The sequence below is a fragment of the Heterocephalus glaber genome, unplaced genomic scaffold (assembly GCF_053883595.1).
Source record: "Heterocephalus glaber isolate CG9 unplaced genomic scaffold, H.glaber_assembly_v1.0 deba00001481, whole genome shotgun sequence".
NCBI lineage: Eukaryota > Metazoa > Chordata > Mammalia > Rodentia > Bathyergidae > Heterocephalus > Heterocephalus glaber.
The window spans coordinates 58,025,151-58,601,866 of NW_028258317.1; the positions used below are offsets into that span (position 1 = coordinate 58,025,151).

At 39.1% G+C, this 576,716-nt stretch overlaps 6 protein-coding genes and 5 pseudogenes across 16 annotated transcripts; 4 read left to right on the forward strand and 7 right to left on the reverse strand.

Moving 5' to 3' along the window:
• Positions 1-25,281: 25,281 nt before the first annotated feature.
• LOC101700135 (oligosaccharyltransferase complex subunit OSTC pseudogene) lies at positions 25,282-27,893 on the reverse strand (annotated as a pseudogene).
• A 4,289-nt stretch (positions 27,894-32,182) lies between these two features.
• On the reverse strand, positions 32,183-255,343 carry Trpm6 (transient receptor potential cation channel subfamily M member 6). Of its 8 annotated transcripts, none has more exons than XM_087184111.1 (40): positions 255,254-255,343; positions 243,424-243,482; positions 152,570-152,649; positions 149,771-149,809; positions 143,807-143,984; positions 139,895-140,108; positions 135,137-135,261; positions 132,336-132,507; positions 129,665-129,833; positions 128,698-128,821; positions 126,733-126,805; positions 126,510-126,610; positions 123,946-124,080; positions 122,912-122,965; positions 120,393-120,533; positions 117,893-118,027; positions 116,067-116,347; positions 114,298-114,526; positions 110,365-110,517; positions 105,603-105,749; positions 103,404-103,532; positions 101,671-101,922; positions 99,705-99,879; positions 98,508-98,622; positions 95,206-95,405; positions 90,625-90,757; positions 75,492-76,615; positions 75,195-75,304; positions 65,695-65,815; positions 62,802-62,887; positions 60,983-61,041; positions 59,354-59,379; positions 57,695-57,745; positions 56,205-56,270; positions 47,987-48,273; positions 47,644-47,726; positions 46,707-46,912; positions 40,333-40,384; positions 35,654-35,760; positions 32,183-32,743 (listed from the first exon to the last, which is right to left on the reverse strand). In XM_087184111.1, exons 2-40 carry the CDS (start codon positions 243,472-243,474, stop codon positions 32,619-32,621), a joined length of 6,108 nt encoding a protein of 2,035 aa, XP_087040237.1. In that variant the 5' UTR covers positions 243,475-243,482; positions 255,254-255,343; the 3' UTR covers positions 32,183-32,618. The 8 variants fall into 8 exon arrangements, with proteins under 8 accessions (XP_087040237.1, XP_087040236.1, XP_087040243.1 ...); XM_087184110.1 differs by having other exon boundaries at positions 129,665-129,836; XM_087184117.1 differs by lacking the exon at positions 117,893-118,027 and having other exon boundaries at positions 129,665-129,836.
• Positions 186,133-260,684, reverse strand: CUNH9orf40 (chromosome unknown C9orf40 homolog). 3 transcript variants are annotated; one of them, XM_087184119.1, is made up of 3 exons: positions 259,465-260,681; positions 255,254-255,453; positions 186,133-194,879 (listed from the first exon to the last, which is right to left on the reverse strand). In XM_087184119.1, exons 1-2 carry the CDS (start codon positions 259,846-259,848, stop codon positions 255,292-255,294), a joined length of 546 nt encoding a protein of 181 aa, XP_087040245.1. In that variant the 5' UTR covers positions 259,849-260,681; the 3' UTR covers positions 186,133-194,879; positions 255,254-255,291. The 3 variants fall into 3 exon arrangements, with proteins under 3 accessions (XP_087040245.1, XP_021098392.1, XP_004862581.1); XM_021242733.2 differs by lacking the exon at positions 186,133-194,879 and adding an exon at positions 258,786-258,942 and having other exon boundaries at positions 254,016-255,453; positions 259,465-260,684; XM_004862524.3 differs by lacking the exon at positions 186,133-194,879 and having other exon boundaries at positions 254,016-255,453; positions 259,465-260,680.
• LOC101700503 (SWI/SNF-related matrix-associated actin-dependent regulator of chromatin subfamily A member 5 pseudogene) lies at positions 246,398-249,712 on the forward strand (annotated as a pseudogene).
• LOC101700863 (kinectin pseudogene) lies at positions 250,285-252,490 on the forward strand (annotated as a pseudogene).
• Positions 259,617-274,177, forward strand: LOC106010872 (uncharacterized). The gene is made up of 2 exons (XM_087184118.1): positions 259,617-259,805; positions 270,945-274,177. Exon 2 carries the CDS (start codon positions 271,709-271,711, stop codon positions 273,446-273,448), a length of 1,740 nt encoding a protein of 579 aa, XP_087040244.1. The 5' UTR covers positions 259,617-259,805; positions 270,945-271,708; the 3' UTR covers positions 273,449-274,177.
• An 8,992-nt stretch (positions 274,178-283,169) lies between these two features.
• Carnmt1 (carnosine N-methyltransferase 1) lies at positions 283,170-324,584 on the reverse strand. Of its 2 annotated transcripts, none has more exons than XM_004862525.3 (8): positions 324,145-324,584; positions 316,429-316,624; positions 315,543-315,706; positions 299,434-299,574; positions 298,350-298,528; positions 295,925-296,038; positions 286,527-286,630; positions 283,170-285,805 (listed from the first exon to the last, which is right to left on the reverse strand). In XM_004862525.3, the coding sequence occupies exons 1-8, from the start codon at positions 324,567-324,569 to the stop codon at positions 285,704-285,706; spliced, it is 1,425 nt and encodes a 474-aa protein (XP_004862582.2). In that variant the 5' UTR covers positions 324,570-324,584; the 3' UTR covers positions 283,170-285,703. The 2 variants fall into 2 exon arrangements, with proteins under 2 accessions (XP_004862582.2, XP_021098397.1); XM_021242738.2 differs by having other exon boundaries at positions 299,500-299,574; positions 324,145-324,569.
• An 8,983-nt stretch (positions 324,585-333,567) lies between these two features.
• On the reverse strand, positions 333,568-334,249 carry LOC101701216 (NFU1 iron-sulfur cluster scaffold homolog, mitochondrial pseudogene; annotated as a pseudogene).
• A 20,916-nt stretch (positions 334,250-355,165) lies between these two features.
• On the reverse strand, positions 355,166-371,394 carry Nmrk1 (nicotinamide riboside kinase 1; the record flags this gene model as incomplete). The annotated part of the gene is made up of 7 exons (XM_087184166.1): positions 355,166-355,631; positions 356,394-356,500; positions 357,081-357,152; positions 357,229-357,373; positions 362,688-362,736; positions 362,990-363,080; positions 371,039-371,394. Coding segments are annotated over 7 exons (957 nt in total), but the record flags the coding sequence as incomplete, so codon positions are not given.
• Positions 371,383-430,183, forward strand: Ostf1 (osteoclast stimulating factor 1). Its single transcript, XM_004862528.3, has 10 exons — positions 371,383-371,539; positions 394,740-394,786; positions 402,987-403,037; positions 405,722-405,785; positions 407,350-407,403; positions 413,878-413,985; positions 414,846-414,895; positions 419,571-419,649; positions 421,574-421,672; positions 429,664-430,183. Exons 1-10 carry the CDS (start codon positions 371,506-371,508, stop codon positions 429,720-429,722), a joined length of 645 nt encoding a protein of 214 aa, XP_004862585.1. The 5' UTR covers positions 371,383-371,505; the 3' UTR covers positions 429,723-430,183.
• On the reverse strand, positions 407,468-411,831 carry LOC106010873 (large ribosomal subunit protein eL37-like; annotated as a pseudogene).
• Positions 430,184-576,716: the final 146,533 nt, after the last annotated feature.

Below are 576,716 nucleotides of genomic sequence, written 5' to 3' on the forward strand. Positions count from 1 at the left end.
TCATCTGCATCTCTCAAATGATCAGTGATGTGGAAAATTTTTTCCTATGTTTATTTGCTGCTTTTACTTCTTTGTCTGAGAAATGTCTGTTCATTTCAGATGCCCCTTTGTGAATTGGATCTTTGAATTTGGGGGGTCTGATTTTTTTCTGTTCTTTATATATTCTAGATAGTAACCCTTTGTCTGAGTTACAGCTGCTAAAAATTTTTTCCCACATTGTAGGTTGTCAGCTCTGTTGGTGGTTTCTCTTGCAGTGCAGAAGCTTTTTAATATGATGAGATTCCAGTTGTTGATTCTTTCTGCCAGTTCCTGTGCTGCTGAGGTTTGTTCATAAAGTCTTTTCCTATGCCAATGTCTTCAAGAGTTCTACCTAACTTATCTTCCAACAAGTTTGGTGTTCCTGTCTTAATATTTAGATCTTTAATTCACTTTCATCTTAGTTTAGTACATGGTGATATGTATGGGTCTATTTTTAATTTCTGGCAGATTGCAATCCAGTTTTTCTAAAAACATTTATTAAATAGGCTATCTTTCCTCCGATGAGGGTGGTTGGCTCCATTGTCAAAAATGAGGTGGCTGAGTATGTCTGAAGTTGTTTCTGTATCTTCAAGTCTGTTCCACTGATCCTTAGGTCTGTTTCTTTTCCAGTACCATGCTGTTTTTATCACAGTAGCTTTGTAGTATAGTTTCAAGTTGGGGATTTTGATACCTCCACCATGTCTCTGTTGCCTACAATTGCTTTTGCTATTCTAGTTCTCTTCTGGTTCCAAATGAATTTTTGGATTGTTTTCTCTAGTTCTGTGAAGTATATTGTTGGAATTTCATTTGGCATTGCATTAAATCTATATAGTAGTTTTCAAAGGATGGCCATTTTCACTATATTGATTCTTCCTACCCAGGAACAAGGGATGTCTTTCCATTTTCTTATATCCTCCTCGATCTCCTTTATCAGGGTGCTGTATTTTTCAGTGTAGAGGTCTTTTGCTTCCTTTGTTAGATTGATTCATAAATATTTCATTTATTTGGATGCTATTGTAAAAGGAATTGTTTCCCTAATTTCTCTCTCAGTGAGTCTGCTATTTGCGTATGAGAAGGCTATTGTTTTTCGAGTGTTGATCTTATATCCAGCTATATTATTGAATCTGTCTACTAGGTCTAGAAGTCTTTTGATCGAGTTTTTTGGGTCTTCTATGTAAAGTATCATATCATCATCAAATAATCACAGTTTAACTTCTTCCTTTCCTATCTTTATTCCTTTTATTCCTTTCTCTTTTCTAATTGCTGTGGCTAATGTTTCCAGAACAATATTGAACAGGAGTGGTGATAGTGGGCATCCTTGTCTTGTTCCTGATTTGCGCATGAAAGTTTTCAGTGTTTGACCATTTAGTATGATGTTGGCTGTTGGTTTTTCATAAATAACCTTAATCAGGTTGAGATAAAGACCTTCTATTCCAATTTTCTGTAGCATTTTTTATCATGAATGGGCATTGGATTTTGTCAAATGCCTTTTCTGCATCTATTGAGATGATCATATGGTTTTTGTCCTTGACTCTGTTAATATAGTGTGTAACATTTATTGATTTTTAATTTTGAACCATCCTTGCATCCCTGGGATAAATCTGACTTGGTCAGGATGTATGATCTTCTTGATAACCCTCTGTATTCTGTTTTCCAGTATCTTGTTGAGGATTTTTGCATCTATGTTCATTAGGGAGATTGGCCTGAGGTTCTTTTTTTGGATTGTGTCTTTCCCTGGTTTAGGAATCAAAGTAACACTTGCTTCCAGGAATGAATTTGGAAGCCTTGTTTCCCTTTTAATTTCCTTGATGAGTTTAAAGAGTAATGGCAATAGCTGTTCTTTAAATGTCTTGTAGAATTCAGCAGTGAAGCCATCAGGACCTGGGGTTTTCTTTGTTGGTAAATTTTTTATTACATTTTCAATTTCACTCTTTGTAATTGGGATGTTTAGAATTTTTATATCTTCTTCATTTAACTTTGACGGTTCATATGTATCTATGAATCTGTCCATTTCTTCAGTGTTTTCCATGTTCTTAGAGTACAGGTTCTCGAAGTAGGTATTGATGATCCTCTGGATTTCTGCTGGGTCTCTTGTGACTTCACCTTTTTTGTTCTTAATTGCATGGATTTGAGCCTTTTCTTTCCTTTTTTGATAAGGTTGGCTAAAAGTTTATTGATTTTATTTATTCTTTAATAAAACCAACTCTTTGATTCATTAATTTTTTGTATCATTCTCTTAGTCTCCATTGCATTGATTTCTGCTCTGATCTTTATAATTTCCTTTCTTGTAGGAGCTTTGGGTTTGTTATGCTCTTCTTTTTCTAGGAGCTTGAGGTTCTGCATTAGGTTATTTATCTGAGTTCTCTCTATTTTCCTAATATGGGCATTCACTGCTATGAATTTCCTGCATAGAACTGCTTTCATTGTGTCCCATAGATCCCTGTATGTTGTACTGGCATTATCATTTACTTGTAGAAAGTGCCTAATTTCTTCTTTAATTTCCTCTGTGACCCATTGGTTGTTCAGGAGTGTGCTATTCAATTTCCATTTGTTTGTGGGAGTTTTGCAGTTTCTCGTGTTATTGATCTCCAATTTTATTGTACTATGGTCTGATAACATACAGGGGGTAATTTCAATTCTTTTACTTTGACTTAGACATGTCCTGTCAGCTAGCACATGGTCTATTTTGGAGAATGACCTGTGTGCAGCTGAAAAGAATGTGTATTCTGATTTTGTGGGGTGGAACACTCTGTAAATATCTATTAAGTCCATTTGCTCAGCAGCTTGGTTCAGTTCTAGAATTTTATTGTTAATTTTTTTCTAGATGATCTGTCTATTTGTGATAGTGGCATATTGAAGTCCCCCACTACACTTGTATTACTGCTTATTTAGTTTTTCATGTTCAGTAATATTTGTTTTGTATAGTTGGGGGAAATCGTATTTGATGCATATATATTTAGGATTGTCATCTCTTCCTCTTGGATTATTCCCTTCACAAGGATTTAGTGACCATCTTTGTCTCTCTTAATTAGTTTTGGTTTGAAATCTACTTTGTCTGCAAATAAGATTGCTACCCCTGCTTTTTTCTGGGTTCCTGTTGCGTAGAGAGCTGTTTTCCATCCTTTTACTTTTAGTCTATGAATTTCTTTTTGAGTTAGGTGTGTTTCTTGTATACAGCATATTGCTGGATTTTGCTTCTTAATCCATCTTGTCAGTCTACTTCTTTTGATTGGTGAATTGAGGCCATTATCATTGATAGTTATAATTGATAGATTTTGACTGACCTTTGTCATGATGTTTTACTGTTATTGGCTCTTATTTCTTTTTCCTCCTTTACCTTTAGTTTCTTACCTTGTCTCGTGGCTTCCCTCTGTTGAGCCTCATGGAGTTGTAACCTTTGTTGCCTTTTTCTAGGATATTGCTTAGAATTGTTTAGAGTGCTGGTTTGGTGTTCATGAAACTTTTCAGGTGTTCTTTGTCATGGAAGTATCTAATTTCTTCATCAATTTTGAAAGATAATTTTGCCAGATACAACAGTCTAGGTTGGAAGTTATTTTCTTTTAGGGCTTGAAATACTTCACTCCAGGCTCTCCTTGAATGGAGGGTTTGTGTTGAGAAGTCTACCATGATGCTGATGGGCTTTCCTTTATAGGTGATTTGTTTCTTTTCTCTAACTGCCTGTAGGATTTTTTTCTTCTGTTGGGTTTCTGGGATCTTGACTATTATATGTCTAGGTGTAGATTTTTTTTTGATCATGGCTGGGTGGAGTTCTATATGCCTCACTTATCTGTATGTCCAATTCTCCACCTCTGTTTGGGAAGTTTTCTACTATTACTTCTGTGAACAGTTTTTTTTAATGTCAATTGTACTTTTCCCTGTTTTTTAGTGGACTCTTATCAGTCTTATGTTATTCTTCTTTGCATCATCTAGCAGCTGCTGGATTGATTCCTCATGGTCCCTTACTATTTTGAAGAGATCTCTGTTTTCATGGTCCTTCACCACAATCCTGTCTTCTATATCTGATATTCTATCTTCAGATTCTCTTAATCTGCTCAGCATGCTTTCAGTGGAGTTTTTAATCTCCTGAATATCTGTTTGAAGCTGTTTCATGGATTCCATTTCTTTCTTATGTTGGGCAATCATGGTTTCCATTTCTTTCTTATGCTGGGCATTCATGGCTTCCAGCATGTTTCTGAGCTCATCTATTTTTTTTTTTTTAAATCAGTTTCTGTTCTAGCACCTCTAATCACACCTTTGCCTCTGCTCACCATCTCTGAAGTTATCTGGGAGATTATTTCTGCTTTGAATTTTTCTAGAGCCTCATTTATCTGTTTTGTTACTTCCTGTGCTATCAGTTCAGAGTGTCCAGGTGATTATCAGACTTTTGCACCTCGTTTTCCCCAGAAATTGCCTTTTGTGGGATGGAATTCTGGGTTTGTGACTTGCTTAAATTTCTTCTCATTTTTGTTTTTGGTACTGTCCTTGGTTTATTTCCTGGGTTGATATTTTGAAGTTGTTTATTGTAAGTATCTTTGTTGATGTATTTAAAACGCTGATGGAATGATTGCTTCTCAGAGGTGTCTTCCAGATATGGCTGGTCTTTAGATTTTGAGTCTCTAATGACTCTGAGCCTATTTCATTTTCATTATACCAGGAAGGAAAACTGTTTAGATCAATCACAACACCTTAGCCCAAGTCATACAATCAGCAACACCATAGCATCACATACCTCTTAGAAAATGCCAATTTGCAGTCATTATTAATCTGTCACCTTTAAAGAATAAAAGGCCTCCTTCAGCATATGTCTCTGCTGTCACAATAGACAACATGGGCAGCAGTGTGCAGTTATAAGTCAATGAGTCTCAGTAAGCTAGTCCCAGACCCATGAGATTCAGCCAGATTTCTGGTTGCAAGTCCTAAGTTGAGCTCTCCGTCCTCCTGCAGGGTTGCACGCTGCAAGTTTCTAACGCAGGTTTCAGTTGCTTTTCCCCTGAAGTAAGTCCAGGTTCTGATGGGAGCTGATGTTCCCTCCGACTTACCAGTCACAGTGGTCTGGTGTGCCTTTATTGCAGAGATTCCCTTCACTTTTCCAGTGGGCTTGTGTTCATCAGGGAGCCTGAGACAGGCTCGCTCTCTGTGGTTCACTTCTGCCGCTCAGGACAATGCCTCCCGCCCGCCCCCCCCATTAACTTTATTGGTATATTTTAGGTATAAAATACAGTTACATTCATCATTGGGATCTTGTACCATTACATGAGTTTCTTGGTTCTTATTTTTTCCCCTTCCCTTGCCCTCCCTTCACCCCCTCCACCCTTCCCTATTTGCAAAGGCCTTGTTTCCATTTTTTTCCTCTTCTCATATTTTTTCCTTTCCCTTTTTTCCCTTCCCCTTCCCCTCCCAATTCCCCTGCTCTTTTAGACCTTTTCTTCCTGTTACACAATATCAGTTATACATTTTTTAAATTACAATATTAAGATCTAGGAGACATTACCACAGGTTTTACGGAATTTAAAAGGATATAGAAAGCATAATACAAAAACCTTTTTTGAAATAAATTTGACTTCTAAGAAGTACCTTGGAAGACAAATTAATGAAACTAACTCTGGAAGAAATATAAAATTTGAATAGCACCTATTAAAGAAAGTATATTCCTAGCTTGAAAACCTACTTATACGACAACAGCAGGCTCATAAACAGTGTAACTGATAAATTATATCAAACAATTAAAGCAGAAAAAAGAAGGAACACTTCTCCCCTCATTTTAGGAACTCAACATTGTGCTAATCCTAAAACTGGATAAAGATAATAGAAGTAAAAGTATGAACATAGATAGAAATTTGTTTAACAAAACAAACTCTTAGAAGTCAGATCTGGCAGGATGTAGAAAGTGGTTTTGTTATAGGGATGGCAGTGTTGGTTCAGCATTGGAAGATCCACCCCCAAAAGTCATCATTTAAACAGAGGAAAGGAAAAAGGCATATGATCCTGTCACGAGTTGGAGAAAAAGTATTGGACTAAATTCTACAGCTGTTCATGGTAAAAGCTATCAGGAGACTAGAAGTAGAACAGAAACTTCTCAACAGATTAAAGACATGTACTCCATACTTCCAGTGAGAATGCCTTATATGAATGGAGAAGATACAATGCTTTCTCCCTAAGGTGGGGAACAAGGGCAGATATGCTTACTCTTTATCTGTCCATTAAACTTTGAAACCTAGTCCACCAAAATAGTCTAGCAATAAAATGACACAACTAGGATAGGATTGGCATGGCAGAAGCAAAATCTTTATATGTAGATGAAATGATCATCTACAGAGAAAATACTAAGAAATCTCTAGGAGCCCTTAGAACTTGTGCTTGAATTTAGAACACACAAGGTATATATAAAAACTCAGGTCTGTGTATACTTGCTATAAATGAAAAATTGGATATTGAAATTTAAAAGTTATGTAGGAGTACAAAAACCTAGAAAAGTTAGAAACAAAAACAAAAAAACAGTGTTGGAAGACGTTTAGTACCTAATTTTAAGACTTCTTCTAAAGCTACAGTAATCAAGGCAGCGTTGGTTTAAGGAAAGACATATAGATCATTTGAATAAAACAGAGAATTTAGAAATAGAACCACACATATATGGTCCACTGAGTTTTGAAAGATTATTTAACATTAGCATTTTATAGAATATAAACTCAATTCAAGAGCCGAGGAAGAGATAGTGTTTTCAGCAAATGGCACTAGAACACCTGGTATCTGTATATAAAAAATTAACCTCAACCCTTTTTTTCCATACATGACAATAACTTGAAGGGATCTATGAACCTAAATAAGAAAGCCTAAAAGTATAAAACTTTAAGAAATTATAAGGGAAAATATTTATGAATTCAGGGTAGGCAAGAACTACCTAGGATACAAAAAACATGATGTATAAAAGAAAAAAATTGATAAATGAGATTCCATCAAAATTTAGAACTTTAAATGACATCATTAAAATGAAAAGTAGTCCTTTAGCAGACCATATTTACAATGCATATAACCTATGAGCAGAATATATAAAGAATTCTTAGGGCTCATTAATAGACAACCCAATTACAATGTAGACGTAAGAAGATGATAAATAGCCAGTATAGCACAAGGAATGGTGTGCAACTCTAGAATCAGAAAAATACTAATCAGTGCAATAATAAGATTGAATTATACACTCATTAGAGAGATGAAGTCAAAAGTTTTATAAGCCTTGTCATGACATTTTCTTTTTGTTGGATTCTCCCCCTTTGCATTTAATTTGTCACGCCCAATGGATTCATTCTGCTGGGCCTCCTGGGGTTGTGATCCCCATTGTCTTTTCCTAGGGTATGGTCTAAAATTTTTTGGAGTGCCGGCTTGGTATTCATGAAGTTCCTGAGGTGCTCTTTATCTTGAAAGTATCTTATTTCTCCATCAGTTTTGAAAGATAATTTTGCAGGGTACATCAATCTGGGTTGGAGGCTGTTTTCCTTTAGGGATTGAAATACATCACTCCAAGCTCTTCTTGCCTTGAGGGTTTGCATTGAGAAGTCTGCTGTGATTCTGAGGGGCTTTCCTTTGTATGTGATTTGTTTCTTTTCTCTCACTGCTTGTAGAATTTTGTTCTTCTGTTGGATTTCTGGAAACCTAACTACTATATGCCTATGTGTAGATTTTTGTTTTTGATTAAGGCTAGCTGGAGTCCTATATGTCTCACGTATCTGTATGTCAAGTTCTTTTCCCATGCTTGGGAAGTTTTCTGCCATCACTTCTGTGGAGAGTTTTTTTATGTCATCTGCACTCTCTCCTCTTTCTTCATTGACTCCAATCAGTCTTATGTTATTCTTCTTTGCATCATCTAGCAGCTGCTGGATTGATTTCTCGTGTTCCTTTACAATTTCAAAGCAATTTTTCTTTTCCTGGTCACTAATTGCAATCTTATCTTCTACATGTGAAATTCTATCCTCACATTGGTTCATTCTGCTGCACAGACTTTCGATGGAGTTTTCAATCTCTTAGAAATCTGTTTGTATCTGTTTTTTGGATTCCATTTGTTTCCTATGTTGGGATTCCATCATGTTCCTCAGATCCTCTATTCCTTTATCTGTGTCCTCTCTAGATTTATTAATCATGTCTTGCACCATGAACAAAATCCTTGCTGTTATCTGAATAATTATTTCTGTTTTCATATTTCCCAGATCCCCTTTTGTTGCCAGTTCAGAGAGTCCAGGGGGTTGAGTATCAGATCGTTCCATCTTGTTTCCCTTTGGGGTTGCTGTAGGTGATCCGGAAGTCTGTTTTTGAGGCTTTTTTATGTGTATTCTCATTTCCATGGGGGGATGGTGCTTCTGTGGCCCTGGGCACAGAATCTTATATCTTAATCTTCCTTAAGAGGCATGGATAACTGGAGAAAATAAATATGTGATAACGTTACCCAAGTTAGGTATCAAGTTGAATTAACTCATACTGATTGGGTATCTATTATAACAACAGTGATGAACCCTTGTAGAGTTATCTTAGGTCTTTCACATACATTCTTCATTTGAGCATCACAACAGCCCATTCTGAGATACATAGGTATACTTGAAGACCAGTATTTGTAGGCAGCACTCCCAACATTCTATTATGGACTACAATTTCTGACCTTAAAACAAATCAAACTTTGACTGAGAAATATATGTAAGTCTTTCAGATTTTAATGGTACTAGAAATTCAAGATTGTCTATTTACAAAGTTACTAAATTATTTTTACCACTAAAAAATATTACTGCCACATTATATTATTAATGTAATCATTTTATCCCTTTATGATCTGCATATACTGTTAATTAAGAAAATAATTTTTTTCATGTGGTACCAGCGATTGAATTTAGGACTTTGCACTTGCAAGGCAGGCACAGTGCCACTGAGCTAAATCCCGGCCCAAGAAAATAATTTTTAAAAGCTATAACTAAATTTCCCTCCTAACGAGTTCATTTAAGTGTTAAATATAAGAACAGATTACATGTTTTAGAAGAACTTACAGTTTTTATTAGTAGCTATCAAAAGGACATTCTTAATTTTAAAAAGCCTTTTATCTCTATAGAAATAGAGATAAACTATGTAGTATACTTAATGAAGAGAATTAGATAATCAGGGTACGTATAAGAAAAAAAAAATCTGTATGTTGTAAACATTATAACTGTATATCTAGAAAGCACAAAGTGCTATTTTTCAAATCTATTCAGATTAAAAAGATAATTTAAATATGCAAGAATCTACACTTTAAAGTGTCATGGATTTAAGAAATGAAATGAAAAAATAACTCATTCACTACAGTAATAAATACCATAAAGCACCAATGAATTTTACAACAAAAATACAGAATCTATATGAACAAAATTAGAAGGTCTTATAAGAGGGAAACAAAAAGACTCAAGATCATAGAGGAACATACTATATTCTTGATGGAAAAGGGAGGAAAGAAATAATAGATGGATAGTGTGCTGAAAGCATAACAAAATTACACAAAAGTAAGTGATGCATATCAATAATTTATTACAGATGTCAATTTTTCTTTTTTTCATAAAAGAATACAAGATTTTCTTCTCTGCTGTCAAAAGCTTCCTATAAACCTCCTCCTTTTAATCTAAGTGATTTTTGTTTGCTTGCTTTAATAAATTTTATTTTATTTTATCCCATTGCCCCCCAAGTCCCCTTCCCTCCCTATGTACAAAAGCTTTGTTTTCATTTTTTCCTTCTATTTTCACTTTTTTCTTGTCCTTTCCTTCCTTTCTCCCTCCCTCCCCCCTTGTTCCCCTTCCCATTTGAACACTTTCTTCCCATTTCCAACATCCATTATACATTTCAGTCCTTCTTTCCACTTTCAGTTTCTCATACCACAAACAATGCAGTATTTAAACATGTGTGTCCAATTTATTGCACTGAAGAGTATGGTCTCAAGGTCCATCCATTTAGCTATAAATGTCTGAAGCTCATCCTTCCTCATGGCAGAGTATTAGTAGTCCACGTATAAAAGAACCACATCTTCTTTATTCACTTGTCAGTTGATGGGAATTTGGGCTGTTTCCCAGATTTAGCTATTACAAACTGTGCCTCTATAAACATGGGTGTGCATATATCACTGTGGTATGATGCTTTTAATTCTTTCGAGACGATACAAAGAAGAGGTATAGCTGGGTCAAATAAAACCTCTAGTCTTAATTTTTTGAGAAATCCCCACACTGATTTCCACAGTGGTTACACCAGCCTACACTCCCACCAACAGTGGGAAAGAGTTCCTTTGTCCTATAGCCCTTTCGGCATTTGTTCTTGGTTGATTTCTTGACAGCAGCCATTCTTTCTGGAGAGAGTTGGAATCTCAGCATTGTTTTAATTTGCATTTCAAGGATGACCAGTGATGTTGAACATTTTTTCATATAGTGTTAATTTCCCTTTTAAAGATAGAATCACAACAGGCCTGGGATTTTGCTCAGTAGCACAACTGCCTGGCAAGCGTGAGGTTGTGAGTTCAATCCCTGGTACCAAAAAAAAAAAAGATAGAGTCACAAATCAGGTTTTAAAAACATCTACATAAGTTTTGTTTGGTTTTGTTTTGTTTTTTTTGGTACCAAGGATCGAACTCGGGACCTTACACTTGTGAGGCAGGCACTGGAACCACTGAGCTAAATCCCCGGCCCTACATAAGTTTTAAGAGAGAACTTTAAAGCAAGTTGACACAGGAAAGATGGAAATAAACAAAAAAATGCTCTAATAAATACTATCAAAAAGATTATATTTCAGGATGTATAAATAGTAGTTGGACAAAGAGAAAGAAAACTAAAATTACACTCTTTAAAATTTAAAAAAATTATAAAACCAGCCAGAGGATTCAATAGTCATTTACATTTTTATGTACCTAACCATGCAGTTTTGAAGTACATAAAAAGCAAAATCTGTTAGCATCCCAAGAAGAAATTTAAAAACCATAGGGAACAAAAAGCTCACATTCTAAGGTCCTACAAGATCAATTTTTCTTTCAATAAATTTTAGGGAAGATTTTAATAACATACTTAACGAATTTGATCTAATAGATAAGTATTTAATTTCATTCCCAATAAATTGAAAAATTCACATAATTTTCAAACACAAAGAACATTCATAAAAGTTGACTGTATTGGGTCACAAAGAAATTTTCAATAAATTCTAAAAAGAAGAGATTATTCACTCCAATGGGAAAACTGCAAGTTAAACAAGAAAATGAAGACCTTACCACAACCAAAAAAGAAAACTTAAAGGACTTAGAAATTTAAAATAGGCTTCTAAGTAACTCTTGAATATGGAGGAAATCAGTACTTAAATTATAAATGATTTAGAAATAAAAATAATATATTATAAGCACCGACACTCATGAAATTGGCCCAAGGAGAACTTACTAGAATACATAAACATGTTCAAATATTTTAGAAAACAGTATTTAGGCTGAAGTAATCTTTCAGCTCAAGAAATTAAAATTTTAAAATGAATAAAATTGAAAGAAAGAAAGCATATTAAAGAGTAAAAATTAATCCAGATTAAGAGAATGTTGATCAATAAAACAAAAACTGACTGAAAAAGCTATCAAACAGAAAAACTTCTGGCAGGTCAGATTGTTGGGCAGGGCGGAGAGAGTCAGAAAAAGACTTAGTCCATTTTCTGTTGCTGTAACAAAATAATGAAACCTGAGGAATCTATAAGGATAGGGTTATTTGGTCGATGTTTCTGGAAGTTGGAAAGCCCAAGAACTTGGAGTTTTCTTGTTCCAGGATAACACAGCAAAGAAAGCACATGGTGAAATAGCACACATGCTAGCTTAGGTTTTGCTTTCTCTTCTTACAAAGCCTTTCTGTTAGGGGGTCCCCACCCTCATGACTTCATCTAACCCTAATTGCCTCCCAAAGACCCAGCCTCTACATACCATTAACATGAACATGGGGGTTAAGTTTGTAGCACATGAACTTTTGGGGGACACATTCACCCTATAACACAGACATTAACAATTAGTATGAGAATTTAATTATATATTTATCTGTGCTGGTAATTTTATCATTCCTTCTTTTTTTTTTTTTTTTTTTGGTACCAGGGATTGAACTTGGGTCCTTGCGCTTGCAAAGCAGGCAGCAGAACCACTGAGCTAAATCCCCAGCCCTATCATTCCTTCTTGTCAGGCTTTTGAGCAGCATAGTTTATTAAATGATTCATGGCTGTCTAGGTTGGAGAAATTCCAGAATCCATTAGTTCCTACCCTATTCTGTATCTCAATAAACTTTATTCTCAACTTCTTTAACCCTTTTTGCTAACTCAGGAAAAGGATCTACAGGACAAAGCATTACCTATGACAGGTGAGCATGGGTTCCCCTTGCTCTTTGGCTAGCCCTGACCCAAGTTTCCCTTTTGCAAGGACCCCTATGCCTGAGTCTTCCCATCCAGCAAAAGTTGGGCCCTACATTGCCCATCACCCTTCCTCCCCTCCACCACGAGACTGTGGTCCACCCTGACCTAGAAGTGACCACCTACCTGGTTGTCTAGCCTTAAATGCCCCAGCGGAACTGCAAAAGTGTAAATCACTGACAAACAAAAAGTACCAGACCTAAAAAGCACTTACAGAATGCAAAGAAAAAAATGAAGAGTTAAAAACTATCTGAGACTACAATAACTGGATACAAAGAACAAATCAGAGAAATCTAGTTAATGAAGAAAGAAACCAGAACCAAGCAAAGAAGGGGAATAATCAAACAGAAATAAAAAATGGTATTTCAGATTGATAGTGGTCTCTATGCGCCAGGAAATTTTAAAAGATTCATGATTAAATAGAGGAGCCAATGGTTACATTTTAAAGTAAATAATCTTCAGGCATCCAACCTATCTCGACTGCTCTTTCTTTAAAATATGGGAGATGTGGTATGTAACCAGTTGTTCCCATGTGTGATCCCTCCCCAGCCCAGGGACTACTACTCATTCCCTTCACTATCGCAGTGGTCTTCTAACTGAGCCATCTGCTTCTTCCTTTGCTCCACACAAGCTATTCTCCACACAAGATCCAGAACAAACCTTTTACAATCCAAGTTATAGCACATCTTTCCTCTGCTCAGTCCTGCTTGCTCATTTACCATCTCTTAGACAGCAGAATGTCAACTATACAAAGCCCAGTAGGACCTGCCTTCTCCTTTTGACATTGTCTTCTGCCACTTACCATCGACCCCAGTGCCCTCCTCACTCCTCTTTAGCTAAAATGACCTCCTCACTCTTCCTCTCTAAAGATGCTCAGCCTTGGTGCCTTGACCCTTCCCCACTGACTCTGTGACTGACTCTTCTCTCCCTTACCACTTTGTCTACAGAGGGGGCCCCTCCCTTTCCTCTCTGTCCCATTACCTTGCTTCATTATTCTTCACTGCATTTGGAGTGTGTTTACTGGAGTACAATGAAGAATCGACCTTACCCAAAAAAGGGTCTGGACTTCGTCCTTGGCTACCAGGAGGTAATTTCTAGGGCTGTGGGATAACCTGGTGGATAGGAATGTCTTTGTTTGGAGACTTTGATCACTGCCACCTCAACCATGTTTTAGGATAGGACTTTAGACCCACCACTCGAATCAGTTGTAACCTCTAGGACTCGACATGAATGATGTTAGCCCAAACTCCTGGAGGGGCTAGAGAAGAGACAGCAACCATGCAAGCAGTATGCAAGCAATGTCCAATTAAAAGTCTGAGCCCTAGAAAAGGATCTGGTGAGCATTCCTGGTTGGAGATACCCCATGTGCCTTGTCACACTGCACACTAGAAGGAGGCGATACAACCCCTGGCTCCAGAAGCTTCATGTTTCAAACCCTTCTAGCTTCGGCCCTATGCGTCTCTTCCTTTGGCTGTTTCTAATTTGTATTTTTTTTTTCCTTTCTAATAAACCAAATCCATGAGTACAAGAGCTGTTTGTGAGTTCTGTGAGCCTTTCTAGCGAATTCTCAACATAAGGCTGACTTGAGAAACCTTGAAACTTACACTTGGTATGCTGCCTGAGGGTGGTCTGGTGGGCAACTCTGGGTAATGGGCTCCTTATCTTCCTCCCAACCTGATCTGAATTAGGTTGTCAGTTTCACAAGGTTTTATTTACTGCTGTGTACACAAAGCATAGAACTATGTCTTGTACAAAGAATCAGCTCAAAAATATGTCTTATGATCTTCACTGTCAATTTCCTTTTTAACTTATTTATGCTTTTTTCAAACGGATGTAGGATTCTGTGCCCAGGGACACTGTAGCTATATGAGAATTACGTACTTATTATTTGGTGGGATTTTTTTTTTAATTCACTTTGTGTTGACTGTCAGTGGGGGAATTTACACTATTATTTATGGCCATAAGCAAGTATTATATTAACTGAGTTCTAAATTTTTCATCTATTTAATTCCATACAGTTGTTGTATGATCCTATTTAAGCAAAGTCAGAATGGTTAGAGAAATATTCCTATATTTCATCTTCTGTCTACACCTGGTGCTTTCAATGCCTTTCACAAAATTTTTAACTGCATTGTAGGTAGACATTCCTTTAAATAATTTGAGTAGCTATAATAAAGTGTTTTCCTTTAAAAACATGTTCAAGCTTATATTTTTCTATTATCAATATCAAAATTATTTTTTATCCTTGCTTTAAAGCTTTGAAATGATTCAATGCTTTTGCTTTACTTTTTAATGAATTTTATTGGCACATTTTAGGTATATAATATAATGAATGACATTCATCATTGGAAATTTGCACTGCTACATGATCTCTCTTGGTTCTTATTTTTCCCCTTTCCCCTGTTCTTCCTTCAACGCCTCCATCCCTCCCTATTTACAAAGACTTGGTTTCTATTTTTTCATTCTTTCATATTAATTCCATTCACTTCTTTCCTTTTGCCTACCCCTTCCACTTCCCCTTCCTCTTTGTCCCTTTTCTTCCTATTTCACATTATCTATTATACCCTTTAGTCCTTATTTTCACTTTCAGTTTCTCACACTAGAGAAACTATTCAGTATTTATACATGTGTGTCCTATTTATTTCACTTAAGAGTATCATCTCAATGTGCATACATTTAGCAATAAGTGTCTTTAATTTCTCAATTTTTATGGCTGAGTAGTACTCCATTTTATAAAAAACAAAACAAAACACATTTTCTTTATCCAGTCTCCAGTTGATGGACAATTAGGCTGCTTCCAAGTTTTAGCTATTACAAATTGTGCTGCTATGAACATGGGTGCACATATATCACTGTGATATGATTCTTTTAATTCTTTGGAGAAGATACCCAGCAGGGGAACAGCTGAGTCAAATGGGGCTTCCAGTCCTAGTTCTTCGAGGTATCTCCATACTGATTTCCACAGTAGTTGCACCATTCTACACTTCCAGCAGCAGTGGAGCAGGGTTCCTCTTTCCCCACAGCCCCAACAGGATTTGTTATTGGTTCATTTCATGATAGCAGCCATTCTTTCTGGAGTAAGGTGGAATCTCAGCATTGTTTTATTTTCATCTCTCGAATGACCAGTGGTGTTGAACATTTTTTCATATGCTTATTTGTTATTTCTACTTCTTCGTCTGAGAAATGTCTGTTCATTTCAGAAGCCCATTTTTGGATTGGGTCTTTAAATTTAGGAGGTCTGATTTTTTTAAGTTCTTTATAGATTCTAGATAGTAGACCTTTGTGTGAGGAACAGCAGGTGAAGATTTTTTCCCACATTGTGGGTTGTCTCTTCACACTGTTGGTGGTTTGTCTTGCTGTGCAGAATCTTTTTCACAGGAGAGATCCCACTAGTTGATTGTGCTAGCTCATGGGCAACTGAGGTTTTGTTCATGAAATCTTTTCCTACACCAATGTCTTCAATAGTTCTACCTAACTGTGGGGAAAGAGGAACCCTGCTCCACTGCTGGTGGGAGTGTAGACTGGTGCAACCACTGGGGAAATCAGTATGGAGATACCTCAGAGAACTAGGACTGGAAATTCCATTTGACCCCGCTATTCCACTGCTGGGGATCTTCCCCAAAGAATTAAAAGAATCATACCACAGTGATATATGTGTGCCCATGTTCATAGCAGCACAATTTGTGATAGCTAAAACTTGGAAACAGCCCAAATGCCCATTAACTGGAGACTGGATAAAGAAAATGTGGTTTATTACAAAATGAAGTACTACTCATCCATAAAAAATGAGAAATTAGAGACATTTATAGCTAAGTGGATGCACATTGAGACAATACTCTTAAGTGAAATACATAGGACACACATGTATAAATACCAAATAGTTTCTCTGGTGTGAGAAACTGAAAGTGTAAATAAGGACTAAATGTATAATAGGTAATGTGAAATAGGAAGAAAAGGGGCAAAGGGGAAGGAAGTGGGAGGGATAGGGGAAAGGATAGAAGGGAATGGGATTAATATGAGAAAATGGAAAAATAGGAACAAAATCTTTGTAAATAGGGAGGAATGGAGGGGTTGAAGGGAGGGCTGGGAAAGGGTGAAAAATAAGAACCAAGAGACACTATGTAAAAGTGCAAATTTCCAATGATGAATGTCATTATATTGTATCCCTAAAATGTACCAATGATTAGAATGAATAATCGATAATGCAAAATAGGAAGAAAAGGTCCAAAGGGGTAGGGGTAGTGGGAGGGGTGGGGGAAAGGAAAGAAGGGAAAGGAAAAATGATGAGAAATGGAAAAAATGGAAATAAAGTCTTTGTAAATAGGGAAGGGTGGAGGGGCCAAAGGGAGGGCTAGGAATGGGGAGAAAATAAGAACCAAGATGCATTATGTAAAGGGACAATTCCCAATGAGAAATATAATTGTGTTGTATACCTACAATGTACCAATAAAAGAATTTAACAAAAAAAAAGAAATGAACCTCTCTAAGCCTCAGCTTCCTTCTTAGAAATGGTGAACAATAGTATTAGCTACCCCCATTGGTTTGCATGAAGAAAATTAACTGAATTAATATATGTACCTAGAAGAACACCTAGCACATAAAACACTATTAATTACTGTGATTATTTACTTCTTTGTGCTAGACTTATTTTTAAATATATTTTATTAGCGGGTATTAATTTTACAAAATATTGTTTCGGTGTGATGTTTTTGTACGTGCATATGACATATTTTTATCTAATCCACCCCCTCTGTCACTTGCCCTCACACCTCCCTTCCCCTTCCTCCATATTCCTTTGCACTAGTCTAATAGTGTATAAGATTCACTTTTGAGTGTTCTTCATGGCAAATATCTTCAAAAAGAATCTTTTCCTTTATTTGGAAAAGGTATGTAGTTACTATTCTCTTACAATCTTGTACAGTGAAATGTTTTTCACCTACATATAGGAACAAGAAATTGGTGGAATATAAGATTCTTGGATAAAAAAATTTAATTTTTTCCCAAAAGCTGATAAATAACATTTTATTGTCTTTTGGCATTTATTGTTGTAAAATTCAATGCCATTTTGTCCCTTAAAGGAGAATTATTTTATCTTTGATTAATTAATCCATTCAATAAATGTTTATCATGCAGATCTTTGAGTAAGGCATCCTGGGACTGTCTGTGCTGTGTGAATATGCGTATTATGTATGTAGGTTTGTCTGATGTCTAGGTCTGCAATCTGTATCAGGACTTAACAGGTGCTTCTACATCAGTGCTGTAAGACTCCTTGAAAAAGAACCCTGCCTTTTAATGAGTTTACCATTAAAAAAAAATTGGGACACTGCCTGGTTCCACAGTGTTAAATGAAAATAACATTCAGAGTTGAGTTAATCTGATTGCATGGGATCCATTTTCCCCCTTGCTGCAAATCAGAGCAGTTTTCAGCTAACAAGAATGGGTGCCCTACTTGAACGGGCAGCAGGCACCACTGCTAGTCAGAGCGGCACTTAGCATGGCATTGCCATCATTACATCCCCAGGTTCGCGGCAATGAAACTCCAGGAGTGGCAAAGTCAAATCAGTTCAATTGTCTGATTGTTCATACTCATAAAGTGGGGAAGCTGGTAGGGGTCCGGCATAAAACTTGGAGTTCTGCAGTGGAGCTCCTTTAAGGTAATTCATTGCCCTCTGCAGTAGCTTAAATCAGAAGGGCCAGCATGGTCACAGTAAATGCAGCTCCCCGTCCTGCTGGAGAGCAATATCGCAGATAGCCGGCTGCTATGCCAGATGTCAAAGGTGCACTAAAAGCACTTGGTTTTGATCTACCCCATTCGCGAGAAGTACAATGGATGGGCCTTTAAGCACTGCCATAAAAAAAAGATTGTGATTAATGAAGCAGCACAACTTAATAAACCAAGTTGACTCCCGCTTCCTTCTCCTAGGCATTTTCACTGTCCACAAAGCAGTTCTTTTACTTAGCAGCAGGGATGTGTAAAATGTTAATCATCAATCTGTGGGCCATTAAAGAAGTTGCTTTGCCTTTCTCAAGTTGAAAACCAAGGGGGAAAGATAATAGGTTTGGTTAACAGAGCTGTTCACATAATGGAGATGCGCAGAGGAAAGCTTTGATGGAGTCAGCGTGGGAGCCCTTGAGCACTCATCCATCCTGCTCTCAGGACCACGAGTTCAAATCCTCACTGGGGCTGGGAGGCTCCAATGAAGGTTCAGGTGAGTGTCTTGATCACGGCTGGACCAGTGGGAAGTTGCTGCACCTGAATGAGGCCAAAAATAAGATAAGAAGGCACAGAAGCTTTCTGTGTCAGCAGGCAGGGGCAAGGACGTGCTGGTAAGCCTGACCTTGTCTAGCCTTCTTCCTCCCAAAGAGTTCCAGAGCATCCTTCCCAGGTAGGCAGGTGGCTGTGAGGGAATACTACCTTGCACAGACAACACCACAGGGTTTTCAGCTAATTTTCCAAAGCCAAGGAAAATAATTTCTATAGGAACTCTAAAGGATATCATAAGAGATGTACGATTTCAAAATGAATTCGTAACACTGGAATTTCTTTAGACAGGAGCAACAAGGATGAGAGGGTGGAGACCCAAGGATCAGGCCAATAGCCCACAAATGTTTTACAGGGTCAGTGAGTTGATATTGGTAGGAAAGGAAAAGTTACAGAAAAACAGTCTGGGCTAGATAGGACATTTTCAAATATTCAGGGTTAGGAAATGTGATGCTAAAATCATTGCTTCTCTGTTCACTCCTTCTGGGAAACTCTTGGTCTTGTTTCACCTTGTAAAGAAAGTTTAGACTGCATCCCAAGCAGAGCTAGCAGAGATGCCTCCCATACCTAGAGAGAGCGTGCATCTGAAGATCCAGTGGTGGTCCCTGGCATCATGAGAAGCATGCTCTGATCAGCTGACATGCTACTTCTCTGCTACAACCTTTAACCTTCAGGTTTCTTTGCTTCTGTTAAAACTTAAAGAGGAGGAAGGATATCTCCCTTCCATCTTTAAAGTTATGCACACCTATAGTCTTTTTTAAAATCTTTTTCCTTAGCATGGTTCAAACCCTGTGGCCCAGTGAAAATCAGTCTATTACTAATCCAGGTGGTCTGTTCAGTTCAAGGACAATCAAAGGTCACATGTGCAATCCTCAAATTCTTAGACCAGAGTATAGAAGTCATGAAGGAGATGCCAGTCACCCTGAGAAGCAGACTGAGCCAAAAGAAACGTGTGTGGCAGTATTTTAGTCAATTTTGTTGCTTTAAAAGAACACCCAAGAATGGGTAACTTACAAAGAATAAAAGATTTGGTTTATGGTCCTTGATGCTAGGAAGTCCAAGATCATGGGGCCATCTGCACGGCATCTGGTGAGGTCCTTCCTGCTGCATTGTAACATGACAAGGAATACCAAGAATACCCCATGGTAAGACAGAGCAAATACATTATACTCAAGTCTCTTCCTCTTCTTACAGAGCCACTAATACCATCACCAGGGCTCTCAGGACCTGATCTAATTATCTCCCTAAAGCCTCATTATCAAATCCATTAGCATATGAATTTGGGCTTTAGATTTCCAACTCATGAACTTTTAAAGGACACATCCAAACCACAGCAGTAGTTTATAGTGGGAGCACAATTTTCACTGTTTCATGAGATTGTGTGTGTGGGTGTGTGGGTGTGTGTTTCAGTGGTGCAGGGCATAGAACCCAGTGCTTTATGTATGCTAACTGAGCATAGCCTTCAAGAAATATCTTGAAGCAAGAGCATGAATTTTTCTTTTCTGGTACCAAGGATTGAACTCAGGACCTTGCACTGGCAAAGCAGACGAGGTGCCACAGAGATATATCCCCAGGGTAAGAGCCTGAATTTATAAAAAAAGTTTTGCTGAGTCAATAAGTGAGTTTCCTTTATCCCTCCCACATCTAACTTAAATACAGGGGCCAGATCTCGATCAAAGGAGCCCGAACCCTGTCTTCAAAACCCATCTTCAAAATCTTTCATTCACCAAGGAGTCCCTATCATTCTCCCCCTTTAGCCTCCAATATCTCCTCCATAAAGCAGCCAGAGCCATCATTCTGAAACACTTGATGCTCCTTGGCTTGTCCTCCACTTCAAATGTTCTTCCCCTGTCCACTTCCCCAAAATCTTCTCCAGGAAGCATCCCCACTCCACACACACTAAGCACCCACAGGAGAGCCTCTGCCTATACTTTGTCTCTGCAATTACCACCTTATACTATGGCAGTGGATTTGGGGTGTGCATCCCTCAGTACACACACAGAGGAGCTTGTGACAGTGTACAGTCAGAGCTGTCATTGTGGGCTGCTCCAGGCCTCCAACACAGGACAGGTGTGGGAAGGAGCCTATCAGATTAAAGGGTGCACTAGAAATGTTTTCTTCCTTACATATTAAGTGCATTGTTCTACAGTTGTATGTCATATAATAATAAAAGTGTTTTCCAAAACTACACAACATAAGACTGCGAAAACTTCCAAAAACCACATCAAGGTCAATGATGTTAATGGTATATGAGGTGAACGTGAAAGAGGTTGATGGTATGAGCAATTCTTTCCTCACCTTAAAGCCATCTCTGTTGGTTATAATCATTCAGCAAACCATAAGTTCTTATGAGCAGGGACTACAGTTTATTTAGTGTTGTGCTTCTAAGGTCAAGTAGTTTGAACCCTGGATGATTAATACATGTTTACTGAATTAATAGATTAGTTTAGTGAACCAGAATTGATTAAGTTTAAAACTTTTTTCTAACTTTTATGATAAAACTTATACCTTATGATAATGTGAAAGGCTTTTGGGGGGGGCGGGGTAGTGGGGTTGAACCTAGGACCTTTGCACTGAGCTACAGCCCTAGCCCTTTCTTTAATTTTATTTTTTATTTGGAGATAGACTCTCAATGAGTTTCCCAGTCTTGACTGGTCTTCTCATCCTCCTGCTCCAACTTCCAAGAGTGCTGAGATTACAGGCACATAGCACCATGCCCACCATGAAATGTTTTCAACAAGTTTACTCAAATATTCTTCCCAGTTTTATCTCTTGCTACCCCGACATTTTCCCAACACCTGTGTCTCACAAATAGTCACACTATTTACCACTCCCCAAACATCTCTCCCAGATGCCATTTGCTCCATTAGGTAAGCTATAGTTACTTGTGAGAGAGGGAGTTGCTCCTTCACTTGACTCTAGTAACATGTCTCAAATGTACTTCTTAGTGCAAGGATATTGTTTTACACATACATCTTTTCACAGACCTATGAGTATCCATCTTATAATCTTGGCATTGTGCCTGGCAAACTTTAGGCCCAAACTTTATCCCATTTAAATCAGTCATTCACCACCAATAGAGGAATAATAACTGCACCAATAGAGGAATTAATCAACCACTTAGCAGTTTCGAAAAAGATTCCATGCTCTGCCCAACTATGCCCTATCATGCTTCTTAGGGGCTTAAAAAAGGTAGATCATAAAATTTCACAATTGTGCTCTAGAAATGTTTCCAATTTTAAAATTTGGTAATTTTAAACATTGTTTCAAAATATTTCAATTCCTCGATACTTCCCTTCAAGAAATATCTAAAGTGATTCTTAAAACCTTTTTCAAGCTTATTAGTCCAAGCTTTAAAATCTTCTACTTTTGGGAAATGCCCATGATAACTAACTCTTCATAAAATTTAGGCAGGTCCCATTTCATATACTATATATCTCCACACTTACCATTTCTGTCTTAGCTCTTGCCATGATGAAAATTTACAGTCATCATGACCATTCAGTGTAGGAAATGAATTAACATTCTCCACAGGGCCCTCATTTGTATAGTATATTAATAGGTTCCTTCTGTAAACTCCCACCCACACCTCACAGCTTATTTATCTTCCAGGTAGTTGTATGCAATTGAGAAAGGAAGGCAAGAAATGTTTGATTTCACATGATGTTGCTTAAAGGGAGTAAGGATATATGGGGTGGATGGATTGTGGTCAAGCAGAGAGGGGAGAATGACAATGGACATATTTTATAGCTGTCACCAAGCCAACAGTACTCAGTAAAGCCAACTCTTATTCTAATTAGATTTTACTTTGTGTGGCCAACAGATTTGTCATTAGAAGTGAATGGAAAATTAAAAGGAAATATACATGATAAGATTTTGAAGATCTCTGGTGCAAGAAGCTATAGAGACTTAGTCAAAAGTACTTTTTATGAAGCAATTCTATAGAAAGAAAAAGCCTGCTCTTCTCAACAGTCATACCACCTCCCACAGCTAAAGTCAGTCAAATGAAGAATGGGCCAGAATAAATAATCTCTAATTTGACAAAGACTGGAATCATTCTTTTCCTTTTTCTTGGACATAGAACTATACTGCATTCCCTAGTCTCCTTCGCAGATAGAGCTGGCCCTGTGATTGAGTTACAACTAATGGCATGTGAGTAAAACAATGCATGCTGCTTGTGGGGCTGGCCCGCAAACTCTCCCAAAGGTTCTTACCCATGTTCTTACCACCTCAGGAGGCTGGGCTGAGGATCTCTCAGGGCTACACTGGGATTTCTCTGTTGAAGATGGTAGAACCCTGTCAATCTGAGTCCCAGAAAGAATAAGTGGAGCAGAGAACCTGATCGCTCATCACAAATTGTCCTGAATTTTTTAGTAATTAAGAAATAAATGTCCACTATGCTCAGTCATCACATTTTGGTGCCTACTTATTGTTGCCAGACCTCACAGTAACACAGGACTCTATAAATTCCCGCATTCTAGGCTCTCTCATCAACTATTTAGCCTTTAGTGTGAAAAGAAAAGCAGCTCCAACTCCACTAATCTTGGGGTGAGGATCATTTTGGTGATGAAACAAAAGCAACTTAAATAATGATTATTGATAATTTCCCATCTTGCCTATGTAACCATTCCACATGACCTCTTTCTTCTAGGATCATGGCTCCACAGGGCTAAGAGAATTTTTATGACAATGGGAAGGAATTATAAATGACTCTAAATAAAATGAAATATTTGAACCATTTGCTGAAATCCAAGTCTTACTAGCTTTTACTTGAGGTTTCTAGGGTCACTCAAGTAGATACTTTCTATTTATATAAATATATACACATACATACATACATACATGTCAACTAAGAAAATCAGTAAAATAGTTCATTTACAATGTCATTTTGGTATATGTGCTGCTGAAGCAACCACTACGTCATTTTAAAACAAGCATTCTGAAGTTGTATCTAATGAATTTTTCTCACTACAAAACAGACAAAAATCTCACCTACCTAGCCAAACAACACTCTTACTAAGATTTCCAAATTAAAATTTTAGTCACATAAATATTTCAATTTTTTCATGAAAGGAGAAGGATTTTCATATAAGAATTTGATTTGCTGTAGCATCCAAATGTGGTTATTAGCTCAACTGATGGGAGTGTGAGGAGGACTGAGTCTTAGTCCCTCCTCTAACAATGGTTATGTTAACTCTGGGGGAAGCACAGTCTCTTTTGATTTCATTGTCCTTGTTTTTCTGTTGTTGTTGTTTTGGTTTGGTTTTGGGGGTTTTTTTTCTTTCTTTCTTTTAGTTCTCATATTTTCTATTCTGTATTTCTGAGTAAACTGGCATCTCACTCATAAAATTAATGATGTTTTTGGTCTATATTTGTAGCTAGTGTAATGTAAAAAGCTATGACAGAAAGAGGGAGTGAGAAAAGGAAGGACGGGGGGAGAAAGAGAAAAAGAGGAGGAAGAGGAAGAAGAGGAGAAGGAAGAAGGAGGAGGAAGTGAAAGGAAGAGGAAGGAGGAGGGAGAAGGAAGAAGAAGAGGAGGAAGTACAAAAAAAGAAAAGGAAGTACTTTCCCATTGTGGTACATATTTTTCAAGACTCATCTAAGAGTTACTTGAAATTCTGCCGCATCCTTTGGGTTCAAGCCAGAGGATTCAGACTTTGGATGTTCCACTCCCACTGACAAGCCCATCTCTCTGGAGAAGATGAGATGAAACAGGATGTCTTAGCCTGACACTATTAAAACTATGATTTATCTACCTCTCTTTGTTCTGATTCCGTGCTCTTCAAGCAACCTTCTGATTATAATCCAGCTTCCAAGGGCTCTGGGAACACAGTGTGATGGCCAGGCTGATAAAAGTTTTGTAGCTTGCATAGGTTCTATTTTGCACTGTAAACTGATAAACTAACATGCTAGTCCATGCTATCAAATAATAAGCATTATTGTGTGGACCAACAGACATCTAATTATCTAGGAAGTAAAGGGGCAGAAATGTAGGTGGAGACAGAGAAATTCACCAGTCCACCCAGTGCCAGACTCAAGGGAGCTCCCTGTCATTGTGCAACTACTTTGTGGCATAGCAAGAGGGAGTGGCTTTGCTATGGACTCACAGGGAAGAGACAGCCAGTCATTTCCTCGATACAACAGAGGAGAGAGGACACCAGAAACATTCTATAAGCCAAGTTTGGGTTTTTTTACCTTTTTATAAACCTTACTTTTGGTTTAATTTGTTTTGCCAAACAAACATAGTGAAAACTTTGGCCTAATTATACAGAAAATAGAATTTGTAACCAGTAGCAAACATAACAGGATAAACTTAATCCCTGGAAGGCTGGATCTCCATCACCAGGTCACCCAGATCCCCTCATAAATGGCCTTCTGAGTAGGGAAGCCATAGGAGGCAGAGGCACATCTCAACCGGTCCCCATCAGAATTACAGACTCACCAGGAAAGGGTGAGCGTGAAAAGGAGGGGAACTGGTGATACTTGGATCTCTTATCACTACACACAGCTGAACTGACACTGATTGCTGGCCAACCTGAAAGTGTAGTTTTCACAAACTCATAGTCCCCAGCCAGCCCACCAGCATCCCTCTGAGGTGTTTCAAGTTCATGGTTTTGAAGCCTCTGCTTAGTCAGAATCTGCAACAGAGCAGGACGGGCAGATGAGTCATAACTGCTGGTGTCACCATTGCTGAGTTTGAGGCCCCAGATTCTCATTCAAGAAGAAACAAGTGAGTGTCAGATCCCCAGCAAGAGTTCAGCTACCTTAAGCCTCAGTGCTGTCAACCAGAGTATAGGAAATTCAGCATTGGCCTGAGGATTCCGCCAGCTGGAAAGGGTCCAGGAGTTCTGCAGGCCCCAGGGGAACCCATTCGCATTCTGTGCTTCTTATGGATGACAGCCATAGGAAGCAGATGATCCTTCTCATGAAGTTCTTCACACAATTTGGCCTCAGTGAGGTGCAGGTGATGAATGCTACCCTTTATCTCTTTCATCTTCACTTCTGTCAATGGCAGGATATCCTCCTGCTCATTCAGCTTGTGCAGGAGCTGCCCCTTAATGTCACTGGTGCATCAGAATAGGTCAGCAGGAGAAAAATACTGTCTCTGGTATCAAAAATTCTAGTCCCAGTTTTAATGCTTCCTGTGTTTTCACTTGATACTTTTTTACTGCTGCTCTTCATTCTTTTCCACATTTCATAGTGGAGACTCCTGCCAGCACACAGGAGGTGAGCCGCTCCCAGCACACAAGAGGAGGCTTCTAGGCCTCTGTACCACATTTCATAGCGGAGGATTGGTAAACCTTTTCATTAGCAGGAGAAAAATCCATATCCATTGATTTCTCCTCCAAAGGCATTCTAACGCATCAGATAGCTTGGCACTTTCATTCTCATGAATACTCTAGCCATGCAAAAACTCAATAGGACACAGATGAATCCAGTGAATAGAAGAAGAAAGCTACTGAGCTTTGGAATATTAGGTGCACTGGATTGGTCCAATATTATGAAACCTAAGCCTCCCCTTGTGAACAGGAACCTGGATTGCTAGTCCTTCCATGATATTGTCCATTTACTCTGTAAACCAAGAAAGCTACCATCCTCTGATGCCTGCGTCCATCCATAATGCAGCCAACACTTGATTGTTCAGCGATAACATAAAGTATTCCCGCTGTGATGAGAAAGTAGAACATCACCACCAAGGTGTACACCATCCTGACTGATGGCATGTGCACCCAGGGTAGCTTCTTCAGCTTCAGGATGGGACATTTGAGCACAAGGAATGGAACTCAGTATAAATTCTCCAAGTGGGTGGCAGCAGTGCTCTCTTAGTCCCCAATCCCCATGTGGCACCTGGAAGCTGGCCTGCTCTTTGATTTTGTTATCGGATGACCTCATTGGGTCTCAAATTTCAAATCTATGTTTCAAACTATCTTAGGGTTCATGCCATAGTAATTGTAAGTGTGCTGCCTAGGATCACACAGCCTTCTGTGTTATTGGTTTGTTCTACTTTTAAACCCTAGCTCCTCATTTGGCTACTGACTTGGTTACTTACTTAGTAAGCAACACTTTCAAATCTTTGAGGGGCAAAACAGAGGTAACCCACCAAGTCATGGTTCAGGTTAAATGAAATGATGTACAGTGCTCATTAAGCACTAAACCTAGAAGGTAAAGAGGGCTCAATACAATGTGTGATCAAAAATAGAGTGAATGTTTAATTTTTTTTAAATTATTACAGTAAAAGACACATTGCCATTAGTGACTCTCAAAATACTCCCTCTTGTTTCAGACACCCTCTTTCTATCATTCTTGCCACTTTCTGAAGCAGTTCTGGAAGTCCTCTGTCATGAATCTCTTTAGTGTACCGTTGTAGCTACCTTCACATGCTGAATCAATTCTAAGTGTTTACCTTCCATGGTCTTTTGACTTTGGGGAAAACCCAAAAGTTGCACAGTGCCAGAATACAGTGATTAAGGTGGATGAGGATGCACTGTCATGTTTTAATGAGTCTCACTTTCCATTGGATGGCAGTAGCAGCAGCATTCACCATATATATATATATATATTTTTTTTTTTTATCACACCTCACAAAGACATTCACAAAAGAGGACTTCCAGAATTGGTTCAGAAAGTGGCAATAATGATGCAATAAATGTGTTCAAAGTAAAGAGAAGACCTTTGAGGGAGATTAATGGCAATGTGTCTTTAATAAAAATTTTTTAATTTAAACATTCATTGTATATTTTTATCATCTCATAAATATTACCTATAGTAGTAAGAAAAAATTATCATTATAATGATTATTATTGTCAGACTATGGTGACTTGATATTGTGTCAACTTATTTGTCTTGGAGAACCTTGAAGACAGAGACGGACTTTATCTAAGAAGTTTAATCCTGGTATAAAGCCATCATCCTAAGACTTAAAAAATATTTCTTGAATAGCACATACATTGAACACCTTCACAAAGTTAAGAACCAATCCACAAATCACCACCACACCTTTCCCCCTGCCCTATTCCTTAAGATATCCCAAAAGCCCTCCAGAAGGAGGCAAACATCTCATCCCATGAAGCCCAGGCTAAGTTTATCTTCATCTACAACATACATGGGCTCTTTCGGAACACACCACTCCCTACTCTCTGTAATGTATTTCTCCAATGCTGCCACTACCTATGACACTCTGGAGCTTTACCCGTAGCAGACACATAACGCACTAGATGGTCATGTCTCCTCTTCTCTGTTGTTTCCACCGGTACCTCTGTTCTCCAAATTCTCATCTACTAAATTTCAAGGGTGAGTTGGGAATTGCAAAACATGGCAAAACATGGAGGCTTCTTTCGGCTATCAAAGTGTCCTGTGGGCTCTGTGATCTATTCAATTACCAACAAGCTACAGAGGAAAAGATTCATTAGAAACTAAACTGCAAGCACATGATATCAGCAATGATTTCCCCAAATCCTTCCAACAAAAGGCAATGGCTATGTGCATATTTGCACAATCATTAATAAAAGAGTTTTTGCCACAATATTTGTGAGAACTTTGTAACTAATAATCGGAATCTCAAAAAAGCTTCACAAGGAAAAAATTCACTAAGAATTCTCAGAGAAAATCCAGCAAGCTACAGATCAGAATTTTCTTATTAGTAAACAGCCTCATACTGAATAAAATTTAAATCAAATTAATAAGAAATTTTTTAAAAATACTGTTTCAGCCAGGAGTGGTGGGACACACCTGTAACTCCCAGCTATTAGGGAGGCTGAGGCAGGAGCATTGCAAGTTTAAGGCCAGCCTAAGTAACTTGGCAAGAACCTGTCTCAAGAGATTTCTTTTTAATTATTTTAAAATTTAGATCAGTGGTAAGGCACTTGCAAGGCCCTAGGTTCAGTCTCCAAAATCCTCACACACAAACACACACATACACATACACACACACACACAAACATAGGTTTATATGCATGAAGATTCTAAGTCTAACCTCTTTTCAGGCCCAAAAATGTCACCGACAATGATTCCAGCTTTAGTTCTATATCTTGTCCTAGAGGACTTTGATCAGGCAAAGGATGGCAAAAGAAACTAGATTAGTAAACCTAAATCTTTCAAGAAGCAAAGAGGAGATACTTTGCCTTCAAGAAGGAAAGTAAGCAGGAAATGGTGAATTTTCCTGGTTTTAAACTATTTAATTAAGCCTTAAACTAAAAAAGGAATAATGAGCTTTTTCTCCTCCGAAAGAAAAAATAGTAATCACTTTTGTGTTTGTAATGAAGCTTGTCCACTGAGCATCTTCTGTAAACGTTAAATAATGACCACATCACATCAAATATGAAAAACCCTTATTATTTATTAAATGGATCCCTGGCTCACAAGAAGCCTTTTGAATGAGATTCTCGAAGGACTGTATAAATGCTCTCTCATTATCATTCACCTTCATTTGAAAAGATAAGTATCTTCATCTCCATTTCAGAGTTAGGGGTTAACAGAAAGGTTAAACAAATTATATAAACTTATACCAAAAGTCTGAAAATGATAGAGACCAAAACTTGTTATCCCTTGAGGACTAAAAGCCTTTCTTTGAAAAATTAAGCAACTTACTTAATTATTTTTAGGAGTGTGTCTCACATAAATACAATATTTTATTCTGCACATGATGGTCTAGAAAGAGAAGTCACAAGATAATAACTGTGCTAAATTTTTTAAAAAGCCAGTGTGATTTCCAGAATCCTTTCTATTCTCTGTACCCACCCATGTGGCTGGAGATTTGAAATGCTATTTAAGTCTCATTTTCCTTCAGAAGCTAACCTCTGTGGAATAAAATGCTATAAAAGGGGGGGATCTTTTCTGTCATTTGACTTTAACTTATGATAAATTAGCTTCAACTAGTTTCTTAGAAAATTGCCCAAGAACTGACTACAGAAAATTAAATACCAAGACTTCAAAGAGGCAAACACACAGCCTTCAAATTCCAACCTCAGAAAATAATCTTCCCTTTCTCATGCTTCACAGAGATGTGAGTAAAGAAATCGTACTAGGGCATGGTAATGAACCATCTTGCAAATGACTTTCCTATCAATCTTCTTTTCAAGGGTAATAAAGTGATGATTATTTCTAGGCAGTTTCTGGGAAGTTATCATCTCATTTCAATAGTCACCAGTAAGAGACACACTACCACTACGGTGCTAACATTGATAGTGATGGGGCAGGAACTGGGTGAGAATTCAATAGCAAGTGTAGGTGGTTAAAAAGCTATTTCTTAGCAAATTAAAACAGAGAGAGATCAAAAGAACTGCATTAGGTCTTAAAGAATTGGTAATCATTTCCTTCGAGATTAAAAATGCAAATCTGATTTATTACCTAGCGAATGAATGAAACCTACTATCACTTGAAGGCTTGGGTATTTTTTTTAATGTACTGTTGAAAGTATATTAGGTGCCATGCTTTGTTCTAGATGCTGATGGCTGAACGCACAACACACCATAGCAGCGACATCTGTGTCATGACTTCTAGAACCGGAGTTTTCAGTCTCCTCTAAAATAACTGTCCCAACAACGAAAAGCTTTTAAAGTGCTGACTGAATGACTGCTGGGAAGTCTTAGTCACTAAGTACTTGTTTTGCAAAGGCATTTTTAAAAAGGCTCAGAAATACTCAACGCTGTATAGAAATTCATTCTTCAGAGCTGTAAGAAGCTTCAAGATAACAGGGACAAAAGTCACTCCAGGAACGTACAGGCTCACGGAAAGAAAATGTTATGGAATTCCCGGAATCCTGGCTCTTCTCTGGTCCAAAGATTCAGATCCCACCTGTGATGCAGGCTTTCCGCTTAGAAAAGGATTACACAGTTCCTCAGGCATTCCTAAAACTAGCCCTCACTATGTCTTATTTGCCCTGAATCTCCAATCCCAATCTGAACCCATTGTCTGGGCAGGTAGGACATGGGACACATCTCTAGATTTGACATTTGCTCACCCAAGTCAAATTTCTCAGCATTTATTAGATATCTAAACTTGAAATAAACAAAAGGACAAGTGGGACGTAGAGCTTTCTGAGGACAGAGTGTGCTCTGTTCACTGTTGCATCTTCAACAGTAACACAGTTCAGAAAAGGCACTTAATAAGTATCTGCTGAAGAAAAGTGACAGAATGAACTCTATTCCTTTGGGATCATGAATCACTCAAAGTTAAGAATGTCACATCATATGCAAGCAATCCCAAGGAACTTTGCCTAGCAGTTCATCTTGTTATTCTGCAGATTTATCTTAAAATTAAAAAGAGAAAAGCACACTGCAGGCAACTGAAATGAAATCGTATTCGCTTTCAAGTTCCATTCCAGGTAACAAGTACTGAGTCAATAAATTGATGGCTTTGGGTCTTGAGCTGAGTTCAAAAATAAATAAATAAATTGATGGCTTTGGTTTGGCTCTTGGACAGGCAAACTGCTTTCCATCATGTAACCCAGCACTGAAGTGAGTTTGAAAAATCTCTTATTGATTTATAGAATAGAATTAAGCTACCCCCAAAAAACTATTAACTTTTTTTCCTCATTACCAATCAAGAAATGACACAAATTTCCTGCTTCCCAGAAAAACCAAAGCAAAAAGGACAAAAAGTAACCCTCATATTGGCTCAAACTTAGAAGAATCAGGTGCAATTACTGGCCAACAAAATCTTTGGCTTTCCACCCCAGTATGTGACATTTTCCCTGAAGTATAACGTAAGAATGCAAGAGCAGAGGTTTAAGAGGAGGCTCAGAAGCGAGTCACCTAATGTAAAGTCAAAAGACAAAGGCAAGCTGAAAATTGTGGAAAAGGAAGGAAAAGAGAGGCAGGAGGAGAGGGGAAAGGATTCTCAGCCACCTCCCTTCCACTTGTTTGCAAAGCTCATGCCTGTTATGGGGTAGGGAGACCTCAACCACCCTAAACAGGGACAACTGGACCCTGACACATGCTCTCTAGGGCAGCTTCCAGGGACTCTTGCTTTGGGCCTTGGAAACCAATGACACAGCTTCAAGGTTGACTCAAGTGACTGAAACTCCACAGTGGATGGACACAAACACCTGCAAAACATGTTTTCAGCCTAACACCATGTCCTACCTCACAGATCAGAACACAAAGTAATTTACCCTATACTATTAGATGCAGGGCTTCAGAAAATGTGGGGCGTTATGGACAGTAATTTGGTCCACACTACAGTATTCCTGAGCTTAAGGGTAGGGAGCTCCTTCTTAATAACTTCCAGTTTTACTCCTTATTAAAATAAAATTTTAGAACAGAATGTATGAGCATTAGGTTTAGATGTCCCCTTTTCTTTCTTTCAGAGAAACCTGAAATTCCCTGCATCCTGTGATTTAATGACAACACTTAACGCCTCTCTATACCTCACCAGGATGATTTCTAGTGGTTAGCTGACTCAGGAGTGTGCTGTTATCTGTGGAAATACACCCTCATCCCATTGTTTTCCTGCTGTTACCTCTCAAAGTCTTATACTGCTGGACAAGAAAGAAGAGGAAGTCAAACAACCTTTTAATATACATATATATGTATAGACATAAGTACAATCTGTGGATAAGGTGGCAAATGACAACGGGGCTAAAGTCTGCACACACAGTGAGAAAATAAATTAAATTCACCCCCTGGTTCTTTAGTGCATAGGACTCTGCTCCAAGGGTTCCAAGTGCCCAAGAAAGGCAGTGAGGTATAAAGGAGCAGTACTGCCAGCTGACTCGCCCAAGGATCTTCCTGAGGAACTTGAGGATCCTCAGAGGTCAGTGTCTGTGTGAACCAGTTCACCACAGACCATCGAGTCTCTGGGCAGGGTGAGTCGTGAGGCCATCCTGACAGAGGGTCTGGTGTAATCAGCGTTACATCGATCAATCTATGTCACCATAGAGTTCCTGCCGGAGCAGGCACTGGGAGCAATTATCTTCCTGCCCCTCTCGTCTTTAGAGTCGTGTCTGATCTTCTGGGGAACTTTCACTTGTCAGATGCCCCTCTGCTGGTTGCACGTCCTTCTCAAGTCCAAAGTTGGAATTTATCCTTCTGGGGGAATAGTCATTTCTTTTTAAATCTGTAAGAAAGACAAAACAGTTTCAGGGGGGAACTCCAAGGACACGCTGATCACAAGGACTTCCAACTTCGCCAGGTCTCTGGAAGGTCTCTGCTGCTGGGGGCCACAGATCATGGTAACCAAACGCTGGACCATGTCCAAATGCATGCCTCACCCACCTCAGGGTGTACTCGTGGCCCTAACAGCCCCCTGACGTCAGAGCCACGGTTCATCACAGCAAGGAAAGAAAGATTCCAATGATTGCTGGGATCAACTTTTTTTCGACAAAAGCTGTTCCTCACGTTTGGCACCACCTAGAAGAGCTTCATGCGATTCTCAGACACAATGCTTCCTAAGCTCACCCTCTTCCATCCAAAAAGGAATACCCAAAAAAATCATAATGAATAGAGAAGAATATGGCAGAAAATATCCTCTAAATGTTTGTGCCCCTTTTTGTGCTGTGCTGAGTAAATTTGCTAGCCTTAAACATGTATTTCTAGGGAGCTGGGTGTGTCACTTAGTGGGAAAACTCATCCTTAGCATCTGTGGAGTCCTGGATTCAATCCTCAGGACCAAAGAGAAAAAAATGTATGTCTTGTTTTTTGTGTTTTTTGGTGCTGGGGATCGAACTCAGGACCTTGTGCTTTTGAGGCAAGCGACAGCACCACTGAGCTAAATCCCCGGCCCTATCTTGTGTTTTTTAATATTAAAGAAGATTCTCTAGACATAAAACTAATACATATTTTAATAATAACCAACATTTATTGAGCATATACAAATATTGCTTAATTTAATCTTCAGATTAACTCTCTGGTACAGATGTTATCAGCCCTGGTTCACAAATGGGAAAACTAATGCCTAAGGTCACATAGCTAGCACAAAGCAGAACTGGAACATGAGCCCAAGCTTCCTGGCTCTAGATGCCTTACTCTTATACATTGTCCTAAATGTTCTCTCTTAAAAAAAAAAAAAGAAAGAAAGAAAGAAAGAAAGAAAGAAAGAAAAGAAAGAAGAAGAAGAAGAAGAAGAAGAAGAAGAAGAAGAAGAAGAAGAAGAAGAAGAAGAAGAAAGGAAGGAAGGAAGAAAGAAAGAGAGAGAAAGAAAGAAAGAAAGAAAGAAAGAAAGAAAGAAAGAAAGAAAGAAAGAAAGAAAGAAAGAAAGAAAAAAGCCATCTCTAATCTTGTTTTTGAAACTAAACATTTTACTTCCACTTAAGTGTTAGTCAGAATCTTAGGTTTGGAAAAGAAACATAGATTAGGTCTAAAGATGGAGGAATTACTGAATTGCTCATTCAAAACCCACCAGTGAATTATAAAATCATGATTTCAACCTTAGTCATGCAGAACAGCTAACTGAGCTTAAGAATCAGAAGCAGTGAGCTATGGATCAAGTACCCCTGGCTCCTGGATGATCAGATGCAGTGCTTTCTGTCTCCAGCAATAGAGGTTATCCCATGTAGGGTACACTAAATCAGGCTGAGAAGAGGTCAGTGCCCGAGGACACAGATAACCACTGGGACCCGCACCTGCCCCGGTGGGCTCACTCAGGGATTTGCTAGCGTCCACCTGTTACAGGGCCCTTGCCTGGAGGTCTGATGCTCCTTAGGTCAGCCCCAGCCCATTCCTGGAGTCCTTCTGACCAAAGAAGAGGCAGAAGGGCTGGGTGTGTGATTTGTGAGACGGACTCCCGGGTGGTTATTGGGGTAAGGACCCTTCCCTCTTTGTTCCATTTTGATCTCCCACGATATGGACACCACCACCCCTGGCTGATGTGCTGTATTCTCACTGGACCTGCAGACCTACTCCAAACCTAGTCTTTTGCTAAATCTTGCCCACAGAAGCTCCCCTGCCCTCTAATTCCAATTGCCCTTCACTGTTGTAAATTTTCGCCTGCTCCACCCCACATTACAATCAGGGTATAATTTTGGAGCTGCTGCTGTTGTTGTTGTTGTTGTTGTTGTTGTTGTTGTTGTTGTTGCTGCTGCTGCTGCTGAAGAGACAGGGTCTCAATATATTCCCCAGGCTGGCCCTGAACTCCTGGACTTGAGTGATCCTGCTGCCCCTCCAGTAGCTCGGATTACTGCACCTAGTTCAAAGGTATGATACCTTTTTATAAAGAAGGAAGAGCTACTCAGTTCATAATATGTGAAATTTCAGTGAAAGAGCAAGTTTGCTGTGACCTAGGAAGAGAGCAGGGAACCTGGAGCAGACATCAAGTGTCCCTCTGAGACAAAGGAAAGAATGTGACAGAGCAGGGGCTGCAGAGCTGGAAGCCAGAGACCTCCAGCTGTTTGCTTTTGTACTAGCGATAGTTTCCGTGGTGGTGACTGTATTGGTTGCAGAGAAAGTGTGCCACATTACCAGATTGGTTTTTTAAAAAATATTTCAATGTGGGACTCAAGAGGCAGAGTTTTTTGCTGGGGTGTAGCTTAGTGACAGAGAGCTTGTCTAACATCTGGAAGGCACGCAATCTCCAGCTCCACACATGTAAATAAATAAGTGTCAGATTTTCACAGTGAAAACCACTACTTTCACTGACAGGCTGTCGTTTCCCTCCTGTCTCACCCTGCCGAGTGTCCAATGGGCAAGTCAGAAATGTTATGGATACCATGTGTGGGTGCAAGCAGGTCTCGGAGGGGAGCAGCTGGGCCTCGGTCCGATCTACCCCATTCGAGTCAGTGGAACTTCTCTCTTCCAGTGACCGTGACAAGCATCAGGCCCCCCGTTGTTTCATCACATTTTGGCAGAACCTAAAGCAAATCCCTGTCCTTTTAATCCCCTTAGACTCTTAAAATTTTGCAGTCAGAAAGTCAGGCTCTGCGAATGACTGGGAATGAGATAAAAATGTGATTAAGATTTTCTACCAGGTTACAATGGATGTTGCTCTATGAGAGATTTACTTGGAGAAAAAGCAGAACTGTTTGTGGCATACCCGGGAGTTTGAGTTTCCGGCAGCAGGAGTTGCAACGATGTTTTGCAATGAAGTTTCTAATTGCATCTTCCCCTAAATTGGCTGGCCCAAACACCATTCCTCTTGATCTAGAGGAAAGAGCAGAATAACAATTAGATCACAAGTGAAAAAAAAAGGAGCTCGACTAGGATTCTCTGAGATACCGAACAGTATCCCGTAGTAACCCAGTAACTTGAAGGAGCCAACAAAGAACAGAGCCCTTTAGGGAAGCAACAATGTTAGGTTTGCAAATTTAAAATTCAAATGCACTTAAATCTTTGTACCCAACTCCAAAACCAACTGTGAAACTCAGTTCAACGCTAATCTGATAGAAGAGTGAATTTTCTATGTACCACATTTAACAAAATGCAGTGAAACCCTTTCTAATGCATATGGGGTGAGAGAATGACATTCACTACCAAATGCTCTACCAGAATACTGGAAAGGTAAGGTATAAAGTAAAGTAAACTCACTACTAGGGCACACCTAAGAAATGCATATACAGTGTATTGTTGCAGCCGCTGTACTTTTATTGAACTAACCATCCTCAAAAACAAACACCTGACTAAACCTGAAAGCTAGCATTTATGGCTTTTCTGAAAGCTTTCTTTTTTGTACCCTGAAAACTCTATAACAGGGCTGTTTGTAGTGAGACTATTAGACAATGTGTTTGTGGATATAAACCACATATGCTTGATGCAGGTGACAAAATTACAAGTGGAATCAGCATATATAAGGCACATTTCAAATACTCTATCATTATAATAGATCCCTGGCAGATTCTAGGTTCACTGTTCATCCGTTACGGCATCTTATACGGTACCATTCTTCAGATTCTGACACTCCACACATCACGGAACACAGCGCACCAGAAACACTTCTGAAGAAACTTTATGAAAGCTAATATTTTATTTTAATGACATGCAGAGTGGGAACAGCACATTTGAAAATCTGAACTCAATTACCACTCTTAAATACCACGTTTTAAGAAAAAAGCAAAGCAAACTATCACAAAAGGAAACAATAAACTTCGCTTTTAAGGAATGCGGTTTTTCAAAAGGGACATGGTGTAAAAATGGACTTTTTTCCATCCGAGTATTGAAACATTTATCTCAGTTTCCACTTCCTTTTGGCAGAAGAACAGTAGCTGCTCTGAAGATGTGCCAAGCTCAGAATGAGGGCTTATGTCAGTTTGATCTCGGATTGCCTCTTTGCTGTGTGGGGAGTAGGTGGAGGAAATCTCTTGGGAAGACAGAGTGGAAAGACACTCAGGATTAGCTTTCCTGGTCACTCTACGGCTCCTACAAAGGACAGCTCTGGTGGCATTTACCCGGCTGCATAAGCTGCCTCTTGTTACCACTGCCTCTCTCTCAGTCCATCTGGTAAGACACTACTTCAATAAGGTGAAATTGAAGGTGGCAAAAAAGTAGGCTCCCTCCATATTTAGACCAGAACTCTCCAATCCCAATAAAGTGAAAAATGAAAGTGTTACTTTAGTTGTTAACATGGAAGAATTCCTTCTTGTAGTCTTTCCAGCACAACCTTACTGGAATATTTCACTTGTTTGCATTTCATACCGCCCTTTCTTTCCTCCCAGGAAACCATGAAAATCCCCAGCTTAGAAATACAACCTTGATTCTCAGACAAAAACTGTAAGCTAAATCATTCCTCTCTATGAGCTCTGTGGAAGTTCAAAGGAGAAGGATGAAAGTCACTCCCAAATATATTTATCAAGGGTCAGACAACTCCCTGTGCAGGAGAGAGAAGGGGGTAAAAAACATTCATTTGCATCTACACCCTGCAGCATGCCTACACCCTTGCTGTCTCAGACAACCGTGTTTTTAAAAATAAATAAATAAAATACAACTAGCTGTTTTCCAGATTTTTCACAACACAGGAAAAGCAGGTGGTAGCTTGGTTCTACATGCAAGAAAACGCTAATTAGTGCCATCTATACATAGACTCACTAAAGAGCATCTCATCATCATTTCATTCTTGTCAAATGCCCAAAACCAGCAAGAGAGTAAGCTATAAAGATATAATCCCAAACCACCAATAAACAAGGCAGAAGGTTAGGCAAAGTTAAGAGACAACTGGCCAAGTTAAGAAACAACAGGCATCAGAAACAAAATTAGAATTTACACCCCCAAAACACCTTCTCTTTTGATACAGGGTTATTTCCTTACATTGATTTCTTATCCTTCCAGGGAAGTTATGATCTTCAGAGAGTCTGTTTTCTCATTTGTGAACTAGGATTGAAAATTCTTACTTCCCATGTTGTTGGTGAGGCTAAAATAAGTGACACACACAAGAGCACTGGCTTCTACTGGTTCTTCTCAAACTCTAATTTACATCAAATCATGAGAAGATAATGTGAAAATTCAGATTTTGGCTCGGTAGGTGCAGAGAGTATATGGAGAATCTGTATTTGTAAAAATCTCGACCCATGCAGGTATTGTTGGACCGTGGTCTACACTTGAGGTAGCAAGAGCCTCACACACAGAAGGTGTTCAAACACATGAGCCTCATTCAACTCATTAAACTGAACTGAACTAATTAGTCATGAGACAATTCTCATTATCATCACCATGAAAACCAACTGCACCCAAAATTGGGTGACCCTCACAAAATCAGGAAGGCCACAATGATATCTTCTATCAGTTTCCAGAATCCTAAACTCAGTTCATAAAAAATAAGGTTGCCATAAGATGGAAACGCTGGAGTTCTCAACTCTGATTGTCCATAGAATCACATGGGAGAACTTTTACAAAAATATAAACATCAGGACCCTATCTGCAGAAATTCTAATTGGAGGTCAATCTTGAGCATTTTTTTTTAATTCCCCAGGTGACCCTAACAGAAACTAAGACTTACTGCCTATAGATTGCAATTAAATATGTAGTTGTCAAGAGACATTATATAATCTTAGAATCCAGGAAGATGATATTCAGGTCAATTAAGTGATATATGCCAAGGTCTAAATTTAATGAATGATAGACAAGAGTACACATAAACTTGGTCCATCATATATTCAAAATTTTTTCACTGAAAAACTATAAAGTACTCAGAACAAGGCTCCTACTAGAAACCCTTGAGTACATGAGGCTACTGAGGAAATAATATTCTTAATTGAAAATACACTACCTGTGCCAAAGCAAAAAATAATAGTGTTTATGTTTACCCTAAGGATTATAACATAGACTTTATAGTCAAACAAACATCATAGGAACTAGACGATACACACAAGTAATATGGGTCACCTTACTCTTCTCTTGTTCATCCATGCCAATCAAATATCTAATACCCTCTTACTAAATGTATCTCTCTCCTGTATCAAAGCCTAAGGACGGCTCATGAAAAGAAGAAAACATTTGAGCGGTGAATAGCTATAAAATGAGTTCTGGGGGAGAAAAAGTAAAATTTTCAGGTTCTACTGTGTCAGGATTGTCCATTTATGTAGTTTTATATATGAATTTTACCACCCAGGGGCCAAGTATATATAGAATTTAAGATGACTAGAAAGTAGCAATGATATATGTGAGCATTTCTCAAAGTAGTCTCAGGACCAACAGCCTCAGAATTTCCTAGGACCTTGTTAAGAATGCACATTATTTGCCCTCCTCCAAACTACTGCATCAGAAACTCTGGGGGTGGAGCAGTCCATGTTTAACAAGCTCTCCTGGTGATCATGGTGCAGACTTGCATTTGAGAACCACAGCTATCTGCCACGTTGCTCAGTCCTCAGCTGGCATCATCACTGCTTTGGATTTTACCTTTGACAGAACAACACAACCTTGGACTCTTTAGGGTTTTTTGTTTTGGGGGTTGTTTTTTTTTGGTACCAAGGATCGAACTTGGGACCTTGTGCTTATGAGGCAGGCAGCAGAACCACTGAGCTAAATCCCCGGCCAACTTTGGCCCCTTTAGCAGCAAGTCTTTCACAAAGCCTGCTGGTGGGACAAAATGCCCTTGGGAATTCAAAAGACAGTAGATGACTCAATCCTCTATATAACTGTGGCACTAGATTAAATCACACAACCTGGTAGTTCATATGTAAGCCTGTTGCTTTGACCTCTTATAGCTTTGCTGTGTATTAGTACACTTTACATCCTCAGCTTTCATTTTGTAAGCATGTGATGAAAGATGCTGCCTAGGCTAAGAGGCAATGATTCCATTGTGAAGACAACAAAGGAAGCTGCTTCCCCTAAGACATTAATTGCTTTCATACCAAAGCTTGTAGAAGCTAAACATATGCATATTTCTCTTGTTGTCTGGGCCCCTCTAGAAAACAGTCAAATTTGGCTTTTATTTATAATTTCCATTCATGTAGTTCAACCCAACTCCAGATTTAATCTTATTTTGTTTCCATATTTTTCTTTCTACCTTCATTTCATAATCTATGCTCTTTTAAAAATCTTATTGTTTCAGATCAATGTACAAAACAGCCTCAAAGCCTTTCTAGGATTTCAGCAAAAGCCTGTTTATAAATTATTTTTTAAATATGCCACTTAAACATTATGCAACGTACATATATATAGAAACATTACATGGCACCCCATTAATATGTACAAGTCTATGCTTTTAGGTTTTGAAAAATAAATCTTAAAAACATGTAGAAGTCAAGGGGAATTATTTAAATAATAGCACATAAGTGGTCTTACTGTTTGTCTTCAGGTTTTATAACAGATGGATCTGTCAGATTTTCTCCAACACCTCAAAGAAAGAAACAAAATTCATTTAGCAACGGGAGTTTCATTTTCATAGAAATTCAAGAAAATAATAGCAAAATCTTACTGTTTTTAAGTTTACATTTACTTTGTAGTAAATCAAAGATTGTATGAATTGAATGTACTATAAAAAATGTCCAGGAATGTTTGGAAATTTTAAATAATGCACTGACTTCCTCAACCCTCTGTTATAATAAAATTGTAGGAGGTCACAAACAAATGTTTTAGGGGTGTGGTCAGTTACTGACAGTGACATATGCCATTCATTTGCTGCTGGTATATACTGTATTACACTCTAATTTTACTTTCCCTAGTGCTAAGCAATTGTAAAATATTGAAAAATATTATCCTCATTTTACAGTTTGGGTTTGTTTGTTTGTTTGTTGTTTTCAGACAGGGTCTCCTTATGTAGTTCAGGCTGGACTTGAACTCACTATGTAGCCCAGGCTGGCTTCAAACTCATAGTGATCCTCCTTCCTCAGCCACTTGAATGCTGGGATTATAAGGTGTGCAGCACAATGACTGACTCGTTTTACATTTTATCCTCATTTGACATCAGTGAGTACAGTGATGTTCAAAGAGATAAAGTAACTTGTCAGAGGTTGCCCCGTCCACAGTGGTCAGAGCAGGAACAAGCTGGGTCCACAGCCCCTCTGCAGGGTTCATCCATGCTCAGCAAGCACTGTATGGTTTTGCAGGGACCAACAAAGAGAGACACCAAAAGCTACATATACGGTACTTATAAACTGCCAAGTAAAAACAACCCCAATTCTTGACCTAGGTGCTGGTTGGGGAGATTCCTTGAGATGTACACTTATGCTACATGCACTTTTCTGAATGCATGAGTCCTCGACACAATTTACTTTGTAAAAGGCAACACCAAAGCCTAAAAGGATGACATAAATGCAATTTAAAGCTTAAACTTACCAAAACAGGGACCAACACCTAAAGTGAATCTCTATTATAAAATGCAAGTGGTGAGGAGTCTGTTCAAAGGTGGTGCCATTTCAGACAGTTGAGTGAAGGGAGAGTTGGGAAAAACCCAACAACTTCTCAGCTCAGTCTAACATCACTTGTTCTCTTAGCTTAAAAGAGACTACCCTTGCAGGAAGATTATTCCAAAAGTATGTGAATTTTTAACATTATTATGTGTCTCTACTTATAAGAAAATATTCATATTTAATAACAACTATTTTGAAAAGTTTTTTATGTGTTCTGAAGAAAATAAACTCCTTACGGACTTTTCGCCTAAGAAACAAATTTCCCTAGGAAAGTAACTTAGAGCACCTTAGAGCTTGGAGTAGGAATATTCAACTTTTTTTTTTTTTTTTTTGCTATGACTTTCTTTGCCACTCTTCTCATAATACTGTTTTAATATACATAATTTAAATATATAGGACTATGAAGAAAATCAATGATACTGAAATACAGTTACATAACAATACTTTTTAAATGGCTATATGGCTATACTGTAATAATACATTAAATAACATGATCTAGCCCAGGTCTCTTAACTACTGTAACATCCAACAAGTGACAAACATGAACAGTATTTTGAGGTATCTGCCAACATTCCAATGTGCTATATTAATATCTATAATATCTGTTACAAACAGTCACAGGTACTATTAATATCACTGAAGTTTGTAGTCTATGTCATAATTGAAGAAAATGATGAGTTTAAGTTACAGGTCAGTTAAAGTATAATTTATTTTATCGGGCTGGGGATTTAGCTCAGTGGTTCCGCTGCCTGCCTCACAAGCATAAGGTCCTGAGTTCGATCCCCAGTACCAAAGGAAAAAAAAAAAAACAAATTTATTTTATCATCAAAATCCACAGACACTGAATTCTACTCACAAACACTTTACTAATTCTTGGCTTAGAAATTCTTCACACTGGTTTTGAATAGGGAAAGAAAAAGCAAAGCTTAACATAGCATAAGCAAGGTCCACAAAACATGCTCTGCCACCAAGTACATAAGAAAGTACAAAAGAAAAAAATAAATAAACTGGACTTCATAAAAGTTTAAAAGTTTTTTGCATCAAAAGGCATTAACAAGAGATAAAAAAGGCAACTCACAGAATGAGAGAAAATATTAGCAAACCACGTATCCAGAAAAGGATTAAAATCTTGAATTTATACAGAATTCCTAAAACTTAACAGCAAAAACCCAAACAACCCAACTTCCTTAGATATTTCTCCAAATAAGATATACAATAAGCTCTTGGAAAGATGCTCAGCATCACTAATAATTAGAGTAATGCAAATCAAAACTACAATGAGATACCATCTTAGGATAACTGCAATTTTTAAAAATGCTTTGCTCACCTTAAGTCACAGGAGCAGACTGGATTCTTTACGCTTTTTTCATCATAATATAAAAAGGATCAGCTTAGAGGGACCCTGCCTTTCTAACCATCCACCAAATAAACAGGACAACAGACAGAAGGATATCCCAAATACTATCTCTAGAGAGAATGATGACTACAGATCCTTTACTCGTTGAATCATAGACCTAATTTTAAGTCTGCAGTTTACAACAATAATGAAAGCTTTAGGGTAATGGATTAGGAAGGTATTACAGTACATTTAAGCTAGGAATATATACAGTGGCTAAGGAAGTAATATTAATTGGGAAAAGGAAAGTTTTGCGGGGGAAAAACAGTCTATGAAAATCACATCAGTTCCTGTTTATTTTAAATAAAGACAGAGAAGGATAAAGAGATCCATCACTTTCTAGGTGTGATCTGAATAGTTTCCTTAACCTCTCTGAAACCCAGTTTTGTCATCTGGATAATGAGTGACATAATGAACCTTATCTTATAGCACTACTGTGAGGATTAAATGAGTTATTACACACACACGCACGCACGCACACACATGAACACACACCGCTTAGAAAAATGACCGTAGAGAACCTAGGAAATGTTAACTGCCATTTTTCATTTTTGTTATCTTCATTCTATCAAGGGCCTCTTGTGAAGTGAAATTTTATTTTCCTACTACTGTAAAATCATGTTTCTGTTTATCTCATCTCCCTAAAGTACTTAGAAGAATGAAAGTTGGGGGTGTAGCCCAGTTGCAAAATGCTTGCCTGTGTGAGGCCCTGGATTTGGTCCCCAGTTCTGAAAAAAAAAGGAAGAAGAAGGAGAAAGAGGAGAAAGAAGAGGAAGAGGAGGAGGAGGGTAAAGAATACACACAAACCACATCTAACAGTTCAAAGCTTAAATATTAAATTCTCATTTCAGCTCTCTCAAATGGAAGGAGGGCCTTCCAAAGTGTGTGTGTGTGTGTGTGTGTGTGTGTGTGTGTGTGTGTGTGTATGTGAGAGAGACAGAAACAGACAGGTACAGACACAGACACAGACACAAACACACAGAGAGAGGGAGAGAGTAAATGCCCATATCCAGGCAATATGAAAAAATTCAGAGATGTATATTCTGTTCTTATTCAACTTGGGATCCATCAATGAACTTCTACATCTGTGCAAAGAAGTTACCTTCTTTGTAGCAGCAGAATTCATGATGATGAAGTGGATCTTAATGATGACTTATCCTGGAAATTGCTTTGTGAATAAAAAAATAATACTGTATCTGCAAAAGTCCTTTGAAAAATATGAGCTTAAAAGAAATGTTACATGCCACTATAATTTGAAATACAATTGTTTTTAATTTCCATTTCTGGGAATTAAATGTTGGATTTCAAGCGTAATGATGATGATTCAGGGCATCACATGTAAGATTTTTAAGTGGAAAAAGACCAGAAAACTTCAATATAATTACAAGTGATGGGAAATTGGTCACGGCACTCCTTAGAGTTCAGCTTCCTGGCCTGGTGTGGCAGTTCCTGGGTTAATGTCTGGCATCCTCTTGGAAGAAAACAGAGAGAGAAGAGAAAAAGGAACTGAAAAAAGACTGTCTGAGCTTTCCTCACTCCCTCTTCCCATGAAAGCAGGGGGAGCAGAGGCCCAAGCTGGGGTCTCCCTGCAGGACCACACAGTGAGGGTAGACTCCCCGCACTTGAAGACTGACCTCCATTTTAAAGAGACACACAGAGATTCACACTAACACAACAATAACTAATATTTACTAGGGCTAACTATATGCAAAAAAAAAAAACTTGTCTCTGTTCAGCTTTTTAACCTAATGTCTTAAGTGCATAATATTGTGCGAAGCACATCACCTCTCCAACCACTACAAATACAAATAAATTAAATACAACATAAAACTGAACCTAAACTCATTAAGAGATTTTTTTAAATACCTCCTATGTTTCCCATTTTTCCTTTCCAACCTTATTTGGATTAAATATGACAATGCACACTATCCTTTAGCCAAATGCCTAGCTATTTTGCCTTTAGCCAAAATAAGTACAGTGGGACCTTGGTTCACAAACTCAGTTCTTTCCAAGTGGAATGAATCCTGAGATCAGAATCACAGAAAGAATTAAGTTCAGGGACCAAGGTACCTCCGTGATTAGTAAATGTTAACTACTAGGGCTAGTGGTAGTATAACTGTTCATAATTATTATTATAAGGTTCATGTTTTACCATAAATTCAGGCCCAACCAACTAGCCAAATCTCTCTGATAAGTACCTCAAATTTCATCATGTTCATTCTATGATGTCCACTCTTCCCTTCTTTGAAGGTCAATATTTTGACGTAATTTATTTTGAGTAGCCTATTTCTGCAATCCACATAATTGCTCAGAAAAAGAATAAAGTTAATTCATTTTCCCCCAAGACTCTCAGTGCAGCATTTGTTCTGTTTAATGTCACTTTGGATTACTAAGAGACATAAAAATCCCCAAACATAAATATCATTAAACAAAAACCTATTCAAGTGGAATACAAAACACACTGAAGAGTCATCATTAATTCCTTAACGTTTTTCTTTGATTGTTTTGTTGTTTCTGTTTTTCGCTTTTTAAACAACTCCACCCCAAACTGAAAGCACAAACAGTCAAGTACAGATGAAAGCAATCAGTCTTCTCCAACTGCAGCTACAAAAACAGATGCCTTCAGGATCCACACTCAGGGTTGATATGGATCCAGTCTTTGCTGACTTAAAAAGCTGAATCACGTTGGTTGATTCAATTTTGTTTATATTGCTTCCTAAAATATTGTGTTTGAGGGTTAGAAATATAATCCAACCCTGTGAACAACAGAAATCTCAAAGGACATAGCATGTACATGTAGTTTAAAAAGTACATATGGTATATATCCTTGAGCATATGACAAATTTCAAAGTGATTTTGAATCTTCCTGGACATTGCCCTTGATGTCCCAAGACTGTCTATCTCAACATTCCCTAACCTCCAGTCCTGACTTTCAGCATAGAATCCCAGAACTGGAGAGCTGAGCCAGTCAAAGAGGACAAGAAAAAAGGCCAAGTTGTTTTAATGAGCCATAAGATGGTTGTGTCCTCTAGGTATGAAACTCTTATGGAAATGAAAGACAGTACATTGAAAAGAAAAGAACATAGCTAGCCAAACCAGCTTATGTCTGTCTCCTGGCTCTGTGTTAAGTAGCTGTGCACCCCTGGGCAGCTTAGTTAAACTTTCTAGGCCTAAATTCTCCAGAATATCTTCCTCAAGGTGTGGTTTCTGGGATTAAATGAGATAACTTCTATGAAAGTTCCTGGGCTAAATCCCTTATTTCAAACCAAAGCCAGTCAGTGAGCCCAAGGACTCAACTTTAACCTTAATACATATTTTGTTCTGTCCCTGCAAGGAAATCCTTCTGGAGATACTCTGTGCTGCAGGATTATAAGTCACATGGTAGGTATACCAGTAGTGGGGCGATGCACTGATCAAAGGCTTTCATTAAGTAGGAATGTGTCACCTCTCTCAGACAGAATGTGTACTTTCATGAACTGTCATGGCAAGGGACACATCAAAGAGGGCAAGCTAAATTATAAATGGCTAAAGCAATAAACTCAAAATCACAGAAAATATCCAGAATTTAAACTTTCCTATTTGTATATATGTATGCCTAAGTTTTATTGTGAACATAAGATTGAGGCAAAGCCAGGAAGTGTAAAAAAATATTGGTACAAAAATCATTCTCCATGTAGTTGAACATTTTAGATGTTTTTAAACTTTAATCATCTGCATATATCTCTCCCTCAACTGAGAAGGAAACAACATAGCAGGTACTTGTGATCATTAGTATACAATGTCTCTGTTCTGAATGTCTCCACCTCCCTTCAAAGCAAAACAGAACAACTCTATATATTGCCATCCTGGTTCTTGCAAGATCTCTTTGAACTTTGCCTCATGCTTGTGTCAAGTCCTATGTCATCAATTACCTTGCAAATCTAAAACCAGCAGTTCTCCCCTCGTATACTCATAGGTCCAATGAGAGAAAGCCAACATCAGCTCTTCCAAGGTGTTGCTGGGGGCAATTTCATCTCCATTGTTGTTGTTGTACTTCCGGAACTCCCCCGTCATATACTTCTCAATGGTCAACCACTGGTTAGCTGAATGGCAGTAGATTAAGAAAACTTCCAGGAACCTTGAGTGAAACAGAGGCCATTGATCCTTCTCATGACAGCAAATGTGGTACTTGCCTTACAGAACAGTCAGCAACAAGACAGACCACCTAACTCTGACCCTACATTTCCCTGATGCATTTACCCATCCTATGAGAAGGAGTGAATATATAGGAAGAGTTTTTCCCATGCTTACTCTCCCCGCTTCTCTTTGAGAAAACTTTCCAACTCTTTTATGAGTACTGGACCCTACTTTTCTTGCCATGCTTTATAAAGTTTCTTGTAAATAAAATAATAAAGCTTCCTCTAAGTCCTCAGCACCAAAGTATGATCTGCCTTGACAAATGAACGTGTACGGAAACACCCAAGTGAAAGAAAGAAGAGCTCATTCTTAAAAAGTTTCCAATTTCTTTAAAATACTAATGTTGGGGTGGGTGTTTAAAATAAAAATATAAAAATATTCTCTGCCAGAATATTCTCTCCCAAGGTCTGTCTGTTTGGCAAAATTGAAATATCAGTCATGGCATCCACCTGGGCTTTATCCAATCATATAAGTTCAATAATTTAAGCCAAGGTACCTCTGGGACATCTAATTCCCTTTTTATCAGTCTCTATAACTATGGAAGGAAGACCCCAAAATAAGATCATCAATAACTTTCCCATGGGTCTTATATTCCTCATGACTAATGGGCTGAGAAAGTTTAATAGGAATTTCTACTTAAAACGAAAAGCCAGATTGCCAAGATTTCCTTACCGCGGTGTGTAAGGAATGGTTTGTGGTTTCACGTGGTTGAAGGTATAGATTAGCTTTTGAGCAGCTCTTTGTTGTTGAATTTCCTACAAAGTGAAGAGCACCAATAAAAGTATTGGTTGAGTAACACATACTTAACAATTACTGAAGGTTGCCTTAATGTGGTTTTTATCTTTATTTGGCTTCCACCACTCCCTACTCCAAAACCATAGGTCCTACAGAACAAAAAATAACAAAACCCATCTTCAAATCATAATTAAATATCATGGTCTTGGATAAAGATATAGCCAAATCTCCTTTCTTGGACTGTCCATTTGGGCTCTGGGTCTCTGAGTTCCTGGCTTACCCGAAGGCAAAGATGAAGCACCGTACTCTCCTGGAAGATTTCATGCCAAGTCTGCACCACCTCAGGGAGAAAGGACTTCACAATGAAAACCTGTCCTGGCTTAAGAACGTCGTCCTCGGACCAAGTGCTGATGACTCTCATGGCTTTTCGGAGGCCTCCGTCTATTTCCTCTTGGGACAGCACCTGGATCATCGCAGCTCTCCCATGCTGGGACCAAGAGGACATGCTTTTGTCAAGGTTCAAAGGGGAGCTCTCCTCCAGCCTGTAGATAGTCACTTCTTCTCCCGCTGCAGAAGGAAGTGAAGGCGTGGAGGTCAGTGAGATCAGCAGGCCTGGGATGGGGAAGACCTGATTATGTGCTCCAAATAAATTCAGTTGTCTCCAAGATCAGAGGAGAATGGAACTATCAGGGACTAGAGCAAAATACACGGATCATGATATTTAATATCTAGTAAAGGTAGAGAGAGGCTAAAGAGATGAAGTATTAGACGGCATCCAAGAATTAAATTATTCCTACAATTGATTGTACCTGGACAAAAACAATATCAAAACAAAAAGGAAATGACTCTTTTGTTAAAGGTAAATATTTCTAAGAAGACAAATTAACCTAGAGTTATGCAGTACCATCCCCCTAATGAGCCTTATTAGGCATTTTTTCTAAATGCTCTTCCCATGACATATTCATATTAAAAATATCCTATATAGGATGCTGAATCACCCCGCTGCAGACAGGCAGGTCTCTGCAAGCCTTACTGAAATCCTGAGTCGCACAGAACATGCTGAATCAGCCAGCTGCAGACAGGCAGGTCTGCCCACACCCTACCAAGGTCCCGAGTCATGTGGAAGATGCTGAATCACCCCACTGCAGACAGGCAGCCACCTGGTTCCACACTACAAAGATGCAGAGGACATCAGACCACCAGACCAAGGTACTGAGTCCCACTGTTCCCAGCCCAGAGGTAGGGGCTTCTGAGCCACCTTCCCACTGCTCCTGGTCCAGAGGAAGGGGCTTCCTGGTCACCATCCCTCCTGCTGCTCCCAGCCCAGAGGAAAGGGCTTTTGGGCCACCTTCTGTCTCACTGCTCCTGGCCCAGAGGTAGGGGCTTCTGAGCCACCATCCAACTGCTCCTGGTTCAGGGGAAGGGTCTTCCTGGCCATCATCCCTCCTGCTGCTCCCAGTCCACAGGAAAGGGCTTTTGGGTCACCATCCCTACTGCTGCTCCCGGCCACTGTGTCATCTCTCCCAGCTCAGAGGAGGTAATCCGTGTAGGCGCTAACAGCCCCCTGCCCCAGTCAAAATGAGAAAACACATAAATAAGTCTCAAAACCAGACTTCCAGATCACCTACAGCAACCCCAAAGGGAAATGAGATGGAACACTCTGATACTCAACCACCTGGACCCACTGAACTGGCAACAAAAGGAGATCTGGAAAAAATGAAATCAGAAATAATTTCTCAGATAACAGGAGAAATTGTTCCCCTAGTGCAAGACATGATTAATAAATCTAGAGAGGAGCTCAGGAATATGATGGAATCCCAACATGAGAAACAAATGGAATCCATAAAACAGATGCAAATAGATTTCCAGGACATGGAAAACTCCATTGAAAGTCTACACAGCAGAATGAGCCAATGTGAGGACAGAATTTCAGATATAGAAGATAAGGTTGCAATTAGTGACCAGGAAAAGAAAAATTGCTTCAAAATTATAAGGGAACATGAGAAATCAATCCAGAAGCTGCTAGATGATGCAAAGAAGAATAACGTAAGATTGATTGGGCTCAATGAAGAACCAGGAGAGAGTGGAGATGACATAAAAAATCTCTTCACAGAAATAATGGCAGAAAACTTCCCAAGCAGCAGAAAAGAGCTTTACATGCAGATAAGTGAGGCATATAGGACTCCAAAAAGCCTTGATCAAAAAAAAATCTACACATAGTCATATAATTGTTAAGATTCCAGAAACACGACAGAAGAACAAAGTTCTACAAGCAGTCAGAGAAAAGAAACAAATCACATACAAAGGAAAGCCCATCAGAATCACAGCACACTTCTCAACACAAAACATCAAGGCAAGAAGAGCTTGGGGTGACATATTCCAAGCCCTAAAAGAAAACAGCCTCCAACCCAGACTGATGTACCCTGCAAAACTATCTTTCAAAATGGATGGAGAAATAAGATACTTTCATGACAAAGAGCTCCTTAGGAACTTCGTGAATACCAAACCAACACTCCAAAGAATTTGACACAATATCCTAGGAACAGACATTGACGATCACAACCCCAGGAAGCAAAGCAGAATGAACCCTTCTGGCATGACAAGAAATTAAATGGAAAGGGGGAGAACCCAACAAAAAGAAAAAGACATGGCAATGACAAGTCAATACGTTTCAGTTATAACCATCAAAGTTAATGGTCTCAATTCACCAATCAAAAGAAATAGAATGGTAGAATGGGTCAAGAAGGAAAATCCAACAATATGCTGCAAACAAGAAACACACTTCATTCAAAAGGAAACTCATAGACTGAAAGTTAAAGGGTGGAAAACAATACTCCATGCAAAAGGAACCCGAAAAAAACCAGGAGTAGCTATCCTCTTTGCAGATCAAGTAGATTTCAAACCAACACTGATTAAGAGAGACGAAGAAGGACACTACATCCTTGTAAAGGGAACAATCCAACAGGAAGACATGACAATCATAAATATCTATGCACCAAACGCTAGTGCACCCAACTATATAAAACAAATGCTAACGGATATGAAAAGTCATATATGCACTAATTCAATTGTAGTGGGGGACCTCAACACCCCACTGTCACAAATAGATAGATCAACTAGACTAAAAATAAGTAATGAAATACTAGAACTCAATCGAACTCTTGAACAAATGAACTTAACAGATGTTTACAGAGTCTTCCACCCCACAAAATCAGAATATACATTCTTCTCAGCTGCACATGGGTCATTCTCCAAAATAGACCACATACTCACACATAGAACATGTTTAAGTAAGTGCAAAGGAACTGAAGTTATCCCCTGTATATTATCAGACCATAGTGTGATGAAATTGGAGATCCATAGCAAAAGATACTCAAAAAATTTCATAAACACGTGGAAATTGAACAGCACACCTCTGAATAACCAATGGGTCACAGAGGAAATTAAAGAAGAAATCAGACAGTTCCTTCAATTAAATGACAATGACAATACAACCTATCAGAATCTATGGGACACAATGAAAGCAGTCTTATGAGGGAAATTCATAGCAGTGAATACGCATATTAGGAAAACAGAACGATCAAAATTAAACAACCTGATGTTGCACCTCAAGCTTCTAGAAAAAGAAGAGCAGGACAACCCCAAAGCTCATACAAGGGAGGAAATTATAAAGATCAGAGGAGAAATCAATGCAATGGAGACTAAGAGAATGACACAAAAAAATCAATGAAGAAGAGTTGGTTCTTCGAAAGAATCAACAAAATTGACAAACCTTTAGCCAACCTTGTCAGAAAAAGGAAAGAAAAGGCCCAAATCCATGCAATTAGGAATGAAAAGGGTGAAATTACAACACACCCAGCAGAAATCCAGAGGATCATCAATACCTACTTCCAGAACCTATACGCCAATAAGATGGACAACACAGGAGAAATGGACAGAATCCTAGATACATATGAAGTACCAAAGTTGAATGAAGAAGACCTAAAAATTCTGAACAACCCAATATCAAACAATGAAATTGAAAAGGTAATTAAAAACTTATCCACTAAGAAAAGCCCAGGCCCTGATGGCTTCACTGCTGAATTGTACAAGACAATTAGAGAGGAACTGCTGCCACTACTGTTTCAACTCTTCAATGAAATTGAAAGGGAAGCAATACTCCCAAATTCATTCCTGGAATCAAGCATCACCTTGATCCCCAAAGCAGAGAAAGATCCAACCAAAAAGGAGAACTATAGGCCAATCTCACTAATGAACATAGATGCAAAAATCCTTAATAAGATACTGGCAAACAGAATGCAGAAGATCATCAAGAAGATCATACACCCTGGTCAAGTGGGATTCATACCAGGGATGCAGGGATGGTTCAACATATGCAAATCAATCAATGTAACTTACTATATCAATAGAGCCAAAGACAAAAACCATATGATTATCTCCATAGATGCAGAAAAAGCATTTGACAAAATACAACATGCATTTATGATAAAAACCCTACAAACAATTGGAATAGATGGTCTCTACCTCAAACTGATAGAAGCCATCTATAAAAAACCAACAGCCAATATCATACTAAATGACCAAAAACTGAAATCCTTCACACTCAAATCAGGAACAAGACAAGGATGTCCACTATCACCACTCTTGTTCAATATAGTTCTGGAAACATTAGCCATGGCAATTAGACAAGAGAAAGAAATAAAAGGAATAAAGATAGGTAATGAAGAAGTCAGATTGTCATTATTTGCAGATGACATGTACTCTATATAGAAGACCCCAAGAACTCCACCAAAAGTCTTCTAGACTTAATAACCAAATTCAGTCAAGTAGCTCATTAAAAGGTTAACACACAAAAATCAATAGCTTTCCTCTACACACATGACAGACTCACTGAGAGAGAAATAGGGCAAATAATTCCTTTCACAATAGCATCCAAAAAACTGAAATACCTAGGAATCAACCTAACGAAAGAAATCAAAGACCTCCTCTCTGAAAACTATGGCACTCTGAAAAGAGAGATTGAAGATGATATCAGAAAATGGACAGGCATCCCCTGCTCCTGGGGAGGAAGGATTAATAGAGTGAAAATGGCCATACTTCAAAAACTGCTATATAGATTTAATGCAATTCCAGTTGAGATCCCAGCAGCATACTTCATAGACCTTGAGAAAACAATCCAAAAATTCATCTGGAACAAGAAGAGACCCAGAATGGCAAAAGCATTTCTAGGTAACAGAGACATGGCAGGGAGTATCACAATCCCCAAACTGCAACTATACTACAAAGCTACTGTGATACAAACAGCATGGTACTGGCAAAGAAACAGACCTTAGGACCAGTGGAACAGATTAGAAGATGCAGAAACAACACCAGACAAACTCAGCCATCTCATCTTCAATAAAGGAGCCAAACACCCTTCCTGGAGGAAAGATAGCCTCTTTAATAAATGGTGCTGGAAAACTTGGGCTTCAACTTGCCAAAGATTAAAACTAGACCTGAATCTCTCCCTATGCACCAAACTAAAATCAAAATGGGTTAAAGATCTAAATATTAACATAGAAACTCTGAACCAGTTGGAACAGAGGTTAGGTAGAACCTTTGAAGACATCAGTGTAGGAAAAGATTTTATGAACAAAACCTCAGTTGCCCATGAACTAGCACAAACAATCAACAAGTGGGATCTCTTCTTATTAAAAGGCTTCTGCACAGCAAGAGAAACCACCAGCAGTGTGAAGAGACAACCCACAATGTGGGAAAAAATCTTCACCTGCTTTTCTTCAGACAAAGGTCTACTAGCTCAAATCTATAAAGAACTTAAAAAGATCAGACCTCCCAAATTTAAAGACCCAATCCAAAAATGGGCATCTGAAATGAACAGACATTTCTCAGACAAAGAAGTAGAAATAGCAAATAAATACATGAAAAAATGTTCAACATCACTGGTCATTGGAGAAATGCAAATGAAAACAATGCTGAGTTTCCACTTCACTCCAGAAAGAATGGCTGCTATCATGAAATCAACCAATAACAAATGCTGGCAGGGCTGTGGAGAAAGAGAAACCCTGCTCCATTGCTAGTGGGATTGTAAACTGGTGCAACCACTGTGGAAATCAGTATGGAGATACCTCAAAGAACTAGGACTGGAAGTCCCATTTGACCCTGCTATTTCACTGCTGGGGATCTTCCCCAAAGAATTAAAAAAATCATACCACAGTGATATATGTGCACCCATGTTCATAGCAGCCCAGTTTGTGATACCTAAAACTTGGAAACAGCCCAAATGCCCATCAACTGGAGACTGGATCAAGAAAATGTGGGGGTTTTTTTATAAAATGGAGTACTACTCAGCCATAAAATTAGAGACATTTATAGCTAAGTGGATGCATATTGAGGTGATACTCTTAAGTGAAATAAATAGGACACACATGAATAAATTCTGAATAGTTTCTCTGGTGTGAGAAACTGAAAGTGTAAATAAGAACTAAATGTATAATAGCTAATGTGAAATAGGAAGAAAAGGGGCAAAGGGGAAGGAAGTGGGAGGGCTAGGGGAAAGAATAGAAGGGAATGGGATTAATATGAGAAAATGGAAAAATAGGAACAAAATCTTTGTAAATAGGGAGGAATGGAGGGGTTGAATGGAGGGCTGGGCAAGGGTGAAAAATAAGAACCAAGAGAGATTATGTAAAGGTGCAAATTTCCAATGATGAATGTCATTACATTGCATACCTAAAATGTACCAATGATTAGAATGAATAATCGATAATGCAAAATAGGAAGAAAAGGTCCAAAGGGGTAGGGGTAGTGGGAGAGGCAGGGGAAAGGAAAGAAGGGAAAGGAAAAATGATGAGAAATGGAAAAAATGGAAATAAAGTCTTTGTAAATAGGGAAGGGTGGAGGGCGTGAAGGGAGGGCTAGGAATGGGGAAAAAATAAGAACCAAGATGCATTATGTAAAGGTACAATTCCCAATGAGAAATGTAATTGTGTTGTATACCTACAATGTACCAATAAAAGAATTTAATATAAAAAATATATATCCTATATATCTATGTTGGACTATGTATATACCTATCCTTAATGAATGAAAAATAAAAAGGTTCCCTTTGGCTTTGATTTTTTGTTTTGCTTCTCCTTTTGTTGTGATACTGCCCCACTGAGAATGCATCCTTTTAGTATAAAGTTGGAGTCAGACAGTACCAATTCTCATAGCCCACAACTTCTGCTTCCTTTCTTGTGCTTTTGGGTTAATTAGTTAAATCCTCAACTTCCTCATTAGTAAAATGAAGATGAAAATGATATTTCATTAGGCTGTTGTAGAGATTAAGTATGTTAATGTGGCTAAAATGAACTAGAACTCAGGTACAAACTCAATCCCACTGAAAAGATTTTGGACACAAAACATTACTTAATTGCTATACACCTCCACTTTTAGGCTACAGGATTGAGAGGAATTTTTATTGAAGTAGACTCCATCAATACGCTGTTAATGCTTCATATCAGAACTAACAATCTACGCAAAATTTCCACTCAAGTTGTGTCATTTTCTTTTTACATCTTTGCTTCAAACAGTTGTTGTTTATTTGTTTTGTGCCTGTTACTGTGAACACTATACTGATGTACCAAGAAAGGAATCCATTCCCTTACTCCAGTAGGTATCTAATTCCTTACCAACAAAACATCTAGGAAATGCTGAGTAACATATTTTCAAATATTTATTCTTAGTATCCAAGATAAATGTTGCCACTGAAGGTCTCTGGAGTTCTGGTCCCTGGAGGATTTAGAGCAGTGCTATTGATCTGCAAAACCCACTGCTGAGCCAAGTGGAAGGGGAGGCATCTGCATTAACAGTCAGAACCCAACCTGGTCTCTCTCCCTCTGAACAGTGTGAGGAGAACTGAGATCAAGGGCAGTGTAGGGACCCTTGTTATATTGTCAGTTGGCTCAAGCTTTATCCTGTTGGACGGAGAAACTCTTGTAGCCTTGGCTAATGCAAACTTGTTTTTCTTTTCTATTCCAACCCTTTAAAAAAAAACGACACTTACAGTCTGAAGTAAGAGCAATTAGTGTATGTAAAACAAAACAAACAAATAAAAGGCAATATACAAAGCACTTCTCTTCAGATGCTTGTTGGCTTTCACCACAGTGATGTCTAGCACTTTCTTCTATGCTTGTCCTATATATGGCTGGTTTGTTGTTTTCTTTCTTATGTACTTCCAGCCTCCAGTCAGTGAATACTAGATGCAGCACTGTTGCTTTCTTCCCAAATGCTGCTTGTTAAACATCGCACTTCCACAATGTCAAGCTTTGACCCCAAATGCTGGCCGAAGCATTAACAGGATTCCTTTTTAGGAAATGAATCTCACTAAGCTATAATCACGGTCAAAATGAAATTTTCAAGTGACATGATGCAACATGGTTTCTCCTTTGATTTAATCAGATGTTACCACCCCCCTCCCCATCCTGGCATAACCTCAAGAAGGTAGAAAAGCTACTCACCAAACAGTTGGATTGGCGTAAATGGTATGGTCTGAGAAAGCCTCATTAAATTATTCCTTTCAATGGCTGCAAACAAAAACAGATTATTATTTTAAGTCTGCATCGCTGGCTTAAATCTACAGAGGCACCTCACCTCAATATATTTACATAATACCAAAATATTTTATTTCAAATACCTTTCATTTTTGTCATTACCAAAAACATCACCCATAATACAGTTTTAAATATAAACTGTGCTTTAAACCAGAAGGATATCCCAATCGTAGAAATATTTTATAGGAGTTTAAGGACTATCTCCTCCCACTTTCCTCAATACTAACTCGTGTGTGTGTGGAAGTTTCCTTTAAACCGCATTTTAACCCATGGTCTTCATCCTCTTGTTTTCTTTTTCCAAAGCAACACGGACTGTGGGGACACCTACTGGTCACCTTGAGCAGTTCACTCCTCTTTTTTCCCAGAGAGAACTGAAGACTAATTTTAATTAGGAGCAAGTGATCTGCATTTTCCTGTTGAGGGCCATATCCTAACACATCAGAGTCAGTATGAGTTACAGTAGTCCTCACTAGAGTCCTTCTTAAGCTGACGGCTGGAGTCAAAATAATAGATTACTGCTAAACTGAAAGACCTAGTATTAAGAGCCTGGAATGAGGAGGCTGGAATCCACTGGAACACCATTCACTCTTGGGAAGAATTCAAGATCAAGCAGCTTATTACTGGACCCTAAACAAATGACCCTGATGCGATTAGGACAGTAATATCACACCAATAAGGTCTGACTTTATGTCCCAAGCTTTAGACTGTTTAAAAGCCTTGCCCATGTATTTTCTCATCCAATGTTGAGAGCAACAACTCCCAAGAAACCACCTCCTGGCACAAGTCCACTAGGTTGTTATATTGCTTTGCATTTCAACGTGTTTTCTTCTTAATTCTCAACTAGTTCTTTGGCAGACTGTTCCTTGGGAAGAGCAAGTACAATTATTCCCACTCTGAAAAAAGACAACTGAAGCACTGTCAGTGATGTTGCTTAAGAGAGTCAAGACCCTTGATATCTTTGTTTAATAACATCTTTGCTGAACTTGTTCTCTGCAGCTGGCATCTAATCAGTTCTATGTTCACTGAGGCCCCATGGAGGATACAGAACCCTCCCTTAAACAACTACTTCGGGGTCTGTCTTTTCCTCAGTTCAAACACTTAAGATCTCTGACTTAGAACTTGCAAGGAATTTTTAAGACTCAAAGTCATCCTTCTTCACAATTTAGAACCTGCCAATGTACTTTTCTGTTTAAATCCAAACACTCACAAATCCTGACAGCTTTCTTTCTTGGGATATTGTCAAGATGAGAAAACTAAATGTTCTTCCCAGGAGAGTGAACAATTTTCCAAGTTGGGAGCCATATCAAGAACATGGACTTTAATAATGTTTCTGTTGACAAATGCAGAATCACAGACATTTAGGTCAGTTGACCTGTCTATGTACACATGCTTCCTACCTGAATAATGGTGATGAGGCTCTTGAGGGGTTTTTAAGGATGCTGAGATCTCTGAAATTATAGATAAGATTGACATTTTAATTACATGGCTGGAGATAAATACATGCTTATGAATATATTGCCTTCAAAGTTACTATTGAACAGGTTAATCAGAATGGTTTCTCAGTATTTGAAGAAGCTTGCCTAATATTCTTTAACCATATTATTGTGCATGGTATCCTGACAGCTTCCAATCATCAATGTAATATCTCCAAACATATTTATATAGGGAATTGAAGAAAGGCAGGTAATATTAGCCTCCAAGATGTATTTCCTCTGAACCAATTACACCTCTGGGTTGCAGAAGGCACTCAGCTGCCCATCACACTTCATGACATCCCAGAAGCATGCTTCTCCGAGCTCCCTACCAAGATGCAGTATCCACAGAAAGGTATTATTAATGCCAAGTTATTAGCAGACTACTTCACTGACCTAAAACAACAACAAAATGATCAAAATGTACTAAGAGCTGTATAAAAGAAATCAAGTAGGAGATGGATAATACAGTAGCAAGGGATTTGCTTGGCTACACAAGGACAGCAAGAGGAACATCTCCCTCCAAGTTTAACTCCTTCTCTTCCATCTGCTCCAGTGCTAAATTACAAGGCTCCAGAGAAATCCTTTGCAACAGCTTTGCCATTTTATAAAATCAAAATTAAAGTGGAGAAACTTTAGTCTCATGGTGGCAACTACTTTATACCTAGTAGGGTAAGCAGCATAATGAGCCCAATTTCAGAAATCTCTCTGGCTTCTTGATGCTAGATCCAGAAAGGATCAGATACCACTTCCTTTTGAAGTACAGGGCAAAAATTATGATAAGCAGAAAAGACTCTTCCTTTCTGAATTCATTCAATAATCATTCAATTATATATTACATATACATATACATTCATCTCCCTCTTTGAATCATGCTATTCATGAGAAATGTGAATAAGATAAAATTTCCACCCTAAAGAAAAGCAAATGCAATATATTAGAGAAAAAGACATGAACTATAATAACACAGTTTGCCAAGAAATGTACATGGAGGTTTATGGGACACACTAATTCCACCTGGAATGTAGGATCTTTATAGACAAAGGGCATGAAATATTTAAAGGATATGAGCATCTCACTGTGATAAAGCTGAGTTTCAATCCTGGCTTTACTACTTAAGGAGCTGTGTTTACTGAACCCATATTTATTAAGCACCTGCCATAAGCCAGGCATTGGTCTATGCCCTCTTAGTCATTTCGGGCATAGGGTCCTATTGAAACCATAGAGGACAAGGCATCCATGGGCTACAATCTTATGAATGTCTCTTAGTGAACAATATGCGAAAAGTTACATAAGAATTGTTGGGCAGCTGAAATGAGCTCAGTGGTTATATCCTCATTCAGACAGAAAATGGAAAAAGCACAGTCAAAAATGGGTAAATCAAAAAACTTTAAACCACAAATCAGTACTGATTTATCTGGCAAGAGATATTCAGTGTTCTACTTTTCTACTGAATTTTCTACTTAGTAGAGTAGGTAAAAATCAGCAATACAAGTTCAAGAACTATGAAAGCCTTAGCAAGGCAGTGAACATCATCATTAATAAAATCAACACACAAAAAGATGTTGAAATCTCAAAACTTACTGTCAACTCCATTTGAACTTCTCAGCCTGTACGGAAAAAGTAAAATCACTTAGATAATCCCGCTTTAAATCTTTCAATGATAAAAGAAAATAAATCATACTGAAACATCCTAAAGGCATGTACATGTATAAAATAGCAGTCACATCTTGTCCTTACTTTTATCAATCTACAATTATTTTTACAGAGAAATGAACACCAGATATGCATGTAAGTCACTTTCTGTACATGCCCTAAGCTAACTGAAAAGTAGTTGTTTTTTAATTAGCTATGTGATCACACAACATATACAAGATTTAACTGTGTTTGTGTTGTTCTTGATCAATTAAACTAACGGGTTCCTGAACTATGCAAAGCAGATGCCTACAAATGAGTCTGTGAATGTCCTTGGACAAGACTACAAATCAGTTTCATTAGCCCACGTGGCCCCTAAATGTTCACAGGCTGAGATTAGCTCTATTTAAATTGTCACTTGCCCTGCTCAAGTGCACAAGTGGCCATAGGCAAGTCTGAATAAATGCATTCAAAGAATATTTCCAGTATTTAAGGCCTTGAGGAAGAAAGAACAATTATTGTTTAATTTCATGCTGCAATAACCCACTACTCTGCACGAGCACAAACTACTGAACCTTTGGGAGAAGAAAGTCATGTGTCCTTTAAATCTGGAAGCAGGCTTGCATGGAGGCCATGATGACAGCTTTGAACAAGGCCACCTCAGATGGAGCTGCGTGCACACCGAAAGCTGCCTTCCACCTGCTCTGTGTCAACGGGCCCTTCTGCAGACTAGACAGTTTCTAATTCTGCCCCTGTGGCTGTATGGATATTAGTTTAATAATGCAACTAGGAAAGTACAGAAAGTAGTACCAACAAAATGAAATCATCAGCCGGACAAGACGGCACATGCCTGTCATCAGCTACTTGAGAGACTGAGGCAGGAAGATCACTTGAGCCCAAGAGTTTGGGGCCAGCCTGTGTTTCTTCAGGAGAATAAAAATAAAACGAAATTATCTCTGCTTGGCGGGCTTTCAAATTTTATTTCTCTCAGGAGGACACTCAATTCTACTCTACAGTCAAGCGAGTCCTCTACACAACTGTCTATCTCATCTCCCTCTCACTCTCTGTTTCCGTCTCTCTCAGAGCTACTGCTGTGCCAACTAGGGTGTTACTGAAAAACCAAAACTAGAAAACAGCAACTTCATACACCAAAAGGGAAAAATGTGGAAGAATGAATTGTTTTTAAATCTGAAGAATATAATCAGGTCTTAAATCCCTTTCTTTCGGCAGACAGATTTATTTCTACTTCTTGAAGCAAACTCAGTCTTACCTATCTGAAAAGATATGACGATCGCTATTTCAATGTGTGTTCTTTTCACATTGAACAGGCAAATGTTTAATTTGCTGTCAGAATACATGTTTCGTTACAGTATTCTTAAAAAGCACTTGGGTGAGAGATCTTGTTCCCAGAAACTGCAAAATTGGAGAATAATTTCTTTTTCATGCTTGCTAATAAAAGAATATCTTCATTTGACACACACCCTTTTTCTTCCTTTTCTGACCAAATTAACCCTTTCTTCCTCATCAGATGCAAAATAGAACCCAGACACTCTTGACAAGAGACTTAGAAATACTTACAGGGAGCTCCTAGTGGCGGTGGGGCTCCTGGACTCCCACAGGGGGCTTTCCCTCAGCTCCTAGGGGAAGGAAAGGTGTCACTCAGGCACCCAGCAAGTTCCCACCCGAGCTAACATGTCTCCAAATCTCCCCCTTTAGAGGGTACCTCTCTCCTTCCTCTAGCTCAGACTTTCTCTTTAAAAAAAAAAAAAAAACAAACCAAACCCAAGCTGGAAAGACGCACAATGTTAGCACAGTATCAGATTAGTTCAGTGTGTTGGTGGACTTTAACAGAATGAAGCTACTTTTATGGGCACACGGAAGAGAAAATATAGGCCAGGCACGGTGGCGCATGCCTGTAATCGCAGCACTCGGGAGGCTGAGGCAGGAGCATTGCCACAAGCTCAAGGTCAGCGAAGGCCAGAGAGAACTGGTCTCAAAAAAAAGAAGAGAAAACATAATATATGAAAGTTTTTACAGACAGAGGACTAAACATGCAAAATGAGTTAATGACATAAAGGAAGGAAAGAAGATCCATGTTGACCAGCAACATCAATTTTCACACCATTATGTCCTATCATCAAATTATTGTTCCAAGGGATCATAATTTAAAGTAATATCACTGGTATTTACCTCATTCTATTTCCTATTTATTCAGCTAAAAATATTTCTGGAGACCTAGTACACTCCAGGCATCAGTGTAGGCACTTCTGTAAGTGTTTTCTTTGTTGATCATGATGGATAATCTCTTACAGATAACGTTATATAGCTATTATAGAGATATAGCTAATGAAGTTCTCAGGTTAACTGATGTCCATAGTTTTGAAACATAGTAAGTGGTAAAATCTCTGCCTCCAACTGCCTTCAAGTCCTCTTACAGTCTACTTTTTGGGTGGGGGGATATACTGGGGATTAAATTTTGAGACAGGATCTCTCTAAGTCGCTAATTTGCCCAGGCTGGGCTCAAATTTGATATACTCCTGCCTCAGCCTCCCAGAGTACTGGTATTACAGACATGTGCCACCAAGCCCAGCACATTTTACTTTCAAAACCTTCCACAGATTCTATTCCTACAAGCCTATCTAAGGTTGTTCATACTGATACTGTTTATACAGTTCCAAAGTTCAAACAGATAATATTCAAACCAAGATCAAAATTAGGTTTTCTGGGTTCCTCTAACTAGATCATACATCCCACTTGACAGACGGCCCTAAACCAGGGCACAGACTTGTAGATGGTAAGCAAAACAGATGACAAACCTGGAGAATTGGAGCACTAGACAAACACCGAGGCTCCTTCAACCTGCAGGACTTGAGTGTCCTCCACTATGTTGGTGAAGAGATTTGTTCAACTCAGGCTTATCTAACCACACTGGGCAGAAACCTACTTCAAGAAATAGATCATTCCATCCTTGGAAAGCTCTAAATGATAAAATTTCTTTTCTTTATGAGCTGAACTCTGTTTCTCAATAGCTTCTCCAAGCTGACTCTACATCTACCTCTTAAAAGCATGTTGACAATATCCTATTTTTCTGCCACACGACAACTTTCATAACTGAAAACAGTATCAAAAAGTCCTGAATTCTTTCTCTTTCATGCTGGATGTCCTCAGGATGTTGGGTAGATAATCAAGTTGCACAAGAACAGCAAAGAATGAAATAATAGGCAACGGTTGAAAAAGGTCAAGCAGGGATTCATCTGAGTAAAGTTTCACACAAAGATTTAAATTTAATACCAGGGAAAGGCAGAAGCCAAGTAAAGGGCAGAAAGGTAAAATGAATAGTCAAATGAAGTGTTTTGTTGACAAGTGTTTTTTATAAAAATGATCCAAATATTTTTACCTCTTGAGACCACTTTAGGTAATCAGTGACTGGTACAGCATGTTGCTCAATTGCCTTGGTTTTCATCTTTTGATATATATAAGGTTCTAGACCATGTTTTAAAAACAAAAGAAGAAAATTAGAAAATGTGTTACATTTAAATCACAGTTCCCAAATAGAAAAATCTGAACACAGTACATTCATTTAAACTTGGATAGTTTTCTTTCTGTTTTTAATAGGTTTTACCAAGTTTGCCCTATTTTCTTAAATGATTGCAAGCTATATATTCTATTTCTATTATTTAATAGTTAATGTTTTTACATTTACTCTCTCCTGCATCCTACAGCCCATTCTCTATTAAAAATATATAAAATTTTAGTAACAAATGGCTAAGAGTCCTTCCTTAATAATGGCATCAAGCATCATAAGCTAAGCAACAGCAAATCAAAGCTAAAAAACAATTCTGTCAAATAGGCTTAATTTTTAGTCTTTTATTTAAAAAGATGATTAGAAACATTGTCATTCTTTTTCATACCTTGTACCTACATAATTGTACCTTGTACCTGCATATAGTAGACGCATATAATAGACACATAATAATGATGTAATAAATATTTTGTGGAATTAATTCTGACAATAGTATTTATTGAGTTCTAACTAATGATTTTGTTATTTATTTATTAGTTATTTATTATAATATTAATAATTTTAATTAAATCTTTAAATTCAATTTTTATTTTAAATTTTGATTTTAAATAATATTAATTATTAAAATTAATGTACTTATTTATTTGTGAGGTATTTATGAGTCCCCTAATGATTTTGTACTAGGAAAAAAGTATACAAGAAGGGTAAAAAAACTATTGGAATATACTAAAATTATGATCAAAATGGTTTCCATAATAGCACATCACTATAATTAAAATAAAATGTCTTGGGCCGGGTATTTAGCTCAGTGGTTCTGGCACCTGCCTCGCAAGCGCAAGGACTCAAATTTGATCCCAGGTACCAAAAAAAATTAAAAAATAAAAAATAAAATAAAATAAAATGTCCGCAAAAAAAGCTAAATACATCTTTTTCCTTTTTCACAATTAATTTCCTCAGAACTTTACCTTTTGTGTTTAAAAGAGCTACCTGACAGGGAAATTCTTTTTTCAATTAATTCTTAATTCAGTCATATTTCAAAAAAACAAACAAAAGAACAAAAACAAAAAATGTTTGCTTCTCAACTCTAAATGTGGTTCGAGAAATACCCTGTGTCTCGCTATCCACTCACATTAGCTGGGGACTCAGGACCAGCCTATTTCTCAGCCTTGTCTTCTCCTCTGCCCTTCTGACTTTAGGGGATTCTTTCCCAGAACTCTTCTGACACCAGCACCTTCCTCTGTTTTAAATTCAGCAGAGGGCCGGGGGGTATAGTGCAGTGGTGCCACGCCTACCTGGCAAACACAAGGTCCTGAGTTCGATCCCTGGTATCAAAATTAAATAAATAAATTCAACAGAAAGAGCTTAAATAATTTAAGTAAGAATGACATATAGTAACCTCAACATGGGTTATACTTATAAAAAACACAATCATAATATATAAGAGAAATATATGACACCTAAAAACAAAGTTGATACACTTATAACTGCCCCAGAATCTTGTCTCTAGGCATGGGATTTGCCTTACTGACATTTTGGGCTTGAACATGCCTTGTTGTGGGGGGCATTTCACACATCGTAGGATGTTTGGCTGCCTCCTTGGTCTTCACCTACTAGATGCCAAGAGCACCCTGCTTTAATTGTGACAAATATCTCCAGACCTTGATAAATGTTCCCTGCAGAAAGCAAGAACGGCATGTGCAAAATCATCCTTCGGATGAGAACCACTGACCGTAAGGGCAAGTAGGGTTTATAAAGAAGTATTAAAGCATAGACTCTAAGACAATGTCTACTCATGAGGAAGTACTAAAGTATAAACTTTAATACAATGTCTCTTTAGTATTAAATAATTTTAAATCTTTATGACTCCTTGATCACTCCTTGATTTTTTCTTTTTTAAAAATGGTAAAGTGGGGCAACCAACTTTCCAGTCCCCCTCCTGTCTCTCTTAGACAGAAGCTTGCTTTCTTTCTCTCAATAAATTTTTCCTATTAAAAAAATAAATTTAAAAAATAAAAATAAAAATGGTAAAGTTCCAAGTTCTGCCAGACTGGTGATGCATGCCTGTGATCCCAGCACTTGGGAGGCTGAGGCAGAAAAATCACCTCAAGTTTGAACCCAGCCTGGGCTACATAATGAGTTCAGACCAACCTGAGCTATATAGCGAGACCCTGTCTCAAAAAAAAAACAAACAAAACAAAGAAGTTCCAAGATCCGATTATTATGCTCATTTCTGTTCACAATCTGTCTTCATCTTACCTATCCAGGCTTATTTCACATTCCATGACTAGCTTACAGTTTTTATGTCAAATTGGTAAGGTGTCTTCTCTCAAATGTCAAGCTTAAGAATACTTGTCTGTGGAATAAACATTTCATGAGCATTGTATGTGGGTTGTACAAATAACCAATCTTAACTTAAGCCACTGAATTCTGAATAGGGATCCATATCAGGGTTGCAGAAATGAAATTAGAGAAACTGTCCCATCTAATAAATCAGATGAAATGAGCTCGCAACACTCAAAATATGAGAGACTACCTAAATCTTAATATTTCTTTTCTCTATCCTAATAACTACTCCCTTAAACAAATGAAGTTTTGCTCCCTTCATAAAAATTAAAACAGAGAAAGACTATTTTTCTAGAGGACTTTGCCACCTTTTCTCTCCCTCATCTCCTCTCAAAAGAACAGGAATCACCAAGGCTCCAAAGACCATACTCCAAGAAAACTCTGCCTGGGATTTTGGAACCTAAGACTGTGACTTGGTACATACTTATCTGGCTGAACTTGGACACTGTGAGCCAATTCTTCCTGCACTCATCTTCTGAGACGTTACTTTCTCCTAGTCGTGAATTCAATTGGTCATTTTGACAGCAGGTGTTGATTGTTATGACCTGGAGAGAAAGTCACTTGTTGACACACGATGTTAATCTGAAAGCACTCTGGGTCACATTAATAGAGGCACCAGGATAGAGTAGTGGTTAACACTGACTGCAGGTTAGAGTCACCTGGGATTCTGACAAATCCCATCACTCAGGCTGGCAGGACACTACACCCCTGTAACTTCTCTTTGCAGTCATGATTAAGAATCAAGGTGTAGGGCCGGGGATTTAGCTCAGTGGTTTCGCCACCTGCTGTGCAAGTGCAAGGACCCGGTACCAAAAAAAAAAAAAAAGTTCTATCCCCGGTACCAAAAAAAAAAAAAAGAATCAAGGTGTGGGGCAGGAATCCTTAGACTTGGGTGTACATCAAAATCGCCCTAGTTAAAACCTCAAACCACTGGACCCACCCTCACATCTCTACTTGGTAGGTCGGGAAGAGGGAAAGTTTGAGTCTCTCGTAGCAAGAAGCTCATGCTGCTGGTAAGAGACTATATTTTGAGAATCACTGGTATAGAGGAAAACAAAACAAAAATATTTGGATGCAAAACACTTGTACTAGAATTTTATTCCCTATCAATTAGAAGCTACATGAACTTGGGTAAATTATTTAATAGGTCTCTGTGCCTAATAATATGACTGTCACATATACTTCTCATGGACAGAAAACAAATTGGGTAAGTTGGTAAACCACAAAGCAATAAAAAAATGCAAGGTTGAGTACTTGAACTCAATGCAATTCCTAGGTGAACTCTGGCCATTTGAACTACTCTAAAAACAAATCTTAGATGCATATTTCTCAGGATTCCAACAACTCATGACATTTACCCTGAAAGAATAGCTTTCCTCATCAAACTACCTCCGTTTCCTAAAGGTAATTTTACATAATTGTCTCAATACTTATCTCTACTTCTGCTTCTCCTTCTAAAATGGGGGCTCTGGTATTTTTTTTAAAAGCATCCTGATGATTATTTGGAAAAATAAGGGTAAAACAGAAAAAGTAAAACATGACAAGAAGAAGCTAATTCTTGCAGAACTGCTAATTCAGATCTAAGACTTCCTAGCATAGAGAAAAAGATTCACTGAATGAAACTGAAAGCATATGAGAAGCTATAGGATTGAGCTAAAACACTGCTTACAGGGAATGTTATAGTACTCAATGCCTATATTAGAAAAAAAGACAATCTCAAATCGGTGATCAAAGTTGCTATCTTAACAAACTAGGAAGAGAAGGGCAGATTAAACTCAAAATAAACAGAACAAAGGAAATATTAAAGAGCAGAAATCACTGGACAAGAAATCTAGAAAAAAAACAATGAAATAAGAACTGGTTCTTTGAGAAGATCAATAAAAGGGATAAACTGGTAGCCAAACTGATCATGAAAGGGAAAAAAAATGTAAATTTAAAATATTAAGAATAAAATAAGTGGGCCAAGGATGTAGCTCAGTTATGCCATAAATGTCTGGCAACTACAAGGTCCTGAGTTCAATTCTGAGTACCAGAAGAAAAAAAAAGAATAAAATAAGTGAAGAATTCTTGGAAGATGGCAATGTGGTGAAGAGCAGGGGAAAAGCCTCTCTGAGATTTGGTGTCCAGACACTGGGATACAGCAACATAAGGAAGAGAGGAAAGAAGGAAGTGGGTCCCCAGGACCCAGCAAGGATCTGAAGTGAGAATTGAAGCCCATAAGGACAGGGAAGAGAGGGCTCTCAAAGCAGAAGAAGGAGTGGCAAGCAGTGCTTTCTCCCTAAGCCCTGGCTTGCTGCATGGGAGCGGTTCCTTGAACTTGCAGATGCATGGTGACTACTGGTGACCCCAGAGGCCTCCACAGAGAAATGCACCAGTAGAATGGAGTGGTGGATGCAAGTGGCTGATGAGTTTTTTGGGTTCAGATGTCCCCAGGAGATGACGATTGGCAGGTCGCCATTTTGGAGAGGGGAAAAATGACCTCTGAACTCAGCAGATGCAGGTTGGCTCCATCTAGTGGCTCTCAGTGTCAAGGTGAGGTGGGGTGGAGTTCAAATCAGCAAAAGGTCAAGACACTGAGTTCAGTCCAGCAGCAGACACACAAATGTTGCAAACTGAACAACTCAAGTTCAAGCCTTACAGTCAGAAAACAGCCTGAACTTCGATAAAACTAAGGGTGCAGGCTTGCTGGTATTATCCACTACTGCACCATAAATCTTTTGCTGGATTTCTGGAATTAATCAACATGGATCTGGGCTTTGTCAGCCCACTCTGTCTACCAGTGAGAACAACAACACACCCTAAAGTAGATACTTTTTTTTTCTTTTCTTACTTTTTCTTGTCTTTTTTCTTGTTTGTTCTTCTTTTTATATGGATGTGAACATTTGTCTAGTTCTTTTGTTGTTGTTTTGTTCTGTCCTTGTTTTTATTTCTTCCTTCTGTCTTGTCCTCTCCTGTCCTCTTCACCAGTTTCCCAAAATTTGCATAATCTTCCGTTGTCCTCTACCCTTGCTTCTAATCTCTCTCTTCTTCTATTTCTCTACTTTTTCCTCTAACTCATTTTAAATTTTCTCCCCTGAGGGTAAAATCACTATAGTGAGGGCATATTTACTATATATAATTTTCTGATTTGTTTTAGATTTTCTTATGTAATGACAAATCTAGTTCATACAATTAAAGGTGGCAAATTAATACTTACCACCATTTGTCATTTGCTAGGCTATGTTTGATACTATTGTTATTACTGATTGCACTACTTTAGCCAAAGTGACATAATTATTCTAATCAATTGTTCTCCCTGGTATGTCACAATTGAGACCACCCAAAGTTTATAAGCAACGCTGTAGGCCAGTGCCAAAGAATCAGGGGCTAGGCCAAATAGGCAGCAATTTCTCCTCCCAAATAAATTAAAGACATAGGATCTTGGAACAGACTCAAAACCAAAAAGCCAGCTACACCTGGAAGACATCTCTGAGACGTAGTTATTTCCTAAGGCTTCTTGATACTACCAAAAGCTACCTGCCATAAGCAATTTACAACCATCAACCCAGGAATTAAACTAAAAAAAATAGAGAATAAGAAGACATGGAAGCAAGATGAAACCTCAAACTTCAAGCTCATGAAAGGCATACCCAGGGGATAATGAGGTGGAATAATTTGAAAGCCACCCACCTGGACTCTCTGAAGTGGTAACAGCAGACGTAACAAAGAAATGAATGAGGCTCTAGAATAAAATCAAATCAGAAATAATTTCTCAAATAACTAGAGAGATGGTGACCATAATGAAGAACATGATTAGTGAATCTCAAGCAACTATAGATTAAAAAAAAAAGAGGAGCTTAGGAAAATGATGAAAACCATGAACAGCCAACACAGGAAAAAATGGAATCCATTAAATCGATTCAAACAGATATCCAGGAGATTAAAAATTCTATTGAAAGTATACACAGCACAATCAACCATTGTGAGGACAGAATATCAGATATAGAAGACAGGATTGTGAAGAAGAAAAATAAAAGAGACAGGACTGTGGTTAACAATCATGAAGAGAAAGATTTCTTAAAAATACCAAAGGATCATGAAAAATCAATACAACAGCTGCTTGATGATGCAAAAAAAAACATAAGATTTATCAGAGTTGATGAAAAAGCAGGAGATACCACAAATGACATTAAAAAAAACTGTTCACAGAAGTAATAGTAGAAAACTTCTCAAGCATGGAAAAGAATGACATACAGATAAGTGAGGCATATAGAACTCCAATTAGCCATGATAAAAAAAATCTACCCCAAGACATATAATAGTCAAGATTCCAGAAATTCAACCCAAGAAAAACATATTAAATGCTGTTAGAGAAAAGAAACAAATCACTTATACAGGAAAGCCCATCAGAATCACAGGAGACTTCTCAATACAAACCCTCAAGTCAAGGAGAATTTGGAGTGAACTATTTCAAGTCCTATAAGAAAAGAACCTCCAGCTTGACATTCTAGAAAGAAAGAGATAAGGAAAACTACAACTTCATAAACCCCAACAAAATGAATCCACCTGGAAAGGCAAGTAATTAAATGGGGGGGGGGCAGGAAAATAAAATAAGATGACAAAGATAAGTCAATACGTACCAGTTATAACCATCAATGTTAATGGTCTCAATTCATCAATCAAAAGAAACAGATTAGCAGAATGGATCAAGAAGCAAGATCCAGTATGCTGCATGCAAGAAACACATTTGATTGAAAAAGAAATTCATAGATTGAAAGTCAAAGGATGGAAAACAATACTCTATGCAACAGGAATCTGGAAAAAAAGCATTCAAAAAAAGCTATTCTATTTGCACACAAAGGTATTTCAAGCCAAGACTGATTAAGAGAGACAAAGAAGGTCACTACATCCTTGTAAAAGGAACAATCCAACAGGAAGAGATAACAATCATAAATATATATGCACCAAATACCAGTGCACCCAACTGTATAATACAAATATTAATGGATAGAAAATCAAACAAGCACTAATACATTTGTAATAGGGAACCTCAATACCCCACTGTCATAAGCAGACAGATCAACTATACAAAAAATCAACAAAGTAATAACAAAACTGAACCAAACTTTTTTTGAACAAATGGACCTAGTAGATAGCCACAAAATGTTCCTTACAACACCAGAATATACATTCTTCTTGGCTGCACATGGGACATTCTCCAAAATAGACCATGTACTAGCTCCTAGAACAAGCTTAAGTTAATGCAGAGGAATTGAAATTATCCTGTGCATATTATCAGAACATAGTGCAATGAAATTGGAAATCAATGGCAGAATAAAGCACAAAAAATTCATAAGCATGTGGAAATTAAATAACACCCTCCTGAACAACCAATGGGTCACAGATAAAATTAAAAAAGAAATTAGACAGTTTCTCCAATTAAATGATGATGCCAATACAACATACCAGAATTTATGAGATGCAATGAAAGCAGTCTTACAGGGGAATTTATAGCAGTAAATTCTCATATCAGAAAAACAGAGTGAGCTCAAATAAACTACCTAATGTTGAACCTGAAGCTTCTAGAAAACACAAAAGATTCTTCAGAAATCCAGAAGATCATCAATATGTACACTGAGAACTTGTATTCTGATAAAATTAAAAATACAGAAAAAATGGATAGATTCCTAGATACATATGAATCACCAAAATTGAACAAAGAAGACATAAACATTCTGAATAACCCAATATTAGTCAATGAAATTGAAGTTGTAATTAAAAAACCTACCAACAAAGAAAAGCCCAGGTCCTGACAGATTCACAGCTGAATTCTACAAGAAATACAGAGAAGATCTAATGCTGCTACATCTCAAACCCTTTAATAAAATTGAAAGGGAAACAATACTCCCAAATGCATTCCTGGAAGCAAGCATTACCCTAATACCAAAACCAGGGAAGGATTCAACCAAAAAAAAGAGAACTACAGGCCAGTATCCCTAATGAACATAGACACAGATATCCTCAATAAGATACTGGCTAATAGAATGTAGCAAATCATCAAGAAAATTACACACCAGGACCAAGTAGGATCCATTCCAGGGATGCAGGGATGGTTCAATGTATGCAAATCAATAAATGTAATACACTATATTAACAGAGCCAAGGACAAAAACCACATTATCATCTCAATAGATGCAGAAAAAGTGTTTGACAAAGTCCAACACCCATTCATGATAAAAAATTCTACAGAAAATTGGAATAAGTGATCTTTATCTCAATCTGATAAAAGCTATCTATAACAAACCAACAGCCAACATCATACTAAATAGAAAAAAACTGAAAGCTTTCACTCTAAAATCAAGAACAAAACAAGCATGTTCACTGTCACTACTCTTATTCAATATACTTCTGGAAATATTAGCCAGAGCAATTAGACAAGAGAAAAAAGAAAAGGAATAAGCATAAGAAAGAAGAAGTTAAATTATGATTATTTTCAGATGACATGCTACTCTACATACAAGACCCCAAAAACTCCACCGAAAGACTTCTAGATATAATAACCAAATTCAGTAGTGTGTCTGGATACACTCAACACTCAAATATCAATAGCATTCCTGTACACAAATAACAAACATACTGACAGAGAAATTAGGAAAGCAACAGCTTTCACTATAATACCATCCTAAAAAATGAAATAACAAGAAATCAATCAAATAGTGAGAATTACAGTACTCTGAAAAAGGAGATCAAAGAAGATATCAGGAAATGGAAAGATATCCATTGCTCCTGGATAGGAAGAACCAATAAAATGAAAATGGTTATACTTCCAAGATTGTTATGCAGATTTAATGCAATCCCAATCAAAACACCAGAATTAGAGAAAACAATCCTAAAATTCATTTGAAACCAAAAGAGACCCAGAATAGCAAAAGCAATTCTGGGTAACAAAGGCAAAGCAGACTTGAAATTATACTACAAAGCTACTGTGATAAAAACAGCAAGGTACTGGAAAAAAACAGACACAAGGATCAATGGAACAGACAAGAAGATGCAGAAACAACTCCAAACACACCCAGCCACCTTATCTTAACAAAGGGGCCAAACACCTTCACTGGAAGAAAGATAGCCTCTTTGATAAATGGTGCTGAAAAACTGGCTTTGCACATGCTGAAGATTAAAACTAAACCCATATCTTTCACCATGCACTAAACTAAAATTGAAGTGGATAAAATCCTCAATATTAAAACAGAAACCCTAAATCTGCTGGAATATAGAATAGGTAGAACACTTGAAGACACTGATGTAGGCAAGGACTTTATGAACAACACCCTGATCACACAGAAAATATCACAAAGAATCAACAACTAGGATCTCATCTCATTAAAAAGCTTTTGCACAGCAAAAGGAACCACCAACAAGTGAAAAGACAGCCCACAGTGTGGGAAGAAATTTTTGCCAGCTGTTCCTCAGACAAATATCTAGAATACATAAAGAACTCAAAACTTCATACCCCCAAATTTAAAGACCCAATCCAAAACTGGCCATCTGAAATGAACAGACATTTCTCAGATGAGGAAGTAGAAACAGCAAATAAATTTATTAAAAAATGATCAACATCACTGGTCATTTGAGAGATGTAAATTAGAACAATGCTGAGATTCCATCTCACTCCAGAAAGAATGGCTGCTATCAAGAAATCAACCAAAAACAAATGCTGGCGGGGTTGTAGGGAAAAAGGAACCCTGCTCCACTGTTGGTGGAAGTGTAGACTGGTGCAATCACTATGGAAATCAGTGTGGAGAGTCCTCAAAAAACTAAAACTAGAGGTTCCATTTGACCCAGCTACTTCTCTTCTCAGTATCTTCCAGAAAGAATTAAAAGCATCATACCACAGCAATATATGCACACCCATGTTTTTAGAGGCACAGTTCATAAAAACTAAATCTGAAAAATAGCCCAAATAGTCTTCATTTATAGCAAGTATACACAGACCTGAATTTTTATATATATCTTGTGTTTTCTAATCCTGCTAAATTCAAATACAAGTTCTAGGGGCTCCTAGAGATTTCTTAGCATTTTCTCTGTAGATGATCATTTCATCTATATATAAAGATTTTACTTCTACCTTGTCCATCCTATCCTAATTGTATCATTTTATTGCCAGACTATTTTGATTTGGGCCTATGTTTCAAAGTTTAATGGACAGATGAAGAGTAGGCATACCTGCCCTTGTTCCCCACCTTAGGGAGAAAGCATTGTATCTTCTCCATTCATATAAGGCATTTTTGCTAGAAGTATGGAGTATATGGCTTATCTGTTGAGAAGGTCCTGTTCTACTTCTAGTCTCCTGATAGCTTTTACCATGAACAACTGTAGAATTCAGTCCAATACTTTTTCTGCAACTACTGACAGGATCACATGGCTTTTTTCCTTTCCTCTGTTAAAATGATGACTTTTGGGAGTGGATCTTCCAATGCTGAACCAACACTGCCATCCCTATAATAAAACCACTTTCTACATACTGCCAGATCTGACTTCTAATAGTTTGTTTTGTTAAACAAATTTTTATCTATGTTCATACTTTTTTCTTCTACTATATTTATCCAGTTTTAGTATTAGCATAATGTTAATTTCCTAAAATGAGGGGAGAAGTGTTCCTTCTTTTTTCTGCTTTAAATGTTTGCTATAATTTATCAGTTAAAATGTATACAAGCCTGTTGTTGTCATATAGGTAGGTTTTCAAGCTAGGAATATACTTTCTTTAATAGGTATTATTCAAATTTTATATTTCCTCCAGAGTCAGTTTCATTAATTTGTCTTCCAAGGTACTTCCTAGAAGTTGTCAAAATTACTTCAAAAAGATTTTTGTAATATGCTTTCTATATCCTTTTAAATTCTGTAAATTCTGTGGTAATGTGTTATAGATCTTGATATTGTAATTTTTAAAATGTATAATTGATATTGTGCAATAGGAAGAAAAGGTCTAAAGGAGCAGGGGAAGTGGGAGGGGTAGGGGAAAGGAAAGAAGGGAAAAGAAAAAATATGAAAAAAGGAAAAAAATGGAAACAAAATCTTTGCAAATAGGGAAGGGAGGGCAGGGGAAGGGGAAAAAAATAAGAACCAAGATACTCATGTAAAGGTACAAGATCCCAATGAGGAATGTAACTGTATTTTATACCTAAAATGTACCAATAAACTTAATGGAAAAAAATTTTTAACAAAATGAGTACAATATACAAAAATAGATACATGACCAAGTGGAGTTCATCCCAGCAAGATTTTAGATTTAACATTTTAACCATTAATTCTAGCATTCTAAAATGAATTAATGTAGTTTTCATAGTAAAGAAAGAAGCCATCTGATTATCGAAGTACATAAAGAAAAGGCTTTAGACAAATGTCAACATAAATAAATACATAAAAAGAGTTCTAATAGAATTAATCTTTACAAAAGTAAAGAAAATCACCCCTAAACACCCATCAATAGGGCTGAAGCACAAGGCTGACAAAGATTGGAGTCAATGACAATGGAAAGCCGCAGAAATGCTCATAAACTACAGGTGGGCCTGTAAAATGTTACAATCGCTTTGGAAATCATTTGGAAGTTGCTTTAAAATCCAGATATCATATGACTCTGATATCCATCTGTTAGGTATTTGCCAAAGAGAAACAAAAGCAAGTGTCCACAAAAAGATCCGTACACACAAATTCATACCAGCTATTTTTAGAATAGCCAAAAACTGAGAATTACCCAAATGTTTTTCAACATGTAAGCAGATAAGTAAACCAGTATTATATTCACTCCGATGGCTTCTAAGTTTATACCTTCATTCCTTCAAGTACAATGCATTTTGTTTATGTGACACTTCATAATAAAGAGAAATCTAGATAAGAGAGGCCATTGCCTCCTTTGCTCAAAACCTAAAAGCAAGACAATATACTTACTGGCACCTGTAGTCTTTGTGTTTTCCTCTTTCTCTTTGACAATCTCCTATCCTTCGAGAGCATTTTTGCTTTGATCCATGCGGATCCTATCTCTGAGGATCTTGAACGACCTGTAAGGGAAATGGTTTATGTGAGAAAGTTTAAGACAGAATGCGGGCCAGTTTTGTTTTACCCAAAGAGTCAAGAGAAGAGAAAGAATGACAACAGTGTAGTCCAAAATCAAAATTTAAAAAAAACAAAAAAACCTATAGTTAAACAAAGGATTTAAACCTGTTTTTAAAAATGCTTGCACCTTACTTTTAATCTTATCGATCTTCATCGGTTTCTCCTCCTTGTGGAATCTAAAACTATGACTGCTAGTAAAGGGTCTGTCTCTGCAGAGAGGGTTGATCCAGAAGGATCTACTTGGCTGCAGCCACTGTTGCACATCCTCGGAGCACTCACTACTTTGGGACAAGCTTGTTGAGTTCTCAGACAGACATCTGCCTTGGATCTCCATGGGACACAGCACACTCGGAGCGGAGTCACTGTTACAAGAGGAAGGCAAGTATGTCTCCCACTTGTTCTTGAAGTTAAACACACCCATGTCATCACCTTCGGAAAATGCCAAGTTCACATATCCATCTCCAGACTGTATGCTTTGGGGTTGGGAAGAGAGGGAAGCTATTGTTGAGGGTGTGGGTGTACAAGTCAGACTGGACTGAACCTGCTCCACTGTGCCTTGCTTGTCTGGCATCTCAGTGACTGGCTCATGCTGCTCTTTGGGTTCAGCCACTGATGCTTGGCCTGAGGCAGCTGGCGTCTCACTCTGCAGGATCTGTTCATTTGCTAGTACATCTGCATCTGCATCCACAGATGGTTTGGACAGAGGCAAGACAGTTTCTGCAGAAGAAGGAACTTGCTTTAGATCAGAAGGAACCAGGAGAAACTGGCCATACTTGGAATTTGCATGCCTATTAGGAGACACCCCAGAATCAACTGTACTTTTTTCTGCTTCTTGCTCGTCCAGGTCATCTCTTATATTTGAGTCCACTCTCTGACTGGCCATAATCTCAAGAAGGGCTGTATTCTGCCCTCTTGAGGGAAATTGGCTTCTAGCCAGGCTCCGCAGCAAAGAAGGGGGCATGCTATAGTATCGGCATTTTGTCTCTCCAGAGATCTCTGCGCTGCCCAAGATCCTTGTGCAGATGACATTGTTCCAGCTGTGGGGAAGTTTTCTGCCAGTGGAATGCTTCCTGTTGGCCAGGAGAGCCTCATCCTCTTGCAATGTGTCAACTGCAGAAAGAACCTTTAGAGTATCCACAGTCAAGGCAGAGAGGTCCTGCAGGTGTCCCACCTGGCTGTCCAAAGACAGCAGGGAATCCTTTATAAAAGACACTTTGTCATTCGTTTCTTTCAGTTGGAAATAAATTTCCGCAACCCTAATGGTGAAAGTGAAGAGAAAATCAATAAACGCATTAAGCCAGTGGGATTTTTTTCTTGCTCTGTCCCTGCCCTACTGCCACGGTTAGGTGATTGCTAAGACTTAGATGCTTCCTAAAGTCTGTCTCCCACCTTCTCTCTCCACTGTACTATATCTTCTCTTCCATATGATTACATCTACTTCTATATTCCCACCGTGACTCCAGTGAGGGAAAACTACAAATGTGCATTGCTACTCCTTATTTCTTTCTAGTATTTCAGAACCACATTTGCAGCTGCCTGAAACTAATCCCCCTTCAATTCTTTGATTAGTCATTCCATTTTTATTCACTAATGTGCTTGTTCATTTACATGGCAAAAACTTGAGCATTTCCTATTAGCAAACATTGTACAATTTTAATGGGAAAAGATATTCTGGGAAAGAAACCAAAATGATGAAAACAAAAACAACAACAACAATAAAAACAACTCAACTCCATAGTTCAAATAGGCTTTTCAAGTTACAAACAAAATCTGCACTAGGAGATGTATTCAGGAAAAAAACTCCTAATTTTTTAAATCATTTTGAATATTTAACCCAAGATTATGATGTTGAGACACATTCATACAAAAGCAATACAACACGTCTTCATTTATATAAATACGAAAGTAAATTGCCTGTACATCAGATTAACTATAACAATTTTATTCAGAGAAAATGAGAGAAAGAGAAAATGTTGGTTAACATTTATCTGTAAATATCTCTTTGGAGATGAGTATTGTTTTGTTCCCCTATCCCACCATACCACTAAAACAAAATGTTGAAGTCTTAATCCCATTACTCCAATGTGTGACCTTTATTTGGAAATAGGATCTTTTTTTAAATTTTTACTTTATTTAGTACATGTTTGCAGTATAGGATGACATTCATCATAGGGATTTGATACACATATGTAACACATTTTAATTTTGTTTTTTGCATCCTCTTCCCTCCATCCCCCCCTCTCCATTTCTTGATACCCTTCCAATATACAAAAGCTCTATCTCCCTGTTTCCCATTATTTATCTTTTATTTTGCTCTTTAATATATTTATACTTTGGATTTCACATATAAGAGAAACCATGCAGTGGACCAGAAAATGGCCAAGTAGTGATTGGTAGCAAAATTTAGCCCCTCCAAGATCCAGATTCCAGACAACTGGAAAATAATAACTTGTTGAAGAGAAAAAAAAGAAATAGATTACTAGGAATCTGAAAGGAACTGACTGGAAAATTAGAAACCACAGAGATGTTGCAAAAATGGACCACAACACAAAGAAAAGAACAAAGTAATCTAGAAACTCAGCTTGGCTTATTGAAGACACAAGGTAAATACTCAGGGCTGGCAACTCCCAGGAGAAACAGTAGAACAGGTCATTGGCACAGTCTCCAGGAGGAGGCCACAGCTATTGTAAACTGCAAAAGCAGTTCAAAGTTACTCCTTCCACATGGCAGGCAATAGCCAGAGAGGAAATCCAGTGTGATGCCCACCATATTGCCAGAGAATGCTTAATCAGGTGCCACTTTAGAGGTTGATGATTTAAGTCTGGAACTCAGAGCAACTACAAACAACACTTCAGGGTTCCCACTGTAGCCCTGCCACAGTAACTGGATGAAAGAACCACAGGAGACAGTCAAGGACAAGGAGCAGGCTAGAAAGAAATTTATTGAGAAGTTTAAACTCAGGCTGAGAGGGACACAGGCCCCACATTCCCTGACAAGACGCCAGGCTAGGCTTGGGTTGTGCACAGAAACAGCTGAGTGTTAAAATTCCACCATTAAGTACTTGAACCCTTGCCCTGCTGCCTACTTCAAGCACAGATCTGAGACCTGATAGTGTTCCCTATCTATCAACGTGAGGAAAGGCACACTTTGACTCAGAAGGTTGCCACAACATGGGGTGAATGGACAGAGTGGCTTCTGGAACATGGGGCATCTCATGAACCCAGTGGCCATAAAGCTAGGTAGAGAAAACTGTGACTTGCTGGAATCCAAACCTGTGGATTCTGGAAAGAAACCACGTATTTAAACATAAAGAGAAAAAAAATTGTTTCTTTTCTTGGGCTTACTTTTTTTTCCTCTTTCTTTTTCACTGGTTTATTGGGATTTGGGAAATTTCTTTTATCCTTTCTCTTTTTTATTTCTTTTCTTTCTTTTTTCTTTTTAATTTTTTCCTTTTAATGTTTTCATTTTATGGTCCATTTCTTTACCTTTTTCTCTTTTTTTTCTTATCTTCTTTTCTTGTTTGTTCTTTTCTGTTACCTTTATCTAATTCTATAAATATCCATCTACTCCTCAATAGAATCCTTTGTCTTATGTTTTCTCATTTCGTACTGTGTAGTTTTTCAAAATTTTCTTCTATTTTCTCCTCCCCAGTGCTATATATATTTACTATTATTACCATTAAGCTTTAGTAATATTTATATAGTTGGTTAACTATACATTATTATTACTATTATGTTACTATTATTATTAGTGGTGCTATAGTCACACTTAGTCGATATATATACTGTATGGCAATATTTGGTTTGTCTTAGTGTTTATGCTATAAATATAGATATCTTTTCTATAGTTGAAAGTGGTAGATTGTTAGTTCTTATGATATGTCAATATCCAATTTGTCTTAGATGATAATATTATTGCTGATTTACTTGTTATTGCCAGGGTCACAGAGTTGTTGCTGCTATTAGGTTTTCTCTATATGCCAATCATCAGATTACCCTTGTGTCATTAACAATACTGCAGTCCATTTCCAGAGAAATGGGTGCTGGACCATTTGTATTATATCCTCCCCTCCCAAATTAAAGAAGGTGGTCAGATCTTGGGACAGAAACAAAGAATTATAGTTAGCCATGCCTAGAGTACATTCCTGAAAAGCAGAAACTAACTAAAAATCTCCATACTAGCAACAAAGTCTTTCCATTGTAAGCACCCACAAACCTTAGAACGAAACAAAACAAATAGAAACATGACAAGACAAGGCAACAAAATGCCTTCCAACTCCTCCAAAGCCAATCCATGGGGCATTAAAGGGGAGAAAAGTAAAAACCACACAGCTGAATTATTTTTAAAAATAACAGAGGAGATTTTTTTTAAAAAGATCAATAAGGTACTCAAGAGGCTCACAGGAGATATAATTAAACAGATAATAGATGTAACTTGTTACATCTTGTTAGATGATCAGAGAGCTTACAGAAGACACTAATAAAAAGGTAACTGAGCTAAACAAAATAATACAAAACATAAATAACCAATTTAGCAAAGAATTAGTCCATGAAATGATTTCAAACAGAAATCCAATAGATTAAAAATTATATTGGAAGTATGGGCAGCAGAAGCAGCCAGTGTGAAAACAGAGCGTCAGAAGTAGAAGATGGGGCTTCTGTCAAAGACCAGTTACTCAGAGATACCCTAAAAAAAAAGAGAACATAAAAAATGGATCCAACAGCTGCTAGATGACACAAAGAAGACTAATCTAAGATTAACTGAAATCAGTGAAAAATCGGAAGACAGCAAAAACGGCACTAAAGAACCTATTTACAAAAATAATAGCAGGAAAACTTACCAAATTAGGGAAAGAATTAAATGTATGACAAAGTGAAGTATATAGAACCCCAAAGAGCCACAATGTAAAGAGAACCTCCCCATGACACATCACAGTCAAAAATCCCTGAAGTCCAACGCAGAGACAGAATCTTAAAAGCTGTTAGAGAAAAGCAACAAATCACTTGTAAAGATAAACCCATTAAAATTATAACACACTGTGCTCGCTTCAGCAGCACATATACTAAAATTATAGCACACTTCTCAACAGAAACCTTAATAGCTAGGAGAGCTTGGAGTGAAGTGTTTCAAGGACTAAAAGAAAACAACTTTCAACCCAGGCACATATATCCTGTAAAACTATCTACCAAAATAGATGGACAGATAAGATATTTCTGTTACAAAGAGAACTTCATGAAATTCATTACCACCAAACCAGCATTACAAAAAATTCTCAAGGATATCCTAGAGACAATGAAGTCAACAATGCCAATAAGTCAAATAGAATGAATACACCAGGCAGCATAAGCAGTTACAGAGAAAGGACGGGGAAGGAATCAACATGAGAATAATGCAAGAATATGAGTAAGTCAATAACTTTCAGTAATAACTCAAAGTGGATGGTCTCAATCCCCCAAACAAAAGACACAGATTGGCAGAATGGATCAAGAAGTAAAACTCAAAACTGTACAATGTATAAGAAACACATTTAATCATGAAACAAATACACAAATTTTAAAAAATCAAGTGGAAAAACAATATTCCATGCAATGAGACCCCAGAAAAAAAGCAGGAGAAGTTATCCTAATTTCAGACAAAGTGGACTTCAAACCAAAATTGATCCAAAGAGCCGGACTACATATTGGATAAGGAAACAATTCAATAGGAAGAGTTAATAATTATAAAGATAAATGCACCAAACACCAGTGCACTCAAATTCATAAAACAAACATGACTAGACATTTTAAAAATCATGTAAACTCCTATACAATTATAATTGGGACTCTCAATGCCCCATTGTCACAATCATACAGATTGACTAGACAAAAACAGTCAAAAAAGAATCATTAGAATTTAGCAAAACCTTCAAACAAATGAACTTAATAAATATCTACAGAATGTTCCACCCAACAACAACAACAGAATACACATTCTTCTTGGTAGCACAGGTACCTTCTTCCAACACAGAACACGTGTTAGCCCATAAAGCATGCTTAAGTAAATGCAAAAGAATCAAAATTATCGCATGCATATTACCAGATCATAATGCACGAAACTAGAAATCAATGGCTAAAAAAAATTAAACAAACAACTGGATATTAAACAATATATTCTTGAATAATCTTGACCAATGATATTTTATCACAGAAGAAATCAAGGAAAAAATAAGTCAATTGCTACAAACAAACAATAATGCAAGTACTATAAACCAGAACCTATGGGACACAATGAAGCAGCTCCAAGAGGGAAATTTATAGCTCTGAATGGTCACATCAGAAAAACAAAGCAAGTCAAAATAAATAACCTAATGATACACCTTAAAGTCCTAGAAAAGAAAATCCAAATCCAAAGCTAATTATGAGAAGAAAATTATAAAGATCAGAGCAGAAATTAAAGAAATTGAGACTAAAAGAAACATTATAAAGAATCAATGAATCAAAGAGTTGGTTCTTTGAAAGAATAAACAAAATAAACAAACCCCTAGCCAATATAAATTCTTTCCCAAAAAGGAAAGAAAACAAAAATCAATATAATTAGAAGGCAAAATCAGAATGTACTTTGCCAAAATCCAGATTATTAGTAACTACTTTGAGAACCTGTACTCTAATAATTGAGGAAATTCAGAAGAAATAAGTTCCTATATATATATATGAATTATCAAATAATTGTAGAATTTTAGAATTGTAGAATTCAGAATTATAGAATTCAGAAGAAATAAATTCCTATATATATGAATTATCAAAACTGAACCAAGAAGATACTCTGAACCATCCAATAAGAGGGAATGAAGTTGAAGAAGTATCTTTTTTTAGACATCTAAAAAAAAATCCAGGTCCAAATGGATTTGTTGCTAAATTCTACAAGAACTTTAAAATTCTTCAGTACTGCTCAACCTCACCAATACTTCTCAAACTCTCTATTGAAATTTAAAGGGAAGGAATACTCCCAAAGTCATTCCTGGAATCTAGCATTACCTTGATTCTAAAACCAGAAAAAGAGCCAACCAAAAAAGAGAACTACAGGCCAAACCCTTAAATGAACATAGACACAAAAATCCTCAATGAGATACTAACAAACACAATGCAACAAATCATCAAAAAGATTATACATCATGGTTAAGTAGAATTCATCCCAGGATGAGGGGATGGTTCAACATACATGAATCAATAAGTATAATATGCCACATAAACAGAAACAAGGACAAAAATCACAAGATCATCTCAATTGATGCAGAAGCCTTTGACAAAATTCAACATCCATCCCTGATTTTTTAAAAACACTGAAAAAATTAGTTATAGAGAACCTTATCTCAATCTGATGAAAGCCATGTATGCAAAACCAATGGCCAACATCATATTAAATGGGGAAAAGCTGAAAGCTTTCCCTCTAAAATCAGGAGCAAGACAAAGATTTCCACTATTACCACTACTGTTCAATATAGTTCCTGAAACATTAGCCAGAGAAATCAGACTAAAGAAAAAAATAAAAGGGATATGGCTAGGAAAGGAAGTCAAATTATTATCGTTGTTTGCAGGTGACATGATGCTCCACATAGAAGGACCAAAATATTCAATCAAAAGACTCCTAAAATTAATAACCAACTTCAGTAAGCATACCAAACAAAGTCAACAAAATTAATAGTGTTACTGTATACCAATAATAAACTTACCAACAAAGAAATTAGGGAAATAATAACATTCACAATGACATCAAGAAAAATTGAATACTTAGTACTTAACCTAACGAAGGAAGTAAAGGACTATAATGAAAACTACAGTACACTGGAAAAGGAGATTGAAGAAGACATCAGAAAAAGGAAAAATGGCCTCTGCTGCTGGAGAGGTAGAAACAACATAGTCAAAAGTGGCCATACTTCCAGAACCGGTATACAGATTTACTGCAGTCCCAACCAAAATACCAATAGCACTCCCCAAAGAACTAGAAAAAACAATCCTACAATTCACATGGAACTAGAAGACACCTAGAAGAGCAAAATCAGTCCTGGGCAACAAGAACAAGGCAGGAGGCATCACAGAACTTCCAATTATATTACAAAGCACCTGTGATTTAAAATAGCACGATATTGCGGAAAACAATAAACAGATGGGTCAATACAACAGAATAGAGGCTCCAAAAACAACTCCATGCACATTCAATTACTTGATCTTTGATAAAGGGACCAAAAACTAAATTACACTGGAGGAAAAATAGCCTCTTTAACAAACGGTACTGGGAAAGTTGGCTATCCACACACTGGACCCATATCTCTCACCATGCACTAAACTAAAATCAAAATGGTCAAAGACCTAAATGTTAAAATAGAAACACAATATCCTGGAAGATAAAATAAATGAAACTCTTGAAAACATAGCTGTAAGCATGCACTTTCTGAATAGAACTCCAATTGCACAAGAAATAATACCAAGAATCAACAAATGGGGTCACATCAAATCAAAAAGCTTCTGCACAGCAAAACAAACACAGTGAGGAGACAATCTACAGAATGGGGGAAAAAATGCCAGCTATTCAGCTATGACTGGACAGCAGACCAGTATCTAAAATATATAAAGAACTCAAAAAACTTAGACCCCCCCCAGTAAAAGGTCCAATCAAAAAATAGACAACTGTATAAATAAACATTTCTCAGGAGAAGAAATACAAACAGCTAATAAATACATGAAAAAATGTTCAACATCTCTGGCCATTAGAGAAATACAAATTAAAACAACACTGAGATTCCATTTCACTCTAGAAAAACATGGCTATCATCAAGAAATCAAAACATAGCAAATGCTGGCAAGGCTGCAGGGGGAAAGGAACATTTCTACATTGTTTGTGAGAATGTAAACTAGTAAGACCACTATAGAAATCAGTATAGAGGGCTGGGGATTTAGCTCAGTGGTTCTGCCTCCTGCCTTGCAAGCATAAGGACCTGAGTTCTATCCCCAGTACCAAAAAAGAAAACAAAAAATCAGTATAGAGATTCCTCAAAAAAACAAAAACTAGAAATTCCATTTCACCTTGCTATATTCCCTCTCTACATATCTTCCTGTAAGCACTAAAGACATCATGTTACAGTAATACATACACACCCATGTTTACAGCAGCACAATTCACAATTGCTAATTCTTGAAAGATCCTATGTGCCCATCAACAGATGAATGGATTAAGAACATGTAGTATTTATACACAAGGGAGTATATAAAGAAGGATAAACTTGAATTACTTATAGGAAAATAAATGCACCTTGATGCAATAATGGTAAGTGAAATAAATCAGACACACAAGCTTAAATATTGCATGGTTTCTCTTATATGAGAAATCCAAAATATAAATAAAGAACAAAATAAATATAGATAATAGGAAATAGGGTGATAGATATTTTGCAAATGTGAAGAAGACCAAGAGAGGGAAATGAGGAAGAGAGAGTAAGGAAAGGCAATTTTAAAAAAGAATTCAGATGTGTTATATAAATGTACCAACTCTCCACAAAGCATGAGATCTTTATATACTACAAACGGGTACTGATAAAAAATAATCATTGAAAAAATATTTTAAAAAGAGATATCATGGAATAATTAAGCTTGTGTGTCTAATTTAGAAACAGGCTCTTTACAGAGGTAATCAAGTTAATGTGAGGTCTTTAGGCTGAATCCCACCTAACCCAAGGTGTATCTACAAGCTAAGAACACTGAGGATATCCCGCAAACTCCAAGAGCTACAGGAAGCAAGGGAAGACTCTTTCCTAGGGACACCACCGTGGACATGGTCCCACCAACACCTTGATATGGGACTTCCAGCTTCCAAAAATGTGAGAAATAAATTTGTTTTGATATAAAACACCCAATTTTTGGTACTTTCCTGTAGCAGCCCTAGGAAATTAATATAGTTATCTATACATAACAATCAAGAAAATAAATTACAAGATATAATTATATAGAAGAGACTTGTATGCAAATATATGGTACATATTTTTTAAATAAAAATAAATTGGAAAATTAATATTTTAACAAACAATGATGAGGTATTCCTGTCCCTTACTTAATCAAAAGCTTTTGCAAGTTGTTGGAGAAAGAATACACAGATTCCAAAATTCCTAAACTTAAAATTGAAGAGACAAGGAAACATGACAAAACAGTCAATTTCATTAGGTAATCAGAGATGAAAATTAGGATAATAATGACTTCATTTATATTGTAACAACATTTGTTTTAAATTGGCAATTTTTTAAACAGAAACAACTCAGCAGTAGCAAGGATATAATACTGAGACAGAACATACATAAGAGGCTACGTTTCACTATGCAAAATCAGATATATGTGTTACATAATGAGGTAGAATATTATGCAGCCATTAAAAATCCTACTTACACTGCTGACAATTTTCCTTGGCTGTTTCTTGTGGTAAGAGCAAAGTTGTGGATGTCTGTTATGTTCTGATCTATATTTTTAAAATTTGGTACAGAATTTTATAAGTATAGTAACTGTAAATGCTAAAATACATTTTCAAAGAATATCTGATTATTTGCAAAAAAGTGTTTTGATGTGCAAGAGGGAAATAGGCTACATAACTGTATAAGTTTAGCTGAAAACTAAATGGAAAAAGGCCAACATTTTCACAGTGAGCTCTGGCTTGTGACATTGTTTTTCTTTATTTTCTACCTTTGTTTTGTTCTTGTATTTGGTGAAGAGTGGGTATGATTTCAGTGTCTCAATAACGGAAATCTTTGATAAGATGAAAGCAGAACAGCAAAGGAGGAAATCTGGCCGACAGTGTCAGGGCTGCTGTGACGATCTGCAGCTGTAACAAACCATCCCATTGCATCTGGGGCAGGGGAAGCAGTGATTATTCCACAGAAGGATGAACATTCGGTTGTAGCAAACACATCCCAAAATAAGTTCAACTTCCTCCCTCTAGAGCATATCTCAGGACACAGGATTTGAAAGACCTTCCACTTCTTCTCTCTGGGAACTTTGTAGATAGGAATTAAAGAATAAAACAGGGAATATTTTCCACTTTTATTATATTCTATATGGGTAGAACCCTCTCTTTCTTGTTTCTGCTATAGAATTCAACTTCTATAACTCAATAGTAGCTGAATAAATGCTTCCTGACCTTCTGGAACCTGAAAAGTTAGAATAGACAGAGATGCTGGCAGAAAGAGCCAAAATATATGTATATTTCCTTCCAAATACATTTAATTGGAGCCTTTCCATCCAGCATGCTATTTCATCTAATTCAAAAGCAGTACAGTCTGAACCATGGTAATGGAGCCTCATTAAGTCCCATTAGCTGCAGTCCCATCCCATGGATACAATGGAAACCAGCGTGTATTCACGGCAACAGGTAGCCCACCACAATAGGAACCTGTGAGATAAATAACCCGCTCACCTCACACCGGCTCCTCTTGCTTTTACAGGCACTTATTTTCTAAAGCACAATGTCCTGTGAAGCCTATTTTAATTATATTCCTAGACCACCAGCTACATTAACTTAATCCAAGCTGTCAGTCATCTGGACACATAAATTCTTATCATTTCAGTTTCCTCTGTGTAAAGTCTTGGGAATGCAGGAAAGATGAGAAAGGTAACTATTTTCTTGTGGGCTTTGGAAAAGACACTTTAAAATGAGATAATAGCAAGTATAATTATAATCCTCGTGATAATCATAATATCCACTACACGCCTTTTTTTGTAGAAGTTCCTCACACCCTATTTTATTTAACCCCCACCACAGCCCTATCAGGAAGACATGACTAATGTCCCTTTAACAGACATGAGGCTGGGCATCCAGTCCAGACACTCTGAGTCCACTGTCAGCAGCATCCAGCCTCCACCCTGTCTAAACTTCTCGGCAACTCACTGGGGGTCTGAACAAGGTTCTTTGGGTGTCCCAGAGTCCCTGGAAATAACAAATGAGCTACACCAAGGAATCTCATGCCGAGAGCTGTTCACAAAGGTTCCTCAAAAAAGCTTTAGAGTCAGGGAGTGATGGGGCCTGTCCAAGTTATAGCTCTTTAGGGTTGAGTCACAGCACAAATTAGGTGAGCATTTTTAAACTTTTTAGAAACCACAGCATTTCCCAAACATGCTTTATATATTTTTTTTTCTTTTTTTTTTTTTTTTAATTCCTAAAAGCATCTAACTCCACAAAACACAGACAGAAGAAAGCTGGTTGCAAAACTGAGGTCAAAACAGAAGCTACATGAACCAAATTATACCTTTCCTCCTAAAATAAATTAAAAAGCTCATATTCCAAATAAGGGATGTGAAACCACAAGCCGCCTTAATGTTTTCTTTCTGTCCACTCACAGGACTTACTCAATTCTAGACAGTGGCAAGGGGTGTCTTCTGCAGAGGCAGGCAAACATGCAAGTCCCCTCCTGATCCCCTTCACCCCTCTCCAAACTACTGCTTGGTCACTTCAGAAAATGTCCCTTCCTTCCACACCTCAGTATGAGCTGCCAGCAAAGACCTCACCAAGGGCAACTGTAAAATCGGTGCCACAGAAACAACTCTATCAAGAGGGGAAATGGAGGCTCTTTGAAGTTAAATTAGGGTTTCATAGCTAAATTCAAAACCCCTTGGAAGTATCCATACTTTTTACAAGCCATATACTCATCTAACTTCTAATCTTCTCCTCAAATCCCAAGGAAAGAATACAAGAGAAATACAATGGTATATGATTAATGCTCTTAGGATTTTATTATGATCATCAAGTTACTTGTTTGTAAATGCCTGTTTCACACTTGTTCACTCAACATTCCTCAGTTTATGATACACCTTCTCCTAGCTCTGCTTACACCGTACTTCCCTGCTCAAATCTTCCTAGTCTTTTCTAAGAGCTCTTCTTTCCCTACCCATTTCACAGTTATTGGCAGGGTTGGACCATCACCCTGCTGAATTTCCTCATTCTACTTTATTTCTGCCATACTTTTCGTTCCCTAGTGTAGGCAAATGAGTCTCACAACTGACTCTTCCCAGAGGCAGATGGTCTCCTTGTCCAATTCCAACTTGACCCAGGGCTTCAGATCCATGCATCCAAAACATCCTGGGCCTCTCTAGCTAACTGTGTCAAAAGAATCTCAAGCTCAATAAATCTAGAATTCACTGCTTTTCCTGTACGCCTTTAGTATACTGTACTCTGTATCTTGAAAGTGTTTTTATCCAGTTACCCCTGCTACAGACCCTAGAACCATCCTGGACCCCATCTTTTCCTTGGTTCCATCCAATCCCTAACCCATCTCATCAGCTAAGCTTTCTGGTCCATCCCATTCATTCAATCCTACTGCACTGACCTCGGCCAGGCTTCAGGACTCTTCTATCCTCTGTACCATTCTCTCAAGTGGTCTCCCTGGTCCCCCTTCTGACCTCTCAAACCCACACTGCCACTGAAAGAATCTACTTGGAAGCCAAATCTATCCACAGACAGCTGAGCACCTCAAATCCTTCCTTCACTTTATGGTTTAAAGAACTTTCTATAATTTTGGTTGAGGGGTATAGACCTTATGTTATCTAGCTCTTCCCCTTTTCATAAGGTTTGGAAGGGAATTTAAATTTTAAAAGAAATTATTCTCACATTTTTGCAGGATGTTTTTACATGAAATAGTTATGTCTTCTTGTACCTTCACTATTCATAATACTCTGCCACAAATCCATTCACATCATCTCATCTCATCTTCACAGCAACCTAAAGAAGTGTGTCTATTTTCATGTCTGTTTTATAAACTTCTTTTAAAAATCCAAGGTACAAAGAGGTTCAGTAAATTTTTCCAAGAACATATAGCTAGTAAGCAGCAGAGCAGAACTTTGTCCCAACTCTGTAAACTCCTAATGTGGGTGTGCACATCGTACAAACCTGAGAACCAGGTTGGCCCTCAGGACTGGATGCACCCAGATGGAAGGAGACGGAATGTGTGTTATGGTTTAGATCAAGGATTGACTGGGTATTGGGGACTTTAGAGTGCCGTGTGCTGTTAAGTGTCAGGGCTCCGGTTGGAAGAGGCGGGTCACTGGGGCTCGACCTGGAAAGGTCCATCTCCCTCCCTGGCTCCTCCCTTTTCCCCTGTTTCCTGTTGGCTACGATATGAGCACCTCTCCTCTGCCCAGTCCTTTCCACCATGCCATTCCCGCATCTGAGCCAGCTGACCATGGACTAAAACTTCTGAAACTGTGAGCCAAAAGAAACCTCTGCTCCTGCAAATTGTGTGTATTGGTAATTGTATCTTGGTGATGGGAAAGGGACTAAGAAGTGTGGAGAGAAGGAAGAAGGAAGAGGTGTGGAAGAAAGAAGGGGAAGTTCATTTAGCTATGGGCTAAAGGTATTATTTAAATGAACTACAATTTGTGGATTCACAAATCATTATCTGATATTCATCTTTTCCACAATATTAAATTTGACCCTCAATTCAATAAGCTACATACTGCATATTTACATAAATATGATACCAGCAGAAAAGTAAAGGATTCCACAACTATGACTTATGCCTGTGGTGAGCCATTCAGAAAGTTCTTAGTGTGATTCAACTTTATATAAAATCATTTATAAGGATTTCCACAGATCTATCTGATAATATTTGGACATTAGAAAAAACACATGCACAGTTAGATTTAACAATTTATATTCAGTTTCATGAATGCTCAGAAATGAAGGCACATAGTTAACTTCTGTGCATTTCCTTCTACTTACAAGAGTAATTCTGTGTTTTTTAAAAAAAATACATAATCACATCCTTCCCCATTTGAACACAAGGCTGGGCACCCACAGTCAGTCATATACCCATGATGGCTTTGTTTCCACTCATTCCCCAACGTTCCCCCTTTCTCCAAAGTGGCTTCCCTCTCCTTGAACCTCTGCTACTGCCTCCCTCTCCAGCCTCCCCACCCTGACCCCAGGGGCAGGCCCTCTCCCCCAGGCACGGTTTTACTGCACCCTCCTTCACCCTAGCCTTACTATCTCCTTTCTGTTCCCAGTCCTGAGGGAAAAGCCCATGCCCTCCATCACGCTGGCTGCCCAAAGACTTTTCTGCAAAGCGCCTAGAATTTGATAGTTTCTCAATAAATATGCACTGATTACCTGAATCATACATGCTCAGAAATGCTTCATACTGGAAATCTCAAATGTCTGTGGCTCAAAGTGGATCTTTCTACTCCTTTAGACATTCTAGAGTAGAAGCAAATTTTAGTAGAAGTTTGGGAATTTTTTTAAAGATACGCTTATTTTTTACCTTTCAGATGTCACTCTGACTCGTTCCTCAAAACTATAATTCAGGCTCTCCATCTTCTCCTGGAAGTATTTTTCCACACACTGCTCTTCAAAATCGTGAAGTTTTTTTAGATCCTCTGTACTCAGGTAGAGTTCTATGGAAATAAGTATTATACATACGAAGAATCATTTTTTGCCCTTAATGGGAAGCTGAGGCAGGGTATGCTACAGATCAGATATGCTTTGAGTATTTTCCAAAAGAATTCACAGGCTGGAAGTGTGACCCTCAGTGTGATGGTACAGAGCAGTGGGGCCTTTAGATCAAGGGGCACCGCCCTTGGAAGGGATGAAGGCAGTTCTCATAGGAGCAGGCTGGAGCAAGCCTGACCCTCCTCTCCTCTCACTTCCTGTCTACGTCACCACACCCCCCTTTATCATATTTTCCCCACCCATGCTGTCTGCCATGTTATGAAGCAAACAGAAGATCCTCACCAGAAGCCAACTAGATAGAGCCACCCCATGGTGGACTTTCAGTCTCCTAAACTGTGAGCAAAATACACTTGACCCTTGAACAAGGTGCAGGTCAGAGGTACCAAGGCCCACGCAGTCAAGAATCTGAATTTAACCTTTGATTCCCAAAACGGGAGTTTAGCCTCTTGTTGACCTTCAGAAGCCTTCCAGGTAATATAAACATGTGATTAACTTATATTTTATATGAGATGTGTGTTATATGATGAAAAATGTATGAGAACAATGAGAGATCACCCTTTTTACTTTGATAAGCAATTTACTGGTGAGTTGGACTGTGCATATGATAATCAGCGTCACAAGCATTTTAAGCAGGGACTCACACCACTGGAGCACCCCACAAAGCAGGAGGAGGTGGCCAGGGTATTATCACAGCAGGACAGTACCTACCGCAGTCAACCTTATGCAGCAGCAGCAGTCTAACATTACGCTTACACATCTTCTTACATTTCTCTCAGCTCCAAAGGGCCATGCATGGTCTGTGTTACTTCCAAAAGGAAATGAGTATGGTCTGTGTTTACATAGCTTCTGATATATTTTAAATTTTTCTGATAGTTGTGTGCATATTTTACAGGAGTGAAGGATAAAATTTACTATTAGCTACCTATTTCATGTATTTGTGATACACCTAGGTTTTTGTTAATTTTGTTGTTATTTCTAGGCAATATGGTTGGTCTTTGAGTATTTTCAAATTGTTGCATCTCAAAAAAAAAAAAAAATGTGCAGCCAGGGATTTAGCTCAGGGGCACCATGCCTGCCTCAAAACTGCAAGGTCCTGAGTTTGATCCCCAGTACCAAAACAAAAAAAGGTGCAAATGGACGTGATATAGGAGGTAGGGGTGACAAAGCTAGCTGGGAAAATAAGTGGGACCTGTGGATTACAAGATCCTGGCGTAGCACCAAATAATTCCCAGTATGTGGAACTTCTCCAGGGCTTCCAAGAGATGTTGGTGGCATATAAGCACACAGACACCATCAGGAGCCCACTAGAGTGACTCCTCACGGTAGCCTACTCTGTGCATATTTATTTTTGCTTTTATCCTTTCCACTCTTTGTTTGGCCCAAATTCACTCTGCATTGTCAGGTTTTCCCCTTACCCCTTCACCTCTCACTTTCCAAATAAACTTTTCCATCCTTTTTGGCTTGTCTCATCCAATTCTTTGTTCAAGGCAAGAAGGACCTGGTATACTTCTAGTTGGTGAGCCATTTCTAAAGGAGCTACCCAACAACAGATAGAGTCTCACGGTTCAAACTCTTGGTGGTCAAAGGTCAACTGTAAACCTCTCTTCCTTACAAAGTTTCTAGCCTTTGCCATTTTCGCACTGCAGCACGAGTCCAGTAAGAGGGGTACAGGTAGCTTTTCTGCCTCTTGTATTAAAAATGATAAGCTGTAGCTTGTGTGATAACAGGCTGTTACTCTGTCACACTGTACTCCTGCAGAAGCAAAGTATAGAACAGCTAGAAACATCAATCCAGGTCTCTCCTACTTGTTCCTTGAAAAATGACTCATAGAGAACAGATATTGTCTCTCCAATATTTTCATAGGTTAGAATTTTTTCAAAAATTCACAATATTTATGTGTAAATGGGAAAAGAATCTGATTGTCTTTTTGCTCTCTGCCAACTGCTTTAGCTATTAAAAGGATAATAAATAACCTAGTGATAAAAATCAAGGTTAGAAGAAGGCCACCACTATTGAAATTAATCCAGTAAGTATAAGAAAGTTTTACCTTGTTGCCCTGAGCTCATATTATACTGCACACTTCCATGGGGGAAAAAAACATATTGACTATTACCAGCCAGTCAAGGCCATATACCTTCTCTTTAATTAACTCATGGAAAAATGTATCATTTTGTGATGTTTTGAAGCACCTGCAGTTCTTCCTCAAACTTCAGCATTCAGTCTACCACCGTGGCTGTCACTCTTCTCTAGGGGGTAATACATCATATTTTAAGCCAGTTTCTAATACTTGGAAACTATACAAATAAAATGATTTTGCTAATTAAAAGGATAAAATGGGAAAGCTCTCTTTCATTAATGGTTTCACTTAAATTAGGAGGAAAATGACTACCGCATCTCTCCAGCATTTGCTAAAAGTGCAAATGTTTCATTGTCTCCCAGTAAAGCAAAGGGCAATGAATATTAATTTTGAATTTAAAATTGTAGCTCGAAGAACGTAGTTTCTGGCTGTAAATGTGTTCACAACTCAAGCACACAACGTTTTCTGATGTATACGATGTGGAGGAATTTTTCAGACATTGTAAAGTCCAGTCTCTCCCACTCCCACCCAGCTTGAAGTCTGTTTGCCCCCAAAGAATCGCCTTGAAACTTTACAACTGCCTGCATGAGAGTCTGCTACGGACCCCTGAGAGCAAATTCTGCAAGGAAGATCGGCTCCAGGGCCAGGAGCGGCTTGCAGTATGTGGCTTGTTCCCGTAACTGTCCGCCAGGTGGCACTGCTGCCCTGTTGGTAAAAGTCTCGCACAAAGGCCTGGAAAACGTCATAAACCCAAGTTTTATAGGGAAACATCCCATAAAGCCCAGTTAAAGATGATCCTGGGAACATTTCTTTCGTATAGCACCAGGAAATCTGAGTAAATTCTAGTCAACTCCAGGTTCTCCTAAGTGACTCCTCCCCTTCTATTAGGGTTTCAGCGGTTCCACAGCTCATGTCTAGGTAGGCTCTCTATGAGAAGCCTAAAATTTACAGTGCAATCAAAAGCCTTCAAGTTAACTTTAGCTGTGCTTTGGTTTCCTTATCAAGGCTAAATCTCCTGCGAAGAAATAAAAAAGAAATCTTCAAAGTGACTCAAGGGGGAAAAAAATACCTCACAGAGCTAACTACTGTGCACAAAAGCATATTATACTTTCAGTCACACAGTGTAACACAGTGTAGGGGTGTCCTGGCCCCTAAGAACCCCCCTAAGTGCCTAAGTGTAGGAATAATCCACTATCTCGTACAGTACCTAAAATTGATGGAATCAAGAGTATTTTCTTTTCTTTTCTAATTTTAGAAAAGTAATATAGTACATATATCATAAATAAAGTAAAATACTTGGTTCAGGCCAGGGCAGTTCCCATTTTTTTCAGCAAAATAAACAAATTCCCCACCACAAATGAGGAAAAGGATAAATGGCTTTACATAAGTCTCCTCTTCTGGGCCTCCTCTGGCCAGATGAACGTTTCTCCAGTTTATGAAGAAAATAAATACTCAGTATTCAGAGGTATTTTGGATTTAACAATTTGAATAAAGGATTGTGACTTTATTTCCCCAACTTCCTGTATATGTAGGAATTATTTACAGATGGACCTGGTACCAATTGTGGGGTTGCTTAATAGGAACAACAGAATATCTGTAAAAGCACAATGTACACTGTTTTCTTATGGTAGCGGGCCTGACAAATCATGCAGTCAGGATTTGGCTAACAGGGGCTAAGCTGGAGCACAGAGGTTCAGTACTCAGGCAGCATGTCTGGCAGCCTGGATTTGAGCTCCAGCGTTGTAAAAAGAGCAACAAAATCAAAAAGATTTGGCCAAACAAAATGCACTAAGAAAATGTCAAAATATGGAGATTTACAATTTTAAAAAAGAAAAAAGTGAGAACCCACATCTCCATATTTCTGCACCCTGAGTTGAAAAGATCCTGAAAAGAAGAAATATCCTTTTCAGAACCACCCCTATACTCCAAAACCCAAAGAACCAAGGCCCAGGTTCATCAGTAAGGCAAAGTCCTGCTTCTCTGTCTGCCTTAGACCCCAGGGCAACAACTTTCTATTGAATTCCATCCTCCACAACAGGAAAGTAAGTGCGGGTCAGGCGACTCTGGGAGCAGTGAGCTCCGGGCCGGCAGAGACGCAGTTCTCGGGATGACCGGAAGCCTTTTCACGTTCCAGAGGGGCCTTGTTCCTCCCTGTTCCTTCCTTTCAAAGAATCAATACAGCTTGGAAGGTCAGTGGATTCACTGAGACCCCGTGCGTGCCCGGTGTTGCGTCGTCAGTGAGCTCTCTCGGAGCCGAGCTCCCCGCGTCCTGGACCCTGGCACTCTCTCCCTCCTGCCCCACCCGCGCCCACTTACTCAGTCCCACGTCGCTCTCTTCCGGGTCACGGTCACGCGGAGTCCTGTGGCAGCACAGTCTGCGGATGAGGAGGCCCAGGTGGCTGAGCACGATGAACGGGGGCGGCAGCCAGGGCTTCTTGTGGTAGGTCATGGTGTAGCGATAGCGATTGTATTTCCAAAGCTTATTTGAAATAGACTTCATATCCAGATAAACGTTGCTGTACGTTGTAGAAACACAGGAACAATGTTTTAAGATGGAACCCTGAAATACAGTCTTTATTTTCCAACTTTGCTTTTGTTGTTGTTGTTGGGGTTTTTTGTTGTTGTTTTTTTCTTTTTGTTTTTGTTTTTGAGACAGGGTCTTGCTATGCAGTTCAGGCTGGACTCAAACTCACTGTAGCCTAGGCTGGCTTTGAACTCTCAGCAATCCACCTGTCTCAGCCTCCCGGGTGCTGGGACTACAGGTGTGCGCCACCACACTGCCTGGCTAATTTTCCAACTTTTCTGATGGTTCACCTAACATTACCAGCAGTTAACCAAAAATAAATAAATAAATAACATTCATTGAATTTATAATTCTTCTTCCACCAAACAAAATACACAAATCACCTTTAATTATAAGCTATGCTAATCAGAATAATGAGCAAAGGCAGAAACTACAATGAAAGGTAAGAAAATGGAAACATCTGAAACACTGCCCTCTTGCCCTTGGTAGTATCCACGGATCACCTAAGTAACGTGCTTTCAGTCCATGATCTGTGTAGTCAGAGTAAGCAGCATTACTGTTCCTCCAGCCTTACAAAGGTACACTCTTAGGGTCAAGTGTGAGGTCTGCTAGAATAACTCTATTAAAACACCCAACCAGAAGAGGATTGCTAAGGAAGTGGAAATAGAAAAGAAGAATCAATTCATCCTAAAGTAAATCAAGAAGTAGAGTTTCTAATAGAATTTCTAATTCAATAAAGTTCTAACAGAGTTTCAATAAAATTCTAATAGAGTTTCTCATTCAATAAATTACTTAGATTAACTTTACGCTAAAAGTAAGTTCTTGGTAGGTTATTTTGGATTTTTGCTTAAATTATATGAGAAAGACAGTAAATGTTGATATTATAGGACTCAAGATGGAAATTGTGGTAGGTGGTACAGTTGTGTAAGAAAATGTATCATCCTTAATTACTTAAGCATACAACATATGAGGGAGGACTCAAGACAACATCTTTTTGAACATTTTGCTTAGATTAACAAAATTGAGTTGCTTCCGGGAAAGATGGGAGCGTAGAACTTGAGTAGGTTACCAAATTTACCAAGTAAACTACAGCCAACCTAAACTTGAGCTATAAAGACAACAAACCAGAGCTATCCTGGAAGAAGTCAGCATGAGATAAGAATAAAGGGGAAGTTTTCTGTACAATGCAGTAAGTAAAGGATCGACACAAAGGTAACTGTCTCAGAACAAGGGTCTCCACGTGGGCCCTGCCCGGGAACTGCTGTATCAGAAACCCGTGGGGGCGGGGGGGGGGGGTCCACAGCAATCTGTGTATCTGCAAGCCCTCCAGGGGATTCTCAGGCACAGTCAAGTCTGAGGGCCACTCAATCACGTCATTCCAAACATGACTGCAGCCTTCTGCCAGCAGGTGGCGACCTTCGCAGTGAATGTCAGGCTCTTTCTAGCTGGGATGGCTCAGTTTGGGTCCCAGTGTGGTCCCCTTCTTCAGTGAGAAGGTGGATCGATGCAAGGATTTCTCAACGTCTCTGGACACCTTCGATTTTTTTAAATTTCCTTTTTATTAGTATATGTTTGCAATACATAATAATTGCACTCATTTTGGGGAACTGGCACGTACACATAGTGCACCCTGATGATTTCACTTCCCTTCCCCTCCCTGCCCTCCCGTCCTTCTCCCTTGCCACACCCACTTCCCATCTCCACAAGGTCTGCCTTCCTGTGTCCTGTCGTCTCTGTTTTATTTTCCTCTTTAAATTGTTTGTATATTGAGTTTCTTATATAAGAGAAACCATGCAATACCTTCCATTTTTGAGAACTAAAACTTTCACACCCTCTCAATTATTGGAAATATCAAAAACTATCTATGATATCTGAACATCAAAAATATTATAGGGTCCTGAGATGGGAGGGCTAAGAGAGATGTTAGCTGACATGATAGACTTATGACAAGGAGGAAGAGATGCTCTTCTCATACCTATGCAAAAACTCAACAACAGGCTTTTTTTAAAGTATCTTGAATTTTTTGTGTCCTCCAGCCCCTGTCTTCTCTACTTTCTTTACTTAGATTCTAAGCATTAATTTTCCCTTTCTTACCTTTCTCTTTTCATTGAGATAATCAGTGAGGACAATACCCTGCGCAGTGGCATAGAAGGGGTTTCTAGAAGGTACCAGCTGTCTCCCATGGCTTCACTCAGTTTCTTTCATCTCCTCTACATGTATTAAACAAATATGCAGCAGACATGTTTGGGATAAATGTATGAGTAAAATAAAGTAGAAAACTACTTGTATCTGTGGAGCTTGTGTTCCAGTAGAGGTTCTGGTTGAGAACAGAAGAGAGGAAATGAAGATGCAAGCAGAGATTAAATTAGGAGGCTGCACAGTGGCCGCAAGTAGTGACAGCGCTCAGCCTGGCAAAGGCAGAGTCAACAGGAGACCCTGGCAGATCAGAGGTAGAGGAAGAGGAGAGGCCAAGAGCTAGGACATCCTAAACTTGAGAAGTGTGTTACACTCCTGACTCCAGAGGCCAGGGGCAGCTGGGTCCATGTGACTAAAGTTTAAGGACAGCTGGGCTAGAGATATATAGCAGAATTTGTCAAGATGTACGTGAAGATGAACAAGGTCACAGGGAAAAAAAGAATAAATAAAGGGAAAGCAATGTTCGAGCCCAAAGACATTGTAATGTGAAAAGGCTGGGGAGGTGAGGATGAGCCATAGGAAGAAGACTGAAGATAAAATGAAAGAAAGAGAAAAGAAAATAGAGAACGAGCTATGCCAGGAGCCAAGGGAAGAAATCATCCCAAGAATTCCGAGGCCAGTATTTGGCTTCATCAACTTAACCTAGCGTGGCTCACTTACTGCTCGACTGCAATTCGAGATCTCCTCTCACGCCACTTTCACCGCGTTCTCTCTCTGATTTCATTGCTTCCCCACAGCATCTCCCCTTCCTACCCAGAGCTTTACGGCCATGCTACAAAACCATCACCATAAGACATGGAACACGCAGAAGCCAAAGGTCACAGGCGCCACATGCACGCGAGTACCTGTCCCCATTTTCATTTAAATTAAATCACCTTTTTTAATTAAAACCACCTACTTGAAGAAAGCAATCAGCAGGTTCACCATGATGATGTACTGCACGAAGAGGTAGACAGCTTGCAGGAATGGGGTAAGAAAGGAACCCGGAGGGCAAGACGGCTGCTCTTCGCAAACTACAAATAAAAGAATTTAGAAGAATGAGAAATGAGGTATATCACAGTCCTATGACCCTCCATAGACATTTAACATACTATCTTTGCGGAATATCAAGAACTTTCTCCAGTTTTAAGATTCAGCAGATGAAAGGATAAAGAAAATGTATTGACATACAATCGAGTTCTACTCTGCCATAAAGAAGGATAAACTTGAGTTATCTGTAGGAAAATAGATGCACCTTGAGACCATAACATTCAGTGAAGTAAATCAGACACACAAGCTGAAATATCACATGGTTTCTCCCGTGTGAGAAACCCTAAGTAAAACTAAAGAGCAAAAGAAAATAGATAATAGGAAGTAGGGAGATAGATTGTTCTCAAAGGAGAAGGGGATCAAAAGATAAGAGGGAGGGGAGAGAGGGAAAGGACAGAGATGAAAAAAGGAATTAGAATGTGTTACATCCAGGTACCAACGGCACACAAAGACTGTAAACATTACATACTGCAAACATGCACCAAAAAAAAGGGCATCAAGACATGGGTGGAGGGAGAAACGGGGGAGAGGGAAGAGGGATGAAAAGGGAATTAAGGGGCTGGGGATTTAGCTCAGTGGTTCTGCTGCCTGCCTCGCAAGCACAAGGTCCTGAGTTTGCTCCCCGGTACCAAAAAAAATATCAAAACCAAAAAGGAATTAAGATGTGATCTGTACATGCGCCAGCTCCACCCAAGGAATGTAAACATTATGCACCACACACATGCACTAATAAACTAAACTAAAAGATTTACTGGGCATGGTGGTAGTCGCCCACAGTCCCAGCACTCGGGACGCTGAGACAGGAGGATCACTGTGAATTCGAGACCAGCCTGAACTACGTAGTGAGACTCTCTCAAGAAAAGAGAATACTCAGATGATTACTTTGCAGATTTTCTTTTTACCGTGAGCAGCTATCCAGATTCAATTTCGGGGCGGGGGGCATTTAGCTTAGTGGCGCCACACCTGCCTTGCAAGTGCAAGGTCCTAAGTTTGATCCCCGGTACCAAGAAAAAAGCAAAAAAAAACAAGATTCAATTTCTGCATGACATGAAAACCCCAGGGTTACCATCTATCTTCGAAGCGTAGACCTCCCCATACATCATCCAGTATGGCTCAAACACAACGTCTCGAGCAAGCGTCCAAGACGGAGGCTCCTGGGGTGAAAGGATGGCTTTGCGCGCCACTCCAAAGCTCAGCAGGACGATGGCCATGATGATCACAATGTAGAACATGTTTGCACTCTGCGAAACAGCACCACACAGCCAGAGTCTCACCACCGACTTGAAATTCAGAACAAATCGAACTCCAGCCACCATCCTAACTAGACTTATCCCTAATAAGACTAACCTGGGTGTGGTGGTGCACGCCTGTAATCTCAACACTCTGGGAGGCTGAAGTCGGAGGATCTCCAGTTCAAGCCTAACCTGGGCAATTTAGCAAGACTCTGTCTCAAAATAAAAGAATGGACCGCAGGGCAAAGGCCCTGGTTTTAACTGTAGTACAGAGGACCAAAAAATAAAGACTGCTAGTCATTTACTAAAATCCCCTAGTACACAGACAGCTTGCTTTTCTTTGGCTAAGCTATTTTGTTTCCTCTTTTTTTCTGCACATATGTGGTTCAAGTCAATGTGATCTTTGAAACCACATAAATTTGCTGAGACTAAAGAATATGCACTTCAGTCTTGAAGCAGTCACAAAATGTGAACAGCTTTTGACTAGCTAACATCCAACTTTTCAACAACTGGACCAGAAATTGGTTTAGGAAAAGAAAATATATATAAAGTGTATTCAGATTAGTCCACTGCCTGCTTATTCCCAGGATTAGCTTCTGGAATTGTTAACTCAGAAACTGATCCGTCCAGTTTCCTTTCACCTATTAAACATTCATCAACCCAACCTATCTGTTCACTGTGGCAGGGACAATATTTGCCAAAATTTTCTGCTGTCTCAACATGTCTTATCTTGCTTCCAGTCACTTGGGACCAAAAACTAAAAGCTATTAGACTTTCTTACCACTCTCATTCCCTGCCATCGGAGACCTCAGAAGCCAAACTGACATGGCTATGCCACAAAATAGAGGGACTCTGCATTCCTGAGTCACTACAGAGTGCCCATTAAACCTTGCTTTAAGGAGAAAGGGCTTGAGGTGTACTAGTCTCTTCAGCATGGTCCGTCTGAGAAATACCAATGTTATCAAGACCACAAAAAGCATTTCCAGTCTAAGAGAAAAGTGCAAAGAAAGAAAAATCTCTCTGGAGTCCTGCAGTCTTCCCATCTCTGCCAACTTCCTCGATTTTCCCACTTCCCCTCCCTCTCCAGAGCTTGCTGCTTCCCTGCACTGAGACTTATAAAAGGCAAAGCCGTGGATGATTTTGAAACTGTGCTTCTAGAGGGTGGGTCTCAGGTACTTGAGAACAGCCAGCTGGTAGCGGCTGACACAGTCCTAGCAAGGGAGGGACAGCCTGGAACACACAGCACAGCAAGCTCAGGGGACAGACTGGAGCCAGCTGACCGTGTTGCGATCTGGGCTTCCCTGCAGGTGCCCTGGAAAATTTATATCATCTCCACCTTTTTGCATGAGAAATGTGGGTGCTGATACCACTTATTTCATAGAGCTGTGACAGATACCAAATGATTAAGACATAGTACTTAGTAAGCCCACAGCCAGCACTACTTGAAATTGTGGTGGGAGAAAGTGAGTGAGTTGACATTTTAGCAAACTAGCGTTGGTTACAGCTTCACACAAATCAAGCCCTGGGTAATTACTGTACTCAGAGACTAATTTGACTCAAATCTGTATTATCTGGCCCTAACCAAAACGGTAAACTGAGTATCTGGATCAGCTGCCCAATATGCTGTCCAAGGATATTTGTTAAATAGGAGTCTGTGGTTATACAGGAAGCGGTGATGAGAAGATCTTGCTGTCTGTACTTTTAGAAATAACTCCAAAAGGTAAGCTGTTAGAAATGAACCATGAAATTAGGTAAAACCACTCCAGAAGAGGACTTGCGTGTAAAACCAGACTGACCTACCATTTTTGCGATCATGGTGACATACGGGCCTGCATGTTGGTTCACAGCGAAGAAGTCCATGAGCCGTGAGAACCAGAAGATGGTGTCAATGCAGTAGATGAGTCTTCCCACTGTGTAAAAAGGAGGGTCACCCCACCGGAGGCAAAAACCAACTGAAAACAGACCAATAGCCACAGCCTCCATTAGGTTCCAGTACTCGCTAATCCACACCTTCACCTTTTGGGTAAAATTCTCAGGTTCTGAAATACAAATCTAAAAAAAGAAAGAGAAACTTACGAGAATGGAGTTCTGATTCGGAGGTCATATGCTTTGCTTATATCGGGCAAAAAAAGAAAAAGAAAGGACATGGTACAGGGCTGGAGGGGGAGCTCAGGATACAGCACTCGCCTGGCATGGACAGGCAAGTCTGGGGTTCGATCCCAAGGGGCTGAGGGAAGAGGACCTAACGACCCAAGAATCCCATCACCATTATCTTCCTGGATACATCACCTACTCCTTTAAAGAGTCATCTAAAACACCACACGGGGAATTGAGACTTAATTGAATTGTTTAACTATATTTAATGCCTTTTAGTTAGCATAATAAAGAATTAAGCCATTAATGCTGGATAGTCACTTGAAAACTCAACTAAAATTTTTTTTAAAAAGAAAAGAACAGTGCTTTTCGTAGTTCTCACTAATCCTAAACTAACACGGAGAAGTACTGAGACATTTAAAACTCAGTACTGGGATGCATCTGCGCAGCTAGTGTATGGTCCCATCTCATGAGGCCCAGCACACTGCAAAGAACACTGGCTGAAACCAAGGACTCCTGTCATCTGCTCTGAGAATGGCTACGTAGTGAGCTGTCGACAGATTACTAAGAATGTGTGGTACCAAGGAAATGCTATATCAGACCAACCTGAACGTAAAACAGTAAACCTATTTTTCCATGAAAATATAAAATAGAGAACTCAGATAATATTGATCTCTTGAATTATTGTCTGCAATCTATAAACTCCATATAGGTAACTAGCAGGCTATATATATATTATATATATACTAAAGACACAGTTACTTGTATATAGTGTTGGTCAGATTTTATATGTCTAGGACAAAATATATGTAAATGCATACACATAAAAATACATATACATTGACATCTAAGAGTCTTGGGTCAAAATTATTTGTGAATGTAGTTATAAAAGCATTAGAATATTAATTTCTAAGAGACTAATTGCAACCTAGAAATTAAAATTTTGTTTCATTTTGTTTCCTGCCCTGCTTGTCCCAGACAGTTGTAGCTTCAATTTCCAGGAAATTTTAAATACCATAAATGCATCCCTTATTTCTTATATAACATTGGCTATTTATGTGCCACTCTGTGAGGTGAAATTGATAATATATAGATAATACTAGGGTATAAAAATCAATCCTACCCCAAAAAAAGAAACCACTTGATGAAAATAAAATAGTAGGACACTTCAATAACCATTAGACACCATCACTACAACTCTAGGACTGATAAACATTCTGAGATGTCTGCTTTAACAGTAACTGCTTCCAAGGTCCAGTGCCCAGCAAAAAGTATTTGGCAAGGATAAAGGGTTGAAATCAGGAATTTCCCCATCACATGCAAATCAGGATTGGTATTTTCTTTCCCTCCCATCCTTGATGTCCATTTTCATCACCAGGGCCAAGAACACTTCTCACTTCCAGAGGGCTGCAGAAGGCAAACGTGGAAGAGAAACTCACCTCCCTGACTCTCTCAATAGCACTGGAGAAGATGTAACAGATAACAAGCCACTCTTGCACGCTGGGTTGGGGCTGCATCTCCACCAACACAGTGTAAGTGAACAGCATGAGGAATGCCAAGTATGCCATCTGTAAGGGGATACATATGCCCTAGACGTGAGTATAGGGAGACACAGAGGGGCCAAGCAGGCACAGGCAGAGCAGCAAAGAAACACAGGCATGAATTTCAACAAGATAACATGAGAATAGCACCAGGACCCACTCCTGATTGGTGATGACCTGGTATCAAAGCAAGCACAAGAATTTACAGTTTCCTGGTCTAGAGATTTGGTGGCAAGAATGAAAATAAGTGTTCTCCGATGCACGGAAGGAGACACTGTCTGACCAGCATCCCCATGGCCTTGTGCATCCCAGCGTGGACAATGGCAGGCTGACAGCAAGCCAAGGAGGAAGCACACACTGCCCAGCTTGAACACACACGTCCTGCATGTCAGTGTGATACACACGGTGCATGTGTATTTCCCAACACAGTGAACTGTGACATTAACTACTGCCAGATGTTTTTTTTACTTTGATTAAAATATTCTGACTAATAGAAATTTTACCCAACCGTAAGCTCTTGTATTTGAGGAATGATTGTGGATAGTTTTATTATCAGCACTCAGCGTGACACATGGTAGACATTCCACAAATGCTTGTTAAACTGCCAACTGTGTATATTATTCCTAGACTCTAATCTGTCCAGAGAATTAAAACACACATATGTACAGAGTGACTAATAGCTTATAATTTTCTCTAATGTTCTTATCTTCTTAAGATATACTCCCTTATATCTAGGCACGCACCCTTAAAACTGAGACAAATATTGCTAAATTATCTGCCAGAAAAGTCTCACCAATTTACAGTCACCGACAAGGTGTGAGCCATGCAGTCTCTAAAGAGCTGCAGAGACGGCGCACAGTGCTCACTGATCTGTACTCACAGTTTGGAACACTGGCCCAGTGGAGAGAATGACATGTGTACATTTTCACAAGAACCATTTCACCCTATTTTCCATGTCCTTTTGAGCTCTAAGAGAGTCTGTATCTGAGTTCTGCACAAAAAACATAAGGAGTGGCTTGTTTGGGTTTCCGAGTAAACTAGAATAACATTTTCAAGTGACATCTGGGGTGGCCACAGCAGGCACTGTTGCCTCTGAGTAATGAACCAGAGGAGAAGCATGTAAGAAAGTTAAGATCGTGTCCATTAATTCTGTCCTCCTCTTGGTCGTGTCCCAGAGTCTGAGTGTTTGTTTGTTTGTTTTCTCGGTGCTCTGATGGAACCCAGGGCCGCATGCACGCTCGCCAAGCTCTCTCCCAGTGAGCTACATCCCCAGCCCACAGAGTCTGAATACTTTTGATGACTTCTTAAGGACATAATTTAAGTAAATCATTTTACCAAGCTGTCATTTGCTTATATTTTTGTCCTTGGTTCCATGGTGGCCAGATAATCAATTCCTTAACTTTTAATAATGACTGTATGACTATGAAAAATTTATAAACAAGACTAGAAATGTACTCAGTAAATAGATGTTCAGCTTGAGAAAGCAGCACAGGCTCCTCTAATTGAGAACAGGTTGGGTTCCTACTAGTTCAGTCCATTTGCTCATTAGTCCAAAGTGATAATGTACATAGCCATAAGCAACCAAAGTATTTACATCTAGGTAAAACAGGCTGCACTGAACAGTCTGTTTGGTAGTATCTTTTTTTATTTGTTTGTTTGTTTGTTTTGGTACAAGGAATTGAACTCAGGACTTTGCGCTTGCCAGGCAGGCACGGCACCATTGAGCTACATCCCCAGCCCTGGAAGTATTGCTTCTGACTCTTTGTTTCTTTCTGATCTTAAAAATTCGATCCAATAATGTTTACATTTTTGCTTTCCTATCACAGCTCCAAATGCCCAGTGTCAGCTGCGCTGACTGCTAGTACTCCCAGGAAGGAGAAAATGCTGTTCTCAAATTCCCAAAGCAGGACAGCTCCACTTTAACTTCCCTCATCGTCCTCCAATACTCTTTCCAATCTACTTCATCATCCTCCCACTAATCTATACAACATTTCTATATTTTTAGCACAGGTTGGCTAACCAAACATATCACTATCAGTATTATCATTAGCTAGGAACTATCATTAACACAGAATGTACTGCTGCGATGAGACCAACCGTGTAGAACCAAAACTTGACAATAGGGGCGCTGTAGAACTCATACACCTTCCTGGTCCAGGGAAGGCTTTGGGGCCCATTCCTTAGATCAAAGTGCTGACTTTCATCCAGTTTCTCATCAGGGCCCCTTTCCAAATCACAGTCTTTCTGTAAAATAAAGAAACATTTTTTTAAGAGTGTAGCTCAGCGGAAGAGCTCTTGCTCTGCTTGTATGAGATCTCAGGTTTGATCCCCAGCAAAAATAAGTGACAATTATGACATTATTATGATAAAGAAATAATCGTTTCTCGTCAGTGGCTTTACTCAACTCTTGACAGATGTAGATATCCAGAACATAATAAATAATTATAAATTATAAATTAATGGGGCACACAGCTTCCAAATTACAGTCTTAACCCTTGAAGGGAGAGAAAACTGCATTATTACATAAAGCTTTCACCAGGTAAGAGCATAGGGTATTTTTGAAATGCAAGTTGAATCTCCACTAATGAAATCAGTCTCTACTCCTGTTTTGATTAATCTCATTTAGTCATAATTTTGAACCCTAAGCATATTCATAAAATCACCATGAAATCAGAAATGGATGACACATTTAATTCCCTTCACACAACACAACAGAATAGACATGCATTGATGAAGCATCTTTTCCAAGTCATAGGACAGTCAGGTACAGTGTTCATTTGAGGGTTCTGGCCTCAATTTATTTAAAGGGTCTTTGCCTGGAGTTCAAGGGCTCCACTGAGCTATCAGAGTTTCTTGAACACCCTACAACCACATCCAAGCATTTGTGTTTTATATGCACTTTTCTAAGGAAAGATTGAACTCTTTCATCAGTTTTTTAAAAATATGTGTGAGCCCAAAGGTAAAGGTTGACCCTTGGGGGTGATGAGCAGTGAGCACCTGTGGCAGAGCAGGGTCACCTGAAAGACCACACATGAATGCCTGCACAGGACAGGCTTTCAAAGGAGAAAAGATGAGAGGGTGAACAAAACCACATACAGCTCGGGTGCCTTTGAAAAGAGGAATATAGAGGACATGAGGCAGGCAAAAAAGAAGAGATGTTATCCTACTTTGTAAAGCTTTAACTTGTGTTAGGAAATGCATTTCCTTTATAATTGTAAAGTAATATTTAAAGAAAAAAATGCTCTGTGCTGTCTCATGCCGGCCCATTTCTTCAGTCTTGCCACAAAAGCTCCAGCTCTAGCGTCAGACCTGCAAGATTAAAGGGGTTTTTCAAGCCAGGGAATGAATCAAATTTTGCTTGAGTTGTTTGTATAGCAACAGAAAAACATAATATTTTGTAGGCTTGGGCATCTGGATGGGTAACCTTTGCTGTCTGATGTGTTGTTCAGTTTACTTTGCCCAGTGTGTTTGAGACAGTGACTCACAGATCTAAGAACTGACCTGGGTCCTAACAGGTTTGAACCACCCCAGGACTAAAGTGGCTGGAAAACAATGAGAAAGTCACCATTTACTGACTCACTGATGTCAATACCACTTCAGAAAGACCCCAGAAATCAATTTAAGTAATGACCTTGTTACCAGATAACTTCTCTTGTTATTTTTTCTACGAGCGCTTCATTAGGTCTCAACTACTCTTCGTACTTTGGAATAGACTATGAAGGATATAAAGTTCTCACTAAGCCTATCTCTGAGTTGAATTAAAAGACAACAGCTGTCATGAAGACCATGTGAGAATATTAATTGTTTTATCCTTAGAAGAAGGTAAAGATAAAGAGATTTTGCTTAGCTAACTTTTATTCTATTTAAACCTCTCCCCCTCCCTCCTCTCCTTCATTTTCGTCTCTCGAACAGTAATGAGACACCAGCAAGTACACAGAATAAAATATAACTACAATGATCGACTGTAATGCTCTGATAGATCTTATTGTTCAACTTAACATTTTTCATTAGGTCTAGCAGCATTTCTAAGAGAAAGCTCATCTCTGCTGTTCCAGATTCCCCTGTCCCTTCAAGGTGGCCCTGTGGTAACCATTAACTTCTCAGTTCCTTGCCTCCTCTCACCTGGATTCCATTTTCAACTCTTCATTTAAAATCTGTTGGTTTTTCCAAGTCTACTGCTACTGAGCCTGGCCAATGCCCTTATTACTTCTCACCTACATGGTTACTGTTGCTTACAACCTCCCGGCCTCCAAGCCACCTTTCTTGCTAACTTATCCTATACTCTGGAGGCAAAATCATTTTCCTACTAGTCAAGACATCCTGCTACACATTTATTGGTTTTCTGGTGAGCCCTTCATAGGACCCACAAAAGTCTTCCTCGGTCTCCTTTTCCAGTCATGCCTGCAAACACTGCTCCCTACTCGGACAAACCACACCGTTTGTGACGCTTCTCCATGCCTCGGTATTTCCTGCCTCTGGGCCCTACTTACAGCTTCCTTCCACTGAAATGCCCTCAAGTCACAGCTCAAACAGCACCTCCAGCTTGAGGTTGTCACAAATCCCTAATCCTCACTACTACTGAAGACAGTCCTGTCTCTCATTCTGCCATCTTCTACATTTGTTCCTGAGACCGCTCAATCTGTATTATGCCATGTTTTTAAAGGTAAGCAGCTAGGAAGATTTAAACTTTCCTTGGCAGTTATTTTGCCTGTAGAAAGTTCAGTGAGGTCAGAAGTTTTAGCTGAGTGGAGTGGTGCATACCTACACCCCCAGCAACTCCCAAGGCTGAGGCAGGAAGATCACTTGTGCCCAGGAGGCCGAGACTTTTCTGAGCAACATAGCAAGGCCCCATCACACAAAAAGGGGGCTTTTATAAAACCTCATAGATCATATGCAGTGTATGATTCTATACCGCTTTAGCTCAAAGACAATGGCCTCCCCTATTAACAGAGGTGGCCTCATTATATTTATATTTACTACCAAACACAAAGCACAAAAACACTAATAAAGCATCTGTGTTCTACCTGTCTCCAGTTTTCTCACACAATGCTTACTGCAAATTATGTTACTCAACGAATCAATCCCATTTACTTAATTAGCACTATGAAATTGCACAAATTCACCAAAGTGTTGCCTCTACCACCTCCGACTATGTAGTAAACTTCTAAAAACAAATCGGCTAATCAGTAATTGCTGTTTAAGTTAAATTTAAAGGCTAAAGCCATTCCTAATAGAACAGACTTGAAAAGCTTTTGCAATAAATGTTTTGAACTGAATAATAGTAGGTCTGTGGATATCCTGTCTGACTATAAACCCCACACTGGCAGAGGCCACATCTGCCTTAATTAACAGCAGGGTTCCTCACACATTCCGTCTTTGGTATATGGAAGAAGGCAATTAAATGGTCACTAAATTGATAAATTGATATGGCCACATCCAAACCATTCGGGTGGGAGATTGCTAGAAGAGAACCACTATACAACAGCCACGATGTAATTTTCTCAGGGAATTGTGAGAAGTTAACACATTTTGTAATGTTAAGAGTACACTGAATTGCCATTCAGAGAGGGAATTCTTTCTCTGGGTCTCTTCTTTGAGAAGGATTGCTTAGTGCAATGCTACAGCACTCTACAATGCCCTAAGTGTGTGAAGTTACAGACACAGCAAAGTACTACGTACTGTTCTAAAGTACTGTTTGCTATGGCCTGGAAATAACTACCAATAGTTTATATATTTGCCTGTAAACAGATAATTGATAGATAAACAGCTTTCTTCATTGTTCACTTCAACAACTATACTAAACTCAGTGTGAACAATTAAATAGGCAGAAAGCCACACAGAAATGGCCCAAACTTAGTAAAGCCTTCTTCTAGCTGGTACAGTCACAAATGTGACATTTTAACGGGCCCAGATTTGCAAGAGATGACGTCTGGCACATTCTCCAGAACCCCAATATGGAACGATCAGACAGAAAAAAGGAAAGGAGGGGGAGAGGGAAGGAGGGAAGGAAGGAGAAAGGGGAGGATGCACACCACCCAAACATGAGTGATAATTCAAATGTTTTACCACTGATCTGGCAGAAACATTAACCAATCAGAATGGGTACCCAAAGAATCACCAACAGATGCCAGCCATAAAACACTGTTATGATTAGTTTTCATTAGTATTTACTGAACACGTCTTTAAAGTTTATAACAAATGCCTCATAAATCCAAAAGCACATCAGACAAGATGCTAAAGATGCTTCATTCAAGTATAAGTAGCAGGGAAGATGCCTACCACACCTCACAGGACATGACAATTCTATAAGCCATGATCCAAATGGGGACATACAAAGTCAAGAAAATATTCACAGCATATCAGACACTTTGCAGTGAAGATGGTCTGTCCCAAGAGGTGGCTCAAGTTATCCAGGAAAAAGCACACATCTGAATTCACATCAAACTACACCAAGTCCCTGGGTAATGTGTGAGACTCTAGGCTTTTAGGAATAGGAAGCATTTCTCGTTGTTGCTTTAGAGTAGTAATCTATTTATTCCACACTCACAATGGAAACTAAAACTTTAGACAGCTGTTCATTATAGTAAAGTCTTTGGTTTTTGTCTTTGAAGTAGAAATAGAGTATTTTGCTTACTTATATACTGTGGATAATTAGGCAGAAGAAAACGTAGTGCTTAGTTGATGAGTCAGAGGCATTTTTGAGGAATGTACAACACCATACACATCACTGGATGGAAACAGTGGCACTGGACATTTTTAGATATAGATATAGATCACTATATAAATAAACTTCAGGACTGTGTATGTTTGTGTACAGCCGATACCATGAAAGCTCAATTTACTATCATATTGCACTAACCGTACAAGCATTCTCTTTGGCATTGCTGAGGCTCTGGTCGCTGTAATACCATGTAAACTGGAAATCCTGGGACTGGGGAACATGTGACATCTCAGCTTTGCTTTTAAATTCCAGTGTCAAAATGGTGGGTGGTAAAAGAATACTTATGATGATCTGTCAAAGAAAACAAAATTATGTAGTAGAAAATAGACAAGATGTCTACACTATTTAAATGAGAAAACTAAGAATTTAAGCACATGGTAAAAATATCATAGTCATTCTCCATTGAATTTATATCTTGATTCTATTTATAATTTTTGACCCTCAGGAATACCCATGTGTACAAGCATATGTAGATAAGGATATCCACTGCAAAGTTATTTGCAAAGCAAAAACCTAGTGGTAACCTAACTAGCAGGCATTTAATTTAATTCTAGCACTCAAGTGGCTGAGGTAGAAGGATTGTGAGTTTGAGGCTAGTTTGAGTCACATAAGACCCTGTTTCAAAAAAACAAAAACAAAACAAAACCAAAAGAAAAAACCAGAAAACTGAGTGACAACTTACAACTTAAACATACACCTATACAAGAACAGCTGGTAAGGAACAACCTAACAGTAGAATATAAATGCAATGCTGAATATAATGAAAAGATATCCATACAATATTGTTATAAAAAGTAAACTATAAAATAACATATAGCCAGGCATGGCATACACCTGTAATCCCAGCACTTGGGAGGCTGAGGTAGGGGGATCACCATGAGTTCAAGGCCAGCTTGGACTATATAAGAAAACTCTGTCTCAAAAAACCAAAATTAAATTTTAAATTTTAAAAATATATATAGTAGTCCCGTTTTTGTAAAAAAAAAAGTTGTTTTTAAATAGATATCCATCTAAAATTTAAAAATGTGTATAGCACAAGTTTTTGTTTTAATAATTTTTAAAGTCATGAAGTAGATATTACCACACAAAACATTGACATTTATTCATGTTATAGGCTTACTAAGATTATAAACCAGGTTTGTGGTACACACCTGTAATCCCAGCACTCTGAGAGGCTGAAGTAGGAGGATTGCAAGTTTGAGCCCAGCCTGTGTAATTTAGCAACACCTTGTCTCAAAATAAAAAATAAAAAACTAGGCTGAGGATATAGCTCAGTGCAAGGGCCCTAGATTCAAGCCTCAGTACCACAAATAAAATAAAATAAAATACTCAAAACTATAAAAGTATCAAGTTAGAACCACCTCCAAGCCTGCATAAATACTTTGCCAGTAAGACCCAAAGAAAGGATAGATCCAGACATCCATGATTTTTTCATTACATTGCTCTCATTTGGAACTTATTAACACTCTTTTCAAAATAATTTTAACACTCAACTTATATGGCCTGTTAAGGTAAATAAGTTAGATTTACCAACTCAGCTTGCTGAACGCTTCCTCTTTCAAGCTAAAATTAAGTCTCAGTATTCTGACATTCAGTAACCCTAAATAAGATTAAACCAGTCACTCATGATTAAATAAACTGAAGTCATATCCTTGTCCATTTTTCATTTGTTTCTTTTACATGGTGAAATGATCTTCATAGTTTTGTTTCTAGGCTAATCTCCTGCAAAGACTCTCTAGACTTTCCCTAACTCTGACACAAGTTTATTTGTTTGTTTGTTTTATTTTTAGATGTAGAACCCAAAATACATATACTTTTCTAGGCCTAGAAAACAATCATAGTTACCACGCTCAATGATAACTTGTAAGGACTGGTTCCTAACCCACTTCCTGAGGACGCCTCGGTTGCCCTATCTGATGCAGAACATTTGGCTTGTGAAATAGTGTTGACAGATATCAATAATACAATGTCCATTTCCAAAAGATAGGTTGGAGTCTACACACTAAACGCATTTAACTAAGTTTTGCCTCCACATAATTCTATATAGTATTCCTACAGTCTCATACATCTGGAATTAGTCTAACCAGGACAGCTTACAATTATTCACAAGTCTGTTACTAAAACACACAAGCTAAGCACAGGTAAGTTAGGTTCTAGGCACCGCAGAATAATAGTTTATTGCAACTCGAAGACTTGATTAACTCATTCTATGTTTTAAGGCAAAACATTTCATCTTACTCCAACTAAGTCTCATTCTTTGGTATGAAGTAACAAAAATTCAATAAGTTCTCTGTAAGTTTAGTAAACTGAAATATGCACAAGATATAGCTATGAGAAAAATTATTTCTCAAGCCATCAGTTATGTAACTCCCACTTTTCTCCCCGAATATTTAAAGAGAGTGGTTGCCAGAGTAGACTCAGTTACATTTCTGTTTCATCACCTTCAAGGCTGACATCAAGACAGATCAAAAGGGAACTTCTGGAAACAAACCCTCTCTCTGGTATGTTGCTGAAGAAGAATCTTTGTGAGATAATGTATGATTGACATTTCTCTCATTTCTGTCATCTCAATGGTAGAAGGCAAAATGTACAAACTCATATATGTTTTATGATTTGCATCTATCATTTCTTTAAGGTTTCTATACTGCATCCACCAAAAGTATATATTTTAGAACAATCATTCTATGTGGGATACATCATATTTTTAAGGAAGAATTAAATTAAAATATCAAACGTAGTCTTACATGACTTTGACTATTCATACTTGATCCCTTTTATTCACTTTCAGAAACATATGTATTTCTTATTTTTAATTTCTATTAGTGTATGTTTGTGAAACGTAATGAATATATTCATCGTAGGGTATTGGTACATATATATAACATATCTTCATCCTTTCTACTTCCTCTTCCTCTTCTCTCCCTCCAGTCTCTCCCCATTCCCAGATTCCCTCCCCACTTCTATAAAGTCTATCTCCCTGTTTCCTATCATTTTTCTTTTATTTTGCTTTTTAAATTATTTACATTTTGGAGATGGGTGTGGTGGAACAACATGTAATCCCATCACTCAGTAGGCTGAGGCAGGAGGATTGGTGGTTGGGCTACACAGTGAGTTCAAGGCCAGCATGAACAGCTAAGTGAGGCCTTGTCTCAAAGCAATAAAAATATCTTTTTTTTTTTTTTTTTAGTACCGGGGATCAAACTCGGGTCCTTGCGCTTGGGCAGCAGGCAGCGAAACCACTGAGCTAAATCCCCGGCCCTCAAAGCAATAAAAATAAATCAATAAATAGAATATTTTGGGTTTCTCATTATAAGAGAAATCATCGTAAGTATATGTACTTCTTAAGGTTGACCACAAGCTAACACTTTAAGCATAGGTTTGATTTCAAAGATTAAATGTCCTCATAGGTTAATTCAATCTCTCTTGCTAATTTAAGATAAGGAAAGAGCTAAGAATTTGGAGATGGTTGGTGGCTTGAACACATGCTTAGGGGCAACCTTAGGAAATGCCCACTTATTCCCCGAAACAATGCATTGGATGAGCAGAACAAAAGACAATGCTGAGTTTATTTCCTTTTTATTGCCTGTTAGTTAGGTTTTGTGTTTTTTGGTGCTGGGGATTAAACCCAGGACCTTATAAAAATGAAGTACGCCCCTTACCTCTGATCCACAAGCCTGGCCTCGGTTTGCATTCTTGAGCTGATCGCTCACTCTCTAAATCTCACTAAAAAGTCTCATTTACTCAGAACTATCAGAGGCACTGGCATTTAGCCATAGCAAAATTTGGTGCTTGCTTTTAAGTTCTTCTAACCACTTTCATTCACAAGAGCATGTCTTTGCTGTGGACTCTTTAAAAGAAGTGCAACTACTCCCATTTTTGAAAAGTAATGTGGCGGTGAGAAATAAAGTTGTCTTAGGAAATTCCTCTGGGACTACTACAGCTCACCTGTGAGAAGATATTAATTGGTCATCCTGAGGTTATCCCTCTGGGACAATTTTTTAAGAACAGAGTGCAAGAGAGTATAGACCTTCATACCAATCCAACATTAAACTCTGTGGCATGTACATTTACCTTCAACCAGGAGTGCTTCCTCATCTTCAGACGCCCCACCCACATGTCTGTCAGCAGCATTTGGGTACAAGAATGCGAAACAAAAGGGTGCAACCCTCCAGACACAGCCAATTTCAAGCAGGTGGAATTGCTCCAGTTCTTAAGTTCGTACGTCAAGAGCTTCATGGCCATGGGTTCGTTCTGCTTAAATGCCTTCTCTAGCACATCCAGGGCCAACTGGCCAAACTGCCTGTAATGAGAATTCATTAATGGAGACTACTGTGGCAGGGGGGAGCCCCAGAAATGTTCTAAAGGATTGGATGCAAGACTCAAACTCAAGTTAATCTGACTTTATTTTTTTTTAAGTAAACAGCAATTAAAAAATTTAAAATCTCAGTCTGCAGAAGCTAAAATGATGGTGCATTAGCAAAGTGATCTCTCCCCTTCATGGGGGAACAGGACTGGGGTGCTTATACTGTGGTGCACAGATTTTAGCTTATACCTGACGTACCTGTCAGGAGAAGCCCTCCCACACCGTGCTACGTGTGACAGCTTGGCGTGCGGCTCCCTGAAAAGTCCTAATAGAATTTTCTGACTGAAAACACTGATCAGACCTAACCTTCTGTCTAAGGAAAGTTGTTGGGGGATTTTTTTTTTCATATTTTGTAAAATGCCTTGATAACTTAAGAAGTTAGGTCTAGAGAGACACCCTCAGGAAATTTTTCATGAGGTTGTTTCCTCTGAAAAAACTTTCATCCTCAGGACTTTCTTCAAAATAAGTATTATAAATTCACCTCTATTATCTCTAAGCTTCTTTTCTTTCCTCACTACTATAACACTACAGCATTCAAAAAGCCAAAAGTACCCTACTTCTAACTTTTCCATCTTTACAATTACTACAATTACTCTAGTTCTTTAATATAATGCATTCATTTAAGCCAAACGTCTTAATTTAACTTAAGATCGAAGACTTTCAGAGTCAGAGGAATTTTCAACATCATTCCAAAACCATTAACTATAGTTAAGAAACTAGAACCCTATCACTTCTTGGAGTTTTGACTAAAATCAAGTGTAGAAACTAAAGCCCCAAAAATGTGGTCAACTAGTCATCTGGACTTAGGACCCAGCTCTCCTGAAATGAAGTCCTCCCTTTCTTATATTCCACAAAGTTCCTTAAAATCCTTTTGGTAGACCAGTCCATGAAATACACCGCATGATGATTAGTGCTAGTAGTCACCTTGGCTGGATTAGGAACTATCTAGAAACCTCCTAAAGCATTTGGGTGTGTCTGTGTGGAGGTTAGCATGGAAATCTGAGCACCCTGAAGGAGAGAGGATCCATCCTCTATGCAGTGGGACCACCTACACTGCCAGGAGTCTGAGGAGAACAAACACAGACAGTTAATTGGTCTCTGCCCCTGGAGAGCTGGAACATGCTTATCTCCTGCACTGGACATCAAATGTCCACGATCTCTATCTTTGGGATTCCAAGACTTACACCAGCGGCACGCTTACCAGATGTCAGCTTGAACTAAGAGCTACACCACTGGATTTCCTGGTTCTAGGGTCTTTGAATTTGGATTGAGCCACACTGGGGCACTTTAAGGGTCTCCAGCCTTCAGGCAGCCTGTCATAGGACTGTTCAGTCACAATAATATCATCAATTCCCTAGTGAATCCCCTCTCTTGTGTCTGTATCTACATATACATACACATGGCGATAAGGACTGGTCTCACAAGTTTTAGGGTGAGAAAGATAAACATGTCTAAATGTGCCCATAGTAGCTCTTACTTTGAGTAATTTTTCAGCTCTTCTGAGGTATCGTCCACCATGTTGCTCTCCTTAGCTTCACGGGCCATCGCTCGGTAAAGGATACAAGCAATCACAGCCTTAACTGTGGCCTCTGCTCCATGCTGCCAAAAGAACATGGCCATCTTCTGCCTCTTCATTAGCACAGCCCAAACCAGCAGGTCATTGTATGGGTAAGTAAAGCCAGTAGACTCGAGGTCATCTAATATATCTTGTCTTTCTTTTGACTTGTTCCTTGATTTATGAGGGACTCCAGACTTTTCCTGTCGGAAAGCAAAATAGGGTTAAGTTTCAAATACTCAGGTGCATGACATTTTAGCTAATGTAACACACATGGCAAGTGACCTACAGATATTTTTTAAAAATCATTACTAAAAAGAGAGATGAAGATATCAGTAGGACTTATAAACGAGGCAGAAAAATATAGATGTTATGACAACCTATTTCCTGTTGCATTTAATAGATCTAGAGTCTACAAGCTGAGATACCTTAAGTTAATTTAGCCCAAATTAAATCAGTACTGCTTTGGGACATACCCAGTAACTATTTGACAACTTTCTCAAAGCAATGAGTTGAAATAGTACATTGCATAAATGAGAATTTTTTTTTTAATCTTTAACCCCACCTTAGCAAATAGATTCACCATCTTCCCCTTGGGAGAAATGTCACTAGTGTTGCCAACGTGCATCCAACTACATTGGTTTTATGTTTCCTCTCTTCTATTCTATTTCTCTAGTGAAGGCAATAAATAATAATGAAGTGTTCTCTTATGAGTAAGCTCAACCTCTACAACTCAATGCAGATGCCACTCTAACCCCACGTGCTTCCACATCACTTCCTGTCTGTACTTTGTTGTCCTTCATACTGCACTATGCTATTACCTTGGGGCAAGGGGGACTACTTCTCAGTCATCATATCTGTCCCTACCTGCCCATCTCCCAAATTCAACCAAATATTTGGTATAATGTCTGAAAAATAATAAAGGTTCAAAATTACTCTCTGTAATTAGAAGGATCATAGCCAAACAATTGTAATCTGTTTTCTCAATTTTCATAAATAAAGGGAATCTATGTTCATTAATGATGGCCAAAGATAATCAGATATCTTTGCATCCCCAAGTCCCTAGAAAGCAAACCTTTTTCAGTCAACCTGGTAATTATTTATTAAATGGAAACTCTTAGGCAAAGCATTTATCCCCAGAAGAAAGTGGGATTGAGGGAGTGAGGAGGAAGAGGAATAGCCATGTTGTGCATACGTATGCATGAAAGGTACACACACACACACACACACACACACATAGGCACACACACACAGGCACCCACACACAGGCGTTATCATTGTTACACTAAAACTTTAGGCTAAAATGTATTTCAAGAAACCCTCAAAAGGGAAACAGAAGTTACAAAGGGGCAATTTGAGAAAACAGAAGAGAAAGAACAGCTCTCACACCCAACTAGTCTTGGGTTAAGGAAGACAAGGATGTGGTATTAGGCTAATGATTACACATCTTTAATACCATTGTGTAGACTGCCTACCTGAGTCACTGTCTGGACAGGGCAGAGGTAGGAACAAAGAAGAGAAGCTGAAGTGCAAGCCAAGACAATCACTTAGTCGTCAGTGTTATGTCACAGGCCTTTGTTCATTCTCGGTAGAGGACAGCTGTGTTATGCTTTTGACTTGTGCCTCCTGTTATAGTGCTTGTAAATGGTTCCTCTATCTGTACCTCTCTTTCTCTAGCTTTAATTAAAGAAAATCTCAGTCTGCAAAACACAATGTTATTTCCACCTCTAGAAGCAAGTGCATGGTACCTTGAGTTTGCAGGGCTGGGCCGTTCTGCAGAACTGGGAATGCAGTGTGCTTTCTTCGGACTCTCTTCTATTTTCTAAAGAGTGCCTCTGGTGAAGGGAGTGCTGGGAAAGGCTCTGACCTAAGCTGGTCACACTCTGCATATGTTGTTATTCAATTTTTTTAAAGACAACAATGAGAGAAAAAGAATGGACAACAATGAAAGCGAAATATAATATTGTTTCCTACCAAATATCCAATGGTTCTATCTCTCCTCCGTGATTAGCAATTGATATCCCTGGAAACTAACTACTCACCGAACAAGACTCTCTCATGATCTCCTTCTTATGCACACTGTTATTTCCTAACATCTTAGAGAACATTCTCTATTGCCCCCTGTTATACAACTGCATTCCATTGCTAGGTGGAAATCCCATCACAATCAATGGTTATTCTATCTTTAGAAGAAGTATAAAACAGGCAATAAAGATTTATGGTTCTGATAAGAGAAAGTTCCCATTCACAAATGGCTCTGAGGTTCAGATGAAGTTAGAAGGTCATGGAGTTTCTCTAGGTGTTACATAATATCTCCACTGTGGTTCCAGCGGTTAGGCCCAGTAACAACATAACTCATTACTATCAGCATGAAATTTTCATTGATGAGAAACAAGAATGGAAGAAACATTTTCAAAAGGACTGACATAAATTTGTAACATACAAACTCCAAATTTGGAACTGCTCTATATATTCTCAGTTTGTGTTTTATGGATAAAAACTGGACATAGAAACAATGAGCTCAAGACTCAAATTATTATCATTATTATTGAGGCATAGAATTAATGGTTATTCTTACGGCAAAGAGCTATAATGACTATGATCACTAACAATTGCTCAATACCCACTATGTACCAGGAATGTGGATTTTTCAGGTATTATATAATTAACCCTTCTGACAAGTTTATGAAAGGAATATTAATATTCTCACTTTTAGGTGAGGTAGCTGATGCACAGAAAGGTTAGGTTTATTACTCAAGATTACACATTGTTATGGCTGGGATCCAAATTTTCCTTCAGAAAAGCTTATTGTATTGAAGGTTTGGTTGCTGATGGGCCTTTGGGAAATGACTGGATTATTCCAGCTCTATCTTCATGAGTGGAGTCATCTTGATCAGTTCATGATTTGATGGCATTATTATCAGGAAGTGATGGAAATGGAGGTGCACCGTTGCTGAAGGAAGTAGATCATGGAGGCATAAGACTGGAGGCTGTATCTGGACCCCCGTCACTTCCTCTCCAACTCTGTCCCTCACTCTCTGCTTCTCAGCTGCTAGGAGGAGATTAGCTTTGCTCCATCATGCTTTCTTGCTTTCTTCCCTGATGTTCTGCCTCATCTGAGGCCCACAGCAACAGAACCAGCTGACCATGGACTGAATTTCTGATACCATGAGCCAAACTAAATCTTTCCTCCTTTAAGTTATTAATGTCAGGTATTTAGTCAGTGAGGGAAAGCTGATGAATACATATGCCTACAAGGAACAAAACTAAGATTCAATCTCAGATCTCTCAGATTCCCAATCGTGCACTTGTGACTATTCCAACTGAGTAGCAGTCTACTATGAAACACAATAACTGTCCTACCCCACTGAAATGTATTTGCAAAAGCGGCTAATTTCATACTGGTGGCCCAAAAGCACACGAGGAAAACTCCTGTAGCAAGCTTCATACTGGGCTGTACAAGGCCACAGTCCTCCTATTGCCATAGGAGACCTCAAAGCAATGGATATTTTCTTTAAATGAAGCATCTTTCATTTTCTAAAGCCAAGTGTGCTTTCACTTCTGCTTCTTTAAAAATGATAGCTGTATAGTCCACGCTCTCGGTGTGTTCTCACATTAAAACACCTTTCCAGTCTCATCCTTCACAACCTCCTTGTCACCACACAAAACACACCGTGATTTCTTCAAGCTGCGTCTACCCTTGCTCCTGGTCTTCTCTCAACTAAATGCTCCACACTTCTTTTGCTAACGTTGACCTCATCTTCCAATAACAATCAGGCTCCTTCAGCTCCTAATATGTAATGATAATTTTAAGAAAAAGCAATGTTTTCTCTGCTAATCTACTAAGCAACTCGAGTCTTATATCCTTAAAGTAGTTATTCATAAACCTGTTTCTTGTAGAAGTTTCTAAATACCTGATCTTTATGTTCATTCCATACCTGTGTGACAGCACTTAACACAGTATTTTGCAAACAGCAGTTTACAACTGTCTACAAACAGAATGCATAATTATGATTACTAATTACCCTTAGTTTCACTAAGGTACTCTCCCGCCCCCCAGCGGTACTAGAGATTGAAACCAGGGCCTTCACACTGAGCTACAACCCCAACCCCCTCATCTCTTTTTTTTAAGATAGTGTCTAATGGCTAAATTCCCTGAGCCAGTCCCAAAACCAAGATCCTCCTGCTTCAGCTTCCTAAGGTGGTGCCATCACACCTAAGTACTAGGGTGCTTTTCAATTACGTTACCTTCTGTTTTCTATAGAGGTTGTTGTACAGGACTCTGAAAGTTTTCCTAGTATAGCTGCTGCGGTAGGCTCCACCAATGAGGTATTCTACTACCAGTCCAATGTCAATCAGTGTTATTTTGTAGCCAGAAAGAAGAGTATGCTGTAATAAAAACACACAATGAATTAAAACTTTCCGATCTCTTTTTCTGTCTCATTTTCCATGCTATCAGAACATAACCAAATTAATGGCCAAGAGGTAAACTTTTTCATCAGCTTTGCAAACTGCTTGATTAACGTGGCCGACTATTGACAGAATCTGCTTGTTCAGATGTAAAAAGGTCTTAGCCTTAATATGCTTTTCCATTTCACAGGTATCAAATATATTCTTACATCTGTGTGCTTTCTTTTCCTTTGTCTCTATTTTCCTCTCCCTATTATGCAGGCAAACATACATACATACACATATGAATAAACTCATTTAAATCTCGGATAAAAATTGTTTTCAAATAGAAATTGTGTAATTCCAGAAGTAAAACCATGATGTTTATTGTGAATGAATTTAATCCAAAATTAGCACAGAGTTAACTTTCCACCACACTGTTGAAATGGCTGTAAACCTTTGCACTGTGCTGGCTATGCCTGTTGTGAAACAAAAACACGGAAGGAAGTAGAGCAAATAAAACCAAGGAACCAACGTCTGCTCCCAACCATGCCAGACTGCAGCTCGGAAACTGTCCGGTTTGCGTATAGAGTCCCAGCCCCTGGGAGTGACTCTTAGGGAGCTGGCAGCCTGGGCATCCAGAATTCTGGTTAGGCACCAAAGGGGCCAAAGAGCCCTGTTTTGTTTTCAGGTTGTTGTTGTTTGGGGGTTTTTTGTTGTTTTTTGGCAGGGGTTGGGGGGGGGGGGTTGTACCATGGATTGAACTCAGGACCTTGCACCTTCGAGGCAGGCAGTTGTACCCCTGAGCTAAATCCCTGGCCCTCCTTTTTTCTGTTTTTTGTTTTTTGTTTTTAGTAGGGGATTAAACCCAGGACCTTTGCACTAAGCTACAGTCCCAGCCTGCCCAACACCCGCCCCCCTTTAAATTTTTAGACAAGATCTTGCTAAGCAGCCCAGGTTGGGCTCCAACTTGGGATCCTCCTGCCTCAGCCTCCAAGAGGGCTGGAATTCTTCTTTCCTGCTGCTGATTACATGATGACCCACCCCCAACCCCACCCCGCCCAGTCTTCCCTCTTCAGGCTCCTGAGAAACCTTCCCTAGTGAGGTAAACATTAGATTGCTGCATATAGAAAAGGGGACTGGGGATGTTTATTTCACTGATTAAAGGCTCTTTAAAAGCAAAGAAAAAAGCAAGGAACGCAAGTTAAGGAGCCAAATGTGATATCAAATGATTAGGTTATGGCAAAACAAACGTTTGGCTGACAGAAGAGCTAAGTGCAGGTATCTTAGTCTAAAGGAAAATTGCCCTGACACCTTAAACAAATGTCACGTGACTCTCTCGTTGTAGCTGTTCAGTTCTGAGCTGCCATTCACAGTGAATTTTTAAGGTATACAGAGTGCCAGACAAGGTCTCTAAAATGGGCAGACTGTGAATAATATTCACAAAGCTGTGAACAAGAAATAAAACTGCATATGTATGTGTACAATTTTTCTTTTCCACATTTGTAATTTATTTTTTCAAGCAACACCCAAAATAATATTCTTTTCTGCTGCTAGTTACAAGCACATTTAACATAGTTTGTCCCTTTTGCCTCAGTTTATTATGATAGAGTTAGAGGAAATAACTTAAGGAAAATCATTTTAATATAGCATAAATTAATGTAAACTGAATTCACATTAGCATAGATGTTTTTGCTTACTCTAAATTTGCCAAGAAAATGTATCCCTCTGGTTCTCCTACCAAGTCAGCACAAGCAGAAGGTCCACATGCTAATAGCATACTAGACTCCAGAAAAATTAGAGAAGAACTTAGAATGTGCCTTGGGTGGGTATGAACCATAGTGACAAATAAAAAGCCTTTCCAATTTCAAGTTTGATCTAACTCAAACTGAGTGGGAACACCATGAGTAAGATGGTTGAGTAGTGGGAACCCTCCTGATTCCCTAGAACAAAGCCTAGACTCACAGAAGAGGTGACAGCATCCCTGAGTTGTCACTAATATTCAAAACAATAATACCAGAAACAAGGGAAATCACAGTCCAGTCCTCTAATGAAGACAACAGAGCCACACAGTTCTCTGGTTCAGTGAGCACTGCCAGCACAGTCGGCTAAGGTTGTATGATGCTGAGCTGAAGTTGACTGCAATTGCTGTTCATATTTTTTATTAGCTAATGTCACTTCCTTGATGGATCAGCACTTTAAAAACACACAGTAAATTGGGGGGGAATGTACGAGTATGGTTTTGTGATGAAATTGTGTAAAGAGTGTATGTAATTCACTCGAAAATTCAAATCTGCATTTTATAAAGCAAAATTTGGTGACTTCATCATAAAGCTAAGGCAATACATAGCACATCTACACCTTCATAACTAGGTTACCTGTTTCACGTCTTGGACAAGATGATGCAAGAGCATATTAGTTGGCCCCTGTTTCTGTGATAAAGAACAAAAGGAAGAATTAATTCCCTTTAATTACTACATGTTGCAGGGGCAGGCATTTTGTTTCAATTCAGAATATGGAAAATTTTTGTTCAACATTTCTAGTAATGAAGCTGAAGCTAGTTAATTTTAAGGAGTTTCTCAAGAGAAAATATGGTCAGATGAAATGTTTTTCAAAGCAAAATGTATACATGCAGATAGTTAACTCTATGTTGTAAAAAGCAGAAATAAATTTTAAGTCATTTATAACTATCCTTTCTCATATATAAACATTATCACACAATTACAAATCTCACCCAAAAGCATTCCATCATCAGCTAGTTATTGAAACCGTATAATGGTCAATAAAGTCTAAGGGACTGGAGGGCTTACAGTGATAGAAAAGAATGAGTGCTTACACTAAAAGCTAGGCGCTAATGGGACAGTGTACGTGCTGAACACCGAACTCACTGGAGTAATCAAGGAGACAGAGCTTGAATAGCTTGAAGAAAGTAATATTCAAAGGACAAGGAGAGATATTTCAATTGCCTAACTGGAGTTTTTATAATAAGTAAGCCAGTTAATTTCAACAGAGGGTTTGCACAGGGAAGTTGTGGAACATTTTTTTTTTTTTTTTGAGACAGGGTCTCACTACGTAGCTCAGGCTGGCCTAGAACTCATAGTGATCCTCCTGCCTCAGCCTCCTGAGTGCTGAGATTCTAGCATGCACACTATGTCCAGAAAGAACAACATTTTAATAGTGGCCTTATGATAACATACTTCAAATAGCTCAATAAAAAGCAATTTGTTATTATTCACATCTTTGTCTTTCTTAATAGAACAAAAGAAGTTGGTAAGAGTATTTCTCCTTTGGTTGAAAGTCTCTACCTCTATAAACTATCTTTGTACATGACCATTCAAGGAGGCAGTTGAATATACAGCTAATTAATCAATAAACCGTATGGGGTATGACTGGTGAGATGTTCCCTACTCACTGTATTATAGAGCTCTTCCAATCTGGGGATGGTAAGAAAGCGATGAAGCGTCACTCCATTTTCAATTAAGAGCTTCACAAAATCCACTCGATCCATCACCAAAGCATCTAACATCGCTTGTTCTAGCATGCCAGGCTTCAGAAGGTATAAACAAGACATACAAAGACAGTCAAACAAAGAAGAAATAACTGAAGAATTACATGGATTGGAACTCAAAGCTACACAGATACGATAATTACAAAATATAACCTTAGAACTGAGCAGGACCTAAGTGAAGATACCTGAATAAATCAAGAAACATCTCATGTTGTTGGATGGGAAAAGTGAGTATTTTAAAGATCTCAAAGCTCCCCCAAATAATGTGCAGTCTTAACAAAATTCCAATCAAAATTTGAAGTTTTTGTTTTTGTTTGCTTGTTGCTGCTGTTGTTACTGCTGAATGTTGGTTTGCTGTGGTAAGACCATGTTTCCATGTAAACGTTACTTGATATCTGAGTATAAATAGCAAAGTGAACACACTGCCCTAGCGCTACTCCCATATAAAATTCCATTAATACTGCAGCAATTGGTTTTGTTTTGTTTTGTTTTTTAAAGAAAACCATGAACACAAGAGTAACAAGAATGGAGACAAGAATGTGGTGTTTTGGAAGGTGGAAAGCCATTGGTCAAGTGAAAACTGACTTCACAGTCCCCAGAAAGCCAAAAATAGTCAAGTGGGAAATGTCAAAAGCTGAAAATATCTATGCCACAGAATTCCAGCAGCACCAAAATGAAATAAATGTGTGCATACTGACTCCCTGGTGTTGGGGACCTTCTCACTCATAGTTCCCTATTAACTCCCATTACATGAGCAACAAGGCTTTGCCTTTCAGGCAGGGCATAGAGAAAGGATTCTTGTCAGGTAGTATCACCAGTACAAGAGAAAGGACCTGAGTATGCTGGTATTTGGAAGCAGCCCTCAGTAAACAACAGTCAGGTCATCCTATTATAAATCTCAAACCTAGGAAATCTACAACTACAGGCCCAGAATCTCTAGGGGGCTTTCTGTCCCACACTCTTAAACAGAAAGATCAAAGCACACAGATCATAAAACATCAACTGGGAGAAATCAGATAATCCAGGAAGAAAATGTCAAAAGAATTACTGTCAATATCTTGGGAGAGATAAAATGAGATAGAGTCCAGATGCAAATGAATTAAAAAAGGAAGACAATACAATCAGAGAACAAATTTGCTCCTACGAATTACCATATTAAGTATATCCTGCTAGAAAAGAAAAGCTTCATAGAAGTGTTAAAAATTAAAGTTGAAGAAATCTACCAAAGATATAGAACATAATAGAAAACAATATAACAGGATTAGAGAAGCATTCTATGTGGTTCGACACTCAAAATATAGGACTCCAGGGGCGAAAAAAGAGAGAACAAGTGAATGGAAGGGAAACATGAATGTTGAGCTAAAATCTCATGCCCAAAGTAATGGACATTCAGACTCACAACAACAAACATCACGGTGACATCTTGGAACACCAGAAAAAAGATGACATTTTTACATTTCCACATTAGAAGGAAAATGGTCAGAAACAAAGACTCTGAAAAGCAGAACTATGTGTACTTCTCCAGAGCAATGCTATATGTTCAAAATTCTGGCGAAAAATTAGTTCTAATCACAAGTTAAAATGTAGTCAAACAGACAGGCCCTCAAAATATTTGTATTCCATACTCGCTTCCTCAGAAGTTATCAAAAAATGTACGCCATCAACATAAAGATGTAAATTAAGAAAGAGGAAGTCCTGAGATACAGAACAGGGGCACCGAGGTAACGGAGGGTCCTCCCTGCAGGACAGCCAAGCACTGGGGGCAGGAAGCAACTGGTCACACTGCAGCCATGCTACCCCTTCCCTCCCTCCCTCCGGTACAGAGAAGTAGAGAGGTTTCCAGAATGGATGAATCAGAGGACAGCTACGTAACATTACCTAGAAACAGAGAAATTCTATATAAATGCTAGAACAATTTTAAAATGTCAAAGACAGTAGGCTCATGGTGCCAGGAAAGCATTTTTTTACAAGTCTTTAATATCACTTCATGTTTTACAATGTTCATTCATTAGTTTGACCCAAACATACCTTTAGTAGAATTACAACTTTAATTTCTTTAAATGAAATATTAATATTGATTAGCATTATAGGCAACCTTTGTTTCTTTTTTAACCAACTTCTACTGTGAGCACTTATTATATTTTAATGCAAAAAAGTACAACTTTTAAGTTTGAAGTAATAAAATAAAAATCTACCCATTCAAAAAATAAATAATAAATCCATCCATTCTGTCTTCCCTCCAACCTCCCTTTTCACTTTCAATTAGGCTGAAAAGATGGGGAAAATCATTTTCAAGGAGAAAAAAGTAGAGGAGAGAAAAGTGTTAGCTGTCCCTGGGAGCCCTGCTATGAGGATGCGACTCCCATCTCCTCCCAAACCAATCTATCACCTGCCAGTATTCTCTTTGTCCCTCTCTAACGAGGCAACATACAGAATATTTTTTCCAAATCACTTCATGTTCACTATACCTTCCAATGTTGTCCACAAATTAAGATGTGTTTCTTGGCAATGTCCAACCTGTCCCAAGCCACCGCTAGATTTAGTTGCTCCAGTGCTGATAAGTTTGTGCCTGGGGTGAAAGAAAGGAACAATCATGTGCTATTCAAAGTATGTAGACAATAACCAAAGCACAAAGTGCCCTAGGATGTCAGAATAGAAAGTGAAGAGCTCCAGATCTATTTGGTTACCTACCCTTCAGCAGTGCTGTCAGAATTACTAAGTCCAGGTCTTGCTGTTCTTCAGAATCAGCATCAAATATGGTAATCTATAATGGTTGAATAACAGAAAGCCAGACATTCGGGAAAAGAGCAAAGAAATACTCTCAAACAATCTCTGTAGAATTTACATTTAAGCTAATGAATTAAAAAAACTATTCCTCATTTTATAATTTCAAAACCAGATAGGCGATTTTGTTTCGTGTTTTGTTTTACTTATAAAAGAGAAAACTTTTGAAATAGAGTGACAAAAAGTTGCAGGCAATTGGAAAAAATAAAAGTTCAAGAATTCCATGTATACTAGAATTTGCTATGTGTGTGCTATAAAGGGAAGAAACTCAGTATTAATCCCTAATGTAAATAAAATTATTCTTCCTTTGGAAGAGATACCAAATGAGATCCTGCTGCTCACCTACACCTATCAGCTAAGACTGTTGCATTTTAATGAAAAATGAATCCTCAAGTGTTTGTCCTTTCAAAATGTGACAATGACAATGGACCCACTGAGCAAGTACAAAGAACAGCACAGTCTTCCCAGAAAAGATGAATAAAGACTTACAAAGGGTCACCTGAAAATGAATATATATTTCACATAGTACAGGAAGCTGGTTTAACAGAAAAGAACCAGAAGTAGCAAATCCTACTCCCAGGTAGGCCACCAACCAGCCAGCTTTGGATAAATATCTCAAAACTCTTGAATATAGCCACAAAATGAGAATCCCCCACTGAAAAATCTCTATGGTATCATAAAGATAGAAAAATCACACTTCTACAACTTCAGATGGGAATGGATAAAAATCAACCCCCAACTGTCCAGGACCTGAACACAGACACTGCACTGTGCAGATCCTTGGCTTCTTTCTCCTGCCCTTCTTGACCATTCTTCTGCACATTAATTCCACAGCTTGATGACAGGACTGGTGACCTCTTTAATGTAGTCTTATCTTAACTTACTTTATCTCCACTATTGTAGGAAATACAAAGTGTAGTGGGCTAAGAACAAGATTGCATCTGTGAGCTCAAATTTCAGCTCTACCATTTCCTAACTACATGACCGCGCAAATCACCTCTGTTCTCTAGTCTTGAATTTCACATCTCTGAACTGGAAATAAACCACTGTCGTATTGAACTCATGCACTCGTGGGACTATTTCAGGTAAAGAAATATACTTGAAAGTACACTGCTAATTTTAAGCATGGTGGTTGTTGCTATAGTTATTATATGTTAAGAAAAGTCACCAGCAGGTTTTCCCACCTGCTTTGTCTAGCCTGATCTTTTCCAGTTGTTTTTTTAAGACTGGGAACTATAATATTACCAATATTCTTCCAATAAAGTGTCCAGTCTTCCAATTCTAGAAAGATCACTTCAAATCATGACATATCTGCATATTTATTGCAGTTTTCAGCTTCACATAATATAAGCCATGGATAAAAATGTTGATCATTGTACCCTAACACTACACACTTTTCAAACTGCGTCTACATCACGGTCGTAGCCCAGTGTGTGGACTCGGTTTTCTATTCCAGCATTTATTCTCACATTTCCCATTGTCTGACACGTTCCCGATGACCTCTAGCAGGATTTACTCAGGAGTCTGTGACTCAGGCATCTAATGCATCAGATTTGAGTTCATTGAAGAGATGGAGCTGTTCACTTACTCTCTGGAAATGTTTATGTACAATTTTCATTTAGTTTGACAACTTTCCTCTAATACTATTTTTTCCTGTCTTTTTCCTAGGAAGTCTGGAATTTGAAGCGGGGAGAGGAGAGCAGTAAGAAGCCAAGTTTATTCACATAAGCTTCAAATTCTATTGAATAGCTATAGCATTATAGGTATTCATGGGAAAAGCCCATATTTTAAAGATTGTGAAGATCAAAATTGCAATTCTGGAAACTGGCATTTTTTTTCAGTAAGTTTGAGTAATCAACTCATAATACTCACAGAATCCTTGTACACCATACACTCCATTAGAATTTGAAAAAGGTGCTTGGATTGTTTGAGACTGAAGTTGAAAGTGTTCTGAATCATAGAGATGATCTCCTCTTTTACCTGGGGACGCAGAGTCCTGGCACAGAAATAAATGATCATGACCTGGCCCAATCCAGACAAGGAACAAAACCAGCAACCGCAGTATCAGACAGCCACACGCCCACCTTTCTGGGAATGTTTCTATGGACAGTTCTGCCAGAGAACAAACGAGCAGGGGCTCAGGAGAAAGCTGAATCTGCACTCGAGGCAGATCTGTTGAGCTGACAGATTTCCTGAGAGCTGTGAATCTCCAGAATTATCAGCCATATTCTCAAAAAGATGTGAAACCCTAAAAGGCTTAAGAACCATTCATCCAGGGAACTCTAAAAAAGGGAATGTGAGAAAGGAGTGAGATCAAGGTTAGAAGTAGAGGACTGAGGGCTTAAGAGTGGGAGAAGGAGTAAGGAAAGAGATTCCAGAAAGCTGAGAGAACATAAGCGGTGAGTAAATGTTTACCAAACAAATTGCTGGAGTTGCCAGTTCAGTTCTCAGGCACTGTACTTACATGGCATAAACATTATGCTCCCAAAGCTGCAAGATCTACCCTGGCTTATAAGAATGGCTAGAGAAACATTATCTTTGAAAAAGAGAAAAAATCAAAGCCTGAAATAAACACAACCTGCCACTTGGCAAATAAATCTGAAGGTGATCTGGACACAGAAGCCTGAGGGGCAGAGCAGGGGAAACACTAAGAAGCCAATTGTATCCATCTCTTTCATCCTCACAGAGAAATAAATGGTCATGAAAATACAGTCACTGAAAAATGGGTTCCAAGCTCAACCACTGTCCTCTAAGGGAAGGATATGTGACCCCCATAAAGGCACACCTGGAAGAACAAAACCAGTCAGAAAAGCAGTCACTGGAGTGTCCAACGACTCACCCCTCATCGGCTAAGTGCTTGTGGGTGAAGGCCAGCAGGTCGGCAGCTCTGCCCGTGCCCTCACACACCACCACGGGGTCTTCATCCTTGACGGTCTCCCACACCGAGAAGATGACACTGGGACCTCCTTCCACCACCAGCCCCACCACGGGCACCCCTTGTCTTGAGCCTGCTTCAGATCACAAACAATAAATACCACACTGTTTCGAAGCATCCGTATCTCAGCCAATCAGCACTTGGGAGATCTGGACACAAGTCTTTGAATAACCATCCACATGTGGCCGTTGCTTATACCAGCCAAATTTCTCTTACGTTACCCAAGCCAGAAACTTGGGCAAGACCAAGCCAGAAACTTGGACTTCAGGCATGAATATGGTGAGGATATCTTCAAGCTTTTGCCAAGTGAAACAGTAGCTAAAGGCTTTTATTTTTTTCCTTAATACTAGGGATTAAATCCAGAGTCTTCCCACTGACCTAAATCCCCAGTCCTTTTGATCTTTACATTTTTGGTACAGGGTCTCACTAAGTAACTCAGGTGCCCACGCTTGCAATTCCTCCTGCCTTAGCCTCCCAGAGTACTTGGACGATGGGAATGTGCCATCACACCTGGCTGAAGTTTAACTTTTCATTATGGGAAATCCCAAAATGATCAAGCCCTTGGTAACTCAATAAACTTTTTTTTTTGGCAGTCCTAGGGATTGAACTCAGGACCTTGCACATGCCAGGCAAGTGCTCCACCACGGATTTCTATCCCCAGCCCTCTATAAACTTTTAATGGCAAGTATTTCCCAGAAATCAGATGGGCTGGGCAGCCTTCAAAGACCTTTACAATATATTTCATTTCAGTAGACTCCATTTTACTGTTTAAATTTCTTATCATGATCATATATTACTTTATTAAAACGAGGAAGACAAAAGGAAGGAACCGCCATGAAGCCTTTCACTTAACAGAAGTTATTAAGTGAAAAAAGTTATAGAATAATATGTATAATCCATTTCACATATATTTTTTAAAAGTTATACATGGCTATCCATTTTATATAAGTATGCATTTGGCCACATGTATAGAATGTTGTCTAAATGTCCAGATAATTCTGGAAGAGCATACATCCAAACTATATTAATGGTGGAAAACAGAGGGGAGGGCTTGCAGAAATGTTGTAAAGGGGCTTTGTGCATCTTATAGTTTTCTTGTGTAAGTTTTAATACCACACATGTATTAATATGTTATTTTAAATCAGTATTTTTTACTTTTCAAAAGAAGAAACATTGGCAACCAACATCCTCCTCACACCTGAGCACTAGAGAGCTTCACTCTGGGTCACATATCTGGATGCCCCCAGTGTGACTGTGCCCCGGCCATCCCCACCCTTCACAGAGAGGAGTCTACCAGGCTTGTCCCCTCCTCCTGGACTTCACAAGACTCCTGGTGCTGTTTACAGGGGTCCCGTCAGCCTCTGCTCAGGCATGTCTTCCCCGAGGGTATGCTTGTCAAAGCAAGAGACAGGACCAGTGCTTTGACTTACAAGTGGTCATGTGTGTGGCCTACCTGATATGCAAGATTGAGCCAAAGGTAGACAGAGATGCAGAGAGAGGGTGAAGGTACCCTCTGCCTCAGAGTAGTGTTCTGGCTCAGCATGTCCCCAAACCCAAGACTTGTAAAGTTAACCTGGCCTTTCCACTCGACATGTCAATGTAAGAGGGTAAAGTACATTGTATACGGAATGTTAGCTTGCTTTGAAGCTTTTAAACATTTAGACAGATGGCATGAGGGCTTCATGTGTATCTGTGCCCCAGACTCCACAAGGGCTATGGATGGGCCTGTTACACTTCATTCTGTCTATTCAACTGCACTGATATTCTTCCTTTCCTTTTTCATCCACCTCCCCCTCCTTATTATTTTCTCTGTATCTCTAAAAAGCAAGCTTAAGATGTACTAGCTGACAGACATGGTTACTCTAATAATATCATCTTATAAAAGCTAAATGAAATGGGAGAAAATGGTTCATTAAGGCACAGAAGTAATAGCAAAAATGTAGATAGTCATGTATTTCATTACTCTTGGGATTTTATTTCTTGTTTTGTTTTCCTTTATTTTGTTTGCAGTGCTTGGAATCAAGCCTAGGGCCTTACACATTCCTGGTAAACGTTCTACCACTGAGCTACAACCCCAGCCCAAGATGGCGGCTTCAGAGCACCTCTGCGAGCATGAGGCACCCTGGATACCTCCCACAGGCTTATTTCTAAAAGCCTTGTCAGGCTTAACCCCTTCCCTAGCCCACCCACATATGAAATGTCACTTCCCTAACCATCAAAGCTCAGACCCCCACTCCTCTCAGGCTCCTCTCCATATGGTTTTTCAGCCACTCCCGTTCCCACATGAAATCCTCCCCCTTCCCCACCATCCAGCTGTCAGTACTCTGGAGGCCCTTACTAATGTCTCCATCCTTCCACAAAACCTCCCCTGACTATACTGTGCCCCAAAGACTTCTTCCTCTTTCCCACTGTCACGCACAATTCTGCATCCTCGTTTACCCTGAATTCTTCCTGCTTTGGGACCACGTGTGTTAACTGAATCTCTCAAGAGCCAACTTATACAGAAGACAATGGAGCACCTTGCTCCTAAGCAGGCCCCTAGCCAGACCTGTTGGCTCAGCCCAGAAGAACTCACGGCTGTGTATTTTCTGCAGGGACAGGTACTTCTCCAGGTTCCTCCTGAGCTTTATTTCATTTCCGTACTTGCCCACAGTGCCATCATCAGACAGGATGAAATGAGAGTGCATGCAGTTGAGCGTGGTGAGCTTGCTGATGGGGCTACCCAGCATCTGGTACATGCACACCACCTGAGAGACACCCAAGACAAGGGAGGGTCAGAGCTCGGTCCTCCCCAGGTGTGGCTGCTCCAGAGGCCCATCCCCCTGCACTGCCAGACCTCCTCTCATGGTTAAAAACTATCACTTGCTACTTGGCATGGTGCTTTTCAAACTCTCTGTAGTGAGGGATCAATTTTCTCAACATTTCTCATTTCCTAGGGCTCAATACTTGGCCCTAGGATGTATGACTAGTATGCAGCTCATGGTACGTGAAAGTCACAACACGAGTTCAATAAGAAACATACACAGTGTGGAGCAGGACAAGCCCACTCACCATGGGCATGGACGTCACAGTGCAGTCAAATCATTAAAATGGCTCAAAAATATATTTTCCATCTCTGAACTTAGCTTATTTCTGAGCATTAAAAAAAAAAAGGCTAGTTGGGCCGGGGATTTAGCCCAGTGGCACCACGCCTGCCTCATAAGAAGAAGGTCCTGAGTTAGATCCCCAGTACCAAAAAAATAAATAAATAAAGGCTAGCATCAGTACATAGAGCACACTACTATCCAAAAAATATTTCTGTTAGTAGATCTATTTCAAAATATATATACTTTTGTTTTCCGTACCAGGGATCAAACTCAGGACTTTGCACTTGCAAGGCAGGCGAGGCACCACTGAGCTAAATCCCCAGCTCAAAAGAATATTTTGACACTGATTTTGTCTAGTATTCCCAAGAAAATGAAGACCATCAGCCAACGAGCCAAGCAATATATTTCATTCAATATAAAACATCAAGATCTTACGAATAAATTTACAAATGTTAAGCTGCTCTAATTTTAAAGCAGAGGGAGAGGAGGGAGAGGAGGGAGAGGGAATAAAAACAATTAAGATGTGTTATGTCCACGTACTGACTCCCCATGAGGAATGTGATCATTCTGTACTGTACTACAAACATGTACTAATAAAAAAGAAGAAAGAAAAAATTAAAATAATTCAATGAAAAAAATGAACAAAAAAATATATTGACCCTGTGAGCTAAATGAAATCTTCCCTCCTTTAAGGAAAGAAAAAGAAGCCTTTTATTAGCTCACTACAATGTATAGAACATTTTTGCACAAAGAAATCAAGCTATTGGAAACTATGAGATACCCTGAGAAAACTCACTGCTGTAAAAGGCCAGCACATGAGGAAAAAACAAAAAGAAGTATGAGCAAATAAAGATTTGACTTGATTAGTTGATGATACCAGGAATTATTATTGATAGTACGCAAGAATTATTGTTAATTTTTTAGTCATGATAACAGCATTGTGATTTATCTATATGTATAATTTTATCTATATATATAATTTTATATATTGGAGGGGAGGAAAATGCTCACAGGTCTTAATTGTGACACATCTTTTCTTTTTTTTTAACTTTTTTATTAGTACATATTTACCATATATAAGGATCACATTTATCATAGGGAATTTGTACCTGTACATAATATATTTATTCTTCATCTTTTCCCATTCCCCTCTCCTCCCTTTAACCGTCTTCCTTATACTTTCCTAAACTGTTCCTATAGTTTAGAAATATCCACTAAAATATTTAAGGATGACATTATTTGGTGTCTAGAGTTTGCCTTAAAATAACGGGGAGAAGCCGGGCATGATGTCACATGCCTGTAATTCCAGCACTAGGGAGACTGAGGGAAGAGGATCACCATGAGTTCAAGGCCAGCCTGGGCTACACAGTGAGTTCCAGGCAACCCTAAACTGCAGAGTGAGACCCTGTCTCAAGAAAAATTAAATTAATTAATTAATTAATAATAATAACGGAGAGGGTTTGGAAAGGAATAAGGGGCAGAGGAAATACAATTGGGATTATGTCAATAAATGCTGAAGCTGGGAGACAGTACACAGTAAGTCATTCTTTTTTTTTTTTTTTTGGTACCGGGGATCGAACTTGGGACCTTGCACTTCCAAGGCAGGCGTGGGAGCCACTGAGCTAAATCCCCACCTAATGTTATTCTAATCTCTCTGCTATTCAATATGTTTGAAAATTTCCAAAATAAAAGTTAAAATACATCATAAGAATCTCTACATTGGGCCAGGGATTTAGCTCAAGATTGGATAGCCGTTTTCTAAAACGGGGTGAGTACCAATCAACCCTACAGAGGATTAATTGGAGTCATTTGTAGAAAAATAGACATACCTGGAGACCATCATACTAAGTGAAGTAAATCACATACAGAAGGTTAAAAATCACATACTGTATCTTACATTAAAAGCCCAAAATATAAATAATTTAAAAGGTAAAATGAAAGAGAGATGATAGGAAACAGGGAGGTAGAGTTCATGGGGCTGGGAGGGAGATCCAGGGATGGAGGGAGTCAGGAGGGTGAGGGGAGAATGTGGAAGTGAAAATGATTAAGATGCGATGTGTACATGTACCAGTTCCCCAAGATAAATGTACTTGTTATATATAACGGACATATATTGATGAAAAAAGCAAATTAAAAATAAATCAATTAAATAGGATGGGGGATATAGTAGGAAGGCTGGAGTTGGTTTTAGATATATTTGTGGTGTCTATTAGACGTCCAGGTACAGTGTTACATGGGCAATTTAAATACATGCTCATTTCCTTTTGTTGTGAAAGGACTGTCTACTTACATCTTTTCCAATAAGATCTCTCTGGTTCTCAATGACACCCCAAGGAGGGATTCCAACTGTGCAGATTTTTCTCAAAGACTTAGAGGAATGGGTTTTCAGGGCATCCCCAACATGCTTGGAAACTCCTATGAACAACCAGTGCAAGAAGTCAAATTTTAACTCACATCAATCACGGAAAACTGTGATTCAGAAAGAAACTCATAGACAAGTATATGCAAAAGGTCATTCTTAAGGAATGTTGCTGGCACAGTGGAATTACTTTCTGATACCTTGGCCTCCTGTATTCTCTCATGACACCTCTTTCTCTTATCAGTGACCTCTGAACCCAAATAATGCCAGTCTTACTCTGGACAAGCTCAGTTCTGAACCTGTTCTTTGCCAGAATGTTCTACATATTATCCTTCCTCAGCAAGCCCAGCCCTGGCATCAGGAATGTTCTAAGTATTTTGATCTCTAATCTCCAATGTCCCAGTAAAACATCCTTCCTTGATTGATTAAAGCAAACTAATAACATAACTCTACATACAATAACTCCAGTATTCCGGAGTTAATCTACTAAAGAGTAATGCATCATTGCTTGGCCTTCTGGAATTAATAATAATAACAAGAATTATGGTAGCCGCCACTTACTGGCACATTGTAAGATTTCAGTAAGTGTTGGCTATCTTTATGTGTATTTATACTTTAAGCGGAACATTTTTTGCTCATTCTTATAGACAAAAATGGTGACACAAAGAAGCCAAACACTTGCCCAAGGTTATAGCTGGTTATTTGTAGAAATTAAGATTACAATCTAGGTAATCCAACATTTTTTAAAATATACTATTTTTAGAGCAGTTTTAGGTTGCACAGAAGATGCAGAGAATTCTCAGTACACTCCACACAAAAACAGCCCACCTGCCAGCACCATCTCCCCCCAGAATGATTCCTTTCGTTATAATCAATGCATCCATATTAACACACCACTGGCACTCTGAGACTTCAGTCTGTATTAGGGTTCACTCTCAGTTTATGTGTTCTATGTTCTGACAAATGTATAGTGAGTGACATGTGTCCACCATTGTCTCATCGCACCCAACTCTCTTCGCTTCCCTTCAGACTCCTCTAGACACTGCCTACTCATCCCTGTTAATCCCTGGCAACCACTAATCTCTCCACTGTTTCCATAGCTGTCTTTCCCAGATTGTCATATAGTTGGGGTCATACAGTACATAGCCTTTTGACTTTGACTTAATCTGACCTTTAGTTCCAACACTGCAATAAAGACGTATTTTTCCTATGCCTAGTAATGACTGTATAGGTGTCATTAGCACAGAAAAAATGACGCTGCCATGGTTTGAATGGGTCCCCTTCAAAATCCACACATGAGGTATCTAATCCCCAGCACAGTAGGGTTTGGAGGTGGGGCCTTCTGTGAGGTCATGAGTGTGTGATCCTCATAAATGGACTGATGCTTCTATCAAAGGAGCTTCTGAGAGTGCGTTTGCTCTCTCTTGCTTTCCAATATTTACCATGTGGTGACACAGCCAGAAAGCACACTCAGATATAGGTGCCTTGATCTTGGGCTTCCCAGTCTCGAAAGTTCTGAGAGAGTAAATTTCTGTTCTTTAGCAATTACCAGTCTCAGGTATTCTGTTATAGTAGCACAAACATAGTAAGACACGTGCATATATCTGATGCAGAGCACCTGAATCACATCCTTATGTCTGGCACCTTCTCCCCCAGTTCATTGTCTAAGTTTTTCTCAGAGGCATCTCTAGAATCTGGGTTATAACCACAGGAGCAGATCAATACCAACTGTGGAGTCATCCACTTAAATAAAGATTATAATTCCCGAGGTTTTAAAACCAGGTTAAGGCCTAGTTTACCAGCCTCTTTACTGTTACTGATGCTGCTGTCATTGCTGTTCTAACTGGTCCTCCTGTGATCTTAATACAAATTCCCTGTTGAGTATCTGCCAAACTCAGTCTGACCACATCACTCCCCTATTCTACTCTGTATTCAAAATCCCTTGAGAGCCTCCTGCCACACAGAGAATAATGCCAGCTCATCAGCATGTTGGGCTGGCCCCTGGGTCCCTTACTGTCCCCATACCTGACACATGGCAACACTATCACCAATGTGCTTATCACTCTTTCTACACTTCCTTAATCTCCAGATGAGTGTCTAACAATAAGCTGCTCCCTCCATGTTGCTCAGGACCAATGCCAGCTGCTATATCCTTCACTCGGCCTTCAAGGTGCCCCAAGTTCAAACTATAATTTGTCTCCCTTTCCCTTGTACTCCCCAAACACCTTATATCTCGAACATAACCTAGTTAGCATCAATTTTTGTTCTGTCCATTTGTCCCAGCCCACTCCTGTCCCTTCCCTAGGGACAGAAATGATGTTACTCATCCTTTCTCCAAGCCCCTATTCAAATGCTTCATACAAGGCAGATTGTGAAGGCCACTGGCATTTGATTTAATTGGCATGCCCAATTATGTTCAATTATAGTTCAGAAGCATCTGGAAAGTAGGGAGGAGTTCATAAGTGAAGCCTTTCAAATTTAAATATACCTAAGAACCATCTAAGGCTGCTGTTACAATGCAAGTTCTGATTCTTTAGGTCTGGGTTGGAGCTGAGATCCACTGTGGCTGCTACTGGTTCAGAGTCTTCTCAAATTGTCAGGCTCTGGAAGAGCTGTGATTGAATTAGTCAAACCAACTGCAGATTAGGGAAGCTCCAAGTGCTCCTCATTTACTATTTATTTTATTCACATGAACAACTTTAATCATCTGCACACTACTGTATATGTTTTCCTTTAAGTTAGCTGGTCCTAGTTGACAGTTTCTTTTTTTTTTTAAAGCATTAAGTAAAATAAAGCATGCAATGTAGTTAGTTATTCAAAGAGAAAACTTTGTCCAAGTCTCCTTTTCTTACCTCTGCAAAACTTCCCCACTTCATCCTCTTTTTTACTGGAAATAAAATAAGTATTATACAATAGACTGAGGATTCTGCTGATTCAGTTTACTCCATGAATGTGAAACAGTCAGTTTCTGAAAAATGTACAAGATGAACTACATCCATTGGTTTTATTTTGATTCGTTTTGGGTTTTTGTGGGTTTTTATTTTGTTTTTGCTGTTCATCTGTAATTTCTTCATTTCTTCTCAGCCAAAAGAAGTCACTGAATGGGTATATGTTGCCAAGTCTTAGCGAATGTCTAGGCCTGCCTCTGGTCCACTACCAGATAAGAGACCTGATGTATGAACTCTTCTAACATGGAAGGCAAATACACATGACAAGAGCTCCAGGCAGCCACTGCTGTAGAAATTAGACAAAAGTGTATAGCTCTAGTTGAAATAAAAGAGGCTGCTCCATGGGTGTATTGACATCTAGTGTTGATCCTCATGGATGGGTAGAATTCAATCGGAGACATTGGCTAGGGCATCCCATACCCAAAAAGGAAAAGGCGAACAGGAAACGGAAACCCACAGGTTAGTAAACAACTGGACAGAGAAGAGAGTATGTGGAGTCCCTTGTTCTCAGACCTGACTGCACTCCACACACATTTCAGAAGCTATACCCTGAAAGCCTCAAATTCACCTAGGGAAGAGTGCATGCAATTGACTTTTTTTTAAGCCCCTCAAGTGATTCTCATGTATAAATAGTTCATAAACTGATGCAAAGGAGCATTATTCTTGAATGTCACATTTCAAGGACTATAAAAGAGTCAGTGACAGAGACAGTGAGTGTATGGATAATCACGTTCTTAACAAAAGTAGTAATTGTCTACTCATGCCTGATGCATCAATGCAACTTCTTGCATGTCATTCATTCCCAACATCTGAGAGGCTGACAATGGCCGCACGAGTTTACATCATGTCCAGATCCACACGCACTGCACGCTTACATGGGTCTGAGATCACTGTAACCTCCCAATAGTCCTGACAAAAGATCATTTCTGAGAGGGTCTAATTTCATCACAAGAGCCAGATGATGGAAGGAGAAAAAGATAAGAGAAATTAATCAGGTAACAGCTAAAGACTGAAACCAACAAAAACCTGTTGCACACTCTTTAATCTATGTCAATTCAAGACCCCAGGTGACTGGCCAAGTACCAGTGTGTTGTCCCCAGCCAATCCAGAAGCAACAGGTACTGACTGCCATGGACCGTTCTCGCCATACTTCAGGTTACTCGCACCTCTTATCTGCAGCTGATGTAAGCTCAATGAGTAATTTGCTTTCTTTTCCCAAAGTTTCATTATAAGATTGCCCTTGCCTCTTAGCAACTGCTAACATTTCCAACTGCTCCCTAGTCCTGCTGCTAGTAGTTATAGAACTTGATGAGGGACCAAGTCCTTTTCTGGCGGACATCTGCGATGGCGCAATAAACCCTTCCATTTCAGAGATCATTTGCTCTCAAGAGTTTTGGTTGAATAGACTAAAGCTCAGGAAAGACTGTTTTCTGTGCCAGAAGTTTACTAGAAGTTAGGTTAAAATAATATATTTTGACAATGATGAAAACACATTCCAGGAAAGCCCTGTGATTCTTCTTAGATTCTTAGACTTAGAGTCTAGTCACTAAGTCACTATTTTTGTCTTTCTTTCTGACACCATCATATTTTCTGGGAGTGTGGCAGAGGAGGGGTTTGATGCCAGTCTTCCTAGCTCACAGAAGGGAGACAGAAGGCAAAAAGGAAGGTAGGAAAGAGGAAAGGAGCAAGGGGGACAGATGGGGAGGGAGAGAGGGAAGTGATGGACAGACAGGTGCTTTACCCGTGTTGATGCCTGCCGTTATTATCCACGCTCCCGTTGTCTCTGCAGCTTTGACCAAACCCTGGCTGAAGATCTCTTTAAGCTTGGAGGACATCTTAAAGTTCTGGACACCTCCATGGACGGATATCACCAGCTTGGGCAGCTCCATCTTCCACTCTTCCAACATCAAACGAAACAGATGGTTCACCCTGGTGTCATAAGAAGTCCGAATGTACTGGAAAACAGGTACATGAAAAGAGAACTGTGAAAACCGCATGTCAGGTATAGAAACAATGAGCCATAGAAGGCACCTAAAATGGCTAAGATCTGAAAGGAGGTGTTAGGCATCTCTCTAAAAGTTCATCTTCACACACAGAAATATTTGCTTTTCAAAGATCCCACACTGCCTTGAAATTCCTCCTGGTAATTGTAAGTCACTGGAGGAAAGTTTTCTCCAGCTGGAGGCTTTGGCACCCAGTGTCCCGCAGAAGGCCTGAGGTGATGCAGAAATACTTCAAACAGCTGGCCAAAAGCACTGCATCAGCAAACTGGTTAAGCAAAAGCCAAGAAATGTGATTTGTCATAAATGCTACGGCTCTTAGTTTACTTCATCGTTTCACATTTTGCATAATTACATTTAATTTATTTTAGATTTTACCTTCTAACCACTTCCTTTATATACTATTACTCTCTGAAATCATTTCCTTTTCCAAAATAAACACTTTTCAGCCAGATGTGGTGGCACACACGTGTAAGCCCAGCACTGGGAGGATTGCCACAAGTTCAAGGCCAGCCTGAACTACATAGTGAGACCCTGTCTCAAAAAAAAAACAAAAACAAACTTTTCAAAGAACAATGATGTCTCAATATTCAATGCAAGCAAAAGAGAAGACGAAGGAATGGAGGTTGAAAATGACCAAAGTACATTACATGCATTATGAATCTGCCAAAATGAAAGCCATTAGTCTGTATAACCAATGTGAAACAGACAACAACCGAGATGAGGGAAATCTAAACCAGCAAGTAGTGCTCCAATCATGTTGCATTTTGCCTAGGATTATATAGTATGACTGGCTTCCTCTTTCCAGCAAATGCAGCCACACAAGCCATTTAAATCCTGTAATACTGAGAAGAGTTCACTTCCACAAGCATACTCCTACCAGGCAAGAATAAGCAAAACTCAGAGAAAGAAAGAAGGAAATTACAAAGCGGCGAATTACAAACGGTGCCAAACCTTAACACAGACAATAATCTCCAGGCCTGAAGCAGAAATTATCACACCATCCTCCACATGACAGCAGTTTACAAAAACCTTCCACTTGTTGCCCAGCTTCTTAAGACATCCCTTACTTCATAATGAAAATATTAGAACTTTGAACATCATCAGGAAGGTGCAGCTATCATGAAATGAGAGTGTCAGAAAGTACCTAAAGATGATCATTATTCAGTTACATGTGTGGACGCTCAGCTGCCGTGGCTTTCTTGCATATTGAAATAGCAGGAAAAAGTACAAGTGGACCCTTGTATTTATTCCCAGTCGTGAAGTGGGCAAAGAAATCTGCTCTGGAGTAGTTCACTTCATCTCTACTCCAGCTCTTCCTCTCTCAGGGGATCGTCTCCTTCCACTGTGAGTCCCGTCAGTCCTAAAAGATACTGCTCCTTGAGATTTGGGGATAAACAGTCTGAGGAACTAACTAAATTATTAGCGCTAGTCTTTCTCCCAAAGGCAAGCTGAAGATTACTCTAAGGTTAATGACTCACTTACCCGCCCCCCCCCCCGCCCTGTCTACCTCCTATATAATTAATTCCCTCAGGCAGAATCCAACAGACAGGGATTAACAGGAGAACTTGGGTGGAATGAGGTGGGAGGGAGTCTGGGAAGGGAATGTAGCCCAGGGAAATGAATACTAAGCTTTCTTAACCTGTTCTGCTGAGCACTGAAACTTCAAGTGAGATCTGGGCTCTGAGTGACGTCTTCTCTTCCAAGATGTCCAGTCAAACCCACTGAGGCACCGAGGGCTGAACGCTGGGCACGGACCCCCTAATGGTCAGCTCTGTTTGGTCACACAGTATTTGGCCTCCTGTATGGTATCCCTTGACCTTTGCACAACCTACTCACTGCCCTCCCCTTTCAGGTCTCAGCCTAGTTGTCCCTACTACCCAATGGCCTGCTTGTCACACAGGGCATCGTCTCCCCAAAATAGAAATTTCATTCTCTCCAAGAACCTCTCACCTGTTTTCATAGCTTCCTTCCCTCTGCGACAACTGTTGTCATTTCCTATTTCCTTCACTAGACAGTAAGCAATGACACAGAAAGTATAGGCACCCAATAAATACTTCCTTGGTGGACGAAAATGGTGTGAATGAGTATGATTAAGAATAAAAGCAAGAAGAGCCAAACTCAAAGGAAAAAGTACATGCAGGGTTCTTTAAGGATCAGCTTCTCCAAGGAGTAAAAAGGGCAATTTTTCTGCCAACCAAAGAAAACATCAATACACAAAGTTGAATGGAAGAGGACTAATGACTAAAAATGTAGATTACTGTAGAACTGCATTATGACAGTATTAGGACTGCACTAGGAGAAACTTATTTCAAATCCAGTGACGATACTCACACTCCAGGTCCATCTGATTTGGAGCTTTCCTGAGGTGGGATCCATCTGCTCTAATAAGTAGCAGGCATTTAACATTCACAAAGAACACCGCGGAGGGGTGGCTGACCTTTCAATACTAATGTGCTACAGATTACCAGGAGCATCCCAAAGGCCTGGGTGTCAAAGGTTTAGCTGCTAGCATGTGGCACTAGCAGGAGGTGGTGGAGCCTTCAGAGGATGGGGCCAATGGAAGAAAGCTGGGTCACTGAGGTGTGTCCCTGATGTAGATATTGAGACCCTGGCCCTCCTGGCTCTCTTTTTGCTTCTCTGCAACCATGAAGTGAACAGATCTCCTCTACCACACATTCCTGCCATAATGTACTGTGCCACAACGGGGCGAAAAGCAACAAGGCAAGTGACCACAGACTAACACCTCTGAAACCACAAGCCAAAATAACCTTTCCTCTTTTTTTCCCTCTTTTTAAAGGGAGTAGTTTGGGTATTTTGTCACGGTGACAGAGAGAGGACTAAAGCACTATGCAAATCATGAGCAAAATTACCCTATGAGAAACAGGAGGAAAACTAGCTGGGAAAGCCCAAGTATTAGCATTCAGAGGGTATATCACAAAATGTGAGAGGTCCTCACAAGAACTTAGGAGAGATAAACGGTGAAAAGTTATTGGGTTAGTCTCCAGCTAAAGCCCACACTATAGTTTGGCCCTTAAATATCCCCAAAAGGCCCATGTGTTAAAACCTTGGTCCCCATCCCATGGCACTATTGGGAGGTTTTTGGTCACCAGGAGTGTGCCCTTGGAAGAGATGATGGGATGCCAGTCTCTTCTCTTTCACTCCTGGCTGTGAAGTGAATAGTTTGCTGCTCTGTGTGCTCCATGCCATAGTGTGCTGCTTTCCTGTAGCCCTGAAGCAACAGGGACAAACCTGGACTGAAACCTCTAAAACCATGAGCTAAAGCAGACCTCTCCCCAGGTATCTGCTACAATACTGGCAAACTGACCAGCACAGCCTGCTCCTGAGTAGTAATTGTACTACATTCCCTAAGGAAAGGCCAGTCCTTTGGGAACTGGCTCATCAACCATTCTCTTCTGCAGAGGGCGTGAAAGCTTGCTAAAAGAAAGAAACCAGTCCAATAAGACCTGGGAAATGTGTGATGCCTGTCAGACGCCAAGGTAAGAGAGGATCAGGCCAATTCTGACAAGGAGATCAGTCATGTGGATCTTTTCTGCAATGAAGCAAGGTCATCTGGTTGTCTACACTTGGAGGTTTACTTGCAGGCTATCTTCTATGCAAAACCAGCAAAACAATGTGGATTATTAGCAAACCTTGGAGTGGTAGATGTGTTCTCCATCTTGGAAATTAATAGTGCCAAAGGTATCTGTAGGGCTTTTCACTGTGTGCTTTTCAACAGACCATTGCTCATTTTCATTTTCCTTGGCAGTTGAGAGGGACCAGGCATAATCTATTCCATGGTGGTCATGAACCAATCGGCCACAGTAGCACCTGAATTCAGGAAAACAAACTTCAGAATAGAAAGAGACACAATGTTTCTACATTTTCCTGGAATAATGTATCGATGCCATATTCTTAAAATTTCACATTGGCCAAGGGTGGTGGTATATAACACACTTATTCCCAGCTACTTGGGAAATTGGGGAAGGAAGATCACAGGTTCGAGGCCAGCCTGGGCAAATAAACAAGACCCTGTCTCAAAATAAAAAATAAAAGGCTTAGGAATATAGTTAATTGGTAGAGCATTCCCTCCCATGCATTGAGGCCCTGGGTTCAATTCCAGCAATAAAAGAGAAAATTTCACCATAAGATTTATGTTAGATTGAATACTGGATTATTTTCTAAATATAGAAGTGCCCTAATTATTTTTTCCCTTGGGTGGACAGAATAGTTATTTGGTGAATGTTTAAAAAAAATAATAAAAGTCAACTGTACATGCATGTTCATAGAAGCATTATTCACAATTGCCATGGGGTGAAAGAAACTCAATTATCCACCTATGGTTCTTGGATAAATAAAATGTGGTCTCTACGTATAATGGAATATGATTTAGCTTTACAAAGGAAGGAAATTCTGACATGTTACAACACAGATTAACCTTGAGCACATTACACTGAGTGCAATAGGCCAGTCATAAAAAAAGCAAATATGGTATGATTTCACTTGTATGAGGTACCTAAAGGAGTCAGATTACTAGAGACTGAAAATATAATGGTGATTGTCAGGATTTTGAAGGGTCATTTAATTTTTTTTTCTTTTTTCAGGGGGGCGGGTACTGGAGATCGAACTTGGGACCTTGCGCTTGCAAGGCAAGAAGCAGAACCACTGAGCTAAATCCCCAGCCCTTTTTTTTTTTTTTTCCTATTTGATTCAGGGTCTCACTATGCACTTCAGGCTGGTCTTAAACTCACAGTGATCCTCCTGCCTCAGCCTCCAGAGTGATGGGATTATAGAAATGTGCCACCATACCCAGCTAGGAGTCATTTAATTAATGCAGAGTTTCAGTTTTTCAAGATGAAAAAGTTCCAGAGATTCACTGCATAACATTATGAAAGTTCTAAACCCTACTGTATGCTACATTTTAGAATAGAAAGAGGGTTAAAAAATCACATTATATAAATATGTGCAACTTATTAGAGGCCTAGAATACCAATACAGCTGTTTGTAGAAATCTAAAAAATATCTGATATGCCCTACTTAAGGACAGTAACACGATGTCTTCATATAAAACACATTATTCATATCAAAGTGAAAGGATATTAATCAATCCAAAATAAGATGTAGCATTCAAGATCTATGCAAATAAAAACATTATTAGAAAAAAGTCATGAAAGAGACCTAACTATAAACATAAATAATAAATTAATATATAATACAATTGTAAAGGAGGGGAGTTAAACATATTTTTGCTATTAGCAATTTTTAAAGATACTTAACAATAAAGAGCCATAATTTCTACAATGTAACAAAATTAACTAAAAAAATTACCAGATTAATCTTTTATAAAACTAAGCTTATAAAAACCAGCAGAAAACATAGTAATTATCATTTGTGAAAGAATAATGGACTTCTCATGTTTTATAAATCAGAATAAATCTCAAGGAAAAATAAAAATTTGAATATATTAAACTTTGTAAATTTCCACAATGAAAAATCATATCTCTACAAACCTACTACAAAAAAAAAACTATTCAGGTAAATCTTTCATGAAATGATTCTATCCTGATACAATTCAGGCCAGAAGAAAAACAAATAATAAATAATTCCATACAAAAAGCTTTCCTTTACTAGAACTGTTAATTGAGGCAATCTTGAAATTTAATAAATCTTCTTAATCTTTTCTTTTTTTTCAGTAAGGAAGATTGAGGCCAGAGCTTCCCACGGAGTTATGACCCTGGCCTTTTTTTTTTTCTTTTGAGACAGGATCTAAGTCACTTAATTGCCTAGGCTGGGCTCCAACTTGTGATCCTCCTCCCTCAGCCTCCCAAAGTACTAGGATTACAGGCACGCACCACCCTGCTCAATTCACATCTTAATCTCACTGAATTTAGCCAAATAATTTGAAAGTATCAAAGGTTGGTAAAATGAAAATGAGCCAGGCATAGTGGCACACACCTATAACACAAGTACTTGGGAGGCTAAGGCAGGAGCAGTGAAAGTTCAAGGCCAGCATGGGCTACACAATTAGATCATTAAAAACAAAACAAAACAAAAAGTAAGAGTAAAACCAGAACATTGATATACCTCTGAAGACATAAAAATGTCAGTAATATATTTTAAAAGTATAATGGCAAATCAAAGCATTATACTTAAGACTTCAATGTTTCTTTCTCAATCATAGGTAAAGCAAGTAGGCGCTATCAGTAAGGCCATAAAATAAATTCCATTACATACGCCACAGCAGAACTGCACAAAGGGAAGAACACATAAAAGACCACTGAAGTTAGGCAAAAAAAAAATTAAAACTCCCATTACGTCACTATGCTTAAATGTGAGCAAAATATGAAACTTTCACTAATAGAAATTGAATCAAGCATCCTCACTTTGGGAAGAAAAGGTTAACTATATTGTGTTCCTGAATTCAAGTCCACTCATCTAACATGACTTATATGTGACTATTAATCAGACTTAGGGATTAGATTTCACCTGTTTCAACCAAAACAGTCCTCACAAGTGGACCAGAAACTGGGGAAAAAAATGAAACAGCAACACAAATACTAAAAATATAAGCACAGGAATGTAAGAAAACAACAGAACCAATACTTCTTGCTTCTCAGATAAACTCTGTAAGTCACAGAATGAAGTGAAAACCATAAATATGTAACTAGGTTTTACATCTCCTTTTTTAGTTTGCTTTTGTTTTTGTTGTTTTGTTTTACTGAGATGGGGTCTCACTATGTTTCTCAGTTGGCCTCTTGAGCTCAAACAAACCTCCTGCTTCAGCCTCCTGGTAGCTGAGTCTACAGACACAAATCACCACATTTAACTCTATCTCCTTTTAAATAATAGTATATTGTGGAGGAACAAACAGCATTTGCTTTTACTAAATAAAATATTCTAATATCATCCATTGATCTATTCCTTTAATAGCTCTTTATTTTATTTCTATATTTCATATAATAGTACATTTATATAATTTTTCAGCAAGCATACATATAATACACATAATGGGATATATATCCCAAAAAGTTTAATGATATGGTACACAGTAAAATGTGGGAAGTTGGCAGGCATGATGATGGCACATGCCTGTAATACAGCACTCCGGGAGGCTGAGGCAGGAGGATCTCAAATTCAAGCCCAGCCTGGGTAATTTAGCAGCTTAACAAGACCCTGTCTCAAAATAAAAAGTGAAAAAGGGGTGGAGCTCCAGCTCAATGTGAAGGCCTTGGGTTCAATCCCCAGTATGGCCCAAAAAATGACAGTAGACCACTTCACCATAGCAAAACTCCTTTGAGCATGCACCCCAACACATACTTTTTTTTTTGAGACAGGGTGACATAATGTAGCCCAGGTAGCCCAGAAGATATTCATCTCTAAATGATATATTTCTGTCAATCCACATTTAAATACTAGTCAAGGTATGTTTCAATTATGAATTGTGATTAAAAAAAATATAGTGAATGTTTAAATTTTTTCAATGTATTAATCTCTCTCAAAATATTGCCCTTTTCTTCAAACACACTTATCCTGGTGTTCTCTTTTTTTACTGGTATATACTTCCAATACATAATAATTACATTCATCTTGGGAAACTGAGGCACATACATATCACATCTTAATCATTCCACTTTCCTTGTCCTTGCCACTTTCTGAAGCAGCTTTGGGAGACCTCTTTCAAGACTGTCTTTATGAGTTGTGATCAAAATTCAGTGAGTGCCATCCAATGGACATCACAGCGTGTCCTCAACCACCTTATTCCTCAGAGGTGGCACTGTGTGACCTCCGGCATGTTCCAAAGTCAAAATGGCCATGAAAGGTAAACATTTTGAATATTTCAGGATATCAAGGCAACCACGACAGTGCAACTGAAGATGCAAAAGGATTAGCAGAACTGCTCCAGAAATTGTGGAGGACCATGGATTAGGTGTGTTCAAAGCAAGGGGGAGAATTCTGAGGGGATTAATGGCACTGTGTCTTTTACTGTAATGAATGTGTTTAATTTAAACATTCACTATATGTTTCAGTCACATCTCATAGATGGTCCACATGGTTCATTGGTGTTTTGTTCATAATTGCAAAAGACTGCAAATAACTAAATAACCTAAAGGTCCATAGATAAAGGACCAAAGACATCATTGATGACACACCTATGTTCTGTAACAAACCAAGGAAAGCTCTCTGTCCTGTTACAGAGGGAGCTTCTGTGTACATGAGTAAATGAGAACAATGAAATTCATCATGGCACACGTGGTGTATTCTCTGCTATGGCCTCAATGTCTATGGAAAACAAATGGCCAGAGAAAAATTAAAATATGTATTTCATTTTGTTCCATGTGAATTAAAAACCCTGAAAGGAACCCCAGAACTCTAGTACTAGTGGAGACCATGAATCAGAGAAGGGGAATCGGCCTCCTCCCGCAAGCAAGAGTGGCTGGGAGGATTTCCCCTGTGACATTTTTCACCTCACATCTTTTGATACTTATATTCTAAACCATGTGAAATTTTAAAATATATTAGTAAGTTTTAATTTAAAAAAATAGAAATGTAAATTCTAATTTTTCTTCAAGAAATTCTAAAGAACTGTTTTAAACCTAGAGTTCATTCGCCCAAATGTACTGACAAACGTTCTAGAGGATATACTGATCTCAAATTCTGAGATCTTGTGTGTAGCTCATGAAAAGGTTGTAAAAGACAACTGAAATTAGTGCAAGAAGACAAAATAAACCTGTAATTATTGAGACCAAGCCATCTGGAAGGTGTTTCATAAACGTGGAGCTGAAGACATCAATGTTCTTGGGTGAATCTATAAAGTACCACTATGTTTCCCAAATCCAGGATAATTTACTAGTGTCCTAAGTACAATGATCATAACCACTGATAACTAAACAGTTCTTTAGAGTTTGCATTGTTTAACAAACACTCTGAAACCTTTGCATGTTTTCTTTTCCCCATGGTTCTCAAAACTGAGAATTCTAATTTTTTCTCAAAAATAAATTTAACATTGGTTCAATTCATAATATAAACTTTAGGATATGATTAGAATTAAGGAACTTTTATTTCCTTCCACTGACAAAAAAGAAAGGCAAAACCAATTACTAATACACAATTTAAAACAAACATCACAGTTAAAATTTGTTTTGTACTGACATACAACACAAATATTTTTGCAAATAAGTTTGCTATGTACACACAATACTTGCACTTCATTTTTGAACCATGTGAAATTTAAAAATATATTAATAAGTTTTAATTATTTTTAGATAACTAAAATGTCATAGACCAAATATCATACATATACAGAAGCAGCCTCCTTTTCTCTAAATACAGTGTGAGAAAATGAAATGAACAGTAAAATGAAAATCTAATGCTTTGCAAGTGTTTCCATGTGTTGAAGCTCTTGCCAAAGGCCCTTACCACTTACAACTTCAGTAACTCAAGTATCCAATTACATTCAATCATTTCCTCAAAAATAATCTCTTTTGTAAAACTTCCTGGGATGAGGAACAGCATCTGCCTTACAGTGAGTCCACTCCAGGTATAAAGACACCATCCCAATGAATTTTAAACAGCGCCATCAACTTAGAAAGTAAAAAAGAGGTTTATTTAAATCTCACCTGATTAAATTCTGGCAGACTTGGCAGCCTGGAGCACATCTAAATTAAAGAAACAAGGTGTCCTTTAGTTTACTGATATATTTGAGAATATAATTAATGCTTATGTGGTAAATTATCTTCAATGATCTGGAAATCAGGATTTGCTGATTATTCACATAAAATATTTTCTTTATGTCATTTACTACACGTAATTATACTGCAGCAGCTATGATGTAATTAATAAAACATGAAGTCTGAAGCCAGGATAGCTGGATTTTTTTTTTTTTGATTTTTAATCTCATTGATTCAGCAATTCCTCAAAGCACCAGTGTTCACATCTGGAAATAATATCTGCCCACAAAGTAAATAAAAGGTTATCTGGGCTAGGTGTGGTGGTGCCATAAAGCACTATCAAATCAAACGCTATTGTCGATCTACTCCTATCAAATACCAGTTTCATATGTGTTGCACTTTTCTAGACAGGAGCAGGTTGTGACCCACACCAGAGCACGTGCTTAGCATGCTGACACCTTGGGGCAGATCGCCAGCAACCCTCCTCCCAAAAAGGGTTAAAAATTGTTTAACCTTTTTGACCACTTTTATACATTCATATGAATTTTTGTCAAGTTCTCCCCCCAAAACACTTCTAGGACTTTGATGAGCATATTATTGAATTTATAAAACAAGATGGGGGAGAGTTGGTATGATTATAATTATTATGCTTATCGACCATTCTTTTCATGATTTAGAAGAAACTTTTGGATTTGGAGGTTAGCACCTCCAAATGTCATCAGTGATCATATATTTAGTATGAAAAATGGAAAACTCTTGTTAAAATAATGGGGGGGAAATGTAATGTTCATAGAATAGGGGTCAGTGAGTTATTCGGAAACTGGAACTTGGGCTTTTCACTTTGTCCTGCCACAGGCTTTGAGGCTTTTTTCTTAAAATCTTCATGGTCAGGGATTTAGCTCAGTGGTGCCCTGCCTGCCTCAAAATTGCAAGGTCCTGAGCTCAATCCCTGGTACTGCAAAAAAAAAAAAAGCTTTATGTCCACAAGCAGACAATAACAAAAGAAAAGATGTCATAGTCAAGTCTGTCAGATTGTTTCTTATTAGGAGTTTAAAAGAAAATCAATAATGAAAATAAAATTTTATTGAAATTTCAGATAGTGAAACACCACCATTTTTCTGTCCACTATAAAGAAAACCACAAAAGAGCTATAATTTTGAGAATCTTACTAGGATTCAATAAAAAGAATGGCATAGGAAGAATGGCCATTGTCATCCAATAACTTTTTATAACCCGACAAAAAGAGAGACTGCTTTTTTCTCCATAAAATGTAGCAGGCTTTGGGCCATTTGTGACATTATGATCATGGATATTCCTTTTTCTTGTTGTTTTTGGTGCCGAGGATGAAACCTAGGGCCTCACACAGGCGAAGCACGTGTTCTACCAAGAGCAGCTCCCCAGCCCACGGATCTTCTTCTTTTGTTTTTTCAGTGCTGGGATTGAGCCCAGGGTATGGAATTCAAGATCACACTCATGCCAGGTGAGTACTCTACTACTGAGCTACATCCCAGCCTCCCACTGCTTTTCTCCTTGGGTTCTGATGGTCTATGGGTTAACAATAGACTTAGTAATTTCATTACTTTTCATTAGGTTCAAGGTAATTGTGGAAATGATTTTCCATTGACAGAAGCATAATGAACCCATTGGAACTCAATCTACTTTCCCCTGCAGCCACCATCTCTTATGAGATATCATAAAAGATGAAGGGAAAAACAAGGTTACCTTGGCATTCTATAAACTTCGGTACACAGGTAAAATGAGAATTTCCAATCCCAGGGCTTACACACCATAAATTCAAGGAGGGTGGGACTTGTCAATGTTTAACACAGGCAAGGAGCACTATTTAGTCATCCTCAAAGAACTCGAATTTCAAGAACCTCACCAAGCTGCCCTTCCTAAGCATATAGCTATGATTTCTAAACGTTCTAAAAATAGAGTAGCTCCCTTCATTAAAATATTGCCTTTCTATTAGCCTTTTAATCCCCCCTTCCAAGGGCAATGATATCCAAACTTAATTTCATGGAACTGATTGCCTGGGGAATTTTCCATACCCCTTTCTTCCCCTGTCTCTCCCAGCTGCCTTGTTGAACTTTGTTCTAAAAGTAGAGTTTCCAAAGTCCTGTCAAGAGCTCAGAGTAGGCAAACTCAAACCATTATCTGCTCAAGAGAAAAGCCCTGGGGAGGAAAACGGAGCTAAAATTGCGTGTTTGCATAATCTGTGCACTGCAACCTGAACTGTCCCAAACAGTCACTGTTTTCCATAGTTACTGGAGTTGGGCATAAGGAACATTCCCAATATGTGGGACATTCACATCCAGATACTATACATTGTTCATCCGGACTCGGCAGAAGAAATGCATTATTTCCCTATAGCATCTGTGCCCCATCAGGGATCATGGAGAAGAAGGGAATCTCCTACAACGTTATCATGCCTAGCTGCTTTCTTCTTCACTGATTCAGTGAACAGGTGTTTATCACAAGCCTCCTTCACGACCGGCCCTAACTGTCATAGGCACTGGGGCTGAGGTAAGTTACAACACTGACACGGCTCCTTTTCTCACCAGATTTTCTGCAATAGTCATGTTGTAGTTTTATAAAGTGAAAAAAACTCTCATTAAAATTAACAAATACTAACCTTATAGATACTATGAAATCTTCTAGACAAGTCATATTTCTAAATTCCTACAAACAGCTCTCTGAGTAGAATCACTTTTTTTAAAAAGTCGAAAGTGTTAATAAACATTTTACCTGTGAGGGTCTTTTGGACTGGGTATGACCTTGTTACATTCTCTCTTGTTGAACACTCCTTCAATCCAAGATTTCTGGGACTGGAAAGAAAGTGTCATTATGTTATAAGGGAAAAACCAATGTAACCGCAGTAGCCCAAGTAGGCCAGATATAGTTAGGTATCATGGATGCTCATTAAAATGCCAAGACCACCCCAAAACAAACTCACATGAGTGACAAGATCCCAGTTAAGATACAGCTGGTGTATTCTCTTCAGCCTACTAAATGTCACCTTTGTGTCTTGCAACATAATCTTGGTTTTTTTTTTTTTTTGGTACCAGGGATTGAACTCAGGTCCTTGCGCTTGCGCAGCAGGCGGCGAAACCACTGAGCTAAATCCCAGGCCCTCTTGCAACATAATCTTACGGCACAAATATCTGGCTCTCAAAACTCAGTCTTTCCATTCATGAAGTTTCACTTTTGCTAGGATTTCATAGGAAGCTAGGAAGAGCTTGCACATCAGAGGACAGATGCCATCTTGGCCAGAATTGATGCACAGTTTCAAGCATGACTTACCATTGGCAATGTTGCTGCATGTGGCACAGCCTGTAACTGCCCCTGAAAACCAGTAGGACACTGGGACTCACTCCTCCTCCTAATAAAATTGATCCCATTCCTCCAAACTCAAGTCATACCCAACCTCCCCCAAAAGCTGTATTAGGATCTAGAGGCACAGGCCATGGGGCCCTCCATAAAGCCCTACCAACCAATGCGCTTGGCCTTGTCCTAACAGGAAAACACTTCAACTTCTTCCCGCATGAGTGTGTGAATATATCTTTATACACAGATATGAACAAGGTGTGATGGAAAACTGCAGTGAATGTTTACATTTATTTAAGTTTATTACAGAAAAAGACATGACGTTAACCCCCTCAGAACGCTCCCCCTCACTCTGAACACACTTATCTCATCACTCGTGCCACTTTCTGAAGCAGTTCCAGAAGTCCCCTTTTAATGACCGTCTTCAGTTGCACTGTTGTGGCTGCCTCGGTGTCCCGGATTGATTTAAAGTGTGTGCTTTTCATGATCATTCTGACATTGAGGAAGAGCCAGAAGTCACATGTCAGACCTGGTGAGTCAGGTGGATGTGAACACACTGTAATGTCTTCATTACAAAGGAAATGCCCTTCCACTGGATGGCACTCGGCAGTAGCATTCAGCATATTTTTTGTAGCATTTCAAGATGCTCATGAAAGAGAACTTCCAGAACTGCTTTAGAAAGTGACAAGAATGATGGGATGAATGTGTTCAAAGTGAGGAGGAGCATTTTGAGGGAGATTAATAACAATGTGTCTTTTACTGTAATAAAATTTTTAAATTTAAACATTTGCCATATGTTTTCAGTCACGCCTTAGAGATAAAAGGGCAGTAAGCCAGATTCTCTGAGGGGATGTTTCCAAACTCCACATTGGCATGGGCCTATCTTTTCTTGTTCCCCTACTCCCATTCTACCCCTGAAGGAAATGTGATGGCCAGAAGCCAGGTGTCATTAGAGCTATGGTGTCTCATCTTCACAGTATCTTCAAGGCTCTGGGGGATTAAAAATGAGGCAACTCATGAAATCTCTTACATACTTCAGTAGATCTTATCCCATACACCCCAACCTAAATCCAAGTGTTCACTACTGATAGGACTCAGGATAATCAGAGCACAGAGCTTTATAAGCAAGAGTATAGCAGACATCCGTGCCCAGTACTAGTAGGCTATAAGTGGTACTTGCTTCTTGCTCTCCATAATTCAGGTATCTTGTTTTATATCAGGAATAAGACTGCAGCTCTACGTGACTCAAATGGGCATGTCTGATGGTGGACTGGATGAGTATAGCTCCTCCCCCAGTGGCTGCCATGGAGACCTAAGACCTGGTCTGTGAAGTAGCAGTGCTCTGCTGAGTTACGTGCAGCTGAGGTCAGAGCTATCCCAATTAAAATTTTTTCCCCTGAATTGTGGCTTCTCACTGACTCAACGGGTTGCTGGCAATTGCACCCAGGCCCAGTACCTGCTTGTTATCTCCAAGCAAGATAAGCAGTGCCTCCCTTACAGCCCTGCTTGGCACCATCAGGCCAGATGTTTGGCCCTATATCACTAGATGTCTTCAAAGCATACCCTTCTCTCTTTCTTCCCACACATGTAATCAATAAATATTGGATGTCCTTAGGGGCCTTCGTCTTTGCTGCCCAGAGCAGCATAGATCAGCCCCAAGACCCAGTTCTCGCTGTCTTGTTTTCTGTCTTTATCCTTATCCACTTATGCTGTAGTGCCTCACAGGAGACTGTAAAACAACTACAGGAGTCTATGGTAACGTCCCCATTCCAGTTCCTTATACAAGAGGACAGTAGAGATTGATCAATTGGTTCTTATGCATTTCACACATATCTACAAACAAGGAAACTTCCCAAATGAAGACCAGAGTTATCTTAAATCCTTCTACCCTCATACCTTTTACATGGGTCAGCAAGTATTTTTATGTATTACAAGGTATTCAATAAGTTGACAAAACACTAAAAACATAAACTTGGAAAAATCCAGTTGTAAAATGTACGATAAACTAATTGAATAGTAAATTCAAAACCTGTTTATGATAAGAAATGACACATACACAAAAAGGAAAAAAAAGCCCGGTATGGTGGTGCATGGCTGTAATCCCAACACTTGGGAGGCTGAGGTAGGAGGATTACTGAGAGTCTAGACCAGCCTGAACTACATACTGAGTTCAAGGACAGCCTGAACTGCATAGCATGACTCTGTCTCCAAAAAAAAAAGGAGCAATGAAAGACATACTCATTCAGAATCAGTAAGACCTGTCTCCTATTCAAAAACATTAACAATTCCTAGGAAAAACAAACAAAAAAATTAATGATTCCCTCAAACACATATTGAGGACATAATTTTTGCAAAGCACTGACAAAGATGCTATGAAGGAGTTGATGTACCTCAAGAAAGCTTTTGTTCTGAATTCAAAATGTTTGTTGAGTGAATAAATAGATTCAAATATTTTGAACAGGCCTCCACACTGCATGCTAGGAACTCTATGACAAACAAGACAAGGTTCTTGCCGTCAAGAAAACTTGAAGGTCGGGCCAGGAACTTAGCTCAGTGGTGCCGCCGCCTGCCTCGAAAGCACAAGGTCCTTAGTTTGATCCCCAGTGCCAAAAAAAAAGAAAGAAAAGAAAAGTTGAAGCTGACACAGTGCCACAGGCCTATAATCCCAGTTCTCTGGGAGGCTGAGGCAGGCGCTTTACAAGTTCAAGTACTGCTTAGGCAACTTAGCAACATAGAGACTGTCTGAAAATTAAAAATAAAAAGGGGCTAGGGATGTAGCTCAGTGCAAAGGCCCTAGGTTCAATTTGCAATACAGTTAGAAAAAAAAATGGGCATGAATTTCTGCCTACTGCTGCTGGGACATTAATTCTTTAGAGCCTTGAACTTCCATGTAAGAATTTGACTAGAAAAATAAGATTTACGTGACTAAAATAAAAAGGAGAAAACAGACAAGAAATTGGTATTATTACAATTCACGTCCACAATTAGCTACAAGCCCGGGAAAATGGTGTGAGCCGGTACTCAGGAGGCTGAAGCAGGAGTATGGCTTGAGCCTAGGAGCTGGAGATCAGCCTGGGCAACATAGTGAGATCCTGTCTCAAAATCAAACAAACACATCAATAAAGCAGCAAAAGCATCCCTAATATAGGAGTCAGTATATACAAATTAAGCAAGTGGCGCTCAGCTGTTCCCTTCTTTTAAATGATTGGATAGCTGCTCTTTGTAGGGTTTTCCAGACAAATCACTTGGTGGATGTCTTCATGGCTGCTCTCTCCTCTATACAAATGGAGAAAAACACCACCTCAGCTGGGGGTATACATGCATTTATCACATGAAGACTTGGGTTCAGTCCCCAATACCAAAAGAAAATAAGAGCAATAATAATGGTCTCTCATAGAGCCCCTGAAGGATCATGTAAGTTAAAGGCTTAGCATTCCCCCTGGGGCTTTGTATACCTCAGTAAAGTTTAGCTATTATGAGTGGCTGTATCAGAAGTAAGTTAGTTTTTGGCTAGTGAGAACTTTGATACACTTTTTCCATAGAAAAATACCTGCTGGCTCCCAAATCTCCCTCACAAGCCCTCTCATGATAGAGTGTAGCAAACCTCTGGGGCTATAAGTATCCTCCCTAAACTCTAGCTCCCCCGTACCAGGTGCCAGTCATTCCTACTGACCCAGGCCCGGCCCAATCCCAAGACTGATGAAAGAAAAACAAAATGAACACACTTAAAACAGAACTTCAAGCTCTCTAGTGTGGAATTTTCCCTCCAAAGGAGTTAACAGGAAGCCTAACAAGAACAGAAAGGCTCTCCTTCTACAACTGCCCCTCTCAGCTCAACACCACCGAAAGAGAAAACCAGCCCTAAGCTGCAAGCGTTCCAAGCAATTCCCTTTTCCTCCCACCTCAGTGGTCAGTGTACTCGAGACCTACATGGGAGAGGCCCCATGGTCAGACACAACAGCCCACAGCCACATGGGACAAACCCACGGCACCACCTTCTCCCAGTACATTGTTGACCCAGGAGTAGTTGTCGGTGGGGAGGATGCCCCCTCTGAACCCACTGTGCCAGTCTCTGTGGACTGGATGCTTTCATTGTCACTTGGGGGAGAGAAAGATAGAAGAGAAATAATGTCCACTAGGTTTGCTTCACCTTAAAACATAATCAGATTTTTACGTCCAATCCTGGGCCTCAGGTGAAGGTAGGGCATTGCAGAGAAGTGTCCAAGTGTAGCTACACATAAACTAGTCCTTTTCATGACCAGAGGTATTTTCCCCTTTGTGGCCTTGGGGAGAGTTTCATACATGCGAGGCAAGTGCTCTGCTACACCCCAGCAGGCCCTGACTACCAGTATAGCTACTCTAGGGTTAAAGGTCACAGATTCTTTCAGGAAAATCTCTCGGCAGGCACCATCTTAGAGGTGTTCCTTAATATTCAAAAACCGATTATTTAACATCCCCAGGGCTGAGTGACAGAGGGTAAAAGGGGTCAAAGGTAACAAGTTGTTTTCTTTTAAAAACTTTTTTGTACCTTCAAAAACCTCTAACATCTAACCAGTGAATAGGTGACCTGCTCAGTCTTACACATCCCAGCACTAACAATGTTTAATAGCACTCACTCAGTATCTTTACCTACTAACCTTACTGTATTCTTCTTTTAAACAAGGGATGAGGTGTAGCTCAGTGGTGGAGCCCTTGCCTAACATGTGCAAAGCCCTGGGTTCAGTCCCAGGCACTACAAAGGAGAAGACATTGTCTTATTTATCTTGCAATCTGCAACCTGCAGAGAAGCACCAGAATGAATCAAATGAAGAAGCAACATTTTCCGACAGCAGAGCCACATTTGATATTTTCTCTACAGAGCTCCTCCCTTGCCACACAGCTGCCCTCAAACTGAGCGCATGAACAAACTGAGTACATGAACTGGGCGATGTGCGATCCTTTGGCTCAGGGAGTCAGGCTTTCTTAGAAGAGTCAGCTCAGAGCCTGGGTTAAGGTGTTGTCTAAGCTCTACAGGAATACCTCATGTCACCTCCTGGATCCAAACAGAATAACCCCAGAGAAACAGCAACCAAACCCCAGATATCACGAAATTAAGGGACAACACTACCCTAAGGCGCATGGACAGATTTTCCACTGGAAATTCTTTCTAGGAGTTAGCATTTAGCAACATACTCAGAAAGAGATGAGGGAGAGCTTAGTGTGGGGTGCATGTCTGTGACCCCAGCACTCCAGGGGGCTGAGGTGGGAGGATCTCAAGTTGGGCCACAGCCTGGGCAACCTGGCAACTTAGTGAGTCCATCTCAAGAGAAAAAGAAAGAAAACGTGGGCGGCAGGTGTGGCTCAGGGCAAAAGTCCCTGTTCAATCCCGGGTGTGAGAAAGAGAGGGAGAGGGAAAGGGAGAAGGAGGGAGAGAGGAAAGATGAATGAACACAGAATAATCTCGGACATTATTCTCTCTTTTTGCTGCTAGTAGTAATATTTTTGTAACATCTCTAAAAATGCAATATCAACTAAATAACTCACAATTCCCTAAAATGTCCTTTCTCTTATGTGTGTAAAAAATTTTATTCCTGCACCTGCCTCACAAGCGCAAGGTCCTAAGTTCGATCTCCGGTACTAAAAACAAAACAAAACAAAAATTTTACTAATATTTTCCTACACTGCTTTGTTTGGAAAAAGCATTTAGAATCTCAAAATAAATTCTGGATCATATAAACTCTGAGTAAGACTTTTGTGAATTCTCTGCAGAGCCTTCGGGGGATCAGAGGAACCCAGCAGTGACCTTTCCAGGAGGGTGTCACACTGGTGGCCAGTAAAGGGGCATCAGCCTTTCCTTCCTCTTTTCATAAACCCAATATCAAAGTAGTAGTGTAAGATACCCAAGTTCTCCCCAACTCTCTCACACACTCGGAGCTGCCCAGTCCCCCCAGGAGTAAAACATGCTCATAAAACATTTATAACTTCAAGCCATGTTAAATCGTCTTGATAAGAATCGATGAGGAGGGGCCAGGGATGTAGCACCTGCCTCGCAAGCGAGTTTGATCCCTGGTACCAAAAAAAAAAAAAAGAATTGATGAGGAAATAGATGAGTTAAATCATTTTGATAAGAATAGATGAGGAAGTTTGCTTTTTTAGTGTCCTTTCCGACTATCCCTAGATAGTGCAATGCAGAGCTTTAACTGAATGCCAGGCCTATTTGTTGGGTAACTACTCTGCATGCTGAAGTCCAGTTGGATGCCCTCGCCCTATTCAATTTCCAGGCACCAGATACTCACAAACTTGGTATCCATGCAAATAGGTGTTTTTTGTTTATGCTCCGGATATCTTTGTAAATAACTCAAAACTTTATTAGGCCTATATGTAAGTGAACTACAGAATCTAAAAAACATTTCCTTGGGTTTACTAGTGGAACTATATTTTCAAATAATTAACTGAGGAAATTTACCCTTTTCTGGAACTACAAAGCCTGTTTTAAGAAGATATACATTGGGCTGGGGATTTAGCTCAGTGGTTCTGCTGCAGGCCTCACAAGCACAAGGTCCAGAGTTTGATCCCTGGTACTAAAAGAAAAAAAAAAAGGGATATAGGTTCAATGTTATTTATGATATCCACAGGAAGCTTTATGTATAGGATAGGGGTTGTCTTATTTTTTCAGTAGAGCACAGCAGGAAGAGCACTTCAATAGAATTGTGCATCTTAAAACTCAGCGGTGGAAAAAAAAACTCAGTGGTAACACACACTACATTTTAACTTAGACAAACTCAAAATCTTTGCTATAAAGACCAAGTAAAAGAACTAAAAGGTAGGAAGTGGGACAGAAAGAGAAACAATTTTTTTTTGGTACTGGGGGTCGAACTTGGGACCTTGTGCTTGCAAGGCAGGTGATGAAACCACTGAGCTAAATGCCCAGCCTGAGAAACAATTTTTGAAAGAGTGCAGATACGCTGGTTTCCCCTCAAATCATGCAAATCTTTCGACCTTTTTCCAAAGTGCAGGCATTCACTGCCGTTCCACACTCAGGAGTGACACACCCTCAAAGCCGCTCCTCTCAAATTGCTGGGGTTTCTAAGAGGCCCAAATTACTAAGGACCCCAAAAGAGCTTTCCTGAGTTATGTCTACCAGTATTTACCTTATTAGAAATGAAAACTGGGACTTTTTTTTAACTGAGACTTGTAAAAAAGGTTTATTTCTAAGTTAATTTTTAAAAATAACAATTATTATTCTAGCATTCAGGAGGCTGAGGAAGAAGGATTATAAATTCAAGGCTAGCCTGAGCTACATAGTGAATTTGAGGCTAGCCGGGCAGCAGAGTGAGATTCTGCAACCAAAAAACCAAAAATAGAATAACAATTAACCTTAAAAATACAATATATTTTTTGTGATACTGGGGATTAAACTAGGCTCTTTGCAGTGAGCAAGATACTCGCCTCACCCCTTTTTAAAATCTTTTTTTTTTTCTTTTGAGACAGAGTCTCACTAAATTGCTACATTGCCCATGCTGGGCTCAAACTTACTATCCTCCTGCCTCACCCTCCTAGAGTACTGGAATTACAGGCATGTACCACCATGCCTGGCTTACCATAAAATGTTTTAAGGAAAGTTTTTCCCCAAAAAATGTCTGTATGAACACTGTCTTACATTTCTGCAAATTTCTTTCATACTTGTTTTACAACAGCTGTATGCTTTTACTTGCTTCCACATTTAATCTGTTGCAGCGAGATGTTTTGGTTGAAATATATATAGAAAACTGGCCTCATGAAGACAAATAGTTGAAAAAGAAAAGAGTATTTTAATCTCCTCTTTAGATAATTAGGGATTCATCATATAGCCTTGGGAGAAGTACATTCATGAGAAATGAGCTAAAAGGACAAATCATGTCTCCGTAGCTCTAGGAAAGTAATTTTGCCTCTGAGGACTCTCAGGGACCAGCAGGAACACTGACCACACAGAGAATTTATTCAGAAGCAACTGTCTTGGTCCCTGGGCAGGGAAGTGAAAGAATCCCCAAGCCCCAGTGAGGCTCATTTACACAAGCACAGCGCATCTCATTCTGTGCACTGCATCTGTCTCACTGAGAGACTCCAGCCTTCCTTCCAAGGTCCTCTATTTAATCTGGTCCTCAACTGGAGAAAGTTCCGACAGAGCAGCTACACAGCAAATCTTCACAGACTCTGCTTTATGGACAGTGGAAAGATAATTTTCAAGGATAATTTTGAGCACATCCCATTTTTAACCTTACAGCTGACTTCAATACTTACCCCACCCATCCACCTAAAGATGTCATCAAAATGACCTCCCAGTGACCTTGGAAAGTACTCAGCGTGTGGGACCACCTCACAAACCATAAGCAGGAAGTACTCTACCAGTTTTCCCACTCTCCCTTTAAAACACTGATACCTCCAAGAAAAACACTGCATTCATTCATTTAGAAAACATTTTGAGAATTCACATTGTAATAAAAATAAATCCCAGGCATGGTGGTGCATGCCTGTGATCTCAGCACTACGGAGGCTGAGGTAGGAGGATCACTACAAATTTGAGGCCAGTCAGGGCTACATAGTTCAAGACCAGCCTGAACTACATAGTGAGACTTTTTCTCAAAAAAAAGTAAAGATTAGGATGTAGCTCAGTGGTAGAGCACTTGTCTAACATATACAAGGCTCTGAATTCAATCTCCAGCACTGTAAGCAAATAAATAAAATAAGGACCCAAACTCTAGCACTAAAGAGGAAGCACTTATGTTTACAAGCAGGTGTTGAGTAAGTCACAAATGGTACAAGCACAGGCCATAAAACTGTAGAAAGCTTGGGAGGCTGAGGCGGGAGGATCACCATGAGTTTGAGCCCGGCCTGGGCTACATAGTGAGTTCAAGTTCAGCCTGAACTACAGATCGAGACTTTGTTTCAAAAAAAAAAAACTGTATAGAAGGCAAAAAAATACCCTGTGCAGGTAGGTACATGCGGAATCACCGAGGAAGACATGGAATTAGGGAAATATATATATATATATCCATGTTAAGATGACAAAATGATGGCCAAAGCTGGGGTGTGTGAGGAGGAGAGGGAATAGAGAAGAGGGGCCAACTACCTTTGAAATGTCTAAGCTTCGGAGCATAGAAGAAAGGGTTCCAGGACTAAAGAACAGAGTTACTAACCATAATAACCCGAGCAGGGAAGAGGGATTCGGTTCTTTAGTGAAAATGCGCATATCATTACAGAACTGGGAAATTTCAAATACATACTTTCTTTGTGACTAACACTGCAAATACAGACAGTGGCCATTGTTCGTGATGAAGAAACGGAATGAGAGAGGTTCTGGAATTGGCCATGAGAGCCAGGGGGCGCCCTGGGGTGCTGAGAGGGAGGTGCGTGCGCAGGGCCTTACCAGTGCGCCCCAGCACGGTGACACAGTGCACTTCGTTCCACAAAGAGCGCTCTCCCCATTAAACAGCCTCCCAGTGTACCACAGATGGGGAACGTCAAGGGTGCCCCGCCAGACACCCACAAGGACACGATATTCCTGCAATACAGTAATCCAGGATTTTCCTAATAACCTCATTCAGAAACATACGCCTCTCTATATGTGGCTCTGCAGGCATCTACACCAAGGGAATGAGAATTTGGGGTAAAGAATCAAAACTAGAGTAATTGGGATCCCTGGGCATTGGATACATCAGGTCAAGCTGTAATGAAAGAAAAACAAGGATGGAAGCAGAGAGAGGCCAATCTGCTTTCTTCCCTAGCCTGTGGGCGTGATCTCTAAGGCAGAAGGAGGGATCTTGCTCTTTCTGGGTGAATGACCCTGGGGTTTGGAGTAATCTCAACCTGTCTAGTTACAAATTTTCATGAGCACTCCTTTAGGTGTACTTAAAAATAAGCACTCCATTTCTATTTTCAAAAATAATAGCTGGGTGTGGTGGTGCATATCATGATGCTAGGGGAGGGTTGTGAGCTGGAGGCCAGCCTGGGCATCACAGCAAGTTCAAGCCAGCCTGAACTAGACATAGTGACCTGGCATCAAAGAGAAAACGTAAGTCTGGCATGGTGGCACACTTCTATAATTCCCAGCACTCGGAAAGCTGAGGCAGAAAGATCGTCATAAGTTGGAGGCCAGCCTGGGCTATGCGGTAAATTCAAGACCAACCTGAACTACACTGTGAGACACTGACTCCAAAAAAAAAGAAAGAAGGGAGGAAAGAGAAAAAAATTTTAAACGTAAAAATAGATAAAAAGAGAGGAGCCAGCTATAGGTATTATGACACTCTTGGGAGAAACAATATCAAAAACAAAAGGTACTACCAACAATAGGTGCAAAAGTCAACATTAATGTAGCTTTTCATGCTTGCCAGAGGCTGTGCTACATAGGTAATATTTTTAGCTAAAGTGATAATCATGTTGTATAACTAATAACAACTATCCCCTCTGAAGAGGAAGAACATGTGTATCTAATACCTAAGTCTTCACACCAGTTTTTATATGCAAACATAAGGAAATATTTCACATGGGTAAAACTGGACTTTATGCAGACAAAGAAGTCAAAGAAAAAAGTGTTACCAGCCACTTAGGTCCATCCACACAGGTTCACTGGCTAGCAGCTGACCAAATCAAAGGAAGCAGGGAAAAGGGTTTATTCAAAACATTTTTCTACCTTTGAATCTTTTCTCCCAAGGACATGTAATAGGTCCAAATGGACTCCAGAACAAAAAAACCAATACCTGGCTTACGGCACCCAAAATGGCACTGCCGATCAACCTCAGAGAAAATCTGACATTGACTACAGAGATCTTGGTAAGGGCTTGAGGTGGAAAGTGTGTATGGACATTCAAGGGAAGCTCAGACTGGAAAAAAAAGGGTCTTCTGATAGAGATGTGGAGTATATGACAAACTTTTATTTCTTGGTAATTTTGCCCAAGACTCTATTATCCAAGCTCTAGATAAAGTCACAGCCCATTTCTCTCTGAAGGTTGCAGACCACAGAATTCCCTTTTGTCCCTCTTACCTAGAGAGAAAGGGAGGTAGGAAAAACATATACTTTAACAGGCCCCCATTCATTACCAGCATGTCACAGCACAGCGACACAGTACACTTCATTCCACATAGTGCTCTGTGAATCACAGATCACATAAAACACTCTCCCAATTAAACAGCCACCCAATGTACAACACATGGGAACATCAAGAGTATCCCACCAGATAGCCATGAGATCACCATATTCTTGCAATACAGTAGTCCAGGATTTCCCTAATAACCTAATTCAAAAACATACACCTCAGAATATGTGAATTTGCATCAGTGACAAATGAATAAAGAAGACGTGTTTTTTTTTTAATACAGTGGAGTACAAGGGCTGGGGATTTAGCTCAGTGGCACCTTGCCTGCCTCCCAAGTGTAAGGTCCTGAGTTCGAACCCCAGTACAAAAAATTTGCCAATATTTAATACAATGGATTAGTACTCTGCCATAAAGAAGAATAAGCTTGAGCCATTTCTAGCTAAATGGATGCACTTTGAGACCATATTCTTAAGTGAGATAAATCAGACACACTTGTTTAAATACCACATTTCTCTCATGTGAGAAACTGGAAATGGAAATAAGGACCAAAATGTATAATAGATATTGAGAGATAGGAAGAAAATGCTCAAATGAGAAAGGAAACACAGGAGAGGGGAGAGGGAAAGGAAAGAAGGGGCAAGAAGAAAAGAGAATAGAAGGAAACATGGAAACAAAACTTTTGTAAATAAGGCGGGAAAGAGGGGTTGAAGGGAGGGGAGAGGAATGGGAAAAAAAGAAGTAAGATCTATCATGTACTGGTACAGATTCCCTGTGATGAGTGTTACCATTATGTGCATCTACAATGTACCAATAAAGGTTTTGCTTCAAAGAAAACAAAAGAATATGGGGCTCTGCAGGTATCTACACCAAGGGATGAGAACTTGGGGTGAAGAATCAGAGCCAGAGTAATCGGGGATCCCTGGGCATTGCATACATCAGGTCAAGCTGTAATGAAGGAAAAACGATGGAAGAAGAGTGAGGCCAATCTGCTTTCTTCCCTGGCCTGTGGGCGTGATCCCTAAGGCAGAAGGAGGGCTCTTGCTCTTCCTGGGTGAATGACCCTGGGGTTTGGAGTAACAATGATTACAATCACTTCAAGTAAATCCCCTGTAATTGTGCTGCTTAACTACAACATAGCAATAAACATAACAAATAGATACTTATGATGTTTTCACTGTGATAATGGTGCCCTTAGTTTTTATATTGTAAAGCTTTATTCTATCTAGAATACGCTGAGCCAGGTTGAGGGCGGGTCGGCGGCCTGAACCGAGGGCTTGGAGCACACTGGGCGAACATTCTACCACGGGGCTACACCTCTACACCTCATGTTTTTCTCATGGGCAATGTTCAAAATGATTCTATAGATGTGACAGTGCACGCCTATAATCCCAGCACTCTAAGAAGCTGATGCGCAGGGATCCCAAATTGGGGCCAAGCTTGAGAAAGGCAGCAGTATAGTAAGACTCTGCCCCAGAACATAAAATAAAAAATGGCTGAAGATACAGCTCAACGCAAAGGACCTGAGTTCAATCCCCAGGATCACAAAAAGCACAAAGAAAAGAAAGGGAAAGGACAGATAGGAGCGGAAAGAGAGAGGAAGAGAAGGGGAAAAGCAGAGGCAGAGGAAAAGAAAAGGAAGGACGGAGGAAGAGAAGGGAACGGAAGGTAGAAGAGGAGGGGAGGGGAGGGGAGGGGAGACCCAGGGACAGCAGATCAAGGGCCGGGTGATATAAGGAGAAGTTAAACGCCCCTCCCACCCCTGCAGTCAACCCCCACTTTCCCCCCTCAAAAGCTAACCTCTATTGCAGCTTGTTGTACCTTCTTCCAAAGATATTCCCTGCATTTCTAAGCTTATATCAAAAATCTCTACATGAACCCAGGTCTATTTTACACACTTGTCTGCACTGTCGTTCATTTCACGTAATGATAACTTTACATCCCGTAAGGAATGAAGAATTGTGTCATTCTTTCAAGGGCTGACCAGTATTCCTTTGTACAGAGCTCCTGTAATTTACTGAGCCTTTCACCTACCGATGTATATCAGTTACTCATCATCCTATGTGTTATCAAAAAATAGGCTAAATGTTTAAATCTCTTACATTTATTCCAGTAAGGCACGTTGCTATTAATCTCCCTTAAAATACTCTCCCTCACTTCGAACTCAATCCATCATTCTTGCCACTTTCTGAAGCAGTTCTGCAAGTTCTCTTTCGTGTCTTTTTTTTTTTCTTTTGACACAAGGTCTCGCTATGTAGTCCAGGCTGGCCTGGAACACTTGACAATCCTCTTGCCTCAGCCTCCCAAGTGCTGGGATTACAGGCGTGCACCACCACATCCAGCCTCTTTAACAGTAGCAGCCTCCATGTCCTGATTGATTTAAAATGTTTACCTTTCATGGCTATCTCGACTTTGGAGAAGAGCCAAAAGTCACAGATACCAAATCTGGTGTGGGTGAAAGAGGACTCACCGAAATATTTTTATAAACCATTCACCATATTTTTTATAACATCTCATAATGACATGCATGAAAAAGGACTTCCTGAGCAACCTAAAAGGATATACCTGGGTGTGGGGGCACACACTTGTGTAATCCCAGCCTTTGGAAGGCTGAGGCAAGAGGATCGCCATGAGTTCAAGGCCAGCCTGAACTACATAGTTAAAATCTGTGTCAAAAAACGCCACAAAAATAAATAAATAAATAAAACTTAATTGCCAGAAGACTGTCCTTCTTACATATCTACAATGGCTTTTATGTTCAGAAATGTTAAAGTATCTTCAGCAGCCAGAATGGTGGCACAGGCCTATAATCCCAGACCGCTGGGAGATGAGAGAAAAGGATCACAAGTCTGAGATCCAACTAGGGGCTGGGCAACCTAGCAAGCCCCTGTCTCAAAATAGAAAAAAAAGAGGGGGAGGGGGATGAGCAAGGGATGTAGCTCAGTGGTACCTTGCCTGCCTGGAAAGTAAGTGCAAGGTCCTGAGTTCGATCCCTGGTACCAAAAAAAAAAAAAAAAAAGACCGGTGATATAGCCCATCATGAAGGCCCTGGGTTCAATCCCCAGAATAATTGATCAATCAATCAATATCTACAACAGAGCTTTGAAAACATGTGAATACTGATCATCAGTAAAGGTAACTGAACATCAGAAGGCTTCAGCAAAAAGAAAGCTCTAGATATAAATCAGACAGGTTAAATACCATGTGATTTCCCTTTTATGAGAAAACCAAAGTACACCTAACGTAAAGAGCAAAAGATAGGAGATAGGAAGGGGATCTGGGAATGGAGGAGAGGGAAAAAACAGGTGGGAAAGGGGACAGAAAGGGGACTAAGAAGCAATATGAATGTCCTCGTTATGTCTCAAAAGCGTGTACTAATAACATTTTTCTTAAAAAACAGAGCTCTGGGCTTTTTATCATACATCTACAGAAGTCACGCGTTAGTGAAGCAGAAAAGGAGGAGTCAGAGGAAGGAAAGGGGGCAGAGCTTGGGACACTGGCTACTCCCTTTCACTGTCCCTTTCCAGATTACAGTCCCTCCCTTTGCCGGGCACCCTAAAGTCTAAGAGAAGCCACACCTAAATGTAACAAGTGAGCTGCTAGTCTTTCCTGATATTTACAGAACCCGGAACCTCTGCTGATCTTCTGATCTCATCAGGTTTCGGAGGACCAGCGACGTTCTTCAGTTCTGTCATCAGTTCACATAAAGCCTGTAAATTGCTGAGTTTTAACTTGCAGAAAACTAATACATCTTTCAAAAAACCAATAGAAACTAGTCCCAGGAGGCTGAGGTCACCATGTTCCGGCCAGAGAAGGAAAAACGGGACCCATGCCTGGCTCACACGGTGTGGCCTTCCTGCCAGCCCTGCTCTGCACTCGCTAAAGCAGAGCTTTGAGGACAGTCACCGCCCCCCCACCCCACCCCCCCGCCGCCGACCTGCGGCTTCCAGCCCAGCCCTGTCCTCCCTTCCACCCCCTCTCAATCCCAAGTATTTGCTCTCAGGTGGGGAGCACCAGCCCTCAGCCCGGTCACAGTCCTAATGAGGGGCAGTCTGCTCATCTCTGTGCACCTCAGCTGCCACTTTGCTCACCAGGTTTGGCGGCCCAACAGCAGGGTCTCCTGACAAACTGAACACTTCCTCACTGCAGCCTGCCACCTCGTCTTCCCTAAGGCTCTTCAGTGTACCCTAGGATCCAGGCTGGAGACCAAAGTGTAGGGAAGAAGGGAGAGGAGAGGGTGGAAGGGAGCAGGGGTGAAAATGATCAAGACGTTATATGTACAAATACAAATTCCCCAAGACGAACAGAATTACTGTGTGTCACAACATACACTAAAGATAAAAAGAAAAACAGAAACTAAATTGCCTTTTTTTTTTTTCAGTTAATGGAGATTGAACCTAGGACCTTCACACTGAGGTACATACCCGGCCCTTTTTTATTTTGACCCACACTCTGGCCAAGTCACTAAGTTCCCCAGGCTGGCCTGTAACTTGGGATCTTTCTGCTTCAGCCTCCCAGACTTCGAGGATTACAGGCATGCACCACCACACCAGGCCAAAGTGTCATTCTTGATTCCTTCCTGGCCTTACTTCCCATTCAGTCAACCTCCAGTGTCTACTGATTCTCCCTCTGAAATATCTCTTCTATCTGCTTGCACCTCTGTATCTCAGTCATCCCTACCCCACTTAATGCCATCACTTCCCTAGTTAAAGACACCTCAATCTTTTGCCTAGATTGCCTCTCAGGCCTTTCTGCCTGTGATTTCCCCTTCTTCAATCCCTTCTCTACAATAAAGGCTGTAATCTCCTTACAGGTGAACGAATGAGCCAGTCACTCTGACCTGCCATCTCCCAGTGGCTCCGCACTCCTCCTCTAGCATAAAGCTTAAAAGCCCTTCACAAGTTCACACAGTTCACAGTTCACTGCCTCCACATCCTTCTCCCACCTCATCTCTGGCTCCTCCCTAGGGAACTTCAGAGTCTCTGAATCCACTTCCAGGTGCTCTGAACATGGTGCTCTCCCTGTCTGGGACACACACTCTCTGTTCTCCTCCATTCTCTGCCAATCTACACTTCGTGTCTTCTGGAAAATCTTCTAGAAACCCTCAGATCTCAATCAAATTCTCCTTACATGTGCCCTCTGAGTCCTCTGTGCTGACTGCACACGCTGCACTTTATGACACTGGATCCAGCACACTCTATGCCACTGAAGATGTTGTAGTGTCGCCATACCTGGCAGGGCACATAGATGAGCATTTTACCAGTGTTTCTTGCTCTCTTTTTTTTTCTTCTTTCTTTCTTTCTTCTTTCTTTTTTTTTTTTTTTTTTTTTTTGAGACAGGGTCTCACTTTGTAGCCCACAGGCTGGCCTTGAACACGCAGCAATCCTCCTGCCTGATCCTCCCAAGTGCTGAGATTGCAGGCATTCATCACCATGCCCAGCTTTACCAGTGTTCCTTAAAGCATATGCTGCAAAATTAAGGTATTACAGGAGAAAAAAGAAAATATTTTGTGTCCATATAAGCTCGTGCAAATATTATGACTCTCCAGGAGGGATAAGCTATCCATTAATCTCCTAAATATACTTTGTTAAAGTGTTTTTTAGATTTTCTCTGATAGTGTCACACATCAGGTTCCACAGGATGAAATTTGGGGATATTCTTTCTCCAAAACATTTCCACCAAAGTTTAAGTAAGAATGCTCCCTAAGGGTCACTGTGAGTTCCAGGTCAGCCTAGGCTATGTTGTGAGTTCAAGGCCAACCTGAAGTAGAGCAAGACCCTATCACAAAAAAAAAAAAAAAAATGCTCCTTAAATCTTTTAATTTGATTTTTATCTCAATCTTTGAGTTTTATTTTAAAATACAAAAAAATAAGATTTCTTTTTTTTCTTTGTTTTGTTTTGGGTTTTTTGAGACAGGATCTCACTATGTAATTTAGACTGGCCTTGAACTCAATCTGTAGCCCGGGCTTGACTCAAACTTACGAGTGATCGTCCTGGCTCAGCCTCCTGACTGCTGGGACTACAGTTGTGTACCACCACGTGCCGCTAAAAAATAAGATTTCTATCATAATCTTTAAATTTTAAAACTTGATTTAACATAAAAATCTTTATGCTGTTAATTTGTTGCGGTGATGCTGGGCGTGGTGGCACGCACCTGTAATCCCAGCCCTTGGGAGGCTGAAGCAGGAGGACTGCCGTGAGTTCAGGCCGCCCTGAGCTACATAGTGAGACTGTCTCAGAAGAATCCCATGCATAACAGAGGTTGGCAGATAGGAAATAATAGGAAATGTCATTTGCTAGGTTTAAATGTCCTAATTTCTGGGTTTTGCCATTATACTTGATGTTCGGAGTTCCAGTGGTGTAGTTTCAGGACTAATTGTACTATAGTGTCAGTGAGGAAGGAAAAGAGCACATCCCCACCACACAATCAGGAGCCAACCTGTAGGACAGGGGTCCATTTTCAATAAGTTTTGACTCTGAAGACACTTCTACTGCATTTGTTTTCTGCTGCTCTTGTAAGAGGAGAAGAAATACAATGTCCCCATAAGGAAAGGACCTCGGAAATGACCCTAAAGAATAATTATAAAAGAGTGATTACCATTTTGTGATTGTATGATAAAGAGGGATATTTTACCATAGCCTCCTCCAGGTATAAACACAGGCTATAAAAAAATAAAATAACCTGAAAGATCCCACCATCATTGTCTGTAGGTCAGAGAACAAAGCTGATGAAACAGGGGTTCCGGGAGCTGTCCGGCGCCTGGGCCTCCTGCAGATCTGCCCTGGGGGAGCAGAAACTCCAACACCAGACAACCCCCAGGGCTCTCCAGGGCACAGGGCTCCCTGCTCTTCAGCTGCATGTTTGCCAAGCCCAAGTGCCCGCCAGCAAGACGCCATTTCTGTCTGAAGCGGCTCCAAGAGCTGCTTCTCAAGAATGCTTCCTGCCTCTTGGGAAGTGGCTGTAAGAGCCCTGACAGAGCTAAGCAGGAGCTTGAGTGCCTTGCCTTCTATTCCCTGCAAGAGCTAAGGTCCATTCCGTGGAGTCATGCCAATTCACCATTCCCTCCCAGATCACCTTTTCCAAAGCTGGCCTGAAAAACTGAGATAATTTTAGAAAGATTTTAAGTTTTAAGATTTTGGATTTTGAGTGCAGAGTACAGCAGTGTTTATCTTTCTGGGTGGCTGAGGCAGGAATAGTGCTAGTCCGGGAGGCCAGCCTGAGCGACGTAGAAAGAACCAGTCATTTTTGTTTTGTGTTGTTTTGGGTCTCAGAACTGAGCTACAACCCCAGCCTCCTTCCTCTATCATTTTTTTTGAGGCAGGGTCTCACTAAATCCCTCAGGATGCAAAGGTGCCGTCCTCCTGTGTCAACCTCCCAGAATACTGGGCTCACAGGCATGCAATACCATGCCTGGCTTTTTTTTTTTTTTTAAGAAAAAAAAAAAAAGAAACAGATCATAGATCCTCTTCGTGTATTAATCCCAAAATATCCATTTGCCTGAACTGAGGTCAAAGAGTAAAACTATCTGCTTTGAAGACTTGAATTTCTCTATTCTGGATAAGAACCAAGATTGGGTTTGGGTTTGTTTTGTCTCGAAATCCCTCTCAGGCAGATACTAACAGTGGCCCAAAAGGTGAAAGACACAGGCCAAGTTCCCTGTCCAGGAAAAACACTGTCCTTCAAGAAGATTACAAGATTCAATTTACAAAAACCTCTGTCTTTTGAAAGATCAGTGGAGTAAAAACATCTACTTTCTCTACAAAAAGAGAGGTTTTCATTTTTGCAGGCCAGCGAGTCTGTGAGTAATGCCAACAGCAGGTTAACAATTTATTCTGCATTCCAGTGCACGATCACAGTACAAATCACTTGGTTCACTAACTCACTGAATCTGTCCAACAAAAGTTGGGCTCGATTATTATTCTCATTTGATGAATAAGGGTACTGAGACTTGGAGAGGTTGAATAATTTGCCAACAGTTCACGAGTGATACTCTAATTCCTATAGACAATCTGACAGTTGCCACTGCCATAGCAGCTTCACTTTACCACTGCTTATTTAGAGGACTTGACCTTACAGGCTGACTCCCTACCCTAAAGATCTCTGTACTGTGCTCCATCCTGCCCTTCTTATGTATAGCCAGTACAGGTTCAGTGTGCACCATTTGTGTTTCCTTCCCCGTTTGTTTCTTTGTTGGTTGGTTTAAGACAGGGTCACTCTTTGTAGTTCAGGCTGGCCTTAAACTCATGGCAATCCTCCTGCCTCAGTTGGGATAACAGGCATGCACCACCATGCCCAAGCTCCTTCCCTAAATTTTCATTATAAAAATGCTCTTGGCTTTTAGCTTCAGAGAACACATTTCCAGCTGCTTCCTAGCTTTGCTTCTGGTTGTTATAGAATTTGTCCCAGGACTGGGTCCTTTTCTGGTCAGCATCTGTAACCCCTCAATGAATTCTTTATTTCAGAAAGTGCTTTGTCTTGAAAATTTTGGTTTAAAAATAGTGTTTTACCCTGAAATTCCAACACACTCCAGAAAGAATGGCTGCTATCAAGAAATCAACCAATAACAAATGCTGGCGGGTCTGTGGGGAAAGAGGAACACTGCTCCACTGCTGGTGGAAGTGTAGACTGGTACAACCACTGTGGAAATCAGTATGGAGAGTTCTCAAAAAACTAAAACTAAAGGTTCCATTTGACCCAGCTGAATCTCTTCCCAGTATCTTCTCAAAAGAATTAAAAGCATCATACCACAGTAATATATGCATACCCATGTTTACAGTGGCACAGTTGGTAATAGCTAAATCTTGGAAACAGACCAAATGCCCATCAACTGATAAGTGGATAAAGAAGATGTGGGGTTTTTATACAATGGAGTACTACTCTGCCATAAAGAAGGGTGAGCCTCATACATTTATAGCTAAATGGATGGACCTTGAGACCATACTTTAAGTGAAATAAATTGGACACACATGTTTAAATATCATGTTGTTTCTGTGGTGTGAGAAACTGAAAGTGGAAATAAGGACTGAAATGTATAATGGATGTTGGGGAAAGTGAAGAAAGTGTTCAAATGGGAAGGGGAACAAGGGAGGAGGGAGGGAGAAAGGAAGAAAAGGACAAGAAAAAAGTGAAAATAGAAGGAAAAAATGGAAACAAAGCTTCTGTACATAGGGAGGGGAGAGTCTTGAGGGGGAATGGGATAAAATAAAATAAAATTTATTTTAAAAAATTAATAAAAATAGTGTTTTAGGGTTTGCAATTATTTTCCTAAATATCTGCTTATCACATTAATCCCAGGAGACCCCCCAGTACACAGTCACAATTGAGATCAGATATGCAAAGTGCCTAGAAAAGCTCCTGACACATAGCATGCCCTCAGACCCACAGAGATGTTGGAAGGGTCCTGAGCCCTACGGGATTACACATTAACACTTATTTACCTTTTCCAGGCGACTCAGGAACTGTCTCCAAAATGAAAGTTATGCAAAAGATCTGAATGGGCAGTTTTCCAAAGACACACAAAAAGCCAACAAGCACATGGAAAGATGGTCAAAGTCATTAGACTCTGGGGAAATACAAATCAAAACCACAAGGTACCTCTTCTGGGATTTCTTTGGGGTCATCCACTAGGACAGCTAAACCAAAAATTCAAACACAGGAGATGGGGACAAACTGGAATTATCACAGATTGCTGATAGGAATATAAAACATACAACTGCTTTGGAAGAAAATGTCTGCAGCTCCTCAAACATCTAAATACAGCTGCTTGCGATGGCACATGCCTGTAATTCCAGCTATTCAAGAGACTGAGGTAGGAGGATTGCAAGTTCAAAGCCAACCTAGCCAAGTCAGTGAAACCCTGCCTCAAAATAAAAAAATGCAAAGGGCTAGGCATTTGGATCAGTCCTACAGCACTTGCTTAGCAGGTACAAGGACCTAGTGCTGAATGCCCAGTGCTGTAAAAACAAACAAAAAATCTAAACACAGATTGATCATTTGACTCAGCACTTCCACTCCTGAATGTCAACTCAAGACAAATGAAAGCACATATCCACCCAAAAACTTGTACACAAATCTTCACAGTAGCATTATTCATAACAACCAAAAAGTACAAATAACCCAAATTTTCATCAATGGACAAATAAATTGCGAAATATCCATCCAATTAAATATGATTTAACAATTCAAAGAAATAAAGCATCCAGATATGCTGCAATGTGAATGAACCTTGAAAACATTATGCTAAGTAAAATAAACCAGTCACTGGGACCATAGCTAGCTATGTACATTACCCTATATAAAATAACTAGAATAGGTAAATCTGTAGGGACAGAAAGCAGATTAGTGTTTACCAGAACAGTGTGGATAGAGAGGACTCGGGGTGATAGCTCAGGGCAGTGGGATTCTTTTGGGGAATAAAAAATGTTTAAAAACCATGGTAGTTGGGCAAGGTGGCGCACCTGCAATCCTAGCACTTGGGAGGCTGAGGCAGGGTGATTCCTGCAAGTTCAAGGTCAGCCTAGGCTACACAGTGCAGACTTTATCTCAAAAAAAAAAGAATACGCCCTACCAGATCATGCCCCCAGTGACCTGTGCCCTGTAACAAAACCCTGCCTCCTTTCAGCAGACTCATCTAGAGCTCATCAGTGAGTTAATCCACTGGGAAGTAGAGTGTCCGCAAATTCTAAGCACCTTCCCAAGCCCAAACTCTGCGTATGTATGTGAGACTTCGGGGGAAGTAATAATCTATATTATCTTCACTTTCTTTAACAAATGGAAGGAAGAAGTGAAGGAAGATAGGGAGTGAGGGAAAGAGACAAGAAGGGGAGAGGAGAGGAGGGGAGGGAAGGGAAGGGAAGGGGAAACATGCTAACACTAAGTTGGAGCCGAGGGTCAGCAGCGAGACAGAACTTGCATTAACTGCTCACCAAGCCAGGTTTGCATTGCCCTTGAGACATCTGAGACTTATCTGTTGCCTTCATCAGATCCTCAACCAAATCTCTGACTCAAAGCACAGTCCCAACTCCTAAAAAGAAGTAGTGGTTAAATGGTGACTATTCCCTTTATAGACAAGAAAAGCTTAGGGAACTTTTGTGAGGCCGGAGGGCGTATAGCCAGCACTGGAACTATGATTAGCAACTCTGGTTTCCTCACATTATTCTTCTCTTCTCCCTTTTAATATTTCCAAAGAATTTATTATTCCCATATCCTTGCTCTTTTTTATCTCAACTGAGGGAATTTAGAGAAAAAGAAACAAACACAATATACATTCCAAATATGACACATGATTTTTAGGCTACAATCTTCTAATCACAAGCAAAAAGTTTTACTTAATCAGAATTTTCTTTGGTTTGCAAGGACAATTTGAGTGGCTTCTCCTGGCCCAGATACCAGCAGAACCTGACACGAGGGAAAAGAAAGAGAATCTGAAACCTGATATAGGGCATGGAGAAAAAGAAGCTGAGGGGCAGTGTGTTTCCTCCAAGATGTGCTACAGAAAGTCCAAGTGTCTAAGAGACATTTCCTTCTCTCGGCTGGGTGCTCTGCTCAAGTTCAAAAGGACAAAGGCCCTGAAAAGTAAAAAAAAAAAAAAAAAAAGACCCTTTATTTAAGAAGCTCGAAGCCAGGTGTGGTGGTGTGGGCCTATAATCTCAGCACTGTGGATTGTGGGAGGCTGAGGATGAAGTTCAAACTCAGCCTGATCAGTCAGGGAGGCTGTCTCAAAATAAAAAGGGCTGGAATGTAGCTCAGAGACTAGGCCCTGGGTTTATCCAGTAACACACACACACACAAGTGCCTAGTTCACAATTAAACAAGGGAAGAATTTCAGTTGTCTCTGGTCATTCAGCCTAGCAGGCTTTGAGTCTGCCAGGGAGGAAATTGCACATGCTAGCCACGCACAGTTAGAGGAGAGATGGGAGAATAAAGCAGGGAATTGTCAGGTTAACTCCACCATTCCAATCACAGAGCACAGGCCCCAGCTGTGTGATGCCCACTTGGCCCTAGGCTGTTTGAGCAGATCCAGAGCCAGCAAGAGGCCCACGACCACTCTGCATTCATCTGGGGCTGCCAACCCCACACCGAGGCAGCAAGGAAAGAGCAGGATGACCAGGACTGGGGAAGCTGTGGTCCTCACTCACAAGTAAGCTTGGGACGTGCTCCCAAGCTGAGGAAGAATGCAGCTTCTCTGTGACCAGCAAAACGACTGCTTCTCCCTGCTTGGAACTAGTGTGGCACTCTGAAAGGGTCTCAGAGTTTTGCTCTATAAATAACCAAAGAACCTCATCCCCAGAGATAAGGAAATGCCAATATCACGGAGAGCAAGGGAAAGCGGCTCTGCTCCAAGCAAGGAAACCTGGAGAAAACTCTGGTGCCAAGTCAAGCAGAAGAAACTTAGCAGGTGTCTCCGTTGCCACACCCCTCACACACATCCTGGGAAACCTGGTGGATTCCAGTGATTATTAAGCCCCAGCTGAAAGCAGATTCAACCTCCGGATACAAAGTGCAGGATAAATCCGCTTACGAAGGAGTTTGTGAGACAATCTTCCTTGTTTGCTTTTTTTTTCCTCCCATCTTAGGAACTGAACCCTTGGACTTCACACTGAGCTCCATCTTCACACTCTTTCTCTCTTTCTTTCTTTCTCTCTTTCTTTCTTTCTTTCTTTCTTTCTTTCTTTCTTTCTCTCTATTTATCTTGACACAGGGTCCTGCTAAAGTTGCCCAGGCTGAGCTCAAACTTGCAATTCTCCTGTCTCAGCTTCTCAAACTGCTGAGATTAAAGGCATAGATTTCCTGCACCAGCTAGGATGCCAGATTTTATATTAAGTATATTTTACCACAGTTGAACACAAAAAAAGGAAAGCTCGGTGTGGTGGTGCATGCTTGCAATCCCACCAAACAAACTAACAAAACACCAAAATATATATATTCACATTACTGTGCAACCTATTTCCAGGATTTTTCATCCTGCAAATCAAAAGCTCTAGGAGCTGGGGGTGTAGCTCAGTGGTAGAGCTCATGTGTGAGGCCCTGGGTTTGATCCTGAGCAGTGACAAAAAACAAACAGCAAAAGCCTGAAATTCCATGCACATTAAACAATTTCCCTTTTCCCCTTCCCTTGTCTCTGGCAACTACCACTGTACTTTTTGTTTCTATGAATTTGGCTTCTTTAGATAGCTTCTAAGTGAAATCGTACAATACTTGTGACTGGTTATTTCACTTCCCATCCTGTCCTCAGGACCAATAATATTTCATTATATATATATATGTATATATATCAAATATATATATATCAATTAGTCTATGTATTCAGAAAATCTATTTCTTTCCCTCAGGAGAAAAAATCTAATGGTACACAAGCTAGTGGGCATCATTTCACACCAAGAAAGACAGAAGCTTGACTATACATTGTCTGTGCTCCAGAAATAACAAGTGGACCAAGCTAAAGTTGAGCCCAATCCCATCAAGACACACCTCACTGTTGCTTTCCACCCTCACAGCACAAGTTCTGCCTGCTGTCTGTTCTCAGGTTCTGAAACAGGACCCGGCAAATAGTTGGCACTCTGTGAATCTCGGTTAGCTGAATGAACCTGGAAGAGTGATTGGTCATAGGGAGAAGACGCTGTATGATCTTGACTGCTCCGGCTCATGTGAACACACTATTCAAGAAAGCACCAATGAGCCGGGTGTGGTGGCACAAGCCTGTAATTCCCACACTCGAGAGGCTGAGGCAGGAGGACCGCTGACAGTTCAAGGCCAGCCTGGGCTACATAGCAAGACCCTGTGTCATCTCAAAAAAAAAAAGCACCAATATATACTGACATGGAAAAAAATCTCCAGGATCTATTGTAATTGAATTAAATTATAGATCAACATATGTACAGGATGACTCTTTTGACATAAAAAACCAATGCATAAATTGAAACAATAAGTATGTACGTATGTATATAAAAATACACCTAAATAATACGCTCATCTCAAATGGCCACGACCCTAACGGGAAAGGGAAACAACCAGACCCTTACAGTCAAGTCCAGATTCAGCCTCACGGAAACATCGAATATTTTATCAGTCACGGAAGAGCCTGAGGCAGATGAAATCAAAGTCCTTGCACAGAGGAAAGGAAATCAGGCTCACTGCCCACCTGGTAGCTAAGGGCGATTGACTTTGTTCTAGAACAGATGACCACAGTCACGTGTAAGGCTAGAACCTACCTGATCGCAGTGTTTCAAGACACTGACCTGGGTCTAAATCTCAGTTCTACTTTTCTCCCTCCGTTTCATTTTCCTCACCCGCAAAGCGGGGAGGGAAGGGAGGTGATGACGCTTAGTCCTCCTGGGGTTGTTGTCAGGGTGAAAGAGGAACTGCAAACCCTTACCACCTGCCCAGCATGTCAGGCGTTACTCTAGGTGCATACGGCATCTAGTGTCCCCTTTAATATTGATAAACAATATTCTCCCATCTTTCCAGATGAGAAAGGCGAAGCGTCTAGGTAGACGAACTTGCCCGAGATCCAGGGCAGCCGCGGAGCTGGCGCGCGGATTCCGGCTCCGACTCTCCTCTCCGAGCCGGCCCGGCGCTCTGGCGTCCGGCGAGGCCCCGCACCCCGTCTGAGCGCGCTGCGCCGGGACCCGCGCGCCGGGCGGTGCACCGTGCGCAAGGCCACTGGAACGGCCGACTGGTAGCCAGTCTGGAGTCCGGCTGCCTTAGAAGAGACCGAGGCCCGACCCAGATCCCCTCCCTTCTCCCCTAAGTCCGCCCGCTCGCTCGCTCTCCCTGCAGCCCGGGGCCTCCTGCGAGTACCTGCGGTGCGCGGGTTACCTGAGCCCGCGCTGCCATCGCGGCGGGGGCCCCGCGTGGTCTGGACGCGCCCGGCCCGACTGCTCCCCCGCGGCCCGAGCGGAGCGCAGAGCCGAGCCCCCTGGGCGCCGCGGCCACCCACCTTCCCCATCGCCCAGGCCAGGCTTCCCGCTCCGACGCCGCCTCCTCGGGGGCCCCATTCCAGCTCCGGGAGCAGGGCCAGCAAGTCCTGCCCTTCTTGGTCGCCTGCTGCGGCCAAGACCTCAGGAGTGAAAATCAAGTTCGGGTGGAGAGCAGAGGACTGGAAAGCTGGTATTTCGTAAATCCCAGCTATTTTAGATCCTAGTTAGATATCTGTGCTCCTGGCCCCACCCACAGCCACTTGGGTCCCTGGGCTGCGAGGCGACCCGGTGTTGCCTAAATCCCTGTGTCCCTACCTGGAGGCCCTCCACCGTGGGCTGGGTTTTCATGCTTGATGTGCAAGTCCGGCTGCCAAAGCCTCCCTCGTCAGTGCTTTTGACTGTGGAGTCGGAAACCCCGGCTCCACCTCCACACGCTGCCTTTTACAGCTCTGTGGATCTGTCACAACACCTATTGGCCCCAGTTGCTCCTGAGCAGAAAGGCAGGTGAGCCCTACCTCCCCATAGCGAGGCTCCAATGGGACGTTCCCTGTCACCACGGACCTGCTTCAAGAGATGTGTGCGGTTCTTGTTGCCTCCACACAGTGGGGTGAGAATGCCCAGGATCCAAGCTAACAGCGAAGCTTTTGCTGCTTTGAGCTACTACGCATGTCATACCCTTCTGGGCCTCAGTTTACCTATCTGAGAAAAATAACGAAAAAACTCACCTCGCTCAGAGAAGTTATATGAAACAAAGCAAATCATTCATTTTGTTCTATGTGTAAAGTATCATGCAGATACTTGTTATTGTTGGTTTTGGTTACGTTGCTGTGTGGTTTTGTTTTGTTTGAGACAGGGTCTTGCTATGTATTTCAGACGGGCCTTGAATTTACTATGCAGTTCAGACCGACCTCGAACTTGTCCCGATCCCCCTGTCTCAGCCTCCAGAATGCTGGGATTACAGACATAAGTCACTATGCCCAGCTCAAATGCTTTTGTTATTTCTGTTATGTTTGTGGGTTCCTCTGTCTAGGCGGCCTCAGTTAAGGTTGTGGTCTATGATTTTGAATGGATGCCAGCATGTGGGAGAGGTGACACAAAGCACCCGGTAAGGTGATGTTCACATTACCACAAGTGTTGAACAATACTAAGCATTCATCCCTGACAAGTGACTTAAAATCAGGGACACCTGCCCCTTTAGTCCAGCCTGAATGTTTGTCCAGTGAGCTCACATTTGCGGACATTGAACAGGATTTGTTCCCCCATTTCCCAGTGTGGTTTTAATGAGCATTTCCTTATTAGAAAATTGGGACATCTCCTTTGTGTGTTGGTGTTATGCTGTTTTCCCATTAACACATTGTCTCTTCTTTCTTCTGCTTGCTTAGCTCATCTCCCTCAAAGAATGCAAACATCTACAGGAGCAGAAGCCCTTCTCAGGCCTGTGAGTGGCTCCATACATCCTCTCTGTGAGTTTTCCTACAAACCTGGAGACTGGACTGCGCATCAGTCTACAGACCCACCAAGCAAACGGAACACCCACAACCTAAAATTCTAAAGATTCTCCACACACTGTGGTGACTGCCTTCTAGCTTAATCATTGTGCATGCCATTCAGTCATTGCACATGTCAGGATGGTCATGAGTTCTTTACAGATCCAGCCTCAAGCAGCCTGTGATTCCCAAGCTGGACCAGAACCACCCGAGGCTGCTCCACCACTCGACAAACCAGTTAATTCAAGAGACCAGGTGTCCAGGCAAGGAAGGCAACTTTATTTGAAAAGTGGACTCAATGAAAAGATGGAGGACTCTTGTCCAAAGTTCATCTTTCCAGGAAGCAGATTTAGGAATGGTTTATTTTTGCAACTGATGTCCATTCCCAGACTGGGCTTGCAGATGGGCCCAATGATGTACATCTGACCCTGACGGTCTAGTGGGATGCTCCTTTTCAGCTCTGTACATCTCAGGAACAAAGATCATTATTTCCTCAGGCTATGCTTATCACAGATTCAGTCACCCTTGCACAGACCAGAGGGTACAGCTTTCCTGAGGCCCCCTTCCTGACCACCAAACTGATGATAATGGAGAAAGCACTTCACTCAAAGATTTTATAGATGAAGTCTGGTCTCAATGCTCCACATCAGCACAGATTCCCAGGCCCTTACCCAACTTAGATGTCTTTATGGGGATTTTGAGGGTGGGCCCAGAGCCTCTTTCACAGGCCCCTCAACTGATTGAAAAAAGATTGTCTATAAACAGCATGATGGTGCAGGCCTGTAATCCCAGCACCCGGGAGACTGAGGCAGGAGTATTGCCATGAGTTCAAGGCCAGCCTGGACTACATAGTGAGACCCTGTCTCAAAAACAAAGAAGAAAGTAAGAAATAATCAATCAATGAATGTCTTCTGGCTCCACAAAGTCTACCTTCCTGTTTCCTATATGTCTTGGTAGAGATGGAAAAGGGGAGGTGAAAAGTGGAGAGGGGAAAAGGAAGTAAAAATGATTAAGTTTCAATTATATGTAAGTACCAATTCCCCAAGGTGATGTAATTATTATCTATTGCATACACATACTAATACAAAAATTTTTGAAGTTAAGAAAAAAATCTTCTGGCTACAAATATACCTATGGCCAGGGTTAGGTATGAAATTTAAATTTTAGAATGTTCAGTACATAGTAGTTTAGTGTGCACTGATTCAGGCCAACAATTTTCTGAACAAAGCTATTAGGCATCATACTGGGCAGAAAAACAAAGATGAACAAGATATCCAGTCTTCAAGGAGTGCAGGTTCACAATATGAACAAACAAAATACAATGGAACCCAGGGCACCGCTGTTACCAGTTACCAATTTAGTGCTTTATTTTTTTCCTCTTTTTTATTTCTTATTTTTCCCTCTGCCATCCCTTTATTCCTCTTCCTTTTTTTCTCCTGTGTTTTCTTCTCCTTTGTCTGACCTCTCTTTTTACCCTGACGTTTTATGTTTTCAAGCCTTCTAATGTACTGTGTACACATCAGAAGTGTTTGCCTTCTGATCTAACATGATCGTAAGCCATTGCTCCATGTTTAAGGTCAAACTAGTGATTTAAAATGGAGAACAGCTGACTTTTCAACTGAAAATATGGGTGTGACAATTTTCTTTTCTTAATGTCTGAAGGTTTTAATAAGTCCCCAAAAAAGAGGCCACTAAGGAATGGTTTCTAATTTATGCACTCCACTCCAGGTAAAAACTGTTTCAGGGATGGCCAGGCATGGCGTGGTGGCACGTGCCTGTAATCCCAGTAGAAGGATTGCCATGAGTTCAGGGCAGCCTAGGCTATATATTGAGTTCAGGGACAGCCTCAACTACAAAGTGAGACCCTGGCTCAAAAAAAAAAAAAAATTGGGCCAGGGATTTAGCTCAGTGGTTTCGCTGCTTGCTGCGCAAGTGCAAGGACCCGAGTTCGATCCTTGGTACCAAAAAAAAAAAAAAATTGTTTCAGGGCTGGATTTGGATTTGGTTTGGGGTTTTTTTCCTTTATTTGGATGGGGGGGCCGGTGCTTAGAGGGTTGCACAATAATACATCCTAGCCTTCCAGACAGCCCAAGAGAAATAAATGAGAAATACATTGCTCTATTGCTTTGCACCAACAAGAAAAAAGTCACCATGGAAAAGCTCTTGTCCAAATCATCATAGTTTATTGTATCGCTGGTTCATGGTTCTCACTTTTGGTCATCATTAGTTTCCTTTCAGAAGCATAAAGAAAACAAAATAAATGCAATTGCATTCTCAAAGATGTAATGGAAACTATGAAGCTTAGAAGGCATTACACAGGGAGGAAAATGTAAAATATGGATTCTTAAAGAAGTCAGATAAAAGTCTTGGTAAGGAGGGACAAAATTCAGCTCTCCCAATCCATTCCCACTTTTTGTTTTCATTTGTTCCTATTCAGACCTAAGGTGTTGACTGCATTCCATCCACTCTTTCTCTTAAACTGCTACATATCAAATTTCCTTTTGAGAAGAACCAGTGTGCTTTCTTTTTTTGAGACAGGGTCTCAATTTGTAGTTCAGCTGGCCTTGAGCTCACTACGTAGCCCAGGCTGCCCCAGAACTTGCAGTGATACTCCTGCCTCAGTCTCCTGAGTGCTGGGGATACAGGCCTAAACCACCAAGCCCAGCCACAGTGTACTGTCCTATACTGTCTTTTGCTTGCTTAATGACTCTTACTCCATGCTTCTGTAAGTGTATGCTCCAATTTTTCTTTTATTTGCTATGAAAACAAATAGTTGTCACATAAGGAAAGATTAAAGTAGCTATGATGGGATCAAGGATGTAGCTCTGTGATAAAGCACACTAGCTTAGTTTAGCAGGTGTGAGGCTCTGGATTTTATTTCCAGCACACACACACACACACACACACACACACACACACACACAAAATCACGTGTGAGAAGTTGGAAAAATAGGAACCTTCAAATAATTTTGGTAGCAGTTGAAAATATCATTTCAAGAGGCATTGCAGCAAGCTAGATATAAGACCTGTCCTTTTCCATCACAATTCTAGTTCCAGAGTTTCATTACTTCAAAAACTAGACCACAATATGTCTGTGAGAGTCTACGTCATAACACTCCCGGTACTGCAGAAAAACTGCTAATAGTTCGGTCACCAGTGGATGTGTCAGTAAATAAATTGTGATGTGACTAATCCATGAGACACTGTGCAGTTTTAAAGGATAATTTACATCAGACTTGGCAGTACACAACTATAATCCCAGCAGTCTGGGTGGCTGCAGGAGGAGGATTGAAAGTTCAAGCCCCATCTGGGAAAGTTAGCAATATTTTTTTGGAGACAAGATCTCACTATGTAGTCCAGGCTGAACTTGAACTCATGAGATTATCCTGCCTCAGCCTACCAAGTTCTGGGATTACAAGCCTGTGCCACTGCACCAAACCAATTTTCAATTTAAAAAGATTCTGTCAAAAAAAATTTTTAAAGGGATGAAAATATAGGTTGGTGCAAAAGCCCTGGGTTCAATCCTCAGTGCTGAAAAAAAAAAAGAAACAGATTTTTAAAGGAATAAGTTAGATCTAAATGTACAGATACAGAAAAAAGAAAAATCACAGCTAGTACTATAAAAGTATGAATTTATTTATTTGTTTGGATTTTTTGTTTGTTTGTTTTGCACTGCTGAGGACTGGACTTGGGGCCTCATACATGGTAGGTGAGCGTTTTACCTTTGAGATCCCAACTCCGTTTTTAAAAGGATATATATATATATATTGGGCCGGGGATTTAGCTCAGTGGTTTCGTCGCCTGCTGCACAAGCGCAAGGACCCGAGTTCAATCCCCAGTACCCCCCCAAAAAAGTATATATATATATATATATATATATACACACACACACGTATATATTAGAATATTCACAAGAAAGTTCTGTAAGAATACATGCCAAACTGAACTGTTAACAAGGGATGAAATACTAAAAAATTATTTGTGGTTATCTGAAATGTAACAGGGCAGCTTGTCAAGCAAGATTACTACTCAAACCCACACTGTTAGCTGTGCGTGCTCCTTGCTTTGGTTTTGTTTTTCTTTCTTCTCTTTTGTTCTTGTTTTGTGGTACTATGGTACTAGCTAGCTCACACCGAGCTACATCCCCAGCCCTTTTTTAAATTTTCTATTCTGAGACAGGGTCACACTAAGTGTGATCCTCCTGCCTTCGCCACCCAGAGTCCTGGATCATAGACCTGTACCACCACACCCAGCTGTAAGCGTGCTCTAAGTGTCCATGACAAACACTGGCAACCAGCCTAGATTCCCTGAAAGCTTAAGCTCTGCCTTCACTTTCAACTTTGGATGATTCCTACAGGGAAGAAACGAAGGAAGTTAAAATGGGGTGGGTGCCTCTAATAAAGTTCTAGGCAAGCTGATAGGTACCACTATCTTCAGCATCTTTAAAACAGTAAGCGGCACAAACTCTTCCTATTCCAGTAAGCACATCTCTGTGCCATGGGACCTTGTGTCTGCCCTCCCTTGCCAAGGTGAGGCCCCTCCTCCGCTCCCTTACATACAGCTGTACTTGTGGCCAATAAAATGCGGCACAAGTGACATGGTCTAAATTCCTGACCACAGCTTCAAGTGGACACTGAAGGCAGCTTCAGTCCCCTCCCTCTGTGCCACAGCATGGAGGCCATGGGCCTGGAAGAAAAGCCATGTGGAACAACTGCAAATCCTCAGGACTTCCCAGAAAACCCTCAGAATTAGGAGAAATGAAAATCCAATGTTATTTGAAGCCACTACATGTGGAGGTAATGGAGTTGATTTTCCCTTTACTTGAAAGGGAGCTGTGCCAAATCCAGTGTGTTTACCCTACAAGTGAGCCTCAGGTGTTCACGGAACACAGATTTTAGAAGCTTGAGGAGTTGCACTCTTCCATTTCAGGAAAGAAAATAGAGAAGAGTGACTTAACCAGAAGATTTCATACCTGCTTCACTTACCTGACACTATCTCTTTTCTTTTTCTTCTTAACTTTTTAATTTTGAAGTGTGTATATCACAAAAAGTTGCCACGTCTTTATAGAGTGCACTGAACTAAAATGGGAATCTTACATTATTTTAAATTTTACTTATTTTAATATTTTTGGTTCTATATTGAACCCAGGACCCTGTGTGTGCTAAGCATGTGTTCTGTCACTGATCTCTACTCCCATCCCTCTAAATTTTATGTATTTTAAATTTAAATATTTATAATCCTCATCCCGAAATAGCCTTTCCAGTATTAATGTGTCGTGAATAAAAGAGGAGAGAAATTAACACTTTCTGGGCACCCACTGGGTGCTGGAAACTTCACTGTCAGCCTTATTTTGACTTAACGTACTATTTATTATCATTTTATGAGATGACTGAGTCAGTTATTTGGTCACAGTCACAGGTGGAGTAGGTGGCAGAACTGGAATTCCAAAGACAAATGTCTGACTCCAAGGCCCATGGTGTTTCCATCGTACCAAGTTCCTGTCCAAAAAATCTCATCTTCCATTTACTAGTGAGGTTTTGTTTTCCTTTTATTCAATTCAGTAGAATTTTACTTCCGTGAAACTATTCATAAACTTTGGACAAACCAAATTTCAGTACAGTAACCCCTACACCACAGAATTTGCACGCTTTCAGCACAAATGCAGCCTTTGGATCACATCTCCTTGGAACAAACTGCACATGATTTGCTTGATGGTGATGACATCCAGCCATGTCTGGAACATTCTCAGAGCTTCTGAATGCTTCTGAATGCTTCTGAAATCATGCCATTATATGCAGACACTAAGTTGGGAATTGCTGTAATTTAATCATAAAATGTATTTCATCATCTTGGGCTGTAGGAAAATGGATACTATTTTACTGATGCAAGGACAAAGAGGTGTCATAAAGGAATTCACAGCCCATGAACCAGGAAGATCACATCTAGCCTTCATCAAAATAATAATAATGATAATGATAATTCAAGCTTACATAATAGGATATTTTTGTCAAATTTATATAAAAATAACAAATTAACTTTAGTCCAATATTGAGGAAATAATTAGGTAAATTTTTGAATATAAAATACGTAGCTGTTAAAAAATGTTTAAAATGGCCAAGCAAAAAGAAATTTTTTTGAATGGCCAGAAGTAGTGGTATAGTCATGCCATCTATGCTACTCAGGAGACTGAGGCAGGAGGATTACAAGTTTAAGGCCAGCCTGGACAACTTAGTGACAGCCTGTCTCAATTTTTAAAAATTTTTTAAAAGATTAAGGATGTGTGTAGCTCAGTGTGAGGACCTAGGTACAATCTCTACTACCACACACACACGCAAACTGCTAACAATGAAGATTATGCAAAGTAAAACAAGACTACTTGAAATTGTGTACATTTAATGAGTACAGCTATGTCAAAAACTTAAAAAACTGTGATGTTTCTTTTTAGTTCTTCCAAGTTCTATAATGTGATCCTCTTATTCTTTTTATAACTCTAAAAACTAATTAAAAATAAATATCATACATTTCTTAGAGGAATACAGTAGCTGAAATTTCCGTAGTATACTTTTCCTACCTGATTTAAAAAATGTGTAATTCACTAATTTTCCAGACTCTCTGAGGCAAAAGTTCAGTGCCAATGATATTATGTTTATGTTTTATGGCTCACGTATTACATGGAAGAGCCTGGTAATTTTTAGTCATGTGGTTTAGTATAATTTTGTTTGGGCTATAGAAATTTAACCAAACACACAACACCAATAAGGAAATGTGTGTGCTACTATTGTAGATCATGATAAATGAAGAACAAGCAACATGCTTTAGTGTGAATATTAAATGTTCCTAAAGGTCCTGATTGTTGAAGACTTGGTCACTAGCTGTTGGGTGCCATGGAAACCTGACTATTAGCAGGCGGGGTCTAGCAGGAGGAAGTTAGGTCACTGGAGGAGTGGCCTTGAAGAGGATTTTGAAGAGACCCTTGCTCCTCCCTCTCTCTCTTTGCTTCCTAGCCTCTATGAGGTGGGCAGCTAAGCATGTGCTCTACTACTATGCTACAGCCCCAGGCAGTCTTTACTCAGTAATAAAGTATATGACTTGCTCAAAATCACTTTTTCTTTTAAAAGTTATTAAAAGATAAATACAACTTGCTAAGCATCTATATTTTATCAGGCTCATGAGTTCTTCTTATAAGAAAAACAGCACGAAGAATAAGCAAGCTGAAGCATTTTAGCTTTTTATGGCATCACTGTGCTTAGTCTAGCATGATTGTATCTGCAGGGAGAAACAGGACATATTGCACATGTACTAGGATCATATTTCCCTAAAGTGTGCTACAAAATTGAAATAGCACTGTGGAAATGAAAAACAACAAAAGGAGGAAATTTTTACTGCAAATAATGCAACTCACCGAGGAGTTTACCAGAGATTAGAAGATAAACATTCTTATGTGGGCATGGGATAAGCATTTATAGGCTTCAAATCCATCTAAGATAGTGTAGACAGGACCCTGGAGACCCAGAAACTGCTGCTTGAGGCTCTGGGTAGAAATGGAAAAGAATCTATTACCATGATCATGCGGCCAAATTCATGATCAGAGCCATCCAGGAAAACACATGTATTTCCAGTAGTATCTGGATGCTTGCCTTCCTTCCTCCCCCTGTAAAAGATATGTACTTGATGAAACCAAGTTTGATTCCAGATCTAGGAGAGCTGAGTGGGTGCCGACATCCCTTACCACAAGTATAAGGCTCTCAGTGCAGCTTCTTCCAGAATGGTGATGCGAGCCCAGGGCTCATGGTGCTCCAGAGTCTGAGCTCCTTTCTTGTCTCTGACAGGACCCTGCCCAAAGGTGTCAATGGGAGGAACTGACATCCCACTGGGGAAACCAAGGCCAGAGGCCATCCGTCCCTTCAGAGCATCCATATCCGTTCTGTGTTAGGCCCACAGTCCTGTGTGCTCAAGAAGCCCTCGGAACCTCCCGCACGTGCTGCCTGACCCCCACCTTCAAAGAACACACAGCTCCTGCTTCAAAAAGCTGCGTGTATCTCCTCATTCCAGAAGCCCTCATATTTTCTGTTATAAATGCAATACACCTAGTTGCAGAGAATTTGAGGAATTCAGGAGGGTACAAGGGAAAAGGAAAATAGACAAGAGACACAGAGGAGAAAGAGAAGGGAGGAGAAGCGGGGGGAGAGGAGAGCAGAGAAATGCATCCCTGGCAGTTTTACTCCTCAGAATAACCAGTCATTATTCCAGCAAATTTCTTTCTGAAAGCTCTTTTTTCAGTATCTATCTGCTGAGCACTCCTCATCAGCTCACTGTCTTGTGTACGTACTTCTTTTGTCAACTGCTTTCTAGACAGTTAAGTGGACAAAATACCTAAATTAGGAAAGTATGGTACAGTTTTCTGGTTTCAGGTTTTTGGCTTTGGGTGGGACTTTTTTGGTTTTTTGAGACAGGGTCTCACTATGTAGTCCAGGCTGTCCTCAAACTCAGTGATCCTCCTGCCTCAGCCTCCCGAGTGCTGGTATCCCAGGCATTCACCTCCACAGCAGGCAGTACAGTATTAATAAAGGGATTTGGGGGGGCAGTAGAATGGTATCTAATAAAAGCCAGGCATGGTGGCACACACCTGTACTTGGGAGACTGAGGCAGGAGGATCACCACAAGTTTGAGGCCAGCCTGGCTATACAGTGAATTCAAGACCAGCCTGAACTACAAAGCAAGACCCTGTCTCGAAACACAAACAAATTAAAAATGATATCTATTAAGAATGTTATCTCTGAACCCAGTAACCATAATTAGTGCTACTTGGTTACTAGGGCGTCAGGATTTACTGAGGAAGCTGCCACTGTGAGTGGAGGCAGTTCCTGGATAATCCCAAGGGGAAAGCAGCAGATGTGGGGCAACCTGGATGCCGCATCCGTCTGACTGTCTCAGGCAGCAGTATGTGGGGGCTTGCCTGCTGTCCTCTTAAGTCATTTCCATAAAGGAGGATTGTTTTTTTCCTTTGCAATAGCATAAAATATTAAAATCACCAAAGCTAAAGGGGCATGGCTGAACATGTAGTCATTCTACTAGTTACTCTGTAGTAAGTAGTATCTTGCCTTCAGTGAAGGGTAGCAGAAGTGCATTAATAGTAAATTTCCATATAAGCTAGAAAGTAGAAAATTTTAGAAATAGTGGCTAGAAAAAGTTCACACAGCACACTTGGGAAAACCAAATATATATTATTCCCATTATTGCTGTTAAGTAGAAATAGAAGCAGAACTTACAGGTGAACTTACTCCTTACACTGTACTCTTAACACTTGATAATGAAACAAAACTATTGGAAATCACAGCAACTGGAGTAAAAGCACATACAGGTCATTTTTCATCACAGCGATTACAAACAAATGGCAAATGACATGGACAAATACTAGGCCATTTCACAAGTAATGGCTCCAGAACATGCAAAGTTAACCTAAAAGGCAAGAGAACAGTTCCCTTTGATTTGAAAAGAATGCTAAAATTAACTTGTAACTTTCTACAAGGCTTTTACCATTACCCCAGACCACAAAAAAATTTCAGTATAATGATCACTCAGATGATTTTGCTAACAATAAAAGCTAAAAATCTCTCCTATCTATCTTTAACATTTCCAATATGTACATTTGAGGCAGAGTTGAACTATGTGCATCACCTTTGTAAACCAAGACCATATAGTCTATGATATGTCTATATGTACTCAAAATATTTGCTGAATGAAAGAATGAATAAATATTTGCTATAATAAAAAAAGAATGTTATCTCTTAAAATAGACCAGTAAGATTGCCTCTATTTACATCTCTGAAGTAAGGGACCAAGAACAAATGTGTAGCATTTGTGATAGGAAGTAACAAGTTAACCCCTGGTGAACAAAGCAGTGTGGTGAGTTTACACAGGATTATGTGGAATAGCTAAGAAACTAAAGAACAAGAAAGAGGACAGATCACCAAAGTAACTTCTCTGTGTTGTCTCTTCTCTTCCCCACTTGTTGAATTCACTGATCACACAAGAATATGCACATAAAGCTGCTGACATCTGAAAAAGGTCTGCACATTGTCCAACTGTCGATTTGCTATTTTTGATATTGTACTGTGTGTATGTAAGATTTTACCAACAGAGAAAGCTGGGAGAAGGGTCCAAGAAACCTCTTTTCATACTATTTCCACCACTTCCGGTGAATCTTTCAAATGAATAGGCGAAACTCAGCCCCGGAATATTCTGCAACACAGTTTTGCCTGAGAAGCAGAATCACATCATGTTCCAGCTACTTTAGGGTCTTGTTCTTTTGTATAATTTCCATGCTGGATCTTGTCTCTTCTCCTCTATTTCACAGCACTTAGCATACATGAATATTTATATACATGTATCGTATGTTAATATATGTTTTGCGTACATGTGTCTCAAACACACAGACACATACAATGCTGCCTACTAGCCAGCCGTGTCAGATGCATGCAGATCTTGACCCTCATGATGCTATTAAGTTCAATGTCCTTCTCCTTTCCTTGGGCTGCTAACCCTGTGGGAGGCACCAAAGTAACTGAAAACATGAGACATATTCTAAAAAACAAAGATATGGTTAAAACATTTTACCAAGTTGGCCATTGTTTTTCTTCTAACATAATAAGGTGCTCAGAAAATATTTACTAGCCCATGATTATGGTTTAAAGGCTATAGAAGCCACTTTAATCCTAGTTATTACCATGAACAAGTTGTTAGCAACAAAGAAGCACAAAGGTTAGTCACACATTGTGTTGTCTTAACATTTGCCCTTAAATATCTGAGAGTTCATTGAGAGAAATACTGAAGAAGCACTTTGCTAACTCTAGGATCTACCCTTCCCACAAGCAATCTTGTCAAGATCAAAAAGTCAGCTGGTCTGTGTAAACTGAAGATGGGTAAATTTTAAGCTTTATGAGAAATGTGTGCCTTCAATGTCAAATGAATATAATCTCTACCTTGAGATATCTACTGACTAAATAGCAGGTAACTGCTTATTTAAACTGCTATTTGTAGCTTAGAATTAGGAACTAACTTTGTAATTTTTATCTACTTGGCCCTGTGCCATATAGAACAACCTATAAAATACATATTCAGTGAAATTACCAAAGAGCAGAAGGTTGTGCGAGGTATAATAATTCTACCATTTATGCTTCTAAAATGAGGGGAAATTTTGAACAAAACATACTCTGAATATTTTATAATGTTCATGTATTCAGAAATGTTTTTACTAATTTTATAAAAATACAGAGATACAGGGCCAGGGATTTGGCCCAGTGGCACTGCAAGGTCCTGAGTTTGATCCTCAGTACCGGAAAAAAAATAGAGAGAGAGAGAGATACAGATACAGGAAAAAAGCACATGAAGCAAGTTTTCTTAATGAAGTATTACCAGAAGAACATTTATAACTACAGTACTCACAAGGCCATCAAATAAAACTTTTCCCGCCAGCCAGAATCTTTCTTCTCCACGTGCCATGGCTCAAACATGGTCCTGTACCCTCCTCCGAAAGTAAACACCATCTTGGCTTCCATTGTAATCATTTCCTTTCACTTTCCTGGCTTTTATCACTCTTTATAATTCCTTGGCATTTCTTAATGATTTTATCATCCAAGTGTACACCCTTGGTTGCTGTTCCCTTGCCCACTTTTAAAAAATTGGTTGTCTGGGGGCCGGGGATTTAGCTCAGTGGTTCTGCTGCCTGCTTTGCAAGCACAAGGTCCCGAGTTCAATCCCTGGTACCAAAAAAAAAATGGTTGTCTGTATTTTTTTTAATGTACAAGTTCCCTCTTCTGTTTTGTTTTGTTTTGTTTTGTTGTTTTGTTTTTTGCACCAAAGATCTAACTCAGGACCTTGCACTTTTGAGGCAGGTGGTGGCACCACTGAGCTAAATCCCCAGCCCTCTTTCTTCTGTTTTGTATACATTTTCTTTTCTTTCTTTTTTTTTTTTTTTGGTACCGGGGATCGAACTTGGGACCTTGCGCTTGCGAGGCAGGCGCCGGAACCACTGAGCTAAATCCCTGGCCAATATACATTTTCTATGGAGTAACCCAGACCGTTTCATCTATAGAGGTTTCTACTAGTCTAGAGTTTGTTCATTGCATATTTGGGATATGTACAAGATGCTCCTTTTATTTCTCTCCTTACAAACTGAATCCAGAGACCTGATCAGATTCAGGTTCAATCCCTGTGGCAAGATCTAGGTTGGGGACATGTTCTTTTATGAGATAGCACAGAATGTCTGACTTTTGTTCCTCTTTATTGTCTCCAGCTTTTGATGTTTGTTATGGCTGGTGTCTAGATGTCCCCTCGAAGCCGGATACAGCCATAGTGAGGGCTTTTCCAGAGATGGATGGATCTAGAGTGTGAGATGCAGGGATTAAGGATATGTGATCACGAAATCAGTCCACTGATTGGTTTGGCACCTGCCCTAAGCCCAGTAGTCTAGATAGACTATAAAGGGGGCAGAAAGAAGCTGCTATTGTTGCTTGTAGTTTGGTGCCTTCTGCCTTCTGTCTTCAGCCCTCATGAACTGTTTCTCCTCTGTGATGCCCCTCTGCCATGCCACCCTGCTTTGGAGCCAGCCGATTATGGACTGAAACCTCTACAAACTCAGAGCTAAATAAACCTCTCCTCCTTTAACTTTGGGTGTTGGGTATTTTGCCTCAGCAACAAGAGAAAAGTAACTAAGACAAAATTTGATACCAGAGATAACCAATGAGTAGATAAGGGGTGGGGAGAAGGAGAACAGTATGCTTTGGTGTGGAGCTGGTAGCTGCACCTGCCACACCAGCAATCAGGTGTCTAAGCAGCCGGCCCTATCGGCCCAGTGGACCTGCCGATGACTGGCTGGGAACCCTTAGGAGGGAGGGGGTGTCACTAAAGCCAAGACACATGGTACCATGACTGGGGACAGATGCTGGAAGGTCAGCAGCCTCATGGACTTACCAGGACCAGTGGCCTGGTTTAAAGCCAGTGACAGTGACAGCTCCCTCAGGACCCAGACAGCTGGAGAAGGGGTAGGGATGTGCTGGTTAGGTACAGGCTGGGAGGTAAACAAATTCAGGATCAGAGAAGATGTGCTTCAGAGCCAGGTTGGGGAAGTGGCCCTGTCTAACTTCCATCCAGCACCCTGTGACCTCCGAATTCTCTGCTCATGCTGGTATGCAGGGCTGGGGGGTGGGTGAAGCAGTGTAAGGAAGATACATAGAGATGAGGAGATGAGACAAGGACCCCACTAGCCCAAAGTCAGTAAGAACAGCAGGAGGTGGCTCTGCAGGCAGGAGGCCAGGATGCCCTGGAGCACAGCTGGGTGAGTGCCTGCAGGAGCACAGCTGGGTGAGTGCCTGCAGGAGCACAGCTGGGTCAGTACCTACAGGTGCTGGCAACCAGGGCACCCATCTCACTTGCTGGCCTCCACAGAGCAGGCTAGTGCTGAGGTTGGAACCTCAGATTCTCTAGCACCAAAAGCTAAGGCTGAAGTAGGGTAGCCTGGCCACTGCTCAGCTGAGCTTTCAAAGTCAGGCCTGGGTCAGCCTCCAGTCTGGGGTGTGCCATACTCCCCAGTGCCAGGCCTTACCCTGCCCACAGTCCTGCCTTTGTAAAGGGGAGGGATGCCACCACAGGCTTCCAGAAGGGCAGGTCACCTGTTGGCCCCATTGAGTCCACCAGACCCTCATTGCTCTCCTCTGCCACCTCCCACTCAGATGATGACAACACACACAGCCTGTGATGGTGGGTGACTTCCCCCAACTCAGCTGTACTGAGCAATTCCAAAGGCTCACTTATCAGTTTGGTATTCATCCTGCTTGGTGTTCTCTGAGCTTCCTGGATCTGTGGTTTGCAGTTTAGTATTAATTCTCAGAAATTCACAGTCACTAATGCGTCAAGGATTTTTTTCTGTTTCTTTCTCTCTCTTCTTCTGGTGTTCTCACGACACATACCTAGACATTTTGGAATTGTCCTACAGTTCTTGGAGATACTGTTCCATATTTTGGTTCTCTCTTCCCTTTCCTTTTTAGTTTTGAAGATTTCTATTGGTATTGAAGTCTATTTAGTATTGAAGATTTCTTTCTTCAAAGAAGAGGTGATTTTCAGTTCATTCTTCTTTTTGTTATGGTGTTGCTGGTAGTAGTGCTAGAAACAAAGACTTTGCTGGGCATGGTGACACATTTCTGTAATTCCAGCACTTGTGAGGCCGAGGCAGGAGGATTGCCACAAGTTTGAGGCCAGCCTGGACTACATAGTGAGACTCTGTCTCAAAAAATAGAAAGAGAGAGAAAGAGAAAGAAAGAAACAATGATTTTGAATCTTCTTGACCAAAGAGAAATTAATCATGTATTTTGTTCTAAATGTTTTTAGGTTTTTGGCTTTGCCTTCTATTTACATGAGGGGTTTTAAGAGGACCAAACACTAGGCACCCTCTGCCATCTTCTCAAAATCAAAACTAATTTCTACTAGTAAAATAATAAAGTAAGAGGAACTTCACATAAAGTAATTCAGTGTTATATGTTCATTTTCTCAGTTTGAAAAATATGGGGCAACCCATTCAGGACCCCTCTTATCTCTCAGGAGCTATTCCTATTTCCCATTCCTACTCCCCAATAAATTTTCCTACTCTTAACCTCTGTTGTTCCTTAGAATTCATTTTTTGACTTTGGAGAACAGGAACTTGGTGTATCTGACATCTCGAAGGTTGGGAGGTACATATTTTTCCCCTATATCATTTTGGAGGTTCCATCAAGATAACTGGAAGGCGGTAAGTTTGTTTTTGTCTCATGGATTCTGGATTATGATTCATTTAGATAATTAGAAATTGTCATTCTTGTTTTCCAGTTGCTTATGCCTTGTCTTTTATGCTTGTCTCTCTTTTTTTTTTATGCTTGTCTCTTTATGCCTTGTTTTTTGTCAATGATGGTAAATTTAAGGTGAGAACATGGGAAGATTATGATGTTCCTTTGATGGGAAATTTTATTTTTACAGGCAAGGTCCTGTGTATATGGACCCTGAATTTACTGGTATTTCTAGTTTCACCAGTTTGACTTGTTTGGCCTTTATGATTATTGTCTTATCTCAGACGAACTGCACTAGGAAAGAGTAATGTTAGAACATCCCCTAGTGGACTTTGATACTAACCAAAATGTGAATTTGTAAAATAAGTGTTTTTTTTAATAAAATCTAGTTTAGGAAATATAACTGCCTCTTATAAATTCAGGACTCCCTTGTCCAGTTATTTGCAACAGCATGGCTGCTGGTCTTAAATCTTAGAGGACAGGGTTCCCTGAGATAGGCTGCACTGAGCACCCCTGCACCCTCCATGCTCATGGAAGGGAACGTCAAGCCTGTTCTGTCTCAGTTTCCATTCTGGTCTGATCTTCTGCTGGTGAGAAGGCAATCTTAGCTCTTGAGATTCCCCATTTTCTCCTTTCCAGGCTGAGAGTGACAATTCATGGGTAAATTGTCTCAGTTCCTCATTGTGAGCCTGAGAAGACTTTCTTTTCTTTGATCTCTTTTCTGATCTTTTTTCTGTTAATTTGTACTTCCCCCCTTTTTTGGAGGCATGTTTCTTCTAAAGATCAGAGAGAAGGAGACTTTGAAAGAGTTTTAGTCCCAATCTGTCTCAACCTTTCCCTTGATCCAACAACTAAGAACTTTCAAGTTGAACCCATAGAAAATGACTGTTGACACCGAAGACAGGAAAGTCATCTTGGAGGAGGAACACATACTCCCTCTCTGACAGAAGAGACATCAAAATTTTGCCTGTCCAGGAGAACACAATGTCCCCACCTAGTGTTCTGAGCAGAATTTCTCCTCCAGTGCGTATGGGAAATTGAAACCTGAGACCCAATGGCAAGAACCAACTTCTGGTGATACTAGAAGGAGCTATTTCCTAAGCATTCTATTTAAGGGACCAAAACACATTCAGCTCAGGAGAGAATTTCCAAACTACTCTTTTATCCCACTCCCACATACTCTCAAAAAGGCCCTAACCTCCTGGCTCTCTCTCCTCCTAAGTCTGGTTTTCTTCATTTATGTGTATAAGTGAGGGAAGTACTTTTGCTGATGTGTAAGTTGTGGTTGCTGGACAGTGAACACAGGTTTTAACCTGTGGGCCTCATAAGTGTGTTACAGACATAGAAACACAGAAATTTATGGAGTAGATTGTGAGTTAAGTGCAGGCTTGTCTTGCTGCTAAGGGAGACTAAGTCGGTGATGAGGTAGATGACACAAATGACTCAGTGACTTCTTTGGTTTAGGTCTCAGGCAGGGCAGGATTTTTCTGAGCCATTGCTGGCCTCTATCTATCTCTAAAGGTGACCTCTTTTGCAAGCTGGGTAGTGCTCCGACCACATTCGATCTGCCCGTTTTCCCCTTCTCACTCTCCTTCAAAGAATTGGAAACAGTTGTTTAGGTCTCTCGATCATTCCTTTAATTTCACTAGCAATGCTTCCTTCTTTTTTTTGGTACCGGGGATTGAACTCCGGTCCTTGCACTTGCGCAGCAGGCAGCAAAACCACCGAGCTAAATCCCCGGCCCAATGCTTCCTTCTTTAAACATGGCTGTTAGAGTGGGAATCAGCTGTAGCTTGTGCTTTTGGAAACATACTTTGGAGTTAGGAATGAGTTTCCAGAGAAGGTAGGGGCATGTGTCAGTAAGGGTGGATAGTCCTGCCTGACCTATCTTCTGGTGACTCTCCAGATAGCAGCCACTTGCTCTAGAACAGGTCACCTCGGGAATGCCTTGAGGGCACATAAAAACCAAGTAGGGACTAAAAGGGTTGCCTATTATTTTTCTCTTTGTTATTTTTGAAACTCAATGTCAAATTCTTTTACTCCTTTGAAATGTATTCTTAAACACAGGAATTTGACCCTCATACATTGAGAAAGAGTAGTTTAATGTTCTTTGGCACCCATGCATGGCCTGCCTACCCCCTAGAAATGAAGTAGAATGCAGAGGTATTGATTATGATACTATTTTGCAACTAGTGATGTACTACAAGAGAGAGGGAAAATGGTCAGAATTACCTTATGTTCAGATTTTTTTGCAGGAAGAGACAGTCCTTGTCTTTTTGGACAAGCCCTCTCCCATGCCTTGACCTCTTTTTTCTCAAGTCACAGTCCTGAAATATGTAGATGATACACTGTTCACTAATGATTTTCTCTTCAATAGAGAAACAGATGCCTTGTCAAAAAATGTTACTTCACTGGCTAAATTCCAACAGACTCTTCAACAGCTAACAGAAACAGGTATTGAGGAATAACCATAGCCTCCGTCCCCAAAAAACTGCCTCTCTCATCATGATTTCTCTCCAAAACATCTTGGCAGGCCATCCACCATTCTCAGAGATATGTTAACTAAAGTTCTGAAAGAAGAAACTCTGTAGCTAAGTATGGCCCAAGAGTCACAGGATCGTGAGAAAGGGGGCCTAGGTGCATGGTAAGAACAGCTAACCCAAAGCATGGCCATTTCCTCACACTTCTAGTTCAATTTCCCTAGTGCTGGATAGGGTTAAGTCTAAGGAACGCTTTAGATTGGGCACAGAGATGGGACAGGGGTGCTTTCTTTCCTCTTATTTCTTTTCAACATGGAAAAAAACTGTCATAGGTAAACATCTGCAGCGGGGCAGATTGCACCCTTAGCAGACCTTCTTCCCCCACTGTTTGGAATACATACTTAGCTCCCAAGAGTGTTACCCAGTCTTCTCTACACCCAAACCTGGCCTGCACACACATACACACACACACACACACACACACACACACACTCTGAAAATAGTTAAAATTACCTTTAATAGTCTTCCTCTTTAGAGGGAACAGTTACATGTGACTATCAAAACAACAGCTGTGGCTATCAAACAACTCTGGCTATCAGTGCAACAATGAGAAGCCTGTATATCTGGGTATTCCAATCAGATAAAACCATCAGCGAAGGGCCCATCTTAAAAACTGTCTTTGCTTTCACAGGTGTAAAAGGTTTTTATTCCTTCTGATTCTTATTACAAGAGATTTCTGTTAATTGACCTGTAAAAAGTTCTGACTAGTCTATTTATAGTTATAAACCTAAAAACTGTAAAAGTGTTATTGTAGTTTGACTTGGCCAAGTACACCTGAGTGCATTATGGTTTATAAACAATTGCCTTACGTGTGCTTATCCCTCTGTTCAATCTGTAACCAGTTAAAATATCTACAGCTGTTTTGTTTGAGCTTGACAATTTTTTTGTTTTTCTTTTTTGAGATTTCGATAGAAAATAGTTTATACAGGTTAAAATGTTTGTGTCTAACTTAAGTTAGTCTATAGATAAAACTTAAGCTGGCTTATAGACAAAATAAGAGTCATTAAAGTTAAGGATATGCTTCCACCCAGGTTGCCAGCCAATCAAAATGATGTTGAGACTGGTTTTATAAATGCAATGCCTATTGTCATCTGTCCCCCAATAATTTGGGAGTCTTTCATTGTTCAAAAATAATATGTTAATTGTTATCATCCAGTTCTCATAGGTCATCTGAAAAATTTAAGATAACTAAATGGGGACCCCTTAGACGTAAGGAAACTGCTGGACAAGATTCCCCTGGTAAATAAAGGAGAAGCTTCCTGGAAACATTTTATTCCATTCACTAATGAGACCCCCCCAATAATTTCCATAGCCTTATGGGAGACACACTCAAATGAACATTGCTAAATACGTTATTGTAATGAATATATTTATATTGGTTATCATCAAAGGGTTAAGTTCTCTGTGAGTAAAACTAAATTAAGAGACAAAGGTTTCCATCTAGCTGTGACACTCATTATTGCTGATTTCACGGTGTACTAAATGTACTCATGCCTTCTGGGTGTATGGATTTTCAAAGATGTAAAACTAGAGTTGCTTATGGTAATAGCTTTTTTCTTTTAGACTCAGATATCTGCCTTTCTCTTGTGCTCCAGCTACTTGTGATAAGAGGTACATGTCAAGCCAGCATGAGACCACCAGTCAAATGATAGTTTAAAAAAAAAGAAGCTTTTGTGATGTGTATGTTATGTATGTGTCACTGCACTTAGAGATGCTCAAGCGCTGAGCAGTCCAGACCATGTCACATGCTTCCTTGATGACATCCTATTAAAGGATAACAAATTAAATGAGCTTCTTTGTGTACTAGTTGGAGATGATTGACTAGAAAGGGTACTCTATACTAAGAGACATTTAAATGTGTTTCAAAGATAACATTGTGATTGTCAAGCTGAAATATTATGTCTGGCTCTTGATCTCAAGTTTTCTCTGTAAAACTTATAATTTTTATTTGTTAACATTCTTCAGGGATTCAACTTTTAAAACAACCAAAATTAGTAAGAAATAACAGACCTGTGGCTATACTTTATATTTCAAAGTGCTTGATATCCAGATGAAATTATAATAGTTAAGCTCACTGCTCTCACTGCAATACTGATATAACTGATCTTCTCTTCTGGGTGTTGAACAACTGAAGTTTGGAGGCAGAACTAGAAAGGTAACTGGGATAGGAAGACAACCAATATTTTGTCCCTGGGCCTTCAAGGTCAATAGGACCCAGGACATGAGGAAGTTTTTCTATAGGATTCTCTGACTTTGGTGAATTACACAACCTCCTGAGCAAGGAGATTGCTAGGCTCCAGAGAACAGGAATCAATGAATGTACAGTGTGCCAAAAAAGAGGGTCATCAAAGAGGGAAAAGTTTCCCATGCTTTCACAGAAAGTAATATTGCTATTCCAGTCCCTTAAGAGCAGTGTCTGGATGTGGCTCTTTCCCCAACCTTCCTTTCCATTCTAGTATACATGCTTTGATTATATATGCTTTACTTTCTTGGAAATTTTGTTTATTCCTGCCTAGAGGCTGCCAAACTCCAAGTGATCTTGCAGATGGAACCAATGACAAATGTGCCAGACTCTTTTTACTGGATGAAACTGTCTAAGCTGAGAAACTTCTGTGAAACAGACTGGCCTAAGCTTGATCCTGATTGGCCCTCAGAGGGGACCTTGAAAGTCAAAACTGTCCGCCAGCTCTGGGACATCATCACGGGCCCCTCTGGCCATCCTGGTCCATTTCCTTACATAGATTCTTGGTTTCAAATTGCCTTGACCTTGCCCTCACGGGTCCGCTTCTGTGCTGTGACTGACAGCCAGGGGAAAATCTGACTCAGGAGATCCCTCCTCAGGGCCATCAAAAGCCCATTTATCCAAGTGATCCAGAGGAAAGCCCACCCCTGGTGCCTCTGCTATACTCTGCCCTACTCCTTCTGCTCCATCAGGACCCCAGCCACCTGACACTCTGCCACCTTCATTCTCACCTCCAGTGGCCCCACTCGCACACCTGTCACCCAGGCCTCCACCGAGCCAGCTTCTAACCCACTGCGAACCCCTCTGGCCCACCACCATCTCTGCTCAGCTCAAGGCCCTTCCATGCACCTGCCCCTCCGAGAGGCCCACAGTGCGCCTCAGACTCAACCAGATAGAAGTCTCCAGCCAAGACATCCCCTCTACTACTGCCAGCCCTTCTCAACCTCAGATCTCCTGAATTGGAAGAACCACAACCTGGCTTACTAGGAGAAGCCCCAAGCCATCACTGACCTTATAGAGTCCATCTTCAAGACCCACCAGCCCACCTGGGAGGGTTTCTGCTAGCTCCTCATCACTCTTCAACACTGAAGAGTGGCGCTGAATCCTACTGGGAGCCCAAAGATGGGCCGAAGGTAGAGCCTCTGCTGCCACTGCTCACCACACCACCTGGGCACAAACAGCCCAATGGCCAACCCAACTGGGACTACACCATGCCCAGGAGCCAAGACCAGCTGGACAAATACCATAAGACCCTACTCCATCGACTCTTGAGAGGGAGCCAAAAAGCCCACTAACATGACCAAAACCACCACTGTCCTCCTAATGCCAGAAGAATCACCAGAAGGCTTTTATGAAAGACTGTGTAATCCCTTCTGGACTTACACTCCATTTGATTCAGAGGCCCCAGAATACCAAGTTATGATCAGTGCCACCTTTGGAGCCCAGTCTGCTCCTGACACTTGCTGAAAACTACAAAAGTTAGAAGGATTCAAAGGGTTGAATGCCCATCAGCTCCTTCAGGTGGCCAACAAGGTCTTCATTAACTGAGACAAAGAAGCCAGAAGAGAGGCTGAAAGACAGAATGACAAGAACCTGATAAAACAGGCCTCTAACCTGGTGGTGGCCCTGGGAAGACATAGCCTGCTTTCTGGGGGGCACCCTCCCCTCTCTGACACCAGACTTAATGGCCCCAGGGCCTTGTTGGCCAATGATCAACGTGCACACTGCAAGGAATTCAGCCACTGGAAAAATGAATGCCCAAATTGGAGGCAGGCAGGCTCCTGGGAAAAGAGCAAAGCCGAAGCCCTGTATGGAGCTGCAAACTGACCCTGCCCTTCTTGGTCTGGCAGGGATGGACACTGACTAGGACAGACCAGGTTTTTCCAACTCAACCCCTGAGAACCCGTGGTCCAAATGACAGTGGGGGGTTAACCAATGACTTTCATGATTGACACAGGTACAGAACATTCTGTTGTGATGACTCCAGTAGCCCCCCTTACCCAGATGAAAACAGCTATTGTTGGAAATACTGGAAATCAAATTGTACACTAGATCTTACCCAAAAGGCCGAGAAGCGATGGAAATCAAATTATAAAAGCTTTTTGCCAAACCAGAACCTATCAACTAGAAAGATACCAAATTACTTACGAGTTCTTCTACCTCCCCGCGTGTCCGGTCCTGTTGCTCAGGCCAGAATTGTTAAAAAAAGTTTGGGACAACCATAACTTTCTCCTCTGAACAATCAGCCCAGCTCACTCTGCCCAGCCTACTAACCTGATAATGACCATGAGTGTCCCATGAGAAGAGGAATGGCAGTTATATCAGGCAGCCTCCCCTGAAACCAATCCAGACTGTTTCCTGACTGAGATTTCCAGGGTTTGAGCAGAAAACTCTCCCCCAGGACTGGCCATCAACTGCCCCACCCATCAAACTAAAGCCCAAGGCCTCCCCTGTCAGGCTCAGACAATACTCGATGACCCAGGAGGCTGGAGTGGGCATGAGAGATCATATACAGAGACTCCGAGAGGCTGGCATACTCATTGAATTATAGTCCCTGTGGAATACTCAACTCCTATTGGTGAAAAAGCCAAATGGAGAATATCAACCAATTCAGTACCTGAGGACCAGCAACAATGCAGTTGTCACTCTACATCCTGTGATCCTCCAACCCTTACACGTTACTCAGCCACCTCCTGCTGGATGATATATGGTATACTTGCTGGATCTTAAAGATACCTTCTTCTGTCTCCAGCTAGCCCCGGTGAGCCAGCCAATCTTTGCTTTTGAATGGGAAGATCCCAATGATGGAAGAAAAACTCAGCTGATATGGACTAGGCTGCCTCGGGGGCTTCAAAAACTTGCCCACCCACTTTGGAGAAACCCTAGCCTCAGATCTTGCAGCCTTCCCACAGGCTGATCTCAACTGCACCTTTCTGCAATATGTTGACAACCCCCTCCTGGCCATCAACTCCAAAGAAGACTGTCTAAAAGGAACCAAAGCCCTGCTTCATCTCCTTGAAAAGGTGAGATACACGGTATCATCGAAGGCAGAAATTTCTCGCCCACAGGTGCAGTACTTGGGCTTCAACATTGCCAAAGGACACTGAACTCCAGGACAAGAGCAGAAAAAGGTAATATGCTCCATTCTGGCCCCACCACTAGAAAGAAGCTCCAAGAGTTCCTGGGGGCGGCAGGCTTCCACAGAATTTGGATTCCAGGATTTTCACAAAAGGCCAAAGTCCTCTGTGCAGTACTGAATGGGCCTGAGAAAGAGCCACTTATGTGGGGACTAGCACAGCAAGAAGCTTTCAAGACAATCAAAGCCCTGCTTGCCCACGCCCTAGCTCTGGAGTTTCCCAATGTGACTGGAGAGTTTAGCCTGTTTGTACATGAGAAAGACTGTGTTACCCTGGGGATGCTGACCCAGACCACTAGACCCTGGTAGAGGCCGATTGCCTACTTATCCAAATAATTGGACTCCATAGCCAAAGGATGGTCCCATGCTTAAGGGTCTTAGCAGCCACCGTCTGCTTGATCCAAGAAGCAGACAAGTTAACATTAAGACAGAATGTAAATGTAAAGATGCCTCACTCAGTCATCAGCCTGCTGGACAACAAAGGACATAGATGACTATTCAATGCCTGATATCCCAATATCAGGCCCTCTTCTATGAAAACCCCAGAATCCATTTAGCGACAGTATGGACAGTAAACCCAGCTACTTTCCTCCCATCTGAAAAAGGGGCCCCAGATCATGACGGTGAAGAGGTCATAGATGAACTCTTTGCAAGCCAACCAGACCTGTGCTGCAAGCCCCTCTCTTGACCAGGCTATACTCTGTTTACAGACAGGAGTAACGCTGTCTCTGAGGGGATCCCATGGGCTAGCTACACCATAACCCTGGTGGACCAAATCATCAAGGTAAAACCTCTAACCCAAGGTGGTCAGCACAAAGAGCAGAACTGTGGGCATGAATCCAAGCCTTACCATGGCCCAAAGACAAGGTGGTCGACATCTACGCTGATTCTAAGTATGCCTTTGCCACCATCCATGTCCACAGAGCCATGTATAAGGATAAAGAGCTCCTGAATTCTGAGGGCAAACATATTAAGAATAGAAAAAAATAAACTACTGGAGGTCATCTGAGCTCTCAAGAAAGTAGCTATCATGCACTGCAGAGAACATCAGAAAGTCAAAGACACTATCAGCCTAGGAAGCCATTTTGCTGATAGCTGCCTGGATGGCCACCACATCAGTGACTTCAACCGACCTGCATCAGAACCTCGAGCTTGCTGTCACTCTGCAGCCTCCAACAGTAAGCCTGGCCATTTCAAAAAGGACCCTGCTACTCAGAAGAAAAAGATAAATGGGCCCAAAGGGAGGGAGCCTTCAAAGGACCCAGCAAGTAGAGGCTCTTTCCAGATGAAAGGGTGATGATCCTCCCAAAAATCACCCATGTTTTTGTTCAGGCACATCATCAGGTCATGCACTCGGGAAAGGTAGCCATGGAAACCCTCCTGTAGATTCTACTATATCCCATGAGTGTCTAGCATCTGTACCACAATCAGCCAGCACTGCCAAACCTGTGCCCCCAAACAACCCACTCCAGTGGCCAAAACTACCAGCTGGAACTCAGTACACTGGCTCCTATCCACTGGAAGATTTAGAGGTAGACTTCACTGAGATAAAACCCAGTAGAGGCTATAAATACCTATTGGTCATTGTCTACACATACTCTGGGTGGGTAAAAGCCCTTCCATCTGGAAGGGCTTCCAAAGTGACAGGGGCCCTCCTCAAAGAAATAATTCCCAGATATGGACTCCCAGCATTCGCTGGGAGTGACAGTGGTCCAGTTTTCATAGCTGATATTATACAGCAACTTGCCAGCCTGCTCAAAATCAACTGGAACTTGCATACAGCCTATGAACCTCAAAGCTCTGGGATAGTGGAACAGATAAACAAAGCTCTTAAGTCCCCCCTGTCCAAGTCTACCCCCCAGATACCCCAGATACCCCCCAGACTCACCTAATGGACTCTTATCTTTGGTTCCTACCCCACCTTGGACTATTTGTCCTGGTTTTCATGGTCAGCCCCACTGCCATGGCTGCAGCAGGTTGGACAACTACTCACAAGGTGCTGCTAGCCTTTGGCTTTATTGCCTGTGTAGCTTTCTCCCTAGTATTATCTGTTATCTCTAGAGGCTAGTCACCTGCCTAACCTGAGGAGATGACTGGCTTCAACAACCCACTGGTACTGCTAGTCCCCCCATTAGCTATTCTCTTAGACTCTCCACCTATAAAAGGAAACATCTAGTACTAAATGGGACTAGGTCAGAATCCCCTGTCATTGTAGAGTTCGATGCCTGCCTAGTCTTCCATTGTGGGGACTCTTCTTCTCAGAGACAGTTTTCATCCATAGATAAATATTTATGCCCCTTTTTGGTCAAAGGAATAGCGGAGTAGAAATGTTACGAAACATGGTCAGACTCCTGCTATCAGTTCTTCAGTACATGGCCCTGTGAAAAATGGGATGATGTCCTTTGGACAACCCAGTGGCAAGTCTGGACCTCACCCCTTGGGTGTCAAAGTCTAAGAAAGAAGTTTCACTTCACGAGGGGCACTCCACCCCCAAATTGCAAGGGTCTCAATTGTAATCCAATCTGCATAACCATTAATGACCCCTAGACCATGAAATGAGTCTCTACAGTAATCAGACATTATGGAGTTGGGGCAGATGTCACAGGAAACTACCCTCTGGAAACTCTGTCAATACAGCTAGTAAAGCCCGTCCCTGCTCCAACAGACCCCACAATTGGTACCCCACAGCCAGAGGTCCTTGCTCAAAGTTTTTTGGTTTTGGGGGGTTTTTTTTTCAGTACCAGGTATTGAATTTAGGACCTTGTGCTTGAGAGGCAGGCGCGGTGCCACTGAGCTAAATCTCCAGCTCTCAAAGTTTTAATAATGATCCAGCTAAAGTTAAAGTAATTAAAGTCACCAGTCTGGCCCAAACTGTAGCACTAGAATCTAGGTATTCAGATCCTAATGCCTAGGTGGAATGGGTTAAATATTCAGTGCAGTCATTAAACAAAAGCTATTAGGTTGGCAGACCAGTGTCTCAAGTGTCAACCTTTCCTTTAGGCTGGACTTCTGATCCCAGGGAGTGGAAGGTATGATCTTGCTGTTCCAGGGGAAAACAAATGTGACCTGTTGGTGCCTCTCCTAGTTACTCCCAGCTCTCCAAGGGGTACCCACTGAGCCACCCAAGACATTGGCCACCTGGTGTCTCCTTCAACTCCACCTCTTGCCTCAGGCAGAAGGGTGGCACTGCAGCATTCCTCGGCACAGTCTCAGGATGTGCTGTCTCTAAAGCCTTCAAAGCCTCCCATGACCAGAGTGAGCTGACGACATCTGGAGCCCACGTCTCGTGGTTCTGTGGAGGACCCTGTTGGCTACTCTACCGCAGGGCTGGAGTGGAATCTGCTCCCTGGTTCAGCTCATCGTTCTTTTCACCCCAGCATACTGTACCACACCTGAATGTGCCAGTCTGTCACCTAGTCACAAAAATGTTAAACAACCTCAGGGTTCATTCAACCCTCATATTTATAGTCAGTATTGGGGTACTTCAAGGAGTCCCTAATGAATTTAAAGGCCTCAACCAGATTGCAGCAGGATTTGAGTCAGCCCTAGTTTGGTGGTCCACCATAAATAAAAAGGTTGGCTGGATAAACTATATATATTAGAATCAATAGCAGTTCGTCAATTGCAATGGGGGTGCCATAAAGGGAATCACTAAACAATTGGGGCCAACAAGTCAAATGGTTTAGGAAAACAGATTGGCTTTAGACATGATGTTAGCAGAAAGGGGTGGTGTTTGTGTGATGTTGGGTACACAGTTCTGCACCTTCACACCCAATAACACCACTGAAATAACCAAGGCACTGCAGAGGCTAACTACCCTATCAAATGAATTGGCAGAGCCTACCTAGTGAATCCAACGTCCTGAGTTTGATCCCCAGTACTGAAAAAAAAAAAAGAATTGGCAGAAAACGCAAGCATAGAGGACCCATTCTCCATGCTAGTAAAAACCTGGTTCAGTAAGTGAAAAAGTTTAATGACCTCTGTCCTGACCTTAGTGATAACAGTCCTGGGGGTCCTGATCCTGGTTGGTTGCTGTGTAATCTCATGTGCCTGGGGGCTAACTCAGAGACTCATTGAGGCCACTTCAACTAAACAGTCTCCCTCACCCTATCCAGGACTCTTAATGCTTGCGCGGTCATCAGAAAACAGAGATAATGCTCCATAACCCACAGGTTTGAAGCATCAAGAGGGGGGAATGAAATGAAAAACAAAAGGCAGAGACTAACAGTCTCAAGACTTGCCCCTCCTGCTAAACCCACGGTTTCTATGCCTGAAAGATAAAATGCTGAAACAACACCTCCACGTACCTCCCTGTGTCTGAGAAATAAATTGTTAAAGCAACATCTGCTTGTACCTCCCTGCCCCTGTGCTAAGTTCTGCTTCTGTAAAATTGCACTTGCTTCCCCACCTTGCCTAAAGAGCAATATAAAAATAAAAACAAACTTAGAATCAGGGCTCAGACACTGGAAGGTGATTTCCACTGAGCCTGCTAGCGAATAAACCTTTCCTTTCAATTCTCTGCTCTTTTCCTTGGTCTGCCTGCCCTTCGAGTGCTGTAACACTACCAGTTAGTACTGTACCTGAAGGACTCTGACCATCACCATGCTAGGCTAACCAGAGACCACTTTAAGCTTCTTCCATCCCACTGTGCTTTTCCACCCACGAAAAATGCGTAACCAAAGGTTAATAAGCCCCGGTGACCACAGCTACGGCCCCGTAACTCCAATCATTCTTCAGCCCTGCTCCTGACAGGAAACCAGCACTCCCTGTATTTTCTCAAGCCTTGTCCCTGGCAAGTAGCCACAACTCCCTTCCACTGAACTCTCCCCCTCGAAAGTGCCACTTTGATTTTCTTCTTTCATAGCCCTCCTTTATGCTCATGATCCTATGAAACACCTCATAGCCTGTAAGAGAGTTACTGGTCAGGTCTAAGTGCCAAGGTGGTGCCTCTCAGGTTTGTTCTGAATTAAACCTGTCCTGTTGAGCTTGTACCTTTGTATTTTTCCTCATTTTTCCTAATAGCACCTACTCATATGGTACCTCTTTATAGAGCTAGAATTCACTGAGTTCATATATATTATTTATATTTGAGCATATTTAACTTAGGGAGAATAAAATAATTATTTTGTTTTGTTTGACATTGCTTGTTTGACTACCAGACATCTGTTTCAGCCCTGATTTTTATTTGAAGAGCCACCTCTCGGCTACCGTCAGCTCATTTGGCCAGCTTTCAGCTTTGGCTCTGGCCCAGGAGGCTCATAAAGCCAGTTCGGCCTCTGTACTGCTGAGTAGAGTTCACTTCCTGAGCATCCTGATTTCATCTTCTAGGACTGCTGTAGCAAAGACATTCACTTTTTTCCTGCCTGATTAGAAATAAAAGAATATAGTTCCTAGAGAGTCTAACAGCTATTTTACAACAAAAAGGAGAAAGAATGTCAGAGAACAGGACAGACAGACAGGGAAAGTGACATCTTTTTTGAGCCACAGTATCTAGCTACTGCTCAAGCCGGGTACATTATTGAACTGCTATGTAAGCCAACTCTGACTTTCTGCTTCCACTCCTGGTTCTGCCAGTTTCAGTCCAATGTTCTGTCATTGGCCACAAAAACAATTTCAAGGTAACACAGCCTCTTCCTATCTTCCTCAGAACCAATCTAACCTCTCATACACACAAAGGTTATATGCCACAGTTGAGCAACAGCCATCCATTCAATAAACGTGCAAATGAGAACTTGTTTTGTGCAATGCTTGGTCTAGCAGCAGGGAATATAGCAGGATGACAGCATCAAAGCAGCCCCAAATGTTTATGGAGAGAGAACCCAGAAACAAAACCATGTTCTTGTGCTAAGTAAGATCATAGGACAGGGCCTGCATCCTATGAGATTCATCAGGAAATTGGGAAAGTGTCATGCACATAATAGATAAGCAGCCATTTTGGATATCGGATGCATAAATTCCTAAGGGAATCCCAAAGTAAGAGGCCAATGCAGAAATTTTCTGTTCATTTCCTTTTTCTGAGGATTGACTCTAGGGCTTTGTGGATGCTAAAAAAAAAAAGCCCTATCACTGAGCTACACCCCTATGCCCTAAAAAAATCTTGAGTAAGCACAGGTACCTTAAGACTTTGCTTCCCTTTCAATAAAAATGAGCTACAAAAGGGAGGAACATATCATAAAAAATGTGGGAAAGAAGATATTTAACTCAGGACCTCGGTCATATTAGACAAGTGCTCTATCACTGAGTGACATCCACAGCCGCTTTCTTATTTTTTCGTTTTGATGCATAATTGCTACCTAATTTGCTACCTAATTGCACAGGCTGCCCTAGAACTTGCAATTCTGCTGCCTCAGCCTCCCAAGTAGCTGAGATTATAGGCATGCACACCATCCCCAGCCAGTGTCACTTAAAAATTTTAATTTAATTTAATTTTGTGGATTTCATCTGCTCTGAAGCTAATTATACTCATTTTAAAATTTAAATACAGTATTATTAAATAAATAAATGTATATATTCATTTATTTATTCAACACTATTTATTCTGTATCTGTTGTATGTCAGGCACTATTATATACACCGAGGGTTTAGCAGTTAATAAAACCACATTCTAGGGTAATTGGTACCAATTACATTCTAGAGTCTACAAAGTAGAAAATAAATTTTCTTATCCAAACTGCAAAATGATTCTTTTCAAAGGTTTAATGACTATTTCTACAGACATTATAAAGTTAGATACTGATATTTGTTTTTATGAAAAAGGGAATATATTATATTTACTATGTTTTGAAGCCTGCTTTTGTTCCTTAGTAACATAATTTGGACTGGTTTCAAGTTAACAAATATTGATTCATCCCACTCTTTTCTATGAGCTATGTAGCATTCCTTTTGTTGTTACTCTTGTTGTTGTTTGATTTTTGCAGGACTAGGGATTGAACCCAGGGCCTTTGCACTGATGTGCAGCCCTTTTAAAACAATTTTTTTTTGAGACAAATAGATTTCAAGAAACAAGACAAATAATCATCTTGCTGAATAGAAGTAGAATTACTTGACATTTGAAATCTAATTCCAGATGTTCCAGACAGATTCCAGCTTGACTATTTCCAGCTTTGATGGTTCTTATTCTCATATGATCATCTCCAGCCTAGTTACTAAACAGTTTAACATTATGACATCAATTTAGGATATTTCAATCATGGTTCAATTAATTTAGCAAGCTGTTTCATTAATAAATACAGTGTTTTCTTGAGAAACACAAGCAATTTTGTTTATCTTGCATTGTCACTGTGTGCTTTGATTTCTGGGTTTTGACCTATGATTACTTAAACACAATCATCCATCTAAATGGATTCAGATTTCTAACTATAATTATAAGATTACACCTTGCACATTTCATAACATGTATGTAAATTCCAGCATAAGAGAAATAAACATAAGTAAAAGCAACAAAAAATGTTCATTCAGTCATCTGCTTCATAATCCCAGCCAGTGTAAATGTCACTCAGCCTTTGGATATTGAATTTTGTCCTGAAGTTTCAGACTACCACTCAATCAGATAAACTCTAGCTTCTGGGAAATACAGTGCTATAAACACAATTGCTCTCCAGATCTCCACTTGCTCAGTTTATAAGGAAGAAATTGTAATGCCGACTGAGTAAAACGTTTTTCACTGTGATTTCACTTTTAGCAGGAACTTGTGACTAAGATCACCAGATAAGGAAATGATTAACATTCCTGTTGTCATCTCTTTGAGGTCTCCAACAGCAGAAGACAGACTGAAACACTAAATTCCCTGTTCCACTGAGCTCATTTGGAGCACTGAATTAAACTCTGGTGTCAGGTTATTCTAAATAAAAATGTATTGAAGACCCCTGCAAGCTCTGTTGGAGGTTATTTTTACTATTGTTCTGAAAGCTTTTATTTTTACTTTTCATTTCTGTGCCCAATATTAAAAGATCGATATCACTTTTGACACTTTATCTTAAAATTCCGTTTTATCAATAGCATTAGCAGGATTTCTGAATTCCTGCAGCCTGTTTTTTGTTGTTGTTGCTGTTGTTTTTGTACCAGGGATCAAACTCAGGACCTTGCACTTGCAAGGCAGGCGTGGCACCACAGAGCTAAATCCCCAGGCCCAACTATACTCATTTCTAGAACCTCTTGAATTGTCAGTTATTCTTCTAGAGGCCAAGGGCATGACAAACAGGGCTAGAGGGACTAATTAATAGATACTCATAACTCCTAAGCACTAGAAAGTCATCCAAGAGCTGGGCCTGGTGGTACAGGCCTACAGTCCCACCACCCTGGGAGGCTGAGGCAGGAGGAGTGCAAGTTCAAGCTCAGCCTTGAGAATTTAGCAATATAGTCAGACCATGTCTCAAAATAAAAAATAAAAAGGGCTGGAAATGCAACTCAGTGTGAAAGTCCTGGGTTCAATCATCAGTACTGCAAAAGAAAAAAACCATATATAAAAGAGAGAGAGAGTCATCAAAGGATTATTAGGGTTTTTTTCTTTACATAGTTTGTTATGAATACCATCTACTAAATGATCAATCCTTCACAAATGCTTCTAGAAGAAGAAAGAAAATGCACACACCCAGATAAAAGAAATGGCAGCTTTATTTAGAGGACCACTTATGCAGTGTCCCATGGACACAGGCTGAGCTCACACTGCACTGCATTGCTCCTTTTGGGCCGTCCCAAGGAGCCCCACTTCAATGGGACAGAGCAGACCCTTTCCTGCCAGATGTCCAATGAGGCTCAAAACTGGGTCTCAAACACAATGCTGCATGAAGAGCTTAAAAGCTAGTTTTCAGCTGTGCTTATTGTGCTATAAACTTCACTTCCAGGGCCCAGGGATTTAGCTCAGTGGTTCTGCCGCCTGCCTTGCAAGCGCAAGGTCCCAAGTATGATCCCTGGTACCAAAAATAATAAAATAAAATAAACTTCCTGATAGCCTTTAGTTGCTGATTTAGGAGTAGATCTGATGCCAGTGACTCAGAGTTCTTATCGTCTGTCCTGAGGAATTCTCCCCAAATGGCAAATTAGTGCTAAAATCTCACAGGCATGTCCAGAAAAGAGCTGTGCAGGGCACAGGCAGCAGCCAGAGGCCGGCACAGACGCCATCGGGAAGTGCACGTAGACCCCAGACGGAAGCCCGCTCAGACACCAGTGACTCCAGTGCACAGCCCCCAGCCAAAGGCCCTCCCAGACTACAGCTATGAAGGTCAGGCCCTAGCCAGAACCCCACCCAAACAAGGGGGCAGTGCAGCGATCCAGAAACCCAGGAATTGGTGCACTAGTGAGCAGCAGAGAGGCCTCTCTAAGGCTTGCTGAGAGTTAAAGCCCAGTGGGTGAGCAAAAAGTCGCCTCAACAAAGGCACAGCAGGCTGCATCTGTTGAAATGAGAAGACGCATAAACAAACCTCAAAACCAGACTTCCAGATAACCTAAGGCAACCCCAAGGAGCAACGAGATGAAACAGCCTGATACTCAACCACCTGGACTCCCTGAACTGCCAACAAAAGAGGATCTGGGAAAAATAGAACCTGAAATAATTTCTCAGATAACAGCAGAGATTGTTCCCATAGTGAAAGACATGATTAATAACTGTAGAGCAGACACAAATTTAAAAAAAAAAATAGAGAAGCTGAGGAACATGATGGAATCACAGCATAGGAAACAAATGAAATCCATAAAACAGATGCAAACAGATTTCCAGGAGATTAAAAACTCCACTGAAAGTTTACGCAGCAGAATGAGCCAATGTGAGGACAGAATTTCAGATACAGAAGACAGGATTGCAATTAGTGACCAGGTAAAGAAAAATTTCTTAAAATCTCACAAGCATCTTCATCCCTGACCTATCCTACCCCTCTCCACCATGGAAGGCAAGTTTGAACCATTGCAGTGATTAAAATCTTCCTAAATAAATTAATCTAGTGCCTCCTCTTCACCTCTGTGTTCCTTTTGTCTCTAAAATATAATAAGTATTCTGAATGAGCGTCAAATGTTCTATGCAGTTCCTAAACTGCCATTCCTTTTGTTGGGTTACAATTACCTAGGAAGTTAGAGATAAATAACACACTCACTTGAAATCTTCCTTGTCATTGTAACAGTGCCTGCCACATCATAAACACTGAATAATTGTTTGCCATTTTTATTTACTTGTCCAAAAAGTTGTTGCCCACAAGCTTATCAAAAAAAGTACCTGAATAAACTCTTCTTTTAATTTTTGTAGCACTAGGGATTGAATCCAAGTCCTTGTGCATGCTGGGAAAGCACTCTACCACTGAGCTATATCCCTACTTCTTTTTAAAACTGCATGTTGAGAGAGAGTTTCACTAAATTGTCTAGGCTGAGCTCAAACTTCCAAACCTCCTGCCTTGGCCTCCCAAGTAATTGGTATTACAGGTGTGTACACCACACCCACCACACCCACCTGTTAACTTAGGTGGGCAAGATAATCCACAGCAAGAATAGCCTCAAGGTGTAATGGTCAGTGCTCTTGTGGAGAACTGAAAAGCAGCTCCTGAGTAGGACCAAATGTTCATCATCTGGCCCCTGAGTTCAATCACCCAGATAAACCACTCCTACCTCAGCTTCCCGGCAAGATGAACTCTGGATAAGAGTTCTCCATCTTGTCACTGAGCTGGCCTTTCAGATAAAGTCATCTTCCTTGCTTCAGCACCTTGTCTCTGGACTAAATTGGCCTGGTATGTGGCAAGCTGCTGGTCTTGGATCCAGTAACAGCATAGCAGGTCCTTAAATATAATGAGAAGGACATGTATGTGCCTGAAACCTGTAGTAAGAGTTGACACCAGAGGGCAGAAACAAGTCCCAAAGAAATGAGGTTTGCCTACTGGCATCTGGGGAGAGAGAACAAATCTCATCTATGTTCAAGTGAAGCAGGGAGGCCAGAAAACCTAGATGCAGCAGGAAGGCCTGCGGCTGGCACACTGAACACAGGCAGGGAAGGTCTGGGGGGAGAACAACTGCTGCTCTGTGTGTCCCTACAGCTGCTGGGAAGTGGCACATCCTTGGGATCTGGGTGTCTAGAGGAGGAGGAAGACTCCCTTCTGAGAAAGACTTCATCAGGTTTATCAGCTTCCACCCTACCTGCATATTCCTGAAGTTTCTTCATCAGGAGAGAAGGCAGCCACATCCCTCCTTATAAGATTCTGAGAATTAAAAAGCCCATGTGAAGCACCTAGCCATCACACCTTCAGTAAGTAGGGTGCTTACTTTACCTCTGCTCTTTAAACCCTTGTCTTACTCGTTTCTAGGATAAAATACCTGAAACCCCAAACCTAGAGGGAAGCAAGGCTTATTTTGGCTCACATTTTAGTCCATAGTAAGCTGGCTCAAAGGCAGGACAGCATGGCACAGGCAGAAGGTCAGAGCGTGGCAGACAGGAAGCAGAGAATCACGGAGGAGCCAGGAAGGGAGATGTGAGCTTCCATGCCACACCCCAGTGACCTGCCCTTCCCTCCAGGCCCACTGCCTAACAGCAAGTCAGCTATAATGCCACCACAATGAGATCACCTTCGAAGTTCCCACTTATGATCCCATGAGGCTTTAGCGGGACATCTAGCTATAAACCATAACACCGTAATAGTTACCACTGTTCTCATTCAACAGATCAAAACTTCTAAGGGTCAAAGCAGTACAGCTTGAAAAGAAGTATGCCAGAGCTCAGTAATTTTCACAACAATGTCACATCCATAACTGCTTGTTTTTTCTCACTTGGTGTCTTTAGCTCTTCATTTCTGAACTGACTCTGCCCTTCTGCTACCCTATTCTCCAGAATAAATGTCCAATTCATTCTTCACAGTACCATTAACACACACACACACACACACACACACACACTCACACACACTCACACCCGACAGGAAAGTAAGCCCACCTCAAAGCCTCACCATCACTGTAAAGGGTTAGCGTACACAGCAATAAATTTTTTTTCCTGGCCTAATGGAAAAAAAAGTGGAATTGTAAACTCTCTAATATTCATGCCTCATTCATATTTTCAGTCACATTTCTAAAATTGTTTTTTAAATGAAAGGTGACTTTTGGCATAAAGTATTTAGTCTTTAGAAGCTGTTGAGTAGAATATTATGAAATATTTACTTAGAGAAAATAAAATTGGTGATCAAGATAGAATATGACACACGAACATAATTCCCTGCTGTGGGGCATGCTTTTGAAACATACTTTTGGCCTGGCACAGAAACATTGAGAGCAACCCAGCCATCATTCTGGGCAACAGGACAGGTTTCTCTCAGGGCTCAACATTTCTTAGCACCCTAAGAAATCGCTCCATTGCTACAGATGCATAGTCAGAGCAACACTTGATAAGCAGGAGTGATGAGCTTAAAAACAAGTTTCTGACACTTAATGGCTATAGCCATTAAAACGATAAAACAAGTTCCATTGCAAAATTGTGCATAGATCTGAGAAAATGTAAAAGAAAATTCTCATAAAGTTAGGCCAAAAAAGACCAAATAGCTCCCCAGTAACACAATCATATCCCTTTCTGATACTAAAAATGCCCTTTCTGCAGATGGTCATAAGGTTGTCTCTCTCACTTCCTTTAAACTTTGAATTGAAGTCATTTTCTCAGCGATATCTTCCTTAGCTATACCATCTAAATCATAAACAGCCCTCTTTCATCATCAGCTCCTCACGTAGCTTTTCTTGTTTTAATTTTCTCAATAACATTTGTCTCGTAACTATATATATCCTTTTTTTTGGTACCAGGAATCGAACTCAGGACCTTGTCCTTGCCAGGCAGGTGAAAGCCACTGAGCTACAGTCCTTGCCCATTGTTTATAGGTTATAATCTCCAAAATGTTATCCATTTTTGTCTGTTTTGTTTAACTCTTCATAGATTTCTATTTATTTCTCTTCCTTTTCTTTCTTTTTTCTTTTTTTTTTTTTTGAGACAGGGTCTCACTATGTAGTTCAGGCTGGGTTTGAATTCACTATGGACACCAAGCTGGCCTCAAAGTCACAGCTGTCCTCCTGTCTCAGCCTCCGAAGTGCTAGGATTATAGGCATGCACCACCACACCTGGCTTATTTTGTATCTATTTCCTTGAGCTGATTCCTCCCAGTGTGTAGAAAAGTGGCTGGTACATAATAAGTACAAAATAAATATTTGTTAATTGAGTGAGAATTAAAGCATAATAACTCCCACTCAGGATTATGATAAGAATAAATAAAATAACACACATAAAGAATTTAACACAGGTTTGAAATATGGAAGCAAGATTCTTTGATTCTAACTTGATTATCTTTTAATAGTGAAGTGAGTAAATACATTGTGTTGACACAATAGAATTCTTTACAAAGCCATTAAAATAAACAGCTACATGTAACAATATCAGTAAGTTACAGTAACATAATGTTGAATAAAATACGCCAGCACAAAAAATATATATATTTGTGCATGTGATTAAAAACCCCCACGAATCTCCTGTGAGAGTCATCAGAATACTTGCTTTCTTTGTTGATGGGAAGGAATGGCTGAGAGAATGGTGTCTGCATGGCTGTAGGGCTGATTGTGCCCTATGTCTCCATCTGGCAGTGCTGGCACAAGTGTGTTCATGGTGTATGAATCTGCTGAATTATGCACTCATGATATGTGCACACTTTTGTACATTTCAATGCAAACATTTCCTTAAAAATGAGAAAAATAGTCTAGGAAACATTAAGCACATTGGAAGGTAGAGAAATTAACTGAAATTCATGGAATGAGTGTCTGGATTACCATCCTTGCCTTTCCTTGACTCCCGGAACAGAACCAGGGTTTCCCTCTGCGCTGGAGCTAGAGGACTCTTCTCTGGGAACTCTGACTGCCCGAGAGGAAAGACCAGATAGTAACTCTGCAACAAAAGGCCTCACCAGTGCATGGTACAGTGAGGGCCCCAGGGTCCAGGTCACACTTGCCCAGAGCATTAATTAGCTTTTCAGTGTGTACATCCTAAATATGAGCAAATAGCCAAGAGTGACCAGCTCTTTCAGCAAACCCTTAATATGAAGGAAACAGAAGAGAGCAGGGACAGAGTTTTCAAAATGAGAAATTCCTGTGGGATGACACAAAGCAAAAAGATTCATAAAGCAAAGGAAATAACAAAATGAAAACCAGCCTATAGATTGGGAGGAGATGTTTGCAAACTCTATACCTAATATGGAGTTAATATCCTGAACTCACACAACGTACCAGGGTGGGGGTCAGAGTGGAAGAAATTGAGGAGATGCAGGTCAAAGGGTGCAAAGCTGCAATTACGTAGGGCGAATAGATCTGGAGATGTAAGGTACACCATGAGGTTTTCTGGGAGTAGATTGTAAGTGCTCTTACCCACTGTTCACAAACATAACTACGTCAGACGATGGATACTGGATACCTATGTTGTTCGTAGCGATCCTTTCACTGTGTTTACATATGCCAGAACATCTTGTCATACACTTAAATATACATAATTAAAAAATAGAAATCAGTTGGGCTGGGGATTTGGCTCAATGGTTCTGGCACCTGCTTCATAAGCACAAGGTCCCGAGTTCGATCTCTGGTACCAAAAATAAATAGAAATCATTCCTATCCTTAGAGAATTAAGAACATGTTGCATTAATGAATAGGATTGTTGTTTTAGAAGGAAATATTTGAGAATAAACAAAAGCTACGAAAAGTTAAAAGTGTGATAGCAGATATTTTTTGAAATGCAATAGAATAACAGGAAAATAAAGTTGAAAAATATTGCATAAAATAGGGGGAAAAGGCAATGAAGTGAAAAATAGGAAACACCTAAAAAGTTAGTCGACCAATCCAAGAGTACTAAGTCGAAGAGAAGAGAAAATACAGAATCAAGTATATTACCACAAAATTGATTCACAAAAATTTCCCAGAATACAAGAGCCTAAATTCCCAGATTGAATGAACCTATTGAACAGTTAACTCAAAGAGGAAAAGAGATTCAAACTTCTGTGGATTTCTAGAACAGTGGCAAGGGATAAAAGTTCCTACACATTTTCAAGAGAAAAGTGTCATATAAAACCAAAGAATAAGAAAAGCATTGGAAATCTCACTAGCAATATTGGTAGCTAGAATCCAAAGGTCAAATGGCATCAAAATCTTGAGGGAAAATTGTTTTCAATCTAGAATGATGAATATAGCTAGATTATAAAATGTGAGATTATATAAAGATTCAGTATTTGGAAGAATTTGAAATCCCCAAATTCTCCTCCCTTGTTGCCTCTCCTACGTCACTGCTGAACCAGGCAAGCTGCTCCCCACTGCAGTCCCAGGCTCTGGGACAGTGAGGCCAAGGGACTGCAAGTCTGAGGACAGCCTGGGCGATGCAGTGACTTAGCAAGAACCTGTCTTACAAATAAAAAGTTTTTAAAGGCCTGGGGATATGGATATAGCTCAGTGCAAAGCCCCTGGGTTCAATCTCTAGGAAAAGGGACAGCTAGAGACATGGCTCCACAAAAAGGGAAGGATGAACTGAGCATAGGAAAGTCCACAGTTTCCAGGAAGAGGATCCACAGATAACTGAAAGGAGCCCCTAGGGACCTCTGTGCACGAGGCCTGGGAGCAAGTGTACAGAACAGAGCAGGTCTGGACAGAAGAAATCTGTTCAGTAAGTTATAAATGACAGCAAGCCCAGAATGTATTGAAAGTAATTTACCAATCTGGCAGAGTGTGAGTATAAAATATCAGTCAGAACAGGCAGAACTAAGCAAGTGATAAAAAGCAATTATTGATTCCAGGAAAATAATCATAGTATATTTTCCTTTTCTCTTCAGTTAAGGAAAAGTACTGTATACGACATAGTTCAGGTGTAAATAGCATTCGGTCAAAATACTGAAAATCAGCTGGGCGTGGTGTCACATTCCCATTATCCCAGCTCTGAGGAGGCTGAGGCAAGAGGATTGCCATGAGTTCAAGACCAGTCTGAACTACATAGTGAGACCCTGTCTCCAAAAACAAACAAACAAAAAACTTCAGAATCCTCAGAATATTAAACTAATCAATGTTAAAATCTATCTACAGTAGTTGTTGGCCCTCCCCACATCCAAGGCTCATGTCATCAGTGGACCAAAGATATTAAATAGAAAATTGCAGAAATAATTTGTGGATTTTCATTTTATTTTATTTTTTGTTTTTCTGAGACATGGTCTCACTATGTAGTTCAGGCTGGCCTCGAACTCACGGTGATCTTCCTGCCTCAGCATCCCTGAGTGCTGAGATCACAGGCATGCGCCACCCCCCCCCCCGAGATTCATGGGTTTTTAAATCGCGTAATCTTCCAAGCAGTCTCACACCATCCTACAGCATCGCGCCTGATGGAAGAATCATTACTGTACCAGACTATCCACACTGTACATAGCATCTGCCTATTAGATATTTACTGTTCATCCATCTATCTGATCTGTTATGCACCCCAGTGCTTGTGTTTAAGAAGTCTTATTTAATAATGGCCCCGACCCACAAGAGAAGAGATGCTGGCAATTTGGATATGTCAAAGAGAATAGTGTGTTTCCTTTAAATTAAAAGGAGAAAGTTCTCAAGAAAAAAAATTGTATGGTGAGGTTGCTGGGATTTACAGTAAAAATCAGTGTTTTGACCATGAAATTGTGAAGAAAGGAAAAGAGGACTGGGGGTTTAGCTCAGTGGCACCATGCCTGCCTCGCAAGCGCAAGGTCCTGAGTTCGATCCCCAGTATAAAAAAAGGAAAAGAAATCTATGCTAGTGTTGCTGGCACACCTCACATAGTAAAAATAGGATCAAAGTGTGTAATAAGCACTTAGTTAAGACAGAAAAGGCATTAAATTTGTGTGTTATGTATAGGAAAAAACATAATATATGTTGGGTTCATCACTACCTGCGGTCTCCGGTGTCCCCTGGGGTCTTGGAACACATGTCCCTCAGGCAAATGGGGACACTGTGTACTGGAAGTGGGAGTGAGTGAGTGTGTGTGTATTCACACACAGTCAGCAGAGCAGGGGAGTGGCCAAAGAAAGCTGGTCTTCAGTGTCTATGGTGAGGCTTCAAAACAAGCCCTGAAGCTAACCACAAAGCAACAGTAAACAATGTTACTTAGGGATGTGGAGCCGTAAAACAAAATTGTCAGATGAAAGAGTTGAAAGCAGTCACCTCTGAGAACAGTGGAATTGGGAGGTCAATGTTACAAGTCTTGTAGAATTATTTTTAAACACATATTTTGATAAAAGTCAAAACTGACATTTAAATTTTTTTTTTTTGAGAAGGTAGATGAGGCCTTGGAAATCCTTGCCTTTTATGAAAAAGCGTATTTTCTACTCATATAGAAATCTTTAGAAATTTTATTTACTAGTACATGCTTGCAGTACATAATGAATACATTTATTGTGGGGAGTTGGTACACGCACAAACTACATCTTAATTCTTCTTTTTTTTTCTTCTTTCATCCCCTAAGCTTCCCCTTCCTCCCTGTTCCTTCCAGATCTTGGTCCTCATCTCATTTGAAAAAACTCTGTTTTCATCCATCATTTTGTCTTTCAAGTCTTTTTTTCCATCTTTTTTCCCTCCCCTCCTTCCCTACTCCCTCCATATCTTGCTTCCATTCATTTGAAAAAGATCTCCCTACTTCCTATTTATCTCTCCTTTATTTTGCTCTTTCATATATATATGCAGTATTTAAGCTCATGTGTCTTTTCTCACTTGACATTATGTTCTCAAGTTGCATCTATTTACCTACAAATGCCTCAGGTTTATCTTTCTTTATGGCAGAGTAGTACTCCACTGTGTATAAACACCACATTTTCTCCCCCCCCCATTAACTTTATTGGTACATTTTAGGTATACAATACAGTTACATTCATCATTGGGATCTTGTACCATTACATGAGTCTCTTGGTTCTTATTTTCTTTCCCCTTCCCTTGCCCTCCCTTCACCCCCTCCACCCTTCCCTATTTGCAAAGACCTTGTTTCCATCTTTTTCCTCTTCTCATATTTTTTCCTTTCCCTTCTTTCCCTTCCCCTACCCCTCCCAATTCCCCTGCTCTTTTAGACCTTTGCTTCCTGTTACACAAAATCAGTTATACATTTTTTAAATTACAATATGAAGATCTAGGAGACATTGCCACAGATTTTACAGAATTTAAAAATCTATAGAAAGCATATTACAAAAATATTTTTTGAAATAAATTTGACAACTTCTAAGAAGTAACTTAGAAGACAAATTAATGAGACTAACTCTGGAGGAAATACAAAATTTGAATAGCACTTATTAAAGAAAGTATATTCCTAGCTTGAAAACCTATACCTGTATGACAACAACAGGCTCATATACATTTTAACTGATAAATTATATCAAACAATTAAAGCAGAAAAAAGGAGGAACACTTCTCCCCTCATTTTAGGAAATCAACATTGTGCTAATCTTAAAACTGGATAAAGATAATAGAAGAAAAAAGTATGAACATAGATAGAAATTTGTTCAACAAGACAAACTCTTAGAAGTCAGATCTGGCAGTATGTAGAAAGTGGTTTCACTATAGGGATGGCAGTGTTGGCTCAGCATTGGAAGATCCACCCCCAAAAGTAATCATTTCAACAGAAGAAAAGAGAAAGCCACATGATCCTGTCACCAGTTGGAGAAAGAGCACTGGACTAAATTCTACAGCAGTTCACGGCAAAAGCCACCAGGAGACCAGAAGTAGAACAGAACCCTCTCAACAGATCAAAGACATGTGCTCCATACTTCCAACAAAAACTCCTTCTATGAATGGAGACGACACAATGCTTTCTCCCTAAAGTGGGGAACAAGGGCATATATGCCCACTCTTCATCTGTCCATTAGAACCCGAAACATAGGTCCAAATCAAAATAGTCTGGCAATAAAATGACATAAGTAGGATAGGATTGGCACGGCAGAAGCAAAATCTTTACATGTAGATGAAACGATCATCTACAGAGAAAACACCAAGAAATCTCTAGGAGCTCCCAGAACCTGTACCAGAATCCAGCAGGACCAGAAAACACAAGGCACATACAAAAATTCAGGTCTGTGCACACTTTCTATAAATGAAGAACTGGATATTGAAACTTAAAAGTCATGCAGGAGTACAAAGGACTCAGAAAAGCCAAAAACAAAAACGAAAACAGTGTTGGAACATGTTTAGCACCCAATTTTAAGACTTCTTCTAAAGCTACAGTAATCAACGCAGTGTTGGTGTAAGGAAAGACATATAGATCATTTGAATAAAACAGAGAATCTAGAAATAGAACCACACATACATGGTCCACTGAATTTTGAAAGACTACCCAACATTTTATCCAACATTCAGCATTTTATCGAATATAAACTCGATTCTAGAGCCAAGGAAGAGATAGTGTCTTCAGCAAATGGCACTAGAACACCTGGTATCCGTATATAAAAAATTAACCTCAACCCTTTTTTTCCATACATGAAAATAACTTGAAGGGATCTATGAACCTAAATAAGAAAGCCTAAAAATACAAAACTTTAAGAAGAAAGTATAAGGGAAAATATTTATGAATTCAGGGTAGGTAAGAACTACCTAGGATACAAAAAACATGATGTATAAAAGAAAAAAATTGATAAATGAGATTCCTTCAAAATTTAGAACTTTAAATGACATCATTAAAATGAAAAGTAGTCCTTAAAGACCATATTTACAATGCATATAACCTATGAGCAGAATATATAAAGAATTCTTAGAGCTCATTAATAGACAACCCAATTAAAAAGTAGACATAAGAAGATGATAAATAGCCAGTATAGCACAAGGAATGGTGTGCAACTCTTGAATCAGAAAAATACTAATCAGTACAATAATAAGATTGAATTATACACTCATTAGGGAGATGAAGTCAAAAGTTTTATAAGCCTTGTGATGACTTTTTCTTTTCGTTGGATTCTCCCCCTTTACATTTAATTCGTCATGCCCAATGGATTCATTCTGCTGGGTTTCCTGGGGTTGTGATCCTCATTGTCTTTTCCTAGGGTATTGTCTAAAATTTTTTGGAGTGCCAGTTTGATATTCATGAAGTTCCTGAGGTACTCTTTATCATGAAAGCATCTTATTTCTCCATCCATTTTGAAAGATAGTTTTGCAGGGTACATCAATCTGGGTTGGAGGCTGTTTTCCTTTAGGCCTTGAAATACATCACTCCAAGCTCTTCTTGCCTTGAGGGTTTGCATTGAGAAGTCTGCTGTGATTCTGATGGGCTTTCCTTTGCATGTGATTTGTTTCTTTTCTCTCACTGCTTGTAGAAGTTTATTCTTCTGTTGGGTTTCTGGAATCCTAACTACTATAAGCCTATGTGTAGATTTTTTTTGATTAAGGCTACCTGGAGTCCTATATGCCTCACTTATCTGTATGTCAAGTTCTTTTCCCCTCCTTGGGAAGTTTTCTGCCATTACTTCTGTGAACAGTTTTTTTGTGTCATCTGCACTCTCTCCTCTTTCTTCATTGACTCCAATCAGTCTTATGTTATTCTTCTTTGCATCGTCTAGCAGCTGCTGGATTGATTTCTTATGTTCCCTTACAATTTTAAAGCAATTTTTCTTTTCCTCCTCACTAATTGCAATCTTATCTTCTATATGTGAAATTCTATCCTCACATTGGTTCATTCTGCTGTGCAGACTTTCAATGGAGTTGTAATCTCTTGGAAATCTGTTTGTATCTGTTTTATGGATTCCATTTGTTTCCTATGTTGGGATTCCATCATGTTCCTCAGATCTTCTATTTTTTTATCTGTGTCCTCTCTAGATATATTAATCATGTCTTGCACCATGAGCAAAATCTTTGTTGTTATCTAAGTAATTATTTCTGATTTCATTTTTCCCAGATCATCTTTTGTTGCCAGTTCAGAGAGTCCAGGTGTTTGAGTATCAGAGTGTTCCATCTTGTTTCCCTGTTTCCCTTTGGGGTTGCTGTAGGTGATCTGGAAGTCTGTTTTTGAGGCTTGTTTATGTGTCTTCTCGTTTCCATGGCGGGGGGGGGGAGGTGCTTCTGGCGCCCATGTGGCTCACCTCTGCCCTAGGAGCTTGGGATGGCAGCGGGGGAGCTTCCTTCCAGGTTCTGGGACCGGCTCAGCTTCTCTGCCCTAGGAGCTTGGGATGGTGGTGGGGGAGCTTCCTTCCGGGTGCTGGGACTGGCTGAGCCTTAGGAGCCTGGGATGGAGGCGGGGAGCTTCCTTCTGGGTTCTGGGACCAGCTGAGCTTCTCTGCCCTAGGAGCCTGGGATGGAGGCCAGGAGCTTCCTTCCGCGTGCTGGGACTGGTTGAGCTTCAGTGCCCTAGAAGCCTGGGATGGAGGCTGGGAGTTTCCTTCCGGGTACTGGGACCGTGACATTTAAATTTTTAAATTTATTTTTAGTTTTTTGAGACAGGGTCTAGCTATGTAGCACAGGCTGGTCTTGAATTCATTATGTAGCCCAGGCTGGTCTCAAACTCAAGGTGACCTTCTTACTTCAGCCTCCTGAGTGCTGGGATCACATGCATGCACTAACCCACATACCCAGTTTAAAAACTGACTTTTAAAACAAAAATTCAATCAGTAATTTTTAAACCTTGTGGTTGTTGAAAATCAAGTGTGGAGAATTCAAAATATTTTTTAGAAGAAATACTTCATAATGTGAAGAAACAAAAATGGAATTCATGAAGGAAAAGATAAATGATTTAGAACACAGATCTTAGCCTCACTTGGAAATAAAAGTTTTCTAGAAGGTGAAAATGGAAGAGATAAAAGTATAAAAATTAAATAATTTTTTTTTAAAAAATACAAATTTCCACATTTCTCAAATTGATGAACAGCTTGAGTTTGACACTGAAATGGTTCACTGAACCTCAGGTAAGATAAATCTAAAAATTCATTTACATATTTAACATACAGTTATTATCTATATATTATGTGTCAGCAGGATTCCAATCTCTGAAAATACATGTGGACTGAGTGGAAAAGATCTGTATCAGATGGAATGCACTTGGCTACCAGTAATGGAAAATGTAATGGTGACCTAAGTAAGGAAAGAATTTATGACCCAAGAGAGAGGGGTGGCCAGGTGGACCAGCACACACCTGCAGTCCCAGCCGTTCAGGAAACAGGCAGGAGGATACTTGAGCCAGCAAGTCGGAGACCAGCTGGAGTGATACAGTGAAAAGAGGGGGTGAAGGGCAGAAGGGGGAAGAGTGTGAGAGTTGCACCCCAAGGCTGTGCACGGGTCTAAGGATGTCGTTGAGGAACGGTGTCCCTTTGCTTTTTCTGCTCTACCACCTTCAGCACGTGATATTTGCCCTCATGGCTATGAGACAGCTGTTGCACATCACTCAAGATAAATATGACTACATTAATTAATTAACAGAGGATACATTTTACCAGCAGTCTCTAATAAAATATCTAAATTTCCTAGGTATACTTTTTTTTTCCATATAGAGGATTTAACCAGGGCCTTTGCCCTGAGACCTTCTTTTAATTTTTGAGACAGGGTCTTGCTGTCACTAATGCCCAGGCTGGACTCAAACTTGTGACCTTCCTGCCTCAGGCTCCCAAAACGCTGGGATTACTGGCATGTACCTTTGACCTTTGATCATGCCTGACAATTTATAAAATCTGCATAGAGAAAAACATTGTCTTCCTAATGTTTAATTATTTTAGTTTCTTAAGCATTAGCTAGATCCTTCAGAGATTTTTTTGAAATAAAATACTCATAAAATTCTCTTCATTGTTCTTAATTTCATTAGAAATTGATTAAATAATTACTTTTTTGTGGTATTGGGAATAGAATCTTCATACTGAGCTACAACCCTACCCTTTTTTTAATTTTTAACTTTCGAGCCAGGGTCTTAGTTACCAATGTCCAGGCTGGGTTCAAACTTGTGATATCTTTCTACCTCAGCCCCCCAGAGTGCTGGAATTCCAGGTGTGCATCATCACACTGGCTTAATAATTGCCAGTTTTTACTTTATTTTCTTGTGTTCATAAGAATGCCTAAACAGTGCTCAACGATTGTCGTATCCATCGATATCCGAGACCCACAACTTAAAGGAGGAGAGGCTTTTTTGGGCTCATGGGCACACTCCCTGGTCAGCTGGATCCAGGGCACAACTGCATAGCACAGGGGCCCCGCAGAGGAAAAGAGCTCACTTCATGGCATCGGGGAAGAAGAGCTCAAGGGGGCGCAGGGGAGGGAGCTAAACCCCTCCAGGCCACACCCCCAGTGACCGCCTCTTCCCACCAGCCCCCACCTCCTAACAGCTGTAAAGGCATCAGTGGACCAATCCACCAATGAGGGTAGCCCCCATGATCCAATCACCTCCCAAAGCTCCGCCTATAATCCCATGAGGCTTTGGGGGGGACATCTAGCTATGAACCTAGATAACAGTAGTGATAATACAACAAACTTAACACTTAATGTGTCTTTTTTATACTGTTTATATTTTTAATAAGAAGATTCTCAGGGTGTTACTATTTAATGTGATGTTGCTTTTATCGATTTTATTTTGTTTTACATAGGAATGTGGCTAAGAATACTACACCCAATCAAGCTTTGTTCAAACGTGAGGGCCACAGGCCAACAATGCCCACCGTGCAATAGCTGAAGGACTGTGGGGCATGGTGGCCATGGCTGTAACCCAGCACTCGAGTGACTGAGGCAGGAGGATCTCTGCGACTTAAAGGCCAGGCCGGGCTATGTAGTGAGACCTTGTCGCAAAAAACAAAACAAAACAAAAATTATCCAATAATGAATTCAAGATGTCAAAAATGGAAAGTGAAGCTGTTGGTAACGTACTATGGCAACAATAAATGCCGGGTACTGGAATATTTACAATGTCCTGAGGAAAAGACAGTATAACTAAAGAATTTTATAACAGTCAAGGTTGGTACCAGCATACAATTAGGGTCTAGGTATTCTTAAACAAGCAAAGCAGCACATATAGAAATGAATATTAAAAAACAACAGAAGTCAACTAGGAAATGATTCTTTTTAAAAAGTTCTCTAGAATAGATAAGCTATGACAAAGTAGGCATGGCGGCACACACCTGTGATCTCAGATACTTAGGATGCTTAGGTGGGAGGATCTCTAGTTCAAGGCCAGCCTGGGCAACATAGCAACATAGTTAGAGCTCCACTCAAAGAAAAAAAATTTAAATGATATGACAAGGATATGTTAACAACCATTTTATCTACCTAAGACTAAATAAATTTAAGGATTATGACTAGAGGGAATTGAATATTTTTAAATTGACAAAGTAAAAATAAGTAACAAAACTGCAAGGGAGTGAAAAATAGAAAAAAGTATATGAATGTTGTATTAATTTTCTTGTTTTTTTCTGAAGAAAATCAATATGGTCTGAAATTGAAGCATCTAAGTCATGTAAAATTCTTCATGCTCCTTCCTTTTTGACATTCAGTTTGTTTGTTTGTTTGTTTTTGAAACAGGGTCTTGTTCTGTAATTCAGCTGGCCTCAAATTCACTATGTAGCCCAGGCTGGCCTTGAACTTATGGCAGTTACCCTGCTTCAATCTCCCAAGTTCTGGGATTGCAAGAGTAAGTCACAAAGCCTGGCTCAATTTTTTTACTTTTTTGAATACTGAGGATTGAATCCAGGACCTTCACACTGAGCTATATATCTCATCATCCTTTAAAGAAATTTTTTTTGGAAGGGGCTAAATTGCCCAGGCTGGGATCCAACCTGTGATCCTCCTGCCTCAGCCTCTCAGAGTGCTAAGATTTCAGGATAGCACCATCACACTGGGGTTCAAACATTATTATTATTATTTTTTTTGGTACTGGGGATCAAACTCGGGTCCTTGTGCATGCAAGGCAGGTGGTGGAACAACTGAGCTAAATCCCTGGCCCTGAAACACTATTTATTGACCAAAATATCTAGGGTTGAAGGAAAATTTATCTCTGGTGGGAGATTATGATAATGATATGATAATGAGTGAGGCAAAGCATATATGGAAAATTTCTGTACCCCCCAATTTTGCAGTGACTCTAAAACTACACTAAAAGATAAAGTCTTTTTTAAGTGAATTTTATCTGAGAGTTAGCAATTTCTTCTACATTACTCAATTTCTTTTCTTTCATTAAATTTAAGTGAAATTGCATGAGATGGATTTTAAAGTGGCATATAAGATGACATCATTTGATAAAACTGCTGTATTTCTATCTACCTGTCCTCTGTCCTTCTATATATTCCCATCCATGTAATCTCCTACCCATGAAGGGACACTCATCTAGGGTTTTTAAACATTACTTCTAAGTGATGATGGTTTAATTTTGTAATATTTTGTTAACATATTGCTTAAAATTCTAAAGTATGTTTCTTTTTAATAAAGTCAGTCATTATATTTTAAAATATCTGTGGATATCTAGCTTGCAGAAAATTCACAAAAACAACACTATAATAAAACAATATACTCACGTTATAATAATATCTGAAAAAAATCAAATATATGTTCAGTTATGTCCATGTATTACCTTGATTAAATAAACAATAATGGATTCAAATATATGTGTATAATTACAGATAAGAAATAAGAAAGGGAAAAGGAAAAAGGATTTTAATTTTTCCTATATCTTTCTGTGCCTTACATTTCCCAAATGGGTACATATTGTTTACATAATCAGAAACACATACATTATTTAAAAATTAACTGATAGATTTAGTTAGGCACTGAGTTAACAACTTGGCCTCGCAGACTTCACACTGCTTGTCTAATGATGGAACTCAATCATCAAATGACACCTGTGCAGCTCGGGGCTGAAATATTATTGGGCACTACTGAACACTCCCACACATTTGCACCTGCAGTTTTACAACCTCAAGTTAGAAAACCTGTCATATTAATAAAAGTGTTGTTTTCACATTTTAATAAGCATTACAAAATTACTTAATAATGTCCTGTCTTCTGATAATTACCACATAAACATATTTTAAAGAGTTGATTAAAAATACTAAGCTATTTATAAGAGTGATACTATTTTAAAAACTCAAAGTGTTCAAAGACTCATTAAGCCTTAAAAATATTCAAGTAAAATGTTCAAGATTAATAATGAGGAATGAGAAATGAAGATAGTGTTAATAACATTCCTATACCTTGAACTAAAAAGCAAAACGAGACTTGCAAAGGTAATTAGCTGTTCATGAGGAATACTATTTATTCATCTTTTTATAATAGAATGTTATCTTGTATATATTGTATATTGCAGTATTTGTCAATAGCTTATAAAAGATCTTGTGTTTATGTTCATGAGCAGTGTTGATTTATAGGGTTTTTCTTGTAATATGTTTATCTCTAAAATCATACTGCTGGCCTCATAAAATGAACCAGGAAGTGTTTCTCTTTCATTTTCTGAAACAAATTATGTAAATTATACCTTACATGTTTGGTAGAATTCTCCAGTGAAATCATATGAATCAAGAGTTTTATCCTGGAAAAGATTTAAGCTATGAATTCAATTTCTTTAATAGATATGGCCCTGTTTGGGTTACTTCTGTTTGAATGTGCCTTAGTAGTTTGTGTCTGTAAAGACATTTGTCCACTTGATCTAACTTCTCGATCCTCTAAGAATCAAGTTCTTTGGAGTGTCTGGAACTCTGATGATATCAACGTTATGCATTTTAATATTGTTCCCTGGGTTGCTGAGGCTCAGTTCATTGTATTAATCTTTTTCTTCCCTGTTTTTCAGAAGGGACATTCTCTCTTGGTAAACCATCAACTTCTCTTTTTCCTCTGTTATTTCCATTCTGATACGAGAACATCAACTGAGTCTTTTATTTTAAATATTGCCTTTTTCCAAAATTTTCATTTGATCTTTTTCTAATTGTTTATATTTCTCATCTGTAAGATTATGGCTTTTAATAAAGTTTATTTGCCTCATGGAGTGTAATTCTAGCAGCTGCTTTCAAGTCCTTGATTATTCTAATGTTTATGTCATCTTGAAGTCAGTGTCTTTTCCCTTGAAAACTCAGAACATTTTTCTAATTCTCTGTATGTCAAGTACTTTGGCTTGTGTTCTGGACAATTTTAACATGTGATGAGACCAACTGCCTAAATATTAGTTGAGACTCTACATCTTGTTAAAGTCTTCTAGAGAATATTGCTAGTTTTTTTCACACTATTAAGTTTTTCTGTTCTGAGTATATGGTTCTAATATCAGTTCAGTTTTCAATGCCTTGTATATGCATGCCATTCAGACAGGAGTGTGGGACTCGGGCAGAAGTTTATTATATCTCAGTTTCTGAAAGCTTTGCTATGTGACTTTCAATCTATCCCATGTATCTGTACCTCCAGAATCAGCCAAGGACTAGTGACAGTTTGGACACAGAATTATGAGGTTCCTTAGTCAGTACTCTGGTCTCCAGAATTTCTGTCACCCTGTCTTTTTTTTTAACAGCACAACATTTATTGTTACATTTTAGGCATACATAACAACACTCATCCTAGGGAATTTACACCTTTACATGATACATCCGCTTCTCCCCCCCCACACACACACACGTACTAGATCTTTGTTTCCATTTTTTTTGCCACCCTGTCTTGCTCAAATCAGCTACCTTTCCTGACCTGCTGACCAAAAAGAGGTTTCTCTCCCTTTTTGTTGCCCACCATACCCGCTGCAGTTCTCATGGATGTTCACTTTTGCTTCAAAGCTGGGAGAGAGAGCAAAAAAGTAAAACTCAGAAAACTCAGCTCTCTCTGAGTTGCTTTGCTCAGTTTGACTTCCATTTCCAACCTGGTGATGCTTTCATTGACTTTTCAGAGAGTCCAGGTGTACTCTGGGTGGCTGAGGCAGGAGGATTGCAAGCTCAAGCCAGTCTGGATAATTTAGAGACTTAGTGAAACTTTGTTTGAAAAAAAAAAACCACAAAATGGGTTAGGGATGGAGCTCAGTGCAAAGACCTTGTGTTCAACTCCCAGTACCAAAAATAAAAATAAAAATAAAGCAAGGGAGAGGCCAGGGATTTAGCTCAGTGGGACCATGCCTGCCTCGCAAACGCAAGGTCCTGAGTTCAATACCCAGTACAAAAAAAAAAAGCAAGAGAGACCACAAGTGTATTCTAGTCAGAGCTTTTACTTGTAATTATTACTGAGAGAGGTAGGGTATGATAGCTTACTTCAACTAGATCAGCTCTTGAAAGTCCTTTTTCCCCCCACACTTATTTTAAAGTATTTTCTTAAACCATTGAAATAGAACACCATTTTGTCATTTCACTATATTTCATTATATATATATATATATATATATATATATTGGTTATTATCCATAAATTTTAAAAATCTATTTTAATTTACTTCTAGTATATTATTTCTATATAAAAATACTGTAAAATGTAGATAAGCATCTAGTTTTCTGATTACTTTGTTTTTTTCTTTTTTGGTACCGGGGATCAAACTCGGGTCCTTATGCTTGCAAGGCAGGAGGCGGAACCACTGAGCTAAACCCCTAGCCCATGATTACTTTGTTTTTTGAGACAGGATCTCACTAGAATTCACTAGAACTCACTATATAGCCCAGGCTGGCCTCAAACTCATGGCAATCCTCCTGCCTCAGCCTCCCAAGTACTAGGATTACAGTGATTACTTCTTTAATATATACTTTTAGTTTAAATGTAGGTTACTAGTTCAAAAATCATGTTAAAACACTTAAAGCATATTGCCATACTGCTTTCCACAGAGTTTTCTGAAGGGGAAGGAAAAGCATTATCTTAAAATTTTGCCAATTTAAGGGCTGGGGATTTAGCTCAGTGGTTCCAGCGCCTGCCTTGCAAGCACAAGGTCCCAAGTTCAATCCCCAGTACCAAAAAAAAAATTTCTGCCCATTTAATATAGAAAATCAGTATCTTATTTAAATTTGGGGGTCTCAATTGAATAGAAATGTTTATCTTTACAGTCATGTTTCTCTTGAAAATTATGTATTCCTGTCCATTACCCATTTATTTATCATAATCATGTTTTACCATAAATTTGTATGAATTTTGTATCTACATATACAGAAGAAAGTGTATGTTTATCTGCCCATTTTTGTGAAAAAAAAATGAAACACCAGAAGGACAAATCAGAAATTACTGAGATGAACTAATTACAGGAGTGTATGGTAACAAATTAGCAAAACATGGGGAACAGAAATTTGATGGAAGAATTGATGGGAATGACATTTTTCTTACTATACCTTTCGTATGGTCCTGACTTTTAGAACCACGTGACTATTTTATATACTTGGGAAATTTTAAAACACAGATGGGGAATCAAAACTGGAATAGGAACAGAAACAAATAACCCAACTGTATTACAAATAAATACAATAAATAACATAACCACCCTGAAGGGAGGGACAGAAAAAAGAACCAACCAAAGTAGCTTTTGAAAGTGATATTTTCACTGAATATCCAAAGCCTAAGGACGAGAAAAGCTGTTTACAGACACATTAGAGTAGCCCTGTTTTTCACAGAAGCCTGGATGAGCACTTCCCCACTGTGCTGGGCTCATGTAAGCAATGAGTAAATGAGTAGATATTGTGGGTGTGAGGTCCAGCTTGCTCACCGCTGGAAAAAGAAGTTAGAACAAACCCTTGTACTGTGGGAAGTATCAGTACAAACTCACTGAAAAGATGATAGATGGAATACAGATAAATACGGGAAGAGATAGATATAGCTACATATAAAAACACATATTTTACAGTTCTATCTGCCGAGAAGACCTAGAAGCTGTGACAATCAAGCTAGGCAAAAGCTGCTCCACTGAGCTACATCCCCAGTGTGACAATTAAACTTAATTGTCAGGCTCACTGGTTGAAAAGACCCCTGGAGAGGTGGCTGATCGCGGGGCACTGTCCTCCTCAGTGCCTCAATCTGCCCCTGCGCAGAGCTGAAGGTGCTCTTAGGCGGAATGGGGCCCTGCTGGGGATGATCCCTGCGGAGGAGCCCTTGGAGAGCATGCCTTTTGCTGGTGCTTTTGCCTTGCTCGGCCTCGTCACCACCACGAAGTGAGCATTCTCCTTTGTTGCTCTGGTCAGCTATGATGTTCCTGCTTTGCAGCCAGCCGTGGGATGAAACCTCAGGAACTGTGAGCCAAAATACACCTTTCCTCCTTTAAGTTGTGAATGTCAGGCATTTGGTTCCAGAGATGAAAAGTTACCGATACAAACAGTCACACCTTTATTTCTAAATACCATTCTCCAGTAAAGAAATCAACGCTTTTTGAAGAAACAATTGCAGTACTGTGGTGGAGAAATTACAAGAGGAGTATTTATGCTGGCTGTTAGGATGGAGCATCTTGTGTGAGAAGGCAAGGAAATGCTAAAAATGATAAAGTTAGTATTAGTTGTGGGTTGCTGCATAACAAATCACCACAAACTTAGCAGCTTAAAACACACATCAATTTACTAGCTCAGAATTCTGTGGTTCAGAAGTAGATGTCATACCAGGATACAAGGATGTTTCAATGTACAAAAATCAATGAAAGTAATACACCAAATAAACAGAAAAAACAACAAAAATCACATGATCTTCTCAACAGATGCAGAAAAAGCCTCTGAAAAAAATCCAACATCCACTCATGATAAAAAAAAAAACCTGAAGAAAAAAGGGACAGAAAGACTTTATGTCAATCTGATAAAAGCCATTTATGACAAACCTACTATCAACATCACATTAAATAGGGAAAAAATGAATGCTTTCCCTTTAAATCAGGAACAAGAGAATAATATCACTCCTGTTTAACACAGACCTTACAGAGGACTAATACCTAGAATATATAAAGAACTAAAAAATATTAGACACTCCAGAAAGGAAAAAAAAAAGGATTGAGATGTGTTATGTACATTTACCAATTCCCTACGATAAATATAATCATTATGTACTGCAAACATGTAGTAATAAAAAATGTTTTTAAATTTTAAAAATTAAACCTTCCAAAATAAAAGATTCAATCAAAAATAGGCAACTGAAATGAATAGATATATCTCAGATGACAAAGTACAAATGACTAATAAATACATTAAAAAATGTTCAACATCTCTGGCCCTTAGAAAAATGCAAATTTAAAGAACAGGGGTCCCGAGTCGCGCAGAAGATCACATCAGCCCGCTGCAGACAGGCAGGTCTGCGCATGCCCTACCAAGGTCCCGAGTCGCGCAGAACATGCAGAACCAGCCCACGCCCCAGCAACAATCCACTGGACCCCCACCCCCGCTCCTCTGTACAGCCACCTGGCTCCACACTACAAAGACACAGAGGACACTGGACCACCAGACCACGGTACTGAGTCCCGCTGCTCCCAGCCCAGAGGTAGGGGCTTCTGAGCCACCATCCCACTGCTCCTGAATGAGAAGAAGGGGCTTCCCGGCCACCATCCCTTCACGCTGCTCCCAGCCCAGAGGAAAGGGCTTTTGGGTCACCTTCTGTCCCACTGCTCCTGGACCAGAGGAAGGGGCTTCCTGGCCACCATCCCTCCCACTGCTCCCAGTCCACAGGAAAGGGCTTTTGGGCCACCATCCCTACCGCTGCTCCTGGCCCCTATCCCACCTCTCCCAGCTCAGAGGAGGTAATCCGTGCAGGCACCAACAGCCCCCATCCCAGTTGAAATGAGAAAACACATAAATAAGTCTCCAAACCAGACTTCCAGATCACCTACAGCAACCCCAAAGGGAAATGAGATGGAACACTCTGATACTCAACCACCTGGACCCACTGAACTGGCAACAAAAGGGGATCTGGAAAAAATGAAATCAGAAATAATTTCTCAGATAACAGGAAAAATTGTGCCCCTAGGGCAAGACATTATTAATAAATCTAGAGAGGAGCTCAGGAATATGATGGAATCCCAACATAGGAAACAAATGGAATCCATAAAACAGATGCAAATAGATTTCCAGGAGATGAAAAACTCCATTGAAAGTCTACACAACAGAATGAGCCAATGTGAGCACAGAATTTAAGATATAGAAGATAAGATTGCAATTAATGACCAGGAAAAGAAAAATTGCTTCAAAATTATGAGTGAACATGAGAAATCAATCCAGCAGCTGCTAGATGATGCAAAGAAGAATAACATAAGACTGATAGGAGTCAATGAAGAAACAGGAGAGAGTGCAGATGACATTAAAAAAACTCTTCACAGAAATAATGGCAGAAAACTTCCCAAGCAGGGGAAAAGAGCTTGACATACAGATAAGTGAGGCATATAGGACTCCAAATGGCCTTCATTAAAAAAAATCTACACATAGGCATATAATTGTTAAGATTCCAGAAACTCAACAGAAGAACAAAGTTCTACAACCAGTTAGAGAAAAGAAACAAATCACATACAAAGGAAAGCCCAACAGAATCACAGCAGGCTTCTCAACACAAACCATCAAGGGAAGAAGAGCTTGGGGTGACATATTCCAAGCTCTAAAAGAAAACAGCCTCCAACCCAGACTGATGTACCCTGCAAAACTATCTTTCAAAATGGATGGAGAAATAAGATACTTTCATGACAAAGAGCACCTTAGCAACTTTGTGAATACCAAACCAACACTCCAAAGAATTTGACACAATATTCTAGGAACAGACATTGAGGATCACAACCCCAGGAAGCAAAGCAGAATGAACCCATCTGGCATGACAAGAAATTAAATGGAAAGGGGGAGAACCCAACAAAAAGAAAAAGTCATGGCAGTGAAAAGTCAATACATTTCAGTTATAACTATCAACATTAATGGTCTCAATTCACCAATCAAAAGAAATAGAATGGCAGAATGGGTCAAGAAGCAAAATCCAACAATATGCTGCATACAAGAAACACACTTAATTCAAAAGGAAACTCATAGACTGAAAGTTAAAGGGTGGAAAACAATACTCCATGCAACAGGAACCCAAAAAAAGGCAGGAGTAGCTATCCTCTATGTAGATCAAGCAGATTTCCAACCAACACTGATTAAGAGAGACAAAGGAGGACACTACATCCTTGTAAAGGGAACAATCCAAGAGGAAGAGATGACAATCATAAATATCTATGCACCAAACACTAGTGCGCCCAACTATATAAAACAAATACTAACGGACATGAAAAGTCATACATGCACTAATACAATAGTACTGGGGGACCTCAACACCCCACTGTCACAAATAGATAGATCAACTAGACTAAAAATTAGTAATGAAATACTAGAACTCAATCAAACTCTTGAACAAAGGAACTTAACAGATGTTTACAGAGTCTTCCACCCCAAAAAATCAGAATACACATTCTTCTCAGCTGCACATGGGTCGTTCTCCAAAATAGACCACATACTCACACATAGAACATGTTTAAGGAAGTGCAAAGGAACTGAAGTTATCCCCTGTATATTATCAGACCATAGTGCAATGAAATTTGAGATCCATAGCAAAAGAAACTCAAAAAATTTCATAAACACGTGGAAATTGAACAGCACACTTCTGAATAGCCAATGGGTCACAGAGGAAATTAAAGAAGAAATCAGACAGTTCCTTCAATTAAATGACAATGACAATACAACATATCGGAATCTATGGGACACAATGAAAGCAGTCTTACGAGGGAAATTCATAGCAGTGAATACACATATTAGGAAAACAGAACGAGCCCAATTAAACAACCTGATGCTGAAACTCAAGCTTCTAGAAAAAGAGCAGGACAAACCCAAAGTTCATAAAAGGGAGGAAATTATAAAGATCAGAGGAGAAATCAATGCAATGGAGACTAAGAGAAGGATACAAAAAAATCAATGAAGAAGAGTTGGTTCTTTGAAAGAATCAACAAAATTGACAAACCTTTAGCCAACCTTGTCAGAAAAAGGAAAGAAAAGGCCCAAATCCATGCAATTAGGAATGAAAAGGGTGAAATTACAACAGACCCAGCAGAAATCCAGAGGATCATCAATACCTACTTCCAGAACCTATATGCCAATAAGATGGACAACACAGAAGAAATGGACAGATTCCTACATACATATGAATTACCAAAGTTGAACAAAGAAGACCTAAAACTTCTGAACAACCCAATATCAATCAATAAAATTGAAAATGTAATTAAAATTTACCAATGAAGAAAAGGCTGGGCCCTGTTGGCTTCACTGCTAAATTCTCCAAGACATTTAGAGAGGAACTATTAACACTACTGTTTAAACTCTTCAATAAAGTTGAAAGGGAATCAGTAATCCCAAATTCATTCCTGGAAGCAAGCATCACCTTGATCCCCAAAGCAGAGAAAGACCCAACTGAAAAGGAGAACTATAGGCCAGTCTCATTAATGAACATAGATGCAAAAATCCTTAATAAGATACTGGCAAACAGAATGAAGAAGATCATCAAGAAGATCATACACCCTGATCATTTGGATTCATCCCAGGGATGCAGGGATGGTTCAATATACACAAATCAATCAATGTAATACACCATATCAATAGAGCCAAGGACAAAAACCATATGATTATCTCCATAGATGCAGAAAAAGCATTTGACAAAATCCAACATGCATTTATGATAAAAATCCTACAAAAAATTGGAATAGATGGTCTCTACCTCAAACTGATAGAAGCCATCTATGAAAAACCAACAGCCAACATCATACTAAATGGTCAAAAACTGAAATCCTTCACACTAAAATCAGGAACAAGACAAGGATGTCCACTATCACCACTCTTGTTCAATATAGTTCTGGAAACATAAGCCACAGCAATCAGACAAGAGAAAGAAATAAAAGGAATAAAGATAGGAAATGAAGAAGTCAAATTGTCATTATTTGCAGATGACATGATACTCTTTATAGAAGACCCCAAGAACTCCACCAAAAGTCTTCTAGACTTAATAACCAAATTCAGTCAAGTAGCTGGTTACAAGGTCAACACACAAAAATCAATAGTTTTCCTCTACACCAATGACAGACTCACTGAGAGAGAAATAGGGCAAATAATTCCTTTCACAATAGCATCCAAAAAACTGAACTACCTAGGAATGAACCTAACGAAAGAAATCAAAGACCTCTTCTCTGAAAACTATGGCACTCTGAAAAGAGAGATTGAAGATGATATCAGAAAATGGACAGACATCCCCTGCTCCTGGGTAGGGAGGATTAATATAGTGAAAATGGCCATACTTCCAAAACTGCTATATAGATTTAATGCAATTCCAATTGAGATCCCAGCAGCATACTTCATGGACCTTGAGAAAACAATCCAAAAATTCATTTGGAACAAGAAGAGACCCAGAATAGCAAAAGCAATTCTAGGTAACAGAAACATGGCAGGGGGTATCACAATCCCCAACCTGCAACTCTACTACAAAGCTACTGTGATAAAAACAGCATGGTACTGGCAAAGAAACAAACCTGAGGACCAGTGGAACAGATTAGAAGATGCAGAAACAATGCCAGACACACTCAGCCATCTCGTCTTCAATAAAGGAGCCAAACACCCTCACTGGAGGAAAGATAGCCTCTTTAATAAATGGTGCTGGAAAACTTGGGCTTCAACTTGCCAAAGATTAAAACTAGACCTATATCTCTCACCGTGCATTAAACTAAAATCAAAATGGATTAAAGATCTAAATATTAAAATAGAAACTCTGAAACAGTTCAAACAGAGGTTAGGTAGAACTCTTGAAGACATCAGTGTGGGAAAAGATTTTATGAACAAAACCTCAGTTGTCCGTGAACTAGCACAAACAATCAACAAGTAGGATCTCTTCTTATTAAAAAGCTTGTGCACAGCAAGAGAAACCGCCAGCAGTGTGAAGAGACAACCCACAATGTGGGAAAAAATCTTCACCTGCTCTTCCTCAGACAAAGGTCTACTATCTAGAATCTATAAAGAACTTAAAAAGATCAGACCTCCCAAATTTAAAGACCCAATCCGAAAATGGGCATCTGAAATGAACAGACATTTCTCAGACAAAGAAGTAGAAATGGCAAATAAATACATGAAAAAATGTTCAACATCACTGGTCATTCGAGAGTTGCAAATGAAAACAATGCTGAGATTCCACTTCACTCCAGAAAGAATGGCTGCTATCATGAAATCAACCAATAACAAATGTCGGCGGGGCTGTGGGGAAAGAGGAACCCTGCTCCACTGCTGGTGGGAGTGTAGACTGGTGCAAGCACTGTGGAAATCAGTATGGAGATACCTCAAAGAACTAGGACTGGAAGTCCCATTTGACCTTGCTATTCCACTGCTGGGGATCTTCTCCAAAGAATTAAAAGAATCATACCACAGTGATATATGTGTGCCCATGTTCATAGCAGCACAGTTTGTAATAGCTAAAACTTGGAAACAGCCCAAATGCCCATCAACTGGAGACTGGATCAGGAAAATGTGGTTTTTTAAAATAAAATGGTGTACTACTCAGCCATAAAAAATGAGAAATTAGAGACATTTATAGCTAAGTGGATGCACATTGAGGCAATACTCTTAAATGAAATAAATAGGACACACATGTATAAATACCGAATAGTTTCTCTGGTGTGAGAAACTGAAAGTGTAAATAAGGACTAAATGTATAATAGGTAATGTGAAATAGGAAGAAAAGGGGCAAAGGGGAAGGAAGTGGGAGGGCTAGGGGAAAGGATAGAAGGGAATGGGATTAATAGGAGAAAATGGAAAAATAGGAGCAAAATCTTTGTAAATAGGGAGGGCTGGAGGGGTTGAAGGGAGGGCTGGGCAAGGGTGAAAAATAAGAACCAAGAGAGACTATGTAAAGGTGCAAATTTCCAATGATGAATGTTATTACATTGTATACCTAAAATGTACCAATGATTAGCATGAATAATTGATAATGCAAAATAGGAAGAAAAGGTCCAAAGGGGTAGGGGTAGTGGGAGGGGCAGGGGAAAGGAAAGAAGGGAAAGGAAAAATGATGAGAAATGGAAAAAATAGAAATAAAGTCTTTGTAAATAGGGAAGAGTGGAGGGCGTGAAGGGAGGGCTAAGAATGGGGAAAAAATAAGAACCAAGATGCATTATGTAAAGGTACAATTCCCAGTGAGAAATGTAATTGTGTTGTAAAACTACAATGTACCAATAAAAAAATTTAATACAAAAAAAAACCAGTAAGATTTCACCTTACCCCAGAAAGAATAGTCATCATCAAGAAATCAAATAATACCAAGGGCCGAGGATTTAGCTCAGTGATTCCGCCGTCTGCTTCGCAAGCGCAAGGTTCCAAATTCAATCCCCGGTACCAAAAACAAAAAGCAACACAAGAAATCAAATAATACCAAATGCTGGAGAGGCTGAGGGGGAAAGGAAGATGGAGAGGGTGGGGCGTGTGGTGATCCTCCATGGGACAGAAGTCGAGCATGCACCTCTGTTCAGCTTCACAAAGCTGAAATGAAGGTACCAACCAGGCTGTCATCCTTCCCAGAGGCTCTAGGAAGAATCCATTTCCAGATTCATTCAAGTCATTGGCCAAGTCCATATTTCTGTGTAATTTCCTTGCTGTTGGCCTCCAGAATTCACTCTGAACACCTAGAAATGGATCTCAGGGCTTTGTCTCATGGTTCTCTCTTTCAAACCAGCAGGAGAGTTACTCTCACATCTAATCCATCTCACATTATGGATGTTTCTTACTTCCTCTGTCTCTGACTTCTCCACCTATACTCAAATGGCTCATGTGACTTGGCAGGTGTCACCTGGATATGCATCTTATCTTAAGGTCTACTGGTTTGAGATTTTACTTACTTCTACAAAATTCATCACGGTAGTACCTGAATTAATGTTTGGTCAAATAATTGTATGTCATACCAAGGGCCAGGAATCTTGGGAGTCCATCATAGGGTTCTGCCACTGAAGAGTCTTATCAAAGGACACAGCAATCAATTACATAAATTGTTAAATGATTATTATTGTTTAGATCTGTGGACTTCAGAGAATCCACTAGCTGGAATTTTTTAAAAATGAGTTTAATCAGGGTCTCAACTTCAGGTGTTATCAGAGACAACTAATAGTTATCCATTTCTATTTATCAGAAAGTAAATGAGAACATAGCCTTTGAGTTCATGCTTGAAGAGGAGTGGAGTTTGAGATTGTATGTATTTGATGTCTTTGAGTTTCTTGCGGCCATTGCTCTGCCCCTCTTAGGTATCAGTGTCCTCATTTTCTGAGGAGGATGCCAATGCATGTTTAGGGAAGGAAACAGTGCCACATAACTGACTCTATACCCATCAATGAACCGGGAAAATACTCAAGTGTGCATTGATGTTAACCAATATTCACAGAATAAATAATAGAATACATTTTAAAGGGGAATGATATAAGAGCCAACAATCAAAAGGCCTCCCCATGGTTAAATCTAGGATAATTTGTGAAACAAGCTAATACTAGTAATGATAACTCATAGAATAAAACGTATGTCCATACTGATACAATAACGGAAGAAGTGGTAATGAAAGGAAAACTTTTCCTTTACCGTAGAATTACAAACAATAAAGAAAGAAACCATGATAGAAATAGAAAATTATCATTTGACATACACCAGAACAGTATAAGTATTTCAGACAATATTTCAGGCAAGTCTTTGGATCCTAAGTAGGTAGTATATGAAAAGAAATGGGATATCAATTTAGTCTCATAATATCTTCCTTCTAAATAATATTAATCAAAAAGGGAAAACTAAAGGCTGGGGATATGGCTTAGTGGTAGAACGAATGCTTAGCATGCATTTGATCCCCAGCAGTACACACAAATGGTGGAGGGGAATAATAACTTTATAATAAAGAAACCTAGGGCTGGAGATTTAGCTCAGTGGTGCCACCGCCTGCCTTGCAAGTGTAAGGACTCGAGTTCAATCCCTAGTACCAAAAAAAAAGAAAAGAAAAGAAAAGAAAAGAAGCCTAGCAAGGATCACCTTAATTAAGTAAACAAAAGTATGATTCCCAATAATAGGAAGAGTTGACATCCTGTGTCTACAGGTATGATGCACTGAGAAGGATCCAATATCATTTCTATGAAGTTCTTAACACAATTATGAGAGATATTAGACAAATTAAAACTGAGGTACATTTTGTGTAACACTTGACTAGCACTCTTCCAAAAACTATCAAGGTCATGAAAGATGAAGGAATGCTAAGGAAGTGTTTTTGGTTAAAGGAAACTAAGGTGACACTACAACTAAACATTACGTGTGACCTTGCATTGGATCTTGGGCCAGGAAGGATGATGGAGGGCGATAGTGAAAGTTGAATAGAATATATAGCTGGTGTAGTTTTTTAGGGTTTTGACATATATCCCCTAAAGGACTTGCCTGAAGTTATTCTTTCCATGTCTGCATAAATAAATAGTAGAGATATATCGGTGGTAATTTTCTGACTTTCATAATCAGACTATGGTAATTTAAGATGTTATATGAGGGAATATAGGTGAAAGAGAAACAAAAAAAGAATAGAAGAAAAAAATAGAAACAAAGCTTTTGTAAATGAGGAGGGGAAGAAGGATTGAAAATAGGGGAGTAGAATGGGGAAAAAAGAGGAATCAAGATATATTATGTACAGGTACAACTTTTTTTCAGCTTACCGTTGAATTCAATTAATCTATGATGAAATTTTGCCAAGTTACCTGAGGTCACTATGTAAACAACATTTTTAAAGGATTAAAATTTAGAGCCACTATTAAATACGTGTACAAATATGTTTATTATAAAATACATGCACATATATAAAATATTAAACCTTTATATATCAACAGCAAATATTTTCTCTGAATACTATTTTATGATTTTATTTTTTGACATATAACTCTCTTTGCATCTTCCATCATCCATCTGAGATTTTTTAATTCTCAGATTTGTCCACAGGGAGCCTCCAGCAATTTTTCTATCCCACTACTCATTTCCATGGTGGTGTTCCCATTTGTGGGTTTTGCTCTGGTCAACTGCAATTCTCTGAATCTTCTTGTGTGTCTCTTTACAGGCCGGAAGTTTGCCCTAGAACTTAACTACTTTGACAAATGTAAGAAGGTTTATTTCTTAATTATTCAGTGTTTTGCTTGCTTTAGGGGAGAATGATAACCTCCAGGCTCTTTACATCCCTGACTAGAAACTAGAAACCCATTTTTATGTATGTTTAATTTCACATACCTGGCATTCTATCCAATGGCTATGGCATACATGGTCTTCCCAACTGCACATGGAGCATTCTGTAAGATGGATTATATGTTAGGCCACAAAACAGGTCTTAAATAAAAAAATATTGAAACTATATTAAGTATCTTTTCAGATCACAATAGTATAAAAAATCAGTAACTGGAAAGATTTTAGAAACTTCACAAATACATGGAAATTAAATAATATGACCTTCAGTAATGAAAGTGTCAAGGAATAAATTTTAAAATGAGACAAATGAAAACACAAAGTACCAAAATCTATGGAACACAGTAAACGCAGTTCTAAAAGGGAAGTTTTTAGCAATGAATATCTATAGAAAGAAAAGAAGAAAAAAATCTTAAAAAAAGAACAAATATTGCCCTCAAGAAAGTAGGAAAACAAGAACACACTATAACCAAAATTAGAAGAAAGGAAATTCACATTGTTTCTCTTGTGTGAGAAACTCAAAGGGTAAATAAGGAGCATAATGGAGGATAGATATTGGGAAATAGGAAGGACGTGTTCAAATGGGAAGGCAAATGAGAAAGTGGCAGCAGGGAGGGAAGGAAGGGAAAAGAAAAAAAAGAATAGAAGAGAAAAATGGAAACAAATCTTTTGTAAGTGGGAAGGAAAAGAAGGCCTGAAGAGGGGAGGGGGGATGGGAAAAAAGAAGAAGAATCAAGATATATTATATACAGGTACAAATTTCCTGTGATCAATATGTATGACAAATATGTACAAATAAAAAATAAAGTTAAAAGAAACAAAAAAAATTTTAAAAGAAGGCAGGAAAAACTAAAGACCAGAGCAATACCCAGGTGCAGTATGTAGCTCCAGGACCTCAGGAGGCTGAGATGGAGGGCAAGCTGGGCCACACAGCAAGACCTTACCTCAACCAATCAATGCATAAAGCAGAGAAGAAATTTTATATATATATATATATATATACACACACACACACACACACACACACATATATATATGAATTTGAAAATTTGAACTAAAAGAAAACAAGCAATGAGATTCAGTCAGAAAGAAAATCTCCCATCCAAGAAAAAACATAAGAATAGATGGCTTCACTGATGAACCCTACCAAACATTTAAAGAATAATTCTTTACCAACTATTGCAAAAAATTGGAGACAAGTGAATTCTTCCAAAAATCATTCTAAAAGACCAGCATTACCCTGATACCAAACCAGACAAGGAAATATCACAGGTCAGTATGCCTGATGAACAGACACACAGATGCAAATCCTCAACAAAATATTTGCAAAACGAATTCAACATTAAAAAGTTTATTTATCATGATTAAGGAGGATTCATCCCAGAGAAGTATGATTTGACTTACACTAATTAATAAATAAGATGCATCACATAAATGAAATGAAGAACAAAAATCATGACATCATTTCAATACATGTACAAAAGGCATTTTTAATATTGAATTAATAGTTACAGTATCCATACTATTCAAAGTGATCTACAGATTCCAAGCGATCTCTAACAAAATACCAATGACATTCTTCATGAAATAGGAAAAAAAAAAAACCTTCCTAAAATCCATATGGAACCAGAAAAGCCAAAGAAATCTTGAGCAAAAAGAATAAAACTGTACTCATCACATTACAAAACTTCAAAATATACTATATAGGTATAGTAACCAAAATGGTATAGTACTGAAATAAAAACAAACACATAAACCAATGGCACAAAATAGCCCATAAACAATCCACACATTTACATCCAACTAATCCTTTTTTCAGCCAACTAATTTTTGAAAAAGATGCCAAGAACACATACTAAGGAGAGATGGCAAGCGCGGGCACGCTCGTGCGTGTGTGTGTCTGTGAGTGTGTGTGTGTTGTTGTTGTTGGGGACTGAACCTAAGGCTTTGCACATGCTCAGTATGTTCCTTTAACTCTCAGCCGTACCTCAACCAAAGACAATCTTTTCAATAAACAGTTTTGAGGAAACCGAATATCTATATGCAGAGTGAAAACTGACGTTATTTCTAGCCATACATACATATATATATATATATATATATATATATATATATGGATTAAAGACCTAAATGTAAGACCCAAAGCTATAAAATTACTAGAAGAAATACGTGAGAAATGCTTCATGGCATTGGCGTGAACAATGACTTTTTGGACATACCCCCAAAAGGAAATGAAACAAAAATTAAAATGCAGGTGGTGCGTGGGCCAAGCCCGCACAGGGGCTGGGCCGTGGAGCTGTGCTCGCTTGCACCAGTGTTGGTAGGTGGATCCACAGTGCAGATGGTCGTGTCTGAGCTCCGGGAATAGATGGCCGTGCAGACGCAGTGAGGCCTGGACAACACCGACCATAGCACTGAAGGGGATTAATAAGGAACTCGGTGATTTGGCCTCTGACCCCCCAGCACGATGTTCTGCAGGCCTGTTAGGGTTCCATTGGCCAGCCACAGGTGCAGGACCTAATGACAGCACACATCAAGATGATGTGTTCTTTTTGATAACTCATTTTCCCTCAGACTACCCCTCCAAAACACCCAAGTTGCATTTACAGCAAGAATTTAGCATCCAAATATTAACAGTAACGTCAGCATTTGTCTCCGTATTCTACGATCACAGAGGTCTCCTGCTTTAACTGATTCTAAGGTTCTTTTATCCGTTTCTTCAGTGCTATGTGATCCAAATCCAGATGACCCTCTAGTGCCAGAGATTGCTCGGATCTATAAACAGAGATAAGTACCACAGAATAGCTAGAGAAAGAAGTCAGAAGTAGGCCATGTGATGCTACCTTAAAATCTGAATAAGCCGGGAGCCCCGCGATAGAGGCCCAGCGGAGCGCCCTCAGCCTGTCCGGCGCTCCTGCTTCTTCCCGGCCGCAGCGACGTGGGCGCAGCGACGTGGGCGCCCGGACCTCGGCGCCTCCCCTTCGCCGCCGTCCAGGCCAGCGGGTGACCCAGAAGGAACACCATGTCGACCTGCGGCAGAGCGGTCGCCGCCCCGCCTCCCGAGAGTGAGCCCTCCAAACCCGCGGCCTCCTCCGGCCTCCTCTAGCCGTGGGAGCTCCGGATCCAACAAAGGCGGCCCCAGCCCTATGCGCCGCAGCTGGCGCGAGCCCCGCGGACTCCAAGGCAGAGGAAGTATTTGATGATGCATCACCTGGGAAGGAAAAAGAAATCCAAGAACCAGATTCTACCTATGAAGAAAAAATGAAAACTGATCGAGCAAATAGATTTGAGTATTTATTAAAGCAGACAGCTGTTTGCACATTTCATTCAGCCTGCTGGTCAAAGGACTCCAACTCACCTTTGAAGATGAAACCAGGGCGCCCACGAATAAAAAAGGATGAGAAACAGAACTTGCTCTCAGTTGGTGATTACCAACTCCGTAGAACAGAGCAAGAGGAGGACGAAGAACTTAACAGAAAGCTCCAAAGCAACCAATATTTGCACTCGATTTGAAGACTCTCCATCATATGTGAAATAGGGTAAAATAAGGGATTATCAGTTCTGAGGATTGAATTGGCTCATTTCTTTGTATGAGAATGGTACCAATGGTATCTTTGCAGATGAAATGGGCCTGGGCAAGACTCTTTAAACAATTCCTCTCCTCGGGTACATGAAGCACTACAGAAACATTCCTGGTCCTCATATGGTTTTGGTTCCTAAGTCTACATTACACAACTGGATGAGTGAATTCAAGAAATGGGTTCCAACCCTTAGATCTGTTTGATAGGAGATAAAGAACAAAGAGCTGCTTTTGTCAGAGATGTTCTGTTACCAGGAGAATGGGATGTATGTGTAATGTCCTATGAAATGCTTATTAAAGAGAAGTCTATGTTCAAAAAATTTAACTGGAGATACTTACTTATAGATGAAGATCACAGAATCAAAAATGAAAAATCTAAGTTGTCAGAAATAGTGAGGGAACTCAAGACTACAAATTGACTATTATTAACTGGAACACCTCTTCAAAACAACTTGCACGAGCTCTGGTGACTTAATTTTTTGTTGCCAGATGTGTTAGGTTCAGCTGACAACTTTGATTTCTGGTTTGATATGAACAACTGCCTTGGGGATCAAAAGCTAGTAGAGAGGCTTCATATGGTTTTGTGTCTATTTCTGCTTTGTCAAATTAAGGCTGATATTGAAAAGAGTTTGCCCCCAAAGAAAGAAGTAAACATCTATGTGGGTCTCAGCAAAATGCAAAGGGAATGGTATACCAGGATATTAAGGGATATAGATATACTGAACTCTGCAGGGAGAATGGACAAGATGAGGTTATTGAACATCCTGATGCAGTTGTGGAAATGCTGTAATCATCCATACCTCTTTGATGGAGCTGAACCTGGTTCACCTTATACAACAGATACGCATCTAGTTACCAACAGTAACTAGATGGCAAAATGGTGGTGTTAGACAAGTTGCTCCCTAAATTAAAGGAACAAGGTTCATGAGTACTAATCTTGAGTCAGATGTCAAGAGTACTGGACATTTTAGAAGATTACTGCATGTAGAGAAATTATGAGTACTGTCAGTTGGATGGACAGACACCACACGATGAGAGACAAGATTCAATCGACGCACAAAATGAACCAAACAGCACAAAATTTGTTTTCATGTTAAGCACACATGCTGGTGGTCTTGGCATCAATCTTGCTTCTGCTGATGTAGTAATTTTATATTATTCAGATTGGAATCCCCAAGTAGATGTCCAGGCTATGAACTGTGCACATAGAGTTGGACAAACCAAGACGGTCCAAGTGTTCTGCTTTATAACTGCTAACACTGTAGAAGAAAGAATGGTGGAACATGCTGAGATGAAACTCAGGCTGGATTCAATTGTCATTCAACAAGGGAGGCTTGTGGATCAGAATCTGAACAAAATTGGGAAGGATGAAATACTTCAAATGATTCGACATGGGGCAATACATGTATTTGCCTCAAAGGAGAGTGAGATCACTGATGAGGGTATCAATGGCATTTTGGAAAGAGGCACAAAGAAGACTGCTGAGATGAATGAAAAGCTCTCCAAAATGAGTGAAAGCTCGCTTAGAAATTTTACAATGGATACAGAGTCAAGTGTGTCTAACTTTGAAGGAGAAGACTATAGAGAAAAACAAAAGATTGCATTCATTGAGTAGACTGAACCACTCAAACGAGAGAGAAAAGCTAACTACGCTGTGGATGTATATTTCAGAGAAGCACTTCGTGTTAGGGGGTCTAAAGCACCCAAGGCTCCTCGACCTCCAAAACAACCCAATGTTCAGGATTTTCAGTTTTTTCCCCCCACGTTTATTTGAATTATTGGAAAAAGAAATTCTGTATTACAGAACTATTGGGTACGAGGTACCCTAAGTCCTGATCTTCCTAATGCAGCACAGATGCAGAAAGAGCAGCTTAAAACTGATGAAGTGGAGCCCCTTAATGATGAGGAATTAGAGGAAAAAGAGAAGCTTCTGACACAGGGATTTACCAACTGGAGTAAGAGAGACTTTAACCAGTTTATTAAAGCTAATGAGAAGTGGGGTCGTGATGATACTGAAAATATAGCAAGAGAAGTGGAAGGAAAAACTCCAGAAGAGGTCATTGAATATTCAGCTGTGTTCTGGGAAAGATGCCATGAGCTCTAGGACATAGAAAAGATCGTGGCACAGATTGAAAGGGGTGAGGCAAGAATTCAAAGAAGAATAAGCATCAAAAAAACACTTGATATGAAGATTGGATGGTAAAAAGCACCTTTTCATCAGCTCTGAAGATCATATGGTACCCACAAAGGAAAAAACTACACAGAGGAGGAGGATCATTTTCTGATTTGTATGCTTCACAAGCTTGGATTTGACAAGGAAAATGTCTGATGAATTGCGGCAATGCAGCTGCAACTCTCCTCAGTTCAGATTTGATTGGTTTCTTAAGTCCAGAACTGCGATGGAGCTCCAGAGCTGGTGTAATACCTTAATTACATTGATTGAAAGAGAAAACATGGAGCTAGAAAAGAAGGCAGAGAAAAAGAAACGAGGACCAAAGCCTTCAACACAGAAGTGTAAAATAGATGGAGCACCTGATGGTAGAGGAAGAAAAAAGCTGAAACTATGAATGCATATTTGTTTCATAATCACTAACTTAAAAGCAGTAGTTCTTTAATTTACAGGTCTTCATAAGATGTACTGTAGAATGCTCAATTGTTATGTCATTCAGAGACATCAGGTTCATGTTTATTGAGCTAGAAATATAGTATGTACTTTCACTTTTTTAAATGGAACAGCTGTGCTGAAATTTTTTTATCATTAACACTTGAAGTAATAAAATAGGCTTCATTTATTAAAAAAAATTTGAATAACCTGCATTACAGTAGGAATAAACTTTAAATGTTTTAAAAAATTGAAAAACTTCTGCATAATAAAGGAAACAATCCACAAAATGAAGTGATTACAGGAGAGACAATATTTGTAAACTATACATCTGATAAGAAATACCCAAAATTTATAAAAACTGAAATAACTCAGTAGCAAACAAAACAAAAACTGTATTTAAATGTGAATAGCAACTCCCTTACCTACTGCTGGTGAAGATGAAAATTAGTACAGCCATTATGGAAAACAGTGCCCGACCTGTTGGCAAAACATTAAAATTTGCATCTAAAATAGACATTTCTCAGATGAAGTACAAGCAGCAAATAAATACATGAAAAAATGTTCAAAGAGGTGTGGTGGTGCACATCTGTAATACCACCACTCAGGAGGCTGAGGTAGGGTTGCCATAAGTTCAAGGCCTGGACTACACAGAGTTCAAGACCAGCCTGTACTACACAGCGAGACTGTCTCAAAAACCTAAAAAAGTTAAATTAAAACCATTTATTGTGAAATTTCAAACAAAATGGAGGAATTTAAGATTCTAAATGACCAAAACAAAGCATTAAAGTTAAAAGTTCAAAGACTGCAGACTCTTATTTCTGAACAGCCCAGTAAAGATGTTGTGGAACAAATGGAAAAATGCATTCAAGAAAAAGATGAGAAGTTAAAGACTATAGAAGAATTACTTGAAACTGGACTTATTCAGGTGGCCAACAGAGAGGAGGAACTGAATGCAATAAGAACAGAAAATTCATCTCTGACAAAAGAAGTTCAAGACTTAAAGGCTAAGAAAAATGATCAGGTTTCTTTTGCTTCTCTAGTTGAAGAACTGAAGAAAAGTGATCCATGAGAAAGATGGAAAGATCAAATCTATAGAAGAACTTCTGGAAGTTGAACTTCTCAAAGTTGCTAATAAGGAGAAAACTGTTCAGGATTTGAAACAGGAAATAGAGGCTCTAAAAGAAGAAACAGGAAATGTCCTGCTTGAAAAGGCTCAACAGTTATCTATCACTTCTCAAGTTCAGGAGCTTCAGAACTTAGTAAAAGGAAAGGAGGAACAGATGAATACCACGAAGGCTGTTTTAGGAGAGGAGAAAGACCTAGCCAATAGAGGGAAGTGGTTACAGGATCTCCAAAAAGAAAATGAATTTTTAAAGGCTCATGTTCAAGAAGCATGACATGACTTACAAGAGGCACATTCTGCATCACAATTTGAAGAACTTGAAATTGTGATGAAAGAAAAGGAAAATGAAATGAAGATAGTAGAAGCTATGCTAAAAGAGAGGGAGAGTGATATTTCTAGCAAAGCAAAGCTGTTACAGGAGGTGCAAGATGAAAACAAATTATTTAAATCCCAGATTGAGCAGTTTAAGCAACAGAATTACCAAGAGGCATCTTTTCCTTCTCATGAAGAATTATTAAAAGTAATTTCAGAAAGAGAAAGAAATAACTGGTCTCCAGAATGAATTAGATTCTTTGAAGGATGCTGTTGATCAGAGGAAGAAAAACAATGAAAGACAGTATGTGGAAGCTGTTGAATTGGAGGCTAAAGAAGTTCTTAAAAAATTATTTCCAAAGGTGTCTGTCCCTTCTAATTTGAGTTACAGTGAATGGTTGCATGGATTTGAAAAGAAAACAAAAAAGTGTATAGTTGGAACTTCAGGTTCAGAAGAAGTTAAGGTTTTAGAGTATAAGTTGAAAGAAGCTGATGAAACACACACACTATTACAGCTGGAGTGTGATACATATAAATAAGTCCTTGCAGAAACAGAAGGAATTTTACAGAAGCTACAGAAAAGTGTAGAGGAAGAGGAAAATAAATGGAAAGTTAAGGTGGATGAATTACAAAAGACAATTAAGCAGATGCTGTCATCAATTACGTCTTCAGAGTAAGAGTTAGAGCAATTAAGAAGAAAAAATAAAGATATTGAAAATCTGAGAAGAGAGCAAGAGCATTTGGAAATGGAACTAGAGAAGGCAGAAACTGAATGATCTACTTATGTTACAGAAGTGAGAGAGTTGAAGACACAGTTAAATGAAACACTCACAAAACTTAAAACTGAACAAAGTGAAAGACAGAGGTAGCTGGTGATTTGGATAAGGCGCAACAGTCACTGGATCTTATCCAGTCAAAAATAGTACAAGCTGCTGGAGGTACTACTGTTATAGAGAATGGTGATGTTTCCCCAGAAATGGAGCCTTCTGAAAAGGAGACGATGTCTGTAAGTCTAAATCAGACTATAGCACAGTTACAGCAGTTGCTTCAGGCTGTAAACAAACAGCTCTAAAGGAGAAATAACACCACCAGGTTTGGAACGAAGTAATTGGGAAACTTCAGTTGAGAACAGCAGAAGGCATTGTATTATATTTTGCCAAATTAAAGCCTTATTTATGTTTTCACCCTTTCTACTTTGTCAGAAACACTGAACAGAGTTTTGTCTTTTCTAATCCTTGTTAGACTACTGATTTAAAGAGAAAAATTCAAAAAGAAACCAACTCTGTAGACACCTTCAGAACTGTTTTATAATAAACTGTTTGAATTAGACCTTTACATTCCTGAAGATAAACGTGTAATATTTTACCTTGTTCAATTCAATTGTTCAGAAGATCAAAGTGATAAAGACAATGTAAAATTTAACATTTTAATACTGATGTTGTACACTATTTTACTTAACACTTTGGGGGAGTAACTGCCTCTGACATCAACTCAAGACACTTTTGTTGCTAATGTAATCAGTTTTTGTAATGGCAGCAAATAAAGGAATGCTTATTATTCAAAAAAAAATTAAAAAAATAAAACCATTTATTTACAACAGCTAAGATATGGAATCAATCCTTGTGTCCAGCAACAGATGAAAGTGTGACACATATATGCAATGGAATTCAATTCAGCAATAGAAAAGAATGAAAACAAAATCGTACCATTTGGGACATGGATGAAAGTGAAAAACATCACATTAGGGAAGTAAGCCAGGCACAGAAAGGCAAATATCATACCATCTTCCTTGTGGAATTGAAAAATGTTGATCTCTTATGAGTACAATGGTGGGGAGAAAAGGATGGAGCAATGTTGGTCAAAGGATATATAATTAGACATTTAAAAATATATCCGGAATAGTCAAATAGAGACAAAAAAGTAGCTTTGATTGTCTGTGGCTAGGAACCATGGCTGAGGGCCGTGGGAAATGGCTACTAATGGTTATTGGTTTTTTCATATAATAAAAATGCTCAAAATTGTGATGGTTACACAGTTTTGTAAACAAAGAACCACTGGATGGAACACTTTAAACAGGTGAAGTGTATGATACCTAGATGGGCTGACATTAAAACTGTTAAAATGGCACACAAGGGTGGAGACAGACAAAAAGCATCTTCATCTCCTATCCTAGCCTCAGAAATCTCAATTCCTTTTCTACAGGTAAGTACCAGCCATAGCTTGGTCTCTTCTTTTTTTAAAGTTAACATTTTTATTGAAGTGAAATCAGTGTAGAGGCTGGTATGTCTTCTTCTGTTCCTTCAAATTAACTTACATATTTGTGTATAGCTTTAATGAATTCACATTATGGATTACTCGAAATTTCTCTTACATCTGGTATCTATCTCTTAGGCTCTTCTCAGTCAGTACATACAGACTTACCTTTGATTTCAGATGTTGCACAGAATTCCATACTAGGGAGGTGTCCTGCCTTCATCCAGGATTTAGATAATCTCTAATACTTTCCTATCTCGTGGCAACATACCTTTTGTATACATATCTTTGGGCAAAGGACCTAGCTGTGTAAGATATGTACATAAAAGATTACTGGCATTACTTTCCCACCAACAGAGAGGAAGACCATTTGCTAATGTGTACCAACTATCTACTATATGCCAGGCACTGTTTTTGAACCTCTCTTGTGATAAGATTACTTGAGAATCAAGTAAGACGATATGTGTACTTCAAACACTACTTGATAAGAAACATAGTCTCTCTGAGGTAGATACTATTTATTTCTCATTTTACAGGTAAGAAATCTGAGGCTTAGAGATGAAAATAACTTGTTCAATGTCACATAGGTAGGAAGTGGCAGTATATGACTTTGAACCATGTCTACAATATCTGCCTTCAGTTCTCTTATTATTAACCCACACTTAAATCTTGTAGTACATACAAAAAAGTTGGTTTTTTTTTTTCTCATTGGCATTTACCATCTTTTCAGAATTTTGGATTTAATGTTATTAACAACGAATACACAAGTATGGACAAGTTACTCAAATAGAAAGCCAACAACCTGGGTACAGTACAAAAGTTAATTAACATAGTCATGATATTGGATGTAACTCAAATAAACTGCCTACTTTTATTTTTTTAAACAATGAAATAGTAACAGCAACAAAATAACTTAGTTGTAACAAAGCCATCAAAGGAGCAAAATAAAAACAAAGCTAATTAACAGGCATTGCTTCTGCTTGTGTTAGTTTAAAGGAGATCCTTTAAACAGGAAAAACTACCATTAGTCCAGTGGTTCTCAACCCTGTCTGCACGATAAAGGAATAGAGGAAAATGAATGGTGCCTAAAACAAGAGGCATATCTAGGGCCCACCTCAGAATAATTGAGCATCTCTCTAGAATCGGGCCCAGGTAGATACTAAAGTGCAGTCACTCTCGAGAGAGAACTATAGGTCTAAAGTAATAAGCAATAAAAGCCATACCCTCAAAGTAATTCAAAACCAAAAAAACTGGTTATATAACATTTCTTCCCTCTTATCTTGGAAAGGGGGAAGGGAAAACAGACAAAATTCTCTGATCTTTATCCAGTTTAGATTGCCCATAGTAGAGTTTAACAAACATTAAGTACTGTAAGTTATTCAAACATGCTACTCAAACTGATATTCTACTTTTCATTTACAAAGCTCTTATGAAACAATACTAGCTTTCAGAGAAAATCCTCCACACTTTTGGTTTGCATAGATGTTCAAGTTAGCTATTTGTTCAACTAAAGAGTCAATAAGATGTATTACAAAGTATTTTATTTATCAATGATTATAAAATGATATTCACTTAATGTACCACAAATAAACTTTTTGGTGCAGAAAGGAGATCTTGAGTGTTTTTCACCTATTCTACAACTGCCACAATTCCTTTTCATAAGATCAGTTTCTTCAAAGTTAGAACCTAAACTTTTTTTTTTTTTTGGTACCAGGGATCGAACTTGGGACCTTGCACTTTCAAGGCAGGTGGTGGAACCACTGAGCAGTGGAACCACTGAGCTAAGTCACCGGCCCAACAAAACTGTTTTCTTTAAAAATGCATACATAAAATACTTTGCCTCTAACTGTATTGTATCACTGACAAATCCCTACAGGAAGGTTCAGTAGTACTATAGATTTATCTTCAAAATGACCTTCCCTCACTTTTCAGGTTTGGAATGATAACAAGTCAAGTCTGGAAAACAAATTCTTCCTTAAAAACATGTAAATCCACTTAGCCACACCTCAAATTCACTGAGTCCTGCTTCTTCAGCTCCTTCCATCAGGACTCCATGTCCACCTCAGTTCCTTCACCACTCTTGTCCTGAAGTGTTGGCTCTAGCAGGCAGTCCTCACTGATGTCTTCAATGTCGGCCAGATCAATCGGGGGCAGAGGGTTCCTCCAGTACTGGAAGGTATTATATTGCCAAAATTCCTCATTGTGCTTTAGGAAGGAAGAGAGGAAAATACATCAATGGGATAGAGTTTTTTTCCTTCAGGAAACAAATTTCCTTGCTTCAAAAGCAAACTTAAGTAGACTGAGCAGTCTTTTATTTTGTATTTTCAACAAATATATATTTGTCAAATCATGTCAGGAGCAATTCTACATAGTTTTAATTGTGAAATGATTTTTCCTCAAAATTATGTAGAATTGCTCATGACATGTATAGACAACTAAGCCAGTTAAACACACTATAGGTCCTCACAATACATAGGGACAAGCCATTGTTGGTGTGCTCACTTTTCCCTAAAAACACACTTACATAAAACAAAAAGGGAAATATGTCAGAGCAATTCTACATAATTTTGGGGAAAAAATCATCTCACAATTAAAACTGTGATTAGGCCTAGTTTTCTTGCCTACAGGCCAGCTATGGCATGTTGAGACAACAAAATCTTCATCTGCATAGTTCCTCACTGTTCTAGGATTATCACGGTGCCACTGCCCTCTGACTCACCTTTTATATTTGTGATTCCCAATGTACTGAACTCATTGTCCTCTGAGTCATCTGTTACATTTGTTACTTCCGATACACTCAATAAAGTTGTGGCAAGCTGGGGGGTGGGGTCTGGGGTCTTTGCTGCTCAGAGCAGCCTTGGTCAGGCCCAAAGCTCAGCTTCTCCTCTAAGTCTGATTTTTCTATCTTTTCTGTCTAATAAATTAATTCACCTTATGCTGTCCTGGCTCACAGGAGACTAGGACTTTATACAGAGGTTCTAGTAATGTCCCCTTTCCCCGTTCCCTACAAAATCAAAATACTTCATGAACTAAATATGTGTATTTTAATATGTGTGCATTTTAAAAAGTATTTGCTAAAAGTATAAATTTAAAAGAATTTCCTCCAATAGCATCTATTTCCAAAATTTTCTAGTTTTTCACCCAAAGAAAATGTTTACAAACAATCTTAATTTTTTTTCTCTTTTAATAAGGAAAGTAAGAATCTACTTTTAAAATTACATGCATAAAAAAATTACATGCATAAAAAAATTACATGCATATACATACACTTTCCTTTATAAGTTATTTTTGGTCTTTTTTCTGAGGTTTGATATTTTAAGACATTGACTTTACACAGGCCAAAATATTTTGACAAATCTTACTATAAAGTGTTAGGATATAAACATGATAAAGAGCAAAAAAATACTAAATTGATGACCTGATTAAAGGTAGACCTCGGTACTAACTTAATATATCAAAACTTACCAATGTAAGTGCTAGGCCCTTAAAAAGTCAACAGCTTACTCTGAATGACTACAAAATTATTTCAAGTAATGATGTTGAGAACCCAGCACACTACCATAAAGGAGGATAAACTTGAGTCATTTGTAGGAAAATCAACGTACCTTGAGAACATAACGTTAAATAAATTAGACGCACAAGCTTAAATATCCCATGGTTTCTGAGAAGTAATATATAAATAAAATACAAACTAAGATGGGTGATGGGAAAAAATTGGCCCACTTAGGAAGATGGATTGTTTACAAAAGGCAAGGGGACTGAGATGGAAGGGATGGAAGGGAGTGAGGGGGATGAAAAAATAATGGAGATGCGTTCTGTACATGAACCAACTTCCCACAAGGAATGTATCACGATGGACAGCAAACATGTGCTTATAAAAACATAAAAAGTTTAAAAAGAAAAAAATTGGCACAGAATTTCAAGCATTTCCAAAATATCTTGTGCAAAATACCAGCACTGAAGTTACACACAGGACTACGAAATCAAGACCCTTCTTAGACCAATATCCATACGTATTCTACTATACTGTGTTTTTACTTTAATATTTTTTTTGGTACCAGGGATCGAACTCAGGACCTTGAGCTTTTGAGGCAGGTGTGGTGCCACTGAGCTAAGTCCTCAGCCCTTTACTTTAATATTTGCTATAGCAGCTCTAACAGAACTATAATAGGAGCCACATATATAATTTAAATTTTTCTGATAACCACAGTAAAAATAGTAAAAAGAAACAGGTGAAATTAACCTTAATATCTTATTTGACCCAACAGGTCCAAAATATTATTTCAACACGTGGTCAACATTTTAAAAATATTATACCATCCTTTGTCATATTAGGTTCTCAAAATCTGGCATGTATTTTACATTTCCAGCAGTATTCGCACTAGCAACATTTTACTCATTACTGTACTGGAACACAGGGCTGTAAACATCTCATTAGGAAGTTCATTCAGTGTCTTAACATAGTAAACTGTAATCAATCAAGAGTCTGGGGAAATTCTTACAACTGGATATAAGATGAAGTAAACATAAAAATTTCACTTTAATATGCAAATGATTAAAACAGTGTTCTAGTTCTCCATTACAGTTAAAATTATCAACTTACACACAGACCAAGAAAGGTTCTTTCATGATGTTAGCAGAATTTGTTAATGGCTAAAAGCACACACTTTGTACCAGACAGGCCGGGGTTTGCATGATAACTTCACCACCCATCAACTGCTCTTGATCTCACTGGTAACATGGAGTGCAACCACTGTGAGAATTAAGGGTTAGAATAGTAACCGTGCAATACTGCTAGGTATTAGATCTCCAAATTGAGTATGAATCATTACTTTTTTTCTTAGTAAAACATTTCTGCTTGCTTTCTGTTAAAAATAACTAACAGTAAGAGTTAACACTGGCAGAGCAATGGACTCTCATAAAATGATGCTAACAAGGCCTATCCTGAGGTTGTGGGACAGAAAACTACCACTACTCTGCCTAGGTTGCACATTGATGGAGAAGAAAATCATCTGCAGTAGTATTTCCTGAATGGTCTGCAACGTTCTAGGTTAAGGAGAAATCAGGCTTTTATACCTCCTTGCTTTTGTTATATCTTGTTTTCCCTTGGTAATTAGCTATAAACCCTTAAAACAAAAATCCTGTCTTTGGAGGCAGGAAGGAAAAACGGAGGCTGTAGAGAGAATAGCCCTTAGTTTTACAGAAGACGAGAGATTTGAGAAACAGACCTAACAAAAAGGAGGAACTTGAATGTTTCTAGTAGTCTTGAAGAAGGAACACCTAGAATGAAGCTTCTCTTTTTCCCTGACATGTGCTTGCATCAACTAGCGGTAGTGCTGTAGTAGCAGATCTAGTCACTGCTGTAAGGCACGGCTGCTTCCAGTAAAAGCAAGCAGTGGGATTTAGCTCAGTGGTTCTGCTGCCTGCCTCGCAAGCGTTAAGGTCCCGAATTTGATCCCTGGTACCAAAAAAAAGCAGCTTTTATCAGTTAATAAAAGTTAATATATTTTACTGATAATATGCAAATTATTTCACACTTTTAAAATTTGTTTTCTCTTTTGAGACAGGGTCTTGCTATGTAGTCCAGGCTGGCCTTGAACTCATTGTGTGGCCTAGGCTGGCCTCGAACTCCTGGCAATCTTCATGCCTCAGCCTTCCCAGTGCACGCCACCGTCTAGTTTTATGGGTACCCTGCTGAATTGAGACAAATAGATTTTCTCAGGATCGTTAGGTGCGGAGATAAAGAGTAAGCCCCCCCCCCCCGGTATTCTTACACCAGTTTACCTCAAGGCCTAACTTATTTTCAAGAACAATGAGTTTTCATAAGATGGGATTTAACACTGTGAGTTCAAAAGAGAGTATCCAAAGACACACAGGTCCTATCTCTCTGCCCATGCACCACGCCTATCTTCTGCTACTACTTTGGTCAAAAACTTAAGGGATCTCGTCAAACCAAAGAAGGCGAGCTACACCTCCTCTTCACCAAGTTCTCCACTCCTTCGAGGAAGAGGGACGCTTCGGCTTCTCTCTTACAAGCCGCAGAAGCTTCAAGCCCGTTTCCACCTCCCCCGACGTAGTTGCCCCCTACTCTACCAAGTGCTGCGAACACTAGCAAGGTGGGCTCTGGGTCCTCAGAGTGCGGGCTGGAGATGGGCCCGCCCCCATCCCGCCCCCATCCCGCCCCCATCCCGCCCCCGGTCCCCCGCCCGGCCCTACCTGGCGCTGCGCAGCTCCGCACTCTCCCCGCCGGGGCCCAGCGCGCCCCGCCCCGCCGTCGCCACCGCCCCTCCGGGGCCGGGCGTCCCGCGGCTCCTCCCCCAGTGTTCGGTTCTCGCCGGGCGGCTCGCCCGAGTCCAGGGCGCGGCCCTCCAGCTCCGCACCGCTCTGGGCGCTGCCATCCGCACCGCCGCGACGCTTGCTCGGCGAGGCCGAGGACTCCGCCATGGCCCCCGCGTCGAATTTGCGCTTTCGGGACAGCGCCGGCAGCGAAGCCCCGGACGGAGGGGTCCAGAGCAACGGCGCCTCCGGGAAGCTGTGGAACGGGAGCCGTTTCCAAGGCACGTGGAACGTTAGCGGCTCGGCCGCACGCCGCTTGGCCATGGCGCGGCGCGGAGGGCCGAGCGCCAGGTTGTGGGGCACGGGGCGGAGGGCGGAGCGCCGAGCGCGATGGAGGGCGAGGCAGAGCCAGGCCGCACCTGGCAGCGTCTGGAAGGTGGAGATGGTGGGGGCGCGGGGCAACCCGGCCAAACGCGACCCGCACGCGCTGCTTTAGCCTTCGCTGCCCCCGCCGCCGCCGCCGCCGCGGAGACGCGGCCTAGACGTTAGGCGGTAGCCGGGAAGCGGCTGAGATTCGAACCCCACACGAGTCTGTGCGCGCGCGCCCTCGCCGTCCGGCCCCGTCGCTGGTTGGTGGAGCCTCGCGGGAGCGCTCCCGAGCTCCCTCGCGGCCGGAAGTGAGCGTCCTGGGGGAAGGCGGGAAGGCGGCGGGCTGATGAAAAAGCGGCTGTTGCGCCGGCGGGGGCGTGGCTTTTTCCACAGTTGAGTGGCGGCCGTGTTCATCCCCAGACGCAGAGTGGGGCGGTGCTTCTCAATCCTTAGGAAATTTAAACCTTTCACTGCTTGTGATAATATTCTCTTTCGTGCATCAGTGACCGCTGGGACAGATGATGCAGATTTTCAGTGCACTGGGGTTAAGAGGTTTATGCGAGGTGGTTATTCAGACCTATTGAGGAGTCGGTCGTCAGTGTCGATGGAAATAGCGAAAAATTAACATGGATGAAACAAAAATTAAGCTGGGTTCTTGGAGTCTGCAGTGGAAAGGCACCACATTCCTGGAATATCTCGATTAAAACTTGAAGTGGCAAAAAAATTAACTCGAAGTTGCAGGCAAGATGGGCAGCTCATCCAAAATAGCCGGGTAAGGACCCAAGTGCGGTGTACAGCTCTTTTATTTTCCAATTGAAATCTCAAAATTGTTTGCTTTTAAATTGGGTGGGAACCCTGAAGTCCCTGCTGGCTCTGCAGAGCTCACACTGAGATGGCGAGACTCGGTACAGCAAGCAAGATTTGTGTGTTGTCAGGTGGAACAAGATGGCAGGATCAGCAATGTACTTGCCTTAGCTTTTATTTTGATAAAGACAGTTACCAAATAAACATGGAATGAAAAAAATAAAGCTGTTGAAGCTTAAAATCTGGGAAGAAAAAGTGTAAGGGAGATGGTTCTGTTCTAACTGGTAGGTAGGTGCTGCCTAAATGCTCATTGATATTTCACGTCTACCTCAAGGTGGTTGTGAGCTAGCATAGTGTTTGGGGTAGTTAACAATAGCTTTCTTTTCTTTTCTCTCCATCCCTCCCTGTCTCCTTTCCCTTCATTCCTTTTCTCTCTTTACAGTACTGGGGATTGAACCCAGGACCTACAGACTGAGCTACATCCCCACCCATTTCTTTTAACTGAATTTTTTTACAATTTTGAGGCAAGGTCTCACTAAGTTGTATGGGTTGGGCTTGACCTGGGGATCCTCCTCTCAGCCTCCCAGAATGCTAGATTACTAGTATGCACCACCAAGCCTGGTTAAATAATAGCTTTTCTATTTGAATCTGTTTCATGGGTTCCTATGTTGGGCAATCATGGTTTTCATCATTTTCCTAAACTCCGTTTTTTTTCTCAATCTGTATCTGCTCTAGAGTCACTAACCAAGTCTTTCATTATGGTCACCATCGCTGTAGTTATCTGAGAAATTATTTCTGATTTGATTTTTTTCTAGAGCCCCATCCATCTGCTTTGTTACTTATGCTGTTACCACGTCAGAGAATGCAGGTGGGTGTCTTTCAAATATTTCCACCTCATTGCCCCCTGGGTTTGCCTTTGGTGAGGTGGCAGTCATGTTGCATCTTGCTTAAGTGTCTTCTCATTTTCTTTTTCTTTTTTTTTTTTTAAGTTTAATTCCTTGGTTGATGCTTGTAAATTGCTTATGACAAGTAGCTTTATTGCTGGTATTTAGAACTCTTAGGAAATGACTACTTCTTAGAGATGTCTTCCAGGTGTAGCTGGCTTTTGAGTCTGTTGCAAGATCCTACTCCTTCAGTTTATTGGGGATGAGTAGTTGCTGCCTATTTGGCTTAGCCCCTGGTTCTTTGGGACTGACCTATTATATTGTTTTTGACCCTTAGGCAATCTCAGTCTTGGTGCATCGGAGAGAACAACTGATTAGAACAATTATGTTACCTTGGCTAAAGTAGTACAATCAGCATCAAACACAACTTAGAAAATGACAAACTGGGATAACTATTGATTTGCTACCTTTAACCATATGAACTATATTCGTGATTATATAACAAAATCTAAAATAAACCAGAAAATTGTATACAGTAAATATGCCCTCAGTATGATGATTTTACCCTCAGAGGAGAAATTTTAAAAGGGGTTAGGGGGGAAATATAGAGAAATAGAAGAGGAAGAGATTAGAAGCAAGGCTGGAGAACAGAAGACTTGGCAAACTTTGGGAAACTGGTGAAGAAGACAGGAGGCAAAGAGAGAAGGAAGAAATATAAATGAGCAGAACAACAACAACAAACATTAGAAACAGTGTTCACACATATAAAAACAAGAACATAATCAAGAAAAGAAAAAAATGTTCACTTCAAGGTGTGTCTCTACTGTCAGTGGTAGGCAAATTGGGCAGACAGAGCTGAGATCCATGTTGATTAATCCCAGCAAGCCAGCTGTAGATTTACAGCAGGGTAGTAGATAATCCTAGCAAGCCTGCACCTTTAGTACCACCAAAGTTCAGGCTGTTTTCTGATTGTGAGGCTCAAGCCTGATTTGTTCTTTGCCTCCTGCCTAGTTGAACTGGGCTCCTTGACCTCCTGCCAACTTGAACTTGGTTCTACCTCACCCTGATGCTGGGACCCACTAGATGGAGCCAGCCCACAGCTGCTCTGAGTTCCAAGCTCAGTTGGCCACTCTCCAAGATGGCTACCAGCCAGTTGCCCTCTCCTAGGGTAAATCTAAACTCAAATAACTCCAGCCACTGCAGTCTGTGGCATCCATTGCTTCATTCCGCTGGTACGTTTCCATGGAGGCCTCTGGGATCACCAGTAGTCAACCATGTACCTGTAGGTTTGGGCCACCTTTCCAATGCAGTGAGTCAGGGCTCAGAAAGAGCTGCTTGCCACCTCCTCCATTGAAATCTCTTTGCTCTCCCTGTGGGCTTCCATTCCCACTTCAGATCCTTGCTGGATCCCAGGTACCCATTTCCCTACTTCTAGTCTTCCTTTCATTGCTATATTCCAGTATCTAGACACCAAATCTCAGACAGGGTGTTTGCTGTTCACCACTCTGCTACATTCCCAGAAGTCTCCAATAATAGCTTCTTTGTTTGGTCTTTTACTCTGTTTGATATTGGTAATCCATCTGTCTCAAACAGATGAAAAGTTTGCTATTTCCAAACTGGCAGCATACATAAGAGATGAAAGGGTTTCATCTGATTTGTCAAGTGTTTTGTTTGAAAGCTTTTAAGGGAGCCTTGCCTCAAATAGTGTAGGTAATGGTTCATTCCTTTTGTTCCTATCCACAGACCCTTTTTTCCTCAACTGTGAGATGTATTATATGTGAAAAAGTTTGTATAATGCATACATACAGTTAAATGGCAGACACCCAGCAAGGGCCCAGTTTCAGATGTGGTGTTTTCCCAGTACCAGGCTGGGACCAGCTCCATGTTCTCTCCCACTGACACCACTTTCCCTTCCCTTCCCTCCAGTTAATTGTGATTTTAAGTTTCATCTATCATTGTTTTACTTGCTCTTACAATTTCTATATTATTTTTCCCTAAATGATGTTTTGGTTTTTCAACTATTTTAAAAAGCTTCATTGAGCTCTAGTTGACTTAAATAAACTGCATATATTTATTATGTGCCATTTGACATATGCTTACCATGTAAAACCATAAACACAATATAATGTGCATGTCCATGACCCTACTTTTTGGTAATCTCTCCTTCCTGCCCGCTACCTTCCAGGTAATCAGATTTAGTGTCATAGAGTCATGTTTTCTGTATAGTCCATAAATGGAATCATGTCATCTGTGTGCTTGTTCAGCATCTTTCCCTCAGCATAGCTGTTACAAATCATCTGTGTTATATGTACTTTTATCTTTTATTGCCAAGTGGAGTTCCACTGTACAGGTCCATTACAGTTTGTTCATTTTTGCTAGGTATGTGGGTTGGTTTTAGTTTGTGGTTACTAGAGACTGCTGAGTGCATTTGTGTAGCAGGCTTTGTATGGACATAGGCTTATTTTCCAGATGAGAAATGGTTCTTGGACATATCCCTACCAGTAAACTTAGGGTGACCTCAGTAGTATGAAATGGTCTCTCCTGTACCTTCAATTTGCACTTTCCAAACGAAGTTGGGTATCTTTTGTATGTTTCTAGACCATCCCTGGAGCAGTAATTCGCTTTTTGGTTAGTGTCTGCTGTTGAACAAATTCTAAACTTAAATGTGGTTTAAAATACTGATCTTTGTTTATAGTTTGGGGTGTGGGGAGTCTTGTTTAAGGGGTAGGTCCTCTTCCCCACCACCTCAGTCTTTCTCCTTATAGCAAAACCTTTATTGGTGCATTTTAGGCATACATAATGATAACACTCATCATTGGGAATTTGCACCTGAACATGGTACATCCCGCCCTTTTTCCCCATTCCCCCTCCATTTTGTACACTGTATTATACATGGTATTGTACACAATATTGTACACAGTATTGTACACTGTATTGAAATATAGCACAAATACAGGGACTTTCACCTTGATGACACATTTATCCCATTTAAATTAGTCAAAAAAAAAAATGGCTGGGGATTTGGCTCAGTGGCACTGCGCCTGCCTTGCAAGTGCAAGGTCTTGAGTTCAATCCCAGGTACTAAAGCAAACAAAAAGCAAAACTGGTGAGGAATTTTTCATCTTCAAATTCCTTGATTTCCATAAATGACAGTATCATTTCACAATTCACAAAATCTTTAAAGCATTTTACTCCAACTTGGCCACCTCACTTCAGAAAAGTAAATGATGTCCCCATAATCAGCATCCTTACTCTTAAGGAACTCATGGAATTGGTGATGATTCGATCCCTAAGACCTCATGAAATTCACAGCTTTGATGATGATTTGCATAACATCTTTTTGTTGTTGTTCTGGTACTGGGGATCAAACTTAGGACCTTGCGCGTGCAAGGCAGGTGAGGCACCATTGAGCTAACTCCCCAGCTTAACTCACTATTTCAACTCATGGTGATTTTCCTGCCTCAGCCTCCTGTGTACTGGCATTATAGGCATGCACCACCACACCTACCTCCTATAGCATCTTTTTTTTTTTCCTTTTTTGGTACCGGGGATTGAACTCCAGCCCTTGCGCTTGCGCAGCAGGCGGCGAAACCACTGAGCTAAGTCCCCAGCCCTAGCTGTATTTTAATGGCATCAAAGAAGCCATTTCTTCAGTGATACTATATCCATAATCTATAATACTGCTGATTAAAAACAGCAGGTTGAACCATATCTGTCACATCAGCACTTTCATCTATTGCCAAAGAATAAAGTTTGAAATTAGCAGCTTCACTTTTTTTTTTTTTTTTGGTACCGGGGATCGAACTCTGGTCCTTGCGCTTGCTCAGCAGGCGGCAAAACCACTGAGCTAAATCCCCGGCCCTAGCAGCTTCACTCTTAAATCAATTGTCTGGCTATAGTCTGGTGAGACAAAATGATTTTACAAAATTAAGCAGGGTGCCTTATTTCTCTCAACAAAAAAAGCACTCATCCATTTTCCATTGAAGACTCTTCCTTCTTCCATTTTTCTTTTTTTGAGTTGTTTTCTTTTGATGATGAAGCCATTCTGTGATTCGAGCATGCTGAGAGGCTGAAGCAGGAGGATCACAAGTTCAAGACCAGTCGGGGCAACTTAGCAAGACCCTGGGAGTCTTCAAGTCTCCAAGTGCCCGCCTCACCCAGAGGTCTCTGGAGTCTCTGGGTGATTTGAAGTGCTGGCATTCAAGGTTTGTTTACTGTCACCAAGGAAACCACAGCAGGGTGTGCGGGGCCGGACATCCTCCTTCACTCCTGGCAATTCTGGCTCCAGGCACCTGGAAGAGCAACCCAGTAGCTCCCCCCTTACCCACCGCCATTGCCAACGTGACCATGGGCAGCCTCCTCTGAATCCCATCTTCCCCTGGACCAAGACACGGGACAGAGCTCCACCTCAGTCTTAAGACCAACTTCCTGACCCCATCCTGCTTGGTCCAAGTGGATCGCTGATTCTTCTTTTGTTTTTTGTTTTTTTGAGACAGGGTCTTTTTACATAGTTCAGGCTGGGCTTGAACTCACTATGTAGCCCAAGCTGGCCTCCAACTCACAGTGATCCTCCTGCCTCGGTCTCCGGAGTGCTGGGATTACAGGCATGTGCCACCACGCCCAGCACTAGATTCTTTTTTTTAAAGAACTGTTATATTTTTAGCCTTTTTTGTGTGTTTTATTTTTGTTTTTTGAAACAAGATTTCCCTATGTAGTTCAGGCTGGCTTTGAACTCTTTATGTAACCCAGGCTGGTCTCAAACTCACAATCTGCCTGCCTCAGACTTCTGAGTGCTGGTATTACAGGCATGTGCCATTGCACCTGGCTTCTTCAGCCCTTTTAAAAATTTGGATTTTTTGTTATTTTTTGGGGGGGGGATTTTTTTGGAGACAGGGTCTCGCTATGTAGTACAGGCTGGTCTTGAACTCATGGCAATCCTCCTGCCTCTACCTTTTTAGTGCAGGGATTACAGGTATGTGTATGTGCCACATCGCCTGGTTGTTGTCTGGTTGTTACTGATTTGTTAGAATCTATTTTGGAAAGTACAGTGGACCCTTGAGTTACAACCAGAATTTCAGTTTTATCTTAGGATGAGAGTCTTGAGTTCTGACCCAAATGCCAGCCGTTTATGCTTTCAGATGGTCTCAAATACAGATTTAACCCTTAAAGAGTTCTGGAAGGAACATTATAACCTGCTTTCCTGTGTGAGATTAATTGAGAAATCCTAGGCCAATGTCTCTCTAAGGACACTGAGATCTGCCTGTACAGGAGAGAGACTTTGAAGGCTGTGCAGAGGAGCCTGAGCCTTCAACTGACCAACTTGAGTTACAACCAGCCCTTGGGAACAAATTGAGTTTGTAAGTCAAGTATCCACTGTAATTGTGTTGTGGTAATAGGCATTATAATATAAATATCTTCTCCCAGTCGGTGTCTTATACTTTTACTTTGTAGTGGCTTAAATTTAATGTAGTAAAGTTTATGAATCTTCTCTGGCTTGCACAGATTATATCTTGTTTAATAAATCCTGTCTTCGGCTGGGGATGTAGCTCAGTGGTGCATTGCCTGCCTGGGAAGCTCAAGGCCCTGAGTTTGATTCCCAGTACCAAAAAGAAAAATGAAATCCTGTTCCATGTTCTATACTTTTTTTTTTTTTTTTTTGGTACCAGGGATCAAACTCAGGACCTTGCACTTTCCAGGCAGGCGCAGGCACCAGAGTTAAATCCCTGGCCCTGTTCTATACATTTTTGATATGTTGTACTTTCATTATCTTTCAGTCTGAAATGCTTTTGAGTTTTCCTTTCTGTTAATTCTACCACCTTTCCCGAATTATTTTAGGTTAATTGAATATTGTTTCAAATTTTAATTTAACCTACTGGTATTTAGCTATACCTCTTCCCATTTATATTTAGTGATTAAGATTATAATAAATATCTTTAACTTTCACAATCTACTTAGGGTTATTTTATTTACTTACTTACTTTTGGTAAGACAAGGTCTCACTATGTAGTTCAGGCTGGCCTGGAATTCAGGGCCATCCTCCTGTCTCGGCCTCCCAAGTGCTTAGATTACAGGTGTGTGCCACCACACCTAGCTACTTAAAGTTAACATTGTACCACTTCATGTAAAACATAACCACCTTTAATGCCTCCTATCTATATACATTTTTGTATTGACCCAATAAGATCTTCTACCTATTGTTTATTATAGAATTTTGTATAAAAAGAAGTCATTTCTTTTCTCAACATTTTTAAACTACTTATGAAGAGTGACTTAGAAGTTAGCATTAGTAACTACAAAGCAACAAAGAAGGGACACACACAAACACACCCTATTCTGCTTGTCTTTAAACTTGTGTGTTTCAGGCTGATTGAAGCCTCCCAGATGTGTAGGGTAGGGAAGTGGCTTGGTGGTGCATGCCTCTAATCCCAGCATTTGGGAGGCTGAGGCAGGAGGATTGGGAGCTCAAAGTCAGCCTGGGCTCCACTGCCATTTTGAGATCAGCCTAAGCTACATAATGAGACCTTGTCTTAAAATTTTTTAATTTAGCAATTACTTATTTGCCAGATTTTGTACCTACCTCAATTCTAAAAGCTTTCAGGCAGATATTACCACCATTTAAACAGATGAACTTCTTCTCTGAACATCAGATCCAGGTCAGCTTTTCAGTGAATCAACTTCTCATTCACTGAGAGTTGCAACTCACATTTCTGTGTATGTGTGTCACTCCTAGCCATTTTTAAGACAGGGTCTCACTAAGTTACACAGTTGCTTCTCCCAGAGTGCTGGGATTAAGCATGCAGCACCTCACCTAGCTTCCTCTTACTAATTCACATTGCCTATTTTTTCCCTCAAAGGTCATCTTCCAATCTTTTATGTAATTCGTTTGTTATTATTATTGCCTCACCTTCCAGAATGTAAGCTCCTTTGTAAAACTCTTTGTGTCTTCTTGTTTTCTCATAAGTAACCTAGACCAGACCATGTGTTAGGTACTAAACTAATAGTATTTTCTGAATGAACATTTCCACTTGAGTCTCACAGGCGTCTAATACCATCTTCCAGTGTTTCCTCTGTAACCTTATTCATCCATCCAAGTACTCATACCAGAGGTACAACTGTATGCTTTCACATTCTTACATTCACCCATAATTTATTTTTTAAGTAAATATTTTGAGCATCTGCTGTGGATCTGGCAAAATTGTTAACTCTAGGTGTACGCCAATAAACAAAAATCCCTACCCCATGACTCTAGTGAAGCTTTTATTAGGAAATGCTAAGGAAAATTTAAAAAGCAGGTGGGATCTGAGCAATATTTAGTCTGAGCGTAATCAGTTCCCACTGCTGAGATGTGTTACCTTTTCATCACTGTGGCAAAAACCTGAGGTTATTAACTTCTAGGAGGAAAGCTTCATTTTGTCTTGTGGTTTCAGGTTTCAGTCCATGGTTGGATGGCCCTGTGGTGGCACAGTCAATCATGGCAGGAGCGTTTGGTGAATCAGCCCTGTTCACCTCATTGTGTGTACAGTAGTTGGAAAGCACTAAGGGGAATGGGGCCCCAATATCCCCTTCCAGGTCATGCTCCCAGTGATGTAAGTTTCTTCCTCAAGGCCTCACCTCCTAAAGGCTGCTAGGGACCAAGCCTCCAATACATGGCCCTTTAAAGACATGTAAACCATAGCACACATGAAGCAAGGCTTTTCTGCCAACCATACACAGTGAATTACCAGGGTTTCCAGTCTTGAGTGTGGGAACAAACACTGCATAGAATGTTCCTGGGAGGATACTATTTCCAGTAGTTGCTTATGGTGGGATATTGAGGAACAAGGATAGAAGGCATGTAAGACATGTTTGGGCCACCTTGGTTACCTTGGTGTCTTGTGTGCATTACAGGTTTCTTCGGTAGAGGTTAACACCTACAGTTTCTGGATTCTGTCTTAGAGGGAGACAGTTTTCCATTGATCTCTTAAATTTCTTCATATCTTGCAAGCAGTGACACTAACTGCCTTTATTCCAGATTAGTTCATCAAAGACATTTATACAGTAAAGAATTGCAAAGTAGAGGTAATACCTCCTTCAGGAGCATAGGACAGGTTTATTGTCTGGTATAATAAATTCTTCCACTGGGAAAAGTCAGACATGCTTACTAGCTTGTTCATTATGAGATTGTTTACCAGATCTCATTATAAATGATTAAGATTTCCAAAGCTTGGTGTTTCTGTCCTGGAATGCAACCCAAAGGCATGTGGAAGCATCACCTGGTGGTCTGAGGCACTCTGTGAGATTTGGATGGGGGGAGGGGCCATGTAGGCATGTAGCTCAGAGGCACAGAGCCTGCCTGGCAAGCAGCAAGCGGGAGGCCCTTAGTTTGATTACTGGTACCAAGAAAAAAAGTTCAATAGAGATTTAGAAATCTTTTGGGCTAGGGAATTTCATGCCTGCCTGTCTTAAAGCGCAAGGTCCTGAGTTCGATAACAGGCACCCAGAAAAAAAGAAAAAGAAAAAGATTTAAATGAAATATTTATATGAAGGAAATAAAAAAGGAATTGTTTTGGGCCAGGGATTTAGCTGAGTGGTACCATGCCTACCTCAAAAGCACAAGGTCCTATGTTCAGTCCCTGGTACCAAAAAAAAAAAAAAAAGATTTGGGCCTGAAGAACTGATGGTACAGATTTAATATTTAGGCTGCTGTTGTCATTACAGTGCAGTAAACTGTCCTTTGTCTTTGAGGTAACAGTCTTCATTCTTCACTCATGGTACTGTGGCAGGCTAACTTCCTACCTTGGAAGTAGGGTAAAGTCACAGAGCCTTTATAATTGACACTTTCAGCCTCCAGTGAAATGCCACACAGATCACTGGCTGTGGCCTCAACAGCAGCTCTGAGTAAAATGGCACAATTTTGAAGCCCACAGAGAGAGGTCTCCTTGGACAAACCATGACCAGGAGATGAATTGTCTCTTTCTGACAGACTGTTTTTAAAGGGATTCTTTATAGCTGGCCCAAAGGTGTCTCCAGATAGCCCAGTGACTTTTTGTGAAGCAGTTTTGGTAACACATAACTGTATATTCTCCCTAATCTTCTGTTGCTTCTTTGTAATCTACAAAATCTTAATTTTTGTCTATCAGAACTGACATTGAAAGGATAAAAGTAAACTGAATTCTAGAGAGGGACAAGCACCTCCAAGGAGAGGTGGGACACACAAACTGTTTCACACGGCACAGCAGGAAGGAAGACTGCTAAGAAGAAAACACAAAATTTTTATATTCTTGGCAGCTGTGGGATAGCATTTCAGTTTGGAGTAACTGGGAGTCTCAGTTATGAAGAATGTCTATACTCATTCATAAACTTTTTTTTATGATTTTCCATCAGGTGTTCACAAGAGACAGCAGGGGCACAACAGGACACTGGAACGAACCCTCTAGAAGGCACAGACACACATAACAGCTGCTGCTGAGGTGGACGGGCACAAAACCCCACCTGTTTCCTGGACCCTTCTGCCACAAGCAAAAGCCTTAAGTCATTGATGGAGGGTTAGCAAATATTCCCCCAGAACGCAGATACTGCTTTTGTGGAAGAAGCAGAAGCCAAATCCCTCAACCTCTGAGAGAAGGATAGTATACCCACTCAATCCCATGACAAAGCCAAAGACCCTTTATTTCTTGGAGGTTGGAGGTGGCAAAATACCTTCATTTGGAGGACAGTAGAAATTATTTTTTGGTACTGAGGATCGAACTCGGGACCTTGCATTTGCAAGGCAGGTGGTGGAACCACTCAGCTAAATCCCCGAGTCTCAGCAGAAATAATTTGATGCTATTAATTACTACCACTACTGGGGAAGGAGCAGAAAATCCTGCCGAAGACTAACCACTAATACATGAGGAAGAGAGCTGGGAATACTAAGAAAGACTCACTTCTAAAGGAGGCTCAGGCACACAGGTGCACTGCCTAACACTGAGGCTAGGATAGGACAACAAAGATTGTGGGACAGTGGCAAGCAGAATTACTGTTCTAAAATTTCCAGACTACATTGCTCAGAGCACACACACCCCCCCCCCACTAGGCCAACATCTGTGACTTGTACTGACTACATACTGCATGGGAAGAAGGACCCTGGGAAAACCTGAAGCCACACAATGGAGGCAGTGACCTTTGAGGATGTGGCTGTGAACTTCACCATAGAGGAGTGGGTTTTGCTGAATCCATCCCAAAAGAAGCTCTACAGAGATGTGATGAGGGAAACTTTTAGGAACATAGCTGCTGTAGAAGGAGCCTGGGATATCCAGGAAGGTGAAGAAGAGTACAAAAGTTACTGGAGAAATCTAAGAAATGAAGAGGTAGAGAAATGCTATCAAAATAGAGGTTGGAATCAATATGAAGAAATATTCCTTTGGACTCCAGACGCTAATGTGGACATGAAACAAGCTGGTTTAAACCCAGCTGAAAGCTTTGCTTGCAGAAAGCCCCTGATTGGGCATTTGTCACTAAATGTGCCCATTGTAGCTCACACTGGACTGAAGACATATGAGTACTTGGGATCAGAAGAGCATCTGTGTAAAAGTAATGAACATGGAAGAACCTGTGGTGATTTCCAGTCCTTTCAGAAGCATGCAAGGACAAAGACTGGAGAGAAACCCTATGAATATCCTCAATGTGGGAAATCCTACTCTGATCTTAGTGAAAGACCTCACCTTATATATAAGAAAAATTTGGAACCCTCCAGCACACCAAATGATATTCAGATCCATGAAAGAAATCACAATGGGGAGAAACCCTATGTATGTAAGCAATGTGGGAAAGCTTTCAGTAGGCGTCAACATTGTAAACAACATGAAAGAATTCACACGGGGGAGAAACCCTATGTATGTAAGCAATGTGGGAAAGCTTTCAGTACACAACGTTATTGTAAAATACATGAAAGAATTCACACAGGGGAGAAGCCCTATGTATGTAAGCAATGTGGGAAAGCGTTTACTACACAAGATTATTGTAAAATACATGAAAGAAATCACACTGAGGAGAAACCCTATGTATGTAAACAATGTGGGAAAGCTTTTAGTACACAAGATTATTGTAAAATACATGAAAGAATTCACACAGGAGAGAAACCCTATGTATGTAAGCAATGTGGGAAAGCTTTTAGTACACAAGGTTGTTGTAAAATACATGAAAGAACTCACACAGGCGAGAAACCCTATGTATGTAAGCAGTGTGGGAAAGCTTTTAGTACACAAGATTACTGTAAGGTACATGAAAGAATACATACTGGGGAGAAACCCTATGTATGTAAGCAATGTGGGAAAGCTTTTACTACACAAGGTTGTTGTAAAATACATGAAAGAATTCACACAGGGGAGAAACCCTATGTATGTAAGCAGTGTGGGAAAGCTTTTAGTACACAAGATTATTGTAAAATACATGAAAGAATTCACACTGGGGAGAAGCCCTATGTATGTAACCAATGTGGGAAAGCTTTTAGTACACAACGTTATTGTAAAATACATGAAAATATTCACACAGGGGAGAAACCTTATGTATGTAAGCAATGTGGAAAAGCCTTTAGTACACAAGATTATTGTAAAATACATGAAAGAATTCATACTGGGGAGAAACCCTATGTATGTAAGCAATGTGGGAAAGCTTTTAGTACACAAGATAATTGTAAACAACATGAAAGAATTCACACAGGGGAGAAACCCTATCTATGTAAGCAATGTGGGAAAGCTTTTAGTACACAACGTTATTGTAAAATACATGAAAAAATTCACACAGGGGAGAAACCCTATGTATGTAAGCACTGTGGAAAAGCTTTTAGTACACAACGTTATTGTAAAATACATGAAAGAACTCACACAGCATTAATTCTATGCATGTAAAAGCGATGTGGGAAAGCTTTCAGCATTTGTGGTGTTTGCCAAAGACACTCATGATAGGGAGAAAGCATATATATGTAAGCAGTGTGGGAATGCTTTCAATACACACATGTATTGTCAAATACATGAAAGAAATCTCACTGGAGAGAAACTATGTATGTAAGCCTATTTTGAAAATCCTGTGAAAATTTCTTTTAAGACCTGTAGAAGTAATATAGAAAGCTTGAGGTCAATATTTCTCTGTAAAATTTCCAAAAATAAAATCCCAGATAGAGATACCCTAAAGTACATAATTTTTCAGTAAATCACTTAAATGTATGAATTGTGTATCTGCAGTGTGTAATATAAAAATACTGACATTTTTGTGTATCTTTGAGCTTAATACTAAGCATGGTGAATTAAAATGTATTTTTTACTTTCAAGTAGAGTTAGTATTTGTGGTTTTTGTTTAGTCTACAATTTGGAAGTATAGGCCACTAAACTGAATTTTGTTAACTGCTTTTTGTTAATTAGGATTTTGCCACTACTTTTGTTTTAAATTTTTGGTGTGTATACTCTGTATTCTGTGTAACAAAAGAATTTGCTGCCATATTTTATATTAAGATAAATATTTTCAGGACTTGTGAACATGTGTTTTTAACAAAGTTGATTTGTTTTCACACAACTTGTAGATGAGCATGTTTCTCATATTGTGACAAGATTATCCCAATATATATTATATCATGTACCTAATTTTGCCTATTTTCTTTCATATTAAAGCTAATAATTATTTACATAAAATTGTTTTCTTACCATTAAAAATAAAAAAAGGTCCTAGGAGAACAGAAAACAGGAAAGAATATTTGAAGAGTTAATAACGGAAGACTTTTCCAGAAATAACAAAACATCACTGCACATACCCAGCAAGCTCAGAGAACTACAAATAGGATAAATATGAGAAAAGCATACCCACGGGGTAGAGTAGCTCAGTGGTAGTGTTTGCCTGGCATGTGTAAGGCCTGAGTTTGATCCCCAGCACCACAAAAACAAAAAACCCTAGACTTTTTCGGTCAGAAGTTGAGAATTCTTTGTCAGAATGAGGATACAAAGATGTTCTTCAGGCTAAAGTATTGTATCAGATACAAACTTGGGTGTACACAAGGAAATGAGTGCTTTGTAACAGTTACTATCGTAAAACTTGAGTGACTAAAAACATTTTCTGAGTCTGGGGCTTAGGAATTCACAACCAGCTTAGCTGAGTGGTTCAGGGTTGCTCATGTGGTTGTAGTGGAGATGTTGGTTTTAATTATAATTCTATGAAAGCTCAAGTAGGGTGGAAGATCCACTTTCAAGGCCATTTAGTTTACATGACTGGAAGAGACCCAAGTTCTTCAACGTGGGATTCTCTGCAGGGCCATCTTTTTGATGTGACATTATCAACTGCCTGAGGGTTCTTTTGCTGGGGTCATGAACACGCCAAGGCATCTCCCTTAGTGCCAGCAGCTCTGAAGCTGGTTTTATGATTCTCTTGGCCACTTTGGCCAGCTCTTCAGCTGCTATAGCTAGTAGCTCCTGACAAGCTCTCCACAGTTAGCTATTTTGAGTTCTCTGGCTGCTAGGTACACAAACAAGTACCTTAGTGCTGCCAGCTCAGTCCACTGATAGGGAAATCAGACCATCCAGGTGAGGCATCACTGGGCCTCATTCTACAGCACTGCTGGGGTGGCAGCTGGGAGGATGTCAAGACTGGCCACAGGGCAGGAGAAGGGCAGGCCATGTGTGTCACTCTTGCCTACTAACCAGACTGCCCTCCGAGTTTGTGCTCAAGAGTGCTGGGCTTGCCTATTTTGGCTTTCACGGGGAGGAAGGTGCTCCTTGCAGATCAGTGAGGGGACACCTGAAGCGGCTCCAGTGTGGGCAGAATCTGGAGCACTAATCATATCTACAGTGGTGAGTTGAAGCCTTCTTTGCAACCATGACAGCTGCAGCAGTGGAACTGTTGCTTCAGGTTCTGTAGAAGTGGTAGGGGCACCAAAAGGACCACAGGCACACATCTCAGCCAGGCTGGGGCCATTGGGATGGTAGCAGCAGTCCCTGATCTGACCCCTATTTTTGTCTGGCTCTGCAGCCATGTGGCTGCCCTTAGGTTGGTGGCTGTGGAAGCTGCAGGCCACTGCTATGGCACCCGACACCTGCTCCTTTGGGTCCTATGGAAAAGAATATGAAAAGCACAAAGGTAGCTCCCTTTGGAGAGTGGCAGGCCCTCCTAGTCTCTCTCAAAGTCATCTGACAATCCCTCCCAGTGCTAGTGATCTAAGAACAAACAAGTTGCAATGCTTTTTATGCCATAGCCATAGAAATCACATATTTCCACCACACTTTTCATCAGACATGAACTGCTATAGCCCATGCTCAAGGGAAAGGGATTCAGGCTGTACCAAAGGCAGGGCTACCAAAGTAGTTCTGGACATATTTTTTTTTTTAACACTACATGCCAGAAATTACAAAATGATAATACATCAAAGCAAAAAAAATAAAGAATGTATTACGACGTTTATACATAAAAGTAAAATGATGACAATAGCATGATGGAAGAAGAATTGTACATGAAATGATATAATACTATTTGAAGGTAGACTAGTAAGTTAATCATGTGAGAAAACATGGAGAAAACATTGAAACACTGTATTTATAAAGAAATTTAACTAATAGGCCAATAGTGTCAAAGAAATCAAGAAAATACTGAGTCCAAAGGTGAGAAAAGGAAAAAATGAGAAGACATGTAAATAAGTCTCAAAACCAGATTCCCAGATCACCTACAGCAACCCCAAAGGGAAATGAGATGGAACACTAACCACCTGGACTCCCTGAATTGGCAACAAAAGAGGATCTGGAAAAAATGAAATCAGAAATAATTTCTCAGATAACAGCAGAGATTGTGCTCATATAGTACAAGACATGATTAATAAATCTAGAGAGGAGCTGGGGAACATGATGGAATCCCAACACAGGAAACAAATGGAATCCATAAAACAAACAGATGCAAACAGAATTCCAGGAGATCAAAAACTCCACTGAAAGTCTACACAGCAGAATGAGCCAATGTGAGGACAGAATTTCAGACATAGAAGATAAGATTGCAATTAGTGACCAGGAAAAGAAAAACTGCTGCAAAATTGTAAGGAACCACAAGAAATCAATGCAGCAGCTGCTAGACGATGCAAAGAAGAATAACATAAGACTGAATGGAGTCAATGAAAAAACAGGAGACAGTGCAGATGACATTAAAAAAAACTGTTCACAGAAGTAATGGCAGAAAGCTTCCCAAGCAGGGGAAAAGAACTTGACATACAGCTAAGTGAGGCATATGGGACTCCAAATAGCCTTGAGCAAAAAAAATCTACACAGAGGCATATACTTGTTAAGATTCCAGAAACTCAACAGAAGAAAAAAGTTCTATAAGCAGAGAAAAGAAACACATCACATATAAAGGGAAGCCCATCAGAATCACAGCAGACTTCTCTGTGCAAACCCTCAAGGCAAGAAGAGTTTGGAGTGACCTATTCCAAGTTGTAAAGGAAAACAGCTTCCAACCCAGATTGATGTACCCTGAAAAACTATCTTTCAAAATGGATGGAGAAATAAGAAACTTTCATTAACAAACAGCACCTTAGGAACTTCATGAATACCAAACCAGCACTCCAGAAAATATTAGACAATATCCTAAGAACAGACAATGAGGATCACAACCCCAGGAAGCAAAGCAGAATGAACCCATCGGGCATGTCAGGAAATTAAATGTAAAGGGGGAGAATCCAACAAAAAGAGAAAGTCATGACAATGATAAATCAATACATATCAGTCATAATGATCAATGTTAATGGTCTCAATTCACCAATCAAAAGAAATAGGCAGAATGGGTCAAGAAGCAAGATCCAACAATATGCTGCATACAAGAAACACACCTCATTCAAAAGGACACTCATAGACTGAAAGTTAAAGGGGGAAAACAATACTCCATGTGACGAGAACCCGAAAAAAAGCAGGAGTAGCTATCCTCATTGCAGATCAAGTAGATTTCAAACCAACACTGATTAAGAGAGACAAAGAAGGACACTACATCCTTGTAAAGGGAACAATCCAACAGGAAGAGATAACAATCATAAATATCTGTGCAACAAACACTAGTGCACCCAACTATATAAAGCAAATACTAACGGACATGAAAAGACATATATGCACTAATAAAACTGTAGTGGGGGAACTCAATACCCCACTGTCACAAATAGATAGATCAACTAGACAAAAAATAAGTAATGAAATACTAGAACTCAATCAAACTCTTGAACAAATGAACTTCACAGATGTTTACAGAGTGTTCCTCCCCCCAAAATCAGAATACACATTCTTCTCAGCTGCACACGGGTCCTTCTTCAAAATAGACCACATACTCACTCACAGAACGTGTTTAAGTAAGTGCAAAGGAACTGAAGTTATCCCCTGTATATTAACAGATCATAGTGCAATGGAATTGGAGATCCATAGCAAAAGAAACTGGAAAAATTTCATAAACACATGGAAGTTGAACAACACACTTCTGAATAACCAGTGGGTCACAGAGGAAATTAAAGAAGAAATCAGACAGTTCCTTCAATTAAATGACAATGACAATACAACATATCGGAATCTATGGGACACAATGAAAGCAGTCTTACGAGGGAAATTCATAGCAGTGAATACACATATTAGGAAAACAGAACGAGCCCAATTAAACAACCTGATGCTGAAACTCAAGCTTCTAGAAAAAGAGCAGGACAAACCCAAAGTTCATAAAAGGGAGGAAATTATAAAGATCAGAGCAGAAATCAATGCAATGGAGACTAAGAGAATGATACAAAAAAATCAATAAAGCCAAGAGTTGGTTCTTCAAAAGAATCAACAAAATTGACAAGCCCTTAGCCAACCTTATCAGAAAAAGGAAAGAAAAGGCCCAAATCCATGCAATTAGGAATGAAAAGGGTGAAATTACAACAGACCCAGCAGAAATTCAGAGGATCATCAATACCTACTTCCAGAACCTATACGCCAATAAGATGGACAACACAGAAGAAATGGACAGATTCCTAGATACATATGAATTACCAAAGTTGAATGAAGAAGACCAAAACTTCTAAACAACCCAATATCAACCAGTGAAATTGAAAACGTGATTAAAAATTTACCAACTAACAAAAGCCCAGGTTCTGATGGCTTCACTGCTGAATTCTACAAGACATTTAGAGAGGAACTGCTGCCACTACTGTTTAAACTCTTCAGTGAAATTGAAAGGGAAGCAAACTCCCAAATTCATTCCTGGAGGCAAGCACCACCTTGATCCCCAAAGCAGAGAAAGACCCAACTGAAAAGGAGAACTCTAAGCCAATATCACTAATGAACGTAGATGCAAAAATCCTTAAATAAGATACTGGCAAATAGAATGAAGAAGATCATCAGGAAGATCATACACCCTGACCAAGTGGGATTCATCCCAGGGATGCAGGGATGGTTCAATATATGAAAATCAATCAATGTAATACACTATATCAATAGAGCCAAGGACAAAAACCATATGATTATCTCCATAGATGCAGAAAAAGCATTTGACAAAATCCAACATCCATTTATGATAAAAACCCTTCAAAATATTGGAATAGATGGTCTCTACCTCAAACTGATAGAAGCCATCTATGAAAAACCAACAGCCAATATCATACTAAATGGTCAAATACTGAAATCCTTCACACTAAAATCAGGAACAAGACAAGGAAGTCCACTATCACCACTCTTGTTCAATATAGTTCTGGAAACATTAGCCATGGCAATTAGACAAGAGAAAGAAATAAAAGGAATAAAGATAGGTAATGAAGAAGTCAAATTGTCATTATTTGCAGATGACATGATATTCTATATACAAGACCCCAAGAACTCCACCAAAAGTCTCCCAGACTTAATAACCAAATTCAGTCACGTAGCTGGTTACAAGGTCAACACACAAAAATCAATAGTTTTCCTCTACACCAATGACAGACTCACTGAGAGAGAAATAGGGCAAATAATTCCTTTCACAATAGCATCCAAAAAACTGAACTACCTATGAATCATCCTAATGAAAGAAATCAAAGACCTCTTCTCTGAAAACTATGGCATTCTGAAAAGAGAGATTGAAGATGATATCAGAAAATGGACAGACATCCCCTGCTCCTGGGTAGCAAGGATTAATATAGTGAAAATGGCCATACTTCCAAAACTGCTATATAGATTCAATGCAATTCCAATTGAGATCCCAGCGGCATACTTCAGAGACCTTGAGAAAACAATCCAAAAATTCATTTGGAACAAGAAGAGACCCAGAATAGCAAAAGCAATTCTAGGTAACAGAGACATGGCAGGGGGTATCACAATTCCCAACCTGCAACTATACTACAAAGCTACTGTGATAAAAACAGCATGGTACTGGCAAAGAAACAGACCTGAGGACCAGTGGAACAGATTAGACGATGCAGAAACAACTCCAGACACACTCAGCCATCTCATCTTTGATAAAGGAGCCAAACACCCTCACTGGAAGAAAGATAGCCTTTTTAATAAATAGTCCTGGAAAAATTGGGTTTCAGCCTGTCAAAGATTAAAGCTAGACACAGATCTCTCACCATGCACTAAACTAAAATAAAAATGGATTAAAGATCTAAATATAAAAACAGAAATGCTGAATCAGCTGGAACAGACGTTAGGTAGAACTCTTGAAGACACTGGCATAGGATAAGATTTCATGAACAAAACCCTCAGTTGCCCGTCAACTAGCACAATCAACAAGTGGGATCTCTTCTTATTAAAAAGCTTGTGCACAGCAAGAGAAAACACCATCAGGGTGAAGAGACAACCCACAATGTGGGAAAAAATCCTCACCTGCTGTTCCTCAGACAAAGGCCTACTGTCTCGAATCTATAAAGAACTTAAAAAAACCAGACCTCCCAAATTTAAAGACCCAATCCAAAAATGGGCATCTGAAATGAACAGACATTTCTCAGACAAAGTAGAAATAGCAAATAAACGTATGAAAAAATGTTCAACATCACTGGTCATTCAAGAGATGCAAATGAAAACAATGCTGAGATTCCACCTCACTCCAGAAAGAATGGCTGCTACCATGAAAATCAACCAATAACAAATGCTGGCGGGGCTGTGGGGAAAGAGGAACCCTGCTCCACTGCTGGTGGGAGTGTACAGTGGTGCAACCATTATGGAAATCAGTATGGAGATACCTCAAAGAGCTAGGACTGGAAGTCCCATTTGACCCAGCTATTTCCCTGCTGGATATCTTCCCCAAAGAATTAAAAGAATCATACCAGTGATATATGTGCATCCATACTCATACCAGCACAATTTGCAATAGCTAAAACTTGGAAGCAGCCCAAATGCCCATCAACTGGAGACTGGATCAAGAAAATGTGGTTTTTTAATAAAATGGAGTATTACTCAGCCATAAAAAATGAGAAATTGAGACATTTATAGCTAAATGGATGCACATTGAGCTGATACTCTTAAGTGAAATAAATAGGACACACGTGTAAATACCAAATAGTTTCTCTAGTGTGAGAAACTGAAAGTGTAAATAAGGACTAAAAGGTGTAATAATGTGAAATAGGAAGAAAAGGGGCAAAGGGGAAGGGGAAGTGGGAGAGGTAGGCGAAAGGAAAGAAGGGAATGGAATTAATATGAGAAAATGTAACAATGGAAACAAAGTCTTTGTAAACAGAGAGGGATGGAGGGGGTGAAGGGAAGGCAGGGGAAGGGGGAAAAATAAGAACCAAAGAGAGACTGTGTAAAGGTGCAAATTTCCAATGATGAATGTCATTATACTGTACACCTAAAATGTACCAATGATTAAAATAAGTAATTGATAATGCAAAATAGGAAGAAAAGGTCCAAATGGGTAGGGAAATTGGGAGGGGTAGGGGAAAGGAAAGAAGGGAAAGGAAAAATTATGAGAAATGGAAAAAAAGGAAACAAAGTCTTTATAAATAGAGAAGAGTGGAGGGGGTGAAGGGAGGGCAGGGAATGGGGAAAAAATAAGAACCAAGATACATCATGTAAAGGTACAAGTTCCCAATGAGAAATGTAAATTTATTATGTACCTAAAATGTATCAATAAAAGAATTTAAGGAGAAAAAAAAAACCCAAAACTAAGATGGCTACAATGTCACTAGGTAATATAAAGTTATGAGCCACTATTTACATGTATATGTGGTATCTGTTGTTGAATGAAACACTGTTATACAGTGCACTACCACATCCTGTTATTCTCTTCCAGGCAGGTAGAGGACGGAATGTCACAAAAACAGAACAGCAAGCTGTGTGCCCCAGCTGAATTGCAGTGTGGCTGAGGTTGCTGAGGCCGGGGCTCCCCAAAACAAAACATCAGTGTTATCAGCAATGAGGACTTTGCTAGTTGATGTGGAAATTCATTTGGTTTAACTTCCAAGTGAGTAAAGAAAAAACCTGACCTAACAATGTACAGCCAAAACTTTGATAGCAGCAAGCCCAGCAGGACTGTCTGGGAATGAGGATGAGGGTGCCAGGTGGCCAGAGCTGGAAGACTACAGGGTGGAACAGTGTCAGGGTGAATGGACAAGAAGCAAGGGGTCCTGGAGACTGGACTCATCTGATGTGGTAGGTGAGGAAGTTACAGCAACGCTGCAGTGCTCAGGCACTGAACTTGGAGACAGGTCAGTGGAGAAGAGCCTGACAGTCCCATTTCCTCCCAGCCACCACCGCTCACTGTCCCTGTGAACTCGTCTCCTCTGCCGCCTGATGTGCCCGGCTCAGGGAAAACGGGTCTCTAGGCAGCTGTGCTGTGCAAAACATCTCCAGCACATATTAAACTACTCCACCCAACTTTCTGCACAAAAGAAGGCACCTTAACTCATCAGGGGTTGGACAGAGCTTGCAATGGGAAAAGGAAATGGAAATTGGTCGGCCCCTTGGGCCAATAGAGCTGAGCTGGCAGGTACTGGAATGGCAGATTAAAACAGGAAGCCAAAATAAAACAGTCAAGGCTTTAATGACTTGCTGACATAGGGCAGGGAGAGGCTAAACCAGACAAAGCACCAACTCTCCTCTTCTGTTTTCCCCCATGGAACTGTTCACTAGGCCAGGCGGTCACCACAGACAGGCCGTCTTCTCACTGGTCTGGGAGCTCTGAAAAGGCTCCTGTATGCTTAGGGATGGGGTAAGGAAGGGCTAGGAGTGGAAAGAGGACCAAACCAGAGGGGAAAGAGTCTTCAAGCACCCCACCCCCAAAAGATCTCTTTGGAGGCACCCGAGCAAGGACTCTGGCCAAGCCCCTCACTCAGAGAAGCCTCTGGCTGCCAACAACAGTTCAGGAAAATGAACATACAGGGTCCAAGTGCCTGGAACCTTTTCCTTCTGTTTGCCTTTATAGTTCTTCTATTATTCAACAACATTAAAGACCAAGATTAATCTTTTTCTTTGGAGGATTCCAACTTCATTACACTGAACTTGAATGAAACAAAGTGAACGTAACTGGAAAAAACCCTGGCATACTGGAAGGTCAAATACTCATTTGTAGAAGCATATAAAAACAGGTGAATCCAGGGGTTCACAGGTATATGTGCTCAACAAATTAAAATTCCCGTATCTGTGGTTATCACTAACTTAGTTGGAAACAACCAAGCAACTGGCAGACTTATTTCATAGCAATTGGCAGACTTTAATATCCAAGAAAAATTAAGTCCATCATACATTAAAAATATAGGAAATTTCATGCAGACATGAAGCTTCCAATTCAGCCTTTATGGCAGCTTTTAGAATGAGAATTAGATATAAATACAGTACACTTCATAATTTTATACTGTGATTTATACGGCTTCTCTTTACATATACATATATGTATGTGTGTGTGTGTATATATATATCACCTTGCTCACTTAACATAGCTTAAATCTGCACCACTTTAGAATATGAAAATTTTTTAAAATGCAAGCACAATGACCACTTAGTGAAAAGGAAAACATTTGTGTATAGAGCTAATTTAAGGAAGGAAAAAAAAAAACTTCAATGTTACACATTTTAGTAGCTAGAACTAAACTTAAGAAATACAAAATTAAATCTTCCAGTGACACTTCTACTACTCATTGCTAACACATTTTCAAGTTAGATTAACTGAAAAAGCTATAAGAAAAAGTGGTGCAAATTTGTATAAGAACATTTAAAAAATAATACTAACAATAGGTTAAAAACAAATGAAATAACTGATTTTAGAGTTAACTAAAATATATGCTGTAATTTAGAAACAGAAGTAACATCATTAGGTAATTTTAGGTAATAAAACCAACTTACCAGTGTCAGTTTTTGCCTTTGTGAGAAAAACAAAGATCATTTGTTTTGATACAAGTTGTAAAAAAGTAAATATTAGCCAGTGAATAAAAAGCATTTCTAAATTACTCAAACATAGCATGCATTCCTTGCCATTTAATGGACTTAAAAAAAAATTATGCTCCTTTACGTTTTTTGGTACCAGGGATCTAACTTGGGACCTTGTGCTTGCAAGGCAGGCGGCAGAACTGAGCTAAATCCCCAGCCCTACTTTTTCTTAATTTTAGGGTTTTTTTTGTCCCCTTGTAATTTATTTCAAGTTCATTCACGTAGGTAATGAGTATTCCCATCAAATGAACATCTGCCAAGTACTGAGGGTCACAAAGCAAGAAATAGTTAAAACACAAAACTTCAGAGACTTCTTCAGTGTGACACTGTAATGAACTCCTTGAACTCTCTACTGCAAAATTGTGGCAAAGATCACCAAAGCTTCCTCACTGTATGTCAAATCTACCCTGTCCCCAAACCCTAAAACTAAATTCCTTCGTAGTGACTTCTATAACCTAATTCACAACAAAAGTCTGAAGTCGGACAGGTTTTCCTGTTAAAACATGGTATTTATGCTACCAGCACATTATTAAGTTCATCTAATCCTGAATTGCAAGAGGTCACTTAAAGTAATCACAATCTTTGAAAGTAAAAGAAGAGTCCTTTCTTTTCTCCAAGAAAAGGTTAAAATATTAGTCATCTCTGCTTTCCAATCTACTGGAAACAGAATAACAAATACTAAAAAAAAAAGGAAAATTCTCTCCAATAAAAATCTGCCTGAGGTAGAAATTTAAAGCAGCATACATACTGTTTAAGCTTCATCTATCAGGGAGCAAAATTGTTAATAATCTGAAATTACATGGATGGTTGCTACTTAAGATACTGAAGACACAGACCATGGCAGTAATTTATCCCTGAAGTTCATATTTAATTTTCCACATTAATACTATTGAGTTTTAATTAGTACATAATTGTTTTAACAAAAAAGAAAGTACTTGCTTTCATAATCCACATAATCAAAGACATTACTGTAAACATCACACTAACAAATTCTGTATTCATTCTAGTTGGAAATCATATATTTTAAATTGCCCATTTTATTCCTATTTTTCCAGTTTTCTAGAACTTTTTAAAAAAAGCCTTTATTCCTTATTTAGAATGCTGAGATTTTATACATTTCAAAATGACCCATGAGTTTGCGTTGATAGTGTTCAGTTTAGTGTGGCCAAAAGACTTAATTTCTCAGTTGCCTGACTGCATTTTAACTGACCTGTGATACAATTAAATTTAATGTATCATTAAAAATGAAATTCTGATGCCTCTCTAAATTCAGCTGAGCTAGAAAAAATAAAATCAACTAATTTGAATGATGAAAGAATACTCATTTTATGTGTACATTGCTTAGGTTCAAAATAAACAAAAGTCCCAATTCCAAAGGGTGAATGTAATAGAAGATCCTTAAAAATAACATGCGCAATGCATATAAAACAAAAAGAAAATCATTATGGAATTCAAGACTATCAGTCATTAATATGGCAGATTTGCAAGAGACAGTTTCACGAAGACACTGGAGTTTTAAGTTTTTTCTATTGAGAGACAATTCTGGGCTTCAATGAAGTTCAAGATATTTCCTCCACTTTTACTTGTGTAGTACAAATCTCCATGGCATAGTATATCTCTGAAAAAAGCAATACATGTTATTAAGAAAATAGACACTATTTCTAAACTTTGTTAGGAATAAGAAGGCACCACTGATTTGAGGTTGTGTCCTGTCGTCTCTGATAGTTGATTTTGAGTTGTTTATTTCAGTATTTGATCTTATTAAACTTTTTTTCCAAGTGATATCACTTAAAATCATTATTGTGGCTTACGGACCACAAACAAGACACATTCATAGTAGTATTTCATCATAGAGAGATCATTCACAGTATACGTTGATAATACAGATTCTTTTTCCACCTGCAATGCAAACAGTAATAATGATGTTGATGATGATGATGATACCCCAATATTGAATACTTATAACTGGTAGGCACTATCTTAACCATATCCATTTTTTACTACTATCCCATAAGACTGGTACTACCAGTAATTCCACTTTACAAAGAACAGGTAATATAAGTTACTCAAGGTCATACCACTAATATGTGGTGAAAATGAGATTCAAAGTCAGGCAGTCTAATTTAGAGCTTGAACTCTAAACTATTGTGATACCTTGTTTCTCTCTATTCTTACAAACAAATCTGTTTGTTTTCATTTTTAAATAAATGAAATGCTTCTAAATAAATGAACTGAAACACAATAGCTAAAGTATCATAAAACCTTGTTTAACACACATGATAAAAGGAAGATCAAAAAATACATAAGAACATACAGAGAACTACTAGTATATAGTATTCTTTTACCTGCCCCTCACCCCATTCTACTTTCTCCAGAGCCTAGTCAGTGAATTTACCAAGGCCATTATAAAGATTAGTAATATGTATTGAAAGCCATTTTCAGCAGGGATTAGTTTTTGCTTTACATACACATGACTTTTATAATTCTGAAAGCTTTATTTATCTTCACTTAATGGATGAGAATATAGGGAAGAAGTAAAACCAATAACAACTGTACCATCTAATTTCGTACTTAAGAGCTTTGGAAGTTGAACTCTGACAGTATTTCATTCCATTCTTACCTCTACCTGGAATCCATATTGCAGGACAACATTTTTTATATCCTCATAGCTCAATTCTATGGATAGTTCATTTGCCAAATTTTCAAAGTGGTACAGCAGAGGACCTATGGTTTAAAGATACTATGAGTAAATTGCTTGAATATAAGCATGCACTAGTAGCTATGTTAGATTGAATTTCAAGTTAAATAAATCGAGGAGTAGATAAGAAAATCATAAAAAGGAGAACCATTACATGGTTCTAAGGACAATTATCCAACACCCAAAACTCTGGCCCAGTAACTAACCCGAGAGATGGGCCTGGTTTCATGGGGAGTGAGTGCCTTTGTGTGTACCTGCCCTGCAGTGTGATCACTCACAGCCTTCCCCGTCCCTCTTCAGTTACTGAAGGAGTAGCTGGATCAGAGCATACTAAGTGCCCAAACTCCAAAGGAATACGGTGATTATACAGTGTACCTCGGATCACAAACTCGATTCTTTCCACGATTCTGGTCACAAACTGAATTGGATAAAAACCAAATCAAATTTCCCCATAAGGTCAACCAATGAATTTGATTCTGTTCTCATCCAAATCAGGTTGTGACCAGAACTGTAGAAAGAATTAAGTTCATGAACCGAGGTAACACTGTAGTTTTGTAAGTAAAGGCAAAACTGCACTTATTACAAATGAGTTTTATGAAAACACAGGACTCAAGCTAGACTAAGAATATGGAAGTACCAAGAAGTTATGGGGAAGGCTTCCTAGAAGAGGTGACACTACAGCTCATGTTTTAAGTGCATCATTAATACACGAGCTCTAACATCTATTAACTCCACTTCATCTGCAGCATGACTTTAATGTGAGATAATATGCAATACAACTGTCATAAATAAGGCTTTAAATAACAGCTATTGACTATTCTCTCATTCCATACCTTCAAAGAATCAGTTCTCATTCAAACCAGCATTTACCAATGTTTCACTCTCTCATATTTTGCTCAATCTATCAGCTTCATTTAAAAGACATTATCAATTAATAGTTATACCTCAGACTAACCTAATCTTCTCTTTACCTTTCACTGGGTTAATTATAAATCCTACATCCAGCTCTCTACATAGCCCCACTCCTCATACAATATGCTAATCATGGGAGATTAAGGTCAAAACTTAGTGTGCACATGTGTGTGGGGGGGTGATATGTACTTGTAATCTCAGCTATTCAGGAGGCTGAGGCAAGAGGATCTTAAATTTGAGGCCAGCCTGGGCAACTTAGTGAGAGCCTCTGATAAAATGGTTTTATTTAAAATACATATCTATACCAGTGATTCTTATACACACAGCCCTATTTTATCTCTACTGAGGTTGTATTCCATCTAGAAAGCTCCATCCCTCCAACTCAATTTAGCCATGCTTTAAAACCTTCCTGCAATCCATCCATGTCTTCAGCCTTTAGCTCATTTAATGCTGTGTTGCATTGCTGATTATTTTTATGTAATCAGCAGCATTTTTTAAATAGGTTACAAGCTGTGTGTTAAGGGGCATGTCTAAGTTTCTTTGGATTCCACACCAAAATGCCTAGCATAGTGCTAACTGTACAGTTTATGCATTTACAATTTTACCATTCAAAGAAACACTTGTGGTGTATATTTTTTAGTTTTTATTATAAATAGTACTTGAACAAATACCTCCACATATTTCAGATTTTCCTTTACAAAGAATTTTTTTTTTTAAACTTGGGATAGAACACTTGGGGCCTCTGCACTGAACTATATCCTCAGCCCCAGTGTTTTGTTTCTGTTATTTGTTTTTTGAGACAGAGTCTCAATAAATTGCTACGTTACACAGCCTGGGCTCAAACATGTGAACCTCCTCCCTCAGACTCCCTGAATGCTGGCATTATAGGTATGTGTCACCATGACCAGCTACAAAGACATTTCTTAAAGGTCGAAGAGAATAAACATTTTAACCGACTTCATTCACACTGCCAGCACACTTTCTGAAAGTTCTAGGTTGGCAATCTTTTATCTGAAATATGTAAGTGTTTGTGGATTTTGGAATATTACATATAGAAGTGAGCCATCTTGGGGAGGAGACCACAGTCTAAACACTACTCTACGAAGCTGTCAAGTCTAAAAATTTAATTTATGTTTCATATATACCTTATACACATATCCTAGAGGTTGTCTTTTGTTTTCAGTGCTAGGGATTGAACCGAAGGCTTGTGCATGGTAGGCAAGCAATCTACCACTAAGATACCCCTCAGCCCCTGAAGGTAATTTTATATATTTTTAGTGAGCATACATTTCAACTGCAATCCACTGCATGAGGTCAGACATGGAACTTTCCATATATACATAATATAATATTGATGCTCTAAAAGGTTTTTTCGGGAGCATTTCATATTTGCAGATTAAAGATGTGCTACCTATTTTAAGTGTTGACTTACAACTGCAATGAGTTCTTATTTTAGCAAGGGGTGGGATATAATGGCTCTGTTATTCTGGAAAGTGGTTAGCAGTGTCTCATAAAATCATAGAAACACTGTATGGGACCTGGCAATTCTAATATCAGCTATAATCCCAAGAAAACTGAAAACCTGTGGCCACATGAAGATTAGCACCCAAGTGTTTATAGCAACTTTATTCATAATCATAATAATCTGCCACAACCTAAATGTCCGTCAACCAGTGCATGGACAAATGAAATATAGCATATGTGGTAGAATATTACTTGGCAAGGATAGGGAATCCACTGGCTCATGCAGCAACATGGATTAATCTCAAAAGCATCATACTAAGCAAAAGAAACCAGAGACAAAAGGTAATATACTGTATGATTCTATGTACAGGACATTCTGGAAAAGGCAAACAAACGAAAATAGTGACTGCCAGGTATCAGAGATAGGAAGAGAGAACTGATGACAGCAGGAAAAGGGGACTTTTAGGGGTGATGAAAATGAAATGATCCTATCTTGACAGTGGCATGGTTACATGATTGTTCAGTTTTCAAAATGCATCAAACTACATTTTTTAAAAAAGAATATTACGTTAATTATAGCTCCCAAAAAATCTGACTTTAAAAAACAAAAATTTTTATTAAACAGAATATTTGCTGATTTGGTAAAGGGAAAATGATAGGCCATCCCTAAATAAAAAGAATTAACATTTCTTTGAGCACTTTTTCGTATTTCCTACTTGCCCATTCTTTAAAAGAACATTTAACAGAAGCTAGCAAATGTCTGGCTGGATAGATATATAAAGATGAATAAAACATGGACACCTTTCTCTAAGAGTTCTTTCTTGTCTCAACACTCATGTCTCTTGATAGGCTTTTAGTAGTCATAACAAAAGGAAAAAAAAACATGTATTTTTCCTCAATAATAAACATAATGTAAGCTAATAATAGAAAGTTGAACATAAAAATAAAACCATAAAAATAAAATTAAAACCATATCTAATCCATTCGCTGATAATCACTTCAAATTTTTATTTTGTTGGTACCAGGGATCGAACTTGGGTCTTTCTGCTTGCGAGGCAGGCGGTGGAACCACTGAGCTAAATCCCCGGCCCCAATCACTTCAAATTTTAAGTATTTCTTCACAGTCTTTCCTTACGTGTAAGTGATACTATATACATTCTTCATTAGGCACTGCGCTGAACTCTCAGGCTATGGAGAAAGCTAGACTGTTATGCAGGTAGCCTGACACCTACAGATTTGCATACTGGAAAGATCACTGGTGACAAGAGGGGCTGCAAGGAAATGACTACAGTAACCCTACACTGGCAAGCAGTGATGAAATTAAGAGTGATTTTGCCCCTCCCAGGGACATCTACCAATGTCTAAAGAAATGTTTCTATGGTCATGTCTAGGAGACCTGGAACCTAGTGAGCAGAAGCCAGTGATGCTGTGAAACAACTTACAATGTATAGAAGAGAACTCTTGCTACTTCCACTGAAAAATCCAGCCCCAAATGTCAGTAGTGCAAAAGTTGAAAAACTAGGACAGAAAGAAATTCAGAAGCTTTTAAGGAGCTTTAAGAGATAAGACTTACCCAAACCTAGTTTAAGAATGGGGGCATCAGAGGAGATATTAATGAAATTAACACTAAAAAACAATACAAAGTATCAATGAATTGAAGAGCTCCTACTTTGAAAGAATAAACAAAATCCACAGACCCTTAGCCAATCTTATCAAAAGAAGGAGAGAAATGACTCACATCAATGCAATTAGGAATGAAAAAAGGTAAAACACAGGTAAGTAACTACAATGAAAAAGGTAACTACTATGAAAAACTACTCTAGCAAACTGAAAAATACAGAAGAAATGGACAGATTTCCAGACACAAATTACCAAAACCAAGCCAAGAATACATAAAAATTATGAATAATCCAAATAATGAGCAATAAAATTGAGGCAATGTTAAAAAAAACAAAACAAAAACCTACCAACTAAGAAAAGCACAGGACCTGTGGATTCACTACTGAATTATACAAGACCTTCACTGAGGTTATAACACCAATACTTCTCAAACTCTTTAATGAAAACTGACAGCGGAGGAGTGCTTCTAAACTCATTCCTGGAAGCCAGCATCACCTCTAATCCCAAAACCAGACAAAGACCCAACTAAAAAAGAAAAACACAGGCCAATCTCCTTAATAAACATAAATGTAAAAATCTTCAATAAGATATTGGCAAATAGAATGCAACAAGACCAAGTAAGTTTCCTCCCACAGATGCAAAGATGGTTCAATACATGCAAATCAATAAATGTAGTACACTACATAAACAGAAGGACAAAAAAGAAATCACATAATCACATCAATACATGTAGAAAAAGCTTGAAAATCCAACATCTAATTTGTGATAAAAATCTTGAAAATACAGAAGAACCTGTACCTCAATATGAGAAAAGCCATTTATGACATATAACCAACATCATAATAAATGGGAAGATGCTGAAGGTATTCCCTCTAAAGTCAGGAACAAGACAGGGACATCCACTGACTGCTGTTTAATGCAGTACTTGAAACATTAGCCAGAGCCATCAGGCAAGAGGAAGAGATAAAAGGAATAAATATAAAAAAGGAAGAAATCAACTTATCAAAATCTACAGATGACATGATGCTCCACATAGAAAGACCAAAATATCCCACTGAAAGAGCCTAGAATTAATAACCAAATAGAGAAATGTAGAATGATACAAAAACATGCAAAAATCACTAACATTACTGTACCCCAATAATGAATGCACTGAGAAATAAATTAGGAAAACAGTATCAGTCTCAGTAGCATCAAGAAAAACTAAATACTTAGGAAACAACCTAACCAAAGAAGTAAAAGACCTCTACAATGAAAACGACAGAATTCTGGAAAAGGAGATCAAAGAGGACATCAGAAAATAGAAAGACATCCCCAGTAACTGGATAGGCAGAACCAATATTGTCAAAATGGCCAAATTCCAAAACTGATACACAGATTTAATGCAATCCCAATCAAAATATCAATAACATTCCTCACAAAACGAGAAAACAATCCTAAAATTCATATGGAGCCAAAAGAGACTCACAATAGCAAAAGCAATCCTGGGCAATAAGAGCAAAGCAGGAGACGTCACAATCCTAAACTTCAAGTTATACTGTAAAGCTATAGTGATAGAAATGGCATGGTACTGTATTAGCAAAGCAACAACAACAAAAAGACACATCGATCAATGGAGCAGAATATAGAAGGCAGAAACAACTCCAGACACACTCACCTGCCTGATCTTTGATAAAGGGGCCAATAACATATGCTGGAGGAAAGAAGCCTCTTTAGCAAATAGTGCTAGGAAAACTGGCTATCCACATGCAGAAGACTGAAGCAGGACCCATTATCTCTCATCATGTTTTAAACTAAAATAAAAATGAATCAAAGATTTAAATATTACAACAGAAACATTTAACCTGCTAGAAGATAGAATAGGTAAAACTCCTGAAGTCACAGGATAGGCAAGGACTTTCTGAACAGAACTCCAATTGTACAAGAAATTAACAGCAAGAGTAACCAAATGGGATTATAACAAATTAAAAAGCTTCTGCATGGCAAAGGAAACAACTAACAGCAAAGTGACAACCTTAAAAGGTGGGAAAAAATTTCACCAGTTACACCTCTAAGAATTAATATCTAGAATAAAGAACTCCAAAAAATTAGACCTCCCAAAATTACACACCCAATCAAACAATGGGCATCTGAAATGAACAGGTACTTCCCAAAAGAAATACAAATGGGCAACAAATACATGACAAAATGGTCAACATCACTGCCCATTAGAGAAATGCAAATTAAAACACTGAGATACCATCTTACTCCAGGAAGAATGGCTATCATCAAGAAATGAAATAATACCCAATGCTGGTGAGGCTTTGGGAAAAAGGGAACCCTTGTATATTGCTGGTGGGAAGGTAAACTAGTACAATCACTCTAGCAATCAGTATGGATATTCCTAAAAAAACTAAAAATGGAAATGCCATTTTACCCAGCTATTCACTTTCTAAGAATCTTCCCAAAAGAGTTAAAGACATCATATTACAGCACTACACACATACCAATGTTTATAGCAGCACAATTCATAATATGTAGCTCAATCTTGGGAGCAGCCTGTATGTCCATCAACTGTGGAATGGATACAGAAAATATAATATCTATATATAATAGAATACTACTCTTCTACAGAGAAAGATAAATTTGAGTTTTGTATAGAAAAATGGATGCAACCTGAAAACATAAAACTAAGTAAAATAAATCAGATACATAAGCTTAAATACTGTATGGTTTCTCTCATATGAGAAATCCAAAGTATAAAGAGCAAAATAAAAGACAGATAAAAGGAAACAGGAAAATAGATGTTTTTGGAGAGGCAGAGGGGAAGGAAACATAAAGAGAATTAAGATGTGTCGTGTGTATGTATCAACTACCCACAGTGAATGTAATCATTATGTGTCACAAACATGAACTGAAAAGTAAGAAGAAAATAGGAGAAGGGATCTGGGGACAAAGGAGGGAGAGGAGGGAATTAAGATACATTAAGTACACATACCTATTCCCTAAGATGAATGTAAACGTGATACACTGCAAACATATCCTAATGAAAAACATTTTAATTCTTACCATAATCTTGTGTTGTGTACACCATAATCATTACTGCTTATGTCAACTTCACTGGATGAAGAAATGCCTAGCTGACTAGCAGAGCACACCTATGTGTGGATGGGTCATGCAGCTGTGACCGTGGGTATTATCTATGGTCCCTGGCCCTTCCCCCTCTGGCTCTCTTCCCCTGCTCTACTTCCTGGCTGCCATGAACTAAAAACAGCTTTACTCTACTACACGGTTCTGCCAAGATGTCTGTGTCCTGAAGCCAGTCAACCAGGGACTGAAACTGAACTAAATTAAACCTTTCTTCCTTTAAGTTATGTGTTGGTTATTGTGTCCCAACAATGGGAAAGATGATTAAAACAGCAACCCAATCTGTGATATGTTGTTATGGCAGCCCAAGCTAACTAACAGAAGGAGAGAGGGGGTTCTCCCAGTTCTTGGGTTGGAAGAATCTAAGTAGATGATGGGGTAGAAAAGGCATGGAGATCATTTTTTCAAGAGGCATAGATTTCGAAGTATCTGTGGTATATCTAAGTAGAAAAAGACATTTGGATCAGATACAGACTGGGAACTGGAAAAGTAGGGTAAGTCATCAGATTGGATAGAAGAAACATGTATAAAGAATGAGTACAGGAAACAAAGAGCAAAATACATGGATTAGATATCTAGAACATACCAACACTTAAAGAAAAATTGATTCTGAGATTTATATTTTAATTTATATGTGCAAAGCATTTTATTTGTAAAGTATTAACCTTCCAAATAACTGTTTTCAAAGTTTTTTTGTGATTCCAATTCTCAAAATTGCTTTGAATTTCCATAGTTAGAAGTCTGGAAGTTCTAAACAACTTACTATTAACCAAGGTGCTCCATGACGTTTGTTGACCATGACAGATCACAGGCCATATTGTAGGATGGCTACCCTTAGCTAAGTGTAGGCCGGTGGAGCAATTTCATTTGTTCAAGGCAGCTCTGATTATTATTACATAACTTAATAAAACAGTAATAAAGCAACAAAACAGGTGTTCAAAAAAGAAGCTGTTTCTATGAAAAGTTAAGTGCTGTTGAAATACACAAAACTTTCCCATAACTCAGTAGTAACCATGACCAAAAACTTCAATCACATAAATACAGGGTCATATTAATGCTAAGCTACAAAATTACAATAACTGTCAGACTATGAGTCTATCTCTGCCACATATAAGCTATAGGACCTGTCTGCTAGTTATGTGACCCAACACTCAGCTTCTTCAACTATTTAACAGTGCCTTTTCAATACATCATAGCTCTGACATTAAAAAATAAAGAGAGTAGACGTCCGTCACTGTGGCATATGCTCTGTAACCCCAGCAACCAGGGAGGACAAGTTTGAGGCCAGCCTGGGTACATTAGCAAGACTCTGCCTCAAAATACAAAGGGCTGGGGATGTAGCTCAATGGTAGAGTGCAAATGGGTTTAATCACCAGTACTGGGGGCAGGGAGTGTGATGGGACCGGACAAACCCTCAGAAATACACCTAGACCTATCCTGAATATTAAGGCCTCATACCACGTGCACATGTTCTTGTACATAGTATGATAACCTTCATCCAACAGCCTCTGTATCTTAGCTCTGTGTCTTTATAAATATAAATTATATCTCTCACTAAAAAAAGATATGTACACTTACCTTAATATTATCATTATTTTATATTCTCTTTATTTTAAAGAGAAGAAAACACAATTTCCTCATACCCTAGACTGAAGGAATCCTGCCATGTTGCATCATTCGCTTCCAGTGTCAAGCAGTAAACTGCCGTGCAAGTTTCTAAGTGAAATGATATTTCTACTCTTTCTTTAAGTCAAGGTAATCAGAAAAGTAACCACACCTCATCTTTTCCCAGTAAATGGATATACTAGTGAGGACTCCAAGGGAGAGTAAAATCTTCCCCCTAAATTCTTTATTACGAAAAAAAGAAAACAGAATGGATTGCCTTCTCCATGGACCGGGCAATAGAAAAGATGAGGGAATAACTACCTAACCACCAGATTAAAAGCTTGTATACTCTGAAATTATGACTCCTGTAGATGGACCTAAATACAAACAGACAATGTTTGGGCTAATATACAGTATAATATATAGTCTAAAGGAACCTGGACTACTAGTGTATAGTCTAAGGGAAACTGCACAGGTTTTAAAATGTACAATGTAATTAGAACTTTCACGAACATGGTGAAGTTACTAAATGTAAAGCAGATATAGGTACTCAAATTAATGTGTAAAATTTTAATAAGTATGGAAGCACTTACCAAGATTTATCCAAATTCCACCTGGCTTGAGTATTTTCCATATTGTATCAATATAATCAATTACATTGTGAGCTGTGTCTATGAAGAAACAGGTGGCAATACAGTCCCAGGTATCTAACCAAGAAAAATCAAATCACTGCATATGTTATTTTGCTTTTTTTCCCCTGAAACTTGACAGTTACCGCTTATAGAGTATTAATATTTTATTTAATTTCAGGGATACAGAAGCTAAACTCATCTGATCGACATTATAATCGAAGTAACCAAATAATCATTTATGGCCGATATTCTAGTTCATAACGTTTTACCAATTTGATAGGTGATTTGAAATCATTAGCAATACCATGTATCCACAGATATCATTACCAAATGATGTATTTTCTTTCTTTCATTCATTCATTCATTCATTCATTCTTTTCTGTGGTGTTAGGGATGGAACCCAGGGCTTGTATCTATGCTAGGCAAATGCTCAATCACTGAGCTCTATCATTTGCCCCTGGCTTTCATTTAAAATCTGTTAAGACACAACTTTAAATTCTGATTTAAACCAGTGCTAATCACCAATTCTTGCAGGCTTTAAAAGGACTGCAAGAATTTGCTGCCAGTTTGAAAAATGAGTAACATCAAAATCCCTAAATATTCATCAAGATTTGACTTAATCGCCAAAGAAAAAGAGGACCAGGGAAGTCAGATGCAGAGAGTGGGTACCCAGCAAAGAACGCCATTACCTCTGGAAGGCGGTGGCCTGGCACAGGGACAGGCAGCAGACTGAAGGTGCACGTCTGTCCAGTGCACAGGGCCCCCATCCTACCAAAGGTTACTGCACCATCCACTCTCAAACCCTGCTCCAGAAGCAAGCAACTTTTACTTGCTTAATATTTTCCATTATTTCACTCCTATTTTGACACCCTGCTTCATAATTTTTATCCAATAATTAACATCTTCCATCTCTTCCTTTCTAACCTCAGGTACAGTTTCAATCTTAGAGTTCAGGGTAAAATAAACAAAGCCTCTGCATGTTGTAAAAAACAGATAACACAGAAACTTCCTTTGTTGTTACTCCCCTGCTGCAAGCTCTCTCTCCAGTGGCCTTCCAGCTCTCTCAAAGTACAAGTCAGAGTCCTTGCTATGGCCTACACGTCTGCCTCACCAACCCTCTGCCCTCTGCTCTCCCCCACCATGCCCAATACTTACCACACCATAGCTCCCCCTGGAGAAGAACAAGTGGTCTCTCCTGCCACCCTCTCTCCTCGTCACTTCCTCTCTCTGCAGCCCTGCACTCTCCTCACCATATCTGAATGTCCTGGCTTTCCACTCTTGAGGTTCTCTGCTGGACTTTTTCTTTCAAAGCTTCTGTTCTTAAAAGGCCTTCCCTGATAACTCTATATACAACAGCAGCCCATCTCAAGTCCCCCTGTGCCTTATTTTATTTTATTTTTTGGTTTTCTGCGGCAGGGTCTGCCTCTGTAGTTCAGGCTGGCCCTGAACTCACTGCGTACCCCAGGCTGGCCCAGAACTCATGGCAATCTTCTTGCCTCAGCCTCCTGAGTGCTGGGATTACAGGCGTGTGCCACCACGCCCAGCTCTGGTCCCTATTTTAGTTTTTCCCCTCTAGAGTATAAGTTGCCTGTGCACAGAAACGTTTACTTACTGTGCTCTTTGGACTGCCTAGAACATACCTAGTGCTTTGTAGGTGTCAATAAACATTTGTTTGATGATTTTGCTGACTACTCAGTATTCTATGTTTCTTGTTCCTTTTACTATCAATATCTCTTCTCTTTTACCATTGCCATATTTCTCTAATGTTTAGGTCAAATATTTTCAACACTTTGCCAAGCTGAAGACCCAGCCTACACAACCTGATTATAATATTCTTACACAATGTAGACCCAACCTATTTTTCTAGCCAAATCTCCCATTAAAGCCCCCATTAAATCTCTTTTCCTGCCAGTCTGGTTGTGCTGCTGTGTGACTACCTCACTCATCATTTGTATCTTTGTACCGCTGCCTGCCTCAAATGCTACTGCTCCCTACCCTTCAGGTCACGGCTTCTCTACAAAGAGCCCCCTTCTCATACTGACTTATCTTCATCTTTCTTGCATTCGTTCTACATACAAACTCTGTTTACATGTTCTTATGCTAACTAACCCAATAAATTCTAAGTTTCTTCATTGTAAATGTAGTTCTTTATAGTTCCTATCACTGCTTTGCACATTGGCTTGAAAATATTCTAAGGTGTTGCTGAAGTATCATCAAAATGAATGACCAAAACATTAACTCATTAAATTTAATACAGCCTTTTTTTTTTGGTACTGGGGATCGAACTCAAGACCTTGTGCCTGCGAGGCAGGCGGTGGAGCCACTGAGCTAAATCCCCAACGAAATTTAAAATAAAAAACTTTCAAAATGCCTGCTATGAACTTACTGCATTCTGAATAAATCTCCTGAAAATCTCCTGCTGTCATAGAAAAGTTAGAACCAGGAGGAAGACTGTGGGGGTCAACATCAGGGAAAAAGATGGGTCGAATCTGATCAGCTGATTTCCGGTTATTGCTAAACTGATGGATCCAGGGATAAAGTTTATATTTATTAATTTCAGAACATCTGAAAAATATGAGTATAAAATTCAATGTTAACTAAGCATTTTACTAATAATATCTACTTAAACCCTAAAATATAATCTGACTAAATGTTTCCATGTATAATTCATTAGAACTTAACAGTGTCAATACCACACCCCACTCAATTATCTGAAAATGTACATATGTAGACGCGCGCAAGCAATCGTGCATTAAAACAGATGTGTGCTATTCATTCAAATTTAGGAAAAAGTATTTTTTGAACTTCCAACTCAAGTAAAAATGGTTCAACTAATTGTTAAAACAGTTTGCTCTACATTTTAATTATCTTGTACAATCCTCTTCTCTTTTCTAACTCCCTAAAACTGATATTGCCATCAAAGACAACAAACACATTTTTAAACAAGGCAGCCATTTGTTTTTCTCTAACACACATCTTCTGATTTTAAAAATGACAAATCTTTCCCACTACCTACCAATAGAGGCCACAAAAGTTCTTAAAGATCTTTCCATCTCAGTCATGTGAGCATATGTGGCCATTTTAAAAGACCTCGCTTAAGAAAAAGTTATAATTGACTGCTAAACGCTTCGTGTAAGAAACAAAAGGGTGAAGAAGTTTAATGGACAATGAGAAAATAGCGCTTCCTGGATCATACTTAGTCTGAAGATTATGTACAGGAAGAATTTCTATTCTATGGAATGGCCAATCAATTTCTAAAAAGTCATTTAACTCATCCTATTTCAACAATCTATTAACTAAGCAATTGGTTAAGGTGGTAATTTCTATAAACATTCTGAATTTAACTATTCATGATCTACACCATAATCACACACTATGCACTTTAAATTCAGACTTGTTCCGAAAATTTGTAAGTGATCTGATTCTGAGAAATTACTATTTCCAGCCCCCCCCCAAAATAAATGAAATACCTGTTGAGTACAAAGTTGGAAGAAAAGAGCATAAAAAAACTCCATTCATTTCCTTGACAAGCATACCCTAGCATAGCTATTTCCCAGGCCAGTCTTCCTAGTCCAGCACCAGGTACCAGAATATTTACTTTAGAAGGATCCCTGAAATGAAATAAGGCAATTATGTCCAACCCCTCACAGGGAAAAAAAAAAAGGAAAGCAAGACAAAATCCACATTAAAAACTAAAGAATTATTCAGTAAGAATAAGTTTATTAGACTCTGACTTCTGTAGACTGAGAAATACTTCTAAATATCAATTTATATAGCATGAAATATAAGGAATTATTATATGTGCTCAGATATCTGGTGGGAATTTTATAACCCAAAAATTATTTTTCAGGAAAAAAGGAGTTATCTTATATCCAAAAACATATGAAATGACTTATGTTCTGGACAACTGTCACCCGAACAACTGTCAAGAAGACAGACTATTCCAAAGTGCCCCAATTGCATATGAAGAATTTAAACAAAATCATTTGAGACAGGCAATCAAAACATAACTTTACTTCTAAATTCTATATGTAATTCAATGACTTTCATAGCAAAAAGCAGATTCACTATATTTACATTTCAATGCATCAGGCACAAATATATTAAAGCAATATATATTTTGGTTTAGAAGGGGGAAGGGATATTTTCATGAGGAAAATAGGGGAAGTAGAATCAAATTCAGCATTGAATTCAATGGCAAACGCATTACATCAAGCCAGTTTCACAACCTAACTCATCGCATGGACATCATATATTTCCTTTGCTGTAAGAGCTGCCATTCCACTTTTAAATTAAGAAAAGCCTCAGCAAAACCAGGCCTCTGCTTGTTAAGTCTGGGAAATCAATATGATCCAAAGAAAAGGAAAATAATACTCTTATATGAAACCAAAGGAAAACTTGTATAATCAGCTTGCACAATGCCATGTAAAAGGAATTTGATGACTATATTTCCTTAATTTTGGCTCACAATTTCCAGAAACTTACTGCTACTTAAAAGTCCATCTTTAAACTACATAGCCTTTACATCTGGCATGCTTGAAAAGTAGCAGGGCATTTTTCTAGTAGCCTGGAGAATAATCTCTGCATGTCCCACTATGAAACAAGAAATAACCCTCTGGGGCTTTTGAAATTCAATCTATAAATAAAAGTACCATGAAGATTTGCCCGTGGTCATTAAGTCTAAGGTCTCTATACATAGAACACATGTTTATATGAAAACCTTAACAAAGTCTGTCTCACTGCTGTACTTTATACATGCCCCCCCCCAAAAAAAACATTAAAAGGGACCCATTATGATTAGTAACACATACTTTAGTACTTGATATGGATGAACTGATGCCTAGGAGGTACATGAGGAGCTAATATAAAATGTTTTCTTCTTTTGTTTTTTTTTGGTTAGGGTCTCTCTTATGTAGTTCAGGCTGTCCTTGAACTATGTAGCCCAGGCTAGACTCAAACTTGCAGCAACTGTCCTGCCCCAGCCTCCTAAGTGCTGGGATTACAGGTGTTTGCCACCAGGTCCGGCCAATGCTTTTTTCTTGTTCCAGATTATAAACAGTGTGTATGTTCATGTTTGCACTCTAATTTTAATGAAGAAAGTGGACTATTCTCTCACTCTGTAGCTTGTGGTAGAGAATTTGCCTAACATGTCAGAGACTCTGGGTTTGATCCCTTGCACTGCAAGAAAGATCAAAATAATGTAACAATAAGTAAAAGGATTTGTAATTAAACTTACAGTCTTTATTCTTAAAATCATAGTTAATTTCCTAATAGCTGATGAACAACTACAAAAATGTACAATAGAAGAATTAAAAGTCACCTTAACCTTAAGGGAAAGCTATGCTAAATCAATACAATTAATTATGATGTCAACAACTAGTTTGGTAACTTGTGGAAAGCGAATTTTATGATAGCTATTATCAACTATTCCCTCACTAATCAGAACCACACAACTCTCTACCCCTACACCTTGTGGAAGAAAATATATTAATAGTACTCTATATAAGATTACTACTGAAAGGTTATCAGTCCATTGAATACAGAACACATCAAGGGTGTACCTTAAGAATTAGCAGACTACTACAGACTTATAAATTATTTGTAGTATGATGAAAAAGGATTTCAATGGGAACATAAGAGATACATTAAAACATCGTCTAGAACTGAAAAAATAGTAAATCAGAAACAGGTTTCTCTTATATGAGAAAGCCAAAGTATAAATAATTTAAGGAGAAAACTAAAAGATGATAGGAAATAGGGAGGTAGACTTTGGGAATGGGGGAGACAGGAGAGGAGGGGAAGTAAAAAGAATCAACATGTGTTATGTGTATGTGTCAACACACACTAATGTTCATATTAATTATGTATTGCAAACATAAACTAATAAAAATTTTAAAAGAACCATTGACCCCATCAGAAAATATGTGAGGGCAGGGGAGGCTTTGAGGTTGACCTGCCACCGCCCGCAGGGCAGAGGAGGAGGCTTGCGGGGTGATGTGCCACAGCTCCCAGCGCAAAGGAGGAGGCTTCCAGGTTGATATGCCAATGCTCCAAGTGCAGAGGAGGTGAGCCACGTCGGCGCCAGCAGCACCTCCCCACCCGTCGAAATAAGAAGACACATAAACAAGCCTCAAAAATAGATTTCCAGATCACCTACAGCTACCCCAAAGGGAAACAAGATGGAACACTCTGATACTCAACCACCTGGACTGCCTGAACTGGCAACAAGAGGATCTGGAAAAAATGAAATGAGAAATAATTTCTCAGATAACAGCAGAGATTGTGCCTATAGTCCAAGATATAATTAAGAAATCTAGAGAGGACACACATAAAAAAACAGAGAATCTGAGGAACATGATGGAATCCCAACACAGGAAACAAACGGAATCGAGAAAACAGATTTCCAGGAGATTAAAAACTCCATTGAAAGTCTACATAGCAGAATGAACCAATGTGAGGATAGAATTTCACATATAGAAGATAAGATTGCAATTAGTGATAAGGAGAAAAAAAATTGCATTAAAATTGTAAGGGAACATAAGAAATCAATCCAGCAGCTGCTAGACGATGCAAAGAAGAATAACATAAGACTGATTGGAGTCAATGAAGAAAGAGGAGAGAGTGCAGATGACATAAAAAAACTCTTCACAGAAGTGATGGCAGAAAACTTCCCAAGGAGGGGAAAAGAACTTGACATACAGATAAGTGAGGCATACAGGACTCCAGCTAACCTTAATCAAAAAAAATCTACACATAGGCATATAATAGTTAGGATTCCAGAAATCCAACAGAAGAATAAACTTCTACAAGCAGTGAGAGAAAAGAAACAAATCACATACAAAGGAAAGCCCCTCAGAATCACAGCAGACTGATCAATGCAAACCCTCAAGGCAAGAAGAGCTTGCAGTGATGTATTTCAAGGCCTAAAGGAAAACAGCCTCCAACCCACACTGATGTACCCTGCAAAACTATCTTTCAAAATTGATGGAGAATTTCATGATAAAGAGCACCTCAGGAACTTCATGAATATCAAACTGGCACTCCAAATAATTTTAGACAATACCCTAGGAAAAGACAATGAGGATCACAACCCCAGGAAACCCAGCAGAATGAATCCATTGGGCGTGACGAATTAAACCCAAAGGGGGAGAATCCAACAAAAAGAAAAAGTCATGACAAGGCTTTTAAAACTTTTAACTTCATCTCCCTAATGAGTGTATAATTCAATCTTATTATTGTACTGATTAGTATTTTTCTGATTCTAGAATTGCACACCATTCCTTGTGCTATACTGGCTATTCATCATCTTATGTCTACGTTTTAATTGGGTTGTCTATTAATGAGCTCTAAGAATTCTTTATATATTCTGCTCATAGGTTATATGCATTGTAAATATGGTCTGTTTAAGGACTACTTTTCATTTTAATGATGTCATTTAAAGTTCTAAATTTTGATGGAATCTCATCAATTCTTTTTCTTTTATACATCATGTTTTTTGTATCCTAGGTAGTTCTTGCCTACCCTGAATTCATAAATATTTTCCCTTATACTTTCTTCTTAAAGTTTTATACTTTTAAGCTTTCTTATTTAGGTTCATAGATCCCTTCAAGTTATTTTCATGTATGGAAAGAAAGGGTTGAGGTTAATTTTTTATATAAGGATGCCAGGTGTTCTAGTGCCGTTTGCTGAAGACACTATCTCTTCCTCGGCTCTTGAATCGAGTTTATATTCTATAAAATGCTAAGGTTAAATAATCTTTCAAAACTCAGTGGACCATATACGTGTGGTTCTATTTCTAGATTCTCTGTTTTATTCCAATGATCTCTATGTCTTTCCTTACACCAACACTGCCTGGATTACTGTAGCTTTAGGAGAAGTCTTAAAATTGGGTGCTAAACGTCTTCCAACACTGTTTTTCTTTTTGTTTTTGGCTTTTCTGGGTCCTTTGTACTCCTACATAACTTTAAAATATCCAGTTCTTCATTTATAGCAAGTATACACAGACCTGAATTTTTATATATACCTTGTGTTTTCTAATCCTGCTAAATTCAAGTACAAGTTCTAGGGGCTCCTAGAGATTTCTTAGTATTTTCTCTGTAGATGATCATTTCATCTACATATAAAGATTTTGCTTCTGCCGGGCCAATCCTATCCTAGTTGTGTCATTTTATTGCCAGACTATTTCGGTGGGGCCTCGGTTTCAAAGTTTAATGGACAGATAAAGAGTAAGCATATCTGCCCTTGTTCCCCACCTTAAGGAGAAAGCATTGTATCTTCTCCGTTTATATAAGGCATTCTTGTTGAAAGTATGGAGTACATGTCTTTAATCTGTTGAGAAGGTTCTGTTCTACTTCTAGGCTCCTGATAGCTTTTACCATGAACAGCCGTGGAATTTAGTCCAATACTTTTTCTCCAACTAGTGACAGGATCATATGGCTTTTTCCTTTGTTAAAATGATGACTTTTGGGGGTGGATCTTCCAATGTTGAACCAACACTGCCAGCCCTATAACAAAACCACTTTCTACATCCTGCCAGATCTGACTTCCAATAGTTTGTTTTGTTAAACAAATTTCTATCTATGTTCATACTTTTTTCTTCTATTATCTTTATCCAGTTTTAGGATTAGCACAATGTTGATTTCCTAAAATGAGGGGAGAAGTGTTCCTTCTTTTTTCTGCTTTAATTGTTTGATATAATTTATCAGTTACACTGTTTATGAGCCTGCTGTTGTCATATAGGTATGTTGTCATATAGCTTTCAAGCTAGGAATATACTTTCTTTAATAGGTGCTATTCAAATTTTATATTTCTTCCAGAGTTAGTTTCATTAATTTGTCTTCCAAGGTACTTCTTAGAAGTTGTCAAATTTATTTCAAAGAAGATTTTTGTAATATGCTTTCTATAGACTTTTAAATTCTGTAAAATCTGTGGTAAATGTCTCCTAGATCTTAATATTGTAATTTAAAAAAATGTATAACAGATTTTGTTTAACAGGAAGAAAAGGTCTAAAAGAGCAGGGGAATTGGGAGGGGTAGGGGAAGGGAAAGAAGGGAAAGGAAAAAATATGAGAAGAGGAAAAAAATGGAAACAAGGATTTTGCAAATAGGGAAGGGTGGAGGGGGTGAAGGGAGGGCAAGAGAAGGGGAAAAAAAATAAGAACCAAGAGACTCATGTAATGGTACAAGATCCCTATGATGAATGTAACTGTATTGTATACCTAAAATGTACCAATAAAGTTAATGGGGAAAAAAAAAAAAAGAACATACTTAGGTAAGTGCAAAGGAATTGAAGTTATCCCCTGTATATTATCAGACCATAGTGTGATGAAACTGGAGATCCACTGCAAAAGAAACCATAAGAATTTCATAAAACATGTGGAAATTGAACTACACACTTCTGAACCAATGGGTCACAGAGAAAATTAAAGAAATCACACAGTTCCCTCAATTAAATGACAATGACAATACAACATATTGGAATCTATGGAACACAATGAAAGCAGTCTTACGAGGGAAATTCATAGCACTGAATACTCATATTAGGAAAACAGAGCAAGCCCAATTAAACAACCTGATGCTGAACCTCAAGCTTCAAGAAAAAGAAGAGCAGGACAAACCCAAAGCTCATACAAGGGAGGAAATTATAAAGATCGGAGCAGAAATCAATGCAATGGAGACTAAGAAAATGAGACAAGAAAATCAATGAAGCCAAGAGTTGGTTCTTCAAAAGAACAAACAGCATTGACAAACCATAAGCCAACCTGATCAGAAAAAGGAAAGAAAAGGCCCAAATCCAAGCAATTAGGAATAAAAAGGGTCAAATTACAAAGGACCCAGCAGAAATCCAAAGGATCATCAATACCTACTTTCAGAACCTACACGCCAATAAGATGGAAAACACAGAAGAAATGGACAGACTCCTAGACACACATGAATTACCGAAGTTGAACGAGGAAGATCTAAAAATTCTAAACAACCCAATATCAATCAATGAAATTGAAAATGTAATTAAAAACTCACCAATTAAGAGAAGCCCAGGTCCTCATGGCTTCACCGGTGATTTCTACAACACATTTAGACAGAAACTATTGCCACTACTGTTTAAACTCTTCAATGAAATTGAAAGGGAAGCAATACTCCCAAATTCAATCCTGGAAGCAAGCATCTCCTTGATCCCCAAATCAGAGAAAGACCCTACCAAAAAAGAGAACTCTAGGCCAATCTCACTAATGAACATAGATGCAAAAATTCTTAAATAAGATACTGGCAAATAGAATGCAGAAGATCATCAAGAAGATCATACACCCTTACCAAGTGGGATTAATCCCTGGGATGCAGGGATGGTTCAACATACGCAAATCAATCAGTGTAATACACTATATTAATAGAGCCAAGGACAAAAACCATATGATCATTTCAACAGATGCACAAAAAGCATTTGACAAAACCCAACATGCATTTATGATGAAAATCCTAGAAAAAATTGGAATAGACAGTCTCTACCTCAATCTGATAAAAGCCATCTATGAAAAACCAACAGCCAATATCATACTAAATGGTCAAAAACTGAAATCCTTCATGCTAAAATCAGGAACAAGACAAGGATGTCCACTATCACCACTCCTGGTTCAATATAGTCTTGGAAACATTAGCCACGGCAATTAGACAAGAAAAAGAAATAAAAAGAATAAAGAGAGGAAGCAAAGAAGTCAAACTGTCATTATTTGCAGATGACATGATACTCTACATAGGAGACCCCAAGAACTCCACCAAAAGTCTTCTAAACTTAATAACCAAATTCAGTAGAGTAGCCGGATACAAGGTCAACACACAAAAATCAATAGCTTTTCTGTACATGAACAACAGACTCACTGAGAAATAAGGCAAATAATTCCTTTCACAATAGCATCCAAAAAACTGAAATACCTAGGAATGAACCTAACAAAAGAAATCAAAGACCTTTTCCCTGAAAACTATAGCACTCTGAAAAGAGAGATTGAAGACGATATCAGAAAATGGAAAGGCATCCCCTGCTTCTGGGTAGGAACGATCAACATAGTGAAAATAGCCATACTTCCAAAACTGCTATATAGATTCAGTGCAATCTCAATTGAAATCCCAGCAGCATACTTCACGGACCTTGAGAAAACAATCCAAATATTCATTTGGAACAAGAAGAGACCCAGAAAAGCAAAAGCAATTCTAGGCAACACAGATATAGCATGAGGTATCACAACCCCCAACTTGAAACAATACTACCAAGCTACTCTGAGAAAAACAGCATGGTACTGGCAAAGAAACAGACCTGAGGACCAGTGGAACAGATTAGAAGATGCAGAAACAACTCCAGACACACTCAGCCACCTCATCTTTGACAAAGGAGCCAAACACCCTCACTGGAGGAAAGATAGCCTCTTTCATAAATGGTGCTGGAAAAACTGGGCTTCAACTTGCCAAAGATTAAAACTAGACCTGTATCTCTCACCATGCACTAAACTAAAATCGAAATGGATTAAAGATCCAAATATTAAAACAGAAAAGCTGAACTGGCTTGAACAGAGGTTAGGTAGAACTCCTGAAGACATTGGTGTAGGAAAGATTTTATGAACAAAACCTCAGTTGCCCGTGAACTAGCACAAACAATCAACAAGTGGGATCTGCTCTTTTTATTTATTTATTTATTTTTTTGATACCGGGGATGGAACTCGGGTCCTTGCACTTTCGAGACAGGCGGAAGAACCACTGAGCTAAATTCCCGGTCCCTGCATCTCTTCTTACTAAAAAGCTTCTGCACAGCAAGAGAAACCACCAACAGAGTGAAAAGACAACCCACAATGTAGGAAAATATTTTCACCTGTTGTTCCTCAGTCAAAGGTCTACTATTTAGAATCTATAAAGAACTTAAATCAGACCTTCCAAATTTAAAGACCTAATCTAAAAATGGGCATCTGAAATGAACAGACATTTCTCACACAAAGAAGTAGAAATAGTAAACATATGAAAAAATGTTCAACATCACTGGTCATTCAAGAGATGCAAATGAAAACAACGCTGAGATTCCACTTCACTCCAGAAAGAATGGCTGCTATCATGAAATCAACCAATAACAAATGCTGGTGGGGCTGTGGGGAAAGAGGAACCCTGCTCCACTGCTGGTGGGAGTGTAGACTGGTGCAATCACTGTGGAAATCAGTATGGAGATACCTCAAAGAACTAGGACTGGAAGTCCCATTTGGCTCAGCTATTCCCCTGCTGGGTATATTCTCCAAAGAATTAAAAGACTTATACCACAGCGATATATGTGCACCCATGTTCATAGCAGCACACTTTGTAACAGCTAAAACTTGGAAACAGCTAAATGCCCATCAACTGCAGACTAGATAAAGCAAATGTGGTTTTTTAATAAAGTGGAGTACTACTCAGCCATAAAAAATTAGAGACATTTATAGCTAAACGTATGCACATTGAGGCAATACTCTTAAGTGAAATAATTAGGACACACGTGTGTAAATACCGAAGTTTCTCTAGTGTGAGAAACTGAAAGTGTAAATAAGGACTAAAAGGTATAATGGATAATGTGAAATAGGAAGGGGCAAAGGGGAAGGGGAAGTGGGAGGGGTAGGGGAAAGGAAAGAAGGGAATGGAATTAATATGAGAAAATGAAAAAATGTAAATAAAGTCTTTGTAAATAGGGAGGGATGGAGGGGGTGAAGGGAGGGCAGGGGAAGGGGGAAAAATAAGAACCAAGAGAAATCTTGGTTGTAAAGGTGCAAATTTCCAAAGATGAATGTCATATTTTATACCTAAAATGAAACAATAAAATAAAATTTTTTAAAAAATATGAGACTTGGGTAGGGCTAGGACATACAATGGGGAGATGATCAAAGTGTGTTTTGTGCATGTATAAATCTTCCAGAATGAAACGTATGCTCTGGTTTCTCTTCCAATCAAATAAATCTTTTGCCTTTTACCAAAATGAAACCCACTAACTGTATATGCAATAAACTCTAATAAAAGCACTGAAAAAATGAACCGAGCAAGGAATAGATGAGATGGAGAAAAGTTTTCCTTAAATATTTTCAATACCACCTCCCCCCATCCCCAGTCCTGGTGATTGAACCCAAGGATTTGCAAATCCCAGGCAAGTGCTCTACCACTGATTTGTCCCTAGCTCCTTTAAAGTTTTGAGACAGGGTCTTATTAAGTTGCCCGGGCTGGCCTGGAACTTATCAAGTTCCTCCAAGTTGTGATCCTTCTGCCTCAGAATCCTGAGTAGCTGTAGTTACAGGCCTGCTTCACCATGCCAGACTTTCAACAATTCTTTATAAAGGGATACAGTATATACAACAAAATGAAAAGATCCTCTAATAACATTATTTATGAAACTAAGGCACTCCGTCAATTTCTGCTATGGATCTTTATAAAAAGACGTCTGGGGCATTTCTGTGGAGAATAAGAGAAATGAGTATAAACCTTAATGATGAGATGATTTTACTTTATTTTCAGTATGGGAAATGAAACTCAGGACCTTGCGCTTCCCAGGCAGGCACAGCGCCACTGAGCTAAATCCTCAGCCCATTGATGAGATTATTTTCAATCCATATGAAACTTTAAAAACCAAGAATAGAGACACATCCAATATGTACTCAGTAATCAAACATTTCTGGCTGGAGATTCTTAGTAAAAGAAGTTTACAAAGTTATTATGGTGCAAATATAGTGAAACTGTGTATTTACTAATGTGCCATCTCTCACATAAAGGGAGAAAGTTTCAGGGCTCAAGAGAAGAATGGAGAGGAGGTACTGTAAGGGGATAAGAGGCCATGGGCTGTATTCACATCACTCAGTGACAATACTTCACCAAGAATAAATGTTCTTTCGTTTCATTTTTACTTTTTATCAGTACATTTGTGCATTACTGATTACATAATGGAAGTTTATGTCATTATATACAGAATGATCCTTGTAGTAGATGAGAAAATTCCAATACAAGACTTTTTCGTTGTTCTATCAATGTGGTGGCAATTGACTGACCCCTAGTGGTGGGAATACTCACAACTTTTAAGCACCACAAAGGGGTTCTCTGAATCACAGCTACCCACAGTCCAATACAGTGTAATAGTCATGAACCACATGTGGCTATTAAAACACTTAAAATGTACAAATTGTACTGTAAGTGTAAAACAAAACCAGATTTCACCTGTTTTATTTTACCTTTTTATGTGGCTACTAGAAAATATAAAATTACATGTCTTACATTTGTGGACTGCATATTTCTATTTTTTTTTACTTACAGGTTTTAATTATTAAAATCTAGGTAATGAATATTGTACTTCAGAAGCGATGATGTTTCTATTGAATAGTGTTGATCTCTATACATATACATCATGAAAGTCTTACATGGGCAAGGTCTGGGATGTAGCTCAGTGACAGAGCACACCCATGCTTGAGGCCCTGGGTTTAATCCCGAGCATAAAAATACAATTACACTGAGCAAAAGGTGACCAAAAAATATTACAAACCATTAAATAAAAAACATACAGAAGGGGACCAGGGATTTAGCTCAGTGGTGCCGCTGCCTGCCTCACAAGTGCAAGGTCCCCAGTTTGATCCCCGGTACCCCCTCCCAAAAAAATCATACAGAAGAATATAAAATAAAAAAATACACAGGAGTATGATGTCTTTACCACTATATAAACACTTAGTTAATGCAGCAATGCAGGATTAGAGTAACAAAGCAAGTGTATGTTAGTGGTTATTTTAAAAAATGACGAACGTGCTCTGAATGGTTTGCAAGGCAGTTTCAACTTTACTCATAATTGGTTTCTTTTTAAAAATACATCTCCTGGCCCGGGGATTTAGCTCAGTGGTTCCAGTGCCCATCTCATAAGCACAAGGTCCTAAGTTGGATCCCTGGTACCAAAACAGAAACAAAAAGAAAAAGTCTGCCAACCACTAATCTAAGTAATCCATCTTGAAACTTCTTCCCTAGTAGTACACATGACTTCCTTTACTTCACTGCATAATGATGGGACTATAATTTATCAGCATCTCAATTAAAGACATTCAGATTATTTCTAATCTTTTACAGTTCAATGTTACAACAGTTGGCCTGAATAATTTCCACACAAAAGTATATCTGTAGAATAGCTTCCCAGAAATTGAACTGCAAGAATCAAGTCATGCACTGACATTTTGACAAAGACTGCCAAACTGCCCCCCATAAGATTTTTTTTTATCAGTTTATTCTTTTACCAGCAGCATGCTTCCCACACCTTCACTACATCTTCCAAATCTCTGGAATGCAGTTAAGTGAAAAATGGATGCCATTTTTAATATGGCTTCTACATCTGCATCTTCCTGTGAGAGTGAGCATCTTTTATTTCTTTTCTGCAAACTATCCATTTATATCATTTTTTCTACAGGGTTATTAGTCTTGAATGTTTTACCACTAGGTTATTACTCTAGATTTATGGATACTTAAAAGTTTTTATTTGAAAGAAATCTGAAACACATGCTTGTCTTCTCTCTAGGAAGGCTTTCAGGATGAAAAATCTATCTTAAGCCTCTAAACTACTTCACATTACTTGGCAGTCTGCAGTTCTTCTATTTTCTCTTTTAAAATGGGTTCCTTTAGCTAACAAAATCCTTCCATAAACTACTATTTACATTCTTTATTTTACTCTATGTGGAAAAATGCTTTTATAGGTTGTTTTTTGGTACTGGGGATCGAACTTGGAACTTTGCACTTGTGAGGCAGGCAGCGCCATCACTGAGCTAAATCCCCAGGCCCATGCTTTTTTAGTCTAAAACTAATAGTATTTTTTTTCTAATGCTCAGCTATGTAAAAGAAAAAAATTCACCGGTCAATAATATATCAATATCTTCCTGGAGTACACTGAAATGCCAGGACATTAATAGATTTTCTTCCACAAACAAAATATTACTCTGAATTCTTTTAAAAGCGAATGGGCCATTGAGATCTAAAAAACACAGTCCAGCAGCTTTCAAGATTCGTAAGAAAATGTGGTATGTTATGAACTCTCTTTTCAGACTGGCACAAAACTTATGAATCTATATATAAAGGTTGAAACCCTGAGTTTAAGGTAAGTTTAGTTAAGTTTAAATTAAGCTTAGTTAAGTTTAAGTTAGTTTAAGTTAAATGTTCTAGTTGCTAATTTCAATTACTAGTTTTTCAGAGCAGAGTTCAAAACCAATTTAAAACAAACCAGAGCCTAATAAATATTGGAGTGACTGGCATTCAACACAACTTAGACAGAATTTCCCTATTTACATACAGACCCTATACAAAAGTCAATCCATCCCTGGCTTTCAAGTTGCTTCTGCTTATATTCTGGACAAAACAAACTGATAAAACCAATGTGTTTACATTAGGAAAAGTATTTTAATGATCAGAAATCTAGCTAGTTCTGTGCATATTACTTAGGATGTATACAATTTTTAATAGACTATTCATTTAGAAAAGCTGAAATTAAACACTTAAAACTCTGCACTTAGCTCCCATACTTGTAGCCTGCGAGATAAAGTAAAATAGCTTTTTTTGATTTTTAATGTTATTTAGTTCCATATCTATTGTTCCTTTACATATAATGCCTGGCATTCAATCAAAAATTTATGAGACATGTGAAGAAGGAATAAACTGTTATGACAGGAAACATTAAAAAAAAACACCCATAGCAGGTAATGTCACTCAATAGTGTAGTGCCTTCCTAGCATGTGTGAGGCCTGGGTTCTATCCCCAGTACAGCAAAATAGCGCAGAAAAAGCCAAAAAAACAGAGATAATGAAATCAACAGGCACAGATTTAAAAATACCCATGAAAGATATGTTAAATCATCTAATGGCAAAGGTAATCACATGTGGGCCAGGGATTTAGCTCAGTGACACCACACCTGCCTCGCAAGCACAAGGTTCTGAGTTCGATCCCCAGTACAGAGAGAAAAAAAAAAAGGTAATCACATGCATAAACAGGTAATCTCAGCACAGAAAATATATCTAAGTGCTAGAAATGTAAAGAAATAAAGTATCAGAAATAAAGAATCCTTTCAAAGGACTTATCAGATTAGCCTAGTAAGGAATCAGCGATGCTGAAGCAGGTTTTATTACAAAAAGTTGGGGGATGACATACAGAGGAAAAAGTCATTTAAAACCTAAGAGGACATCAATTTCATGTATATGTTACAGGAGTCCCAAGAAGAGAAAGCAATTTGTGGAGAAAAGAGCAAAGAATTTCTGACCTGATGATATCTACCCAGACCCCAGAGATATAGCACGTCTCCAGATGTGCCATATGAAAAGCACACAACATTCTATAAAACAATTTCTGTGAATTTTTCGAAAATCCCAATGTCACTATGGTCAAAAGCCAAGTCACTTTTAAATTAAAGATTAAGACACTGACAATTAAATGAAATATCCAGGACTGGATTCTAGATTGGATGAAAACTTACAAAAGACATTACCAGGACAACTTACACATTTTAATATGCACTGTTAGATACCATCACAGTATGGAAGGCTACATTTCTTCAATTTGATAACTTTAAGAAAACATCCTTGTTCTCAGGAATAAACTCTGAATGATTAAGCAGTAAAAAAGTATGATGTATACAAACCAATCAAATGGTTCAGGTAAGTGTGGGTGGTGTTATTATAGACAGCTAAATGAGTTAGATAGAAATATTGTTGGAAGTCAGGATAAAGATGAAACATACCACAACTGCCAGAGACATATCTGTTGGAGGACAGGCCTCAAGATAAAGACAAGATGGCCCAGGGATTTAGCTCAGTGGTGCCGCGGCCTGCCTCACAAGCACAAGGTCCAGAGTTCGATTCCCAGGTACCAAAAAAAAGATAAAGACAAGATGACCAGACCTACATACTTCCTCAAAGGACAAACACTGGGCCTAATGAAGTCTAGATAGACATCAAACACCCCATTGGGTGACCAGGGACCTTTGGACCCATCATCTTCTAGAAGAAGTCTTTGTTCTTTCCATCCACACTTGTTAATGTGATTTATTTCCCAAGTGGACCACTATTATCTGAGTGACTACATTTGTAACCTTTTTGATTGATCGTAGCTGTGGCCCATGTTGTACCCACATGGGTTTTGCTCTGTAAAATGGAGTCCCTGGGCTACCCACTGGATGCCAGGAGCTATCCTACCAATAAATATCTTCCTACTCTTGCCCTCCCTTGTTCCTAGAATTCATTCTTCGATTATGAGAGAACAAGAGCTTGGCTGTCAAACAGCTAACAGGTTGGGAGGTATAATATTTCATATTTCAGGTCTGGTATTATGTCCTGTACCAGTGTTAGTGACACATGCATAAAGTAGTGAAAGAAGGGAGAGAGGAAGGATGGAAATGACAAAGCAGTGTGATAAAATGCTAAAAACTGATGAATTCAGGTAAGAAGTACATGGATGTCTTTGTATAGGTCATGCAACTTTGCCCTAATTTTGAACTTATTTTAAAACAAAAAGGTAAAAAGAGAGAAAAGAGACACACATACATGTATTGAAATTTCTGGAAGGATACACCCCAATTTAAAAATTGTCAATCAGTGAAGAGGGGAAGGAGATGTGGACAAGAAGCCTCTATACAAAGATCCTTAAGTGAGAGACTAAATTCCCTTCAGTGGTTCTATTTATAGAGCATCTAAGTCAGAGGGGATATGGGAAAAAAAAAAATCACATTTTAATTTCACTAGTCTTTACTGGTATTTTTCTCAATTATGAATGTAGGCAACAAGCAACAGTAGTTTTAGCAGTACCTGGAACTAACAGAAATTACATTTATTTTCACTTCACATCAGTTGTTTTGGTTACCAAAATAACACATCACTGGGTATTTTCTTAATACAGTAGTCACACTTGCTGCTAGGCTATATTCAGTGATTTAATGTATGGCTAAAGGCCTAATATATCTCAAATGTGCTTACATACTTTGAGAACTCTATTTCAGAATAATGGTTTCTTTGAAATCCTGTGCATTTTACTTATGCATTTACAAATGTTATTCTGAAAAGTAGACTAAGGCTTCAGATTGCCTAAGGGCTCCATGGCACAAAGAAATTAAGAACTTCCTTTCTGAAGTACAGACATCTCAGCAGGACACGGTGGCACTTCTGTAATCTCAGCACTCAGGAGGCTGAGGCAAGATCACTGAGTTCAAGGCCAGCCTGAAATGCATAGTGAAACCCTGTCTCAAAAAACCAGAAAAAAAAGTATAGACACCTCATTTGCTGACCAGTCATAATAAGAAGTAAAAGTGTGTAGCTTTTGTTTTGCAAGTTATAAAATGATGCGTATCAGTAATAATGAATATTCATTCTAATATTATTTATAGTAATTCCTAAATAACTTCCTATAGACAAAATGTACTCAAAATATGAATTGCAACCACACACAAAGCATCCAAAAACCAATACAACACACATGCAAAGTATGCAGGCACAGAGCAACCTATAAAAATGAATCAAAATTGTGAAATGTCTTACAGAGAAACTATGTTTATACATCTTAAGGAACTTGGTTAAAAACAAGATACTATTTACCATTTTTCTTTTGGAAAATGTTTTAAAATTTCTGTAATGATTGGCAGGTAGCAGGCATCCCTTTCTGCTTTACCAGTTTCACTCCAGTCTCTCACAAACTGTTTCAATGTAGATTTTAACTTATCCATGTCAAATGTAGATGCTGGCATTATCTTTCCATTGCCCTGTTTAAAAAAGAGAAATCAATTAGCTTCTGAGAATCAATTTTGAATATGGGTAAATGGACACGCTACTAAGGGCCCGGACAGGGTTAGGGTTATGAGATCCTAAGTGACAATATCCTCAACAGATTAGGGGTCATTAATCATAAAACCACCAAGAGGAGACCAGAACTGAGCTGCTATGGAGACTGGACGTCCTGTCTTCTAAGAGAGGGAAGAACACCCCTGCCGCCCATTGCTGGAACAGCAGGGAGAGGCCCACACTGAGCAGTCCCCCTGTATCTATCCCACGGGTAAAAAAGACTTCAGTTTTTAGAACTACCAGTCCCTTGAGATTTCCATGAAAATAATTTCTTAAAGAAAAAGATGCATATCAATAGGTAAGACAGAAAAATATATGGTTTTAGCAAGGGAAATTAATTTTACATAGTAAAGTTGTTTATAAAAATTTATATGCCAGAACCTTTAAAACATACATCACAAGTATATCAAAATGCCAACAATATTTTAGTATTTAAAAACAGACTCAGTGAGCAAATCTAGTTGCTGGCACAGTTCTATTCAGTCTAAGTAAATGACTGGACATACAATGAACACATTCACTGAGCAGAGTAAATGACCTGTGCAAGACTATAAAACTGAAGTCCACGAAGATAACTAAAGACTAGTTCAAAATGTATTAGTTATTGGTACAGTAAAAACAAGTAGAACAAACTGTCACATACATCTTCTCCATATTCTTTATTTTCAAACATGTGTATGCAATCATTCACAACGGTCAGTAGTATTTCTTGATTATGATCAACACAATTCCGGATCTTGTCCAAGTGAAGAAGAAACTGAGGAAGTAGTTTCTGTTGATTATCTGGAAGTGATCGAAACTGTCTTTCTGTTCGGTTCACTCGCTCATGCATACTGGTGCTAAAATATAAAAGGTGTTTTTTTAAATTGGCAAAAGAATTCTCAGCAGAGCCCAACCTTAAGACGGTCTTTCCATGTAATTATTCCTTTATGTTGGATACTGTTCTATTATTTACAATCTGGTGAATTATCAGATAACAACTTAGAAAGTTCCACGTATTTTTGCAAATTTTTCTCACAGCAATCAAACAAAAGACAAATGGTTTATAAGCACCAAAGGGAAGTATCTGCACCAATTAAAAGAAGAACCATAAGGAGAATTGATGTACAGTTATTATGATTTCAATTTTTAAAAATAAGTATTTTTTTTCCCAGTACCTGGAATTGAACTCAGGGCCTTTGCCTTGACAGGCAGCTGCAGTACCACTGAGGTACAGCCTCGGCCCTAAAAGTATTTTTCTTGCAAAACCAGCTGAATGCCTTATATTTCATCATCATTAAGAAGCAAAATTTTGAGTCACCAGGTGATGCGCACCTGTAATCCCAGCACCTGGGAGGCTGGGGCAGGAGGACTGCCTTAAGTTTGAGGCCAGCCTGAACCACATAGCAAGACCCAGGGTTTTTTTAAAATAAGAAAATTTTTGCTGTGAAAATAATTTACAATGAGCTGAGGTACTCAGTGCTACAGCACTTGCCTAGCATATGTGAGGCCCCAGCACTGCAAAAATAAAATAATTTAGAATATGCAAAATGTATTTTGAAATTAAAACCCAACAAAGTTGAATTTTGAAAATATCATAAAGGATCTTATATACTACAAAAACGTTAAGCAAATGAAATTAAAATTCTACAGTGTTTCACATGACAACATTCACAATTTGCATTCCAAAAGTTTCCAGATATGTCTACTGTCATTTGGGGATTGTTTATAAAACTAAAATAGAGAACAGAAATTTTTTTTCTGAAACAAGGTCTCAATATGTAGTTCAGGTTGGCCTTGAAGTCACATAGTCAGGGCTGGCCTCAAATTTGCAGAGATCCTCCTGCCTCTGCCTCTCAATTGCTAGGATTACAGGCATGTGCTACCACACCTAAGACAACATAATTTTAAAAGTTAAATATACTATACACATAGTGTCATTTTACATTAACCAGACTGCCAAAACTTAAAAGCCTGACTATATCAAATGTAGGTGAAAATGTAGAATAATTAAGACATTTATGCACTAATAGTATAACTACTTTCCACTCTGGAAAATAATTTACCATTATTTAGTAGAGCTTACTGCAGCACCTGCCATATGACCTAGCAATTGTACTCCTAGATATACACCCAGGAAACTTCTGCAAATGGGCAGCATGAACCTGAGCAATCTTCACCACAGCACTGTCAGAAATAACAAACCGACCTGAAGGTCTACTGAAGTAGACTGAATGAAGAAGCTGCAGAATAGTTACACGATGGAATGCATAAAGTACATCTACACACAGTAGTATCAATAAAACTCAGGAACATAAACACTTGCTGAAAAAAAAGCAAGCTGAAGAAGAATATATAAGGTACAATCCCACAAGTAAACAATTTATTGCTTGGGGAGAGCCTATGTGGAGAACTACAAGGAAAGCAAGGAAAAGAAAATTCAGGAACATTATTGTCTTGGAGGGGAAAACAGTGGTAGGTTCAGGGGTATACACTGTATGCTTCCTTACATCTTATATGTCAACATGTATGTCTATGAATGTGTTTTACCCTGATGGCATTTACTTAATACTAAATGAAAATGAATTTTTTTAAATTTGGTTCCCTAATATTCTCTCTACTCGGCCAAACAATTCTCATTTTTGTGTTATGTCAAATTACACTCTAATTTCTGAACAGTAATAAAGACACTTAGAAGAAGCTGTTAGCAAACTTAAGCAAAAACATAGCCATGCTTTTAGAAGGTGGAATACGGTGGACTGGCTGGAAGTTCTCAAGGACAACCTGAAGAGGTCGCATGGGCAGGAGATGCATTGTCTTTGCCCCTCCACAGCCTGAGACGCTGTAACAGACACCTCAGAAGTCAGACAGAGCTGTACTGAAATTCAGGTCATGTCACCTATTTGCTAAGTGTTCCCAAAATTACTTCCTTCCTCTGTGCCCCACGTCTCACATAAAACAAGATAATAATAATGATCATCATCATAGAAGCTTCCATTTGCTTAGATTTAATGGAAGCTGAGCACTAACTAAACCAGCTACTTAACATGGATTAGCCACAAAAAGTCAATAAACTATAAGGTAAGCATTCTCCTCCATTCAACTCATCAGGATTCACTGAAAATAAAACAAACTAATGCATGAAACTCACTTACACCACTGGCTGAAAACATAGTGAGCACTCAAAAAATAGAAGGCATTTAATTTATACAATTAACACGTTCACAATGAAAATATGACAAATGTAGAAAAGTGATATACTCAGGGAAAGAGGGCCAATAATACCCTCCTCTAGAGGGAACCATTTCTAAACTTTTGGCATATTTCTCTGTTCTGTTAAGAAAAGTCACCTAGCATTTAAAAAACTGAATACTTACAGATTCTAACTGTACACAGTTAAGAAGTATGAATATATTTTTGAAGTGATGTTATACAGGCACAAAGTGGAATGACTAAATCAAGCTATTTACATATCAGTCACCTCACATACTTACCATTTACTCCTCCTGGGTAAACACAACTGTATCCTGTGACCAAGGCCGCCCATTCTCCACCCCTCCCCCGTCTGTGGCAACCAGGTTCTACTCTGATCTCACACATGTATAAGTATGACCATGACGCATCTGTCTTTCTGTGCCGGGTTATTTCATCTAGCACCTTTCTATTTAAAATATGGTACACGAACAACAGATCACCTGGAAATGGTTAGGAATGCAAAATCTCAAGTCCTACCCAAAATCTACTAAGTTGGAATCTGCCTTTTTCGCCAACACCCACAGGTGATCCATATGCACATCAAAGTCTAGGAGGCACCTGCAATTCTTCATCTTTGCCAAAAGAATTTTCCTAGACTAGAAAAAAGTTCTCAAATATCATATGATCATAATGGCTATTTAACACTCCACTTTAACTAAATTTTACTAAACTATTACCTCACTCGCTACTGGGAATTTACACACCTGAATTTGTCTTTCTGAAGAGCTTTTTGTGTTCAAAATCTGTCCATACAGTTTTTGCTGTGGTTTGAATCCCCCACCAAAACCCAGTTGACATTTATTCCCCACTGGGAGGTATAGAGATGTAGAAACTTAATCTAGCCTTGGCATTTGGAGGTGGACCTCTGGGAGGTAATTAAGGTTAAATAAGGCCACAAAGGTGGAGCTCTAACACAATGAGGTTGTGCCTTTATAAGAAAAGAGATGAGTTAGGCAGCTCAGCCTCTCTCATCTTGTGATGCCCTACACCATCAAAAAAGATCCACCAGATATGGCCTCATGATTTTGAACTCCCTAGGTTCAACACAGTGAACCAAATACATCTCTTCTCCTTAATATATTATTCAACCTGATGTATTCAATTACAGCCAGAGAAAATCATCAAAGACAGTATTTAAAAAAAAAATTAGCCCAAATTTCCAAAATTAGAATATCTAAGTCTGAAGGAATTTTTAAGGCTCTTGATACAAAATAATTTTCAAAAAGATTTTATCAATTTACATTCCTATTTCAAGTGGCCCTAATAAGCTGGGCTGACAACAGGACTGCAGCAGCGAAAATTCATTGTCAAAGGGTTAAACAGTCTTACAGATCCTCCCTCATGGTGTTCCTGTGCAATGGGATGCGGCATACCTCCCTCTCACACCTCAAAACTCAACCAAAATGATGTTATCACTGCCCACAAAAACGTGTATCCCTTTCTATACTGCAAGTACATTCAAGTAGGAAATGAAGGAGTCATCCCCAAATGTCTTAGTGCTGATCCACAGGTCTAGGACACTTTGTCTGCAAACTATGCTAGCTCTAATGTTTTATTTGCCACAGGCCCCACTGCATCTCCAAAACTACTGAGAGGCCCCTTTCCTAAGAACACTGTTCTCAGCTGCATACTGTCCCCAACCTTCTGCCACCCTCCTAACCCCAACTGCATCAATTCTTTTAAAATACAAGTCTCACCTTTGTCACTGCTGAATCTCTATGTTTCAGTATATGAAAAACTAATGAATGAATATTCATTTATTCTCCCAAAACACCACTTTTAGTTCTCCATGGAGCTACTTAGTACTATGGTTGCAGGGGAGTTTGAGGGGTGAGTTATGCTGTCAACTGCTGATGCAGAAGGGAAAGAACTACAAAGAACAAGATGAGACGCAGCAAGCTTAGGCTCTAGTAACTCAATGCTGTCCAAAGCTTCCAGTAACATACACCCAGGGACACAGGCGCCATCCAGTCTGAGGATGTAGCTCAGTGGTAGAGCACATGGTTAGCACACCTGGAGCCCTGAGTGCTGATCCCAGCACCCACAAACCCACACCCACATCCACACACGGTGGTGTCACACCAAAGTGGCTTGATTCTAGCATATTATTATAATAGGGCCAAACTTCACTATCCTGGAAATTCTTATCCTTTGGTCCACTGGCCATTCGGTGATTACTGCAGCCTCTTACTGGAACACAAATAGGCCCACGTGTTTCAGTTTTCTTCCAAGCAAGGGCAGAGCTGAACAGTTGTAAAAAGTCTGCCTGGACCTCAGAGCTTAAATAATTATTGCCTATCCTGTTTTAAAGGAATGTTTTGCAAACATACAACTCTTTGGTTCTGAAATGAGTTAATGTCAGGAAGCCACATCCACAAATCAGATGTGGTGGCACAATACCTATAATTCCAGCACTCTGGAAGGCTGAGGCAAGTGGATTGCAATTTAGGGACAACCTGAGACTCTTGTCTCAAGATACCGAAGGGGGAGCCGGGGATTTAGCTCAGTGGTTCTCCTGCCTGCCTCGCAAGCGCAAGGACCTGAGTTCAATCCCCGGTACCAAAAAAACAAAACAAAACAAAGATACCAAGGGGGGGGGGGGGTTGACGTAACTCAGTGTGAAGGCCCTGGATTCAATCACCAGTAACACCCTGCCCCCAAAATTCTAGCCCTATGACCATTAATCAAATCTCCTACATATTCACAAGAAGACATTGAGAAATAAAGCCAAGCCTTCTAAAACGTACAAGTACTTTCTGCAGGACTGGATTGGCGATCAGAACTTACTTTAACGATGATAAGGTCTGTATCCACAAGGTCAGTACAGCAGATACCAGTCAAATGTGGCCACAGAACACCAAAATGGGGCTAGTGAGGATAAATTTTAAATCTTAATTAATTTAAGCTTAAATGCTGCTAGATGTGATTAGTAGCTAAAGTATAGCATGGTGCTAGTCTAGACTACTATGAATTGTGTGCATGCAGCATTCTAGTGTATTTTCTGCTACACAATACTCTGTATCTCTTGACTCTAAGTGACATATTTTGATACTATCCTATTTTGGTACCATACTATCTTCTGTCCAAGGATCAAAAGTATTTCATCCTGGGGCCAGGGATTTAGCTCAGTGGTTTCACTGCTGCGCAAGCACAAGAACCTGAGTTCCATCCCCGGTACCAAAAAAAAGTATTTCATCCTGAGAATAAATTACAAAAAGGAGTTTTTAAAAAATGAAATTCTCCCCATTCCCATGTGCAGCTGCTAAAGAGATGAGCACAGAGAGAACAGTGTCACAATCTCCAATCCATGCACACAGCACCCTTTCCGGTATCACTACACCAAAGACCAGTTCCAAGCCAAAGCCCCTTTTCTCAAAAGTCTACCCAATATTTAACAATAAATACCAATTCAAGCCAGATGTGGTGATGCACACCTGTAATCCCAGCACTCAGGAGGCTGAGCTAGGAGGAGAATCACAAGTTCGAGGCCAGCATGGGCTACATAGTGAGTTCAAGGGGCTGGGGATTTAGCTCAGTGGCGCTGAGCCTGCCTTGAAAGGACATGTTCCTGAGCTTGATCCTGATACCAGGAGAAAAAAAAAAAAGTTCATAGTTCAAAGCCAGCCTGGAATACATAGCAAGACCCTGTCTCAATAATAATAATAATAATAATAATAATAATAATAATAATATACCAGACTTTTATGCACCTATCCCTCAGCATGTGTCCGCCACTTCCCCTTTACTGTATGGTTGTTCTAGGCACAATTCTTTGATCAAGTTGAGTTCTCTTATGTTCTGCCTTCCTCTATCAGGTGCTACTGAATCTGGAGAAATAAATACTCAAATCACTAATTCCCTTTTGGGCACCCAAAGCAATACAGCCCATGATCTCTATTGCTGGGTTTAATTAAATTACTTTACCAAGACCTTTGAACTTTTAAAAAATCTCCTTCACACGGACTGGAAGGTTAGTTCAATGGTACGGCACATTTTTAGTATGTTCAAAGCTCTGAGTTCAATCCCCAGCAGTAGCACCAGCCCCATTCCTCAGAATTCTGTTACAAATGTAATCCGATTTTAAGTAACTTTTAAACTGTTACTCTGAGTTTCTAAATTCAAACAATAACAAACTAGAGGAGCCATTAGTCAAAAACTCACAGGATATTTGGGAATGATAAATGTTATTTCTTTGCTACTATGTTTTATTTGTTAAAAACAGAGCTTCAACATTTGCCAAGCGCTGGTGTCATAAAAATAAATAAGGCTTAAATTAGTACCTGCCCGGACGAGGTCACAGTCTAGCATCAGGTTTACATGAACAACTATAACACAAACAGGACGAACATTTAAAAAAAAGTCTTGCACGGAGCACAGCAAGACCCCATCTAAACGGCTTTACTAGCCTAGGTCCTTAAGTGTCTGCGGTTGAACTGAACATAGCTACTAGAGGGCCCTCCCATCACTTACAGGAATGCGTTATCTTTACCTGAAAATCCTGCTGATCTAAGTCCTTTCAGACCTTGGAATTACAAACTTTGTGATTAAGCTATTTTAACTTCTATCGAGGGAAAAAAGACGTTAACGTTAGAAATTTGTATTATGAATGCGAAACATAGTTACATCCCCTGTCAGCATGCCTAGCCCAGGAAGAGATTTCGATGCACATTTGCAGAATCAAAGAGTATAAAGCCGGCTCTTACAACGCTTTCTCTCACCTCCCTTAACAATTAGGAAACTGTGGGACATAGCGATCACTTCTAGCCTCAATCACCCACCAGTCAGAGCCAGTGAGCTCATTCAATCGCTCACCACGAAAGTGCACAGCGCCGAGGGAGGTGCAGTGTAAACTTGTTCTTACAGAACTAGCTAGTTCGGGGGAGGCAGGTCCGATCTACGGCACCCCACGTGCAGGTGTACTTGGGCTCCCCACGTGTTCAGACATCGTTCACAAACACCACTCGTACCCAGCACGATTTTACCACCATCCAGCATCTGAAACTCTCGACACCGGTCAACCCAGAGCCAGAGCTCTGAGGAGGGGCGGAAGGAGGGCAGGGGCGAGTCGGAGGACGGCGCGGTGGGCGCGGGTGCCGTGGTCAGCGCGGAGTCTGCGGCTCCTTACCCGTAGTAGCGGAAAGCATTGATGATCTTCCAGAAGTGCTCGCGCTCCAGCCGCTCCTCCTCCTCCTCCTCCGCGCTGCGCGCCGCTTCCGCGGCCGAGAGCAAGGCGGCCGCACCCAGGCGCCCAGCGCAGAACTGCACCTCCACGCCCTCACCGCCGCGCCCGCCGCCCCCGCCGCCCTCCGGCCGCTGAGCGGCAGGAGGCGGAGGGCGCCGCCGTCGCTGCATCGCTGCCGCGGCCCGCGGCCTGGCTCGCTTGCGTCTCGCCGAGAGTGAGAACGTGGTGGCGGCGGCTCGGCGTTCCTCTAGACGGCGCCCGCCGCGGACATGCCCCCAACTCGCGGCGCGCTCCGCCCCCGCCGCCGTCAGGCCTCCCTCCGCGCCCGGGTCCGCCAGGTCTCCAGAACTCCTGGAACGTGCGCGCATGTGCGTGCGAGGGCGCGGCGGAGGGCCGCGGCCGCCGGCGCTCATTTGCTGCCGGGCTTCTGCGGCGGCGCGCTGACATCACGACAACGCTGCTAGGGGCGGGGCTGGGGTCAGGTGGGGCGGGGCGGGGCGGGGCGGGGCGGGGCGGGGGCGGGAGGGGCCGGGCTTGCGCTCCCCTCACCTGGTCGCTGCCACGTGGCGGGCTGCTGAGCAGCCGGGCTGTGCGGGATCCGGGGGCGGACACGGGAAGGGCGGCTTCGGCTCTAGTAAGGGAGGGAAGAGCAGGGAAAGTTTGGCTCTGATGGATTTATAATTTCAGGAAGTCTGAAATCTCAATTCACCCCCTAAATGAACAGCTATTAATTACATAAGGAAGGGGGGAGCACGATCGTCTTTCCAGAGTTCAGGAATGAATGCGGTGTCCTGCGCCTGTAATCCTAGTTGTTGCAGAGGCTGAAGAGGGAAGATCTCAAATTGAGGCCACTATAGGCGATGTCGCAAAATCCGTTTCAAAACAAGAACAAAAACAAGCAAACATACACGAAAGTCCTGGTCCCGTCCTGACAGGTGATGGCACCCTTGCTTGGCAAGACCAAAACACCCGCCGCCATGTAGCACTGGACTTTAGCCGTCCTGGGCCTGACCAACCTCCTTCTCTTCTCCTTGCACTGTTTTTTGGGGAGTTTTTTGCACCACATATCTTTGTGGACTCAGAGCTAATGTTATTTAATGTTATTACATAATTTAATCCATTTAATGTTATTCTTAGTCATTTCATTCAGTTTTATTCACCACTTAGCAAAAACAATCCTAAAATAATAATAAAGAAAGATTGCCTTAGTCCACAGTCTGTTGAAGAATATATGTAATCATATTAAAAAAGCAAAATGGCTTCATATTTTCATGATTTAAATTAACACCTTTAATGGCTATGCTAAAGAACTTTTCCATGTTAACATTACATTTTATACAAAACTCCAAAATTTCAGTCTGTTTCTGAATAGTAATGCAGTAATACATAGTTTAAAAGAAAAATATAAAGGATTTCAAATGTGAATAGTTTCTTTGCTGCTCCTAGCAACCTATATTCTCTAGACTTAATCTACCAATTACTTGACTATTCTTCCAGATCCTCCAATGTCTATTTTTCTGAGAGTGGTGTTTGAATGTTACGTATAAATTCTTGTAATATTGACACTACTAGTGTTTTACATACATGTACGAATGATGCATGTCATAATTTGTAAAGTGTATTGACATAGGCCATAATGACCTAACTGATGTAGCCCAGGATTCCATGGATAAGCATTTGTGTATTCTTCGGTATCCTAGCAAATAGACACTGTCAAATTAATTTCATATGTACAGGCTTCATTGACACTGTCTTAAACTTGGTTTTAGGATCTTTGTTACTAAAGTGCACAAGTTCAAACACAATTATGATTTAGGAAACAGAGATCTTAAGTGATGGTCACGGGGCCACAAAGGAACTCAGTAACACCACATCACCCACCGATGTTTCACACCTGTTTTTTTCGGTATGTGGTTATGAATCCGGCTGCACTTTAAAAATATACTATCTTTTATCACGTTACATGCTTCAAATTGTTTTTCTTATTTTATCACATGTTCATTGCCTAGTTTTGTGAAGGAGGTATCGTTACCTTCCTTTATGAAATGAAGAAACGTTAATTTTCCTGCCCAGGTCACACAAACAGCAGAGAAGAATTCTTCCTTTTTCCTCTTCCTCCTTTCCTCCTTTAGTTTCTTTTCAATGAATGCATTGATTGCCATCTGTTTCTTACACTAAACTGAAGGCAACCAGATGCTAGCGGGAAATCAGGCTTATTTTCATTTTGCCTTTTGTAACTCTGTGGCCTATTTGAAAAGTTACTTGAAGCCTCTAGTTGTGTTATTTTTGGAATGGATGTAACGTTACCTTCCTTACAGGGCCCCTGGACAAAATAAATGAGGTGGGCTTGAGAAACACTCAATACATAAATATTAGTTTTCTCTGTTCCTTTTACAGGCTTTTAGGGTACTTTTTTTTCTTTTTTTCTTTTTTTTCCGGTACTGGTAATTGAACTCAGGACTTTGCACTTGCCAGGCAGGCACGGCGCCACTGAGCTACATCCTCGGCCCTTTAGGGCACATTTTACCCTTGTTTTAAAACTTTTCTTAGGGTTTCCTTTCCTTAACTTCTTTGCATTAACTTTTCTATACGGATGTCTTCCTAACCATGGAATTGTCTGGGCAGCACACTTTGTAATATTTTTCTCAAAAGGAGGCCAGTTAATCTCCAGGAACCGCAAAACAGCACATGCTTTCTTTACTTATTCGGAAGCAATGTTACGTGAACAGTGAAGCTAAGGCGTTGATTTATCCCTGGTGGGAATGCGGAGTGATGCAGAGTTCCGGTGAAAAAAAGCACAAAGCGGATTTGCTGTGCATCAGTTGCCAACTTGTCTGCGTCTAGTGGGGCAGAATGCCTGTGTATACAGCAAGTTTCATGAAGCGAACTTCTTATTTACACCCAGGTAGCAAGGGAAAACGGAAACCCAAGACAGAAAAGCTGCCCAGGGACGATGAAGCATCACTGTGCCTGTGTCACCTACATCACAGCTGGTGATGCCACAAGGACCACACTGAGTTTCTATCCCAAGGGCTGTACCCCACAGCTGAAAGGTTGAAGGCTGTCTTCTTTCTTGGAGGGGGTGGGGGCGGGAACAGAGCTCAAACTGTTCTAGGCAGTCCCTCCGTATTTCCGGGTGTTGCATTCTGAGCACACCCTACAGCTGTTCTTGAGAAGTACAAGTGAGAAGAGGTGCATATGTGGGTGAGGGGGGCGGTCCAAGGACATTCAGAGAACTGTCCTGCAAAAGCAGTAGTGGTTTCTTACAAAACTGAATGTGTATTTACCTTACAACCCAACAATTGCACACTTAGACCTTCATCCCTGAGAGATGAATGCATATGTGCACACAAAACCTGTACCTGCAAGTTCATACCAGCTTTCTTTGTAAAAGACAGGAATTGAAAACGATCCCTTGTTCTTAAGCAGGTGAACAGTATACTACTCACCAATAAAAAGGAATGAATGCTGGTCATGGTGGCACACATCTGACATCCCAGCAGCTTGGGAGGCTGAGGCAAGAGGATTGCCAAGTTTGAGCCCAGTTTGGAGAATTTACTGAGAACCTGTCTGAAATTCAAAAATAATATAAGAGTAGGATGTAGCTTAGTGTGAAGGCCCTGGCTTCAATTCTCAGTACCACAATAATAATTGTAATTATAAATAAAATTAAAATAAATTAAAAAAATAGAAAGGAATGAAGCAGTCCCCAGCACCACAAAAGAGAAAAAAATGGCATGAATTATTGATATATGCAATGATACATAAAGCTCAAGGAAATTATCTTGAGTAAAAATTAAAAAGGCAAGCTCAAGGAGTCACATACTGTATGGTAGCATTTATATAGCGTTCTTGAACTGACAAAGCTGTAGAGACAGCAGATTAGTAGCTGTAGGGTGAGGGAATGTGGAAGAAGGGTGGTACTGTGGCTATGAAAGGGTAACTCAGAGGGGCTGCTCGGCCCTGTCTGTGTGTGTGTGGTATGTATGTGTGTTCCTGAGCATTGAACCCCAGGCTTTTACACTGAGCTACAGCCCTCTCTCTTTTTTTAAGTATTGAATTTATAATATTTATTGAGTGATTATTAAAAAGCACCAAAATTTTCAACATTGACTGTTTTTTGGAGTACAAATTCTTAAAAAAAATCAACACGAATTGTTACATGAACTACAATAAAAATACCAGTAGCACTTTACAGAAAAAAATCCTTGCTTCCATTATCACACCTAAGGCCATCTGCACACGTGACAACAGCATGTTCCGTAATATGTATCGCTTACACTGACAGCACATGTGGTTTGCTTCCCAGGCATTTTTGTAGGACATACTTGACATCTCACTGGTCTTGCTGTTTTGTCAGGAGTTTATTACAGTATACAGTGTGTAGTTAACAGGAAAATAAAATAAACATAAATATTAAATACTTATGTCAATAAAACAAAGTATTAAATTTTTAGTATGTATTAAGCATTTAGAATAGACATCAACATTTTCATATTGTCTCTATACTTGCTTACAAAACCCAAAAGACAACATCAGAAATAAATTCCTATAGGAACCACAATGAAAATACCAAAAGAACTCTACAAAAAAATAAGCTTTGCTTCAACTGTCACTCCCAAGGCAGTCTTCACATATGACAACTGCATGTTCCATGTACACATCTCACTTAACCGATAGCACATGTGTTTAGCTTTCCTTTCTTATGTGGCAGTCTTGTCACCTCTCTGCTCTTCCTGTTTTATTAGGAGCTTCCTACTATATTGCACAACATGCACTTAGCAGTGAAATAAGATATCTATAAAATAAAATATCAAATACGGAATGAATGCTTAGAATAGACATTAACATTTCACATCAGCTGTTTACTTGCCTACAAATCCTAAGCTATTACATGAGAAATAAAAACTTATGTGAACTCCAATATAAACACAAACAAAAGTCTACCACAGAAATAATCTTTGCTTCAACTGACACACTCAAGGCAGTCTTCACATATGACAACTATATGTTCCATATACAAGTATTGCTTACACTGATAGCAGATATGTTTTGTTTTCCTGTCATTTCTTGTAGGGCAGAGTTGACTTTATTTTTTTTTTAAGTTTTCCTGTTGTCATAGTAGGTCTTTGTGATGCTGTGCCTGCCTGTTCATCTGTCAGCTCATCAGTGTGCTCCGCAATTTTTTTGCATAGTTCCCTGGGCAGAAACATTTTGTTTTTCCACTGCTGTAAATGATCTCTTAGGAGTTCCAGTCTCAATCTAAAAAAATTTCTTTGTGATATTTTGCACTTCTTATTTTTTTTGTAAACTGTCAAACTATGCCACATATGTTTAGGATCAAATAAAACACAACCATTGGTCAATGTTTTGTGTCTCAAATGACATCATGGTTGCTGCATAACACATCAATAACATCTACTCTACCTTTGGTTTTGTTGTAGAAAGTTACCATCTCAGGCTTCCAATTTGATGACGTTTCCCTATCATTATCTCCATCATAGTGCAATGTAGACATCAACAGTACCAGTTTGTTTTTCTTTGCCATATACAAGGCCAATGTAAATCTCACTGAAATCCAAAGGTTGTACTATACAATTCTGTTTTGAAATTGTAACATTTCATTTGGAATTTCTGCTTTATTCCTTATGTACAGTTTCTGTACTGGTCAACTTGTGCTCTTTTAGAAAATATAACATAGATTGGAAAACCAATTGTCAAACATCACATTCCTATTAGTTTGGGAGATGGGAGCAACAAGTGTGTTCACAACATCATTCAGTTTATTACTCAACAAATAAGGACCTGATGCCGGAGACCCAGGATAAATGTCTAAATTGAAAGCATAAAAAATAAGACTTCTCATTTGTAAGGGCAAAATTTTTTTATGCCATATATATATGTCTCTCTCCATATAGACAGGGTCTCACTATATAGTTCAACTTGGCCTTGGACTCACTATGTAGCCCAGGTTGGCCTCAAACTCATGGCAATTCTCCTGCCTCAGCCTCCTGAGTATTGGGATTACAGGTGTGCACCACCATTCTCGGCTTTTATGCTATATTTTGACCCTTCACCATAAGTCTTTTACATTTCTGTGATTACCATGAGAAAGCCCTGCTAAGTACAGCAGACTTATGAACACTTTCAGTTCAGCTAGTGAGGTGCCATAATAAAAACATTTTTGAATATGGGTATTGGTACATACAGAATATTTTACTTGCATTTCAGCCTTTGTGTACTTCACAGCATCTTGTAGCATTTTGTCTGTTACAATTTCCAACACTGAATGGCAGTGCTGGCATTGTGTCCAATACCTTTCAATTCTGCCAAGAACTTCACTATAGTTTCAGACATAGTCATAGTTCTAACATTGGATCATTCCATTTGGTTGTGTGGCCATTGTGCAATATTTTGACTAGTCAAATATGTACTCACATTGCTGTTTTTTGGTCATATGAATCAAGGAGGTCTTCATTCTCTATATCTGTATCAGTAAATTCTTGCACCATTTCACTATCACAGGAACTTTGACTCACATGGCCAGTATCAAAGTTATCATTATCATCATCCTCCTCCTCCTCCTCATCACCATACACCCACACCACTCTTCTGTTATGAAAACATGTATTTTACCATAATGGACCATCATCATCATTTGTACATGAGTAATCTGATGATTCATATTGACCACTTTCAAAACTTGCAAATCTGGTTTTTCATGTGCCATTGTAATGAATTAGGCTGCTATGAATTTCCTTCCAGGGAAAAAGAGGGCCTTGAACACAGCCAGGAGCCATTCCTTGTTTAGCCTTGTGCAGCATGGCTTCCATCTGCATGCTCTGTGGCCAGGATCATACACACACAGACACACACACACACACACACACACACACGAAGTAGTTGGTGACTGTGACTGAGGTAGTAAAATCATTCAGGTTCTCTAAGTGCTCCCACAGATGTGCAGAGTACAAGAAAGAGGCTAGCAGGGTCATGACTGTGTTCTTCTGATAATACAAGGTGGCTTCTTTTTGCTTACTCTCCTCTGGGAACAGGAATAATTTAGACTTGTAATCACTGTAGTCAAAGACAATCCCCTCCCCTCAGGCCTGACCCAGGTAGCACTCCCACCCCTCTTAGACAAGTTCTCACTAAGTAACCAAGTTGCCCAGGCTGGCCTTGACCTCATGATCCTCCTGCCTCAGCCTCCCAAAGTGCTGGGATTACAGGCATGTGCCACCAGCCTGCCCTGCTCTGTCTTGACTATGGTAGTAGTCATACAAATCTGTACACAAAATACAATTGCATAGAAGTTAGCATACATGCTCATGCACATAAAAATGCATATCAAAATGCTAGAATCTAAATAAGATTGATGAGTTATATGAATGTCAATTTATCAATCATGAGACTGTAATTGTTCTGCAAGATATTACTGTTAGGGAAAACTGGGTGAATGGTATGAGGGATCTCTCTGAATTATTTCTTACAATTACATATAAATCTAGAATTATCTCAAGATTTAAAAAAGTTGATTTCTTTGTTTGGTTTTTGTTTGGTTTTGGTTTTTTTGAGACAGCGTCTCACTATGTAGTTCAGGCTGGAACTCACTATGTAGTCCAGGCTGGCCATGAACTTGCAGTGATCCTCCTGCCTCAGGTTCCCCTTCCCAGGGATTACAGGTGTGCACCACTATGCCTGGCTTATTTAATTGGTTTTGTTGCTGAAGATTGAACCTGACCTTTGGGAATGCTAAGTACTCTACCAGTCAGTGGTAGACTCATGAATGTGTTTAAATGACACATGAATTTGTAACTTCTACTTTATTCCTATAGATACATTTTTACATTAAAACCCAGGAGAAATTTTTAAGTAAATTAAATACTTTTCTCATTTTTAAGAAAAGATGTTTGAATTATGGAAAACTGAAAATAAAATTAGAAACAATAATGTAAGGAAATCTCAGTGTACATCTCTAAGATTTTTAAGATGACCACATACTATTTTTATCTCCATCAATAAAATTAGTGTTCTTAGTATCATCTAAGATTCAATTTTTATTCAGATTTCTCCAACTGTTTCAAAGATGATTTTTTATAGTTTTCTAAAAAATCAGGTTAGGCTACCTATATATCTTTTAATCATTATCAAATCCTGTTTCCATCTTCCCTCTTCTGATCATATCATTAGTATTTTGCTTCTTTTTGTGTTTATTTTGAAAAAATTAGATTTGACTGCAGAATGTCCCACATTTTGAATTTGGCTGTTTGCTTACGATGTTATATCTTGCTTCTTTTACTCGATATTATGTGCAAAAGATTCACTGTGTAGTTTGTTCATTTTCAAAGTATGAGGTATTCATTGGATGAACATGTTACAGCTTATTTTTTATTAGGAGAGTGAATGTCTTATTTTCTGTATTAAGGACAAAATTCAAGTCTTGTATCTTTCACAACTCCTTGTATACAAAATATTAATCCATGTTGTTCAGTTTGCTTTATTTCAATGTTCTTCTTAACAGTGAATTTACTAAAGGACTTTAATTTATCACTATGATTTTTTTGGAAGCTATGCAGCCTGAGTCATGACTTTTAGCTTCAGAGAATAGAATCCACACTAGGTAGATTAAGCAAAAAATGATTTATTAAAGGAAAATACATACAAAGAATTTCCACGGGGACCTAGGAACCAATCTAAATTTCACTCAGGAAAAATACAGCCACACTTGTTTCAAAGGAAATTGTTTTAATAAACACCAATCCAACCACTGCCCACCATGCATTCTTTAGAGGATTAAGGCCCAGATAATAAAACCTGAGTCATAACTACTGTAGAAGAACCAAATGCTTCTGCAAAAGATCTAGTTTCCATATCCATTGCCAGCACCACACTGTGCTCACTTCTTGCAAGATTGAACTGAATGAGGGATTCTGGACATGGAGTTTTTAGCTTTCTAACTTTTACAGTAGAGGAAAGTATGCTAGAAAAGTAGGTATGTTCAGTGAGGTAAACCACAGTTACTGCTAGACTGATTGTTAATGTGTCAGTAATTAACACTGTAGTCCAAACTGGTCCAATAGGTCCAAGATAGAAGAAGCAATTCAGTATAAGAGTAAGAACACCCAATTTGACTTATGATGTTGACTACTGGCATACAAAGTCACATGATTCGGAATAGGTCATTTAATCTACTTGGAGTCAGTTTCCTCTTCTATACAATGAAGCAACAGGATTATTCTTCTGGCTCTAATAGTCTATGATTCAAAGATAATTTAACAGATAATATTATTTGATTCTGTTTTTTTAAAAGCAAACATGTAATATTTATATATTGTTCTCTAAGGAAAGGGAATTATTATTCCTCAAGTTCCTCAGCATATTAATAAAAGCCTGGTATATATTGTAAGTCCAACTGTTATGCCCAAAGAGAATCCAGATTATTTTAAGATGAGTTTGTTTCTTTTTCATCTGATTCATCATCCATTACCTGCTCTACACCTTCTACTTCTGGAATTTAAAACTGTAGCATGTTCTGAATCCCTTTTTTCAGAGTAATGATTGAACTGGGGCAGCTGGTACAAGAACCTTGGAGTTTCGGTTGTACTATGTCATCTTCAAAGCCTTTATAGATTACATCTCCTCCATCTTCCTGTACAGTTGGCCGTATTCTAGTATCTAATAATTCCTTAATCATTGCCACAACTTCATCATCTTCTTCAGAAGCTGCTTCTCCTGAAGATGTTTCCTCAGTAACTAGGGGTAAGCCAGATGCAGAAAAGTCCATAATTATTGCATAAATATCTGGTTTCAGTAAATTCCAGTCTAATTCTTCATTTTCCTTTGTGACAGTGATGAAATCTGGTCCAAAGAAGACACTTTTTACTCCTTCAATCCTAAATAACTGCCTAGCCAGAGAAGAGTGAAATGCTGCAGCTGGTGTAGGAAAATCCATGGTCCTTGTTTCAAGAACTGGTTTTCCTGGTATAAATTTTAAGCTGTTGGGATTTGGGGTATCTTGTGTTTGAAGAAACATGTATCGCACTCACCATACACTTCCAGCTAACTGATGTTGAATTATTTCTTAGGTAGAGTAGAAACTGAAACTGAACTCCCATACATTTTGCTTAAGTCATTGTTCTAATTAGACATCAACTGCTGACTTGGTGATCAGGCAATCCTGGGTTGCATAAGGCGGCTGGTAGTGGAAAAAGTGGTCTTTCTATAAATTGATGCACGGGCTGTTTTTTGATGGTGTATGGATTTGTCATATGACATAAACGCCTGCACAGGCCAGTGGCCTATTATTTGATTCTTCAGAAAAATTTCCTCTTAGCAATGCTTGTATGTGCAATTTTCTATATTTGGTTTCTTTTCTTTCCTTTTTTTTTTTTTTTTTTTTTTGATACCAGGGGTAGAACTCAGGACCTTGAGCTTGTGAGGCAGGCGGTGGAACCACTGAGCTAAGTCCTCAGCCCTTGGTTGATTATTTTCTGCTCCTAATTTGTCTATTAAATTACTTTCTAAACCACCTTGGTGTCCAGCATAGTTTTTTCTAGGCATCATTTCCAAGGCTAATCTTGTCCAACAGGTGTACGAGTGATAAACATGATGAATTGAAAAGAAGGAAACTCCATGCTCTATTGTATAGATGGGAAGTCTGTCAACTAGTTTTTCCACTATAGTGGGAAGACATTACCATACACATCCTTTAGTTTTCCCAATCATATCAACATAGTTGCTATCTCATTATTCTCAAAGATATTTTATAATCAATAAATGTTTGTAAATAAAAGCTCTGAAATCTGAAGTTCAACTCATTTATTACCCCTATGTATATTTTTATTAGCCTCACATTCCCCAGGTAGATACCTCATTAAAGGTTCATAATTATATATTATGTTGGATTTCCTCTTAACTAACTGCTTTGCCTGTGTATGTTTGCTTTGAGTTTGGGAAGCATATCTGTTCTGTTTATGCTTGTGTTCCCTACATCTATTACAGGGTGTGGCGTGTGAAAATGTCTATAAGCATTTTATGGAGTGAATGAGTGAATAAATGTATAAGTGTCAGGCACTGAACTAAGCATCATAATATGGCATTGTATATAACCTAGCAGTTATGATAGTATCATTATTCATTTTTTAACAAATGAGAAGACTCTAATTCAAAAACTTAGACTCATACAGCTATACTAGGCATGGTGCCACATGCCTATAATCCCAGTACTTGGGAGGCTGAGGTAGGAGGATCACTGTGAGTTTAAGGTCAGCCTGAATTGTATAGTGAGATTCTGTCTCAAAAAAAGTCATACAGCTGTAAAATGGCAAAGTCCAGATTTAGAAGCAGGTAGGAAAAGCTCAGGAAACTATTAACCACTGGTTTTATTGTCTCTATGGAAGTTGGTTTTATCTATTTTTAAATAAATTTCATGAAGCCCTTTTACTTTTGGAAATCTTATTAATTTACAAATAATTGCTATTTATAGTGATTTAAGACTCTGGGTGAGCAAGAAAAGGCATATTTTGCTATCCAAAAATGAGAGACTAGATTTCTCATAGGCTATGTTTATGGAGATAAACTATTCTTTATGTTTAAAGCCTAATTTTTATTTCAACAAAGACTCAAGCTGCTACTGATCTAGGACCTTGAGGAAAAGGGGGGGCTGCGGTATGAAGTTGCTTTGCTTCCATATGAAGTTCCCTTTAACATCATCACCATCACTCTTGGATTTATGATTTTTATCTTTGAAGTTTTTCTATTAATTCTATTTTTATTTATACTGTCCCTGTCCTATAAATAGCTAATTTTGCCCTTAATTCTTTGTTCTAGTAGTTGGATTTAGGCTAAGGATGCCATAATTTGGTCTTAAAATAAGAGAAAACTCTCCACTATGGAAGTAGAGATCTGACTCCTATAAATGGACCTTGTAACTTTAATGAATCTTTACATTCTTTCACACCAGAAGCAATATCCAGTTATAATCTTTTATACAATATTTTTATTCTTGAACTTGGAATGAGAATACCTATTACTATTGTTAATGTTTTTTGTTAAAAATATTAGATTTTGTGTAAATCATAAGTACAAAATAAGTTAACAATATAAACCATAGGCTTCCTACTGCTACAAATAAGCATTTCTTTCCAGGGGCACTAGAGGAGTCCTTACAAATATGTCTTCACATTTTATCAGCCTTAAATCTTTTTGTTGGGGGAACATTTCAAATTCAAAGGGTACTTTGAAATAACATTGTTCCGTGCTTCCCTGCCAGAAATTCCAAACCTGACTTAACCAATGGCATAGTCTTTCTGGCCTGATAAGCCAGTAGAATGTGTACCAGCACACACAAATGTGTACAGCCACTTTTGTACCAGCAAATCTACACAAACAAAACATTTCGGTAAGAGTTATATATTTATTATTTTATTAAACAAATGAAAGGAATGATCATGGAGGAAAAATTAGGACTTGACTTTTTTTATTGTTTTTTTTTTGGTACCAGGGATCAAACTCGGGACCTTGCGCTTGTGAGGCAGGTGGCAGAACCACTGAGCTAAATCCCTGACTCAAGATTTGACTTATTTTGCAGATTATTTTTTATTGTTTTAAACTACCTATTATAGTAAAGATGAATGTTTCTCAGTATTTTTAATACAAAGGTCTATAAAAGTCATCTGCTACAAACACAGATTGTGATTTATCTGTGGTTCTCATAAAGTAAGAGAAACTTTTTTACTTCCCTCTTTGGTACAAAGTCAGTCTCCAAGAACTTCATCTGGTTTTATCATCTGGTCTTGACCTTTTCTGATATTATTAATAAGGATAAGATTAGGCTCTTCTATTTGAATTCTCAAACCACTAGGACATACTTTCATGATTCTTGTTTCTGAACTGAAAATCCTTTCGATCCCTGGAAGGTTCTCCTTCATCTGACCTTTAATGAGCTATACCTGTGGTCCACATTTGCTATGCTAAAGTGAGACCCTACATCAGCTTCATAGGAATCTCCTGGGATACTTTCCTACTGTATCTGCTTCTGCATTTCAACAAGATCACCAAATGATTAAATTATTTCTTAGCACTGCATAATTTTAAAAGCACTGGTCAAAATACAAAATGGAACAAACAGGTCTCAGTCTTTTTCCTCATAGATTAAAACAATCCCACATGTATCTTCCTGAGTCCCTATGTTGCAATACTTTCAACAACATGAACAGAACATTCAACTAAAAAGAGCCTAAACAATAAGGAGATTTATTATCCAAATAAAAATTAAGTTCCAAGGTACAGTAAGTCCAGATTGGGCCATTGATATTATTAAGAACCTCAGTCTTCTTCAACCCTCTGGTCTGCTATTTTCAGCACGCAGTTGAGTCCCATGGGATAACAAGATGGTTACCACAGTTCCAGGCATTACATCCAGGTACAGCAAAGTCAGCAAAGAAGAAAGTCTGTTTTCTTTTACATGTTTCTTTTCTTCAGTTTTCTTGGAACCCTGCAAATAGACTTACCAGAAGGATGAGGTATGATCAAAAAATATGGTGAATGTTTAATTTTTTTAAAATAAAATTTATAACAGTGAAAGACACACTGCCTTTGGTCCCTGAAAAATATGGCCCCTCATTTGGAACCATTTATCCCATCATCCTTGCCAATTTCTGAAGCAGTTCTGGAAGTCCTCTTTCGTGAGTGTCTTTAGTTATGCTGTTAGGGCTGCTTCAGTGTCCTGAGTTGACTTAAAATGCTTGCCTTTCACAGTCATTTTGACTTAGTGGAAGAATCAGAAATCATGCACTACCAGATCTGGTCAAAAAGTGGATGAGGACACAGTGGAATGTTTTTTCAAGCCTGATCTTCTGTTAGATGGCATGTGGTATTTTTAAATCACACCTCATAAAGACACTTGCAAAGGAAGACTTCCAGAACTGCAGAAAAGTGGTTTAGAATAATAGGATACATGTGTTCAAAGAAAGGGGGAGTATTTTGAGAGGGATTAATGCCACTGTGTCTTTTACTGTAATAATTTTTAAATCAAACTTTATGTTTTGATCACACGTGTCTATCACATTCGCAATCATAAACAAAATATACAAAATGACAGTGTCTGGCTTAGACTAATTAATGTCTTTATATTCCTGAGGCACATGATGCCTGACACCTAAATCAATCATGTCTCTCTTCTCTCTTTTCAAGATGAAGATGAACAGTGAAGGTGAGAGTGTGGAGAAGTTTGCCAGTAGAAAGACCACTGATAACTTTACCTTCATGCTTAAACAGAAAGAAGGGAGGAGAAAACATAAAGCAGGAAGAACAGAATGCTCTCTGATTTAATATATACCCACACCACAAGCATTACTAGCTAAATATGTGTATTAATGTTTGGATTCAGTTTTCTTTAATGTATTCTATCCTCTCAGCCAATGAAACCTGGTGTGCACTTTGCTTATTAATCAATAAGATTACAAAAAATATTATTTGGGACAGGGCTTGGCCGAGACCAAAAATCAGGCTTATTTTCATGTTCATAACTTACCTGCCAGCCTCCAGAATTCCCTCTAGTGGCACTGGCGGAAGAATGACTTCATATGGTTCTTTGTTCAGCAACTAATCATCAAATGTAAAATGATTGTGTAACTCTACTGATTCAAAGCCCTCAAAGGTGTCCCATTTCCTATTAGATAAAGTGTTAAGTCCCCTGACTTCACATATAACGTCCTTCCCAGGGGGCCCCAGGCCGTCTTTCAGTCCTATCTCATGACTCCCTCATCCCTCACCTCAACCTCCTTAAAATGTCACTCCTTCCACTACAAACTCACAGCTCTCCTTCTTCTGTTACTGAGTTCCTCATATTGTTTTGCTAAAATATCTGTTCCCCGGCAGAACGCAAGCTCACTTTTCTAAATAAATAAACACTGGAATTTCTTTTAGTAGGATGACAATGTTCCAATCTGAAAACTAGGATTCTTATTAGAATCCTTGTAGAAGAAGGCATAGATGGAAACTGGAAGGCCTTCTGCGCCACATCAGTAAATCAACACTATCAGTTTTTTCTCTAGTGTTGGAACTGATCAGTTTCCTCAGCTGGGCACCAGATAAGGTAACTGGTTTGCATGTAGGCATTGCATTTTCTAAAGAGCCAAATGTCACTTAGCATCAAGGGAATGCACATAAGCTCTGTCTATTCAGAGTGCTGGTGGAAAGTCTTATAAAATCACATGGCACCCCATGGTACCTGTCAGTCAGGGTTCTCTTTCCCCTCTCTCCTCTCTCCTTCTCTCTCCACTAAGCCTAGACAATTGGTTAGAATTTGATACAGTGTCATATGCTGTGCTTTTTTTTTATTTCTGCACTTTGTCATCCACTTTCTGAAATAATATAACTTCAGAAAAGTTGCAAGAGTAGCATAGAGTTTTCCTATATTCTTCACTCAGCCCTTCTAATGCCAACATTTTGCATAATCATAGTATAATGATCAAAACCAGGAACTGGCACAATAGCACTAACTAAACTACACAACTTGTTTACCTTTCACCAGGTTTCCTATTAATGTCCTACTGTTCTGGAACTCAACCCAAGGTCTGACACTATGATTGACTGTCACCTTTCCTTGGGCTTCTCTAGTCTGGGAATGTGCCTCAGCCTTTCTTATTCTTTCATGGCCCTGATACTCTGAAAGAGTGTAAAGCGTTTATTTCATAGAATCTCCCTTAATCGGGTTTATCTCATCTTTTCTCATGATTGAGGGAATACATTTTCAGCCATAGCACTACGGAAGGATGCATGTGGGGATGCATGACAGCAGTGGCAGGTTTGTAATCAAGGGTGTGGCGTGATACAACTTCCAGTTTTATAAACTGGACAGATGAACATTGTTGTTGAAGCTGCCTCTGAAGAAGCTGTTGGAATTGACTAGGCCGTGAACAAAGACTGCAAGGATAGAGATTAAATTCTGAATATGAGATTTCTGAGATAAAAATAAGATCTGAGGGCAATTTGCATGAGTGGAGTGAAGGGAGAGAAAGGAGCTGAAGATGATTAGGATATTAAAATATGTAGATGGTTGACTCCATCAGTATATTGGTAGTCAAGATTTTTGTAACCCAGATTCCCCAATAAAATTTAAAAATAACACTAATCTGCTGACAGTTGCTCTAAGGAGCTGTATGCATTTTTGTGGAAAAGGTTCACAAGGAGACAAAGGGAAAATGCTTAGCCATTCATTCATTGTTTCAAAGTTCCAGCATTGGAAACTCAGCATTTTTGGACTGTACCTATGAGTAAGGACTGGAGAGAAGTGTCAGCATCTTACCATTGCCCTCATTTTCTCTGGGTAAAAGGAAACTTTTGGACGTATTTAGAAAATGTTTATTGTATGGTATGTGAAAGAATTAGTATGTCTGAGTTGGAGGATAAGTGTGGGAATGTGACAGCAGCAATCTGTAGATTGTTTCATAGACAATGACTCTTTCATAGAAATCACCTCTGGTCTTAATCTTAATCTAAAACAGTAACGCCAAGATGAAAATTCAAGAGTAAAGAGTAGCCAGATGGGCAGCACATGCTTCTAATCTCAGCTATTTGGGAGGCTGAGATAGGAGGATTACAAATTCATGGCCAGTCTGGGCAACTTAGCAAGACACTGGCTCAAAAAAAAAAAAAAAGTCAGTGAGTATTGAAAATCAAAATCTTTCTTGGATATCTTTAAAAAGATAGAGGTTAGGAAAAAAAAGCCCTCAAACTTCCTTAATTCTGGAGAAGTTTAGCTGAGGCTTCGTTGCCCTGAAAGCTGGTCCTCTGGGCCAGAGATTTAGCTAGTGTTTCCACTACCTGTCTCGCAAGTGCAAGGTCCCGAGTTTGATTTCTGGTACCAGAAAAAAAAAAAAAAAGCTGGTCCTCTCATAGAAGAAAGAAAGAAATTTGGCTGATTTCAAACCAGTGTGATATAATTACATGGTAGATATCTATATTCTTAAATAAAACAGAGGTTTTAAACTGGGGCTGCTTATCAGAATCTTTAGAGCTTTTAACAATACAGGTTCATCCCAAGTGATTCTGATATAGTAAGTGTATTATTTAGAGTTTCTTTTGTTGAGCATGGCAGAAAAGCAATTCAAATCAACCCTGGACAACAGTTTGGAATAGGTTGTGCATTTTTAATTTAATGCTACAAAACAAATTGCCAAAGTTTAGTATATAAAGCACAGACCTCTTGCATGGTTTCTGGGGATCAGGATTTGGGGAGTGTCTGAGCTGGTGATTCTACTTCAAGGTCTCTCAGAAGGCTGAAATCAAGGTGTCAGCTGGACCTCGGTGAGCTAAAGCATAACTGAGGGCTGGACTCAGTCTCATGGCTGGAAAGCTGGGGCTGGCGCTGGACAGATGGTCCTACTATTTTGCCATATGGCTCTTCGCACAGGAGAGCTGGAGTATTATCATAATAGGTTGGATGGTTGCTCCACAGTGAGTCATCCGAGAGAACAAGGGAGACGCAGCCCAATGCAAATATATGGCTGGGATTAAGGCACCCTTCAGGAGGAGGGGGATGGCATGCATGCGTTGGGTGATCTATGATGGCAAAGGCTGGGAAGCACCTGTATATAGTGTTGTAGGTCTTGGAGAAAATCTATTCATGTTTACCATACTCACCCATTGTTTTTATAAGGTGAAAATGTTTAAAATCAGCATTAAGAGAAATGCTGAGGAGGAATAATAATTATTTTTAAAACTCTAAGGGTCATGAGTGACTTACCTCTAGCCATAATGATAGGCTTAGATCTAACAAGCTTTTAATATCCTTAATATAACCAAAGCCCTTTAGAATTTCTCAGATGATTTATGACATGTAATTTGATCTTAAGAACAGTTTCTAGGTTCGTAGGATGGAGTCAAGAGGGTCGCAATTGAAAGGTGGAGCTAATAATAGTGAACACCCACCAGGTGCCAGGCATTTGACTGGATGTTTTATACATAATAACCTTTTGAATTAAATGCATTGAGGTAGCAATGAATAATTTCAATTTTGCAGAAGGCTTAGCTTCCTTAGGCTTGGAGAGGTACACGACTTGCCTATAGTCAAGCATGGGGACTAGAATGAGAACTTGGGTTTCTTATAGTCCGATGTGCTTCCTTCTTGTCTGTCTCACTTTTCAGCATGACCAGCCATAGCTAGTACTGCCTTCCTTGCCATATGCTTGACTTATTCTTCCTCTTCCGGCAGCACAGGACTCCCGATAAGAGGGCCCTGCAAATGCAGGCAGGCCCAGACTTCCTATGGCCCAACAATAGGTTTTTCCCTTTTTTGATGACAGCCTCATTGCAAGCATACTGAAAGGAAAAATAAAAGATAACAGAAGAAAGTATATTGGACCGAAAGAGACATAATTCTCCATTTATAGTGAAATAAACCAAAGAAGTCTGGATCTACCACTGACTACTTGAGTGGCTCCAAATAATACCTTGGCAACTTACTTTCTTTTGTAGTCAAGTGGGGTAACACTTCTTAAGGTTGACCTACTTTTCAGTAATGTGGCAGGACACGTGGTATCAAAGATGCAAAGCATGTTGTTTCTGTATGTATTTGGGTGACAAAATTATTTTTGAGCAGTATACATCATCTCTATTCCTTATGCCTCAAACTTTCTAACTGCTCTTAGAACTTACAAATATGCCCAAATGTTGAGTTAAGGTGTCTAACTGCAAGAAGTAAACATTACTTCTTGATGCTGTTTGAGATTTACATATACCAATGACACCTCAAATTATCCAATCTGTGTGACAACTTTCCCACCAAATGGCTTCTGGGATATAAAAAGTGAGCATCAAATATTCCAAAGTTTAAAGACTTCTCTGGATTGGTTCCTGGATTTTGAACTATGACATTTCTCAAAAGTAAACAAACTGGGGGACCAAGAAGTATAGCAAACTGCAAGGTAGGGGTAGTGACAGCAGAAAGCTGGTAAGAGTCTTAGGGGATTAGCCTCATAATACAACATATTATAAGGCTAACACCTCAGTATCTGAGGCATGAAAATGTGGGTTCTGAACCTGGCTTCAACATGTGCAGGCAGTGCAGCTTTGGGTAGCTACTTTACTACTCAAAGCCTCGTAATTATACAGTAGTTTATAAGGATCAAGTAAAGTATATAAAGTACTGCCTGTATTACTTTTCAAAAAGTAATTACTATGTTACTTTTTAAAATATGACATAATAGGAAGCATGTCTCAAATCTTCATTTCCCATATTAATGAGGGAACTGGGAAGATGAAAGCTGGTTCAAGGAGAATTGGAGACAGAAGTATTTGTGGGGACCAAAAGACATGCACTTGAATAAAATTATTAATTTGACATAAAACTGGTAAATGTATAGAGTAAGAAAGTTAATTTTTCGAGTTACTGTTTCTACCAGATCATTTAATTTGGATAAATTTAATTTACATTAATATCAACAGTTGTTCTTAAGTGGGAGGTGAATTTGTCCTGGGGGACATTTGGCAATGTCTGAAGACATTTAGTTGTCACAACTGGAGGAGCCAACTGGCATCTGGTGGGGAGAGATCGGAGTGGTACTAAACATTTTTCAATGTATAGGACAACTACTAATGAAAGAGGTATTTAGCCCAAATATCAATAGTGCTAAGGCTGAGAAAACTCTGGCTATCAGTTTCTACACATTAACATTTATCCTTACAAGCTTTAAAATATCCTAATGAGAGAAAATAGCAAGTGAAACAAAGGTGCACACTCCTAGATAATCGGAAAATCCTGAAACAACATGCAGGAACCCATTTTGCCTATTTCCAAATTCTAGAAAAATTTCTTAATGTCACTTGATGCAGTACCTAGCACATGATAGATACTTAATAATTTATTATCACAAAATTTCAGCCTCTATGTAAATGTCCATATGCCCATACAATAAAATAAACCTAGCACTAGACTCTGAGTCTTTAAAGAACACAGCATTATCACAGTCAGAAATTATTTTCCCATTGGATTATTTCTTCATGATCACTTTGAGGTTTTAAGAAAGGCCTTCAATAAAACCTTCAGGTGAAGGTTTCTCCTTTATGAAGAGATATTGCCATCCCTTATTTACTATGGGCAAATTTGATGAAATATTTGAACTGCTACATATAAAAATAATTTATGATTTAGTCATATTCTAGAAATATCAAACATTGAGTTCATTTACCTCTAACCCTGTGCTATAAGAATTATATATGCATAAGCTACTTTTAAAAGAAAGAATAAGTTTGGCAGTGTAGTACATATATATTAATTGAACTCAGTTTTGGGGTGAAAAATGACAATTAGAATTTTAAGTGATGTATTGTTTTCTCCTTCTTTTAGTGGGTAAGGTGGAACTTACATGCTCTTAGAGGAAGGCACATCTGACACTGTTTACAGGGGTACTGGAATCTTGCGACTTTAGTGTAAAATAAGGATTTGTTTAGGGTTTTTCCACCACTAAAAACAGATAACTTAGAACTAGTCCTCAGTCTTGATAACTGCAATGCTTTATATCAGTTTGGATACAATTCTTTGCAAAGGCCTGTAGGAGCCCTTGAAAAATCAGTGAACAGCTCAAAATTTTATCTTAGAATTGGTTAGTAAATGTGACCTCAAATACTCTTTAAGACCTTCATCAGAAATTAATCTCAAAATCTTGAGCCATTTAGGGTCTTTAAATTTGTGTTTTTAAAACCATAGATGAACAAATTAAATACTTAATGAACTAATTGTATTTATTTAAGTCAAACTTTAAACTATAGAATGGTGATGTCGGCTGGAGTTAATGTATAAATTTTGATTACATTTCTATAAAAATGCCATTAAAGGCCTTTTGAATTGTAGGGATTCTGTAAAGAAATGGTCGTTTTACTCAGATAATCAGTCTACTTTCTCAAAACAAATATAGATTTTAAAATAGTCATTTTCTTATCTTTAACTCAGATGGGCATGAATCTAAATCAGCAGAGGTAATTTGGAGTCCTTTATGATTTTGAAGTTAAATGATTGCTTACTTTTAAAGTTACTACCTTACTTTCTTATATTTTAAAGACCCCATTTACTGTGAGTTGAGAAAACTGTTTAAGTTATATTTGGAAAAGTAGCTCTTTAATATTACTCAGCAAAAACCCTAGACTGAATTTACAAGTATAATCTCGGAATTATTTTTCTGGGAATTGTAGAGGCTGGATGAGATAACACATTCGTGTACACTGTAACAGCAGCGCTATTGTTTGGAACTTTAATAATTTTAAAATTAGATACTAAGGAAACTAAAATTAATTGGTCGTCTTTCTTTTTATGCCCTTGTGTATCACTAAACAGTTTCTCTTCCCTTTGTCAGTTCCCATTGTGTATTTTTCAAAAGAAGTACTGTCTTTTTTTTTTAATTTACCACTTCAAATGAAAAATGTAGAATAAAAAACTTTTTATTTTCAAAAAAAGAGCTGAAATAGCCATGAGTGACACATGCATAATCATAGCAGTCTGGGAAGAGATGGCAGGGAGATCTCAAGTTCAAGACTAGCCTGGGCAATTTAGGGACTTAGCAAGACTCTATCTCAAAAAGTGGAGGACGTAACTCAGTATAAAGGCCTTGGGTTCAATCCCTAGTATAAAAAATAAAAAAAAAAGCTGAAATTCATTCTTTTTTTCCATTGCCTGAGTGTTTTTTTCAATATGGAGATTGATTCTGAGACTTATACATCCTAGACAAGTACTACAAGTACTATACCTCTGAGATACATCCCCAGTCCCAAAGTTCAATCTTCATTTTTTTTTTTTTGGTACCAGGGATCAAACTTGGGACCTTGTGCTTATGAGGCAGGTGCTGGAACCAATGAGCTGAATCCCCAGCCCCCAAAGTTCAGTCTTAATACAGCTCCTTAACTCTGGGAAGTTTCAAGTACTTTGCTGTTTTTTTCCCCTTTTATTTCATGACAGCCCTATAATGTGAAGTGCAGCGAGTGGGTCATATTAATTATGTATGACATCTCATGAGAACACGTATGGACACACATGGACGTACACACTTTTAGAAAGAAAAACACTTAAAAGTCTTGAGTTTTGTTACAGGAGACTTATGAGCACAACTGTGCTTAGTTTTATAAACATTTATTTATATTGTATTTCAAGTTGAGGGGAAAAATCTTCAACTCAGCTGTTCATTGATTTTTTTTTTGTATATCCTTTTATTGGTACATTTTAGGTGTACAACATAATGACATTCATCATTGGAAATTTGCACCTTTACATAGTCTCTCTTGGTTCTTATTTTTACCCCTTCCCCTGCCCTCCCTTCAACCCCTCCATCCCTCCCTGTTTACAAAGACTTTGTTTCCATTTTTCCATTTTCTCATACTAATCCCATTCCCTTCTTTCCTTTCCCTTCCCCCTCCCCCCTTCCCCTTTGCCCCTTTTCTTCCTATTTCACATTACCTATTATACATTTAGTCCTTATTTACACTTTCAATTTCTCACACCAGAGAAACTATTCGGTATTTACACATGTGTGTCCTATTTATTTCACTTAAGAGTATCATCTCAATGTGCATCCATTTAGCAATAAATGTCTCTAATTTCTTGTTTTTGATGGCTTAGTACTCCATTTTATAAAAAACCCCACATTTTCTTGGTCCAGTCTCCAGTTAATGGGCATTTGGGCTGTTTCCAAGTTTTAGCTATTACAAACTGTGCTGCTATGAACATGGGTGCCCATATGTCACTGTGGTATGATTCTTTTAATTCTTTGGGGAAGATCGCCAGTAGGGGAATAGCAGGGTCAAATGGGACTTCCAGTCCTAGTTCTTTGAGTTATCTCCATACTGATTTCCACAGTGCTTGCACCAGTCTACACTCCCACCAGCAGTGGAGCAGTGTTCCTCTTTCCCCACAGCCCCACCAGCATTTGTTGTTGGTTGATTTCATGATAGCAGCCATTCTTTCTGGAGTGAGGTTTTTTCACTCAGAGTTTTTTCAGAGTTGTTTTCATTTGCATCTCTTGAATGACCTGTGATGATGAACATTTTTTCATATGTTTATTTGCCATGTTTACTTCTTTGTGTGAGAAATGTCTGTTCATTTCAGATGCCCATTTTTGGATTGGCTCTTTAAATTTGGGATGTCTGATTTTTTTAAGTTCTTTATAGATTTGAGATAGTAGACCTTTGTCTGAGGGACCGCTGGTGAAGATTTTTTCCCACATTGTGGGTGGTCTCTTCACATTGCTGGTGGTTCCTCTTGCTGTGCAGAAGCTTTTTAGTAAAAAGAGATCGCACTTGTTGATTGTGCTTGTTCACGGGCAACTGAGTCTTTGTTCATAAAATCTTTTCCTACCCCAATGTCTTGAAGAGTTCTACCTAACCTCTGTTCCAGCCGGTTCAGTGTTTCTGTTTTTATATTTAGATCTTTAATCCATTTCAATTTTAGATTAGTGCATGGCGAAGGAAGTACTGTCTTCAGATGCCAGCCTATAAATTGTCACACAATGGAAAATCATATGCCACCACATTCAATGTAAGGTTTAATAAAAGGAAATTTGGACCAAAAAAAAAAGAAAGGCCTTCAATAAAACCTTCAGGTGAATAGATGGTAGATCATGTTTAAAAAGATAAGGCATACCTAAAAATTAACCTGAAATCCCAGACGCAAGAAACCAAGCCTCCCTTTTGGCTTGAGAGTGTACTATCAAATTGAGAGTTTCCAAGATGTTCTTAGGAAACCTGCTGAAGGACAGATGTAGAAAAAGGTATGCTAAGTAAAACCAAAAGATTGCAGTCTGCACTGAGGATCAAACTCAGGACCTCGCATATGCTAGGCAAGCTTTCTATCACTGAGCTATATCCCCAGCCATGTCTGTAGTATTTTATTATGGGGCAAATGCTATATGGTGTCTCAGAAATAAGAAATGGTAAAAGTTTAAGAAACCAGACAAATAAATAAAGAAAAAGCAGCCACATAGTTGTGCAAATTCATCTTCTATAAATTAGTTGAACAGTACACCCAACAGTTGTATTTATCTGAATTAGCCCAATGAGGAGAGAGAAGTCACATGATGATGTGAACAGGAAAAGTTTAAAGAATTATATGCTTTATTTTTATTTTTAGTTTTTTGAGACTGGGTTCTACATATAGTGTAGGCTGGGTTTGAACTCACTATGTAGCCCAGGCTGGCCTGAAACTCACAGCAATCCTCCTGCCTCAGCCTTCCCATTGGGATCACAGGTGTCTGCTACCACATTTGGACAAGAATTATGTGCTTTATATGAAAATACAATTATTTTTTTAAAAATCTAATACATAAATGTATATAAATTTAACAAATGGATAATAAAATATGTAAGTCTATCTTTAAAAGGGGTAAAATATAAACGTATAAATAGATGATTTAATATTATCTTTATCATATAAATAAACAGTAAATAAAGCATGGGCTAGTAAGAAGTAAAGCGAATGCTGCCAAAGACAGAAAAGGAACTGGAAGGCTGAGAAAGCTCACCCAGGAGCCTCCCCACCTCCCCTGCAATAAGGAGAGCAGGCCTTGATGGAGAAGGCCCTGTCCTGGTTCACTGAATGGCAGAGGGATAGCTTCGCTGCCATGCTGGCTGGCACTCTCTCCTCTGGGATTTTGGCAAAATCTACCTTTCCGGGCACCTTGGGGCAGCTGTGCGTTGGAGGTGGCTCCCTGGAGCTTCCACTGCAGCTCCTGGTCCCCATGAGCTGCTGCCTGTCAGGCTCTCGAGGAGCAGAAACCTGAAGTCGTACTTGCTGCAGGCACCAGGTAAGCAGGCAAGAACCTAAAATCAAAACTGTTTCTTCCAGCCGTGTTCCTCTAGCACCCACACAGACAAAGCTCAACATCAAGTCACACGGCACAAGAAGTATTCACAGGGCCCAGGCTCATTTTCACAAATGAGCCAAATGAGAGAATTTGGAACTCCAAGTCAGTCAAGTCAATGACCAGCCCAAGTGATTCTGCAGTATGTTCAGGGACCAACACCGGTAATTTCTGTCCACTTAACAGTCCAGTGTGGGTTCTTGTAGGCCCACAAACTGTTATTTGTCCACCACAGAGCAGTAATTTCTCAAAATGTGGTCCTTGAGTACTGTTAATATATATTAGAAATGTGTCAGGTCTAAGACCCTACCCCACATCAGAAACTCACCAGCAATCTATGGTTTAGCAAGTCTTCCAAAGACTGGTGCCGACTAAGCTTTTAGAACCCCTGCAATGAACACGACGTCCCGGGAACTTGTTTGTGCAAGCTTGAGGGAAGAGTCAATACAGATTTCTTGTTCATATGAATTTTAGTTTCTATTTTTAATCTTGAATAAGGAAACTAACTCCTGTAGCACTGGATATGGAACATATTATGATGTCTCTACTTCCTTATCGACAACTTGTTTCTAGACTCCTGGGTATTAGATATTGTTACTTTAGCAGGTTTTGATGTTCTCTTATCTGCTCGTCATGCCTATTAGGGTCCCAAAGCTGCTACTGCAATTTTCTTTTATTTCTGTGTGTGTACGAAGCAGAGTAAGCCTCTTTTTCCTTTTCCATGTCCTTACTTTTTCTTAACTCTCCACTGCTGATGGGGTATAGAGAGAACAACCTTACGGCCAGCACAGCCAGTGTCCTGAGACTCCCAGCTCACACCGCTCCTTGCCCTGCAGTAACCTCAAGAGCTGGCCGGCTTCCCTGACTACACTCCAAAAGTCCAGACCAGAAAGCTTCATTTTTCCCTGACACAGCTCTGGCCTTTCTTGGCTCTTTCATTTGTTCCCTGTAAGGAAGGGATGGAGAAACGGTGAGTTGTAGCAGGCTATTTTTCGGCTGTTCTTTGCTCTAAAATGCAAACTGTGTCCATGCTTATGTGGTTCTGGGACTGTGGCCTGGCCGTGGTCTCACCACTAGTTAGCTGCATGATGCTGGACAGGTCATCAGCTCTGGTTTCAACTCCCATGCTGAGACAGTGTTGGAGCAGCTGATTCTGCTCCAGTATTTTTCAATTCTATGGATACCACAAGCTTATCCTTAAAAGGTAAACTGATGGGCTTAAATTTCATCCATTAGTGTGGTAGACTGTGTGCTTGAAAGCCAGGGAGGGCAGGCTAAGGATTCTGAACTTATTTGGAGCATACTTTACACTCACACAAAGTACTGTTATACCCCCACCTTAAAAAGAGAAAATCAAGACCTTAAAGTGATCAAACTCACTACTAAGTAGATGAATTGTAATTTCAGCCTAGGGTTTGTTTTCATTCTGTATTCTTTTGTAGTGTGTGGAACCCAAAGAACACCACCCCACCCCCGCCAAGACATCACTAAGTGCAAGCTAGTTAGAAACAAAACATAATGAGGGCTAAGTGAATTAGTCAACGAAAAAAACATGTAAGTGCTGAGACAATGATGAACAATCTGCTTATTAATAAACAAAAAGATAAGCAGTAAATAATCTAAATTCCAGCACTGAAAGAGATAAGAAAAAACCACACTATTCTGTTCTCCTGTCTGTGCAAAGACAGTCCCCCATCATTACACATGACTGAAGGTAACTGCTTAGACTATCAGTTAGACATTTAAGACCATTAGTTTGACAAAAACAAAATAAGACACAGGAAAACCCTCTATGTATCAAAGCCTCAATATAAAGATACAATGGTATTAGACACGTGGGAAAAAGCCCACCACAACAAAACACAAATTCTCAAGGTGGTGCAGTGAGCTGCTGGTTTAGTCAATGTGACAGTGCTATTGTTTGCAGGTGGTGAGCACTGCTATGGGATGGTAGGGAGCAGCATTTTCCAAACCATGGGTTATAATCAATATTCAAACAAAAATAGAAAAAAATCACAATAAAGGTATAAAATACCTTATAATATATAAGGTCAGTGTCTTGTAGTACCTGATCTGTGTATATTCACTCACACAGATACACACAACTACATAAACAACCCCCCACACATACACAAACACAATGAATTACAAATATCCTGGGTTGTGGTGTAATCCTTATTTCTCACTCTAAATCAGTCAACAGTCACTGTTATCCAGGAACTGACTCATTGTCCATGAGCTGTGCTGTATGTTTGCCATCTCTGGAGTGAGAAAAAGTCATCAGATTCCTGTCCATTGGCACGCACCATTACTGTTCTAGACAGACTGAATTAAATGTATTATGTCACAGCCTTGAGAAAACTATGTGTGATTAAACAATTAACATACAAAACAATAGTTGCTGCATTACAATAATACTGCATCTTGGTTAACATTCTTAAATATATTTATTTGAATTTCCTAATTCACCCCAGGATGAATTCACTGCATTCCATCTTTACGCTGTTATTTGCAAACGTTTGGAATAAATAGAAAAATAAATTAATGGAGAATTCCAATTCTCATTTTATTAAATTTTTACCACAACAAAAGTCAATCCAAGGATTCTGGAGCCATAGATGCTGCTTTTCCCAAATGAAGTCCAAGTCCCATTTTTTAATCGTTGTATTAAATTGGAAGCATATCTCAAGCAGTAAGATATCCAATATCACTTCCACTGGTATAATAATCCTTGACTTTGGGGAAGGAAATGGTTTGGGGACTAGAAGAATATTACAAAGGGTGGCTGGCTACAGTACAATTCTCGGTCTAGTGAGTTCTCCTTGATGTGGGCAAAAGTAGTAGTATCACCTGCTGGCTGAAATAAACTCAGCCTAGCCGAATACTCAATTTAGCTTAGAAATTCAATGACAAACCATCCATATTCACTATACGGTTTATGCTGAAGAACATATATAGTGCTGCATTTCACTTTCAAAATGTGTAAAAATTATTTTGATCTTTGACTAAATAAGTTCCACATCTGAGAATTTAGACCAGCGATATAATCCAAAGTAAAAAGCAAAAATATATAGATATTTTATAGAAAGTTATTTGTCATTGTGAAATACTTAATATCCAACAACTGGGTAATAGATAAAAAAATTTTATGTGAATCTAGACTAGTATACTAGATATTTACAACACTTTACTATTATTTAATAACTAGAAAATATATTTTAAGTGAAATGCAGGAAAATCTTAACAGAGTATTGCAAACATTTGATAATTAAATTCATTTTTGGGGGGCACCTGGGATTGAACTCAGGACCTTGTGCTTGTGAGTGGCTCAGGTGCCACTGAGCTAAATCCCCAGCCCTGATAATTAAATTCTTATTTGGTAATTCCTCATTCCTTGACTTAGTACTAGACATGTGACGCCTTTCTTCTGCATTAAAACGTCAATGACAGGTCTTAAATTTCACTTCAGTGCACAAAACAGAACTCGGCCTTGAATCTCCTAACTGGGAGTGACACTTAGTCTCATTATGTAATAAACTCTATTCAGCTATTAAATATTAAACACTGATGTAAAAACAGAAGCACACCCAGCTGATTAACCACTATCCCTGTGATGTCTTGCAAGAGAGACTGATGCGACAGCAAAAGCCCTGGCTGTGCACTCATCAAGCTGCTCACAGTGAGGCCAATACAGGTGATTCTCTTCTCCCTTTGCTTTCATATACACTTGTATACTAAATATTATTATTATTTTTTTTTGGTACTGGGGATCAAACTCAGGTCCTTGCACTTGTGCAGCAGGCAGTGACACCACTGAGCTAAATCCTCGGGTCTATATACTAAATATTTTTTATGATGAGATGAAAATAACATTTTTAAAGGGAGCTTGAATGTTCCTGGTGGCTTGACTGCTTTGTTATATTGAGAATATATAGATTAAATTTTGCTTCAAACTTTAGATTAAAATAAGGACTGATTTAAATGTTTTCAAAAACTTTTTCTCATTTCATTAATAATTAAACTTGATCTGTCTCTTCTCTTTATTATTACTTTATCATAGTTATAATTTTATACACATAGGATGAAAAATTAGCTGAATAGGTTTAAGAGACGTTAGGAGAGAAAGCCTGAAGAGTCATCACTTGAAACCTTTGAAAGGTCACCTTGGCTAGCTCAGTCCCAGACTCAGGGTTAAAGCAGGTTACAGCAAGGATCCCTCCTTGCCACCTCTGCCTGTGTACTGTGGCTGGCGGAACTAGGAAAGGTGCTGGGTTACTATAAATAGCACTGTTATTTATTTATGCAGCAGAGAAACTACCATAAATCTTAGAAGCAGGAAAAGCTGATCTGCTTCCAGATTCAGGTCTCTTCTGGTGTCTTGTTACTTTTTTCTTTCTTGTTTTTATCCGTTAGCTAGATTCTAGAACATAAGCCCAAAAGCCTTAAGCAGCATCACTGAGTATTTTCTTACCTGTCTCTTGGATACAGGCAAAGAAAGAGGTGAGTCACACACAGGGAAATGCACTTTCTTATAGGCTCGAAGCACCTGTGGGATACAGCATCTGTGCTGGGCCTTGGAACAGATAGATGGTAAAGAAAGGGTTTGGAATGGAACGGGGGTGCAATTATCTGAGCTACACAACCAAGTCTCCTTTCATCTTTATCCATAGGTACAGGATAAAGCCAAACTCCAGCATGTGACTTGGCCATGAAAGGAGAATTGGACCAAGCACTGGCCATTGGTTAGCATACAGCACAGAAGGCCAGCAGCTGAAACCACCCTGGCAAGCTCTCCCTGGGGGCTGACAGTCCTCAGACAAGGGGCTCTGGCTCAGGTGTGGCATTTTATGGGCTCAGCCCCTTGCTCTACTGCCGCACACTTTATATCTGCTTCAGTCAGTGCTCTGAAGTTCAGTACAGGAGACCAGTCTTCCATCACCATAATGACAAGGGTGGATGGGCAAAGACTATTGGTTCTACTTGCAAGAAGAAATTTTAAAATGGTCCCAAAATTTCTCCAAAGGTGTTCATGCCTACATGAATGATCTTAAGCCAGGACTGGTCAGGATTAGTGGGCTGCCCCGCTGGGCTCAGTCCCCCAGGTGAGGGAGGAATTTACTGAACACACAAGAAATCTAATTCTTTTGAGAGATGACAACAACTGGACTAGAGCAATTGCTTCTCACCAAAACCATGTAACAGTCTTCATTCTGGGATGACTCAGATTGTCTTTTCTTGGGCCAGCTAACAACTTCATTTTGCCTGTTTAGCCCTTTAATTCATATAGTTCAAATACATCAGCAGCTAGATCTTCCAACACAGTTTTTCATTTTTCTTCTTCTAGTTTCCATTTTCTACTCGGCCTTCTCTTTGGGAAAATTTTAAAAATCAGGACTTAGGTGGGACATTTACCTTCAGGATGGGATCTATAAACCAGTGATGACCAACCAGAGTATGTCATGTCCTGGCCACAGGGATCGGTCTAGCAAGTCACGGAACCCAAGCAGAACCAAGCATAGTCCTCCCTGGGCCTTTTCAGTTGAGCTAAAATGCAAAACTGCTTCTTAAGGAACTGTTTTAGGCTGGGAATATAGCTCAGTGGTAGAGCACTTGCTTAGCATGCAAAAAGGGCCAGGGTTCAACCTCTACATCACAGAAAACAAGAACATTTAAAAAATAATTTTATACATATGCAAAAATAGTGAGAATGACTTATGAACCATCCTGTCCTCTACTCTCTGTTTCAACATTAATTCACTCATAGGCAATCTGAAATAGGATTAACTACCTTTCTACACTGGGCTGTAGGGCTGTAAGGAGAACGCTGACAAGCGTTCATGTCTGTTGGTAGCAAGAATCTGACTTCAAAATAAACTCCAAGAGAACACAGCAGAGCCCTGAGGATACCATCTGAGCTCCTTAATCCAGCCAAGCCTGAAGCCATCACTACCTCTGAACTTTTTTACTTAAGCTGGATTTAGGAGGATTTCTCATTTCTTGCAAAAAGGAACTTTAAAGAAACAGAATTTTTAAAATCTTGTGTTTATTTCTGAGGTATTTTCAAAATATAAACTTTAAGGAAAACATTTAAGGGAAAAAAGGAAAAGGGGAGCTTGAGATGTATTAAAATCATCAGCATTTTAATTTCACTCTTCTAATAGGATAATATCAGTCTCATTGGGACAGCCATTTACCAAAATTTTAAACTAAATAACATAAATATCATTAAGAGATATAACAGAGGAGGGAGGAAGGGAGAGGGAGGGGGGGAGAGAGAGAGAGAGAGAGAGAGAGAATATGAAGGGTAAATATTTTCACGCCTAAAAACATCCTGACAAAAGAATCAGGTCTTCACACCCACGCTAAATTTCTGCTTCTGAATTATCCTCAAAGCAAAGAGGGAATGAATACAATCCCCTCGGTGTACCATTCCTGCACATCTGATGAACTATTTTCCTGCCTCTCCGTTCTTCACCATCCCATTTGCTACCATAGTACTTGCACTTTGGTTTGCTAGCTCTTGTGTAAGATCTTCGTATACTTGTAAAAAGAGGTCTTCCTCAGATCTGGTTCCATCCAGGTACACTGTGGAGCGAAGAAGAGGACAGTAATGAAGGATGTTTACTTTGGCACCTGACATCTCTCACAAATTCCAACAGGTTTAATCAAAGAACCTAGAATCATAACTAAAAGAAGAAATTCTTAGCAATTAAAGATAAAAAAGATTGCAGCCTGGTATAATAGGTCATAAATTTGTTCTTTAATAGAGAAATCCACATCAGGTGCTCTGAAACTTATTTAAATAAATGAGAAAGGAAAGAAAGGAAAAAAGTTAAACAGTACCATGCATATGGCACTTTAGTAGGTGTGAAGAGTTGGCTGCCCAAAAGAGTCACTTAAGGAGCACTTTTCCAACTTATGCATCCAGCTTATGTGAAGCTTCTTTTTTGTTTTTTGAGACAAGGTCCTGCAAAGTCGTTCAGGCTGGCCTTGAACTCAAACTTGTGGTGATCCTCCTGCCTCAGCTTTTCCTGAGGGCTGGGATTACCACCATGCCCGGCTTGTGAAGCTTCTTAAACCATGCACTGGGCTGGTCTCTGCCACATATGTATTGAATCAGAATTCTCCAGGCACAGAAACTGTATATTGTTAATAAAAATGGACAGAAGCAGTTTTGGAGAATTAAAACCTTTAGAACCTATCACAGAAGAGGGGAACCCAGGGACTCCTGCTTAGGGTATCCCTTTAATTTTTGACATGAGAAAAATGCTTCCCAAGTCCTGTGGTTTATGAACTGAGACAACTGACAAGTAAAGGGCCTTCCATGCTAGGAGGAGAGGCACTTACCAACCTCACAGGTGACGCTGTCCATCTCTCGCCTGTGCTTCAGGTACATGGGCCACACGTGCCCATCAAAGTACCCAGGGGGGTCTGGGGGCTCGTAGACTCTCGTACTGTCAAAACACCAAGGAGAATTCATGTTGCCAGAAAGACACAATTTATAAAGTAAAACAGTAATGCTCAGGATAATGGGAAAATCCAAGATTAAATCTGAACGAGATTAACACTCATGGCAGTCATGGCATTCTATGGTGGTTTAGAAAGACAGTAAAAAGGATTTAGTTCTCCAATCCAAAAATTAATTTTGTAACTCACTGTTACTCATAATTATCTTTTTTCCTATAAGAATCAGTGTCGATAATGACAGAAATACTGCTATGTGGGATTAAACTCTAATCTAACTGGGGTTTCGTGTAGCTGTAGCAGAATATAAGTGCACTAACTTGAAATTATAATCTACACAGGACTGTTTCATCTGAAGATTTAGAGGAAATGAGTCAAATAGGTGGGCAGAAAGCCTTTCTCTTAGAGGAGTAATGTGCACTACTCCTTGTGGATGCCATTTACTCTGTAAGAGTCAAGGCTTCCCTGTATGAAATTGACCACATGCACTGCCTGATAATGTTGTTCTCCTTGTGTTCAGTACATTCTGGCTTTTAAATTACAATCCATAAAGATGATTTCCAAACTTACCTCCTTCTCCTCTTACACTCTTCGTATGGGATGGTCAGGAAATAGCTTCTATTCCATATAGTGTCAAGGGGCCTAAGGTAAGAGGATATTTAGTTTACATGGCCTTTCCCCATTCCTTTAGAGGCAACATGACAGTGGGGATGCTTACTTATAATTAAACAGAAGAAAACCTTCGATGATTAAAATGGGAATTTCCTCTGTCCTGCTGCCAGTTGATCCCAGACAGTGTCCTGGATTCTCCATCCAGCAGGAAATGGCTGCCATCATTTTTTCCATGTTAAGTGCTTCAAGCACTTCAGAAAAACAAAAATACATGAAATTAATACAACACAATTTTTTGTGATGCAGTTTTTTGTGGTGAGTATATTCTGAGCTCAGTAAATGTCTAATATAGTGTCATTTACTTGCCCTTCAAAATACCTAATGACAAATACTTTAGACAACCAATTTAAACTCTAATAGTGATAATCTAACACTGGTAATACTAGGTATATTTGAACAAATTTTATTGTGGAAAATTTTAAACATATATAAAAAGAGATAGTAAGGCCCAGTGAACTTCATGTCTCTATTTCTAGGGTTTTTTTCTTTTTTTGGTACTGGGGATCGAACTCAGGTCCTTGCGCTTGCGAAGCAGTTACTGGAACCACTGAGCTAAATCCCCAGCCCCTATTTATTTCTAGCTTTAACAATCATAAACTTATGGCTAAATTTGCTTTATCACTTCTACTCTTTCCTGACTATATATAAAAATTCTAGAAGACAAATAGCTATAGATAAGTTTGAAAGGTAAATGACATGCTATGGAAAATATCTGTAGTATATGTGACAAAGAGCTAATATTTTTGATACAAAAGAGCTCTTATAGATAAATAATTTACATTATTATGACAAAATATGCTAATTCTTTTTTTGTACCAGAAATTAAACTCAGGGCCTCGTGCTTGCCAGGCAGGTACTGTGCCACCGAGCTACATTCCTGGCACAAAATACGGTATTTTAAATGCTAAAATATATACACTTTCTGAGCTTACAATTGTGATTCTAGAAAATTAGCCTGTAGGTTATTCTTAAAGTAGATCCCCAGACCAGACTTGGAGATTTATCAGAAATGCAGAATCTCAGTAGCACTCCAGAACTACCAAGTCAATCTACTGGGGGCAAAGGTCTTTTTATTGGAATGTTTTAAAAGTATGGTTTAATTTAGTTAACAGATGTAAGACTATTAACATTTACTCTTTATTAAAGTGTTAGTTTTGGTTAGTGACATGGTGCTATATTTCTAGATGGTCAGTTTCATCAAAGTTTTCTATTTCATAAGAGTATTCATAATATCTACGTCTTTTTAAAATCCACAGGATCTGTAGTCATATTACCTTTTCCACTTTTGGTACTTGGTATGTGTACCTTTTCTACTTTTTCTTGCTCAGTCTATTTAGGGATCACTCAGAATCGTAGACTTTTATCCCTTATCAAATTTGAAAACTATTCCACTATTCTTTGAGCACTTTTTTAGTACTATACTTTCTGTTCTTTCTCAAATGCCAATGATATATTAGATCTTCTATTGTTTTCCACATTTCTGTTCTTCTCAGACTTTCTCTCTGTTGTTCAGAATAACTTCTATGACTCTGTCTTCAAGTTCACTGCATATTTCCTGTCACCTTTATTCTGCTGCCAAGCATTAATTTAATGAGTTTTAAATTTTTGGTTATTGTATTTTGTCAGTTTCAAAATTTTTATTTTCTTAAGATTTTCTATTTTTTTGCTGAGGCCTTCTAACTTTTCCTTTGTTTCAAGCATGTTTGAAATTGGCTATTGAAACCTTTTAATAACATTTTAAACTCGTCAGATAATTTTGACATCTGTGTCATTGAAATATTGATGGCTACTGTTTCCTTAATCAAGTTGAGATTTTCCTTGTTCTTGATGTGACAAATTATTTTCATTTGTCTTGGAAATTTTAGGCACTGTGTTATGAGGTTCAGGGTCCTAATTAATCTTTTGTGCAGGCAGTCCCCTGTTGAAGTGCAGTGCGCAGGTTCAGGTGGGGGTAGATGTTCAGCTTCTTGCTGGGCTCTGGTGTTCATATGACGCTGGGAGGGTGGACCCGAGGGAAAAAGGGGACAGCAGAATGCTGGTTCAGCTTCCTTTGCTGCTAGGTGAGCAAAAGCTTAGCCTTCTCCTGGGTCTTGATAGCAGCTCACACTTGGTGAGGAAGGGGGAGGGGCGGGTTGCTACCTGCAAAACCTCAAGCTGTGGCAGCCACCTTTTGCTGCCAGGTTGACTAGAAGTGCAGTTCCCTGTCTGGCTCCAGAGACACCACCCCTGAGGCGATGCACAGGACCAATTCATCCTGCCTTGCTGGTGCTGAATGGGTCAGAGGCCGTGGTCTTCTCTTGGGCCCTACTAGTATTATGAGGGAAGCAGGTTTCTCCTTTTGCATTTGGCTAAAGTTGGGTGGATATCATGAAAAAGATCTGTTCTTCCATCCATCCTTTTCTTGGTCCTTTAATTTCAGGGAGTGGGTTTCATGGTGCTGTTTTCTTCAAGGCTGTTCATGGTTTTATGCGGCACACTTCCCCAGCACCTCATCCTGAGTATCTGGGAGGCAAAAAGAAAGCCCCAGGAACTGATAGCCAGGCTAATCCTGAAGTCGTGAGCCAGCTCACTCACTGTTTTTTCATCTTGCAGTCTTCCTCTGGTTGTCTGTTGTCTTATGTCCAAGGTTTTTGGCTGTAAGAGGGAGGACCAATGAGATACAGGGATAATCCATTTGGCTAGAACCAGAAGTCCTAGTCATTTTGATACATTTTCATTATTACTCAGTTAAAAATATTTCTAAAAATATGTCTAAGTTTCATTGTGACTTTTTTGACCCACAAATATATAATCTTTTTACTTCAGATTAAACATGACAATTTTGGGATTTGCTTTAAAATAATGCCAAAGGAAGAAGTGGGTGAGGGTATAGATGAATTATAATTGGTCAAGGATTCATCATTTTTTAAGTTGGATGGTGAACTCGTGTGTTCATTACATCTTTCTGCCCATTTTTGTTTATGTTTGAAATTTTCCATAAGATAAAGTTTTAAAAATAATTTTGAAATTATCATTTACTTTACAAACACTTGAGAATTTTCTGTTTATCCTTTTGTTACTCATCTCTAATTCAGTTCACTGTGATTAACAGAATATTCTGTATTACTTCAATCCATTGAGATATATGAGGACTTACTCCATGCGTCTGCTTATAGTCTACTCGGGCAAATGTTCTGGAGAAAAAAACCCCTGCATTCTGTTGCTGCTGGGTGCATGTTCTAAATGTCGGTCTGATCCGGAACGGTGAGACAACATGTTTCTGTTTTTACACCATCCCATCTGTGGTGCTTTGTTAACTAGCAAACTATTACGCAAAGGAAGTTCTGACAAGATCTGACACAGTAATTATGGATTTGTCTATTTCTCCTCCTACTTCTGTCAGATTTTATTTGGTGCATTTTGGGTTATATTATGTGCATACAAATTTTAGATCACTTTATCTTCCTGTTGAATCGAACCACTTTTCCTTCTTTATCCTTAGTGCTACTTTCCTTAATGCTTACTTTTTTCTAGTATTAGTAAAGTTGGTACCATAGTATATATTTTTCCAGCCTTATGCTCTCTACCTATGTCCTCATATTTAAGTCCATTTCTTTTAAGGAGCTTATAATTGGCTTTTTAAAAAGTCCTATTTGACAATTTTTAGAATATTTAGTTCATTTAACTTAATGTAGCTGCAGAGATATTTGGTTTTAAATCTTACTATTATTTTCTTTTTGTCCATCATCTTTTGATTTTATTTTTACTTTTGTAGCTTTCAATTATATTTTAATGAGTCTATTTCATGTTTAAGTTTGAAAGTTACAGCTTTTAAGCTTTTTAAAAGCATTTATAAAGATGCTGATACCACCTTGATTTACTGTACATTTGGCACATTTACCTGAAAAGTTCAAAAAATTTTAAAGCTACATTCCTGGATGTGGGATATTTGAGCTTATGGCATGGACATTTTAAGGTCTCTGAGACAGATTTATCAATTTATACATTCATCTAAGGCACATGGGAGTTTTTGTTTTCTTCAGTCCTTGTCATCATTACATAACTATCACTGCTATAAAGATCTTTACTTCATGAGGGGAAAAAATAATTTGCATAAATAAAATAACTCTGACTAGTTTGGAGGTTGACTTTTTACTCTACACTTAGTACTATTATAACCTGATATTTCTGTGAGTAGCTTCTTCACATTCTTATACTATTTTTCTTTGGGCATATTAGTTTTTTCTTCTCAGATTGCACTAAAAAGTAGGAATAATTATTCTTTGCCAATTGTCAAAATCAGTTTTTTACAGTTTGATTCTTTGTAATAATCTTTCTCATTAACCTTTGGATAGGAAGAAAACAAAAAAATTCAACTTGATACAGGAGCAGAAAATGAATTAAGGGTTTTGTCTTTTTAAAAGATCATGTGTCTGTAAAAACTGTTATGTAACATTTTCCCTCCAAGGCCCTCAAAATTAAAAATAATAAATGCACTTTGTGACTTTTTAGAGAGCTTCCTCTGCTGTTAGTCTGCATAAGTACTCAACAATCACCTTGTTAATTATAAGTTAGTATGACCATTAAACATTACATAATCACAATATTCTTTACAGGAAAATAATTTTTTTCTGGTGGACTTTACTCCTTTGGCTTTAAAACTGTGCTAGCTTGGGGCAAACGAATGGGTTGAATCCTTCCAAAAATATTTCCAAGTCTTTCTGAGCAGCAAAAAGAAAAAAAATAAGCTTCCAGGTCCTTCGGCCACCAGGAAGAAAAGCTGAGAAGATGAAAGCCTAGCATTTGCTCCAGAGGAAATATTCAGGGGAGATGAGGAAAATACAGTGAGTTATGTAAGTCTAGGGCAAGGTAAGTAGGGGACCAGTGAGCCTACTTTGCCCTACCTTCGGAACAAAAATCTATCATGCCCATGCTTTCGGTCTTAAATATGAATCTGGGGGATGATTCTGCTTAACTTGAGGCATTCATAGATAAATGGATGCACCTTGAGAGCACAATATTAAGTGCAATAAATCAGACACACAAGCCTAAGTACCATGTAGTTTCTCTTGTACGAGACACTCAAAATAAAGAACAAAAGAAAAGATAATAGGAACTAAGGAGGTCTTTTTCAAATGGGAGGGGGTATAAGAGATAGGGGGAGTAATGGGGATGGAAAAAAAGAATTGAAAGGAAAAAAATAGAAATAGGGTTTTTGCAAATGGGAAGAGGACCAAGAGATGGAAGGAGCAGGGAGACGAGAGGGGTAGGGAATAAAAGAATTAGAGGTGTTATGTGCATGTGCCAGTCCCCCACGACAAAGGCAATCAGTATGTTCTGCAAACACGCACTAGTAAAACATAAAACTTAAACAGTTGAATATAAATTAGACAAAAACCTACAAAAAAGCAGATTTAAAGTAAGCTATATATTTTAGCACTTTTAAGACTTTCTTCATAAACAATGAAATTCTTTGGTTTGAAAAAGAAAACAAGCACGTAATGTTTTAGTAGTGACTCTACTTACCATCGTACTGTAAAAATCCATTTTTATCTTTCTCTATCTCAGATTCTGGCTGGAAAAAAAAGAACCCATCAAAATCATGGATAGGGGAAAAATAATGCAATTATAGAATAAAGGGACAAATGTTTTGGAATATGATAGCTAAGATCAAAGGTCAGCCCTGGTAGATGGCGCCATCTAGTGGGTAAGTGACACTATTGTTACGGAGCCTGCCTTTAGTACAAAAGGCTTTTTGGATGCAATTCAATTAACTGTCATTAAAAATTTTTGTGCTAAATACGTTATCTAAGAAGTTTTATCAGTACCTTGAAGAAGTCATCTTGAGATATGACACTACAGTTTGTGAGGTGTTTCTGCAAATTTTTAGCCAGTGTTGTCTTTCCACCATTTGTCACTCTGTACCCAGAAGAAAAAGTAGAAAGTAATAATGCATTAAAAAACAGGAAACATTTAAAAATCATTTTTTAAAAAAGGATATTTAAAACAATATTTTCTACTTAAGAACAAATAATGTCCTTCATAGATTTTGCCTTTTCTGTTGGTAAGACCATAGGCATTAGCAGATAAAATGTACTAAATGGTAAGAAATAAGCTGGAAACAAAGGAAGAGAATAGCAACTAACTACTGGTCAGTGAACTGGGTACTAAGACTTCAAAATACAAATAGAGTGTTGGAGGCAAAATAATTGTTAGCCTAGAGCAAAGCATCTGAGAATTCATATGCAACACAGTAGCACAAGTATGTAAAATTACAGATGGTCACTGTGATTCTGTCTCAATGCACAGTGGTAAAAAAACAAAGGAGGGGTTGCTACAATCCCTCCCATCAAGAATACACATTTCCTGTGTGGCACTGCAGCTCCCATGAGCTCTGTACTGTCCATGTCTGCTTATCACATCAGGTCAGCTATTAGTCCCCAGCTGGACTGTGCCCCCAAGAACAAGCACCCGACCTGCTCCTGCAGATCCCAGCTTCCAGCACTGGCACCCTGTGTAGCCCACAGGAGTTGTACTTCTCTATTCAGTCTCTTATTCAAAGATGTCTTAACCTGGGCTCAGCTACCTCCAGATGGGCTGTGGCAGCATTCAAGATCTTTGTGCTTGAATGGGAAAGAAACTACATGTTTATTCTGGCTAAATTCTAACAGAGTTTCATCATTTCCTTTAACTGTGAATATAAATAAGCTACAATAATATTAATAGTACCTATAATGTTGTCTTCAACAAAAATTACACATATTTTACATGCACTGCAGTAGGAGAGGATTATCTAGGGATATCACTGATGCTCATTATTATTGTAAATTTATGGCAGTTTTTAGATCAGCCACTGGATACTGTTAGTTATTACTATGTTAAGAAAGAAGTGTGTATCACAGTGTTACAAACCTGCTAATATACATTTATGACTATTTTAATATAACTGGTTTTCTTTGTATTCCTGCATTTTATTTCATCCATTATAAAGCACTGCTCTGAAAAGTTCAATATTTCACCATACCATGAAATATTCACAGTACAAAGCTCCTGTGTATCTATTTGCAAGAATCTATGTTTAATCACAGATGAAATCAGTATCACAATATTTATAATCTAGAAAAGGAAAAATGAACTATTTATTCATCAAAAGTACGTGTTGTATATAGTCACCTAAGTAGCTTACATCTACAAAGTAGATGAAACTGGATTCATAAGACTTTCCATTTAACTTTACCATATATGATTGAATGATATATGCATAATGGCTTTGAAAATAGGAAAAAGTAGTAGGTGGATGTTACTGAGAAAACATTGTTATAACATTTTTTCCTCTTGAAGAAAAATGTAAACCACACTGAAAGTCCATACTTCAGTGAATTTTGGCTTAGACAGTAAACAAGGATAATCTTATTATGGTATGCACAAGTTAAAAAGGGTCTCTGTTATTACTCCTGTTATTACAAGTGGAGAATCCTTTCTTCAACAAGTAGATTATATTGATATTCTCATATACCAGTTGAGGTAACTAGGGATTGAAAAATTATTTTACTGATAAATAAAATACTAGTTGTTTTATTTTACTGATAAAGTTGTTGCTCAAGGCAACAACTAGTAGTAAGTTACAGATATAGTCTGCCTCTAACATGGAGTTTTGTGGAACTCTGAGAATCTGATGAAGGTTACAAACCCTTTGCCCAGGATGGGATGTTGGTTGCTCAGTGGTAGAGTGCATGCTTAGTGTGCTCAAAGCTCTGGGTTTAATCCCAGCATCGAATAAAATAAAATAAACCCTATTTCCAGAAACAAACATTTTTACACATGCCTTAAATATTCAGGAGGTTCATGGATTTTCTGGAATTCTGAATTCCTTCAGAACCTCTAAAACTGCCTTGCAGTCACAACTGAATGGTGACTTCTTAGGGCAGAAATGGAAAGGTACACAGAAAGTCACCATGTGGCGGGACTGGAGGACAGAAGGCAGAAACAGAAGCCCCTGCAGCTGAGTCTGGCATGTACTTTTAAATGAAACTGTGGTGTCTGCAGTGGAAAGGGTTTCTTAGGAAGTTGGGGATAGCACTTAATGAATGTGGTAAGAAAGCACGAGGCTTCTCTAGACAGCGGGCCCCATACTGAAGCACTGAGAAGACAACTTATGTGTATACCAGTGGACTGAAGAGCCACCCCCCAGCTCCCAACTCTCTTTCCCACGTCTGGTCAGGTGGGTCTGGCTCCACTGTCAACTCCAGAACAGGCTGCCACTGGCCCACACCAATCTGTGAATCCTATACCTTTGCACAGCAGCTGAGGCTCTGTGAGCCAAGCAGGTCTGGTCAGAGGGACACCTACGACCTGGTGGAAGAGAAATCACTTTCCCCCCTAGTGACAAGCTAAAACAAAGCATGACAGTCACAAAGAGGTGCAGTGGCAGCCAAACTCTAAAGAGGAGCCAATGAGAGAGAGGGGGGAGGGAGGGAGGATGAGAGAGAAGCACTCTTTGATGACATCATTGAACTCCTGAATCATACCTTTCTTGCAGCCTGCCTACTCTTTAGCTAGTAACTTATTTATAGATAGCCCTCATATAGCACAATATTTAGATTTCACTCTAAATAACTGGGAGCTACTGACTTGTTCATCAGCTGAGATAAATGTTTTGTACAAAGATTAAACTGGTAGAGGAATGTAGGAAAATACTATGATCAGAATTAGGGATGTTGTCTTGAACTAGGAGGGTGGCAGTATGTGTGGGAAGGACAGGAGAAGTACTGCTGAGGAAAACTGAAGCTTGGCTCTGGTCAGGTGGCAGGCATAGCAATGCATGTTCTGACATGGAATCCACTCTGTTTTACTTCTAAATGATGATTTCCCATGTAATATAATACAATCACACAATGAATGATCTACTTAAAGTTACCTATGTTTAAATTCTAATAGTCAAATATTTTATTAATGGGGCACACATAATGTTAAGGTACTTAGAAGAAAGATGAAGATAATATGGTAGCAAAAATGATGTCCTTTTTGATTGCTGTTGATGTCTCATTTACATACAGCCTTTGGTACCAAGGGTGAGATAACCATATAAATTAGGACTTTTTTTGGGGTAATGCTGAGGATTAAACTCAGGGTCTTATGCATGTAAAGCATGCACCCTGCCTCTGAGCTACATTTGCAGGCCCTCGGACTTGACCAGACAAACAGCCTAGGGCATAAGGTCATTGTACATAATGGGGAAGAGGAATGGAGGGGAGGATGTCTCTATTCCACATGTCCAAAGCAAGGCATAAGAAAAAAATGGTTGATTTTCTTACATTGTGCCGGAGAGCCACTTGTATAGGGAGTTATAAATCACCCCGAGCCGGTAGTGTCCAGTCAGGCCCTGCCTCTGGCATTAGCTCCAGTGGGCAAACACTTCTGACTGACTCTTCTCTTTCTCTGTCTGCAGGAAACTCTTTCACCCCTTGCTGGCACTTATGTAGCAGCAATCCCTGTGATCTGCTCCTCTCTAGGACTCTAGGATGCCCACTGCTTCCCTGCCCCTCCTTCTCCTCCATACCCACAAGAAAATACCACTTGGACACCCTGAGTGGCTTTTATTTTTATTTTTTGTGGTACAGGGGACTGAACCTGGGGTCTCTGCACTGAGCTGTACCTCCGGCCCTTTTTCTTCTTTTATATTTTGAGGCACAGTCTAAGTTGCTCAGGCTGGGCTTGAACTTGGGATCCTCCTGCTTCAGCCTCCTAGAATGCTGGTATTTTACAGGTGTGCACCATCATACCCAGCACATCCAGAGTATCTTGAGCAGCTGTTTGTAGCAAAATTACTCACCCGCCGATTCCAATGACAAATGTCTTCATAATTAGCTTTGAAAAGCACGTCTTCCTAATATTTCCTAAAATTAAAAAAATGAACATGTACCATGTAGCTATTTAGGGAGGTAAGAAAGCGATCCTGAAATAGCAGCAGCAGTGAAGTGAGGATGATGGCAATGGCTTGGCCACCCCAGCCCGCATTTCCCACAGCCATTGGGGAGAGCTTCAGGCCATCGAGCTTCAGGATGACAGAATACTGCAGTGACGACAGCTGCTTGGTGCTCAGGGCCTCTGTTTCCAGGGGTTGGGAGGCTTTCCAGGCACAGCGGGGTCTACGGTTCCAGCTGACTCCCGCTCAGAAGCCTTTCACCTGAAGATTCCATCACCAGTGGCCAGTTTTCCCAGAGGCAGGGAGGCCTCAGAGGGAGCCCCTTCTCTTCCCTCCAGAAACAGGAAGTACATCACTGCTGGCCAGAGGGAGACACCTGCCAAAGTCCTTTCACAGCACTGTTTCCTAACTCCACAGCCTACGTGTAAGGGCTGGTGAGGCAGACTCTTTTGGAAACAGATCAGATTGTAAATATTGGAGGGTATTTGGGATAAGAAGCCAAATCTTTTTTTTGGTAACCAAATCTGAGTTATTACATTGGGACTTATATAACAAAAGAAAAACAAGATTTTCATGAAAACTTTTATGTCACTTAAGATACATAATCATAATTGCTTTTTTTGGCGGGGGGGGGTGGTTAATACAAGTCTGCTCATGATGGGAATGGAATTTCTCTTTTATTGGAATAACATTTCCTTTACCTAGATTTCTAAGCTAGCATTCTCTGTTATGAAGCTGCCAGTGTCAGGCAGATGGCCAGATTTAAGCCACAGGCTGTTTTGTTGAACCCTGGTCTAGGGGGCAGAGGGCATTTCATCCCTGGCACCCCAGGCTTCACCAAAGTGGTCTTTAGATTGGACACCATCTTCATCGCTAAGAAGAGCTGAAGTATGGCTGAGGGACCCTGAGAAAGAGGCTCCTCATGGTCATTCCTGACTGGAGCTGCTCTTTCTGCCTGTGTGCTCAGAAGGGTGATCAGGGACCAAAGGTGTTCACAGCTGGAAGTGGGTGGCTGTTGGGCTGGAGGGTATCCTATCCTTGACCTGTGTTCATACTCCCCCGAGGAAGGGCTGTGAAGAATAGCCTGATGGGGAGAGGGCTGAAGCTCCTTAGGTGCTTCTCAGCTCTCGGGAATATTCCAAGTTGAGAGCAACTGTTAAGGTTAGATTCTATTTTCATTAGCAGCCCGTGGGAAACAAGAGTTCAAGACTGACCGTGATAAAAGCAAACCTACAGGAGGAGCTGGGTATTTGAGTTTCACCTGGCATTGCACTATTGAATATGTACCTCCATCCAAATGTGGATCAAGGGAACAACTGCATTCAATAAATACTGTAAAATAAATTTTTATGTTGTAGTTCTTCTGCTTTTGAATTTTATTTTGCCTTAATTTTTTTTTTTTTTGGTACCAGGGATTGAACTCAGGTCCTTGCACTTGCACAGCAGGTGGCCAAACCACTGAGCTAAATCCCCGGCCCCAATTTTGCCTTAATTTTGACATGTCTTATTTTTGACAGCCTTTTTTGAGGAGGGACAGACTGCCCTTTATCTTGAGATGGGCTCTATCTTACCTTTATGGTGATAAATGAGCTTTCTCTCATGAAATCATGTGGTCACTAGATGGTAGTAGACTGGTGCCTTCACTTACCAAATTAAAAAAAATCACAAAATGTTATCATTCCTTGATCCCATCTCATTTATTTTTGGATAGTTTGTTGCAGCAAAAATTCTCAAGCTCAGAGAAATACAGCCTCATATACCATTTAGAGCACCCTTCATTTTGCAGAGGTGGAAGCATCGGACAGGAGTGACTGGAAAAGCAAACTAAATCCATGGAGTTAGTATCTTCCCATCATTCCAAGCTGCCATAAAGCACTTCTTTACCAAGAGCTCAGAAAGGGTTGTACGTGTACTAGCTTAACTGCCAGACGGATGTATAATTGATGCCACTCCTATTGATACATTGTTGATGGGGCATTGTATTTGCTGTGCACACTGGATGGAAAGGACTACCAGTCCCCTGTCCTAACTGCGACATCTGTGCACACTTGTGAGGATAATGCATCAGTTTCCTAGCACATAAATAACAAATGAGTGCAGGTGTAACTGATGTGGCAGTGTAAGGGGGACACTTGAGTGGAAACCAGAAATGAGAGGAGTCAAAAACCTACTTAAAATATTGTCGGGGCAGGAAGGGAAGTGAAGTCCTAAAGCCAAACCAGGTTTTTATCAAAGCAGGCACCCTGAGTTCCACACTGGTCAGCACCCGGGCCTGTCTAACGCAGCCAGGCACTCTTTTTAGCAATGAGCAGATGACAATGTAAAAGGGTGGGGAACTGGGTTGGGCAGAGAAAGGGCAGGCAGTTGGGCTGAGTGACTAGGTATGGAGGGGTGGGCCTACGAATCCTGAAACCGGGTATTTCAAACACAGTGAGGGACTCACAGGGGTACCTCAACAGAACTCCAAGTTCAGACTTGGCATTGTCCATCTCCACATCACATCTCTCTCCTCCTTTAAAAACTATTTAAAAACCCAATTTAAAGTTTGCAATCAAGACTTGCTAGTCTCCAAATACATGCAGCGGCAGATTTCATGAAACAAATACAAAGTATGAACAACTACAAATGTAAATCACATGGCGTCTCTGAAGAAATACTTTTTTGAACTTTGCAGAGTCCCAGTTCAGAGCATCCTATTCCTAGGACGTATGTGGCACCTCCCATCTCATAGAACATTTATGTAGTTTATTTCCCCAATGTGTGCAAAGCTTTTCAATAGCAGCAACTATTTGCATGGGGGGTAGAGAGCCTGGGACAACCACGAGCAGACCCAAACTGAGTCATTTTAATATGTTTATACTTATATTTTTTCTCTAAGTAAAACGTTGACTCTTTTTTCCATAATTGGCATATGTTGATGTTTAATCGATTTCACTACTAACATGTTGGATTTTTAACCACAGAATCTTTCTACTGGGCATGCAGTAAGTCAGCACTTCGTAAGGAAGAAAATAACTCCTTGGCGCAGTAATGGTCTGAAAGACGACAACTGAGAACAAAACGTGCTTTTCAAATGTGTTTGAGGGGCAGTCTCATCTTTTAAAAAGAGTTCAATGTTTTCAGGACTCACTTATTTTGCTCAACAGATATTTTGACTATTCTTCCACGAAACAAGGCAGTTTTTTCCTACTTGTTTAGAACTTTGCTCACTTTTAGTAAACAAATCTCCCAATGGTGAAGTTTCTACAAATGTAATCTATGCCGCTTCCCAGTTAGAATAGTTTTTTAGTGGAAAATCTGAAGCCTCATTTTATGCAGGTTCTTATATAACCGTTCTTTTCCCCCCCAGCCACTCATTAGCTTTATAATATTGACTCTGCCACCTGAACGACCTTCCAGTGTTCCCTGACAATCTGCTAGGTCAGGCTTGGGCTAGCTTTTCCTATAAAGTGCCAAAGAGAAAATGTTTTCAGCTTTGCGAGTACGTTTACTCAACCCCGCGGTGGGAAAGAGAAGACAGCCACAGACAACCCGTAAGGAAACAGGTATAGCCCTGTACTAGCTCAAACTGGATGGACTCTGAAATCTGAATTTCATACCATAGTCACGTGCCAAAATACTACTTCTTAAAAATATTCGTCTTTTGTTTCCTTCTCGGCTATTAAGAAACGCAGAGAGCATTCCTAGCAGGCGATACGGAACCAGGTAGCAGGCAGGCCAGAGGCGGGGCCGTGTGGTCCCCGAAACAGAGCTGCCGGGTCCCAGGGGCCGTCCGGTCCCCGCCGGCTCTCGGAGGCGGCGGCCGCGTTCGCTGGCTCGTCCCGGGGCGTCGAAGTCCCGCGCATCACGGCCGCGCGCCCTGCCCGGTCAGGCCTCAAGGTGCGACCAGGGCGAGGATCCCGGGACACCTGCGGCCGCACCGGGGCAACAGGGGAGGCGGGGACTCACTCACCTGGCGCCCGGCGAGGCCTCCTCACTGACCGTGGGGCCGCAGGCCCTCCTTGCCCCGCGCCTCGCTGACAGCAGAGAGGCGGGCGGAGGTGGCGGCCGGGAAGCCCCTTCCCACCCGGCCGGACGCTGCGCCCGCGACCGCCCCGACTCGGGCCGGGGCGGGGCTCCGGCGAGCGTGGCTTCGCGTGCGCGCGCCTGCGGGGCTCCGGCGCGGTCCCGTCGGGCTCGCTCTGCGGCGCGGTCTCCCGGCCCGGCAGGCTCCGCAGCCAATGAGCGCGCGGCGAGGCGCGGCCACTTCCTCGTCCGCGCGGCTCGGTCGGCCCCGCGGGGCGGGGCGGGGCAGGCAGGTCCCGGAGGCGCTCGCTACGCTCGCCGCACAGACGCGGACGCAGGCGGCCCAGTGCCGCCGACGGGTGCTGGTGGGCTTTCGGCGCGCGCTCTGCGAGGTTCTCTGCTCCAGGAAGCGAGATGTCGAAGCCGCCTCCCAAACCGGTTAAGCCAGGTGAGAGGCTGGCGGCGCCCGAGCCCCGGGCCGGCGGACGGGGCGCGGAGCTTCGTTGCGTTCACCCCGGGGGGAGGAATCGCTGCCGATAGCGAGAGGATTTCGAGGATTAAAAAAAAAAACTGTTTTAAAGGAGTTGCTCTGGGTTTTGCAACATTAACATTCGCGACAACTTTCCCGCGGGTGTGATGGCAGCTTTCGATTGATTGAAGCTTTCCGGAAAGACAGGGCCATTAAGCTCCTGTTACAAAAATGAAATAAAGGCGTCTCGAAGTGGTCAGGAGCCGCTTCCTCTTTCCTCTGAGTGTGTCGCTGTCAAGTTAGCGTCCGGACCGGCCGGGCGGACGGGAAGTGCGCTGCCCGCAGGGCGGGGTCGGGAGCCGGGCGCTCGGGGCTTCGGGGCCGCGTTCGCCGGTGACCTGGGCCGGGCCGGGCCGGGCCGAGCCGAGCTGAGCTGAGCTTCGGAGCGGACCCGGGGCCCAGGGCTGGACCGGGCCGCTCAGCGTGGGTGCTTCGTCTGCGCCCCCCACTCCGGCTCGCTGAACGGGTGGGAGACGGTTCCTCAGCGTGTTCTGCACCGATAGATCGTCCTTGTTCTTTTTGACTCTGTTCTTGGAATATTCTCCGTGGTGTGGAGACAGAAGACAATGTAAAGGAACTGATTTATTTCAATTCATTGCTGCAATAAACTCCTAGGTGCATTGTTTTTTTTTGGGGGGGGATAATTACTGCAAGCGTAGGAAAAGGGAGCTAATGGTCCCAGTGACCTAAGTTTTTTCTCTTCTATCTCGTGTAACATCAGCAAAGGCTGAAACTTGACCTGTTTACATCAGATTAAGAAGTAACTTTCGTTGCAAAATATAGTTTCAGTGAATATTTCCTTGATTTTTCTCAACTTTGATCAAGCTCTACAACTTTCATAATTATCCGGATTTCTTGGCAATGACAGTGGCAGTTTCAAGTCTGAAAAATAATGTACACACCCTCATAGGTTAAGTAGTCATTCGCTGAGAATTTAAATTTTGGCAGACGGGCTGTGGAGGAAGTCCCGGAGACCCTTCGGCTCAAGCAACGATGGGCGTGGCTAGAGTTGGGCTCTGCTGCTTGCATTGCGGAATCTAATGAGAAATTTGCATTTTAGGTGCATATATTTGAGGTGGCCCTTTTCTAAACTCAGAGGTAAATCAGGACCTCATGTGTCCAACAGAGTAGAGTCGTTCTTTGATAACTGAACAAAGTATTTTAAAGGATGTCCTGAGAATCTGCTCATAAGGTTTTTCATCCCTTTAGACATTAAATGAAATTTGTGTTATCTCTAGACGGAGAAGACTGGCGTGTGTGTGCATGAGAATGTGTCCTGTGTATTCACGCTTGCTTTGGTTTAGGTGGTTTAGGGATTACCCTGTTACTGACTGGGGACACACTCACAGGAACCATTTTCTTGTCTGACACCACTTTCTCCTCCTCTTTAGCAAATCAGAAAATGTATAAACTTTTCTGCTGCTTAGAGAGAACTTTGATGCCAAACTAATTTATAAATCGAATCCAAACATAAATAAGGTTACCACAGTAATTGCTTTGTTGGTTTAGTAATTTATAGTGAGAAATGGTGCTGTCAGTCCAACTTGACACTGTATACTTACTGGCTGGCTTGAAACCAAAAGTACCTTGTTGCATAGTCCCTCAAGTACAGGGTGCTGGGTGTTAGCCATTTTTACAAGCTTTCACTCATTCGCTCCTCTCAGCCATCCAATGAGATTAGTATGTTGTTGTTCCCTTTGCACTGGTGGGGAAATGAAGGCTCAGAGAGGCTAGTTAACTAGTTAACCTAGGTGCAGCAGGAAGGATTAGAACCCTGGTGGTGTGACTATGAAGTAACCGTTATGATTCTCTGCCTTTGGAGCACTATTCATGTGAGTGGCCCAGGGTTGTGTATCTTAGAGCTGGGGGTCAGGAAGGGGCTCCTGGTCCTTAGACTCCTGTCAGAGTGCTCATGATAGTCACCCCGATGGGTAGCAACGAGGAGAGTAGTGCTACACTTTTATTTTCTTATGTTTTCTGGTAAATTTCATGGGCTGTACTGTCCAAAGCAAGCTTGGGCTTGGCTAGGGTATATTTAATTTTTGGTTTATGGCTTTTTTTGTTTTTTAAGTAGTCTGGGGGATTGAACTCAGGACCTTGCACTTTCAAGGCAAGTGGCAGCACCACCGAGCTAAATCCCTGGCCTGGTTTATTGCTTTTTTTCCTCCCTGCTTCATCCCCAAAAGACTTGTGGAAATACAGATTATCTGAGAGAGAGAGAGAAAGAGAGTGAGCGAGTGAGAGAGAGAGAGAGAGAGAGAGAGAATAAAGTAACATTACATAGAGGATGGGAAGAATAATAAGAGGAAACAGGAGAAAAATTAATTTATAGAGTAGAGTGGACCCTCGAATTATGACTGGGCTGACATAGGAACAACTTGAGTTATGACCGGAAGTTTTAGTTTTAACTTGTGATCAAAGTATTGAGTTATGACCCAAATGCTGGCCACTTGTGCTTCCAGATGGTCTCAGATACAGATTTAACTGTTACAGAGTTCTGGAAGGGACATCTTTTCCTGTGTGGGATTAATTGAGAAATCTTGGGTCAGTGTCTCTCTAAGGACACTGAAATCTGCCTTTGCACAGGAGAGAGACTTTGAAGCCTGTGTAGAGGAGCCTGATCCATCAATTGACCAACTTGAGTTAAAACCAGCCCATGGGAACGAATTAAGTTCATAAGGGAAGAGTTCACTGTGCACAGCTTAAGGTCTTACAGAATTACCGAATGAGAATTGTAGATTTAGTTCTCAGCTTCAGGTGGAGAGAACAGATGCAGGATTCCTAGTGCTCATAAAATTCAAGTGTGTCAGTTGCTCTGAGAAGTATTTTAATGGTACTGAAATCAGAGACATACTTCTCCCATTTTGCTAAAGTGTTTCTTTACAATAAAGACGAGAGGAGCAAGATCCTGGCAAAACAACATATTTCAATTCAGTAACAGTACCAAAAGCTGAGGACCTGGGGGCTGGGACTTAGTGGCCGATTTTAAAAGCAAAGGTTGTTCTGTTCTAATGTGGGTTGAGACATCTTTCAGGCCCGATGATCTTTTTGATGATTTGTTGCATTCTGTTTGTCAGTATCTTATTGAGGAATTTTGCTTCTATGTTCGTTAGAGCAATTGGCCTGGATTTGTTTGGATCCTTGTCTGATTTTGGAATCAGAGTAATGGCTAGCTTCCAGTCACGACTTTGGGAGTACTCTTTCCCTTTTAATTTCATTAGTTTGAGAAGTATTGGCATTAGATCTTCACCAAAGTTCTTACAAAATTTGGCAGTGAATTCATCCGGTCCTGGGCTTTTTTTGGTTGGTAGGTTTTTTAATTAATGCTTTAATTTCATTGCCTGTTATTGGGTTATTTAGGATTTTTAAGTCTTCCTGGTTCAGTTTTGGTAATTCATATGTATTTGCAAAGACTGTTTTAGAGACTCTTCTGAGATTTGATCTAAGGATGGGTAAAAGATACCGAATGGGATTGGGGACTTAGAATCACCTCATGCTAGGAGATTTGATAACAGCCCATTGTGGTTGGAAATCAGTATTTGACATTGGCTATTTCTTTCAAGTGGCTTATTGATTTTGGTGGTAAAAGTAAAGTAACATAAATATTTTATATGTCTTATGAAAATAAATTCACGGATTAGATGTCATCAGTATTCTTAGTTCTTTTGTTCATGCTAAATACATAAAACTTCAGAGACATTACACATACACTGCTTAACACTTAAGAGAAAAAAGGTCTTCATCTAAATGATCTCAATTTTTGTATAAGTCCTCCCCCTGAATAAATGCATTCAGCAAAGGTCAGAGTATAAGGTTGTTTTTGAAATATTGAGAATGAGTGGTTTTGTTTCATAAATGTTATGCTCCTTTTATACCGAACAGCAGAATAAAGTTTGAGAAAAGCATCTTGAAACTTCCAGGATGATGATGACTGCAATGATGATGTGAACAGTTAATCTTTATTTGGCCTGTGTGTCAGGCACCATACTAAGCATAGTACATGCTCTGTCTCCTTCTGACTTTGCTATGAGTTGAGTCCTAATATCCCTATTTTAGGAATGAATTAATACTTCGTAAGGTTAAGTAGACTGTACCAGTGCTAGTTGGGATTGGTGTGACCTGGAATAGAACACAGGCTTTAACTTGAGTCTCCATTTTGAGCAGAGAAACCTGTGGGATGGACCCACTACTCTGAGGTAGCCACCTTTATTAACATATGCAGCTGTATTATTGGGATTTGCTTCGCATAACTACTCTTTATTGGGTCAGTACTGTATTAGATTGTACACTTTTAAAGAATAGATCAGTGCATTCCTTTGTAAATGCACAGCCACACTAAACTGTTCATGAATGACAGATACATAAAAAGTTTTGATACATAATGAAATCTATTTGGGAAAAAGTGGGGAGAGGATGTGTTTGACCATTCCTTATAGTTTTACCACAAAGCCAGAAAGCTAGGGGCTGTGTTCTTCAGGTGAGCATTCTTGTACTTTGAAGTCACAGGGTCCCCTCCCTCTGTGTTCAACACCTATACCTCTTAATTTCCGTGTGACTAGTGCTGTGAGATTTGCTGATTCACCTCTTATGCCTCACGCTCAATGAGACCATCAGCACCTTTGTCCTCATTTGGCTAATGTACAGGGGAAGACAAAGCACATTTTTAAAAAAAGATGACAGCTTTTAGTAGACTAATGTGAGTGAACTGTTAAGATCATCTGTCAAAGAAATTAAAGAAGTTTGGGAAAAATACCAATAATAGCACCAGGAGAGCTTCCTGGTTCTTTTACCTGTCTGGTATTCCATTTTATTTATTTAACCAGACACCTTTTTTTTTTTTTTTTTTTTTTTTTAGTGCAGTACTGTGGATTGAACCTAAGGTGTTTGCACTGAGCTACATCTCGAACTCTTTTTAAGTTTTTCTTTTTTAATTTTGAGGCAGGTTCTTGCTAAATTGCCTATGCTGGGCTCTAACTTATATTTCTGCCTCAGCCTCTCAGAGTGATGAGATTCTAGTGTGGATCACCAAGAGGGTTCTAACCAGATCATGTTAATGTGTGCTTCCATTGTTTCCAGTCTTTTGTTGTAACAGTGTTATAACAGCTTTGTTTTGTTTACACATGCAAATCCACAGGATAAAGTCCTGGCAGAGGGATTTGTGGTGTCAGAGGTGTGTACAAGGTCACTTTCACAGACATTTAAAAATTGGTCATATTAGTTTACATTCCTACCAAGAATGTGTGTGGGTGCCTTAAGAGAAAAATCATTCATTACACTTTTGATTGGAGTTATTATTCAAGTGTGATCAGAGGACCAGAAGCACCGCCTAGGGAAGAGGTGATTGAAGCAGTGTCTTCAGCTCTGAGGAAGAGTTTGCTGTGTGGCAAAATCAGGCAGAAACAAAACAATACATCCTCTTGTTCATGTCTGACTGCGTTGGTTCTCCGGTTCTCTCTGAGAAGCCGGGGCAACTTGGTACACTCACAGGGAACTGCAAACTGGAGATTTTTTTTCCATTGAAATAAAGAGAAAACCCTTTACCTAATGTAACTATGGAATATGGTACAGGTCTTGCTAAGTCTAACTTGCCCAGATAGGGCTCCAATTTGCTATCCTCCTGCCTCAGCCTCCCAGAGGGCTGGGATTACAGGCGAGTACCACCATGCCCAGTCAAAAGCAAGGATTCAGGTGCACACATGTCACCCCTCTGTGTAGACATATCTGTATGAGGCTTAGCAGCTTCAAGTTAGTTAAGTTACTAGTGTGACTACTGTGGCCACTGTTGTATTCTCACCAGTCATGTCCCATTTTATGTTTTAGTATCTGTAGACTTTTTAAAAGTTACAATACAAATTCTTTAACTCTTGGGGCAGAGTTTTCTATCTTTTGTATTTTGATTTTCATGGAATTTTAAAGCTAGCTGGCATCACTTAGAATTTAAGAAGCTACTTTGGTTTTATATTTTTAGGAGCCAAGAGTACACTTAATTGTAGATCTTTTCTGCTAAAACTTCTGTTTTCTAGGGAGCTTATGGGCAGATTGAATTCAGATTAAAGAAGACTTACAATAACTCCATTTATACTTATGCTGAAGGGACCGATTCAGGATTCTTATAGGAGTTGAAAGGACCCTAGAGAGATTTTTTTGGCTATCACTTTATATTAGGGATTGTGCCTGGTTCTGAGAAACTCATGGTTTTCATTTCAAAACTGCCTGTTCCTATCCAGGACTTAAACCAACTGACTCCTATGAGACAAGAAGGGACAAGAGAGAGAAAGGGAGAGAAAGAGAGAGGGAGAGAGAGAGAGAGAGAGAGAGGAGAGAAATAGAAACAAAGCTTTTGTAAATAATGACAGGGAAAGGGGTTGAAGGGAGGGGAGGGGAATGGGAAAAAAAGAAGCAAGATATATGATGTACTGGTACAGATTCCCTATGATGAATGTTATCCTTTATGTATATCTAAAATGTACCAATCAAAAAAAAACCAGAACTAAAATAAAATAAAAAAATTAAAGAAATGAATGAAAAAAAAAAGAAAATAAACCACTTAAAGAAAAGTCTTCACTCTGGGATTATTCTGGGATGGCCATGTGTCTTCTTAGAAGCTCCAAACCAGACCTATACAGTAGTCAAAGGGAAGATGCTGCCAAGCTCCAGCTCTGAGTGTGGGTGAGGGCGGCCGGCTGGGAAAACCCCTGGTCTTCTCGTGTAGCTGGCAGGTACCTCTGATTCCAGGAAATTTGGAATATTCCAGAGTCTCATCTTGCTGTGCTTGAAAACTAGGTTCTTCTGACCATCTCTGGTGTGTTGTCTACTGAGTGTGCAGGATTTTCTGGTTAGATGTACTCTTCAACTGTTTTTTGGAGAGATGGGGCCTGTTATTTTGATGGGTCCGTACCGCTTTGTCTGACTGTGGCCCTGGGACACTGACTGACACTGAAGGTATTCCCTGGCAGGTATCCTGGGTTTGAAGCATTGCAACAGAAACCAGAAATCCTCTTCTATTCCTCTGTATTTAGGTCCTAATAGATATCCCTCGAGCAGCGGCCCATTAGAACCGGGACCTCCTTTAGGCTGAAACATGAAGTGGGAGTTTCTGCCTTTGGTAACTGATCACTTCTGCTTCCTGGGAGCCCCTCCCATCTGATATGGCTTCTGGTTCTTGCCTAACCCTTCCCACTCTGGAGGACCAACCCTGCACTGAAACGCTGAGGCTCTACAGTTGCTGACCTTTTGAGTTCCTAGGCCTTGATACCAGCTTGGTAGGAGCTCTGTTCTCTACATCCAGCTCTTTGTGCGTTTCCTGATTCTGGCTTGAGACAGGGTCACTGATGTCTTGACACCTAAGCTGGCATTTCCTGGTTGCTGGTACCTTGATACCCGTTGTTCCATCTCCCTTTATCTCTTGTCACTTGCCTCTATCTCACTGCTCAGAAACATGGCCAGATGGGCGGGATCTTTGGCCAGCAGCACCCGTGCCTGTCTGGTCTGCCGTTATCCAGTGGGTCTGTGTCACTGTCTACTCTGGCAGGTCTCTGCAGGCGCTCCTTTCCCACTGTAGGCCTGATCTTTGGCTGATATGAGGGGCATGGCCAGTTACTGTTTGAGCGCTGAAGATGTCACCTCAAGGTGTCAAGACCATAGCCCACAGAGTGTTAACAACATTATTTTCCTCAGGACTATCTCGGTTTTCCTCATGCACATCATTGGAACTTAGTTTCCTTTCCTCTCAGTTCTATGGGGCCCCTGAGAACTAACTGACTGTTTATTATCTGATGAACAAATTCACCATCATTGTTAAATGATAAATTGAACAGTAATTGAATTCTCCTAAGTACTTATATTAAAATACAAGTGAAAAACAAGATTCTGAGAAGGAATTTCCTGTTTAAATGAATGGACTTGCTAATGATAGGCCCGAGCTGTGTACTGGAGGAGGAGGTGATTATAGGAATGGAAAATAAGCATCAGCCTTGGGATCAATTCTGATCCTGATTTTTTTTTTGGTACCGGGAATTGAACTCAGGATCTTGTGCTTGCCAGACAGGCTAGGCAGCACTGAGCTAAATCCCAGGCCCTCTGACACTGATTTTTAAATTAACTTTCTAAGTCACAAGGCCACTGTGGGCCTCTTCATTTTATTCCAGATCTCCCTTTAAATCTACTTCATTGTCTTAGACTGGCCTTTCAAATTATTCCTCACGTTTCTAAATAAATTCATCTTGGTGCTTCTCATAGATGCCAGGGACATTTTTGATTATTCCGTACCCATCTCCCAGATACCCCCAGTGTTTAGTGCCCTTTGGATACAAGCATATGGAGGAGTAAAACACTCCAGGGACTTCCTTGACAGGTTTGATGGGAGTCCAGGTTTCCATGACAGAGAGAGAGGAGGGCACAATGTATTAATAATTAAGCCCGATCTGATTTCATAGAGCAATGTTTTCACAGCTGACTGGAGAGAGGGAAGTTGGTGTGGCCTGGTGGAAATGTGTCGGGTACCCGTGTGCAGAGTCCCGTGAGATCACCACAAAATGTGGTGATGCATGTGTGGCCACTCAGACATGGGGGGGGGGGGGTGCATGTTCAGAACAGGTGAAGTGGATTATTCAATTAACAGCGGCTCTGTAGACCCTAGTTTAGGAATACATCTGCTGAGAATTTTTAGAAGGGAACTCTGAGCAGAATATTATTCAGAATTCTACTTTCCTGTGAACTTCCATTTGTTTTCTCTTTTGCAGGGGAGAGATTTAAGCTATGAATTCAAATTCAGATCCTGCTTTGTCAGATTCTCACATTTGACTCCAGGAAGAGTGTTTTCAGTGCTTCTCTGAAAACAAGATAAATCTTCCCTTACAAGAGTGATTTTTCTGCTCACCTATTGCCCTGCTGGTTGTGTTGTTTCCACATAAGAAACCAAAAGCCTCCCACTAAAGAAAACATTTAAATACTTCTAGGGATTCTGAATGATGGCTTCTTTCCCCACCCCTCAGTACTGAGGATTAAACCAGACCATTGCACTGAGCTATATTCATTCCCACATAGGTTCTCACTGGGTCCCTAAATTGTATAGGCTAGGTTTAAACTTGAGATTCTCCTGTTTCAGCTTTCTAGAATGCTGGGATTACAAAACTGCCATAGTGTCAGGGTTTTGGGGCTTTGTTTCGGTTTTGGCTTTTTTTTTTTTTTTTTTGGTTTGGTTTTGAGACAGGGTCTTGTTATGTTGTTCAAACTGGGCTTGAACTCACTATATAGCCTAGGCTGGCCTTGAATTTGTGGTGATCCTCCTGTCTCAGCCTTTTGCGTGCTGGGATTACAGGCATGTACTACCATCCCTGGCTTATAGTGGCAGTTTTTTTTTTTGGTACCGGGGATCGAACTCGGGTCCTTGAGCTTGTGCAGCAGGCGGCGAAACCACTAAGCTAAATCCCCGGCCCTCATAGTGGCAGTTTTAAGGATATAGAGTTACACTGACTGGTAAGGATAAGTTTCATTGCTAAGGCTTTAGAATTCAACAAGAATAATTCTGTTTATAATTTAAAACTTTTATAGTGCTCTTGAATGTTAATTTTCCAATAATATCTTTAAAACCAAAGGTAAAGAACTGGAGTTTGTAGGACAGATGGCAAGAGATGGCAGGTTACCGCTAGGTGTGGACAATGAGCAGAGGAGGAAGGGAATTCCTGCGGTGATTCTGGAGACCTATAGTTCAGACAACCAGTGCACATTGGGCAAGCCATGCCCCAGGGAATCCTGACTGTCCTTCTTTGTCCTTGTGAGCAGAGAGGTTACTGTCACTGTCAGCGTAGCACTGTAGGATGCTGGGCATGGGTAGGAAGCAGGCCGTTCCTGAGGTTTAAGGGCAGATTCCACCATCTCCATCCCCTGCCCTCCCACCCAGGTTCTGTAAATAGAGTGGTCTTTTGGCATGCCCCAGTGTAAAGGAATTGCTAGAAAGCAGCCTTGGCACAAAGTGTAGTGGAAGGGAGTTTTATGACCCTCAAGGGTGTTCTCAACCCTTCCCCACCCCAAGGCCTTGAGGGAAAGGTGGATTTCTACACTGATGGTAGCTGGTAGCTGGTGATGCCAGAGAGTGGTGATGTCCCCTGTTTTAGTTACCACCTCAGAAAATCACAGATTTTCACGTATCTGCCCTGTTCTCAGGGGAAACCCTAAACACTCTCTTCTCTCAGGCACCTCTTCTTTCTCCCTGCCTGAGCTGGTCTGGGAAAATACCTTGACACTTTGGCAGAAGTCTCTTCTCTGGCCTTTGTGTGAATCATTTGGGCTCTTTGGGTCTCTCCCGACCCTCCTGAAGCCTGCCTACCCCTTCCTTGCTGAAATTGTCTCAACTTCCAGGACCTGGTCAGCATAGAGCAGAAAATGACCAGCTAGGCATCCGCTGCTGGGCTGAGCAGAGGTGGATGCCAGGTCTGGCCCTGCAATGGAATGGCAGGGAGACATCGTGTGTGACATTCCCAGGCCACCTGGCGGCCACACCTATGGTAGGAACATGGTTCTTAGGAACAAAACATAAACCTCTGAAGTAGTGCTGTTATGATTTGAGAGAAGATACAATTAGGGAAACAATTTCCACTTTAAAGGCCATGTCTTAATGTGACATTCTCCGAACTAACATTCCTCTTTTTGGTTTTGTTGTCATTTAAAATATGGACTTTTGTTGAGTCTGTTGCATGTGCTGCACAAGGAAACTTGAACACTAGCTGGGCATGGGTATGCATGTAGTGCCTCTAGTCCTAGCACTCTGAAAGGCTGTGGCAGGAGGATCACAAGTTCAAGCCCAGCCTGAGCAATTTAGTGACTTATTGAGACCCTGTATCAAAGTAAGAAATTTTAAAAAAGGGGCTGGTGATGTAGCTGAGTGGTTCAGTCCCTGTACCCACCCAAATTGAACCCCTTTTGTTTTCTTAATGGAGAATTGTTCCATTTTCAAAAGAGTATTGCTAGATTCTTTACTCCTTACTGTTTCTTCTTATGATTTTTACTATTTTGCATACATCCAGATTTCATATTATTATATGAGAGTTCTAGTATTACTAGAAACAAGATACCTGGGCAGCAGATCTGTGTCCTGTGTTTCTATCAGGACAGCTTTGCCTGAGCTCCTACTGTAAACTGAGTGATGTTTCTGGTGGTCCTCCTTTCTTTCATTAGATACTATGCATATCTTGTTTCTAGTTCAGGTTTGAAAGAGGCCCTGCTACAAATATTTTTTTTTTTTTGTACCGGGGATCGAACTCAGGACCTTGTGCTTGCGCGGCAGGCACTGGAACCACTGAGCTAAATCCCCGGCCCCCTGCTACAAATATTGAGCACAGGTTTAGCATCATGTTGTCTTACTAGGATGTGTCTTTACCAGGGGCCAAGACTAAGGCTGTTTTAAATACATTATTGCTAATAATGCCAGACATCTAAATCTGATGTTTTTTTGTTCAGTTTATGAACACTGGTGATGCACATACCTATATCAAATGCTCTGCTCTGGTGTTCTTTTCAGATTGTGAATGGTAACCCAGAGTAGGGGATGAAGTCAGTATAATTAGTCATAAGTAGTATCCAGAAAGTGTGTGGGTGAAGAGAATGAGGGAGGGTGGAGGAGAAAAGAGAAGAGGAAGAAGAAGATCCCTTCTTTAGTTTTACAGATCTGTGTGTGTGTGTGTGTGTGTGTGTGTGTGTGTATTATTGGTGAGGTATTTCTGGGTCCTGATGTGAATTGTATTTCTTTCTGTGGGTCTCAGCTGAGTTTGAGGAAGTCAATATGTACAATTTAGACAGGCATACTTTTTAGTTACTGCTCTTTTAGGAGAGAGAAAAAGGATTATGCTTATTTTCTGTAATTATATGGAATTTATGTATTATGCTTTGCTATTGGAAATAATATTGAAAGAGCTAAAAGAGAAAAGTTTTAAAAAAAGTTTGGGAAACCTGAGGTGTTGGGGCCGTGTCTGTATTTCCTGCCCAGGCTGGAGGCACATTGAGCCTGGGTATTCCCGGGTTCCTGCTGCACCCTGTACTTCCTGACTCGGGCTGCCCTCCCTCCTCATCTTTGCGTAGGGACCTGCTGTTATTTTCCAGATGTCACAGCCTGTGCTGGCCCCAAGAGTCACCTCCCTGTGTTCACTTGTGTGTAGCCTGGGTTCTCAGTTTCAGAGGCGTTTTTGGCATTGTTATTGCTGTTCTCCTCACGAATTTTTTTTCATGGTGACGTCAAGGAGAAAAAGAACAGGGGAAGACTTACATTAAATACACTGCTAATAAGTAAAATGTGAAAAATTTAAGTTCTTTCAGTAGGGCATTAAAACCATTTTCTTGGTTGTGCATGGAATTCCTATGAATTATGGACAATTTAGAAATTGTAGACAATTTAAAAAATAAAAAAATAAATACGACTCAGTTCTATCATCTAGAGATAACAGTTTTCATTTTGCTATTTTCTAGCAGTTTCTCTTCTGTTTTGTATAACTGATTGTATGTATTTTATCACCAGCCTTTTAATATAATATAGCAAAACATATTTCCCAGAAGTGAATTTTTAAATAACATAATAAAATGTTCTAAAAAAGTATTATTATGTAACCTTTATTTCAGTATATGTGTACATTTACACATTCATCCATTTCTGTTTTTTTTTTCCTGTACTCATAATCATTGGTTTAAAAAATGACAAATTTAAACTCATTTATTTCTTTCATAGTCATTAAGGGACAGTGGTACATACTGTGCTATTTGCTTAAAAAATGCATTAAGATGTCTCTGGTGGGATATTGTAAATGATAAATTTCCAAATATACAGGACTGTGATTTTGTTCTGCTACTGGGTACAAAACCACAGGAAATAAGCCCCGAATACTGTAACAATGCACAGTAATTAATAGTACACTTGATCTTAGCCAAAAGGACGAGAAGCGATGCATAGTAATTAATAATAGCTAATATCTGTGGGCACACGCCGCATGTTAGGAATTGCCTGGTATTTTACATATGTTAACACGTTTAGTCTCAGATCTCTGACCAGCGGTCAGGGTGTTCAGAGCATGGGTTCTGGTTCTGGAGCCACAAACCTGAGTCGTGAGTGAGTGGGTCCACTTTGAGCCTGGTGAACCCCTAGCCTCAGGAGAAGTTTCTTCATTGCTCTCCCTATCCCTGGGACCTAGACTAGTGACACCTCACTGACCTCAGTTTCCTTGGTTGTAAAATAGGGTTAGTAAAGGATTTACATCACAGGGTTGCTTTGAGGATTAAATAAACTACTGCAAGTTAATGCTTGGCATATTGTCTGGCTTTTGGGGTAAGTGTCTTATAAATGTGAACCTAGATGGGTGATTTAGTTTTCTATGAAAGACATTAGTGTTAGGGAATTTCCTGTCTCTGATCTTGGTATACAGTCATTTGCTCAGTCAGTCATTTCTTATGGGAGGTGGCCGAGCCCCAGGTGGTTTTGGGGTCAGCGTGAGCCACATTTGGAGCTGCAGCTCAGGTCCTCTTGCTGCAGCATAACACTTCTCCTTTCTACTCCTGTCTGACTTGTTACATACAGGGAAGGGGAGGGGGCATCGGATGAGGCTGGCAAACTTTTTATAAATATTTTATGCTTTATGCGCCGTGCAGCCTCTATTGTGCCTACTGGACTCTGCTGTTTTATACAGTAATGTGAAGGTAGCCGCACAGCATGAGTATGAACAGCTGTGTTCACATAAAACTTTATTCATCAGTACTGCAGCTGGAATTTCAGCTCATTTTTATGCATCATGAAATAGTTTCTCCTGTTTGTTTTCCCCACAACTGTTTGACTCTATAAGGCCTTTCCTAGCTTGTGGATCATAGCAAAGCAGGTATTGCGGCCGTGGGACAGCTCTGTCTTTTCTTGGTAACAGATGGCATGACCAGTGTAGTCTTATTCTTAAGTCCAAAGACTGGAATAGTTTTCTTTCCTTCTTCCCCAAGGTCTTCTCAAACTGACACTGAAGGAGTTCTTCTAGGGGTAAAGCGTCTTTAGGAATTATCGCTCTGTTTTCCTAAGTTTTAGTTGTTTAAGACATAGTTAGCAAAGAGCTTGTCATTTAGAATTTTAAGCCCTGCTCTTTGGGGCTTTTCTGTTATACAGTGGAGCAAAAGTAAAAACTAACCAGAAGGTATGGTCCCTCAAGATGAAAAAGTAACCAAGTTTGCTGAAAGGCACTGCAAAGTATGAGCAAAGGAAAAAATGGATTAGAGAGGCACGCTGTTAATAAACAGAACCTCTTGTCAGAAAACACACGGGCTACTGTCTTTAAGGAGTCTGTCACTCCTACAGCTGAAACCAGCACGTTTCGAATTCTTTAGGGTTTTCTTTTTTCCTTTTTTTTTGTATTGGATAGGGGAGGAGGAAGGGGAGAGATGGTATTGAAATAAGGAGGTATAAGAATTTCATGTTCGTAGTCTTTTCTCTGATACCTACAAATAGAATGGACTGAATTTGCTTTAATTCAAGAATATAAATATGTGGGCACGAACTTATTCATTTCATCAACGAGTCTTGAGCATTGCTGTCCTCCAAATCACATTGTGATTTTTTTTTTTCCCCAAGGATTATACCCTTTCCTCTCTTTATTTTCAAGAGCAGTGGGCTTTTGTGGAATGGCACACGGAAATCTGAGCTGAGGAGCCTGTTGTGAACTAATCACCTCACTTGTGTGCTGGAATCCAGAAGGCCCCGGGAGGCCTGTGCTGGTTCTGCAGAGCACAGCTGTTTCCTTTCGCCCCAGGAGTAGAGAGGACGGCCTTGACTCTCCGGTACCATCACACAGGCGCCGTCTGTTTCGGCTTTGAACAGAAAACATCCTGTTTCCTCATGCATGTGTAATAGGCTACATACGCCTGGTGGAAATGACAGTATTTCACTGACCTTGAGGATGTTCTAACGTGGTGACACTTTCTTTTTCATACCATGGGGGTATAAATTAAGAAGATTAATACTTCCTTCATTTTCTTGGACAAATATGAGAAGAAAAATATGTATATATAGTAAAGTGATATTTTCCATGATTTTCTCTTGGTCAAGTAATTCTCTTCTGTTTTTGAGAGCTCTAAGTTTGGCTTTTGGAGAAGATGGAAAAATACTGTTTGTTACATACCAGCTAAATTTTGATAATCACAAAATAGAGGAAATATTGCCTATTTTTTATAGAGTCTTGTGGCAAATCCCTCATTTGGTCAGATGTCTGGAGTAGTAGCTTTCCAACTTTTTTTGACCTTGACCTCCAATAAGATATGTATTTTACTTAATGACCCAGTACACACACACACACACACACACACACACACACACACACACACACACACACTGCACGCACACTCGTAGGGGCACATGAAAGTTTACCGTGGCCTTTCATATTTTTTCCAGAATCTGCCATTCAGCCTTGGCTGGCTGGCCACACGAAGGAATTACCCATTTCAGCATCACATCTGACACATCAAGCCTTGTGCTTGAGCAGGTATTGTAGATCGCACAGGTAACCCACACGTCTGATCTTAGTACTGGCATCAGTGGTATAAACTAAGCATGCCATTCATCTCATTTTGAAAAAGTACTCTTAAAGTAAATACTCTAAAGATAATTTATTCCAAAGATGTGCTTCATATACTGTGACTTATATTTTGTGCTTTATTTATTGAAATTCTTTTAGTCACTTGAAGACATAAATGTAAATTTAATAATAAGAGAGTAAGCTATTGTAATAATTGATGATTGTAAGACTATGAATTTTAAGTTCAATATATAAATGAGCAAAAATTATAGATTGAGAATTAATGTTGAGGTAGCATAGTTGGTAATAATTTTTGGGAAACCATTGTATTCTGTGTGGGATTGCTGTCTGAAATCGTACCATCACTGTTCAGCACATCTTAGGCCTAGGACATGAAGAAGAGGTACAATTTGACCTTGGTCAGTTTCTGTGACACAGGAAGGAAAGTTTACTAACATGCTGGCAACATGCCACATGCCACAGGCAATATAATATGAAGGCAGGGCTCATGCAAAAATGACTTGCTTTAGAGAGATTGTGCATTTAGTTTTGCAAGAGTCACATCAGGCAGTATGTTCTTGATAGTGCAAAGGAATTATTGCTCCTGCCCTTTCATATTAAGTTTTAAAAATGAGTATACTTGCATTTTTAAAAAGATCATATTTGTATTCACTTTTTTAATAGTTTCAGGCTTACTCTTGTTTCCCAGTAATTCATCCTGTGAAAATGATGTTTAGCTTTGCCACATACTGTTTTGTTATTCACTCATAGTATGCTAAAATGTATATTTGATAAGTTTCTAAGATAAATAGCTATCCATTTGTCCATTTCCAGTGAAATAAATATTGCATAGAACCATAGTTCTACTAAGTATAGTACATTCTGATCTTTTCTGTCCAATTTAATTATTTGTTTGTTTGTTTGTTTTTGGTACCGGGGTATTGAACTCAGGACCTTGCACTTTTGAGGCAGGCAGTGGAACCACTGAGCTAAATCCCCGGCCCTTTATTTATTTATTTTAAAGTTTAATTTAAAAAATTTTTTTGGTACCAGGGATCAAACTTGGGACCTTGCGCTTGCAAGGCAGGTGTCAAATTTATTTATTTTTAAAGCCACTAAATTAGTTCCACAAGTAGGTCATGACCTACTTTTTAAAGTTTTTTGCATTTATGGGGATTGAACCCAGGGGTTTGTATATTAGGCAAGCACTCTACCACTGAGCTAGATTCCCAGCCCTTTTTAAATTTTGAGATAAAGTCTTGTTAAGTTTGCCTTAAACTTGGGATGCTCCTGCCTTAGCCTCCCAAGTAGCTGGGATTTCAGGCATGTACCTTGCCTGTGTGACCTGCATTTTTTAAAAAAAATTGTTTTGTAGTTTCTAGATATAATGAGATACAGTCATTTCGAAGCACAACAGTCTAATTAGATTGGCAGGCGATGGTGGAGAACCAAAGCAGTCTCTCAAGCTCTATTAAGAGTTGTTTGTGAGCCTTCCGGTTACATCAAGCTAGCTGTACCCCCTGTACAAAGCAGTCACCAGGTCATCGATGATGCCAAATGTGGTTCCTCTGGAAAAACAGTGAGACTGGTCAGGAGCTAAGACATGACTGTTGGTAGTGAAAATGGTTTCATTTCTTTAAACTTTTTCCTTTTCCTTTTTGGATTTCTTATCTTTTTCTGCTTCTGAGGGCTTTGAAGATTTTGTCTTTTTCTTGATCATAGCATCAGTCTCTGTAGCATCTTGGTCTTTCTCATCAGACTGGGAGTCATCTTCGTGTAACTCTTCATTGTAGTCAGAATCCAGCATCGGGCCCGTACTGGATCTTGGTGTCTTTATTAACTGAAGTGAATATGGGGTGAGTTGGGCCTCCTTATTGTAAGCTCTTGTGAAGGCTTTCACCTTGGGATTCAGTCTGGAAAAAGGACTGGGTTTACCACCCCAGCTGCTAATTTCCACGATATTCTCAAAGTCTTCTTTCATCAAATAATATGTGTCCCTAAGTGCAACTACATCCTGTACTCCTACCCCTTGCGAAGTCAAGGGCTGTACAAGTGCATCTCTTATGTGCGAGAGGTCATCCATGTTCACAGTCCTATTGCTGGAGTAAGTTCTAAGACTCATGTGCACTGCCAGGTCCTGCACAGTTCTGACCTGCATTTTTAAAATGTTAAGACAGTGAACTCCAGGAATAATGAGATAGCTGGGGAGGGGCTAGTTTTGTATGCAGTATTTTAGTCCTACAAACGATTCTGGTGAGAGTCTTCTCATTCGTTATGTTCTTTTCCAGAAAAGGCAATTTAATTTTTTTCATTAAGTTTATTGGTACATTTTAGGTATACAATACAGTTACATTCATCATTGGGATCTTGTACCTTTACATGACATATCTTGGTTCTTATTTTTTCCCCATTCCCCTGCCCTCCCTTCACCCCCTCCACCCTTCCCTTTTTACAAAATCTTTGTTTCCATTTGTTTCCTTTTCTCATATTTTTTTCCCTTCTTTCCTTTCCCCTACTCCTTCCATTTCCCCTGCTCCACAAAAGGCAATTTAAGGTCTCAAAGACACATTTAGGCTTGTTACAAATGAATTAATGATAATAGACAGTTTTTTATAGTGGCTGCTAGTTCGCATTCCTACTAGCAGTCTGAGAATTCTAGTACCTCTGTATCTTTATCAACATTTAGCATTATTTGTATTTTTTTAATACTCTGTTTGAATATCTCTTGTCTGAAATGCCTGGTACCAAAAATGTTTCAGCTTTCAGAGCTTTTTTAGATTTTTTTGAATATTTGCATAGACTTTACTGGTTGAATACCCCTATTCTGAAAATCCCAGATCGTAAATGCTCCAAATGTACTTTTTTGGGGGGAGTTAAGGATGAAGCCAGGGTCTTTGCACTGATCCACATCCCCAGTCCTTTTTTACCTTTTATTTGGAGACAGGATCTTGCTCAGTTGCCCAGGCTCGGCTGGAATTTGTGGACCCCTTGCCTCAGCTTCCCAGAGTGCTGGGATTACCGATGTGCACCACCACACCTGTTCAAAATGTAAAACATGTTACGTTCAGACTTTTTTTAAGAGCAATTTTAAGTTAACAGTAAAATTGAACACAGAGGTTGGAGCAGATATTTCCCATATATTCCATGCCCCTACACAGCCAGCTCCCCTTGTATGAATTTCTCCTGTCTAATAATACATTTGTTACAATCAGGAAACCTGATGTACAGTTACTGCCTGAAGTCCATATTACATTAGTGTTCACTCTTGTGCCTTCTATGGGTTTGTACAAACACGTATGTCCACCATTACAGGATCATGTAGAGTGGTTTCACTGCCCAGAAAGTCTCTGCATTCACTTATTTATCTATCCTTTTCTCCCCACCATCCCCTGGCAACCACTGAAGTTACTGTCTCCATAGTTTTACCTTTCTAGAATGTCATGTGGTTGGAATCATACAGTATGTAACCTTTTCAGATTAGTAGTATGCATTTTGAAGTCCCCATCTTTTAATGGCTTGTTAATCTGTTTCTTTTTAATGTGTGATATTCCATTATTTGGATGTAATGTAATTTATCCCACTGTTAATATTTTTTATTTTAGCCACTATGTTTGCATATACTAATGTATAGTAGTCCTCATAGCCCATTTCAGTGAAGCCTCTCAAATGTCTTATGCCTCCCGACATTCTCAAGGAGATCAGTGAAACAGTCAACATCTAATACATGTAACTGCAGTCTGATATTTTGGATGGTCATTCCTCTTGCTGGTTTTTGTTTTGTTTTTTTTTTTTGTTTTTTGGTACCAGGGATCAAACTCAGGACCTTGTGCTTGCCAGACAGGCTTGTTGCCACTGAACTTGTTTTTGTTTTTGTTTTTGGTGCTGGACATTGAAACCAGGACCTTCGCACTGAGCTACACCCTGGCTCGTTTTTATTTTTTTATTTTAAGACAGGGTCTTGCTAAGTCAGTAGATTGCCCACAATGGACTTGAACCCACAATGCTTTGCTTTTTTTCTTTGTAGATCTCTCCCTTACAGAGAGCAATCCCCTTTGTACTGTCTTGGTCCTTCTCTAGGAGCTTTTCCTCCACTCCTTTACCAACCCAGAATAAAACAGATTAGAAATTGTGTTGAGTTTGTAAGGTGAGTACTGTTTCAGGGCTTTGGAGCTGCTCTGACACGTACCTAGCAGCAGAAATTTCTTTGTTCTTTGCCTGTAGAAGGCCCTGTCCTGGATTCCTTCCTTCATTTTGCCCTGCTTCTCCCACCATGGATGAGGTTTCATGTATGGAAGTCACGGAGGAAAATACAATGTCTAGCTGGTGACTGGTGGACTTGCCCCCTCTCTATGGAGGGCCAGGTGGACTTGGCGAGAAAAGGAAAGGGCAAAGCTGGCAAAATGTGCAGCATTGGGTCCCTGCCGATGCTCCTACTGTCACGGGCCTTTGCTTGATGTCTGCTGAAGCCCTTCTCCAGCTGCACTATGAACATGCTACTGGTTCTTGCAGCATTTGCCTAAAGCATCAGACAGAGGGTTGGACCTCTTTCCAGTCTTCATTCACATGAATTCCAGGGTGACTTCAGATCATTCTCACAGTTTGCAAACAGCCCCTTTCTTTCTGCCTTTGTTATATGTAACCAGACTTGAGTGAGATTTCAATCAAGCTGAGAGAGCCCTGGAAGGCATCTAAGTTAACTTCCTTCCATATACAACAACACAACTCATTTATGTCTGTGAATTTACCTTCTGTAAATAAATTTGAGGCTGGGCATGGTAGCACACACCTGTAATCCCAGCACCTATGAGGCTGGGGCAAGAGGATCTCCACAAGTTTGAGACCAGCCTGGGGTGCATAGTGAGTTCAAGGCCAGCCTGAACTGTACAACGAGACCCTGTTTCAAAACAAAAATGACAACAAAAAATTGAAACTGATCTACCGCTTGTTTCTTTTTTCAGGCTGGCCTTGAATTCACTATGTACCCCAGGCTGGCCTTGAACTTGTAGCAATCCTCTTGTCTCAGCCTTCCAAGTGCAGAGATTACTGGTGTGGGCTACCATGCCTGGCTTCTGCTTGTTTCTTATGACTATATTATGATGTTTTCTGGTTTTTAGATGTCTGCACAGAAAATAATATGGAAACAGAGAGCACCCTAACTTCTCCTTGGTACTTTCTATGAACTTCTAGACCTATGGAACATTGCTCAGAGTTAATTAAATATGATATAAGAATTATATGAGAATTAGGTATCATTGTTCTTTTGAGAGAGAATGTGCAGGGTTATTAAACTGTAATCACAAAAGTTGGGCCTTTCTATACATTTCATATTTCTAGCTGCTTCTGTTCTTTCACTTCTAGCTGACTCAGTTTTGAGAATGGAATAAATTAAAGCTCAGAACTTTTATAATATACATATTAAAAGGGATCTACAACAGATAGGCTCATATCTCAATATTAGGCAACAAATTTAGGATTGCATATGTGAGTTTTCTACAAGGTTCCTCTATAATCTCCTGAGAAGTTGCCTCCTGTTCCATGCTTAGTATAAATCGAAGTGCAAATAAACCGTCCACTTCCTTTCAGTTGTGAACATTTTAAGTAAGACTATCACTAGAGATACAGTTACGAAAATCAGCGGTTTAGTTGCATACCACGTACTTGTTTCCAGTTGCTTTAATTTTTACTGAATTTTACCTCAGCCTATTAAGTTGACATTAGGTCTTGGTTCCAAAATTGACCACATATCCCATATCCCATCATCCCTATTCCCTCCAAGGAACAAGAAGGTTCTATCATTACTGATTTTGGTCACAAGTGGGCTACTACCTCGTGTGACGTCCCTGTGGAAAGTTCGAAGTAATCAAGGTAACTAATCTCCCCTCTCAGACAATGAGGTCAGCAGAAAATATTTCTCCTGGCAGCTCCTCCTTCCATTTGGTGTTTCCTTTCTCCAGATAGGGTGTGGGTATGGATAAAACAAAAATACTGTAGACAAAGAAAAAAATTTTTTTCACTTTTGCTTCTTCCTGTGAACCTCCCTTAGTCCAACAGGAGAGATGTGGGAGCAGAATTCAGATTGCAGAAGGAGTTGTCTGGTGGACACAGCAAGTCACGGAGGATATGAGCTGCTCTTCTGTATTAAGGTGTTAGAGGAAAAGGAATGGTTCCTCCTTCCTGGCCCACGGGAAACAGTTGCTGCTGTTTTCATGGATTATGAAAGTCCTACATGATCAGTGCAAAGAATGTAAACAATACTGTAAAAGTAGAATGTGACAGCCTCCCATAAGAGCTGGTGACATTCGTGTGTGTGTGTGTGTGGCGGGGGGGTTAATGTAGACTGGATGAATGTGGCATATCACTGTTTCAGCTTGCCTTTCTGTGTTAGCTTTTTGTCACTGTCACCAAATACCTGAGAAAAACAACTTAAGGGAATAGATAGTTCTATTTTAATATGCTTTCTAAATCTGTTTATGGCATAAATGACCTGGCCTCTCTTTTTTTTTTAGCTCTCTGTAGATCTCACACTGTTTGAGTTTATACTTAACATATTCATTTAACAAACTTGTTAAGTCTATGCTGTACCCGTAGGGTTGGAAAGTTGAACAAGTTGGGGGCTTCCCCTCAGAGGACACCGGCTAGCAGTTTCAGGGATATGGAAATGCTGCAGATGGGCAGATGAAGAGAGGCATTGTTATGCAGAATGAGGAGGACACTCATGTGGCCATCTTTGCTTCATTATTGTACATCTTCTGTTTGGGCACTTAATGGAATCACAGATTTCCCTAGCGAGTTGTTTTATTTACTCCATGGTACTGTGTTTTCTTTTCTTTTGGAAAGTATAAAATCCTAACTCATTGATTTAAGAATATTAAACCAGTGTAGATTCTCACAGTAAAGTTTTCTTTATATTTAGTTGCTCACTTTTTATTTTTTTTCTCAACTCACTTTTTAATATAGTGGTGTATGTGTGTGTGTATTTATTTGTTTATTTATTTATTTTTTTAAGACAAGATCTTGCTATGTAGTCCAGGCCGCCTTTGAACTCACTATGTAGCCCAAGCTGGCCTTGAATATGTGATCCTTTTTCCTCAGCCTCTCAAGTGCTAGATTATAGGTGTGTACCACCATCTGGGCTAACATTTATCTATCTATCTATCTATCTATTTATTTATTTTTGTTTGTTTGTTTGTTTTTGAGGCAGGGTCTCACTGTGTATTCCAGGCTGGCCTCAAACTCGTGGCGATCCTCCTGCCTCAGCCTCCCAAGTGCCACCATGCCTGGCTCACTTTAGTATTTTTAAATTTAAACCTTAGGGTTAAGAATGATTCTACATAAGGCAATAGAAGTAATCATGTAGTTTCTGTTGTTAGGAGGAAGCAAAGTCATCCCCCAGAGAAGTGCATTTATTCTTACATTCATTTAAAAAAACATTTAAAAAAAAATGTCCTGTGTGGAAAAGGTACTTAATTCACAATAACTTTTTCTTACGGGCTTTTAATTAGGAACTCCTGAAGGATATAAAGGATACTATTATATATAACAAATTTAGAAGTAATAAAACTGATCACATGTTGCTTTTCCTTCTCTTTTAGGGCAAGTTAAAGTCTACAGAGCTCTGTACACTTTTGAACCCAGAACTGTAAGTATGCAGTTTTTAACTTTGAAGTTGACATTACAACCTAAGGTGATTTCATTTAGACATTTCCTTGGCTTCCCTGACCTGCCTTTTCTTGGACAGACATGGGAAGTTCACTGTTGTCTTGAGGGTTGCAAGCTAAGCCCCCAAGTTGATTTTTTTTTTTTTTGGTACCGGGGACCGAACTCAGGACCTTGGAGCTTTCGGGGCTGAGCTAAATCCCTGGCCCCCAAGTTTATTTGTACACCCTCCAGGTCTGAAGGGCATATGACCCAACTTGTACATCTGTTCCCCGAATGGCAGCACAGCCTGCTTTCAGCTCCCCAAGTGCTCTTTATATAAAGCACAGCGACCCTGTCTCAGCCTTCCTCCCTGTAGACCATACACCACTGTTTCCCTCCTCCTCCCACGACCTAGCTCATGCTGCCTCATAATGGCCCCTTCTGCCCATCTCCTGTCTCTGCTGTGTGGATTTTCAGTTGCTGTAGCTCCTAGTATCCATCCATAAACCCACCCATCCATCCATGGTTCCTTGAGCCCGCTAGGTGTCAGACACTGGTCCAGACTTCGAGCTTAGTGCAGCACCAACAGAAAAGGGAAAGACAGACTGTGGGCACACAAGCGATGTGACTGTCTGGGCCAAGTGCTGTGGAGAAGAGTAAAGAGGGTAAAGAGTAAGGAGGAGAGGCAGGGGAGTGCTGTTTCAGTGGGCTTCCGGGGATGGACTTTCTGTAAGGGCGACTTATAAGCAGATAACTGCAGGAAGTGGGAGAGCAGAGAGCAGAGCAGGGCAGAAAGTGCAGCCTGGAAAATTGTGACTAAGAGAGCAGCTGGTGGGAGAGGAGTGTGGGAGGCCAAGGGGAGCCAGGGCAGATCATGTCGGGCCTTGTGGGTCTCCTTTGGGATTGCTCTGGGGAAGGTGGGAAGCAGTTGGAAGGTTCTGAGTATGGGGTTTACTAGATAGTGATATTTTAGAAGAATTCCTCTAACTGAGGTGTGGAAAGCCACCCAGGGTCAGAAGGTTTTGATTCAGCAGTAATTAATACTGAAGCAGGAGTTCAGATAGTTAGGAGGCAAAGGACAGAGAAGCCAAGAAGGCACTGTGGTTGATTCTCCTCCCTTATAAGCTAGAGACTAGGGCCTCCCTTCCCTGGGCAGCCACCTTGCTGTCAGCTTCATCTGAGTTTGCCGTGGTCCCTGCTGTCCCTGGCATCAGAGGTGGCTTCTGAGCACCAGTGCACGACTGTCAGGCCGGGACCTGCCTATAAATCCCACATCTGTCATTTATTTGCTGTGTGAATTACTTAACCTCCAGACCATTAGCTCTTCGTTTTAAAATGGAATACTACTGGCCACTCCACAGTAGAACCGTCCTGTGGTCTACCACCATGGCATGAGGGAAATATTCAAAGCCACCACGTGATTAGTGCCAGTAAATGGTGGTGAATACCGTAGCTAATATGGGCTGTGCGCACATGCAGGTGAGTTCTCCCAAGGCTGTGGAGACAGAATGTTTCTGGGTAAAGCTAGGGCTGGTGGGCATTTTACTCTCACTAAGAGGTTCCAGTGACAGTTGACGGGGTAGGGAACGTGTAGCGTGTTAGTTTGTGAGGACTGTTGTAGCAGAGTAGCACAGACTGCATGGGCTTACCAACAGGATATTTCCCCAGGATTCTGAAAGGAGAAGACAAAGGCGGTAGCAGTGTTGATTTCCTGCGGCCTCTCCTTGGTTTGTAGATGGCTGTCTTCTCCCTGGGGTCATTATGAGGTAGCTTGAGGTAGGTCTCTCCTCTGGTGTTTCTGCATCCTACTAACCTTTTCTAAGGACACCATTCACATTGGATTGGGGCTGCCCTAAAGACCTCATTTTAACTTAAGTACTTCTTACAAGATCCTCTCTCGGAACACAGTCACATTCTCTGAGGTGTTGGGGTTAGTATTAAACATAAGGATTGAAAGTCACCACCTGATAAGCGCCAGTAAATGGTAGGGAGACGTGAGGCCCAGAAGATGTTTTTAACTCCTGCTCACAGGAAGGGTCATCATCTCGTTCTTACCTGTTTCCTGGGTTGCTTGTCCCCTGAGGAAGATAGGAGTTGGGGAGGGCATGTGTCATCAGCTGCCCTCCTGGGCCGCTCAATGAGTTGACTCTTCTCTGCTGCCTCCTTCACTCCAGAATGGGACCTGCATTTACTGAGTTTTGAGACTTGAGGTGACTGCACTCTGCACTCCACTCAGTGTCCTTAGTTGGCATCACCTTTGTCCTTTCTCACTGGCCACCTCTTCCTCCTTTGGCTCCTTCTAACCCTGTGTTTCATTCCCTTCCAGCATATAGCTTCTCCATTGGATCTGCATTTTCTGTTACACTGATGTTCCTGCTTGTGGCTTTGGTCCCACTGCCTGAGTCAGATCCTTCTTTAACTTCAGATGTGGTCCTCTGTGGTCCAGCCTCCCCTTTTCAGCCACTGTGCTGTGCTCCTTCCTCTGCTTGGATTCTCCAGGTGAAATCTGACCCACAGTAGGACCTATCTCTGAACCATTTCTGGACCATGGTGTTGCCCCCTCTAAGCCCAAATGAACGACTTCCTCCTCTACAAACACTTCTCTTACCGCTCTGAACTTCAGCATTTGGTGTTGCAGTCCTGCTCGTGGCATAGTGTCTAGGGAAGCATTGAACACAGGAGCACAGACCCTACACTAGGCTTTACGACCCATTCGGCCTCTTTAGCAGCTGTGTGACCCGGAGGAAAGTCTTTGACCTCTCTGTTTCAGTGTTCTCAGCTATACAGTGAGAGTAGCAATAATAAACTCTTAGGATTTATGTGAGCATTAAGTGAAGCGATATCTAAAGCTATTATAATCAAGGAATAATTGTTCTTGTTGGAAGAGGTTTCTTTCTACTTCTTATTCTTGTGTTTTTTTTTTTTTTCTTTTTTGTGCAGGGGTCTCAGCATAGCTTAGGCTGGCCTTGAACTCACTACATAGCCCAGGCTGGCCTCAAACTCACAGCAATCCTCCTGCTTTGACTCCCTGAGTGCTGGGATTACAGGCATGCACCATCATGCGCAGCTTAGTAGTTTCTATATTAATAGATATTTCACAGACATTTTTGATAGGTTAATATATTGATTAATTTATCTATAATTCTGAGATAGAGTTTTTCCAGTGCTTAAAAAAATAGTTATTATTGATTGTAAAAGGAGAAATACACATTTAATACATTAGGGTTTTATTTTTTAAAGGTTGTACATTTAAAGTGTGGCTGAATGTTTTAATAGTTCCAGTCCCATGGATCCTAGACAGTGGTCTATATTGACCGGCCCACACTCCTCCCCCTTCTCCCTTCTTCAGTCCAGGTGTTGGAGGGGTCTGGTGGAACAGGTAGCCCCCAGCTCCCTTAGGCCTTCCTCACCTGTGACATGCCCACGTTGTACTGGTTGTTACATTTTTAATATTGTCCCAGAGCCAGGTTCATTTGCATTTGCTTCTGCATGAGAATTTCTGTTGGACAGTGCTGGAGCTCCCCTTGGGCTCTCTCCTCAGTGACCACAGCCCTCTTCTGTGGATGGACAGATGTACCATGGCATGGCCTAAACTGACTCGGCTTCCTCAAAGTCATGGGGAACAGGCCATATCTAAGGACTGAGCGGGGTGCTGAGGGACCTTTGTCAATGAGGCAGTGCCCTGCAGAAGCCTAGATCCTTTTTTTTAGCTTTGGTTCCAACCCCAGGAGATAGCAATGAACCTGACTAGGTGATCCACGGGAGAGGTAGAACAGGAGGCGGCTCCTGGTTCTTCCTGCCAGCCCATTTCTCACCTGTTTTGATTAAGAAAAGTCCTGCCATCACCCAGCCCTGTTTGTTTCTTATTTCTCTCCCAAATCACAGTCCAATAAACTGTCACACAGAGGAATTGGACTGGAAAGACCAGTGTGATGACGCATCAGTGTGGAGAGAGCACCCTCTCCCTAGGCTGGGACAGTATTGATTTCCAAAGAGAAACAGGCAGGACCCTATTCTGCCCTGCCCTGGCCTGCTCTGCCCTGGCCTGCCCTGCATGTAAGGTTTGCCTGGCTTTGCTGGGTTTTATAGCACCATGAGTGGAGGAAAGAGCTTAAGAACGGGAATCCACAGGCTGAGGTCAGACAGAGCCCAGCCCTGCTCCCCACTTTCATCTGTACAGATTCTTTTAACTTTTCTAGATCTGGGTATAAAATAGAGATTATCTCTGTGGCCCAGCCCTGCCTAGTGGGTTGCTGCAAGGACCAAATGAGGCCAAGTGCACCTTGCAAGTTAAAGCTGCCGCTACTGGTTTTGTTGCACTGCCTTACTGGGGCAGGGACAGGGTAAGCAGTATCATATTTCCAAGGCCAACAGCTTATAACTTGGTCATGACACATGATGATCAATAATGGCTATGCCTGATGCTTTTGCGTAGAGAAAGTATTGGTGGGGTTTAAAATCGGAAGCTCCATAGTCTGACTGTCACAGATTAAGACCATGTTCTGGCAAATACCTACCTTATGGCCTTGGGCCAGCTTCTCATCTAGCATATGGCAATAAGAATAACACCACATCATAGTGTTGTTGGTGAGGATTAAATTAATATTTGTAAATGCCCAGACAAGTATCTGACACATAATAAGTACTGTAAACAATTTATTTATTTTATTAGTTTCTGGAACTTGAGGTGGTCAAATCTGAAATTTCAAAAGGATATCACACCATTTCTAAATTTTGCATAAAATATATATTTGCATAAGCTAACCAAATTAATTTCCTGGGAATCATGTTACCAAGAATATATGGACTGGGAATAGGAATAGGTTACCGGCTTGTATTCAGCATTATAATGCCTCTGCATACTTGTCCTCATACCTTGTGGTTCTTCAAGGAGAGAGGAAAGAGGAATGTGGTTAAAAACCAAAGAACGAGCTAGAAATAGAGATGTGCTTACTTCACTCACTCAATATTTTTTCATATTTATTCCATGAATATAATGCCAAGATTTCAAAAGTATGTCCTCACTGAACGATTTATGCCAAGTGTCCTGTTGGTGGTTTCTTAATGGGTAGCGTGACTACGTAGGCAAAAATGTGATTTTATAATCATGAAATTACCTTATATTGCCTCCAGCAGGCTGAAGAATTTGATGGACTACTTCCTTAGCCATGTTAGAAAAAAACATTCCTAGTTTGTTTGGAAGAAATTATTTTACGGGTAGTGGGATTTGCCTCTGGGAACTATTGATCAAAAGACAATAAACTGTCCACTGTTGTTTCTTAGTATTAAAAAGAGAGAAGCCTTTTTCTACTGGAATCGACCGCCTGTTGTTGTCTCAGCTGAAAAACAAGCCTGACCTAATGGTGGCTTGTGGCGGACACCACTGTTGCACAGGGGTCATTAACTTAAGAACTGAATCAGCACGGAGAAGTATTGAAATGACTGGACTTAGTGGCATTTTCCAAATGATGCACTTTACCAAACCACAAAGGACAAATGTAGCTGAAAAGATGCTAGGACTTTTAACTGGCTTTGATTTTACTTTTAAAAAGTAGGTAAAATTTACATAATGTAAAATTAATCATTTTCAAGCAACTATTTCAGTGATTTTTTTTTTTTTGCACTTCATTAAATTCTTTTATTGGTACATGGTAGGTATACAACACAGTTACATTTCTCATTGGGAATTGTACCTTTACATAATGCATCTTGGTTCTTATTTTTTCCCCATTCCTAGCCCTCCCTTCACCCCCTCCACCCTTCCCTATTTACGAAGTTCAGTGATGTTTAGTATAGTCATGGTGTTATGCAACAACTACTTTATTACTTACTTCACAAGAAAGACTAATCACTGGGATTTTGTATGTGTGCATGTGTGCCTGAATGCACTTTTGTATTGGTTTGGTAACTTTTCATAATATCTTCTTGTTTCAAGGGTGAGTAATCTTATTTAAAGTGAAAATTTAAGCAGAATTGACTTGGAATTTTAGGAGGAGACTAAAACTATAGAGAATGATAACTCCTTAACTTCTGAAAGTACTGATTGAGGAACCTCCATTATACAGTGGTTTCTAATCTTTTGGCACCTGCACTTGTTTCTGGAATACAATTTTTTCCATTGACTGGGGTAGGAGTTTCAGGGTGATGCAGAGGAACACACAACCTAGATCTCACGAGTGAGCAGTTCACAGTAGGGTTCACGCTCCTATGAGAATCTAAGGCTGCAGCTGCCCGACAGCAGGCGGAGCTCAGGCGGTGATGCAGATGATGGGGAGCAGCTGCTGTAAACACAGGCACACAGGTGGAGCTTCCCTCCCTTGATGCCCATCTCCTGCTGTGTGGCCAGGTTCCTAATGGACTGCAGACTGGGGGTTGGGGACACTGCATTATAAGACATAAAGGGGCATGTACAAAGTTAGTGGCCTGGGAGACCTCTAAGATGGGAAGTGCTCTTTAAGAGTTCACCCTTACAAAACTCCAAGAAATACAGAGCTCCTAGAAAAAAGCTGCAGTTCACATGTATCCTCATTTCTTTCTTACACCCTTCTCCTTTCAACATCTTCCCCTTGCCTAAGGCTTGAAGAGTCAGATTGTGTTAAAATTGCCTCTGAGAGTGATTGAGTTTTCAGCAAATACCAAAGGAAATAGTTTGTCTCCCTGATCACTTTCTATATCCCTCTCGTTTTGTTCATAATATTGATCATTGATCATCAAAATATTTTAGAGACAGATTAGAGAAAATCTTCAAGGTTTTTATTTTCTCCTAAATATTTATTTCAAGTAAAATTAAAACCCAAGTCATTAACTAATTTTGTGTACCTTGCGCTATGTGTAAGTCTGCTTTCTAAATCAAAATGTAAATAGAACAAAAGCTTTTAGGAAGTTACCTTTTAAAAGAATTCAGCCATTTTGGGCAATATTACTAATCATCATTTACTAACCTTTATAATTGAATGTATCTTGCATCTAAATATTCATGTATTCTGGTTGCTTAAAACATGTAGTTGATATAGCCTTCATTTATATTCAGGGGGAAATGATTGTAATAATAATATGGATCAGCCTTGAAATGAAATAAATTACTACTACAAAGTCATATGTATTTGGCCTACTCTGCTATTGAGAGGAGGCAAGCAAAGGGAAAATGAATAGATGAAATAATTTATTTCACTAGTATAATTTTTATTTGTATGGAATAATAACTGAAGTATCAGAATCATTTAAAAAAGTATTTTCCCCACTGATATTATCAAACTAATACTTGATCATGATAGAAAATTTTCTATGCATATTTTCATATTTTATGCATAGTTGTGCTCTTATCCTGCCTGAAATTTTGTGCCCTACATTTTCCACTCAGCCTGATGATCTGCAATTCACTCTCACTAGGCGCATTGTCCTATTTACTCAGAAAACCGTGGTAGGTGTTATCTATGGATGGGGAGGAGATGTCAAGTTAAAGTGCTAGTTTTGTTCAGAGGGTTTGTAGGACATTTGGCTGATACAGGCCAGAGCGCATATGGGCTATGTAAATAGCCAACCCAGGAGAGCTGCTTATAGTCTGAAAAATCTGAGGAACTGCTTCATATCGAGGGAGGGCAATGGTTTTCTCAAAATAAGCGAACAGCAGATGTTGGTATTTTTCATGATAGTCTAGACACTTATCTTTTTAAGAATAAGCATATGTCATCTTTTGCAATTTCTATAAGCAATAATTTATTAGAATCCTATTTTGATATAAAATTCCTTGTTTTATATAAGAATATAAAATACATTTGTGTGAGGAATGATTCTTTGTTATATAGTAATTTGAAGTTCATTGCGGGAACAATTTAACTTTCTATTCGTAAATTAATTTGTTGATAACATTTTGTTATGTGGCTTACATACTGATTTAGTTGGATGTGGTGGTGTATGCTTCTGTTCCCAGCACCCCGGGAGGCTGAGGCAGGATTACCAGTTTAAGCCCAGCTTGCTCAGTTTAGGGACTTGGTGAGACCCCGTCTTAAAGTAAAAAATAGAAAAAAAAAAAAAGGGTGGGGATGTAGCTCAGTGTGAAAGCACTGGGTTCCAATCCCCAGTTAAAAAAAAATTCCACATTGTGTGTAAGGATACTTTAGGATTTATAATTACATAATAAAAGAAATCATTATATTCTAATTCACAAAAAATCACATGGAGTCAAACTTTTTTTTTTAAAGCCAGATGAATTATACTTCGAGGAAGGAGATATTATCTACATTACTGACATGGTAAGTCCAACTAACACTTTAATATTACATGTGTGCTAGAGAGATACAATGTAACACTATTTTAAATACAGCATTGTAAGTTATTTAAATGGGTACATACATGGAAATACATATGTAGAAGTCCAGTGATTTTGGCTCAGTTTTTAGTAGCACAAGTTTGAAAGTATCCCTTTTGTTCATCACTAGGAAAATAGTTGACTAGCCTTTGGTGTAGCCAAATACAGAATATTATGCAGTTACATGGAGTGATGAATATTTCTGTTCTACTGTGTAGTGTGTAAAGTGAAAAATCAGCAAGGTGAAAAATGCATGTGGTATCCCTTTACTTACCTAAGGAAGGGTAAGAGAATATATATAACTGTGTTCTCTGTGATTTAAAATAAAAAATGAAAAGGTGAATCAACATTTTTAAAAAATAGTACTGTCTATGTGGAGGAAGGGAAGTAGGGCACAGGGAACATAGAAATAGACTTTTTAAGAAAATTATATTTTGAAGATTTGACTTTGGAATTGTATAAACTTTTACATAGTTGTAAAATTATATAGTAGAGAATTCATAAAAATTAAAAGCAGAACAAATCAAATGGCCTTAATAATATCCTAATAAATTTGGCAAGACACAGAGAGGAAGTGGGCCAAGTGACTTTAACTCTCAGCAGTTTGACTAATTCCTAGTACAAGATCTATAAAGGGCAAAAAGAGCTGCCAGGGGAAAAAAGCGCAAAACTTTTAAATCATGATCTAGTCGGAGAAGTGTTGTTTGCTATTTCTGAGACTGTTGTGTGAACATTGTGGTTGAGAACAAATGAGTCATTAGATCAGTGATGTTGACCAACAGGGTGTTCAGCATGGAAGGCAGGAGATGCAGATGTAGTATCAGTGAGGTTGGGTAGAAATCGAGAGTCCTTCATTTGATTTGGGTATGTGTTGTATTTTATCTTAAAACAAGCAAAAATCTTTCATACTCTATTATTCAGACTCTAAAAAATGACCAACCCAATGATATTAATTCACATTAAAAGAAATAAAGGTCCTTTGAGAAATGTCTAGGACGAGGTCTGGAGCAGCAAAGGTACAGAATAAACCCAGAATACATTACTGGAAAAGAAGAAACTCCTGAGGACTAAGAGGGATATGCTAGCAGGACTCAGGAGCTAACAGGAGACTGACTCTTCCTGTGGCCTTGACAGGACAGTTTGAGCATCAGTTAGGGCAACAGCTCCCAAGGATTGCAACACATTAAAAGTCCTGATGTTTCTCAAAACCGATACCATTGGTAAGCATGAAAGAATGCTAGGGAACCAACTTTTTATCCTGACAACCAATAGGGAAGGAATCACATCTTTCTACCTTTTCTCTATGCAGTTTGTCAGTGAGTATTCTGAGAGTTGATGAGGGAAAGTTTCTCATTAAAGAGATATGCTAGTTATTTGAATGAGGAAAGAGTGGTAGGCTGTCACCACTTTGCAGCCCGTATGAAATAATGGATGGAGACAATGATCATCAGTGGTAACTAACATTCCAAAATCAGAGGCCATCACACATGGCCCGTTTTCTGGTGGAAGAAATCAATTCTACCTGTGAAATAGCCTTGCCAAAAAAATGTGAAGCTAAAATCTAATTAAGCCTCTAGAACTACCTGCCACTTCATGGGCGATACAGGGAACTGGGGAAGGTGTTTCATGATAACACAGGTATGCAGCAGGCAAGATCCAGACTGCTACAACTCTACAGGACAAATGGGTTTCTTCAACAAACATATTGCAAGAGGTTAAAAAAGAATAGAAGGGAAACCTGTAACTAAAAGAGATGTAAGAGGCATGTTAGTCATATTTGGGATCTCAAATTATGGGGCAACTGGGAAATTTGATTATTGACCTACACATTTGATAATATTAGGAAATTATTTTTAAGAAAATTTTCAGCTGTGATAATGCATTACAGTGGTCTTTGAAAAAATCCTTTCATTGTTACATACTGATATATTTACAGGTGAAATATCTAGAATTTATTTCAGAATAACCTTAGAGTGAGGGGAGTTTGTGGTTAGAGGTTACATTTGAAACACTATTGAGTGGGAGTAAATGATTCATATAGTTGGGAAGTAGTTTATTATATTGGTCATTCTATTTTTTTTGGGTATCAGGGATCGAACTGGGAACCTTGCGCTTGCGAGGCAGGCACTGGAACTGCTGAGCTAAATCCCTGGCTTGTTCGTTCTATTTTTGTATAGGTTTTATATAATTTTTCTATGATAAAATTTGCCCATGGCAAATTAAGGGAAAATAAAGGTGATCTTTACAAAATAAACAGATCTTTAGAAAACCCCTCAAAACAAGTACCTCAACGTAAGAGAAATTGAACTCGAGACAAAAACAGTCCTCTAATTAGTCTAAACTAACATGATATTTCCTTTTCTTTTGTGGTATCTCTCATTTGTTTGACTGTTGAAAGCTCTATGATGCAGTATACTTGATTTGTTACAGCTGGGTGCTGGATACTTGTAATTTAGTGACAAGGGAAATAGAGGTCTTGAGCCGGGATGTGAGGGGCTTGAGAGACAAAAGTGGGCAAGGCTGGTAGACGTGTTGTAGAACAGGTACCCTCTTTGAGCCAGACGGTTTTGAAAGTGATTGAATGCAAACTGGACTTGGCACTACTTAATTTAAATCTTCTTTCACCAGAGTGATAGCAATTGGTGGAAAGGAACCGCCAAAGGCAAGACAGGACTAATTCCAAGTAACTATGGTAAGTGCCTCTGTCTGGAGTGGCTTTCTTTAGCTATATTGTGTTTGTTTCCAGTTATCTGGTTCTTGAGGCTTTTCTGCTTGTAGCTTGGACTGGGAAATCAATGGAGTCATTGCCAGTCTAGGACATTTTCCACTCCACGAGTCTCCTGTTAGTAAAATGGCCATGAACACCAGATGTTCTTGAGCCCAACTCCTTGGCTTAAGAGAATGCATTGTAGCATTCTTGAAAAAAACCCAAGTTTTTTAGGGAAATGCTAATGGATTTTGTTTATTCAGCTGTTAATACATTTTTTTTTTAATGCTGTTAACCTGAATCTCACAGATTGTTTCTGAGACTAGCCCTTTCATTTGGAATGAAGAAATCCTACCCTATTAATTCATGTCGAGGCAGGGAAGTTCATGAAATGCTTGTCACAGCAGTTTGGGGCACTTGAGCACTGACACGTGGCTTCTGCCATGAAGCTGCTTCTAGCTGGAAGAGGGCGAAACAACCTTTAAAAATATATAAGTACAAATCAGCAACATCCAAAGAGCACAGGACTGTTAAGCACAGCTTTGAGATTCTTACTAACAGGGTACACCTTAGTTAAGACATCTGAGTGCTACCTGTGGGATTCATTGTTCTCATCTGCTTAATGAAAGAGTTGAATTTGTCTGGTTACATGGAGGATCCCTTTAGAGTTTAGCATTACATGAATCATTGGACTGATAGAGTTGGGATCAGGCTCCAATTTCAAGCACTGGAGAAGGACTTAGAAAATGTCAAGGGAAGATGTAGGGGTCAGGGCTATGGCCTGGGCCCTGCATAGGAGTCCTACTCACTCTGGTCTAGGGTGGTACTGTTCTTTAATAAAATTAAACACTTTAAACATTTCTACACTCCTGTAAACCTTTGAAGTCTCAAACATACCTTTACAGTGGGTGCACTCCATTTCCTGTCTTGATCATAAACATTATGGGTGGAAAATGTGCTTCTGCTGCTTGGAATCTGTGTCCTGTTACAGCCCTTTGATGGTGGGAGGGGATGGTCCCACAGTCCTTGAACCACAGGCTTCCTTTGGTCATTCTCACTCTTTCTAAGACCACAGTGAACATACCTTTAAAGACAGGTAGGTCTGCTGATTGTCCTTTCTGAATACAGGAAGCAAAACTTTCCCCTTGCTCCCACTTGCACATACACAAGGGAATAGGAATTTGGACATGGGCTGCTGTCTTTTGCATTTTTGGGAGTGGGTTCGTTCATGAAGTATGGGCCATGAATCTGCTTGGTATTGTTTATATTTCCAGTTAATTGCTGTTTTCTTTTGTTTATACTTCTAGTTAATTATGTGTTACTGTGTTATTATTTGACTTGGTTTCATTTAACACATAATTGAGCTCCTCTTTAAAGTAGGCACTATCAGTTTTATTTTATGTTATTTTTTAATCCATGCTAAGTATGAGAAGCTGTCTTGACAAGTTTCTGGCACTCATGAATCTGGGGGACCCATGGGGCATGAGTGGCTTCAGCAGGTCACTTGAGAGTTCTCAATGTTGGCCTTGTACTTTTATTTTCAATCTAGTGGCTGAGCAGGCAGAATCTATTGACAATCCATTGCATGAAGCTGCCAAAAGAGGTACGTGTGATTTTTTAAAATCTTTTAAAACCAAAGCATTTATTTTGAGTAATCATTGAAATTCTCAAGATGAACTGGATGCTGCAGCAGCTGTTTTCTTAGGTTTAGGTGTTGTTCCTTCATGAAATCTGTGCCTGTATCTGTGATACACAATCTTTAGGTGCCTCATTCACATTTTAGCCTTTGCACTCCAGTTACACTTTCTTTTGAGCTTGGTAGGGTAGCCACATTTACCACAGGTTGACTTCTGAAGGTGGTAGGCCTTCGTGTCACAGCGGTAACACGTGTGTCTTATTACGCTTTCCAAACAATGATGTTCATTCACTTTGTCATCTTGCTTGTGCCACCAAGACCAAAGAGCATGTGATTCATTTTGCTTGAGAGATGTAATATAGCAAAACGCACAAACTTGATATAGCTTGGTGAGTTTTGACAGGTACATGCACCCACAGAACTAACATCCAGATTAAGATCCAAACACTTTCATCATCCCAGAAGATTCCCTCCTATACCTTTCCACTTAATCTCCAGAGGCAGTCTTTGCACTGATTTTTGTCACCCTAGAAGACTGTGATTTTAATTCTAAAATGTAGCAGTCAACAAATGGTTTCGAGTATTAGACCTACTCTGTGGTGGGCATAGGCAAATGGAGAGACGTGGTCTGTAACCATGAAGGCTCAGAGTCAGACGGGGAAGAGATGTGTGTAACAGGTCATTAAAATAGGTATAGGATGGTGCATGCCTATAACCCCAGCACTCCGGGACCCTGGGCAGTTGAGCAACTAAGCAAGACCGTGTCTCGACATAAAAATTTAAAAAGGGCTTGGGATACAGCTCAGTGTAAAGGCCCTGGGTTCAGTCTCCAGTACTAAAAAAAATAAAAGCAGAGCAAATGAAGTGTTCAAAGTAAACAGCCACAGTGGCCAGAGTGAGTAATGGGGGGGCAAGAGAGTGGAGGCATCTTGGGGCACAGAACTGAGAAGAGTGTTTGTGTGGCAAGGTTTTGGTGGGAGAGGGAGTGACCAAGAAGGATCAGTCTGGGACTGTGTCTTGTCTTGGACCGTGTCCAAGATTTCTTCAGTAGATCAGTGGTTTGCAACTAGCAGTGACCCTTCCCCATTAGTCCTGGCCATATTTGGCAGTATCTGGAGACTTTGTGAATGTGTCTGGCTGCCATCTTTCGAGCATGGGCCAGAGATGTTGGAAAACCTCCTACATTGCATAGGGCCCACAGCAGCACCTCCAGCCCCAAAGGCCAGTTGCACTGCTGTTGGGAACCCTGCTGGAGATCCCGGGGTGTGTCTATAAAGCCTCAGCGAGCTCCATTTCATACTGATATTGATTTTTTTGAAATGTGAATGTGCAAAAGGAAATTAATTTGTTTAGCATTATTAAACTGACACTTAAAAACAACATTCTTTAGAAATTACTTGGAGCATTAGCTTGAGGATTTTAAATTAATAGTATAACAGAGGTAGCTTTGAGTAGGTTATTAGTGTTTCTCTTGCAAGAACTGAAAATGCACTTTAAATATGAATAGGAATTGTTTCTATTTAAAAACTTAAGTTTGACTGTTTTTCTTCCTAAGTTCTAGAATTTAAAAAATATATCTATATCAATATATATAAATACCTGAAATGGGCCCATTTAGGCAACCCTTCCCATAAACCTGCCATTAAAAATTGATGTTAATGCTTTCCATTAATGAGCTAGGAATCAAAATGTACCATAATAAATGCATTCGTGGGGAGGTCTTAATGTTAGACCTGCTGATTTGAGAGCAGACACTACCCCTCCATGTGGAATTGGGCAACTATGGGTTAACCGTGTTATTAGACGACTGTAGGTTAGGTTAATTGCTCTTTGTAGAATGTACCTGAGTAGCCATGGTAACTTCTGTAATCTGTCACCAGAGTAGTGTAACAGACTCAGAAAGTCCTGCCAAAACTCTTTGCTCTTCTCTCTGCTGCTCTGCTTTGTATAAATCCTGCTTGCTATATTCCCTGGGAAACTCCAGTGGAATTAAGCTTCATGGATGTAAAAAGAGGTATATAAGGAAGTGCAAAATTCTATTCGGGGCTCTTGAGATTGACAGGAGTCACTCGATGAGCTGCTGGCATCATTAAAAGCCGCTTTTTGCTCCTGTCTTTGTGTTAAAAGAGTTATCTGTGCCATGGTCCTCTCTGTTTGCTGCTTCATTTGGTACATTGGCTGGGAAGCTCTGAGGCCCGGCACAATCACTTGTGGCAGATTGCCTCCCCCATGTGCAGAGCAGGGGAGCTCAGCTGGCTGGACGACAAGGTCCTGCTGAGGGCTCACTGATAGAATATTTCCTGTCCTGTGGGAGTCTCCCTGTACGACCGGCTGAGACACCCCAGCTGTCTGCCTGAGGACGGCTCACTCAGAGAGGACCAAATGGCATTTGGCAGACTTCTGAATCACAGTAAGGTTGAGGGGCTCTGCTTTGAGGAGGAGACCCAAGGACGAGTCTCCAAAAGAGGATTGATCACTCTCTGCATTCCCCAACTAGCTGCGGAACTGCAGTGAAACCGGAACACTTTAGGCCGCCAGAAGACGGGTTTGGCCACCACTGTTGGCAGGTGGGAGTATGTGTTAGGTTGAATCTGTGAGTGCGTATGTGTGAATGAGATGGATATCACATTCCTGACTCTGCTCAGGGTGCACAGAGCCGAATTGAGTGTGGAGTCCTGAACCACAGGTCCAGGGCCACTTCATACAGCTTAGGGAAGCACTGTGATGATAATCAGGATCACTGGCCTGCCAGTGCTAAGAGGGGCCTGAAATATTTCTGAGCGGAGACTGGCCAGTGATGGACGAAGCAATTGATGTCATTTGTTGTTCATTTCTGTGGGAGGAAAAACTATGGGAAGGAACCATAGTAAAAACACTCCTGTAGTGATCATGATAAAAAAAGAAAAACTTTGAGAAGGGATTTACTGGAGATTATGGTCAAAAACTTATTCCAGGGAAACTCAAAACCCTTTATGAGATAGAATGGCCATCCTTTCAGGTTGGATGCCCCCACAAGGCCCATTTTAAAAAAAACCTTAGTCCAGAAAGTGTGACAGGTTTTGAGGTTATGACAGAAAGCTCCAAGCACCCAGATCAGTTCCTTTATGTGGATTCAGGGTTACAGCTTGTTCTTTGTCCACCCTCTTGGCTGAGGAAGCCCCTTTCCCAAGTTCTGGTCACCACAATAGCTGGTCCAAACAGGCAAAGACCTGCTAAAACTCCCCCCATTTTTTGGAGAGGCGATCCAGATAATTCAACCTTAGATGTATTAAGCCTCCTGCTCCCAGACCAGCCCCCCAATTATGGACAACAGACCAGCCCCAGCTCCAGGACCCTTGACACCTCCAGAGTCAGTTCCAGGATGGCCCCATGCCAGCTACAGCCTCAGAGTCTCCCTCCATTTTGATTCCACTGCATATCCGGTCTGACCTCTGGTTTGGCCCCAAATTCCCAGTGCCTGCTTGTCGTCCCCGCCCAGTGCTCCACTTCTTCCATGAGGCCTCATAGGACTGGAATTCCCCAGACTTAATTGATATGGGAACAAAGCACTTGGCTGTGATATTCCCCACTGGGCCTCTCAGCCATAAGACGGTTGATATCAAGGGGGGCACAAGGTAAACTAAGGCATCAGCTTTTGCCAGTTGCGGATTTGCAAAATAGGAGGGCCAAAAGGTGGTCCATCAGTTCTGACTGTCTAGTTCCCCTGTTAGGGAGGGATTTGTTGGCCAAGTTAAGGACCAAAATTGATTTTATGGACAGAAAAATGCACTTTGAACTGCCACTTCTGTGGTTGATCCTGGCCCTGACTGTCCCCTGGGAAGAAAAATTGAGGCTCCATGACTGGCCAATTCAGATGGTCCCCAAGGGGATTTGGACTTAATCCAAAATTAGCCTGGAATGTAAACAAAAGATAATTGTTAGAGTTCTTGAGAACATCAGGCTTTTATAAGATATGGATTCCCAACTGTGCCATCCTAGCCATCCCCTCTATGAAACCACAAAGTGAGGGAAAATAAAAGAGCCCCCAACCTAAAAAAAAACAAAAGCAGCAAACCACTTTCAGTGTTCTCGAAGAAAAGCTTCAGAAAGCTCCATCACTAGGTTTCTCTGACCTAAACAAGGCTTTCACTCTCTATGTGACCAAACAAAAGAAGACCACAGTAGTGTTACTAGTCCAAACCCATGGTTCCTGGGAAAGACCAATGGCCTATTTGTCCAGATAACTAGATGGAGTTACACAAAGGTGGCCTCTTTGCCTAAGGGCTTTGGCCGCAATGGCTCTTTTGACCAAAGAGGCTGACAAACTCTCTCTAGGCCAAGACCTACGAATTCGAGTCCCGTATGCTATAGTCACCCTTATAAATGCTAAAGGCCACCACTGGCTCACCAATTCATGTCTGACCCATTACCAGTGTTTGCTCTGTGAAAATCCTTGTATCAGTGTGAAAGTCTCTAACAACCCAAACCCAGCTACCCTCCTTCCCTAGCTAGAAGGGCCCATACATGATTGTAAAGGGGCCATAGAATAGGTTTATTCTAGCTGGCTAGATCTGTGAGACCAACCTTTCCAACGGCCTGAATTGGATTTCTTTATGGATAGGAGTAACCACATAGTTGAGACTGGGAAATAAAGGGCCAGTTATGCAGTTGTGCTCTCTATAGAAAAAAAAAAGGATTACAACAAGGGACAAAAAAATTAAGTGCCCCCAAAACATACTTTGGCTCCTAGAACCTGTATGGACTCCCAAGGAGATCACAGTTGTCCATTATAGATGACATCAAAAAGGATCTAAGGAATAGATGGACAATGACAGCCAACCAAGAAGCCAAGACCACAAGTTTAAGGTCAAATGCTATGCACCATCCCCTGATCTGTTGGGAAAGAAATTTTTAAAAAACTGGTATGTTCATCAGATGAGTTCCAATAGTTGGCCAAAAAAGGGGGAAGACGATTGAGCTAGGAAAGGTCTCCCAGAAGATAGCCTCTTGGGCCTTAGAAAGTGCTCCTGTTAACATTTCTAGTCTACTCCACCCCTTCTCTCCAAGAGATTCAGTTTAGATAAAACATTGGCAACAAGACAGCCTTAAAGCCAAATGGAAGGGTCCACTAACAGTCATTTTGACCACCCCCACGACAGTCCAAGTGGAAGGAGTCCCCATGCGGATCCACCATAGTCGGGTTAAAGGCTGCAACACCAGAGTGGAGGTGTTCCAGAGACCCTCATAACGACACCAAGATCATCTTGACTTGGAGGGGAACCACGCCAAAGTCAGCTGAAGACATCAGCCCTGCTCTAGTCACTCCTGAGGCTGACTAGTCTATGCATGGCAGAACAGGACTACATACCTTTGTTTCTACCTGTTATAAACTGTCATCCCTTGCTTTTAACTGTATTAGGATTTCTTTCCCTGCTTTTTGCCATAGTCTTTGCTGAGACTGCCCTAGCTGACTGGAATTGGGGCAAGAGGTGTCCGTTAGCCCTCACCTTCCTTTTATGAGTAAGATGTTTTACTGGTATTGGTTGCTTTTATTAGGGGGTCTCATCTCTTCTACTCCAGGAGTGATGCTCAAGGGAATAATTCCCACAGGGCAACCAACAACTGTGACCTCTGCCTGTGTGTCCCTCAGACAGGAACTTCTCTTGTGACTGTTTTGCTTTTCCATATTATGTTTATAAAGAGAGGTCATAAGACCCTGAATCCATAGTTTGACTACATATAAGTTCTCTAAGCCTAAGGATGGTACCCTACTCATTTGCTTTAATTCAGAGAAAAAAAGCACTTGGGAGTTTGAAGTCCTGACTATGTCTCACACCAGAGACAAATTAGGACCCTTGATAAGGTAAAAAACAATGTAAATGGTAAAAGTTGATATAAAAGGTGAAGCTCTTCAATCAGAGGCTTAAAGAGGGGAATGAGAGAGGAGACTACCCCTCTGTGTGGAATTGGGCAACTATGGGTTAATTGTGTTATTAGGCAGCTATGGGTTAACTGCTCTTTGCAGAATGTACCTGAATAGCCACGACAACTTCTGTAATTGGTCACCAGAGGAGTGTATCACTCAGAAAGTCCTGCCAGAACTCTTTGCTGTCCCCATCTCCACTACTCTGCTTTGTATAAATCCTGCTTGCTATATTCCCTGGGAAACTTCAATGGAACTAAGCTTCATAGATGTAAAAGAGAGGTATATGAGGAAGTGAAAACTTCTATTCGAGGCTCTTGAGACTGACAGGAATCACTCACTAAGCTGCCAGCATCATTAAAAGCTGCTTTTTGCTCCTATCTTTGTGTCAAAGAGTTATCTGTGCCAGTGTTCTCACTGTTTCCTGCTTCTGATTAGTTCTTTGGGAATGGAAATTTATGAAAGAGAAATTGATTTAAAAGCTAAACAGAGAATAAAAGCCTTTTTCTTATATTTTTATAAATGTAAAACCCTTGCAGGCAACTTGAGCTGGCTGAGGGAGTGTCTGGACAACCGAGTGGGTGTTAATGGCCTGGACAAAGCTGGAAGCACTGCTTTGTACTGGGCTTGTCATGGGGGTCACAAAGGTATGAAGTTTTGTTTGTCATTGTACATTGTTCCACCTAAGGCAGCCAGATTTACAGAAGTTGGCTATTCTTTTGAAATCCTTTAGAACGTCAGCCAAAAGACTGTTCCTGGAGGCTTTGTACACTGTGGGTGCAGTGGGGCTGGTCAACCTCACTGCGTGGACCTCTCACTTGAAAGAGTAGTAACTTCCTTTCCTCTCTCAGGCTTAGAAAGCTTACTAGAAAATAACAGTAATAGGAAACCAAACTTACTATCTGATCTTACAAGAGGAAAGGGCAAATTTAGCTTCTCTACCTTAGCTTTTTCCAAGATACACTTTTATGATTTGCACTTTAAATTTAATGCAAACTGCTAGTTTCAGGAGAAAGCTGATACTTTTAATGTTATAATGTAATAATGACAAATTGAACTTTAGACGTATTTCATCCAGGTCAAAAATCTACAGCTTTCTACCTTCCCCTACAATGTAAAAAATAAACCCAACAATAAACCAAGAGCCAGCAAATTAAATAGCATAGCCAAGGGAACAACTGTGACTCTCCGTAAAGAAGCCTATTTTCTTTTAGCCAATAAACCTAAGTTAGTTATGTGAATAATAAGTACTGTGCTATAGCAAATGTAAAAATATTCCTATAATAGATGTCATATGAAAATACAAAAGCCATTGTCTGAAAAATTTTTCCCCTGAAATAATTCTGCTTTCCAGGTTCTTAGGTTTTTCTATAGATAAGTTTTGAGAAATTTATTATAAGATTTTTCTTGAAGATTCTACTGAAGAATCCTTTTTTAAAATTATGCCTAGTTTTATCAGGCTTTTACTTTTCATTCTTAAGAGATTTCTTTTCCATTTGAATTTCAGATATAGTGGAAGTGCTGTTTACTCAACCAAATATTGAACTGAACCAACAGGTAAGACTGCTTAGTGTGAGGAAATCATTGAATACACCTGCCTTGTTTCTTTGGTACAGTGGAGCTTATGCACATGCAGAATGTTTCAGTCAGAATACTATAAGCGTATAGAGTTTTTGTTTTGGGGTACTGGTGATGGAACCCAGGATCTTGCATATGCTAGGCAATCATTTTGCCACTGAGCCATGCCACCAGCCCTTAAGCACATAGGTTTTCAAAACTTACTTTATTAAGACTATAATTGCTATAATTGTTGTTATCATTATTATTATTGGGGTTTTTTGAGATAGAATCTCACTATGTAGTTCACACTGGCCTTGAACTCACTGTATAGCCCAGGCTGGCCTCAAACTCACAGCAATCTTCTGCCTCAGCCTCCCTAGTGCTGAGATTACAAGTGTTTGCCACCATGCCTGGCCTTTAATATTAAAATTGAGCAAAGCACAAAATTCCTACCCCAATCCCATTTATTATTTTCAGCACTCAGTTCTTGCACTGTCTTAGTTACTTTTCTGTCATTGCTGAGACAAAATACCTAACACTCAAAATTAAAGGGGAGGGTTTATTTAGCTCCAAGTTTGTAGAGGTTTCAGACCATAATTGGCTGGCTCCAAGGCAGGGTGGCATAGCAGATAGGCATTGCAGAGGAGAAACAGTTCATTGCAGGCAGAGGTAGCAAAGGAAGCAAGAGATGATCACAGCTCTTTCTATCCCTTATATCTTCTCCAGGCTACTTAGGATAGGTTGCACTCACACCCTTAATCCTAGTGCCCTTGAGCCTAGCATTGTACCATGAATAAATCCCAGAATCACACACTCTAGATCCAGCCACCTCTGAAAAAGCCAAACCTATGACCACATGAGGCTCTGGGAGGACATCTAGACACAAGCCATAACATTTCGCTCCTGGTCCCCCAAAGACCCATGTACATAACCTTTATGCAAAAGGCATTTAGTCCATCTCTGAGAGTTACCAAAGTCCTAATAGTTTCAAATTTTCAGGAGGTTCAACAGTTGCTAAAAAGTCCAAGTCCAAAATCTCCTAAGGCAAACTTAGCTGCAGGCCCCTGTACAAATGAAAAGAAAGTTAAACACTTCCAATATTCAGTGGCACAAGATAGACATTTCCATTCCAAACGTTACAAATGGGGATAGTAAGTAATGGAAACAAAGCAAGACCAAAATCCATCAGGGCAAACATTAAATCCCACAGTTCCACTTCCAGCATTCCTAGCAATCTGTGGCAAGTTGTGAACTCCAAAGGGCTTCTTGTGTGGCTCTGCCCCTACAGCACTGCCTGTGATTATATCTCCCATGGCTTCTCTCTTGGGCCAGCTCTGCTCCCTCCTTGCAGTTTTCCTCAAGTGATCCCTGTTCCTGGCTTCTCCAAACTTCTAGGGTCTCCATTGCACCTTCGGCTTTACACTCACAGCTTCACACACTGCCCTCTCGGGGGCACGCTGCCTGGCCTCCCAGGCCTTCTCTGAAATCTAGGTGAAAGCCTTCTTAACCCCACAACCCTTCCATTCTGTGTGCACCTAAAACCACCACCACGTGGACAATGCCAAGGTCTTTCACCAGCTGGAGCAGTAGCCAGGCTTCCTTCTCTTGGTTGTAGAGGTCCAGTGCCTATGAACCAAATCCTGAGGAACAACTTCCCTAGGCCACCACCATTCTAGAGCATGGTGCACTGGGCTGTCTTCTCAGAGCAGACTCTTTCACCTTTGCAACTCTGAAGCTGCAGAGGCTGGAGGCCTGCTGGGTCTTATGATGTCCTCAGGCCATCTTTTCTGTTGTTTTCTTCTGAAATACTTGGCTTTTTCTTGATAATCTTTTCAGCGACCAATTTCTCCTCTGTCTCATCTTTGCAGGGCACAACTTTACTGGAGCTTCCTTTCTGGCCAAACTCAAAAATGTTTTAAATCATTCTGCTGGGCTCTTTGTTTTTGATTCTCAACATAAACCTGGCTAAAAGCCCCCAATAGTAGCCATGCCACCCCTCATTAGACTGTCTTGAAATTTCTTCTGCCAGATTAATTAGTTCACCATCCTTAATCTTAGTCTCAGTTTTGCTTGTGCTGGATAGGAGCAAAATACAAAGTTTCGTCCAAGCCATAACACACATCATCTGGAGTCCAGCAGCCAATGCAGTCCTTCTTCCCAGCAGAAACCTCCTGAGCCTGGTCTTTACTGGCGTCATTTCTGTCAGCCTTCTGGTCTTCTGAGCTCTGACCAGAATCTCCCATCAAGTACAGCCCAAGGTGTTTCAGCTTTACTTTTTTCAGCTAGCACCTCCGAACCTTTCCTAACTCTCCCCCATCCCCCAAGCCAGCTCCAAAGGCTCCTAAACAACACAGTCAGGTACAGTCACAGCAATGACCCCACTTCTCTGGTAGCAAATTTTGTCTTAGTTAACTTTTCTCTCATTGCTGAGACAAAATAGCCAACACTCAAAGTTAAAGGAGAAAAGATTTATTTAGCTTACTGTTTATAGAGGTTTCAGTCCATAATTGGCTGGCTCCAAGGCAGAGTGGTATGCCAGACAGGCATCGCAGAGGAGAAACAGTTCATGGCAGGCAGAAGGTAGCAAAGCAAGCAAGAGACAATCACAGCTCTTTCTATCCCTTATATCTTCTCCAGGCTGCTTAGGGCACGTAGCACTCACATCCTTAATCCTAGTGGCCTTGAGCCTAGCATGGAACCATGAATAAATCCCAGCATCACATACTCTAGATCCAGCCACTCTGAAAAAGCCCCACCTATGACCATAAGAGGCTTTGGGAGGACATCTAGACACAAGGGGTTAAGAAGGCTTCCACCTAGATTTCAGAAGAAGGCCTGGGAGGCCAGGCAGTGTGCCCCTGAGAGGGCAGTGTGTGAAGCTGTGAGCCATAACATGTATCTACCTTTGTATAAGTAATAGGCTTATGGAGCTATCTTACCATACATCATCTTCCTATGTAATTTGGCTTCCAACTTGGTTGATGAAGGTTTAAACTTGTCTGCCCTGATTTTCATGTTCTAGCACCTTAGCACCCAACTTTTCCTTCCTGTTTTTCCAATTATTGTATCATAGCTTTGGTTATATTATTAGATGTTTACATTATTACCACTAAGTAGTAATCATTGTTTGAATAACTTGTTTATGTGCTGAATTATTGACTTTTATTTGGGTATTTTTTTAATCTTATGACGTATACTGTTTTATAGTCTTGATGTACTATTCTAAAATGTGTAAGATAACTAGTGACTTCTTTTCTCTGAGGTCTCATACTTGTTGCAGCTCCCATCCTCATTCTCCAATCTGAGCAACTTGGTCTCTGCTGCCCTTTGTTGTCTTTCTGGGAATCTCTTTTCTCCCAGCTATGTGTGTCTTTACTTTTCTAGATTCTGTGTCTTCCTTTACCAGAAAACATCTTCATGTAGATTTGTGAGAAAGAGGAACTTGGGGTTGATTGTGTAGGTGATCACAATTACTAGGTTGTACATAATTTCCCTCAGAATCTTGAAAACATGGCTCCTTGGTGTTCTTGTTTCCAAGGTTGCTTTGCGGAGGTCTGATGCCATTTTGATTCCTGGATCAGTGGGTTTTCTGTTATTATAATACAGTACTCAAGGCAGGCTACTTTAGAATGAGGTTTATTTGGCAAACACTCCTGGAAGTTCAAAGACATAGCACTGACATTTACATGACTCCAGTGAAGATCTTAGGAGAATGACAATCCAGTTATGGGAGTGGCAGACTGTTATATTCACTGGCCTCTCCCACATTCAAGGAGAAGGACTACACAATGGTCTATAGCAGGGGGCAGCAATCTTGGGGTCTATCTTAGAATTCTTTTGACCAGAAGCTCTTATTTTACTCTGTTACTTTCAAGTAGCATCCTTTTCTTGTTTCATGATGCAGTATCATCGTACAACTCTCTGATAATTTAATTATAGCCTTTAAAATTTTTTCGGTTGTTCACTGTACTGTCTTTTCTCCCTGGGACCCATTTATCTTGTTTGTCTTGGTCTTTCCTCATATATTGTAGGCTTCCCTGAAATTCTTAGTGTCTTGATCCATCCATTCCTTTGTAAGTGTGACTGGCAGCTATGTGCACTTGGGCTTGGTGGCTGGTGGGTTTCTCCACTGGGTGAAGTGGTGAGGGTTTGGCTGTTTTTCTGGACAACCCCCACATGCTAATTTAAATTCCACCCACCCCTGCCACAGGGTTGTACTTCTCACACCTGTGTCCATAGCTTGGAAACTATCTGGCTATTCTCTCAACAGGGTAATCTTGCTATTTACCGGACCACCTGGCAGGAGGTCCTGGGGTTCCAATTACTTCCTAATACACTTTCAAACAGTTTCCCTGTTTTCACCCCACACCTCATTCTTTCCTTGGTATCCACAGGAATCTCTGATTCCTCATCCTGGTTGGGCTTCTGTGAGGACAGACCTGCTTGTCTTCTGATTTCCTTTCAGCTTGTGCTCTGCCATGCCAGTTTCTGCTCCTCCACCCCATCTCCCCAAATGACTTATCTCTCCTCACTTAGTCTCTGTTCCTGTTCTCTTTGGAATTCTGTATGGCTCTATAACTGTTCTCATTTTAGGTTTCAGTAGATTAAACTTAATGTCTGTAGTCAGTTCGTCCTTTGTTTTTAAAATGTCACTTCCTTTCTGTCACTGTAGAACAAGCTGGGGGACACGCCTTTGCACGCTGCTGCCTGGAAGGGTTATGCAGACATCGTCCAGTTGCTTCTGGAAAAAGGTAAAGTTTGTCCTGAATCTGTCTGGTCTTTGTTTACCCTGAAAAATGATTCCATGTGAAATAGTAAGAAGAATAATAGCACCCTTATTTTGAAACTGAAATTTTTTTTTTTTTCTTCCTGGAACCAGGGATTGAACTCAGGACCTTGTGCTTACAAGGCAGGCACAGTGCCACTGAGCTAAATCCCCAGCCTTGTAACTGAGAGTTTTAAGCTCCTGTTCTGTTTGTATCACAGAATTGTAAGGGTAAGGTGACGTTATAAGGGTTTGCTTATGTCAGTTTTTATTATAAATTAAAACCTTTTACTGTTACATATTTACTTTTAGAATTTATTGTGTATATCCATAGGATTATAGGGCCTTAGAAAGAAAATAGGGCCTTATGCAAATAAGGAGTAGATTGTTGTCTTAGCTACTGGGGAGACATTACAGAGGTCCTGTTCTCAGGAAAGTTTTGGTAGATCAGAAACAGTGCTATGACTGCCATGTCTTGCTTTGAGCTGAGCAGACACCTTGATCTCCTGTTTTTATATAATTCAGAGGGAAAAAGGAAATTATGGCCTGATCATCCATCTACATTTGTTGCATAAACATCAGTTACCCTGACAGAGGACCACACATTTCACCCTGCACCACACCTTGGCTAAGAAGGCTATAATGTAGTGGGAGCCCCCAAGTCACAAGTCGTGGAGTACCATCATTAGGGATCCCTGAGACTAGTATAGGATGTATGAAAGGGAACATTTTTAAATTTTAAGTATGTTGATGATGTAAGCTTCTGTTCTAAAAGTTCAGACACTGTGAGGACCACCATCGGGCCCATTAAATAAGGTTATGCTGAGACTGTGTACTCTAATACGGCAGCCACTAGCCATTTGTGCTGCTGAGCCCTTGCAGTGAGGCTGTTTGAATTGAGTGAGACGTGTTGTAAGTAGTGCATGCCAGATTTCAAAGATTTAGTGAAAAAAATAAAATTTCCCATTAATTTGATATGATTACATATTGAAGTAATAGCATTTTAGATATATTAGGTTAAATAAAACAATATTAAAATTAATTTCACTTTTTCCAAATGTGTTAACCAGAAAATTTAAAATCATACATATGGCTCACCTTGTATTTCTGTTAGCACTGAACCAGAGGAACTCGAGAGATGATTGTGTTTTTACTCTAGCATTAACATGATTTTGTGTATGTGTTGATATGTGTAGATAAATGCACTGACACACATGAGGGAGGTAAGAGCTCAAGCCCACTTGTTATGGATGGTTACTTCTGGAGAGGGGAGGAGATGGAGAATAAAATGGGAACTATGTTTTTGTTGAGTACACTTCTGTGTTTCTCAGCATTTAACAATGAAAATATAGTAATAATTCTGATGTAATTTTAGGTGCAAAGACAGAGTGGGTAGAAGAGGGTTTGGGAACAATGAATTGGGGAACAGTGATTTGTCTTCTGGTATTATTGTGTTTCCGTTTCTGCTAGTTTGCATAAAAGTAAACTTATAGATATAAAATATTAATCCCTTGAAGCTCAATCCAAATGGTCTTTTTCTTAAGACCCTTGAGCAGAAAAGGCAAAGGATATGTTGAATTTAAGCTCCACAAACTCTCGCCCAGGCACTTGTAACCGTAAGGGTCTAAGTGCTGATTTAGGGCTTACCAAGGGGGGATGGTAAACTTGCTCAAAAGTGCACTTGCAATCCTGCGGAGACTGGAGGGAAAGGCAGGCAGTAAGTATTTCAGCGGAATATAATTATCACAGGTGTAGCAATGAGCTCCCGGATTAGAAATGCCCAAATACAGTGTTTTGAGCCAGAATTGTTCTCCTGTTTCTTTTGCCAAAGTGATGAGTCTTGGTGGAGAGATGAATTGGCTGCTTCTGTAGTCTTTAAACACCTTCCTTCCTTGTCTTGTGCTGGGAAGGTGCTAGGACAGACTTACGGAACAATGAGAAGAAGCTGGCCTTGGACATGGCCACTAATGCTGCCTGTGCATCACTCCTGAAGAAGAAGCAGGGAGCAGGTATTTGCTTTAAATCCTTGTTTCTCTTCTGGTGCCCTCATGACTAAAATGTACCAGCTCACTACTGGGGAAAAAGAGTTTCTTCTTGATAAACTCTTCAGATGATTGTGCAGTTTGATTATATTCCTTTAAATTAGAACCTCCAAAATAGAAGACTCTCAAAAAACAAAAACTTGAAGAATATGGATCCTTCACTATTTTCTATGTTTATTTTGTTCATTGCAATCAGTTTCTAATCATCTTGCTTTTCATGACCGTCCTTTTGAGAAAACCATGGTCTCCATTCCTTCATTTCAGATACATGCTTATGAGTGGTTATGGATAATTATTATTTAAATTAAGCATCCAGTAGCTCTGAGATTATATTTAAATGAGGGTATCAATAAAAATTTAAGTTATTCTAAACTTCGCTGAACATTTTGGAATTTATTGTACTATGGATGGTTTTTCAAAACATTTTGGAATTTATTTATTGTACTGTGGATGATTTTGAGGTGTACATTCTTTTTTCTCCCCTGATACAGGGGATTGAACTCAGGACCTTACGCTTGCCAGGCACTTGCGGCACCACTGAGCTAAATCCCTGGCCTGAGGTGCACATTCTTAAAGACAAAAGTATCTGTCAATGTGAGAGAATAAGTTTTTTTAAAAGACAGGAAAAGAGAGTTTGTGTGGTTGTTCTGAAAGAAAGATGTTAAAACACAGTTGAATCATTTGTGATATTTGACCTCTTTGGTATGTAGTCTATCCCCCCAAAGTTAATTCTTATGAATCTTGGGAGAATATGTCTTGCACTCTTCCTATCTCTCTCTCCTCTTTTTCCTTTCTATTCATCAGCAGCATCCTGACCCCTGATAACCTAGGAGTGATTGAAAAAAGGCAGGGTAGGAAAAGGTTTGGATGAAGGAGACATTCTTAAGTCCCTGTTTTTCTTATTTCTGAAGCCTTACTCTATTGTTTTATGTTTGACAATTTTAAAGTATATCCCAACAATTGATACCTTTTTTTCACCATTTTCTAGAAAGAAACTACTATAATAGAAGATTGACTTTTTAGAAGTTATTTGCATTGCTGATCATCATTCTGAACCTTTTCAGTGCAGCTTTAGAGTCAAGTTTAATTGATTTATGTTGATAGAGAATCACCAAAAGGAGTTTCCAGAAACCATATTTCCATTATGGAGGCAAATGACATTTGTTTCCGGGTTAACTTAATAACATGGAGTAGAATACTGATTACTTTTTTGTTTTTAAGAATTTAATAGAATTTCTGATTTTGTGGCGTGGAACACTCTGTAAACATCTGTTAAGTCCATTTGTTCAATAGCTTGGTTCAGTTCTAGAATTTCATTGTTAATTTTTTGTCTAGATGATCTATTTGTGATAGTAGGGTATTGAGGTCCCCCACTACAATTGTATTAGTGCTTATTTGGTTCTTCATGTCCATTAATATTTGTTTTGTATAGTTGGTGGCATTTGTATTTGGTGCATATATTTATGATTGTCATCTCTTCCTCTTGGACTGTTCCCTTCACAAGGATGTAGTGACCATCTTTGTCTCTCTTAATTAGTTTTGGTTTGAAGTCTACTTTGTCTGCAAATAAAATTGCTACCCCTGCTTTTTTCTGGGTTCCTGTGGTATGGAGAACTGTTTTCCATCCTTTTAATTTCAATCTATGAATTTCTTTTTGAGTTAGGTGTGTTTCTTGTGTACAGCATATTGCTGGATTTTGCTTCTTAATCCATTCTGTCAGTCTATTTCTTTTGATTGGTGAATTGAGACCATTAACATCGATAGTTATAATTGATAGATATTGACTCATCCTTGTCATAATGTTTTACTATTGTTGGCTCTTTTATTTCTTTTTTTTTTCCCCCTTTCCCTTTAGTTTCTTACCTTGCCCGGTGGCTTCCCTCTGTTGGGCCTCATGGAGTTGTGACCTTCATTGTCTTTTTGTAGGATATTGCTTAGAATTGTTTGGAGTGCTGGTTTGGTGTTCATGAAATTTCTCAGGTGTTCTTTGTCATGGAAGTATCTAATTTCCCCATCGATTTTGAAAGATAATTTTGCAGGATACAACAGTATAGGTTGGAAGTTATTTTCTTTTAGGGCTTGAAATACTTCACTCCAGGCTCTCCTTGATTTGAGGGTTTGTGTTGAGAAGTCTGCTGTGATTCTGATGGGCTTTCCTTTGTAGGTGATTTGTTTCTTTTCTCTAACTGCCTGTAGGATTTTGTTCTTCTCTTGGTTTCTGGGATCTTGACTATTATGTGTCTAGGCATAGATTTTTTTTATTATAGCTAGTTGGAGTTCAGTATGCCTCACTTATCTGTATGTTCACTTCTGCACCTCTGTCTGGGAAGTTTTCTACTATTACCTCTGTGAACAGTTTTTTTTATGTCAATCGTACTTTCTCCCATTTTTTCGTGGACTACTATCAGTTTCATGTTATTCTTCTTTGCATCATCTAGCAGCTGGTGGATTGATTTCTTGTGGTCCCTTACTATTTTTAAGAAATCTCTGTTTTCATGGTCCTTAACAGCAATCCTGTCTTCTATATCAGATATTCTATTTTCAGATTCCCTTAATCTGCTCAGCATGCTTTCAATGGAGTTTTTAATCTCCTGAATATCTGTTTGAGTCTGTTTCATGTATTCTATTTCTTTCTTATGTTGGGTGATCATGGTTTCCATTTCTTTCTTATGCTGGGCATTCGTGGCTTCCAGCATGTTTCTGAGCTCATCTATTTTTTTTTTTTATCAGTTTCTGTTTTAGAGCCTCTAATCCATGTCTTTCACTCTGCTCACCATCTCTGTAGTTATCTGGGAGATTATTTCAGTTTTGAGTTTTTCTAGAGCCTCATTCATCTGCTTTGTTACTTCCTGTGCTATCAGTTCAGGGTGTCCAGGTGGTTGATTATCAGACTTTTCCACCTTGTTTCCCTCAAAATTTGCCTTTTGTGGGGTGGAAGTCCGAGTTTGTGACTTGCTTAAATGTCTTCTCATTTTTGTTTTTGGTACTGTCCTTGGTTTAGTTCCTGGGTTGATACTTTGAAGTTGCTTATTGTAAGTATCTTTGTGGATGTATTTAGAACCCTTATGGAATGATTGCTTCTCAGAGGTGTCTTCCAGGTATAGCTGGTCTTTAGGTTTTGAATCTCTAATAGCTCTAAGGCTATCTCATTTTCATTATACCAGGAAGGACAACTGATTAGTTCAATCATAACACCTTAGCCCAAGTGATACAATCAGCAGCACAGTAGCATCAAGTACCTTTTAGAAAATGATAATTTATGGTGCTTACTAACCTGTAACCTTTAACTGTGTGAATTAAATCAAGATCAAGAACCAATCCAACATATGTTTATAGTGAATAAACTCTTCAATATAGCAACTTTACCCTTTGGGATGGGGAATTAGAAGGAGTTGGGCAGGGAGGAATAGGTAGATAGAGGGATAGGGGAAGGTTAGCAGTGAAGCCAGAGGGCACAGGCGAGAGCAGGAGAGAGAAAGAAAAATAAAGAAGAAATATGAATTAGGGGCAGAACAGGAACACAAAGGGAGATGAAGAACAATGTGGGACAGCAAGGGAGTGAGGGAGAGAGAGAGAGAGAAAAGAGAAAAAGAAAAAAGAGAAAAATAAAAAGTTTAAAAGAGTAGAAAAAGAAGAGAAAAAAAATAAGAGCAAAAAAATAGTGGTAATTTTGAAAATAACAAATAAAATAAAAATGAAGGGCCTCCTTCAGGGTATATCTTTGCTGTCCCCATAAACCACTATTTGTTCTGTATTACTTTTGAAAATCTTTCTAAAACAAATTACATCTTCTGATGTCTTGTTAATGCTTGAGATTTTTAAAAAAATTATATGGAAAAATGTTTAAATACTTTTCAGTTTTGCTTTGGTTGAGTTCTGTTATATTCAAATATTATTATAGTTTTTTTCCCATTGCATTGCTTTTCTTTGAGTAATTTTAATTTTTGTATGTATGTGTTTAGTGAATGATAATAAAGTTACACATTATTTTAAAATTAAAAAAAAGAATTTAATAGAATTTGCATTAGTTTTTGAGCCCTGTGGAAACTGATTTCTCTCTTGAGTATCCCTTATTAAAGTCTCACATGTTATTGCATCCATATTCCATTCTTAGCAGAAGCAACACCGTACAGCCCCATGGTCTCCTGCCTTAGTCAATCAAAAATAGTGAGCAGAACCCCTCTAGTCATGGTGTACAAAGGAGCTTCTCAGAATTATCCTCCATACCTGTTACCAAATTCCAGCTAGGTTCATAACACAAATCATGAAACTGCTGTCCCTTTTGGCCTTTCTTCAGGTATATCTTTGCCCTAGATTTTTGTTTTACTTTTTCACTTCAGTTCAGATAAGTGTGAAACATGAATCAGTCTGGAATTCTTACTTATGCCCTGAATGCTTACTGGCCGAGCTAGTCTTTCTTTAATGATTCATTTACAGAAATGGCGTCTGTTAAGGAAGTGAGGGAATGTTTATCAGCTGAGCTGGTGCTGCCCAGATGCATTTTACTGGGAAGCCTTGTTTGCAGTTGTATGGGAGATCACTTTTGCTTGAGTCAGCCTCCTCCTTGCTGCCTAGGTTGGGTCAGGAAGGAGGACTGTGTCCTCACTTCCTTTTTCTGTCACTGACTTCCTGCTGAGGAGTAGGAGTAAGGTTTCTTATGAACTGTCAGTGTCATCCAAACTATGAGTGCGATTGTGATGGGCAAGGGAAACCTCATACTTCAGAACTGTACCTAGAAGCCTCCTGAGCAGCTGAAACCGGGGGAGCAGGTGGAAAATTCTTCTCCCCCTCAACTTCCTGCAGTCTTTGTTGAATAGTTCTGGGAGATTGGTGCTCTTTTCTCTGTTCTTTCCTAGTGTTTTTAGTCTGCCTTTTTAAATTTGTACATAATTTGATTACTTAAAGGGATTTATTAATGAGGTAATCTTGGGGCCTAGCAATGGCAAGAAATGGATTTTCATATATTAGCTTTTGTGTTGCTTTATTTCTGTTTTTTTTTTCTTGTTTCATTCCACCAGTCATGCATTTTAAAAAGCTTTAATTTGTATTATGAATGTAGTTGTGATGACAGTTGGAACATTTGGCCATAGAGTGTACTTAACCACCAGCATGAACCCTAAGCTGGAAGTGGTCCATTCTGATATGGTTATCTACTTTCCAGATCGAACCTTGTGTTTTTATAGGGACAAAATAATGTACTTGTCACAGTTATGTGAGGCATAACTTTGAATATAGACTGGGGCTCAGGGTCATACTTGACTTGAGCCCTGTAAATTGTTTTCCCAGTTTTTAAAAACTTGAGATGTAATTTACATTAAGTCATATGTGTAAATCTCAATTGTCTAGCTGTATGGACAGTTTTTACCATGTTTGCACCTATTACCACATCCTAAATGAAACCAAAGAACATTTCCCATGCCCTAGAAGCCTCACTTAGTCTTCTGCTTCTTTCACTATAGATGAGTTTTGTCTGTTTGTGAACTTGATATAAATAGAGTCACATTAGGGCCTTTTTTGTGCCTAATTTGTTCCACGTAGGCCTACTATTTGTATGTGAGTCATCCATATGACTGAGTTTATCCTTACCCCATTTATTGTTTGTTTGTATATGTTTGTTTGTTGGTATTAAATGCTGTTGCTTGATTGAAGTGAGGGAGGAGAGGATGGAGGCATATTACCATGCTGGTCAGGCACCAGGTGTGCAATAGGAAAGGTACAGTTCATCACTGGGCATTCGGCCACATGGGGAGTGTCCAGAGAAGTCTGCCTCAGAGCAGTCCACGAAAGGAAGGAAGGAGACAGAATTTATTTGCCCCACTCATGTTTGTGTCTTGATTCCCTCTCAGACTAGGTTTGCTTCATGACAAGTCATCTTTCTCTTTTTAATAAAAGAGAAACAAGATTAAAACATAAGAACTGACATAAATAGAAGGACACAGCATGTCTCAGTTGGACAAAATGTGGGCTTGTGGTAGCAAAGTAGAAAGGGAAAGATTTGTCTTTTGTCTTTTGGGCTTTAACTTGAAAAGCTACGTTTTTTACTAAATTCAAAATGAAGTTCTGAAGTTTTTGGGTATGTGTTGGAGAGAAAATATATTCGCTCCCGCTCCTCAGAACTCCTCTTGAGGAGAGTGAAGACTGTAGCCTACCTGGAGGCTCGTAGCATTAGCTTAGGAGGTATGAGGCTCACTAGAGCCAGCCTGTGCCCTGCTTTACACCCACTCGCCCTTCCTTTATCTTTTCCTCCCTCTCCTGTACCAGACAAATCTGCTTCTGCCACCCTTTGACTGATCTTCCCTCTCCTGTCCTTCTTCTCAGTAACCATTTTTCTAAACCAATGAAGATGAAGATGGTTTAAAAAATATCATTAGCATACCTACAGTTAGTCATAATTCCTTAATATCTTGTCCTTGTGCTACAGTTGCCATTATTCTCACACATTCTGTTCATCTGTTTTGTTTTTAGTAGCTGAGATCAGGGTCCACATCTAGTCAGTTTGTGATTGATAGATGCATCTCACTTCATTTTTAAAATCAGTGTTCCCTTTCTCTTTTCCCTCTTTCTAGCCTTGCAATTTATTTAGTAAAGACACAGGATCAGTTGATTTGATTTCCCAGTCTGGACATGGCTGATTGTAATCCCATGGTGTTATCATGACCTCTGTCCATCTGTCTTCTGTCTTTCTTAGGTGTGGAGAGAAGAATATGTTGTATAGCACATAATACTGGTGGTCCCTCTTTCGGTGTGATCAGTGTCTAGATCTCTTGCTTCATTAATGGTTGCAAAATGAAGATGTTCTAATTTGCTCACTTTCTGTAAAGAACACATGCCCTCATCAACTGTTTAGTTACCTAGCCAAATAGTTCTAGTAGTAAGAACAAACTAAATGCTTGATTTTGCCCTTTAAGATTTTTCAAAATAATGAACTGATTCTCTGTCATTCTCTGAAGAAATCCAAATGAGTTATTTTCTGTGTGTGTTTGAACTATTTGATTTGCTTTAGTCCATTGTAATTAGTGGCTTTATTGATGGCTACTGAGGCCTCTAATTTAGGTTGGATCCTTATCCCTTTTCCCATGACATATCCTTAAGAGGATCCTTGCTTTACGGCTTGACTAGAGTTGTGAGTCCATCTCTCAATTTTCTATCCCAGTCTTGGACTCAGTCATGCCTCTGGGGAACTCTGGGGTTGTGGTCTTCAGGGACCGTGACCTGCCTGTCATGTCCTACATTAATGGAGCTCTAGCAACATATCTTTGTTCATATTCCATTTTCTCCCCACCGCTAGAATTACACTAAGGGTAATCAGTTGCTATAAGAATTTGCCTAGAAGTTTGAATAGGTGACAGTTAAAGATCAGCTTTCTTCCTCTTACATCCTTTCTAGGGTTGTTTTAACAGTTGATGAAGTCCAGCTCTATTTTAGAACTTATTGTTTTCATTTCAGTCTTTGCTTCTGAGCTTACTTTATTTTCAGTGTTTTCTAAAATGAAATAGAAGCTTCTATGTTTTCATTCTTTTTCTTTTCCTTTATTAGTTATCTTTCTGCATAGTGACCTTGGCTCCAGGTAAGGGCTCATGCTGGCTGTGTCCTGCCTGAAGCTGTGTGTACCCCAGATACTGGAGGAGAAGAGCTTGGGATCACCATTGTCAGAGTTGCCTGGCTGCCGCTGTGTTCCACTATGGTCATGGTGCATATGGCTGAAGGCTTTGTGTTAGCAGTACAGTAACAGCACCTTATTCTTCTACACGGCTAAGAACATGGAGACAGGGGTATTTGTCAGACTCTGTAGTAGCAGAAACTTAACAGGCTGAAAAGCAAAAGCTCTCAGGGGAAGTATGATCCCTGTATCAGAGGGAAAATTACAATTGTTTGAATTGTCAAGAGCTTTGAAAACAGAAAAACAAATCTGAACAACTTGTGATTTCTTTGTTTCCCTTTTCTCCCATTCCCTTTAGATGCAATTCGATCATTAAGTAATGCCGAAGACTATCTTGATGATGAAGACTCGGATTAATTTCCTTCTGAAGCTTTGAGACCTAAAACTTCTTTTGTTTTTGCCATTCCAAAATCTTGGTTTTTGCCAGAGAGTATTGGTAACTGTAAAAAAAAAAGAAAAAGTATATATGAATATATGAATGTGGCAGTGTTGCACTGTGTTTGAGTAGAACATGTAAATGACTAGTTTTCGCCTTTGGTTTGCCAATAAGTGACTGATACTTGCTGTATAAAATGCATTTATGTTCACCAGAGTAGAACCAAGAAGAGATTATTTCTATTTATCAAGTTAAAGGGATTTTAAAGATTTTTTTTCTTTAAAAAATATCAGGATTTTTTTTTTAAAGTTCTTTACCTCAAGAATTGGGATATTTTGAATGGTTTTTTTCAAAGGGGAAAATGCTTATTACAATAACAGATCAAAATACTTAACAAAACTGTCAGCTATTCTGACAAAAATAAACATTTTAAGAGACTTTATTCCTTTTGTCTGTTTTTGTTGTATCACTCATTACTGGTTTAAAAAAAACTATATTCATATAAGAACTGATTTTATTTTATTTTTAAATTATATTTTACATTTATCAGCACAGAATTATGATTGCCACATTTCTGTTCAGCTTCCTCCATCTGCTTTGATTAGTCAAAGCAAATAGAGAAGATGCATGTCTAATAAAATATAATTTTAATAACTATGAGATACACAGTTTTATATTCAAGGTCATACTTAAAGTGAAGAAACTCGGTGGTAACTCATTACTGTTACAGTTTGCTTAAAGTTTGAATGGGTAAACAAAGTGATTTCCTTATAAAAGATGCGATAGTTTTCCTTGTGGAAAATAATCAGGGGCCATGAATGTTTTTGCATGCACTTTTTTATCTTTGATAATATGTTCTCCTCACAGCACAGTTTTAAGTCATAATGGTTCAGATTCTCTTGCTGAATCAGTTAACGTCAAAGGGAGCCTTCTACAGTGCTGACGTGATACTTCACACATGGTTCTAATTTTCTATCACTGCAGTGGTGTTAGAAATGACATGGCCTCTGGAATTTGCCTGGATTCCTTCCTAACACCCAGATATGTCTTTGCAAGAATTCAATGTTAATGTCAAAAAACATTGGTGAAGAAAAGGAAATGTCTGAAGAAGAAGGAAGTGGGTTAATTCAGGAAATGAATAACTGCCTCTATAGGAGTTTCCTCTGTCTGTGACTGGTCTTTTCTTTCTCTGGGTGCCTTGAGAAAGAAAGAATACCCAGAAAAGCTGGTTTGAGTCTTTCAAATATCCCAACGTAATGTGTAGAAAAGATCTGTACCATGGTGACTGCAGAAGATGAATACAAATTCTGGAACAAATAAAAAGTATTTTATTTTCAGAACAAATGTATTATTTGATTTAGCTATTTATAGGCATAAACTGGAACATATTGAAAACCTTCTTGAAATTATCTTTAAACATTATTAAACCTAGGAGCTTTAAACATTATTGAACCTATGAGGATTCCTGAAAATGCTAACTATGGCTTTTGGAGGTTAGGAGAACACTTTATATGTGTGCATGAGTTTTTAGTGAAACAGCATAGGCAGCTTATTTAGTTATAGTTGAAACTCCGTGAAAAATTTATTCTTGTTGGTTGTTTATCCAGCTCAGGTGATCTGAGCTTCCTGAGAGAATTTTGTTGCTGAGTTCAGCATTAAACAGTCAGTTCCAGGAAACCTGCCACTGCTCTGGGTGTGCAGAGGAGCGCTTTGCTAATGTTCCCGGACTGGGTTGGAGGGTTTGCTGTGACCTACACTTTCTTCACTGTGGCTAGATTCCTTCCTGGGTGTCCCATCCTTTAGACAGAAAATCCTCCCCATCTCTCAGGTAGGGGGATGCTGGTCCAGGCAGGCTCAAGAACTTCATGTAGAGAAGAGCCTTGTCAGGGGCTCCAGTAAGGTCTGTTGTTGAACTGCCCCACATTACAGCTGTCAGCTTCTGCATTTCTTTAGTGAGTTCACTCCTTTTCTCTGTAGATTGTCATGTTATTATTACCCAGAGAGAAATATTAAGCAAACAATAGTAGCCTCAGTTTTTTTTCTTTTTAGACTTAAAAAACAAACAATACTTCCAGTGGATTTTTATGTAATTTTAGGTAAAGGAAAATGGAAGTTGTTTTGTAAGTTGCCTTTATAACAGTTCTTTATTATGTAGAACTTAAGATTTACTTTTTTTATGGGAGTATTACATTACTTTGTAAATGATTTCTAGGAGGCTTATAGAACATGAAATTTACATCTGATCATCTGTACTGACTTTGATTTTGTTTTTTTCCTTCAGATTTTAATTTTTTCTCCAGATTTTTATATTATAAATGTCTATATAGCAGTAATACACATAGAAGAAATGCACATGTAGCCAAACTCTGATGTGTCTGATGCCGACAGAAGCAGCACAAGAGGTTCTGCAGCCCCTGTTTCAACTGCAAATACAGCTTGGGTGAACAGTTTTCTCAAGCAAAGATTGCAGACCATAAATACATGGTTGCTGTCTCCTTATTTCTTAATAATATGCTTTTACATCTGCCCCTCCCTTCAAATGACATAAAATTAAATAAAACTACCATTTATTAAATGCCTACTCTGCCAAGTCCTGTGCGGGAGAATTTCATAGACATGATGTCATTTGTTCTTTACAGCCACCTCAGGTGATGAGTATAAACGTCCCTGTCTTTTTACAAAGAACTGAGGCCTGAGTTACAGGACTGGCTTAAGGTCACCCTGCTTGAAAGTAAGTAAGTCTGGTGGACACCTTGAAGCCACACACCCGCTGGCCACTGGAACTATCAGAGGTCTTCATCCACCCTTTGCCAGAAAAATATGGAAAAATGCAGCAGTTTCTAATCCAAATTAAGCCCAGAGGTAGACGTCTAATAAATTTAGTGTTTTCTGATAAATCAGGTTATGTAAAGCAACCCTAAGAACTGTTATAAAAGATCTTGGGGTTTTTTTTTTCTCAGAATTTTGACAAAATTTTTGGTTCTCGATCAAATGTGATTTAATGAAGCAGATTTTTACCTTCAAGTTTCTGAAATTTCCTACTCTGTGCATGTGTCAGGTAATCTTGGTTGTCAGCTTGACTGAATTGAGACTCCTTGAGAGGTGATTGGATTAATGAATTCTTAGCTGAATTGGCTACAAGGAGGTAGCGCCTAGTTGGAGAAAGTAGGTCATTGTGGGAGTGACCTTGGCAGCACATTCAGTTGCTGGCCTCTATGTCTGCGGCTCTTTCTGACTTGTTTCTTGGCCCTCGTGAATTGAGCTGCTGTCCTCCTCCACCATCCCCATCTGTTTTGATGTTCCTGTCTTGGAGCCAGCCAACTATGAACTGAAACCATGAGTCAAAGTAAACCTCTCCTTTAAGTTGTAGTTGTCAGGTATTTTGTTCCAGTAATAGGGAGGCTGAACAATATAGTGCATATAAAAGAAAGCTCAGAAGGGCAGCTGTTTACTTTGCTCTGAGTACACAGCCACATCCAGCAGTTCTTTCAGTCTGAGAGCTCCTACCATATTTCAGTGTAAACTTGAAGATACGGGCATCCATGGAAAGGGTCAGTTGATGTTGTCTAACTGCTCGTTTTGGACATAGAGGAAAACCACACTTCCAGGGAGTTTTGCTGTTGTCTTTCATAGGGGCCATCTGTTTGCCTTTCCCAGGAGGTTCAGTCTCCCACCTATGCCTGCACTGTCTGTTGCCTGGGAGCTGGAATAGAGACCACGTTCTATAGCTAGAAAGGAAAACTGGGACAATGCAAAGGAATGCATTAGAGCCTGAGAGGAAGTAGGGAGAGAAGTGGAAGAGACAGGAGGAAATAGGCTGGGCAGCCAATGAGAAAGGGCCATCTTTCTGATAGAAATCATCAGAATACTTGAAGAAGAGGTTAAGAGTATAGTCACTGGAATCAAACTGTGGATTTGAGTCTGATTCTGCTGTTACTGCTTGGTGAACTTGGGTCACCTAAATACTTGGATTCTTTAGTTGACAGTAGGGAAAGCAGCTACAGTATCTCTGCCTAGAGTTCTGAAGATTAAGTAAAATGATACATGTAAATGACTTTGAATAGTGCCTGGCGGAGTGAGTGATCAATAAATGTTATAATCATGAGCCTGAATATTAAAAACAAAGCATCATTAAAAACAAGTAATTGTGTGTGTATATGTGTATAAAGGGTATGTTAGCTAATGTTTTTCAAACGCACTACTATTACTGGAAGAGCAGAATTTCCTAAAGCCCTGTTGAAAGACTTAGGAGGAGACAGTGATGTTTTCTTCCAATCATCCAGGTGTGTTTTATTAGATAGTTTTTTTTTTAATATAAAGTGGCTTTCTGTGAGTTACAGGGAAGTTATATAACTAGTATAACCTAGTTATTGTTATCAAGATAGTTTGAAGGGGAAGTGGGGAGAATGCCTTTCCTGCTGTTTCAGCTTTACATTGTCATTTTGGAGTGGCTTGATGGGCTTCAAGCACTGTGGATCCAATATTCTGTGCTGCTTTCAAATCAAAAGGGTATTAGGTACCATCTTGCTTTTACATTATTTCAACAAACAATTGAATTTCTTAGCTGGATAAGGTTTACAGCTTCATATTTCCCCCATAAAATGTAAGAATCTAGTTTTATAATGTTGATGAATTAAGACAGGGACTCTTAAACACTTAGAAATTAAGTAAATACCTTTATCACTAATTTTGAACAAGATCACAGAACAGCAATTGCATTGAGGTCACAATAAAATATCTTGTGATACCAGGAGTAAGTCCAAGATGCAGGAGTGAGGCCTGTTTGGAAAACAAGTTGGTTTGAAGAGTCAAAGTCTGTCACTTACCGAGACTAGAAGTGCTTCAGAGAAATCCATAGCTCTGAAAGGTTCTCAAGTAGAGGACATGTTTCTGTGACCTGCTCAGGGAAAGCCTGGTCTGCTGCCCTTGTCATTTTTTAGCCCTGTGACACTGACCAGGTCCCTTGTTGTTTGTGAAAATCTGATGATGAAAGCTGCATATGTGAATGCAAGGTATCATTGCTGGCTGCAACTATTTTTAGAGGATCTCCATCAAAGACCTGAGCTAAATCCCCAGCCCAAAAACTTGATTTTTGAGAACTTTAAATTATACCATAAACCACTATTATTGCTGTGTTAACTCTCCAGTAAGTGGTATATAGGGAACTTTATCAGTGACCCTCTGCTGTTGATCTCAATCTCCTATGAGGCAATACAGTGCCAGCTGACAAGAACAGAAGACAGACAGGACTAGAGAGGGATGAGTCTTGGAGCTGATCTAAGCTGCTCTTGGCAACAAAAACAAAAGGCACCAAGGAGATCCAGAATTTATTCATAACAAGCCTGGGAAGGTAGGGAGCGGGGTAGGGTTTAGACACCTGCTGATAGCTGGTATTGCAGGCAGGACTGTAAAAGGGAGGCACTAGCATATCTTTACTGAAGAGAACAAACAGGTAATTCAGAGAGAGAATTTAGTTGGAGTCAAGCTGACCTTGGCTGGAAGTGAACTCAGCAAGACCCTGCTACTTCTAATGTAATATAGCCAAATTATGGAGGGGAAAGAAGCTTGTGCCCCTATAGCCTGCTAATACTGGGCAGAGATATCTGCTACACTATCCCCCCAGTATCATGTGCAGGACACATACTGAGCCCCTGTACTTAATCTTGGAACTGGGGTCTCAGAATGAAAGGGCACTGAGATGCCAGCTTCATAGTCCAGAACACGAGTGTGTTCTGAAAAAGTCAGATGTTTAACTGGTTGCACTGTAGACTCATGGGAAATTGGCAGTGGTGGGAGTATTGTTCTTCTATGAGTCATGTGTTTTTCATGTGTTGTTTATGTCTTAGCCACCACTTACAGAGACCATGTGATATTTGTGATTGTCTCAATATCAAATTATTGCTTATCATTTTTCTCTATTTTTCATTATTAGCAATAGTTTTATACTGTAATACTATATGGATTAATTGATTGCTATTAATACTACATCTAATAAGCATTTAGGAAATTTCAGCAAGAGAAGTATACCTGCTGATATGAAAATTGTTCCTAAATTTTGTCCTTGAACACCATAGATCTTATTTATTCAGTGCAATGTGTTTCCCTTTTCCCCTTTTAATAGAGGCCCCAAAGAGACTTCCAAGAAAAAAAGCTGATTACTAAAAGAGGAATCTGGTGTAAGGGATTTGAGATAGTTGATGTGGATGTTTCTTTCTAGATCACGTTGCTTTGTGAGAGATCGTCTTCCCACTGTAGGCATTTTTTTTTCCATTAGTAAATTTTCCAGGTACTTGTATTTCACTCTCTCCCTCTCACTTTTGTTTTTTTTTTCAACTGCATTTTAGCCACACATGGGGACATGGGAAGGCCTGGTCAAATCAACATTTAAAAAAATTCTTACCTCCTCATAAATGCTAACATGGTTAATATGGAAAGAAACCGAAATGGTACCCAAAATGAAATTTGAGGTAGGGGAGTTTGTTACCCATGTTTTGTGGCTGTCCCTTAATACCTCCCCTAGATAAGCAGGAGTTGAATATCTTGGGTCCTAATTTCATGCTGTCTTAGTTCCTTCAATAACAAGATTAGTGTATTCCATGCAGTATGTCCAAATTATCACTGTTCCTTGTACATTCTCTTTTCATCTATCAGCAAGTGACTCTTGTATGTTTTACATTTTCAAGTTGAAGAATAAGAAGTATATTGAATGCTTGTTCTTCATGATACTTGTGTAATAGTACTGTCATTTAGACCCAACGAGAAATCTTAAGAATTAAACCATGGTATAAAGGTAATGTTTTAGTAAATACTATGGCTGTTATGTTTTCTTTTGAACCAAGAACCCAGTAAACTTTGTAATGATTTCAGTTAAATAAAATAAAATACAAAGCCAGTTTCATTTTCCCAGTCTTTACTGACATGTCTTGCTTATTTTAATGGTTTGCCTATGTTTTTTTATTGCAGTGTTAATAATAATTTCATATACCAGTTCACATAAAATCTCATTATCTTCAAATTAGTTTGTCATTGTATAGGATTGTGGCTTACTACCAACATGGCAACCATATACATCCAGTACTAATTTTCTTTTTTAACTACAAGCTGTATCATAAACTATATTCTTTATATAAATCATGTTCCTTTCTTTTCCATTATAATTTCTTTATTATAAAAAAGCCAATACTTATGTCTTACCAAGTTCTTTAATATTATTTTCTTCTCAATTTTATAAAACCCATGGGAATTCTTTCTTCATTTCTACACCAATAAAGAGTTTTTTGTTATGATTTGAGGTTTGTGTATACATTACATTATACTATTGCTTAGAATACTTTTTTATTTTTTGAGCAGGTTTATTAAGGTATAATTTATATAAGAGTTTACTCATTATAGTGTTATTCAATGGTTCTTAGTATATTCATAAGAGTTATATAACCATAATTACTACATAATGTATTGTCAGTTTATTTTTTAATTCCAGAAGTAAGCACATGGAAAAATTACAGTGTATTCAGGGTGCTTTCTGATTAATTTGACTTTAGTCAAGTATGAAGGCATTTTCTATATTAGTATCTAAAATAGGTTTAATTTTAACACATATTTGAGTTTGTGTAATTCCCACCATAATCAAGTTACATAACATCCAAAGTAACTCCCTGTACCATTATAGTCAGACCCTCCTCTGCTCCATCCTTTGGCAACCATTCATCTATTCTCCAGCCTTATTGTTTTCATTTTCCAGGATGGCATGTAATTTGAATCTTATAGTGTGTAATCTTTTGCAGTTGACCTTTTTCACTCAGCATTATCCCATTTTGTTGCATGTATTAACAATTCCTTCCTTTTATTGCTGAGTAGTATTCCAATATATGGACATAACAGTTTGTTGCTGGACATTTGAGTAGTTTCCAGTTTTTGACAATTATAGAAAGCTATAAGCATTTATGTGCAGGTTTGCTAAGTGCTTTTTGAATGAACATGAATAAGTGAGCAGTATAATTTCAACCACATGGTCTTATGGACTCTCATACACGGCACATAGAAAAATGTGCATTTTATATATTTATGTAATATATATATATAAAAGTTATATATATATAAATTATACTATATATTCTATATATACTATAGGTACTGTATATACTATATATATTTTATATTTCATTTTTTTGCCATTCTGTAAGTTGTCTCTTTACTCTGTTGGTTATTTCCTTTGCTGTGCAGATGTGACCCCTACTTGTTTATTCTTGGTATTGTTTCTTGTGCAATTAGGGTTCTATTCAGAAACACTTTGCCTACACCTATATCTTCAAGTGTTTACCTATTTTGGCTTTCAGCAGATTTTGTTTTTCTAATATTTAGATCTTTGATCCATTCCAATTTTAGTTTAGTGCATGGTGAGAGGTATGGGTCCATTTCCAATCTTTAGCATATGGATAGTCAAGTTTTCCCAGGGCTGTTTGTTACAAAGGCTGTCTTTTCTGTAGTGGCCTCCATCAAAGACAGGGTACCCAGGTATACCTGGTGTTGTTTCTGTATCTCTGTTCTGTTCCATTAATCCACAAGTCTGTTTTTTTTCTTTTCCCCGTAACATGCTGTTTTTATCACTGTAGCTTTGTAGTATAACTTGAAGTCCAGTATTGTGATGCCTCCTGGCTTACCTTTGCCCAGAATTTTGCTATTTTAGGTCTTCTGGTTGCATATGAATTTTCAAATTACTTTCTCTTGCTCTGCAAGGGATGCTATTTTTTTTTTTTGTTATTGTTTTTGTTTTGGTACCAGGGATTCAACTCAGGACCTTGTGCTTGCTGCAAGGCAGGCTGCAGAACCACTGAGCTAAATCCCTGGCCCAGGGATGCTGTTATTATTTTGATTGGGATTGCATTAAATCTGAATGAAGTTTTAAAAGTATGGTCATTTTTTCTAAATTTGTTTTTTCTAGGAAAAGGTAATATACCATTTTCTTTTTTATTATTATTAAATTCTTTTATTGGTACATTGTAGGTATACAACACAATTACATTTCTCATTGGGAATTGTACCTTTATATAATGCATCTTGGTTCTTATTTTTTCCCCATTCCTAGCCCTCCCTTCACGCCCTCCACCCTTCCCTATTTACAAGGACTTTATTTCCATTTCTCATCATTTTTCCTTTCCCTTCTTTCCTTTCCCCTGCCCCTCCCACTACCCCTACCCCTTTGGACCTTTTCTTCCTATTTTGCATTATTGATTATTCATTCTAATCATTGGTACATTTTAGGTATACAATATAATGACATTCATCATTGGAAATTTGCACCTTTACATAATCTCTCTTGGTTCTTATTTGTCACCCTTGCCCAGCCCTCCCTTCAACCCCTCCATTCCTCCCTATTTACAAAGATTTTGTTCCTATTTTTCCATTTTCTCATATTAATCCCATTCCCTTCTAGCCTTTCCCCTAGCCCTCCCACTTCCTTCCCCTTTGCCCCTTTTCTTCCTATTTCACATTACCTATTATACATTTAGTCCTTATTTACACTTTCAGTTTCTCACACCAGAGAAACTATTTGGTATTTATTCATGTTTGTCCTATTTATTTCACTTAAGAGTATCACCTCAATGTGCATCCACTTAGCTATAAATATCTCTAATTTCTCATTTTTTATGGCTGAGTAGTACTGCATTTTATAAAAAAAAACACATTTTCTTTATCCAGTCTCCAATTGATGGGCATTTGGGCTGTTTCCAAGTTTTAGCTATTACAAACTGTGCTGCTATGAACATGGGCACATATATATCACTGTGGTATGATTCTTTTAATTCTTTGGGGAAGATCCTCAGCAGTGGAATAGCGGGGTCAAATGGGGCTTCGAGTCCTAGTTCTTTGAGGTATCTCCATACTGATTTCCACAGTGCTTGCACCAGTCTACACTCCCACCAGCAGTGGAGCAGGGTTCCTCTTTCCCCACAGCCCCGCCGGCATTTGTTATTGGTTGATTTCATGATAGCAGCCATTCTTTCTGGAGTGAAGTGGAATTTCAGCGTTGTTTTCATTTGCATCTCTCAAACGACCAGTGATGTTGAACATTTTTTCATGTATTTATTTGCTATTTCTACTTCTTTGTGTGAGAAATGTGTGTTCATTTCAGATGCCCATTTTCGGATTGGGTCTTTAAATTTGGGAGGTCTGATCTTTTTAAGATCTTTATAGATTCGAGATGGTAGACCTTTGTCTGAAGAAGAGCAGGTGAAGATTTTTTCCCACATTGTGGGTTGTCTCCTCACACTGCTGGTGGTTTCTCTTGCTGTGCAGAAGCCTTTTAATAAGAAGAGATCCCACTTGTTGATTGTTTGTGCTAGTTCATGGGCAACAGAGGTTTTATTCATAAAATCTTTTCCTACACTGATGTCTTCAAGAGTTCTACCTAACCTGTGTTCCAACTGGTTCAGAGTTTCTATTTTAATATTTAGATCTTTAATCCATTTTGATTTTAGTTTAGTGCATGTTGGGAGATATAGGTCTAGTTTTAATCTTTGGCAAGTTGAAGCCCAAGTTTTCCAGCACCATTTATTAAAGAGGCTATCTTCCCTCCAGTGAGGCTGTTTGGCTCCTTTATTGAAGATGAGATGGCTGAATGTTTCTGGTGTTGTTTCTGCATCTTCTAATCTGTTCCACTGGCCCTCAGGTCTGTTTCTTTGCCAGTACCATGCTGTTTTTATCACAGTAGCTTTGTAGTATAGTTGCAGGTTGGGGATTGTGATACCCCCCTGCCATGTCTCTGTTACCTAGAATTGCTTTTGATATTCTGGGTCTCTTCTAGTTCCAAATGAATTTTTGGATTGTTTTCTCAAGGTCTATGAAGTATGCTGCTGGGATCTCAATTGGAATTGCATTAAATCTATATAGCAGTTTTGGAAGTATGACCATTTTCACTATATTAATCCTTCCTACCCAGGAGCAGAGGATGTCTGTCCATTTTTTAATAAAATCTTCAATCTCTCTTTTCAGAGTACCATAGTTTTCAGAGAAGAGGTCTTTGATTTCTTTTGTTAGGTTGATTCCTAGGTATTTCAGTTTTTTAGATGCTATTGTGAAAGGAATTATTTGCCCTATTTCTCTCTCAGTGAATTTGTGTAGAGGAAAGCTATTGATTTTTGTGTGTTGACCTTGTAACCAGCTACTTGACTGAATTTGGTTATTAAGTCTAGAAGACTTTTGGTGGAGTTCTTGGGGTCTTCTATATAGAGTATCATGTCATCTGCAAATAATGACAATTTGACTTCTTCATTACCTATCTTTATTCCTTTTATTTCTTTCTCTTGTCTAATTGCCATGGCTAATGTTACCAGAACTATATTGAACAAGAGTGGTGATAGTGGACATCCTTGTCTTGTTCCTGATTTTAGTGTGAAGTATTTCAGTTTTTGACCATTTAGTATGATATTGGCTGTTGGTTTTTCATAGATGGCTTCTATCAGTTTGAGGTAGAGACCATCTATTCCAATTGTTTGTAGGGTTTTTATCATAAATGCATGTTGGATTTTGTCAAATGCTTTTTCTGTGTCTATGGAGATAATCATATGGTTTTTGTCCTTGGCTCTATTGATATAGTGTATTACATTGATTGATTTTCATATATTGAACCATCCCTGCATCCCTGGGATGAATCCCACTTGATCAGGGTGTATGATCTTCTTGATGATATTCTGCATTCTGTTTGCCATTATCTTATTAAGGATTTTTGCATCTATGTTCATTAGTGAGATTGGCCTAGAGTTCTCTTTTTCAGTTGGTTCTTTCTCTGCTTTGGGGATCAAGGTGATGCTTGCTTCCAGGAATGAATTTGGGAGTATTGCTTCCCTTTCAATTTCATTGAAGAGTTTAAACAGTAGTGGCAGTAGTTCCTCTCTAAATGTCTTGTTGAATTCAGCAGTGAAGCCATCAGGGCCCGGGCTTTTCTTAGTTGATAAGTTTTTAATTACATTTTCAATTTAATTGGTTGATATTGCATTGTTCAGAATTTTCAGGTCTTCTTCGTTCAACTTTGGTAATTCATATGTATCTAGGAATCTGTCCATTTCTTCTCTGTTGTCCATCTTATTGGTGTATAGGTTCTGGAAGTAGGTATTGATGATCCTCTGGATTTCTGCTGGGTCTGTTGTAATTTCACCCTTTTCATTCCTAATTGCATGGATTTGGGCCTTTTCTTTCCTTTTTCTGACAAGGTTGACTAAAGGTTTGTCAATTTTGTTGATTCTTTCAAAGAATCAACTCTTGGCTTCAATGATTTTTTGTATCATTCTCTTAGTCTCCATTGCATTGATTTCTGCTCTGATCTTTATAATTTCCTCCCTTGTGTGAGGTCTGGAGTTGTCCTGTTCTTCTTTTTCTAGAAGCTTGAGGTTCAGCATCAGGTTGTTTAATTGGGCTCATTCTGTTTTCCTAATATGAGTATTCACTGCTATGAATTTCCCTCATAAGACTGCTTTCATTGTGTCCCATAGATTCCGGTATCTTGTATTGTCATTGTCATTTAATTGAAGGAACTGTCTGATTTCTTCTTTAATTTCCTCTGTGACCCTTGGTTATTCAGAAGTGTGTTGTTCAATTTCCACGTGTTTATGAAATTGTTTGAGTTTCTTTTGCTGTGGATCTCCAATTTCATCACACTATGGTCTGATAATGTACAGGGGATAACTTCAATTCATTTAGACTTACTTAAACATGTTCTGTGTGTGAGTATGTGGTCTATTTTGGAGAATGACCGATGTGCAGCTGAGAAGAATGTGTATTCTGATTTTGTTGGGTGGAAGACTCTGTAAACATCTGTTAAGTTCATTTGTTCAAGAGTTAGGTTGAGTTCTAGTATTTCATTACTTATTTTTAGTCTAGTTGATCTATCTGTGACAGTGGGGTGTTGAGGCCCCCCACTACAATTGTATTAGTGCATATATGACTTTTCATGTCTGTTAGTACTTGTTTTATATAGTTGTGTGCACTAGTGTTTGGTGCATAGATATTTATGATTGTCATCTCTTCCTCTTGGATTGTTCCCTTTACAAGGATGCAGTGTCCTTCTTTGTCTTAATCAGTGTTGGTTTGATATCTACTTGATCTGCAAAGAGGATAGCTACTCCTGCCTTTTGTTGGCTTCCTGTTGCATGGAGTATTGTTTTCCACCCTTTAACTTTCAGTCTATGAGTTTCCTTTTGAATGAAGTGTGTTTCTTGTATGCAGCATATTGTTGGATTTTGCTTCTTGACCCATTCTGCCAGTCTATTTCTTTTGATTGGTGAACTGAGACCATTAACATTGATCGTCATAACTGAAATGTATTGACTTGTCATTGTCATGACTTTTTGTTTTTTTTGGGTCTCCCCCTCTACATTTAATTTCTTGTCATGCCAGATGGGTTCATTCTGCTTTGCTTCCTAGGGCTGTGATCCTCAATGTCTGTTCCTAGGATATTGTGTCAAATTCTTTGGAGTGCTGGTTTGGTATTCACGAAGTTCCTAAGGTGCTCTTTGTCATGAAAGTATCTTATTTCTCCATCCATTTTGAAAGATAGTTTTGCAGGGTACATGAATCTGGGTTGGAGGCTGTTTTCTTTTAGGGCTTGGAATATGTCACTCCAAGCTCTTCCTGCCTTGATGGTTTGTGTTGAGAAGTCTGCTGTGATTCTGATGGGCTTTCCTTTGTATGTGATTTGTTTCTTTTCTCTAACTGCTTGTAGAACTTTGTTCTACAATCTTAACAATTATATGCCTATGTGTAGATTTTTTTTGATGAAGGCCATTTGGAGTCCTATATGCCTCACTTATCTGTATGTCAAGCTCTTTCCCCCTGCTTGGGAAGTTTTCTGCCATTATTTCTGTGAAGAGTTTTTTTTTTATGTCATCTGCACTCTCTCCTGTTTCTTCATTGACTCCAGTCAGTCTTTTTTTTTGTACTGTGGATCAAACTTGGAACCTTGCACTTGCGAGGCAGGTGGTGGAACCACTGAGCCAAATCCCTGGCCTGCGATCAGTCTTGTTATTCTTCTTTGCATTGTCTAGCAGCTGTTGGATTAATTTCTTGTTGTCCCTTACTATTTTAAAGAAATTTTTCTTTTCCTCATCATAAATTGCAATCTTATCACTATATCTGAAATTCTGTCCTCACTGTGGCTTATTCTGCTCTGTAAACTTTCAATGGAGTTTTTAGTGTCCTGGATATCTGTTTGCCTTTGTTTTATGGATTCCTTTTGTTTCCTATGTTGGGATTCCATCATGTTCCTCAGCTCCATTTTTTTTAATCCATGTCCTCTCTAGATTTCTTAATCATGTCTTGCACTATGGGCACAATCTCCGCTGTTATCTGAGAAATAGTTTCTGATTTCATTTTTTCCAGATCCTCTTTTGTTGTGAGTTCTGGAAGTCCAGGTTTTTGCGTATCAGATTGTTTCTTCTAGTTTCCCTTTGAGGTTGCTTTAGCTAGTTTGGAAATCTAGTTTTGAGACTTGTTTACATGTCTTGTTATTTCAATGTGGGTGGGTTGGGGTGGGGGTGGGGTGTGTGTGCTGCTGATGTCCACATTCCTCACCTCCTCAGTGCTGGGGGTGTCTCTGCTCCTTGGCGCTGGGTGGGGAGGTACAGTGGCCCGGAAGGCTCTTCCTCCTCGGCTCTGGGGGCAACCTGCTCCTCCAGTATTTCATTCTTCTTGATGCCATTTTAAAAGGTATTCTTTCCCTGGTTTCTCTCTCAGTGAATTTATTATCGGTTTACAGTAATGCTAGTGATTTTTGAGTGTTGACTTTGTATCCTGCTATGGCACTGAATTTGGTTATTCTAGGAGTCTTTTTGTGGAATTTTGGGGTTTCTTTTGTAGAGAATCATGTCATCTGCAAATAATGATAATTTAACTTCTTTCTCTCCTATTTATATACCTTTTATTTCTTTCTCTTGTCTAATAGTGCTGGCTAATATTTGCAGAATTATATTGAACAGAAATGGTGATAGCAGACAATCTTGTCTTGTTCCTGATTCTGTGATAGATGGCTTTTATCAGATTGAAATAAAGACCTTTATGTCAATGTTATTCAAGGTTTTATTATGAATGGATGTTGGACTTTGTCAAACACTGGTTTCCTTATTTTTTTCCCTTTTACTTGGCTGCTCATCCCACCAGGGTTATTCATTCTTTTAAACTCACTGGCATGTTGGCTTCATTGTCTCTTTCTTGAATATCCTTGGGAAATTTTTTGTGATGCTGGTTTGCTTGTCGTTAATTTCTTGAGTGCTCCTTGTCATGACAATACTTTATTTCTCTGTCAGTTTTGGAGGAAAGTTTTATAGGATACATAAGCTGGGACTGGAAATTGTTCAAACCAATTCTTCCTGGTCTTTAAGGTTTGTATTGAGAAGTCTGCTGTAATTCTAATGGATTTATCTTTATATGTGATTTGTTGTCTTTCTGTAACAGCTTTAAGATTTTGTCTGTATAATGAACTTCTGGTACTTTGAGTATAATGTGGCATAGAGAGATTCTCTTTTGGTGATGGCTATTTGGGGTTCTATATGCCTCACTTATCTGTATGTTTCTTTCTCTATATTTGAGAAGTCTCTGCTATTATTTGTCAGAACAGGTTTTATGCTATTTGTGTTGTCTTCTGATTTTTCACTTATTCCAATTTCTCTGAGATTAGTGTTCTTTGTGTCATCTAGCAGCTGTCCAATCCATTTTTCATGTCCTCTTGTTTTGAAGGTGTCTTTGAATAGTTGGTCTTTGAAAGTATCATTGTCTTTTAGTTCTGAAATTCTGTCTTCACATTGCTCACTTCTGCTGTCCATACTTTCAGTATAATTTTTAATCTCCTGGATTTCTTTCTTTCTTTCTTTCTTTTTTCTTACCAGGGATCAAACTTGGGACCTTATGCTTTTGAGGCAGGCGGCAGAACCACTGAGCTAAGTCCCCGGCCCCTAAAGTAACTGATTTTATTTTGTTTTGTTTTGTTTTTTTTGGTACCGGGGATCAAACTCGGGTCCTTGTGCTTGTGCAGCATGCGTCGAAACCAGTGAGTGGATTTCTTTTTCTTTTGTTTATTATATTTAATTTATTTTTTTTAACATATTAATTGGTACATTTTAGGTATACAATACATTTACATTTATAATTGGGTGCTTGTACCTGAACATGATGTATCTTAGTTCTTATTTTTTCCCCATTACCTATGCACCCTTCACCCCCTCCACCCTTCCCTATTTACATAGACTTTGTTTCCATTATTTTTCTTTCTCATAATTTTTCCTTTCCTTTCTTCCCTTTCCCCTTCCCATCCCACCACCTCTCCCCATCCCACCACCCCTCCACCTTTGGACCTTTTCCTATTTCAAATTATCAGTTATTCATTTTAATCATTTTCATCCTTATTTACACTTTCAGTTTCTCACACCAGAGAAACTATCCGGTATTTACACGTGTGTGTCCTATGTATTTCACTTAAGAGTATGGCCTCAATATGTATCCATTTAGCTATAAATGACTCTAGTTTCTCGTTCTTTACGGCTGAGCTCCATTCTATAAAAAAAACACATCTTCTTTATCCAGTTTCCAGTTGATGGGCACAGTGAGTGGATTTCTGATTGAAATATTTTCATGGACTATAATTCTTTGTTAAACTGGGCATTCATATTTTGTATCATTTGGTTTAGCTCAGCTAGCCTTTTTTTTTTTTTTTGGTACTGGGGATCGAACTTGGGTCCTTGGACTTGTGCAGCAGGCGACAAAACCACTGAGCCAAATCCCCAGCCCTAAGCTAGCTTCTTATTAGTATCTTCTGAAAGGTTCTTGATCATTTTGTTTATTACTTACATTATTTGATTGGGTATATTGTCTGTGATCCTGTGGATTACCTCTTTGATCTGTTTTAACCTCCTCTGTTATCAAGTACCTTTCAAGTAATTCAGATGTGTGCCTTATGTTAGTCTTCTCGTTTATGCCCCCTGGATTGGCTTCAGGGAACTGAGAGTTTTGGAAGGCATTTTGTTGCCTTGTATTCTCTCACTCAGTCCCTGTGGGAACATAACACTGGGAGCTCTGAAGTGAAACCATCCTGTGACTACTCTGAGTCCCAGGTTCAGACAGTCAGGGGTATGGTGGGCACTTGCACTGCAGTCACTCACAAGCTGTTGCCTGTTGAATAACTTATGTGGGAGCATAATCTTATGGTTTCTCTGAAGCACCCACCAGTTCATTCCACAGCACATTTCTCCCTGAAGCCCCCTGGAGTCCCCAGATTTCACTTTGTGTCTTTAAGTTTGGTCTCCCTTTTATGAGCCATGAGCTGGAAGCTCGGGAGAAAGTGCAGACCATCCCCTCCCTTCTGTGTCGTGTTCTGTCTCTTCAATTTCTTCTGAGCTTTAGATCTGAGTTAGCTACAAACTAGGTGAATGACTTTAGGGAAGTCACTTACCTTCTTTGAGCCTCTGTTTCCTTGTCTCTAAAATTGAAAGCAGTATGAGTTTCCAGGTGGGACACTTTATGATTTCAAATCGTGTGTAAAATGCTTGTCCCATAATATTCATTCAATAAATGTTAAATTCCTTCTTTCTTTCCTTCTCTGAACTTCAGTTTGCTTATTTTTAAAGTGTGAGACTAAGACTAGATGGTTTCCAAAATTGTGTGTGTGTGTGTGTGTGTGTGTGTGTGTGTGTATCCTATAAACAGATATGTCTTCCAGGTACACTGTTTTCTAGATTGACAAAATGTTGTGTTCTACATCCTCTTTGATTCTTCCTTTTAATTCATGGTAAATCATTTAAGATAAATTTCTAATGTTTATTCTGTTTGAAGTTTAGAAGGGGAATTGAAGAAATTAGGCATAGTTATGTAGTTTTCCAAATTAAGGAATATGCTTGATGATAACTAAAAGCATAATACTAAATATTTCACCTTGAACTCAAAGATTCCCAAAATGCCCTGTAGAATTTTAAAGTCTTGAATGAACCTTTAAAATGAACTGTCATCTGTGTTTCCAAAACACAGAGATAATGGAAAAACCAAACTCTAGGTTTTCTCTCTCTCCCTCGCTCCCTCCCTCTCTCTCTCTTTCTTTCTTTCTTTCTTTCTTTCTTTCTTTCTTTCTTTCTTTCTTTCTTTCTTTCTTTCTTTCTTTCTTTCTTTCTTTTCTTTCTCCTTCCTTCCTTCCTTCTTTCTTTCTCTTTTACGCAAAAAGTAACATCAAAAGCTTGCTTTATTTTCATTGTTTATTTTTTCTTGTTTGATATATTATCTTGGCAATAGATTTTTTCTTTTTAAAATTAAGATCTGTCATAAATTTTGGGGGGAAAGGTTTTGTTGTTATTGTTTTAAAACATATCTTGGCAGTTATTCTGTTTGTACCTGAGAGCTTTATCATTTAGTTTTTGCTGTCAAATGATATTCCAGTCTCTTACTGTGCCATAATTTATTTGGCTGGCCTACAACTAATGGAGTTTTAGTTTGTTCCAGTCTTCTATGATTACAGACACTATAGTGATAAATGTACTATGTATTCCATTTAAGACACGAGTATGCTTATATCTAGGGTAAATTTCTAGAAGAATTGCTGAGTACATATCTATTTCCACAAATATTGTTAAATTACCCTGTCAGGGTAGTTTGCCTTATATTGGCAGTGTATGAGAATACCTGTGTACCCAAAACCTTTTCAACCAAAGATTAATCAAACATTTTGCTTTCAGGACATTTTTGATAGATTGATTCTCTGTCTCCTAATAATTTCTCTCTGAAGGTCACAGAAATGTCTCAGTTCTTCTATTTAGTCCTACCACTTATATCCATTCTCCATAGAATTTCTCAGAATGTAGTACCAGCTTGCTTAAAATCCTGTCATAGCTTCTTTCTAGAATAAGATTAGGACTTCTCAGTGTGATTTTGTCTGGTTTTGCGTATATCTTAACCCCATCTTTCCCTATGCCTCAATACCCTCCATTCCCTCCCTTCCCCAGCTCCTATCTTGCTCAGCCACTCAGCTCCTCCCTAATGGCTGCTGATTGTCTCACATTCAGCCTTTTCAAACTTACTGTTCTTTCCCAGAATATTTTGACTCTTTGTTTTGGTCTTACTTTCTTACCCAGTCTCATGTAGGTCCGGTACTCCTTTTGTATGCTGCCTAGATCGTAAGTTCCTTGAGCTCAAGGACTTTTTCTTAATGCCTGTTGGCCAAAGCATTGGTCCAGAGAGTACTTAAGAAATGTTAATTAAATAAACACAGTCTCCTATTAAAAGGGAAATATTTCTGTGATAGATACCTGCTTACATTCATTTTTTTTTCTTTCAGTATTGGGGATTGAACTCAGGGCTTTCTGCAATGAGTTACATCCCCAGCCTTTTTTTCCATTTTTTATTCAGGCTGGACTTGAATCTGTGGTCCATCTGTCTCAGCCTATCAGAGTGTTGGGCTTATAAGTGCATACCACATGCTCAGCTATCCTCACACTCTTTTATTAGCAAACTTTAAAAAATTGAGGTGAAGTATGGTTGTTTTTTTAAAGTAGAATTAATATTACAAAAAAGTAGAATTAAAGTAGAATTGATTAAAGTAGAATTAATATTACATCCATTCTGTTGTGCAATAACTAACATGATCTGTTTTGAAAATTTTCACTACTCCAAACAGAAACTTTGTAACCATTAAGAAACAACTTTCCATTTCCCTCTTCATCCCCTCCCTGTGACCTCTAATCTGTTTTGTCTCTGTGATTTTTCCTACTGTATTTTATGTGAATAAAATCATACAATATTTATCCTTTTGTATCTGTCCTATTTCACTTAGTTTTCAAGGTTTATACATGTTGTAGCATGTATCAGAACTTCATTCTTTTTTATGGATTAATAATATTCCATTGGGGCTGGGGATTTAGCTCAGTGGTTTCGCCACCTGCTGCACAAGTGCAAAGACCTGAGTTTGATCCCCAGTACCAAAACAAAAAAATAAAAAAAAAAACAAAACAAAAAATTCCATTGTAAAAAAACCCCCCAAATACTTTAAAAATAGTATTCCATTATACATACATATCATATTTACTTTTTCCATTCACATGTTGATGAACACGTGTTGTTTCTACCTTGGCTACTCTGAATAGTGCTTCAATGAATGCTGACATATAAATGTCTGTTTGAGTTCCTGTATGCCTAGCGCTACCTATTTAGGAGTAGAATTTCTAGGCTATAAGGTAGTTATGTTTAACCTTTTAAAGGAACCGCAAAACTTTTCCATTGCAGCTGCATCATTTTACATTCCTACCATCCACCTATGTAGGTTCCAATTTCTCTATAACTTTGTCGATGCTAGTTGTTCCAATTTTAAAATTATAGACATGATATAGTATTACACTGATTTTAACTTAAATTTCCCTAATGAATTACGATATTGAGTATCTTTTCTTGGTCATTTCTATCCATCTTTGGAGAAATACCTATTTAAAGCCTTTGCCCATTTTTTTTTTTTTTTGGCACAGGTATCGAACTCAGGACCTTGTGCTTTCAAGGCAGGCAGTAGAACCACTGAGCTAAATCCCTGGCTCTTTGCCTAGTTTTAAATTGAATCATCAGTCTATTTTGTTATTGACTTTTAGTTCTTTATATAAATTCTGAATATTAAGTTCTTATCAAATATATGAATTGCAAATATTTTCTCCTATTCTGGGGTTATCTTTTCACTTTTTTGATAATATCCTTTGATGCACAAGATATAATATTCCTAAAGTCCGGTTTAAATATTTTTTTCTTTTGCTGCTTGTGGTATCATATTTAAGACTCTATGACCAAATCCAAGTTCTAAGTGTTTTTTGAGTTTAGATCTTACTTTTAGGTTGTTGATCCATCTTGAGTTAATTTTTGTGTATGGTGTAATACAGTGGTCCAACTCCATTCTTTTACCTATGGAAATCCAATTGTCCCAGCACCATTTGTTGAAAATCCTATTCTTTCCTCTTTGAGCCAACTTGACACCCTTGCCAAATTTAATATGTCATACATACATAGGTTTGTTTCTGGATTCCCATAAAAAAATACAAATGCTTTTCATGAATAGTTGGTTAAGCTCAGGGTTCTGCCTGTCTCCTATCCCTATGGTGGTCTTTAAATGTCATGACTGTGTCACGTTGAGAGTATTTAAAATAGTTTTTTAAGGCCTTTATCAAATAAGTTTGATGTATGAGCTTCCTTAGGAATGGTTTCTATCTGTTTCCTTTGTTTCTTTATAGAAACAAAGATTATACTTTCTTGTTTATTTGTATGCCTTGTGATTTTTGTTTGAAAAGCAGATATTATAATATTCTAATGTTGTAAGTCTTAAATCAGAGTCTCTTCTTTTCCTAGTGCTTGCCTTTAAAAAAAAAGTGTGGTCTGGGGCTGGAGATTTAGCTCAGTGGTTCTGGTGCCTTCCTCACAAGCGCAAGGTCCTGAGTTCGATCTCCGGTACCAAAACAAAACAAAACAAAACAAAAAAGTGTGGTCTGTTTGTTTAGTGATTTTTTCCAAAGTCTACTACATGACTGTATTCCTTATTATATGAGGTCAGTGACATCTGTACTCCTTACCTTGTGCATAGCGAATGTTTTGACAGAGATTTCCTTGCTTGCCAGAAGATAAAAACAAAACAAACAGAAAAAATGAAAAGCCATGCCCCCTAATCTCGACACTGCTCTGTGTGGAAGTCCACCTTGAACAGCTAGTCCAGCTAATACCAAGTCTAAAATGAAGTGTAGGACCTTCTCAAGTCTTTTCTCTGAATGTGTGCTGTTCTAGGTGTGCCTTTGGTTTTCTGAGTTCTTGGTATACACAGCTGCTTCTGAAGGTCCCAGCTTTCCTAAGAAACTCCCCAGCTTTTGCCATAGAAAGCCTGTTGTAGTCTTTGATTGTTAGGCATCCAAGAGTGGTGTTTGGCTTGAAATGTTCTGGGGCATTGCTTTTCGGGCCTGATTGGTGAGTTTTGAAAACAAATGGAAAAAAGAAAAAAAGACAGGTATCCCAGGATAGATTAGCACAGACATGCACAATTTGTGAGTAAAATCAGCTCTCTCCCTCCTGAATCAAAGAGAAATGTCTACTCTTCTGTAGCAGGAAGCCACTGCTACAAAACTGAAAGTACTATAGAATTGCCACAGAACTTTCCTAACATTTTGAAGTGTCTTTTGTTCATTCAGTGTTTGCTGGATTTTTGACAGTTATAACAATTTCTGTGTGGAATGAGAACTTGGAACTGCCTGTTCACTATTTTGGTGATGTCATTTAGTGTACATTTGGCTCCTCAATTAGACCTTATACTCCTGGGCAGCAAGAACTGCAGCCATCTTTATAGTTTTGTCCTACTTAGCATTTAGTGCAAAGCTTTGCATGAAATTGGATTCAACATATGTTTAACTCAAATATAGCTATACCCATCGTCTTCTGAACACTCCAGTATTAAGCCATTTATTCAATTCACTGAGTGCTAGTTATTGATCTCTTCGTGTATTCAAGGCAATGCCATAGCTGAGTTTCAAGAGTCGATCTGAGAGACAAAATCTCTTTCCTAAAGGAACTAATAATCTAAAGGAAAGCAACAGGTTGATTATTGTTTTTTGGGGCAGGTGGTGCTTCTTTTTTTGGTAGCTTCTTATATAACAGAAGCCCAAGTTAGAGTTGGAGAATCTATAATTAAATAGTTCATTTCCTATTCCTTATTCCTACCTGGACCATTTGACCTTGGAGAAGGAAATTTTGACATTCAAGAAAGTGTTAGAGGGACCTCTTTAGTTTTCTGATATGTTTGTTATTTTGTTGGAGACCCTGAAATCTAATCTTATCTCACCATCCTTGTTCAGCTTTGGCTATGAGCCTTTTAATATTTATCTCCCATCTCTTTCTACACCCACACTCTAAATTGAGGATCTCCTAATACCTTATTTTATGTTTCAAGTGTGGATGGCTACAACTTGAAAAATTTTTTCTATGTGCATAAAATTTAATTGAATTTATGCAAAATAATGGCAGGGAAATTTAGTTACAGTTACATTTTTTTCTCTTTCTTTTTTGTTTTTTAAAGAGTAGTCAGCTAGGGTACTACCTGCAACAAAGATTTTAAGAATATTGTATGTTTGGTGAAGATTTTTGTTTTTGAGTTGACTTGCCATTTATATTTAGGTAATTATGCAACAAGCCTCAAAGAAAAGACGAAATAAAAAAATCATAAAATAGAACTGCCCTAAAAAATAGTGCTATTTTAAATCTTAACTTTAAGCTGTTGATACCTATGTATTAATGATATTTTCTGAATGAAATATACAAGTGCCATACACTCACATAAGCTGAGTAACAGTATTTGTGAGGATGATCAAATAATGGAAGACATCCAGAATGATGTTTTTCCCACAAAAAGAACACCATTAGCATCAATTAATGGTAGACAGTTGTATTATTATATGGCAATTTTGGACTTAGAACTATACTTAGGGAATTTCTAATTTAAATGAACAGATGAACAAAGTCACAGAATGGTAGTCTCCTTTTGTAGTTATTTTGGCTAGGTTGGCCTGTCCCAAGTGCTGATGTTTGAAGATGGATGGGATGGCTAACAGTGTGCTCTATCAGAAAAGCTCTCTCATGCTTTCAGTTACTCAATAAATATTTCTGGAGTGCCTACTGTGAGCCCAGTAATGATGATCAATAAAGCTGATAAGGTAAAAATAGGAATTATTATAAGTGGTATGCAGAAACAGAGCAGGTACTTTGTTAGGGAATGGCAGGATTACTTCAGTTGAGATGGTCATTTGGAAAGGCAGAGTTACAATGAAACTGGAAGAAGGAGAACTGTCCAGATAGAAGAAGAGGGGATGGACAAGCCTCCAGATCCAGGGAAAGCAATAGACTTCAAGGCTGGAAAGAGCTTGCTCTGTTTACCACACCTCAAGAAGGCTTGGAGCAGGGTGAAGTCATGAGAGAGTACTTTGGTCAGAGTTGGAGAGTTTGGCAGGAGCCAGATCATCCAGGGAAGTGTCAGTGCTGAACTGGCACAGAATGGGATAAATATAGAAATTAAAACACACACTTAAAATCTTTTAAATGATTTGGCAGGGAGGTTTTATATATATTTTCAATTTTAAAAAGTTAGATTTATCTTTGTATATCCTATTTTGGTTTCATTTTGTCCTAGTAATTCATCTTTATTATATTTTATAAAAATATCCATTAAAGAGGGATTGAAAGATTTTTTAAAAATACAAATTGGTCATTTACAAAAAGTAGTTTGAAACCTTGCCTTGTAGGATCTAGTAAAGAATTCATTTTTCTATTGCATTCAAATGGAAGTTATTATAAAACTTGGAAAGTTTTAGGAGTCAATTAAATTGATTATCTTCTAAAAAGATGAGACTGGTTTGGTTAGTCCGCAAGTCAAAGTGGACTCCCTTGCCAGATGATACATATATTCCCAAGGCATTTTACTGACTTAGGAAGAGGAAAAAAGAAAAGAAGCACTAACAGAAACAGAATGATCATCTCTTAGAAAGAATAGGAATCTGGCCATTAGAGAAATGGAAATTACAACAACACTGAGATTCCATCTTACTCCAAAAAGAATGGCTATCGTCAATAAATCAAATAAGAACAAATGCCAGAAAGGCTTCAGCAAAAAAGGAAAACTTCTACATTGTTGGTGGGAATGTAAAATAGTGCAGTCATTATGGAAATTAGTATAGAAATTCTTCAAAAAACTGAACAAGGAATTCCATTCAACTCAGCTATTCCCCTTCTTGGTATTTTTCTGAGAGAGTTAAAGTCATCATATTACAGTGGTACATGCATACTCATGTTTATAGCAGCGCATTCATAACAGCTATATCTTGGAAGCAGCCTATATGTCTGTTAACAGATGAATGGATAAAGGAAATGTGATATTTATACACAGTGGAGCACTACTCTGCCATAAAGAAGGATAAACTTGAGTCATTTATAGGATAAACTGAAGTCAAACCATAATGTTAAGTGAAATAAACCAGACACACATGCTTAAATATCACATGGTTTCTCCTATATGAGAGTTAAAACATATAAAGAGCAAAATAACAGATAGATGGTAGGAAATAGGGAGGTAGATCTTTTGCAAATAGGAAGGAGACTAAGAAATGGATTAAAGGGGGAGGGAGAGGAGGATAGGAGATGAAAAAAGAATTAAGATGTGTTAGGTACATGTACCAATTCTTCACAAGGAATGTGACCATTATGTATTGCAAACATGTACCCACAGAAAATTAAAATTGGGGGGGGGAATAAAAGAATTGATACCTCAGGTGTTACTATAGTGAAAAAACATTTTGTAAGTGATTTTTACCTCAAGCCTTTTGTAGGAGGAAAAATGGTGACACATGTTCTAAAAAAATTATTTTTCAGAAGAACTTCCATGGTTTCTGAGTATATATGGGCTGAGGCTTGTCTGGGTAGAGCTGGGAAGAACTGTTAGGAAGAACATTGTAAAGTCTAAGGTAGGTTCCATTAGGGTCATGGCTCTGAAAAAATGGTAGTACATGGATTCTAGACATATTTTGTATGTGACCTCAGCAGAACTTGGTAATAAAGATTGGATATGGTGGAGGGAGAGGCAGTTGTCAAGTGTGATTCTTGGGTGCCTAAGTGAACAACTGATTATATGAAGCTATTACATTTACTGATATAGGGAAGATGCAGAGGTGGCAGATTTCAGAGTTCAATGAGAGCAGGAGGAGTGTTATTGGTAAAGAACAAACTCAGTGTATTTGCTATCTGTTGCATTTAAGGTATGGGAAATGTAGAAGTAGAGGTGTCATGCAGCAGTTGGATATACTACGATAGTATTGTAGATAGGTAAGTTAATTAGCTATCTTTTTGGCAGCTAGACAGGGCCTCCCTTAAGGCCCCAGCGCTCCAGGAGCCAACACAGCAAGGGACCAACATGGAGAACAATTGAGGCACATTCAATGGTAAGCATTATAAAAAGAAGAGGGACTACTTCCCCTAGAGATAGATAGCAGTGATTGATATTCTAAATGGGAAATTCCTTGTATGTGACTTATTTTCCCATTGGATCCCCATTTAATCAATATTACCTGGGTGACTGTACTTGTAATCTTATCGGTTGTGGTTTTGTCCCACCTCATACCCACCTTGTAAATTTCCATTAGGTCTTAGAGTTTTGTCCCACTTTGTACCTGCCTCACCACATGGCTTTTGGTGTATAAAACACCTTTGAAATGTGGGGTGGGCAGGCAACCCAGTTTCTGGTCCCCCTTCTGTCTCTCTTAGACAGAAGCTTTCTTTCTCAATAAATTTTTCCTACTCTTAACCTCCGTTGTTCCTAGAATTCATTCTTCGATTTTAGAAAACATAAACTCGTGTTTTGGATATCTAGTAGGTTTGGGAGTTGCATCTCTTCCCCCTATATCAATAGAACTGTGAGGTGAGTCTGTTCTCAAGATCTGCATTTGGGGGTGATCAATGTCTAGATGATATGTGAAGAGAATGGTTGTCAATATGGAGCTTGAGGACCTCCATCCTTAGAGGTGATGGCAAGAAGGGCCATCAAAAAGGAACTTGGAAGTAGACCAAGAGAGAGGAAGGTGCAGGAGGAATGTGGAGTCACTGAAACCAAGGGAGAAAGAAAGCAGAATAGAAAAATGTGTGGAAAGCTGCTTTGGCAATATTGACACCACTGGCTTTGGCAATATTGAGGTCTTTGTTGACCTTGTAGTTAAGATTTCAGTTATCCGCCCTGTAAAATTATTCAGTTTTGTGATGACTTCTCTCTTAATGACTACAGCCATTTCACAGCTTAGTGGTATAAATACTTCCATCAACATGTCAACAGATGGTATTACATGGTCCTGGCATACTCTGAAACAGACTTTTGTGGGAACAGTAGAAATGCTACCAAATTCAAGATTCCTACCAGACTCATCTACTTTTCTTCTGCTTTAAAGTAGCATTGTCTATACAACTTTTCCGTTCCCCCAAACCAAAAGATGTCACATCTTTTTGTGTCCAGTTTCTGTCTATCTCAATTTGCATTTTAAAGTGCCTTGTAACTTTTTTGGTCCTATACAGATGTGCAGGTTTGGAGGATGTTTCCTGGAATAGTAACTATAGCTGTGTATACTACGGCTGCTGGAAAGAGTTGCTTCTTTCTGAAATTCTGCTGTATGGGCCTGTTGAACCTCAAAGCCACTGCCCACTAGGAAGGAATGATTAATACATTAAATTAACTAATTACATAACTACCAGGTTTCCTTTATAGATTGTAAAAGAAGTCAGAAAAACAGGACGTGAATTTTATTTGGATTTTAAATTATAAAATTCCGGAGCCAGGGGACACTTAGATGTCCTTGACTGACAGCTGGAGGTATACATCTGTAAAATCTCCACCGAATAGTTATCCAGATACCCCATTACTGCCCACCACTCCAGGGAGCAGAAGGGCACTACTTCTGGAGGCATCTCACTCCATTTTATACAGAAAGAAAAATTTAAAATAAAATTGAACCAAGAATTCCACACACGGATTTAAGTTTATTATTATTTTTATTTTTTTACTTTGGGGACTAAATTGCTTTTTCTATATGACAGGCCTTTCTGAGTAAAATTTTTGTCAGTCTAAATATTCTCTTTCCTTGCAAAAAATGGGACTAGAAAATGATCCAGTGACTGTACCTCCTTTCTCATGGCTGAACTCCTTTCTTCCTCCTCTCTCAAGAAACTTTCTAATCATTTTACTTTATCCTGTGGAATCACAGTGCTGGTTGGGGGCTGAGAAGAGAACAAAAAGTTTAACTTGATGTTTGACCAAGCTCTAGTTCAGAGATGGTGAACCGTTTAGAGCTTTCAGTGATACAGACAGCCCACCACCGCTGTTCTTCTTCCCTACCCTAGTCTGGCAGCTATTGAAAGAGACAATTGGTATACAAAATGCCTCAAAATGTGCTTCTTGAGTAATCTGGACATGAAAAAAAGTTTCAATAAACTGCTAAAAGGAAATATAAGATGGGCCAGGGGTTTAGCTCAGTGGTTTGGCCACCTGCTATGCAAGCGCAAGGACCTGAGTTCAACTCCCAGTACCAAAAAAAAGAAAAAAAAGAAAATATAAGGGAAACAGTTTAAACCATAGGTAAAGGCAAAGACATCCTGAATAGGACTCCAAGAGTGCAAGAGATAATAGCAAGAACCAACAAATGGGACCACATCAAATTAAAAAGTTGCTATACAGTAAGGAAAATAACAGAGTAAAGAGAGCCTGCAGAATGGGAGAAAATCTTTGTCAGTTAACCTTCTGAAAGAGGATTAATGTCTAGAATATATAAAGAGCTCAAAAAACTTAACATCAAAAATTCAAATAGCCCAATCAATAGAAAAATGAAATAAACATATTTCTCAAAAGAAGTATAAATAGCCAATAAGTACATAAAACAATGTTCAACCTCTTTGGTTATTATGGAAATTTGAATCAAAACTACATTTTGATTCCATGACAACCCAATCAGAATGACTGTCATCAAGAATATAAAAACCAATAAATGCTGTCAACGATCCCTGGGGTGGATTGGGGACCTTTCCACACTGGTGGTGGGAATGTAATTGGTATAGCCACTATGGAAATTAGTATAGAGGTTCCTCAAAAAATTAAAAATAGAACTACCATTTGATCCATGTATACCACTTCTTGGTACATAGACCCAAAGCAAGTTAGGCCAGCACACTATGTGGACACTTGCATACCTACGTTTATTGTAGTACAATTCACAATAGCCAAGATATGGAACTAGCCTACCTGGCCATGAAAAGATGCATGGATAAAGAAAATGTGGTGTAGATGTACAATGAATGGATCTGGAGATCATTGTGTTAAGGAAAATAAGCCAGACTCAGAAAATCAAATTTTTTTGGGGGGGTACCAGGGATTGAACTCGGGACCTTGCACTTGCAAGGCAGGTGGCGGAACCACTGAGCTAAATCTCCAGCCCCAGAAAACCAAATATTCCTTGTTCTCCTTAATATATGGGATCTGAATAAGAAGACATAAATGTAGAAGGAAGACTATTAGTAGACATGAGAAAGGGAATAAGGAGGAAGAAGTATATGGGAAGGCAATGGGGTGATGAATATGATGAAAATAGATTATACGCATTGAAATCCAGTATTTTGTAAAAGAAATAGACACTAATAATAAAAGGAAAAGAAGAAAAAATTCTAGCTTTTCTAGAATTCATGACTGAAAAGCTATCAGTTGCATTGATGGTGCCTATGATTATTGAGGAAGCCTCAGGAAACATTTCTTGAAGAAATACAGTTAGAAAAATGACAAATCTTCTATCAGGAAATCAAGTAATATATTTATGTTTCTATACTCATTTAAGGATACAAAAGCTATCTTGCATCCCATGTTCTGTACAATAATAACCAAGGTTGGTAATTGCTTGCAGAGTAGGTGAATCTATGCTGGCTTTTGCGAGAGACTTCATTAGTTGAATGTAGTGCAGGTGACATTCTGGGACCCAGGGCTGTAAGAAGCCTGCCAGCTTCTGCTCAGGTCTCTCGGAACCGAGTTGCAACCTGTCAGGGAGCTTGAGCAGCCCTGTGGAGAGGTCCATGGGAGAGGAGCCAAGGTCTCTAGCTGACAGCCAATGCCTACTTGGCAGGCAGGAGTAAGCTGTCTCTGAGGTGGGTCCTGCTGTCCCAAGAAATCACCTCAGCTGATGCTGTATGGGACTGAGAGAAACGCTCAGCCGAACCTTTTCCAGACTCCTGACCAACAAAGTCATAAGCAGAATAAAACTGCTATTTAGTAGAAGCTGCCATGTTTTAGGGTTTTTTGTTTCGTGTTATAAACCATTAGGTGACCAGGATATGTGCATTAATTTATTTAATTCTCACAATAATCCTAAAAGGGAGGTATTACTATTTATGCCAGTGAAGTGGTGATGAAATTGATCCAGAGGTGCTGAGATCCTAGAACTACAAACCAGGGAGATGGGTACTGAATCAAGCCTGCCTGACTCTAGAGGCCCACTTCAAACTTTTAAGCTAAATTGCTGATGTAATTATGATCTGGATCTCGTTAACATGAAGAAATACATTTACTTTGAAAGCCCAGAAAGTAAACATAATCACTCCTCACTGATACAGTGCTCACGGATCCCCATCAACTCTGTGGATCACATCTGACATCACTGAACTCACACAAAGAGCAATGAGAAATGAAACAGAAACTATGACTTACAAAATTGTCTCATAACTTGCAGCACAAACAAACTATGCAAACCATGACATTCGAGGCAAACTAACCTCTGACTCTTAAAGCAGCTCATTTGGATGCCTGGGTACAAGACTGCAAACTTGATCAAGTAACTCTACAAAGCCTTATATTTTCAGAGATCATTCCAGCAACTCACCTAAGCTAATGAATTCTGACCATCACCGCTCAGACTTAGCTCATTTACTTCTGCCCCAAATCCACACCATGTCAAATGTCAGTGCCTGAGACCCTCCGAGTACCCGTTCCTAGTGGCCCTTGTTTGAGATGGGTCACAGCTGTCTTGGGAGTGTTCCCATGGCTCTAGGCAGCTAAGACACCTAACCTTTGTTCTGATGACAGATACGTTATGGTGATGTTTGAAGGATGGACTTGAACGGCAGGAAAAAGGTGTGCCAAATTGCAAGTAAGACATTGTATATGAATGAATGCCTTGGCTTTCCTGACTAGGTGGCTTAAGAACAAGGTATTTATTTTTTCACAGTACTGGAGTTAGAGCTTCAACAAATGACTTTGGGGGCAGAAATAAGACACAATTTTCCCCATACCAAGGACTGTAAATATTTTGGGCTACTTAAGATGAGTATGCTGGCTTGGGTTTGTGAGTACTTGATACTTCACCCTTATTCCTTGATGCTCTACTCTGGACATTCAGGTAAGTGTGGGTTGGACATTGGTTAAGCCTTCTTTAGATGGAGGGAAAGAACAACACATCAGGTGAATTATCTGGAAGTCTCCCTGGGAGAATCCCCCATAAAGTAGATCATTTTGGATTTTCTTTCCACCATGATGCATATGGATAAGACTCACCAGTACCACACACCCATGTTCAGTTCCCATGACTCTTAGGCTAGCTCTAACTGACCTTTACTTTCTCTCTCAGTGAAAAACATTACATGCAAGCAAATGAAAGTAACATTTTTATAATGATCTGGAATTCATCCTAATTTATATTAAAATAAATACTTTTTAAACTCAAATGCTTTAGCCTTTTAAAACTCTGCAGTTTGTTGTCTGGGCCCCTATGTTCTCTAGCCTTAGGAGGTGTCAGTTCCTTTGCTGTAGTATTGATCCAACATGAATTCCGCATGCTGTTGGCAGCTCAGTCTACTTCATATCATGTCTTGAGAGCTCCAGAATGTATACTTCTTCAGATCGCAACCTATTTTAATTTCCTGATTTTTCTAAAGTTCCATTCTCCACCCTGCAGATTCCACGGGGATTGAACCCATGACCTGACAGTGTACCACTGAGCTACACCCCCAGCACTTCACTGGAGTTTTTATGGTAATGGAAGAAGATCCTGGCCCATGTACCATGAGCAACAGTTTCAATTATCATATTAGATACTACTTTTCCAAAAGTCCATTATTCTTCTCTGGAGAATTTCTACTTTACCTTCTTTCTTTAAGTTTTTGTCATCAGCTGCTTTGATGAAGTTTCTCCCTTCTCTCAAGCTTTCTCATCCCCCTAACTGCTAGAAATACTGTAAACTTCCCCAAATTTATGTGTTCATATGTTTAATACTTTAAGAAGTCTTCTCTTGAGCCCACGTTTCTTTTCCGTGACTATCTCACATCCTCAATTCCCTTCCCAGCTGAATGTAGGTAAATTGTCTCTTTTCTTTTCTTTTTTTTTGTATATCTTTTTATTGGTACATTTTAGGTGTACAATGTAATGACATTCATCATTGGAGATATCCACCTTTACATACTCTCTTGGTTCTTATTTTTTTCCTCCTTTCCCTGCCCTACCCTTCAACCCCTCCATCCCTCAAATTGTCTCTTTTCATTTCCTTGTTTCCATTCACTTAAAATTTTCTTCAGTCTCGTTCCCACCCCAAACTGTACTTTTTAAGTCACTGTGACTGCCATCTTGGAAAGCAACCTATTTTCTGTCGTCTTATTCCTGACCTCTGAGTTGCACTGGACTCAAGAGAGTAATCCTTTTCTCTTAAGTCACCCCCACACCTTCTCAGGTTCCTTTTCCTTCAATCATTCATGGCTTGCAATACTACTAAACAGAAGACTTTCAAAGCTGTGTTTTCATCACTGCTTTGTTCTTTTCTTTTGACTCCAGGCCCACACATCTAGCTGCCTCCTTGACGTTTCCATTTGGATATTCCAAGGTACCTCAAACCCAATTTATGTCCCACACTGAGGATCTTCCCTCATTCCACTCTCTACACCTGTATGGTATTTGCCATCTTAGTGAAAACTCTATGCATATTTTTAATCTAAGTCAGAAACCTAGAACTATTCATGATGTCTCCTGAACCCCTTGTTTTCAATCCAATTTTGAATTTCTGTGGGTTTTCTCACCAGAACCAGTTGATGTCTCACCACAGCCTAGTCCATGCTACAGCATCTCTCCCTTGCCTTTCAACTAGTCACCTGTGTCCCTGTGCCCAAGCTTGATGTAGTTGACCTCTGGCATCTCCTTTGGCAGATTTTCCTTTCTTTTTCAGAGAAACAAGAAAATTCCTTTTAAAAAGGAATTGCTCCTGTGGAAGGTCCCAAGTTGGATTCCTGGTACAAGAAAAAAAAAAGAAAAAGGAATTGCTCTAGCCCCTACCCTTCCGGTTCCACATCACTCTGCCTCTGCCCTGGCTACCACTGACCCCATGTTACCCCTTGCTGGGTGCCAGGCTCCCTGTTGGCAAAGGTAATCTCTAGCAGCTTGTCATTCTGCTTGGCGCCCTTTCCTTTGCTACAAGCATGCCATTTACCCCTTAGCCAAATCATCACTCTGAGATTCCTGTTGTACAAGTTTTCAACAGACACCCACAGTGTCATGTCTCTAGCTATGCTTTTCTTGTGAAGGTCATGCAGTGTAGTGGTGAAGGTCATGGGCTCACTAGTGTATACTTCACAGCCCAAGCCTGGTTCTTTTGCCTGCTAGCTCCACCAACCTTAGATAAGTTTTTAAAACTCTCTGTGCCTCCTTTCTTAGTGATAAAAGACAAATGATGATGCTAATGCTGATAGTGATAGCTTTATCAGATGATTCATATTTAATGCAGCTGCATTTTCACAGTTCTTCACATGATTCGTTAATTAGGGCCACTCTTCTATTTCTTCATTTCCTCGTTAGAGAGCAATGTTATGGGATTTTGTTTTGGAGATTGAACCTAGGGCCTTCACAATGAGCTACATACTTAGCTCTTTTTTATTTTGACACAGGGTATCACTAAATTGCTAAACTAGCCCAAGTTGGGCTTGAACTTGCAATCCTCATGCCTCAGCCTCCCATAGTGCTGGGATTATAAACATGTGCCACCATGCCCCCTGGCAAGATCATGTTTTTGTGCCTTTAGACCCCCCCCCCATCACCATCATCTGCCATCTATATAAACTCATTCCTGTGCTTGGCATAGTACCTGACAGTAGAACCTCAATAAATATTTTTGTAAAAAGGAAGTAAATGTAAAGGCTACATGACTGAGAGCCAATAAATTTCAGTTCACTTAAAATAACCTAGTTTTGGGCTGGCGTGTGGTTCAGTGGGACAGTGCTTGGCTAGCATGTGTAAGACCCTGGATTTGATTCCTAGCATTGTAAACAAAACAAAACAAACAAACAACCTAGTCTTAGGTATTATGTTATAACATAAAACATTGTACTTTTAAAATAAAATTTCTGTACTGTTGTATTTTATGTGAATCTCTTAAAAGGGGCATATCTGTGGACACTATTTTACTTTGCATAGTAGGGCTTTAACCCAGTGCCTCCACACTGAACTACATCTCCAGTTTTTTTTAATTTTTATTTTGAGACAGGGTCTCGCTAAGTCACCTAGACTGGGCTCAAACTTGTGATTCTCCTGCTTCAGCCTTCCAGAGTGCTAGAATTACAGGCACACACCACCATACCCAGCTTTGGATTTTATTTTTAAAAATCCTTTCTTGGGAAAAAAAATTCTTTCCTAGACTGTCTCTTATTGGTGAGTTTATTATACTTCTTTGAATTTTGACTGATGATATGTTTGGACTTATCTCATTTTGTGCATTTTATATGCTGTATTTTATTGTATTGATCAACTTAAATCTTTTTTTATATTATTGAACTTTATGTACAAAATCATTTGATTTCAAATCAACATTTAATGTAAAAACAAACATTCTTTTAAACTGAATTATTTTTACATCTACTGTACCATTCAAATGCTTTATTTTCTTACATGATTTCTTCAAAATCTGTTATTAAGGGTACATATAGAAAAGCATTTTTTAAATAAATAGAAACAAAGGGATTTTTTTCAGCTTTTATTATAAGATGACATAAAAAGTTTACACAACAGAAGTAATTTCATTACTAGCTGGGGGAGGGAATCACCAACTTTTGTGCAAACAATGTTAGTCTTCTTTTAAGCATTAAGAGCATAACTGCTTAAGAAGTGACATAAGCAATAATCCTACACCTACTTCTCCCCTAAAATAATCTATTTTTTACATATGTGCACAGCCTTAGCAAATTAAAGCCCAAGAGAAAAGCTCAAAATCCACTACTCAGAGGCAAAATGAGAGTTTAGTGGAACTTGTCATTTGTAGCCCTTACCAGTCAAGAGTCAACAGAACTTTTTTTTCTTTGATACAGGGAATTGAACTCAGGACCTTGTGACTGCCAGGCAGTTGAGGCATCACTGAACTACCCCCTGACCCCCAGTTGACTTCTTTTACACATTATCACTGTTCAATATTTTAATTCTTCCATTTCTGTATCTCTGAATTTATCATTTAAAAAACCTACTTTGGAGATGTAATGGTATTGTAGTGGGCAGAGCCTGGGATCTTCTTCCAGGTGGCCGGGAAATGAGTAAACTGGAGCTTTTCTTGCCCCAGGTGGGGCGGGTGGGAGGAGACGACTGTGCTTGAAATCAACTTCAGACGGGACCAGAGCCCGCTCAGAACTCCAAGTGTGAGCGGGTGGCATTTATCTCTTCCTTAAAGAGCTGCCTTTTGCGTTCATACTATCTGTGGCTAAGTTTAGAGTGATTTCTGCTGCTTAAGAACCCTGAAAAGAAAGAGTCCAAGCTGGAATGTGCGCCCCCTGCCGGAGGCAGTCCTCCAAGCAGGCGGTTCCTCCCAGGCCCAGCCACGCCATCCTCCTGCCTGCTGAGGGTGGAACTCTCTCTTCTCCTCCTGTCCTCTATCGACTCATATCGACTAGCTCACGTCATCACTGTGTTTGCCATTTCTTTTTACATACTACCTTTTTTTTTTTTTGGATTCTTTTCTTCTTGCTGAAATACATCATCCAGGCTTATTTTAAAAGTTATGCATGGGATCTACAAATATCTTCATTTTGTCCCCCTGTGAGAATAACCTGTCTGCGCGTAGAATTTTAAGTTTAAAGCCATTTTCCCTTAGAACTCAGTGTGTATAAATTAATTTGCGTTCTGGCATCTTAGGTTTAGATGTCTAATTACTCTTTAATTCTTTGTATATAACTTCTTTCTTTTTTTCCTTTGTGGAAATGTTTACCTTTTCCTCTTTGGGTTTACCTTAACTCTGTATTTCTACTAGTCTTGTTTCCTAGTAACAATATATGTAAAGTTTTGAATTTGGTATCACAATTATATCTATCATGACCAGGTAAATATAGACTGATTAAAATTATAAGTGCTCACCTATGTACTAAGTAAAATTGTCACAGGGGACTGTTGTAGTCAGGGTTTTGGCAAGGGAATATGTTTAATGGAGGACACATAATTTATAGGATTATTTTATGATATTTATCCAGAAAGTCAAATACAGAGGACTGCAAGAGATTAACCACATGAGAAGCCCAAAGAATCCAATCAAGGGCCTGGATCCCACAGTGTCTCACACAAGTCCAGCTGAAGGCCTAAAGGCCAAGGCAATGTTCTCCACGAGTCCAGTCAGTGGCCTAGAGCCCACGGCAATGTCTCATACTTGTCCGTATTGAAGATCTGTCCCCAGAAGACCCAAAGCCCAGTGGTGGAAGACAGAAAACCTAGCCGGTGGGATGAAGGGTTTGTGCCACCAGGCTGAAGGACCGACATTTAGGAAGTGACGCTCACGGTGAAGACCAGAGCTCCCCTGTCGAGAACAGCAGCCATTCCCTACGACATCAAGGGCCCAAGCTCCTCCTCCCAAGACAACAGCCTAGTTCGCATCAGGAAAATCATCCACAGCAAGCTTCTCCTAGAAAGTCAACAGCCCCCGATCTTCCCCTCCAATTCTCTTTTTATGGCTATTGGCAACAATCCTCAGGTGGATCCTCCACACCCACACCACACTGATTCAGTTCAGCTGGGCGTTACAAGTGGCTCATTAGTTAATCCACCACAGGGACACAGCTAAAGCAGACAGTTCAGTCACGACTCTCTGGCTGTCCATGCAGGTGTACTTCTGAGTATCGTAGTTTTCTTGCTCTTTCTAAAATTTCCTAATTTTCCTGTAGGGTACTTTGTGAAGTTATGGCCCAAAGACCTGAAATAACAAGGGTCCCTCTCCAAGTAACAGTGTGATGAGGGGTACTTGGAGTCCCTTTCTCTTCCTTTCATGACTTATACTATTCAGTCTCTCCAAGATTATGTCAACAGGCTCTGCAAGGGAACATGTGTTTGTTCTTTAAGGGCTTCCATATCAGAAGCAGTCCAAGATCAGGGTGTGGCTAGGGTTGATTTCCACTGAGGTTTCTCCCTTTGGCCTGTAGGTGACCATCTTCTCAATGTGTGTTCTTGTCTGCCCTCTGTCTGTGTCCTACTCTCCTTTTCTTATAAGGACACCTGTCACATTACCAAGTCAAATGACCATGATTTACCTTAATTACTTCTTTTTTTCCCCCCAGTACTGAGGATTGAACTCAGGACTTGCACTTACCAGGCAGGCATGGCACCACTGAGCTACATCCCCGGACCCCTTAATTACTTCTTTAAAGAGCCTGTCTTTAAATATAGTCATAGCCAGGTGTGGTGGTGCAGGCCTGTAATCGCAACACTCTGGAGGCTGAGGCAGGAGGATCACCATGAGTTTGAGGCCAGCCTGGGCTGCATAGTGAGTTCAAGACCAGCCTGAACTACATAGCGAGACCCTGTCTCAAACAAAAAAAAACCAAAACAAAAAAAAAACCCCAAACCAGTCATCATTCTGCAATACTAGTGGATAGGATTTGGACCCAGGCATTTTGGAAGGACATAGTACAGTCCATAACAATAACAATAACAACTTCAGCTTATCTGCTGAAGGGTTGATGTGCTTTAAAAGAGGGAATTTTAATGTAGGAGAGGCAAAAGCTACAACTTTAGCTGAAAGAAACACTTTTCAAGGTCCAAGAGAATAGTGTCTCAGAAGTTATGCTCTTCGTGTGGACTCCCCCACCCCATTTTCCTTCCTCCTATGGCCTCTTGTGCCCTAAGTATTTCCTCTTCTGAAGACAACTCTGGAAAACCCTGTACCAACTAAGGGGTCTTATGCCTGATATGGATGCACTATACTCTTTCCTCATACATTTTGTCAAAATTTCCCTATCTTTTCATGGGATGATGCCACCTTTTCTATTCAACTCTGCCACAGACTTAGTTCCATGCTTACATTTCTTTCATGATATCAATCACATTTGTGAAATGAGTGTGCTCAGTTTTCTTGAACTAAACTCTATTTTTCAAAGGGAAAAAGAGAAGGATTGATATAAAGGAATTTTAAAGAGTTAAAATGTTCTTCTCAGCATGAAAAATTCATTAAATTGCACTTAGGATTTCTTATTTGAGTGACAGTTGTGCATTTCGTATATTATGAAGTTTTAAAAATTATTCTTTTAGGAAAGAAAAATCTTGTTCTCTAGAAAGTCTGCATAGATACCCTAGCAAAGGTTAAATAGTTTTCATAGAATCTAATCAAATAAATATTCCAATCAAATATTATTCAAGCATCTCTGTAGTAATATAGGACGAAGTTGGACTACTTGTTCAATATATGTTATTTAATAAGTGCGCAAGCAAAAGGGTTTATTTTTAGCATCAGTTCCTACATTGGCCACTAGAGGACACTGGTTGCAATGGTAAAAAATAAGAAAAAATTATATGCAACAGTTAATTGTCATCTGTAGTATTAATTCTGAAATCAGATCTGATCACATTTTATGTGTAGTATGATTGCTGATATTTCACCTGAGATAGGGAACCTTGTTTTACTAGTCTGAATTTGCTATTGAAATAGAAATATAAAATTTCCAGCCTGAATGACAGTGTAAGAAGAGTCAAGGAATAATGGAAATATTCTTTCTCAAAGAATGTAGGGAAAGAGCAAAAATTAAGTTATGGAAAAAGAAACAGAAATATATAACAATCATTTGGATTGGAAGAGAAGCGAGTCAACAAGATTATGAAGAGGAGAAAATGAAAAGGGACGGGCAGATTCATGTCATATTAAAGGGAATGTCTTTTGATGTGGAATTTCCTTATTCACTTTTCCTCTGTGAGTGTTTCTCAAACTTAAGTGTTGTAGTGGGTTGAATGGTGTTAGACAGCTTTCTTTTACTTGAAATATCCAAGATAATTAATTTATAAGAGAAAAAGTTTACTTAACTCATGGTTCTGGAAATTTCAGTCCAAGACTGGATGGGCCCACTGGTGGGAATGCTGGGCACAATGGCAGGGAATTGTATGAGGAGTAAACTGTTTATCTGGTGGGCAGAAACAAAAAAAGAGAAAGAAGGGACAAATCCCATTGTCCCCTTTGGGAGTATGGCCCAGTGACCAGAGGACTTCCTTTGAGGCCTTCCTCCTAAAATTGCTGCCACCTCCCCAAAACGCTATCCTGGGAACCAAACCTGTATCACATGGACCACTGGGAGATGTTTACTGTCCAAACCCCAAAAGCTAGATCCTCAGAACTTGTGAATGTGACAGGAAGGGGTATCTTTACAGGTGTAATCTTTTGAAATTAATTTTATTTCTTTTTCTTTTGATTGACACATCATTATACATATGTACGGGGTACAATGTGATAATTCAATATATGTATGCAGTTTGTAGCGAACAAATCAGGGTAATTCGCATTTCCATCTCCTTACACGTTTGTCTTTTCTTAGTGTTTGGCATCTTGAAACTCCCCTCTTCTAGTTCTTCATAAAATATACATTACATTGTTGTAAAATTAAGGAAATCACCAGTGGGGAGAGAAGAGAGGATGACACACAGAGGAGAAATACAGAGAGAAGATGGTGGCAGACTGGAGTGTTGTAACTGTGAAGAACATCAGCAGCCAATGGAATCTGGGAAAGGGAGCACAAGGGAGCCTTTGGAGGGAGCAACACCCTGTCAACCTTCACATCAGGCCTCTGACCTCTAGAGCTGTGAGAAAACACATTTCTGTCATGTCAAGCAAGTTTCTGGAAATATCTATGACAGCCCTAAGAAATAAATACAAGTTTGGACCAGACCTACCTGGAAGGGTGTTGGAACATGGGGTGCTGGCATCGGATTTAGTAGGTCTGAGTCAGGGTTCAGTTTACAGTTCTTTTTTTCCCCCCTCTTTCTCTATCTTTTGTGGTACTGGAGATTGATCCCAGAGCCTTGGCCAACTCCTTTTTTAATTTTGAGACAGGGTCTTGCTAAATTGCCCAGTGTGGCCTATCCCCCTTCAACCCCTCCATCCCTCCCTATTTACAAGAACCACAGTGATATATGTGCACCCATGTTTATAGATGCACAGTTTGTAATAGCTAAAGCTTGGAAACAGCCCAAGTGCCCATCAACTGGAAACTGGATAAAGAAGATGTGGTTTTTTTTTTTTATATAATGGAGTACTACTCAGCCATAAAGAATGAGAGACTAGAGATATTTATAGTTAAATGGAGGCCATACCCTTAAGTGAAATAAATAGGACACACATGTGTAAATACTGAATAGTTTCTCTAGTGTGAGAAACTGAAAGTGTAAATAAGTATTAAAATGGTTAAAATGTATAATTTATAATTTGAAATAGGAAGAAAAGATCCAAAGGGGGAGGGGAAGTGGGAGGGGAAGGGGAAAGGAAAGAAGGAAATGGAAAAATTATGAGAAAAGGAAAAAATGGAAACAAAGTCTTTGTAAATAGGGAAAGGTGGAGGGGGTGAAGGGAGGGCAGGGAATGGGGAAAAAATAACCAAGATACATCATGCACAGGTACAGGCACCGAATGAGAAATGTAAACGTATTGTATACCTACAATGAACCAATGAAAGAATTTAAGCAAAAAAAAAAAAAAAAAGAATTATAACTCAAGTGTAAAAAAATTGCCAATATGCACTGACCTTATTTCTTGTGTTGTTTTGCTTTCCTTTTTCTCAATTTGTCCTGCTAAGTCAGCCCTTAATTCTCAGTCCTTACAGCTCCACAGAGACTCGTCTTGCCCAGGTCACCAGCCTCTACCACAGATTTCAACCATTTTACTTTTTCTCTGACCTTACCTAACTTACTGCTCCTAAAATTCCAGCTGAATTTTAAAATTCCTCACGACCTCCTTGTATCCACACTCCCTCTTTTGTTCATGATACTTTTTTTTGGAGGGGAATGAATTCTCCTTCTACTCTTAAACTTCTCAAGACCTTTTCCCTTTCCTTTTTTTATCCCTTAAATATTGGAGATTCTAACACTTGTGTTTGCAGCCTTTTTTCTTTTCATTCATCCTCATTCTCTTGCTGAGAATTTTCATGTATACTCCGGGGTTTAATTTTCATCTCCAGCATGAAGTTCCCAAATCTCTGCTCTGGCTTTCTCTCCTGAGCTCCACACATATATATCTGATGCTTACCGAGTCTCTCCTCTGGACGGTGCATTGTCTCTCAAGCTCTAGGTGCCCAGAGTGGAACTCACCCTCCTTACAAGCCCAGTTCTCCTGGCCTTATCTGGGGGAAGTTGGCACGCCATGCCATCTGACTCTCCCTGAATGCCCACATCTGTATTAGTGTGCTTAGGCTGCTATGACAAAATACCATAGGCTCAGTGGCTTAAACAACCGATACCTATTTTCTTACAGCTCTGGAAGCTAGAAAGTTTGAAATCGAGGTGCTGGTAAATTAATTTTTTGGCAAAGGCTCTCTTCCTGGTTTGCAGACAGCCACCTTCTTGATGTGCCCTCATTTAAGGGAGCAAGGGAAACAGAAGGAGAGGAACAGGGAGAGGGAGGTTTTTTGGTGTTTCTTCTTGCTTCTTATAAAGGCACTAATCCTATAGAGGGACTGGGGCTTTGACCGGTGTTTAAGGTAGGGCTTCATCTCAGTTTTGTAGAGGGACATACATTTTCTGTCCCTAACACCAAATATCAATCACCAGGGTTTTTATGGCTTCTCAATAGTATTTCAAACACGACTTCTCACAACTCCTCTGGTCACTGATTTAGCTCTGACATCATCATCTTTCACCTGCTGCACCACAGCAAGCCTCCCTACTGTCTCCCTACTTCCCCTCTATCCCTCTCCTGCCCGCTCCCCACACCGTGGTAAATGAAAAACTGATCACAGTACCTTTCCCTTAATCTTCTCGGGGACCCTCAGTGACACTCATGATAAAGTCCAGACCCCTGTTTGTGAGCTAGGCCTTGCTTGCCATCATAGTCCTATCTCTCACTACTCCTCGCTTGGTACTCGGGGCCACAGTGTTACCAAATCTAGTTTCCCCAAGGAAATTCTCCTCTCTTCTTTGTGGGGGACCCATGTTCTGCACCTTTTCCCCCCTCCTCTGCTTTTCACCCCCAACAATCCTGTTGTCCACTTATCTCTCAGGGCTTTGTGTGTCCATAGCACTTTTCCTGGAAAGCCTTTTCCACCCACTCAGTAGGGCGTGCTGTCCCTTCCCCACCTGTTGTGACTTCTTACTGTGTCCCCAGAGTTGATCTCAGAGCTCCCACTCATTACACTCTTCATAAGCGGATGGCTACATCTCACCTGACCTTAGTGAGGTAACCCGTCAGTGCAGCTGGTGTGTTCTGGTTACTGTCTCCTCCACCCCGAAGGGAAGCAGAGTGCACCCACGTCAGCATGCCCACGTCCAGGGGGTCCACGTGTGGACACAGCACTGTGGCTGTGGGGTCAGTGGTGAGGGTCGTGGATGGACAGAGGTTGGGTCAGCACCACGTAGGAAGGCAGTTTGTCCTCACCGTCACTTGCTGCTCAAGCCCTCACTGACAGCTTCCTTTCCTCATGTAAATTAATGGCTACAAACCTGAGTGATATTTAAAGCAGCTATGGCTGTATACATAATTACATGAATGAGAAAATGAGAAATGCATTTCTTATTCTTTTTTCCCTTTGCAACGCCTGGGGACTTGACCCAAGACCTCACACATGCTAGGCAAGTGCTCTATCATTGAGCTACATCTCCAGCCCTTTGTATTTTGAGAGAAGGTCTTGCTCAGTTTGCCCAGGTCGGCCTGGAACTTGGAATCTTTCTGCCTTAGCTTCCCACTATTTGGGATTACTAATTATTTCCTATTTTTCAATGAAGCTAAACTTTATAGCACAAGTGATGTAAATTCTGGTGCTTATCATTTGCCAGTTTATTCTAATACTATCTAAATTATCTGTTGATTTTAGAAAAACATCTGTGGTTACCACTGATTCAATAATTCTCCTTTCTAAGCCATGAATCAACACAGGAAACGACATGAAGTCTTCCAACGACATTCCTCTCAGCTTTGCTACAGCACAGCTGTCCGGGTTGGGTGTGCACGCAGATGCCAGCACCTCTCACACGGTGGACGTGGTGAACCCGTGTCCAGCCCTATCAACGAGGCCAGGTCCAAGGTGTTTGCCCACAGTCCTGGTGATGTCCCAGGCCTGACCCCCATGGAGCGGTGGGGCGGTGCGGCAGCCTCCCGCCACCAGGAGTCGCCCTTGCCTGCAGCGGCAGAGTTTACAGCGTCCCCAGTGGGTAGCAGAGCCCAGAGTGGGTGAGGCTTGGACGGGTATCCCTGCTGGCCGCGCGACTGCCGGCATCCAGAGACAACGGCTTCCGGTGGGAGAGATGGACAGTTGGAGTACCGTGGCTTTTCATCTCTCCTTTCACGTGGGAAATCCCTGACAGTAAATACAGAGCCTTCTGCCCGGCACGGCGAGCCCTCCGGAGGAGTGTCGGCCTCATTGCCCTGGGTCCCTTTGCCCTTAAACGTGTCCTGTGTTGCAGATAAACTAGAACATCCTTGTTTACACACACACGCACGCACGCACGCACTGGCTCCTGCTTCTCTCCCGTGCTTGGACTGTTGCCTCTTTCCGAACTGTTCCCTTCCCTCGCCCTCCTTAACTCTACCTCTTAATGTGTGATCCTCCTTCAAGACTTAGATATCACGATGCTACCTCCTGGGAAAGGATTCTGGGTTCCTCCCATCCAATTATAGTCTTTCTCATTTTAACTTCCGTTTAGTTTTTCTCTTACGACCTACACCCTATTAGACTTTAAGTTTTAAAAATTATCATTTGTACACATATTTAAAAAAATACTCTCTATTTTTCTAAACTGATAATCCTGGAGGGACATATGTTCAGCTAATCCCTTTTAACCCCTCAAGATCCTAGTTCAGTACCTTTTTCATGTAGTAGATCTCTAACCCTTGTGGTGGGATTTGTAATTATTTTTACGTGATAGGTAAAAGCGTTATAGGTGTGGTAACAGTGGTTACCAGAGGTTCCAGGAAGTGGGACAGGGAGAAGGTGGTCAATGAGTACAGAGTTAAAATTAGATAAAAGAAGTAAATTCTGCATTGACTCGCACAGTATGGTGACAACTGTTAATAATATTATGTTGAATACTTCCAAGTTTCTGGAAGCAAGGAGTTTGCATATTCCTACCACAAAGAAAGGATAGATACATGTGCCAATGGCTGTGGTACTTACCCTGATTTGATTGCTGCACAATGCATACATGTATAAAAACCCCCACTAAGTAGAGCATTGTGGCACATGTCTGTAATTCTAAGGCGGGAAGAGTGCATGTTTGAGCCCAGTCTGGGTAACTTAAAGACTTGGCAAGACCCTGTCTCAAAAAAAAAAAAAAAAAAAAGCTGGGATGTAGTTCAGTGCCAAAGCTCTCTCCTCCAATCCACTGTACTCCATAAATACGTACAATTATTTTAGGTCAATTAAAAACAAAATAAGAGGACCAGTTCTGTGGTACAGCATTTGCTCAGTATGTGTGAGGCCCTGGGTTTGATCTCCAGTATCAAAAAGAAGAGAAATAAATTAAAGAACAAAATACAAAACGAAAAAAAAGTTAAAATTAGTGCAAAAAATTATTCAGTGATCAAAATATCAGAATTTTGAATAAAGACGGGGTCAGTAACAATGATGTGTGAAGTAATAACGGAGTCTTAGGCAAAATGAAAAATATGCGCGTACTTAGTTTTGTCCTTGAATTTGACTAGATAAGAAAAACTTTGAAAGTCCTTTCCTACAGGTGCTCACATTCTGAGTTAGGTGCATTCACACGGACACTTCTAATTCTATCCAGCAGAGGGCAGTGATACCTAAGTAAACCGTGGGAGAATTTCTCTGCGGCTAGCTTCAATCACCACCCCAGTCAAAACACTCACTCGGAGGGGATATCCTGAAGGGTAAGAGTTTTCGCAACAACAGGGTGTGCGGTGGAAACTATGTAACTGTATATAACTTTTTTCACCAGAAGACTCATAAACTGGCTTACATTCAGCTTTCATTTTAACAGACATATTTTTGCAGTTTTGGTTTAAAATGTAGTCAAATCCAGGGCTTACTAGCTAGGAAAACATATGATAAAGAGGATTCTGTAGTTATTTGTGGGCAGTTTTTGGAAGGACATGTCAATAATTAGCTGGTTGTATCTTCTTCCCCACCTTTCCTTCTTTCAATATTGGAATTGGAGACTCAGAAGTGCAGTTGGACATCAAGGAGAGGCCCACTCATTTGCAAGATGAGGAAGCTGACATACCTTGATCGATAGATTGATTCATTTGTTAATTCCCTGGTTTATTCATTATCTCCTTTATTCAAGGATTTCACAGGCATTTATTGTCTACCATGGGACAAGTTCTGGGTTGGCAAAATAGATATCCAGATGACATAAATCATAGTGTTCCTTGTTCATGAACAACTACTTGAGGATAGGAAACAGAGAAAGAGATGCTTAATGATACTTAAGAGAAGATCACGTGCAGAGGGGGATGTGAAGCATTCTGGCAAGTCAGCTGAATATCAACTCACAAGTCCTCATCTCTTTAAGAGAATTTTAGGCTGACTCTAGGGTCTTAGATAAGAGGTTAATACTTTGTTAATATTTGACTATGACTTTGGCACAAAGAATACCTCTAAGTAAACACCATACATTTTGGAGGTTCTAGTTGAATGGGGAGATCTATCAAATATGTTAATTGTGCCAGGTGTGGTGGTACACACCTGTAATCCCAGCTCCTCATGAGGCTGAGGAAGGAGGATCACAAGTTTGGGGTCAGCCTGGGATACTTAGGGAGACCCTTTCTCTCAAAATAAAATAAATAAAGGGCTGGAGATGTAGCTCAGTGGTAGAGGGAGCCAGGCCCTTGGTTCAATCTCTAGCAGTACAAAAAAGTGTGTGTATATATCTGACTATCTGAGAATCGAAACAGAAAAGTCAGTCCCTGGAGAAATCAATGGTTATAGCTCATAAACTATATCCTGGGAAACTCCAGGGCCTTGCTTGTCCAGTACAATTTGTATTAGCTGCATCAAATACATTGGAGTACTTTTTTAAAAATCCAATTTCCTTACTGGAGAGCTATAGTATTCAATTTTGGAGGGTGGGAATCTGCCCTAACACAAGTGTGCAAGGTGACTCTTGTGCAAGCTGTGCACCCTTAACCAGAGCACCTCTTCTTCCAAAGTGTGACAACTGTTTTTTAAAACCTATTGTTGTCACTGTTGAATCCCTAGCACTTTGAATGTCATCTTGTGACATTAAATATTTGTTGATTGAACACATTAATATAAATTATTATCTAAATTGGCTTTCTACCTAGAAGTTCATTTTGATAAAGTTCTCTATCACTGAAAAATGAAAGTGCCCAGACCATATTTTGGGTCAGGAAGGAAAGCAAAGATAGCAAATACCTTCAGGTTTCTGAGCCCTTCATAGGTACTCACATAAGCTATAGAACCTATTTAACTGCATCTTCAAGACCAAGTTCCCATTGCATTCTAAATAAAGATCTATTAGGCATAGGATTATTCCCGCATTTATTTCAGTAGAGATTGAAATTTACCAAGTGTCAGTTACTACTGAGCTTGATTGGCTATCATGACTTGTGGACCCAAACACTTAATCCTGGAATGTATGACACTCTGCATTCAAGTTAAGACACGTCAGGAATGTGACTTACTGTGCATGAACATTTGCACTGAGTGTAATTGTGCTGGAGGCAGGCCCTTTCTGTTGGACACTTATGTTAAGTTCAATGGCCTTTCCAATTTTAGCAGAGGAAAGCCTTACCTTGGTGGTCAGGAGCTCATTTCTACAACTGGAAGTTAGGCATATTCATCCATTTACTTATTTACAAATAACTATTGGTTGGGCATCACTGTCTATGAAAGCCTTTATTCAGCTTTACAGAAACAATTGTTTAGTCTTTATATATTTATTGGAAAATAGTAATTTTAAAGTGGGACTGCCAGACTTGTGTGTTTGTGTGGGTGCATTATGAAAAGCAAAGTTCTTGATGGTGGCCAGGAAGCTGAGAGAGAAGCAAGGAGCTGGGAAGGGAGAGATACCTTTTCAGGTCAAATTCCCAGTGACTCACCTCTTACAACCAGATCCTACCTTCCACAAACCCTGCCTGTGAGAACATGAGGCTCTTGGGGGATATCCAGATCTAAACTGTAACATTCTACCCATTCCCAAGACTCATGCTCACCTCTTTATTCGAAATACATTTAGACCATCTCTACAAGTTGCCAGAGTTCTAACAGTTCTAGTATTGCTGAAAAGTCTTAGTCCAAAATCGCTAAGATTTAAGGCAAACTCTTAGCTGTGAGCCTCAGTGTAAATAAAAAAAGAAAGCTAAATACTTCCAACATACAACAGCACTGGTAAACATTCCTGTTCCTAAAAGGAGGAATAAAGGGATAGAAACCAGTGGGACCAAAATAAGACTAAAACCAAGGAAGGCAAACATTAAATCTGTAGCTCCATGTTCAGCACTGGAGGCAAAGATGTGAACTCCAAATGACTTGGGTGGTCCTGCTCCTATGGCACTGCAAAGTTGCAACTGTCATGGTTTCATGGTTTCTCTGTTGGGATGACCTTGCTCACTTCATGTGCTTTCTTCAGCTGATGTTCCATGCACCCGGCCTCTCCAACTTTCTGGGATCTCCACTGTACTTTTAGCTTCACTCTCACAGTTTCATACATTAACCTTTCAAGGCACATTACCTGGCCATTCAGACCTTCTGATATCTAATTAGAAGCCTTCCTGACCTCACAACTCTTGCATTTTACATGCCTATAAAACCAACACCATGTGGATGATGTCAAGATCTATCATCAACTTAAGCAGTAGCTGAGCCCCCTAGAATTGTGGCTGCAGAGGCCTTTCAGTGCCTGAATGACTGAGCACTATGAACCAATTTCCTAGGTGATCCTTTTTAAACAAGGTTCCCTGGGCATCTCTTCTCAAAGCAGTCTTTCACTTTTGGAACCTTGAGCCTGAAATGGCTAGGGTCTTGTGGATTCCCTGGAAGCCTTCGGGCATCCTTTCTATTATTCTGATGCAAAGTAATTGTTTTATTTTTAATGCTATGTTTTTTTCCAGCAACCAAATTCTCCTTTACTCCAACTTTGCTGGTGCTTCCTTTCTGGAGAAACTGGAAACTTTTAAAATGGAATTTTTCCTTCTGTTTCTCAGTATAAATCTTGCTAAAAGCAGTGAGCAGTATCCATACCACAGTCTCAACAGTGGGCTACTTTGATGTTTTCTCTGCTGGATTAAAGTCCACTGCCCTTATCTCAGTTTCCCATAAAGTCTCAGGATATAAACAAAATGTAGGCAAATTTTCTGCCAGACCATAATATATATGGCCTGGAGTCTAACTGCTAACAGAGTCCTTGCTCCCAACTGAAATCTCCTGAGCCTGGTCTTTACAGTATGCCTTTTTATCAGCATTCGTGTCTGAGCTCTGACCAAACTATACCATAAAGCTTTGTTTACCACACTTCTAGGGCTTATTTAGCTAATATCTGCAAACCTTTCCAGACTCCTCCCATGAATCAATTCCAGAGGTGTCTGAACCACAGGTTTCGGTAGTGTCACAGCAAAAGTCCCACTTCTCTGGTATCCAAATCTGTCTTAGCCACCTTCCTTGTTGCTGGGACAAAATACCCAATACATACAATTTAAAGGAGAAGTTAAATTTTGCTCATATTTGAGAATTTTCAGTCCATGTTGGTAGGGTCCAACTTTGATATGGAATAGCAGAAAGTCCCGAGATGGAGAGAAGATGCTCACATCATGGTGGCCAGCAAGAAGAGAGAGAAGCAAGTAGTGGTGGAGATACACACTTCCAGGTCATTTCCATACATCACTTCCAGGTGAGTGACTCACCTCTTCCAGCCAGGCTCCACCCTCCACAAGCCCTACCTGGAGTGCATGAAGCTCTTGGGGTAGGATGGGGACATCCCAGATCTAAACCTTAATGGAGATTTTCTTTGTTTAGGTTCTCCTCAAAGCAGGTGTTGAGATAAGGATTTTGGTGCCAGTAGTGTCATTGGGAGCTGACCTCAGGAGAGCTATAAGGAAGCAGGGGAACAAGACAGGGAAGGTCTCTTCCTATTACATATTGGTGAAATATCACCCTGAATGGCAGGGAATTTGAGGTATCTACCAAACCCCAACCCTCATTTAGTTAACCCTTAATTAAGAGTGGTCCCTGGAAATTTGATGTTCTCAAACATACAGCCATTTTTTTTGTGTGTAGTTAAATGATGCCCTTATATAAGTGATACTGTAGGAAGCCATAATACTAAATAAGAACTGTGCAGGTGATCTCTGGTTGTGTGAAAGGGCATGGTTTTGAGATGATGTATGTATATGTGGTGATTAATTTTGTACAACTACAAGTTATTTTGGATTTAACATTTAAATGATTGGATTTAAGTAAATCATTTCCTTCCATAATTTGGGTAGGACTCATTTAATTAGTTGTAAGCATGAGTAGAACAAAAAGATGGAGCCTTCCACTAGTAAGAGAAAAGTAAGAGAATTCACCAGCCTTTGGACTTCACCTGTGCCATCAGCTCTGACTCCTAATGACCTTGGGGCTGGAACATGGGCTCTTCCTGGCTCTCTTTTTTCACAGGTTCACTTTGCACACTTGTAGACTTACCAGCCTCCATGGTCATGTGAACCAATTCCTTATAATTCTCCCTCCCTCCCTCTATCTCCCCCTTGTTGGTTCTCATTCTCTGAACAATCCTGGCTAATATAGTAGGTATATGCTTGATTTCTTCTGGTTAGGGATAAAAGTAGTAACTCTATCAGAAACCCCCAAAATGGGTTCCAATTTCCTGCTCAGTGCTACAATGCAAGGTGAGAAGAAAAACATGGAGACAGAGTTAAAGAGACAGAGATACAGGGAGCCAGGATGACCAATGCTCATGTAAACAAGGCTGAACAAGTGAAGGCCCTGAACACCCAGAGCTATTGATATTTATTGGTGACATCATAGTTAGATTGAGGTGAAGGGGCTACATGAAAGAGCATGTGGTTGCTATGGACACTTTACTGATGCAGGCAAGGCTGGTTGAAAAGAAAGACAAAGCATTCTTGAATTAGGAAGAGAACAGGCAAAGTATCGGCTTTGGTTAATAATTAATCTTGTCTTTTTAGTAAAGAAGGTTTTAACTCTGGGAATGAAATTTGGGCACAAGTCACTCTGACCTCAGCACATAGGCTTTGGCTGGACTCACTTTTCAAAACAAGGCAATTGTGGGGTTAACTCTTTACAGCCTGCTTACAGCTTGCACTGGACATAATCAATGGAGTGGTCCACCACATAACTCCTTTATGACAAAGAAGGCAAAATATGTTGCTTTTTAAAAATCTATTTTAACTATGAAACAGACTGATATTCTGATAATTGTTCTAAAAGCCATAAAGTTTTACTTATTATTTTTGAAAAGGTAACAAATAGTACAAAATTAGATAACTCTAAACTTTTAAAACCAAGTACCACCAAGGAGAAGAGGTTTCTCATTTTAGAAGCATTTTATGCTTCAAGAGAGGGGTGAACACAGGTACAAATTTGTGCTTTGTCATTGCTTTTCTTTCTGGGATCCTAAAAATGTAAGCTAAAATTTTTACACTGGGTTTATCTCACAGTACATTCTATCCATGAAACATTTCTACTGAAACTGTGTTTGGTCCTTACCTTTTGATTGCCACCCAGAATGATTATAATTAGAATGAATTTATTATTTCCTAGTAAGTACTAGGTGCCTTACTCTTACATCACATTTTTGGGCTCCCAGGTTCCTGAAAGCAACTCTTAAGAATACAAAATAATTATATTCTTATTTGCATAATCTGAACTTTCTCTATTGTATATACTGGGGTGTTTTGGTGAAAGTAATATTCAATTGGAATCCCTTGAACATGTGCAAAGGTTAAGCCTGATAAGAAGGATTAAATATGATCTTATTTTCTACATTAAAAAACTAATTTTCAGCACAGAAATTTGTATGAAGCAAATAATCAGATGATTTTCTTTATCTCTCAGTGTTTCCAGGCAGAACAGCCTACAGAATTGTATAGATACAGCTTATGTTAGATGTACATCCAAACCACAAGCTCACTTTAAAAGCTCTCCTGGGCTGCTGAATTCTACAAGACATTTAAAGAAGAACTATCACCATTACTCTTTAAACTCATCAATGAAATTGAAAGGGAAACAATATTTCCAAATTCATTCCTGGAAGCAAGTGGTAATTTAATTCCAAAACCAGGGAAAAACACAACCAAAAAAGAACTACATGCCAATCTCCCTAATGAACATAGATATAAAAATCCTCAACAAGATACTGGCAAACAGAATACAGAGGGTCATCAAGAAAATCATACACCCTGACCAAGTCAGATTTATCTCAGGGATGCAAGGTGGTTCAACATTTGTAAATCCATAAATGTAATACACTATATTAACAGAGCCAAGGACAAAAACCATATGATCATCTCAATAGATGCAGAAAAAGCATTCAACAAAATCCAACACCCATTCATGATAAAAACCCTACAAAAACTTGGAATAGAAGGTCTTTATCTCAACATGATTAAGGCTATCTATGAAAAACCAACAGCCAACATCATACTAAATGATCAAAAACTGAAAACTTTCACGCTAAAATCAGGAACAAGACAAGGATGCCCACTATCACCACTCCTGTTCACTATAGTTCTGGAAACATTAGCCACAGTGATTAGACAAGAGAAAGAAATAAAAGAAATAAAGATAGGAAAGGAAGAAGTTAAACTGTCATTATTTGCTGACAATAAAATATTTTACATAGAAGACCTGAAAAACTCCACCAAAAAACTTCTAACTTAATTGACAGATTCAGTAGAGTAGCTGGATACAAAGTCAACACTCAAAAAATAATAGCCTTCTTGTACACGAATAAAAGACTCACTGAGAGAAATTAGGAAAACAATTCCTTTTACAATAACATCCAAAAAAATGAAATATCTAGGAATCAACCTAACAAAGGAAGCAAAAGACTCTACACAGAAAACTACAGTACTCTGAAAAAAGAGATCAAAGAGGATATAAGAAAATGGAAAGACATCCATTATTCCTTGTTAGGAAGAACCAATATAGTGAAAATGGCTGTACTTCCAAAACTGCTATATAGATTCAATGCAATCCCAATTGAAATTCCAACAATATATTTCACAGAACTAGAGAAAAAAAGTCCAAAAATTCATTTGGAACCAGAAGAGACCTAGAATAGCAAAAGCAATTCTAGACAACAGAGACATAGCTGGGGTTATCACAATCCCCAACTTGAAACCATACTACAAAGCCACTGTGATAAAAACAGCATGGTACTGGCAAAGGAACAGACCTGAGGATCAGTGGAATAGATTAGAAGATGCAGAAACAACACCAGACACACTCACCTACCTCATGTTTGACAAAGGAGCCAGCCACCCTCACTGGAGGAAAGATAGCCTATTTAATAAATGGTGTTGGAAAAACTGGATTTCAACCTGCCAAATATTAAAACTAGACCCATACCTATCACCATGCACTAAACTAAGATCAAAGTGGATTAAAAAATCTAAATATTAAAGCAGAAATGCTAAACTTGCTGGAAGATAAGTTAGGTAGAACTCTTGAAGACATTGGCATAGGAAAAGACTTTATGAACAAAACCTCAGTAGCATGAGAACTAGCAGAAAGAATCAGCAACTGGGATCTCATCTTATTAAAAAGCTTCTGCACTGCAAGAGAAACCAACAACAGAACTAAGAGACAACCTACAACATGGGAAAAGTTTTTTAGCAGCTGTATCTCAGACAAAGGACTACTATCTAGAATCTATAAAAAACTGAAAAACATCAGACACCCCAAATTTAAAGACCCAATTCAAAAATGGGCATCTGAAATGAACAGATATTTCTCAAAGAAGCAAAAGCAGCAAATAAACATATGAAAAAATGTTCAACATCATGGATCATTCAAGAGATGCAGATGAAAACAACACAGATTCCACCTCACCCCAGAAAGAATGGCTGCTATCAAGAAATCAACCAATAACAAATGCTGACTGGGGTGTGGGGGGAAAGGAACCCTTCTCCACTGTTGGTGTGCATGCAGACTGGTGCAATCACTGTGGAAATCAGTATGGAGATACCTCAAAGAACTAGGACTAGAGGTCCAATTTGACCCAGCTATTCCCCTGCTGGGTATTTTTCCAAAAGAATTAAAAGAATCCTACCACAGCAAAATATGTGCACCCATGTTTATAGCGGTACAGTTTGTAATAGCTAAAGCTTGGAAACAGCCCAAGTGCCCATCAACTGGAAACTGTATAAAGAAGATGTGGTTTTTTAAATAAAATGGAATACTACTCAGCCATAAAGAATGAGAAACTGGAGACATTTATAGCTAAATGGATACATATTGAGGCCATACTCTTAAGTGAAATAAATAGGACACACATGTGTAAATACCGAATAGTTTCTCTAGTGTGAGAAACTGAAAGTGTAAATAAATAAGAACCAAAAGGTATACTAGATAATGTGAAATAGGAAGAAAAGGGGCAAAGGGGAAGGGGAAGTGGGTGGGGAAAGGGAAAGGAAAGAAGGGAAAGGAAAAATTATGAGAAAAGGAAAAAATGGAAACAAAGTCTTTGTAAATAGGGAAGGGTGGAGGGGGTGAAGGGAGGACAGGGAATGGGGAAAAAATAAGAACCAAGATACATCATGTGCAGGTACAAGTACCCAATGATAAATGTAAACATATTGTATACTTGAAATGTACCAGTAAAATAATTTAAGCAAAAAAAAAGCTCTCCTGCGAAGATTAGAACTAGAGTCAAATTTATTCTTCGAAGATGAATTTCAATGAAGTGAAGCCAAATATGTATAAAAAGCATCTTCTAACAAGATATTTATTGTATGTGTTTAAGATTTTTGCATTTCCATTATACAATGTAAAGCAAAGAATTAGTGATGAAATGGGTTGTTAATTAGGAGATGAAACTGGCAAGAGAGCATTTACCCTCACCTTCTATTTTATTCATGGCATCTTACTTATTACAATAACACTTGGTGCTTGTATTAATTAAAACTGTGGGACATAAGTGACAGAAACCTAGCCTTGAAATAGCTAAGCTATAGGAAATCTAAAGCTAAGAAAAGGATAAGTGGAACCAGAAATGTGGGCACTGTCATTGTTCTTCATCTTTCCTTTGATTACTCTCTGTATATCCCTTCATGCTTCTCTCTTAGTACAGATTGACTTTCTCCATAGGGCAGAAGATGTGACCATTGATGGCTGTCAAGGTTTACATATTCAGTTTCACTGGCTGGAAAGATAATGCATATAGGTTCAAGTACTTATGAAACATACATGACTCCTTCCAGGTGGAGTGAAGGCATTCATGATTTAGTCAGTGACCTCTCAGCTTTGGCCAGGGAGTGAGGCTCTATCACTGAGTACTTTCATATTTTTGGGAGATTTACCTGGGGCTTTGTATGCCATGGAAGTCTTTTAAAATACACCTTATTCCTCTTTTCTGGTTCAAGTATTAGGAGGTTAAATCACTCAGTCACTCCACTTAATAAATAATAGACTGCAGATTTGAGCCCCACTCCACCTGTGCTTTTTCCTCTGTTCCATGCTACTTTATTAATAAAATTATTTTGTATGTTGTTTGCTGTTTTACTGCATAACATTTATAACACCTATTGGCCAGCAATAGGCCCTTTTTCCCGTTAGGTAACATCAGCTTTCATCATATTTGCTCTATTTCAAAGCAGTGGTAAGGAATTCTTCTAAAACATTTTTTTCAATTTTTACAAGTGGTAAAATGTGCAAATATTAAACTGTTATTTATGATTAATTAGCTGCAACAAACCTCAGTAACCTGTGATCATTAAGTTGTGCTTTTCACGTAAGTCTCAGTTACCCAGTTCTTTCCTCAGTTGTCCATCATGGCTGGCAGTGCTGAACTTCCCCTGAGCTCTGAAAACAATGAAGGGTTTGTGTTCTGGGAAACAGCTTGCTACAGAGAACCTCCCTTGTCCTTAATGCTTAGATAAGGCTTTCTGTCAATGCTTACTTGTGACTCTGTAAGACTCATGGATGGTTCCCCTGTTTACTGTGACAAGGCCAAACGTGGACCTTCTGATTTCCATGCTTTGCCTTATGAATGATCAGCTGAACTATTTGTCCCCCTGAAACTAGCTAGACACAGAGATAAATATTTCTTTTTAAGCTGATTTAGACATTAATTGAAAAATCAATCCCAATTGTAAACCACCCCATCTATAACTTGTTTATATCTACCTATAAAAGTATAAGACAAAGTCACCCTGCTAAGGCATGCTGAGCGTTAGACCTGGGGTGCTCTCCCTGTTGTAACAGTGTGCATACAGTTAATTTCTTTAATTGGCCAGTTTTTGTCTTTGATGAGCCAAGTCATAAAAACCTTCCATCTTTCCTGGCCCATAAGGGAGAAACACTTCCTGTGTGTATGCATGTGTACGTGAGCACATTCTGTGTGTGAGTGTGTGTGTGTGTGTGTGTGTGTGTGTGTGAATCAATGTCCTAAAAGGAACTTTGGAAATTATACTAAATATGAGTACAGTATCTCAAATTTACTACAAAAAATATGCTCAGTCCATATTGATATCCTAACCCTAACCCTAACCCTAACCCGGACGCTAACCCTAACCCTAACCCGGACGCTAACCCTAACTGTAAACACACTGGTGCTCCTTAGAAGGAAAACTCACCAACTGTTATTACTACTGAAGATTCATGCTAGGGTGGGGGCTGGGGATGTAGCTCACTGGTAGAGCATGTGTCTACCCTGTTTGAGGTCCTAGGTTAGATCCCAGCACTGGAAAAATAAAAGAGTCAGGCTGAGAACCAAGATAGCTTTATGTTTGTATGTCCAGATTTTCTTTTATTTAGGGGGCCTTATGTAATTAATGTGCTACCATCAACCTGTTTAAAGTTGCAACCATATATCACCAGAGGACCATGAGGCCAAATCTCTATTTAAAATGTAAATTTAAAAAAACAGGAATCTGACAAAAAATGGAATTGTGTTAAGATTTAGTTGGAGAATGTCCCTCAGAAGCCTTGTGCTCCTGGGTGGGGTTTTGGAAGGTGATTGAATCAGGGTGCTGTAGTTTAAGTGCTGATAGGAGGTGATCTGGTCAGGAGAGGCAGGTCACTGAGGGTGTGGTCTGGAAGGCTGTATCTCCTTCCACCATGTAGGTTCTGTGTTTGAGCCTGTTTACCATGGACTGAAACTTCTGAAACTGTGAGCCAAACCAAGCTTCTCCTCCTTTAAGTTTTGAGTGTCTGGTATTTTGTCCTAGGGAGGAGGAAAGTGAGCAAAACAGACTACAAAGCAAATTATAAGTAGAGGTTCTCTAAGGACATCAATGGGGAAGCTTTTTAAAACATTCTGTTATTCCCTATCTATGTATTAATTACCCAAAAACTTTTCAGTTGACAACTCTTTTCTCCCTTCATCCCTACATACTAGAGAACACAATTAGTGTGTAATATATGTTGAATCCCTCTACCCCCTACCCCGCCCCTGCATCCTGCTCACCCAGTTTCTGAGATTTTGAGATGTGGAATTACAGTGACTAAGGGATTTACTTAAGAAAGAAAAAAAGAATAGTGATTAAAGGAAAGTGGATGTACAGGCTCTGTGTGTGTGTGTGTGAGAGTGTGTATGTGTGTGCATGCAAGTGTGTACAATACAAAGCTACAACTTCTATGTGACTCAATTTTCTTTACACAGAACTTTAGGAACTTTCTCTCCCTTTTCTTTTTAAAGTACTGAGGACTGAAACCAGGGCTGTTACCCTGGGCTACATCCTCAGCTCTTTATTTTCTATTTTGGGGGAGGGTCTCGCTAAGTTGCTAAACTGTCTGCACTAGGCTTGAATTTGTGATCCTCCTGTTTTAGTTTCAGAGTGTGCCAGGATTAAAGTATGGGCCACTATTCCTGGATAATTCCCCAGGAACTATCTGAAATAGAACAATAGCTTCCAACTGTTGTTTTTTTTTTTTTCCAGACAGGGTCTTGCTATGTAGTCTCTTGAGCTTGTTATCCTCCTGTCTCAGCCTACTGAGTCCAGGATTATAAGTATGCACCATGCCTGGTTCCAACTGTTTCCCAACAGTGGAACTATTTTTTTTTAAGAAAAAGAAATCTTAAGTGAATTTATTTTCCTGGGAATTGAATTCAATGAGCTACATGCCTATCTCTTCTTTATTTTTTAATTTTAAGGTAGTCTCACTAAGGCCCTGAATTGCTCAGGCTGGGCTTCAATTTGCAATCCCCCTCCTCAGCCTACTGAGATTACAAGTGTGGACCACCATATCCAACTGAAATTTTAATAAACAAAATAGAAATTTGGGACAAAGACCCTGAATATCTATGTATTTGATAAGACAGTTTGAAAACCAGTTAGAATTTTCAGCTCAGGGAGAATACATGCTGTTAATTTTTAAAATTCAAAAACAAATTATCATTGATTTTTTTCTTACTATAAAGGCAACATATATTTACTTGGAGAATATTAAAAATATAAATAAATGCAGAGTACTTATAATCTCAGCTCCCTGTAATAAACTTGATTAATAATGCTGTTAACATTCTTTTGTATACTCACTGATTTTTAAGTATGCCAATGTTTTAATATGATAATGCTATGGATTTTTGTTTCAGTTTCACAAAAAGAATCACATAGCACCATTAAAAGCTCAAAAATGATGTTAGGTAGTGCCATAGGCACATTAAATTGTGATGTCAGGTTATTGAAAAATTGACTCCTCTTTAGGACCTTTTCCCCTTAGAGTTTTCGTTATCTGTCACCTCAAAGGTAATGATCTTTCTCCTCATTTCTTACACCTGAGTGAATTTTGTGGTTCCATTGGATTCGGTTCATAAAGACCCAAGCAAATGAATAACCCAAATGGCCTAACTAAATTGTGCCGCATTCTGCTTCCCCTGTCAGAAAGTGCAGCACCAGGCTCCAAGCCAGGAGCGAGGCAGTGGTGGGGACAGAATGGCAGGCTCAGAGCAGCCCCAAGGGGCCTGGAGAGAAGGACTCCGTAGTTCCATTCCGAGCTGACCTTCTGAAGGGATTAAGGGTTTACCTATTTATTTACCTTCACCTCTGGATTCTGTTTAGTCAGTCTTTTAAGTTAAGTCTAGGACTCTAGTAAAACAGTGCTGAAACGGGCTTGAGATTAACTGTGAAATAAATTTATCCTTGTTATATGCAAGACTCTCATTTGGACAGATAGCTGAGAATTACCCTGGCTTCCCAAGGAAAGAACAGTTCTGGTTTGGGGGAGATAAGAGCATTAATGAAAGAAGGGACATGAAACTTCTCAGCAATGCCCTCTCCATACTCCCGCCTGGAGCAGTTAGGGCAGAGACCATCCAGGGTGGGCTGCAGCAGGGCCACGATGCAGATGGTTTACTTGACTTTAAGAAGGGTGAAGCACATTCTGCTTTATGTTTTAAACTCTTGACCCTTGATAATTATCACATAAGAACCATATCAATTACCGTAACTGTAATTGCATTGCTTTTAATATTATCAAGAAAATCATGCACATTAATAGTGGGGGTTTTAATCTCCGCTGAAGAACAATTACTTTAAAAAATTTATTATCCCATGGAAGTAGATGATTTTTGTTTCATTTCTGTGCAAAAGAAATGCCAGCACTGAAGTACCATTTAAAAACTGTTTTGGGGAGAAATACATTAAGTTTCTTCAACAAGGCCTCTTACTGCAGGAGTAATTTGGCATTATAGAAATGCAAATATTCTTTCCTTCAGGATTAATGTGTTTGTTTCTTGACTAATGATAAGCCTTTTTATCTGGCAGGGGTGTGATAAGCCCAATTTGATTCCTTATGTTTTATTTTACAAAGCTTTAGAGTTCCTATGTTATTTCATTTGGCCTGTGGGCAATAACAGCTTAAAATAATTATTTTAATATCTAGAATTGATAAGAGCAGTCTAAAAAGAAATACAGCATTGTTTGCATTATGTCTCCACTTAGAAGGTAATGGGTGTAATAAGACTGAACTCATATATAAATTAATCACATTCCTGCTTTACCTTTCCAGTGCAATTCTCTTTTTGAACAATGTACAAAAAAAAAACCCCACTGTAAATTTGAAGGTTGTTTTGGTTTTATATTTCCTGGGAGTAATATACTTGTTGGACATATAGCAATTTTCTTTATTGAGGACCACTGTGTAATATTTTTAAGGTTCTGCATATAAAATGAATTTCTGATTGGTCTATAGTTTCTAAGACCATTGCTGTTGTATATTTCTTTCTCCAGATATACAGAAAAAATATTGATAAAAATATCACTTTCTTCAGTAAAGAAAAATTTTAAAAATGCCTTTCTTTGTAGCTCTCTTTTTCAATAGATTTTTTTTCTTTTTTCCTTCCCACATTACTTTCTTTCCTAGATAGATATATTTTGGAGTCTTTTCTTAATGATATTTCATTCCATGAGAAATAATGATCATAAATATGTTAACAAATCATCAAAATTGTCTTACTTTTGTTTGAGTATAATAGTAATTATGTTGAAAAGTGTTAAAAATTAAGATAAAATTCACATAAAATTATCCAATATATAGCAATTCAATGGCATTTGCTACATTCAAAACATTGTGCAACCACTACTTCTACTCGTTCCATAGCATTTTCATCAATCAGCCCAAGCAGAAACCTCTATTTGTTAAACAGTGACTTTCTACTTCCTCCAGTCTCCTGACTCTAGCAACACTAATTTGCATCCTGTCTCTATGAATTTATCTGTTCTGGATATTTCATGTTAATGGAATGATGCAGTATTTGTGCTTTGGTGTCTGGCTTTGTTCATTTAGCTTGTTTTTTTGTACTGGGAATTGAACTCAGGACCTTGCACTTGACAGGCAGGTACAGATCGTGCCACTGAGCTAAATTCCTGGCCTCATCTAACTTATTTTTGAGATTCATCTATGTTGTAGCATGTATTAGTAGAGCAGTAATTTATCCAATTTCATGGTTAAGTAATATTTATTGAATGTATGTACCACAATTTGACTATCCATTCATCCACTGATGTACATTGGTGTGTTTTCCTTATGTATTTGATGGAGTAGCTGTTTTCAATTGTTTTCAGCAAACACTTATGAGTCAAATTGATGGGTCACTTAATTTTTGAGAGATAGAATTTTTAATTTCAATTTGGACAAATATTTATATCAGTAGTTCTGATTGGGAAACAGTGCTTGATTTGTCTTATGGCTTACTAGGTAAATTTAAGTGAAAAGCAAGCTTATTGAAAACAAAACAAAATGAAAGTATAATTAAGAGTGTTCCAAACTGAGATCAGAGCTTCATCTTCTTTTAAAAATTTTTTTCTAAATATATATATATATTTATTCCTTAAGTTTACTGATACATTTTAGGTATAAAACATGACATGCATCATTGGGAATTTGTACCTGAACATGATATATCTAGGTTTTTATTTTTTCCCCATTTCCCTGCCCTCCCTTCAACCCCTCCACCCCTCCCTATTTACAAAGATTTTGTTTCTTTTTTTTTACTTTTCTCATATTTTTTCCTTTCCTTTCTTTCCTTTCACCTATACCCCTTCCTCTTCCCTTTCCTATTTGGACCTTTTCTTCCTAATTCACATTATCTATTATACATTTTGGTTCTTATTTACACTTTCAGTTTCTCACACTAGAGAAATCATTCAGTATTTACACATGTGTGTCCTATCTATTTCGTGTAAGACTATGGCCTCAATGTGCATCCATTTAGCTACAAATGTCTCTAGTTTATCATTCTTTATGACTGAGTAATACTTCATTTTATTAAAAAAAATCTTTATCCAGTCACTACTTGATGGGCATTTGTGCTGCTTTCAAGATTTAGCCTCTATAAAATGTGCCACTATATCCCAAACAGAGCAAAAGAATTTGACATACAGATAAGTGAGGCATATAGGACTCCAACTAGACATAACAAAAAAATATCTACACCTAGACATACCTAGTCAAGATCCCAGAAACCTAACCGAATAACAAAATACTACAAGCAGTTAGAGAAAGGAAATAAATCACATACAAAGGAAAGCCCATCAGGATCACAGCAGACTTTTCAACAAAAACTACAAGACAAGAAAAGCCTGGAGTGAAACATTTCAAGCCCTAAAGGAAAACAACCTCCAACACAGATTGATGTATTTTGCAAAACTGTCTTTCAAAACTAATGAAGAAACAAGATACTTTCATGACAAAGAGCACCTGAGGAACTTCATGAATAACAAACCAGCACTCCAAAAAAATTTTAGACAATGTCCTAGGAAAAGACAATGAAGGTCACAACCCCAGGAAGCTGAGTAGAATGAATTCATCAGACAAGACAAGAAATTAAATGCAAAGGGGGAGATCCGATAAAAAGAAAAAGTCATGACAAGGATAAGTCAGTACATATCAGTTATAACCATCAGTGTTAATGGACTCAATTCATCAGTCAAAAGAAATAGATTGGCAGAATGGATTAAGAAGGAAAGTCCAACAATATTCTGTATACAAGAAACACACCTAATTGAAAAAAAAATTCATAGACTGAAAGTAAAAGGACAGAAAACAGTTCTCCATGTGACAGGAACCTGGAAAAAAGCAGGGGTAGGTATCTTATTTGCGGACAAAGTAGATTTCAAACCAAAACTAATTAAGAGAGACAAAGAAGGTCACTACATCCTTGTAAAGGAAATGATCCAAAAAGAAGAGATGACCATCATAAATATATATGCACCAAATACTAATGCCCCCAACTATACAAAACAAATATTAATGGACATGAAAAACCAAATAAACACTAATACAGTTGCAGTGGGGAGACGACAATGCCCCACTGTCACAAATAGACAGATCATCTAGACAAAAAATCAACAACAAAATACTAGAACCTAACAAACCTTTGAACAAATGGACTTAATAGATGTCTACAGAGTGTTCAACCCCACAAAATCAGAATACACATTCTTTTAGGCTGTACATGGGTCATTCTTCAAAATAAACCATATGCTAGCTCATAGAATATGCTCAAGTAAATGCAAAGGAATTGAAGTTATTCCCTGTATATTATCAGACCATAGTGGAATTAAATTGGAGATCAATAGCATAAGAAACCACAAGAACTCCACAAACACATGGAAATTGAATAACACTCTCCTGAAAAACCAATGGGTCACAGAGGAAATTAAAGAAGAAATTAGACAGTTTCTACAATTAAATGATAATGCCAGTACAACATACAGGAATCTATGGGACACAATGAAAGCACTTTTACGAGGGAATTTCATAGCAGTGAATGTCCATAGTAGGAAAACAGAGCAAGCTAAAATAAACAACCTGCTGCTTAACCTCAAGCTCTTTGAAAAAGAAGAGCAAGACAAACCCAAAGCTCTGATCTCATAAAGTTCAGAGCAAAAATCAATGGAATGGAGACTAAGAGAATGATACAAAAAAATCAATGAATCGAAGAGTTGGTTTTTTTGAAACAATGGATAAAATCGATAAAACTTTAGCTAACCTTATCAAAAAAAGTAAAGAAAAGGCTTAAACCCATGCAATTAGGAATGAAAAGGTGAAGTCACAACAAATCCAGCAGAAATCCAGATGATCATCAATACCTACTTCGAGAACCTGTACTCTAATAAAATGGAAAGCACAGAAGAAATGGACAGATTCCTAGATATGTATGAATTACCAAAGTTGAACAAAGAAGATATAAAAATCATAAACATCCCAATTACAATCAGTGAAATTGAAAAAGTAATTAAAAATTTACCAACAAAGAAAAGCCCAGGTCCTGATGGCTTCACTGCTGAATTCTACAAGATATTTAGAGAAGAACTACTGCCACTACTCTTTAAACTCTTCAATGAAATTGAAAGGGAAGCAACAGTCCCAAGTTCATTCCTGGAAGGGATAGTTACTTTAATTCACCTAACCAAAAAAGAGAACTACAACCCAGTCTCCCTAATGAACATAGATGAAAAAATCCTCAATAAGATACTGGCAAACAGAATACAGAGAATCATCAAGAAGATCATACACCCTGATCAAGTCAGATTTATCCCAGGGATACAAGGATGGGTCAACATATGCAAATCCATAAATGTAATTCACTATATTAGCAGAGGCAAGGACAAAAACCATATGATCATTTCAATAGATACAGAAAAAACATTTGACAAAATCCAATACCCATTCATGATAAAAACCCTATGGAAAATTGCAATAGATGGTTTTTATCTCAACCAGATAAAGGCTATTTATGAAAAACCAACAGGCAATATCATACTAAATGGTCAAAAACTGAAATCCTTCATGCTAAATTCAGGAACGAGACAAGTATGTCCACTATCACCACTCCTGTTCAATATAGTTCTGGAAACATTACTCACATCAGTTAGACAAGAGAAAGTATTAAAAGGAATAAAGATAGGAAAGGAAGAAGTTAAACTGTCATTATTTGCTGATAATAAGATACTCTACAGAGAAGACCCAAAAAACTCTGCCAAAAGACTTCTAGACTTAATTGACAGATTCAGTAGAGTAGCTGGATACAAGATCAACACTGAAAAATCAATAGCCTTCTTATACACACATAAAAAATTCACTGAGACAGAAATAAGGGGAACAATTCCTTTCACAAGAGCATCCAAAAAAATGAAATATCTAGGAATCAACCTAACAAAGGAAGCAAAAAACCTCTACCTTGAAAACTAAAGCACTCTGAAAAAAGAGACTGAAGAGTATATAAGAAAATGGAAAGACATCTGTTGTTCCTTGTTAGGAAGAACCAATATAGTGAAAACAGCCATATATCCAAAACCTCTATATAGATTCAATACAACCCCAAATGTAATCCCAACAGTATATTTCATGAAACTAGAGAAAAAAATCCAAAAATTAATTTGGAACCAGAAGAGACCTAGAATAGCAAAAGCAATTCTAGATAACAGAGACATGACAGAGGTTATCACAATCCCCAACTTGAAACTGTACTACAAAGCCACTGTGATAAAAACAGTATGGTACTGGCAAAGAAACAGACCCGAGGATCAGTGGAATAGATTAGAAGATACAGAAACAGCTCCAGAAATTCTCACCTACCTCATGTTTGACAAAGAAGCCAACCATCCTCACTGGAGTAAAGAAAGCCTCCTTAATAGATGGTGTTGGAAAAACTGGATTTCAACCTGCCAAAGATTAAAACTAGACCCATATCTATCACCATACATTAAACTAAGATTGAGGTAAATTAAAGATCTAAATATTAAAACAGAAACACTAAACTTACTGGAAGATAAGTTAGGTAAAACTCTTGAGGACACTGACATAGGAAAAGACTTTATGAACAAAACCTCAGTAGCACGAGAACTAGCACAAAGAATCAACAACTGGGATCTCATCTTATTAAAAAGCTTCTGCACTGCAAGAGAAACCACCAGCAGAACTAAGAGACAACCTACAATGTGGGAAAGAATATTTACCAGCTGTTCCTCAGACAAAGGTCAACAAACTAGAATATATGAAGAACTGAAAAAATCAGACCCCCCAAATTTAAAGACCCAATTAAAAAATGGGCATCTGAAATGAACAAACATTTCTCAGATAAAGAAGTAAAAGCAGCAAATAAACATATGAAAAAGTGTTCAACATCACTGGTCATTTGAAAGATGCAGATGAAAACAACACTGAGATTATACCTCACCTCAGCAAGAATGGCTGCTATCAAGAAATCAATCAATAACAAATGCTGGCTGTGTTGTGGGGAGAAAGGAACTCTTCTCCATTGTTGGTGGGATTGCAGTCTGGTGCAACCACTGTGAAAATAAACATGGAGATACCTCAAAAAACTAAGATTAGAGGTCCCATTTGATTCAGCTTTTCCTCTGCTGGGTATCTTTCCAAAAGAATTAAAAGAATCCTACAGCCATTATAGCAGCCACTCTTTCTGGAGTGAAGTGGAATCTCAGCGTTATTTTCATTTGCATCTCTCGAATGACAAGTGATGTTGAACATTTTTTCATGTATTTATTTGCTATTTCTACTTCTTTGTCTGAGAAATGTCTGTTCATTTCAGATGCCCATTTTCAGACTGGGTCTTTAAATTTGGGAGGTCTGATCTTTTTAAGTTCTTTATAGATTCGAGATAGTAGACCTTTGTCTGAGGAAGAGCAGGTGAAGATGTTTTTCCCACATTGTGGGTATTCTCTTCACACACGCAGAGGACACCGGACCACCAGACCACTGTAATGAGTCCCTCCACTCCTGGCCCAGAGGTAGGGGCTTCCTGGCCACCATCCCTCCTGCTGCTCCCAGCCCAGAGGATAGGGCTTTTGGGCCACCTTCTGTCCTGCTGCTCCTGGCCCAGAGAAAGGAGCTTGTGGGCCACCATCCCTCCCACCACTTCTGGCCCAGAGGTAGGGGCTTCTGAGCCACTGTCCCACTGCTCCTGGCCAGAGGAAGGGGCTTCCCAGGCACCATCCCTCCCTTTGCTCCCAGATCAGAGGAAAGGGCTTTTGGGCCACCATTCCTACTGCTGGTCCTGGCCCCTGTCCCACCTCTCCCAGCTCAGAGGACTTAATCTGTGCAGGTGCCAACAGCAACCCCCCCCGGCCTCTGGCAAAATGAGAAAACATGTAAATAAGTCTCAAAACCAGACTTCCAGATCACCCACAGCAACCCTAAAGGGAAATGAGATGGAACAATCTGATACTCAAACACCTGGACCCACTGAACTGGCAATGAAAGAGGATCTGGAAAAAATGAAATCAGAAATAATTTCTCAGATAACAGGAGAAATTGTGCTCCTAGTGCAAGACATGATTAATAAAACTAGAAAGGAGCTGAGGAACATGATGGAATCCCAACATAGGAAACAAATGGAATCCATAAAACAGATGCAAATAGATTTCCAGAAGATGAAAAACTTCACTGAAAGTCTACACAGCAGAATGAACCAATGTGAGGACAGAATTTCAGATATAGAAGATAAGATTGTAATTAGTGACCAGGAAAAGAAAAATTGCTTCAAAATTCTAAGGGAACATGAGAAATCAATCCAGCAGCTGCTAGATGATGCAAAGAAGAATAACATAAGACTGACTGGAGTCAATGAAGAAACAGGAGAGAGTGCAGATGACAGAAAAAAACTCTTCACAGAAATAATGGCAGAAAACTTCCCAAGCAGGGGAAAAGAGCAGGACATACAGATGAGTGAGGCATATAGGACTCCAAATAGCCTTGATTAAAAAAAAAAATCTACACATAGGCATATAATTGTTAAGATTCCAGAAACTCAACAGAAGAACAAACTTCTACAAGCAGTTAGAGAAAAGAAACAAATCACATACAAAGGAAAACCAATCAGAATCATAGCAGACTTCTCAACACAAACCCTCAAGGCAAGAAGAGCTTGGTGTGACATATTCCAAGCCCTAAAAGAAAACAGCCTCCAACCCAGATTGATGTACCCTGCAAAACTATCTTTCAAAATGGATGGAGAAATAAGATACTTTCATGACAAAGAGCACCTTATGAACTTTGTGAATACCAAACCAGCACTCCAAAGAATTTGACACAATATCCTAGGAACAGATATTGAGGATCACAACCCTAGGAAGCAAAGCAGAATGAATCCATCTGGCATGACAAGAAAGTAAATATAAAGGGGGAGAACCCAACAAAAAGAAAAAGTCCTGGCAAAGATAAGTCAATACGTTTCAGTTATAACCATCAACGTGAATGGTCTCAATTCACCAATCAAAAGAAACAGACTGGCAGAATGGGTCAAGAAGCAAAATCCAACAATATGCTTCATACAAGAAACACACTTAATTCAAAAGGAAACTCAAAGACTGAAAGTTAAAGGGTGGGAAACAATACTCCATGTGACGGGAACCCCCCCAAAAAGCAGGAGTAGCTATCCTCTTTGCAGATCAAGTAGATTTCAAACCAACACTGATTAAGAGAGATGAGATGAAGAAGGACACTACATCTTTGTAAGGGAAGAATCCAAGAGGAAGAAATGACAATCATAAATATCTGTGCACCAAACACTAGTGCACCCAACTATATAAAACAAATACTAATGGACATGAAAAGTCACATACGCACTAACACAATTGTAGTAGGGGACCTCAACATCCCACTGTCACAAATAGATAGATGAAGTGGACAAAAAACTAGTAATGAAATACTAGAACTCAATTGAACTTTTGAATAAATGAACTTTACAGATGATTACAGAGTCTTCCACCCCACAAAATCAGAATACACATTCTTCTCAGATGCATATGGGTCATTCTCCAAAATAGACCACATACTCACACATAAAACATGTTTAAGTAAGTGCAAAGGAATTGAAGTTATCCCCTGTATATTATCAGACCATAGTGCGATGAAATTGGAGATCCATAGCAAAAGAAACTGGAAAAATTTCATAAACACGTGGGAATTGAACAACACACCTCTGAATAACCAATGGGTCACAGAGGAAATTAAAAAAGAAATCAGACAGTTCCTTCAATTAAATGACAATGACAATACAACATATCGGAATCTATGGGACACAATGAAAGCAGTCTTATGAGGGAAATTCATAGCAGTGAATACTCATATTAGGAAAACAGAACGAGCCCAATTAAACAACCTGATGCTGAACCTCAAGCTTCTAGAAAAAGAAGAACAGGACAACCCCAGAGCTCATACAAGGGAGGAAATTATAAAGATCAGAGGACATATCATTGCAATGGAGACTAAGAGAATGATACAAAAAAATCAATGAAGCCAAGAGTTGGTTCTTTGAAAGAATAAACAAAATTGACAAACCCTTATCCAACCTTATCAGAAAAAGAAAAGAAAAGGCCCAAATCCATGCAATTAGGAATGAAAAGGGTGAAATTACAACAGACCCAGCAGAAATCCAGAGGATCATCAATACCTATTTCTAGAACCTATACGCCAATAAGATGGACAACAGAGAAGAAATGGACAGATTCCTAGATAAATATGAAATAAAAAAGTTGAACGAAGAAGACCTAAAAATTCTGAACAACCCAATATCAACCAATGAAAGTGAAAACTAAACTAAAAACTTATCAACTAAGAAAAGCCTGGGCCCTGATGGCTTCACTGAGGAATTCTCCAAGACATTTAGAGAGGAACTACTGCCACTACTGTTTAAACTCTTCAGTGAAATTGAAAGGGAAGCAATACTCCCAAATTCATTCCTGGAAGCAAGCATCACCTTGATCCCCAAAGCAGAGAAAGAGCCAACCAAAATGGAGAACTCTAGGCCAATCTCACTAATGAACATAGATGCAAAAATCCTTAATAAGATACTGGCAAACAGAATGCAGAAGATCATCAAGAAGATCATACACCCTGATCAAGTGGGATTCATCCCAGGGAAGCAGGCATGGTTCAACATATGCAAATCAATCAATGTAATACACTATATCAATAGAGCCAAGGACAAAAATCATATGATTATCTCTATAGATGCAGAAAAAGCATTTGACAAAAATCCAACATGCATTTATGATAAAAATCCTACAAAAATTGCAATAGATGGTCTCTACCTCAAACTGATAAAAACCATCTATGAAAAACCAACAGCCAATATCATACTAAATGGTCAAAAACTGAAATCCTTCACACTAAAATCAGGAACAAGACAAGGATGTCCACTATCACCACTCTTGTTCAATATAGTTGTGGAAACATTAGCCATGGCAATTAGACAAGAGAAAGAAATAAAAAGAATAAAGATAGGTAATGAAGAAGTCAAATTGTCATTATTTGCAGATGACATGATACTCTATATAGAAGACCCCAAGAACTCCACCAAAAGTCTTCTAGACTTAATAACCAAATTCAGTCAAGTATCTAGTTACAAGGTCAACACATAAAAATCAATAACTTTCCTCTACATGAACAACAGACTCACTGAGAGAGAAATAGGGCAAATAATTCCTTTCACAATACCATCCAAAAAACTGAAATACCTAGGAATCATCCTAACGAAAGAAATCAAAGACCTCTTCTCTGAAAACTATGGTACTCTGAAAAGAGAGATTGAAGATGATATCAGAAAACGGACAGACATCCCCTGCTTCTGGGTAGGAAGGGTTAATATAGTGAAAATGGCCATACTTCCAAAACTGCTATATAGATTTAATGCAATTCCAATTGAGATCCCAGCAGCATACTTCATGGACCTTCAGAAAACAATCCAAAAATTTATTTGGAACAAGAAGAGACCCAGACTATCAAAAGCAATTCTAGGTAACAGAGACATGGCAGGGGGGTATCACAATCCCCAACCTACAACTATACTACAAAGCTACTGTGATAAAAACAGCATGGTACTGGCAAAGAAACAGACCTGAGGGCCAGTGGAACAGATTAGAAGATGCAGAAACAACACCAGAAACATTCAGCCATCTCATCTTCAATAAAGGAGCCAAACACCCTCACTGGAGGAAAGATAGCCTCTTTAATAAATGGTGCTGGAAAAATTGGGCTTCAACTTGACAAAGATTAAAACTAGACCTATATCTCTCACCAAGGACTAAACTAAAATCAAAATGAATTAAAGGTCTAAATATTAAAATAGGAACTCTGAACCAGTTCGAACACAGGTTAGGTAGAACTCTTGAAGACATTGGTGTAGGAAAAAATTTTATGAATAAAACTTCAGTTGCCTGTGAACTAGCACAAACAATCAACAAGTGGGATCTCTTCTTATTAAAAGGCTTCTGCACAGCAAGAGAAACCACCAGCAGTGTGAGGAGACAACCCACAATGTGGGAAAAAATCTTCACCTGCTCTTCTTCAGACAAAGGTCTACTATCTTGAATCTATAAAGATCTTAAAAAGATCAAACCTCCCAAATTTAAAGACCCAATCCAAAAAAGGGCATCTGAAATGAACAGACATTTCTCAGACAAAGAAGTAGAAATAGCAAATAAATACATGAAAAAATGTTCAACATCACTTGTCATTTGAGAGATGCAAATGAAAACAATGTTGAGATTCCACCTCACTCCAGAAAGAATGGCTGCTATCAGGAAATCAAGCAATAACAAATGCTGGTGGGGCTGTGGGAAAAGAGGAACCCTGCTCCACTGCTGGTGGGAGTGTAGACTGGTGCAACCACTGTGGAAATCAGTATGGAAATACCTCAAAGACCTAGGGCTAGAAGTCCCATTTGACCCCACTATTCCCCTGCTGGGGATGTTCCCCAAAGAATTAAAAGAATCATACCACAGTGATATATGTGCACCTATGTTCATAGCAGCACAGTTTATGGTAGCTAAAAGTTGGAAACAGCCCAAATGCCCATCAACTGGAGACTGGATCAAGAAAATGTGGTTTTTTGTTTTATAAAATGGAGTACTACTCAGCCATAAAAAATGAGAAATTAGAGACATTTATAGCTAAGTGGATGCACATTGAGGCGATACTCTTAAGTGAAATAAATAGGACACACATGTAAAAATACCAAATAGTTTCTGTGGTGTGAGAAACTGAAAGTGTAAATAAGGACTAAATGTATAATAGGTAGTGTGAAATAGGAAGAAAAGGGGCAAAGGGGAAGGAAGCGGGAGGGCTAGGGGAAAGGATAGAAGGGAATGGGATTAATATGAGAAAATGAAAAAATAGGAACAAAATCTTTGTAAATAGGGAGGAATGGAGGGGTTGAAGGGAGGGCTGGGCAAGGGTGACAAATAAGAACCAAGAGAGATTATGTAAAGGTGCAAATTTCCAATGATGAATGTCATTATATTGTATACCTAAAATGTACCAATGATTAGAATGAATAATCAATAATGCAAAATAGGAAGAAAAGGTCCAAAGGGGTAGGGGTAGTGGGAGGGGCAGGGGAAAGGAAGGAAGGGAAAGGAAATATGCTGAGAAATGGAAAAAATGGAAATAAAGTCTCTAAATAGGGAAGGGTGGAGGGGATGAAGGGAGGGCTAGGAATGGGGAAAAAATAAGAACCAAGATGCAGTATGTAAAGGTACAATTCCCAATGAGAAATGTAATTGTGTTGTGTACCTAAAATGTACCAATAACAGAATTTAATAATAAAAAATAAGAAAGTATATTCCTAGATTGAAATCCTACCTATATGACAACAGCAGGCTCATATCCATTAACTGATAAATTTTATCAAGTAATTAAAGCAGAAAAAAGAAGGAACACTTCTCCCCTCATTTTAGGAAATCAACATTGTGCTAATCCTAAACCTGGATAAAGATAATAGAAGAAAAAAGTATGAACATAGATAGAAATTTGTTTAACAAAACAAACTATTGGAAGTCAGATCTGGCAGGATGTAGAAAGTGGTTTTGTTATAGGGCTGGCAGTGTTGGTTCAGCTTTGGAAGATCTGCCCCCAAAAGTCATCATTTTAACAGAGGAAAGGAAAAAACCATATGATCTTGTCACTAGTTGGAGAAAAAGTATTTGACTAAATTCTACAGCTGTTCATGGTAAAAGCTATCAGGAGACTAGAAGTAGAACAGAACCTTCTCAACAGATTAAAGACATATACTCCATACTTCCAGCGAGAACGCCTTATATGAATGGAGAAGATACAATGCTTTCTCCTCAAGGTGGGGAACAAGGGCAGATATGCTTACTCTTTACCTGTCCATTAAATTTTGAAACCTAGGCCCCACCAAAATAGTCTGACAATAAAATGACACAATTAAGATAGGATTGGCAAGGTAGAAGCAAAATCTTTATATGTAGATGAAATAATCATCTACAGAGAAAATACTAAGAAATCTATAGGAGCCCCTAATACTTGTATTTGAATTTAGTAGGATTAGCAAACACAAGGTATATAGAAAAATTCAGGTCTGTGTATACTTGCTATAAATGAAGAATTGGATATTGAAATTTAAAAGTTATGTAGGAGTACAAAGGACCTAGAAAAGTTAAAAACAAACAAAAACAGTGTTGGAAAATGTTTAGCACCTTATTTTAAGACTTCTTCTAAAGCTACAGTAATCAAGGCAGTGTTGGTGTAAGGAAAGACATATAGATCATTTGAATAAAACAGAGAATCTAGAAATAGAACCACACATATATGGTCCACTGAGTTTTGAAAGATTATTTAACATTAGCATTTTGTAGAATATAAACTCAATTCAAGAGCCGAGGAAGAGATAGAGTTTTCAGCAAATGGCACTAGAACACCTGTTATCTGTATATAAAAAATTAACCTCAACTATTTTTTTCCATACATGAAAATAACTTGAACGGATGTATGCACCTAAATAAGAAAGCCTAAAAGTATGAAACTTTAAGGAGAAATTATAAGGGAAAATATTTATGAATTCAGGGTAGGCAAGAACTGCCTAGGATACAAAAGACATGATGTACAAAAGAAAAAAATTGATAAATGAGATTCCATCAAAATTTAGAACTTTAAATGACATCATTAAAATGAAAAGTAGTCCTTAAACAGACCATATTTACAATACATATAACCTATGATGAGAATATATAAAGAATTCTTAGAGCTCATTAATAGACAACCCAATTAAAAAGTAGACATAAGAAGATGATAAATAGCCAGTATAGCACAAGGAAAGGTGTGCAACTCTAGAATCAGAAAAATACTAATCAATAACAAGATTGAATTATACACTCATTAGGAAGATAAAGTTAAAAGTTTTAAAAGCCTTGCCATGACTTTTTTTTTTTGTTGGATTCTCCCCCTTTGCGTTTAATTTGTCACCCCCAGTGGATTCATTCTGATGGGTTTCCTGGGGTTGTGATCTTCATTGTTTTTTCTAGGGTATTGTCTAAAATTTTTTGGAGTGCTGGTTTGATATTCATGAAATTCCTGTGGTGCTCTTTATCATGAAAGTATCTTATTTCTCCATCAATTTTGAAAGATAGTTTTGCAGGGTACATCAATCTGGGTTGGAGGCTGTTTTCCTTTAGGGCTTGAAATACATCACTCCAAGCTCTTCTTGCCTTGAGGGTTTGCATTGAGAAGTCTGCTGTGATTCTGAGGGGCTTTCCTTTGTATGTGATTTGTTTCTTTTCTCTAACTGCTTGAAGAAATTTGTTCTTCTGTTGGATTTCTCGAATCTTAACAATTATATGCCTATGTGCAGATTTTTTTTGCTCAAGGCTATTTGGAATCCTATATGCCTCACTTATCTGTATGTCAAGTTCTTTTCCCCTCCTTGGGAAGTTTTCTGCCATTACTTCTGTGAAGATTTTTTTTTATGTCATCTGCACTGTCTCCTGTTTCTTCTTTGACTCCAGTCAGTCTTATGTTATTCTTCTTTGCATCATCTAGCAGCTGCTGGATTGATTTCCTGTGTTCCCTTACAATTTTGAAGCAATTTTTCTTTTCCTGGTCACTAATTGCAATCTTATCTTCTATATCTGAGATTCTGTCCTCACATTGGCTCATTCTGCTGTGTAGACTTTCAATGGAGATTTTCATCTCCTGGAAATCTATTTGCATCTGTTTTATGGATTCCATTTGTTTCCTATGTTGGGGTTCCATCATGTTCCTTAGCTCTTCTCTAGATTTATTAATTATGTCTTGCCTTACAAGTACAATCTCTGCTGTTATGTCAGAAATTATTTCTGATTTCATTTTTCCCAGATCCTCTTTTGTTGCCAGTTCAGAGAGTCCAGGTGGTTGAGTATCAGAGTGTTCCATCTCATTTCCCTTTGGGGTTGCTGTAGGTGATCTGGAAGTCTGGTTTTGAGACTTATTTACCTGTCTTCTCCTTTCAACCCAGGGAGGGGGGGCGGTGTGCTGCTGTTGGCACCTGCGTGGCTTACCTCCTCTTAGCTGGGAGAAATGGGACAGCGGCTCAGAAGCCCCTTCTTCTGGGCGAGGAGCAGTGGGATGGTGGCTCAGAAGCCCCTACCTGTGGGCCAGAAGCAGTGGGATATCGGCTCAGAAACCTCTTCCTCTGGGCTGGGAGTGGCGTGACGGATGGGGGTCCAAAAGCCCTTTCCTCTGGGCTGGGAGTGGCAGGTCTTTCATTTTTTTGATAAATCATTTATAAAATAACATCTTTTTAATGAATGACATACCTTTTGTTTTTCTTCTGATGGTAATGTAGTTATTTTTCCTTTAATGTTTTCTCCATTTCCTTCATTACTTGTTTCTCCAAATTCTCTATTGTTTTGGTCTGAATTTCACATGGGAGACCCTGTTCATTTGCTTCTAACAATCTATGTATGTGCATTCCCACTTAATGGTGGTGGCTAAAAGCTTATTAAAAGCACTGTGAATCGATGTAATTCATTGATAGACATCCGTGGATGATTAGCTGATTATTTAGCTTTGTGATTGGAAACCCTCACGTGTTAATCTCTCACCATCTTTATTCTTCGGTGATTCCATTTTAGGAAAATGTTCTCCAATACACTGCTTGAGGGGTAAACATTGGGCTGCTGGAATTCTGGAACTGGAAAGAAAGGGCTCGGGAGAGGTCTCTGGCAGATCGACTTTCAAATTAGTTCTGGGTTTTGGTTCAGCACCTCTCTGGTGACCTGTGTTTTGCCTTCTGCAGCCTTTTATTCCTTTCTCCCCATGATGTGCTGTCAATGTCCTTCAGGGATTGGAGGGTATTCACCTGTCTGTGTGGAAGAGCAGTGTGGGTCTGACTGCTTCTTGACTTACTTCCAAACAATCTTGTCCTTTCAACCATCTGCCTTACCTATGCCTTTTGTCTCTAATTCTTAAACTTGCATGTATGTAACTTGGCTTTTTTCTTGGAGAAATGGCTATTCCCATTCTTCCACCATTTTTCGATTTTAATATCCTGTGATTATTGGTCATATATTCCTTATGCTTTTATAAAATGAGGATTGTATTTCTTTTATTGATTCACATTAATGTTTTAGGAGTTAACTGTAGAGCATAGAATGGAAATGCTTGCAATTCTTAATTTATCTACAGCATTTAAGTTTCAAGTCTTTATTCTTCATAACAAACTCATAAAAAGAAACTTTACTCGTGAATTTGCTATTTATCTTTACTGGGTATGTTGGTATTTCTTTTTTATTATGAGATGTATGTTTTCAGTTGACAATAAGAGATATAGGATGCTAAAAGCCAGCCTTGCTAAAGTAGCTATAGTTATATGAACATAGGAAATTTATTTCTGAGACAGTTCTTAATATAGTAACATAACTTAAATAAATACTTATACTAGTAACTAAAAACTAGAATGAATTAATCACTTAAAATGTGTCTATGAAGTGCTAGGGTCTAGGACTAAACAAAAGGACTGAATTGTATATTCTATTAAAAGCAAAAGCCAGAAGTTCTTGCCCAGTCAAAGCCTTTCCCCACTAAACGAAGGGGAAGTCTTTTTTCCTGATGTTTTTATTCAGTTCTCACGATTTCTCTGTGTCGTTTTCTCCTCTGCAGCACTAGCATTGCAACCAGCTCACACTGACCTTAATGCAGGTGAACACATACGAGTGGTGAATAATTATAGTTGACTAACTCAGAAGTCAGGAGATATTGGCTTCATTTTATTCTCCTGGAAATTAACTTAATTTGAACCTGAGGTCCTCCACCTCAGGGTATTCAATTGTACCTAATTTAGACTTGATCCCCCCAAGTGTTGCAATCTTAGGCAGTGCTGATGTTGGCAAATCTCCTCTGGTCATCTGTCTTCTGTAAACAATTGGGCCACATGAGAACACCATTGCCCAGGACCGCACACTCTCTGGAGGTCTGGTGGCTCTAATGCTTTTGGATTGTGCTTGGTACATGGTGGGGTTTGTGAGTCTGGGAGACTCTGCCCTTGAAGATCAGCTTTCATCATGTCCCACAAGGTTTCTTTTGGCAGAGCTGTCATTTGGCCATTTGAAGATGTCTTAGTTTTTTCATCACTGGGACAAAATGCCCAAGAGGTTTATTTTAGTTCATGTTTCAGTCCACAGTCAGCTGGATCCAAGGCAGGATGGCATGGCTGAAGGGCCTGGGTGGATGAATGCTGCTCATGTCAGCCTGAAAGAGAGGGACCGCGAAAGGAGATTGACCTTTTCCATGTTATGCCCCCAGGGTCCCACCCCTTTAGACCAGACCCCACCTTTTAACAGCAAGTCAGCTGTAAGCCCCCTTGATCCAATCACCTTCCAAAGGCTCAACTATGAGTGCATGAGGCTCTAGGGGGAATATCTAGATAGAAACCAGAACAGCAGAGAACAATTTATGTCTTTTGCTTACTAGATTTACGGACCTTTCTCCTCAACTTTTGTCTTTCTAATTCTTTTCTTCTATATGGTTGTAGAACCTTTGGAAATAAAAGCTGGCAAAAGAATTGTGTATAGACAACTTTTGATTTCTAGTTTCATCCACATACACTAAGTGTTAGAGTTTGTGTCTAGATGTCCTCATGCAGTCATAGGTGGGGCTTTTTGGAGGTGGCCGTATCTAGTGTGCGATATTGGGATCAAGGATGTGATGCTAGGATGAAGGGTGTGAATGCCACCAGGCCTAAGGGTGGGCAGCTGGATAGATTATAAAGGGACAGAAAAAAGCTGCTAGTGCTGTTTGTTGCTAGTCACTTGCTTGCTACTGGTTGGCAGTTTTGCCCTGCTTCCCCACGGACTGTTTCCCCTCTGCCATGCCACCCTGCCTTGGAGCCAGCCAACTACAGGGTGAAACCTCTATAAACTGTGTGCTAAATAAAATCTTTCCTCCTTTGTCTTTGAGTGTGGGGTATTTTGTCTCAGCAAGAGAAAAGTGACTGAGACATTAACTTTCTACCTTTTTCAGTGGGAAGAAGAAAAAATTAGTAAAAACATAATTAGTTCTTAAAAATTATTCTGCTAAGTTATAAGCAGTTAAATCTGCAAGTGCTTTTGCAAGATCATGCATTCAGAGAAGAAGTCTCTAATGTCACCAAGCTCAGGTTCTCCTTTCTTACCCCAGGAATCCCAGGGCTTGAGAGGTCAATGACCTGATGAAGATCGCACAGAAAATCCTTCCTGTACATTTGGTTGTCTGTTCCCATTGGGTGCAAACAAACATTGAGCTAGTCTCATCAAAGGTTTTGCACTAATCCCCAAGGATGACTTGAAACTGCTTGAATTTGACTTTCTGTGTTGTTCAGCAATGTTCAGAACCACAGGTTTGTTCTAGGTAGTTCCTAGAACACAATGGACATTCATTCACTATCAAGCAACAGCAGAGCATTACTGTTTTCTTGTGCTGGGGAAAAGAGAAAGACAAATTGGGCTGACATCTGTTTTTGATAGTATCCTTTCCTGACTCTGTGAGTATGCAATTTACTTGCTGTTGAAAACAGATGACTGTAAACAGATGACTATTCTGTAATCAGCTTCTCTCATGGAGTGGATGAATGGCAGAATTAGGTACCTGGAGCACCTGGCTTTGAATGAATCTCAGCTTCAACATTTATTAGAAGAGTTATTATGGCAAATCACTCTAAAAATCTGTGGTCCTAAATACCTTCATTTGTAAAATGAATTTAATGATACCCTCGCCTACTCACCTCCCAGCATTATTAAGAAAATTCTGTGAAATAATGTCATCAATTAATGAACATATCCAAAAAGATTTATTGCACATGTGTTGTTTTCTGGAGCACACTAGACACAGCCAATAGAGGAATGAGCAGAGCTATCTGTACTCTTGCTGTTGTAGAACCAATGACCACATAACCAAATCTATAATAGCTAATTGTGGTAAGCACTCCAATAGGACAATGCCTAAGAAAAGTAGAACGATGGAAGGCTCCATGAGGAAGCAACATCTATACTGAGTTGTGAATGGTAAGTAGGAGGTCACCAAGCATGGAATAGTGGGGAGAGATTGGAAACCAAGAGAATGGGGGATACACTGGCTCTGAGGAGGGGACTAAAGTAGGCTAGTGGGGCTGGCACAGGAGGCAAAGAGCAGAAGACAAGGGAGAGCTGTAGTCAGGGATCAGATCATGCTGGTTCTGTGCAAAAGAGTTATTTGTAATCTTGTTAAGAATTAAATGTTAATCAAGAATCAGTGAGGCTCCCAGTGAGGCTTTAGACAGCAGAGCATAGATGTATATTAGGGGTTGCGGTGGTTATTACCAGTGGGCAGAGTTTTTGATTCGCATACAGTATTAAATAGTGATTGCATATGCGATCCAGAATCAATGGCCTGTGTGTGAATCCTGGCTCCAGCTTTTAGCTGTGTGATCTCATGTGGCCACTTTAAATCTCTGTGCCTGTGTTTTCTCCTTTTTAAAGTGTGGGAAGTAATGATATATTTTCAAAGAGTTGTGAACTAAATGAGTCAATGTATGAAAATTACCTTAAAGACAGCCTTGGGCATAGGAAGCACTTGGCACACGATGTTTTTAGTTTTATTTTTTTGAGACAAGGATTCACTATGTAGTTCAGGCTGGCTTTGAGCTCAATATGTACATGAGACTGGCTTTGAACTTGCAGTGATCCTTCCGCCTCAGTCTCCTGAGTGGTGGGATTACAGGTGTGCACCACTTGTAATTGTTACCTCTATTTTGAAGCTGTATTGAGTTTGACAGTAGTTTAGCTTTCAAATAAATGGAGGAAGTGCTTTTATTTGTTTGAAAATATGTCTTCTATAGGCCTAAAATCCTTAGGGTGTGGAGAGAAAATCCAAGACTGGATCAGAAGTCTTGTCATAGGGCTGGGGGTGTAGCTCAGTGGTAGAGTGTGTGCTTAGTGGGTACAAGCCCGGGGTCCAAACATGCTCACGCATGCACACACACATGCACACTTGTAAATCTCAATTTTTTCATCTGTAAGTTAGGGGAACTCTTCCTCTGTGTCACTATTCTATTGCACTTATCCTTCACATCATTTTCTAATACTCTGTATTGGCATGTAGGTAAGAGTCTCCCTTGGCATATGGTAAAGTTTCCTCCCCTGTCACCTGGTAGCTTGGTTGAACTCATTCGAGAGCTGAGTGCATCTGTTCTCCTTGGTGTGGAAAGAACTGGTTTGGAAGAACTGAAACAAGGAAAAGGTAAAGAACTGTGCTATATTAAGAAATGCATTACATTTATCAATTAAAATTTATTTAATTATGAAATTTTATTTCTCACTAGAAAACACTATTCTGCCATACTCCTGCTGCCTTTGTTTCACAGAGTAGTCTCACTTTATTGGGCAACCTGGGTCCTTTTTATTTTGTCTCGTGTTTAGAGTCTGCCTAATTGCATGATTTCATTTTTGCTAGTGATAAAATCTAACACTCACACAGAATTGGGAATGAGGACGGTGATTGTTTCTGTGTTAATTATACTACTGCCTTTTCCTAAGTCCCCGGTAATTGGTAGCATCTCCACACGGCTTGCTTCCTTTCTATGTGTTACATTACAGCACTTGGTATCTGGGCTCTCAAATGCACTGTGGGAAAATTATATCATAGCAAAGAATAATTTAAGTCTCTAAAAATGAATTTTTATATATCGTGAGAGATGAGCATCTAAAGGAATAAAAGTACAAGAAGTGAAGTCAGCAAATGCCCTCTGTTATGTTGTTTCATCCAATCCATGCCCTTCTGAGAAGGAGCAGGTATGATCTTTGTCTTAGAGAGGGTCAGGCTGAGGACCTCATTAGCAGAGCTTCCTTTACTCTGAGTCATGCAGCAAGCACAGGGGAGGGCTAGGGCTGGAACATGGCCTTTTGACAACCCAAGAAACGAGACTGGGTTATGGAGAAGGTCCTACACTCTGGCTGGTAATTATCTTCTCCTTGGCTGTTAGGTGAGTGGTGTTGCTCAAGTACTAGTATTAGAAATAAGGAACGAGGCTAAGGGATTTCAAGTCCAGAGGACTCTGATGCTGATGTACATGGTTCTCAGTGATTCACAATTAGGGGTGAGAAACACTGGCCCTGGGGAATGTGTGCCTGAGGCACTGGGTTCCAAGGAGTCTTCACTGGGTGTAGGGCAATTTGTGCCTGATCCACTGGGCTCCAGACAATGAACTAAAACTACTAATCCTCCAGTCTACTAATGTACAGCTTTTTCTACATGTATGACAGCCAAAACTTCCCAGACTTTATTCTGACCATGACTCCTGATCAAACTGGTAGTGACAATTAGCCTATATAGGACCATAGTTGCATTACATCTTCAATCTGATAGATAGATATGGAAGAACTGGAATAACTTATAGTCTCCTACTTTAAGACAAAGCCCAAAATTGTTGATCCTTGAGAAGGTTACCATTTCTTTTCAATGGCACAGACAGCTGTAGATACAGCCAGAACTATAGGAGGCAGGATATGTGGTAGAGTCAGTGGGATTAGCAGAGTCATTTGAACATTCACAAAAGATTGTGTGGTAGGGCTGGAATAAGTCTCAGATATCACTGTACAGGTGGGAAAATTGAGGCTCAGAGTAGTAACGTGACATGTCCAAGATGTTACACCAATTTGTGGCAAAGCACAGCTGAGAATTCTTTCTCTTTTTTTGTGTGTGTTCTTTCCTCTGCAGGGGATTTTAATTCCTTGTTCTCAACTTTGACTTGCATAAAAGAAACACCCAGGAACTTAAAAATGCTAATGCCTAGTGATTCTAATTTAATTGGTGTGGCGTATGGTCTGGGGCATCAGGAGTTTTAAAAGCTCCCAAGGTGATTCTAATATGCAGCAGTTTGAGAACCTCAGATCATTGATTCTCAAGCCTGACACACATTAAAATCACCGTGGGAGTTTTTGAAATGTATATGTGCCTGAAGCCCCTCCACCAACACAATCAAATCCAAATCTCTTGGAAGAAAATTAAAAGAGAATAGAAGAGGTGGTGTTTTAGGATGGGACTTGCCTTTTTTCACACTCTCCTTCGATCAGTCAACTTCTCTTCCATATTATGCCTTCTCCCCTGCACTAGAACTGTCATAGTTATGTGTCTGCTTAATTTCAGCTGCAAATAATCTTCCTGGATCTCCTAATCAGCAGTGTTATTACTTGTGTGAGGTGTTAGGAACTAATGAGGAAGGAGGGTGGAGGACAGAGCTTCACAAGCATAGGAGACCCTTCTGGATGCTAACATGTTTATTCCTATAAAACACTGTCATAGTTTAACTCAGCCCCCTGCATAACTCATGTGATGGTATGAAGAGGTAGAGCCTTTCACAGGTATATAGGCTGGGAAGACTCCTTCCTCATTAGTGGGATAAGGGCTCTCTATAAAAAAGCTTCACACAGCCTCTTGCTAGCTTGCTCCTTTCCCTTCCACCATGTGATGATACAACAAGAAAGCCCACAGCATGTGCTAGTGCCTTGATCTTGGACTATTGAGCCTCCAGAACTATGAGTGAGTTTCTGTTCTTTGGTATTCTTTGGTACCCAGTCTTTGGTATTCCGCTATAGCAGGACTAAGGTACTGTCTGTGGAATTCTGTTAGAATGACCTGAGAACCTTTCAGACAATTGTATCTCATCCTTAAACTATTCTGATTTAATAGGTCAGTTATGGGCTTTTGTAACTTTAAGAAGTTCTTCAGGTACAGCCTGGAGTTGGGAAACCATTAAGAGCTACCGGTCACTACCCACAAGAAGCTTGAGTGATTGTGCCCTGGGTAACTTGCTGAGCATGGATGCATGCCTTTCCTCTGCTAGAACCTCTGGTCAGAGAAAAGTTATTCAGTGTTCCAGTAGCAGGTGGGCATATCGTCATTCTGTGCATTGCTCTTTGGGCTCCTTTAGTTAAGTTTGGGAATACAGTAACGTGTTCTTTGTGCTTCTCTTCCAACCTTCATCCCTAGGAACTCAAAGTCAGGGACAACAGCAAGTCTTGTGCTGTGGAGCTCAACAGTGTTTGGGCTGGAGATATGACGATAACCACAGGAGTCCATATCTGCTTCCACTTCCCTCCTGGGCTTTTAATCATCACAGATTTAGGGTTTCCATAAAAGGGATCATGTTGTATGGAGGTATGAAACCAAGAGCCTGTTAGTAGAGGGAATACAGAGGGAATAAGAGGCAGTAGATCAGGAAGGACCTTAGAGAATAAGAAGCTCTATCTGTTGATCTTTACTCTTTGGTGGAAACCTGATGTCATCCTTGAGTCTGCTGCTTTTCTACCTTTCATAAAGGTGGCTGAGACTGCCCAGTTGTTCAGGTTAGTCTTGATCCTCTTGCATCTGGGAAAGATGGAAATATGGCTTGTGGTTCTTAAGAATCACACTGGGAAGGCACTGTGGAAAAATAGGAAGCCAAATGGAGAGGAAAGAAAAAACCCATGGAAACTTCCTCTGGCTTTCTATCTGCTTAGCACTATACAAAATGCAAACAGAGACTGGGAGCTGGCAAGCCTTTCTCTGTCATCCTCTTGCACCTCATGTCTCCTCAGTGTACAATGCGCCTCCTCTGCAAAGGCTCGCTCTTCTCATCAGCTGAGTTAAGCACTCTTTTCTCTCTCCGGTTCCTCAGTGGCTTGGTTGGCCCTTGTGGGCTCTGTTAATATATACCTTTCTTACCCCTAATTCTGTTAAGTTCTCTTAAGCAGGAACCTACTTCGTCATTTCTTTGATTGTACCCTGGTGCAGCACTTGTATGCTAGAGTTTGGATCTGGAAAGTTCTACAGAGGCATATGTGTCACAGGTTTGTTCCCCAACTTGGCAGCGTGGGAGGTGTGGAACACGGAAGGAGTGGAGCCCACTGGAAGCACTTTAGGTCATCGGGGGCATGCCCTTGAAGGAGACATTAGGTCCCCAGCTCCTTTCTGTCTCTCTTTGCTTCCTTGCCACACTATTAAGTGAACAGGCCTCCTATACCACACACCTTTACCGTGATGTCTGTGCCACCTCACAAGCCCAAAATAACAGGGCCAAGTGAGCATGAACCGAAATCTCTGAAACTGAGCCAGAGTAAAACTCTTCCTATATTAAGTTTATTATCTCAGGTATTTTGTCACAGTGACAGAAAACTAACATTTTCTACATAGTTGCTACATGTAGAATTCAGAAAAAAACAATTGAAAAGCCCCTTCTGTTTTCTCTCCCATCTTTTAATTTGGATGTTTAAAGTATTTTTTCTGCTGGGTTCTTTAAGTTAAATTTAAATGGAGAAGATCTTTGTGGAAGGCAGTGGTGGCAGTGGAAGTGGCTCAGGCCAATGGGTTCTTCTGTGTTTCCTAAGTCCAAGTGGTCAGCAGAGCTGAAGAGCTAAGGGGAGAATGCTGGTGTCAAGCTCTGTCACTTTGCTGACCTCAGTGACCCTCAAAAGATCTGAAATGTGGCCTCAGAGACAAGGCTTTGCCGCTCTCTGAGGCTGGCACTTACCAGACACCCAGGAAATATCTGCTGGATGAACTTGTCTGATATAACTGAAGGCTTCAGTTCACAGAGACTTCAAGTAGCTTTTAATGTGCAACTTGGCTTTGTTTTTGTTGCTTTCCTAGCATGACAGGGATACTATTAAGTTGAGACGATCCATTAGTCACTGCCAGAACAGTTTTATTGGGCTGACTATTAACATGTATTTAACTTCTCAGATCCCCATAGCATTTTATTGCTGATTATTGTTCCACTAATCCATTCAACAGTGATAAAGTTGTATTCAGATTTAGCAAGGGGCAATCTATTCAGCTAGCTGCAAGCCCTATGAGCCCCCAGTTAAAACCCTCATGGAGACCCTCCCCGATGATACCAGGACCTTTAATTATGTGCTGCTAATAGACATCACACAGATTTCCTTTGACATTTTAACTCAAGTATTATAGACGTCTGTGATTACCACTGTGTAGAAAACTTACTAGTGCAGGTACAATTAAGAAAGCTTTCAAGGGACCAGCATCTGGGAAATTACTGAGTTGTCTGGAAGAGAAAGAGAAGTTGACTGACAGATTTTTAGGACTCTTACGTTTACATATAGCTTCAACAGTAACCAGTCATTTAAACAGAGTATTCTTTTTGTCTTCATCTCCTTGAAAGAATACCATAAATTCTTCTGATCTAAATACATTCATATGTAGAGAAAGCACACGCACACACACATGCACACACACACAATAGAGTTGTAAACCAAGTTTGGATTGTTACAAAGTGTTACACATATCACTCTGTGAAATTAAAATTTTTGATCTATATGATGATGGTTTCAAGCTTCTTTAGCAGGAAAAAATTTTTCTTTTGGGAGGATAGAAAACTATATGAAACCCCCAAATATAAGATACACCAATGAAGAATGGTTTTGCTTGAATTCAGAGCTTCTCTTCCCACACCCACACTTTGTAGTTTCCTTGTTCCTGCATTTTTCTGGGACTCATGGACTCTGCACAGTTGAAGCTGTTCCCTTTTTTAATTTTTGGCTCATGCTGAAGATTGAGCTCAGGGACTCATCTATGCCATGCAACTGTTATACCACTGACCTACATCCCCATGCCTTTTTAAACTTTATTCTGAGATAGGGTCTTGTCAAATTTCTCAGCCTAGCCATGAACTTGCAGTCCTGCTGCAACCTCCTGAGCAGTTGGGATCACAGGCATGTGCCACCCCATCTGGCTGCTGAGGTATTGAGCAGAGTTTAAACAAATGGAATGTTTTAAAATATCTGTCTGCCATTACCATTTCTATCGAATAGAGTTAGGGCAGAGATGTAACTGAAGGTTTATGGTTTACCTAGTTGTCTTTTCTGGGAAGAAAGAGAGTCTCTTCATGCAGGAGAATTCTTTAATCTTTACTTTGATGCTAAGGGAAGTCCTCAGGAAATCCGTTACTGGTTCTTACAAAAATCCCAGTAGGCAACAAGTGGAAAGTAAATTTGTGTGTCAAAAGTTGTTATCAGCCCAATGTTCAAGAACAGCTCAATACCTCCAAAATAGAAGACACACTGTGAGACACCTTTGTTATGAGACATCTTTGCTTGATGTTTGAGAAGAAATGATCAATCCCAACAATAATTCTAAGAAAATATTTTACATATGCAAATTACTCATAAATAGTTGAGGCTTAAATTAAACATAGCTTATAAAAACTCTGATTTTTTAAATTTCTAGGCAGCCATTATAAAAAATTTAACCTTATATCACACCTTAACAGAACAGTTACATTTTGGGAATTTGTCTCCTGGAAATCTATTTGCATCTGTTTTATGGATTCCATTTGTTTCCTATGTTAGGATTCCATCATGTTCCTCAGCTCCTCTCTAAATTTATTAATCATGTCATGCACTAGGAGCACAACCTCTCCTGTTATCTGAGTAATTATTTCTGTTTTCATTTTTTCCAGATCCCCTTTTGTTGCCAGTTCAGTGGGTCCAGGTGGTTGAGTATCAGAGTGTTCCATCTCATTTCCCTTTGGGGTTGCTGTAGGTGATCTGGAAGTCTGGTTTTGAGACTTATTTACATGTCTTCTCATTTTGACCGGGGGTGGGGGTGCTGTTGGTGTCTGCGCGGCTGACCTCCTCTGAGCTGGGAGAGGTGGGACAGGGGCCTGGAGCAGCGGGAGGGATGGTGGCCCGGAAGCCCCTTCCTCTGGGCTGGGGCATCTCCTGCTGGGTGGCTCTCAGCACTGTGCTCCATTTTGGAAATTTGTATAGTAGCAAGGGCACTGGATGAGATGTCGCACCACTGGAGTGAGCTGATATGATATCAAAGCTCAGAGAGGCTAAATTATTTACTTAGCTTCTTCATCTGTAAAAAAAGGAGGTTTACCTCAATCATCTAAGGTCCCTTTCAACTGGATCCTTCCACAAGCATTCTTAATCTATGCTGTTGTCAATATGCCATTACCTATGACACACGTGGGTGAACTCAGCTGGAGAGACCGACCTGTGATTTATACTCCCCCACTCATTCTGATCGCTAGACCTTTTCCTGCCTTACTAGCCACAACTGTGCCCTGCAAACTCTTCTATCATATGAATCTTACTTGGCACAGAAATAGGTTTCTGTGCTCTGAGCGAGTGCCCTTTGCAAGTCACTTAGCAGTCTGCAGGTCATTAGCAGCTGGATTTCTGCTACCACACTCATAGTTGGATTCTGCACATCAAGATGGCTTATTGGCTCCTTTTACTAGTCAGGAACATATATTTTTGTGGCATCATTTGTACCTTCAAAAGTATGTATTATGATAAAAATAAAATTAATCACACTTGGTACTTCAAACACCATAATTATCTTTTAAAAATAATAGTAATAGTAGTTAGAATGTAGTGTTTTTATCCATAGTAACTTACTTGGCTAAAAATCACTTTTTGTATTTAAATTTTCCTAACTCAGAACCTCTAGCAGTATGTCTTCATGTATCCCTAATAGCACATTTATTTACTCTGGTTTCATTTCTTCCTGTTTAAGTATTACTTCTCTGTACCCCTTAGAAGGCACATAGATCCAATTGCAGGTATTTGGTTGAGGGATTTTTTTTTGAAAGGAGTGAATCTAATTGTGAATGTCCCCTTCAAAGGTTGAACTCAAACTTTAGTGTCAATAAAAATCACCAAAGGTTTTTGTCAAATACAAAAAATACAAAAATGCAGAATGCCTGACCTTTTCCCAGGCATTCTGAACTAATAGATCTAGGTGGATCCTAGGAATCTGTATTTCTATCAGCAACTTCAGGTGAGTCTGATGCAAGAGGACACAATGCTGCAGGTGTCATTTAATGGCTCCTAGGATGGTTGCAGTGCAAGATGGCCAGGACCCAATTTTGGACATTCTCTACATGGCTCAGTTCCCTCCCTTTGTCTTCGGGCTGTAGACCGTACTCATGTTTCTCTTAGGCTAGTGTATCGGTCAGTGCTCACTAGAGAAACAAATTTAATGTAAGATATATGGATTTACAAGGTAGGGTTCAATGACCATCTGCAGAGTCAGATGTTAGATGAATGCAAAAGGGCCTTCTGCACGATGGAGATCTGAAGGATCCAGTAAAAGTCAAAGGCCTAGAACTTACTATAGAGTCCCATGTGCATCCACATCGGGAGGCTGAAGGGTGTGCTGTAAGATAGGAGGTAGATGTCCAAAATGAAGGTGAAGACTGGAGCTCCTCCAAAGAAACAGAAGGGAGCTTTCCTTCTTCTTTCCCTTTTTTATTGCATTCAGGTTACAAGCTTATTGGTTGTTACCACCCACACCCAGATTAGGTTGTCAGTCTTCAGTAAGTCTATTCAGTAACACCCAGTCAGTTGGCATGGACATTTATGGACAATTAGTTGAGTTTTTCTTACCCAAGTCGACACAACAGGTAACTATCACAGATACTTTTTGGTTTTCACAGAAAAGGCTTCACTACTAGAGAAGCAACCCTCTTTTTTTTTTTTGGTGATTTTATGTATGCTAAAATTTGAGAACTACTTCTGAAAGAGAATATCTTAATTAGAGTTTTAACAAATTTACTAACCAAATGCTGTGATAAAGGAATATGTGAGATTCAGTGGTTGGATTTAGAAAAGTAACATTCTAGATAGGATATTTATATAAGAACAAACAGATGTAATACTGGAAGGGAAGCAGATACATATAACATTCGAAGAAAAGATATCCTGAATTTAATAAATGCCTCTAGAGCCTTTTTATGCATTGAACAGTTTCTTCATTCTCTGAAAACCCCTATCTTCCTTTCTAGGACAGATTCTCAGTAACATTCTTATCAGGCTTCTCTACTGTAGGAGCTCTCTTCACCTCCTATGATTGTTAATTGCGATATATAAACTTGACTTAGTAAAGACTGCCTAACAAATTAATAAGTTCTGGGTGTGTCCATGGATGATTGATGTGTAGGCCAGCAAACTGATGGGGAAGACCCACCCCAGATGTCGTGGCACCAACTGGTAGGCTTGAGGCTTAGAATAAAAAGGGAAGAAAGAAGGAAGTGGTTTTCCTTTTTATTGGAGGAGTTCTGGTCTTTACCATTGTCTTTGGACATTGATCTCCAGTTCCTTCAGCCTTCCAGTGTAGAATTTTTAGCCTTCCAGTGCAGACTCTGGCCTTCCAACAGACTCACCCTGTTAACTCTACAGTGAGTTTCCAGGCCTGCAAACTGGCTGCCACAGGCTCCTCTGGTTCATCAGTGTGCAATCATTTTAGATTCTTTCACTTCTGACCCTGCAGATGTCCGTTGGGACTCTTCCACTTCCCATCATATAAGCCTACCTAATAAATCCCTTGGTATAATTATACATGTCTTTTGTATTGATTCCTTTAGAGAGCCCTAATACTCTTCTAATGAAGTCTAGGATAACAAGCTAGGAAGTATTTATGCAACTGTGGTCCCAGGCCATGCATATCAGAGTCTCTAAAAGTTTGATTAACAACATGAAGATTCTGAGTTTCACCTTAATCATAATGAAATATAAGGGGTAAATCTTGGGAATGGAATCTTCATTTTTATCCAACTTGAACTGAGTATTATGCACACTGAAGATGGAGGGTGATATCCTTTTTTTAAATGTATACATTAATTGGTACATTTTTGGTATACAATACATTTACATTTATCATTGGGTATTTGTACTTGAACATGATGTATCTTAGTTCTTATTTTTTCCCCCATTATCTATGCGCCCTTCACCCCCTCCACCCTTCCCTATTTACATAGACTTTGTTTCCATTATTTTTCTTTCTCATAATTTTTCCTTTCCTTTCTTCCCTTTCCCCTTCCCCTCCCGCCACCCCTACCCCTTTGGGCCTTTTCCTATTTCAAATTATCAATTATTTGTTTTAATCATTTTCATCCTTATTTACACTTTCAGTTTCTCACACTAGAGATACTATTCGGTATTTACACACGTGTGTCCTATGTATTTCACTTAAGAGTATGGCCTCAATATGCATCCATTTAGCTATAAATGACTCTAGTTTCTTGTTCTTTATGGCTGAGTAGTACTCCATTTTATAAAGAAGCCACATCTTCTTTATCCAGTTTCCAGTTGATGGGCACTTGGGCTGTTTCCAAACTGTAGCTATTACAAACTGTTCTGCTATAAACATAGGTGCACATATATCACTGTGGTATGACTCTTTTAGTTCTTTGGGGAAGATACCCAGTAGGGGAATAGCTGGGTCAAATTGGACCTCTAGTCCTAGTTCTTTGAGGTATCTCCATACGGATTTCCACAGTGGTTACACCAGTCTGTGCTCCCACCAACAATGGAGAAGGCTTCCTTTCTCTCCATACAGAGGGTGATATTCTTGAAGTGCTGCTGTGATGCAGAACACTTTACTTCTTCTCCAAAACAAAGTCTCAGAGGAGTTGTGAGAAAGAAGTGTCCAAGATCCTAAAAACTACCAGAAGTTTTCAGCTCAGCTTGCTGCATGAGCCTGGTCAAGTGCCTGAATGTGGAGCACACAGCCAGTGATTCTCAGAATTGGGAGCCAGTTCTGTGCTGAATAATGCTGCTTACGTCTTTCTATTTAGAAACAAGACAACACTGTAATGTGAACTGGTTTAAGGTAATTTGACTGTTCAGCAATATTTAGGTCCATTTGTTAAAATTCCAAAAAAATTCATTGGATGCTTATTTTCTCCACATTTTTTCCTACCAGATAGTATTTTTTATTGAAAATAGCCTTAGGCCAAATTCTGCCAAACCTTCTCATTTTTATGAAGATATCAGAATAGTCATAGAAAGGTTTGGTGCTATTCTCTAATGTTTGGCCTTTCTATAAACATCTTAAATGTAAGCTGAGGCAACACCACTGTGGTGACAACATGAGAGCTTCCTGCATGGGTAAGAGGATAGTTCTCTGTGAAGTGAGAGTAGCATAGGACCAGATACAACGCTAGATTGTATTAGGATACTAGGTTTGCTGATTTTATTCTCCTGGTGAATGCAAGGCTGATGAGGCCATACTAATCTATCTATGGCCTCAACTCTAATTATTTCCATTTATTTTATTAGAGAAGAATGGTTTCATTTCATTTCAAATATTCTTTGTGGTAATAAGCAAGCCCTCTGGCACTGATTTTGATAAGCATATTTGAAGTTCTTCTAAAATACTTTGGAGGTTGATAATACTGATAAGTGAATTTCAACTATTAACTGCGTGCCTTTAGACATCCACAGTGTATATGGGGCAATTTGAAGTAAATTAGAATTGAGCAGGTATTAGGACACAACGGTTTCCTTTTTAGTTAGTAGGTGTTGTTTTCAAAATTTAGAAGCACCTTAGAAATTCGTGCAAAGTCTTGAATTAAAAGTGGAATATACTAGGTTTTTCAATCAAATTTTGGGTCTTTTATATATGTAGAATCTTATATGTAGAAAGAACATATATATGTAGAAAGAACATTACTGGGGAAACCATAATTCTATTATATATGTAGCTAGTCTTTTCCCTTTTCCCGCTAGGGGGCAGCATCAGCTCCAGTTGAGAATCGCTGTCAAAAACCATAATCTCAGGGTCCTTCCATCATTTGTACTGCTAAAAATAATTTAGATTCCCATGAGGTTAAACTGAGCACCTGAATGGGTAGGTGCAAAGTTAGGCTTGAAGCCACATAGCAAGAGGACCAGGAATGGCATATCTGTCCTGAGCTGAAAGACATGGGAGGTAGGTTTGAGTGGGGGCTGGGAGAGTGAGTTAGGGGAGGGGGAGGTGTCAGCCTTCAAAATGATTCCACAGCAGTGTTGCCCAGAGTGATAAAAGAAGTGTGAAACCTCTTATGTCAGGATGGTGGACAACACTTGAAGGGAGGTCTAATATGGGATTTTACGTTCGTTGTGTGATTCGAAATGCATTACGTTCCTACTGAGTGCTTTGTGCGTTTTTGATCGTTTGGTATTGAGGAAGTTAAAATTCATTGTAAGCATGCAATTAATACCAGAGGTGACTTTTTAGAATTGATACAAATATTAGTAAAGGTAGGGGACTTTCTGTTGTATGGACATTGGTGATTTGAGAAAAATCTTGTCTGCATTTTGAACTCACGTGGTAATCCCATTCTGAGGCTAAAACTAATGATTTATTTCAACAAATGTTTTTGGAGGGCCTGTTATATGCTCAGCTAGGTGCTATGAGTGACAAAATAATTCTGATCAACTGTTTGATGTACCATTGACTGTTGCCTTTGAAGTGAATTCATGGTCCAATTCAAAACATTTGTCAAGGATGGACCTAGAGCCCTACTTGTCAGCTTTGATTGCACACTAGAATCACTGGAAGAGGTATTTAAAGCTTTTGACCTACACACAAGCACATATATTCCTAGTCCAACATTACTGGTAATGTCCATATTTCTCTTTTCAAGCTCCAGATGGAAATGAAAGAAATCTAAATTTCTCCTTATTACTCCTACTTTTCAGGGATGCACAGTTTCTAAAATGCTACACTCTCTTTTGTATGTTTGTGTAACAAGGAACAGGGCTTCATTGTACAGATCTCAAACCACAAGAAGTTATCATAACTACAAGATCTCTAGGGCTCAGGTGGTCTACATATTTCTTATAGCCCTGATATCTGTTACAGCAGCCTTCCAGCCCAGTGCAATCATGTTGTAAGTCTCTTGGAATGCATTGCATGGGATTTGATGTGTATGTCTCTGCCCTAACAATGAACTCAGTCTCCTTAAAATATATTCAGAGAGACCAATAAAGGAATATAAAGAACAAAAGGACACTACCTAAACCAAAGTCTAGCCATTCTCGCTATCTGTTCTGGAACAAAGACTTTAACAATGTTTGAGTCTGTCTAATTTTATGTAAAGAGCAGACAATCATTCCTTTGTTGCTTCTTTGTCCATGCTTTGTCCATCAGTAACCCTATTGAAAAAAATTCCTGCTGTTTTCTTCTTTTGCTCATAGTGCTGTTTTTGGCTCCTGTAATCAGATGAGTAATTCAGGAATGTTCAGTTTGTTTTATGGTTGTGGCACTTCAGGAAAGCAGAGCAGCTCACCTGCCCCATTCCACAGCAGATTCTAGCAGGGAGAGTTCCCAACATCTGTGTCTGCAACAAAAGTCCCACAAAAGCAAAATAAATCATGTTTTCTACCTCCATTTCTCTTTCACATTAAAGGCTGATCACCTAAAGTCACGATCCTGGCTCTGAATTGGGTTGCAGCATCTGATCTGATGGCACAAAGAGAGATCAATATCTGCCATCATAAAAAGTCAATGGAACATAAATTAGGGAAAAAATATTTTCTAACTCTGGCCTCAAGCAGTGACTGGTTGGGTGCAAGCCATACTTTTGGTCAATGAAAAACAGAAAGCAGTTTTACTTAACAGCAGGGTAAACTATACTAGGATTATATTTTGTGCTATTTCTGCTTCTCTTTATTGATCTCCAAATAATGAATTGAAGCACGATGATCCTCTCTAAAGTTAAGTTTACCACCAAAATGTTATCAAAAAGTTTGTAACGGGCAGGGATTTAACTCAGTGGTGTCGCTGCCTGCCTTGCAAGCATAAGGTACCTAGTTCGATCCCCGGTACCAAAAAAAAAAGTTTGTAACAGTGGTTAGAGAAATATGTGAAACCAGGTGAGGCACTGGTGGCTGTCAGCTCTGAGCATTTTGAGCATGTGAGATGCTCCTGGCCAGTTCCAAGACAGTCTTAGCGAATATCTTCAAGAATGTCTTAGGATAGTAGTTTAGTTTGCTGCAGAGGAGCAAATACACCTCATCTCTAGCCTTCCTTTGGCCATCATGCCTTTCCCAACATGAAGTACAAATATTTATAATTTCCAGAATGGAAATAATTTCTTTATCTAATAACAAAATGCAGGGATAGGAGCTGTAGTTACTTGTAGAGTATTTGTCTACTATCCACAAGGCCCCAGCTCTGAAAAAAGAAAAAAGAAAAAGAAAAAGAAAATCAAATCAATACAGATTTTCCTTGGGAAAATAATTCAAAAAGCCCATGGGATTAGAAGCAAACAAGTCTCAGCCACTCTACCAATAATCAGCAATTATAACTGATTACATTTTAGTATACCTCTTTCCAGTGTTTTAAATTCTTTTTTGTGCTCTTATGTACATATATTTCAAAAGTAGGAATATCATGTAGATAGTGTATGGTCTTTGTGGAAACTAAAAACATCCTCTTTTCCACTGTTTTTGAATTGATTGAAAATTATCAACAAAGGTGTAATGCAAATTTTTATCAAAATGTTGCATTAATTACTGGTATCCAGACTGGAGGGTGTTTTTTATAGCTATAGGCAGGAAAACGTCCTGATTCTGAAACTCATTATTGGAGGGACTTCCTCATCCAGCCACAGGTATTGCTGGATTGCGGCTCACTGTCCATGTTGGGCAGGTTCCATTCAGATTGACAGCATTGAAAGTGAGAAGAATCTAGACTTTGTCGATAGCTCATTCCATAGAAAACAAGAGGATAGACTATGCATAGAACTTTCATTTTCAAACTCAGTCTAAACTCCTTTCCTTGTAGAGTAGAGGATGGGGTGTAATGCCAATAGGATTTTCTTTACCAGAAAGAAGAAAATATATACTCTCTATCCTTACAATCTGCTTTGTTTGTTTAATGTAGCACAATCATATTTATATCCTGTTTTACCATATGAACCTTTGGTTGAATGGCAAAAAAATTAAAACTGGTATAAGCTAAACAGTAGCAGAGAGGACAATTACAGTAGAGAAGTAGATGGGTCTGTGGAAAGGGAGGAGAACCCCGGCTATTCAGCTCTCACAGGACAGAGACTGAGGCAGCTCTAGTATTGTCTGTTCTCTGAGATCTCATAATGATTGATATAGGCGGGTATAGCTCACTCTTGTTACCCAAAATACCCTAATCTCCAATTTTCAATGGTTACATCACTAATTTTTAGTTATTTTTATGATTTCCAGTACTACAATTAAAGCACTCCCCTGGCTCTATAGCTTTCAAGTGTATCTCCCAACTCCCTTTTCTTCTTTTTAAAGATGTACACCCTTCCCTTCCCTGTCTTAACCGCTCTCCAGTTCCAGTGCTCTCAACTGAAAATCTCTAGCCCTTCCAAATTCACGTATTGAAATCTAATCCTGATGTGATGCCATTAGGGGATGGGTCTTTGGGAAGTGGCCAGGTCATGGAGCCCTCATGAATGGGATCAGTGCCCTAACAAGGGACTGGAGGGACTGGGGTTCTGTCCACAGTGTAAGAACACCCTGGGAAGGCTCCTCTGTGAACCAGGGTGTGGGCGTTCACTAGATACCAGATCTGGTAGTATCTTGACTTTGGACTTCCCAGCTCTAGAATTGTAAGGAGAAAGGATTTATTTATAAACTATCCAGTTTATGGTGTTTTGTCAGAACAATACCAATGGACATTTCAGCAGCTGTGCCATGGCTTAGTATTATTAAAGAAGAAAGCTTTTATAAATCTTTTGTAACCATAATTATGGTCTTCCATGTGGTGTCTACAGGCTGATTCTGAAAACAGACAACTAATTCAGTACTTGTATTTTTAAGATACGTAAAATTTGTTAATTGCTAAATAAAAGTTATAGCTGATTATAATTCCTCTTCTGTATTTCAATTCTGTTCTCAAGGTGAAGAGGAGTCATCTTTCTTACTTTTCATCACTGACTCAAAATCATTCATCATTTTAGTTGCTGCACATATAATACATGACATCCTTGTACGAATTTTTCCTACTTTTTAACAGCTTTATTGAGATATGACTTACATACCATAAATTCATCCACTTTAAATGTAGAATTCAATGACTAGTGAATTTATAGAGTTGTGCAACCATCACCATATCTAGATTTAAAATATTTCAATCATCTCTTAAAGTTCTTTTGGATTTATTTGCAGCAAATTTCTGCTTCCATCCGTAATTCCAGGCAAGTGCTAGTCTGCTTTCTGTTCTTCAGATTTGCCCTTTTAGTCCATGTCATAAAATGGGTCATATAATATGCAATCTTTTGTGTCTGGCTTCTTTCACCCAGGATGTTTTTGAAGTCCACCCATGTTGCAGCATATACCTATAGCTCTGTTTTTAAAAATGATTGAGCAGTGTTTCAATGTATAGAGATACTACATTACTTGTATACATTCACACATTGATAGATTGCCCTTGTTTTTTTTTTGTCCATTATGAGCAATACTGCTTTAAAATTTGTGGCTTTGTGTAGACAAATGTTTTCATGTCTTTTGGATAGACCTTAAGAGTACAGTCACTGGGTCCTATGCTAGGTGTATATTTAACTATTTAGAGAAGCTGCCAAACTGTTCCCTGAAGTGGTCCTGCCATTTGCATACCCTCCAGCAATGTGTTAAGGTTGCAATTTATACTTGGTATTTTCACATTTTGGATTAAAGCCATTCTAGTGGTGTGCAGAGGCATGTCACTGTGGTTTAAATTGCATTTTAAAATGACTAATGTTCTTAAGAATGAGAAGTTATTGTTTAGTGGGTATGGTGTTTCCATTTTGTAAGATGAAGAGTTCTGGGGATGAATTGCGGTATGGTTGCAGAACATTATGAGTGCATTTAATACCACTGAACTGTATGCTTAACATTTCTTAATAGGGTAAATTTTACATTTTGTGTATTTTATTATTAAAAAACCCCAAGCTTTGATTAGAGATCACATTAGCCTTAACTGGCTGGTAAGGTCTAATGTTTCAAGTATAAAAAGACACCAATCAGACAGCATCCCAAGGTATCAGCCATCATCTCTCAGCTGCTGGTTAAAAGCTTGTTGGGAAGACCTTTGGAATGTGCAGGATTTGGACAGCCCAAGTCTCCTGAGTCTACTCTTTTCTACCAAGACACCTATGGTATCAACACAAATTGATAAAATGGACTCTTTACCATTCAGCTGTACCAATACCTGCTATGCTCAATTGTTTGTGTCCTCTCTAAAATTCATGCTGAAATTTAATCTCTAATGCAACAGTATTAAGAGATGGGGCCTTCAGGAGATGACCAGGTCATAAGCATATTTTCCAGAATGGGATTAGGCCTTTATAAAAAAGGCTTCACACGTGTTTTGGCTCCTTTTGACCTTCTGACCCTTCCACCATCTGAGGACATGATGTCTGTTCCCTCTGGAGGGCACAGAGCAAGGGACCATCTTGAAAGTAGAGAGCAGCCCTCACCAAACAGCAAACTTGTTAGCACCTTGATCTTGAACTTTCGAGGCTCCAGAACTACAAGAAATGAATGCCTGTTGTTTATAAATTACTCAGCCTATGGTATTTTTTTACAGCAACACAAATGAACTAAGAAGTAGCTTTGTAGAAAGTCAATTGACTACAAAATAATGATTTATTTCTGACATTTCTATTCTGTTTAATTGATCTATATGTGAACACTTGTGCTGATACTACATCATCTTGATTTCTGTAGCTCTGTAATAAGCTTTGAAATCAGGTATTATAATTCCTCCAATATTATTCTCCTTTAACAAAATGGCTTTGGTCCTTTACTTTTCTATGTAAATTTAAGATAAGCTTGCCAATTCTGATGAAAAAGTCTGCTGGGATTTTTCATGAAACTATATATAAATGTGGGGAAAGTTCTATCTTATCAATAATGAGTCTCAGCTGGGAATGGTGGTACATGCCTGTAACACCAGAATTTGAGAGGCTGAGGCAGGAGGATCACGAGTTTGAGACCAGTCTGGACTATATATATATATATATATATGAGACCCTGTCTCAAAAAAAGTCTCATAAATTATGAACATGAAATAACTTTCCATATATATATATATTGATCTTCTTTGGTTTTTCTTAGTTATCGTTTTGTACTTTTCAGTGTATAGCTATTGCACTTTGAAAATAATCTCTATATATTGTTTTTGATGCATTTGAAAGAAATTACTTTCGAATTTGACTTTTGGATTGCTTCTCTGCTAGTTAAAAGTTGTATACCGCTCTTACCACATTCCCTTCTCTCTCATCTTCTATTAATTTATTTAATGCTTAAAATCATTTTATACTTTTTAAAAATATGACTTCATTTTTAAAAGCAATTTCAGATTCACAGGAAAACTGAGCGGAAGGTACAGAGATTTCCTACATAACTCCTGCCCTCCCACGTCCCTCCTCACATCGGTGCTTTGCTGCATCTGGTGAGCCTGCATTCACACATCATTATCACCTAAAGTTCATAGTTTGTGTTCAGCTTCACTCTTGGTGGTGTGCATTTTATGAGGTTTGACAAATGTGTTATGATATATACCTGTCATTATGGTATCATTCAAAGTAGCTTCACTGATATAAAAATCCTCTGTGTGCTTATTCATCCCTCCGTCTGCCCTAACCCATCTTAACTTCTGAACTTTAACTCCATGGTTTTCCCTTTTTGAGAATGTAACATAGATGGAATCATGCAATATACAACCTTTTCAGGTTGACTTATTTCACACAGTAATATGCATTTAAATCTCCTCCATGTCTTTTTATGGCTTGAAAACTCATTTCTTTTTAGTGTTGAATAATTTCAATTGTCTAGTAGTACCACAGTTCACCTGTCCATTTATATTCACACACCTATTAAAGGATATCTTGGTTACTTCTAAGTTTTGGCATTTATGAATAAGGTTACTATAAACATCTATGTTCAAGTTATTGTGTGGGCATAAACTCTCAGTTCCTTTGGAGGTTTCAGATGATGTATTGTCATGCTTGAGATTCTCTTCTTGGCTATATTCACTTTAATAATAACCCCCCTGTTCTGATCAGCTTTACCATTGCTGGTATAAAATACCCAACACTCACAACTTAAAGCGGGAAATGGTTTCATTGGGCTCATAGTTTCAGACCATGGCGGGTGGCCTCCAAAGCAGGCACATCATGGTGGAAGGGTGTGAAAGAGCAAAGCTCCTCACTTTATGGTGGCTTAGAAGCAGACTAGGTTAGAAAGAGCCAGAGTGGAAAGGGCTAAGAAACAGATGTAGTCCTCAAAGTCACACCCTCCTGACCCACTTAGACACATTCAGAAGTGTACTTTACTAATCTTCCTAGGCATCTCTCAAGCCAATTAAATCGACAGTAGAATTTAATCATAACACCTATCAACAGCATTCTTCATTTCTGTTACATTGTTTTTGATCGCTAGTATTTCTATTTTTTTTGCTTAGAATTTCCATTGCTCTGCTGGAAGAGAAATTTCCATTTGTTCTTTCAGGCTGTCAACTTTATCCATTAGACCATTTAGTAGTTGTAACTGTAGTTGTCTTAAATTCTCAAATAATTCCTAATCTTTGCCATATCTGATTCTGGTTCTAATGCTTTTTTTTCCTTCAAACTGTCTTAATCTTCAGCAAGCCTTATAATTTTTTCTGCCAGCCAGACATGATACACTCAGTAAAAGAAATTACAGTAAATTGGCCTTTTGTAACATTGCATGAACAGAAGTAAGGGCAAAAATCACATGATCTTCTTATAGACACAGAAAAAGTCTTTTACAAAATTAAACATCCATTCATGATAAAAGACTGAAGAAAGTAGGTATAGAAGGACCTTATCTCAATCTGATAAAACCCATTTATGATAAACCTACTGCAAACACCATATTAAATGGGAAAAACTGAAAGCTTTCCCTCTAAAATCACAAATAAGACAAGGATGTCCACTATCCCTACTCTTGTTTAATATAGTACTTGAAACATTAGTCAGAGCAATCAGGCAAGAAAAAAGAAATAAAAGGGATGTGTATAGGAAAGGAAGAAGTAAAATTGTCATTATTTGCAGATGGCATAATCTTTACATTGCAGACACAAAAATCCATGAAGAAAATATGATATCTCTATATAGTGGAATACTGCTCATTGTAAAGAAGAATAAATTCAAGACATTTGTAAGAAAATGGAAGCATCTGGAAAATATAATGTTGAGTGAAACAAATCAGACACACAAGCTTAAATATCATATAGTATCTCTCATTTGAATGAGGAAAATTACAAAAAAAGAGCAAAATAAAAGATGAATAGAAAGAAAGAAGGGGACAGATCTCTTGAAAATGGGAAGGGGTCCAGCAGACTGAGGGAGAGAGGAGAAGGGGAGGGAGAGGGGAAGAACCAAGCTATGCCATTTACAGGTACCAAATATCACCAATGAATGTAAACATTATATGTCGTAAACATGAGCTATGAATAGCAATAACAAAAATGAAAGTAGGAAAAAGGATTTAGAGACAGAGGAACTGAGGGAGGTGGGAAGGGAAAGGGGATTAAACAAAAGAAAGAAGCTTTGTTATGTACATGTGCTTATGCCCCAAGATGAATGCAAACTCCATGTTCTGAAAACATGTACTAATAAAATACAAATTAAAAAAAAGAAGACCCTCAAAATTCACCAAAAGACTCTTGGAATTAGGAGCCAAATCCAGCAATGTAGTAGCATACAAAATCAACACACAAAAATAAACAGCATTACTGTATAGTAATAATGAATCCACTGAAAAAGAAATTAGGAAAAAGTACCATTCATAATAGTACCGGGGAAAATTAAAGACTTAAGAGTTAACCTAACTAAAGAAATGAAATACCTCTACAGTGATGACTATAATACTCTGAAATAGGAGATCAAAGAGAACATCAGAAAATGGAAAGATATCTCCTGTTACTGGACAGGCAGAATGAATATAGTCAAAATGGGCATACTTCCAAAATTAATACACAGATTTACTGCAATCCAATCAAAATGGCAATAACAGTCTTCATAGAACTGGAGAAAACAATCTTAAAATTCATATAGAACTAGAAGATACCCAGAATAGCAAAAGCAATTCTGGACAACAAGAGCAAAGCAGGAGGTAACACAATAGCAGACTTGAAATTATATGACAAGGCTACAATGATAAAACAGCATAGTACTGGCACAAAAACAGATATGAGCCTCAATGAAACAGAATAGAGGATAGAGAAAGAACCCCAAGAACATTCAACAATTTGATCTTTGATAAAGGGGCAAAAAACACACTGGAGGAGAGATAGCCTGTTTAATAAATGGTGCTAGGTGAACTGGGTATCCATATGTGGAAGATTTAAGCTAGATTCATATCTCTCACCATATACTAAACTAAAATAAAAATGGATCAAAAAACTAAATGTTAAAATATAAACACTGAACCTCCTGGAAGATAAAATATGTGAAACTTTTGAAGTCATGGGCATAGACAAGGACTTTCTGAGTGGAACCCCAGTTGCACAGGAAATAGTACCAAGAATCAACAAATGCGATCATGCCAAATTGAGAAGCTTTTGCACAGCAAAATAAATAACCAACAGAATGAAAAGAGAATCTACATAATGGGATAAAGTTTTTGCCAGCTATTCTTCAGAGAGACGAACACATAGAATAAAGAACTAAAAAAAGTTAGACCCCCCCGCAATAGAAGACCCAGTGAAAACACAGGCAAGTGGAATGAATAGACACTTCACAGGAGAAGTACAAATAGTCAATAAATACATGGAAAAATTGTTCAACATTGCTAGCCATTAGAGAAATGCAAACTAAAAAAACCGAGATTCTATCTTACCCCAGAAAAAATGGCTATCATCAATAAATCAAAAAATGCCAGACTGCTGGGAAAAGAAACCACCATTGTTGTAAGGAATGTAAACTATACAACCACTATGGAAATATGTATGGTGAGTCCTCAAAAACACCTAAAGATAGAAATTCCATTTGCTGCAGCTATTCCCCTTCTAGGTATTTTTTTGAAAATGTTAGTCATCATCTTACAGTGACACACTCATACTCATGTCTATAGCAGCGCAATTTATAATGAGTAAATCTTGGAAATGGCCTATGTGCCCATCAACAGATGAATAGATTTTAAAAAATGTGGTATTTATACAGAACAGAATACTACTCTGCCATTAAGAAGGATAAACTTGAATCATTTTTAGGGAAATGGATGCCCCTTGAGACAATATTAAGTGAAATAAATCAGACACACAAGCTTAACTATTGCATGGTTTCTCTTATATGAGATACCTAAAACATAAATAAAGAGCAAAATAGAAGGGAATTGTTTTTCCAGTTCTTCTCTCAGTGAGTCTGTTGTTCCTGTATAAGAAAGCTATTGATTTTTGTTTGTTGACCTTGTATCCAGCTACTTTACTGAATTTGGTAATCAAACCTAGAAGACTTTTGGTGGAGTTCTTGGGGTCTTCTATATAGAGTATCATGTCATCTGCGAATAATGACAATTTGACTTCTTCATTTCTATCTTTATTTCTTTTATTTCTTTCTCTTGTCTAATTGCCTTGGCAAATGTTTCCAGAACTATATTGAACAAGAGTGGTGATAGTGGACATCCTTGTCTTGTTCCTGATTTTAGTGTGAAGGATTTCTGGATTTGATCATTTAATATGATACTGGCTGTTGGTTTTTCATAGATGGCTTTTATCAGTTTGAGGTAGAGACCATCTATTCCAATTTTTTGTAGGGTTTTTTTTTTTTTATCATAAATGCATGTTGGATTTTGTCAAATGCTTTTTCTGCATCCATGGAGATAATGATATGATTTTGTCCTTGGCTCTATTGATATAGTGTATTACATTGATTGATTTGCATATGTTGAACCATCCGTGCTTCCCTGGGATGAATCCCACTTGATCAGGGTGTATGATCTTCTTGATGATCTTCTGCATTCTGTTTGCTAGTATCTTATTAAGGATTTTTGCATCTATGTTCATTAGTGAGATTGGCCTATAGCTCTCCTTTTTGGTTGGGTCTTTCTCTGCTTTGGGGATCTAGGTGATGCTTGCTTCCAGGAATGAATTTGGGAGTATTGCTTCCCTTTCAATTTCACCAAAGAGTTTAAACAGTAGTGGCAGCAGTTCCTCTCTAAATGTCTTGTAGAATTCAGCAGTGAAGCCATCAGGGCCCAGGGTTTTCTTAGTTGGTAAGTTTCTAATTAAGGTTTTCAATTTTATTGGTTGATATTGGACAGATATTCCTTGCTCCTGGGTAGGAAGGATTAATATAGTGAAAATGGCCATACTTCTAAAACTGCTATATAGATTTAATGCAATTCCAATTGAGATCCCAGCAGCATACTTCATGGACCTTGAGAAAAGATTCCAAAAATTCATTTGGAACAAGAAGAGATCCAGAATAGCAAAAGCATTTCTAGGTAACAGAGACATGGCAGGTGGTATCACAATCCCCTACCCACAACTATACTACAAAGCTACTGTGATACAAACAGCATGGTACTGGCAAAGAAACAGACCTGAGGACCAGTGGAACAGATTAGAAGATGCAGAAACAATGCCAGACACACTCAGCCATCTCATCTTTGACAAAGGAGCCAAACACCCTCACTGGAGGAAAGATAGCATCTTTAATAAATGGTGCTGGAAAAATTGGGTTTCAACTTGCCAAAGATTAAAACTAGATCTATATCTCTCATCATGTACTAAACTAAAATTCAAATGGATTAAAGAGCTAATATTAAAACAGAAACACTAAACTGGCTGGAAGAGAGGTCAGGTAGAACTGTTGAAGACATTGGTGTATGAAAAGATTTCATGAACAAAACCTCAGTTGCCCGTGAACTAGCACAAAGAATCAACAAGGTGGATCTCTTCTCATTAAAAAGCTTCTGCACAGCAAGAGAAACCAACAACAGCATGAAGAAACTACCCACAATGTGGGAAAAAAATTTTACCAGCTGTTCCTCAGACAAAGGTCTACTATCTAGAATCTATAAAGAACTTTAAAAAATCAGACCTCCCAAATTTAAAGATTCAATCCAAGGGCATCTGAAATGAATAGACATTTCTTTTTGTTTTTGTTGTTAAATTCTTTTATTGGTACATTTTAGGTATACAACACAATTACATTTCTCATTGGGAATTGTACCTTTACATAATGCATCTTGGTTCTTATTTTTTCCCCATTCCTAGCCCACCCTTCACCTCCTCCGCCCTTCCCTATTTACAAAGGCTTTATTTCCATTTTTTCCATTTTTTCCATTTCTCATCATTTTTCCTTTCCCTTCTTTCCTTTCCCCTACCCCTCCCACTACCCCTACCGCTTTGGACCTTTTCTTCCTATTTTGCATTACTGATTATTCATTCTAATCATTGGTACATTTTAGGTATACAATATAATGACATTCATCATTGGAAATTTGCACCTTTACATAATCTCTCTTGGTTCTTATTTTTCACCCTTGCCCAGCCCTCCATTCAACCCCTCCATTCCTCCCTATTTACAAAGATTTTGTTCCTGTTTTTCCATTTTCTCATATTAATCCCATTCCCTTCTATCCTTTCCCCTATTCTTCCCACTTCCTTCCCCTTTGCCCCTTTTCTTCCTATTTCACATTACCTACCCAAAAGTCTTCTAGACTTAATAACCAAATTCAGTCAAGTAGCTGGTTACAAGGGCAACACACAAAAATCAATAGCTTTTCTCTACTCAAATGACAGACTCACTGAGAGAGAAATAGGGCAAATAATTCCTTTCACAATAGCATCCAAAAAACTGAAATACCTAGGAATCAACCTAACAAAAGAAATCAAAGACCTCTTTGAAAACGATGGCACTCTGAAAAGAGAGATTGAAGATGATATCAGAAAATGGACAGACATCCCCTGCTCCTGGGTAGGAAGGATTAACATAGTGAAAATGGCCATACTTCCCAAACTGCTATATAGATTTAATCCAATTCCAGTTGAGATCCAGGAGCATACTTCATGGACCTTGAGAAAATAATCCAAAAATCCATTTGGAACAAGAAGATTAGTAAAAAAAAAAAAAAAGAAGTCCAGTCTGGCAGTATGTAGAAAGTGGTTTTATTATAGGGATGGCAGTGTTGGTTCAGCATTGGAAGGTCCATCCCCAAAAGTCATCATTTTAGCAGAGGAAAGGAAAAAGCCATATGATCCTGTCACTAGTTGGAGAAAAAGTATTGGACTAAATTCCATAACTGTTCATGGTAAAAGCTATCAGGAGACTAGAAGTAGAACCGAACCTTCTCAACAGATTAAGACATGTACTCCATACTTCCAGTGAGATCACCTTATACAAATGGAGAAGATACAATGCTTTCTCCCTAAGGTGGGGAACAAGGGCAGATATGCCTGTTCTTCATCTGTCCATTAAACTTTGAAACATAGGCCCAAAGCAAAATAGTCTGGCAATAAAATGACACAATTAGGATAGGATTGGCCAAGTAGAAGCAAAATCTTTATATGTATATGAAATGATCATCTACAGAGAAAAAACTAAGAAATCTCTAGGAGCCCCTAGAACTTGTATTTCAATTTAGCAGGATTAGAAAACACAAGGTATATATAAAAATTAAGATCTATGTATACTTGCTATAAATGAAGAATTGGATATTGAAATTTAAAAATAATGTAGGAGTGCAAAGGACCTAGAAAAGTAAAAAGAAAAAGAAAAAAAAGTGCTGGAAGACTTTTAGTACCTAATTTTAAGACTTCTTCTAAAGCTACAGTAATCAAAGCAGTGTTGTTGTAAGGCAAAACATATAGATCATTGGAAAAAAACAGAGAATCTAGAAATAGAGCCACACATATATGGTCCACTGAGTTTTGAAAGATTATTTAACATTAACATTTTATAGAATATAAACTCAATTCAAGAGCCGAGGAAAGATAGTGTTTTCAGTAAACACCACTGGAACACCTGGTATCCGTATACAAAAAATTAACCTCAACCCTTTATTTCCATATATAAAAATAACTTGAAAGGGTCTATGAACCTAAATATGAAAGCCTTAAATTATAAAACTTTAAGAAGAAATTATAAGGGAAAATATTTATGAATTTAGGGTAGGCAAGACCTTCCTAGGATACAAAAACCATGAGGTATAAAAGAAAAAAATTGATAAATGAGATTCCATCAAAATTTAGAACTTTAAATGACATCATTAAAATGAAAAGTCGTCCTTAAACAGACCATATTTACAATGCATATAACCTATGAGCAGAATATATAAAGAATTCTTAGAGCTCATTAATAGACAACCCAATTAAAAAGTAGACATAAGAAGATGATAAACAGCCAGTATAGCACAAGGAAAGGTGTGCAACTCTAGAATCAGAAAAATACTAATCAATAACAAGATTGAATTATACACTCATTAGGAAGATAAAGTTAAAAGTTTTAAAAGCCTTGTCATACTTTTTCTTTTTGTTGGATTCTCCCCCTTTGCATTTAATTTGTCACACCCAATGGATTCATTCTGCTGGGTTTCCTGGGGTTGTGATCCTCATTGTCTTTTCCTAGGGTATTGTCTAAAATTTTTTGGAGTGCTGGTTTGGTATTTATGAAGTTCCTGAGGTGCTCTTTGTCATGAAAGTATCTTATTTCTCCATCAATTTTGAAAGATAGTTTTGCAGGGTACATCAATGTGGGTTGGAGGCTGTTTTCCTTTAGGGCTTGAAATACATCACTCCAAGCTCTTCTTGCCTTGAGGGTTTGCATTGAGAAGTCTGCTGTGATTCTGAGGGGCTTTCCTTTGTATGTGATTTGTTTCTTTTCTCTCACTGCTTGTAGAATTTTGTTCTTCTGTTGGATTTCTGGAATCCTAACTATTATATGCCTATGTGTAGATTTTTTTTGATTAAGGCTAGCTGGAGTCCTATATGCCTCACTTATCTGTATGTCAAGTTCTTTTCCCCTACTTGGGAAGTTTTCTGCCATCACTTCTGTGAAGAGTTTTTTATGTCATCTGCACTCTCTCCTCTTTCTTCATTGACTCCAATCAGTCCTATGTTATTATTCTTTGCATCATCTAGCAGCTGTTGGATTGATTTCTCATTGTCCCTTACTATTTTAAAGAAATTTTGGTTTTTCTGATCACTAATTGCAATCTTATCTTCTATATCTGAAATTCTGTCCTCACATTGACTCATTCTGCTGTGTAAACTTTCAATGGAGTTTTTAATCTCCTGGAAATCTGTTTGCCTCTGGTTTATGGATTCCATTCATTTCCTATGTTTGGATTCCATCATGTCCCTCAGCTCCTCTATTTTTTTTATCTGTGTCCTCTCTAGATTTCTTATTCTTTTATTGCACTATGGGCATAATCTCTGCTGTCATGTGAGAAATAATTTCTGATTTCATTTTTTCCAGATCCTCTTTTGTTGCGAGTTCAGAGAGTCCAGGTGGTTGAGTATCAGAGTGTTCCATCTTGTTTCCCTTTGGGGTTCCTGCAGGTGATCTGGAAATCTGATCTCGAGGCTCATTTACGTGTCTTCTCACTTTGATGGGGGTTGGGGGGGGGAGTGCTGCTTGCACCCATAAGGCTCACCTCCTGTGCCCTGGGAGCAGTGGTATGGCGGCCCGGATGCCTTCTCCTCTGTGCTAGGAGTGGTGGTACAGTGGGCCAGAAGCCTCTTCCTCTGTGCTGGGAGTGGTCTAAGTTTTAAAATATTTCAGAATACATCTTCTAAGAATGACATTTTTTCCAATATGACAATACTTTTGTTCATTATTGAAAAATTAACAATATTCAATAACATCGTATTATAGCAGCCCGTATTTGATTTTTTAAATTGTCCCAAGAGTATCTTTTGTGTATTTTGAAACAAAACATGGATCCAATCTAGATTCATGCTCTTCATCTAGTTGATATGACTCAACCTTTCTTGAAGAATGTCCCACATTTTGTATTTATCTGATTGTGTCTTCATGGTGTCATTTAAGTTGGCCCATGTCCTGCATTTCTTCTAACTTGAGCCTGAAGAATTGATAATATTTGGCTAAAATAATTTTCCATGAATACTTTGTGGGTTTAGTTGTGTATCTCATATTGTTTCAGGTAAGAAGACACATCATATCAGGTCTCCAAAAAGAGTAATACTAAGTCTGATTGATTTGTCAAGGTGATGACCAGACCACCCCATGGAAACATGAGTTTTCTCCCTTCATTTAGTAACTAATCTCTGTTGTGATTGGATTTTCCAAAAATCTTTCACCAGATGGTTTTTAACATCAACTGATGATATTTATCTAAGTCAATCATTATCTTAGAAGTTGAAAATGGTGACTTTGTAGTTCTTTAATTGCTTTTATGTTTATTAACAGGTACTATTTTACATAGAATCTCTTTTTACCACCTTTTTCTCTCATTTTAAATTTTACTGTAAACTCAAGTAACATTTACTATTTAAAATGATTAATTATAATTACTATTTTTTTTGACAGCACAGTTGTCCTAAAATTAAACATTGGAAGTTGACTCAATAAGCTCTCTGTGTCCTTTTGTTGTGACTCAGTTGAATTTTGTGCATGTTCTTACTCTTTCAGGTGCAAGATATCCCAGGTTGCTGTGTACTTTCTCTACACTAAATATGGGATCAGCCATTTCTACAAGGTGACCTGGTTTCTCATAGTGGATAGAGAATGATATTTAGAGATCTAGATCTGGGTTTTAGGAGTTTTCATGCTACTAGATTTCATTGCTTCTGAGCTTTTCCAGTAAATAAAGCTAAGAAAAATATTTAAAAATTTTAATTTTGTTTCTACTTAAATTTAATATGATTGGGGTTTTAAAAAACATACTAGTGTATGTTTTTGTTACATGGAACAATCTTTGTTTCTAATATTATTAATCTACTCATTTGCCTTTTCTTAAAATATCCATGATAATTTTAAAAGTATAATTTTTTTTCCAACAAAAAACACTGAGCCAGGTTTCACATTATTTCTATAGTTCTTTTTGTTCTTAAAATGTATATATCACAGTAAGAATAAGCAGTCAGTTTATTGTACTTGAAACAATTCTTTTCTCTGGGTGGTTATTGATTTTATATAGTTAGGTTCATTTGTTTCTGTTTGTTTTCAATTTTCTGGCTTGCTTTTTCTTTGTGAATTAACTTAATTTTTGAATACATAAAACTTTTACACTCAAGTTATTTTGTCTCAGCCTTCTTCACTGTGTCTGGTTTTTGATGCTGGGGCTGGGACTCTGCAAACTACAGGTCTGCTTTTCCAGCTGGTTCTTGCTATGACTTTTACATAGAATGCTGTAGGGAGACAGCAAGCCTGGAAGATTAAGAAGGAATTTATTCTTTCCTCTTTTTTCAACCTGGGGGCTTTTGTCTGTTTCCTGGTCCTGTGCGATTCATCTGGCCATACATTTTCACTCAGTAGCCTAAGTTCCTTACATAACCAGGTGAATTTAGTTTGGTGTTTTCAAGTACATACAAAACAAGCCTCAGCCTACTCCACACATGCTATTCCTCGGAGCCCTGAGACCCCAACCACATTAGGTGGACTCTCCCACGAAGTTCTGGAGTTTTGACCCACCAGAGTTCTTCCAAATTTTACCAGTTTCTAAGTTCAGTAATTCCAATAGATTTTCATTATTCTCCCTGTCTTAAAGGTGGTAATGATTCCTGCCATTCTGATAACTTAGTGTTCTCTTTTGACCTTCTCAATTATCTAGTTATATTAGTACCATTTAATTACTAAACTGAATTGTCCAGGGCAGGCTAACTTTATAAAGAAAAGAGGTAGCTCCATGCACCTGTGTAGCTTTCTGTTTTCTTTTTTGGTACTGGGGATTGAACTTGGGACTTTGCGCCTGCCTTACAAACTGAGGACCTGAGTTCGCTCCCTGGTACCAAAAAAAAAAAAAAAAGGTCTATTTAGTTAATAATTCTAGGGGTCCAAAGTTCAAACAGCATGGCCCAAGATCTGTTGACTGCCATCTCCCTTGGCTATATCCCCTCATAACAGATGGCAATGGCAGATGCACGCTTGGAGGAAGAGATCACATTGTCAAACAGGTAGCCAAAGAGACTACCAGGGCCAGGTTTAGGCTCTTACAACAACCTCCTCACAAGAACTATGAGGGTCCCATGAGAAATACAGTAATCTCTCCCAACAGCATGACTCCAATGACGTAAGGACTTCCCACTGGACTCCACCTCTTAAGGTTTTCCCAAGCTATAAGTGCCACCACCCTGGGACCAAGCTCCCAACACAGGAACCTTAGGGGGAAAATGATATCCAAACCATAGCACTACAGTAGTTAACAATTTCATGGCAGTTAACGGAGCTTTATATTAAATTCTTTCTGTTCAAATAATAGTGTGTGTATGTGTGTTTGTGTGTGTGGTTAATTGACTAATTGTTAGCTTGAGCAGGAATGGAGCTGAATTGAGACAGCATGGTTCTGGGCGTGGAAGACCCCCTTAAGGAGGTTTGTTGTCCGAATGGTAGAAAAGAAGAATGGGAGGGAAAGATTTCAGTTGATCCTTCTCAAAGGAGCTTCCTTGCATCTGCTTTTCTTTGCAAGAGCTTTGGCGGTTTTTCATCCAAGGAGCTTTGGCTGCTTTCTTTCTTTGGGGGAGCTTCAGCCCTCATCTTCAATCTGAATGTTGTCTCCTGGCTTCCACTGTAGATCCCTCAGCTTTCTGGCTCAGATCCTCCAGCCCTTTGGCACAGACACTTTAGCTTCCAGCACCGGCCCTTGGGCCTTTCCAACGCATATCCATTGGCCTCCCTATTCGGACTTGCACGGAACATCGAAGTGGGCTCCAAGCCCCAGGCTGGATTCCTCCGGTCTCCAGAGTGCAGACGGATGTCTTGGACTCTTCTACATCTGACTCTAGTAAGCACTGACTAATACAGTGTGCTTTTATTTCCTGGATAAACCTTAACTTACATAAACATGTTTCACTCATAAAAGTAATGAAAAAGGCTACTCAGAGAAATCTTCCATCTCTAGCCCTGCCATTGCATTCTGGTCTACCTCCTAACAGGCAATCATTTCCATAGTCATTGGATTATTCTTGTATTTGTTTTGATGAAACTAATCAAAGACACACGTGCACATTCTTATTTTTTTCTCTCCTTATTACAAAAAATTAGAAAGCCCCTTGCTTGCTCAGTAAATAATATACCCTGGATATCATTTCACACCAATTCTTAGAGTTTGTCCATTTTATGGATATGCTATAGTTGTTTGGCTAGTCTCTGACTAACGGACACTTTTGTTTTGATTCTAGTATTTCATTTTTGCAAGTTGTGCTATGATGAATAGTTTTGATCATATATTGTTTTGTATGTGGGTTGGTGTATGTTTAGGGTGGAACTTTGGAAGTGATGTTGCTGTGTTATAGAGTAAATGCACATGTAATTGAATTTTATCATTTATCAAATACAGTTTTACTATTTTCCATTCTAATAAGTAACATATTTCTTCTCAGTTTTGCCAGCTGAATGTGTTGTCAAGTTTTTGGATTTTTGCCAATTTGATAGGTGAGAAATGGCATTTTAGGGTTTTAATTTCCATCTATTTTACTCTAGTGAGACTGCAGTTCTTTCAATGAGTCAGGATCATGTGCCTTTCTTTCTGTATAAGTTACTTCTTTATCTCATTTTTTTCTATTATTTTTTCTTTCTTTCTTTTTCTTCTTAATTGCTGAGTGGTTTAGATACCACAGAGAGTAGCTCTTGTTTGTGACTATATGTTGGAAATAATTTCTTCCAGTTTGCAACTTCTCTTTTGACTTTGATCATGGCACTTTTCCCATGGAAGTATTTTGAAGTTTTCATATAGTCAAATATTAAACTTTGACTGTTTCTGGTTTCTGAACTAAAATAAAAAGTCTTTTTTACTACTTTCAAACATAGTTTTAATATTGGAAAGTTCTTTCATGTCCAAGTATGTTTCTTTTTCATAGAACTGTACTGTAATTGCATAAAAGAAATAACTTCTTGAGTTTCTCAGTGTATGTCAACTGGAGACATTAAAAGTTCTCTTTCTTCCCCCAAATATCTGTTCATTTGAAATCAGTTTTTCTGTTTACTTGCCTTTGTCATCCCCTTTCATGATATATATTTTTCTTGAAACTTTGAATTGTTTTATAAGAAAAGGAGAGCTGGAGAGTTGCCAACATGAGGATCTCTCTGTGCATCAAGTGTGGAGGGACCTGTCCTTTGCATGGGAAGAGCCCTCTGTATCTTAGGGAGAGGCCATGTCTTAGGTACAGACACACTGATCTCCAGCAGCTATTCTCATTAGGAGAAGCATTATCGTCCTGTAGATATATTCCTGGGTGCCTGTGTTATGATTGTACATGAGTGGGGAGGCTACTGGTAAGAGTATAAATATCTGAATTACTCTTGTGTTTTAAACCCCCGATTTTACTTTCACATTTCACTGTACCTTTAGTCTCTGAGTTCAGTGCTTTTATACAGACTTTACTTCCTTAGTTTCCAGGCATATTATAGTCTAGCTTCTACTTCATTCTACCAAAATTTATTGAGGTCCGTGTATATTTATGACCCACATTCTATTATCCAGGTGTAACTTTTTTATTCTCTGACTATTATTTAATGTGTCTTTGGGTAAGAAAGAAGAAAATCATATGTTAAGACTATCAAATCTGAACCAGAAGACTCTGTGTTTAACTTATTTTATGTCAGGTCACATAAAATTTGTATCACCAGCCATTTATGTAAGGGCTCCCTTTTGAGTTAGGTTCAAATTAATGAATGCCCTATGGGTGGACATTTATTTATTTCTCATCTAAAATATTGAATAATGACAATCTTGCAGAGAATATTTTTATGTACATTTCCTTAGGAAAAACTCTTATATAGAGAATTCTAAGTCAAAAGGCATACTCTCTTATGTATTTTGACACATTGTCCTTCAGAAATATTATACCAATTATATTCCCAGCTAAAGTATCTGAAAGAGTCTCATTTCCCAAACCTCTATGGTATTTATTATCCATACTTATTACCTCTGCTAATTTTAAAAACAAAAGGATTATTTGATTCAGGAATTCCTATGTTGTTTTGGAGGTGATATTGATTCTAATTTTCACTTCTGGAATTAGTGTCATTTACATTACTGCTTTTCACAATAGTTCTTTATGCAATGAATCACATTTTACAGATGAGGAATCTGAGACTCAGATACAGTTAAACCATTATTTCAAGCTTACACAACTAGTGAATGGCTTATCCGGTGTTTGAGCTCCTATCTGTGTTACTCCTGCAGATTGTTGGAGGCAGATCTTGAACAGCATCATATTACAGACATAATATTATACTATTTTTTGCGCCTGGTAATAATAAGATTACAACTATTTGGAAATGAATGTCCTATATCATGATGATGATGATGATGATGAAACCTAGCTGATTTGTATCTTCTGAAAAGGACTTGAAGTAATTTTGCACTTTGCACTTTCATGTAACTGTGAGTCCCAAGTGACTTATTATGGACTTATTTGCCCCACTGATAGACATCAGTCATTAATGATAGAAAAACAAACATTGATTTTGTTGGTTGAAGGAATTAAATATTTGCATGCTTTTAAATGATATACTTCAAAGTAATAAATTAACTAAATCTTAGAAGCTTAAAACAATATACTTTTTTTTCTCTCAGTTTCTGTTAGAAATTGCTATGGTCAAAGGAAAGAAGGGAATGGAATTAATATAAGAAAATGAAAAAATGGAAACAAAGTCTTTGTAAATAGGGAGGGATGGAGGGGTTGAAGGGAGGGCAGGGGGATGGGGAAAAAATAAGAACCAAGAGAGATTATGTAAAGGTGCAAATTTCCAATGATAAATGCCATTATATTGTATACCTAAAATGTACCAATAAAATTAATTAAAAAAAAGAAATTGCTGTGGTCTAAAATTTGTGCCCCCATTCATATGCTGTAATTCTAAACCCTAAGATGACTGTTTTAGGAGGAGACTCCCTTGGAAATGATTTAGTCCTGAGGTCAGAACCTCATGACTGGGATTAGTGACTGTCTTAGTCTATTTTGTATTACTATAACAGAATACTTGAGACTAGATAATTTATAGAGAATAAAAATTCATTTATCTTATGGTTCTAGAGGCTGCGAAGTCTAATTATGTGGTATTGAAAGTCTTTATGCTGTGTCATCCCATGGTGATTGCAGACCGTCAAGAAGGCATGTGGAACAGAGGATAGGATCAATTATCTTTATCAGGAGCCCATTCCTGTGATCTTATGAAGTCCCACAATTACGGCTTTAATCCATAAGAGCAGGACCCTCATGACTTGTCCACCTAAAGATCTCACCTCTTAGTAGCATCACAGTGGCAATTACACTTCAGCATGTGTTTTCAACCTGCAGTAGAACCTTTTTAAAGGGGGTGAAGGACGCACAGGTAATGGGGAAAAAATAAGAACAAAATACATCATGTACAGGTACAAGCACCCAATGATAAATGTAAATGTATTGTATACCTAAAATGTACCAATAAAAGAATTTAAGGGAAAAAAAAGAAAAAAAAGTGACCCCAGGGAGCTAGTTTGCTCCTTTCATCATATGGGGTATGTATCTGTGAGCTAGGAAGTGAGCATTTACCAGAGCTGAGTCTGTTAGACCTTGACCTTGGACTTTCTAGCTTCTGGCACTGTGAGAAATAAATTTCTGTTATGGTGTCCTGTCAACACAGATAGATTAAGACAGATTTTTAGGAGTAGCTTAGATAGTTCTAGCTCACAAACAGATGATAGTAGGAAGTTGGCCAAAAACATAGTTATTTCAAGATTTGATAGGCCAAAGAACCTGCTTTCAGTGTGATTCATTTACTTCTCTGGCAAGTTAGTGCTGGTTAGGAGACCTTCATTCTTCAGCACACGAACCTTTCTATAGGGCTGCTTGAGCATCCTCATGACATGGCAACTGTTTTCCTCCAGAATCTGTGACTCAAGAGAGAGAAAGGCCGAGCTGCAATGTTTTTTATGAAGCAGCCTGTGATGTCACATTGTCAGTTTCACAAAACCCTAGTAATACCTCTTTAAAAAAATTGGTGCTGGAAAAACTGGCTTTCTGCATACTGAAGATTAAAACTAGACCCAAAGCTTTCATCATGCACTAAACTAAAATTGATATGGATCAAAGAAAATATTAAGACAGAAACACTAAATCTGGTGGAAGACAGAATAGGTAGAACTCTTGAAGATATGTATGTAGGCACAGATTTTATGAACAAAACCTCGATCACACAGGGAATATCACAAAGGATCAACAACTGGGATCTCATCTTATTAAAAAGGTTTGCACAGCAGAAGAAACCACCAACAGAGTGAAGAGACAACCCACAGTGTTTGAAAAAAATGTTGCCAGCTGTTTTTCAAAGAACTAATATCTAGAATATATAAAGAACTAAAAAAACTCAGATCCTCCCAAATTTAAAGACCCAATACAAAAAATGGGTCTGAAATGAGTAGACACTTCTTAGATGAAGAAGTAGAAATGGCAAATAAATATATGAAAATATGTTCAACATCACTGGGCATTCGAGACATGCAAATTGAAAAATTGCTGAGATTCCATCTAATTCCAGAAAGAATGCCTATTATCAAGAAATCAGCCAATGACAAATTCTGGCAGGGCTGTGGGGAAAAAGGAACCCTTCTCCACTGTTTGTGGGAGTGTAGAGTGGTGCAACCACTGTGGAAATCAATGTGGAAGTTCCTCAAAAAACTAAAACTAGAGATTCCATTCTATCTAGCCATTCCCCTTCTTGGTATCTTCCTGAAAGAATTAAAAGCATCATTCCACAGTGATATACACACACCTTTGTTTGTTTATAGCAGCACAGTCTGTAATAGCTAATCTTGGAAACAGCCCAAGTGGCCATCAACTGATGAATGGATAAAGAAGATGTGGTTTGTTTATACAATGGAGTACTACTCAGCCATAAAGAAGGATAAACTTGAGACATTTATAGCTAAATGGATGCATCTTGAGAACATACTTTTAAGTGAAAAAATTAGATACACATGTTTAAATAACACATTGTTTCTCTGGTGTTAGAAACTAAAAGTGTAAATAAGGACCAAAATGTTTAATAGATATTGGGAAATGGATAAAAATGTTTAAATGAGAAAGGGAACAAGGGAGGGAAGAAGGGGGCAGGAAGGAAGAGAAAAGGAAAGAAAAAAAGAATAGAAGGAAAAATGGAAACAAACTTTTGTAAATCAGGAGCAGAAGAGGGGTTGAAGGGAGGGGAGGGGGATGGGAAAATAGAAGAATCAAGATATATCATGTACAGGTACAAACTCCTTATGATGAATGTTGTCATTATGAATACAATAGACCCTTGACTTGCAAACTCAATTTGTTCACGAGGGCTGGTTGTACTCGTTAGTGAACTGAAGGCTCAGATTCCTCTACACAGCCTTCAAAGTCTCTCTTCTGTATACAAGTAGATTTCAGAGTCCTCAGAGAGATGTTGGCCCAGGATTTCTCAGTCTCACACAGGAAAGGATGCTATAATGCTACTTCCAGAACTCTTTAAGGATTAAATCTATCTGAGACCATCTGGAAGAACAAGCGGCTGTCATTTGGATCATAACTCAAGACTTTGTTCATAAAGTAAAACTAAAATTCTGGTTGAAACTCAAGTTGTTCATATGTCAGGCTGGTTGTAACTCAATGGTACACTGTATCTAAAATGTACAATAAAATTAATAAAAACATGTAAAAGTGATATGGTCACATAATATATTCAGCTATTTATATCTGTGGGTTCTGTGCCATAAATTCAATCAATGGTGGACTGAAAATATTTGGAAAATATTATTTCTGTATTGAATATGAACAGAATGTTTTCTTGTCATTACTTCCTAAACAAGATAGTGTGACAACTATTTAAATGGTATTTACATTGTACTAGGAATTAGGAGATGATTTGAAGTGTATAGGAAGAGATATATAGGGCAAATTTGATTGTTTAAAGTTGTGTTATTTGTACCAAATGAGATAAACAACCTAAATGTTCACCAATAGAAAATGAGTTGATTAAATTGTGGCATATTAACACAATGGAACAATTTTAAAAATTCAGTGGTTTAAAAAAAGTGAAAATCTCTGTGAAATAATGTGTGCTATTCACACAACATGCTGTTAAGAGACAAAAGCAAGTTTCAAGAGAGTATAGTACGGAAAAAAAGAAAGTACAGTATGGAGACTTTTGTGTAAGAAAAAAATTGAACATATTTATGATATTTGATTTACAAAATGAAACAAACAGGAGTGATCAGATAGTTTTACTTTTGAATCAGGTCAACATCTTACAGCTTCAAAATACTATCTTAAAATCATGTGTCCTCTAGGGGAGGATCTCTTCTTGACGCTTCTTAGCTTTTGGTGGCTGCTTATAGTGACAATGTTCCTTGGCTTATAGTTTCATTACTCCAACCTCTGCCTTTATCTTCACATGATGCTCTTCCTCTGTGTGTGTCTGTGTCTAAATTTCCATGTTCTTATTAGGATACTGGCTGTAAGGACACACTTGAATCCATCATAACTTCATTTTAACTTGGTTACATTTGAGAAATGTTCACATTCACAGGTACTAGGGGTTAGGATTTGAAAAGATCTTTTTTGCAGAGCACAATTTGACCCCAACATTGCCATCACTTTTCTGCCACCAGCTGCATATATGAATGTTTTCTTCCCCTTAGTTCAGCCACAGTATAGTGTTGCCAGCCTTGTGAATATTTGCTGAACATACAGGTCCTAAATACATCTTGTTATTTCTATTTCTCTTACTAGAAGAGAGGTTGACTATATTTTGTGTGTTTATGTGACATTTTGTAAACTGTCTTTCCATGTCTTTCAGACTACAATTAAAAATGTTATGAAATTTTCAAACATGCACAAGAGTAGGAGCATTTTAATTAATCATTTGGCTTAATCAATTGTCATTTTTCCAATCTTGTTTTATCCACTAACCCTGCTTCTCATATTTCATTTGTAAGAACTTTAATATATACCTATAATACAAAGCACTTTTAAAAAGGACAAAAATAATAGCAATACTATTATACCTAATAAAATTAGCAAGGATTCCCTTATTTTATCTGCACTCAAATTGTTTCAGAAATCTTTTTTAAAGCATAATTTTTTTATTAAATGGAGGAATTGGACTATATTGTGTCTATGGTCCTTTTTCATTTTAAATTTTAGAGAATTATTCTCTAATTATACATGACAAATGAAGAGAAATGTTGCTATTATAAGCCTTGAAATACTGCCTGGTAATGATCTCATTACTTACTGGTGAATTCTGTGGAGCACTGTTTCCATATTCTCTTTCTTCAGTTTGTAATAGTCTTATTCATTGTGCCACCATTATGTTATTATCTATTACTCCTCTGGAGATAGAGTGACTTGGTTCTCTAATGGGACTTTGTTCTAAAAGCATTTTTCAGATGTGACGATAGTCTATTGACTATAATGTATAATGTCACCTTAATCTTGCTATGAGCTTAATAGGGAATGAAAAATATTATTGGCGATGGTATGATTGTAGGCTTGTCATTTTTTCTCATTTTCTGTATCCTATTAATTTTTTGAAAATCTTGACTTTACCTCTCCTTTGTTCCTCACATATTTACATGGTGGTATAATCTATATGATGTCCCTCTTAGCAGACTCAAACTTTCAGGTTTCAAATCTCATTTCTGCCATTCATTATCTATGGTCTTATCTACAAAAAAAGAAATAATAAACTTACTAGCTATATAGGGTTGCTATGAAGATTAGTCCATATTAAAAACTTAGAAATAGAAATAACATCTGGCAGATAGAAAGTACCGAGTGAACTGTAGCTCTCATGGATTTCTTCCCAGCATGAATGCCTGTCTTAATCCCTTTCTGCTTCTCATTGTCAGAATAACCTGAAAACTTCCTTGGAGAATTGCACTGTCCAATATGGTCACCACTAGCTATGTGTGGCTATTTAAAATTTTAAAATTAATGTAACAGAAAGTCAAGCATTTAGTTTCTCAGTTAACCTAATCACTGAGAAGGTATTGATACTCACATATGCTTAGTGGCTACCTTCTTGAACAGCACAGATACCAACATTTCTCCCCATCACTATGAAAGGTTATGTGGGACATACTGTTGGTGGTGATGGCACAAATGCCAAAGGGGACTCTTGGAGCCTCTTATTTGCATGCATATAATTCCTCTACACTTTAGGAAATAGGAGTTTGGAGGGAAACATACTGGTCAATGATCCTCTCTGTGAGATAATAACTATATTGAAAGCCAGAAGTATCCCTGTATCAAACTCCTCAGTTGGCAGAGGATTATATATTAAAGTTTTCCCTCATATGTAACCCTATGTCTTGGTTCTTGCTCTTTCTTAGACATGTTTGGCTGTAAATAACATTGATCTTTATCTCTTTGTTTTCTTCTCATATAAACACACTAGGGCACAGATTCTGGCTCTGTGACCCTGTCTCTTACATCTCCAGTGGCCCTACTTATGCCTGGGTGGGTAAGTGACATTCAGAGAAGGGCTGGTGTGAATATTTTTGGCCACAGATCTGCATTAGACAACCCAGTTTCACCAGGGATCTTAGTACTCAGGATATCTTATTTGAATCACCACATACATATTTCTCAAATTGATTAGATTCCTTGGAAGAGTTTAAAAAATTACTTAGTGTTCTATAAACTCCCCCTCCTATCCCAAATGCCTACCTCAAGTCCATATTCCTCTTGCTGTCTTTCAAATTCTAATCTGACTCTAGTTAAATTGTACAATTTTCTTTAATTCAAGATCTATTATATGGATGCCTGTTATATTTTATTTCTTCTGCTTGAGCTTCAGATTGTGAATTTGATATGACAGAATTTTCATAAAAGCCCTGTGCATTAGGCATATAAATAGATAACATACACAGTGTACTAAGTTCTTGCTATCATTTGACTATGGTTTTCCTTCTCCAACATTCATATGGAATTTTATACACTAGTGTAATGGTGTTGAGAGGTGACGCTAAGAAGGATTAATGTTTTTTTGGGGGGGAGTGATTAATTCTTCAGGGATTGGATTAGTTATTTTGAGTGTGGTATTTTATAAAGCAAGTATATCCCTCATGTTTTCTCTCTTTTTTATAAACCTGCTTGCCCTTCTATTTTTCTGACATGTTGTGATGTAGCACAAGACCCCTAAGCTGAGCTGATTTTGACCTTCTAGCCTCTGGATCCTTGAGCCAAAACAAATATCTTCCCTTTTTAAATTATCTTGCCTCAGGTATTCTGTTATAGCAACAAAAAGTGGACTGAGACAGTGTCATAGTTGAAAAATGTTCTAAGTACTAGGTGAACATGAAAGAGATAGCAATAAGTCCTTATCCAACAAGCTAGCTAGAGAGAATAAGAGAACACTTCACAGAAGCACATATCACACACACACACACACACACACACACACACACACACACATGTCTGTTAGGAGTTTGACAGATCAGAATGTCAGGGGAAAGAAAAGGTAAAGGGAGTAGTACAAAAGAAAAAAGGCATGAAATTTATGTTTCTCACTCCAAGCAGGTTCCTATCTATAAGCCATGATTCTGTGCATATGTTTAAGCAAGCTTGTGGGAGAAATCAAACTTAGTGATCATTTTGAGTAAGATCTATCTGAGGGGGATTTTTTGCAGCTGTAGAAGAGAGCTGGGAAAGATACTTTTCTGTGTAATAGAAAAACATACCCAGTATATACAATGGAGGATTAATTACAACAATGCTCATAAATTCATTTACTGAGGAGTGGTTAATTACTACCATGCTTGGTGAATTCATTTACAGAGAAAATATTGGTTTTCTCCAATAAATATATTTTGTAGAATGTTGTTCTTTATAGCAAATATTTCTACAGATTATGCAAAAATAAAATTTTCTATATGGAAATAACATGATGAAGTGAACAAAGCCAATTTTCCATACAAAGAAGATTCATGATCATCAGACTTTAAATTTAAAATTTATGTTACTCAGAAATCAAATAAACAAAAACCAAATAAACAAATGAGAAGATATTTATGGTTAACAATTGAGTATCTTGAGTAATTATCATTCATCTCATTAAGAATTAGAGCACAGAAACAAGTATACACTGTTATTTAATTTTTAAAATTTTTAAATTAATTTTACTGGTACATTTTAGGTATACAACACTATGACATTCATCATTGGAAATTTGCACCTTTACATAATTTCTCTTGGTTCTTATTTTTTCCCCATTCCCCTGCCCTCCCTTCAACATCTACATCCGTCCCTTTTTACAAAGACTTTGTTTCCATTTTTTCATTTTCTCATATTAATTCCACTCCCTTATTTCCTTTCACCTACTCCTCCCACTTCCCATTCCACTTTGCCCCTTTTCTTCCTATTTCACATTACCTATTATACATTTAGTCCTTATTTACACTTTCAGTTTCTCACACTAGAGAAACTATTCGGTATTTATACATGTGTGTCCTGTTTATTTCACTTAGAGTATCTCCTCAATGTGCATCCATTTAGCTATAAATGTCTCCAATTTCTCACTTTTTATGGCTGAGTAGTACTCCATTTCATTAAAAAACCCACATTTTCTTAATCCAGTCTCCAGTTGATGGGCATTTGGACTGTTTCCAAGTTTTAGCTATTACAAACTGTGCTGCTATGAACATGGGTGCACATATATCACTGTGGTATGATTCTTTTAATTCTTTGGGGAAGATCCCCAGCAGGGGAATAGCTGGGTCAAATGGGACTTAAAGTCCTAGTTCTTTGAGGTATCTCCATACTGATTTCCACAGTGGTTGCACCAGTCTACACTCCCACCAGCAGTGGAGCAGGGTTCCTCTTTCCTCACAGCCCCACCAGCATTTGTTATTGGTTGATTTCATGATAGCAGCCATTCTTTCTGAGGTGAGGTGGAATCTTAGTGTTGTTTCCATTTGCATCTCTTGAATGACCAGTGATGTTGAACATTTTTTCACATGCTTATTTGCCATTTCTACTTCTTTGTCTGAGAAATGTCTGTTCATTTCAGATGCCCATTTTTGGATTGGGTCTTTAAATTTGGGAGGTCTGATTTTTTTAAGTTCTTTATAGATTCTAGATAGTAGACCTTTGTCTGAGGAACAGCAGGTGAAAATATTTTCCCACGTAGTGGGTTGTCTCTTCACACTGTTGTTGGTTTCTCTTGCTGTTCAGAAGCTTTTTTTTTTTGTACCAGGAATTGAACTTGGGTCCTTGTGCTTGCGCAGCAGGCGACGAAATCACTGAGCTAAATCCCCAGCCCTTTAGAAGCTTTTTAATAAGAAGAGATCCCACTTGTTGATTGTTTGTGCTAGTTCACGGGCAACTGAGGTTTTGTTCATAAAATCTTTTCCTATACCAATGTCTTCAAAAGTTCTACCTAACCTCTGTTTCAGCCGGTTCAGCATTTCTGTTTTAATATTTAGATCTTTAAGCTATTTCTATTTTAGTTTAGTGCATGGTGAGAGGTATAGGTCTAATTTTGATCTTTGGCAAGTTAAAACCCAATTTTTCCAGCATAATTTATTAAAAAGGCTATCTTTCCTCCAGTGAGAGTGTTTGGCTCCTTTACTGAAGATGAAGTGGCTGAGTGTGTCTGGCATTGTTTGTACATCTTATGATATGTTCCACTGGTCCTCAGGTCTGTTTCTTTGCCAGTACCATGTGTTTTTATCACAGTAGCTTTGTAGTATAATTTGAAGTTGGGGGTTGTGATAGCCCCTGCCGTGTCTCTGTTGCTTAGAATTGCTTTTGCTATTCTAGGTCTCTTCTTGTTCCAAATGAATTTTTGGTTTGTTTTCTCCAGGTCTGTGAAGTATGCTGCTGGAATTTCAATTGGGATTGCATTGAATCTATATAGCAGTTTTGGAAGTATGGTCATTTTCATTATGTTGATTCTTCCTACCCAGGAGCAAGGAATGTCTTTCCATTTTCTGATAGCATCTTCATTCTCCCTTTGTAGAGTGCTATACTTTTCAGAGAAGAGGACTTTGATTTCTTTTGTTAGGTCGATTCCTAGATATTTCAGTTCTTTGGATGCTATTGTGAAAAGAATTGTTTGCCCTATTTCTCTCTCAGTGAGTCTGTTGTTGGTGTAGAGGAAAGCTGTTGATTTTTGTGTGTTGACCTTGTATCCAGCTACTCTACTGACTTTGGTTATCAAATCTAGAAGACTTTTGGTGGAGTTCTTGGGGTCTTCTATATAGAGTATCATGTCTTATGCAAAGAATGACAATTTGACTTCTTCGTTTCCTAGTTTTATTCCTTTTATTTCTTTCTCTTGTCTCATTGCCGTGGCTAATATTTCTAAGACTATATTGAACAGGAGGGGTGATAGTGCACATGCTTGTCCTGTTCCTGATTTTAGTGTGAAGGATTTCAGATTTTGACCATTTAGTATGATATTGGCTGTTGGTTTTTCATAGATGGCTTTTATCAGATTGAGGTAGAGACTGTCTATTCCAATTTTTTGTATGGTTTTTATCATGAATGCATGTTGGATTTTTTCAAATACTTTTCTGCATCTACTGAGATGATCCTATGGTTTTTGTCCTTGGCTCTATTGATATAGTGTATTACATTGATTGACTTGTGCATGTTGAACCATCCCTGCATCCCTGGGATGAATCCCACTTGATTAGGTTGTGAGATCTTCTTGATGATTTTCTGCATTCTATTTGCCAGTATCTTATTAAGGAGTTTTGTATCTATGTTCATTAGTGAGATTGGTCTATAGTTCTGTTTTTCTGTTGGTTCTTTCTCTGGTTTGTGGATCAAGGTAATACTTGCTTCCAGTAATTTGGGCATGTTGCTTCCCTTTCAATTTCCTTGAAGAGTTTAAACAGTAGTGGCAGTAGTTCCTCTTTAAATGTCTTGTAGAATTCAACAAGTACACACTGGTTTTACATAAGTGCTTTGCAGTTTGAATTTTTTTTGTATTTCTATGATCAGAATATAAATATCTCATAGTCCTCTCCTCTTTGTTGGGAAGTACAGTATGTTTGGTATTGAATCATTATTTTCTTTTCAAGAATTTTTATCAAGTATAATTGTAAGTTTCAGTTTTAAAATTTTGATCAGTAAGACTGAAGCCTTAATGTTTTTCTACAATTCATGTTCTCATTTCTTTCTAGATAAGAGTTGGTGATTAGTTAGATGTGGGGATGGTGGGATCTGGTGAGGAAAATGAGAACGGAAAGATGACATTGAGTCTTCTCATCTAGAATGCTCTACAGATAGGGTTTGGTGTAACATTCTCTTAAGGGCAATTTTGGAATCCTAGCCCCTTCTTGTTCTCTCTCTTTGCTTCTGGGTCACCATGAGGTGAGCAGCTTTGTCACACCACGTGCTTCCTGCCATGATGCACTGCTTTACCACAGGCCCAAAGCTGTGAGGCCAAACACCATCAACAGAAACTCTTGAAACCATGAGCAAAACCCTTTCTCCTTATAAGTTTGGTCTTTTCCAAAAAATATATTCTGTGGATTGTAGTTTTTTAAAAATAACAAATATTTCTTTGTTTGATGTGGAAGAGAAGAAAATGTTGAGTTTAGTTTTGGACATGACAAGTTTGGTATGCTTGTGGCACAAAGAACAACAATAAGTTAGTCCTTTTTCAAATAAAAATCTATGAGATATTCTAAACTAGAAATCAAAATTAATCAAGTATCAGGTTTCCTGTGTCTGACATATTCCAAAGTACCCTAGCCCTGTTTTGATCCTCTGGAGTGGTCTGTAAATTCTTACATTTCCACAAAATATACTCCAGAACCCCAGACCTAGCCTAATACTCACCTTTCATGGGTAAGGAAGCCAAAGTGTGAAACATCCTGTTAAAGAAGGCACCTCAAATAATCAATGAGTTTGCACGAGCAGAATTTAGGTCTCCAGGCTCATTTGCCCACTACTTTGCCCTGAGTCTTGTCTGTACTTGGACACATAGTAGAGGAAAGGATGTAAAGCCTCCAAATGCTCACGCACCAATTTCCTGTTATACCTCCTGGCTACCACTTCCTCTTTAGTGTCACAGCTTAAAACTGAGATATTGAAGGATTTTGAGATTTAATTCTAGTTACATTACTGTAAGTTAAGTTGTTTTGTAAATTCTGTACTCTGAACTAACAATGATATTCCCAAGCCTCAAGTCATTGTGCATATTTACTAGACATTTCTTTCAATGAACACACATTATGACCAAAACTCCTTGGGGTTTATAATAATGGGATAAAATTATGTCTAGTATGATTGATGACAATAATAAAATAATAATGTGTCAATAAATACTGTTTATAAAACTTTTTCACATACCTTATCAAATTTTTATACTTTAAAAATCCTCAGGGGGAAGTTGTATTTCTCAATTTTATAAACATAGAAACCAAGGCTTGGATGACTTTGCTTCAAAGATTAAGATTCTAGTGCATCTCATTAGGTCTAGCAAGTGATCAGATCACATCAATTCAAAGTGCCATGAGCTGGAGATTAGAAGCTGGATAGAAGAGTGTGTAGGCACTATCAACATAACACATACATGCCCCATATTTGGGAGACCCTAAAAAGAGGGCATAAAAGATAAGCAAAGAAAATGGCATATTTTGGGGGAGAGTGCTGAGGATTGAACCCAGGGCCTCACACATGCTAAGCATATCTTCTATCTGTGAGCTACATCTGCAGCCCCTACAGTTCTCAAATTTAAGAGTCAAAACTTAAAGCAGAACAAATGATGCATAGCCATGTAGATGGAGATTAAGTATACACTCTTTGCAGTAGTCAGACAAGGGCAGCCAAAAATTAAGCAGGAATCTTCATAGTTCATGATATATTGTAGGCAACAAGGTCTGAATTATTTTCCCTGAAGATTTCTAACAATTATAATGTGAGGATTCTCACTATATGATAATGTAATAAAATTCTGAAGATTAGTTGTGTTAACATACTAGTGCATACTGGATATATTTAGAGTCTTATTTATAAAAATTGATTGACTTAATTCTACCCATTGGTCCCAAGTCAAATGTGACTGTAGCAGTATGTAAGAATGTAGTCTTAGTGGCTGATGCTTGGTGTACTAGTCAGTTTTCTGTTATTGTGACAAAATACTTGAGATAATCAACTTATAAGGATAAAGGATTTTTTTTTAGCTTATGGTTTCAGGAGTCTCATTTGATGGTGATGGACCTCTTGGCTTTCAGGTCTGTGGTGAAGCAGTACATCACGGCAGAGAGAGTGTGGTGGGTGAAGCTGCTCACCTCATAGTGACCTGGAAGCAAAGAGAGAGAAATAAGAAGGAGCTAGGATCCTAATATCCCCTTTTAGGGAACATACCCAATAACTTAACTTTCTTCCCCAGGCTCCACCTCCTAAAGGTTCTACCACTGCCAGTGGTGACATGGGCTGGGACCCAAGCCTTGAACATGCATGGGGAGGAAGTTCAAGATCCAAACTGTAGCATTTAGTAACGAGTTTCCCTTTGATGTGACCAACAGCCATACTGATGTTGATGTTAGGTTTATTCACCTCTTTCACTTCTCTTTTCTTCCATCCCTGTCCCTCTGGTTTCCACTTCAAACTTTGAAGCAACCCTTTTACTCTGAGAAGAAAGCAAAGAACATGGAGAAATACAGGTAGTTACTGCTTTTATGTTTTCAATTATTTAGCAATTTAAAAATCATTAGTTTTTTTCTTAGTACCTGTTTTCAATACATAATGATGACAATTATCATGAGGAGTTGGTACATGTACATATTGCATTTAATTATTTTTTTTCTCTCCTTTGTTTTTCAACCCTATCCATCCCTCCCTCCCTGCTTCTTCCAACTGTTGGTCCCCTTCTCATTTACAAAAGCTCTATTTTCATCATTTTTTCCATCCCCTTTTTCTCTCCTTCCTCCATCTCTTGTTCCCCCATTCATTTGAAAAAGAACCCCATTAGTGCCATGGGGCTACAACATTAGTGAAGATAGGAATAGTTGCTAAACATTAACCAATAAATTGTCAAGCTGAAACTAGCATTCTTGATGAACAATCCTGCAAAATATTTAAGAGAAAACTAGATTTAGAAAAGAATTAAGAAGCATATTATAACATATATTTCAAAATTTATAATTTATAAATGTATTTAAATTTATAAATAATTATGACAGTTTCCAAGATGGCTTTGGATAATCCCCATCATCTGGTACTCATGTTGTTGTATAATTTCCTCTCCTTTAGTAGTGTGGTTTGGACTTAGTGAGTTGCCTCTCTCTCTCTCTCTCACCATTCTTCTAAGGGAAACAAGCAGCCATGTTTTAAGTATCCTATGGCAAGATCCATATAGGAAGGAGCTAAAGCCTCCATTCAAAAGCTACTGAGGATCTGAGATTTGGCCAACCACTGCGCATGTGATCTTGGAATAGTGGTACTTTCTAGTCTCAACTGAGTCTTGTGATATCTGTAGCCTTGGTTGACGTCTTGACTATAACACCATGAGAGACTCTGAGCCAGTACCATCCAGCTAATCTACTACTGGATTTCTGACTCTCAAGATCTATGTGAGATAATAAAGTGTTGTTGTTTTAAACTGCTGAATTGTTGGGCAGTCTTTTACACAGCAATAGAAATCGAATATAATAATACTATATATATATATATATATATACACATATATATACTAGATATTTCTCCATATTTTGTGACTCAGTCTATAAGTGTTGCTAATTCATGTCCTATAAATTGTGCAGCTTTAAAAAAATTTATTGGTACATTTTAGGTATACAATATAATGATATTCATCATTGGAGATTTGTACCTTTACATAATATATCTTTTTTTTTGTTTAAATTCTTTTATTGGTACATTTTAGATATACAATACATTTACATTTATCATTGGGAATTGTACCTGTATGTGATGTATCTTGGTTCTTACTTTTTCCCCATTACCTGTGTGCCCTTCACCCCTCCACCTTTCCTTATTTACATAGACTTCGTTTCCATTGTTTTTCTTTTCTCATAATTTTTCCTTTCCATTACATAATATATCTTGACTCGTATTTTTTCCCCATTCCCCTGCCCTCCCTTCAACTCCTCTACCCCTCCCTCATATTAATACCATTTCCCTCTTTCTTTTCCCCTACCCCTCCCACTTCCCATTCCCCTTTGCACCTTTTCTTCCTATTTCACATTATTATACATTTTGATGCTTATTTACACTTTCAGTTTCTCACAGCAGAGAAACTATAACATATTTACACGTGTGTCCTATTTATTTCACTTAAGGGTATGTCCTCGATGGGCATCCATTTAGCTATAAATGTCTCTAGTTTCTCATTCTTTATGGCTGAGTAATACTCCATTTAATTAAAAAAAAACAATTTCTTTACCCAGTCTTCAGTTGATGAGCAATTGGGCTGTTTCCTTGCTTTAGCTATTAAAAAATGTACTGCTATGAACATGGGTGCACATGTATCACTATGATATGATTCTTTTAATTCTTTGGAGAAGATACCCAGCAGGGGTATAGCTGGATCAAATGGGACCTCTAGTCCTAGTTCTTTGAGGTATCTCTATACTGATCTCCACAGTGGTTGCACCAGTCTACACTCCAACCAACAGTGGAGAAGTGTTCCTTTTTGCCCACAGCCCCACCAGTATTTGTTATTGATTGATTTTTTTGATTGCAGCCATTCTTTCAGGGGAAGGTGGAATCTCAGCATTGTTTTCATCTGTAGCTATCGAATGACCAGTGATGTTGAACATTTTTTCATGTTTATTTGCTATTTCTACTTCTTTGTCTAAGAAATGTCTGTTCAAGTTCTTTATAGATTTGAGATAGTAGACCTTTGTCTGAGGAAAAGCAGGTGAAGATTTTTTTCCACATTGTGGGTTGTCTCTTCACACTGCTGGTGGTTTCTCTTGCTGTGCAGAAGCTTTGTAATAAGAAGAGATCCCACTTGTTGATTGTTTGTGCTAGTTCACGGGCAACTGAGGTTTTGTTCATAAAATCTTTTCCTACACCGATGTCTTCAAGGGTTCTACCTAACCTCTGTTCCAACTGGTTCAGAGTTTCTATTTTAATATTTAGATCTTTAATCCATTTTGATTTTAGTTTAGTGCATGGTGAGAGATATAGGTCTAGTTTTAATCTTTGGCAAGTTGAAGCCCAATTTTTCCAGCACCATTTATTAAAGAGGCTATCTTTCCTCCAGTGAGGATGTTTGGCTCCTTTATCGAAGATGAGATGGCTGAGTGTGTCTGGCGTTGTTTCTGCATCTTCTAATCTGTTGTACTGATCCTCAGGTCTATTTCTTTGCCAGTACCATGCTGTTTTTATCACAGTAGCTTTGTAGTAGAGTTGCAGATAGGTGATTGTAATACCCCCTGCCATGTCTCTGTTACCTAGAATTGCTTTTGCTATTCTGGGTCTCTTCTTGTTCCAAATGAATTTTTGGATTGTTTTCTCAAGGTCCATGAAGTATGCTGCTGGGATCTCAATTGGAATTGCATTAAATCTATATAGCAGTTTTGGAAGTATGGCCATTTTCACTATGTTAACCCTTCCTATCCAGGAGCAGGGGATGTCTGTCCATTTTCTGATATCATCTTCAATCTCTCTTTTCAGAGTGCCATCGTTTTCAGAGAAGAGGTCTTTGATTTCTTTTGTTAGGTTGATTCCAAGGTATTGCAGTTTTTTGGATGCTATTGTGAAAGGAATTCTTTGCCCTATTTCTCTCTCAGTGAGTCTGTTGTTCATGTAGAGGAAAGTTATTGATTTTTATGTGTTGACCTTGTAACTAGCTACTTGACTGAATTTGGTTATTAAGTCTAGAAGACTTTTGGTGGAGTTCTTGGGGTCTTCTATATAGAGTATCATGTCATCTGCAAATAATGACAATTTGACTTCTTCATTACCTATCTTTATTCCTTTTATTTCTTTCTCTTGTCTAATTGCCATGGCTAATGTTTCCAGAACTATATTGAACAAGAGTGGTGATAGTGGACATCCTTGTCTTGTTCCTGATTTTAGTGTGAAGGATTTCAGTTTCTGACCATTTAGTATGATATTGGCTGTTGGTTTTTCATAGATGGCTTCTATCAGTTTGAGGTAGAGACCATCTATTCCAACTTTTTGTAGGGTTTTTATCATAAATGCATGTTGGATTTTGTCAAATGCTTTTTCTGTGTGTATGGAGATGATCATATGGTTTTTGTCCTTGGCTCTATTGATATAGTGTATTACATTGATTGCTTTGTGTATATTGAACCATCCCTGCATCCCTGGGATGAATCCCACTTGATCAGGGTGTATGATCTTCTTGATGATCTTCTGCATTCTGTTTGCCAGTATCTTATTAAGGATTTTTGCATCTATGTTCATTAGTGAGATTGGCCTACAGTTCTCCATTTTGGTTGGGTCTTTCTCTGCTTTGGGGATCAAGGTGATGGTTGCTTCCAGGAATGAATTTGGGAGTATTGCTTCCCTTTCAATTTCATTGAAGAGTTTAAACAGTAGTGGCAGCAGTTCCTCTCTAAATGTCTTGTAGAATTTAGCAGTGAAGCCATCAGGGCCCGAGCTTTTCTTAGTTGAAAAGTTTTTAATTACATTTTCAATTTCATTGTTTGATACTGGGTTGTTCAGAATTTTTAGGTCTTCTTCGTTCAACTTTGGTAATTCATATGTATCTAGGAATCTGTCCATTTCTTCTCTGTTGTCCATCTTATTGGCATATAGGTTCTGGAAGTAGGGATTGATGATCCTCTGGATTTCTGCTGGGTCTGTTGTAATTTCACCTTTTTTATTCCTAATTGCATGGATTTGGGCCTTTTCTTTCCTTTTTCTGACAAGGTTGCCTAAGGATTTGTCAATTTTGTAGATTCTTTCAAAGAACCAACTCTTGGCTTCATTGATTTTTTTTGTATCGTTCTCTTAGTCTCTATTGCATTGATTTCTCCTCTGATCTTTATAATTTCCTCCTTTGTATGAACTTTGGGGTTGTCCTGTTCTTCTTTTTCTAGAAGCTTGAGGTTCAGCATCAGGTTGCTTAATTAGGCTCGTTCAGTTTTCCTAATATGCATATTCACTGCTATGAATTTCCCTCGTAAGACTGCTTTCATTGTGTCTCATAGATTCCGATTTGTTGTATTGTCATTGTCATTTAATTGAAGGAACTGTCTGATTTCTTCTTTAATTTCCTCTGTGACCCATTGGTTATTCAGAGGTGTGTTGTTCACTTTCCACGTGTTTATGAAATTTTTTGGGTTTCTTTTGCTATGGATCTCCAATTTCATCACACTATGTTCTGATAATATACAGTGGATAACTTCAATTCCTTTGCACTTACTTAAACATGTTCTATGTGTGAGTATGTTGTCTATTTTGGAGAATGACCCATGTGCAGTTGAGAAGAATGTGCATTCTGATTTTGTGGGGTGGAAGACTCTGTAAACATCTGTTAAGTTCATTTGTTCAAGAGTTCGATTGAGTTCTAGTATTTCATTACTTATTTTTAGTCTAGTTGATCTATCTATTTGTGACAGTGGGATGTTGAGGTCCCCCACTACAATTGTATTAGTGCATATATGACTTTTCATGTCTGTTAGTATTTGTTTTAAAAAGTTGGGTGCACTAGTGTTTGGTGCATAGATATTTATGATTGTCATCTCTTCCTCTTGGATTCTTCCCTTACAAGGATGTAGTGTCCTTCTTCATCTCTCTTAATCAGTGTTGGTTTGAAATCTACTTATCTGCAAAGAGGATAGCTACTCCTGCTTTTTTTTGGGTTCCTGTCACATGCAGTATTGTTTTCCACCCTTTAACTTTCAGTCTATGAGTTTCCTTTTGAATGAAGTGTGTTTCTTGTATGCAGCATATTGTTGAATTTTGCTTCTTGACCCATTCTGCCAGTCTATTTCTTTTAATTGGTGAATTGAGACCATTAACATTGATGGTTATAACTGAAACATATTGACTTATCTTTGCCATGACTTTTTCTTTTTGTTGGGTTCTCCCCCTTTCCATTTAATTTCTTGTTATGCCAGATGGGTTCATTCTTCTTTGCTTCATGGGGTTGTGATCCTCACTGTCTTTTCCTAGGATATTGTGTCAAATTCTTTGGAGTGCTGGTTTGGTATTCACAAAGTTCCTAAGGTGTTCTTTGTCATGAAAGTATCTTATTTGTCCATCAATTTTGAAAGATAGTTTTGCAGGGTACATCAATCTTGGTTGGAGGCTGTTTTCTTTTAGGGCTTGGAATATGTCACTCCAAGCTCTTCTTGCCTTGATGGTTTGTGTTGAGAAGCCTGCTGTGATTCTGATGGGCTTTCCTTTGTATGTGATTTGTTTCTCTTCTCTAAATGCTTGTAGAACTTTGTTCTTCTGTTGAGTTTCTGGAATCTTAACTAAAAAAAAAATCTACACATAGGCATATAATAATCAAGGATATTTGGAGTCCTATATCCCTCACTTATCTGTATGTCAAGCTCTTTTCCCCTACTTGGGAAGTTTTCTGCCATTATTTCTGTGAAGAGATTTTTTTATGTCATCTGCACTCTCTCCTGTTTCTTCATTGACTCCAACCAGTCTTATGTTATTCTTCTTTGCATCATCTAGCAGCTGCTGGATTGATTTCTCATATTCCCTTATAATTTTTTATGAATTTTGTTTTCCTGGTCACTAATTTCAATCTTATCTTCTATATCTGAAATTCTGTCCTCACATTGGTTCATTCTGCTGTGTAGACTTTCAATGGAGTTTTTCATGTCCTGGAAATCTATTTGCATCTGTTTTATGGATTCCATTTGTTTCTTATGTTGGGATTCCATCATGTTCCTGTGCTCCTCTCTAGTTTTATTAATCACGTCTTGCACTAGGAGCACAATTTCTCCTGTTATCTGAGAAATTATTTCTGATTTCATTTTTTCCAGATCCCCTTTTTTTGCTAGTTCAGTGGGTCCAAGTGGTTGAGTATCAGAGTGTTCCATCTCATTTCCCTTTGGGGTTGCTGTAGGTGATCTGGAAGTCTGGTTTTGAGACTTATTTATGTGTTTTCTTATTTCAACTGGGGTGGGGATCTGTTAGTGCCTGCACGAATTACCTCCTCTGACCTGGGAGAGGTGGGACAGGGGTCAGGAGCAGCGCTAGTGATGGTGGCCCCAAAGCCCTTTCCTGTGGGCTGGGAGCAGCGGGAGGGATGATGGCTGGGAAGCCCCTCCCTCTGGACCAGGAGCAGTGGGATGGCTTCTCAGTAGCCTGTGCCTCTGGGTCAGCAGCAGTGGGAGGTATGGTGACCTGGAAGCCCCTTCGTCTGGGCCAGGAGCAGCAGGACAGAAGGTGGCCCAAAAGCCCTTTCCTCTGGGCTGGGAGCAGTGGGAGGGATGGTGACCAGGAAGGTCCTTTCTCTGGACCAGGAGCAGTGGGACAGCGCCTCAGAAGCTCCTACGTCTGGGCTGGGAGCAGAGGGACTCAGTACCATCTTCTGGTGATGTGGTGTCCTCTGCCTCTTTGTAGTGTGGAACCAGGTGGCTGTACAGAGGAGCGGGGCGGGGGGCTCCAGTGGATTGTTGCTGGTGTCGGGCTGTTTTGGCGTCTTCTGGGAGACTTGGGACCTTGGTAGGGCGTGCACAGACCTGCCTGTCTGCAGTGGGCTGATTCGGCATCTTCCACATAACTCAGGACCATGGTAGGGCATGCACAGACCTGCCTGTCTGCAGTGGGCTGATTGGGCGTGTTCTGCATGACTCCGGACCTCGGTAGGGTGTCTGCAGACCTGCCTGTCTGCAGCGGGCTGATTCTTCTCTTTCTTTTTTCTGATAAGGTTGGCTAAGGGTTTGTCAGTTTTGTTTATCCTTTTGAAGAACCAACTCTTGGCTTCATTGATTTTTTGTATTGTTCTTTTAGTCTCCATTGCATTGAAATCTGCCCTGATCTTTATAATTTCCTCCTTTCTGTGGGCTTTGGGTTTCTTCTGCTCTTCTTTGTCTAGAAGCTTGAGGTTCAGCATCAGGTTGTTTAGTTGGGCTCGCTCTGTTTTCCTAATATATGTATTCACTGCTATGAATTTCCCTTGTAAGGCTGCTTTCATTGTGTCCCATAGATTCTGATATGTTGTATTGTCATTTAATTGAAGGAACTGTCAGATTTCTTCTTTAATTTCCTCTGTGACGCATTGGTTATTCAGAAGTGTGTTGTTCAATTTCCATGTGTTTATGAAATTTTTGTATTTTCTTTTGATATTGATCTCCAATTTCATCAGACTATGGTCTGATAATAAACAGGGGATAACTTCAATTCCTTTGCACTTTCCTAAATATGTTCTATGAGTAAGTATGTGGTTTATTTTGGAGAATGACTGGTGTGTAGCTGTAAAAAATGTGTATTCTGATTTTGTGGGGTGGAAGACTCTGTAAACATCTGTTAAGTTCATTTGTTCAAGAGTTTGATTGAGTTCTAGTATTTTATTGCTTGTTTTTTTTCTAGTTGATCTATCTATTTGTGACAGTGGTGTATTGAGGTCCCCCAGTACTATTGTATTAGTGCTTATTTGATTTTTCATATCCTTTATTATTTGTTTTATATTGTTGGGTGCACTAGTGTTTGGTACATAGATATTTATGATTGTCATCTCTTCCTCTTGAATTGTTTCCTTTACAAGGATATAGTGTCCTTCTTTGTCTCTCTTAATCAGTGTTGATTTGAAATCCACTTGATCTGCAAAGAGGATAGCTTCTCCTGCTTTTCTTTTTTATTCTTAAGTTCTTTTATTGGTACATTGTAGTTATACACTACATTTACATTTGTCATTGGGTGCTTTTACTTGTTCATAATGTATCTTGGTTCTTATCTTTTCCCCATTACCTGTGTGCCCTTCATCCCCTCCACCTTTCCTTATTTACATAGACTTCAGTTTCATTTTTTTCTTTTCTCATAATTTTTCCTTTCCCTTCTTTCCTTTCCTCTTCATCTCCCATACTCCTGCTTTTTGTGGGGTTCCTGTTGCATGGAGTATTGTTTTCCACCCTTTATCTTTCAGTCTATGAGTTTCTTTTTGAATTAAGTGTGTTTCCTGTATGCAGCATATTGTTGTATCTTGCTTCTTGACCCATTCTGTGAGTCTCTTTCTTTTGATTGGTGAATGGAGACCATTAACATTGATGGTGATATCTGATACTCATTGACTTATCATTTTCATGACTTTTTCTTTTTGTTGGATTCTCCTGCTTTGCTTTTTAATTTCTTATTGTGGCCGATGGATTCATTCTGCTGGACTTCCTGGGGTTGTGATCCTCATTGTGTTTTCATAGGATTTTGTCTAAAATATTTGTAGTGCTGGTTTGATATTCATGAAGTTCCTAAGGTGATCTTTTTCATGAAATTATGTTGTTTCACCATCAATTTTGTAAGATAGTTTTGCAGGGTACATCAGTCTAGGTTAGAGGTTGTTTTCCTTTAGAGCTTGGAATAGGTCACTCCAAGTTCTTCTTTCCTTCAGGGTTTGCACTGAGAAGTCTGCTGTGATTCTGATGGGCTTTGCTTTGTATATGATTTATTTCTTTTCTCTGTTTTGTAGAACCTTGTTCTTTTGTTGGGTTTCTGGAATCTTAACAGTTATATGCCTATGTGTATATATTTTTTTTGATCAGTGCTAGTTAGAGTCCTATATGCCTCACTTATCTGTATGTGAAGTTCTTTCCCCCTGCTTGGGAAGTTTTCTGCCATCACTTCTGTGAACAGTTTTTTTTTTTTTTATGTCATCTGCACTCTCTCCTGTTTCTTCATTGACTCTAATCAGTCTTATGTTATTCTTCTTTGCATCATCTAGCAGCTGCTGGATTGATTTCTTGTGGTCCCTTACAATATTTTAGTAATTTTTCTTTTCCTGGGCACTAATTGCAATCTTATCATGTATACCTGAAATTCTGTCCTCACATTGGCTCATTCAGCTGCATAGAGTTTCAGTGGAGTTTTTAATCTCCTGGAAATCTGTTTGTGTCTGTTTTATGGATTCCATTTGTTTCCTATGTTGTCATTCCATCATGTTCCTCAGGTCCTCTATTTTTTTAATCTGTGTCCTCTCTAGATTTCTTAATCATTTCTTGCACTATGGGCAAAATCTCTGCTGTTATGCAAGAAATAATTTCTGATTTCATTTTTTCCAGGTCTTCTTTAGTTGTTAGTTCAGGGAGTCCAGCTCATTTAGTATCAGTGTTCCATCTTGTTTCCCTTTGGCATTGTTGTAGGTGATCTGGAAGTCTGGTTGTGAGGCTTGTTTATATGTCTTCTCATTTTGACTGGCGTGGGGGGGCGGGGTGTTGGCGGTTCTGGCGCCTGTCTGGTTCACCTCCTCTGTGCTGGGGCCAGTGGTAGGTTTTTCTGGAAGCCTCATACTCTGCACTGGGATCTGTGGCACATTGACCTGGAAGCCTCCTCTGCACTGGGAGCTTTCTAATTAAGTCTTCTTAAAAAGACTCCAGGGAAGAGATTGCTCAGAGCTCTGAAGTCATGGCAAGAATCCAGATAATTAACAGGAAAGTAGAAAAAATCAAGAGTGGAAACATATGTGGTTAATTGAAGCTAGACAATGTTTAGAGGAATATCTGTTATAGAAATCTTAATCAAAATATTTTTCAGAAGGTTCTAAGTTTCAAAATCTTTTTGTACTAACTTAATACTATCAGGAATAATGTTGTGATTGGTAATAACTGGTGGGAATGTAGTTGTCATCCAGTGCTCCTCAAACTGCTGAGTGCTTCGGAAGCATCTGAAAGGTGTGTGGAAATAGCTTGCTGCTCCCTGTGCAGTGTTTCTGATTCAGTTGATCTTAGGTGGGGACCAGGATATGTATTGTAACAAGTCCCCATTGGGCACCACATACTGGGATGCTTGGAAGATGTTCTTGGTGCCAAGAAGCAAGCTCCCTTTTCTAGCAGGTTTTATGGGTGCTGAATTTGATGGCATATACCTACTAATGTCCTCTGGAAATCACCCTTGGCTGATGGGGCTGCCTTCACAGTGATTCCTAGAAGGTGGCCAACCTTGTGACCAGAACCTCCAGCCATCAGAGATTGACTGGTGGATACATTCCAAAGCCTGATTCCTTGCTGAGAGAAAGGATTGCTCTGTGGTATGATTTACACCCCAGAGAAATCCCCTTAACTTTCCACCCACCACTCTGCCACCCACAGACGAGGTCAAGGCTATTTCCTCATCTTTGCAGGTATTTTGTGAAGATCACATTCTCAGTAAATCTCTGGTATCTAACTCCTCGTCTCTGGCTTTGCCTCTAGGGAACCTGACCTAAGACAATGAGTGATGTGTAAATTTTGACTTCTAGGGATTGTTTTAAAATTGGTAAGCGTCAGCTGAGGAGGCTTGTAGGTTCAAATAGAAGCTGTCCACCGAGATCTGCACTGTGATTAGCTATGGCTCTTTCTGTCATTAAACAGTTAATCCTTGAAAAAAAAGGTAGTGTGGACCTGGTGTATAGGACTCTTTGGAGAATTGTGGTTGCTTGTCCAAATTTTGCATTTTTAGTTCCAAGTCATTGAAAACAAGAAAATATAAAATTGATCAGGCCAAATTTTAGTCATGGATAAATGCTAATCAGGTCAAGGTAACAAATCTTGAAAATTAGAAGGGGAAAAGATAATGGAAACTTATAATGGAAATGACAAGGTGGATCATATTTATGGAAAGAGGGAAGCATGCTCACTTTGAAATGCATTTCTCGCCAACTCATGTTATGTGAGGAGAACTGTTGTTATCTCTAAGATGTCTTTCAGTGACAGGGTTGCTATGCCTTCCCCTAAGGCTCACCTGTCTCCAGCCAGAGGGAGGATAATGATAAAAAACTTTTCTGGGCTTCAAATTTAAATGGACTTAAAGCTTTTGCATTTCCCCTCTGTTAGTCAGCTTTCCATCATGTGACAAAATACCTGAAATAAATTAAATGAGGAAAGGTTTATTTTGATTCACAGTTTCAGAGATTTCACTCTATGGCTATTTCCATTGTTTTTAGGTCTGTAGTGAGTCAGAAGCATCATGGTAGAAGGATGTGGCTGAGGATGTGCTTACCTCATGGTAGCCCAGAATTAGAGAGAAAGAGCCAAAGAAAAGACGGACCCTTCAAAGACACAGCCCCACTGGCTTACTTCCATCAAATAGGTTGCACCTCCTCATAGCACATTCAGCTATGAACTGTTTAATGGGTTAGTCCATTGATGAGATTCAGACCCTCACAATCCAATCACCTCTCTAGGCATCTCTTAATCCAATCAAATTGACCAGAATGATTAACAGTCAACCCCCACCCCACCCAAACCCAGTGCTTTTTCTCCTCTGTTTTGAACTGGTAACAGCTAAGCCTTATTTTGAAAAATAAAGTGGTGAATAAAAACGTTGACTGGATGTTTGGTTAGACCAAGGATTAAATTTTGGTTTTGGCCTGTAGCTGGTCCAGGGACATGTATCAGCTTTGATAACCTCAGTTTCTCCTTCTGTTAAATGTAGGTGAAAGATATGTTTATAAAGCCACAACATGTTTCTAGGCAACACTGATTTTCCTTGGCATTTGAGATATTGATTCCATCCCATTTTTTTCCCTGCCATAAAGAAAGTACAGTATGCCATCAGGTGCCTCTCCCAGTAGAGCACTTTGGTTGTGAATTCAGTGTTCTGCATTTCTTTATCCCTTTGATTTTTTTTAAAAAAACTGCCTTGGATGTTGTGTGCAACCACTGGGGAGGAGTCTGGTCACACAGGCTATCAGTGGCTCAGCAATTTTCTGATGAAAGGTTGGAGAGATAAATGCAAAGTATGATTAGCTCTGAGACTGTGAGAAAAATGATGTAATCAGATTGAAAAAAGAGACCAACCAAACAAAACCATCCTTTCTTAACTTGTAAATTGAAACAGTGATAAAGTTTCCAGTTGCAAGAGAAATGTAAGCCATTCATGCCACTCCCCATTTAGTTGCCTAATTTTGTTTTTTAATCTGTAATTTTTATCTGCCCTCCCATTTAAAAAAAATCCTTTATTCTTTTAATGTTCTCAGACAGCAATAATTTTGTCATATGTTTTCCTGGCAAATGATGATACAGGTATACTTGGCATTTTGATCACATTACTAGATCAAAGGCCAACAGAAGCAAAGGAGTGGTTCTCTTATATACTATAGCTTGCACACTGAAAAAGCATAGAATTAGCTTTCACAGATGTCACTTTGGAAGTAAAATAAGTGGGAGTACAATGTGGACTTCACTCATCACTGGATATTTTTTCCCCATGAGGTCTTTAGTTTAAAACAAACAACCCCCCCTCCCCATAAATAAGGTTGTCATGTGAACATTCTAATAGGGAAATGGAGGGTCCTAAAAGCAGAATAGGAGAAAGGACTTCTGATGCTCTATTAATCCATGCCTTGAATTCTAATGGGCTCTAACTCCAAAGGTGTAAAACAGTTCAAAACAAATTAATTAGCACATTCTACTGCAATTAGATTTAAGTTCTGTGTTCTGGTTAAGGGAATTCAAAACAACAATATATATTGAATTACATGTTTGGAGGAATACTGAAATGATAAGATTTTTTTTTGCTTGGTTATAATAGCTTGGAAAACATTGCCCATGTAAATTTGTTCTTATATTGGTAAGGTCTGAGGCATAGGAAAGGAGGTATTTTATCCCATTTTTTCCCACTGAGTCAACTATATTCACAAAATCCATCCTAGATGGGCAACTAAGAAATCCTTTTCTTATTCTAGTAGTTTTTTTGGTATGGAGATCAAACTCAGGACCTTGCACTTGCTGGGCAGGTGCCGTGCCACTGAGCTACATCCCCGGCCCTTGTTCTAGTATCTTTTCCTGTTATCTTTATGGTCCTGTCCATATTTTTGTGCATCTCTCTTCCCACTGGTTTTCTGGTACCCAGGCAATCAGAATGACATTAGTTTAAATTTCCCCTTGAAAGGGGCTAGAGTTGTGAGCCTCAAGTCTGTCCTGAGGCGCCACTATAGGCAAGTTCAGAGGGGAACCATCCCGATAGAAGTTTAAAACTTTCAAGGAAAATAGTGCAGCCTGTGTCAGACATGCTATGAACTCTGACTCTAGTATCAGAGAGTGCTACACTGCTTTCAGTGGAGTCGTATTTCAGCAGAGCTGGGTTTTTGGTAGTTTCTATGATTAAACATCAGCACACTTAACCAGCAATGTGTAACAGGAAATGAGAGCGATGGTGTGTAGAACAATTCACCTAATTCCAAGGTTTGAGAAGTTGAATGTTGTGGTTATTGAGGCTTAAATTAAAATATATGTTTCTTTTAATTTATACATAGCATTTTTTCAAACTGCTCTAAATTGTTAGGCCCAAAGGACTTAGTAAATGCTTGGATTTAATTACTTAATTAGTGGAACTCTTAGGTATTTATTTTGGCTTCAGTTGATTATAAAGTTGCCTTGAACTGAGAATTATGAGCAGTAGGGAAAATAATGTGTTCCTTAGATTCCATGAGAGGAATGGAAAAACCTCACGTGGTCTTCCATCTGCACGGAAAATGAAGCACAGCTTTTATGTTTTCATAATCAGATACTCTTGCTTTCTTCCATCTGACCAGAAGCCCCATTTGAAGGAAGAAACATAAATGTCAGTGAGTGGTGCAAGAAACTTTTTGAAGACAGGGAAGATGATCTGGGAGAGGAGAGAGAGGGGAGTGTGTGTGTTGGGGATCAAAAGTGATCAAGAATAAATATTCCCCCTAAATGAGAATAATTATTATATATCCCAAACATATACTAGTCAAAAGGGCAAAAAAGAAAGGACAAGAAAAAGAAAGAAGGGAAAGAGGAAGAAAACTTTACTTTGACATACGCAGACAAGTGCTAAAATGAGGCCCAAAGAAATTATAATGGTAAACCAAAGGGCTGTGAAAATAAGGCGCCAAATCCATACTTTCCTCTCTCCCCGCTATGAGTGGACTGGCTGGAGTTTAGGTCATATAATTCTGAATTGTTGTATTTTAGGGTTGGAAATGTCCTCAGAGCCTCATTTCACAGAGGAGGGAACAGATCTAAAAAGGAAACATGACTTGTGGGCCGTCGCCCCAACAGTGTCAGGTCTGTGACTCTCTGTCTGCCTCTCAATTACATCCTTATGTGCGACTGGGATGTGGCTTCAGGTGAGACAGCAACTTTGCTCTGCCTGCCTGGCAGCTCAGGGGCAGAAATGTCATGCACGCATTTGGGGGTCAAAATCTAGCCACCAGGTTGCTAGACTTGTTTATCCATCCCTGAAAAATAGTTATCTCCTCGGTTTCCTCCCCTTCTTCCTGTCCTTGTAGCCAGTTAGCTTCTCTTCACTTAGTGTGCTGCTTACTGTTGAAGTGCTACTATTAATATGTTCACTCACATGACGTGAGGGCAATGACTTTGTTGTCAACTGCAGGTTATGCTCTCTCTTTTTCTCCTAGTAGTTTAGCTTTACAGGAAGAATCCTACCAAAATTTTAGAAATCTGAAAGGTAAGGAGTGCCAGGTTATTAGTTTTCAAGGAAAAAATATATGAAAGTATTATATATGAAATATGTATATATTATATATTCATGGCTCTTTTTCCATATAAAAGAGGACAATGACTATATGAGATTCAATATTTGAAATTGCTCATCTTGCACACCAAATCCTTTTTTCTAATTATATGTTGTGAGCAACTCTGCCTCATCTGCTTTGAGCCACGTGAGGCAGAAAGGCTAGTAGGAAGTGTGCCAGCATTAATTCCACAAACCTGCTGGGAATATGAATTCTCAGGGACATCTGGAAAGTACTTTAGCAGAACGTAAAGGAAGCATAGCTACCCCAGAGATTTGATATGTTGTAACTTCTAAAATAGATACTCCAAGCTGGTGAGGACATTTTTAGCATAAAAGAGAGCAATAGCAGGCAAGATACAGAAGGTAAAGAGGAAAACTTATAAAAGAGAATAGACAGTGAAGAAGATCAAAAGAAGGAAGAACTTGGAGAAAGATGCACAGTTGTTCTAGAAAATAAAATGTGTCTTAAAACTGTTGTTTGCTAATGATGGAAAACTGTATCCTGTAGTGGAAAGGCAGGGCTGTGGGCTACGTGGTCTTGTAAATTCAAGTTCTGGTTCTTGTGGCTCATAAGCACATCATGTAGGATGAACCCCAGAGCCTTAGCAGAGTGAGGACAAGTCATGGGTGACAAGGTGCACATTTGCAAACTTTTGTTGTTTTTAACTCTGTATACAAATTCATAGAGTTAACATTTATTCCCAGTGTAGATGAATGACAAGTCTTACCTGTGGGGCATTAAAGGGAGAGCCCATCCTGTCAACAGCTATATTTGTTTCTTTAAAGAAACTTTCCTTGGGAATCAGAGTGTCTTGTTATTTACTTTAGGGATCTTCATTGAATAAGTGTCGCTTATTTGTGTTTCTAAGTGGGTAGCTCCACGGTGGCTATGTTTTCAAGTGGCCACGTACCTACTTTTGGCTTTCATAGTTACCTTTTTAGAGAAAAGTAGACTATGAGAAAATTGGAGAATGTTTTTCCAGAAACTTCTAAGTTTTCATAATTTTAGGTCATTAATTCTATCAGCTTTCAGATATCTTTCACACAAATGCATATGCCCTCACCCAGTTTGGAATCTAGACCTGTAGTCATCTTGTGACTATTGTACATGGCTGATAAGAATTAGAAGTGGATCTAGCATTGACCTATTGAACAAATCTTTGAAGTATTTAATTCCAGATTTCTTATTATTTGAGAACTACAAAATACTATTTGATTAATTCACTATCAACCAGATACTCTGTTGGTCATAGCCACTATGCTCCTAAATCTTTAAATTCCATATTAAAGTATGGAATACTGAAATCTTAGTAGCAGCAGGAATGGTAGTCTTGCTGGTCCGGGTTCTCTTGTCTTTAAGAATGGAGTGGAAAATGCCTACTTTGATGAACTGTTGAGATAATATATGTGAACAAACCTTAATATGTCTTCTATAACATAGTAGATGCTTAAAAATATTTTCTTTTTCCTGATTTGTTCTTATAGAACTAACAACTGGAATATTTTGATGGGGATTAATGGTAGTGCGTCTTTTAGCGTAATAATTTTTAACAATATTATTATTATTATTTTTGGTACGGGGGATTGAATTCAGGACCTTGTGCCTGCAAGGCAGGCACCGGAACCACTGAGCTAAATCTCCGGGTCAATTTTTAACATTTAAACAGTCATTTATTTTTATCCACTTCATTCTTGTTAAAATTGTTTAGCCACTTATGTATGAATTTATCACTCTCTTGAATAAGGATTATATCTTTCATTTTTACTTTTTTACTTGCTTCTACATAAAATCTATTATGCAGGTGGGTTAAGTTTTTTTAAATGGTATTATTACTTCTTTTTACTTGTAGACTTGGGACTTAGATTAGTACCTAATTCTTCTAAGACTCTAGAACACAATAAAATAAATTATTTAGAATAGTCCAGTAGAAAATTAAAGATTAGTGTTATAAAAATATTGTTACAGAATGATTTGGGATTATGAAATCATAATATTTAAGAATGTTTAAGAATGGAAAGGAAAAATTATGAGAAAAGAAAAAAAATGGAAATGAAGTATGTAAATAGGGAAGGGTTTAGGGGTGAAGGGTGCACAGGTAATGGGGAAAAAATAAGAATCAAGATACATCATGTACAGGTACAAGCACCCAAAGATAAATGTAAATGTATTGTATACCTAAAATGTACCGATAAAAGAATTTAAGAAACATAAAAGAATATTTAGGAAATAGATGGGAAATTAGAGCTATGTAGAATACTTTTTGATATATAGATGGGAAAATAAGTATGGATAATAAGAGTGGTAAGTGACTTAACCAAGGTCAAATCTGTTAATAATGGGAGAATAAGGTCATTCTACAAAATATTTTTCAGGATAAAAAATAAACTGAAAGTTTTATAAAACTCTTAAAAGGATTATAGATTATTTGCTCTGAAAATTTTTATTTTAAAATAATTTATTTTATTCCACCAGAATAATGCTGAAAGGAAAGGCAAGATGTTTGCATCTTCAACTAACGAATTTAGATACAATTCAATGGGGCAAAAATATAAAAAGATCACGGGTGTGTGTTTGTAAGAAATTTACCCCTATGGTTTTCTTTTTAAAAAAATATTTTCTATTCATTAAGTTTATTGTTACATTTTAGGTATACAGTATGATGACATTCATCATTGGGAATTTGTACCTTTACGTGATATATCTTGGTTCTTATTTTTTTCCCTGTTCCCTTGCCCTCCCTTAAACCTCTCCAACCCTCCCTATTTACAAAGACTTTGTTTCTGTTTTTCCTCTTCTCATATTTATTCCTTTCCCTGCTTTCCTTTCCCCTACCCCTCCCACTTCTCCTTCCTCTTTGGACCTTTTCCTATTTCACATTATTTATTATATATTTTGATCCTTATTTACACTTTCAGTTTCTCACACCAGAGAAACTATGCTGTATTTACACATGTGTGACCCATTCATTTCATTTAAGAGTATGGCCTCAATATGCATCCATTTAGCTAAAATGTCTCTAGTTTCTCATTCTTTATGGCTGAGTAGTACTCCATTAACACATTTTTCCTTATCCAATCTCCAGGTGATGGGCAATTGGGCTGTTTCTAAATTTTAGCCATTACAAACTGTGCTGCTATAAACATGGGCATACATATATCACTGTGGCATGATTCCTTTAATTCCTTTGGGAAATACCCAGCAAGGGAATAGCTGGGTCAAATGAGACCTCTAATCTTAGTTTTTTGAGATATCTCTATACTGATTTCCACAGTGGTTGCAACAGTCTACACTCCCACCAACAGTAGAGAAGGGCTCCTGTTTCCCCACAACCCCACTAACATTTGTTACTGGTTTATTTTTTTGACAGCAGCCATGCTTTCTGGGGTGAGGTGGAATCTCAGCCTTGTTTTCATTTACATCTCTCAACTGACCAGTCAGGTTGAACATTTTTTCGTATGTTTATTTGCTATTTCTATTTCTTTTTCTGAGAAATATGTGTTCAGTTCATATGCCCATTTTTTGATTGGGTCTTTAAATTTGGGAGATCTAATTTTTTAAAGTTCTATATATATTCTAGATAGTAGACCTTTGTATGAGAAACAGCTGGTGAAAAATTTTCCCACATTGTGGGTTGGCTCTTCATGCTGTGGGTGTTTTCTCTTGCTGTGCAGAAGCTTTTTAATAAGAAGAGATCCCACTTGTTGATTGTTTGTGCTAGTTCACATGCAACTGAGGTTTTGTTCATGAAATCTTTTCCTATGCCAATGTCTTCAAGAGTTCTACCTGACTTCCCTTTCAGCCAGTTTAGTGTTTCTGTTTTACTATTTAGAACTTTAATCCATTTTTAGTTTAGTTTAGTGCATGGTGAGAGATATAGTTCTAGTTTTAATATTTGGCAAATTGAAACCCAATTTTTCCAGCACCATTTATTAAAGAGACTATCTTTCCTCCAGTGAGGGTGTTTGGCTCCTTTGTCAAAGATGAGGTGTCTGAGTGTGTCTAAAGTTGTTTTTGCATTTTTGAATCTGTTCCACTGATCCTCAAGTCTGTTTCTTTGCCAGTACCATGCTGTTTTTTTTTTTCTCACAGTAGCTTTGTAGTAGAGTTTCAAGTTGGGGATTGTGAGACCCGCTTCCTTGCCTTTGTTGCCTAGAATTGCTTTTGCTATTCTAGGTCTCTTCTTGTTCCAAATGAATTTTTGGATTGTTTTCTCACAGTCCATGAAGTACACTACTGGAATTTCAATTGGGATTGCACTGAATCTATATAGCAGTTTTGGAAGTATGGCCATTTTCACCATGTTTATTCTTCCTACTCAGGAGCAAGGGATGTCTTTCCATTTTCAGATATTCTCTTTGATTTCTTTTTTCAGAGTGCTGTAGTTTTCAGAGTAGAGGTCTTTGATTTCTTTCATTAGATTGATTCTTAGGTATTTCATTTTTTTTGGATGCTATTGTAAATGGAGTTGTTACTCCAGTTTCTCTCTCAGTGAGTATGTTGTTCTTGTACAGAAAGGCTATTGATTTTTGTGTGTTGACCTTGTATCCAGCTACTCTTCTGACTCTGGTTATTAAATCTAGAAGAGTTTTGGTGGAGTTCTTCGGGTCTTCTATATAAAGTATCATGTCATATGCAATTAATGACAATTTGACTTCATTTTCTATCTTTATTCCTTTTATTTCTTTCTCTTGTCTAATTGCTGTGGCTAATGTTTCCAAAACTATATTAAACAATAGTGGTGATAGTGGACATCTTTGTCTTGTTCCTGATTTTAGTGTGAAGGAATTCAGTTTTTGACCATTAGTATGATATTGGCTGTTGATTTTTCATAGATGGCTTTTATCAGGGTGAAATAGAGACCATCTATTCAAATTTTATGTATGGTTTTTATCATGAGTGTGTGTTGGATTTTGTCAAAAGCTTTTTCTGCATCTATGAGATGATCATATAGTTTTTATCCTTAGCTCTATTAATATAGTGTATTACTAGCCAAAACTTGGAAACAGCCCAAATGCCTCTCAACTGGAGCCTGGATAAAGAAAATGTGGTTTTTTAATAAAATGGAGTACTACTCAGTCATAAAAAATGAGAAATTAGAGACATTTATAGCTAAGTGGATGCACATTGAAGCAATACTCTTAAGTGAAATAAATAGGACACACATGTATAAATACCGAATAGTTTCTCTGGTGTGAGAAACTGAAAGTGTAAATAAGGACTAAAAGGTATAATAGATAATGTGAAATAGGAAGAAAATGGGCAAAGGGGAAGGGGAAATAGGAGAGGTCGGGAAAAGGAAAGAAGGTAATGGAATTATTATGAGAAAATGAAAAAATAGAAGCAAAGTCTTTGTAAATAGGGTGGGATAGAGGGGCTGAAGGGAGGGCAAGGGAAGGGGGAAAAAATAAGAACCAAGAGAGATTATGTAAAGGTACAAATTTCCAATGATGAATGTCATTATATTGTATACTTAAAATGTACCAATAAAATAAAATTTAAAAAAATATAGTGTATTACATTTATTGATTTGCATATGCTGAACCATCCCTGCATCCCTGGGATGAATCCCACTTCGTCAGGGTGTATGACCTTCTCAATGATATTTTGAATTCTATTTGCCAGTATCTTATTGAGGATTTTTGCATCTGTATTCATTAGCCAGATTGGCCTATAGTTCTTTTTCTCGATTGGGTCTTTCTCTGCTTTGGAGATCAAGGTGATGCTTGCTTCCAGGAATGAATTTGGGAATATTACTTTCCTTTCCATTCTGTTGAAGAGTTTAAAGAGTAGTTGCAATAGTTCTTCTCTAAATGTCTTGGAGAATTCAGCAGTGAAGCTGTCAGGGCCCAGGCTTTTCTTAGTTGGTAAGTTTTTAATTACATTTTCAATTTCCTTGTTTGATAGTGGGTTGTTTAGAATTTTTTTAGGTCTTCTTCATTCAATTTTGGTAATCCATATGTATCTGGGGATCTGTCCCTTTCTTTTGTGTTTTCCATCTTATTGGCATATAGTTTCTCAAAGTAGGTATTGATGATCCTCTGGATTTGTGCTGGGTCCATTGTAATTTCCCCTTTTTCATTCCTACTTGCATGGATTTGGGTCTTTTCTTTCCTTTTTCTGATAAGGTTGGGCAAGTATTTGTTAATTTTGTTTATTCTTTCAAAGAACCAACTCTTGGCTTCATTGATTTTTTTCTATCATTCTCTTTGTCTCCATTGCATTGATTTCTGCCCTGATCTTTATAATTTCTTCCTTTCTATGGGCTTAGGGTTTGTCCTGCTTTTCTTTTTCCAGAAGTTTTAGGTTCAGCATCAGGTTGTTTAATTGGGCTCACTCTGTTTTCCTAATATGCATGTTCACTGCTATGAATTTCCCTCGTAAGACTGCTTTCATTGTGTCCCATAGATTCCGATATGTTGTATTGTCATTGTCATTTATTTGAAGGAACTGTCTGATTTCTTCTTTAATTTCCTCTGTGACCCATTGGTTATTCAGAGGTGTGTTGTTCACTTTCCACATGTTTATGAAATTTTTTGAGTTTCTTTTGCTATGGATCTCCAATTTCATCACACTATGTTCTGATAATATACAGTGGATAACTTCAATTCCTTTGCACTTACTTAAACATGTTTTATGTGTGAGTATGTTGTCTGTT

Excerpts from the sequence above, each read along its gene's own strand:
- Trpm6 (XM_087184110.1), bottom strand. The coding sequence starts at position 243,474 with ATGTGCAGTTGGGAAGACCATGTATGCCATAGCCATTGGATAGAATGC. Across the intron at positions 110,518-114,297 it reads GGAAGCACTCCTGGTTGAAG|ATCATCATAAGTATTCTTTT; the intron begins GTAAATGTACAT and ends TTTCTTTGACAG. Across the intron at positions 65,816-75,194 it reads CACAAAGACTACAGGTGCCA|GTCATAACAATCAACACCTG; the intron begins GTAAGTATATTG and ends CTTTCTCTCCAG.
- CUNH9orf40 (XM_087184119.1), bottom strand. The coding sequence starts at position 259,848 with ATGGCCAAGCGGCGTGCGGCCGAGCCGCTAACGTTCCACGTGCCTTGG. Across the intron at positions 255,454-259,464 it reads GCGGAGCTGCGCAGCGCCAG|CACAATGAGGAATTTTGGCA; the intron begins GTAGGGCCGGGC and ends TCCTTCCTAAAG.
- LOC106010872 (XM_087184118.1), top strand. The coding sequence starts at position 271,709 with ATGGAGGCAGTGACCTTTGAGGATGTGGCTGTGAACTTCACCATAGAG.
- Carnmt1 (XM_004862525.3), bottom strand. The coding sequence starts at position 324,569 with ATGCGCGCACGTTCCAGGAGTTCTGGAGACCTGGCGGACCCGGGCGCG. Across the intron at positions 315,707-316,428 it reads ATAAAGAATATGGAGAAGAT|GGCAATGGAAAGATAATGCC; the intron begins GTATGTGACAGT and ends TTTTTTAAACAG. Across the intron at positions 298,529-299,433 it reads TCCAACTTTGTACTCAACAG|ATGTTCTGAAATTAATAAAT; the intron begins GTATTTCATTTA and ends CATATTTTTCAG.
- Ostf1 (XM_004862528.3), top strand. The coding sequence starts at position 371,506 with ATGTCGAAGCCGCCTCCCAAACCGGTTAAGCCAG. Across the intron at positions 407,404-413,877 it reads GCATGAAGCTGCCAAAAGAG|GCAACTTGAGCTGGCTGAGG; the intron begins GTACGTGTGATT and ends AAACCCTTGCAG. Across the intron at positions 419,650-421,573 it reads CCAGTTGCTTCTGGAAAAAG|GTGCTAGGACAGACTTACGG; the intron begins GTAAAGTTTGTC and ends TGTGCTGGGAAG.